At 45.4% G+C, this 572,250-nt stretch overlaps 1 protein-coding gene, 6 long non-coding RNA genes and 1 other non-coding gene across 17 annotated transcripts; 5 read left to right on the forward strand and 3 right to left on the reverse strand.

Moving 5' to 3' along the window:
• Positions 1 to 88,421: 88,421 nt before the first annotated feature.
• On the reverse strand, positions 88,422 to 481,823 carry FOXN3 (forkhead box N3). 8 transcript variants are annotated; one of them, XM_038545525.1, is made up of 8 exons: positions 481,731 to 481,823; positions 368,782 to 368,900; positions 308,638 to 309,194; positions 260,069 to 260,205; positions 204,469 to 204,533; positions 118,740 to 118,802; positions 109,410 to 109,515; positions 88,422 to 95,337 (listed from the first exon to the last, which is right to left on the reverse strand). In XM_038545525.1, the coding sequence occupies exons 3-8, from the start codon at positions 309,178 to 309,180 to the stop codon at positions 94,788 to 94,790; spliced, it is 1,464 nt and encodes a 487-aa protein (XP_038401453.1). In that variant the 5' UTR covers positions 309,181 to 309,194; positions 368,782 to 368,900; positions 481,731 to 481,823; the 3' UTR covers positions 88,422 to 94,787. The 8 variants fall into 8 exon arrangements, with proteins under 8 accessions (XP_038401453.1, XP_038401447.1, XP_038401454.1 ...); XM_038545519.1 differs by having other exon boundaries at positions 118,737 to 118,802; positions 481,731 to 481,822; XM_038545526.1 differs by lacking the exon at positions 118,740 to 118,802 and having other exon boundaries at positions 481,731 to 481,822.
• Positions 259,554 to 263,130, forward strand: LOC119876507. The gene is made up of 3 exons (XR_005363665.1): positions 259,554 to 259,877; positions 262,622 to 262,776; positions 262,866 to 263,130. It is a non-coding gene; the product is annotated as an uncharacterized LOC119876507 (long non-coding RNA).
• LOC111097135 lies at positions 273,920 to 279,531 on the forward strand. 2 transcript variants are annotated; one of them, XR_005363666.1, is made up of 3 exons: positions 273,920 to 273,975; positions 276,582 to 276,730; positions 277,386 to 279,531. It is a non-coding gene; the product is annotated as an uncharacterized LOC111097135 (long non-coding RNA). The 2 variants fall into 2 exon arrangements; XR_005363667.1 differs by lacking the exon at positions 273,920 to 273,975 and adding an exon at positions 275,350 to 275,672.
• LOC102156073 lies at positions 298,495 to 305,693 on the forward strand. 2 transcript variants are annotated; one of them, XR_005363664.1, is made up of 5 exons: positions 298,495 to 298,710; positions 299,110 to 299,270; positions 300,263 to 300,361; positions 301,644 to 301,761; positions 304,943 to 305,693. It is a non-coding gene; the product is annotated as an uncharacterized LOC102156073 (long non-coding RNA). The 2 variants fall into 2 exon arrangements; XR_005363663.1 differs by having other exon boundaries at positions 299,110 to 299,193; positions 304,943 to 305,692.
• LOC119873049 lies at positions 332,388 to 332,493 on the forward strand. Its single transcript, XR_005363854.1, has one exon. It is a non-coding gene; the product is annotated as a U6 spliceosomal RNA (small nuclear RNA).
• Positions 481,824 to 512,009: 30,186 nt separating the features above from the next.
• Positions 512,010 to 533,117, forward strand: LOC111097138. The gene is made up of 4 exons (XR_005362939.1): positions 512,010 to 513,367; positions 520,959 to 521,108; positions 523,344 to 523,449; positions 532,569 to 533,117. It is a non-coding gene; the product is annotated as an uncharacterized LOC111097138 (long non-coding RNA).
• On the reverse strand, positions 532,373 to 537,475 carry LOC111097137. The gene is made up of 3 exons (XR_005362938.1): positions 537,437 to 537,475; positions 532,783 to 532,940; positions 532,373 to 532,632 (listed from the first exon to the last, which is right to left on the reverse strand). It is a non-coding gene; the product is annotated as an uncharacterized LOC111097137 (long non-coding RNA).
• An 8,681-nt stretch (positions 537,476 to 546,156) lies between these two features.
• Positions 546,157 to 549,747, reverse strand: LOC111097139. Its single transcript, XR_005363668.1, has 3 exons — positions 549,599 to 549,747; positions 547,748 to 547,835; positions 546,157 to 547,132 (listed from the first exon to the last, which is right to left on the reverse strand). It is a non-coding gene; the product is annotated as an uncharacterized LOC111097139 (long non-coding RNA).
• Between the last annotated feature and the right edge of the window lie 22,503 nt (positions 549,748 to 572,250).

Consider the following 572,250-nt stretch of genomic DNA (forward strand, 5'->3'; position numbering starts at 1 on the left):
GGGTCTGAGCTGGGCAGAGCCATCCCCCCTCCCCCAATCCGACAGGGGGACCAGGTGCCCCCGGAACCTGGGGGGCCCTTGTTGCCCAGCGGCTCGCGCCACCAGCTAGAGAGTGGACGGGGCAGGGGCCCGGCTGCCCTCCACCTGTAACCCTGTCCAGGTGGGCACCCTCCCCGGGGGGCCTGCCCGGATACCTCCTTCCCCTGCAGGATCCCAAAGTAAACCCAGAACCTGACCCGCGACCGGCGATCCGCTCGCCAGGGAGGACGCCCGGAAAACGTGAGGCTGGGCCGAGGGACCCTCGAACCCGGGACCCGGTTGACAAGGCCGGTGAGGTCTGGAGCCGCCGGCCGCAGGCTCCCCCCGGCCCCCGGCCCCGCGAGAGCAGGGAGGGGACGCCGCCCCTGCGACGGCCACTGTGCCCTGGGGGATGGGAGGATGTGCAGGGGGCGGGGACGGGGTGGCTCTGGACGAGACGGCCCAGGCAGGTAGCGGGATGCTCGGCGGCGCTCTCACGTGCGGCCACACGGTGGCGCCGCCGCACCGCCCGCTCCGGAGGCAGAGGCGGGGCGGGGGGGGGCGGAGGGAGGGGAGGTGCCCGCCCCGCCGCGGAGGCTGCTCCCGCTCCTCCCTCCCGCTCCTCCCTGCGGGCTGCTCCGGAGCCCGCGCGTGCAAGGGGTAGGAGGCAATTGCGCGCCTCCTGGGCACGCTCAGGGACCCTGACCCCCGGCCTGAGCTCCTGGAAGGTCTCCTAGGTGAAAGTGCCTTCCTTTGCAAACAGAGAAAGTGGAGCCCAAAGCAGTGGGACTCCCGGCTTTGGTCTGAGCTGAGAAGTCCGGGCGCAGGGCTCTCCGGTCCTGAAAAGAAAGGGGGTGCGCATGGCTTGAGGGCCAAGGAAGGGCGCCCGGGAGATGGGTTCCCGGGGCCTGGCCTGGCGACGGCGCCTCCACCCCGGAGGTCCAGGTGCACCTGTTGTAGCTCAGTGTTGGCCCAAGCCCCGCTGCTGTTCAGAAGTGGGATTCGGCCCCAGGAATGTGACTGTGACTGTGGTGCGTGAACTTCCTGCCACCGAGCCCAGCCGCCTGCATCCGTGGCTTTCAAACACCGTCTTGGTTTTTGAGAATGACCCACACCCTACACACGGCTCCCTAACTACACACGACGCTCATCCTCAGGGTGATACGCTCGGTCTTCTTTTTCTTTTTTATTCTATACTGTATCTTTTCTACTTTTCTTTCAACGCTGGGTATGACCTGCTAAAATAATATCACTACCCACTCGTGGGTCCTTAGTTACAGTTTGAAAATCACTGTCATAGGCGCTGGCTGGGCTCTCCCAGCTGTGAAAACCTATAGAAAGCTGTCTAGGTGGGAGGCCAAAGTCAAGACCAAGTTCCTGGAGGAGGATGCTTGGCCAAGAATCCCCTACAGGTGTTGTTAAAGGCTGAATCCTGACTCAGCATTTCTAACAAGCTCCCAGGAGGTGCTGAGTGCGCGGCAGCCGAGTGGCCAGGTCTCCTCCACTGTGGCCAGGTCTCCTCCACTACCTCACCATCAGTATGTTGCCTGAGAGGAAATCTGACACCGCATTGTGTCCTACCTACAAACACTGATTAATAAGTAGGCACAAAAACTAGATTAGGCCTGCTGTAGGGAAGTGCCAATTCTCTGTCCTTTTAACAAGAACCTTAAGGAAGGGTTCTGTGGCAGAGTGGTAAAACTCCACTGTCCCCTTCTTTCACGGTGCTTGGATTGAAGATAGGCAGAGACCAGATACCTCACTTCCTAGTCTTTCATCCTGGGTGGATCTGTGAGCAAGTCTGAGCCAATTGGAAGGGAGCAGAGGGGACATAGGCAACGCTCAAGTGAATCTCCTGGGATGACCCAACTTACCCAACTTAAAAGGCAACTAATGAAAAAAAAAAAAAAAAAGGCAACTAATGCTCATACTCCAGGGTATCCCTGGGTGACAGTTTAGCATCTGCCTTTGGCCCAGGGCATGATCCTGGAGTCCTGGGATTGAATCCCACATCAGGCTCCCTACATGAGACCTGCTTCTCCCTCTGCCTGTGTCTCTGCCTCTCTCTCTCTCTCTCTCTCTCATGACTAAATAAATAAAATCTTAAAAAAAAAAAGACTCATACTCCAAGTTGAGAGTCAAGCTGTGTGTACCTGGGCTACCTTTGTTTCCCTTCCCACAAGTAGGAAGATGGAGATCCCATAACTCAGCTCTGACCCTGGAAGGCAATGCCCTATGGGCTGTTAGAGCACCAAGATGTTAGAGCCTAGATCTCTGAATCACTACCTGGAGCAGAGCTGTCTCATCAGCCTGGATCTCTCACCTAGAGATGGTTATTAGAGAGATTAATCAACTGCTTTAAGCCACTCTATTTGGGGGGAGGAGGTGGAGAACTCTTTGTAACAACAGCATACCCTAACTGACGTGGGTTCATCTGAGGCACATGCGGTAAAATCCTTCTGGCAGAACCAACGGACTTTTCCAACAAATTAGGCGACAGAGTCCTCTGTATATGTGTGTGGATGGGAAGGTGGAACAGAAGAGGAAGGACAGAACCAAAGTTCCAGACCCAAAGCTTTAGATTCGTGTGCTTTCTTGTACACGTGGAGAGATACCTATATATCTTTCTCGCTATCCACATGCCATTAACGCGGCTCATTTAGCCAACAAAAAACATCCAATTGTTCTTTTTTCTTTTTAAAAAAAGATTTTTATTTATTTATTCTTGCGAGACACAGAGAGAGAGAGGCAGAGACACAGGCAGAGGGAGAAGCAGGCTCCATGCAGGGAGCCCGATGTGGGACCTGATCCCCGGACCCCAGATCATGACCTGAGCCAAAGACAGATGCTCCACTGAGCCAGGTCCCCCTCTAATCATTCTTAATTAAACTCTCTGGGGGAAGTATTAGAAAGCAATATTTGAAACTTGGGATCCTTCACATATTTACTAATTAGCCCTCTTCCACCTTGGTCACCACTTAAAGTTAACTTACATACACATATTCCTCCTCTGTCCAGCCTGAGGGATTTTCAAGGAAACATAGACAGAATTTAACCTTGTAAATTCTCCTTCGGAGTATGGTTACAGCCCACGTGGCTATTCACCCCTCTCTCATCATTGCGTTTCTTACAGTAAAGAAATCTGGCTCAAGCCCTGTTTCAACATCTCCCTGCACCCAATACCCACAGTAGTCCCCTGGGGAGGAACAACCTTCATCCTTATCACCCCACTCTATTTCTTGCTTGTCCCAACCCTCTTGGGTCCTCTCTGAGCCTCATGAGTTGTTCCTTCTCTCTGACCCACATCAACACAGAGATCACTTTTGCTGAGGATTGGTGGGGGACGGGGTTGGGGTGGGGTTACCCTGAAGTGTGGTGCTCCTGTGCACTTAAAATTTGATGTTGGACACCCTCTTTGCTTTAGAATATTCCTCACTTCTGGGCCTCCCCCAGCCTCCCTCTTTGGCCTCCTCACTACCTTCTCTCTGCCTCAGCCTCCTTATATCTTATGGTTTTTCTCTGTCCACCATTCTCCCACTGTTTCTGGGCCACTTATTCAGAAAAAAAGCAAATGCTCTCAATTTGTTGAACTACTGGTTTATCTTTTCATATCCCCTGTCTCAGAGGGAGTTTTGTTTAATACAAATAAACACACAAACACACATATAAATCCACAAAACAGATCTCTTCTGGCCTGGCCAGCTCACAAAAACAAAACCAAACCAAAAAAACCACTTCTTCCCTCTCCCAAAGACATGTAAACCTGATCAAGCTATGCCTTTGCTTAAATCTCTTTTGTAGCTCTTGGTGAGCCTGTGCTCATCGTCATGGGTATGGCTATGGAGCCCTTTGTGGCTGGGTCCTGCCCCCTCCAATTCAGCCTTGAACTGCTTGGCACAGTCCCCCCTGAGCCACTGCTGCCCAGCCACTTAGTGTTCTCTGTATAGACACAGCCCAGCGATCTTGCCTTTGCTCACTTGCTCTTTTGTACCCCTTACTACCTATGCCCGGACTCCCTCTCCCTGACCCCTGGCTGGTGGCTCCTGCCTCACCTCTGCTGGGAAGTCCTCCTTGACTTCTCAGGCTGGGGAAAGGGATTCTTTCCGCTGGCAACTGTGTCTGGACTGCCAGTCCTAGCACTACTAAATGCACCTCAGGAATGGTAGCCCTAGTTGTCACTCTCCCCCTATTTGAACTCCTTAAGGGCAAGAGTACATGCGGCACAGTATCCTCAAGATGAGTACATAGGTGCCCTTCAATGACCACTTGTTGAATAACTGAGTGAACGTGTGAGGCCTGCTGCTTACCTGGCAAGGTAAAATCTGACTAAAGGACTGTCTGGAAGGGGTAGGAAAAGGAAAAGGAGGCCTTGGGAAGCAGCATGCAGTGGGAAGGCTATAGAGGAAGAGGGGCATTCTGGGCAGCAGGTCCAGGGTCACCCGAGATACTCATTGGCTCTCAGCCTTTAGTTTTCTTCAACACTAGTGGGTGGGACCTTTGTTCTCTTCTTTCTCCTTCTCTGGGACAGAGCCAGGTGTTCCCCACCACACACCCCTCCGACTCTCAGCACTGAGTGCTGACTATGCCTCTCTTCCATGGAATGGGCGCTGCAGGTGGGTTTCCCAGAAGGGGGCCCCTGATGACCTAAGTGACCATGGATGGGGGTGTCCTAAGCAGAGGATGCAGGGGATTCCAGGGGCGTTGAACATCTATGTAGAGATATTAGTCTCCTGGCCCCTCTTCCAACCCACCCACCTCAAGGAAATTGTGTCCTTTCTTAAGGAACCCTTCAGCAGAAGGGTTCAAAGCACTGTAGTGATGGAGAGCCAAGCCATCCCATCTCTCATCTCAAGCCATCTCTTTAAAGAGAGTCCTTCAAAGGGGGTCCCACACTGGTACCTAAATGTTCTGGCCTGGGAGTGACTCACTTCACTTCTGATCATAACTCACCAGCTAGAGTTGGTCATGTGGCCTTGCCCAACCACATAGGGGCCAGGAAATACAACCCTCCCTGAAGATGGGAACTAGAAATCCTTTAGTGGTGCACTAAAGACCACCAGAGGGGATGAGGAAAGGAGAGTCAAAATCGAGAGCAAAAAGGGGAAATGGAGGTTTTCAGAGAAGCTGGCAAATCTGATTGCCTCAGAGGGCCTGCCATTCCCTAGAAATTATCCCTGGTAAATCCAGCCAGCTTTGACTTCTTGTTCCCATCCACCTTTCACTGTGGCATTTAATCACATTTAACTCGATCCCATACTTTCGGGATCATTCTGTTTTGATACAGCTTCTTCTCCCTGATGGCAAACTCCCCAAGTTCAGAATCCATCTCAATTCTTGTTCTGTATCCTATCCACCCCCCCCCAACCCCACGCATCAGGTAGGGCTAGGCTTTCATTCACTTTTGTGTGTCCTAGGTCCTCATCACCTGTCCCACCTTGGGAAAAGGAAAACCAACACAAAAATAAATTCAAAGAGGGGCTTACAATGAGAAAGACATGATCTTCCATCTCCCAATCGATCAAGGTGACTAGGAACTGCCCAAACTGAATCAGATCATCCTTTGACACACAAAACACCATTGCCTTTTTCTTTTATGACAAGGTTATCATTTCTGTTTAAGTGATGGTTTCGTAGAGGTGGATCTGTCCAGCATTCCACGCTTCTGTGCTGCCGAGATAGAGGTCTCTAGGAACGTGTGGCTATTGGGTATTTGAAATGTGGCCAGTGAGACTGAGGAACTGCACTTTTAAGTGAATTGAGATATCTTGTAATTGTAAAAACTACCTCAGATTTCAGGGACATCTGGGTGGCTCTGTTAGTTAAGTGTCAAACTCTTAATTTTGGCTCAGGTCATGATGACCTCAGGGTCGTGAGATGGAGCCCTGGAATCAGGCTCTGCCCTCAGCTTGGAGTCTGCTTGAGAATCTCTTCTTCTACCCCTCCCCCTGCTCTCTCTCTCTCTCTCTAATAAATAAATTAAATTAAATATTTTATTTAAAAAAGACATCAGGTTTCAAAGTCTTTGTATGAAAAAGAGAATGGAAGCTATCCTGTTAATATTTTCTCTATTTTTATTTTTTTTAATTTTTATTTATTTATTCATGAGAGAGAGAGAGAGAGAGACTGAGAGAAGCATAGACACAGGCAGAGGGAGAAGCAGGCTCCATGCAGGGAGCCCAACACGGGACTCGATCCCGGGACTCCAGGATCATGCCCTGGGCCAAAGGCAGGCGCTGAACCGATGAGCCACCCAGGCGTCCCTATTTTCTCTATTTTTAAAAAAATTTTTAAAATATTTTATTTATTCAACACAGAGAGAGCACAAGCAGGGGGAGGGACAGAGGGAGAGGGAGAAGCAGACTCCCCACTGAGCAGAGAGCTGGATGCAGGGCTTGATCTCATGACCTGAGCTGAAGGCAGACACTCAACCAGCTGAGCCAACCAGTCGCCCCAATATTTTCTCTATTGATTACATTTTCCAATGACAGAATTTCAGACCTATCACACGAAGTGAAATTGATTATTAAAAATAATTTCGCTAACTCGTTTTGCTTTTTAAAAATGTGGCTACGGGGATCCCTGGGTGGCTCAGCGGTTTGGCACCTGCCTTTGGCCCAGGGTGCGATCCTGGAGTCCCGGAATTGAGTCCCACGTCAGGCTCCCGGCATGGAGCCTGCTTCTCCCTCTGCCTGTGTCTCTGCCTCTCTCTCTCTCTCTCTCTCTCTCATAAATAAATAAATAAATAAATAAATAAATAAATAAACCTTTAAAAAATAAAAAAATAAAAATGTGGCTACTAGAAAATTTAACCTTGCATATTGTGGCTTTCTGCTTATATACCTACTGAGCAACACGGCTTTGGAAAGCCTAAGACAGGATTTGGGTAAGATGATCCTCTTCCAAAGTGCCATTTCCAAAGCTAAAAATTGTAACAGTTGATCAGACTTTACTTTGGAGAAGTTCTCACAAGGATGGCATTTGAAGTTTGGGGTATTTGTTTTTATTTACCTTTTGGCTTTTCTCCCAAACCTGTAACTAAAAACCAAACTAAGAGCATCTTATTGCTATCACAGACTGATCTCCAAATCTTAACTACATAGCAATTGCCGCTCTGTATTTTATACGACACGTGCACACACGCACACAACACACACACAGATATCCCTATGGGGACCAACATTTTCCCATGTGGAAAGCAACATGCCTGATTGCTGGATTAAGCAACGGAAATTAATTATTACAGTAATTACTCGGCCACTAAATATTTGAATGCCAGACCTGACATGGTGTCCTGGGAACCCCCTTCAGCTTCCTGAATGCATTAGTATCGACAGGGCAGCTCAAGCAGTGTGTCTCAAGAAGACTTTCTTCTGCAGCACTCCGGGGTTTAACCCAAGTACCTTTGCTTGGGGCAGTAGGGGGGCAGTACACTGTGCCACAGAACAGGACAGCGGGCCTTGGGTACCCATCTCTGCAGGCCAGGAGAACATCAAACGCCTGAAAATGAGAACCTTAAGTCTTTAAGGTGGCCATTCGGTAGCTGGTTGGGCAATGGTAGAAACCACAGTGTAGCCAGGGGGCCAGGTCATAGCCACACCAACGTCCCTGAAAGAGGGGATCTGCTGCGGGAATTCTAATGCTGCAGAAAGCCAGGCCAAGGTGCCTAGGGGTGGTCCCATTGAATTCCTTCTAAACCATCTTATTTGTTTTCTCTCTCCCTTGTATCCTTGGCACTACCTCTTCCCCCTCCCCCATCCCCCATCACCTGCCTTCCTTCCTGAAGCCAAGTCTGTTCAGGGAGGAGAAGAGATTTCCTTTAGAGAGCATACCCAGGCCAAAACCAAAGATTTCAAAAAGCAGTTCTCCAGCAAAAAAGCTGTACCGCCTGCTGGTCACTCTCCCTCCATTTCTCCCATGGGGTTCCGTCTTCCTTCAGGAGGCGTGTGACGGTTGACAGAGCTAATCCTGGTCCAGAACGTGCAAGAGTGTGGATGTATGTGATGAAAACCGTTTTGGCCACTCGTTCCTTTTGCACCATGGGGTAGGGTTTGAGCTCAACCGCCACGGGCATGTCTGCACAGCTTTTTGCACTTTTTTTTCTTTCATAAGTCCTTCAGTCAAATGACCATTTTAGGACATCTGGGGTCTCCAGGTAATTCTCCCTGACACGATCCTATTGTTCCTACTTTCAAGCTGTCAGTTCACCTCAGAAAACTCTCAGACTACATGTCAGAGGGTGTTAAAGGCAGAGGCTTCACTAAAATCCAAATGAGAAAGTCCAATGTGCCCAAATGTCTGAAAGGCTGTCCTAATTCATCTACAGTTTTCGTTCTGTAGGTCAAGGCCAAAACTATTTCTATCTCCAAAACAATGGCTCCTCTAAGCAACTACACAGGCCCAAATGCTACAGTTACCCCAAATGATTCCTGTTCCTCTTGAAAAGTAGCATTGCTTCTTAATAAAAATAAATTAATAACAATTAATGGCTGTGTGTAGCACTTTATTTTCAGGTACTGTGTTACATTTTAGAGTTTTACTTTATCTTGTGTGTGTAATTTATATTAAAGTATAGCTATCTATCTGTCATCTATCTCTCTATCATCTATCTATCTGTTTATTCTAAGGGAACTCTACGCCCAATATGGAGTTCGAACTCACATCCTTAAGATTGAGAGTCTCGTGCTCTACCAACTGAGCCAGCCAAGCACCCCTGAAGTATACTTATTAAATGAATGTGGTCTTGACAATTGTCCCCCCTTTATGAAGCTCCTATTCCATTCTATCACCATGGAGAGCTTTGAGGTGGACCCAGAACAGTGCCCTGTGCCACATCCCCTCCGCCTACCTCTAACTTCAGCTGCAGCTGGGATGGACAGCTCCTTATCTCCAGTGGCCTGTCATTTGAGGGATGAGAGAAGGCTGGGGGGGTTGCCTCAAAGGATGGAGATGGGAGGTGGTGGAGAGATGTCAGACCTTTCACCCTTAAAAGAAACACTTGACATCTAATTCCTTTAAGACTGCCAATAGGAGTGAGTGCCACTGGTTTGGCAGGGCTTAATAAGGCCCCATTGATAGGTATTTTTCCTCTTTCTCTGGCCTCCACTCACTGCTGCTTCCCTCCTGCTTCCTGGATGACCTCCCAAATAAACTACCTCTACTCACATCCTTGTCTCAGGCTCTTCTTTAGGGAAACTCAAACTGGATTATTATTCTCATTTTACAGATACAGATGGTGAGGCAAACTGCCTGATAGTCTCACGGCCATAAGTAGCAGTGCCAGGGCTCACACCAGACTTGTCTGACCCTAGAGTGCATGGATTCCAGATGTGTCTCCCACCACCAGATGCCTTAGTGCTACCCCATTGCAACTAGAATTTATACTGGTGGTCTTTTTCAAAGCAGACATTCCATCATTGGGCAGTTCTAATGGTTAGAAAGCTTGAAGTGATGTTCAGCCCATTTCTCCATTTCTCCATCCATCCATCCATCCATCCATCCATCCATCCACACATCCATGTGTTTATCTCTCATCAGCAAGCATATATTCACCAGGGTCACAGCTCTAAAGAGGGAGACCTGGTCCCTTTGCTCACACTGCTTCCTGTCTGTGACTGATGAACACTTTACCAGGAGTGGTGCTTGCTGCGTGCTATGGGAGCATGGTGTGAACACCTCACCCAGCACAACTGCCCTCTATAGCATCTTCAAAAAATGCTTCCTGATCTACACAACAGCCTGCAGGTCAGGATTGCAGACATCACATCCTTTGAGATTTTTGTTGCTCATGGTCATCAGCCCAAGTTTGGATGGGCCTGGATAGCAGAAAGGAGTCCACATAAACAAAAACCCAATGCAATGTGAACTCCCACAACGAGAGAAGAGACCTCAGCAGGGAGTATGGAAACTAGGGCTGAATCTCTGAACCTGTCCCCAAATTTAGCATTCAGAAGACCCCGTTGGACTTCTCTTGCTGCTAAGTCATTCATGTCCCACTCCTCAGCTCTCCTTCCACCAAAAAAGTTGGCGGCACAGGCCTAAGATGCCTGAATAGATCCTATGGAGCCAAAATCCATATCATAGTCCATTTTCCCTCGTGTTACATATATGGGGTTTAATTTATATGGCCAATTAGTAGTAGACATCTTTGGAGTCTGCCTTATAATAATAGTAAAAAAAAAAAAAAAAAAAAGGTCATGAAACTGCTAGACTTGTCTGCTTTCTTAGCTTTCAGAAGGTCCCAAGGCAAAGCAGCACACTTTGTGAGAGTTAAGCTACTGCTGGGGCTGGAATGGTTCAAAGGCAGCCACCGAAGTGACTTATTTTCATCGAACCTTCCTTGCAGCATGAATGAATGCTCCAAGTTTGGTTTCTTTTGGATTTCTCCTTTTCTTAAATAACATTTTGAGGAACAGGATTCGGGACATTCAACTCTGGAAGTCTTGGAAAGGCAAAGCTCAGATGTGTGGGACATGAAGCTACAATCCAGAACTACCCCTCCTTCCCTCCCTCCTTTAGTGATGATGCCAAAAGTACTAGACCTATCTCTTTCACTGTGATAGGCAAAGGGTAGAAATATACTGGAATTTGGGACACCTGGGTGGCTCAGTGGTTGAGTATCTGCCTTTGGCTCTGGTTGTGATCCTGGAGTCCTGGGATCGAGTATTGCATTGGGCTCCCTGCAGGGAGCCTGCTTCTCCCTCTGCCTGTGTCTCTGCCTCTCTCTGTGTGTCCCTCATGAATAAATAAATAAAATCTTAAAAAAAAAAAAGAAATCTACTGGAATCTTAGAAAGTCACCACCTATCCATCAATCCATCTGCACATCTTTCTCTCCTTATTCTATTTATTAATTAATTCAATAAATATTAAGCACCTACTACCTGTCAGGAGCTTTGTGAAGGGCTATGCTAAGACCTTGAGACACTGTAGCAAATAAGAGAATCAGACCTCATTTCATGGGGCTTATGGTCTAGCTGGGAATGGATATTATGCAGATAGTTTTGCAAATAACTAGTTAAAATTGTGATCGATGTCCCTAGGGAAGATTTGAGGTACTCTGTGAGCCTATAACAAGAAGGCCTGACCTAGCCCCAAGGAGGAGACATTCAAGCTGGGAGACAGAGCAGGAGGTAGATGTTAACAAAGAGGAGAAGGAGAAAGAAGGCAAGGGATTCAGGTGGGAGAATTTGCATAAGGGCCCCCCAGACAGAGGTATTACTGCAAGGAGCCATCTGAAGGCCCATGTGGCTACCTGGTCAGAGCACAGGGGAGGAGGCGTCAGACATAATGGGCTAGAGAAAGAAGCTTTGGCTTCCCAGTGCAGGATATGGGAGAAGATGAGGAGCCACAAGGGAGTATGAAGCACATGATGACAGAGTCAGATTTTGTGTTTGACAAGGTCATGCCACTAACTGTTGTTTGGAGAGTAGACCCCAGGGCACTGGGCAGGCAGAGGGATTGAGGGGCTGGGGACAGATCCAGGGGCGGCTGCTTGAAGGCCAGTGTGTTGTCTACGGAGAGGTGGCCATGGCCGGGACTGGAAGGGGAGCAGTAAAGATGAAGAGAAGAGGAAGGTCAAGCTGCACTTTGGAAGAAGAACAGTAGGACTCCCCAGGGTTCTACAGCGACCTGGACAGGGCATAGCTTCAGAGTCGAGCCAGACCCTCAGCAGCTCTCCTCCTTCCAACCCATGGCTGCATGAGCGTCTACAGGGTCAGAAGGAGGGGACCGTGGATGCTTTACCTTTGTTTGTCTCCTCTTCCTGTGAGTCTCCTGAGACTGTGGTCTGCCAGGCAGGACCCTGTTCTCTGATGGCCTCTAATAGGTTGAGGAACTAAGGAAAGCGTCAACGGAGGTTTTTTCCCTCTCCTCTCTTTCTCTTTCTCTGCACACCCATAGTACTTACCAGCCTACTGAATATATAGTCAACATCTCACTGGTACATGGGGATTGAGCCATCCCTGTATAGTCTCAAAATAGGCAAGAATCACGTGCATTCCCACCTCAACCCTGTTGTTACTCCACATCAGCCTTCAAGTCAGCAGAGGAATTATACGAACTCAGGAAGAAGGTGGGAGTGGTAAGTTCCTCACACCCTAGGAGAGGAAGTTGGAAAACCACATCAGCACAATCCATGATTGCAAGAATGATGAAAAGACAGCATCAAAAGATGAGGTGGCTTAGCTTTCTTAATAATTTCTTATAATTAGAATTCCTGTAACACCCTCTCTTTTTTTCCGGCCTTGTTGGCAGGTATACCACACATACTTTTGTCCTGTGCTCATGGCAGACATCACTTATCATTTGTGATACTTTTACTTGAAATGAACCTTCAAGAATACTCCCAGTGTGTCAAGCTCTTCAGGTGACCAAAGCTGGTATCTAATATGAAACCTATTTGCCATCCCTGTTCTTGACTTTTTGATCAAAATAGTTGGCCTGGAAGGCTTCTAGGTAGGGAAGCCTCCTACTTTATCCTAAGTGTGTGGTTGTCAATTCTTCTTCTAAAGATCTCCATGGTGCCTGACACCCAGATCATACTCCAGGGCCCATCCTTGGCTTATCCTGAAAACAGATTCTTTTTCACATTTACCTAAACTCTCTTCTGCATATATTTTCCAAGAATGATTTACAGAATTATGAGGATACAAGGAACTTGCTACTGTTCAGATCTTCTCAACCTTCCACTGATGGCCTATTGTTTGGGAATCACTGTCCTATGATACCTCTGACTCCAAAGAAGTATGTACACATTCTAACTATGGCAGCAAATCAAATGACCCTGAACTTGCAGAGTTTCTCGGTTGACAACAGTGAGACTTCTGCACATATCAACCACAAGACAGGGCTACTCTGTAGCTTCTCAATGAGATTCAAGTATTTTGACTAATTGGTTTTCAGTAATGAAGACACAAAGAGAGTCTCTTGCTTTAGAGCAAGCAGAAGAAGAGAGACAAGAGTAAGAAGAAAGTGACCCAATTTCCTAGGTCATGAACTGAATCGGAAGTGTAAAGTTGGCTTCTTCTTATTTAACTCCAGCCTTGAGGAATTACAACCTCCCACCCCAAGCCCCAATCACGGGGATAAACTTCTACAACCCTACTTGCCTGGTCTCACCTCACCCCGACACAACTTTGAATGGTGTTGGGCTCCTGTGTACACTAGGGGGTGCAAGCAGGCTTGTTATCCATCTTGGCCCTAAGAAATTCTCCCCCGTGTAGGGGAGACAAGATGATGACTACCAGGAGTCACTCTTTTGCTTTGGAGAGTGCTGAGAGTGGAGGGTGTCTTGGACTAGAGTCTAGGAAGGAGAACAATATCCTCATTAATTGCTTTAAGCTGTTTTCTGGTTTTATTTTCAGAGCAGACCTAGCTCCCGAGAACTGGGGATAAAGGGAAGGTTACATAAGGTGGCAGACCTGCTCCTCCGCCAGGATGGCAGACTCCCAGCCGCCTGGGGTGAGTCAACACCTGGGAAATGGCATCCAAGGGCGGCTCTTTCAAGCTGGCTGGAACCTTCTACCATTACGCTGAGGCCACCGTTTGACCCATTCCCGGGGCCAGGGAGGCAGGAGCCGATCACGTCCCTGGGTGGTGCCTATTCCTGGCACTAGACCATGGAAAGAAGCTCAAGAGGGCTCTTTCCAAACTTTAGTGCTGGCGTTGGGGAAATGGGGCAGTACTCTCCACCCCGGCTTGGTTCACATAGTAGATGCCTGCTCCACTGGCCTACTTTTAGCTTGGAGTGGAAGAAAGCCATCCTCCCTGCCCTGCTCACCACCCACTCTTCCAGAGCCTTCACCAGAGGCCTTGTTCTCCGCAGCTAGAGAACTGTGGACGGTGACCATAGTTTCTCAGCCTATCAAGGGGAAATGAGTTGAGGAAATCAGCACAGGGTTTTTATTGCCAAATATTTCTCCCTGGGAGGACAACACATTCAAAGCGCCGAATGGAGATTGGAGTTGGTCCAGCCATAAACCAACTTAATGAACACTAATAGAGAACTGCAATTATTGTTGACTTCAAAATGCAAACAAGAACTTTAGACACTGATCCCTATCAGCCGGTCAGGCCCAGCACAGATGCCGGGCTCTGTTTTTGCTGTTGCTTAGCAATGGAAAATGAAGTGTTCCTGTCTCTTATCACTGGAGGTAGAGGTAGGACAATGAGCTTTATTGGACTGAATAGGTATGAAATTAGTTTATTCTTTCCCGCTTGGAGAAGGCAATTGGCAGAAAGAGAGTCACTTGGACAATGGACAGTTTAGAGGTTGGGAGATGGCCCTCCTTTCCTGTTATCTCAGTAAATCCTAACCATCGTGGGTTTTCTCTATAGATAAAGTTGAACTTTTGGCAGGAGTGTCCATCCAAAACTATCATTAGAGAAAACAGCTATAAATGTAGATCCACAGACCAGAGTGGGAATGAACGCAAGGACAGTGAAATCTAGGGTGCAAATTTAAGGGGGGGGGGGTACCAAAAAATCAGTAATCAAGATAAATAATACTTGGAAGCAATATTTTTTTAATATTTTGTTTTAAATCCAAATTAATGCAAAAAAGGTCCCTGGTGAATAAAATATCATTTTAAATTCCGATAGGATCAGTATCACTGATTGTTTTTCCCTTTTGTCCTCAGGTCCCAATATGGCACGTCTTGGCACTGGCCTCACACACATTTCCAACATGGAAGTCTCAAAGTTGCTTTTTCCTCAACAATATTTGGGCTGTTGGGTTGAGGGTGTTGTAGCTGGCCGAGGAACTCTCCTGCCCTGTAGGCAGAGGACCTTTCCGCAGTCCTTCCGCCAGCCTCTTCCAAGACAGTGGGGAGGCAAGTGGCCTTGGGGTGGGGACATACCCAGGCTTCTGGGGCAGTGACAAAGAAAATACCAAAGATCCAGGACCCTCCTTCAAGTTGCCAGAGACAACAGAGACAGGCCTGGAACTGGCAGTTTATGGTAAAATAATCTCCTCTTGTGTGTTTTGTGTTAATAGCAACTCCTATATAGCGAGGACCCTCAGGTTGAAACACGTAGAATTGTCAGTATTCAACTTTTATTTTTAACCTCAAACATACGTGGTTTAATCAAATGCATCCAAGAATGGTAAGCTGAATAATGGACCTCAAATATGTCCCCATCCTAATCCCTTGAGCTTGTGACCTTATATGGCATGTTACCACATATGACAAAAGAGCCTTTGCAGAAGTCATTAAGGGTTTTAAGATAGGAAGACAATCCTGGATTATCAAGGTGGGCCCAATCACTGATAAAGATCCTTATATAGAAGGAGGCGATGTGGCAATGAAAGCAGAGAGCAACTTAAAGATGCTATTCTACTGGCTTCAAAGATAAAGGGAGAGGGCACCAGCCAAGGATTGTTGGCTGCTTCTAAAAGGTAGAAGACGTAAGGGATGCCTGGGTGGCTCAGTGGTGGTTAAGTGTCTGCCTTCGGCTCAGGGCATGATCCTAGAGTCCCAGGATCGAATCTAACATTGGGCTCCCTGTGTGGACCCTGTTTCTCCCTCTGCCTGCGACTCTGCTTCTCTTCTCTCTCTCTGTCTCTTATGAATAAATAAAATCTTTAAAAAAATTTTTTTTAATTAAAAATAAATAATAGGTAGAGGACTTAAGAAATAGATTCTCTCATGGAACCTCCAGAAGGAATGCAGCCCTGCTGCCACCTTGACTTTAACCAAGTGATTCTAAATTTCTTTTTTTTTTTAAGATTTTATTTATTTATTCATGAGAGACACAGAGAAAGAGAGAGAGAGAGAGAGAGTGAGAGAGAGGCAGAGACATAGGCAGAGGGAGAAGCAGGCTCCACGTAGGGAGCCCGATGTGGGACTCGATCCCGGGGCCTCCAGGATCAGGCCCTGAGCTGAAGGCAGACACTTAACCACTGAGCCACCCAGGCATCCCTTTTTTTATTTTTAAAGATTTAATTTATTTAATCATCACACACACACACACACACACACACACACACACACACACAGAGAAATAGACAGAGAGAGACAGAGAGAGAATGACGATTCCAGATTTCTCATCTCCACAGCTATAAGAGATTGAACGTGTGTTGTTTTAAGCCACCAAGTTTGTGGTTGTTACAGCAGCGATAGGAAGTTAACAGGCCACGCATAAGCATTATGTTAAGTACTTTACATACATAAAGAAATGCATAAAAATCCACCCTCAAGCCTTCTCAAGGACTCGAGTGTTTAGATTGTCTCCTCCCTGTTTTCCATCCTCAATTTCTTTTTCCTCAGTGAACCTTTTCCATTGACATGCATACACTTTCTGGTATCTATCCTTAAGAAATAAAAACAAACACAGAGAAGGACAATCATCATATGGTTTCTCTCATACGCAGAATATGAGAAATAGTGAAAGGGAAAGGAGGTGAACTGAGTGGGGAGAAATTAGAGAGGGAGACAAACCATGAGAGACTCCTAACTCTGGGAAACAAACAAAGGGTTGTGGAAGGGAAGGTGGGTGGCGGGATGGGGTGACTGGGTGACAGGCACTAAGGAGGGCACTTGATGGAATGAGCAGTGGGTGTTATACTATATGTTGGCAAATAAAAACAAACAATATCTACTTATGATTTTAAAACAAAATGGAGAGGCACCTTGGTGGCTCAGTCGATTAAGCATCTGACTCTTGATTTTGGCTCAGGTAATGATCTCAGGGTCATGAAACAGAGTCCCAAGTCAGGTTCCATGCTCACTGCAGCATCTGCTTGAGATTTTCCATCTCTCCTACTTCTCCCTGACCCTGCTCATGCTCTCTCTCTCCAAATAAATATATAAAGTCTTTAAAAAAAAAAAAAGGCTTTAAAAAACATAAAACAAAATTGATGAACTATAAATAAAAAGCAATTTCTGTAACCTAATAGAACAGCTACCAAAAGCCCACAGCAAACATCATATTTAAAGGTTAAAAGTGGGGGCCCCTGGGTGGCTCAGTGGTTGAGCATCTGCCTTTGGCTCAGGGTGTGATCATGGGGCTCTGGGATTGAGTCCCACATTGGGCTCCCTGCAGGGAGCCTGCTTCTCCCTCTGCCTGTGTCTCTGCCCCTCGCTCTGTGTCTCTCATGAATACATAAATAAAACCTTAAAAAAGGAGATTAAAAGTGTAAAAAAATTGTGGCTTTTATTCAATATTGTACTGAAGGTATTAGTGATGCAATAAAACAGAAAAAAAAATAGAAGATATGAGGTTTAGAATCAAAGGAACAAAACAGACATTAATTGAAGGCGATATAATTATTTTCATAGAAAATTCCCTAAAATTCTACAAACAATCAAACTTAGTAAGCAGGTTTAGAAAGGTTGAGGGATAAAAGAGCAATATTCAAAAGCAATTGATTTTCTATATTTCAGCCACAAAAAAAACCTACAATTTAAGAACATAATTTCCAAGTGCAATATAAAATAGATAGGTAAATAGGGGGAGACTGAGAGAGAGAGCCTTAGAAGCAGCTCTAACAAAAGATATACACGTCTTTAATCGAAAAAATATAAAATTTTATTGAAAGGTATAAATAAATGGTCTATAGACTCGCTGAGGTTCCAATCAACAACCCAGTGGGCTTTCTCATAAAATTTGTGAAGCTGCTTCTAAAATTTACATAGAAAAGCAAAGGACCAAGAGAAACCAACACACAGGTAGGGAGATTTGCCTTACTAGACATCAGACTTTAAAATTATAGTAACTAAGACAATGTGGGTTTACACAGATCATTAACTACATAAGTAGAGTAGAATAAGGATCCCTGAAACAGATGGACCATTAAAAAGAACCATGATTTAAGCCAGCACAGACATTGTAGATCAAAGGGGAAAGGAATAGATTAATCAATAAAAGGGGAAAAAGGAAATGTTATATACCATGTAAAGAAACAAATTCTGATTGATAAGACAAAAACAGAAAGATAAAATGCTGCAATTTTTAGAAAATACTATATAGAGATTCATTACCTAGGTCCCACAGACCTTAGATTCTCTCTCTCTCCCACCCTCTCCCTCTGCCCCATTTCCCTCTCCTTCTCTCTCTCTCTCTCTCTAAAAAAAAAATAAATAAATAAATAAGCAAATTTCAGGAGAAGGCAGACAGTATGATTCCATTGATAGAATGCTCAAAAAATAAGTAAAATGGACAATGTATTATTCAGATATACACAGAAATGTATAAAGTTAAAAATGAAGACAAGAAATCATACATAGTTTTGGGGAGTGTGTGCCCCTTACCTAGAGGCAGGAAGCAGGGTCTCTGATATGTAGGAGGAGCCTGCAGGAGGTGCCCATGGATGCTGGGGGTGCTTGATTGTTTATCTTACTTATTCTCGATGAGCCAGTTCATCACTAACAACAAAAATTAAAACACTGAAAACACAACCCAGAAAATACCACTTCCCTTTAGCGTGAAAGAAGTCTGAATTAATGGAAAAGTTTGTCCTATTCTTGGACAGGAAAAGTCAACATTATAAAAATGTCACTTGTCCCTCACTTAGTTTATATATGTAATGGGTTCTCATTAAAAATATCAAAAGCTGGCTCTGCACCTTTCAGTTCCCAGAGGCTTTTTTCTGCATTCAACCCAACACAGACCCTGCAGGCCTTCCCTCTATATTCTTGGCCACACTTACCCTGGGTTGTAATTTACTTGTATGATTCTCCTCCTCCTCCCGCTAAACTGTATCATCCCGGAGGTCAGGAGCTATGTGTATTTTGTTCCACTTGTGTATCGGCTTGTATAATTAATCCCTGGTGTATTAAGGCTGTTATAAATATTTGTTAAGTAAATGATTTATTTCATCCAATCCCCAAAAAATCTCAAAAAAGGTGAGTTTTACCATCTCTGTTTACAGATGAATAAAGTGAGTGAGGCCCAGGGAAGTTTGGTAAGCACCCCAGGATCAGCCAACTGGTGACTCTCTCCAGGAGTGACAGGCTGAGCAGAAAGGAGGTACCCACAGATTCTTTCTGGGAGGCCACTTCCTGGTGCTGCCATTTGCAAACCAAAGTGTAGGGCCCTTCTGTTGGCCTATGGTCAGAGGATGGGTAGATGGACCCAACAGATGCATAGTGGCAAATTCCCCACCTCGCCTACAGGAAGCCTCCACTGAGCATTCCTTGAGCACCTACTGTGTGCCCCCGGGGGCAGTGGGAGGTGGGAGGTGGAGTTCATCTCATCCACCCTTCAGTAGCCTCATGGGGGAACAGGATGACCTACTGTTCCTCATGAGCCTGGGGCTTTCCCAGTTCAGCATCCTGAGAAAGCTCCCAGGCAACATGGTTAAAGCTAGTTACTAGTTTCATTTAGCTGGTAAACAGACTAGCCACAAGCAGAGGGAAACCATTCAAATAATCTCAATTTATAGACAAAGATGCTGGATTTGTTTCCCAGGGCTGCAGCAACAAGTTACCCCACATACATGATATCAGACAAAGGAAGTTTATTCTCTCACAGTTTGGGGGGCTAGAAGTTGAAATCAAAATGCTGGCAGGGCTCTGCTCCCTCTGAAGTTTCTAGGGGAGAATCCTTCCCTCGCTTTTAGGTTCCGGTGGTTGCCAGCAATCCTTCTTGGCCTCGAGCAGTTTCCTCCAATCTGCCTCCACAGTCAGGCAGCCTCCTTCTCCTGGATTTTCCTCTCCTTTATCTTGTAAAGACACTGGTCCTTGGATTTAGGGCCCACCACAGTCCAGGACAACTCACCTGTACTGACCTTTATCTTTGGGTGGTCAGGAATTGGGGAGAACACTATCCACTACCCCACTATAGACACTAAGGTGGGAGATGTAACTTTTCAAGGTCATGGAGTGAGGAGAGGGTCTGGGTTTCCAGCCCCAGCTGGCTCTGTGTCCAATCCCATCCGCTCTGTCACTACCCTCTACTGCCTCTCAGTTGTCTCCATCTGTGGAATTGAATCAGAGTTTTATTGCCTTCAAATTGCTGGGCACAAGCATCCTAACTGCATTTCAGGGCCCAGGGCCCTGGAAATCTCATTTCTGCTGGCCCAGGCCCTCAAGGGAGCAATGTGTTTTCACATTCCCCTCCGGATCCTTGGGACTGTCTTGCAAAGGCCAACTCGCTGGGTTGGAGCCGAGGCCTGCCGTCTGACGCCCCTGAACGTGAACAACTGCTTACCATTGATGTTTAGTAGGGAAGTTAGAAACATCATCCCTAAAAGGCTCAGTTACAAAATACTGAAAACCAACACACACAAAAACCCAACAAAACACCCAACCAAGTCCCTCCTGCTTCTTCTCTCAGGCCAGTCCATTACTCCTTCACATTTACCTAAAAACCCAAGTCCCATTTGTCTTCTGGATTGTTTTGGCCACTTTGCCTGTCAGCGTGTGTATATTTTTTCCTCTGAAATGAATTCTCAGCAACCCAACAGAGCTTCCCTCTTTTCCTCTGGGTGACAATTCACCAGGTAAGGAGTGACCCTGAGATCTGATCTCACCAGGGGAAAAAATTCTCTTTTATTTGAATGGTTTCCTTCTGTTTACTGCTAGGTTGTTTACCAGCTAAAGGAAACTAGCGACTAGTTTTAATCAGTTTGCTTACCATTGTCTAAGTGAAGCATGCCTCAGTGGCCACCACCAGCCTCTATCCCTCGGCCTCGTGCTTAACGTCACCAGACTCATTCATTACATAGTGATCTGGTTTGTTTTGTTTGCTCCTCTCCACTAGAATGTTAGCTTTATGAGAGCAGGGCCTTTTGGGTCTGTCTTGTTCCCTCTGTACCCCTTGGTGGCTTAGAGCAGCAGCTGGCACACAGCAAGTGCTTGGTAAATATTTGCATAAACAAATGATCTCTAAATTTTCATATAAACAATGCAATTTAATATTTAAATTTCTGGGGCGCCTTGGTGGCTTAGTTGGTTAAGTGTTTGACTCTTGATTTTGGCTCAGATCATGATCTCAGGATCCTGGGATTGAGCCCCACGTCATGCTCCATGCTCTGCACAAAGTCTGCTTGGAATTCTCTTTCTCCTTCTCCCTCTGCCCCTCCCCCTGCTTGCATGTGCTCTAAATAAATACATAAATAAATAAAATCTTTTTAAAAAATACTTAAATTTCATTTCTTTATCTGTTCTTTCAAGGGAGGCAAAGAATGCCCTTTTTCTTTTTCTTTCTTTCTTTTTTTTTTTTTTTTGTCCTCGATGTCAGCCAAGGAAGAACTTTGGCCATCCATATTTACATTAAAGGTTCTTAACTTCTAAGATGCTGAACCTTTCACAGCCTGATGCAAATGATAAAATTTCTCTTCAGAAAAATGTGCCCATTTGGAGCAATTGTTATATCACTGAGTAGGTGGGACGGCATCATGAGTGACCCTCAGCCCTCTCCTCCCTGCCTCCCTGGCTCAAGTGTGCCTGTACCATAGTGAATATTTGTTGAAAGTGTGAATAATGTATGTTATCTGTTCTCAGCTATATGCCAAATGTATTTGTTTCCTAAGGCTGGAACAAATTGCCACAAATCTGGTGGCTTAAAACACAGGAGTTTCTTCTCTGGCGACTCTGTAGGGTGGAAGTCCGAAATCAGTATCCCTGGGTTGATATCAAGGTGCCATCAGGAGGTACTCCCTCTGGAGGTCCTGGGGAGAATCCATTCCTTGCCTCTTCCAGGTTCTAGGGGCTTCTGGCATCCTTTGGTTTGTGGCTGCATCACCCCAATTAGGCCTCCTTGGCCACATAGCCTTCTCTACTCGGTGGTAGTCAAATCTCCTCCTGCCCCCACCCTGTCTGACAAGAATACATGTCATAGTACTTAGGGTTCACCCTAAAAATGTAGGGTGACACTCACCTTGTCTCAAAATCCTCCGTGATCACTTCTGCAAAGTCCTCCCCCACCTTTTTTTTAAACCATGTAATGTAAGATGTACAGGTTCCATGAGTTAGTACCTAATATTCATTCTTATTACCCATGAAGGAGACCATTATTCAGCTTATTTCACCAAACAGAGAAGAACGAGGGCATAAATGAGAACACACACACACACAGAGAAGTTATCTGGGAATTTTCACTGTGTTTTGAATCCGGGTGTGACTCAGTTTCCAGTATTCATGGTATTTCAAATAAGGAAGCCAGAGTGTGAAAGACTATCTCCAACTCCAGCTGCCTGGCCCACGTTTCCTCCCCACCCTTGCCATACACACACAGTGCTTTGTTCAAAAGTCACAGGAGGAATTTCAGGTTGCCTGGGGACCAAACAAAAATAGGAGGGAACACAGAGCTGTTTGAGCTGCTCTATAAGCAAGGGTGCCCACTCCTGTCAATACGGAGGTGAAAGCCAGTTTGTCTGTTTGTCCTAATGCGCTAATGCCCAGATCCATTGAAAATTATTAGTATTCCAAGTGTTCCCCACCTTTCTAGGGCCCCTAAAGCAGCACCGAAGATAATCTACCCGCAGTAAACTTTGCAGCTGTTTAAGAGAAGAAATGCGATTTAGAGCCATAGCTCTGAGGCAGTACCAGGAGCCCGTGTAGACGGACCTGGACAGTGCAGCAAACTGTTTGTGCAAAGGGTGGCTAGAACTCCACTGGATAGTCTCCCGTAGTGGCCAAGAGATCATCATCATCAATCCAGAGAGTCACAAATCTTTTTCCCTTCTTGGCAAGTTAATATGGCCTGATATTTGTCTAAAGTCCACCTACTTTTAAAAAATATATGTATTATGTAATTTTATCCAGCAGCTACAGTAACTGCCATATATCCTGAATTCCTCTGGGCGATAAAGCCGACAACCTTTGGTTCTTCTTTTCTGTCCATACACACAACAGAGTTTTCCAGAAGGCTCGCTGGCTCTAGGCATTGTGCCTGGCACCAATATTTGACAAATAAGAAACAGATCCTGCCCTCAAGGCTCTCATAGCCTGGAGGGAGAGAAGACTGGTGTACGGCGTGTGACTCTTCCAGATGCGTAGAATTCCAGTTGCAGCCTTCTTCAGGCTGAGGGCAATAGGCAATATGTGCCCTATATTCTAGAGAGAGCCGCCCCTGCAGGAGGTATTGAAATGTGGCATAGCCTGTCCTAGAGCTGGCAATCCCACTGCCCTCCTCCAGCCTATATAAAAACAAGGTCAGACATTTGAGGGAAGGGTCATAGAAACAATAGGATGTGGCACAGTCTTACTCCCCCAAAGAGGCCATGTCCTAATCCCCAGGACCTGTGTATATGTTACCTTATCTGGCCACTTCCTCTCCCCCCAAAAAAACGCACTTGGCAGAAATGATTAAGTTTAAAGACCATAGCAAGAGGAGATCATCCTGGATATTTTGGGCAGGGGGGCTGTGCAGGGGAAGAGGGTGTAGGGGGTTGGCAAATCTAATTCCCTTGCCGGACTGTTGTCAGAAAGGAAAATGTGACTCTGGAAGAGCGGTCAGGGAGGTGCAATGTCGCCGGCCTCCATGATAGATGAGTGGCTGGGTCCATAGCCAAGAAAAGTGGAGGCCTCTAGAAGCTGGAAGAGCCAAGGATGTGGACTCTCCCTTCAAGATCCAGAAAGGGAAGGGGCCCTGCTGACACCTGATGTTAGCACAGTGAGACCCGTGTCAGGCTCCTACCCCACAGAAACTGTGAGAGAACAAATGCATGTTGTTCTAAGCTACTAAGTCATTGTAATTTATTATAACAGCAATAGAAACAAATATGGGTCATTTGTAGGAGAAAAAAACACTCAATTTGGAGAGAACCCCCCAAATGGGGTCCCTAAGAGAACAGATCCTGGAGACTAGGGGGGCTTTGAGAAAGGAGCTGAGCCCTTACCCCTCAGCTGGAGGCACTTGCCAAACTGCAGAGACTCGAAGGCCTGTCCCACAGAGGCCACTGGCATGAGGTACAGGAAGACGGTTCCACAGAGAATGTGATGTATTCCCGGGAGTCCAGGTGACATGAACGTGGAGTCAGATGTCTCCTAACTGGGTACAGGGCACAGAAGGCAGGAGGCTTGCCCAAGTTTCCTGCATGGAGAGAGAGAAGACGGAAGGCCACAGTGGAAGCAGGGCCCAGAGAGCCTCATGGAAGGACCTTCCTAAAGGCTCCTGCCAGCTGAAGGGTCCTCATTCTCAATATCCTGTGAGTGCACGGGAGGTGAGTGTAAGAACTACAAGGGCTTGCTGGAGATCAGAGAGAGGGTGTATGAGTCAGATAGTTGGGAAACTCTCTAAGGCATTCACAAATGAGCCTTTTGAGGGAGGGCGCCGGCCATGCACATCTCAAGAGCACCAACTCTGTCCCTCAAGTGACCTCTCCCCTTCCCAATTCGGGAAGAACCAGTAAGAGGCAAGGAAGGAGTACAAAGCAACCTGGAAGGGTGACCTCTGTCTTATTCCTGTCCCCACCCTATCCTCCAACCACTGGCCTGAGCTGGGAGAGAGTTCCATGGAACTAGATGTGATTGAAATCTTGATCTATGCTAGACCAGCTTTTCAGGACCCACATAGAACTGTTCCCATAGCTACAAGTGACTGAAAAGCTGTGGGGCAGGGAGAGACCACAAAGCAAGGGGATGGCAGTACAGGAAGAGAGTAGAGCTGTCTTCTTTTATACCCACTGAACTCGGCCTGTTGGATAACCTGGTTTTGCTGCAACCTAACATAACAGGAGTCATAACGGATGTATCTTGACTTCTGCAGGAGACCAAGCAGAAAGTTACCCAGACTTCACTGCTCTCAGTGTATTTAGAAAAAAAGAAGAAGAAGAAAAAGAAGAAGAAGAAGAAGAAGAAGAAGAAGAAGAAGAAGAAGAAGAAGAAGAAGAAGAAGAAGAAGAAGAAGAAAATGCCAAAATGAGTAACAAAACCTGTGGGATGTTTCAAATATTGCATTTTACAAATTAATAACTTTCACAAAAAGTACAGGGCAGTATGATTGTGTCTGTCATTATATAATCAGTTTGTTATTTGAAAATAACCATGAATTTATAGCACACATTGGCAAATGTGGTTGGGTAATGAGACATATTTAGAGGCACACGATAAATCTTGCTTTTCAATGCGGTCAGTATATTATCCTGTGGGTGTATGTGTGTATACATGCATCTTTTTGAAGACAGCATCAAAAGTCTGAATTTGAGATTATTTCTGAATGTGTGGCCCAGGTCGAATGACCCTCCTACCCCTCACCCCTCTAGGAATAGCTCTAGGAGGGATAGGGGAGTTAAGGAAAATGCCCTCAAACTGAAGGCATCTAAACTGGGTCTTGAGAGATCAGGACGCCTTCTCCAGCTGAGGAAGGATGTTCAAGGACAAAGGTCAGCCCTGCAAAGACACAGAAGCTTGGGTATTTGAAGAGTGGCTGGCATGTTGGTGGTGGCATGGAGGGCAGCTGGGGTCAGAATGAAGGCGTAAAGGGCTCTTAATGGTAAAGGGCCTTGACCATTGAGCTAGGGACTTGGACTTGGTCCCGGGGACCAAAGGAAGTCCAGAGTGGCTTGAAAGCAGGGAAGGGGCAGGATCAGATATGTAGTAGAAGGTAACTCTGAGAATAGGCTAGAGGATGACAGATGAGAAGTGAGGCCTGACCCTACAACCTTTCCAAAGAAAGGTGGAATCAGTCAGGGCACAATGGCCAGATTCTGCTTAGGGATGAGGCATGGTCAAGTGTGACCTTGAGCTCCCATTTAGAAGCCTGAGAAACACCACTCACCGTGACCTGGACTAAGAAGTCAGGATGGGGTAATGAGTTCAACTGCAGATGATTTAGATGTCTGTGCCCCATGTAAATTACCTGCAGAGAGAATCCATTGAGGAGGTCCCCAGTGCCCTAGACTCCTCTTATTTCTTAAGATTCTGCAGCTTCAGGGGCCAGTGAAAAGTCAATCGTATCCTTCACTTAGTCAGGTGGGGGTGAGTGTGGATTGGACATGGTGAGGGGGAGAAGAAAGAAATGGGTTGGGGCTGTTTCTCTCCTAAAGCATCTAAAATAAACCCAAAATTTATTTTCAGAGACCACTCAGTTGAATCTAGAAGAAGAAAAAAGATGTGCGTGTGCATTGAAAAAAATACACACACACACACACACACATATATATACATTTCTTCTGAATTGTATTTCAGAAGATTGAAATGATTCTTCTGAAATGATTATATTTTCAGTTCTTTAAAATAATAATAATCCTGGTGCCAGGCTCAAACCACCTGTCCTGACCACAGAGCATCAGGGGGAGGTGGTGGGCAGGAAGGAAGAGAGGCTGCTGTTTGTCTCACCACCTGCACATTACTTACATCTGTACATCCCTGAGATGGTGAGACAAGAATGTGTTAAGAACGGCTACCTGGTTGATAGAACCTCAGGTGGTTTTAATGTTCTCCTTAATATTTTATATACAATTAGGACTTTTCTAATGAACACATTCTTCCTAAAAAAAAAAAAAAAAAAAAGTAAGGGAGACGGGGAGGCAGTGAGACTGGGTATCAGCAAGCTTGCTTTTCTATCCATGGTAATCCTGGCAGGCAATTGAGCAATACGAGAAGCTGGAAGAGAAAACACTCATTTGAACCAACAATTTTACTTTGAAGAATGCATCGGAGGAAACACTCTTCATCATACTGTAACACAATAACCACATTCCCGAGCTTACAAAAATTGGTTTATTAAAGAAATTGTTTCTGTGATTTCAAAGAAAAAGGAGATGAGTAGGTACTAAACTCACATTCATGGTAAAAAGGTTTTGGCCTGCAGGAGTTTTGGTAATAAAGTACATTTTAACTCTATGTGCATTTTTTACTATTGCAAAAGGAGTGCTTGATCTAAACTGACAAAAATATCTGAAATCGGGATGCCTGGGTGGTTCAACGGTTGAGTGTCTGCCTTTGGTTCATGGCATGATCCCAGGGTTCTGGGATTGAGTCTCACATCGGGCTCCCCAGGGAGCCTGCTTCTCCCTCTGTTTGTGTCTCTGCCTCTCTCTCTTTGTGTCTCTCATGAATAAATAAATAAAATCTTTACCAAAAAAATCTGAAATCACTGAGCAAATCTGAACAGACCACAGGTGATCAAAATAATTTTGTTTCTAGACCACTTTTGCTCAAGCCAGGTTGCACACTAGAATCACTGGGGAGCTTTGTAAAAGTACTGATGTCAGAGCCCCACCCTCAAGAGGTTCTGACTGAGCTGATCTGGAGCTGGGCTGGACAGCAGTATTTTTAAAACACATCCTCAGGCAATTTTAACGTACAGCCAGAGTTGAGAACCACCAGACCATTAAAATAAATTGCCACACAGCATATAATTCATTACTGTCTTTAAAAAATGCAATGCCAACGAAGCAAGCAGTACTTAGAGTTACTGTGTTCCTAGCCTGCCCACTCACCAGATTCTCTCTCTTTTAATTTTTATCAGAATATACTATCTGTACAGGAATATGCATGTATCACATGATCATAAGAAGATAGCTCAATGCATTTTTCTTCTAGAGAGAGAGAGAGAGAGAATGCGTGGGGTAGGGAGGTGCAAAGGGAGAGGGAGAGAGAGAGAATCCCAAGCAGGCTTCGTGCCTATTGCGGAGCCCAACTCAGAGTCTGATCTCAGGACCCCAAGATCATGACCTGAGCCGAAATCAAGAGTCAGATGCCCAACATACTGAACCACCCAGGTGTCCCTCAATGCATTTTTACCAGCTGGATAATATCCATATCACCGGCACCAAAATCAAGAAACAGAACATTAGCAGCACTCTAGAAGTTCCCTTGTTCATTCCAGAGTGTTCCACAGCTTTTTCCCTTACATGTTTGATATTAGTTCCCACTAGGCATTAGAGTTGTAATCATTACAGATCCCTATGATGCAAATAAATTTCCTTAATTCATCTATCACATTCTAACTAATTCAAATTATGAAAACTATATAGGAGGAAATACCTATGAACAAGTATTTAGCCATAAGAAGTTTACTGCCCAGATTGTTTATACTAGAAAGGGCCATAGAGAAAAATACAAGTAAATATCTAATCACAGGATTCACTTGAACAAATTAGCTAACCTTCATATGAAACAGTCCAGTTTGTATACTATAGCATACATAAGATAGAATAAAGAGAGGCCTTCCACGAAAGAATTTGTTTTTCCCAGCAGAACCCTAGAATAGTACTGTTACGGGCTGAGTTGTGTTCCTTCCTCCCCAAATTCCTATGTCCAAGTCCTAACCCCAGTATCTCAGAATGTGACACTATTTAGAGGTAGTGCATTTAAAGAGGTGATTAAATTAAGATGAAGCTGTTAGGGTGGCCCTAGCCCAATATGATTGGTGTCCTTATAAGAAAAGACTAGGACACAAACAGGCAGAGCGGGAAGACCAAGTGAAGACACAGGAGAAGGAGGTTATCTGCAAGTCACAGAAAGAGGCCACAGAAGAAACAACCTTGCCGACGCCATCATCTTGGATATATCTCTAGCCTGTAGAACTGTGAGAAAATGAATTTCTGTTGTGAGAGAACACATCCAGTGTGTGGTATTTGCTCCACACTCTAGCAAGCCAGTACAAACACCAAGACTAGAAGCAGCAGATGGAAGACTTGGGCCACAGGAGGGTGACCAGACTAGTCTGGTGCTGAGAGGAAGAAGACTCTGAGAAAACTTTGGCCAGGGTAGCTGAGCAGTGCCTCAGCCATCTATGGCCATGATGGTGCACAGGAGACCTCATGCTCTCAAACAAACCCTTGCACATGCTTCTCCCTTGCCCCACACACAGAGTAGCCAGGTTTCTCTCCTAAGTACCTGCAGACATGGCCAGGTAAACAGGAATTCAGGGATTCTTGTGTGGGCTGAGAAATCCACTCTAGCCAGAGCAATATGGATGAGCAGATGTTAAAAACTGCTAATACTTCTAGAAAAACTAACAGAATGAAAGTGAAGCACCAACTCACCTCCAGAATTTACACCCAAAGAAACAGTATTCATACAATGAAGAACCTAAAAAGAAAGAAGTGCCTTTTAATAAATATAATTAATGTTCTCAGAGACAGTTGAGACAGCTGCAAATCCAGATAGATAGCTGTATAGATAGATAAACAGACAGGTAGACAGACAAAACTTCTATGAAAAGTAGTCCTTAGAAACTAAAAGGATTCTTGGAGACTAAACTCTTTATTAATAAAAATGAAGGTCCAGGGATCCCTGGGTGGCGCAGCGGTTTGGTGCCTGCCTTTGGCCCAGGGCGCGATCCTGGAGACCCGGGATCGAATCCCACATTGGGCTCCCGGTGCATGGAGCCTGCTTCTCCCTCTGCCTGTGTCTCTGTGCCTCTCTCTCTCTCTGTGACTATCATAAATAAAAAAAAAATAAAATAAAATAAAATAAAATAAAAATAAAAAGATGTTCTTTAAAAAAAAAAAAAAAATGAAGGTCCAATAGAAGATACAATTTCCACTTGTTGAGTTCCTTTCTTTCTTTCTTTCTTTCTTTCTTTCTTTCTTTCTTTCTTTCTTTCTTTCTTTCTTTCCTTCCTTCCTTCCTTCCTTCCTTCCTTCCTTTCTTTCTTTCTTTCTTTCTTTCTTTCTTTCTTTCTTTCTTTCTTTCCTTCTTTCTTTCTTTCTTTCTTTCTTTTTTTTATTCACCCATCAGTTGTCCTAAATGGAAAAGTTTGACAATATCTAGGGTTGGTGAAGACATACAGAGCCACAAATTCTCAAAGGCTATTGCCAGGAATATATAACAATCTTACCATCTTGTAGATCATCTTTGGAGAATAATTTAACAGTTTTCCTAATAAATAAAAAATGTGCATATCATTTGACTCAGCAGTTCCTTGTCTGAATATAAACCTTAGAGGAACTCTCACACATGCACCAGCAGACGAGCACATGGGTTTTCTGAAGTGTTGTTTCTCATAGCAAAAATACTTAGAAACCACTCAAATATCTATCACTAGAGGAATGAATAAAAGCATTGCACATATTCCTACAAGGATCTATTACACGGTGGTTAAAATGAATGAACTAGATACCCAACAACTTAAATAAATTTTCCAAAACTTATTGTTGAGCTAAAAAAAAAAAACTAGTTACAGAGAAGTAAGTCCAGTGTGATACTATTTAAGATGCCAAAACAAACAAACAAACAAAATAAAACAAGCCAAAACCAAAAGCTAGGAAAGACAGGGGTGATGATGGAATACACATGTAAACACATAATGCTGATGATAGTAATTGTTCTGAGGAAGATTAAGAAAAGGAGTAGAGAGAAGAGTAAATTTAGTAGGGAGAGGAATAAATTGCAATTTTATCAGTAATATTTTATTAGAAAGGAACCAGAGCACATATGACAAAAATGTTAGTGTTTATTGTTTCTGAGTGATGGGTGCATGTTATGTTATCTTCTGCAATTTTCTATGGCTTACAACTTTTCAAATGAAAAAATCCCCACAAATGATGGACTGATAAATAAAATGCATACAACTGAAGAGTGCATTAACAAACTGAAATATTGAAGTAAGTAGTCTACCCAGAACATAGTGCAAGATTCCAACCACTGAAATGTGGGAGATGTAAAAGTGAATATTAAAAAACAAAAAACAAAAAACAGAACCAGAGGGCACCTGGCTTGCTCAGTCAGTGGAGCATGTAAGTCTTGATCTCAGGGTTGTGAGTTCAGGCCCCACGTTTTGTGTCGAGATTACTTGAAAATAAAAAATCTTGAAGAGAAAAAAAAAAAAAACGGAACCAAGAGTGCCTACCTCCGTCTCAAAGAATATTTAGAAAGAAAATGGATAGAGAAAATTATCAAATAGATTACACACAAAAAATTCAAACCTAAAGAGATTCTCAAGACTTCATACTAAAAGAACCCACAAAGTACTGAAAAGAAGCACAAGAGAGGAGTACAGAGGATTTGGCCCTGGGCATATTGGTAAAATTTCCACCAATTCCAGAGAAGAAAAAAATTCCAAAAGTTTAACTTCAAAGGAAGAACAGAGGGACATCAGACTTTTCAAGTGCAATAAGTATAAAATTCCATAAGATGTAGTACCACAAAGTTCTGTAGAAAAAGATGGTTTTGAATCTAGACTTCTATACCCAGGCAAAAAATTAACATATAAGTGCAAAATGAAAACAATTTTAGAAGAATGAGGACTCAGTTTCTTTCCAGGAGTGCTTTCTGAAAGATTCTCTAGGGAATGGACTCCAACAATAGGAAAAATGAATCCAAGAAAGAGGAAGTTAGGTTATGAGGCAAAAGAAGTATGCAAAGAAATTAGTAAAACCAGTAAAGTCCCAAATGACCATCAAAGACATGGCCATGAAGCTTAATAAATTGTTAAGAACATAATTCCACCTGTTAAATTCCAAAATATTTCAACAAAACTTGAGAATGGGCGAAAGGAGAGTAAATGGAGGTGGGGATGGGGAGTTGAGAAGGCAATGAAATATCAAGATCTAACCGTTTTTATCTTCTTCCTTCCTTCCTTCCTTCCTTCCTCCTTCCGTCCTTCCTGGATGGGCGGTAGTGGGAGGTATCGTTGTTCTGGCGTTCGTGTCTGTTCTGGAGTTAGGGGTTCGTTTCTGGGGCGGAGGGCTTTCTGGCTTTCTTAGGGGTTTAGTTCTGTTTGTCTGTTATTTCTTTCTTTCTTCTTTCTTGTGACTTCTGTCATTCATTCATTCCTTCCTTCCTTCCTTCCTTCCTTCCTTCCTTCCTTCTTTCTTTCTTTCTTTCTTTCTTTCTTTCTTTCTTTCTTTCTTTCTTTCTTTCTTTCTTCTTGTGAGAGACAGAGAAAGAGCATGCAGGAAGGAGCAGAGGAGGAGAGAGAGAATCCCAAGTAGACTCCCCACTAAGTGTAGAACCCAGCACAAGGATCCATTTCACAACCCTGAGTTCATGGCCTGAGCCAAAATCACAAGTCAGGCACTTAACCAACTGAGCCACCTGGCACCCCACAAGGTCTAACCTTCTACATGAGGGTAGGTCATAGATACTGATTGGCCCTCAACACCGATGGAAATATATAGCAAATATGCTGAGTCAAGTGTAGAAAAATAAACGCTTGAAGAAAGAATAAAAACCGAATGTATATTTAGCAACTACTAATGAATAAAAAGGACAAAAAAGAGAGAGAGAGAGAGAGAGAAAATAGCCAATTGATTATAGTTTGACCCCCTCCTATCCTCCAAGTGCGAAGCAAATGCTCCAATCCAGAGTGATTCTACAACAGTTACTCAGGTTTGATTTTAATCACCCGGCAGCTGTGTCTATAGTAACTGAAAGAGGAAATTCCTAAGCCAGTGGTTCTCAGCGTTATAAAAATAGAGATTGCTGGGCCCCAACCTCAGAGTTTCTGACTCAGTAAATCGAGAATGGGGCCTAAGAATTTGCATTTCTAAGAAGTTCCTGGACGATGCTGATGCCGTGGTCCAGGGACCACACTTTGAGAAACAGTGCTGGTAGTGAATGAATCACACGCATTGATTGTCACTGTTTGCTGATTTTCCTCTTAGGAGGAAGTTCTCAAACAGCACACTTCTGGGATACAGTGGAGGGAAGGCCTGTTCCACCTGTTCCTCATAAACAAAAAGAGATCATTTTTTTAATTCAGAAGACTGTCTTTCAAGGAAGCCTGTTGCTGATGAAGGAACCCTTAAAAGTAATATTTTTCTAAGTAAGAGAAAGGGAAGAGGGGGGGTAGTTGCAGAAGCCAGTTCCCCTAAGTGGAAATACTAGTTGAACATGACTGGGAACATCTATCTCTTATTCTAGGTAGGCATAAAACAAACATTCTCTGACATTCATATGTGCATTTCATAAGGCTTTAAAATTTTTTTTAGAAGTCTGAAGTTGTCAATTGTATTAGTGTTTTGTTTTGATTTTTCTTAAAAGAAAATTCGATTTAAACGGATTTAACAACAGCAACAACAAGTTATTGGTTCTTATAATTCCAATCCCGAGGGTTAACTAGCTTCAGGCATAAGTAAATCCAGGTGTTCAACTGATGCTATCGGAGTTTCAGGTCTCTCTGCCTCTTTGCTTTGTTTTCCTCTGTGATGGTTTCACTCTTTGGTGGGTATTTACCATCCGCAGCCCCCTGGGAGGAAGAGAGCTCCTCCTTTCCACAATGGTCAGCAAAAATTCCAGGTTCGGCTCCCATTGGCCTCTCTGCAATCAGGTGCCTATAATCATTGAACCAATCATGGCCCAGGGGGACTACTCAGCTGGGCCCTGGTCACTTCAAGGACCCTACCTGAATCAGAATCACTGACAGCTGGGGAGGGGGTGCTCAACAAAGGAATGTCGTTCCATACAGAAGCCAGCCAGGAGAAGCAGGCAAAAGCAGTCTGGGAACCCAGGGCTGTTTTTATCTTGTCAGATTAACAGTACATTAAAAAAAAAAAAAAAAAAAGATAAATAAAATGAAATTGCTATGCACTTTTGTGATCATTTCCTAAGGGAAAGCCTGAGTGTAGCCATGAAAGAAAACAAAACAGAAAACAAAGTGTGCAATAAAAAGCTCTTTTTTTTTTTAAAGAAAGGTAGTTTTATGGAAAACTCAATCCATTCCCGTTTTTATAAAAATTGCATTTTAGCGCCCAACCCTAGGGCGTTAGGTTTTAACGCCCAACCCTAACCTTAATTTTATAAAAACTAGATAGAAGATGCGTTTACTTTCCACCACCACTCCTGCCCACCAACAGAGGCACTGGGCCTAGAGGCCACAAGAATATTTTCATTTCTTTTAAAATCAGAATAAAATGATTATACGAATATATAATAATGAAGACAAGCTACATCACACTGATCTTTTATTTATGTCAATGCAGCCATACAATATGAGTTTTTATTTTTATTTATTCATTATTTTTTTTCAGTGCAGGAAAAAGGCCCGTGAATTCAAATGTGCCATGAGCCTGGGAAAGTTATAATGTGGTGCTACCCTCACCTTTTTCCCTCAAAGCCCTTTCCCAAGTTTCTGAGGGTAATTGTCATGTTCAGTCATCTCCCAAAAGGCAAACCTGCACCTGCATTGACCAGCCAATGTGTTCCCTTCTTGGAGGAAGAACAGTCTTAAGCCACTTAGAATGACTGCTCCCTTACAAGGCGCAGTGTAGGCCTTGGGGGCAGCTCCTGGGAGGTGACGCAGGAGGGAGGGATGTGTGGCGTGTGCGGGGAGGGAATTACCCAACACAGCTTTGTGCACCGCTTTCATTTCCCATCTGAGTATCGATCCTGGGTTCCCCCACTCTCCAAAAGTGGAGTATTTCTAGGAAAGCTTTTCTGATACCTTAGGACACATCTTGCTAATAGATGCACAAAATAGATAAAGCCCGGATGCTCACAGACACGATGCCAAGCTCTGGCGGCTTGATGCTGGGATGCTAAGGGTAGCTCCAGGGGAAGGAGTTTGGCAGCACCGTTCTCACCGCCGGGGGCGTGCGATGCCCCTGTAACAGCCCCAGAGGGCAAAACAAACGTTGAACTACTTTTGCTCTGTCTTTTTTTTCACCAAAGCAATTTTTCTCTTTTTATTCCCTTTAGTCGGTGAGAACAGGTAAAATGACATAAGGTGAACTTTCAAAAAGTGGGGTATACCTGTATTTCATTCACAGGTACTCACCCCTGTGCCACCTGCAGTGCCAAGAGCTTGTCCATGCCTCTCGACCTGTATCACCCCAACACTTGATGACCAGAAGTACATATGCTGGGCTAACTCCCAGGGTCACATAGAAGAGAAGAGAAACTTGAACCCAGACTTGAACCCAGGTCTACCTAAGCCCACGGCCATGATCTTAAATGATATAATACATCCCTCTGGACTTTTCTAAAGTCCTGGTTTCCATGTTCTTCCTGAAATGGAAAAGGAGCCAACAATAGATGGGGTGCAGTGGAGAGACCCCTCTTCCCCTGCCCAGTGTCCTCTGCCTTCAACCAGATTGATGCATTTCTCAAGGAAGAACCATCTTCTTCGTAAAACAGTTAGTCATAAAGTCGAAGTTTCCTGCGCTCATAGCTTAATTATTTCCATGCATCTTTTTTATCCTTTTACCTATGATTTAATTTTTCTGTCTAGCAACTCTACAGCAGACTCCCATTAGCACCGAAAGCCGTCGACCCACTCAGATGAGCTTGACTCATGCACCATATGTGCCCCACTTTATCCACGTGGCTCCAGGCGCTCACATTTTCCTCAAGGTCTCAGCGCCAGGCCTGTGGGACGCCGGCAGTGGTATCCTGAATTCCCCTTCTATCAGCACCACCGCCACCACCACCCCCTTCCCTGCTCACAGCACTCAGCCTGCTATAATTAAACAAACAGGGTTATTTGTGACATCCCGGTTTACACATCAACAAGTTATTTTCTCTGATTTTGCTATGGATGGATTTGCTCTGCTTACATTAAACAAAAACAGCTCACCCAAAAATGCAGAGTAAGCAAGGCGGAGGAAATGTGGCCTAGCAGCTGCCTCTCTTTCCCCACGACAACGACGCAAGACCAACCCTCCTCGTTCCCAGACTCCTTACCTCGGAGTCACCAAGCCAAGCGGTACTCCAGGGGGTGAGGGTGGAGGTGGGGGGACAGCCATCCGGGATCAGAACTCTGGATGGGAAGAGAGGGCTCCAGAAACACAGGAAGGTCAGGTGGGTGTTTAATTTGGAGGCTTCCAGACTGAACAGCATGGGGGACTAGAGGAAGCATGTGGGACTCCCCAGGTACATGTGTCCTGTGAAGGACACTGTTCCTGGCCTCTGGCAAATCAGTTGCCTGGGAGGCTGCACTGTGAGGTCCGTGTCAGGGGACAGGATTGAGGGAAAGAGGCTCAAATCCACCACTGCTTCTCTGGCCAAGCATGTCCTGCCTGGCTATCTGCCTCTAGGCATGCCTTCTTCCACCCACCCTGCACCGCGACCAAGAGGGGCTTCCAAAAGGCAGTTCAGGCTGCTCATCCATCTAGATGGAGGCCCTCTGTCCTCATGATAAGCCCTGGCTCCCTAAAATGCCTCTTTCAGCCCTTGGGGACCCAGCACCTGCCGACCAAGGCAGCCTGACCTCACCCCACACCCCACCCCATTTTCTAGACCTCAGGCATAGGCAGGTCTGGGTTTTACAAATGTGTCCTTTGCAGACTGATCCTCTTCCTTGACCACACTCCCTCCACCCCCACCCTGCTTGATTCCCTCCAAGCCCCCCGTCTGCTGGCTCCTCTCCACCCTTGACTAAGCTCCAAGTCTCCGGTTCTAGGTATCTGCGTCCTCACCCACCTCCCTTATAGATGGACAGCTCTGTGAGGGCCAGGTCATATCAGCCTTGGTCTCTGCTGGGCTCCAGGGTCCACGAGCCCAGTACCTCCGAGGGTGCTCCGCTGATGTCTGCAGAGTGAATGAATGACTCTCTCTGGTGTCCAGCGTCTCCTTCCAGGTGTCTGGCCTTTTGCAAAGATCTGATTCAAAAGCAGAGGCCACACGGTCACTCCAAGTTAGAAACAATCACAATGGAATATATAAATATATCACGACAGAGTCACGCAGTGGCAACTGAAAGGGACGTGAGCCGTATACGACTGCATCCAAAAATGGGGATGCATCTCACAAATAAGGTGCCAGACATGAAAGGAGGATAAACTTTACTATTCTATTTATATAAAGTACTAAACCAGGTAAAACAAATCTGCACTCTTCATATTCAGAAGAGTGTGTCACGGGCCCCCTGGGTGGCTCAGCAGTGAAGCATATGCTTTGGCTCAGGGCGTGATCCCGGGGTCCTGGGATCGAGTCCTACATCAGGCTCCCCACATGGAGCCTGCTTCTCCCTCTGCCTGTGTCTCTGCCTCTCTCTCTTTGGGTCTCATGGATAAATACATACATAAAAAAAAAAAAAAAAAAAAAACCAGAGGAATGCTTCACATGGGGGACTGGCATGTTTTACTTCAGGGCCTGGGTGCCAGGTGATGTTCAGGGGTACAGGCTGCATGTGAATGTAAATACAAATATACATTTACTTCTCTCAGTGAATAGATTTTATACATGGCATACTCACACAGAGATGAGTATTAAATCACATATATTACTAATATATAACATATAAATATATTATAAAATATAAATATTATATATAAAAAATGTCTGTGTGTATATACATATTTACTAGTTGAATAAAAAGCAAACAAACAAGCTAGGGGCCAGTGCGGTGCTGGGGCAGAACCAGGCTGTGCTTCCCCCTGGTCCCTCCTGTGGGACAACCTGGGGCCGGTTCTTCCCTCAACAGGCACCTAACTGGTGGTCTGAGGATATGGTCCCTGCTCCTGTGACCTCAGGTTCAGATCCTCCTGCCAGGTTTCCTCCCATGGAAACCTCATGGGAGGTTTCCAGGCCTCAGTCCTGCCTCCCAAGGCCCTAAGTATAGGGACCAAATACACATGGTGAAGACCCTTGGGTCTGCCCTGCCAGAAGAGCTTGGATCTGCAGGGGGGACACTGGAAGTGGGCCTGGGAGACCTGTGGGAGACGGGTGTGGGGGACAGACAGGTGTGGGAGAGAGATGGGTGTGGGACACAGATGGGTGTAGAGACAGACGGGCAAGGGACATAGATGGGTGTGGAAGACAGACATGTGTGGAAGACAGATGGGTTTGGAGACAGATGGGTTTGGTGACAGAGGGGTAGGGAGACAGACGGGTGTGGGAGACAGACAGGTGAGGGAGACAGACGGGTGAGGGAGACAGACGGGTGAGGGAGACAGATGGTTGTGGGAGACAGGTGTGGAGACAGACAGGTGTGAAGACAGACAGGTGAGGGAGACAGACAGGTGAGGGAGACAGACGGGTGTGGAGACAGGTGTGGAAGACAGACGTGTGTGGAAGACAGATGGGTTTGGAGACAGATGGGTTTGGTGACAGAGGGATAGGGAGACAGACGGGTGTGGAGACAGACGGGTGAGGGAGACACGGGTGTGGGAGACAGATGGGTGTGGGAGATGGGATTTGCTCTGCAAAGAGGAGGGTGGATGCTCTGCACACAGGTGAGAATCCCGGGGAAGCACAGGAGACGCAGGAAGGGCTCCAGCGTGAGTGAGTCGGCACGTGGCCAGGGACCATGGGGTGATGTCCTCAGCATCGGGGGCCCAGGAGACTCTTTGATTCAAAGGTCAACTCTAAGTCGTGCAACTTTGCCATGGAAACACCTTTGTGCCCCCTTCCTCCCAAACCTCCTGTATGGTCTAACACACACACACACACACACACACACACACACACACACACACGGCGCTCTCAGAGTTAGGATCTGGGGGGCATCCAGCATCCCCCGAGTCTGGCTCACTGAGGCAGTTAAGGGGCCACGGTCTCCGGCCGGCAGGGCTGGAGCAGGAGCCCACCTGCTGCTGAGGGGCTGCGATCCTCCCAGGACCCCTCGCCAACCCCGCAGATGGTTCTGGACCTGTGTGGACTCCTGGAGCTTTGGGTAAAGCTTCCTGAGGCCCGAAGGGCTAGGAGGTTGCAGCGAGCATCCGGCTCATACAGCAGCCCCTTAAGGAGCTATCAACGATCTCAGTTCAGTGTAAGTCCCTCGAAGGCAGAAATGTGTCTCTCGGTGTCCCCCACCAACCCCAGAGCCAGTCGGGTGTAAGTCCATCTCTTGCTGTCGCTAAGGGGGACGGTTGACAACACCCAGCCCTTCACACGCTGCACCCTTCGAACATACCCGAGCCCAGGTGCAGCCTTGTCACAGTCCTGGCCCCCTCGTGTGCCTGGACTGCCTCATGAGTACCTCCATGCATTTGACTATGCCTGGTCATAAATCAGGGAGGGACAAGGGCATGCGATGACGCCCGTGTCCCCCCGAGGAAATGAAATTTCAGGGATGGGATGGAATTTCTTCCATGAGTTCGTGGGAGCAAACCAACTATTGTCTCCTCCCTATTGGCTACATCACACTTCTAAATGACTTCCCAATCCCTGAAACGCTCATGAAACGACTGCCCCCCAGTCTGTGGCAGGGCTGGTGGGGGATGGCCCTCTGCCCTCCTCCCTGTCTGTTGTGGCTCACGCATCACATGGCGGGGGGTCAACTGGGCTGAGAAGGACCACTAGCCTGCAGTTCGCTTAGGGTGTGATGGCCCCAAATAAGCCTGTTCAGGAGCATCTTGAGGTTCTCATTCATTCATTCATTCATTCACTGAGTAGATGTTGTAGAAGGAGAGAGGTCTTGTGGGAGGAAAGTGTGAACTAGACTCTGCTCTTCACCTAAGGAGTTCCTGGACATCTGGAATCCCAGTGAGCCCCAGAGGGAAAGCTGACCTGGCAATTTGGGGTCGCAGGGCAAGTGCCATCTAAGCTCTGGAGTGAAGGGCTGATTCACGTTGGCTGCGAGTCAGGGCGAGGCAAGGTGTTGTAGGAGGGAGCCCAGTGTACTTGGTGAACTCAAACTCGTTCCATTCACCTGAATGCAGAATGGACATAAGTGACAGTAGAGAGCAGGACTTGCCTCACCTGGCCCACCCGTGGTCCATGGCACACAGGCACCTTGACCAGGTGAGAACACAGTTGCTTCCTAGAGCATGGCTCTCTTGGGTATGCATCATATGTCCCCATGGTCCTCGGTCAGGGGCACATCCCAAGGCCTCCAAGTGGACATAGGTGTCTCTTTCACTGGATTAGAGACAAGAGTAGAACCCTCGGCCTCCATCACCTCCCTGGGGTTAGTGCTCTCCAGAATCCTTTCCCCAAACCCAGCCCTCCTTTGGAGGTGACGGTCAGCAAAGGGCCCCAAATTGACCTTCTGTTCACCTTGTACAAGCTTCTCCATGGCTGTGCTGGAACATGGCTTCTACTGTCTATGATACAATTCACGCACAGGGAACCACAGAAAGACGGAGAAGTAGCAAGAGGGCTGGGAAGCCAAAGCCTGAGCCTCAGGGAGGGGAGGCCCGGTCAGAGAGCACATCCAGGGGGCCTGAGTGGGGCAGCGTGGTCTGTGTGCGCAGATGGGCCTGTGGAGTCTGCAAGGCTGGGGTTTGGGTGGCCGACACCAGCAACTGCACGGTGCCCGCATCTCTTTTCTCACGTGTAATTCAGGAATAGTAAGACCTAACTCATAGGACAAATGACAAAATAGACTGTGAGTCTGGCTGACTGATAAAGGGGACATAGTGCAATCCCAGCAGCCAGCCCTCCGTGTGCGTGGAGGCTACCAGCCCCTGGGCCTTCGGCCTCGACCCTACACAGTCTCCGTATGCCGTGACACGACAGCCTGCTAGGATCCCGGCTCCTTCCTCCATGAACAGGTTTCAGGCACATCTAGCTCAGGGACATTCTTTTTCTTTTTTTTTTTTTTTTTTGCTTTCTCCTCCTGATTTACTATGAATCCAAGGAGCAGGCTCGAACATTCTGAAATCTGAGCAACACAGAAAAGAATTATGATACAATATAGAAAAAAAACAAAAAAAACAGAAAAATCTGCCCCTGTCCTAAATGGTCTGGCTGTGAAGCCTTGGACAGGACAGCCTAGCCTCTGGGCCTCCATTCTTCCTTATAAAAGGAAGAGGAACTTCCAGGAGGGCCAAGGCAGGTACTGACCCTGCCCTCGCAGACCCTGTTTTGGCTCAGGTGGACCCAGGGCCGCCAGCTTCGTGACTGTGTTGTATTAATTTGCTGGGGCTGCCAGCACAGCGGACCACAGATGGAGGGCTCAACAGCAGCATTTACTGTTTCTCAGTCCTGGGGGCCAGAAACCTGAGACTGAGGTGTTGGGTGGGTAGCTTCCTCCTCAGGAGGCTGTGGGGGACAATCTGCTCCGTGTTTCTCCCCTGGCTTCTACGGGCTTTACTGGCAATCTTTGGCCTCCTTGGCTTCTAGACGCATCCCTCCTGTCCCTGCCTTCTTTCCAATGGCATCTTCCTTGTGTGTCTATGTGTGTGTCTATGCATCTCCAAATTTCCCCTTGTTACCAGGACACCACTCCTGCTGTAGCTGGGGCCCACCCTACTCATGTCAGCTCATGACTTCTGCAATGACCCTATGCCCAAGTCCTGAGGAGCCAGGATTTCAATGTATGAAGTTTGAGGGGATGCAGTGCCAGCCAGGGCAAGGCAATCGGCCTGACCTCGCCCAGTGTCTTTGCCTCTAAAATCAGTGACAATTCCGAAGGATAAATGGGACAACGTGTGTGAAGGTCCCTGACGCCTAATAGGTGGGGCTCAGCAAAAATCGAATCCTTCCATCGGCAGAAATGCCCAGAGCCCCCCTGGGTGTGGGCTTTACTCCGGCTCTCCGCCCTCCTCACCTCCCTCTCGCCCCCCCCCCCCCCAGCCCCTGGAGCTGATGGAGTGATTTCAATTCACCTTAAGCTCGAATTTGTTCTCGAAAACAGAGGTTTGCCGTGGAGGTCTGTCTGGGGGCACTCCTTTCGTACTCCTGAAACTGTGCCACGCTCGTGATCCAAAGCGCCCCGCCCTGCCGTGAAGATAAAGGCTGTGACAGCTGCATGAAGGGTGACACTTTTCAGGTCCCTCTCAGGACCAGCGGCTGACGACAGCATGAACAGTTCACCCTCCTGTCTCCCCCTCGCTCCCCCTCTTGTCGGCTTTGATTCACAGGCTGTATAATTCAAGTCATTAATTTTTTCCATTCAGTGCTCTGCCAATTTCTTCTCATTTTGTTCCTGGAAATCTCTTGTGTGCATCTTCTAAATTTAAAATAAATACACTGTACATAATTGGATGCTAACCAGACAACACTGAGCAATCATACGTTCACATTGATTCCGCAGATGTAGTTGCCTCAAACATGAGTGGGAAAGGTCCCTGCATGTTCCGGATGAGATGTTAAATGGGCCAAGTTGCCTTCACGTTCTTCAGGATCAGCCTGTGGACCATTTCCTGTTGTAAACAACGAAGAAGAGTTCTTACACCAAAAATAGACCTCCAAATTGTTTTAGTTGCTACAATTTTGTGCTCACCGGGCTGAGCGGAAAGAGCTTAAGTATAGACCTGAAGAGATCAGAGCTCTGGCTGCAAATCCACCACGAAGAGAGTATATGACACCAAATAAGCACCTACGGTGTGAATTTCCGCTACGCAATTAAGAGATCATCCCAGATCTTCTTTTTTTTTTTTTTTTTCCAAATCATGGATGCACCCTTGAGTTGATTTTAAGGACAGGAATATGATATTAAGTAGCATCTTGTAGAAGAGACAGAAACATCCCCCGAAGAATCCATTGGTTTCTGATAAGTCCTGGCTAGTGAACTGTGAGCAGCGAGGTTGGGCATCACTTCGGGTGGCAGAGGGTGGGAAGCCCATGCACAATTCTCCAGACTTTCCTCCTCACACGTGGTGACAGAAGGTGCTGCGTACTCCAGGTGGTGGAGCCTTCATCAGCACAGGGCTCTGCGTGACCTGGTGGGGGAGGCCCTCCCGCCAACCTATGCAGGACACACAGCAGGTGAGTTACTCGTGCACACAGGTGTGAGACATAAACTTTTAATGTGTTAAGACACTGAGGTTATTTCTAACACAGCATATTCCAGCCTGACCAATTCAAATCTTGGGGGAAAAATCATTTTCTTTTCAATTCTATGTAATTCTTTGTCAAGGAGAAAGTCTCAGGTGGTGATAGTAGGTCTTTTACACTTCTCTTTCTTTTATAATCTTTTCCAACCAAATGAGATCAGACTTTGGGCTGGGTGTCCCTCATTGGTGGTAATATGCAGCGCGTTGGTCTGCTCCAGCTGCCATAACAAGGTACCACAAATGGGGATGGAGGGGGGCCCTTAAACTACAGGCATTTCCTCTTGGTTTTGGAGGCTGGAAGTCCAAGATCAAGGTTGGTGGGCTTGGATTCTTCTGAGGCCTTACTCCTTGGCTTGTCTTTTTGTTTTAGTTCATTGCTCATCTCTCTATGGTACCCAGGTCTGCTCTCTCTGTGTCCTAATCTCCTTTTATAAGGACATCAGTCGTATTGGATTAGGGCCGCCCAAATAACCTGACTTTAACTTAAATACCTCTAAGGTCTTATCCCCAAATCACAGACTTCAACATAGGAATTGGAGTGTGTGTGTGTGTGTGGGGGGGGGTATAATTCAGCCAATAAGACCAAGCTAAGGCTTTTATCTAGCTTTCACTGGTTTTTGGAGGGGTGGGGATTACTTTCTACTTATGGCAAGCCACAGCAGTTTTCTACTGATTATGATGCGTAGTTTTCTTAAGATATAAATGTATTTAAGTAGAAAGACTGATTTAGAGAAACCCGTAAGCATTAATAGTATGCCCAAGATTGTGATGGGAGATGCAAATAATTAAGTTTTGGGAAAACAGGGGCTAGGTGATTTCTAAAGCTTTTATCCATGCAGCTTTTTCTTATATAGTTTTATTCATTTATACATCCATATAACTGAGTACATATTAAATGCCACATTGGCATTAGATACCCAGGTGGTTATAGAGTCAAATAAATAGTGCTGTAAGAGCAGAGAAGGAAAAAGTTCAATTCTGCCCAGGAGGATCAGGAAAGACTTCCTGGAGGTGGCGATAAATAGTATATTTTGGACTTCTCAGCCATACCCAAGCCCACAGATCATGAGCACTGTGTCTTCATCCTCGATTTGGTATTTTTTGACTTTTGAATGTGTGCACAGCCCTGTGATTGGTGCTACCAAGAAGGTACTGTAGCTTTAAGAATAGGAAAGAGGCTAATTAGCAACAGAAACCATGCATAAAATTCATGACTTGCATTTAAGGTTGTACTTCTCCCAGAGATGATTTTTTAAATGTTTGGGGTTTTTTTTTCTCCCCTTGATTAGGAACCTTATGTTTTCCTAGAGTCTAGTTGTCTGATATAAAATACAGATTGGAAAAATTCAGTCATAATTACGAAAATATATTTCTTAATCAAATATAACCACAGGGGGAAAAGTCTTTCATTGAATAAGCTTTTCTGAGAAGAGAATATTTATCCCAGGGTTAATTCATCAAGCACTTTCATCGTTAGTCCCTGAAGTGGCTGTTCAATGACGTACACATATTTATTGAACTCCTACTGTATGTGGGGACTGTTCTAGAAGCTGCAGATACCATGGGGAATCAGGCTGGCTAGGTGCTCTCTCAGGGGACTTACATTCTAACAGGAGGAATTGACAACAAGCAAACAAGCAGATACATGGAAGTATGTCAAAAATGAAATAAATGCTCAGAATTAAAACAAGGAGACACCGTAGGGGATGATGTGGGAGGGGGAGGTGGCTGCATTAGATTGAGATTTCGGAAAAGCTCCCCAAGGGGCTACTGAAGGTGAAATGTAAGGGACAAGAAGAAGCCAATGCAAGGTTATTCCAGGCCGAGCGGAGAGCTGGCTCAAGGCCCTGAGGTATGGATGCGTGTGTGCATTTGAGGACCAGAAAGCAGACCTGTCTCTGCAGCCCTGTGTGCAGAGGAGAGTTGGGGAAGGTGAAGTCGGGGAGGAAGGCAGAGCCAGATTCAACCCTGGCAGCGTGACTTTGACTCCAGCTGAGCACACATAGGAGTGACTTGCCAATGCTTTCAAAAAAACCAAAAACCATTTTCGGGCATTTGCTTTGCTCTCGTGCTGGTCTCCTAGCCTTTAGCTGACTTTCTCATTCCCGCATAAAGACGTGTGCAAGTAATTCTTCCCCTGCAACTAAGACGTACAATCTTTTCTTCTTCTCTAGAGATTAGTCAACTACGAGTAGGAAATAGTTCATTTGTCTCATTCCTAATTAGTGGAGCAATTAGTCCTTCTTCTCTTATGAGCATTCTTTAAAAAACAAGAGCGTAACTTTAATAATCCTGTCCGTAGTGTGATTGTCACAGGGAAGCTAGGGCTGAGGGAACCATAGGAGTGAACTGGTCCGTGGAACCCCTGGGGTTTGGTAGAGCCGGCCATGAGCTGGGAACAGTGGGCACGCATTGCTCTCTCCCTCCTGCAACCTCACCTCATCACCTGTTTCCATTCCCACTGGCGTCGTCATCCCAGACGAGACCTCTTTATTTCACAACTGGGTTGTTGCAACAGTTGGTCCCTAGGCCTCTGAGCTATTTTCTTTCTCGTTTCTTTGGTGTGTTGCTATCAGATTCATCTTCCTAAAACACCTCTTCAGTCATATCATTCCCCTGCTAGAGAACTTACAATGGCTCCCCATTGCCTCCCAAATCAAGCTCCTCGGTCTGGCTTCCACCCTCACAAATGTGGCCTTTTAGATTTATGTGAGTAAATATGGTATTTCTTTCAAGGTAATGTGTTTCAGGTTCCAGCAGAGCACCTCTGATTTGTGCAAAACATTCCTCATGCTGGAAATGTCAGCATCGCCCGTAAGAATTCATGGAAGTGGGGGAAGCACACGCAAAATTAATAGTATATAAAAGCAAGCAGTTCTCAGCCAGGTGTGACACACAGGACCCACACCATAAAGGTCCTACCAGGTGGGGGAAGAAAGAAAATCGGGCCTGTAGTTCAGCTCACACAAAGGAAACATTCCGCCCGGTTAAAAGGTTGGCTGTGTACACGTGTGAATCAAGAAAACACCAAGTCAATTTTTAAAATCGGTGCCCTATTAACCTGTGTAACACCGATGTGACAACAAATACGCCTCCAGATTCCAGTAGTCTGATGGAGTAGTTTGTTTCTTGCTCGTGAAGGACCGAGGCAGGTGTTTCTGGTCAATGGGCAGCTTCTTTCCACGTGGTCACTCAGAATCCCACTGTGGTCAGTGTCCCCTCCTGGAAGAGAGGGCAACGCTCTGGTGTGGAGAAGGCACACCTGCTTCCTAGCAGGCCCGGCCCAGGAGGAGTACTCCTCCCTGGGGCTCAGTCCTGACGGTCAGAACAACAGCACTGAGCACAAGGGGCTCTGGGACGTGAGTTGGTTCACGGTTGGGCAGCCGCTTTCCGATCACAGCCCCATAGGGTGGGAGAGGAGTGAGGGTTTTGATGGACGGCCAGGTGCTCCTGCTGTCTAGCCTCTAGCGTGCTCATGTTAAGATCAATGGTAATCTAGTCCTCGGGCTAAATGTTACCTGTGATGCTGTGGCATGCAGGCGGTACCCGATAAATAAAAGCAAACTTAATTTTCCTCAAAGCCAGGTTGTGTTATACTACTTCACCTGGTTAGTGCCCAGTCAGTCCCCATATGTCAGCTCAACACAGGACTCCCGACGGAGCCCATTAACTGACACTTGTTCGTTGTAGAAAGTTTGGAAATGCAGGTAGAGAAAAAAGAAGATGGATTTTAAAACTCATCTGAAATGTCCTCTATCGGACAACGATGGCTGAGTTGATGCTGTGTAACAACTCCAAAAATCTCAGTGCCTCGCCACCACAAATGCTTATTTCTGAGTTTCGTGACTTGGCTGTCACGGCTTGGCTTCAGGCTTTGGGGAAATCCAAGTCTACTCCTCATATGTCTTTTCTCAAAACCTGAGCCTAGGGGGTGCCTGGGTGGCTCAGTCGGTGCAGCGTCTGCCTTCGGCGCAGGTCATGATCTCGGGGTCCTGGGATCGAGCCCCGCATGGGCTCCCTGTTTAGTGGTGGGTCTGCTTCTCCCTCTCTCTTTGCCTGCCGCTCTGCCCGCTTGTGTGTTCTCTCTCTCTCCCTGTCAAATAAATAAATAAAATATTAAAAGAAAGACAGACAAACCTGAGCTTAAAGATTAGCCACTACCTGGGGTGGATTCTTCTCACAGTGCCAGACAGCTGGGCAAATGGTCAAACCAACCCACATAAGCACATTTAAAACCTCTACTCAGGGGTGGTTTGTTTTGACTGTTCGCATTCTTTTAGGCAAAGCAATATGGTCATGTGAGTCAAGGAAAGAGTCTGCTCAGTGAATTTAGTAAGAATAGGGGGAAATGGGAGACTTGCAAAAAAAAAAAATATATATATATATATATGGCAATTCACCCCACCTGCAATAACCTTTCAATCTGAACAGTGCTGAGACCATGCCCTGGCTTTATTTATAGCTACTTTTAAACATAAATGAATTGTGACTCACTAATGAGGGTAGCAAGAATAACAAAGCCGCAACTTCCTGCCTTCAAATGCCACCATTCCCAAACCATTCTAGAAAATAACAACAAAAAGAAAAACCTCACACGAACATTTCGTCACCACTCAAGCTGCTCCTGGTGCTTAACAGTTCTTGGTGATGAGAAGTCCTTTCATCCCTTGGCAGTAGACACAGAAAACAACAGGTCATCCCTACCATGAACCCTTCCCTTACATCCCCGTTATATGCCTTGCAAGTGACAGGAACTGATTTCTTCTATGAAGCAACAATAACCAAGTACTTAAAAGTCTCTCTCTCTCTCTCTCTCTCTCTCTCTGTAAGCTTTTGGTGTATTCAAATACAACCAAGGCCTCAACTCCTGCTTATTAAACAAGAAGGAAATGCTTTACTGTGATCTTATGTTGAAACTGCTCAGATGTCAGGGTGAAATGTGAAATCAGAAAATCAAGGAGAAAGGACATTTTAAATGCCTCTTGGCACATTTCTATTTGCAGGGGCGGAAGCATGCGTGTTCAAACACGGATGTTGCTACATTTCCGCTTCTACCAAAAGTAACAAATCCCACACTGTTTCCTTTGGATTATTTTTTGCCACCTTCTTTCTATCTTGAATTGAAGTGGGGGCTAAAGCAAAATAAATAAAACACATGATTCAAGGTTCAAGTTAACTATAATTGGAAGTTTTAGATTTCGGGGTGCCTGGGTGGCTAAGTCGGTGAGGCATCTGCCTTTGGCCCGGGTCCTGGTCTTGGGGTCCTGGGATGGAGCTCCTCAGCGTCTGGCTCCCTGCTTAGTGAGGAGGCTGCTTCTCCCTCTCCCTCTGCTCCTCCCCCTGCTCCCATGTGTGCTCTTTTTCAAGTTAGTAAATAAATAATCTTCTAAAAAATTTTTTTGGATTTCAAGCAGCCAAAAGCCAGCCAGCGTGACCAGGTCTCTGCACAGAAATGTAGGAGATACTGTGCAGAGAGCACCTGGCCCGATGCCCAACACTAAGTCCCAGCTCTGTAACTGTGAGTTCAAACCATTCTCCTTTTCCTCCAAGGAGGAACTGGATTGGGTCAGAGTTCTATTTTAAGACACTGGACAGAAAAATGGTGTCATAAGGACAGGAAAACAGTAACCTATCTTCCCAAGACACTTTGGGCCTTTTTGGTTAGAATCTGGCACCTTTCTTTGTCCTGCTTGATGAGGACCCCCTCTTGCTTTCGTTACTAGGACTCATGCATCCTGCCTGCCTGCCCACCCCTGCATTGGCTGGCTGCCCTCGCCTGTGGCCTGCAGTCCTCCCTGAGATGTGGCACCCAGTTAATCTGAAAAGAAGTCAATTTTGCAAGAAAGGCCTCTCCTCCTGGGCCTTGACTCCTGCCTCACTGTGACTAATTCCACCATCTGAGAAAAGGCAACACCTAGAAAACCAAGGAAGGGCATAGACAGTATCAGGGAGTGGTGGGCTAGACAGCGGCGGGAAATTGTCTCCTAGGAAATGTGCCCTCTGCCTCTGCTTGGGGAGTGTTTTGATGAGCTCTTTCTACGTGATGAACCACTCCCCAGATTAGCAGCTTAAAACAGTAGCAATTGGGGCATCTGGGTGGCTCAGTGGTTGAGTGTCTGTCTGCCTTTGGCTCAGGTCATGATCCGAGAGTCCTGGGATTAAGTCCCACATCTGGCTCCCTGCATGGAGCCTGCTTCTCCCTCTGCCTGTGTCTCTGCCTCTCTCTGTCTCTCATGAATAAATAAATAAAATCTTAAAAAACAAAACAAAACAGTAACAATCATTTTTTTCTCTCTCTCAGTTCTGTGGGTTGACCAGGTGGCTCTTCCACGACTTGGATGTATGAGAGATCATGTAACCGCAGCCAGATGGCAGCTGAAGCTACAGTCTTCTGGATGCTGGGCATTGGGACACTGGGCCTCCCTCACTCTCCGTGGAGTCTTAGAGCCTCTTCTTCCCACCATGCTCTCCAGCAAAAGGACTCAGACTTGTCCCACCATGTTTCCCAGCAAAGGTACTCACACTCGTCACCTGGCCGTTCTGGGCTTCCAAACTGAAGACCAACAGAAGACTCAGACACTGACCTGGCACAGTGATTTCACTTGGCCAAAGTGATCCCAGGGCCAGTCAGTGGAAGGGAGATAAATTCTCTCTCCCGACCAAGGTATAGGGCGAGGGAGATTGACAAATAATTTGTGGCCATCTTCATCTACAGCAGGTGGGCTTTGGAAGGACTTATTTCTCGACACACTTCTGTAGCAGGTTTTACCCAGTGCTGGTCCTTTTTGCTTGGGCACAATTTTCTTGGGTTGCGTTCTCATGCTTGGCTTGATAGTCTTTAGTCTTTACTGTCATCACTGGGCACTTGGCCTTGCTAACTGTCTTCACCACTCCATGCTTTCAGTTCATTAGCTAACATTTCTTTCCCTTGGAAAATGGCAAAAACGTGTGCAGGTGTGAGTGTGCACACGTGTGTGTGTGTGTGTGTGTGTGTGTGTGTGTGTGTGTGCCTGTGTGTTGAGTACTGCACATTCTCACTAGGAAACAAAACAAATGACAATAAGGAAAGGAAAACAATGAAATAACATACAGCCCTATTTGAGGCTGCAAATTCTGGGAACTTGAAGCTGTTTTCAGAGGTAATGCGTGTTAGGTCTATAAGAAAAAAACAACTGAGAGCTATAGGGGCATTTTAGTCAATAATTAACATGGCCTACTGGTTTCAGGGACTGTTTTGCGTGGAGAACATATTGCAAGAGGAAATTCCCATCTTGCCATCCTTTTCATCAAGCCTATTAAGCTAATGATTTTATTTTAACAATGGCTTTCCCCACAGCCAGCCTGTCTTGGGTATAGACTGCCAGACATGGTTACTAAACATCCAGAGACTCAAGCAATTATAGAAGATGCTATTTTTAAGTTCTCTCGTATAGTCTCCTGGGCAATAAGCTGGCTAATATCCGTCTCAAGGGTTCTGGAAGTTTCTGTTCTCACCAGTGCAAACCTTGACTTCCTTCAGGTACCTCTGGTCACCTCTGCCCAGGACTTCTGGGAGAGCTGGATGCCAAGGGATAAGGGGCCCTCTTAACCCCACGTGGGGCTCTCAGGAAATCCATGAGCACGTGGATGAAGTCCCTAGGCTGACGAGAGATGCAATTTCACTTTCCCCAGTAGCTGTTGGACAGTTTCCCAACATCCCTTCCCTTGCCTGTGACCAAAGATGCATGTGTGTGACACTTTTGAGCTTCAGGGTTCCACCTGGTGGCTACCAGTGCCCTTGGGCAAAATTTCAAAGTAGATGACATTAGTTGGTGGCCTCACCTCCCCTTTGGAAATCTTTTCTCCCCTGGCTCTTGTGTCCCCAGCACCCTACCTACCTACTGCCCTCAAACCACCCCTGTCCCACCTCCACTTCAATATGAAGAACTGCGTGTCCCTCACATACTCTCTGAGCTACTCCATCACAGTCCCTGCCACCCCTGATCCTCTTGCACCCTAACACTTTGCTCACATTTCTCTGCTTCTCTGGCCCTGTGGGCATTCAACTTGCAACCGGCGCTCAAGGCAATAGCCAGCCTTCCTGCCACTCTGCTCCAGTCCTACTTATACACAATCAGCTTGTTGAGGGGAACAAGGGCTGACTTGCAGGGGGACGTTCAAAAGAGGGCAATCTGAGTGAGAGGAGACAATGATGGCGCCCCCTCCTCCCCTACCCTGGAACCAGCCCTACCTGGCTCCCCCCCACAACAGTGACCAGTGGAGATACTTACCCCAATCAGCCCCACCTTAGCAAGTTATGATGCGGAGATTTCCCTCAAGAGGGAGTCAGAGCTCTTGTCCCCTGGACCTCCACATAAGCCTTATGTAGCCAACTTTCCCTCAGGCAATGAGGAGGAAAATATACTGACACATTCCTGGAACTTATTTCTTAAAAATTTTGAATTCTCCACACCTCTTTGCTCCCACCCACAAATAGGGTGTCTGGGCAGCTACTAGTCCCAAGGGCATCTTCTATTTTATTTTTTAAAAGATTTTATCTATTTATTCATGAGAGACACACAGAGAGAGGCAGAGACACAGGCAGAGGGAGAAGCAGGCTCCCTGTGGGAGCCCAATGCAGAACTCGATCCCAGGACCCCGAGGTCATGACCTGAGCCAAAGGCAGCCGCTCAACCCCTGAGCCACCCGGGTGCCCCCCAAGGGCATCTTTCTTGGAATTAGAGATGCGGGCTTTTTCCTAAGAGCAGACTCACCCCACACCCAGGGGCATGATGGAATTTTAGTGCCCCCATCCCCTCTCTAGTAGGTGCCCTCACACGGAAAATAGTCTCACTGAAATCACACGGCTCTCGCCTGGTGATCATATGGCCTGAAAACAAGTTTATCAGTTTTGTCTATGTGATATCTTGTTCAGTAGCGGACTTGAGGCAATTTACAAGAATACACAAAATCAAATTGAAAAATTACCCATTAATAAAAATCCAACCCAAGGAAAATGTAAATAAAGGTGAGCAGGATTCCTTTCTTTTTGACCAGAGCCTACCAACAGCCACACAATGGAATCACTCCGGGATTTTAAAAGTAAAATTCTGAGTCCCATCCCTCTGGGACCCTGACTTCATCGTCCTGGGGTGTGGCCTGGGCCCTGGGCTTTATTAAAGCTGCCCATGTGATTCTAACTTGAGGCCGAGATTGAGAACCGTTGTTCTCAAGTGGAACCTACCATGACTAGAACAAGAATACAGATTTAAATCTAAGCTTCCCAGCAGCTGAAGCAAAGACGGAAACTGGTGAGTTTCATCACTCACGTGGTCTCACAGATAAGATTTTCTGAAGCCTGAAGGAATTCACTAAACTGTGTACTCTTCCAACAGTTTCCATACAGCCGGAGATATACAGATTCCTTGTACGTACCTTCCTTTTTTGTGCAAATGCTTTTTGTCCTCCTAGGTTTGTTCTGTAACTTGGTTTTGACTAGCACATCAACACTGATTTTAAGGAAACCTTCTGCAGACTTGATCTCAGAGCAAGCCGGAAGAGCAGAGGTGGCATCTGGTCTCCCCTTTGGTAATTTTTAAGAGAAATACTACCACAGCTTCTATCCTCGCGAACCATGAACTGCATCCTCTCCTCCGTCCTGTTGATTCTCGGCCCTTCTGCCTTCTGGGTAGCATTCGTAACCCTCAGAACACAGGGTGCCCAGAAACCCAGGGTCGATTCATGAACAATGGTTTTGCCAAGTGCTTGCAAAACCCCTTCCTTTCACAGACGAGCGATGTCAGCAGTAACCACGTTACGGTTCTTACTTTCCAGGGACGAAACTAAACTCATCATCAGGGAGCCTCATTCCAAAGTGAGGAACCATAGGCCACTCCGTAGGCAGCTGTGAGAATGACTTTCCTGTCCATAGATGAGAGCTTTCTGCCTGGAAAAAGATCCAATAGAGAAGGCCTGCCCTCCGGTGTGGCAAACGGTGTCAGGAAGCTGTGGTTGGATGTCACAATAGCCCATCATGGGGCCCAAGAGAGGCAACAGAAAGGGATCAAACATGTGTTTCTTTGGAAGCAACGGTCTTGTGAACCCAGGTAAGTAGGCCACCTCCTCTTCTCTTACCTCCGTGCTGGTGCTGGTGCTGGCTGTCTAGACGCGTCTCCAGTCCAAAGGGCGCAGACCTGCTGGAATGTTGCTCAGTCTTGCTATAAATGAAGACTGAGGCATTCTGCTGCACAAGCCCTGTGCCTTGGTGGCCTGGAACTTGTCTCCTGATGTTTCACGGAGCCTGCCTCGCTCGGCCTAGCACAGAAAATGGAGCTGCCACCGGTTTTGCAACCAAACCCAAGTTCCTCTGTGTGATGCTCAGCAAAGCCAGTCACTGAAAGGTCAGCAGGAGAGGGGCTCCATTCTAGGGGCAGCAGAGCCAGCCTCAAGCCCACCTCCCCCTAGGAGTCTCAGGTGGGGGGAATTTAACAGCAAACCAAAAATATTTGGGCAAAAGTTTGCAGCTCCTGGGATTAGCCCCTTAACCCTTTGGTGGCTGGTTTCACTTGGGGCAAGATTTTAAAACAATATCCCTACTAGAAGGGTAGAAAAGGCAAGCCGACTGCTTCTTGGGACCTGCAGGGAGGCAGACTCCACATGGGAGACGTTGGTGGTTGTTTGCTTGTTTGTGTTTTGCAGCTGCCAAATATCAGTAGGACTCTGACAACTGGCAAGATGTTGAAGCCCTTCCAGACCAGTTAACACTCTGCATCCTGCGTGACCCCCCCCCACCCCACTGCCCTGGCCGCCCCTCATCTCCCCCGGCTTGCCCTGGCCTCCAGAACCCAGCAGCTAGAGGGTGAGAGTCAGGCCCGGCCCCGTGTCCAGGACCTGTGCTGGCTGGGCATCGTTGTGGCCGGCACTGTGCCAGCTGTTACCCATTCTGCAAACGCTCCCACTATCACCTCCCCTTCCAGGGAGCCCGGCACCTGCTAGACATCCCTGTAGATACCTGGCATGGTGCGGATGAATGAAGCCGCAGCCCTATTTTGCTTACCTTTTGGTGGATGGACCACAGGGCTGAGCCCAGGCCCTGGCCAAGAGCTGGCAGCTGGGGCCAGTGAGGGAGCAGGAGTGGGATTGGCTCATTGGGGACTTGAGACAACATCCCTTCGGATGGGATGGAGTGGACGGGCAGCCCAGGCACCCGCCACCCCCAGGCCAGCTGGGCTCTACCTGCACTTTACCTTGAGGTCTCAGGGCGGGCCTGATGCATATCCTGCACCCACACCTCCAGGCTGAGCTCGGGGTGACAGGGGGGCCCTGAGCAAACACCCCACTGTTAACATCCCATCTAATTCAAGTTCACCCTGCGAACATTGATATTTGCCAGGAAATAGGAAGGACTCCTGCCACCCCCTGACCCCCCAACCCCGTCCGCCCTCTTTTCCTCTTCTTTTTCTTTTTGAAAACACATTCAGGAGTGTTTTAATGGCTGTTGAAGGAAATTATTGCTACAGCAATCACGGCTCTCTGTGTGAAACGCCTTCAATAGGCGGCAGCCCTCCCCGCAAGGTGAGGGGGGGACATTCGGATATTAAAGCGCCACTGAGCTACATCTGCTGACACGAAGCCACCAGTCATCTTTCGAGGCAGCGGGGGATGGACGGCGGGGCCGCGACTCACCCATCCCTTCCTAAGGCAGGTTGTGGCCAGATGGCGGCTTCTTAGGCAAGGACGACAGAGAATAAGGAATAAAGAGGTGGAAAAGGATCTGGCAAGAAGCCAGCCCAGAAAGAACCATTTGCTCCAACTCTGCTCGGGGTGAGAACAGGCCTGTGGGCCTGGCATCCAGGAGGCCGGGTCTGCAGCTAAGTGGGGCCTTGGAAGAGGCGTGTGGCCTGCTCATTAGCAGTCACGGCCACCACGGACTATCACCCCGCCTTTATTTATTTATTTATTTATTTATTTATTTATTTATTTATTTATGAGAGAGAGGCAGAGACACAGGAGGAGGGAGAAGCAGGCTCCATGCAGGGAGCCTGACGTGGGACTCGATCCCAGGACTCCAGGATCACGCCCTGGGCCAAAGGCATTCGCTAAACGGCTGAGCCACCCAGGGATCCCCATCACCCTGCCTTTTAAAGTGGCATTGTAAGATGGGCCGTGTCATATGGGGGGCTGGTTGTAGGCACTGGACCCGTGGGTCCTCCCTCCTGCTTCTCCACCCTCCTCTGCACCCAGGAGGCTGTCAGCATCAAGGACTCCCTTCCCCCAGCCCCTTCCCTCAGAGTCTGGCCAGTGGGAGGCTGCAGCAGGACTTCAGGGGATGAGAAGGGGGCAAGGTCAGGGTGTGTGTTCCCCAACTCACTCCCTCCGGGGCCTCCGCCCGGCTGATGGCATCTGTCTGAGCACAGGCCACCATTCCTTGTGGATGGCTGTCTCTGCCCCATCACCCAGGTGGAACTAGTTCTAGATGCTCATCACGGCCCTGTCCCCTCCCCTGCAGGCCCGGGGCAGATCACGACCCCTTCCCTGTCCTGTATGCACAGAGCCGGCCAGGCCCTCGCCCTCGCGGTCCCTTGGCGGTCGTCCCCCATCGCTGCCACGCCTCTGCCAGTTGCTCTTTATACACAATCTCAAATCACTCCGCTCCGATGTGCCATCTGTTTCCTGCTGGGCCCCGGCTGGCACACAGGTGCACTCAGGTCTTTACGGCGCCTTCTCACAGACCTTCACACCAATCCTGCGATGTTGTCGTAGCAATCTTCCTTCACAGAGAGGATGCGACACGACCCGCCAGAGGCTGCTCCGCTGGAAGCAGTGTGACTCCAGGCGTCGAAAGCATTTTGGCTGACCGCCCAGGTTTAGATCCTGCTCGGTGCCCCTGAGGGTCTCTCAGAGCTCATGGAGATCTGCCTGTGGGTCCCTAAATCCTGACTTCAATCCTTTCTGGGTCTCCAGCTGCTTTATGAGCTAAACTTTCCTTATCGTGCTTTTTTTCAAAGCACTTCAACAACCTATGATTTCACTTGAGCCCCAGAACATGGATTTACTTGGATCCAAATCCTTTCAGGGAATGCGAAGAACCTACAAATTGTAAGACATCTGGCAAGGGGGCTGGTGGCAGGGAACCAGGGGCTCTTGTGTCATCCTTTGGTAGAGGGACACAGGTTTGCTCAGGAATGTTGTGTAGAGGTGTGGTACTGTCCCCACAACTGGAGCCAGCGTAGCCACATGTGGGCATCAGGGGGTCACTTTGTGAAAGTGCACTCTTCTTTTTATTTTTTATTTATTTTTAAAAATATTTTATTTATTTATGCATGAGAGACACAGAGAGAGAGGCAGAGACACAGGCAGAGGGAAAAGCAGGCACCCTGTGGGGAGCCCAATGTGGGACTCAATCCCAGGACTGAAGGCAAACACTCAACTACTGAGCTCCCCCAGTGCCCTCCACTCTTCCTTTTAATACATTGCATGCCCCATCTGTATTAGGGTAAAATGCACCTCTCTAAGAAAGCAATCCTAAGGTACCATGGCTTGAGAATATGGATTTGTAAATTCCTTCTTTTATACAAGCATCCAAGTCGTCCAAGGCCAACAGGCCACTCTTTTCTGCACGCTGTCATCAGGAACCCTGATTCCTTCCACCTTGTTTCTGCATCCCCCAAGAACAGTGCTACTTAAAGTAGGGTCTGCAGAAAGTTCAAGTACACAGACTTCTTGGTAGCAATACCACGAGTTGAGTCACGTTGTTGAGAATTAGCTTTCAGAAATTGCAATTTGACATTTCCAGGACATCTGAGTGTATAACTAGTAAACCCCTCACTGGATAGGTTGTAGAACAAAATTTTGGTTGTCAATGAACTGAAGGTGGTCTAGAAATCCAGCTCTTCCACGCAGGTAGTGTGAGAAGCAGTGCCTTAGGGCCCACTACTCTTGTCTGGCCAGTTCTGTAGCTGGCACAAGAGGGGCAAAGAACACGGAAGGGGTACACCCCAGGTCTTAAGGTGCCAGCCTGGGAGGGGATCCCTTTGTCCTACTCATGTTATCCTGGAGAGAACTTTTCAACATGGTCACCACCCCTAGCCTCAAGGCAAGATGGGAAATGTAGTCCTAAGCTGGCAGCATGTGTCCATGACAACACCGGCACCATGGAAAATGAGGAGAGCAGATTTTGGTGAACAACTAGTGTTTGTTGCATGAACCTTCCTTTTTTTTTTTTTTAAGATTTATTTATTTATTCATGAGAGACACACAGAGAGAGGCAGAGACACAGGCAGAGGGAGAAGCAGGCTCCCTGCGGGGAACCTGATGTAGGACTCGATCCGGGGACTCTGGGATCACGCCCTGAGCTGAAAGGAGACGCTCCACCGCTGAGCCACCCAGGAGCCCTGAGAGGTACTGTTATGATCTTCATGTTGCATATGAAAAAAAAAGCCTGTGAAGTACAGAGGAGGTAAGTAACTGGCTATGGGTTCATAACCAAGGTCATAAGCACGGCTATCCTGTGTCTTTAACAGACAGGTAAAGAGTTTTTGGAGTAGTTTATTTTGTTTTTCTTGAACTTTCTGAATCTTCACTTTCATTCATGGGCCATCTGGCCTGTCTCCCTGTGAGATGAAGAATTCATTTTGGGAAGGGACCATTCATCGTGCATCCTCCGATCCCCCTCCACAACCTTCCCAGCCTGGGGCTCTCACAGAGGATGCACTCAGTGGATGTGTCTGGCTGGGTCTAGGTGGAGGCCACGATGCAAATTTTTACTGAATTCACAATAATGCTGTCATAAAAAATGGCATAAATTTGCCGTCATCACGCCTGGATTCAAATCCACTCTCTCCTGGGTACTAGCTGTGCTAGATTGGACAGGTTATTTATCCATCTAACCTCACAGAGCATTCAATTCACTGCTGGTAAAATGGTGTGGGTTTAATAAAGCAAAGTTTACTTCTTGAAACCAAGGCTGGCTGTGGTAGCTGCTTCTGCCTCTTGCAGGTGATGGAATCGTTCAGACATAACAACAGGGAACACATCACGAATCCATGCCTTCCCCCAGCAGAGACTGGGTAACTGGGAGAAAGGGGAGACAGAGCACACATCCAAGCTGTTTCCTCTGTGCTGCTCGCAAGAGGGACCTGCAGGGCTAGTCCCCTTGATAAGCGGACACATTAAGGCCAGAGCTCAGCAGAAGTACAGAACAAGTTCCTTTTCTTTGCAAAAGTCACCAGGAATTGGGTTGGACAGGGGAGAGAAAGAAAGGGAAGAAAGGGCAGGAAGGGGAATGAACCCAAAAGGTGAGGCGTGAGTGGTTTAGAAGGAGAGGGAGGGCTCAGCAACCTGGCCGGGATGAGAACAGGCAAAAGGCTGGGCCTGCTTGTTGGAAATGGCCAAAGAAACAGAGGGAGGCGTGATACTTGAATTCTTTTATCACCTGCCACTGTGATGTAACCCGCCTCCATGGCTCTCCACTTTCAGCAAAGTCTTCATACCAATGCCTTGTGTTAACGCCGGGGCGCAGGGTGAGGAGGGGGGGTAGGGGGGCCAGCACCTGGGCATTGTGGTCCAATCCAACTCAGAGGTGCTCGGAGCCAGGGGAGGATGGGAAAATGTAAGCCATCTCTTGGACTCTCCACAACGCCCCAGGGAGATTGGAGGGAGCCTGGCTGGCTGTGACCACACACCCACGCATGCACACACACACACACACACACACACAGAACAGCATTTGCAGCCACGCAATGTGGCTATGTGAGGACCGGGCCTGCGGGACACTGGAGACACGAGGAGCCCATAATGCCCAGGAGTCCTAGCTGTGAGCTTTAGTGGCCCATGGCCCTTGGGCACTGAGCGTGAGAATTGGAGGCCAGTCTGCCCACCACTGGGGTCATCCTGGGGGATACCGGGGGGAGCTCCTAGAGGTGCAAAAACAGCAGAAATGCAATGACCCATATAGAGAGTGGACAGAGAGAAAATCTGGCACATGTTAGGTCCTTCCTTGGTGCTAATACAGGTAGAAGAGAGCCAACAGGACAGTCCAACCAAGGGAGGTGGAGTGGGGGGGGGCCAGAATTGGGAGAGGGGTTCTGGGTTCTGGCATCCTCATCCCTGCCAGCCCAGGGCACCCTCGTAGCAGAGAGAGTAAAAGGAAGGGAGCAGGGCAAGGCCTGGTGGGGAGGATGCACGCTCTCATAGTCTCCTGGCAGGGAGCCACTGAAGTCCATCCTACTTCTAAGGAGAAAGGTGAGCCGGGCCCCCTCCCCAGCCTGGTGTGGAGAGAAAACGGGTGCTTGGGATGCTGACACTAGTGCCAGGGAGTAGGGATCTTGCGGCTTCAGGAACCAATTCAAAAACGGTTTAGGCAGAAAGGAAAATATGTTGGCTCCCATAAACTGAAAACCCCAAATGTTGTGACTTTGTTGGGCTCAGGAGGATGGGAGACTGAGACCATGTCACCCATCTCTGGGCTCCAGTCTCCTCCATTGCGGCTCTGTCCTCAGGCTCTGGGTGGCGACCAGATGCTGCTGACCACCTCGGACATACTCCTCATGGTTCCTGTCTCTGGTCCATCCCTGAGCCAGTCGCTGTGGCCCAGGGGACTAAATACATCGGCTGCCCTTGGCCTCCTTCTGGCCCTTGAATCTATTGTCTGTGACTTCCTGTCATCACACTCTTGCTTCTGCCCATGCTGTCCCAGCCACGTTGGCCTCCTCGCTGCCCCGCAAACACAGCAGACACACTCTACCTTAGGGCCTTTGTACATGCTTCTGCCTTGAGCACGTTTCCCACAAAAGTCTACTGCAGCTCCTCACCTGTCCTTCAGGTCTTTGCTGAAATGTCACCTTCCCAGTGAGGACCACTGGACTTAAATTCACACAGATACCACCTACCTGCACGTCCTGATGCCCTCCCTATCCCTGCCTCCCTTCCTCTGGAGTACATCTCACCACCAGGCTGTCACAAGGACAGAAGACAGGATGTTGTTAGTGGAATTCGAACCCCTAGTGTCAAACGAATTCCATGCGGCCAGGGATTCTTGTCTATCCCGGTCACTACTGCATCCCCAGGACCTACAGGAGTGTCTGGCACGTAGCAAGCTCTCAAACACCTGTTGAATGGAGGAGTAACAAAGTCATGGTCTCCAGACCTGGGTTGAGGGTCTCACTCAAAAGCCCAAATTGAGGTCAAGGAGAACTGGTTCCCGACTGTGTTGGGAGGGGAGGGAGAGGTAACTACCAGCAGGGTGGGGACCAGCAGCTTGGTCTCCAGGACGGCAGATGTCTAGTTTCCTTCAGCCCCTACAACACACACACACACACACACACACACACACCCTCGCACGAGCCATCCCTCTGGCTGCCACTTGGAGTCACAGCTGGAGCATTGCCCAGCAAGCCTTCCTGCTGACCCTGCTTCCACTCCATCCCACCCCAAAACCAGCCCTGGGAGCAAGGTGTGGGGGGGTGCCCAGAGCCTTCAGGACCCGGGGCAGCTGTGGGCTTGGGATGCTTCAGTCTTAATCAAGTCCAATCCCTCTGTTCCCTCCTCCCCTGCACCCCACTCCTCTGTGTCATTTTCCATGACAATCAATAGCGGCCGGGCTTTGGGGATACTCTCGGAGCCCTGATTGCGACCTCTAACATTATAATCCGCAGGGTTGTGGGGAGCATTAGTACATCCCGGATAAATTAATTCAGTGTAAGTAAGCGCTTTGAAGCCGGGCACATGGCTCGGCTTTTGAGGCTTAAGCCGTGTTTAGATGACTTGATTAAAGTAGCTCCAAAGCCTCAGCGATCGATATATTTTGCTTAAGAGCAGGGCTGCACAGAAGCAGGTCTGATTCATCCGCGGGGCCCTGCCGTGTGGGTCCCTAGCTCTTTAGAACACAAGGAGATAACCCGGAGCCGAAAGTCAGGGCTGGGCAGGAGACAGGAGGGACGAGGGGTGCCAGGCACCGCCCTGGGAGTGTGGGGGACACAGAGCTGCGAGGCCTGTGCATCAATAATCCTCCAAGACGACAAGTTGGAAAAAAACCCGGAACGACAAAATCACCGCTCACGAAATCTTGGCTCGTGCCCCCCGAGAGGGACATGTCCATTACCTGGGCCTCTGGACGATGGTTTCCGAGATCGCCACGGGGAATTCTAGTAGGTCCTCCTGGTGTGACCCCTTGAGGATCACAGGCTGGCGCTGGATCAAAGTCGCTGTGCCTCATGAGGGGCCCGGCCTGCAGCGGGAGCACTAGCCTCGGAGTCCCCGTGGGGCGGGCAGAGAGGACCTAGCGTGGATCACATCCCTACCCCGTGCCCACTGCCGCCCTCGTGTCTTCAGGTTTTCATTCCCTTTCACTGTGTGAGCGGCGCCCCGAAACGGAGCTCAGGGCGCCCGTTCCCAGGGGCGGCTGGTTGGGAAGGAGGCAGAGGTAGACATTGAACCTGGTTTCGTTTGATGCTCAGAGTCACGCTCTGTGCCACCTCGGGTGCCCGTTCGGGGACTGACTACCTGTGCGAACATTGCCAAGGCATTTGGCCCCCGTCTGGGCCCCAGTTTCCTTGCTTAAAAAAATGAGGGGAATTTAGACTCAAAAATCTCAGGTCTAGAGTACCTCTGAGCTGGGAGTCCAGCAACGTGGGTTCCCATCTTTGCACCGTCAGGAACCAGCCTCCTGTCGGGGTGGAGGGTGGGGGTGGGGGGTCATTTGTCTCCCTCTCTGAGGTCACCCATCTATAATATGGGGCCAGCGCCTTGTGATGGCAGCAAATGGGGTGTCAGAGGAGGGCGGCCTCTGACATGCCATAAATAGCCCTGCAAACAAATCGATTTAAAACATTGAAATCAAATAAGCCAAGAACTCAGCTCTTTTAAAGGAGGAGGAAAAAAAAAAAAAAATAAAGGAGGAGGAAGCTCTCTGCTGTCACAGGGTATCCATCAGGGTCTGTCCCAGACTGAGTCAGAAGACTGGCTGGTGGGGTGGGAAGGGCCCTCGACCAACCAACAGCTGGGGTTTTCTCCATCCTGGGTGACCGCTCTCCTCTGAGATTCCTAGAAAAGTCACCCCTCACACCCCAGGGTTTCCTTTCCAAGCCATGCCTGGTTGCCTTTCGGTGGGGGGGGTGGTCAGGGCTGGGGGAGGAGGAGGGGCTGAGGAGGGAGACCCAAATGGGCAGCCACCCCATGTTGTACCATTTGTGGTACAACATGACCCAGAGTGGGTCGTGCCCATGAGTGGGACCCTGCACAGAGCCCGCAGATGGCCTCTGGGAGAAGCAGGGAGCTGCTCACCGGCTGACGCCAGAGGTGGAGGGGTGCCCTGCAGGCCGCTTCTGCAGCACAGTGGGGGTGCTGCTCCCAGGGCACCACCCCGGCCTGCTTCCCCAGCTTCTCCAGCAACTCTAGGACTGTCTTCTAGTGGGTTCCTTCGGTTTGCATTTCTGGAGCCTTCCTCTTAGAGTCTCTGGTATATGCAGAACGGAGGACAGAAAGCTGGACCTAAGCCCTGGCTCTGCTGGGCCAGAAAGAGGGGAGTGGAGGCCCCCCACTCCCTGAGTCCCTTCCGGCCCCAACATGCTGTGATGGGCAAGGACACCCGGAGGGCAGAGCTAGCACATCCCCAGGCGCGGTGCACGCGGGAGCCTCAGTCAGACCCGAGGATCAGTGTCCTGCCTCTGCTACCAACACTCTGTGGTCCTTGGAGGGGTTACTTGTGTGCACCCCCATCTTTAGGGTGGAACTAACAGCGGTGCCTCCTCACACGGAGCGAGGTAAGGATTGAATGAGATAATCCACGTAAAGCACTGACTGGTAGGTCTAAGTGAGCACAGGCATGGGCTTATGTAAAGAGGGGTTCTGAACATGCTTCCCTAAAGTGAATTCTTGCAAAAGACGTTAGGTTTTCATGCTTACGTAAGCCCGTCATAACGTACACGCCACCTACCTTGCATTTAAATTCCATTTTTAAAAAATTTTTTAAAAATTCCATTTTAAGGCTAGGAGAAAATTTTACATTCTTACTTTTTTTTTTTTTTTGGAGTTTTTAACCATCTTCTGAAAAGCATGTTATTCTTATATCCATCTCAGAGAGTTGAAGGCCAGGACTTGGAGAAAAGTGACTCACCCAAGGTCAGTGAACATGGAAGGGGCAGGGCAGGATGAGAAGTCTGGACAGCTTTCGACACTTTCCACTCCTACGGAGGTATGGGCCCAAACAAGCAAAATGAGTTCTCACTCTGACGTCTATGCTCTCCTGGCTTCCTAGAGTCCTTGGACCTCAGTCAGGCCTGAAGCCAATGCTACCCCTGGACTTCCCAGGTGTGAGAGATGGAAACTTCCTGTGTCTGCTTCAGCTAGTAGAAGTTGGTTTTCTGTCATTTGCCACCAAGAGTTCCAACCGATACAGAAGTGTCACCGCGACATAATGTTCCCTTTTACCTGTACCACTTGACATTGCAGTGGTGCCAGGGACCATGTCGGGCCCTGGGGATGCAGTGATGAATAAATAGGGCACACAGTTCTTGCCCTCAAAAATACCACCACCCCATGAACTTAGGGGTGGTCAGATGCTCCTACTTTTGTTTTTAAGGATAGTAAACCTAGACTCCAAGAGATTGAAGGACTTTGCTCAGGGTCATAGGTTTTTAGAGGCAGATCCGAGGAAAGAACCCCAGCAGGGAATGTTCTGCGGAGAGCATTACTTCACAATCAGAGTCCACAGCTGATTGATGAGGGCCCGTCTCAGCTGCCAATCTCAGGGGTTGCCTCTATCATTTGGAATCCAATAAAGGCTGCAAGGATAAGTAAGTTCCAGACAGACTTAGAGGAGCTCACATGAATCCAGGAGCCAGAAAGAGCTATGAAGGGGCAAGTCAAAGAGGCTCATATCCTGAAACTTTAGGAACAGACTTCATTGAAGGCAGCTGCTGTGTCTTTCCCATAAAGTGTCTCTTGCTAGGATCGCCAGAGGCAGGACAAAGGGACCGACCAAAACTTTATTCTCTTCTCACCTAGTGGGTTTTATATTTCAGATATTGTTCTCTGTGGCCTTCAGGAAAATAGGACCCAAGAGCCTCAGCACTTCTAATCGGGAAACTTAATTCCCAGAGGATAGAAGCAAGGGCAGGAGAGAAAAGAGATTTGCTCCTGGTGAGTCAAACACGCTCAGAAATCCCCTACTTGGGCTTTTTCTTACAGCCCCAGAGGTAGTACCTGTAGTTGGGATGAGAACAAAGAAGGAGGTGGTCTCAGCACAAAGCCACACATCACACCACCTCGCCATCGCCATGGTAACGGCAAGTCCCCATGAAACTGGGAAGAAGCTGGTACCACTGCCATTTGCTGCCTCGTAATCTGAACAGCAGCATCCAGGTCAGCAGAAAAACCCAGCAACTCAGGCTCAGGCCTGTCCGGAGACCCTCTCGTTTCCTTATGTGTCATCCAGCTCTTCCTTTTGCTGTTCTTAAAACCCTCCTGAACATAATTCCCTCGGGGGAGGTCTATCTTCTTCTCCCTCTCAGAGCCACTTTAAACGTACTTTTTAAAAACTCACCAGCCCCAGAACATCTGAGCTAGAGGGGGCTTTGGGTACCAACTATGTCAGACCCTTTCCCCATTTTTCCAGAGGAGGACGTGAAAGCCAGGCTCATTATGTGATGTCCCAAGGTTCTCCTACATCTTGTCCCTGGACAAGCCACAACCAGAACACACTTCCTGGCCCTTGTCACACTGTGGTCAGGACCTGTGACCTCCGTGCCTCCCATTTCCCACTAAATTATTGTCAGCTGAGGTTATCTTTCCCTCCTACTCCCCCCAGCAGGTCTTCTTGATGATCAAAGCAGAGAAGCATGGCCCACAAACCATGGCCTCCTGCACATACTTCCTGTCCCCTGCACTTGACTCCTATTTCCTTTCCAGACTTCTCAGTGATTTTAGAAGGGAAGCTCTCTGAGGAGAGCCAGCCAGGTTGCGACACAGAATTACATTTTCTGAGTCTCTAAAAAATAACTTTCTGAGAACAGCAACTGGATTTTTAAATGTCGATGAGCACGAGTCAGCTTTCAAGCATTTCCACATTTCTAAACCCTCCCTATATTCTCAGCTGTTTAGGAGAATAACCATTTCCATTTCTTCCATCTCTTTTGCATTGCTCATAGCAGATCCCATAAGCAGGGGATGTGGCCACTGTGTACCTAACAGATTGAGACCTTGGGACCAGGCCTCTGTGCTAAGAACCCATGCAACACAGATGGGCATCTGCTGGCCCCTTTTCAAGGAGGCCCCCGACCCCCCGTCACTTACCATCAGGGATGACAAACACCTGCCCTGAACCAGCGTTTCTCAGCCTCGACAGCACCTTCAGGTCCCCAGACATGAGTCTTTTTAAAAACTCCCCAGGTGACCCCATGCGCAGCTGAGGTTGAGTCCCATTGCTTGAGGGGTTAGGAACGGTTCCATCAATTCCTGATTCAGAGGTGATGGGGAGGACCTTAGGGCCAACCCTCACCTGTCAGACACCCCCTTTTATTCTGCCTCTCTCTCAAAGGCTCCACCTACAGTGAGAATGATGTTAATGAATGGAAAGTGTTATGTAGGAAGATTACAATGTGGCAGCTCTTGTTATGATATTGTATTTCAGAGAATATAATAAATAAATGTATGTCCTGTTGGGTGTAATCAATTCTATAAATAAATACATTAACGATTTTACGTTTTCATTGGGTTTTTGTAATTGTATTTGTTACAGGCACGCCTATAAATAAGTTTACATTAAAAAATATTTTATTTATGTATTCATGAGAGACACAGAGAGAGGCAGAGACACAGGCAGAGGGATGTGGGGAGCCCCTTGCAGGACTCAATTCCAGGATCACAGCCTGAGCCGAAGGCAGGTGTTCAACCACTGAGCCACCTAGGCACCCCATGAGTTCACTTTTTTTTTTTTTTAAGATTTATTTATTTATTCATGAGAGACACACAGAGAGAGGCAGAGACACAGACAGAGGGAGAAGCAGATTCCCCGCGGGGAGCCCGATGCGGGACTCGATCCTGGATTCTGAGATCATGCCCTGAGCCGAAGGCAGATGCCCAACCACTGAACCACCCAGGCGTTCCTGAGTTCACATTTTTAAACTGCACCCCTCTAAGCCCTGCTACCGAAACTGTTGGCACAAGACCCCGTCCTGAAGTTCGTGTTGCTGGTTGAGGCTCCTGCCTGCCCTGCAAACTGTGATCATCTGCACAGAACTACTTGTTGCCTGAGAAGACACAGGAGATTGGCTGGAGTTCTACTGACTCTGGTGTTCCACTGGAAGTTTCTTTTTATTTCCACATCTCAAACATCTGCCTATTCTTTACTCTTGTCTTTCTCTTGAAAGAGGATGCCGGAGGGAAGTGTTTGTAGTTGAATGTTCTGGTGCCGTCACGTCGGGCTGCTAAAGACACAAAGATGAGTCACGGTCTATGTACTCAGGTTACAGGGAAGAACAGACATACTCAACACTCAACACATGAGCACGCGTTAGCTCATCTTATCCTCACAACAGCCCTAGGTCACAAGCTGTAGTGTTATCCCCATCTCATAGGTGATGAAACTGAGGTAGAGAGATTGATTGCTTTGCCCGAGGTCACAGAGATGGTAAGTGGAGATGCTGGGGTCGCAGGCCAGGCAGCCTTAGTGACATATCACATAAACGGAGCCTTTTCATCTAACAGAGTGAGTGATACACTGACTACCAAGGTGGCATTTTGAAGGAAGGGGATGTATAGTCTCAGGGCTGGAAGGGACATTTGAGAACATCTGGACCAATTTTCCACTGGGGCTCAAAGTCCCCATTCAGGTGCCTTTATGAGTCAGAAGTTTGGCTTCCTATTAGCTGAAAGTGGATCTCCCAGAGAGGGGTATATACTTGGGATCTAAAGTTCTGCCTAGGGGCACCTGGGTTGCTCAGAGATTGAATTTCTGCCTTTGGCTTGAGTAGTGATCCCAGGGTCTGGGATTGAGTCCCAGATCAGGCTCCCCGCAGGGAGCCTGCTTCTCCCTCTGCCTGTGTCTCTGCCTCTCTATCTCTGTTTCTCATGAATAAATAAAATCTTAAAAAAAGTTCTGCCCAAGCAGGAAAGCATGCAAAGTAGCAGGCCTGAGGCCTACCTCCCAATGAAAGCTCTGCATTCACTATTCCCTTCTCACCACAGCTGACAGGGCAGATGTCCCTGAGCCAAGGCCCCATGTTCCCTAGGATGGGCAGGTCTAACCTGTTACTTGTCACTGCGCACTGAAAGGATGCTGCTGAACACCAACAGCTCCCCCTAGTCTTCCATCCCCTAACCATCTGCCCTCCACGCTGCCATCTAAGACCAGCGGAGACTCAGCAGAGACTCACCAGTGCTCCCCCTGAAGCATGGCCAGCAATCCCCTGCCAGCCCCTAGGGGTCAGACACAGGGGATGGAGGCAGGTGAAGTAGAACTGGGCCACATGTGCGCAGGATGGGCTGGAAGCAGGTCAGGGACAACTGGTATACCTCCTTCCTCTGCCTGGTGACTTTTCTTTCACCAGCATCTGGGTCCCTGCATCCCTGGTCTTTCCCTTTCAGGTGAACTCCTTGGCCACCACTATGCTCAGCTTCCTTCATAATTCAAGAAAAACTTTGATGAAATGTGGTCCTGGACTCCCTTCTCCAGCGTCCCGTGGAGGTTCTTCCAGTGCAGGGAGGGATCCTTCTACCTTTTTACCTTTACATTTCCTAGAGTAAGTATTTATTGAACCACATTAAATTTCTGATTTTCATTAAAAAGGGAGGCACTTAGAAAGGGGAGAGAGAATATGGAAAGACATAGTGAATGAAGAAGCACAAGAAAGTAGAGTCTGAGACTGGGAAGGGATGTTCCAGATGTGGGGTCCAGGCAAGACAACTATGTTGCAGGAGACTTGAGGGTTCCCGCTCTCGTTTCCACGGCAGACATCTGTAGTCAACCGCTGCAGTTCTTCTTGAGGCCTACATCACTAGTCAATCGCAGAAGTCTTTCTGACTTTCCAGATTCCATTTTGGAGTCAGCCTCCAAAACGTTCTCATCACAGTACCCCACTCCAGCTGATGTTCGAGTTGAAACCTTTCCCTGATTTCTTATTCTAAGGATGAAGAAACTGGGCCCAGCAATTTGCTTCAGATGGTTAGGGGCCGGCTGGTCCCGGTATACCTGGGTGGTCTGATGACTGAATCATCCGCTCACCCACACTGGTTTCCAAACCTCAGGACAACTGGAGCGGGAGGAAGAGATTAGCAGCGGAAGGGGCTAATCGATTGCCTAGAATGCCAGGAGGAGTTTTGTTTGCTCAGAAAAAAATAACCACATTGATTATTTGGGTGTATGTGTTTTCAAAAGTGGTAGATGGTCATCATAGGACATTTGAAAACATTGGTAAATAAAAGGAAGGAAACAAAAACTGTTTGTAACCCACCTCTCTAAGATAACTGCGGCGGACATTGTGATTTAGGATTTTTATTATGTCTTTTGGGAGGGCGTATGTGTATGAGTGTCTGTATACAAACGTATTCAGATTTTTACAAAATTGGGATATACTGATACATGTACATATATGTGTGTGTGCATTTACACATTTATTTCCTTGTTATATATATATTTTTTCTGTCTGTCCAGCATTCCTGTTGCTCATACAACACTGCAGTAAGACATAGGATGGGGATCCAGCTTTAAGCATCGGAAAGCAAGACAGGTGCATACTACTGTCTGGTATTTGACAGTGTTTCTAATTCTTTTATCTAGGGCTGTCGTAACAGAACCACATCTTAATATTTCAGCTCCACTAGCCAAAGATATTAGAATATCTTTAAAATGCTGGCATACTCAGTATGGGAGAAAACAGTGTGCTCACCTTTGGCTTGAAGAAATGCACATTAGTACAACCTGTCCAGAGTTGTATCAATATGTAGCAAAAACCTTGAAAACGCACATTGCCTTTGCTTTAGCAATTCTGTTTTAAAGAAATTATTTATAGGGATTCCTGGGTGGCTCTGTGGTTGAACTTCTGCCTTTGGCTCAGGTTGTGATCCCGGGGTCCTGGGATTGAGTCCGGCATCGGGCTCCCTAGAGGGAGCCTGCTTCTCCCTCTGCCTGTGTCTCTGCCTCTCTCTCTCTGTGTCTCTCATGAATGAATAAATAAAGTCTTTAAAAAAAAAAAAGAAATTACTTATAGGGAATATACAACAAAAATGTACACTGAAGTAGTCACTATGATCTCAAGGAAGTGGAAATAATTTAAATACCCAACGCTATGATAGAGCACAATGCAGCCATTACAAAGATGTTAACTGACAATATCTAAAGCTATGTTTACAACTTCTGCTAAGTTACAACCAGTAGATTATGAAGTAGTGTGCCCAGGACACTTCGGTTATCGTATCGTGTATACCTGAATGTGTGTGTTTACATGTAGCTATGTCTGTATGTATCTATGGTGTGTGTGTGTTTGTGTGTGTGTATTAGGCTGGAAGTAAAAGCCTCAAATGAGCAGCTTTTTCATGAACAGCATGGTGGGATTATGGATGATTGTTTTTCTTTGAGCTCTTCTGTATTTATCATATTTTCATCAATGAATATGTATTACGTTGGTAATTTGAAATAAAAAACTGTTTTAAAAAGCACCAGCCCATTTGCCACCTGACAGATGGGAAACTGCTCAAGCACAGAGAAAAACAATTGCTTGAAAGTTTTAAAATTAAAATGAATACTTTTTAAAAATCAGATTTGAGTCCCAAAAAGTGAGCTACAGACAAGATAATCAAGGTGCCCCTGCGGTTTCAAAACTCATTGTGTGGCTTTAAATAAATATCACTAATTTCAGCTCACTATTTGCTGAGATGGATGTTTTTTAAAACAAACTCTTCCGATTCCAAATCGCATTGATTTACATGAACACCTTCACTGTTCAGTCTGCTCTTTTCACTGGGCTCTTCTCCATGATGAGACAGGTCCCATCTGCCCTTTCTCATCAGACCAGCTTACAGGCAATTGTCTAGAAAACTTGTAAAATATCTAATAAAATTTGATTAACTGAAAACCTTAATTAATCAGACATGCGGGGCTTTGGTTTTTAGAAGAAAGATCAAGGGAAGATAAAATATTAAGCAACAAAACGCCCACCTTTGTGCTTGTTCCACTTTTTTTTTTTAATTTTTAAGTGTTTTATTTATTTATTCATGAAAGACAGAGAGATGAGAGACACGAGCAGAGGGAGAAGCAGGCCCCATGCAGAGAGCCTGATATGGGACTCGATCCCGGGTCTCCAGGATCAGGCCCTGGGCCAAAGGTGGCGCTAAGCCGCTGAGCCACCGGGGCTGCCCCACTTGTTCCACTTTTTGAGCTAATCTTAAAATTCAAGCAAAAGAAACCCAAAAGGCAATTAAAAGGAAATTAACATTGCCCATAATCGCCTCACTTTAATTTGGCCATGATTTGTGATTTTGTACACGTTACCAATTTTTAATGCATACACAAAACACATGCTCACACAGGCACGCACACGCCTGCACACTCCTGCACACACACACACACACACACACCTGGGAATAGGGTGAGTGCTAGGAATGCGCCCTGCCTTGTGGAAGCCTGTAACAGGAGTAACAACATTTGAAACGTGTTAACAATTTTTCATTTCTGGAAGCAGAGACATCATTTCTCCTTTAGAGCAGATTTCTAATGTTTTTCAAAAAAGCCCCAGCCAGGGCTCTTTAGTTACACAAATGTGAAGGACTTATCTAGCATACTGAGAGAAAAGTGGCCTGACCATAATAAGTATGACAGCGACCGTCTAGTATGGCCTAGTCACTAACGGAAACAGGGAGATGATTCTAAAGGCCTGACTGTGCCTTGGAGGAGTTGGGGAAACGATTTTTATCTAAATGACGATTTGGGTGGGACTGTTGGTTTTCCTTACGTTGTGTTATCTAATTATATAACTAACCAGCTTTGGGAATTATGCTGATGCCTACTTTTTGCTTTTTCTAGATCAGAGAGGTCAGATGGAAGCCTGTGCGCCTGAATGCACATGGGGTGTGTGTCTGTGGGTAGGGGTGGGGGTGCCTCCCTTGGAGGAAATAGATCCTTTCTCTTTCTGGGCATCTGGGGTGGCCGTGAGGGTCTGCTCTTGCACAGGAAGGAGTCACATCCTCATCAGGACTCCGGGGGTCAGGGGTTAGGCTGGTGTCTGCTCTGTTCGGACCCTGAGGGTGGCAGGGTGGCTTTGGGTCTGTGAGCCCAAAGGGATAGTGAGCCCTTGGCTACCAAGGCTTTTGCTGCACTTGACTCTGCGTTATTCCCCCAAGCACTCAGCAAAGGTTTGCTAAACACCTGAGCTTGGGGTGTAGGCAGTTGGGACAGCTAAAGAGGGGAACCTGCTTGGAGCCAGCAGCCAGAGAAAGAGAGCTGCTTCTCCAAGAAAGACAGCCCCTGGAGGTGACCTCCGGGCCTTCTGGGCAAAGCAAGGCTGCTGAGGGAAGCAGCAGCAGGTCGGATTGGTGAAACTGCCAAGCACTCCCCTGCTACTTTCCAGAATGACCTTAGTTGGGAGCTGGAAAAATGGATCTCTGGTGATCTTTGGGGGAGCGGGAGTCTGGAATCAGAATTTGGATATAAAAGAAAATGTACACGTATTTCGTGCTCCAGCTGGGAAGTGGGTGGCATGTACGAATAATATGCATATTCTGATTTCTTTTAAAAAGGGAAATATAATACATTGTGGTTTATACTCCTGATTGTTTCACTGAAGAATATGTTATGAAAAGTTTCCCATACCATTAAATAGTTTTACACATTTTAAACATGGCTGTTACATACTCGAAATGCATAGATGGACTGAATGTATTCAACTGATTTACTTCCCATGTCTTTATTATAAGCAATACGGTGTTGAGTGTCTCTACTCCTAAATCTCTAGGCACACCCACGACCATCTATTTAGACTAAAATCTTTGAAGCAAAATATCTAGGTCAGCGGATATGTACTTTTGACATTTGGCCATGTTGTCCTGCCCAAAGGTTTTATTGCTGCTAGCAGCCCCAAATCCTTAGCAATACTGGCTATTATTGCCCTTCAAACTGAAAAAGTTTGTGACTTTAATGGCAAAATAAAAAGGGCATCTCTTGGCAGCGGTGTACACCTGCCCAGATGTAGGCAATCAGGTGGCACGTCGTCGGTGGAGAATTTTAAAACAATAACGAGATGTCCTAAAGTTGGTCTGCTTTTTACCAGCATCATGTGTCAGCAATACTAAACGTTACTGGTGATAAAGATCCCTCAAAGACAGTTCTTTGGGTCTAATTTGTAAATAACTACTGCAGTTCTGGTTAAGTTTTAATAAGATAGATGGTATCTTAAAATTAGTTTTTTGGTCACATATCCTTTAACATAATTCATTTTTTGCATAGGAGTTAATTTAGAGAACCCCCAGTTATGGGGTCACCTCCAGTTTGGAACATAGTTGGAGCAGCCTGTCAGGTTCCTTCCAAGGTTCACTCCACGATGGCTTGAAGTCACCCGAGTTTACTTGGGGCACAGCTTCATTCCCAACCATGTACCATACATGAAGCTCGCCTTCAAACAGAAATGTGACAAAATGACTGCACAGAACTTGAGTGACTCCATTCCCTGCGAGCACTTACAATTTTAATGTTGTGTCTAAGTGTAAGAGAAAACCAAGTACACATTCATGAGGTATAGCGGTTTTGCTTGGAAAGTACAAATTTTGTTCATGCCTAAAATTGTTCACTGGATTTAAATCCTATCTTTAAAATCGAAATTTGTTCTTCTTGTCAGATTGTGGATTGTTTAGAAGCTAAAGAACAAGTCAAGAGAATAAAACATTACTGAAAAATTGTTAGTTACTAGACAATTACTTTCTTTTTTAAAAAATTATTTTCATAAAATATTATATCATGCTGCAACCAAAGGGATCAAATATATATACTATATATATTTGATCCCTTTGTATATATACTATGATATATATATATCATACATACAACAAAAGAAAATTTTCAATGTCTACATTTTCCTCTGGTCATTGTTATTATCTGTTCCATTTCATGATTATTACTCAAAATAATTTTTAAAACATATTTTATTTATTTATTTGTGAGAGACACACAGAGAGAGGCAGAGACAACAGGCAGAGGGTGAAGCAGGCTCCCTGCAGGGAGCCTGATGCAAGAGTCAATCCCAGGACCCCAGGATCACACCATGAGCCAAGGGCAGACACTCAACTGCTGAGCCACCCAGGTGCCCCATTACTGAAAATAATTCTGTCCTATGGAGGAAGAGGAGGGTTTAGGAATGACTCTCCCCAGGGAGGTCTGGCTATCTACTATCAAGAACCAAGCACAGGAGCCCTTGTTCAAAAAGTGATAGAGAATTTCAAGATGGTGACGGTAGAGCTTGGAGGTCTTCTGAACATGGCACCCATGTGGCTGCCCTAGTCACACAACCATGAAGCTGGCCCTGGTTCTGAGTGTCCAGTATGCCGGGAACGCCCTCATCCCCAGAGTAGTTCTCTTCCTTGATTACAGGTGAGGCTGTCAGATGTCCTGCCCCGTCCCTGGACCTTCAAAGAAGAGCTGCTCCAATGCCCTTCAGATTCTCTATCACCCCCCACAGACGACCTCAGCCCCACCCTCCCATGCCCAGTCACCACTCAAGTGCTGGGACAATCAAAAATCTCAGTTCACCAGAAAAGCGGACTTCCTGGGATTGCACACTCTCAGATCTTTTTTAAACAAATCATTATTTTACCCAATGCGTAATTCTTGTTCTGCTGGGGCTCTGGGGAATCTGTCTGTTAGGTAGTTGTTTCCCTGTCTACAGTCTCTTTAGGGCTGAGATTTATGGCGAACTCTGCTGGGTAAAGGGAGGTAAAATTCGGCTTCCTCGTTTCCCTGCATGTCACTACTGGGAAGACCAGTGATGGTTGGGAGCCACAAAACTGCGACTGCTTGGAGATAAAGCAAGAGCGAAGGTTGGACATCTTAATCCAAGAGCACATTGGGTTCCATGTCCCATGGAGGGAAACAGAGGAAAAAGTGCAGTCGGGCCTCCCAGGGCTGAGAGAGCCACTCACACAGTAAGAGGGGCCACCCGCCTCCAGGCAAATGGAGCCTCACGGGGCAGTGGCTGGACAGAGGTGCTGGAGGTGTGTGGCCTCTGCGCGGGCCCCACTGGACGGAGAGCCTGTGAGGGTGACTGTCCCTCGGCCTTCACTCCTCCGCCGGTAAGAGGAGTGTCTATCAAATGCTCCAAGTTCCTGTGTCGCTAGTGGGAAATAACTAAGACCCCACTTGTGATTCTTAAAGTGCATTTGACACAAACGGAAACCATACAAAGGAATGTGCTTCTAGGGTTTTCTTGTGAAAGGCTGGGAGTGAATGACCCACCGCCTTTGCAAAGAGGCCGCTAGAGTATTTCTGAGACAAGAAGTCTTGTTTTCATTCATGTACATAAAGGGATCGACTCCTTGAAGCCAAGAATCCCTGATGGGTTGGATCAATGGCTGCTAACGTGCCCATTTGGAGCTGGTAAGGAGTTAAACAGGGATTTCAGAAGATTTGTAATTGCAATTTAAGATAAGCCAGGGATGCAAATGAAGCTGACATTTAACTCCAAATGGCTGACTGTGTATTGTGGTGTTGGGGTCCTACCAGCACCCCACGCGTGCAGAGTCCTGGTGCAGCCCTGCCTGGCACAGGGCTTTGGGGATGGAGCCCCTCTCAGATCTGTGTGCCAAGCCTGGCCCTGTCCTGGGTCACAGGTGACAGACGCTCTACCATTCAGACATCAGTCTGGCCCCAAGCCCAGGGCACTTCTGTTATTTGGGTGAATAGGCTCCTATAACCATGGACTGGGAGCTAATTTCCAGAATGCCTGCTCCGAGCCAAGAAATAGCTTTCCAGTGGAAGTCCTTACACACAGGTGAAGGCCATCAGAGCTAGAGACCCTTTCTCAGTGAAGCTCGTCTCTCGGCCTTGTGGCACTAAATCTGAACCATACCACCAACTACTCTGACACCTCTGCAAGTTACATCCTAAGCTCTACATTCCTTGTCTTTGAAATAGGTGTAACCCTAACAGTGACTTCAATCCCTAGCACTTGGTAAGTGTTTAATAATTATTAGAAGAAAAATAAGCGTTTTTCACTGAAAACTGAGACAGAGGGACTTAATGCTATTGAACCACATGCTTAAAAATGGCTTCAGTGGTAAATTTTATGTTAGGTGTATGTTATCTCAATAAAAATTTTTTTTAATTTAAGATTTTATTTATTCATGAGAGACACAGAGAGAGAGAGAGAGAGAGATTGAGAGAGAGGCAGAGACACAGGCAGAGGGAGAAGTAGGCTCCTTGCTGAGCAGGGAGCCCAACGCAGGACTTGATCCCTAAATTTTTTTAGGGACACCTGGGTGGCTCAGCAGTTGGGTGTCTGCCTTCGGCCCAGGATCCTAGGGTCCTGGAATCGAGTCCCACATAGGGCTTCCTGCATGAAACCTGCTTCTCCCTCTGCCTGTGTCTCTCAGGAATAAGTAAATAAAATCTTAAAAAAAAAAAAAAAAAGATCTGACCTTGATTAACCCCTGGTCAGTGCATACATGTAAAGAAATTACCTGGAAAAAATGAGCAACAAAAAAGAGCAGGCTGGGCCATCCAGGGGGCTCCCCTCGGGCTAGGAGGAGTGGTTCGCATTCCCACTGGCCAAGATGGGTGATGTACAGGGCACAGAGAGTCCTCAGAGTGCTGTTTCGGCAATGGGAAAACATGAGCCTCAGATTAAAGTATGCTCTGGTCCCACCTAACCCAGCTTAAAAACAAGCCTCAGAAGGATTACAGTAATTTAACTGCATCCGAGAACAAGGTTCAAGAATATGTAAAAGGAAACAAAAATAGCAAGCACCCATCTGGAGCACCCATCGCAGCATCTGGCATCCAACTTAAGATTACCAGGTGTGCAAAGAAGCAGGAAACTATAACTCAAAATGAGGTGAAAAACTAGTCAATAGAAACAGACCCAGACATGACACGGTGATATAACTAGTAGACAAGGACATTAAGAGGGTTGTTTTAACTGGATTCTGTGTGCAAAACAGGGGAAAACACAGGCGAGTGTGCGCCGCTGATGCTAAAGCTGAGGGCCGTATCTGGGACAGCAGGCTGCGTCTCCTCGCTCCTTCAGTGGAGAGTCCGCCTCCATCCTGCAGGCTGGGAGCGATGGCTTGTCTCGCAATACGCTCCCTCATTCCGGTCCAGGGCCTGCCCATCTGCTCAGAGGAACAGCGGGGCCTCAGTGGCTCTTGCGGGCTTTGCCTGGGGAAGGGGTTAGGTTCAAGCAACAGTACTGAATCCTGTCTGCACATGAAGCAAGGACGTGAGCCTCATTCGGAGGAGCAAGAGGCCCAACCTTTCTGCCTATTGACGCTTCCTGTTTGCTCAGGCGAAGGTGGTGCTGGGGTGACCCACGCAGGGAGGCTGCAACAGTGGGCAGAAGGCCAGGCCCAAGTTTGAGGCCTAAGAATGATGAGTCATTCTGGGGTCATGCCCTGTGCTGGGAGAGGTGCCACAAACCCAGCAGATTGTTCAGAGCACCGTCCCTTCTACTTTTGCTTCCACAAACATTTGCTGAGCACCCACCACATACCAGATTTACTGCCAGATGGTTTCTACACACTGTTTAATTTCTTCTTCCCAACAGCCTTGTGAGGTTGGTTGTTTACATTCCCATTTCACAGATAAGGAAACTGAGGCTCAGTTAGTTGGCTGCACAGCAGAGTCCAAGCCCTTTTCTCCCACTCCAGGTCCAGAGCCCTTTCTACAGCTCTATGTCCCTGTTCCTGCATGACCTGGATGTCTGGACACTCACTGGGTGCAGGAGTCTGGGAGGGTTTCAGAAGCAGCAGCAGAAGGGTAGTCATAACCAACATTTATGGAAGGGCTACTCTGTGAGAGCCACGGTGCAAACTCTTCACAGGAGCCATCTCATTTAATCCCCAGACGAATTCTAAGAACCAAATATTACTTTCATCCCATTACACTTGCCCAGCATGGCACAACTTGGGAGGGCTGGGCTGGGCTTTGCAGCAGATCCATTATTTCATCCCAAAGAGGCCATGGGTCTTAGGTTGGTTCCTCGGGAGCAGATCTGGAGACAGCATAGTGTATTTGGCAGGGGATCCCAGAAAGCGGGGGGGGGGGGGAGGGCAGGGTAAGTGAGACACAAAGGTACAGGAAATCTGTAAAAGTATGGCATGGAGCAGACTACTATGGGGCAACCGGGACTTCATCCCTTTGGAGATCTTTGGGAAGCAGCATAGGACAGTGCTTCTCAAACTAACTCACACACAAAACCCCTGGGACCCTGTTGAAATGCAGATTCTGATGCATCAGGTCAGGGTAGAGCCCAAGATTCTGCACTGCTAACAAGCTACCAGTGATGTCGATGCTGCTGGCCTGTGGGCCACACTCTGAGTAGCAAGAGTATAGCACACACCTTACAACTACCCTAGCAGAAGGTTAAGAAAGCTGGAACATTAAACTCCAGCTGCCATCTGTCATTGGCTGAGGGCTGCTGGGGTGAGGTGTCCACCACCTGCTCACTGGCCCACCCTGGCCGGAAGAAGACCCACAGGCAGGGCTCTATGCATGTATACTAAAGGAGCCTGGATGGGCACCAACAGCTTCACCACACCGTAGGATTGACGTGATTCCACTGCCCTCCCTGTCCAGGACTCTGCCCACCCACCTGTGGGGGGTAAGCCTGCCTGTGCCTATGTGCAGGTGCTAAGAACAACTGAGGGAGCCAGAGAGACCCACCCCTCAGCAGGGACCTCAGGCAAGGTCCAGAGAACACCATTGGGCTTCTCTAAATCCAGGCTAGACCTCCAGATCTCTGAATGGGGGTTCCTCCCCACTCCCTCAGTTACTCTTTTTTTTTTTATTTATTTTTTTTATTTTTTTATTTTTTTCCCTCAGTTACTCTTAAACTCCAAAATTAGAGAGCAGCTTCAAAAGACTCTTCCCGATAAAAAGGGCTTTGGCAGGGTCATGGCCAAGGTCTCACTGGGTCCTACCTCTGTCCTTAGTATGGCCTGGTATGACGCTGGGGACTGGACACCATGGCTCCTCCCACAGCTCGGGGCTCCTGAAAAGTGTGGCAGGACATCTAGGCATGAGACCTGCCCACTGGTCAGGGTGCAGCCCCAGCCTCTCGGCAGCCCCTAGATCAGGAGGGCTACCACACAGTTTCCCAAAGTGAGAGGGCCGGGGCAGCAGAACTGGAGTCAGGTCCCTCAGTGACCCCTGCGGAATCCCACAGAAAGGAGAGGGAGACATTTGTACCCTGGTGACTGTGCTCCACTCTGGGTCCCATGACTAGTCCCAGATAGGAGCAGCAGTGGTGTTAATCAGGAAGCTGGAAGCAGAGCCTGGCCTTTCATAGAGCTTCTGGAACAGACTTGCTGTTTACTCTAGATGCAGAAAAGAATATGTAAGTTGATTAAACTGGGTCCCCGAAGAACAGCCTGGTTCCACATTTAGCGGAGACATGGAAACACTTGTAGAGAAGACGCATGGCCACATGCTCCTGTGTCAGCTTACAGCTCTTGCCCCATGGATGTGAACATTCCCGCCTCCCCCCTTCCTCAGTTCATCTCCGTCCTCTCCCACATGCCTGCGGTACATGTCAGCTGGAAAAGGACTGTGCTGGGTTTTGCTTTGTTTGTTTTTGTTTTTAAGACAAGGCTTCTGGTAAAAAATCATCCTCCCTACCCCCTATCTCCCGAAACTTCATTGCTTTGCATTTTTTAAAAATCTTCTTTTCAATTTGTTGATTCATATCCTGCTTTCCTCCAAAAGAGAGTTGAGGTGGCTATTGTCATAGTAAAGGAACAATAAAACCAACATTCATGAAGCTAAACAGATGAACGAAATGCAGGACTGCGAAAGGAGAAAACACCCAGAACTCTTGGCTGAGGGAAGTGGTGGGAATGAAATCCCAACTTCCTTGCAGTCTGAAAAAAACAGCGACACATACACACTGTGTATACCTTGCATCGTATATAAGTCTGTCATGGGGGGAAAAATAAATAAACAGAAATGCAGTAGATTCTTGGCTCTGAATTTTGAGAGGATTTTGTCATGGGTCACTAGGGCTCTGGCTCTGAGTCCTTGAGTAACTTAATGACCAACATCCTCCAATGACCGTCACCCACACAGACGACTCCCTTGTAGTGACAGTTCCTCGTGTCGACTCTCTAAACAAGATGAGTGCATACTAAAGCAAGTTTCCTTCAAGGGGTTTACAAGGCTACCTGATAATAAACAAAGCCAAGAATTTAAATGTTTTACTTCAAAAGATGTCTTTCGTAATATTACTGGGTGATTAGTACTCACGAGCGACAGAAGATTCTCAAAACCTGAAGAGCAGTAAGCTTCCTTCCCAGGTGAAACCAGGAGGAGCTGACCCATAAAGGCAGAAAGATGAGCCACCCATAAAGGTGGCTGCAGGTGTTGGTTTCCCAGGGCTACCATAACCAACGACTCCCCGTTCATATTAGATTCAAGGCTCCCCCTAGTCCAGTATGCCCTCACCTTACCCAATCCGATTTGCAAACAACCCTATTTCTAAATAAGGTCAAGTTCTGAAGTCCTGGTTGGGGAGGGGGTGGGGGGCGGCATGTGTGTGTCAAGACTTCCTTATGTGAATGTAGGAAAGGAGAGGTAGACACAGTTGAACCCAGAACAGTGGCCAAGGACATGGGTGAACCCTGAGGTCAAGTCCTGGGGGCCTGTGTACCTGGAGGGATACCTGACCTATCATGGAGCAGACACCCCATCAAAGCCTCCTGTCCCGGCTGGAGGAGAGCCTCATCAGAACAGCACGATTCTTCCTGGAGCCTCTGCAGAGAGATGGCCAAAGAGTAAGAATTTGTCTGTGTTTATCCCGCCCTGGCCAAGAAGAAGAGTCAGCAGATCTGGAGGTTGGGGCAGTCTGGCCTCCGTGTCATCTCACTTGGCTGCCAGGCTGGAAGCGTCCACCAGGGTCTCCCATGGCTTTGATAAACATCTCTTCAGATTTTCTTGGTTCTAATACTGACCTCACTGAGGCGACCAAAGCATCTTCTTGGGAACCCTGATCCTGGGAACTGCCCCGTACATTTGGCATCACTGTACACCCTATGTAAAAGTCCCCTGGCCTTGTTCAGTGTGCACCCCACCCATCGGGTAGTGTAAACCTAGGGTCAGTGTTCCTCCACTGCAGCGGGAGCATCCAGTCCCTGAAAAAGACTCTCTGCCTAGAACATCCTTTTTTATTATTGGTCAAATAGCATCAATTCTATATTTCATAATCTTTCCAATCCTGGCACCAATCACTAGCATTATTGAAAATAACTACATAAAGTGAAGACTCTTTGTAGTATAATAATTATTTTTGGTCTTGTAAACCCAAGATGGAGAATAACCACACTCTGCAAGACTCAAGGAAGAGTCAGTTGACCCACTGGCACTCTTGTTTAGTCATTAGTCTTTTGAGGCCTTGGTTAATGGGAGTCTGCTCTGCTCCAGCCAAGTCCCTTGGGTGGGGGTGGGGGGGTGGCTGTCAAAGCCAGAGAGCAGTTCCTCGGAGATGCTAATTCAGGAAATAGATAAGAAAAGGCCAGGCAGGAGAAGCAGGAGGAGGAGAGGAAGGATCCTACAGGAAGAGGGTGTAGTCGTGAAACTGGTGGAAGAGTGGAGAGCAAACAAATGTCCTGTGGGCTGATGTGGAGAGATGGTGTCGGGAGTACTTGGCAGTGGGGGCGGGGAGGTGGCGAAGCTGAAGCTTCAAAATAGCACTGGGTACAAGGAAATTGGGACAGGACGGAAGAAGGAACGGTGAGAAGCAGGGATGATGCTTCTGTGTTGCTTTTCAGAGACATAAACTAAAGATCGAGATTCCTCAGTGTTTCGCTTGTTGTTTGCTCTTTGTTGTTGCCACTGTGGGTTACTTTCGGCTATTTGATGGGACTCCATTGAGGGCAACTCCATGTAGAAAGAACAGCACTGTCCCAGAGAAATAGAATCCCAGCTGCCTGTGAGCCTTTCAAGTTTTCTAACAGTAGGTACTTAAGAAAAATAAAAAGAAACAGATGCACTTAATTTTAATAATATATTTTTTTGTTTAACCCCATATATCCAAATACCATCACAGGAGGTGATCAATATTTTCAAAGGTATTAATGAAATGTTTTAAATTGTCTTTCCCATATTGAGTCTCTACAATCCAGTATATTGAGAGCACATCTCAATCTGGATTCTAGGTAGAGGCTGGGCTAGATCATTCTGGGATTCTTAAGGATAAAATGATAATAAGAGTTGTTATTAATAATCGTAGTCATTTATTGAGCCTCTTAAATGTGACACACGTTATATTAACCCTCTTTTTCATGCACCACTACACTCGATCATCTTAACCACCTTACGTGGTAGTACGATTATTATCCCCTTCCACAGATGCTGCAATGGAGCCTCAGAGAGGGTGAGTGGTGTGCCCAAGGCCACACAGCTGGTCCAGGGCAGAGCTGGGACAGGGGACCTAGTGTGCCTGGCTCCAGCATCTGGCCTCCTTGTCTGAGGGTCAGCAGAGAGAGCCCCCCCGACACTGGGCATTCCCCAGCCTCGTCCTCAGAGATCAGGCACAAGGATGGACTCTCTTTCCTGATGATGTGGAGCTGTCATGTTCACTTAAAAAACGGACCAGAAGGAACATGAGTTGCACAGTGAGCACAGGGGGTGACCGACGGAGGACACGCCGGCAGCAAGACACCCTGACTCCCAGCAGCAGGGGGAAGCTGCAGATTCCAGGCCGGTGAGCAGGTTCACGACCTGCAACTGTTCTCAGTGACACTTACTTAACAAAGAGCCCCAGAGAGGACTGATTGTCATTAAAGGCCGGACGAGAGCATCGATTGTCCCCCCCCAAGTGATGATTTGAGGATTCCGCCTCAGCCAGGCTCAGAGTGTGGGTGCGGACATGTGGTGATGTGATCTCCCCCGAGCGAACAGGCCAGCCCACGTCAGAGGAACTGGAAACCAAGGCCCGGCTGAAGGCTGGGGTCGCCTTGGGGGTCCCCCTGCTGCCCCCCTGCCCCCACACCCCTAACACCCACAGGCAGTGGGAGGTGAGGCTGGGCTGGCCTGACAGGTGGGAGATCTGGTGGGGCCTGGGGAGGGCTGGTCCAGAGGCCCCAGGTGCCCTTCTAGCTGCGACATTGCTGGTGGTCCCCTCGCCCTGCTGACCACAGCTGCGGCATCATCTGCAGGCAGAAAGTCCGGGCGTGGATGCGGCCTGGCCAAGCCAGGCCAAAGCATCTCCAGTCCACTCCCGAACCCCCACGCAGGGTGGTGAGCGAGGCCTCACCTCCAGAAACTCCACGTTAGGAGGTGAGACTGTGTTCCCACGTGTCCCCACACGCATGTCCAGCTCCCCTCCATCCTACTCTGGCCACAGCTGGAGAAGGGTGCACAAGACTCTCCGGGGGAGCATCCAGGCGAGGGTCCAAGCAACAGCTTGTGCGCCCTAAAGCTGCCAAGTGACCACTGAGCCCCAGGCGCTGTGGCAGCCCCGGGGGGCGGGGGGATGTACGGGATAGGACGCCTGTTCCTTGGGACAACATGGCACAGATTGGGAGGCAAACAGCTAGAGGGAAGCATGGTAAGTGCTAGAATGCAGGGACTTAAACTACAGGGATCTTGGGAGCAGAGAGCACAGAAGTTGAACCCAGAGGGAAGATGTGGGGCCTGAGAGAACATTCCAGAAACGCAGAAAGCACAGTCCATGCCAGGGGACATCCCAGCAAGTGGAGCTTACTGAGCAGCGGGAGCTCGGGGTGGGCCCTGCAGTGGGGAAGGGGATGGGGGACCCTGCATGGAGGGCTCCCGGGCCCTGCGGAGCAACCGGGGTGGCAGGCAGAGCTTAGGGTGCATGGGAGGATGTCAGACAGAGGGCAGGGTGGGGTGGCTGTGAGGGATGGACACCCTGAGTGCGGGGACAGGTGCACGAGGGGGGCTGTGGCGCCACTTCATTCCTTGACGCTCCTTAGCTGAGCTCAGCCAGCCTGGGGCCCTGCTTCCTGCCTTCACAGCCACTGGCAGAGGTGGGGAGCCGAGGGGGGCGAGGGAGGCCAGGCCCTACTGTTCTTTGCAGCCGGCGTTTTCATGTCTAAACAACACCGCCCACTACTGAGCAGCTGCTAGTGAGACACTGGCACAGCTAGATTTTCGGAGGGGACGACGCCCCAAGGTAGGAGCCAGAGCTCTCCTCTGCACCCCCAGCACCGAAGCCGCGTCGGCACATAGCAGTCGCTGAACGCCAAGTGTGGGTTGACTGTGAGCGAGAAGGAGAGAGTCTATTTTAAAACTTTCTGAATCTGTTTCTTCTTACATCCTTCTCTGTCCTTTCACGTTTTGGGGGGTGGGCTTAAATATATGCGCCCTGCTGGACAAGGCGTCCTGTACTTAAAGAATAAATAGGTGCCAGAAGTAACCAAACTCAACTTCTGGGTTGTCACCATCATTGTTTTTAAAGGAAGCCCAATTATTTTAGATGCATTTGACTATATTCAGAGGCTAAGTACAGGCTAGCTAGGGCAGCCCTCTAAATAGACTTGCACACCCACCGAAGAAATACCACGGAGCACGGCGCTGGATTTTCCTGATTGTGAACAGGAGACCGTCTGTAAACCCTAGATCTCTAGCCTCCATTCTCCCCTGGACAATATTCTTGGATGGATCATTATAAGAATGGTTGGTTAAAAAAAAAAAAAAAAAAAAAAAAAAGAATGGTTGGTAAGCTCCTGCCAAGGAGGCCAGGTTGGGCTCACCAAAATATAAGCAGAGAAGGAGGGGAGGAAGGAAGGAATGGATGAGTAACGTGCTTGTGTGAGGGATGTGTTCCCTCGGGCCTCATATCATTCAACGCATGGCTACTTCAAGAGTAATTCTCCCACAGGAATAAAGCGGGATTTACATCACTTCAAGTTTTGCACATTAAGTGAGACTGTATTCTTTCCCACTTGCCTTTGTTCAGATTTGCATAATTCATATTAGCACAGAGTATGAGTTTCTTCCCTCTTTTCTAAAGGAAGACTATGGATTTATACCTGGAGATCCAGGATGTACTTGGCAGTTTCGATCGGACAGAGAAGCGTAGGGTACATTTTCATAAAGCCAAGTGCGTCTGCCCTCCCGATGGGCTGATGGGAAAGGAACTGACCTACCGTGGGTTCTCCAGACCCGCAGGGCTCCAGCTCTGTCCTAATCAGTATACAAAAGACATTCTCAGATCTGTGAGGGAAAAGCAAATGCTTCAGCTGGCACAAAATCAGGACCCTTACACACCCACTTTAGTGTGAATCTCAGCCAGCCTTGAACCTGGACCAAATCTAAGGAGGTGGTATTTGAGAGAGATAAATAGAAAGTCCTGCACTTTGATCCCAAATGAGTATCTGGAAAAATATACCAACGACTGGGATTTGTCTTAGTTCATTGCAAGTTCAATCTGAATCAGTGGGGTGATGAGTCTTCTGACAATAAAATTCAGTCTTTGGTTACGTGAATAGAAATAGAAGATCTAGAATGGAGGAGGTGATAGCTCATCCTCCTCACACTCACCTGGAGTTCTGTTTTCAGCTCTCAACCTTGGTCACAAACTGGAACATGTCCAGAGAAGAAAAAAAGGGTAGCCAGACCTTGAAGTGCTTACTCTGGAAAAGACTAAGGGAGGAAGTTATTGTTTCCACATGTAGAGGTGGTTGCCATGTGCAGGAAGGCTTAGGTTTGCATTTTTGTGGGCTTCCAGGCTAGTCCAAGGACTTTCAGGTAAAAAGTTTCAGGCAGTGAGATTTTTGTTTCAATAGAAGGGCAGTTAGAGGGTCTGACGACAAAGGGGCCACCCGAGTTCAGGTGATGGGTCTGGTCATCTTGGCACCACTTAATGGCTAATCAGCAACGTTAGGCAAAAGAATCTATGTATCTGATTTCCTTTTTCCTCTTTTTTTTTTTTTTAACCCTTGGAGAGTTGGCCACAGATGATTTAGAAAAGAGAAAATAAATGAGCCTAAACTTATGAAAATTTTTTAAAAATTACTTTGCTAATAATTGGATGAAAATTCAAATGGTGATAATGTAGATTTTATCTGTTAGCAAAACTTAGGGAGAAAAAATAAATTCCAATACTGGGGAGGGTGCAGTGCAATTGGTGTTTTCATTCGCTGCTATTAGCTCTGACGCCTTTTGGAAAGCCTGTACATTGCAAATAGCTCTGTCCCAAGAGTCCAACAGGCCGGCGAACAAAAGAGTTGAAAATATGCAAGTGGCCACATGCCTGAAGATATTCATTGTGGTATTACTCTAAGCAATTTAAACAACGACTAGGGGAGCACCTGGGTGCCTCAGCAGTTGAACGTCTGCCTTTGGCTCAGGTAGTGATCCTGGGGTCCTGGGATCGAGTCCCGCATTGGGCTCCCCGCTGGGAGCCTGCTTCTCCCTCTGCGTATGTCCCTGCCTCTCTCTGTGGGTCTCTCATGAATAAATAAATAATCTTTTGTTAAAAAAAAAAGCAATGAAAAGGTAACCAATGAAGATGACAGGTATTGGCTCAGTAGAATGTTACGTATCATTTAAGAAGTCATTTTCACTGTGGCCCTAGGGAAAACACAGAGGACATGACATGTGTGCACCTGTGGGGAATCGCCACCTACAAAATTCCACAGAGATGATGACTGTAATTGCATACTAGGCAGATGGAGATGACAAAAGATAAGAAGGGTAATTTCTTCTTTTGAAGGCCAGATTTGCCACTAGCTCGTGGTGTCATCTTGGGCAAATCCCTCCCTTTTTTCTGTGCCTCAACAGCTCAGTCCATAAACCAGAGAGTTTGGACTCAATGGTGTCTAACGCCCTTTCCAGCTTTACGATGGGAAGAGAGTGGCTCTATTTCATGAAGAAACTGTATTCCCGAGGGATTAAGGAATCAGCCACCGTCTTGCTTTCTGACTTCCCCCATCGGACTCCACTGCTTCTTCATTATATATTTTTAGGGATCAGTTTTGAGATGAATAGCAGATGAGAAAAAATAGAATTCCTTGATCTTTCTCAAATAAACTGCGGCATTTTGAAGGAAATTTAGCCGTGTGCTCCCTGAGTGCTTCAGTGTGAAGTAGCGTAACACAGCTCTCAAGTCGTTAGGACACTTTATTCAAAAATGCCCAAGAATGATTTCAAATTGAGATGTTGCTGCTGTGACATTACTGAAATGAACCGTCCTGGGAAGGTTTATTCACATGGAACAAAGGGAAGGGGTGGACATTTAATATTCACTTATATTTGAGTCATATATAAGTGAATATATAGTTGTCTTGCCCCAGTTCCTTGGTTTTGTAACCCAATCAATGGAAAAATGGTCAAAACCTACTATGTCTGTACATAATGCAGGGCCTTTTAATTTGTAGGGGTCTGAGGCGCTGGGTGACAGACATGGACCTCCCACACCTAAAAGCCTCCTCAGCATGCCCAGGCTCCCTCCGAAATTGCCCTCATCTGTTCAAAACTTTCTGGAAGGGTGATGACTGCTTAGTTGGGACACTTCCTTTTCATCCGCAGAGCAGACAAGAGGAGAAACACCACTAACACAGCATCGACACACAAAAGGGTCTTCTGGGGTCCCTGCAGTCCCTGGGGAGAATGTCCCTGCTCTCAGGGGTCATGCAACTTTGCCAAACACTGTTTGCCTGACGTTTTTGGAAAAGAACCCATTTTCAATCATCCGGGAAGAATTTATAACATGCAGGGACAGCCCACAGCTCGATTACCTAAAAATCAGAGGAGTATTACTTAGATATGCAAATAAGGCATCTCTCCAACAACTAACTAAACTTTCAAGGAAGAGTCCAGAATCTCTTAGTTTGGCTCAAAGAACCCTTAGACATACAGCTCCCCAGCCAAGTGCACAGTGCAGCATGGCAAACGTGGCTATTAGAACCAGGGCAGAAAGGAAAGAAAGTCACGGAACCTTGATTTCCTCCCTCTCTTCATTTATACCAAGCTGCTTTATAAGAAGATAAAGACGCTGATCATCCTTTGTTGACCTCTTTCTGGGGAAGGAACCAGGAGTGTGAATTGAAGAGGGAGGACCGGGTGGCTGGGCACCGACTTGAGGGCAGAGAACCCAGGTGGGGAGGCGAGGCACACGAGTCCACGGGAAGGAAGCGAGCACACACAGAAGCAGCGGAGAGAGGCATCTCAGTGCTGTCCTTTCAAATCAGTCACTTGGCAATACCCTGAGCTGGGTCCAGTAAGATTGCTCCTGCTTAACAACCTCAGGAAGCTCTATTCCAGAAGGACTGGCCCCAAGCTCTTTGGGGCACCGTTTAAGCCTGCATATCTGCCTTCCATGCACACTCAGGATTCCTCTGCCACTAGCCTGCAAGTCCCTTCGAGGCTAGCTCCACCTGTCACGGTCACCCAGCAATCACCAGGACAGCAAATAAATGTTCCTTGAATTAAAAACAAGAGGGGCCTCATGAGGGTAGCATACGAGACATTGACAAAAATAATATGCAATACCTAATACCCCGAACTTGACTTTGGTGGCAGTTTTTTTCCTCCTGTCATATTATTTCCATTCTTCGCTACTGGTCTCCTTTCTCACTTAAACCATATTGTAGCCCAGAGACCTTGCATTTTGGTCTTCCCTGCAGGTCACCACTGATGACCAGGGTTTCCTCCTCTTCTGTGGGATGGTCGAAATCCCCTGGAGGGCAGAGCAGAATTTTGGAGGTGTTATCATCTGGGCAGAGATCCCTCAGTCTGGGTGACTCTTTCCTAGCCACTTTGAGGCTGACTTAATGAAAAATGTTTAATAAGAGCTTCTTACCAGGGCCACCAGGCCATTAGACTTGACCTCATGTATACTCAGCTTGGTCAACTACCTGATTCATAGATTCCACCCAAGTGACTCTTCTACTTTTCCTCCCAACCAGTTCTCCTCAAATACTGAAGGTCTATCTTCCAGGAGGAGACACCACAGCTTCATGGGTGGTTTTCAGCAGTGGGAATGGAAATGGCAGCAAGGTTGGCCCACATGGGGGGTCCTGGGTGACCACTTTGGGAAGTCTTGTCGGGAGGGGCCTCTCTGGGACGGATGCGCCCCCTGACCTTGCAGTAACACCTTGAGCACAGGAATTATGGCCTGAGAACCTGTAAGACACCAATGAATGTGGGGGCCCAGCAGGACAGTGCACAGGCCAGCTCCCCCGAGGTTACCTGCTGCCGCTGGAACCCACAGATGTACACAGTGCACTGAAACAAAACCATCACCAGATAGAACACCCTTTCTGTTCCTCCAGCATGGTGACAGGCCTGTGATCTACGAACCGCCTGAGCGCTTCCTTCTGCCATCCAGCTCCTTGTTGGCTCTTGGGGTGTGTTTCAGGTGTCATGGATTGGTGACATTAAATCCTAGAAGGAAGTCTAAGGATTCCAAGTTACCACAAGAAACCCTCAGCACCTAGCGTAGGCTGGCAGGCCCCAGCCCCAAAGTAGAATTTTAGTTTATTGTTTGACAGCTTCCGAGTGAAAGGCGGAGTCTGTCTTAACCACAAGCTCTAGGTTCTGTGGTGGGAGGCTTGCTGTCATTCCCAACCACTGGAGTCCTGAGACCCACAAGCGAGCCCAGCCTTCAGCTGGGAGTTTGTGTATTAACAAAAGGTGTGTGATTTTTTTGTTTTGTTTTTAACCCGGGAAGCATGCATGATGGGTAGGTACAGTCAAAGTGTGGCTGGGACCCTAAAATCAAACTGTAAAAAACAGGACACACACCCTAGTGCAGGTAAGAAATATAAGTGATTTTACTCCTTGGCACTTGCACATGGAGACGCGGCGCACACAATACTACGTGGCATTGTTCTTCGATTGATGCAACTCAGTAATTTTTATTGCAACTGGAAGACAATACATCACAGAAACTTTATGGTAGGTCTGGGGGAAAAGTGTTATTTACAATAAATGATGAAATAGTTTGTCTTTGGCAATATGATTACATATGAAGAATGCGAAATGCAGGTATGGATGCCTCCAAAGCAACACCATCAGGTCCCTAAAGTTCGGCTGATCGTGCCTGCCTCCACACTGCTCCTCTAGGTAACGCAAACGCAACTGAACGTCACTTTCTTTCTCCTTTACGGTTCTCCCTTTCTATTCATGATATTGGCAGTTTCATACAGAAAATACAGAGGAAAAAAAAATTGGCTCTCGAAAAATTATTACTCTAGTAAATTATAATTTGGCCATGTGGGTCTATTGGCCAGCAAAGGTCAGACGACCATAAGCATCGATAGTAAACCTCTTAGTCTTCTGATTGCTTTATCACTGTTTTTTTTTTTCTTCTGTAAAACAAAAATGAAACTCAGAAATGGTACAGAATCAGAGTATAAAAAAATGTACAAGTGTATAATGCTTCCCAGACACACCCGGATAACTCCCCCCCACCCACATTTTTCACCACGGCAGTATAAGTAGTGAGTGTGAATAACACGGCATGGAACTGGTTACTGAATCAGCTCTGAGCTTCAATGGCCTCAACATACATACTCAGGAAATGCTTCATGTTTAAATAACTGAAATTGTGCTAAGGTTCACCTAAAAAAAGGGGGGGGGGAGGGGGTGGGGGCTGGGGAACTCAGGCCACAGTCATGGAAGGATGAAATACAATTTGTAGGTTTGATAGGCTCACCATATCGAAGTCTGTGCGATTCCAATATGGAGTATCAGTTATTTGCAAAAGGTGGGGAAGGCTGTTCTCAACTTTTGCAAATGAAATACAGTGGAAAAAACACTGCTGAATAGATTCCAAATAAATAGTCTCGATTTCAATGCTAACGAAACGGACAAGGAAGGGTACTTGTGAGCATATCACAGTAAAGTCAGAAGTGGTCTTTCACCTAGGTCTGATTTCAAAAGAAGGACAGACAGCAAAATGCAGCACCATAGACACATCGGTTTCGGCCGTTACGAGATGGATCGTTTTGAAAAAAAAAAAAAAAATCGTTATTTTCCTTCCTTAATTTTTGGTCAGTGAAGCTAGCACTTGTTTGCTGAACTGTGGAAGAATTTCAAGGTCACACGCATTATTCATGATAAAGCAACCGAGCTGACGAGTCTGTGCTTAATTCAAGAATAACCAGTAGGAGAGAGAGGAAAACAAGGAGTTAACCACCTCTGGCGCTCTCTCCAAGGAAGAGGGGTTAACAGATGAATTCACAAAGGTAGGCGGGTCTATACAGAACACTGGATGCCATGTGTAAATCCTCATGAAACTCCAGAAACAGGAACACCACACAATGTATATACTTTGATTTACACATTCCGTTACAAAGAGGAAAAAAAAAAGGAAAAGAAGACACCATTACAACTTGGTAACTGTGTTAACTGCAATATAAACCAAAGTCCCGAGTTTGGCAGGTAACTAAAAGAGGGTTATCACTTAGGTTATATAGCAAAAGTGTTGATGTATATTATATATAGTAGTATAAATAATAAAAAAGTATTATTTAAATTAGATCACAGTGCTGCATTATGTGCATAACAGTGTTTGATATAGTATTGGAGGGCTGGGACCTACGACACCAAGGATTTAACTGTCAACACTGGTTAAGTCACAATCAAGAGGGGACACAGAGTTCAAATGTGTTCTTTTGGTGGCAAGAATCCTGAAGATGAAAGGAAAAAAAAAAAACCAAAAAAACAAAAACAAAAAACAAAAACAAAAAACAAACTTCTCTACAGAAACATAAAAAATCAATTGCAACATCTGGGCAGCTGTGATCCACCAGAAAGAAACGAGTCCCAACCTGAATCAAGTTTAGAGGGAAAAGAGAAGTCACATTGAATTGAACCCCATCCCATATGCAAACCCCTCCCATGTAGGTCACTTGTACAGAACTCTGATTCCTTCTCCAAAAGCCCTTCGGTGAGAGGCTAAGAGCCCACACGCGTGGCGTGGGGATAACCGGAGGGCGAGTCGCTAGCCCTCGGTGCCGGGCCGTCCCGGGGCTGAGCTGGGCCACGGGAGCCATCTGGCCGGTGTCCACTCTGCAGAGCCCGCAGCCTGCAGTTGTCCCTGGGGCAGCTTCTAGAAGGCCCTGTGGGATAGCTCCTGTCGCACCTGGCAGGGGCTGGATGCGCCGACTTGCCTCCACGGGAAAGGTCGGCTCTTGGGGGAAAAGCCTGGGACGCATCCCTTCTTTTAAAGACTCAGCCCCGGGACCGAAACCGCCACAGTCGTCTGGGCCATCTCAAACCACCACCCAAACGTGGGTTCCAAATAGACAGCTTTGTTTACCAAAGAACTCTTTAAAGTGTACTGATCAGAGAGGGAAGGGAAGTAGGAGCTTATGGTATATAATAAGGCTGGGAAAAATCTATGATGCAGACCCTTTCCACGTAGCACTAGATAAAGGACGATTAGAGTAGCATAAAAATAACTGTCTATGTGTAGAGCATTTAAGAAAAAAGAGCTACAGTCTCTTCCTCTTAAATGGGTCCGAGGGCCAACAGCAAGTAACTGTAGATGTCGTGGTGCTGATGTGTTCATGCTTGTTTTCCAAAGCATCTTTAAATATTGCTATAGTTCCCCGTCTCCCCCCGCCCCCCCGCCCCGTGTGAGTAGGTGAGATACTGGAATGACACATGAAAACGCCACTTCTCCCAGCAGGAGAAATGAAAGCAAAAACACCACACCCCTTGAACGGTGCTCAGGCGACCTGTCAGACTCATGAGTACATAGGCTAAGTTTGGAAGCTAGAAGAACACCTGACGTTTGGGAAGTAATTCCAAGACTAAAGTGAATTACATTTGAGCAAAATATTCTTTCACAAATAGGCTTGTGCTTAAATCCTCTACTGCTCTTGGAGGAGGGGAGTGAGAGAGGGTGCCTCCTGCCCCTTGGCTTGGCAAGGACGCGGGCAACCTCCTTCTGTGATGAATTTAACTACAAACGGCCACATACACATTGATACTTGGTTTTTTTTGTTGTTGTTGTTGGTTTTTTTTGTTTTTTCTCAACGATCAAAATACAAAGTTAAACACAATTGAGCCATTGTTTTGGTTATGCATAATGTGTATGCCTCCAAAAACAGAAGAAAAATAGAAAAAAGTACCCTCACTAAAGTTTCCCCTAGATGTCCCCCTGGTGGCGCCCACGCGGGTGCCGAGGGAGACTCAGGAAATAACACTTAGAAAGCTGCCCGATGAGGTATTTATGCAAAAAGAGTGGTTCTGGAGTTAAGAACACACTTTTATATTTATCTATTTCTCAAAGAGATCAGAAAAGTAAATCACACACATTGCATTTTATTGTTTTCTAAAAGAGGCTTTTGCTCCTTTAGAAAAATGAAATGAGGGGAGACAGCCCACTGTGGGGGGGTTTGGATTGGAAGAAGTCCCCGCCAGAAAGTCCTGGATGTCGCCTCTGCCTTTTCAGGAGGGAAGTCTGACCTTCACCCTGGGGGTGGGGGTGGGGGGGCCGAAAGGGGTGTCTTCCGAGCTTGGTCAGGTGACAACCCATCGGAGTCCTGCTCAAGCTCCGCAGCAGACACAGCTCTTGGGGTGTCGGACACTTGGGGGAGATGGAGGGAGCACTTGAATAGTACATCCTCTTCGCATCTACACCCGGAACTAATATGCTGGAAGCGTTCAGGTTCAGGTACTGAACTTGACCCTGTCCTGCGGTGTAGACTTTTTTTTCCCCAGGTTCTCTCATCAGCAACCCAGAGGAAGCAAAGCACAGGGTATGCGCCAGCTCCCTCCCTCCGTCCTGGCCACTGGACTCGTGATGGCCCCGTGGCCACGGGGCGGGCCACTGGCCCGTCTTTCAAGATCACTGTGTTACCCCCCCGCCCGCCCTGGTCCCCCACTCTCCCTCACCCACCACATCCTGAGTCCTGGGAGTGGGTGTTCCTGTTGGGGTTTTAAAATTCCCCTCCACGTGGGTGGGAGATCTTATTCTTTCAGACACTTCTCTCTGGATCTCCCAAGACAATTCCTTTCAGGCAAAGATAACGGGAGTTTCTGGTCTGCGTGACATCGTCCGGTCTAAATTCAGCTCTCCTAATCTAGGTGGGCTTAGTTCCAGGTCGGGTCGTGTGCTCAGGTGGCAGAGGTGGCCGGACCCTCCGTCCCACTGGGAGGTGGCTTCGGAGGAAACCCATCTGGGGCTGGTCCTTCCAACCCCCGAGTCGCTCCCTCCTTTGCGGGTACCCTAACTCACACCCTCATGCAATAAGGCCCATTAGCGTGCTTCCCCTTCTCCTGGCGAATTTGCATAATGATTCACTGCCTTTTTTCCTAGAACCAAATCACGATCATGGTCTCCACAAGTCAGCATCCCAGAATTCTCTTGATTCTATCATACACACTCACTACTAAGTTTGCCCTCGAATTATTGCGTCATGGTAAACATGTACAAAGAGAAAGGACACACTTTTCAACAGAGAATCGGGGGGTCGGGGGCTGAAGTTCAGACAAGGCAGTACAGAGCTCCACCATCCAGGCCCTACCAGAACATGAAGATATTTTATATTGCAGAGTAAGATTCCCCAACAGTCAGAATTTGTCCCTGAAGAAGGTTAAACCTTAAACACCTGCTTCAAAAAACCAAAACAAAATCATTGGGAAGAAGAAGAAAGAAAGAAAGAAAGAAAGAAAGAAAGGAAGAAAGAAAGAAAGAAGGAAAGAAAACAAAAACAAAAACAAAAAACAACAGAAAAAAAATCAAAGAAAAAAAAAAAAGAGAAAACCAAAAGAAACTCTAAGCCTAAGGGCTTAAAAATTAGAGGCATAGCCTTTTCTCTATTTTCTATATTTATATGAAAATAATTCATGCTTCATGCTAAATACATTATTTACCTTACAAGAACTTTGTTATTTTTTGAATAAAAAAAAGTTTTGTGTTTTGTGATTTTTTTCTTTTTTTTTTCTTTTTTTTCTTTTTTTTCAAAGGAATCCATGCATTGTGGATCAGAAATTTCTGCTGGCTACACTGGCTGAATGTGGAAATCACTGATTTTGCAAAGAAGAATCCTGACTGACATTAATTGCAAACTCCATTTTGAGGGCAGTATAGGAGTTTTTTTGTTTTTTGTTTGTTTTGCCATGTTTTTTACTTTTGTTTGTCCATCAATGTGCCTTTCATCTTTTAAAAATACACCACAATACTAATGGCAGGTTCTGTAGCTTTTTTTGTTTTCACTCGGATCAAATAGTTTTGACAGGCAGAAAAAAGAATCTGTACCATTATTTTCTTCCTTAACAGCTATTGTAATTTCCTGAACTTGATTTTCACTTGGGCAGTTAAGAAGACAGAGCTTGTTTTCTGCATCAGTTCTCTCTCTCTCTCTCTCTATCTCTCTTGCTCTCTGTTTGCGCGTGCACAGGGCCAACCTTCAGGCTTATGGCTTGTGAAACATTCTCTTAATTTAATACAGAACAAAATTCAGTGATTAGCAATGTCACTAAAAACTGACCCAGTTTCTTCTCATTAGTCGCGGACACCTGGTGTAAAATGAGTGGCCCAGAGTCCACCTCCTAAGATGATACCAGGCCGCACAGCTCAGAAGCACAAAGGACTGGAGACCGCTTCCCACTCCGTCCACCCACCCCTGCACGATTCATGGCAATGAAACCCACGGCAATGCCAAGGGTTTTCCTGGCACAGCTGGACACCCAGGGTTAAGAGCCTGGGTCAGCTCCCCGGGGACCAGGGCTCATCCTTCTCCCCAGTCGCCTCGCACGCACTCACTCAGCGACCCCAATGGGCGGGACGACCTGACCATGTTTAGACCTAAGGGTTGGGCCTGATTGATGATTACTCTGCACGCGTGCCTTCTAGGTGCCGAGTGGGTGTTCCCGTGGCATCATCGTTGGCATCCCTGCGGATTCAGCCACGTGTTTCTGACAAAGCTGGAGGAAGCAATGGTAATTTTGGCTTTTTTCGGTTTTGTCTTCAGATAATGAAAAGCTTTTGTAAAACAGCTGAGTGTCAATATGAGTTCTATGGCTTCAATCTCCTTTAAAAATAAAATTCTTAAGGGTCCAAAACAAAGGAGGGGCAAATTAAAAAAAAAAAAAAAAGAAAGAAAGAAAAGAAAAGAAAACCAAACCAAAAGGAAAAAAAAAGAAAGAAAAAAAATTGCTGATATTGCCACAAATCATTAGAAATCTCCTGACATGCTAAAACCAAATGGCCGAAAGTTCAAAACAAATCAGTGACTTGTTTTTAATTTTTTGTGGTTTCCTTTTGCTCTTTCTGCCCCTTTGCCGTCCGATTGGTGATGTTATTCAAACAGGACCGAATCCCTGCCAAGTGCAGGAGCGAGCCCGCCGCCTCCTTCATCTCCTCGTCGTCGCTCTCGGGGGGCTTCTCCGTGCGTCTCTTTTTGAGGGGCAGCGTGTCGCTGGGGACCTTGCGGGCCTTGGCGAGATGCTGGCGCTTCTTGTGCTGGGCCGCATAGCCGCTGTCCCCCAGGGCATCCTTGGCCTCCTTCGGGCTGTGTTTGCGCTCGTCGTCCTCCGGCTCGCTGTGGCTCTCGTGGCTCTGGAAGCTGCCCTCGCTGCCCTCGCTGCCCTCCTGGCTCCCCTTGGCGGCGAACTCGTAGTGGTCGTCGGCCGACGAGGAGGACACCGAGTCGCTGGCCGGCGACGTGCTCCTGGCGTTGGAGGACTTGGCGCTGCTGTAGTTGTGATCCTCCTTGGGGTCTCCGCTGACCACCGGGGAGCCGCACGACGGCTCGTTCTCAGTCCGCACCCGGCAGCCGCCCAGGCCGTTCCTGCGGATGGGGCAGCGGGAAGGGACACGGAGGGGACACAGGTTAGCGCCCGCGCTCACGCCTAGGGCCCTGCTCCCCGCAGTCTGCTGCTCTGCCGGCCGGGGTGGGGGGTGGGGGCTGCACCCACAGGCAGGCCCGGCTCTGCGGACAGCATCCTGAGGCCTGACCCCCACCCCATCCCCGTCCCCCCTACCCCCCAGGCAGGCCTGGCTGTGCAGACAGCATCACAGCATCCCAAAGCCTGACCCCCACCCCATCCCTCCACCCCCCAGGCAGGCCTGGCTGTGCAGACAGCATCACAGCATCTCAAAGCCTGACCCCCACCCCATCCCTCCACCCCCGAGGCAGGCCTGGCTGTGCAGACAGCATCACAGCATCCCAAAGCCTGACCCCCACCCCATCCCTCCAACCCCCAGGCAGGCCTGGCTGTGCAGACAGCATCACAGCATCCCAAAGCCTGACCCCCACCCCATCCCTCCACCCCCCAGGCAGGCCTGGCTGTGCAGACAGCATCACAGCATCCCAAAGCCTGACCCCCACCCCATCCCTCCACCCCCCAGGCAGGCCTGGCTGTGCAGACAGCATCACAGCATCCCAAAGCCTGACCCCCACCCCATCCCTCCAACCCCCAGGCAGGCCTGGCTGTGCAGACAGCATCACAGCATCCCAAAGCCTGACCCCCACCCCATCCCTCCACCCCCCAGGCAGGCCTGGCTGTGCAGACAGCATCACAGCATCCCAAAGCCTGACCCCCGACCCTGTCCTCACCCCCCACCCCCAGCAGGCCCAACTCTGTGGACAGTGACCTGAAACCTGACCCCCGACCCCGTCCTCACCCACTACCTCCGGCAGGCTCAGCTCTGTGGACAGTGACCTATAACCTGACCCCTGACCCCGTCCTCACCCACACCTCCCCAGCAGGTCTGGCTCTGCAGACAGGGTCCCGAAGCCTGATCCCCTCCCTGTCCCCCCACCCCCATCCCAAAGCCTGACCCCCGACCCCATCTTCCCCACCACCCCGGCAGACCTGGCTCTACAGACATCACAGCATCCTGAAGCCTGACCTCCCACCCGAACCCGGCTCCTCCTCCAGCACCCACATTTTCTCTCCTCTTGTGCATAGATGGCAAAACCACACTCTTCTGAGGTGGCAGCGGTGGGAGCGCCATCTCTTACATTAAACTGGAAAGATTCAGCTGTGCTTGGTTTTGCACACCTGCCGACACCCGGCTGGGCCCGTTCTCTTCCAGAGGCTCCCCCACCCCAGTTCGTTCTGCCAAGATTCACCAAACCCCTCACATCAACGCACGGCTTGAGGGAGGGTCCTGAGGAGGTGGCCTAGGTGGGACCAGATACAGACGCGGTCACAAAGATGCTGACAGTGGAACAGAGGAGCAGGTCGTGGTTATGTCACAGGTGGGAGAGCAGTAAGCTATGGCACTTCCACCCCCTGCTGGGCACCCTCTGCATAGGTGGGTGCACGCAGCTCTGGAAAGCCAACCTGAACATCCTTATTTTACAGATGCTGGAAGAAGGGTCTAGAAAGCCACACAGCTGGTGTGCAGCCAAGTTGGGATTGAGACCAATGTTTGGTTCTCGAGATGGCCTCTTAGGACAATCTGACCGACTCTCGCTGTTTTTCTGATTTCCCTAGAACTAGCTCCCTTCCATACGCTCCCATCAGGACCCACGGTCTCACGTCATTACGTCTGAGTTATGAACTGAACTCCCTTGTGGTTCCATATTGGCAAAGGGGAGGGTGACTGCACCCACTTGGCTGTGGGGCCGAGGGCAGGAGGGAAGGCCCGTCTGTGTGGACCAGTGCCTGGCCTGAGGGAGAGGATTGTGATGTCCTTTCCTCCTTAGGCCACTCAGTCCCAGGGGCGGGCCCTGATTCTGCCTGGATGGCAGCTGTATTTCTGATAGAGCACAGGACACAGTGAGTGTTCAGAAGAGGCGGTGGTCAGGGATGAATCTCAGGATCACTTCGAGCTGGAGGGAACAGATGGAGGGTGAGGAAAGGTCTGTGGAAGACCTGGCGTCTGACCTTGGACAGGAGGGCTGACGGTTGTGGGCAGGGAGGAGAGGTGTGCTCCTGCCTCATGCCCGCCCTGTGTCCTGTAAGCCCATCCACCCAATGACGTGCTTCTAGGAGATCTGGGGAAAATGAGCACACATTTCCTTCCTTCCTACACACCCCCAACTGTACACACTCCTACTACGTTCCCTCCACAGAGAGCACTTCCCACCGTCTGTGCGAGCTGCGTGATGCCTTGTTCGATGTCTGTGTGCTTCCTGTGAAGAGTGTTAGCTCCACAAGACGGGGCCCGGTCATGATACGTCCCCCAGTGGCTAGCATGTGCCGGGCCCAGAGTGGACACACAACATACACTGAGCAAGTGCTGGAGCAGATGCAATTGTGCAGCAGAGAGCACGAAGTCTGGGGAGATACTGTGGGTCTCCCCTAACACGCCTTACTGGATACCCCCGAAACGTATGGCACCTGGCAGGCCTTTGGGGTTGTGCCCAACGAGAAGATTCAGTCACAAGCTGTTACCCTCTTTTTCTTGCCATCCCTGTGGGCTGTGAGGCTCCACAAGACCCTGGCTGCAGCCCAGAGAGAAAGTAGAAGGGGAGGAGAGTCCTTGGTGTAAATGGAGTAGCAGGGAGTGAAGCCAAGGAGTCTCCCCTCTTCTGGTTCCAGGGCCCACAGTGCTCTGCTAAAGAGAAGCTGGTGGTGAGAAGCCCCACTGTCATATGCACCAGCAAAATGCTTGAGGGCCATCAGGGTCAACCTCAGCAAAGACAAGGCCACAGTGACGATTCATGCGCACCATGAAGTCCTAGCAGTCTCCAGAAGGGCCTCCCAGATTGTGTCCTGTCCTCTGTGACCCCAGATTCATACCACCTCTGCCCAGTCCTTCTAGGAACAGCCTGGCTTTCAAGGCAGACAGGCTTCTGTTCACATCCCAGCACTGCTAACTAGCGACCTGCAGCAGGCTCGTCTCCCTCACAGGGTGGGGTGATGGTGAAATGACGAGTTCTGAGTGGAGAGGATGGTTCTTAGTGGTACTTGAGACTTCTGCCTTGGTTTCCCCTGTTACCGTCAGACGGCTCACTGCTGTTTCCTGCTGCTGGGACATGCTTACCTGAGCACTCTTGTTTTCTTTCTATTCTGGGCCAGGAGGCTTATGGGGACAGGGTATAAAGTTGGAGGAAAGAGGACCCGAGAGAGGAATTCCTGATGGGCCTGCTTGCAAACACAGCCTCTGAGCTTTGGGGAATGGTCCCTGCGATATCTATTTTCTGCAGGCTTCCTGTTTCTTGGCTCTGTCTTGGGTGCATAAAAGTGGCTAGGAAGATTGCTTTGAGGTGTTTCCAAATATGAAACTCGATAAATGTAACTAATTGCCCAGGTAGCTATTAATAGTTATTAAACAAATGAAATTGAAAGTCTCGGATAATGGTTCTCTTGATCTTTGTTGTTTCAGGTAACAGCTGTAAAATCCAAAATAATTGGTCTACTGAACTGGCATAAAACAGTCTCAGAGTGAAGCCAGCGACACTTGGATGAGCAAACTGGGCTATGGCGGGCTTTGAGAAAATCAATTTAGTTCTGAAACCTTATTTTTTAACAACATGGAGCTAATAATTCACTTCACTACCACAGTTAAGCAGCACAGGATATACAGAGAAAGAGCGAGGGGGAGAGAATCATGGGAGCAAGAGTATGAAAGAAGGCAAGTACTGCCAAAGACTAATTCTTAGTGAATCTAGGTGAAAGGCAGCTGCTGTTCATTTTGCTTTTCTTCTTTTCCACAAGAAACTTTTTAAAAAATAAAAAATCTGGAGTGGGAGGTGGGAGATAGATCTCAGAATGACAGCGATGACCAAACATTCGAGCTCCAGACTATTACAGGAGGAAAGGTTCTGGACCTGAGACTTTCTCTTTCTTAAAGGAGATAAACAAGCATGAGAGAAGTCCTAAAGACACGCTACAATCACATGGAGAATAGAACAGGATGTCACTTCTGTAGCCCATGAGTTTACTGTTCTGTATGGCAAGGTCTCTGGTACCGCCCAGAACCATGCTGCACGCCAAAAGTGATTCCATAATCCACACGCTGGAACACTGGCCAAATTCAACCAATCATTTTACAGATTAAACGAACAGAAACTACCTAAGTCCTGTTGACTTGTCCAAGGTGCCCCAGCTAGTTCTCAAAGACAGCTCAAGCAGGAATTTGAAGTATCTTTCTGTCTCTCTCGGGTAGGGAAGTTGTGATGAACACAAGAAACCGAATATACCTGTTGATCACATTTCTGGATAAAAACAGGTATGCAGACGTTAAGTTCCAGGAGTAGGAATTAAAATATAAACGTATCTCTCTCAGTTGATAAAATTAACTTTCCCTGAGATGGTAGCAATGGGCCTGTAATCCATAAATTATACACAAACCCAGCAGGGAGTGACAAGCTCCTTCAATTATGAATAACTTGATGTGATGTTGTCCGTGGCGGAACAAGCCAGCTGCACGGACTTGGTGTCGAACACCTCCTGCTGCCAGGGGTTGTCATTACGGGACGCCACATACTGAAAAGAAGGAACCAGTCATCCTGAACATGTTGGACGGTAAATATCCAACTGCTTCTTCAAAATCATTCATTGAAATGAGCATGAGATACATTAGAGACGTCTGCCATTTTACAGATATAACTGAACTTCTATGTAACACCACTCATGATGATCATGTTAGCATAAATTACAGTCATCTGATTTTACTAGGCCTCGACAAAAGCACGTGTTACTAATCTCAAAAACCTGATATTCGTTCTCTTGTCAAATTGATGGGAAATATCAAACATAAAAGGTGAGAAATCATATTAGCTCAGACCGGGAATGAGCAATGCTTGCAACTAACAAGTCAAAGTACAGATTCTAATGAGATATGGCCATTTTGTGGTCTCCTCTCTTGGTTCATTATCACCTCCACCTTGCCCCTGGGCACAAGAGTTTTCTCTGGAACCGAGTTTTAAATCTAGAGACTATCATTTAGGGTGAAGTTGTCCTCTCAGGGGATTGACTTGAGAACTCTGGATTTTGGTCAAGCGTGCAATTAATGGGATTGTGAACCAGTTGTGGAGCTGGAGCTAGTGTAGCGGTTTGTCTAAAACCAAACACAGGTAGAAAGACACGAAGAGAAGAGATGGCTTGGGGCTTCCATTTCCAGCCAGGAGGCAGAGAAGACATCTGGAAGACACTCTTCTGACTACTACACAAAAGATCCTGGACAAGGTACAACAACACAGTTTTAAGTCATTGCTAGTTTCACTGGAAAATAAGGGGAATCTCAGAAACCCACGCAAACACACATGTACCAAAAGAATGTCACATAATACAAAGTTAAAAAAATAAAGGGACAAACTCTGAAATGGTAGTAGGCAACCTAGAAAGCCAGGGCTTCCCTAGAGCAAACGTCTATTCTAGCCCTGGGACAGAGCCCAAACTCATGATGATGGGGACAGTGGCAGAAGATTGATTCTAGCCAGCTCCACGGTTACCGAGGCTCCTCGAAGGGGATTAAGATGGCCTCAGGTGTACTGGTCCCTAGGCTCCCAGCGTAAGTTTCGAAAGCAAATCCTCTCTTGAAGAATGCAACCTGAATTTAAGCCATCAAAGATCCCCACATACTAAGGTTAATCAAATATTCAAGTAGAAAGCTCATAACCTAAAACCACCAAGCAGGCCACTAGGAATGTATAAATGTAAAAATGTTATGTAAATGTAAAAAGCTAGGACCTCTGAATGATGATACACTCAGTTCAGTGAGGTTCTAGGGAAGAGTAACTGCCCCCACAGGCAGATAGTGGGGATAAGAGCCAGCCTCAACCTCTGCTCCGGAGGTGACGCAAAATAAGAAAAGCCTCCTGAGTTTCTTTTAATCCCAAGCCTTGAGTCTTGTGGGTAGGATGCCAGAAGTCCACTGTGTGGACCCAAAGGCCTCAAACTAAATTTAATTTCCAGTGCCCAGGGGTGCCTACTGAAAGAAAATACAAAATCTTTTTGGAAGGACAATCCATAATATCAGGTCATGAGGAATTCACGCAGATAAGACTTCAAGGAACACAGGTTCATAGAAAAAAAAAAAAAAAACCCACAAAAGAAATAAGCTACCATAAGCCAGAGACAACAGAAAAACCAACTATAGAATCTAAACTGCAAAGCTGGCAAATACTGAAATAAGTAGGTACATGATGTCAAGCATGTTCACAGAAATGAAAGTGGGAGTTGAAAAATATTAGAAAAAAAGAAAAGATTATGAAATCTAAGTAGACAGATTTTGGAAAGCATCAGAGTTCCCCAAGATGAAAAAAGTATCACCCCTGAAATTAACCTAAATGAAGCTGAAAGTGAAAAATTAGAGGAAAAAAAAAAAAAAAGCAGTGAATTGGAAGATGGATCTGAAGAGACTATATATCCTGCAGCAGAGACAAAGAGACAGAAATGTGGAAAAAGATTGGGCAATCCAGACTATAGTAAGAAGAACCAATGTAAATCCAACTGGAGTTCCAGAATGAAACAGAACATGGGGGAGACCCAACATTGAAGAGAAAACGATCAGAGAATTTTCCCGTTTTGATGAAAGGTACTGAAAAAAAAAAAAAAAAAAAAAAGAGAGAAAATTTAAAAGTAGCAAAAAAAGAACATATCCCCTAAAGAGGAGTATCAGTAGGGAGCCTGGGTGGCTCAGTCAGTTGACTCTTGACTTCGGCTCAGGTTGTAATCTCAGGGTCCTGGGATCAAGCCCTGTGGTGGGCTCTGTGCTCAGTAGGAAGTCTGCTTGGGATTCTCTCTCTCCCTCTGCCTTCTCGTCATGCATGAGCTCTTTCTTTCTAAAATAATAAATCTTAAAAAAAAATAAAGAGGAATACCAGTTAAGATAAAATAAGCAAGAGATGAAACTGGAAAAATATTCTCAAAGTGAGAGAGGAAAGAAAGAACGATTAAACTAGAACTATATATACAGTAACACTATCTTCTAAGAAGGAAGGCAAGATAAATATGTTTTCAGACAAGAAGCTGTTAGGCTTTTAACTAAAAGCAGATACTCACTATAAGGAACTTAAGAATATATTTCAGGAAAAAAGGAAAAGGATCCAAAAAAAAAAAAAAAAAAAAAGGTCTGAGATGCAAGAAGAAATGATAAGCAAAAAAATGCAATCAAGTATTGACTGAACAACACAATGATAATCATGACTAAGTGACTTAAAAAAAAAACCTGAAATAGAAACAAAGTAATGGACAACTGTAGCACATCATCTGAGATGACGCAGAGAGAAGAGCAGTTAAAGCATTCCAAGGGCCTTGTATTGATCAGGAGGTTAAAAGTATTGATTAACTTTAAACATTTTAAAATATTCATGTTACAAGTTCTGGGATCAACACTAAAAGAAGAGAAACAGAATATGTAACTTCTAAACCATTAGAAGGAAAAAAAGGAATGGGAGACTCTTGATCAATTTAAAATAATGCAAGAAAGGAAAAAGAATCTGGAAATAGGGCAAACAAATGCAAAATGAAAACAGCAGAAATAAATCCAAATATGTTATTAAAGAGGGCTAAAAATCTTTACTAAAAGGTAAAGATCATTAACACAGATTTTTTTTTTAAATGCTGTTTTTTTTTTCCTAAGAGAAAAACCTAAAATACAAAGACAAAAAAATAGAAGTGAAGGATGGAAAATGTCATTATCATCCCGTGCTGGTGTAGCTATAGCTATATTAAAACCAGAGAAGACAGATTTTCAAGGCAAAATCATTACTACAGATAAAGAGAGTCATTAAACATTCATAAAGATTCAATTCACCGGGAAGATATAACAGTTCTAAACATGGATATCTTTGCTGAGATAGCTTCAAAATACATACAACCCAAATTGAAAGAGCTACAAGGAGAAATGGTCAAATCCACATTGTAATGGGAGATTTTAATAAATCATTCTCAGTATTCAATTGATCAAGCATGCCCGCCTTCCCTCCTGTGTGCATGCCTTCCTGCTCTTCCCACCCCCCCATCACACACACACACACACACACACACACACACACACACACACACAGGGTTAGCATGCAGACTTGATCTAATAGACATATACAGGACATGTGTTAGTAATGAAGAAGGCATATTGAAGCACACATAGAATATTTATAAAAACTGACATATACTAGACCATATAGCAAGTCTCCTCCAATTTCAAAGCAGCAGTGTCTACAGAGCAACCCTCTGACCGTGATGCCTGGTACTTAGTAATCAGTGTTGAGGAGGTAACTAAAAATACAAAATGGCCACCTTCTCCTCAGTTTGAAAATTTAAAAACATGGTTCTAAAAATATCTGTGGATCAAAGAAATCAAAATGGAAATTAGAAAATACTTGCACCATTAATGAAAATAAAAGGCATCAAAACTTATGGGATGCAGCTAGGCAGTAGTTTCAAGGACATTAATGTTAAACTTGTATACAAAAAAGGAGAAAAGTTTAAAATGCAAGAAACCAATCCAGGCAAAGAGAAAAAAGAATAAACCTGCAAAAAGACAGGAAATTATAAATGAAAAAAAACCAAAAAAAAACCCAAAGCTTGATTCTTTGAGAGGAAAACCAAAAAACTATGTCAAGATTAAGCAAGAAGAGTGATGTTGAATTAAAATATGGGATGAAAAAGGAACCTAACTACCAAGGTGTTTTAAAAGATGACACATTGTGAGTAACTTTATGCCAATATATCTGAAAACTTTGGTGAAGTGCACAGATTCCTACAGTTATCATAATAAATTCAGAAAAAAATAAAAAATAAGCCATATTATGCCGGTAGTATTTCCTCCTCTCCCTCCTACCATAAAGCATAACCTAATCCTGAGATTCCGAACTGCCTTCAAAGACCGTGATTTCAGAAGACGAAGCTGACAGGTGCTTGGTCTTTAAAAACAAAGCAAAATACAATATAAAAAGACCACTGGCAGGTACAGCTTTGGGAATATAGTCAGTGATACTGTGATAGCATTGTACAGTGGCCAACGGTAGCTACGCCTGTCATGAGCACAGCATAAAGTACAGACTTGTCCAAGTATGTTGTACACCTGCAATTAATGGAAGATTGCACGTCAACTATACTTCAATTGAAAAAAGAGAGCCCAGGGATGTCTGGCTGGCTCAGTCAGTAGAGCAGGTGACTCCTGATCCCGGGGTTAAGTTCAAGCCCCACGACAGGTGTAAGGATTACCTAAAAATCAAATCTTAAAAAAAGAAAAAGACCACTGGCAAATCGTCCCTCAGGTCCTGTAATTAGACTAACACCCTATATTAACACTGAAGGTTGTCAGCTCCCTGAACTCCTACAAACATCTTCTCAAGGGGAAAGACAAAGTTAGGTGAGCAGGAGCAGATCTTAGGCTGAGAATTTTCCTGGGGACTATTCTGACAGGACCTTAGGTATTAATGCTCCACATTATAGTAAGACCATTCATTCCTGACTCACTATATGTTTCATGGGAACTGCAGTTTTCATTTGAGGTCCAAATAAAATTAAGCAGGTTTATTTATTTATTTTTAAACAAACTTTTAAAAAGATTTTATTTATTTGTGAGAGATACACGGAGAGAGGCAGAGACACAGGCAGGGGGAGAAGCAGGCTCCCTGTGGGGAGCCCGATGCAGGACTCGATCCCAGGACCCCAGGATCACAACCTGAGCCAAAGGTAGACACAACCACTGAACCACTCAGGTGTCCCAAATTAAGCAGGTTTAGATGGTGACTGGATGGAACTTTCTTTTAATTTTATAAATTGCTGCAGTTCAGATGACCCCCACCACCTCTTAAAACCAATGGGTACAGATGTACACTGTCCTGAAGGTGGCATAAGAAGCTCAATCTTTGCCTTTTCCTGGGGTTTGCGGCTCAGCTTCAGGTGGTCAGAAAGGGGAGCTGGGAAGGTGAGTAGAGGGCAGGCTAGTTGAATCCAAGAGGCTCCCCACATCATTAATTTTATTTTCCAACTGGTTTTATTGTGGCAAAATACTTAAACGTGAAAAACTTACCATCTTAGCCATTTTTAATTGTCCAGGTCAGTGGTATTGAATACATTCATAATAGTGTGCAGCCACCACCATCCATCTCCAGAATTCTTCCTTTTATGAAACTGCAATGCTGCACCCAATAAACACGAACTCTCCAGTCCTTCCTCCCCTCAACTGCTGGCAACCACCATTCTACTTCCTGTCTCTATGATTCTGACTACCCTAAATACCTTGCATTAAGTGGAACAGAAGAGTCTGTCTTTTTTGACTGGATTATTTCACTTAATGTAATGTCCGCAAGGATTATCCATACCATAGCATGTGTCAGAATGTCTCTCCTCTTCAAGGCTGACTGATGTTTCATTGTGTGTTATGTACCACGTGCTGCTTATTTATTCATCTGTCGAGGGACACTTGGGTTGCCTAAACGTTTTAGCTCTTGTGAATAGTGTTGCTATGAACAAGCATCCTTTCAAGACCCTACTTTTGGTTCTTTTGGGTATATACCCAGAAGGAGAACTGCTGGATCATATGGTAATTCTATTTTTAATTTTTTGAGAACTGCCTTATTGTTTTCTACAATGGCTCCACCATGTTATATCCCTACCAATAGCACACAAGGGGTCCAAGTCCTCCACATCCTGTCAACACTTGTTAGTTTCTGCTGTTGCTACGAGTCATCCTAATGGGTGTGAAGTGGAATCTCATAGCTTCGATTTGCAGTTCCCTACTGACCAGTGAGGCAGGGCATCTTTTCACGTGCTTTGGCCATTTGTATATCTTCTTGGGAGAAATGTCTATTCAAGTCCTTTGCCCATTTCTGAATTGGGTTGTTTGTGTTTACTTATTTTATCAGACATCTACTTCGTGCACGCCATGTGCCAGGCACACCTGCCCAACATCCCACAGCCACAGAATAAGGACTGGGGAAACTTGGTTCCTGAGTTCTTAGATGTAGTTTTTGGGCTCCGAGGCTTTTGAAGGACCCCAACCTCAGCAATTTTCTCCCAGTCCTTTTTGGCAAGCCCTGGACATTTAATTCTTCTCTACCACCTGAATGATCACTTGGGATCAAAAAGAGCCTTTAGAGTTTTGGAAGCAAGGTGACCCAGATCCCAGAGAGTTGCTATGGTCCCTACTTGGGAGGCAGCCCATAATGCTATAAATGTTAAGAAATTTGGGGCTCCTGTTTCCTGAAAGGGCCAGAAACAGTTCTTCTAGGGCTATCATCATTTGTTCCATTCAGTGTATTCTCTGCAAGGAATTTCTCTGGGAAAACAGAAGACACAGGCAGGCATAAAACTTTAAGATGTGTGAGAGTCATTTTGAGGATAATGTGCCTTGAGGACTCCATGCCCAGGCAAATTTAAAAATAAGCAGGTTTCCAACGCCTAAGGATGGGCCAATCTCTGAGGTTATTGAGTAAAAAGTCAACACTGTAAAGTCAATTACACTATTGACAGATACTCTTACAAGGAGATTTCACATCATAATTATATGCAAAGGAACCCAGCAAATACAAGCTGTGTAATGATCAGCTAATAAAAGTAACACTTCATCTATGTCAATAACAGTTTCAGAGTTAAGACAAACAAACATGGCCTTTGCCACTCAGTGGTGGAAAAAAAAAATCCCTGAAAGACAAATATTTTCACTTAAGGAGAAGTCGCTTAGACTCACACAGAAAACCTATCACGCAAAGCAGAGTAGGAAACTGGTCTTTAGTGGGTGCTAATGACTCTCTGGCCCTCCCTCCATCCCTGGCTAAGCTGCAGGGGGGTTAGTGGCGGAAGCGCTAAACACGCCCAGGAACCCCTGGTCACTGCCACAGGGTCTGGAAGACATGTGCCCTTGTTCTGTGGACTGTTTTCCTTTTGACCTCAGATACATAGTCTAATTTAAAAAAAAAAAAAAAATTTTTTTAAATTACAATGAATGTGAAAGAGCAAAACAAGATTCCTCAGCACCCTAAAGACTTATTAATGGGTTTTATATAGACACTGGGTTCTGCAAACACCCCCACGGCTATTATTTATGTTTATTCTTTCCAAAAGCATCTCATGCCCATTATTTGCCAGGCATTTGGGGCATGAAGGAAGCAGAGTCCTCTGACCAAGGTTCTTGACCTTACAGAGTTTGCAACACTCCTCTCCCTAATTTCTCTTGAAACGGAGGTGGAGGGTGCAGAGCTGGCATTTGGATAATGCACCAATGCACCACAGTTCCCTTGACTGTCAGGTTCTCTCTTATTTATGCACATGGTAACCTGTTTAGTCTTGCAAACTAACAGTTGTGCATTTCACCGAAAACTTCTCTGAGGCTCAGAGAGGTCATTCTGAGACTACGAGTGCCTTCACAGTGGACAGCCATCAGGCAAGTGGTGCCATTGTGAAGCTAGTGTTCCTCAGCCCTAAATCTACTCTTCCATGGTGCTCTGTGGGCTGGGACGGGCTATGCCAGCCCCAGGTCTGCTGCACCATCTGGCTCCATGTTAGGCTCAGACAACAGGAGCTGCCTCAGAAACCCTGGGAAGAGGGTAGAGGAAGAAAGGACATGCCCCTTCTTCCTGTGTGTATCCTGTTCACCTGAGGCAATGGTTCATTCCTGTAATAGTTGCTGAATCCAGCTTATAGACCCTCAAATGCTTACAGAACCAACTTCTCCACATTCCCTTAGGGTGCTTGCACAAGCAGGAGATCCTGAGATCTCCTGAGGTCCCTCCTCTGAGCTCAGAGACTCCAGCCCCAATGGAGAGGGGGCCATCAGAGGTCAGGAATTCCACCACCAGCTCCTCCTAAGTCTGAGTCCCACCTCTGCAGGGCAACCGTCAGGACCTCTTCCTTTTCTTCTCTTAGCCGGACATGAGACTTCACTAAGATAAAATGGCCTTCAGATGCAAACTTGATCCAAAAGTGCAGAGTGAGCAAGGAGAGGATGCTGTGAAGGTGCACAGCTCAGTGCAATGGGCCTTCCAAGTGACAGCTTGGGCCTGACACCATGCAAACATGAGGAGCCATCAGCCAAGCAAGTGAGAACCTGGCCCCTGCTTATGGCAAGCGAACTACTGAGCAGAGGGGGACACACAGAGGAACTTTACCACACAGGTTCACTCATCAAATGGCCACAACCAAAGCATGGGGCTTTCAAAGCAAAGAGAAATCCATCCACAGTTGCTTTGTAAAGCAAGTGTTCCTGTGATGGACCTTGAAGGGGGTGCTGCTTTGCACATGGAGGCTGAGGGATGTCTACATAGAGGCAACTGAGTGGGTAAGATGGGCCACCACTGGACATATTTGGGGAACAGATTTGGCTCGAGGAGATGGGAGGACTGGGGTGATGATGTCAGGCTGATGTGTGGGAGTCAAAGAAGGTGCTTCTTTGGACAGCCAGAGAGACACATTTTAGGCAATCAGTCTAGCAGTGGCTGATGGGTGGGTGGCGGGGGGCGGCAAAGAAGCAGCAGGAAGATGAGAGGCGGCACTCACACTGGCACCCGTGAGGGGTCGTAGCTAGAGAAGAGACACTAATCCAGGACCGGCAATGGAGTCACAGAAGGATGGAGGGAAGCAATTTTCCAAGAAGAGTTCATGTGGTTTGGCAACTGATCTGATTTTGAGCAAGGGAAGGACACCGGCTGTGATTTATATCCCACTCACTGCAAGTTTGCGTTTCACTCTAGAGGTAGACCAGTTAGCCTAGAGTCGAATGACTAACTTGCTCACTACTTCCTTCTACCCAACTTGCCCCCCCCTTCTTAGAACAACAAAAAAAGCTTAATTTGTCTTTATCTTCGTATATGCAAAGAGACCAAGATAATTTGAGCCCAGAAGGAAAAGCCTGGGGTCTCTGGGAGTTACTTTGACTTTTCTGAACACCCAAATCAGCTGTACTGTCTTCCCAAGTGAGAGGCTGGGCCTCTCCATCCCAAGTGGGCCCGTGGGACACATGGCGCCCTTTGCGTTCCTTAGGCCAGCTCTGCCCAGGGGGCGTCTCCCTTACCTCACAGCTGCCGTCATCCCGATGGGAGTGATTGGCAAAGGCCGGACTCCGGGAAACAGCCCTCGGCTCAGAGCCCGCGCTCCATTCTGTATCACTCCAGGGGGCACTGCAAAAGCAAGTGGGAGAGAGACACCACAGGTGAGTTCAGGTGTGATGATTTCTGCTTCGAGTCAGAAGTTTTGGATACACCAGAGAGGGAGAGAGAGAAAGTGGTATTGGCATAGGAAGCAGAGACAGAGAGAAACGGACACGCACACGCGCACGCACACACACACACACACATGCATGCACACTGAGGAGAAAGGAAGATACCATGCCTCAAGAGAAAGAGATTCGGTCAGCCATGTCAGACCAGTACTTTACAATCAAATTACTGATGCATTACTTTAAAAAAGGGTATTAAAAAATGGGCTTCAGACATGATTTCCTTGCATGTATTAAGATAAGCTTTTATTTCTAGCCAGGCCCTAACAAGACCCCAAGAACACAGACACAAGTCTGGCAGCGATGACCAAACAAAAGCATTCATTCCCTCATGCTTCTCTGGTCGTAGTCAGAAGCTGAGAACACCTTTCTACGCGTCCTTAATCTAACAAGGGAAAGAGAGAGCCAAGACAACAGCAAAGCTGATCTTACAAGCTACGTGGCACCTCAGCGCTCACAACACAGTTCATGCTCACGATGATCTCTGCTGCCTGAGGAAAGACCCTTCCTCAGTGTCGGCTGGAAGTGGAGGGTTGGCTGGGAAGCTCTGGTTCCCGCCTCAGAACCCTGCAGAGCCCACTCTGGAGGGCCCACTTCCTACTCTCTCGAAGCTTCCCCCAACCAAATCTCCCGAGAGTTGTCTCATCATCCTGCCTTCTCCGAAATACCCTCATCCCCTGAGCAACAGTAGGGCAACCTTTTTGCCAGCAACCATGAGATCCTGTCCTTTTCCAGACAATCTCCCAGTGGCCTCACACCTGAGTCACACAGCAGGGGAACCCCAAGAAACCCCCAACAGTCCATCTTTTTCATTTGTTTCAGGCCAATACTCGTCCCGTACTACCAACACTGCTCCACGTGTCCTCAGGGCTCACAGCCTTAGCTTTCATCTTAGTTCCTCCTGTGACTTCGTGCAAGTTACCCACATCTCTGCTTCCTCCTCTGAATGGCATCCGGACTCCCCAGAGCTCTGGCTGTGCTCATCTAGCAGCCCTGGCACAGTCTCATCCAGATGCAAGGTGGATAAATCACGCTTTCTCAAACAAAGGCCACACCAAAGAGGCTCTAGAAAATTATGCATTCAAAAATGAAAACCCTTCTGGATATTAAGTTTTTAAAGTCCATATTGAGAGGCATGCTCTTGACAAAACACAAACATTACTTTTTACTCCTGTAATTTTTAGGCTTCTAAAGACATGTTTACATAAATATTCCAAGGTTAATTAGATGTCCCTCATGTAGGGTCAATGTCCACTCCTGAATATGAGATAATGCTATACAGACCGAGTCCTTGAGAATTCTGTGGCTCTTGCTAATATTTTTGCCACTTTTTTCCTAGGTTAGTGTAAAGCCCCAGCCGCTGGTGGATGGGAGACAGAACTGAAATCAGTGCCCAAAGCCAGTACTACCAGTGCAGTCCAGTGGGCCGGAATCTTGCCCTTCTCTTACCATATTGAACTGTGACAGCAGGCTGCACTAGATCAGGAACTCTTACCCATATCCCTTACCAGCAGCCTGATTTCAGATAGCAGATCATTTGAGACAGGAGACTTAACCAAGTGTCTTAAAAGCATGAAACCTGCATAATGTGATACTGAAGGTAAGTATCCTATTTTGCTTAGCTGATGAGTTCTAAGCAAGAGTGTCTAAAATTTATATTAACTGACTTGTGTTGCTGATTTCAAGACTTCTTACAGAGCTACAAGACAGGGTGGTATTGGTGTAAGTGGAGAGAGAGAGATCAAGGAAGAAAACAGATTTCGGAAATAAACCCCCAAATACATGGCCAACTGATTTTTGGCAGAGGTATCCAGACAACACAATGGAGAAAAGCAGGGTTGGAACAACTGGAGATTTGGGAAAAAAATGAACCTTGGTCCTCACCTCATGCCATAAATGAGTTAATTAGAAACGGATCATAGACGTAAACGGAGGAACTAAATTTAGAAAACTTTTACAATAAAACATGGCAGGAAAAATACCCATAATTCTCAAGGACAGACATGCAAAAATCCATAGAACTCTGGAGTTTGTAGACAGATGCATCAGGTTGTTTGAAAAGAGAGACTTTCTGTTTGTCTCTTTTGGGGACTGTGACAAAGGGTTTTTCAGCTATTTTGCTGCTTGGGAGTCTCTTCGAAATGGCCAGACAGCCATAGACTCTGTTTAATTCTTATAATATTATTGAAGATATCAGTTACTAGGGATCTTTTCCAGGAGAGCGAGTGAATTTGATAGATAGGACTACTTGTTAAAATAAGTTAAAAAATTTAAAATCAGTATCACTAATTCTTGCCAGCAAAATTATAACAGTCCCATACATAGATTGTATCCATTAATGGGTTAACATAGCAAGTACCCACTTATGTATTCGATGAAGGGGACAAGGGGTCGACACAGTTATACAGGAGACAGAATTGAAGAGGCGAGGGAAATATATTGTGGTAAGTGCTGGGGCAGGGGGGGTCTGTAGGCACGGAAGGATGGAGACCCCTGACCCAAAGTAAAGACTCCCTGTAGAAAGCACCATCCAAGTCAGCATTCAGAGGCGGAGAGGAAGTAGTAAAAATCACAATGTGCACAAGAACAAAGAGTAATTTTGGTAGGGCATATGATGCTCTGTGGGAATGAGAGGCTTTTGGGCTCCACCCCATGGGTACTGGGGAAACCATTAAAGGGTTCCGAGCAGGGAACTTGTCTGGCATGTAGTGGCTGAGAGCCAGATGCTGGTGTTGGGAGGACCTGAGTCTGCGTCCCATCTCTGTCATTTCCTGCCTGTGTCCCCTGAGCGAGCCACTCCAGTAAGAGGATGGGGACAGAAATGGGGTTTATCTCACATGGTGGAGATTTCACTGAATTAATAAAGAAAATACATCTTAGTCATGTAAGCAGCAGCAACATCACCACCACCACCATCATCCTCAGAGCATCCTGAGGCAGCCCAGGCTTTCTCCATTCCAGGTGAGCTGAGAGCCCATTAGAAGGAGACGAGTCCTTGAGAATTAGAACCAGGCTGGAAGACCTTGGCCATCTTCTGGCCACAGTGCGTGCTGGAGGAGCAGGGACTACTCTCGATGGCGATTCTGTCCCCATCGTGTGAAACATGTCAGAGTCGCCCCTGTGAGAAAAATGCCTGAAACCCCTAAAATCCTGGGACAGAGACTGGGGTGCCTTGGAAAGTGAAGACGGCAGATAGGGAGTCACAGAGCACAGGTTCTCCGGACTCTGGCACGGCCAGTGAGTCATCTGCCAGCCAGAGGACAAAGCAACCCCAAGGACACTGCCCCAGCTCGGAGTCCTCTGCCCAAGTGCCCAGAAACGGTAAGCCCCAGGGGCATGTCCAACAGGATGGAGAGCAAAGGAGGGAAGCCAGTCCCCAGTGAGCACGGACTAGAGACCAGGGTCCTTTGGTGGGCCTCACCTCATTGAAGCCTCCAGGGAGCAAGTGTTCCGCAGTGGTTAAGGGTACAAGCCTAGGGCAGCACGGCTTCTGTCCCTGTCTTGGTCTTGTCCCACCACTAGCCCTGCAGCTCTGGGCAAGTGCCTTCACCTGCCTGTGCCTCAGTTTCCTCACCTGTAAACTCAGTATAAACATAGCTCATAGGATTGTTTTGAGTATTAAATAAGACTGATATAAACTGTTTAGCTCAGTGGCTGGTCCCTTAAAGAAGCTCATTATCATCATCTTGTTCATCCCTCCACCATCCCATCCCATCTCTCTAGCGTCTTCCTGCTAATTATCTCTAAGGAACAGGACCTATGGGTGAGGGGTCAAGACACGGGGGAAATTCTTCCAGCCTTTTAATGCTTTTTGTAGTTCTCTGCATTCACTCACAAAAACATCTTCCTGATGAATGAAGTGTAGTCACTTCAAAGAGAATCTCATGGACAGAGCTATCCCGAAGCATTAAAAGGCTTTCCCTGTGCTATTTCCTGAACCTTCCAAGACTTCTGGCATTGTAAACTCGGCTCTTCTCCTGACTCCTGGAGTTTGCTCTCAAATGAGCTGCAACTGAGTGCTCCTCCTGCCAACCCTGCCACTTCTCAGTCCTTATCACTGGCAACGCTCTTCATGTTGGGATGGCGACGCGTTCGTATTTGCTCACGGGCTGCCAGGAGCCAGCTGTGACACTTAACTATTCTCCCATCTTTTCTCCTTCCTGTCTCCATCCCCAAGCGTCAGGAACGAGGCTTCTGGAAAATGAATCACAGCCAGTCTAAAATGTCTGTGAAAGGCATTGAGGTCCATATTTAACAGTCTTGGATTCAGGGGACTGTGAAGGAGCATGTATGCATTCCTCAGCCCTCTGCCCGTCAGCACGTCTGTCTTTCCCTTCCTTTTACTCTGTATTACCCTTGGGGTAAAACACCTAAAGCCCAAGCACTTTCCAACCAGCCCAGCCCACCCAATGCACTGAAATGGGTACCTCGGCTCCAGCTGTGAAGGGATATAGTGAGAAACTAGACATGTTTGTGGCTCTCACTGCAAAGGCACAGGCCCCCAGCACCATTCCGTTCTGTTACATGAGTTCAATATTCAGCTTTTACATGCAGGAAGACACACGTCTGAGATTCTCTAGTTGCTGGGATGAGGTGCCAAGGACAGGAGCCCCAGAGCTCCCAGTTCTTGCTGCTCAACTGCTTTCTCTTACGTTAGAGAGTGACACTAAACGTCCTTATTTTTAACCAGGAAGAAAGTAATACACACATGAACCAAGCAGCATTGCTCACTGGGATCTCAATGTCATCACCTTGAGAATCTAAAAAAAAAAATGTCTATGGCACAAGACAAACTTCCCTCTAGGCTTTGCCACCCTCAGCACTTCCCCATCCCAGCTTCCCTAGCTTCCCTCCTGATGCTCAGCTTCCTTGATTTTCACAGCTTCTAAAATTAACCTCTGAGCTCCTACTGCTGCCTTTGGAGGGCAGCCCTGGCTAACGCTACCAGAGGCCATAAGCTGAGCAGCAAGTGATTCCGATAATCCTTCCCTTTCCCGAAGTCGGCCTTTCCACCTGCTTACTTTGGAAGGATGCTGGGGAGGGGGCTGGAATGGGGGAGCCTGTGTCCCGGTTGGCATCCTTCTCCGGTGCCTGGTGTGTTGGATACATCTCCCTCTTCCAGGCAGGGTGCGGAACGTCGCCTCGGTCCCTCCCCTCGGCTTGTCCCATTTTGTTGTTTTGTTTATTATCCAGTGTTCCTCTCTGGGAACATTCCAACTAGGGATTATATAAGCCTTTGAAGATGAGTAATGGTGATCTGACTTCATAACAATCCCTCCATTGGGGTTAAAGATGACTCACAGGGCTTGTCAAAGGGGAACTGCAAAGCAGGTACTTAAGTAGACTCTAGAAGCTGGAATTAGTCTCTGTAGCCACTTTTATGGGGAGAGGGAGGGAAGAGGTGGATGGATCTGACTAGGAGCAGAATCCAAAGTTCAAGAGATAACGAGGCAGCAATGTCCCGTGCGGATTTTTCTGGAAGTAGTGTCCTAGAGCGCATGTAAGATGTAATGGCGCACCTTGTAGGATGATCCCCGTGCTGCAAGATGGCAAAGTCTGGAAAAGATAACCTCATCACTGGTGCTGCTGGGAATGGGGACAAAACACTGAAGCCTTTGGTTTGGAGGAGATGCACACAGCTGCTTCATCGAAAAGGAAGCATCAGGTCATCAGGAGAGGCAGAGGGAGCCCACAGGGGACCCAAGCAAAACATGGGGTGGGGGGGTGCTGAGCTCCCTCGGGGCAATGTGGGGCCCCTCCTCAAAGATAAAGGGGCTCGGCCGACTGGGATTCTCACCAGCTTCTTGAGAAGTTTCCTTTGTATGATCTACTCAGCTTGGCCTGGCCGGTGGCCGGTCTGCCAGCCCCGAGCTGGCTTTGCAGATGCTGGGCCCAGGGAGGATGACAGGAAACAATCGAAGTGGCTGCCGTCTGGTGACCTTAAGTGGAGTGGCCACGAAGGTCGATGGCAAAGGAAAAGGCTTTCAAGCCACCCAGGGCCAGCTTCTTAGTGCTGGAAGTGACCGCGGCGGACAGACAAGGCTGGTGGCCTCTGTTCAAACAGGGCACCGCACAGCCCAGGAGGGGAAAACAAGAGGCTATAAATAGCAGCACGCCCGGGGAGGCTCTGTAAACAGCACTCAGCCACCACCCGGCCTGGGGAGCAGAGCACAGCAGCCTCGGTGCAGACACGGGGCCGCCTGAACCCGCTGCGCTCACACGTCCACCCGGGGACACACGCACACCAACACCACGGGCCAGGCCGCCCGTCCTCCAGCGCCATGGCTGGGTGCTGGTGCCTCTGAATCTTGTCAGGGAGGAATCACCTCCTGCTTTTTCCAGGCCTTGGGCAAAGCTGGTGAGGCAGGGGGATGGCAGCTGCAAAAGGCACTCATTGAATCTCAGGGAAAAAAAAAAAAAAAAAAAAAAAAAACATGACCCAAGTAAAATGAAAACAGGAGGGAGGGGAAGAGAAGCCAAGAAATGCTGAGAGAAGACCAAGGCCATGGGTGGAGACACACACCTCCCACGGGCTTACAGGAGGCTGACTGGCTTCCCAAGTGCACGCAGAGGACACTCATGGCAGGTTCACGTCCTTCCTACAGTCCTGTTCCCCCACCCTCGGGAGCTTTACTCTGGGCTGTTGACCAAGCTCTCACTTGACCAGTAGGGGCTTTTACTCAACACTGGGGTGAGGTCGATGGGAAGGTGAATACAAAGATGCTGCTCCTACCCCTCTCCCGAGTCTTTACACACGGATTTCTTGGCTGCACCTGTCAGTGGGCCTCTCCTTCCATGACTTTTGTGGGCCTCCTGGTTCTTTCCTTCGTGGAAGGACCTTGGAGCCCCCCTTCAGGAAGGCTGAAGCTGGATTTCTCACAGTGGTTAAGAGCGAGGGAGGAAGAAAAGCCTAAAAATGATCCTATGGCTTCAACACATGAACATCGAGCTTTTGAAACTCAAATTCAGTATTTCCACGCAAGACTCTGGATACCTTGAAAAAAGTAATTATTTTTTTTAAAGATTTATTTATTTATTTATTTATTTATTTATTTATTTATTTATATTTATTTATGATAGACATAGACAGAGAGAGAGAGAGAGAGGCAGAGACACAGGAGGACGGAGAAGCAGGCTCCATGCTGGGAGCCCGACGTGGGACTTGATCCCGGGACTCCAGGATTGTGCCCTGGGCCCAAGGCAGGCGCTAAACTGCTGAGCCACCCGGGGATCCCCGAAAAAAGTCATTATTTATAGTTGGGTTGTTGTGGTGAGAGAGTGGGGAGAAGCTCACTTAACCACGAGAACATTAAAAGCCATTCACTTGTCAGCGAATCACGATCAATCCTGTTTCTTTTCTACCTGTGCTCAAGAACCTTGGGATAATGGACTTGCATGGAAGCTGCTGGGAATTCCTTAATGACCAATCCCCCTGCCCGTGTCCCTCTTAATTCCATTATTTTGGTTCATCAAAATCATGTCTTTAGGCCAACGATCACCATGTACAGTGGCTGGGGGCTAAGGAAGATGCTAGAGAATCTTGCACAGCTCCGATGAAACAAGTATGTTTCCCCAGGATAAGTTATGCAATCTGATTCTGGAAACCATTTCAGACTGTAACTTGGTTACAACCCGGTCTGTACTCTTCCTGCAATGTTATCTGAGAATGGCGTTTTTTTGTTTTGTTTTGTTTCAATTTCTCTGTAACTTCAAATATCTTTGAAAAACCACATTACTAGTTACTGGACTGTACTAGATACACAAGTGGCAAAAAGCAGTGGCATTTGCTTTTCGGAGGTGTGGGCAGCCTAACACTTCAACTGCTGGCAATCCGAGTGGAGCAAAGAAAGAATGGGAACTCTGCACCTTTCAGAACAGGTAATGGCAGCCCCAGAGGGATGAGTCTCCCCTGAGAATGTGTGGCCACATCTCCTGAATCTTCTAAAGGAAGGAAAAAGATAGGATAGAGTCAAATTTCCTAAAGCTCTGGGGAAGGCTGTGACCCAAGGAGGGCTATGAAGGATGGTCTGGAACTGCGTATCAGTCTGCTACTGACAAAAGCACCCAAGAATGGATGTTCTCCAATTTGGGGCATTTCTCTAAGGAGGCCTGCAGCCCTCAGGCAGCCAGAGCCCCAAACAAGCTGAAGGCCCAGCCCTAAGGATGAGCCAGCAGGCACCAGTCCCTGAGTGTCGTGGGCTCTGCTGTGTTATGCTATCATCTCCAACCGGTATGTTCCATCCACGGGAGGCTACCATGCAGCCATGTCCTGAGCAGACCCTGGCAAGTGAGTTGGCCATCTGCTCAACAGGGTTCTGGCTGGGGGTGAAGTGTGAGCAGAGGAACTAGATTCAAGTCAGGAGGAGGAGGGGACAGATCCCTCCATTTAAGATCATCACTCGGGATGGAGACCTTTCTAAAACCATGGTAGTCTAGCTCCAGAGGCGGGAAAAAACACGGGGCAGTGGATAGAAGAGAAGTTCAAGGAAGGAAAAGCGCTGTCTCAAGCTTGATGTTGCTCAGAAGGTGAAGACAGGAGCCCTGCTAGCTAAATTCGGCCTCCTCTTCTTTATGACAGCTTGGAAGGCTGGTGGGAATGATACTCATCCAAGTGATGGTCCATTTCAAGGCCACCCCAAGCTCCTTACACCTACCTTGCTACCTCTCCTCTCTAGCTATAAAATGGTAGCCTGCTGTTGATGAGGTCCCAAAAGGGAAAGAAATTTCTAGAAATGGGCACTGCTCAGTTCCATAACTGTGAAACTGGCCCGACATAGCCTCTTCTAGCAGAAACCACAAACTCCCAGGAACTACTCCTGTGGGAGAAAGGAAGTTCTCTCCATGGGGACTCATTATGGGTCTGCTTCCCTTCCCCCAAGTCTTGAGCTCTGAGATCATATGAAAACTCTGTCATCTCAGAAACACACCTATGCATTCATTCATACATATGCATGGCTGCACGTTTGTTCGCATATGCATGTAATCATGCACTGAGGTAGTTCTGGAAGTGATTCTACGAGGGAAGTTCTAGTTGAGCATTAGTTGTTCCTATGGCCTGGTATATAAATGAGAAGGTTAAGTTCACAAACTATGGTGCTGTAGGCTATAGAAATATCTACTCACAACCTGCTTGTATCTCAGGGGGAGTATTCAAAAGCATCATGGCACTGGCAGCATCAATGTCAGGATCTGGAAAAATCAACCAATAAATAACATTATTTACAACGGGGCTGGTGCGTGTGTGTGTTCTTCCCCCTGCAAGTTAGTTTATGAAAGCAACAGAGAAAAAAAAAAAAAAAACATCCAGGAACTAGATGAGCTATCCCAAAGGTGACTTTCTTCCAGTTTGGATTTGAGAGGAAGGCATTCTAGAATGAGATTTAAGGGGCAGGTTGTAAGTTTTTCAGACAAAGCACGGTCCCTCCTCGTTTTGCGATTTTCACAGATCGCACTGTATGTTCCTGTTAAGTTGGTGATCTGTGGCCCCCCCCCCCCCGCAGCTTGCTACCCTGGCACGGCGGAGTAAGGCAGTGGGGTGACGATGCGAAGTTCAGCTATAGGAATCTTTGATGGACGGGGGAAGCTCAGAGCTCCAAGAAGAGACAGCCCTAAATATACCCGCATCTAGTGTGATACAAACAAGACTTCGGGTCACTTCCATCTGTCAGCAGAATGTGAATTGTGTTTTACGAGACTGTGTGTGCCCGCACACGGTGGCGGTAGAGGTGGTGAAGGCATTAAAGAAAACGTACTTGAAAATCTAAAGAAAAAAATTAAAGTCCCGATGTTGGGGGCACAATGTCTGCTTCCGCATCTATTACCGCTTTTAATATGCCCCCCCCCCCAAAAAAAATTCCCATCACTTCGTTGCTGTAATTCTTAATAGGTTTCTGAATCCTTACTGATCCACCAGTTGACAGATGGCAGGTTATACAGAGACAGAGAAAAATATTATCCTTTTATAACTAAATTCATTTTCCTGTGAGAAACAGCAGCGCTGCTGCTATGGAAATGAAAGTTGCCATGGCAACAGTAAACAACCCCCAAGAATGGTCACTGAATAGGCTGAAAAGAACATCTGCCCCAGCGCAGCGTCCCAGCTGCCCTGGGGCGAAATGCGCTAATAGTGCGGTGAGGCCTCGTGACAGAAGCTGCTGCCTGTGCCCTGTCCAAATAAATGAAGTGTGCAATTGAAGTCGACATCAAAATGCTTGCCCTTGCAGATTACCACCTCTGTGTCCGCTAAACCCAATGACGAATGATGGTGGGGGGGGGACATGGGGGACAGGAGCGCTCGCACTTGTCAGTTTTTGTACAAATTACACACCAAAAAATTCAATTTACTACTAATGGCTCCACGGCACTTTATTTTGGGTATTATGCTAGGAAATGACTTTTTTACTGTTTAAAAAAGTACATTTTTCATACTTTATATGTGCAGTTTAATTCCAAGGGAGTAATGTGATGCAGTATAAAGCCCCACAAGCGATTAATAATACGGATGACGCTGGTTCCAGAAGACAATGTCTCAAAAAAAGGGAGGAGGAGGTGGTGGTGGTGGTGGTGGTGGTGGTGGAGGAAAGAAGCTTTATTCTGTAGGCCTTTTTCGATTTTGCCTGCAGGAGGCCTGTTACTTATGCTCTGTAATGGAGTGAAGGTTTATTTTGTATGAGAAATATTGTATGAGAAACAGGTAAATTAACTTATTTGGCAACTCCTGGGGTGAAATTCCTAAAACAGTCATTGCTCCCCACTGGTAGTAAAATATATATATATATATATTAGTTGAACTGAAAGACTTCAAGGTCCCACTCACAGCTCTGAGAGTTCCTGCTGCCCTGTGCCCTCCCCACACGGCCTGTTGCCAAGAGGCAGGGCTCAGAGCTTCTAGAAGATGCAGTGGAGGGACTGAGGCAGTCGCCTGCTCCTTTTTTTTTTTTTTTTTTCTTGGAAAAGACCCCCTCCTCTCTTAGGGCTGAGTGAGAAAACACACCTGTCTCTTGGCTGAGTGAAGGTTCCTTACCATCTTCGAGAACACAAGTGTTGCTGGCCACCCAGGGCTGGCCTGGCTGGGTGGCCCCTGCCTCCCCAGGGGACTCTGACCCAGATTTTTCCTCAATGACCAGGAGGTTCGATGGGGACAGAACAAGGCGAAATCCAGAGGAAAGAAATCAGGAATCTTTTCCCATTTATTTTCCCAGAAAATTAAAGTGGTTCTTTATTCTTCAAAAACACATGGGACCATGGGAGGAAGGTGCAAAGGGCCACGGATAGACATAAGGAATGAAATGAGAAAAGAAAAGAAAGACAGCTTTTGAAGGAAAAAAGTACCATCAACACCCACATGGATTTCACAGAACCTAAGGGGTAACTTGGAAAGTGCTTCGGACCCACAAAACGTCACCCCGACTGCCACCCCCATCCCAGCTGGGCCAAATCAACACATCAACGTGAACACAGGACAAGTTTAGGAGAAGTCTCCCAATCCATCCTTCTGCCCAATCAGACGTGCCACGTGGAGGCCTTTGCAGACAAAGACTCCCATGCCACCTTGGCCCTCCTGCTGGTCTCTGGGCATTTAGGGAAGGAGCCACACCCAGTCCTGTCATGATCTTATTCGTGATCATTTCTACAGTGCCCTACCTTGCATCCCGAATGGACCAGTTCCTGTGTGGTAAGAGCACAAACACATAGCCCTATAAGGCAGAAGGCAAGAGAGTGCAAGGCATGGGGGATGTCCTCCTCCTGACATCTCAGCAGTTGGAATTAGCAAACAGGCAAAGTGCAATGGTTTGAGAAAATGCATTCTACGTTCATCGTGTGCACACTGGCATCACGGTCATGCGACCCTTTCCCCAGGGGACACAGTGCGTGCCCTCCTCGGTGTCCAGTCTGATGAATTGTATACCAGGGGCACCACCACCAGGATGAAGACAGAGAGCACAAGATACAGATTTCCATCACCCCAAGGTTTCCTTGTGCCCATTCGCAGCCAGACCCCCACCCTTGTCCTGGGCAAGTCCTGGTTTGCATTCTCTCTCTCTCTCTCCCTGATGTAGTACCACAGTGGATTTCTTATTCCTTCCATTATTGAGCAGTATCCTGCTGTGTGGACAGAACTACACTTTATCTGTGCACCTGTAGATGGAAGATCCCAGAGTGGGATCATCTAGAAGCAGCCCCTATGAGCTTCTGCATCTGTCTTTTGTGAACGTGTTTTCCCTTCCCTTGGGTAGCTGCTGGGAAGAGCATGTCTAACTCTACAGGGGACTGATGAACTCTCCTCCCAAGAGGCCGGACTATGTCTGAGAATTCCAGTTGTTTCACACTTTTGTCAATACTTGAAACTGTCAAGCTTGTAAAATTTTACCCATTCTCCTGGCTGTGTGGTGGTCTTTCACTGTGGTTTTAATGTTTATCTCCCTAATGACAGATGATGTTGAGCATCTCTTCATGAGCTAAGTGGCCCGTAGTGTATCTTCTTTGGTGAAAATTCTGTTCACGTCTATGCCCACTGCTCAGCTGGGTTGTTTAACCCAACTGTCAAGTTGTAAAGTTCCTTAAACATTCTGGATAGAAGTCCTTCGTGAGAGATATTCTTTTCCTCAATCCGTGGCTTATCTATTCAGTTTCTTAACAGCAGCTTTTAATAAGCAGAGCGTTACATTTTTATGAAGTCCAATTTATGAATTTCTTTTAAGACTCAGTTTTGTTTGTCCCTAACTAAGAAATCTTTGCCTACCCCCAAGGTGCAAAGATTTCCCTCTTGAGCAGCTTCTTTTTCAGTCTCATGCATTGGTGTCACATTATCTGGGTTCCATACTCAGATTTACAGGTAAATGAGAATGGGAGTCATCAACCAGAACTTTCTTCATCCAGTAGGTTGGTTCAGCACAGACCTCCTAGAACTGTACAGATCAACACTGGAAGGCCCCACTTTGACTCCAGGTGGGTTGGGGCACACTAGGCAGCCTGAGGGAAGGTTTGATCAGCCACGTTTCTATGGAAAAAAGGTCTCTCGGACCTGCTCCTAAATATCTGCCATGACTTCCTATTCATCACACCTCGACATCCTGTGTGTGCTTCAGAGCCAACAATCTGCGATCTCTCCAAAGAGATGCTCCCATGCTTCTGCATCTACCTATTACTAAGTTTTCTTCCCTCTTTAAACAAAATATTATGAAGACAGTGTGTGCTCACTGTAAGAAAAAATATATATCTGGTAGATATAATTTGAGAATTAAATGTCTTCCCCAAAGACCCATTCTCAGATTCACATTTCCTTCCTCCCTTCCTTCCTTCCTTCCTCCCTTCCTTCCTTCCTTCCTTCCTTCCTTCCTTCCTTCCTTCCTCCCTCCCTCCCTCCCTCCCTCCCTCCCTCCCTTCCTCTTTCTTTAATTCATGAGACACACAAAGGGGGGCAGAGACACAGGCAGAGGGAGAAACAGGCTCCCTGTGGGGAGCCCAATACGGGACTCGATCCCAGGACCCTGGGATCACACCCCGAGCCAAAGGCAGACGCTCAACCGCTGAGCCACCCAGGTGCCCCCCAGATTCACATGTTCTTGTACAGACACCCAGAAATTGTCTAAAGTTGTCTATACAGATACAGACATTTAGGTATGCTCACCAATGGTAGGTATTTATACTTACGCACCTGTACCCATTCTTTAAAAAGGGGTTTATATGAAAAATACTTTTCTTCAATTTTTCACTAGATAACACACCTTGGCAACCTTTCATATTCACATACATTATCTGAAGTTTTCCTGTGGTGGCTTTTTTATGCATAAAAACATGCCACAATGTTAGTACTGACAGTCTCTGTCCTTTAGGCTGTAGACTACGGGGAGAGCAAAAATAAAACATCTGTAACCTGTGCCCAGTACACTGCTGCTCCCTATAAATCCTGAGTCCCTGAGGACTCAGTCTTGGCATGGCAATCCCCTCCTCCTTCCCTGTGTCCCCCTCCCTAAGAGGATGAAGCATGGCCCATCCACTCCCTCCTCAGGCTGCTCACAGCTCTTACTTCCTCAACCTCTCTCTCTGGGCCCACCCCCATTTGCTACCTTAGGTAACGTGTTATTTTTTGTGGGTTTCCCTGAAAGATTACATTCTCTGTGGTCAGGAGAGACCAGTGGTGGCATACATCTCTAGGTATGAGAGAGGCTTTCTGATGCAAATTTTTGAACAGTACGCTTTTGATCAAGGACACGGGCCTTGAGGTCATGGGGTCTTAGGAGTTTTTTGGCTAGAGAGGTTTTAGGCAACTAGGCAACTGTTTAGGAGCTAGGGGATGTTTCTGCTCTGGAAGCACGGCTGATGCTGAAGGATAAAAGGTCCAGAACTAGATGCAGGGGAAAGTGAGCAGTGGGTTGACGGCACAGGATTTTCCCTGGGCTTAAAAAAGAGGTTTTCTTCCCCAAAATGGTTCAATCCACTTTATCAGCACAAGAAGAAGATATTTTGGGCAAGAACTCTTTTTAGGAATGAAGATCCACTTGGCAGGAGTATCCTTCATGTTGCCTCTCTGGGGAACTGAGCTGAGGGGTACAGGAGAATAAAGGAACATCCCCTCTATTTCTGAAAAGGAGAGTCTTCCAAAAATACCTGATTCAGCATCCTCATACAGAAACCCCAAATCATTTACCTTGGCTTAATTCAGTATAACATCAAGGCTGCCATCATGGATGCTTAGTAAAGTGATGACCATCCTTAAAACGGAGCCAGTCTCAAACCTGGATTAAAAAAAATTCCTCCTCTGCTCATGCTTCAGTAACAAATGTTACTTCTCCTCTGGACCAGTTCCCAGCATCCCATTTCAATTTTCATCTTTAATGCGGTTGTCTTATCACATTGCCTCTTTTCTGTGGTACAGCACTGAAAAAATGGTCACACATCTCAAAGATGCTTTCAAATCCTTTTCTCGTGAAGGTACATACACAATTACATTATGCTACAGTGAGAGAAATAGGTAGCAAAGTTTCTAGAACCAATGGTTCAGCTTCTTGGATTAAAAACTATATAGGGGATCCCTGGGTAGCTCAGCGGTTTGGCGCCTGCTTTTGGCCCAGGGTATGATCCTGGAGACCGGGGATCGAGTCCCACATCAGGCTCCCTGCATAGAGCCTGCTTCTCCCTCTGCCTGTGTCTCTGCCTCTCTCTCTCTCTCTGTGTGTCTCATGAATAAACAAAATAACAAAACAAAAAACAAAACTATATATACTGCACTTCATTTTCCCAAAATGCAGAGACGGGTTTCTTTGGGGCACCGAGATGGGGGTATGGTGGGGTGGGAAGAGATCTTTTCTCTGTGAGTGTGATGGGAAAAGAACTGGTCAAGGAATGAGAATTCTTGGGGTCAAGTCGTGGGTAAGCTGCCAATTAACATGTAACTTTAATTTTGCTGGGATGGAGCACATTTCTTTTAAAATGGTGGGCGGTGGCTGCAGACTTGGGAGGGGACTTCACCTCATTCCATATAGTTCTGGCTCTGCCTCTAAAGCCCTCTGCCTTCCTTTTCCCTTTCTGGTTCATGGCTGCCAGAACTATGGACTCCGAGGGGCACCTACCAAATGCTGTATTTGTTCCAATGCCCCTGGAGGAAGCTGACACTCTTCATAAGGCTAGGAGAATACCCTACTGTCTCTGGAAAGCCATGACCGGTCATTCTGGGCATGTGCAGGGTTCACTTTGAGCAATGCATCCAGCCTGGCTTAGGGATCTTGTGGATCCCTAGGGTAGCTTCCTGTCTGCATTTACTCTCCTTCCTCTGGGACCTGGGGTCATAGGGAAGTGACGCCAGAGACCATCTATTTTAACAAACTAAGAATACAAAGGTGAGTTGGAAGCTCCTGGTTCAGTCCTCATGGCCATAGAGGGCTACAACATGTGAGTACCACCCCTAGCATGGCTGAACTGACCGATTTAACCAAATGATACCGAAATCCCATACGGGAAGCCTGAGAATTATAATCAATGATTCTCCTAGAAATCATTTAATTGTCCATAGGTCTAATGGGTTTATTTCTACACTTCCATACCTGAAATGTTTTACAGGATGTTGACAGGTCTTTATATAACTGAATAAAAAAGATTCAAGAAGCATAAAGAAACCACCAAACAGTAGATGACACACATGTGGACATAAATCATGGGATATAAGGACATGACGCTCATTCAAACAAGTGCACACACCCAAGTGCTCATATTCTCTCGTATTCTCCACTAGAAAGTGAGCCCTGCTACAGGAACCCCCTCTGCTCCCTGTATTCCCAGCACCTGGAACAGTGCCTGGAACAGGGGTGCTAAATAAATCGCTGTTAAACAAACAAATGCATGGCTTATCCAACAGCTAAGGCTGCTGCTGCTGCTGATTCCAGGGCATAGGCCTTTTTTTTAAAAAGAAAGTTAGCACTTTTATAAAAAATTATTTATTTTTAAGTAAGCACTAGGTCCAATGTGGGGCTTGAACTCGTGACCCTGAGATCAAGAGTTGCATGCTTTACCAAGTGAGCCGGCCAGGCACCGCAGTGCATAAACCTCTTGATGTACAGTGGAATCCCCCTGGAACTTCAAAAAAACAAATGTCAGGCCCCACCCCAGACGACACTGAGTTTTACAAAAATTCACCAGAGGAATCTGTTGTGTAGGAAAGGTGAAGAACCACCTTTGGTAGTAACAAATCAAGGGCATATGGATGCCATCCAAAGCAGTCCACTGAGGAGGACAAGTGCTCCCCAGAAATCTGTTATCATCTATAACATCACTAGGTCTCTTTGCTTTGAAATATCTTTACCCACTTTCTGCAACTCTGCACGAGTGACACATCTGAAAGTATTTGGTTAATCCATGAAAACGGAGAAAAAAACTACGCGGGATAACTTTTAGGGCCAAGAAGACAAGAAACAGATGAAAACAAATAAGCAAGCAAAAAAATAAAAATCCCAGCAAGGTATACATTTCCAGGGGGAATTCTGGATATGCCTAATTTCATTTATGCACACTCCATATGCTCTAAGTTAAGTGGTTCTCAATCAGGGATGGTTTTGTACTCCTTCCCTCCAAGGGCATATGGCTGTGTCTGGAGACATTTCTGATTATCATGACTGTGTAAGAGGGGAGGGTACCACCGGCATCTCGTGGGTAGAGCCCAGGGATGCTGCTCAACATTGTACAGTGTACAGGACAGCCTCCTACAATGAAGAATCACCCAGTCCAAAATGTGAACAGTGCTGAGATCGACAAACCCTATTCTAAGCTTAAGGGTCCATGCGCTGTGGTCAAGAAGAGCAGGTCTTTGAGTCAAAGGATCTCAAACAGTACACATCAAAGATAAATACATATGAAATTTACTTTGTTGTGGTGTGCCCCCCCCCCCCCCCCCCGCTTTTTTTACAAAGTCCCCTAGGCCTAGGTTAAAAGAACTGTGTCCGTGGCTTTGAAACCACTGAAGTAGGGAGTGGCACTTTTTGGCCACTGTCGCAATCAATCAAGATAGCTCTAAGGTAGCAGCACAGGGTAGTGCTGTCAGAAGCAGTGAGGTCATTTACCACGAATATTTCACTTCCCTGTTGGCTGAAGATTCTTAAGAGGATATTCACCGTGGGTAGAAATGCAATGATCTGAGGGGTTCCTACAGCCAGATAGGTGTGTGTGTGGGGGGAGTGGTACCACAAAGCCCAATGGATAGTCTTCATGATAGATGGGATTTTAGGGAGTAAAAATCTCAAGCAAAGATTGACTCCAAGTGGTGACTTTAAAAATCATCTTTAAGATGGAAGTTAGAGCTAGAGAACACCAAGAGTGGCTCTTCTCCAAAAAACGGAGTCCAAGAAAACTCCAAAGCTTTGACACTCTGAAGAAATGAGGCAAGCTGAAAGTCACAATTAAGCCAGTTGAACCTAATCATTGTTTTTGCAAGAAAAGAGAATCTAAATCAAGCTGAGGGAGTAGGAGATGAATAATCGATAAGTGCATTTTAGATATTATTAGGCTCCCATTCACACATCTTCCGATTCTTTCTCAGCTTAGAAGCAGTGAACTCTGAAGGAGGGTTGTACTGGCTCTGATGAGCAGCGTCACCATCAACTCTGCAAATTAGGAACCCATTTATCCAAGTCAGTTCCCTTTAAACTTGCGTAAATTGCCCATTTATTGCCCCTAATTCCATTTCACATGGAAGGGGATTCTAGGAAAAGGTTCTGGATGATAAGCCCAGAGCTCAGGGTGTACCCTGGGCTGGGAGTCAGACGACAAGGTCTCTCCTCTCAGATGCGTCGGCTCTCGAGGACTCAGATGCCCTATCTCTAATGTGGCATTAGGGTGGCTGAGCCAGGGACCACCCCCCCCCCCCAAGGGCCATGGACTCTCTGAGTCCATCACTGTCACTGCTGCTTCTCTGCTTGAGAAGTAAAAGCTCACTGACACTCCCCATGGCAGATGCTTCCAGCTTGTTTTCTCCACGCAATGAGAAACACTTTAACTTGGACGTCTGCTAGGTTTCTCCATTCAAATGTCCCCTTTGCTTCTGCATTTCTGAAAGGTCTGTTGGTTCACTGCCTGTCTTTCCAAATCTATGCTGCTTCCAAGTCCTTTCCTGGGGCACAGGAGGGTCCATCCCATCTCTCTGGCACTGCCACTCCAACACCTCTTTTTAGCCAACACTCCAAATTACCCTAACAATGCACATTTACCTCTTTAATGTCTTTGACCAGTTGGGGGAAGTTTTTCTAGCAGATACCTGGAAGCAAATGGAAAGGACTCACATGGATTCAGGGTGACAGTACAAACAGTCTAAAAAATTCTAGAAGTTGAAGACCAGGGTAAAGGTGACAGGACACCCAGAACAGGGTATGACTTCTGACCCAAGAGTCATAACCATTTTTGAAGAGGCAAGGAAGGCATTCTGGTTTGGTTCTGTTTGGCTCATTAAACTATGCTACAGAGGCCTGTCTGTGATGGGGTAAAAAAAAAAAAAAAAAGAATTTTTTTTAACTTTTTGTAGGTGAATGAGAAACTGTAGGCTTCTTGGCAGGTGCCTTTTGCTTTGCACCTCGTTCAGTCGTAAATCCACTTACTGTGTTCCCTGACTTTTGCGTCCCTGGGGATGCTCTAAGTGACAGGTAGCGGCAGAGGAGACATCTGAGACATCCAGGGATTGGGTAAAGGGGATTCCGACGCGGGGAGGGAGGAGTACAGGGAATGAATGCTGAAGCCCTCTAGATTCTGGAACTGCTTTTCCTTTGAAAACCTCCTGCTTGGTCCTGGCTTCTTCAACCAGTGACAGAGCCAAAGCTCTCACGAGAGCCCTGAGAACTGAAAGGCCTGGCCACGCTGATGTCTCAGAAGAAGGAGGTCAGAAGAGAAGCCAGTGACAGTACCAGGCCCCGGAGATCCCCAACACAGGAGCCAAAAGCCAGCAGGACAATCAGAGCACCAGAGCACAGACAGGGCATACGACTGGCCAGGAGTGTTGGGGACCACCCAGGCATCTATCTTTAGTCCTTTTTCCCTCTCCACACTGTTGGCTCATCTTTCTCAACCGCCAATTCCCTCCAGCCTACGGGAAGATCAGTTCCTGCCCAGTCCCCACCCTGGAAGCCACTTCCTCCTCTAGTCAAGGTCATAGGGCTGCAGGCAACCCCAGCACACACTCTCCCACAGCTCCAGCTGTTCTCATGGCAGCCCAGCCCCCACCAGGCATCGCAGTATTGCTGATGCTGACAATTGAATATTTCCATTTGCATGGCATCTTCAATGAGGTCTGTCTTCAACTGGGTAGACGTGCAAAGCCTCTTTTTCCAGAAGCAAAGAGCCAGTCTCTGAGTGACACTGGCAGGTGCATTAGTGAGAGTAAATATCACTCACAACCCTGACATCAGAATTCCAAGGTACAAATCAGCGGCTTGCCCGGCCTGCGGTTGGCTTCCTCCCTAATATCCAAGCCACAAAGAACTGGAGGGGCTAACTCTGAACACAAGGCCCACTTTGTCTGGGAATGTGTGTATTATGCTGACTCACAAGAATTTCAAAAGGGACCAGGGAAGCATTGATTCTCCCAGTTCTGACAGTAGAGTGTCATCAGACAGACGTGTTAGAGCCAAACCTTACCCGTGCCTTCTGCACAAATGTCTACCATATAGAACCACACACCGCCCCGTGTAATGTGCTGGCACCTGTATGGGCCTACGCCACCAACAATTACTCATCTGAGATGATCTTGTCACTGAAGGTGTTTCCTGTGCTGAAATCAACTCCCTTACTTGAGAGCTCCTTCTCAAACACCTGGAAGGGGAGACCACCGCAACTCCACAGTTAACCCCACAGCAGTGACACTATGGTGTGGGTAAGTGGTGAGGCTCTCCATCTGGGAGTGACACCCAGAATTTTCTGTTACTACTCCCAAGACCAGTCAGAGGCTCTTCTCAGAACCCATCTGCAGTCAGAGGACATGGATGGGTGTATAGGGAACAACAACAAATCATCTGTTTACAGCCCATCGAGTCATCAGTTACAGCATCCCAGGAGAGGGTGCCCCGAGAAACTGGAACCAGAGAATGCAGGATGGACAGAGGAATGTGCAGTTCCCCACCTGGATCCTTTGCACCTGCATGGTGGGGATGGGAGTTCAAGTTCACATGGCATAATAGCCCCCCTTTGCTACAACTGATTTTCAAATGAAAGTTTAGTATGTTGTCTGGGGAGACAGAGGCCCAGGACAGCTCTCTCCACTGCTGTGCCCTGTGTCCATGGCAACAAGGGAGGCCAGTCTGCCAGGTGTGTGTGTGTCAGGAGACGGAGGGCAGCAGAACCAGAGCCCGACCCACAGTGCTGTGGGAGAAAAGAGACAATGAGGCCCACCCACAGGAAGTGATACTCTGGGGAGGCTGAGTGTGATAGGGAGCCGGAGGGCAGGGCAGGATGGCCTTCAGGTTTTTCTCTAGCTAGTCAGGAGGTCCCTGTCCGTTCAGAGGACCCCAGAGCAGGAAGCTGATCAACAGGGTGCCAGGGAGGCAGGGACTTCTGCATCTACCTTTAGATCTCAGAAAACCAACAGCTTTCTGGCCACCCCACTCCCAAACGAAAGTCAGAAGAAAACTAGTCACTACTAAAACTTAGTGACTTAAATCCTGCTTGGGCCTCTTATCAAGAAATCAGAAGGAAATACAGATACAAGCAGGCCCCCTTCCCTACATACACAAACATTCTCTCTCTACAATCATCTGTTGACACCTGCTGGCAAGGGGGTCCTTGAAAGCCATCTCTTTCTCCCTTAGAGACCTGAGCTTCAGGGACAAAGAGGAACCAAAGGAGGAGGAAGCACATTTCCCATGACAGGCTTGGAGATCCTTATTCCTGCTTCAGTCCATAAGTGACACACCAAGGACCCTGGCACTGGTTTTGGGCAGCTGGAGGGTGGTCTTGATAGGGAACCATGTTGAATCCTGCCAGCCCATCCCCTTGGCTATTCTTCCAAAGTTAACTGCAGCTGCTGATTCTTAGGATTACTGGTCACTGAGCTTTGTCTGGGCCTCAGTTTTAATGCTTAGCCTTTTATGCTTTCTGGTCTAATCCTTTCCATCCCGCCCCCCAAATACATTAGAAAAAAAAAGATTAAAGCAAATCTGGTGCTTGGTGTTTTTTTTTTTTTAAACCTTTGTGTAGTTCTCTGAAACATTTATTCAGAAACAACCTACATTATAAAATAAATCGGTTGAAAAATAAAAAATAAAGTACCAACAAAGTACTTGTTTCCTTTAGTCTACATGGCAACTTTTCCTGGTGTCTGTCTTAAACCTGGTTCCTGGGATGTCCTGAACCTTTTAGGGGTTGCAGAGTAAGTGGGTACACTGAAGAGGCTGTAATAATATAACGGTTATTAATTCTGTTTTCACTGAATAGTGCACACTCAGTTGCATACAAGGACACATGGGCACCATCCATCCATTGTTGAGAACAAAAAATATCATTGAACTGATAATCAGCAATTCCTTTCAGATCCAGTTCAATGTGGACATATAGGTTCAAGATTAAGGCTGTAAGTAAAGGCATCCTGACCATAAAAGGATTACGCTTTCCACACAACAAAACTTAAGCATAACATGGTGCTACTGGAAGAGTAATGAGGAGGAGCCCAGCCTATCCCAATCCTGAAGGAGATCCCAATCTTCTATACAGGTAGAAGAGCCCTGAACTCAAACAGTTCATAGGTAAGGAGGCTGGGAATGATTAGCTTGGGCTTAAAATTTAGTCTAACCATAAAGCAATGAGCCGATTTTCTGGTGGGTGAATGGGAAATCTGTTCTGAAGACAATTCCCAGAAAAGTCTCTAGAACAGTTTTTGGGAATGGCTGCAACTCTGAAACAAGTATTGGGGTTGTAAGGAGTCTACTCTGAAGGATCTCCCTTTCTGTGGGGTGGAGTGGGGGATGTGTTTGATTAAAAAAAAAAAAAAAAAAAAGACCTCCTTACTTTCAGCCCATAGTAAGTGGTTAAAACACCTAGTACATAAAAATACTAACTGAGGGCACCTGGGTGGCTCAGTGGTTGAGCGTCTGCCTTTGGCTTGGGTCGTGATCCCAGGGTCCTGGGATTGAGTCCCACATCGGGCTCCCTGCAGGGAGCCTGTTTCTCCCTCTGCCTTTCTCATGAATAATAGATTAAAAAATCTTTAAAAAAATAATGAATGTAATGTGGGATAAAGTAGGCCCAAGTGCTGAGGGCAAGAGCTTGCTCAGGGAAGCGTCTTTTAAAAGAGGTGAGTTCAGGCCAAACCTGATGTCCTCTTGCAGATGCTATGTATTCATTCCAGAGCTATAAACGCTAAGCCAAATAAAGGTTTTCAGTTTGTGTCTGGGGCATATCTATTTCTGAAAAAAAAAAAAAAATCCGAGAGAGATGACAATCACCAGACAATATGATTAACAGACCTGGGTAGACTCTAGAGGTAAAAGTGACAAAAGGTGACAGTGTGGTCGGGGAAGGTCTGTTCCCACTGGGGCTGCAGCGAGGACAAAACCATCTGGAGACAGCTCTGCAGGCCAGCCCAGCAAGCTGGTGGATCAGGTTACTTCGCGATAGCAACGGAGTTCATTCTCTTAGCATGAAAGGCATATTTCATCTTTCAAGAGGAAAAAAGTTACAGCAAGGATTATGCAAAGCAAAACTGCACAAAGGCAACGGCAAGACAGAAAAGGGAAAGTCGATCAGCTGCCACCAAGCCGGCACCTGGGGCTCTCTCACCCTTTCAAGATTCTTCTAGGAAGGGATTCAGCATATTTTCACGAAGCCTGCGTCCTGTCTGGGAGTCTGCCTCAGAGTGGCCACTGCTCTTTCAAAGTAAGGGCTTTGGGGAGGGTTGAGGAGTGGGGAAATCAAACCGATGATCTGGTTTTTAAGCATATCCAGTTTTTCTCAGTTCATATTCTGGAGAAGCCCGAAAAGCCTATTTGTGCAAGCTCTGACCACCGAGACTCTTGGTGATGGGCATTCGGTCTACCCTGATAGGCCAAGCGGGCAGAAGCAGAGCCAGCGCCACCAGCCTGCTGTCCCCCCAAAGTGACCACTGCTCCCGAGAACGTGTGTGTGCAGTGAGGCAAGACGGTGCAGGACACAGAGAGACAGAAGAGACACTGCAGAAATCTGGGCTTTGGTTTTCATTATGATGGAGAGAAACTGCTGAGAGAGGCCTGTGTCCCTCCCCTTCCCTGGTATTTATTTCTCACTCTGCTTCTCCTAGGTAAGGAAAAGAACTTGTTTTTAAAAGGTGCTTGCTTTTTTACACAGAAATGCTCTTCACAGAGCCAATCTCACCTAAGATTGAACTCACATATTCAACACAGTATTCTTTGAAAGTTATTTTTTCATGCAGCCTGCTGTATTCTACACATCGATGGTAGAATTGATGGCAAAATGGAATGAATGAACTAAAAATAAAATGTAGTGTATCCCCCTTCTGAGCAATGCTCTTCTGAGAGCACCTACCTGTTGCCTCCTGGCAAAGAAGGCTCCAAATCACTTCTAAGACTTATCTGGTACACTAATAACCAGGGGGGGGGGCCTGGGGTGCTGGCAGAAGCATGGCTGGCTGTGCCTGCGTGTGTGTGGGCACGCGGTACATGGCACCACCAAATGTTAACTCCGCCACGAAGCATCCTCCACAAACCTCCACAATGGTCTCTCCCTTCCCAGACACCCAGAGCTCTTCTCACTGTGACCGGCAACCTGCCTTGGGTTATCTTCTAATCATTTCTTGTCCATACATAGCATCTTCTCAAAGAGATGACCTCCCTTGTCAGTGGGGACACTCTTAACACTCTCTGTAGTCCCTGTGGGAGATTAGAGATCGTTCACCTTCTGGAACAGCATCTCTCTTCTAACAAGCCTGTCTTATTTCCATTCTGGTAAAAGGGAGGAATTCTCCTTGTCACTGAATTCTTAGTTTAAGAAGGATGCTCGCTCGCTTCAAGAGCAGAAGGTGTGCTGGGGGCCAGAGCCGGCCAGCCCACACATTCTACATAGCAAGGCACAACTCCAGGTATCTGAATAGGATGAAGAGCTGGGAAGAACCTTTTTGCTTGTTGGACTGCCACAGAGGGTCAGCAAAGTATAAAGATGGTGACTCTATGAGGTTGTCAAGACCTGATCAAGAGCTTGCCTCAATCAAGGGTCTTCTGGTCCTTAAGAAATGGACTTTTAAGGATGTCTCATTCATTCCTAGAACTGATTAGTTTCTAGGCTCTGCTACTTCTAGAACCTATCATATGATCAGCCACAAAGGCCTCCTTTGTGGTTAGCTCAGGCGTAATATTTCCATATACTGTGGTCTAGCCTGTAACACGGACTTGAAAAGCCAAAGAAAGAGACATTAGTCTTCATCTCCAGAGGGGCTTAGGGTTATAGGCAAACAGGATGTGCTTCTGAGTAGTCTGTAAACTCATCTAAGAAGGTATACAATCAAGGTGCTATGAACGTATTTGGGTAGAGCCTGAGATCCACAGCAAACAGAACTACATGGTTAAAATTACTAGTGGCAACAGACTGTAGTCTCTACCATTTCCCACTAATAGACACTGGTCTGGAGCAGGAAATACACATAATAAGCCCAGAGCACCTTGTAGCTCTAGAAAATGAGCACACTACTAAGTCTATAGACTTCATGCCTAAAGGACTTAGGAACCTACTGAGGGGCCCTCCCACTGGCCAAAGATGGGACAATTTAAACTCCCATGAGGATGGTAACCGCATTAAAATGAAATACATCAAAAATACTTACACCCAATAGCTTGCAATGGTATTCTAAAAAATCCTGAAACTCACTGATTGCCTATGGCAAGTGCTAGGGAACAGACTCATTCTTTGAAAAGTGATGAGAGCAAGAAGCAAGCAATTGCTCTGCCGTTCCTATATGGAATATGCCTGAACTAGCTAAGTGTAAGAGATGATGTTTCTCTGTATGGAAGTATTCAAGAGGTACCTAGGTGGCTCAGGTGGTTAAGCCTCTGACTTTTGGTTCTGCTCAGGTCCTGATCTCAGGGTTGTGAGATCAAGCCCTGCACTGGGCTCCATGATGAGCATGGAGTCTGTCTGAGATTCTCTCTTTCCTTCTCCCTTGGCCCCTCCTCCACGTGCACTCTCTCAAATCAATCTTACAAAAAAAGAAGTATTCTAGATAATACATGAAAATGGAATAAGATTTTGCATTTGCAAAATTTTGCAGGCCCCTAAATAAATGAATTTATGCAAGCAGTGATAACCAATTGCTGATATCATCAGAAAAAAGAAACAAACAGATACAACGGATCACCCGATAGAGGTATAAACCTTACTTAGAAGTAATCTTACCTCCCAAAAAGTGTTCCATCTGGAGACACGTGGCAATGTCTGGAGATATTTTGATTGTTGTGACTGGTGTGTGTGTCCATGCACTCCTGGCATCTAGTGTGTAGAACCCAGAAATGCTGCTAAACATCCTACAATGTGTAGGACAGCCCCTCACAGTAAAGAGTTATCTGGCCCCTAAACATCTATTGCCAAGGCTGAAAAACCCTGCTCTGGATTTAATACTCAATTTATAGGAAATCCAGGGGACAAAGGAATAAGTGACAACACACGTTGAATCAGCAGAACTCAGGCTGTAGAAACTCTACAGAATAACCCAAATTCTTTAACAGCAGCAGCAGCAGGAAGAAAAAATGACAGACCGCACAGATAATTATGGAAGGGGGCCAACAGACTGAAAGAGACATAGGGAACAGATCAAATGTTTACAATGTATGGACCTTATTTGGTTCCTGATTTGAAAAACAAGTGGTTAAAAAAACTGTAATCAAGGGGCACATGGGTGATATGGTTGGTTAAGTGTCTGACTCTCGCTTTTGGCTCAGATCATGATCTCACGGTTGTGGGACTGAGCTCTGTGGTGGGCTCTGAACTCAGCCTGGAGTCAGCTTGAGACTCTCCCTCTCCCTCTGCCCCTCCCACTTGTGCACATATGTACATGTGCACACTCCACTCTCTCAAATAAATACATCTTTAAATTTTAAGGTGTGTTATTGATACTGTGATGGTGTTTTTTTAAATGTCTTTTCTTTTTGAGCTACATACTGAAATACATACAGAAGAAATTATATATGGTATGTAGGGATGCCCAGAATCCCCATTCCTTGGGGGCGGAAGGTGGTGGGAAATGGAGAGGTACAGAGGCAACACGCCTGGCCTGGATTTACAGATCACTAGGTGAAAGGTGACAGAGGTTTATTGTTTTATTCTTTGCAATAGATATTGAAATGTTCCAAGTAAAAAGTTTTCATAGTTCGAAAAAAAGATGGCAAGATATACCAGACCAACTGGAGCAGATGTGGAAGGCGCTCTTTGTGAACAAAAATATGGCCCATGGCTCGGAGCTCCAGGTGATGCTGGGCTCCAAGGCCGCTGGGGAATCTAGGCTGGGTCTAGACTCACTGAAGTTTTATTTCCCTCTTGAAAGCGAGTTCAACTTGACCTTCCGCTGGAGTAAGAGTTAAACAGTGCTTAAACCCGATGCTTAAACAGCATGATAAAGCACAGCAGGCCCAATTTACTTTGTCTTATGGTGCACGCCTGGTTGAGGTTGGGGGAGTGTGTGCAGGGTGGGGAAAGGGGTCAATGCCCTCCTGACCCCTGAAGGCAATTAACTTATACTTCCAAGCAGGAGGTGCCATTATCTTTAACTCAGCAGGCATAACTGTACATAATTAGAGGTCATAATTACGGTTCTCTTTTTAAAACGTGACCATAGTATCCAAATTGACCTCTTGTGGCAGCGCTGCCTACACGCTGAGAAGTACATAAAAGGCGGGTACAGGCTGTCCCTGTCCCTGTTGCAGTGATGGGCAGCCAGAGTCCCCAGGCAGTGTGTGAGGCCAAGCATCCGTGCTTATTCCCTGTGGAACTTCGATCTGTTTGGGGTTTACTAATTATCATTTTTCACTGCGAAATATTTTCTTTCTTTCAAGAGACAGAGACTAGCCAAGAGCTTTACGCTGCCTTTTTGACCATGGCAAAAAGGCAGAAGCAACCACTCAAATTAATATGCTGGTAATGACATGCATCTACTGTCTAATTAGCCATGTAATAACAAAGTTGAAAAGATCAATTCCTGACCATTTTTTTCCACGTTAGTGTTTTGTAAAGTTGCTGCAGAGCCTCTACTTCACTTTAAAAATTTGGATTTATTATTGTTTTATGACACCTCCTAACTGGCCTCACTTAGCAGTATTTCTAGCATATACAGCCTGAATCATTATATGTAACATAGTGTTTTGCGGGGGAAATAAAACCTACCTGGATTGCTCTCAGTTCTCAGCATAGAAAAATAGAATTTTTGAGCTAAAAGAGACCCTCAGAAATCATCTTACAGATGCAATGCCTGAGGCAGGTCCAGAGAGAGGGGAAACAAAAGCAATGGTACAAAATCATGGGGTGAAGAACGCACAGAAACATTTTATGGCCAACTTGTGGTTGGAGCCTTATTTGGTGGCCACGTTAATTCCAGTTCCTGCTTCCAACACAAAGCCCAAGCAGCTAATCTGTGTCTCTCATACTTCTTAGGAGCACGGCTTCTTCACTTTTCACCAGGAGTCATTAAATAACCCTGACAAACAGCCAAGTTCTTTCCAACAGTATTTTAAATCCTCAGCCAATGCTTGAAAAATTGGAAAGAGGGATGGTACAGCACCAGCTAATCTTTTCCTGGCAGTAAAAAGGGATCGAAAATCCCAAAGTTTGATACAAGTAGTTTCAAATGGATAAGACAGTGTCAAGTCACAACATTTATACAGCCGAGTGACAATTCTTGCTCGGAGGCATGAGCTTCACGTAAATGGCCCTGAGAAATGTACTTTTTTTTTTTTTTTTTAAACCAATGTAGTTTTCTTGAATTGAACAGCCTAGGAGTGAATTATGGTTCTCTATATTTGTAAAAGCTCCTCTATTCAGAAAAGAAAAACTTAACTACTATTCAGAGGTGTCCAAAACTAGAGTTTAAATAAAAGAATAATTGCCTTACTGCTTTTATAGGCATGTCACTACAAAGAAATACTACTTTACTACTTTATTTTCTTTTGGTTCAGTAAGAAAAGTCAAAGGAACAAGTCTAAATACATCACAACAAAGGTATTTAATTGAGACCACTTCATTTGCATCTCAATGTAAAGTCACTGCATGATATACCAATGCAAATGCATTGATAAAAGTTCATTCTACCACTGTAATGAGGAAGCGGGAATGTTTCCATGGGGGAATTCTTCAAGTTTACATTATTTCTTGAAGCATTTCATGCAGCTACTTTGGCCCAGAAACTCCAATTCCGTGCTTCACAGGGATTTTGCAAAAATACTTGCCCTTATGTCACGGTTCCAGAACAGTGGCTTGCTCCAGCACCTAGCAGAGTGTTGTCACTCAAACATCCTATTAACATAAAAAGGTTTGGTTCCCTAGAGCTTTGCTTTACCGCTCAGTAAATCAGCATCCACCATATTTATCCCCAAGAGATATTTGCTACAGTAATTTATGTAACAAGCCACAAATTAAATACCATCATTTCCTAAATTTTGGTTCTGGACTACATACTTCATTTAGCTATTAGTTGGCCATGGCCCCAGCACTGGGTGATGGAAAGGGTTAAAAAGAAGGGTGCTGTGAGGTCAGCCCCTTCCTGGGGTGGTTCATCAGACTGAGTATATTTAAAAGCAAAACATTCCTTCCACATCGCAAAACCCTGGCATCTGCTGAGTAGCAAATTCAGCTGACTCTGTTTTGTTTCATTATTTTCTCAAAAGAAACCATACAGTTTGGACCATAGGACACAATTACGTTTTACATATCTTCACACACTCTAGTTGCCTATTTTCTCCATGGAAGCACTTTGCAAAAAGCCAAAACCCTAAATGGAATAGCTAATGAACCCAAAGTCGACTTAATTTTATTGATTCCATTTCGGATACAATTGTTAATTTATCTGATTCTTTTATTTCATTACCTTTCATCTGGAATGTACCATGTGCCACCAAGTCAGCTGGTATCATTCTACATGTTTCTCTCCCTGCAGTTTTCAGTGCTGGAAGGATGAGAACCCAAACCTGAAGCAATTTTGGAGATTAAGCTTCCCCAGTAAATTCATTTTTATCACAATCTTCAATGTTGCAAAGTGGCCAAGTCATCTCGGTCATGTTTATTAACTAAAGGTAATGGGAAAGATCCTAATCGGAGGCTCAGTAGTATGCAACCACACAAACCAATTCTCTCTTGGCCAATCTGGACAGACGGATCTAAGCTCCAGCCATGGAATTTCATTTAGGGCCCTGGGACCTGATTGGCAACACCCTGGCTGCTTGATGACCACCCTAACACAAGCAGTTTGTGAGGAAGGAAAGTGGCTCACACTGAACCTTGAATGAAGGGCGGGGGTTCGTGGGCAGCCCATAGGAAAATTGAAGGTAGAAAGTGCGTGCAAACACTGGTATTTTGTGACATTTCTAGAAAGGTCCATAGCTTTTATCCTGCTTCCTCCGGGGTGGATTATATAGAACAGGGTAAGAATCACTGGCTTTATACTCCCCCATCAGCGATGACGTCTTGCCCCAGAGTCCATCCTTAGGACAGGACTAAAAACTCTCCCTTTGCTCAAAGGAAGAACTGTGATTCTTTGGTTTGAAATAATTTTGAGGTTTTTGCAACATTAAGGAAAAGGCATTTTGTTAAGGACTGAACGTATGTATCCTCCCCAAGATTTCAAAGTTGAGGCCCTAACGTCCAATGCAATAGTATTTGGAGATGGGGCCTTTGTGAAAGAATTAGGGTTAGATTAGGGCACGAGGGTAGAGCTTCTGTGATGGGATTAGTGGTCCTAGAAGAGGAGGAAGAGAGAGAAGAAAACTGTCCGTCCCCCCCTACCCATGAGCACAGGGGAAAGGCCGTGGGAGGATGCAGTGAGAGGTGGCCTTCTGCAGACCAAGAAGCAAAACTAGAAACCAAACCCCACTGGACCTTGATTTTTTTACTTTCCAGCTTCCAGACTGAGAAATATATTTCCATTTAAGTTACTCGGTCTATAGTATTTTGTTAACGGCAGCCAGAGCAAACCCAGACCTATTCCTGAGTGGGCATGGTGATGGTGTATTATCAGATGGTGGTGTATTATCAGAATTCAGTAATTCACAGATTGTGTGCAGCAGAAATGGGGGATTATATAGCCTCTAAACCCCCACCCCCAAGAAAAACCTTCATTTTCCAGACTCTCTTGCAGCTACCACCCTGGGTGTGAATTCTCTCTGCTAACTGGTGATTGGAGGCGCAGGGAAGGCGGGGCTCCCTCTGGCTGTCTGAGCAGGCACACAGGGATGCAGACATTCCAGCTCTCCCTGCAGCAGTGGTCCAGTGGCTGTCCTCCAGCACCCTCCTGGGGCTGGTATGGAAATGGCAATGGTCTCTGGGACACAGACATGAAGTGCGTCTCTGACTTCGTAGTTGCAGTGACATCGGTCTCTCTGGGGGTTAGTTTTATAGGATTCTGGAAATCATTTCTGAAAAGCCAGCCTGGCTTCTCTTCTGGCTCTTCCAACAATTTTGTTAAGTCCCTAAATTCCCTGTATGGCCTCCCTTTCTGCTTTAACCACTTAGAACACTTGTCATCTCCTGATCTGTAGCCCAGACCACAGCACCAGGACATCACTGAAGAGGACACAGTGAGCTGTTTGCCTCCAGCAGGGGCAATGAGGGCACAGTTGGTTAAATGAGAACCAGTTTGAAGCAGTTATATTCCATAGCTCTCTGTTTTTAAAGAGATAAACTGGGAAGCTCAGATCTATTTACTGTAGATACAATTCCTGGGTACCTGCCTAGCTCAGTTAGTAGAGTGCGTGACTATTGATCTCAGGGTTGAAAGCTCAAGCCCCATGTTGGGTGTGGATATTACTTAGAAAATAAAATCTTTAACTGATACAATTTCAAAATGGATAGGCTTCTATGTTTTATGAGGCTGGTGGCAGAAGGGGGAGTCTTCTCATTCCCTTTTTCCTGAGCATGCAAGTGTCTCCTGGGTGTGCTCCTCGATACCCGGCTAAGCCCCTCAGTGGCTTCCACATAGGGGCATGTCTTCTTTTATGGTGCTTCGCAGACTTTGCCTTTTTTTTTTTTCCTTAACAAACTGAAGGTCTGTCTGAGTTAAGCAACGTATCAGTGCCATTTTTCCAATAGCATTTGGTCACTTTGTGCTTTTGTGTCATAGTTTGGTCATTCTCTCAATATCTCAAACTTTTTCATCATTATTCTATTTGCTCTGATGATCTCTGATTAGTGATTATGACTTGCTAAAAGCTCAGAGGATGGTTACCATTTTTAGCTATTAAGTATTTAAAAATTAAGGTGCATTTGTTGTTTTTAAGACATACTCCTTTTTGCATACGTAGCAGACCATAGTGTAAACACAAGTTTCCTATGCATTGGGAAACCCCAAAATTCATCTGATTCACTTTATTGAAATACTCACTTTATTGCCACTTTATTGAAATACTCACTTTATTGCAGTGGTCTGGAAGTGAACCTGCAATATCTCTGAGGTCTGCTTGTATACAGTTTCTTCTAAGGCATAGGAAAGGGTCAGAGTAGACCCATGGACGCTGACAATACACTTGTGATTCCATGCTCTCCTTCTTCCATACAGCATGGCCTAGAGATCACCTTTTTTCTTTTTTTCTGGTTATTTCCTCTATATGTGCCTCCTCCCCTCTGCCCCCAACAATTTCAGTCTCTTCCATCTATCCCCCCCCAAAAAAAAAGAAGGTAATGAAAGGAAGGGAATGTTGGGGTTCTGAGCCCCTTGGGCAATCAGAAAGGGAATAGTAATCCAAACCACCACTGGATGTGACAGAGACTGATGAAGGAGAAGTCTAAAGCAGAGGGGCGCCTGGGTGGCTTTCTCGGTTAAGCACCTGACTCTTGATTTCAGCTCAGGTCCTGATCTCAGGGTCGTGAGATTGAGCCAGGTGTTGGGCTCCGTGCTGTGTGCTGGGCATGGAGCCTGGCTGGAATTCTCTCTCTCCCTCTGCTCCTCCCCCAAAGGAAGTCTCAAACAGAGTGGGAAAGGTGGTAAGAGAAAGGGAGAAAGGAGAGGTACCACAGGCCACCTCCTCCGAGAGCTCTCCCGCTGAGAGGGGCTGGAGGACGGCCTCAGACATTAGGACATGTAGCTCCTGAAGAGGGACGCGGTGGCTGAGCCTGGGGGAGGAGTAGGTCGGGGTGGGGGCACCTCTCAATGGGACACCCTCCTGCTGTCCCCCAATCTCAGGGGCAGCAGCTTCACTGCCTGAAGACACCTTCATCCCTGCAGATGATGTCTGGAAAGAAGTTTGTCTCTGTGATGTTCCTGGAAGCGCTGACCCACTGTGGCACTAGTGGGTGGAATGATGTTGTTAAGAAGGAAGACTTCACTTTCAATCATGAAGGAAAACTGACTAATTGTGAGATTATCTAGAAGGCACTAGATATTTGTTTGTCCAGGTCTCCTCTCTGAGCTTTGGGAGCGCTCTTTCCACACAGCAACCTTAGTCAGCACTGAATCCTTCCTTTGTCAGGAAAGGGTACGTGTGACGCTTCTGCATTTGTCCTTAATTTCTGTTTAAAGGCACTAGTTATTCTCTCGGACAAAGCCCTGAGATTGTTCTTGTTCCCGGAGCCAGGCAATTCAGAGGTATGTATGCTTGTACTAGAAATGAGAGTGGTGTGCACCACCACATTTCTCTCTTTGCCTTTGCTGCTAGGAAACTCGGAGCTTTGAATCAATGGCTGTCATTCTCTCAGCCTGGACCCCTGAAAGACAGCCCTGGAGGAGCGCAACTTCTCTCCCTTTCCTTCCCACAGAGCTACTTAAAAAACAAAAAACAAAAAAACACTCCTATATTAAGCACTGCTGACACTGTCATTTTTTGCACTTTTATCACTTTGAGTCACTTCTTTTTTTTGGAGATAGGTAAGGTCTGTACAGATAAAAAAAAAAAAAAAACCCTATATTTTGGGCAAGCCACTGGTCTGACGGTGGAACCCTTCCAGCTCACCTAAATGGAGGAAGTAAGGCCCTTTCCTTTTGTTGTAGATGAGACAGGAAGACTACCACCCAGAGGAAATCTGACAACTGTGTTTCTAGAAAAAAAAAAGAAAGCACGCAATACCAAAACCTGTGTATGGTATAGCTGCTCAGGGGCATATAATAATTTAATAAGCGATTGCTTCTTCTAAATTTTATACTTGTTTTGACAGTATCAAAGATGATGAGACCATCATTGCGCTTTGTTAATTATGGGTCTTTCCTCTATGAGCTTTCACACAGATCCTTGAAGATTGGAAAAACTGTGTGTGTGGGGGGGGGGGCAACATGCAAGCCAAGAAAGTATCAAAACATTCTCAAAGAAGTGAGAACACCCCCACCCCCACCAGAGATTAATAAATAAATCAGTGTATGCTCTCAAACTTTGAGGAGGTATCTTCTTTTTACTATCTACCGACTGGTCTCAGGCAGGTTACTTAGCACAAATGGCTTCTGTGTCCTTATCTATTAAATGAGGGAGTTTCCTTATCTGTAAAGTAAGGAGGTTGGACTGAAACTCTAAAACTGATTCTATCACCCGGCGAGCACGCTCAGCCCTGCTTCACCCAGTGTGGGGAGAGGAAGGGGTCTGTCTCTGGAAGGCTCCACCGGGGCCCAGGCCTGGGCCTCATCCGCCAGGCAAGCTGCACTTCCCAGGCAGGACAGAAAGGGCCACCCGTCCCACGCTGGGCCTGCTTGTTTGGTTAATCTCTTCACATCTATTTGCTCTGCTGCCCCGGACAACTCAACAGCAAACAAAGGCCTGGGCCTCACGCTGCCCCTGCCAGCGACTCCAAATTGGGAACCTGCCTATTTTGTTTGCTCTGGGGCAGACGGAGGGAGCAAACAGCAGCTTTTGTAAGTCAAGTTGGTTATATTCTTCACTCAATTACGGTCCTGAAAAGATGGAGGGGTGCAAAGGATCCTTTCCAGGGCAGACACTTGATGTTGACCTACCTCTTAGAAGTTCCCTTTCACTGGATTAGCACCCCTCTCCCCCTGCCCCGAGGTGATTCAATTTTGATGGGAACTAACCATATTTTCTGTATTTTGTCAGATTTTTTTTTCCTCCCAGCCTAGTGGACCAAGTAATGTGAACACCTTCTATCTAAGGAGAGTATTTTCTTAAAAGAAAAAACAGGCTCCTTGGGAGTAACACAATTCCATTTTCTGATCTGTATCAGAGGGCCAGACGCTGCTTCTGACTGTAAATTGTTTATCAGGTAAGGTGAGGCAAAGCCAAGCCCTTTAAAAAAAGCAAGGGAATTAAAAGAATGTACCTTCAGATGGTTAACAAGGCAAAGTACATGAGAATGGCAGGGTAATTCTATGGAAAATTATTTTGCAAGGCGTCTAAAACAGATAAAAACAGGACTGGTCGGTTAATTATGTAATTAAACTGCAGTCAGCAACGGGAAGGGTCTTCTGTCTTTCAAAATCCAAACTAGTTATTCAAGCTTTCACTGGGTACAGTTTAGAGATTCTATTTGGGGAAGGCGTCCAATTTTTCTTGTCTGGATTAGAGTTAAAGAAAAACAAAAGTGCTGCTTTGCAAATCTGGCTTCTAGTCTTGAGGATTAAACAATCACAACCCCTCCCCTCCTTCCTCAAATACCTTTTTGCTTCATTTCTTCAGAATTAGGAGAATAAATAGAGGGGTTGGTGTGTTTTTTTTTTTTTTTTTTTTTTGGCAGAAAGCCAAAGTAATATCCCAGCAAGATATCTGACTTCTTTACAGAGACACATACTGTTTCATGTTTGATTTTGATTTTCAAAAGCAGAACAATTTTCACATCATTATATAAAAGGCTTCCGCTATTTAAGATGTCGTTTCTAAATTAATTTTAGACCCCCAAGGCAGAATGCATCTGACCAGACCAAATTCTAGCCACTCAATAAGGTGAGAAAAGTTCGAGCACGGGAACTTAGTGTAAAAGACAGTCAAAACATTCGGTCCAGAGCAAGAAGTGAAGTCAGTTGTCTCTGAAAGCCTCGTTTTGTTTTTCATGGGGCATGGGGCCGGTCGTTTATCCCTGCCTGCCCAAACACAGAAGGGAAAGTGGCTTCTTTGTACGGCTGCTGTTGCACAGGAGTCCAGAGAATTTGCTGGACCGGGAGACCTATAGTGACATTCGATACATGTGTCTGGTGGTTGGTGGCGAGACAGCTGCAAAATCTGATGACTGGCTGTGTTAAAATTTTAACAGCTGGACAGAGGCTGAGAGAATAATAAAATGGGCCCTTGTATCTCAAACTCTATTTTACCTTGAACATGGGCCAGGTCCTTCTTAATGAAGTAGCCTTAGTCTCTCAGGAAAAGGTTTCTGAACTTGCTGAGAGTTGCCAGAGCAGGTGTGCTTACCTGTTCTGATCAAAAGTCAGAAATAGGACATTTTTGCCAAGGAGCGCAGAGGTCAGGCGAGCAGCCCCTGTGCCTTATGGGGCTGGACCACTGGCGGCAGGTGTGGCTCAGTTCACCAGGGGCGCCTCCAATGATAGGAAAGGTAGTTAACAGGCTTGCGCAGAAGAGTTCATGTGGATACACAAGCAGAGTTTGCAAGCAGGGTGTGGTTGTGTGTGTGTGATAGGACCGGGAACAAAACACTGGAGTAATAAAAGACATTATGCCCTGATTAGGTATAAAGTTCCCATCATCCCTGAGGTTTAAAAACTGAAAATAAAATTTTGTGTATGTAAAAAAACAAAAAAAAATTTTAAATCCCAGTTTCACCCCAAACAGAATAACCTGCAGAAGACAGGTCAAGGTGGGAAACCCCTTGGCAGGTAAGGAGTTTCCATCACAATCATGTTGCAAATCCATTTAGAGTGCACCCAGCCCACTAACTCACGTCCTCAAGCCTCGAGGGCACCAGAAGCTCTGTCCTGACCTGTCTCGCTGCTAAACCCCTGTCCACAGGGCACCAGCCTGTTCCTTCTAAGCCTTTACCAGCTCTTTTCCATCCTATATCACCTGATCCAACCTTCCCATTAGGCATTCAAATCTAAATGGTTGGCCACTCCCCTTGAGCAGCCTGGCTCCTCTAGCCACCCTCCAGCACCTTCAGCCCCTGTGGGCATTTTTTTTTTTTTAAGATTTTATTTATTTATTCATGAGAGACACCGAGAGAGGGGCAGAGACACAGGCAGAGGGAGAAGCAGGCTCCATGCAGGGAGCCCCATGTGGGACTCCATCTCAGGACCCCGGGGTCACGCCCTGAGCCAAAGGCAGCCGCTCAACCACTGAGCCACCCAGGGGTCCCATCCCCTGTGAGCATTTTAATTCATGTCATTACTAACCTGGGGTCCCTGCCCCATCCTTTCTTCCTAAAGAAACCATACTCACCGTTTAATGAAAACCCAACTTCCACGCACTGTTTCCTGTTGTGTGGAACTGTCACTATACTCCACTGTGATGATCTGCTTTTCAATCTTTACCCTAAGACCAGGCCAGACGCTTCTTGCAGGCAAGGAATGCTGAATTCGCATCTTGCTATTCTCCGGATCTAACCTTCCCCAGCGTGCACCTGCTCTGCCCTGCTTTTAAAAAGAATACCTCAATTTAGCTTTCAAAGGCTCCTGAGAAATGGGATGCATTTCCGGGAAACTGCTCAAAAGAGGAGTGGGTTCTTAAGAAAAGGGCAAGTGTGAGATCTCAAAAAATGTTTTTGTGCAGTCCACTTCCCGTACCCTCGTACCCTCAATGGTTAGTGAGAGAGGGCACCCAAAGAGTCAGAGTTCTAGAGCCAGAGGCAGCTGGGTTCTAATTCACCATTCAGTTGCTCTGTGGCTTTGGGTAAGGTCGCTTCACCTCTCTGAGCCTCAGTTTCTTCCTGAAGCCAGGCACCCCAGTTCCTAAGATGGTTATTAAGAAACAAATGAAACCAAAAAAGTAAAATAAGGACTATATTAAAAAAGAATTGGGGGGTTAGCTGCTCCTCACTCTGATCAATCAGTCCCAACCAACTACACAGCCCAATCAACTTCGAAGTGGCCCGGTTTTGGAACCCTCCCGCGTGCGGAGCCTGCAGCACTGCTGCTGGGCCTGGCTCACGATGCCAGTGGCTCCCCAAGGTGCCGAGGCACTCAGGCAAAATGAACCTAACATCTGTATTCTATTTGCTAATGAGCAATCATCATTTGTACCTTTCTCCAGCCTGGGATTCAGCTGCTTGGAATACTAATGCCATTAGAAACGGGAGTCTTTTTTTGAAAAACACACATTCATTTAGCAAAACCCTGTTTAACTCATTGGCATTTGTATGGTTCCCGGGGTTCCTTGGCGATGCACGGCTGGTTACGAAGCTCTGGAGTCCCCTCTTCCCCACCCCTCCATGCTTGAATATTTAGGTGCCTGCGTGGGGACTGTGAGCCAGGCTTGCCTTGCCTTTTCCACCAACTCAATGTGTATCATCAGACAAGTTAATGGTCCTTTAAAAAACAAACAAACGGAATTTTAAATCACATGACCAATACAAGACTGTAGTCGCTCCTTTTGAATATGAGGCCATTTCCAAATAAGGGCTGCTCGATCCTATTGCCCTGCCCTTCTCAGAAGGTTAGTAACCTTCCCTGTAAGATTGGTATCTGTCCAGAGCTTTTTCTCTTCAGACAAGAACCTGCATCTTTCCAAAACTATTTATAGAGGTGTTGTTTTACATAAATGGAGACAAATGTATACATTGCTTTGCAACTTGCTTTGTTCATTCGGCATTAAGTCTTCTCCTTTATTCATCTGGGGTGCAGATGGATGGAGCTCATCCTTGGACATTTATTTACGTTCTTTTCAATCTGGGGCTTTTACAAAGAAGCTGCAGCAAGCACGCATGTGGCTGCTCTCCCAGGAATGCATCTCAGGAGAAACTTTCTGGGCCTTGCTTTCCTCCTCTGCAAAATGAAGGTGTCTAAGCAGCCCACTGCGACTCTACTTCTTCCTGGTTGGTGTTTTGTGTCACGAGAGGCCATCCTGAGCAGGCCCTGTCTCCACACACAGACTCTGTTCCCAATCCACCCCCAGCTAAGACTTCCTTTGCTTCCAAGGTCTTCCAGAATCTGAGCTCATTTATCCTTACTTTCTGCCTCTAAGACATCTAGTTACCCCAGATCTTGTATCTTTGTGAACTCCTTTCTCCTCCTAAGACACTCCTGCCCCCCACTTAATATGTGACAGACCTCATCAGAGATGCTCAGAGCTTGTAACTTGTGAGTGTGTGTGCGTTCGTGGGAATGGCAGCCCCACAAGGGAAAGGCCTTGTCTGTTTGCTCATCACCATGCCCCAGGAGCTGAGGACAGTCAGTGTGCTGTCCTCAAATACCTGGTGAGTGGGTGACTGACAGCCTGGCCGCAGACTAGGAGTGCAGCCTGGGTAAGCTGACTTAACTGCTCTGTGCCTCAGTTTCCTCAACTGGAAAATGTGATAATGGCACCTCCCTCCCTATGGGGCTGCTGTGCAGATCAATCACACCGATACATGCAAAGCCCTCAGAGTAATGCCTGGTACATTGAAATGGTCAATTCACGTTAGCTGCTATTACAGCGATCTTCATAAATTGTGCATGTCTGATACCCCCCTGACTCATGGGGTGGTGCCTTCAGGGGAGCACTGACATGGCCGGGGTGTAGCACTGAGATGGCTAAGGCAGACAGTGTAAGCAGTCTGAGGCAGGCCCTCTCCTTTCATGGTACTAGTAAGCTAGTAGCTAGCTTACTTATAATCCACCTTATTGTACTAATGTCTAATTCTGTATGGAAAACCACCTCCGAGCCAACTTTCCTTTGTTCTGGCCTGTCACCTCAGTTCGTGCAAGTCCCACTTCCTCCTGGAGTTTCAAAGTCCTTTCTTCCTTCTTCCCCATCACCCCGTCTTTCTTCTTTCTGTGCACCACTGAACCCAGAGGTTCTCCCTACAGGAGCCAAGTTCCCTGCATGCACCTGCGGAGTGGCGTGCGACAGGCTCCGGGGCCAGCTCCTGCACACCCCATCAGCGTGCTATCCAACTAGATTCTTTGCCTCTCTGTGCATCAGCTTCCTGATGCAGAAAGGGTTGCAGTCAGGATTAAATGAGCTGATGTGTGTAAAGCGAAGAGGAGAGACCTTGGCGATCACGAAGTGCTGTATCATCATTACAGACCAAAACGAAGCACCCAAAGTGCATTACCTTAAGGACCTGCACAATCCAAGCTATGCTTTCAGGCAGTACAATGGATTCCTCTGGGCTGTGTGCACACACAATCCTGGCCACACGACCTACCCCACCCCTCGCTGGATCACGAATGTGTATTCAAGGGCTGGACAGTCAGGAGGGATGCAGCCATGGCTGTGGCAAAGATGACTGATCTGGACCCAAAAGGTACTCTGGACCTTGGCTGGCCCTCTGAGAACCCTCTGGAGCTCATCCGCCCGGGCAAAAGAGGAATTTCCATCGACTGCATCTAAGCATACACTCTGAAACACAGGCTCTAACTCACTGGAGGCTCCATCACAAGAGGACAGCCCAAGAACCACCAGAGAGCAAAGCTTAGTGTCAGGGTAGATGGTTCTCCTGGAAGAGTCTTTCACTCACGATCTAGCCAGATCAAACATGCCTGGAAAGAAAACCACCCAGGGGTGGCAACCCCAAGGGCAGAGAGAGACACAGAAATTAAGTATGGGCTCTATGGAGGTGCTCAAACCCCGAAGCTTACAGAGTTGGGCCAGTGGCTGAAAGTGAGTCCAGGCAGGAATTAAAAATATATATGTATATATATTTTTACACCAACAAGGAGCACATGCAAAAGGCACAAAATTCTCAAATGAAGGGAGAAGACTGTGTGTATAATCCAAGCCCAGGGACGGCCATCAGGGCGACTCAGAATTACCACTAAAGGGGGAAAAAAAAAGGAGCATGTATTTTACTATTTGACAATAAATACAGTGCTAACAACGATCGTTTTGATGTAACCGTAGTTCTATTCTAGCGAAGTGTCTTACGCCAGCCTTTCTTCCTTTCTCCGGGATGGTGTTCTATTGCTATGACAACCAGTAACATTTTGCACACCACAGAGCACTGTATCATGTATCACCATGGCAGAAAAGGAAATGCCACACTGTACTTAAAAGCCACCTTCTTTTCTCTCTCCCGCTCTTTTAAAGTCTGTTATCACTACCCATGCATTATTCACCACACCATATTATATATAACCTTTGGTTACAGTCAGGCTCGTGATATATGTAGCAAAAGCCAGGAAGCCTTGCAAATCCCTTAACATCTTATAACAAATAAATGATAACGGACCTGCATTATTCTGGCTTTTCTTCAATGCAGTTATAAAGGACTTGCTTTTACCAACTTCCTCATTGGATCAAGAGCCTTTGTCAGACTTTTAACAAATGTTTGTCTCACACGGCAAGAACTCTCTTAGCCACACCGTTGGGAAATATAGCATTCCCTTGAAGACAATTTTCAAGGACACGAAGCAGTGCCTCTTGGAATATTTATTTTCCCTTTAAGTATTTTAACAACATTTTAAAACCGTATCCTATACTACCCCATCTATAATAATCTTTGCTTTAGGGACTTAGTCGTCACCATGGAAACACATCACTGGGCATTGCTGTAACACATGATGGTTTTCAGGGCCAATGTCACTCATGGAATGGCTGGGGGGGGCTCTAGTTGGTCAAAGGTGAGGATCCACAGGCATTTCAATATTTGGCACTCTATGAAGATCATGCACAGACCCACTGGCTTGCAAGGTCTTTGGACTCTCATGGAAAGACATCTCCAATACATAAGATTTTTTAGAAAATATAAAATCCATTCTGGGGACACCAGAGGTTAGTGGATACAGACCTCTATGAGTGTTTGCCTTGAATCTAGGACATGTGGGCCAAGTGACATCCTTTTGTTTAGGTTGTGGCCACATTTAGAAAGTAACCCAAGAAAGTTCGGCTTGGCTCAGCAGTCAGGGGCACAGATACTCAACTGAGTGTAGGCCAATACCCACCCATTGGTCATTATGAAATCCCAGCATGCTGAGAAGGCCCCCCCCCCATGCTACCACCCCCCCCTCCAAACCTCACTTAGGAAAGCAAAGATCCAAATTATGTGAGATGACCTCAAAGAACAATTAATTGTTGTTCAGTCAAAATAAGCATCTCTTCCTTCTTTTTTTCTTTTTAAGAAAATGTGGGCAACTTTATTTTTATAACTTGTTATTTGGGGGCAAAAGTTCTGATGAAAATATTTGAACAATGGAATGTGCCCTTAGTGTTTCTGCAGGATAAGAAAATATTTGGGCTCAAATTTTTAAAAATATGAACCAGAGGGCCAGATTTGGTCTGATATTTCTAGTAATTTGAGTGATTGTAATGGTTCTGACCCAGGCCCGCATTCTGAATTCAACCTTTGGCCACTGTGTGCTAGATTTCTCTGAGAGGGAGAAAGATGAGGGACTGTGGACAAAAGGAAGCTGGTGAGGCTGTGATGGGTGGTTCTGATGTCAGGCCTCCAGAGGGAAGAGCACTGGGTGGGAGTGGGCTACAGACCATTGACGGTAGTGCCATGGCCAGACCCCCACGGCCTTCCATCTAGTGTTTGCCATGAAGGTAGTCATAAAGATGAAGGCTGGGATGTCTTGGGAGGTGTCGAGGCATAAGCAGCTGATGGCTCTCCAGCAGTTTGTGTAGGGCTTACCTGTCCACCTTTGTGAATTTCTTCAGGGTAAGGAAGATTTAGAGAGTCTCAGAACTGAACTGTGCTCCTGGGCAAAGCCTCAAATTGCTCAGACTTTCTCTCTCAAAGCTGTCCAAAGCACCTGCTAGGTCCCTTCAAGAGCACCTGATGGGGATATGTGCCAATTCTTCCAGTGGACAGTCAAGGGCAGAAGGGGGAGCACTTGTGGGTGCTGGTGAATAGAAGTGTCCCAAGATCCCTGATGTTTCAAAGGTTCTGGAAGACAGAGGGGAGAGGTGTCTTTCCCCCTGGACAACTTGAGTGAAGCACTTTTAACCCAAGGAAGATCGAGAATAAAGCACAGAAATGTTTAAGAAATTATATCTGCAGAATTATTTTTTTAATAAGAAATCAATGTCAGTCTAGTATTTTAAATATTTGCTATAATTAAGCAAATTGGCCTATAAGAATAGTGGGCAAACCTTGAAAAATCAACTAAAATGTGGAATTAAATAACCAATTTACATTTTAATTTTAAGTCCAAATCTCACGAAGGTCATATACAGTATAAGAAAAGTTAAAAGACCATAAGATGTAACATACTTTCAGCTTAATCAGATTTATAAGAATTGCTTAAGTGCTCTGGGAGGCTTGTTTGTTGAATCAGGCAATTGAGTCCTTATATGTTCGATTTCCTTTACAAATGCAGTTTAAAATGTTTAAAGGAGCTTAATTAACTAAGTGTGCAAATCAGACCAAACATTAATAAAAGGCCCCCTTAAAAGTGATTGTTAAAAATTGCTAGGCTTATAAATAAAATAACGGTATCTCTGAACAGCTCTTCAAAGTCTAAGGAAAGGTAAGGTTTTAGATTTTGAATAAAGAATTTAAAAAGTAAATAACCTTTTCTGCTCAAAATGCTTTGAATCTTCATCCTGCCTATATGACATCATCTTTTTGAGTTATTCAGTCTTCAGTAAGAATTTATTGATGCTCTTACTATGTGTCAGGTATTATGCTAGGCACATCCTGGCTCTTACAATCATCTGGTCGATGAGACAAAAATATGTTTACAAATAAGAAAACAGGTGCCAACTGACTAATGAAGGCATAAAGTGATATTGGAATTCACAGGAAGATACCAATAAAGGCATCATAACACAAGTACTCTTTGAACTAGATCTAGTTTGGAATTTGCTCTGTGAGATTCCCCTCCTGCCACCACCTATTGCTCTGGGTTTGCCCTGTATATATATTCATGCTTCTATTATCCTATGAACTGGAAACTGGAAACTCAGACTTTAAAAAAAATGTCAGAATCATGTATAAAATAGAAGCTAATAAGATATTAGTAAACTTCCACAGGGCTCACGCTCACTCTCTCTTTTTAAATTCTTAAAAATATTTTATTTATTCATTCATGAAAGACCCAGAAAGAGAGGCAGAGACACAGGCAGAGGGAGAAACAGGCTCCCTGTGGGGAGCCTGATGTGGGACTCGGGACCCTGGGATCATGACCTCAACCAAAAGCAGACCCTCAACCACTGAGTCACCAATGTGCCCCCCTCTCTCTCTTTTAAAAAGTAAGCTCTAAAAAAAAAAAAAAAAGTAAGCTCTAGGACCAACGTGGGGCTCGAACTCACAACCTGGAGATCAAGAGTTGCATGTTCTAATGACAGCCATCCAGGAGCCCCCACAGGGTCCTCTGAAAGAGTTTATTCTGTGAATGTTATGGTACCTCTGCTCAAAATTCTTTCGTTTGTGAGCTGGGTTCTCCATTCCCTACCCCACTTACAGGTGAAGTTACCAGATAACTGACCTCTGGACCAGTACCCTACTACCAGAAATAGGTTTATGACTGACCAGGGTAGATGCAGAATGAACAGAGCTTTACTTCTAAAATTAAGTCCAAAGAGCAAGGTTGCCATTCTAGTGAGAAAATAATGAATTTCCAAATGAGGGGTCGGGGGCGGGGGAGGGGAAGCTCTCTCTGACCATTCATCCACCGGGGAGACTTTCATTTTTACTTGCTAGAGTAGAATGGGTGCCAGGGAAATAGGAAATTATTCTTAAGTGTTATGGGTTGAATCATGTCCATTCCCTGCCTCCCAAATTCTTAACACTGAAGCCCTACCCAGTATACCTCATGATTTTATTTGGAAAGAGGGCTGTTGCAGATATAATTTAGTTAAGACGAAATCACACTAGAGCAGGGTGGGCACCTCATCCAACACGACTGGGGTCTTTATTAAAAAAGGAAAATGTGGGCACACAGAAGTACAGAGGCAAAAATGCCACATGGCGATGGGAATGCTGTTCCCCCAAGCCAAGGAAACACCAAAAGTGAGAAGAGAGGCCTGAGAAGATCCTTCCCTACAGGCTTCGCGGGGAGCATGGGCCTGCCAACACCTTCACCTCAGGCTTCTAGCCTCCAGAACTGTGAACGAACACATTTCTGTTGTGAAAGCTATGCAGTGTCCGTACTTTGTTACGGTGGCCCTAGGAAACTAGTACACCTGGTACACAGAGCAGGAGAAAAAGCAACTTTGGGAATATCCCATTAAATTCTACCACAAACCAACTCAACACTTATTTTCTAACTTTTTTTATTAACCTTGAATTAGACTCTGAGTAAAACAAGAATGAGCTGAGTCAGCAGGCTGCTATGCCTTAGCACCCACGAATCAGGAGTTTTAAGCTGTTTTGGGGTCTGGCTGCACCCCATTTGTCCAAACCATGTTTTTTTTTTTGTCTCTAAAAATTAGAGTGGATAGGGCCACGATAATGACATAAACTGTAATACCGTGTTTGCTGTGGATCTTCTCCCACATGGCCTAGAATAAGCTCTTTTCTCTCATTTAATACTTCACCAACTGGACGCCCTTCGTGATGCCCACTCTATCTCGATGAAATAAGGCTGATCAGTTTTTTCCCCATTTAGCTATGCTGCTTTTCTTCCTGTGGATGTAATGTAACTCCTTAGTGGACGAATGAAATGTTCGTGGGATGTCAGCCGTGTAGTTTTTTGAAGATTCCAGAGCAGTGATTATTCTGAGCTTTTAGGAGGTGACTGTCAGACAAATACTGAGATGACCCCTACCCCCAGTGGGTCATGGCCTTATGGAACCTCCCTGCCCCTTTCAGGGAAGATGGAATCTGTTACTTGCTTCTAATAATGACATATGCCAAAGGCAGTGAGTAGTCACTCTTGGGGTTATGTGTTTCCCCAGCATCTGAAAGTAGAGCATCCCTATGAAATTTTGTATAAGTGCAGAAGCAATCACCTGTAAATTACATGAAAAAATTTCTGATCATTCCCAGGCCAAAAAAAAAAAAAAAAAGATAACCTTTTTAGGTTTTTCTGACACCTTAGGACACATCTTACTAAGGGATTCACAAAATAAATGGAGAGAAAACACAGGCACTCTCATGGGTCAGTGCTCGGGCAGCTTGATGCCAAGATGCCACGTGGAGTTCAGGGGGCAGGAGACGGGCGCCACTCTGCTGCTTGGGACAAGACAAACTCTGAACGCTATTTTCCCTTTTATGTGTGTGTGTGTGTGTGTGTCTGAAAATGGAAATCCTCTTGGGATCTTTCATTTAGAGAACACAGAAATGAATGCTGCTTTTTTTTTTTTTTGTCAAAGCAAAACTATGTAACGTGAACTTTCGAAAAGTGGGGTATCTGTACCTTACGTCACGTAAGACGGTGTCACAGCAAACTGGAAGGAGGGTCTCTTGCCGGCCTTGAAGCAATCAGCTGCCATGACGGAGGGGACCATGTGGCTGGGGCCACCAGTCGGTCAGCTGCGAGTGGATCCCATCTGAGAGCTGGGAAGAAGATGGGAACCCCCATCCTTCTACCGCCAAGGATTGAACCCTGTGACCCTGAAAGAGGACCGAAGCTCCAGAAAGAATTGCCACCTGCCCGACACTTGTTTGCTGCCTGGTGAGACCCCAGGCAGGGGACCCAGTCAAGCAGTGCCTGGATTCCTGACCCAAGGCAGGAGTAAGACATGAAAGCATGCTGCCTTAAGCCACTGTTCGTGGTCATTTGTTACCCAACAGCAAACACGGATACAGTGAAGATGTTCTTTGAGGGTCTGACGCAAAAAGAAGGAATCTCTAATTAGAAAAGCTCAGTAAGGCACATGTTTGGAATATAATTTCTGGGATTTGCCAGGGCCCTTAAAACTCATCAGCGAACCCTCAAGATGTTCCTGGATGCCACGTTATGAACCTTTCTTTCTGTCTACTCGGTAAAATCTACTGCAAAACCTGCTAATGTGTGGCAAACTAACAAGGTCACAGTACATAAGCATCACCTGCTTGCCCATTTCTACAGCTTAAAATGTGCCTTTAAATAATTGCCGTTTCATTCTTAACCTGTGAGGTGGAGTCATCAACCTAATAGCATGTCATCTTCAACTTGTTTAGAGATAGAAAAGCACAGATTTGAAGAAAATGTGATTTCTTATTTTATTAGGGGAAAGTCTTCAATCTTGCCTCTTCTAGCTTATGAGATAATAAGTAAATAATAAGGTTAAAAAGATAAAAAAAAAAAAAAGCGCATGGTTTGTAGGAGCCTGAAAGCGTTTTATGAAGACACTTCAGGAAGACAGGCTTAGTTCATTTCCCCACATGACAGAATTTATTCAGAACTAATATAACAACCTCTGAAAGGTTCTAATCCTGACACCCTTTCGGATGGTATACTTCAAAATATATCAAATTGATATTCAAAAAAATCAAAATATTGGTATTTCAAAATGTGGACTGAGGTCCTGTTCTAGTGCTTGCTAGCTGTGTGCCTGGGAAGAGACTACTGTATCTCTCTGAGCCTGGGTTTTCCCAACCATAAAACGAGTTGTGTTGAGAACTGAGAAAACCGTCCTGCAAGAACCCAGCCTAGTGTCAGGCTGCTGCTGTTTTGTTTTTTTCTTAAAGATTTTATTTATTTATTCATGAGAGACACAGAGAGACAGAGGGAGAAATAAGCTCCCTGCAGGGAGCCTGATGTGGGATTCGATCCTGGGACCTTGGGGTCATGCCCTGAGCTGAAGGCAGATGCTCAACCCCTGAGCCCCTCAGGTGTCCCTAATGCCAGGCTTCTAATGAGCCACAAAAACCACCACCATAGGCCTACTGAAGGGAACTGGTTCCACTGCCCCAAAGAAAGGCAGGGAGTCTTGAGCTGTGAGAGCAGTTCATGAGGACACTCTCCTGCACTCAGGCCTCTGGGCAAAGAGGTAAGAGTGCTTGTCCCAGGGACCAAAACAGGTCAGGGGGCACTTCCCCCGGGACAGTGCTCACCCCAAGAAACCCTGAGCAACAGCAAAGACAGTTCAGACTTGGTCATGGACTTTGTCAGACAAAAGAAAGAGGGAAGCAAACAGAATCCCTAACAGACAAAACCCCCTATAGCACAAGAGTATTTATTAATTGGGGATCCCTGGGTGGCTCAACGGTTTAGCACCTGCCTTTGGCCCAGGGTGCGATCCTGGAGTCCCAGGATCGAGTCCTCCTTCGGGCTCCCGGCATGGAGCCTGCTTCTCCCTCCTCCTGTGTCTCTGCCTCTCTCTCTCTCTCTCTATGTCTATCATAAATAAATTAATAAATCTTTTTTAAAAAAAGTATTTATTAATTCCTTGTGACTTTCGGCTCTGACCATGCGATTACAGTAGCTCGGCACAGAACATCCTTCTATCCTGGTGACTGTGGGATCACGTAAGTGGGAGAAGAAAAGGACCCAGTGTCAGGGCACCTGGGAAGAGACTACTGTAGTTACAGAAGGAAGATGTGCTGTGGAACAAACTTGCAAGGGCTCTTCTTGAGGGGCTCGTGTTCTCCCTGGCTCCCCTCTGCCAGTCTTGGGACAGAGGACAGTGTGCAGGGCTGGGTAGAGGGAGAAGGCCACAAAGAGTGGTCTCTCTGACGTTGAGGACAGACGACAGGTAGTAGGAATGACATTCAAAAGAGCAAATGACGACGGCAGCAGGGCACCGGCTGAACAGAAGGGCATCAAGGGGAACCGAACCGGCCCTACTGATATAGAAGGGAGAAGAGGAGCTCAGGATGGCCAAGGCCCTTGGCTTTGTGGCCTGATGTTAACCAAAGTACCTGCTGTGGGATCCCTGGGTGGTGCAGCGGTTTAGCGCCTGCCTTTGGCCCAGGGCGCGATTCTGGAGACCTGGGATCGAATCCCACATCGGGCTCCCGGTGCATGGGGCCTGCTTCTCCCTATGTCTCTGTCTCTCTCTCTCTCTCTATGTGACTATCATAAATAAATAAAAATTAAAAAAAATAAAATAAAACAAAGTAGCTGCTGGCTTCATTTGACTCTGTAGCAAGATAGCATATAACAGCACCGGCCAGCGGCTTTCGGAGAAAGGTAAGGCAGTCCATGCCAGGAATTCATGAGCCCACCAAAAAGGGATCATGGAAACCAATGCTTTTCCAATACGGCGTCTCTGGTGTCCTCGGAAACCAGGTGATCGCATGGTTCACTGTTTGTCTGTGTACCCCTCCATCTTGCCCAGGAGACCACGAACTCCTCCGTGCAGGGATACGGTCCCTTGCATTCTGCACCACAGGCATCCAACATGATGCCAGGCACAGAGCACCCGGGATGTCTGCTGAATGCGTGATCCCCCACCCACTCTGTTTCTTCTTCCACGGTCTCCTATCTGCCAACACACCTTCTATGACAAAGGCCAGACTGTCGCAGATGGAATTCTGGCTGCAGCATTTCTAGCTGTGGGACCTTGGGCAAGTCACTTCACCTCTGAGTGGATCATTTTCCCCCAGTGCGGTTAACAAGAGTATCTACCTTACTGCATGCCTGGAACTATATGTAAAGGACACAGAACCAGGCCTGGCACAATGTAAGCACCATTTGAGTGTCAGTCACAGTTATTATTATTTTGATGACCACTTTTTAATTTATTACATGTATTGTTTCTCATCTGTCTCCCTCACAAGGCTCCACAAGGGAAAGGATTTGTATCTGTGTTTCCATTGATAAATCCCAAGCACCATAACCTGTTCTGGGCACATGGCTGGCCCCAGTAAATATTTATTTAATGAACCGAAATGAACTGAAGTTCTTAGATCGTAGAGGCTATGGCTTTCTTCTACGTTAAACTTTAGACATATCCTTACAATGTTCTGCACCTTGTCTCCCAACGTAGATGAAAGTTTTCTACTTTTTGTTGGAAATAATAGCTTCCATTTATAAAGTACTTTCACATCTATTTTCTCATTTGAGCCTCACAACAGCTTTGTAATAAATCCCCATGGTGTCTACTGGAGTAGCACATACCCATCAGCTCTGCAAAAATATCAGGACTTGAGGTTGATGATAATGACGATAATGTCCCACACCATCTCACCTGTGCAAGACCATTTATTACTTGATGAGGAGAAGCAAGCCTGCCTAATATTTTTGCACTGATTTACCTTGGGTAGTTATGCTGTTGCTGTTTTGTGATTCCATTGAAAAAAGCAAAGTTACTTGTTTTTATTTTTGGTCTCCCAAACTGCTATTTTAAAATATATTTTTTTTCTTTCCAGGGAGAAAAGTAGTACATGTTTATTGTAGAAAACTTAATTAAAAAAAAAAAAAAAAAAAAACAAGAGTATAAAGAAAAAAATAAAAATTATCCACAACCCTACTTGGCATTAGTGCTTGCTTTTCAGGAAGCATTGACAACAGAATATTACTGTTTTGCAGAAAGATATGTTAAGCATCACTTCTTGGCTGTGCTGGCCACACGGAATTCTGGGAGTCAAGAGCAGCCCATGCCAGGAAGACCTGGGTGGCTCAGTGGGTTGCGTATCTGCCTTCAGCTGAGGTCATGATCTCAGGGTTCTGGGATCAAGTCCTGAGTCAGGCTCTGTGCTCAGAGGGAAATCTGCTTCTCCCCCTCCTTCTGTGCACACACGTTCAATCTCTCTCTTTCCCAAGTAAATAAAATCTTAAAAAACAAAACAAAACAGCCCAGGCCTGAGGGGAGGAGGGCACTGGTGGGGACTAAGGAGCCAGGGGCTTGTGAGTGAGGACAGCTGAGGATGAAGAGGAAGACAGTGGGTCCAGGTTCAAGTGGTGAGGAAGGGGCAAAGCAAGGATCTGATCTGCTTGGCAGAGTGGAAAGAGTGCCCTCTGAAGTTCTGCTGACAAGAGTTTTGTTAGAGCAGGATGTGGGCACCGGTCCCTGAGGACGAAAAGCTACTGAGAAGGTCCCCAGCCACACAGCTGGGATGCCAGGGCCCTGGAATGCTCCTACCCGGAGCCAGAGAAGATCAAGGGATAGCAGGGCAGCCCTCTGTGGTCCTGTTTTCTTGCCTACCTCCCTGGGCCCACGGTGCAGGGCGTGGGGCGGACGTGCCTATTCCGCAATCCTTCTAAGACTAGGTAGATGGTAGGAGGGGGACGGCGGAGACCAATTCTGGGTCTGCTCAAATTGCCTGGCTGGAGGGGCGGCAATTTATGGCTCTTGAGTTTACATTCAAAGAGCTGGGCACGGGCCCAGATGGGAGCAGGTGTTAGCAGCTGCTCAAGTGTGAAGTGTGGACCTAACTCCCAAGAAGCCTACCTGCCCTTAGGTCGTAATGTTTCCTAATTGTGTCTGGGCCAGGTCTGGCAAAAGCCAAAGGAGCCGCCCCACGGCAGCTGGAACACTACGTGACTGTACTTTTCCATACCTCTGCCTGTTTTAGGTTTCTGACCGGCTAGAGACACGGGCCGAAACCAGAAGGTTCCCCGAAGCCAGAATCCGAAGGTCAGTTCTTTCAAAGTGCTCATCTGTAGGATGATCCATGCGTCTGAGACTCCGCTTCTATTCTTCAAACACAACTGGCCACATGCGCGCACTTGATCTTGCACACAGCATTACCGACAACCAATAGACCCCATGTGCTTTCATCAATAAAATTACTGCCTCGGCTATTATGGGAGACTATGAACTGTTGTGATCTTCTATCCTCGTCCCGATCAATATAAACCAGGACAAGAAAAAACAGGACCCTTAATTATATAACCGGGAAGCATTATATAACAGAGGTCCTGATGCAACTTTAACTGTATCTGTGCCAACGAAGGCTGAAAGAGCACATCCTTTCAGAAGTAACACGAGCCGCCGAGAGTTGTGCAAACCATTTTTCAATATTGGTTTAACTAATCCCACTTACTCACCATCGACAAAAGTCTCTGCCCTTCCAACCTTGCTTTCCCACAGCCCCGATGAAGCAACCCCATCTCAGGGTGATAGCTTGTTAAAGTGACAGCGCCCTGGCAGTTGCAAGAGGGCCAGGAGGAAAGAGACCAGCGTCGATTTCTCTGGGAAGCTGCTCTCTGACGCCTGGTATGGCAACGGTCATCTCGCAAGGGCTGCTAAAGCCACTTGCACCATTTCAGAATGGCAGGACACCGATCACTTGTGACAGGATGCATTTTGCACGGAAAGACTCCTGAAAGCCACCCAGCATTTCTTTGTTGGAGGGGGCCAAGAAACAGAAATAGTAATGACAAAAAGATACACCCCCCCCCCATTCCTTTCATCGTGTGCTGCCAAGCAAAATGATCTCTCTTCACGTCTCCTTTATGTCTTACTGATAGAAATTACATTCCAGGGTACCCAACACAAAGGATGCACGCGTAAGCAATGTGCCTTGCATAGGACATTCCTCGGAACCTTCAGGAGAGATATTGATTTAAAGCTACCAAGATGCCGTGTATGCATTGCTGCTGCCGTAATGAATCTACCCGGCATTCCGGACTTGTGATTTAAAGCAACTCTGGAAAGCTGAAATCTATTGAAACAACATTAGCGGCTCCACTTCACCCGGCAGGAGGACAGGAAAGTCACAACAAGGCTGAAAAGTGCTACTTGGTAGCGTCTGAGGTCGTATAATAGCTGCTGATTTAATAAATTCAACACTCTGCAGCACTCGGGGTGGCCGGGGAGGGTGGGGGGCCAACTACTGAAGCTGGGAGCCAGAGAGAAGTGCCCATCCACCCGAGGCTGGGGGGTGGAGTTCTTTTTCCATAACACATGGTAAAGCTAAGCATCCATGGGACTTTTTAAAAAGTCACATAAACTTATTCTTTTCAATCCCCTTCCTGAAGGTCAATATGTTTCCCTTTTTTCTTTTTCTTTTTTTTAAATCCCTATGCTTTTTCTCTCCCAGTAAATACAGAATGGTCTAAAGATGTAAGTTAAAATTCTGTGCTCCTAAGAAAACTTTTGGAAGCCGGCTCCACAGCCTTTAGAGCCCCTCTAAATCCTAAAGGTCTGGCTGTGAAGTGTTAAGATGTGAACTCAAGTCCTGACTTGGCTATCAGCAGTGTGACCTTGGACGGATCACAGGATGCTTCCCAGGGCAGTTTATCATTTGTCACGAGGAGGTGGAATAAATGAACTCTGAAGTCCCTTGCCCTAAAACCCTGTGATTCCAGTCTAGCTCCAAATTTCTAAAAGGATCCACGTCACAATTGGGGGTGCCTGGAGAGTCCCTGGGGGTGAAGGAATCGCAAAGAGGATGTGCCTGTTCATCCCACCCTCCCTTGTTGTCCCTCGCTGTACATCCCAGAGAACTCAGACAATAGGCCGGGAAACCGAGGGGCCCCTCTGATGACCAGATTCCCCTCCACCTGCTGGCCACTGGTGTGACTTCAACAGCAGAACTGAACTTTCCCTGATGCACCAAGGTCATCTAAGTAGAAACCAAGCCAAATTAGCCTGGAACAGGGCTGAGTGCAAAGTGTTAGTTCCTAGGGGCTGCCTTACCAAAGAACCACAAACAGAGAGGCTTAGAACAGTGGGACTTTGCGGTCTTACAGTTCTGGAGGCTAGAGGTCTAACATCAAGGTGCTGGTGGGGCCATGTTCCTCCCTCTGAAGCCTGTAGGTGGGATTCCTTCCTCGCCTCATCTGGTGGCGGTCATCATTCCCAGGCCTCCCTTGGCATGCAGCTGCACTGCTCCCATCTCTGCCTCTATCACCTCATGGCACTCTTCCTGTGTGTGTCTGTGTCCAACTTTCCTACTTCTAATAAGGACACCAGTCACATTGGATCAGGGCTTGCTAACGGCTGCATCTCGGTTACAAGATGCAAACTGAGTATGGCTGCAAAGACCCTATTTCCACTAAGGTCACATTCCCAAGTACTGGCGGGTGGGTGAGGACTTCAGCCTATCTTTTTTTAGAGGGAGCACAATTCAACCCATAGCACTAGGTAATCACATACTGAAAACTAAACTGAAGCGCACAAATGCAGGAGGGGAGGACCGCAGTCCACTGGAGGATAAAGTGGAAGGAAAAATATTTTTTTTTTTTTTTTTTTTGGAAGGAAAAATATTAAGTAGAAAGGCATTAGGGTTCTAGTGGTCGTATGGGGGAAAGATATTTATTTTCAATGGCTGGAAGGTGAGACGAGATGGGGAAAGCAGAGTTCTCTGCCCAGTGGAGCCCTATGCACTTCTGGTCCATGCTCCAGGAACATGCTCATGTTTCCCCTCTTGGCCGGCACAGTCCCCACTGCCAGCAGTGCCACCCGTACCCTCAGCTGTAGAAGTCCTTCTCTCTTAAAGCTCCAGCTCAAATTTCACCAGTGAAAAGCCAAGTCATCTGCACCCAGCCTGTGATGTTGTTTTGTCTGTTCCTTGGTGACACCTGAACTATGGTCATTTGTACCCTCTTTGCCTACCACTCCTTGAGAGCAGGGGTTACTTCTTACTCAATCGCTGTACCCACAGTAGGTCCTTGCAAATATTTGCTAAAGTAAACTGGTAAGAAGATAAGAGGAGATTGGAAATAAATATCTCCTGTTTTGAAAACTTCACCATGGAGAGAGACCTTTGGAACCAGGAGCTGTTAGAACCTGTGGCCTATTGATTCCCTTACTGAAGCTCTGTAACCTCTACTCTTGAGCCATATTTCTTGGAAATCACAAGGAAGGCCAAAGGATAACTAACCATTTAAAGTAAAGAACGGGAGAAGGGCTATGTGAGCGGCTTATGCTGACACCATTCAGTGCCAGCAACTCGTGGGCCCCAGCAGCCACCATGACCTTGGAGGTTTCCATCAAGGGCTGACCCTTGAGCCCCAGCACTTAGTGTTTGGAACTGCAGCATGTTCGGTTGGAAGGGGTCTTAGAGATCATGGAAGGCAGAAAAATATCCCCTCCCCAAAGATGTTTATGTCCCAGTTTCTTTTTTTTTTATTTTAAGATTTTATTTATTTATTCATGAGAGAGAGAGAGAGAAAGAGAGAGAGAGAGAGGCAGGGACACAGGCAGAGGGAGAAGCAGGCTCCATGCAGGCTCCATGCAGGGAGCCCGACATGGGACTTGATCCCATGTCTCCAGGATCACACCCTGGGCTGAAAGTGGCGCTAAACCACTGAGCCACCCGGGCTGCCCTATGTCCCAGTTTCTAGAATGTGTGAATATGTCAGGTTACAGAGCCTGGGGGAATCCAGGTACTAGAGGTAGTAGATTCTTCTGGATTATCCGGTGGGCCCAATGGAATCACAAAGGTCCTTATGAGTAAGTGATTTCGTGGGAGAAAAACCCGATCTACCATTTTGGCTTTGAAGCTGGAAAAAGGGGTTCTAAGACAAGGAATGTAGGTAGCTTCTAGAAGCTGGAAAAGGTAAGAAAATGGATTCTCCCCTAGAGCCTCCACAAGGCACACGCTAAAATACCTTGATTTTAGCTCCAATAGGTACATTTTGGACTTATGACACTCAAAACTGTTAGTTATGACACTCAAAACTGTTAGTGTTGTTTTAAGACACCAAGTTTGCAACGCTTCTTTATACTGGCCATGGGAAACCCCTACAGGGATCAGTTACTCCTTCAGATGGGGGAAATCAAAACCCAGGTAGGTTGAGAAGTCTTTTGTCTCAGGGGACACAGCTAAAGAGCGACAGAGTTAACCCAAGGCTGGTACATGGCTCTGGGTGAAGCAGGCTTTGCCCTACAATGCATTCCTTTCTTGGGTATAGACATGAGGCCTCTGACTCTCAGATAAGGGGGAAAGCACATCCCTGGGTGGCCCATCTGCAAGCTGTCCTTACTCAAGGTCTGATCTCAGTCACAAGAGGGGGCTGGAAGGAGCCTTTGACAGTAGTAGCCAGTGACTCCATTACCAGTGAGGATTCTGGTGCCTTGGGGAGTTCCAGCATCCTGCCATGGGGTCCCATGACGTAACAGTAATCTAGAAGCAGGGAGTCTCTTTGTCCCCAATTTGTCCTCAGTTTGCACCTGCTATTTAGAAGCTGAGCCTTTAGTTATCCTGCTGAGTTTTCCCACTGCCCCCATGCCCTAAGACTTAAAGTACTCTAGCCATGGGGACACGCAGCTGCTGGTCTTTTGGCCTGGTAGACTCAGTGGGCAGGCCTGAGTTTCAAGCCTTTGCAAAGTTCTATTTTCTGAAAAATTACACCTTTGACTTCCATACACTGCACCCTGACTCCTGGAGCTGGCCTAGGCCAGTATTTATCAGCTCTTCTAGTGCAGAAAGAAATTCTCCCCGACACTGAGAATCTACCTCCTCTACCTGTTGTCATCATCTGTCTACAAAGAAGTTAAATACCATGCTGACCTAAGTTTCAGACCCCTTCTGGCACACAACCATTTTGCAAATAATCCCGAGAGAAGTACCATAGAGCCTGCAGCAGTGCCTAGGACACCTTTCTCTAAACACCTGGTTTTACCACCAGTTTTCAGGTGACACAATTTAAATGAATGCTGTGGGCACAGCAGCAGATTGGAGTTCCACGAAAAGGTCTCTATCTGGGTGTGCTGCTCAAATGTCTAATGTCCCTGATGCTCTGGTGACCTTAATGGAGTCTTTCTTCTACTGGGTAGTCTAGGTGAGGTGATGGGGAGGTGCTGACATGGTTATGTCTTTCTGCTGAGCCCAAATCTCTTTATTCAGTTTCTTTTAATAATTGAGCAACTTAAACCATGGTCACCTGGTAGTATTTTTTATTCATCAGGATGTGAATTCAGGATTTTCTTTTCTGCTGGTAGCAAATTATACATCAGTTTAACAGTATATCTAAAAACTGACCATCTGAAGGCACTTCCTAATTCCTGGAAAATGGAATAGATGCACTTTCCCCTATTCTTCCCACTGATGCAACTAAAAACACTTGAACATTAATTATAAGTCAAACACAAGAGGATTCTGAAAGGTGGAGGGAAGAAAGCAGACTCACTAAGGGCAGTATAGAAAGGGCAAACTACACAACAATATCCCTTATGAAAACAGGTATAAAAATCCTTAACAAAATATCAGCAAATATAATTCAGGAATATATAAATGTAATTATATACCATGACTAAGTGGGGTTTATTCCAGGGATGCAAGGCTGGTTCAATATTTAAAAATTAACATAATCCATCATATCAACAGGCTACAGAACAGAAACTGCAACAGTCATATCAACTGATGTAGATAAAGCATACAAAAAAACCCCAACGTTTAATCATGATAAAAATGCTCACCAAGCTAGGAAGAGAAGAGGACTTATTCAACTTAGCAAAGAGCATCTGCAAAAAATCCTATAGCTAACATTAAGCTTAATGGAGTAAAGAGTGAATGCTTTCTCCCTAGGACTGGGAACAATTAAGGATGTCTGCTCTCACCACTCTTATTTAACATAGGGCTGGAAGTTCTAGCTAGTGCAATAAGGCAAGAAAATGAAAATAAAAGGCATATAAATCAAGAGTGAAGAAATAAAACTCACCCTATTTGCAGACTGTCTACATAGAAAATCCTAAGGAAGCCACAAAAAAAAAAAGCCCCTAAACTCTCCTGGAATTAATAGGTACATTCAGTAAGGTCTCGGGATACAAGGAAAATACACCAAATCCATTGTATTCCTATATGCTAGCAATGAACAAATAGATACAAAAAGTTTTTAAAATGTCATTTACAACTGCTCAAGAAAAATGAAATACACATATAGGACTTGTATGCTGAAAACTACAGAATCCTAATGAAAGAAATCAAAGGAGATCTAAACAAGTGGAGAGGCATATCATATTCATGGATTAGAAGACTGAATACAGTAAAGATATCATTTGTCCCCAGATTAATACACAAGTTGAATGCAACTCCTATCAAAATCCCAGCAAGACTTTTTTGTAGACACAGATGAGATTATACATACAGGGCACTATAGTTTTGCAAGATGTTACCACTGGGAGAAACTGAGTAAAGGTACAACAGGATCTCGTTGTATTATTTCTTACAGCTGCATGTTAATCCACAATTATCTCAAAAGGTTAATTAAGAAACAACAACTGCTCTTTGTGGCATCATTCTCAGCAATCAGACTGTTGACATTCGAGAAAATGTTGACATCACTCTGAAGCGACACACAATTATTTTGAAGGCCCCCAGAGGAACCCTGCAGAGACTTCAATCAAATCAGTGTAGAACTCAGTCTCCTTGTAAAGAAAGAGGCTCCTGGTTGACAAATGGTGGAGAAACGGAAAGGACCTGGCTGCTATGTGCATTATCTGTGTCCTGTACAGAACATGATCAAGGGCATTACACTGTGCTTCTGTTACAAGATGACCTCTCAGTATGCTCCCTTCCACATCAATGTTGGAGAGGTTCAGGAGAATGGGTCTCTTGTTGAAATCCGAAATTGCCTGGGCAAAAATTATATGCCTAGGGTTTGGATGAGGTCAGGTGTTGCTTGTTCAGTATCAAGCCCAGAAAGAGGAGTTAATTCTTGAAGGAAATGACACTGAACTGCATGAAATTCAGCGGCTTGGATTCAGCACCAGTAAAAACATGGTTTTCAGAAAATTTGGGGATGGTATGTAAGTCTCTGAGAAAAAGAACAGTTCAGTGGGCTAAGGAGTAAGATCTAAGTTGTATGGCTAAAGAGAAAACAGGATGCCATATGATTTTGCAGACCTCTTTGTGATATTTTAAAGATGCAATAAAGGGTGCATGGGTGGCTTAGTCGGTTAAGTGTCTGACTCTTGATTTCGACTCAGGTCATGACCTCAGGATGGTGAGATGGAGCCTCATGTCGAGCTCTGCACCGAGCATGGAGCCTGCTTAAGATTCTCTTTCTCCCTTTCCCTCTGCCCCTTCTCTCCTTGCTCTCTTGCTCTTAAAACAAAACAAAAAAAAAAATGCAATGAAGTTGGGAACACTCCACCAAAAACAGAAAACAAAAACGGATCCCTCCTCCAAGCAGTGTTTTCTTCTCATATTGAGAACTGCTAAAACACTAGAAAGGATTAGTAAAGTGGGATCTTGAGTATTCCTTTATCCTGCTTGTAATTCTTTGTAGCACTCGTAACTGTATGGCATTACTTGCCATCACATCACATCCGGCTATCTGTCCATCTGTGTGTCTTGTTGGTCTGCCTTGCTTCCCCCACTGAAAGGTAAGTTCCATATGAGCAGGGCGTAGGGCCTGTGTCTTGGGTCTCTCTCTAGCACATTACAAACTCTAGGAAAAATGCATGGGGAACTCAATCATGTGCCTTCTTAGAGTATTTCCTACCAGGATTCCTCCAAATCCTTTCCCCTCTGAGGAGTTGCCCTTCAACATTCTCCAACAGTAGGACTCTCTGACTCCAATTCTGATGAACCGTTAGTCTTCAAGCTCTGTTCCCTTTCCAACCAATTCCCCAACCTTCCACCTTTCTAGCACCAGAACAGAACTCAACCCTGGCAACCATTCCCAGGGGTCAATTTCAAGGTAGGGTCCTGGAACCCCCCTTTGAGGAATGTGGCTTCAGGCAGTATCAACAGTCACTCTGTTTACCTGGTCCCTTTAGCAAGAATATGTCCCTTAATCGCAGCCCTGTTTCTTGATTGGATCAATTCGATGTATCTCTAATTTAATTTGCACACAGACCCTGGGGATGTCTGGAACTAATCTGATAATCTTTAAATTATTATGTTTTCCAAGTATGTCTCAGCTTGCCAATATCATATAGGGGGACTGTAATGTGAAATAATAACTTTGATTGCCAGTGGCTTCTAACTTCTTACCATATTCCTCATTATTACAGTGCTGGGAAAGGTCAAGTGTTCAGCAGCCTAGAGGACACATACTCATTGCCACCAGCCAGACAGTGGCTTTAGTGGTCAGCTGGGCAGTTCCCTCAGCTACACACAGAACCGCAGGATATTTTGTTTTTGTTTGTTTTATTCGGAGATATATCCCAAGCACCTAGTGCACAGTGGATGTTCCGTAAGTGGTTGTGGATTGAGTAAATAAACCAAAATATTGGGTCATTTAAGTTGGAATACAGTGGCACGTCTGAGCTTAAAAGCTGGTTAAGAAAGATCAGTAACACAGCATTTACTCAACTGTATCCAGACTGTGCTTGAAATGTGTCAGTTTCTAAATGGTTTGGGGAGGGGGCCTTATAAATGAAAATTCTTGCTATTGGAAGAATTCTAGCTCACTATCCTTGCCACCACAGGAACGACAAAGAGACAACATAATTACAGACTGTCAGTAATTAATATACCCTCAGCTATAGCAAACACAAAAATTTAAAATGAACAATTATATACTAAAAAAGAGACTGTGAATGATCAACTGGGGAAAGAGGCAGAAATCTGTGAATGAGATGGTGTTAAACAGTCGGACGTAACTCACTCCGATTTCCTCCTCCCTGAGAGCTTTTCCAGCCAGCCACAGTGAATGTTTCCTGTCAAGCCAGCGGAACCAGAAAGCTGAATTGGTATCTCCAAGCAGGCAATTTTCCTGGTTGTAAATAACCAGCAGCTTTGTGAGGATCAATTAGGAGGCTCCCATCTCTTCTCTGGGAGTCTTATTTCAGTCCATCCATCTTCCTTTGTTAATTTTATAAATTGGGTTTAAGGGATGCAGAGAGAAAGATCAATTTTTTTTTTTTTTTTTTTTTTTTTTTTTTGTCCCTCAGACTTCTTGGGGGTGGAGGGAGGATGGGATGGAGAGTTTTTACATCTTAATCACTTAGAATTCAAGAAGAATACTTTCACATCATGCTCCTTTTTCAAGGCCAGAAAACTGGATGACCATTTCGTCCCCTGACTAGCAAACAGACACACAAGACCTGTGGGAAAATGCTAGAGTCACAAATGAAATCCACGTGGGTACGAGTTAGTGCCTACTGCAAAGATGCAGATGGTTTGGAGACCACACTGCTTCCTCTGGACCAGGTTCATGAAGTCCAGGTCTGATATAACACAGCTGCCTCATGAGCCAATTGTTCAGCCTTCCCCCACGCCCCCAATTCCAATTCATTTGATTTACAGTGATGATAACAACGGTGATGGTCATAACAATGATACTAATACTAGAAGCTATCGATTATTGAAAACTCATCACATCCTAAGTACTTTAAATATGTTATTTCTTTGTTTCTATTGCTCAACAGCCTTCAACATCAGTATTGTTATTTCCACTTTACAGATGAGGAAACTGAGGTCTGGAGAGCTTTCATGTGGCTCATAAATCCTAGAGTCAACACAATTTGAACACAGGCCAATGTCTACAACAGGACTAGCTGACTTCCAAAAAGAATCCTGTCCCATGATGCTATTTTCTCTCTTTCGTTCAGTTGGCAAAGCCCTGGTCAAGCACTACTCTGTGTGGTGCGGACATGCCCCTTTACTCAGTCTGAGGCTTGCTGAGGAACTTGGCATGACCCCATCTCAGCAATACTGGGGAGGAAAGAGGGACCAGGTAAACCACGCTGGCCTCCAGAGCCAGTGCCGGGCCTTTTCCTGGGTCCCCTGATTTCTTGGCACACGTCCCTCTCTCTCCAAGCTAAGGAAGTCCTATTCCCAGAAACTGACTGGCCCCTGGCTCATTCTCTCTTTGGAAAAACAAGGTGAAGCAGGAAAAAAATTCAAAAGGAAAACCAATGAGATGAGGACACGAGCAGGAGATACACGGAAAAAGAAATGTAAGTGGCCTCAACCTCACTCACTTAAGGAAACAAATAACACGGAGTCACTTTGCAACACTGCACAATGTGTGCTTTCACTTGGGGGTGCAGTGAAACGCTCTGGGGCCCAGGAAAAGGTCAGCTCTATACACGTGGGGACAGAACAGTCTTCACGAGCAGAGTAACGCAGATGGCATGGGCCCATCTGAGCAGATGTCCATACAGACTCAGTGTGTGAAGGCATCAGTCAGCAAATGACACAGGACACTGGTCACGTGGGTTACCTGTGAGGAGGGGGCCTGGGGACAGCTGTATTTCTTCGACAGGATGATGACTTACTTTTTCTTAGATAAGCTGCCCCTTCTGATTTATCTGTGGTTTCCCAGATACCCACGAGTCAACGGTCCTCCCAAAGCAGATGACCCTCTTCCTGACGGACAGTCAGAAGGTCGGCAATAGCCTAACGCCACGTCACTCACCTCACTTGTCCCTTCACGTGGGCATTTTATCATCTCACCTCACTTCAAGGATGAGTGCAGTAAGGTATTTCAAGAAAGGGAGACAACAGTAACATAACTTTTATGATAGAATGTTGTTCTAATTCTTCTATTTTATTATTAGTTGTTAAGCTTACTGTGCATAATTTATAAATTAAACTTTATTTTTAAAAAGATTTTATTTATTTATTCATGAAAGACAGAGAGAGAGAGGCAGAGACACAGGCAGAGGGAGAAGCAGGCTCCATGCAGGGAGCCTGACGTGGGACTCGATCCCAGGTCTCTAGGATCACGCCCTGGGCCTCAGACACGTAACCACTGAGCCACCCAGGCGTCCCTAAGTTAAACTTTATCATGGGGATGTATGTATAGGAAAAGACACTATTATACAGGGTGTGGTGCTATCTATAGTTTCAGGCGTCCGCTGGAGGTCTTGGAATATACCCTCCACAGACAAGGGGGGGCTACTGTATACTTTTATGTACTTTATTATTATTTTTTTAAACAACATACTGAAAAGAAAAGGGAAAAGGAGCCTGACTGGCACAATGGGCAGGCACTTGCCTGAGCTCCTGCAGGTGGTCAGTGGCAGGGCTGGGCCTGGCTCCCCGGATCCTGACCCTCAGCCCTGACCTCTTTCTACTGAGCAGCATCTTACAGACAGCCTGATTTTCTGTGCCCCACTCAGTGCTTGCCACAGATGATCACTCTTGGAGAAACTGCACCCATTTCCCTAGCTCCGTGATTTTGTTAGCACTGATTCTGATTGAGCCTCCATGTTCCAGTTCGTGTCATTCCCTGTATCATGGACCCTGGCATCTTTTGAGTGACAAGAAGGGGATGAGATGTGGCTAGGCCAAACAGAACCTTGCCTGGGACGGTCTGCCTATGGTGAAACAACTGCATAACGCCTTGATGCTCTGCGGCTCGAGGGCCAACCAAAAGGTTTGGATGTGTTCCAGGTTTCTGTATAGAAAGTTCATGCCAAGGTTAAGTCCTCAACATGTGCACAAATATCACTCAATATGTGGGTTATTCCCAGAGAATTTTCTACTTCAGGCCAACATCTACCTAGCCTTCCTCCTGCTAACTACTTATTGCTCTCCCATTAAGCGGCCACTGTGAGCTCATGGAAATGCAACCCCGGCCTACCACAGTGGCTGGAGCAGACCAGACCTGGGCTCTGCATTTTGGAATTGGCTGGAACAAGTGACCTGGCTTCCTGCTTTCTGCTGGTATGACATCAGGTGATATGTTCTGCGTCCCAACCTCAGCTTCCTTACCTTTAAAGCGGAGACGGAAAGAACCACAAAGTCTGCTGGTTCTGTGAATATAGCAACTGGATGTATTCATATTATGGACTCCTTTCATTCAGCTAAGCAACAGGTAGTTGGCTGTAAATCACTTTCCTCAGAATGCCATGCTCTTGCCCCCAGAGCGGACACTTGGGAATAGGATGGAGAGAGAGGCAGAGAAAAGGCCCAGGTGCTGCCCACACTCTTGGCAGTCTTCTGCTTCCCACTCCTGCTGAGCAACGTGCCTGGCCTCTCTCTCCGTCCTCAGAGACCCTCGGTTCTGGCTCTAGTAGGTTTCTCCACATCTCCATTTCTTCTGAAATGCCTTGTTTTCTGTTGCTTGCAACCAAAAGAAGCCTAAACTATTCCTAATCCCAACTTCATAAATCCCAGTCAGCATTTGAGAATGGCCTGCAGATGGCACTTTCCATTTTTGAGACAAAGACTTCTTTTAAAAATGCCGAATGTGTGGCATCACCTTTATTTTGCCTGATTGCATTACTCAAACAGAAAGAGCTATGAATAATAATAATAATAAAGATACCATTACAGTAAAATATTTGACACTCACAAGATTAAAAGCTGAATACAACAATCTTCTCCTAATCATCCCGGGATGTGCAGCACTTAATCAACAATTACACTGGGAAAATGCTCGAGAAACGGATGCTTAAGTACCAGGAAAAAGCAAAGGAGAAAGTCGGGAAATCAGTGCCAAGGGGAGAGGCGAATGCATCCAATCTAAATACTGCAAGTGTTATTTTAAGAGTTCTGCATTTTCCTATCAATGCTACGCATTAAAAAAAGAATAAAAACAATCCAAGAATACATACCCTGCACCAAAACACTCTAGACAAAGGAGGCATTTTTAAAAAACCACTTCAAGAAGTCACACAATGATGGCACAGTCCATTAATCAGGGTGCTTGTTTTGTTTTTTTTTTCTTCAACGTTTTTGAGGTGTAATTTACAGTTTTTTTACCTAAGAGTTTCTTCAACTGGTCTTGTCTCCTAGTGGGAGACGGAAGTGAAGTGGCCCAAGCCAGAGCTTAGTGGGGCCCCAGGGCTGGAGGAAGTCAACTCAAGGGAGGAGATAACCGCCCCCTCCCACCTTAGGATGTTGGGGGCTCACATCCCCAAAGAGCCTGCAGGGTGACTGTTAGGTGGTATGGATGCATTTCTTATCTAGAATATTTAAAAAAAAAAAAAAAAAAGAAAGAAAGAAAGAAAAAGAAAAAAAAAAAGAATAGAAAAGAAAAGAAAAGCCTAGATGCCAGGTCAAAATATCTCATGACCCAGAGGAAGCATCTGAGCAGCCTTAGGAAATGAGTGGCCATTTACAAGCCCGCAATCTCTTGACCGCCTAAGTCAGATTTCTACAACGTGGGTTTTATTTTTAATGTTCTTTTTAAAGCGCTGATTCCTCATTCAGGATGCATACAATGCAAGCAGCACAAATACCCGCACTGTATTATAAATAGCCTCTTTGAAGGAGGGCTAGGAGGATAGCAACATTTTTTAACCTAGATATACTTTTGACAACCCGTGTACGTTCTTTCATAACCTCTCTGCATCAGCCTTGTCGTGTTAGGAGAAGACCTCCTAGGTGGCTGCAACTGGAGACGATGAGGCTGTATTATGACTTCATGAACACATAATAATGCTGCCCTTTTCTGAGAGAAGGTTTATTTTCCTCCTTCTACAGGTAAATACAGTACATCTGACATCACAAGATACAATTGAAGAAGCAAATGATCAATGTCAACCACAATAACAGTGCTTCAAAAAATTACCTCAACAGCCCTATTTCTGCCATTTCCCATGACCCGTGGAGGTGAGGGAGGGCCCCGAATGGGCACCTGGCAACTGTGAGGGAGAGATCTAAACATAGCCCAGCCTGCCTTGCCTCTGCCAATAGAACCACGTGAGCACTCTCTCCGGGATGCAGCGGGTCACATAAGGGCTCCCCTAAGCTCCATCTCGCAGGAGAATGAAAACAATAAAAAGCTATATTCAGCCCCGGCTACACAAGAAAATCTCTTTTGTACGGATGCTAAGAGAGATGCCCAGAAGAGAGTTACAACCACCCATCCTACAAAACCCAACTCGTAGTCAACTAGTAGAGACACGCAGTTAATCTTAACATCAGCTATCCTGACATGCTTTTTATATAGAATCATCCCGAGAAACCAAGCAAAGTGAAATCAAGTCTCTGCAAATGACAAAAATGTTTTCTTGGACATAAATATATTACACCTTGAGTGTCCTTTCCTGACCTTAAACTTCACATTATAATATAAATGCAACCCAAGGCGAGATCCCCACATAATCCGGGAGTCCTCAAATATTTTCCCTTTCTAACCCATACCTGCAGATGTCATCTACAAATCCTTCTATTGTGTCTCTCGTGAGCCAAGGGACACAGGAATCTGCCTATGGCCAAATATGTTCAGAGTTCACCTACCAACTGTCATGAAAACCTTACAAAGTGTGAAGGGTATGAAAAGGCAAAGCTATTCGATTTTTTTAAGGCCTGCTGTCTGATTTCCCATAGGCTCTGGGCATGTGCTAATATGTAAGCTGACATATACATCCAAAAAGAAATTTGCCCTTCAGGATGAGACGTGTATAAGAATTTTACTTCAAAGGAGACTGTAAAGAAAAACCACTTACCTTGTCTTCTTATAGCTACAAGAATGAAGATTCCCCAGACTTAGCTTTCTTCTTAAGATTAGAGAGACGGGAAGCACACAAGAAACTGAGATCGGGGTATGTGAAATCTCTCTTATCCTTCATACATAGATAAAAATGTACCCCAACAGTTTCTGGGGAAGGCTTTCAGCGTGGACGGTCAAATGCTTAAGCCAGAGAGGCCCTGCCGAATCATCATGTCCAACTTCCTGCCTTCATTTAGCACCTTGGGTGTTCATCTCCTTCAACTCATATTAACCAAGCACCTACCACACGCCAAAGATTATTCTAAATGCTGGGCATACGGCAATGAATGGAAAAAGAAAATGCCCTGCCTTTAGCTGTTGACATTCTTGGGGTGTGATAAGAAGACAGGAAATTAAGACGTACAGTGTCAGGTGGTTGAAGTGCTATGGAATACACAGTGGGCGCTGCAAAAATGATTTTTATAGAAGAGCAAACTGAAGCTTCATGTTGCAAAGCTAGTTTCAAGGCAGCAGCCAAGATGGATCATCTAAGTTTTGGGCTTTCTGTGTTTTCATGCAGTAAAGGAATACTAAAACACTAATAAAGGTGAAGGAAAAAAAAATCAAGTATCATGAACACATCTTATTTTTAGAAGCATATGTACAAGATGCACAGGTGGGCACCGAGCAAAGTTCTTTCTACTTTCCATCCTTATGAAGCCACATGGATCTACTGACCAAAAGCTGACAACTCTCTTCTACTCTGAAACTTGAAATAGATTAAGAAAGCGTTTCTGGGCACAAAATCTCCAAGGGCAAGAAGTGTTTTCTTTGTTTGAAAGTGAAAAACAAAATTTACTGCAGATTTCTCGTTTCAAAATTTCTTGGTCTTTCAGTCCTTCAAAAAGGCCTCACAAGGAATAAAAGATGGAAAGAAACAGGTGCTTGGTTCCTCCTGTCTCCTTCTCTTTAACTGGATGATTCTCACTGTACACATCCCCTGACCCCCACCCAGTCTGGAAACCTTCAGCCTCAAGGTTATAAAACACTTGTGAGATTAAGTAAAGGAGAAGGCTGCTCCATCCGCCAGAGCTCTGATTTGGAAGAAGGGATCAGTGCAAAAGACATTTCCAGGTAAAAGACACAACAGAATGCTTCAAAAGTCCCATTTCTCGTTACTTCTCAAAACCGCAGAGCTCTTCCCTGTGTGGGCTCTGTCAAATAGACAAAGTCCTGAGGACCGTAGAGGGGAAAGGTGGCCCCATGAGACAGACAGCAAGCAGGAGGGGCCCAGAACTCCACCTCCCCTACCCCACACACCCCACTTGCTGCAAGCCCACAGGATGCTCTCTGAGGGCTACGTAGAAAACTGCCTGCTGTCACCTGTTGGGGAACAGATTGAGGTATGACATCTACTAAACCCATAGGAATAAAATTAAAACTTCCTTCACTATAGAAATCATTCTGATTTGAAGTCAAATGAAATGGCAAAAACTTCAATTAAGTAAACCTCCAGAGCAAATGATCCAGGAAACGGGTGAATTTTTTAAAAAGCCATTCTAATGGTTTAACAGCTTATTCAAGTGGTCTACTTTAAAATGCCAGGAATTCAACCTCTTGATTTAAGAGCTCTGGAATTCAAGTGCTTCAAATTGAGAAAATAATACACAAGTAAATGGTCATAATTTTTTCTTTGTGCATCCTGGTATTAGAGCCTCCTGCCCTCCCACTCTCCGCACGGTTACCTGCCCGGAGTGCCCCGGAACGCTCTCCTGGGAAAGCGGGGCCAGTACAAACACCATCGTTCTTGAATCTCGAACATCATTCCTCAGTGCAAATTATAAAGCTCTTGCCTTAAAATTACAAACAAGGGATAAAATAAATATTTCAGGGCCTCATTCCAATGAGCCTCTCGAGAGTCTGGACTCCACAGATAGGCTATACTCTCAAAAGGCTGCCAACAGCTAGAGGAGTGTTCTAAAGATTCCTATGGACCCACACCGTATATTTATGGAACACCTGTAGCAGCCGAGGTCCTGCTGCTGTCCTCTCTAGCTCTGTCCACCCTCCTTTGCCAGGCCCTTTCCTCTTCTACCCGACAGCTCATTCACTTACGAGCACAGCCACAGAGCTGCTCAGCTGAGTAGCTCCTGAAACAGTGGCTGCCAGGTAAGGAGAATTTATTTACAAGCATCACAGCCTTGGAAATGCCAGGAGGACAACTCAACAAAGCAGACACTGCCATACTACAAACTACCTTCCACTATGGATCCATCCAAACAGATGTTGTATTCTAGCAACGAAACAATAATCTCCCAGTGTCTCATGTAGACACAGTCATCTGCAAGTGTGATAATTGCTACACCATTCATTTGAAAGCGTTCAGCAAGTACCTACTATCCACCAGGGACTGTGGCTGTAGAGGAAAATCTTGGTTCCTGCTCGTAAGATGTCTGGGAGAAACAGATACAAATGTGGTGATGGTACAAGGCCACACGAGACACTGTGGCATACAGGACTGCCATGGGAACTTGGATAAAATCCCCTGGCCTCAGAAAGGGGACAGACTAACTCAGGAGGCAGCAAACTACAGCCCGTGGACCCAAATTGTTTTTGCATGGTTGGCCTATAAGCCAACAACGGTTTGTATATTTTTTAACTATTGAAAAAGAATTTTAGTATATTACATGAAATTCAAGTTTTAGTGTCCATAAACAAAAAAAGCTCTAACTCCAGTTTACCGAGTGACAGCAATGGAACAATTTTGAGAGAATCCACAAAAACATTTGTCAGTTGTCACAGAAAGCAGCCCTTGGCACCTCCTAGACCAACTCCCACATTTTACAGATGAGGAACTGCACTCTGAGAAACCACGTGACTCTGGCTCTGCCAGGGTCATGGGGGAACATCATGGTCAAGAAAATGCCTCTGCTGTCCCCAGATTAATATAGGCTCCATCCCACTGACTGGAACCCCCACCCCCAAGTCTTTACTGAAAACTATCTAAGGAGAACAAAAGATTAGGATTTGAAAGTGCTAGATTTATGTTTCTTCCAACAGAACACCCTCACTGAAGAACCACTGGTTCCCAAGAACTCACTGCTTCCTCCTTAGTCTGATCTCAGGTTCTCATTCAAGTGCTTCTGGTCTCTGAGCCTATGAGAACATGAGACCTGAAAAACGAAATTTGCGCCAAAAGCACCCTGAAATTTTGAAATAAGTGCTCACTTAGATGTTAACCAGTCAAGTGCAATTCAACTCAAGTCTTATGTAGAAAATGATATTCAATACGGGAGATGGGTATACTTTGGTTAATTTATTATAATTTAGAGTGGGGCTTCCAAATACTGAGTGCTCAGAGCTAACAGGAGCCAACCTAAGGTATCCTACTGTCCTTCTATATATCAAGATCTCACTCAACTGCCAAGTCTTAAAAAAATTTTTTTTCAAGATTTTATTTATTCATTCAGAGAGAGCAAGTTAAGAGTGAGCACAGGAGGAGGGACAGAGGGAGAGGGAGAAGCAGACTCCCCATCAAGTGGGGAGTCAGACACGGGGCTTGATCCCAGTACCCCAAATTCATGATCTGAGCCAAAGTCATTTGCTTAACCGATTGAGCCACCCAGATGCCCTAGTATTTCTTCATATTTAAGTTATTTGTACTCTAATAGAACATACTACTTTCGATCAATAAAATCATTTCTATACACAAATAATACAATGTGCTTACAGAATACCAATGCTACGTGATGAAAAATGCAAAGTAGTTCGAATACATGTCCTTGACCTCGAAGCATTAAGACACAATGAGACAAAAGTCGTAACAACTCCCGAGTTAAATGATTCAAAGATACAAAGTAGCTTCGCAATAGACCCACTAAAAATTTAGACAGTAAGTCTTGGTTGAAACAGTTAGGGAGGGATCCCTGGGTGGCGCAGCGGTTTGGCGCCTGCCTTTGGCCCAGGGCGCGATCCTGGAGACCTGGGATTGAATCCCACACGGGCTCCCGGTGCATGGAGCCTGCTTCTCCCTCTGCCTGAGTCTCTGCCTCTCTCTCTCTCTCTCTCTCTGTGACTATCATGAATAAATAAATAAAATCTTTAAAAAAAAATAAAATAAATAAAATGATGAACACATTATATAAAATTAAAAAAAAAAAAAGAAACAGGGAAAGTTCTTTGGAAGAACTGCATCTTGAAAAACAACCATTTATTGAGTGTCTACTAGGTGCCATTTAACACAGTCATTTAAATGACCACCTTTAATCCCTGTAACAACCCTACAATACAGTGATTCTTGTAACGGTCTAACCGATGAGAAAACAGGTTAAGTAACTTGACACAGGATACTTAGCTAATAACTCGATAAACTACAAGCCAAAGCCAGGCTACAGAACTTAGGATTACATTTATTATGTGAGCTCCTCAAAGTGGGCCATATGCTGCCCCCATGCGAGGTGTGTGATGTTCAGGAAGCCAAGTTGAACAGGGTATATTTTATCTGAGTCACAGTTTTACATGAAAATTAGAGGCTAGTTAAAGGGGAAACCAGATTAATAGATACACAGATACAGTATGAAATAGAATATAAAACTTACAGAGGTTTTCCACTAAGAGTATGGAAATCACAGCAAAACGAAGGTGCTACCACAAAGTATGGGTAGGTTTAGGACCGTGGGAACCACTTGATTCACCTGGAGAGGGCAGTCACTTTACAGAGACGGGCGACAAGGTCAGACAGAGCTTAGGAGGGTTGTCAAGGGCACGGCGCGGCCGCTGTTGTGTCTTCGTGTTGATCTCGGCGGACTGTGCCAGGGAGGAGAGCGCTGCCTTTCGTGGCTCAGCCTGTGGCTACCACAGTTCAGCTACAAAAGGCTCCCCTGCCGCCCCAGGGTGTCGGTGCTCATCAAGGCATAATGTGAGGTTGCCTGGGCCTGGGGGGGACGAAATGTGGAGTGAGCGTGCGGTTGGAGGCGTCCTCTTGCCTTCTTCACGGAAGGGTTCACGGGCATTGTGGATAAGGGCCTCCAGCAGGAACCTGGCGTTCGATTAGGGCATGAAGGTTCTGGAAGAGTGAATCCCAGGGGCTCCCCAAGGAGAGCTGCTCAGGGCTGGTACGTCTCTACGCTGCTTCAAGGCAGAGACTCGGTTCAAGTTTTCATCACTCGATTAGGCCTGGTCCCTCCTGTTTGCCCTGAAATGCTGCCCAAGTGGGAGATCAAATGGCTCTTTCCCTTGAAACAGACCGGGTTGCAGAAATCTCAGTCGAGGGCACAGAACAGATCAGATCTTATTTCATTCCCGGAGTCACTTCCTAAGGTAAAAGACGGGCTAGTGGGAGCGAATTAAGAGAACCACAACCTAACACTGTGTCAAAAAGAAAGGAATGTACAGACACATTCGTCTGGATTCTTTCAATCAATCTTTTGCCTCTTCCTTCTTTCAGGCTTTTGGCCCCTCACCCACCAGCATTAAGTCTGTTTTTTGAGCTCCCGAGTTTCCTTCTCAAAATCTCCCGGGGTTTCCTGATTCTGCTGCCCTCCTCCAGGGCAGGACCCCAGCTGTGTCCCTGAGGAAATTCTTCGACCTCTCCCAGACCTCATCTGTGCGTAGTCCGTGTCCCGGTGGCTGTGCGGGATCCACGGCAATGAACCCCACGAAGCACTGGGCACCAGGGCTGGCCTGCGCCGGCACTCGGTGATGGTTAACACTCCTTACTGGTCAAGAGCACGGACCCCGGAGCCAGCCTGCTTGGGCGAAAATCCTAGCTATGTCATGTAGGAACTGCATGTTGCTGGGCAGGTATTTCCAGTAAAGAAACCTGCACTCCAGTTTCCCCGTCTGGAAAACAGAGGTCTTGCCAGCGCCTACCTTCCCAGGTGTTTGTGGAGTTGAACCAGTGAAAGCACCCAGGGTGCTTAGATCAGGATCCTTGCAGAGGGAGCGGCTGGGCATGTTTCAGCTGCCATCCCCCACCACCTATTTTACCTTCCGCAGGGCCGCATCAATTGCCCAAACTTGGAAGGTTCCCCCTCCGCAGAACCAGGAAGCTTGCTCTCTAACTGGGGACTCAGAGTGGAATGTGCTAGTAAGGCGGAAGGGGGTAGTGCTAAGAGGAGGCAGGTGGAGGGTGCAGTGGGAAGCGGCACCTGGAGAGCACAGAGTGTGGCCATGCAGGCCCAGCCAGCTGCTGCCCCCACAACACGGCAGTCCCAATATTGCCACATCTCCCAGTTATTAAGAGAAGCCAGAAATCTAGATATTATGTGAAATGTCCTGATTTTTAAGCATTACCACTGAATTAAAATGTTCAAAATCACTCTGTCTGATGACAAAAACCCATCTGTGTGCCAGATTTGCCCCCGAGCCCGGGGCCACCAGTCTGTGCTCTATGCTCAGTGGGGTGGCGTCATTTACAAATGGTGCTTCTGAATACTCCTTTCTCCCAGGAGGCCCTCCCTGGCGGCCCCCTGAAGAGCTCTGTGTCCTTCTCCATTCCTCAGGCCCAGAGCCCTCAAGGCCACCTTTTCTGACCACCCCCTCCCTGTTCAGCCCAACATGGACCTTCTGTTGATGCACTACCCCCCCCCCCCCAACAATGCATTAGAGGCACTTAGCAGGGATCTGAAGGAGAGCTAAGTGCTTTAATGACACTCATGTATTGATTTAGAGCTTTTTTTATTCCTCCACTTGGATTTCCCGAACATGGAGCATCTGTGGCAGTGCAAATGTCTTAGAGGCTAAGTTCCCAGAGGCCAGGGTCTGCTCCATGAAGTTCTCCCTGGCACGCTGGGAGTGCGTGACTCGACAGCAGCAAAGCCCTCTTCTGATGAAGGCACAGACTGCTAAGGACACAGTACACTGTTAAATGTCTTTTTGGAGAAACTCACAGCCATGCCAGCACTTCTGTCTCCACCAGCCACGAGCCTGTCTGCCTCTTTGTGGGCTCGTTCCTACAGATGTGGCGTTTCAGGTAGTGTCCAAATCTCCACCTGTGTAGACTCAAGTCAAACCCAAGAGAAACTAGGCTTTCCATATTTAAATCATATATACGATGCATAAGATGAGTCCCTGGTTTGTGTTCCTTCATTCATTCAACCACTCACACACACTCAGTCATTCATTCACAACGCACTGGTTCAGCTGGAGTCAGACACAGTACTAGGGTTGGGGAATGGCGAGAAAAGTGCAAAAAGCCCTAAGACAAAAGTCTATTCCAACAAACAAAGAATGCCAGGGGCTGGGTGGAACCTTGACAACGGATCCCATCCCACACCCCATCCTGCTGAATGAAGATCTGAAGCCCAGAGACTTGAACACAAACTGCACGTGTGGGTTTGGCTACTAGGGGAGCGGTGCAAAGATCAAACCAGGAGGCCTTGCTCCTCGTCCAATGTTCCTTCTGTGTCTAAAACATTCTTAACAGGATTCTAACTCAACCAGCAGTGAGGCCCAGCATCCGGACTCAGATGTCAGCAAATTGTGACCTCCCCCACACTCTTGCCCAAGGAGACACCACTTGGCATGCCACTCATCCATGGTAATCCATTAGTGCTTTCTGCAGACTAACCCCTCCTACCACCCTTCTAGAACCATTCTCCAGTGCTTCTCATGCTTTTTGTTGGTTTTAATGTCCCAATGCATTATATGTTCTCATTCATTTGGGGAATATAAATAATAGTGAAAGGGAATATAAGGGAAGGGAGAAGAAATGCATGGGCAATATCAGAAAGGGAGACAGAACATAAAGACTGCTAACTCTGGGAAACGAACTAGGGGTGGTAGAAGGGGAGGAGGGCGGGGGGTGGGAGTGAATGGGTGACGGGCACTGGGGGTTATTCTGTATGTTAGTAAATTGAACACCAATAAAAATAAATTAAAAAAAATGTCCCAATGCATTTAAGGGACAAGACTCCTGTTCGTGAATGACAGAGATTCACAAAGAGTCCGGAGAGTGGGGTGGAAGGGGGTCTGAACATTTGCCCAAGGCATGCACCTGATGTGCCCCTAACCAAAGGACTGAGTCCAGTTGCCTGCTGGCCAGCCATGTACAATCAGCATGCTGGCACAGCCCTGCCCCTTCTGCTACCCACTCCAACACTGGCCTGCCTCCTAAGGATGCCTGCTGTCGTTTTCAAAGGGGGAGAGGAGTAGTCGATCATGGAACAACCACTCCCTCGGACAAAAATCAATCCATCAGTAAGACTGCATCTCCGGTGATCAAAGCCAGTTTGTGCGGGCCCCCACCTGAACGGCTAGGGGGTAGGGAGTCAGAAACGGGCAGATGCATGATGCACAGCTCAGTGCTGAGCAAGGGCAGGGGTCACGGTTACTTCTTGGGCCTCGTGGCCTTACCACGTTCCACGAGGCTGAGACAAACAGGCTGTGTAGGGATCTATTTTGGTCACACAGCTGCAAACATAGGATTTATGAAGATGTTTGGTGCTGGGTTCCCAGGAGATTTCTGCACGAAGCTGCTGCTCTACCAACTGTCTGTATATTGCTCCCCATTTCTGCTGAGCCTGATATGTCCTCAAGGTCTGATCCCTTAGGACTCTTCCCAAGTTTCAAGTTTGCTTTTCTTCTTTCCCTAACTGGAGAGAGTTTAAGGATATGTGTTATTGTGTTTGGCATCCGCCGGCCTCGATGCTCTATCATTCTACAGCAGGGCTGCCTCTTCTTGGTGGTTAGCTTTATCGATTTCTATTTCTGACTTGCTCAGCACTGGCTCATTCATTATTCAGGGAAAATCTGGCTATGAGACCACAGTTTGACATCCTGCCAACAGGAGCCTGAGCAGGTGGGACCTCTGTGAGCCTTCTTTTCAAAGAATCACAGCCCCATTGAAGGAGTTTAGACTTCTCAAGTTATTCATTTAAGACCTGGCCATCCTGCAAAGCATTACTTTGTGTGTGAGTCGCAGGTGAGCTCAGTAGGAAAAAACATTCTTGAGTTAATGATTCTGAGGCCTAAGATTTAACTAGCGTGTAAACCAGTTATCTCTGAGAAGAGAAGTCTCTTGTCAGGTGCCAAAAGGACCCATCCTTTGCCATCTACCCTGGAGGTATGCGGTGGGGGTCCCCAGGGGCAGGGGTGGGAGGAGGAGGTGGACCCCACTAATCACTATCACCAACTCCTCTGCTGACTCACAGGGACACATAAGGATACACAGCCATTCTACTGCTAGAGGCTGAGTCCCACCTTCCCACACGGCCCATGTGTGTTTGACGGGGAGCTTGACATTTTCAAGGTGTTATAATAGGATGCGGGGGACAAAACCATTTTGTTGTTTTATTGTTTGTTTTCTTCTTCACAGAGCACAGAAGTAAAGGAAATTGTATTTAAAACGTAAGAGAGGTTCAAATTAAAGAGTGGGAAGAAGTTCCTTCCAGAAATTCAGGCTAAAACATACTATTGGAGAAAGTAGTAAAATTATCCTCTAGAGAAATCTCTTAAGAACAGAACTAATTACTACCTGTAAGTACCAATTTGTGCATAATCCGATCCTGGGGGAGGAGGCTAGATGAGAAAATCTCTCAAAATCCCCTCTGGGCTTCCCCACCAGGTTGAATTTTCACCATAAAAAGTTCGAAACACTTTGGCTGGTCTCTGGTTGAGATCCTGGTGGGAGACAACAGCTGATCAGATCTGCAGCCCATTTTAACCTCTGTATCATGCAAAGTGCGTAGTTTGGGTGCGGGTCAGTGCTAAGGGGCAAAAGCATTTCCTCAGAACACACAGATGAAGACAATGGTGTGTACACTTTTACCAAACCTTGTACGTGATCTCCTCAATACCACAGCAGAGGCTTCGTATTTGTTTTCCTAATTTGCAAAAGTAAATGAGACATCATAAAGAATCAAATAGGAAATAACCATCTGTCTCTTGATTGGAAACTGGAGTGTCTTTGAACACACACCCGAGCCATGACAAATGGGGCTTTGAGTCACATCACACAAGCGCTTTGGGGCACTGCTGGGGGAGGCAGGGTGATCCTGGCACAGTAGTGTTTCCATGGCCTTTCTGTGAGGGTGACACTGGTGTCGAGGGGGAGCCTGAGCCAGAGAACTCTTGGCCCCTAAAGCTCGTAGTTCAACTGGAAAGGTTCCGATTTCATGTTTTGCCTTACTTTGGCTCCATGGAAGGTTTCCACTGGGGGGAAAAAAAACAAACCAGGAAAGGGCGAGAGGGAGGCGAAAGGAAATCTTAACAAGCACAAATGGAGCTCCAAGTTTATGGGTGCTCCTGCAATGGGCAAATGTGGAGTAAATCCCAGTTCCTCCATTCCCCTCCCCAGTTGCTGCCAGTGTCTGGGACAATGCCCACCTCGACCCCCCAGGGTGATGGTGAGGCTCAAGTGAGGGTGTGCAGGTGTGTGGCAAGCTCAGTGCCTGGCACACAAGAGGCAGGGGTAATAAGCACTCGCCCCTGGGGTAGAAAGCCAGCATCACTGGAGCCCTGTTCACTGGTAAATGTTTTTCTAAACTTTATTATATTTATAATTTAAAGAATTTGCAATGATGATAAGTATAACCAATATTAAATATTTATAACTTAGAAGTATGTTCATTGTCCTTTCCTTTCAAGGGTCTCTATCCAGGTGTCTGTTCAGGATCAGCCATCCCCACCCTAGTTTCTCTCTCAGCCTACTCCCTCCGTGAGCTTCGTACTCTTACAGGCTTTTTAGCTCCTGTTCAGCAACAACTCACTGACTGGGTTAGTTACATATTTCTCACTACCTGGGTTAGTTACATATTTCTCACTACCTGAAAACAGAGGTTATCAAGCCTGTCTGTACATCAGAATCACCTGGGAGCTTTTTATAGGACAGCTTCCATGGCCCTACCGCAGACCTTCATTCAGGCTAGAAGCCAACATCCTCGAGCTGTCACTGAAGAACTGCCTCCTAGAGGTCTTGTTGCAGTGGCCCTGCCTGAAGAGATGTGATAGACGACATCCTCTGTATCCTGCTAACTCAGGATCTCTCTCTCTCACTCTCTCTCTGGGATCTAAAGGACAAATAAATTCATACCAGGGACCTCTGTACTCCTCCTTAGTTAAGAATCAGTTTTAATCTTCTGAACATTTAAGCCAAACAAGTGATCAAAAAATAAAATAAACAGGTGACGTTTCTCTCTTTGCCTTTGCTACTAGGAAGCTCAAAGCCAAATTCATGAGGGACCACTCTATCCCTAAAACCAATAGAGAAGTTATGACATTAATTTTATAGATTAGTGTTGGGTTTCCTACCTTTATTTTCCCTTTGTCTTGATTTCTGTATATGCTTTTATTTTATTTTTTTTTTCTGTATATGCTTTTAAAAAAATTATAGTTATGTTGCATTTTTGCAATCTATTGCAAATGCTTTCTGAACCAAGATGGGGTATGTTAGACTAATTAATTAATTAATATACTCATTGACATGCAGCCCTTTGCAGCACAGTATCTCTAGAGCAAACGGTAATGAACACCCAAGTAAAGACTACAGCTTGGAGGAAAGTTTTTGGCTTTGGGGTCAACTCCTGGAATAGAAGCCTTCCTACCAGCTCTGGTTGCCAGAGAACATCTGGAAGCATATCTGAAGTGCATATTAAGTACGTTTAAAATTATAAGAAATTTTAAGTAAAATAAAAACAGCTACATACAAATTCAAAATCTGGAATCCTGACATTCAATTCCAAATCTGTGGTCTCTCAACTTCATGCAGCAGTTCCACACGCTGAACTAAAATTCTGTTCCTTATGGAAAAGCAGCAGGTTGGTCTACGTAATAGTAGACAGTGGAAGTCTGTGGCCCCGTGTACCAGACAAAATGAATGTGATCAAAAAGATTGCTATCTGCCAACTGAAATGCTTTTCTGGGTCTGTGAGATCTGTTCTCTTCGGCACAGAGCCCGGACCACTCCTGAGGTGGCCAGGAGTCCAGGGGTGAGGAGTGGGGTTTGACAGCCTGGACCAGAGCTCTGGGCTGCAGGAAGACCCCCTCTGCTTGTGGTGATCGTCCCATCCTGTTAAAATACAGAGCAGTTCCCTCACCTTCTCTGAATCAGGAGGGTGGAGACCTGCCAGAGGGTGTGGGGCCCACATGGTCTGGGTCCATGTGGCTCTGCCCCTGGCCTCATGTGTGTGGCCAATGGGGCCTGAAGGCTGAGTGCTTCCATCGTTGCCGTTTTCTCTTCCACAAAATAATCCAAAGTTATGGAGATTTATTTAAAAGGATTCTCAGGTGCACACACTAGGCACAAGGAAGGTGAGATCTAAAGCTTCCCTGTTATCTAATACTTAAGTAGTGCAGAATGCCTTAAACATTTTGCCATTTTACAGTTTTGCCAACATTGCTTGATCTCTGAAGATCGAAGCTAACCATGAACAGTAACCTAATGAACATAAGCTAGCAGCTGCAAACTTTCTCTTATTCTTTTAATTTGTGTGACCAATACCACCTTATAGCAGCCAGTATACTGTGAATAAAAAAATGACCCCTAATCCATGGCTCAAAATAACTACGATTATCCTTCTGGCGTATGCCTTCCTGTTCTTTAGCTTCTGTATGTGGGTTGGGGTCAGCCTCAGTCAGATTCCAGATCATACCTATAAGCAGTGTGCCAGGTTCAAACCCAGGGCTGGCTGGGGCGTGCAATTTCTCAGAAGGAGCCTAAGAAGAGCCAGAGCTACCAAATGGTTGCATGGTAGTTTCATTTTTTTTTTTTTTTTTTTAAGATTTATTTATTCACGAGAGACACACAGAGAGAGAGGCAGAGACACAGGCAGAGGGAGAAGCAGACTCCATGCAGGGAGCCTGATGTGGGACTTGATCCCGGGTCTCCAGGATCAGGCCCTGGGCCAAAGGCAGTGCTAAACCAGGGAGCCACCCGGACTGCCCTGCATGGTAGTTTCTAATGATGGAATGCTTACTGTATGCCAGGCACTGAAGCGATCCCATGTAAGTTTTCCCTGCTACCCAGCACAGGGTAGGGGTCCTATCTGCCCATTTCATAGATGGAAAAACTGAGATCTGAGACAGGATGCTGCCAGTGAGGAGGAAGCTGGGATTCCAGGCCAGGATGGGTGCCAGTATGATGAGAAAGAAGTCTTCAGTCTTACTTCACTGATTGTCAGTTTGGGGTTTCTTTTCTCCCTTTCTGTATCTTTAGCAGACCAAGAGGAAAAAGGGAGTTTCCCCAATTTGAAAGGATGGCACAAAAGGGAGAGTTGGACTGGCCTGCCGAGGGGCTGCTCGCCACAAATCTGCCCTGTGACCCAGGGCCAGCCCCGGCACTCTGGGCCACGTTCACCTGTCCATTCATCAAGAGTGCGCCCAGCGAGGTGTCTATGAGAGCTCCCGGCTCTGACACCCCGTGACCCGAGCTGCTCCCTGCATATACGCATGCACCATATCCAAACCAGAGGCCAGGATGTGATCTGTGGCGCTCTGCTGCTCTCACCAAAATGATGAGCCCAAATACACAGGAAAGACTATTTAAACTACCCTGTCCTAAAAATCAAGCAAGTACCTTTTCTTACGAGATGTGAAGGAAGAATGTGGACAAATCAGAAATCACACGAAGACGTGTAAGAGACACATGCCGGAGGCACTCTCACAACTCGATTTTAGTACCATGACGTGACTCCCAAGCCAGGGTGTGTACTTTCTTGTCTCATCTGGGAGATGAAAATACCGGAAGGGCTGATGAAGGGTGTGAATACAGGCCACGCTACTGACACCTCTCAGCCTGGTCGGGACGGGCCGCAAAAGTCAACAAAGGCCTTCAGAATCATTTAGTGTGTAGGCCTTAATGTGTATTCCTCGGTGTGACTAGTCAAAATCAGAACGGGCAGGTACCTCACCTTAACTATAGAAAGAAAACATATTGCAATATTGTCTTACTTCTTTTGGGAAAGCAAACACAGACCTGCCTGGGATTCTCTCTATCCCTGAACGATGGCAGGGTCACACACAGCCTTAGGCTTGGGGACACTCTGAAGGCAAAATCCAATATGAGTATTAACGTAAAAATGATGCTAAGTGGGCAGCCCGGGTGGCTCAGCGGTTTAGCACCTGCCTTTGGCCCAGGGTATGATCCTGGAGACCTGGGATCGAGTCCTGCATCGGGCTTCCTGCATGGAGCTTGCTTCTCCCTCTACCTGTCTCTCTCTCTCTCTCTCTCTCTCTCTGTGTCTCTCATGGATAAATAAATAAAATCTTAAAAAAAATTATGCTAAGTTTGTTTATTTGTATTAAATTACAACCCAATCTTAAGAGATCTGAAAATTTAAGAGGCAGCATTAGCCACGCAGACATTATTTACAAAGGACTGGTATGTGGGGCCCTATGGTTTAATTGAAGATAACAAATGATTCAGAGATCTGACAGTCTTTCCTGAACAACACTTCAATCATTTCGACAAATGCTGCAGAGGAAGGACACTCTTCTGGTCAGCCTTCAAGGTACAAGCACAACTATACATGCTTCCAGTGGAAAAAGATCCTGGTTATTCCATATTTCCCTGGAAACTATAAATCTCAGTGTAACTGGTCCGCTTATTGTCATCTTACTTTTTATTTTACTTTTACTGAGATATATTTGATATACAGTCTATTATTTTTAGGTGTACAACATAATGATTTGATACTTTTATACTCTGTGAAACGACCACCGTTAATAGGTCTAGCTAACATCCATCACAACACATACTTACAGACTGTTTTTTCTTTTGGGGTGAGAACTTTTAAGATCCACTCTCCTACCAACTTTCAAATATGCAATACTGTAGTGTTAACTCTAGTCATGATGCTGTATATTACATCCTGGGATTTAATTTCATACCTGGAAATGTGTACTTTTTGACAACTTTTACCCATTTTGCCCATTCCTCACCCTGGCCGGCTTGTTTTAAAATCTCAAGTTTTCCAATATATTGTTTTCTTCATTCATGAAATGTTTGCTACAAAAGTTTCAAGGCTTTAACACTGGTTTCTAAATCAATTACTTCACCAACATATTTATTCACTAAGATGATGGAACAAACTTTTATTTAAAAATTATGTACAATTTATGTAAAAATTTCAAGTTTGTGGGAGTCTCCTATGTATGTGTTCTGGCAAAGAACTTCCCTCGAAGTTTTCCAGAGTTCTCATTTTCTCCCCCAATTTCACTTATAGTCCCATAAATTCATCTTAACCTACATTTAAGAACTTAACTCTTCTGGTTCTGAATTTTTTTTTTTTTAAACTCACTCTCAGGAAAGATTGACATTTCAGTAATCTCTGCCAGCTGGCATGTTCAAAATGGAATCTAAATATTGTATTAACAATATCAATAACAAGCAGGTTCAGCGGGCCTTAATAAAACACGCTTGAATTGTGAGAGAAATTCTTGTTATTTTGTGTTTCAGCAGCTTTAATTTACTACATTGATTTAATAAAAATCTATGACAATCTCATCTTTAATCATGTAAGAATTCTGAGGTTCACTACATGTGCCGTAATGAAAATCTGAAATCAAGGAGGTATAATTAAATTTTTGTTGCCCAATCGTTTTTGAAACTTTCGACCAAAGTAACATACCCAGCAAAGTCCACATACCTATCCAGCACAATGAATTTTCCCGAGTGATTTACCCATGTAACCAGCGCTCAGAAGAGCAAACTGGCACCTCAGGAGCTCCCCCTTCCACCCTCTCCAGTCACTATCTTACACCCCAAAGAAGCCACAACCTTGACTTTTCCTTGCATGTCCCAGCAAACTCTGGCAGGAGGCAAACCCTGAACCAAAGTGATCACCCTGCTAGAGTCACTTGGTCCCGGCTTGCACATCTTTTCCTTTCCTTCGATTTTACAGATGAAGAAACAGAAGTTCAGAGTCGACTATCTGACCAAGCCAAGAGGCATAGATGTACAGGTGTAAGTGAACATGGAGCTGTGTGTGGGCAGGAGAGGGGTGGTAGGAGGGAGCCTCACAGTCCCATCCAAAGCCGGGTCCCTCCAATGCCAAACTGAGTTCTGCGTGTTGCACAACTGCTATTTTAGGAAACCTCATTTTCCTCTGAATCCACTGATGCACGTGTCCAAGAAATGTCATTTACAGTTAAATGGCCTTATGTAGATGTGAACTCTGTCACCCCGTGACCCCAGCCCCCACACACACTCACACGGTACTTGTTTTTGCATTTAGCATCTTATCATCCCCCTCCCCGCCCTGCTACATTTTGGATTACGAACAATTTTGAGTCTCCCCATTAACACTCTCTTAATTTTAAGAAATTAAGGTGGGAACTAGCGATTGAGCCTGAAGAGGCTCCATCTCTGGTCCTGAACTGGATTTTCATTACTAACTACTCTTCAAATTACGCTGATTTACAACGTGATTATTACTGTTTTTCCTAAGAAGCCTGAGTAATGAGAAACCCAAAGACGACCCGGATGGCGGCAATCCAGGGGCTCTCACCCGCCTCGGTCTGCCCAGCCCCTGGTCCCCCACCCCCCCCCACTTCACCCCCCCACCCCCCCCTCCCCTCAGCCCTGCGTGCGGCCTTCCCCCAGAGTCTGACAGGGCGCGCACCACCACGACTCCAGGCGGTTCCACCCTGGAGCTAGACGGCAAGCTCCTGGAGGCAGGAGACCTCCTGATCTCTATTCCCCTGGTCGCAGGCGGGTACCTGGCGCCCTGTAGGAGATGGAGGCCTGTTTGGGAGATGAATGCACGGAATCACTGCCCTGAATTGGACGGAAAGGCCCTCCGCCTCTCCCCTACCCCCAGTTCATATGTTGAGACCTTAACCCTCAATGCGGCTGAATTTGGATAAGGTTAAACAAGGACATAAGGGTGGGGCTCTAATGCAACAGGACCCTAACAGGGCCTTGATCTAATAGGGCTGGTGTCCTTCTAAGAAAAGAAAGAGACCAGGGGAAGCATGTGCACGCAGAAAAGGCCATGCGAGGACACAGGGACAGGCAGCCATCTGCAAGCCTGAGAAGGGACGACCAGGAGAGGCCAACCTGCTGCCCCCCTGGACCTCCTTGATCTTGGACTTCTGGTCTCCCAAACTGTGAGGAAATGAATTTCTGTTGCTTAAGTCACCCCAGCCAGTGTGTATTTTGTTACGGCAGCTCTAGCTGATTAATACATTCACCAACTGTCCAAGCATCTTGTACTCTTAACGATGGGGCTCCGGGGACCAACTCTGGCTGGGAAGGGAAGTTCATGAGGATACAGAGGTTTGTTACTCAAGGTTAATCCTCAGTCAAGGGCAGCCGTTTCCCATCTTTCCCTTATCAACAATGCGGGGAGTCTAGTTAAGGCAACACATTTTAGCAATCCCTACCCTGCCAGGAAAGTGGATGTCATCATTAGCGAAGATGCTGGGCCCCTGGGAAATTACTTTAACTTGACTGACACCACCTTCTGCCCTGAGATCTTGATAATCCTGTACACCCTTGGATAATGGCCATTATCATGAAAAGAAAGCCAGACAAGTCCCAAGTGGGAAGATCTGCATTCTGGCCTTATATCTTCCACTTAGTGGCTACGTATACTTGCATACATAACCTAACACTTTTTGTATCTAGTGCTTTTTAAAACAATGTTTTAAAAGTTATTTTTTAAATAATCTCTACACCTGATATGACCCTCCAATTTACAACGCTGAGATCAAGAATCACATGCTCTACCAACTGAGCCAGCCAGGCGTCCCCCAAGTGCTTTGCTTTTTAAATAAAATGGTTGTGCTGTTGTAACGGACAGTTCCTCTTCCCCTTCTTCGGGAACTGATCCAGACGTGCATCTGGAGAACCTTTCATCTCCCAATCCACGCATGTGCTTCGAGGTGATGTGTCCATCCTCAGCATAAAACAATCTGAGCTCCTCCCCACCAATTCCTCTGGTCACACTGATAGTTCCCAGTGGTCATGCGATCCAGGCTGGTCTAATTACAATGCTGCTCAGAACTTTTCCTGAGGACACTGAGGAAATGCTAGACTCTGAGCTGATGTCTGCAGCCCAAGAGGCTGAGGCAGCCACCTTGTAAACCCAACGTGAGCTTCTCCAAGCTTACTTCTACCAGGTGCTAAGCTGAGTTGGGGAACAGAGAGAACAGGTATTATTACTACCATGATCCTACTTAAGTCACCAACTCAGAAAAGCTCTCTAAGCTCATCTTGGGAGTCTTTCACTGGACAGCCAAACTACTAAGTGGGCCTTCTAGACCAATGGAGAGGTTGGAATTTTACTGACACACAGAAATCAGTGACATACTTTTAGTTTAACTGAGGCTATTCGCTTAGAGATTCTTTCTTTCTTTCTTTTTTTTTTATAAAGATTTTATTTATTTATTCAAGGAGAGAGCCACAGAGAGAGGCAGATACCCAGGCAGAGGGAAAAGGTGGCTCCCTGAGGGGAGCCTGATGTGAGACTCGATCCCGAGACCCTGGGATCACGCCCTGAGCTGAAGGCAGACACCAAACCACTGAGCCACCCAGGCGCCCCACTTAGAGATTCTTTATTAGTTAGGACTCTTGGGTATACACACACACACACATACACACTCCAAATCAAGCTAAGTAAAATGGGGAATTTAGAGCTCATCTACTCCAACCATGGGAAGGAGAGTGGGAGAGTGGCCCCTCATCTCTGCTTCTTTGCCTGGGTGCCATTCCTTGGACACTGGCTGACTCCACATGGTACCCTTTGTTGAATCTAGCACATCTTTCAGAGCCCCCAGATCCAAGGTAAGAAATACCTGGCTTGGATTGGGTTACACGCCCATCTCTCAACCAGCTGTTGAGGCCAGGGAGCTCCTATAAAAAGTTGGAACTCCCCCATTTGCAATATATATTGGAAGCTGGGGTAGGGGAAGAACAGCAGGTCCCACAAAAGGACACCATTTTAGGCTTATGATAGCTGTGAACGTTTGAAAGTTGCTTGAGGTCGCACAGCTGGTGGACCACAGAGGTGGACCTCATTCGTAATTGTTTCATTTCCCAACCATGGCAAAACTCAAAGAATGAAGTGTCTTAGAGTCTGAGAAATAGAGTACACACAAATGATAAACAGAAGTAGCCTTTCTATAGGTCATGGGTTTCTCATCTCTCCTCATGATGTCTTCACAGTCTTGCTCACAGTGTGGGAAATGAACCCGTAGCCAAGACACTAGGTTAGAGCAATTCTATGCACAGACATGTGGTTCTAACACCTTAATGCAATTTGTGTCAAATTAGCAGCATGAGATCATCCTAACTATGCTCCATAAAAAAAAAAAAAAAAAACAAAGAACACGGCCCAAAAAGGGGCAAACCTATGTGTGCTAGGCTAGGGTGACCATGAAGTGGAGGACAAGTTCGATATAATCCTTTAAATGATTTTCTAAAGTTCTTTATGTGTACCTTCTCCTTTCTTGCTCCTCCTCCCCCCTCTGAGATGCATCTTTGCAAAAAGTTTGTATTCTGGCACAGAGACACTGTGAGGAAGAAACAGGAGCAGAGATCACAAGCCATTCTAAGCCATCCCCAAGGAACCTTCTTTCTCTGTGTCACATTTATGCAAGATCTTAGTCACTCCAAAGTGTCCGTGAGAACAGCTGGTAAGAACTCCAGTTCTACTCCTCCTGCGGGTATCAGGTATCTCCTGGGTATTTGCCTTAATGTAGCAGGAGCTTCAGAGAGAGACTGGAAACAGACTTAAATGCTCCTGAAGGTACAACATCAGTTTAACTGGGGAAGGGTTTTTTTATGTTATTGTTATTTGGGGATGGGAGATATTGAAACCCTTAGGAAACTGCAGAAATGCTATCAAAAGCATAACGAATTCTATTCATTAAACACTCAAGAATTGCCAACCACCATGCCAGCCCCTTATATACTCTATCTTTTAACTCTCACAAAAATCCCATGAAATACTGCTGTTTGGCTGGGAAGGAAAGGCTCAGATGCATCAGAGGAGTTGCTTGAGGTCACACAGCTGGTGGACCACAGAGGTTGGCCTCTGCACCAAGACTGGGCACTCCAAGGTCTCTACTCTTCGGTCTCAGGCACGCTGCCTCCCCTGGAGCAAAAGCCTGAGTGTGGAGCTCCTGCAGAAGTGCCAGGGACGCTGCACAGACTGTCATCGCCAATCCCCACAGTGATACCAATCTTGCAGGACCGGTGTTTTCACATTTTGCCACAGCCCGAAGGAGTTCACGTAACTTTTCCGAGGTCAGATGGCAGTTGGGCAGCCAGGCAGGGAAGGGATCCAGGTACACCTGATTTGAAAACTGAAGTCTTTTACCCTCATGCTATCATTTACAAAGGCCAACAGGAGAATGGGGTAGGGTGGGCTCACCAGAGAAATGAAGGGCAGGGGGCCAGGGCAGGAGAAATTTACAAGGTGGGGTAGTGAAAGCCTGGGTGCCTGGGCCACATTCACTCACATATGCACACACATGCACACACACGCACACGTACACTCCTAACCTATCACGTGCTCTGCAGTGAGCGCGATACCCAGGAGTTCTCACAGCCACACCTTTTGGTCGTCAAGGGAACCAAACAAAAACACAGACTTGACCTCTTGCAGTTTACAGGTAGATAGATGCTTTCAAGTGCACTTCTGAAACTGTAATGTGAACAGCTAGGTGAGTATATTTTTAAAAACTCTTCCTGACTTGCAAACCTCTTGGCAATTGCATAAAAATATTTCTATGCTTCTATCTGAGCACGGTTAAGCAGAACTTCAAGGGGAATGACTTTTCCAATTGTATTTTAAGATTGAACACTTTGATAAAAGCAGGCTCTGCAGTATAGTGTGATCCAAAATTGCATAATCTTTATGTGTTTTATAATCTGATCCAATTTAATAGATCAGAGAAACATTTTTAACATTCAAAAATTAAACCGCCAGGATATATTCCTATTGATGAATTATAATTGGTGTAAAAATAGCTATCTCCTACTATAAAATTCAGATACATCAGGATATTCATTCTGTAAAGGTGTGGATTCTTCTCATTGTATTAATCTCTGAATGACTAATTTGAGGATTTCCCTTTTTCTCTATCCACAGTCTTTAAAATGTCTTAATGTTTAGCTGTTTACAATAGTCCTGTGTGGGGCGCAAAAGAGAAACGAAGCACCTTGATTACATGAATGAAAGAAGATAACCTAAGTACTCATTTCCATCTTTCTGCCTTGTCATTGCAAATTGCTTTTGACCATTACAAGAGGATGCTCCCTAGCCTCAGTCTGCAGAACAACACAGTTCTCAAGTGGAACACTTCAAAAAATACTTATGCCATTCTCAACCAAAGATCCGTTAGTGTGAGTCCAGGTTTATGATCCCAGCTCTGTGACCTTGAGCAGGACATTTGTTCAGGCCTGATTTTTTTCCCCATGTACAAAACAGGAATCGTAATACCTAATGTATAATGCTAATATAAGAATCGTGTAAAGAATTGGAGTGCCCGGGTGGCTAAGTAGAGCATCCGACTCCTTGTTTCAGCTCAAGTTGTGATCTCGGCGTTGTGGGATCAAGCCCTGCATCAGGCTCTTTGCTCAGTGGGGAGTCTGCTGGGGATTCCCTCCCTCTGCCCCTCCCTGCTTCAAATTATACATAATCAATTAATAAATCTTTTAAAAAAAGAAAGGAAAAATATACATGGCCAGACACAGAAAATCACATATTCTATGATTCCACTTATTAAAAATCTCCTGAACAGGCAGGTTCATAAAGATAGAAAGTAGCCTAGTGGCTCTGCCCTGAAGCCTCTTGTGCCACTGAAACCATCAGAGTCGACAGGAGGGTTTTCTTCAATCCCATCTGCCCTGGCTTGTCTGCACCAGTGGGTGCCTGTCCCTCCCCTCTTTCTGAAACTCTTTGTCCTTCATTTCAGTGATTTTCTCCAGTTTCTTTTTCTTTTTCTTAGATTTTATTTATTTGTTCGTGAGAGACACACAGAGAGAGGCAGAGACACAGGCAGAGGGAGAAGCAGGCTCCCTGTGGGGAGCCCGATGCAGGACTTGATCCCAGGACCCCAGGATCATGCCCTGAGCCACAGGAAGATGCTCAACCGCTGAACCACCCAGGTGCCCGTGATTTTCCCCAGTTTCTAACTAAGCTTTTCTCTGCTGTTAACTGTGGTGTTGTCAGCTACCACCACTTTCTATCAGAAACCTATGTTTTTCAACATTGACCTTCTCCCTCTTTGGCATTCTATGTCCCCTTGAGAATCTCATCTGTACCCGTTAACTGCAGTGGCCATTTCTAGATTAACTCCCAGTACCCCTTGCCAGCCCCCACCTCCCTTCTCCTAAACTCCGGGCTGTCTCCCCTCCTATGGACATTTATGCAGAAACAGGAGGGTTAGCCTGACCTGCCCAGCAGGTGCCTGACCCAGAGGAAGTTCTTAATGCCACATCCTCCATCAGACTGGCAAATCCTTCTGACTTCCCTAGTTCTGTCCACAGGGTCCCATTTTCTCAGAGTGCAACACTGGACTTCCGTGAAAATGGTTCCTAGAGACAGTGGGAGAGAGGCCAGGGGGGCGTGCGAGCCAGAGGGGAAAATCCAGGCTACGGGACTGATGTTTTCTCATATTCCATGACAGGCTGCAAACACTGGGGAAGTCAGGGTCACTGCAGATGGGGTACATTTGGATTTGCAAGACACAGTAAGGTCAGAATTCAGCAAAGCCTTCCTTTAAAATTGCATTTCCATATATTTTTTGCATTTCCTTATGCTTAATCTTAAAAGCATGTTGTCAGTGACCACATAGAACATGAGTGATTTGAGAAGTGACCAGCATGCCTTTAAATTCACCTGACTGGGAACAAAAACAGCCTCCTGGCTTTGTAGCTGTGGTTACGTAAATATCTTCACAGATAACTTGGTACAGAACAATAAGACACACGATGCCAAGAGAAAGGGGCCCCTCCTAAGAACCAAAGGGCTCCACAGACCAAAAGAGGACAGAAGGCAATTAGGACTTGGGGGGGAAATGTAGGGAGGCTTTCCTCCCCCGCCCCCCTTTCTGTTATTACTATATTTTTTTGAAACGGGTGTGCCTGGGGACAAGAATCAGGAGGTTTATGCATTAGGTGGATGCCCTCGTTTGCAAAACGGACAAAAGAGTCAGCTTGTGGAACAGATTAGATGAGAGGAGCCAAAGAGCCCAGGGGCTACAACCAAATATGAAAGAAATGAGTGGGGGAGGGTCAAGGCAAAGCCCAAGTCCAGAGATCCGACCCATGGTCTTTCTGGAGAGAAGTACAGAAGTGCCAGGGCCTGGAGGCCTACGGCTGTGGGAGAGATGGGGTCCTGCAAGGGCCATCCTGGCTCTGTGGGAAAGGAAACAACAGTGTGCGCTGGCAGCAACAATGGAAATCATGCAAAGGAGGGGGAAATTGGGAGTCTGCTCCTTTGAGGTGTTTTGGAACTTTTCACCTTGACTATATCTGCCAGGATTAATGATCAGAAATCCTGGGAATGAAAGAGTTCAAGTTAAAATATCTTTGCTCTGATAGAGCAATTTGTGAGGCACCAGGCACTGGACTAGACTTATGTCTGCACATTCACATTCTCCCTTAACCAACACAAAGATTCTGGGGAACACATCTGGTAGCCCCATTGTAGAGACAATCAAAACTGAGGCCCTAGGTCCAACAGCTGGTGCTCAGGGAGGGACAGACTCAAACCCATGGTGAGGTGGTGCTAAATCCATACTCTCTCACGTGTCTGTCTACGTACCTGCTGTGTACATACAATTTTAGAGCAAGGCGGGTAGCTCCGTATTTGTGAACTGGGTGACCTCTCAAGGAAGCAGGTCTGTTTGAAAGGAATCTGAGATAAAGGGATGAACAAATCTTTCGGATCTATGTATAAATCCAACAGGATCTGGGGCATCCCCAGTCTTTGGCCCTGTTCTGAGAATTACTAACTCCAGCAAATGGATGAGGGAGATTTTAGCAGGGAAGGTAAATGACAGAGGGAAATCAATCCTATTCAGAGAATTTCAAGTCTATTTTCCCAGCCAGAGTTTTGTTAAGATGTTCTAATAACTAACTGTGATTAGGAATTTAGCATGTTCTCAATGCCCAGTATGAATTTCTTGAATCCTCACAAAGGCCCCATAGACAAGCATTGTTGTTGTTGTTGTTATTATTATTACCTCTGCAGAGAAGCTTAAGCCAGTGGCCCAAGAAGCCAAGAGAGGGTTCACTGGTTCACTTCCAGGCTATCCAAATTGATAATGTACCGCCTCCCTAAGATCCATGGGACCTTCTAGTTGTCTTGTTCAAGGACTGGAGTCTTTAGCCAGGCCGCCACCACCCTGTTTCCTCTCTGTGGGCCTATCTGCAGACACAGCTGGCTCAAGGTAGGACTATTCCCAGTGAGCTAGAGCTGAGCCTCAAATCCATTGGGACCTACTTCTAGGAAACAAGTTGCTAGAGTGGAACGGAGCTGCTACTCCATAGGAACCCTGCTGCCATAGCTAAGGTCCACTCCTTAATTCACACATAAGAATAAGAAAAATGTAGGGATGCTCTGTGGCTTGCCCAAGTTCACGAAGGTTACCAAGTGGTAGTGTGGGGACCATGATGAGGCCCCCTTGCTCATAATCTGGTGATTCTCCTACTAGAGCTTGTTTGTAATACACTAAATACCTGCTCATGAGCCTTTCGTGGCAGGAAGTACAGCCAAAGCGAGATACTACATACATTTGAGTAGTAAAAGTGCCTAGCAGAGCTGTGGCAGAGGGTCAGGGCTGTGGACAGTGGGCAGAAGACAGGAAAGGCAGCACCTAATGTCAACCTGGAACCTGGAAACCTGGCGTTCCCCAAAGCAAGTCATCCCATGGTCACGGTCAGCCTCATCTGTGCCTGGCTGATGGCAGGTGCACATCTGTGTACTCCTAGATGGCGTGCAGCCGACAGCAAAGGAGCCGGTGTCCTTTTCCCTCTCTGCTCTTGGGCCTGTGACAGCATGATCCTGCTCTGTGCACTGAGAATGCCTTGGAGGTCTTCCTTCCATTTCATTAGCTCATCCAGTGGGTTGTCAGAAGTGAATGGAAACAAAAATCTGTTATGCGTGTTAGGGAATTTATTTTAATTCCACCACTGCATCCAGAGGAAACAGATTTAATAATAATTAGTGGCTCGATCCTGGAATGAAAGAGAGAGAGAGAAGGAAGGTGGAGGGAAGGCCGGCGATGGGGGGGTGAGGGGGGTGGTTAGCAACCGGGCATGGCATCGGTGCTTGAGTAGCTCTGCTGCAAGGGCTGGGATGTGCAGTCTGACCCCAGAACAGGCTGTAAATGGTTGAGGGGGCAGGCCCTGGGCCTCCCTGGGTAGCTCCTCAGCCTAATCCAGTGGCCAACACACACGGGTGGATGACAAAGCTGTGCTTGGAGGTGGGGCAGTGGTGGTGTGTCAGCTGGCACAGAACGGGAGAGGCAGAGGCTGCTCTCTGAGTGGAACTGCATGGGGATCTCCGAGGCCCACGGCCCTACGAAGCCCAAAAGGCCAGAAGTGGAAGCCAAGATGATGGTAGCTTGTAGGAACTTTCAGTAGAAGGCAGGGAGCGGAAAAAACAGCAACAACATATGTAGTGCTGGGATGAGATCTTCAGGGACCAGATGAAGGGTCAGACCAGGGGTGAGGAGTGTCTTTAATTAGTAACCAGTGACTCATGAAAATAACTCATCCAAGGGTGATGTTTAAATACAGTAACCTAATTTTAAGTTTGGTGGGTGAATGGAATTAGTGTGTATATGTGTGTGTGTGGGGGGGGGGGGAGGCACAAGGGTGTTTAGAAAAGAAAAAAAAATAAAACTCCTTACTCTTTTCATTAAAAACATAAGATATTATTAATTGATAACATTTTAAAAATGTATTTCAAACACACAGAGACTGTAACAGAGACACACAGCCATGAGGAGGGGACAGTTGGAGACACCTGTCAGCTGGCCACTCCTTCAGGGCCCCGAATAAGCCACGCTCATCTATTTGGACCTGTCCTGGGTCCCCTTTAAACAAAGGGTTTGTCCCTTTTTGGCGCGCAGCTAGGTTTCCATTGTACAAGAACCAAAGTACTCTCTGGTCCCCGAAACTGCTAACATCCTAAAATTGTCTCGAGCAGCTTAAATGGCATTTAAAATAAATACTGTGAATTGATGAAATGACCAATTATGTTAAGTACCCAGGCCTGTGTAATCTAAACCAAATCTTACCCTATTATCCTCAAAACTGCTAGATGATTCAGCACGCCCTCTCGCCAGTGACTCTGCAAGAACCAAATACAGAGGCCACACTCAAGGAGAACCTCAAGTGCTTCCTTCCAGTTAATTCTTGCAATTGGTTTTATGCTGGGGGAAAAAGAAAAAAATCGCTACCATGTTTCCACTCCATAGCTAATAAACACAACAACCACTAGACAACACCCATGGGTTCCCATGTGTAACCATCATGTCCTATTGTTTCATGGATTTCAGAGTCTGACTTCCTCCATCCCCTCTCTGGACATCACAGTGCTCTGAGGCATATCTTGCAGAGAACGTGGGATGTCGTCGCCACAAAGTGAGCTCGAATCATTCCCTGTCCACACCTACCAGGTGGCGTCCCCATTGCCATGCCCTCCCCTGCCTACAGACTCCCGTTACCCATTTGTGCCATGCCTTTGGTTGTTTCCACATGCCCACAAGCTACCTTCCAAGGTCTTGTTCAAGTGCCAGCGCTCCCAGGAACAGACAGGTCCCTTCTCTCCCACCCTCCTGACAAACATCGGCCTCCCTCCTCCAAACAACGGGACACATGTGCTCCTCTGCCAAGCCTCCGTGCTTGTGGGCTCAACTGCCAGGGCCACTGCACAAAGCAGGTTTTCCCCGAGGACCCCCTTGTAGACCAACTCGGCTGGTTCTGCTTGTAAGGGGGGCCCACGATTGCTGGGCTTTGCCAGCAGGTCTCTGAGCCTCTAGGTCACCTTTTATCCTGGTTCTAGGAACTGGGCTCTTTAGGGCACCTGCTTGCCTTCAGTTCCGATCTCTGTGGTTGGGACCTACCCACAGAGTTCTTTCCTAGCCTAACTACCTGGGAGAGATGCCCTCCTGCTGGCCACAGGGGAAAAGGAGGACCATTTGCACATTTTGAAAATGTAAAGTATAAAAAGATGACAAAGTGAGTATAAATCAGGCATGTTTTCTTCTACTCGAGTCTGACCTAAACTGTCTACTGGTATGACTGGGCGGCTCCCTTCTTTATATATCCATATTTTTATTATAAAACTTTTGCTCATGGGCATTAGCAATTTCTTGGTGGAACCAGTACCACCACCGAAGGAACACACAAATATTAATTAGGGGTAACAGGCACATGGGTTTGAAAAATCTTAGTACCATAAAAGTGTCTTGAGAACTCTAACTGCAGATACAGCACATGTACAGCAAGGAAATACTGCAGGGAAAAAAATGAACAAAGCTTTGCCCACGCTCTCACATTCTGACCAAGAGTCTTCGGATTTTCACATGTACAAAAAAATTAATTTAATTAAAATAAAAAAAATAGGAGGGCTGCACTGAAGTGAATGTGGATTGAATAAGCATCTGAAATCTGTAATAATGTGATTCGCAACGCCCAGAATAATTAGAATTTTAAACCCTATCAGGAAAGGAAAAAAGGTCCACACCCATGAGATAGAATCTCAGAGTGAAATCACTCAATTTCAGAACCTTATTGATGTTTTCTTCATGCTTTTGCCCGGAGAAACAACCAGAAACTAATATCCTAAGAGCAAACCTTACTTAATGTGAAACTTAATGAATAAAAATCCTGTAAGAAAATGTGCTCGCTAAATAAAATCTCTCCTCTGAAAATAATCCAAACATGAATGATATCATTGTTACAGATCTAGAGGAAAAATAAATATGCACATAACTTTGAAATTCACTTGAAAAAACTCCCAAAGGCTCATCATAATTGGTCTCCATTTACGCTATCTGAAGGGAGAACAGATTTTTTTAAATTATGTATTAATCTTTGAGAGTAGAGGGAGTTTCCTTTCTCCCTTAAATATTTAGGATATCTATAATGGTCATTAAAATGAGAATTGGTCAGACCTGCCTGCCTAAATTGCACCTGGACCAAGCAAAAAGGCAAGGAAATCCTTCGGTTCCCGATTTCACGGGCTATTAAAAAGACAGTATGTAATCGCATGGCCTATAAAACAACAAAAATGTGATGCCACCTCTTTGAGCCGCTCAGGAAACCTGAAGATAAATATCCCTTTGCTCAGCCACATTTATATTCATTCTTTCACATACCTGGCCGGCCCTCGGCATGTGCTTCTCAGGAAAAGAGGCTTACCAGCTCTAAGCCAACCTAAATGCACGGACCACTCCACACTATACGCCCAGTCCAGTTCTAAAGCTCTTGGTGCACCCAGACCCACCTGCTGCAGGCCAGTTGTGCCACTCTGACACCTAGCCGACAGATGGATGGGGACAGGGAGCTGAAGCCCACCAATTCCAGCTTATCTGCATAGCAGATCTTCTAATCCAGAAGTTATCTAGAAGGCACCTCATGACTACTTTTAACCATTTACTCCTCTTTCACATTATTCAGTCATTTCAAAAGAAACTTAATAGCTAAAATAGAGATGAAAGGCTGTTGGAAATCCTTGAGCATGTTGGATAGGACAGCAAAGCAGCAAAGGGTGGGCTGGACAATAGGAAGGCTGTCCCCCTTGCAAAGGCCACTCATGGGGAACAGTAGAGGGGTGACTGAAGTCCCAGTCTGGGGAACAAACCACAGCCAATCCTCCAGGCACATGCAGACAGCTAGGGGACAGCAAGGAATAAGTGGACCACCACAATAACCAAAGTGCCAGAGCACCCCAAACAGATCACGGTGTTTGTTTTCACCAGCTTTCCAGCTCGGCTGATGCTACTGTCATATCCTAACTGCTACATCATTCTAGTTCCACCAAAGCCAGCCTAACACGTCTGAGATACGATCAGTGGTGGCAAATCGAAGAACCAGTCCCAGTTTCAGATTCACGGTTCATGGCAACCAGGAGGCGTGAGTAGGAAGAAATAAAGAGAACTGGACAAACGGCCCCAACCCACAACAGCCACACTTCTCCAGACAGTGCCCACTGCTAAAGAGGACAGAGCTGTCCTGCGTGCTATCCAGCACAAGGGCACAGGGCCAGGGGGTGGGGTGGGGGTGGGGGGCTCCTAGAGACCTACCTTGCAGAAGGGCTCCATTTCTCTTGAAGAAGGTACTGCCCGGCCAGATGGGTGGACCTGATGTGCTGAAACAGAAGAGACATCAGTGTCAGCACAGCTCGTCTACGCTCACTCCCTGCACTTAGCACAGCCAGCTCTCCAAACATGCCACTCAGAAGGCCTCCACACGCCTTCCCAATCACACATTATCTATGCCCTCCGAAAACACGTCTTTAAAAACCACAAGGCTCGTTTTAAGGGGAATGGGCTTCGTGTTTTACAGCACAGACCCTACCTGTGTGGGTATCCTGCTTCCTGTCCTGACCCTTTACCTTCTTGGGCACTGAAGTCATTTGCAGGTAAACGAAATGGCCAAGTCACATAGTTCACCATCACAACCTAGAACTCACGAGTGGCTGCTAACTTATTCCCAGTTTTATGAATTTACTACGTGGCACACCTGCCTGTGATAAACACAAACTTGCCTTTTCTGGGCCTTTTTCCCTCAGCATATGCAGAAAAGGCTTTGATTGACTCCTTCCCTCCCCCATCCTCTTGTTTTGTATCCTGTTTTTAAGGTTTTTGCTTAAAACGTTGCACTCCATATTCTATAAAAAACATTTAGTAGATGTGCTACTGCCCATTGTCTGGTAGTAGGAGAGGCATGAAAGTACGATCAGTACACACAAAGACACTTTACTACACATAGAGAGGAGCATTTTCACTGTTTCAAGATGCCAGGTGAGAAACTTCATAACCAAGCCAGTCTCAGAAAAATGTCCTTGGAGTGGGAAGTGGGTTCTAGTAAATCAAGGATTGGTTTAGGTTAATGTTAGAAAGCACTTAGTCAAAAATGTTACTATATCCAACCCAAGAGGCAGTATAGATTACCTTTACGAAGACAGCCCATGGCAAGTGATACTGGCTAAGGTGCTGTCAATCACAATAGAAAAATTTAAAGTTGGTCTGATAACAGAGTTGTAAATTTGGTGGGCAGGCGCACACAGAACAGGCTATCTGAACCCTTTGCCAGTCAACCAGGGCCTCTGCTAGGACAGGACAGCAATTGATAGTGTTAACAAGGAGACACGCCAGTGACAGGTTCTGCTGACCAAAGTTCCATTACTAGACAGGTACAGATGGCACAACAGGTATGGGGACGTGGTACATGATTGGTGAGGTGCAGACGGGGAGAGAGAAAAGAGTGATCGCATGTAAAAATACTGTTAAATGTCAAAATAATGCCAAATGTGCTAGAAAACACACTATGAGCCCTGACATAAGTGAACCTTTTTGTTTTATTTTGCTTGGGATTGCCTATACTCAAAGTAAGCAAGAAGAACGCATCAAGGCTATAGCTTTTCCTGCAGTCCTCTCAGCTCTGTAGTTGTGGCCTCCAAGTGGCCAGGTTGCACAGGGCACCAGATCTGGCTGGGGTTTCAGGGCCACGGGATGTCGGCAAGCGGATTTTCTCTTCCATCTGATTCCTGTCCTATTCCATGGAGGCTTTTAAGGCTCAAAGATGCATGAAAAATAATGTGCATTAAAATGCTCCAGATGATCTTTTAACAACTTCCTGCCAACTCCCTGGGATTTTACCATCTTATTTTTATAGAAAGCAGGAAACAGCAAGCTGGCTGTTGCCAATCCTGCATCACCTGATTTCTAAAGATATTTAAAAACTGAGGACTTCATTATAGAGGAGTTGGTGCTTTGAGAGAATTCAATAATTGAGTCTTACTGCAGGAGCCTGAATATCCAGCTTACTTCCATCCAAATCTCCTCTTTATCCCGACCTTGATTTGGCTGAACGCTGAGCAGACGCCAGGCATGGAGTAAATGTAGGGAACTGAGGTCAGGTAAATCCAGTGGTTTAAGATAAGGAAAATTCTCTGCATGATAGAAATCTACTCGGCAATTTCTACAACATCCTTTTAATGTACCTAAGTCACTGATCACTATTCTGGTCCTTCTGTCGCAGTGCCCACATAATGGATACTTCCAGTCGTGGAGAGAGGTTTGGGCTGGCCCACCCACTTGCTCTTACCCGGGCCCACTGTCAGTGATGAATTCACCTACGGTCTCTTATGAGCTCAAGTTAAGCTGTTCCCTATCAGGCTAATTGCAAAGCTTTGGAGGTCATTGGCCAGATAGTCTGCAGGCTTCTCTTGGATGGTCCCTCGAAATGGCTATTTCTAATTGTTAGGGGACTCAAGGATTCATTAAGTACCTATTGAGAACCATCCCTGGGGTTGAGAGGGACACAGGGGAAATACTAAAAGCCATATTTTATGGCCTCTAGGAATTCACCTAGCACCAACCTCCTGTGACTGTGTTTAAAGAGACATAAATGAATACAGAAAGGCCAGTGGATACAGCTCAAGTGGTTGCAAGTTGGGGAGGCAGCAACATGATTTCCCTGCCCTCCATCTGGTCATATTCCCAGCTTGTTGGCCTTTAAGGCTCAAAGTTGGGTTTTTAAAAACTATATGAAATTACCAAAATAGTGTTTATAAACCATAGGAATTTAGAGAAGAAGCTAATTGAAGTCTTCATAGGAGTTGCTGGAGCCACCTTGGAAACCATTCGTTCATGTGGCAAATGAAGAGGGCAGTGTGGGTGTAGGCGGCTCTCTACACTCCATCACTTAAGTGTTGGTTGACTTGTAGGTGGTCACCGCCATGAGAACTGGCCAACAGGGCCCCCTTAAACCCAGCAGAGTGGGTTTTAATCACCTCACCCATGTGCTCACACACAGGGTAGGATGCCGAGATAGCAAATTACCATTTACAAAGTACAACAATCAACATTTTTCCAATGGGATCCTCCATGCAGTGAGTGGGCAGGGCAGAAGGAGGATCTGAAGAGATGGAGGCCCCAAGAGGTGAAGGGACTTGTCCAAGCATCACAAGCCTGGTAAATGATCAGTCCAAGACCAGGCAGGGGCTTCCAGCGCCAGCCCACTGTGCCAAAATGTACACATCAGTGGGCCCAACCGCATCTCATCTTCCAGTCTGTTGGCACTGAACTCTTGTCTATCCTTCTCCATGGAAGGAAGCTGCGGATGGTATTTCACAAAGAATCTCAAGGTAAATGGCTAAAATCATCAACACAGGAAACAACAGGTGTTGGCAAGGATGCAGGAAAAGGGCAACCCTCTTACACTGTTGGTGTGAATGCAAACTGGTACAGCCATTCTGGAGAACAGCATAGAGGTTCCTCAAAAAGTTAAAAATAAAACTATGATCCAGCAATTGCACTACTAGGTATTTATCCAAAGGATACAAAAATATGGATTAGAAGGGATACATGCACCCTGATGTTTATAGCAGCATCATCAACAATAGCCCAGTTATGGAAAGAGCTCAAATGTCCATCAACTGATGAATGGATAAAGAAGATGTGGGGTGTATACACACACACACACACACACACACACACACACACACACCGGAATATATCTCAGCTATAAAAAAGAATGAAATCTTGCCATTTGCAATGATGCAGACGGGGCTAGAGTGTATTATGCTAAGAGAAATAAATCAGTCAGAAAAAGATAAGGATCATAGGAGTTCATTCATATGTGGAATTTAAGAAATAAAACAGATGAGTATGGGTGGGAAGAGGGGGGGCAAACTGTAAAACAGACTCTTAACTAGAGAGAACATACTGAGGGTCACTGGAGGAGAGATGGGTGGGGGGATGGGGTCAATGGGTGACAGGCATCAAGTAGGGCACCTGGGATAAGCACTGGGTGTTCAATGCAACTGATGAATCACTAAATTCTACACCTGAAATTAATATTATACTCCATAACAACTAGAATTTAAATAAAAATGTGAAGCAAGCAAACAAGAAGAATCTCAAGGCAAAAATCCCAGGCTAGAAAAAGCAATCAGGCTTATCACATGTGAAAGACAGACACATGGGCTCATAATTAGCAGAAACAGCACAATTCAGGCGTCACAAATGTTTCATCTCAACGCTTTAACAAAATTCCGTGACCTTCAGCACTAGATGGCAGACCCACTCAGGACAAAGGAAGCTGACCAACAGGGTAAGAGGGCTCTGTCTGCCAGAAAACCAGTTTGCAAACTGGCATTTGAGCCCACAGCTCTGGGCTGATCATTGGAACTAGAGCTAAGCCAGCAAAAATCTCAAGGGAGGAATGATACCATCTCGAACAGCATACCCAGCGTTTGCAGATCTCAGCCCCCAGTCGCTTCCTGGGCTGGACCCTCGAAGCTGCATTACTTGGAACTCCCAAGGGGACACCCATTGAGCCAACAGGTCATACAGCCCGAAGGTGGCTCTTGGCATAAAGATGCATCCTGTCATGGTTTTTCCCCTTCACTCATGAGCTTTCATCATTGTGAGAACCAGACAGACTGTGACCAAGACCCTGGGAGCTTCTGCCAAGATCCATACACAGGCCTGGACCTTCTGTGAGTCTAATGAAAAGCAGAATAAGAAATGTACTTTTTTTTCTAAGTACTTAAAAAAAAAAAAAAAGGTACTTTTCTCTAAGAACTCAGGTCTGGAATGTGAACCGGGGTATCTAAAAGAGAGTACAGGATGCTACAACATGAGTGCACCTTGAGGACATTATACTAAGTGAAATAAGCCGGAGACAAAGGGACAAATACTGTGCTAGACTCTAGTGGTCAAAATTCACAAAAACAGAAAGGAGAATGGAGGTTGCCAGGGGCGGAGGGGAGGGGTAAGAGTTGTTTAATGGGTACTCAGGTTTTCTAAGATAGAGTTCCAGAGACTGGTTACACATCAATGCAAGTGTACATACACCCCCCCAAAAAAATACTTAAGATGGTTAATATTTAATGCTAAATATATTTTTACCACAATTACATTTTTTAAAATGTAAAACGAGAGACAGAGGGGAAGAGAGTGCATGAGTGAAGGAACATGTGCAAGAAAGACTCTAAGAAATAAATCAAAGTCTAAAGAGTTTTGGTCAGTGAAGGACCAACCTATGTGCTGTGTCTCTGAAGGGACAATTAGCATCTCTTCTAGAATGGTCCACAACACACTTAAGAAAGCAGAAAGCCTGAACAAGGAAAAGGAAAAGAAAAAGGATATAGTGAGAACCAGTCTATCCAAATCTAGTATTTACAGAGGCCAGGGCTTGACGGATACTTTGTAGGCAACTGAACAGCCTCCTGTCATAGTCTTAGCCCCGGAAACAGAGGGTGAAGGCAATGCTTGGACATCTACCACCAGACTGTGTTCACCCCAAAATAAAACACTCAAAGCACTTGTGATAGCAGGGGAATCCCTCCCCCCAAATATCTGAAATTCTATTGTTTTAAGTCTGTGTATTCATCACCAGGAAATAACAGAAAAACAAATGTGACCGACACCACACACTGACACAACCCCCCTGGGGGAAGGAGGCCAGTCACTGAGGTTTGGCATGAAGGCATCAGAGCAGGCTGGACTGAGAGAGGCAAGTAAGAAGGTATAAAGTTTTGCAAAATATCACTCCTAATTTGAGAAGCACCCTGAAAGAGCTCAAAGTTCAGCATCCTTGGTTGGGGCCATTCTTGATACTTTTATGACCTTCCAAATAAAACAGGGCATGACGACATTTCAAGGGCATCTCCAGTGGCCCCCTGGTCCCAACTGAGATGTGGCGGGGACAGCACAAGATGTGGACACTGGAGTTTGTGCAAAACACCGCCTGAGTGGCTTTTCACTTGGCCACGTGTCAACGGCATGCCCACTAAGTGGGGACAATGACAGCAGCCGGAGCTCGGGGGATGAGACATGAAAACGCACATCAAAGGGACACGGGCAAACTGTGAGAACCCCCTGGTGATCCTGATGACTAGGACCCTGTGCCTGGTGCCAGCACTTCCTCTACACCCTGTGCCATCCCCCAGTTTGGCTCTCTATTCCTGTGATGGGCACGGCAGCCCCGCCTTCATCTTCCTCTTTTCTTCCCAGATGCTTGGAAGTCATCTCATTGTGAATGTTCCAGTCCCGGGCAGCCACGAACAGTTTATAAAAATCAACAGGCTGCAAGAAGCAGCTTCACAGAGGCCACCTCCTTTAAAGAAAGCTAAGAACAAAAAAGAGAGAACCCTGGGCGCCTGGGTGGCTGTCAGTTAAGTGTCTGACTCTCAGTTTCGGCTCAGTCATGATCTCAGGGTCATGAGATCGAGCCCCGAGTTGGGCTCCCCGCTCAGCAAGGAGCCTGCCTGGGATTCGTTTCTTCTCCCTCTCCCTCTGCCCCTCCCCTTGCTCATAGGCCTGTGTGCATGCTCTCTCTTTCTCAAATAAATAAAATCTTTAAAAAATAATAAAATAAAATAAAGAGATAACTCTGACTAGAATCCTGCAGAGATCCAAACTGGCGAGCACAGCTGCCCATAGTGACCTTCCAAGGTCTGGTGGAAACAGACCAGGACAGGTGGATTCTCGAGAAGGCATTACTAAAACGTATAGACGAAAATGATCCGGGACCACAAGAGCCAGAACTGAGAGCCTGGCAAGATCACCCTGAGGGCAAAACACAGACCGTGGTAAGAAATGCAGTTACTTTGTTACCTCAGCCAAGTAAGAAAAACTATAGAGACTGCAAATGGATCGCCCTATAAAGAGCTCTTGGGGGCCCATCACGGCCAAGACCCCGGATGTGTTGGGGGCTGAAAGGCCTGTGAGAACCAGACAGAGGCGGGTGGCTGTTGTGGGGCACGAGCTCCTGTGTTATTTTAAATGAATCAGTGTTTCAAAAACGGTCCCCCAAGCACAGCCTGGAGTTTAGGCTTCCCTCCTTGGGCATGTCCGTGAACTTCTGTTGACCCGTGTGGCAGGGTTTCTTAATAACCTCGGCACTACTGACCGTTGGGGCCAGAGAATTCTTTGTCACGGGGGCTTGCCCTGGGCCTCGGAGGGTGTCCGGCAGCCTCCCCAGCCTCTACCCGCGGGGTCCCGCAGCAACCCCTCCCCTGCGTCACAACTACAGATGTCTCCAGACACCGCCCGCACCCACTGGCCCGGCTGCCCGACTAGGCCGGCCCCAACCATCAACCACTTGCCAAATCCCAAACCTTTCCCTCCACATCTCCATCCGGCAACATCACCTCCTCTTTTCCCAAACCAAGGCCGTTCGCCCTCCGTTACCTCCACCTGCGCCTGTACCTGCTTCCTCTCAGAGTGGCCTCTGGGGCCTATGCTCCCTCCACTGCCCCCCGCACTCCTCCGAGTCTCCCCCGGCCCCTCCCTCCAGAGGGCTCAGCACTTCTCTCATCTCGTCCATTTCCAAACCCCGACGAGCAGCTCCCAGAGCCCCACCACGCACGAGCAGGGCCCCCGAGCCGGCCTGGCCTCCACCCCGTCGCCTGGCTGCCTCCGGGGACTGGCCGCAGGCCCCTCGCGTGGACGTCAGCAGGGGCCTCCCGGTCCCCCGGCCGTTCAGGGCAGAGGGCCCTTGCGCCTGCGGCCTCCTGCCCTCCTCCAGGAACTCGCCAGAGGCTTGCCTTTACGCTCCGGCTGACATAAATTCCCTGACTTCCGACGTGACCCCTTAGAATCCTTTCCAATTTTAATCTCAGAACACCCACCCTCCTAGCCCGGTTCTCGTCGTCCTCCCCTCCTTTCCACGCACCCTGCCAGCTCTCCGCCCAGCCTCGGCCCCGCAACGATGCGCGTTCCGAGAATGTCAGCCCTCGCTCTTCCCACCTCCTACTCCTTTCCTGGAAGAGTTTATGGAACCACGGGAAACCCGGCTTTTCCAATTCTGTATCTCCAGCTGACCTTGGCGGTCGCCTCTGGAATGTACCTCTGGCTGCGTCCTGATATGATCCTCAGCTCCCGCCCCACCGATCCTGTCAACGAAGGGTCAGGCTTCCCGCCTCTGCCTCCCCTGGCGATGGTCCCCACGGGCATTTCCTCACTGCCCCGGGTCTCTCATGGTCTCTGAGTCCCCTAGGGCTGCCACAACAAACTACCATAGTTGAGTGGCAGTTGAGTTGAGAAATTTCTTGTCTCACAGTCCTGGAGGCTGTAAGTCCAAGGTCAACGTTGGATCCATCTAAGGGCTATACGTGAGAATCAGTTCCATGGCTCTTCCGGAGTTTCTGGATTTGATGGCAATCTTTGGTTTTCCTTGGCGTTTGCATGCAACACCCTGTCTCTACCTTCATGTTTACACGGCCTGGTGTGTACTTGTCTGTGTCCAAATCTCCCCTTTTATACTGGCTTAGGAGCCCACCCTAGGGCAGTGTGATCTAACTGTAACTAGTTACACCTACAATGACCTTATTTCCACATCAGGTCATAGTCTAAGGTACTAGGTGTTAGGACATCGACATAGGTATCTGAGGGGGGGTAGGGGACACTCAAACCCTAACAGTGTCCACGGCGGTCTCTCTTCTCACATGGTGCACTCACTCTCCACAACACCTAGACACCTTTGTCTTTTCCTTCCTTAAATCTCTGCCACCTACTGCAGTGCTTGGAACTTGGCTACCACCTATCAAGTATTTGTTGAGGGAATAGAAGTTTACAATGTAACTCAGCATTCCTCACAAAAACAAAGCAGGGGAAAAAAAATCACTCATCCTTCAGTGATCACCTATAAAATTCTCAAGTTCAAAATTTGGGAGTGTCCAACACCTGCCTCTCCCACACTCCTGTCTGCGGTCACCCAGTGCTGCCCAGACTTTCTTTCTAAGGATCAACAGCGTCAACCTATATGCGGGTATTCTTACCGGTGCCTTAACAAATCTCCCCTGACCTCAGGGCTCCCTGCCTAAGACCCTTAGTAGCCTTCTTCAAGCACAGCCCAGCATGGGCATCTCCATTTGCTGTGCCCTTGCTTTGCAAACTGCTCCTCAGGAAACCCCCAGGAGCTGCCCCTGGTGCTGCCTCTGGTGGGGCTGGGGGTGGGTGTCTTGGTGTGGTCCTGAGCCAGTGTCAACAAAGCAGTGATTCTTTCTTGTGCCTTATGTATTGAGTTCCTACATAATTTCTCATTTGAAGAGTTTGGTGATTACAAAAATGTGGGGAAAACCAATAGTTTGTAGGGCAGAGTCAAAGCCAACAGGTTCCCTGCCCTCGGAAGTCTTGATAGTCTTCCCCAGAGTGTTCTCCTTGTTACCCAGGATGCAACCCTGACAGGGTCTCTGGAGCACATGTGGACCCCATAGTGCTGTTCCCCTCTGCCTGAAATGCCCCGGTTCCTGTGTTCTCTCTGCCTGTTGAGGTGCCATCTGTCCAGCATTTCACAACTCAAATCCCAGGTCCCAAGGAGAACGGATGCTCCCGGCCACTCCTAACCCTGGGACCTCTCCCCTCCGCTGAACTGGTTTAGTAATTACGACCTTGGGAACTGATCCTACTCTGCAATGTTGTCTGATCTGATGACTTCTTACACCTTTAATTCACTTTCCATAGGTCTGTGTCTTGACTTCCAAAGAGCAGAAATGCCATGTGGGCAGAGACCAAAGGTGACTTCCCTCCTAGAACGTGGCCAAGGTTGCTGCACACACAAGATGGGCGTCCTTACTCTACTAAGTGATTTTATAAAACAGCAGAAACGCTACCTCAGAATTACTTCAAACACTAAGGATTAAAAAAAAAAAATCTCTGAAACAGAATTAAGTCTCTTAGCAAGGAACTAGCCTGTATAGTAACATTCCTTCTCTGTCATCATTTCAGATAAAAAACTTAAAAATCTTTAAAAATGGAAACGAAATGATAAATCTCATCACTGATGGTTAAGTAATAGGTTAGGCAATTTAGATTACTCTTTTCTGTGATTTCTTGATTACTTAGGAATATATAAATAACTAGATAAGTACATGTATATTTCTGATAATATGGAATGCACGTTTGGGTCCACTGAAGAAATGCTGCTTGAAACCCCAGCTATGATTTTAGATGCATCCAGCTCATGATACATTTTATGAACAGATGCAAAGGTGTTTATCATTATCTCCGTGCCACACAGTTTCTAATTTTACATATGAAAACCAAGGCATCATTCAGCATAAAGTACATTATTTGCATGATATATTTGCATTTGTAAAACACCCACATTTACTTTTACTGCTTAATGGGCCTGGTTAAAATGGGCCACTCTATATAAATGGAGCACACTGGTTCCCAACTCAATGGTGCTGATAAGAAAACGACTCCTTTTAGATGCAAATGAACTTACTAATCACAATTAAAATGGTGGAGTTGAGGGAAGCTGAGCAGCTGTTCTAAGAGCTACAAGTCTAGGGCCAGTTTGGTTCTAGCTTAATCTTCAGAGCTGCCTGGGACTCCCCAGAGGACATCTGCCTGGAATGGGGTAGGGGGAGGGATTCACCAATGGGATAAACTTTCTAAAGGTGGATGGGAGAGAGCCACAGCCTGACTGCAGGTGTGGCCCATCCAGCCAGGTTAACCCAAACCTATCTGTAGGGCCAGATTTCACTCAGTTCGGTTCAAAGGACAAAGCTGAGCAGAAAGGAGGAGGCCAGCATTTGTAAAACTCACAGAGGAAAAGCAAGCCACATCCAGGAAGAGTCAAATAACTGGAAACATGCCCTTAAAATGGTGCAGTCACTATGGAAAACAGTAGGGTGGTTCCTCAAAAAAAATTACACATAGAATTAACCATATGATCCAGTAGTTCCTCTTCTCGATACACACAAAAAGAACCGAAAGAACTCAAAGACATACTTGTACACCCTTGTTTATAGTGGCACTATTCACAACAGGCAAAAAGTGGAAGCAACCCAAGTGTCCATCAATGGATGAATAGACAAAGACTACGGTATACACACGCAATGGTCCTGAGCCTCAGAAGAAGGAAATTCTGGCACAGGCTATCACATGGCCGAGCCGTGAGGCCTTAACCTGTGAGATACACCAATCACAAAAAGACCAACAGAGTCTGCTGCCGCTTACGTGAGGTGCCCAGGGCAGTCAAAATCATGAGACAGGAAGCAGAATGGTGGTTGCCAGGGGTTGTGGAGAGGATCGCGCGAGTGCTGCTTCATAGGTACAGAGTTCCAGTTTCGGAGAAGATGAAAAAGTTCTGGAGATGGATGATGCCAATGGCTGCAGCACAACAAGTGAATGTACTTAATGGTATCAAACTGTACACTTAAAAATGATTAAGATAATGAGTTTCTATTACATGTATTTTACTACAACTTCAAAATAAATAATAGATTAGATAATCAAATAGGCAGACATTCCCTAGTGACTGGCCAGACACCGGTGGGGCAGGTGGTGCTGCTCTGTTTCCTCTGTCCTGAGGGTCTGGAAAGGGGAGCAGGTATGCCCATCTTTTCTTGCTTATCTGCTCATTGAATAAACGCGCTTGGGCAGCCCGGGTGGCTCAGCGGTTTAGCGCCGCCTTCAGCCCAGGGTGTGATCCTGGAGACCCGGGATCGAGTCCCACGTCGGGCTCTCTGCATGGAGCCTGCTTCTCCTTCTGCCTGTGTCTCTGCCTCTCTCTCTTTCTGTGTCTCTCATGAATAAATAAATAAAAATATTTTTTTAAAAAAATCTTTAAACACACTTTTACATGTGCTATGGGGACATGGCAGTAAAGAAACCATACTGCTCTCTGAGAGGCAGGGACATGAATGGGTAAACAGACAAAGGATTTGGGGTGGCACAGAGAATGACACACAGGTCTGGACACATAGCAGTGAGACCACTGCCCTTGGGTCCCTTCACTATTATGCCAGGAATCCATGAATAAAACTAGACACAACCCCTTCTTGTTGGACAGAAACCACCAACGATCTTCTCTCTTCCATGAAGACCAATCTGACATGAGTTTTACTTGCTTCTTTGCAATCTGATTAGCATTGGCCTCGACACATGGACTTCAGCACCAACTGTCTTGCTAGTTCCCTAGCTGCCTTCCCTGGGACACTGCAGATTCCCCCAAAGGTGTCATCCACTGAGCTGGATGCTCAGCATGTGGCCTGTACTAAGTGCTCCCTAAACACTGACCACCATCAGAGCCCTAGGAGCAGTCGCTTCAGAGACTCTTGGGTGCATTCCTGGAGAGTTGAAACCTGGAGGAGTTCCCATGGAATTTCCCTGTCTCAGCATCGCTGCCCCAGGAATAGGGACATGAAGCCCCCTCAGGGAATAGTTTGTCTGCTGATGGCAGTTCTCTGCGATGGAGCAGCTGCTGATGGCACAGGGACAGCTCCTGGCTTTCCTCTCTGGCTGTGCAGGCTCCGCAACTGACTGACCACATCCAGATCTTTCCTCCCTGGGCAGCAGTTCTGCGGACACCTTGACAGAGTACCAGGAACTCCGCTGAATATGTGGAACCAGTTGGGGACTGTAGACAGAACTGGTATAGCTGGAGACAGGTGACAGTAGGGAAACCTTTATCTAAAAATCTAAGAATGGACTCCCTTCAGAAGAAATGCCTCTTAAGTGAAAATATTATTTTGTCGTGAACTCAATGACAAGCATCACTTACATCCTTGGGTCCTGTCCCCTAACCCAGAAGCAGGAAGGGCGGCACATGGGTACCTTCTGTCCCAGGATGGCAGGCTCATTCTGAGGCCATGACACACAACCACACGCTGCCCAACACAGGTAATGTGAAGAACAACCTTACCTCTCATTATTCCACTGAACTATTACAACCTTCAGAGAAAAACCTCACGAATAAATATTAAAGTCACTATGATCTCTTCATCCTTTAGGCCTGTGGAGATCAAGAGATGTAGGCCCAAGGCTGCGCCCAAATTTTTGATGCAGTCTGATTCCCGCTCCTTCCTACAATGCTGAACACCAGTCACAGACAGGAAAATGACCTATTTTTGGGAAAATTGTGATTTACCTTGATTACTCATTTCCTCCCCATGAGAGCCAGTCCCATCCCACGCCCCACCACAAAGATGAGAGATACGAATGCTGATTGCGGAAGGCCAAGGGCTGGGCACCTCTGCCTGAATGTTACAGCAAGGGTCCCACATCCAGGCACCCAATTAAACACTGAAGTTGCATGCAACAGCGCAGAAGTTTATGAAACATTTTCCGTACAGTCCATTGGATCTATTTGCGGTGGACTTTGAAGCAACAAAAAAAAGCAAATCTCCATTCCCAAAAAAGTCATCTCTTCTGTCTGCCAAGGCAGCAATATTATGATGGGCATTAGTACCTGAACTGTGCCTTTGTCCCGATACTTCCAACTGAGCATAGAGAGCTGGCTGCCTCATCAAAGATGTTCCCTCCATTCCTTCCTCACATGGGCTCCGAGGCCACCTCCCCACCCACCTGTACCAAGTCACTGCTTACTTGTAACTTTCTCCTATTCTCAAACATGGAGTTCTCACGTGTGCCCCAAGCCTTGCTCAGGGAAGCCAACTACATGGTTGGAAACCCAACTGCACCAGTGCTCTTTCCACATCATGGGGCGAGGGCCTACGCGATGGACTCGTATAACTCCTGGAAAATGGAATGCCCATTTGATTCTTCTAGAAGACTTACAGAAACACTCATTCTTTCCCTCAAAGGAAAATGAAGCAAAGAATGTTGCTAAGCTTCCTTCACCGTATATTAAATTCAAAGAGAAAAAGAGAAGACAGTTTCAAAAAAATAATGGTACATCTTGGCCATGGTTACAGATAAGGGAGACTGTGCTTTACAAAACTTGGTGGTATGTGGTGACTTCCGAACATTCCTTCCCGCACAAACATTATGTGTAGCTTTCTGTGAGGTTTTTCTTTTTTTTTCTTTTTCTTTTTCTTTTGTTTTTTTTGCTGTTGTTTTGCTTTGTTTTGTTCTGCACTTCCCTCTTCTTTGAATTGCCATGGCATATAAAAGTTACCACGTAATTGAAGCCTTAAGCATATTCAGGAAAACCTTAACTTCCTGAAACCTTTGGGGGAACTCAACTCCTACATACAGATGCCTGGTGCTTGGTCATTACAGTCACCTTTGAGTGTCCACTGACCACACAAAGCACACACTTCATGCCTCGGGGCGCACACCCTCTCCCCTCAACTCCCCTGTAGAGAGCCCAGCTCTCAATCAGGCCCTAAAAGGCCTTCCCAGCACACTTATTCTGTGCCTTTTACTTGCTCCTCCTCTTCAAAAGCAACGCCCAACAGAGTTACTTGGCATCTGGTTTTGGACTGCGGCCCCCACCCTCGCCTCTCCCAGGTGACAATTTCTGTTGAGGGCACACTTATGACGTGAACTGCTACCACTTCGTATCTGCAGGTGCACAAGCTTTCCCTGGTAGTGGTGGCAATTTAACTTTTGTATAATCCAGCCCATCATGTTTTCAAAACCCTCCCAGGCTCCCTGTAGCCTGGTGTCACTTCCAAGTACCTTAGCTGTATGTGACTGGCTCAACTTGCTCATCTGCTGCCATCCTTTGTCTTTTTTTTTTTTCTTCTGTCTGTTGTTGCTCTGGCAACACCCAGTTGTGCAAGGGCACCCCCGGCACCCCAGAAAGCTCACTTCTGTCTCTGCTCCACTCAGCTGCCCCTGCTTGAAATATCCCTCCCTCTGTGATCCTCTCTGCAAACTCTTTGGCTCTTTTTTTTTTTTTTTTTTAATTCTGCTCCTTGTCTTATTTCCGCCTCTCCCTTTGCCCAATAAGAAACCAGCCACTCCCATGCTGTTCCCTTTATGTGTATCACACTGTCATCTATTTGTTTATACGGCTCGACTATGAAGTCTCTGGAGAACAGCGACTGTTCTATTGGTCTGAGGTTCTCTGAGGCTGACGGCGTGGAGTAGGTATTCAATAAACATCTGCTGCAAAGGCTAGCCTTAAAAAGTATACAGAGCTGGGATCATGATCCTCATCTTGCAGCTAAGAAAATTTCATGCTGAAAGGTGCAGTCAGAAGGGTCCTGCCACTAGTCAGTGACTCATGCTCTTTCCACTAGAGTAGGATGTTTATATAACCCACCTCGCATTTCCTGTTGTCTCTTGAGTTTTGTGATCTACAGGAAATAAAAGTTTCCTGGATGTCTCAGAGCATCTATACATTGCCTTTCCGAATGGACACCTAGGAATGACACTCCAGTAATTCACTATTCATTGGTGCATCTAGTTGGGACTTGGGAGCCCGGGCAGCCGAGCGCTAAATTAACATTACTCTTCTGGGCAGAGGGGACGGGGCTCTAAACAGGCGCAGGATGCCAGCGTAACTTTGAAGAAGAGATTTACACACCCCTTTGTCTCCTATATAAATGGACTTGAGAGCTGCAGCGGCGCAGAAGCGATCCTTTCCACTGTTTATAGTTGAAAGCAGACGTTTTCAGCTTCTTCCCGGTGATCACTCCACTAAAAATAGCTTTGATGCTGTCACATGCAAACTTGAGCAGAACCTGAAAGCAGTTCCCCTTTTAGTTCTGAGCCAGTTCAACTTTGAAAGAGAAGCAGCTGTTAACAGACTCCAACATGTTTACATGATGCCGAAGTAGTTCAGCTGATAGTAAAAAAAAGAAAAAAAAAACACACACACACATTGAAAAGGGACAGAAATGGGTTTGCAGCTCTGGTGACGACACTTCTTTCCGCTGAGCTCTAGCCTGGGAGGAACAGTGAGGCTGGCAGGGAAAATCCAAAATGGCCAGGTTTCAGGGAAAAGCTGTAAGCGGCAACTTGGGTGAAAACACAGGGCAGGGATATTTTCTGCCTCTGCTTGGGGTAGGGGGGCAGGGGAGGTAGCAAAGAATACGGTCATATAGAGAAGAGGATTTGTAAACATGGGTCCTTTTAAAAATCTTGTTACAAGCACCTAAGCTGTTTTTTTTGGTTTTGTTTTTGTTTTTAAGAAATTGAGAAAATAAAGAAGGAAGTACTTTCAACATCTTGGCCATTTCTTTGATGCCTTATTCTGGTTTACTGGGCAACTGGATCTTTCTGGATACGGGACCCAAAGTGAGGGGACATCAGAGCGCTAGCTTGGAAACCAGAGGAAACATGAACTTTCATTCCAGCTCCTCTCCTGGTGGCCCATCAGGACCTGCGGTGTCTCCCCCACCTGCCACCATGGGTATGAGTGGAACAGGCAGACATGTACCTGATGGAACATGTGACCCCTGAGAGATGATCAACTATGTCTTTTTTTTTTAAGATTTTATTTATTTATTCATGAGAGACACAGAGAGAGGCAGAGACATAGGCAGGCTCCATGCAGGAGCCCGATGTGGGACTCGATCCCAGAACTCCAGGACCATGCCTGAGCCAAAGGCAGATGCTCAACTGCTTGAGCCACCCAGATGTCCCGATCAACTATGTCTTTTAGAAACTTGTAAGCAGAAGAGAGAGTGCCAACAATGGTCTGGGGTCTTTTCTGGGGGTATAGTGCAGTTTTCTTTTCTTTTTTCTTTTATTTTCTCTTTCCTTTCCTTTCTTTTTTTTTTTTTTTTCCACAGAAGCACCAATGAAATAGTAGTGGTTTTTTTTTTCTCTCTCCTTTCTTCATCCCGTGTGTCCAAAGGATGATTCACACTATGTTTGCTTATGAAGTGAGAATTATTTTTATGAGGTTTTGTCCTAGTAAACTTGCCCCAGGTCTGGCTGAACTGAGTTGCAGGGGGACAAGGGCCCTGGCTGCCACCAGATTTGCCACATGTGCTTGGTGCTCACCGGGGGGAAGGGATACAGAAGTCGGTGACAGAGAACTGGAGATACCTGCTCATGAACCAGAGTCCTCACTTGGGACGTTGATGCTAGAAGTTCGTGTGTACTTCTGAATCCACATTTTAACAAAAAACCTCGGGTTCTTTTTAGGAGACCTTAAGAAAACAATACCTCTATCACACCCCTGTCCCCCTTCTATGAGTTTTAGAGTGATGAGAGGATACACTTGACTCAAGCACAAGAATGAATGGGTACTCTCAATCCACTATAAATTTTAGCAGCACACTGAGGTTACATTAGCTCAGGAATTTATCGCCTAAGTTATATATATTTGAACAACAGAACAGACTTTATATACTGCTGTATCTTTAACACTCATTTTTTTTGTTAACAAGACAAAAGAATTTACTGTTACTGCCAACAGCTTGCTGGCAGCTAATACCGCGATTAGCTGTTGCCTGGCAACAGTCAAGCATGCTTCCTCCCAAATCAGGAAGAGCCGCAGCTAAATCTAGACTAATTACAAAATGGGACAAATATTTAAAAGCTTTATATTTATTAAGGATTTGGGGAGAGCATCCTAATAAGAATGATTCCTTATTAAACAGATTTAGCTAAATACAATGCATATCTGCCTTTGTTTCACTGTCCCACGTCCTGCAGATCGTTTCAGGGAAACTGGATGTTTTTGCGACTTTCCTAATTTCCTTAAATATTGTACTAAAGCAAAACCATATGCTTACATTTTGTAGAAGCATGTCTTTTGCCTACTTCTCTAAGAATAAGGATGAGAAGAAACACCACAGACACCTAAATCTTTTAAAATAGATACGCTTGCAAACAAATTAGGAGGATACCACCACCATTTTTACTATTTTTACAAAGCTATCGGGACGGAAGACTCAACAGCCTGTGACTCTCAGAGTTACTAGAGTTACTACCTTTGTCTGTGTTCTCACTCAATTCCTTCTGTTCCAAGAGTCACTCAGAATTCTCGGGGGTTGGGGTGGGGGGAGAACGAGTCTAGAGTTATTTCAGAGTCCACAGAGCTGGCCTTCCTGCCATCAGGGCTATACTGCTGGTGGCATAGTCTTGAGCAATCAAAATTCTCAAGTCTAGAGACCTTACTTCATCCCCTAGAGGGGAGGCTGGAGGAGTAAAGGACACGCACACGCACATACAGTGTGGGTCCCTATCATATGCAGAGTATGGGAATATTCTCCCAAAAAGACAAGATACCAGTTACAAAGATAGAGCAGAAACCAGAGATTTTGTACTGTTCTACAGCTAAGAATGGTGTTTACATTTTTAAGTGGTTGAAATAAAAAAAAATATATATATATATATATCAAAAGACTATTTTATGACACGTGAAAATTACATGAAATCCCAATTCCAGTGTCCATAAATAATATTTTATTAAGACACAACACACGCCTTCATTTATATACATGCTGATTTTGTGCTAAATATTCAGTATTTGGCCCTTTACAACAAAAGTTTGCAGACCTCTGAAGAGGAATAACAGTGACGTTTTAGTTCTTGAAAAAGAAACGGATTTCAGATTAACTTTAAACACGATCAAAACCATGCAAATAAGCCAATTCCCACTGAAAGGAATTGGGTCTGGGCTGCTTAGTGAATCCACAACATCAAAATTTCCAGAAAATAGTCCCCATGGAATGCTAATTAAATTAGTATTAAGTTTAAGAATCATTACTTGGAATCTTCAAAAATTTTTTCTTAGATTATTTCTCCTCTTGAGTAACTCATCAGATGATCTATGTAAATCTACACCGTTTCCTAAACTTGAGTAATTTTGTTATTAAAAACAAACATGCATACTGTTTTTAGGTCTGAGAGAAATATGGAATCAATTATATTTTGTGTGTAAATAAGCCCACCCACTGGATAATGCTGTATGTCCATAAACTCTCCTAGGGAAGCACTGATCCAGATTAAAATTTGGATGTGCTCTTGCTGAAGTCTGACACAGCCAAAGGTCTCTGCTTCTGCTACCCTCTCCCTGGGGCTCTCCATTTACCCAGACTCAGTATCTCCTTGAAGCTCACTGGCAGGCTGCACTGCTGCTTATCCTTTCAGACACATGTTTCGCATCATATTACAGTCTATGGTTTGTGCATAACCATGGCCCTCATCATCTGACCATCCTTCCCAATTCCACTGCCAGTGAAAGCTGAGAAAAAGTGCAATTTTTCAAGCCTTGCAGAATCACTGACAATAAATCCTAAAGGAATCTCATTAATCAAAACCCCAGGATGTGCCAGAGATAAGTAACTTTGGGACACTCTGCACCTGACAGGAGAAAGAGAAAAGGGCCTAAAGATCTTCACGTTTTGTCAGTATTTAAGATTGTGACAATTCTGGACGAAGAGCAGGAGAGTAATTAACATCAAAACTTAAAAAATCCCATTTACCCCTGCTGGGTAGCGATGAGCTCTCCTAGAAATGACTTTGAATCTTCTGGAATCCCCCCAGGAGGTCCTACTCCATTCTCTGCAGATGAACACAAGGTGCCCGGGCCACCATAGCCCCACTCTTCTCTAAATGAAATCCTAGTATTTTCAGGCTGAAGTGGGAAAACAGTATTTGACAATCAACGACATACCCAGTGAGCTTGATACCTGCTGAACTCACTGTTTCTGATGCTGCTGTCCATGCCTGCTTCAGAAAAATACCTCTCTACCACAAGCTGAGGCACACCATCATGTTCTGCATGCAGCCCATGAGCCCATAGCAGTGACCGCAGTTGACGGGGCCAGGGCATAGCCTTGAACCACGATGGACACCAGCTTCAGGTCACCTTCAACCTCCTTGGCCTACGTTGAGAGCAGGAGTTGAGCCATTCCGTGTCCTCAAATAGACTCAAGGAAGACCTATAGAAGCAGAAGCTACCAGAAGACCAGGAGGCAGGTAGACCACATGGGACTTCATGGGCTCAATTCAGTATGAAGGGGCTGGAGGGAGAGCAGAGCAGCCTGGTTTGTAGAGAAGTGGGGGGGGGGGGGAGCCGCTATGGGCCTAGAGGCCTGAGGAGCGGGAACCTGAAACCCAGGAGAGCGTGCAGGAGCTTGGGGTATTCCCTGGAGGACTGTGCATTGTGGGCATGTCAGGTGTATGGGATTACCTTGATGGCTACAAAAATTCTTTTCCACCCCCTCGTGGAGTAGTGTAAATTATATTTATAAGTCTGTCAATGACACTGATTTCTAAATGTTGAGCCTGGGGTGCCTGGGTAGCTCAGATGGTTAAGCATTGGACTGCTGACTCTTGATTTTTGGCTCATGTCATGATCTCAGGTCCTGAAGTGCAGTTCTGCATCAGGCTCCACACTCAGTGTAGAGTCTGCTTGTCTCGCTCCCTCTGTTCCTCCTGCTGTTCACACAGAGAGAGCACATGCTCTCTCTCTCTCGAATAAATAAATAAAATCTTAAAAAAAAAAAAAAAGTAGAACTAGCCTAGCAAACCTGGGATAAACTCCACTTGGTCATAGTGTATTAGTCTATGCTGAACCTAACGTTGTAAGATTTAATTTGCTTATATTTTGTCCAGGACTTTTGCAACTATGTTCATGAGTGATACAGCTCTGTAGTTTCTTGTGATGTCTTCATCTGGTTTTGGTATTAGGGTGATGCTGGCCCCCAAATAAATTAGGAAATGTCCCCTCTGCTTCTGAAAGAGATGGTAGAGGATTGGTATAATTTCTTCCTTAAATGTTTGGTGAAATTCACCAGTGAGCCCATCTGGGCCTGGTGCTTGCTGTTTTGGAAGGTTAATTATTGACTTGATTTCTTTACAAGAAACAAGAACATTCAGATCGTCTATTTCTTCTTGTGTGAGTTTTGGTAAACTGTATCTTTCAAGGAATGGATCCATTTCATGTAAGTTATCAAACTTGTGGGCACAGAATTATTCATAGTATTCCTTTATTATTATTAAAATGTCCATGGGATGGATGTGCAGTGATGTCCTCTCTTCCATTTCTAGTATTAGTAATTTGGGTCTTCTTTCCTTTTATCTTAATTAGACTGGCTTTTATTGACCTTTTCAAAGAACCAGCTTTTGGTTTCACTGACTTTCTCTATTGATTTTCTGTTTTCAATGTCATTGATTTTTGCTGTAATATTATTTCTTTTCTTCTGCTTAACTCTGGATTTAATTTGTCCGTCTTTTTTCTAGCTTCCTAAGGCAGGAACATAGGTTATGGATTTTAGATCTTTCTAACTTTTCTAACATATGCATTCAATGCTATAAATTTCCCTCTAAGCTTTGCTTTTGCTGCATCCTACACATTTTGATAAGGTGTTTTTATTTTCACTTAGTTCACAATACTTTAAATTTTAATTTAAGTACACAATACTTTAAATTTTAATTTAAGTAATTTAAAATTTTAAATACTTTACATTTCTCCTGAGGTTCTTCTTTGATCCATGTGTTATTTATAAGTATGTTTTTAATCTCCATGTATGTTGGCATTTCTATTTACCTGTCTGTTCAATGATTTCCAAATTGAATTCCACTGTTTTCTGGGAGCAGACATTGTAGAATTTTTGTTCTTTTAAATTTGTTAAGGTGTTTTATGACTTGGAATGTGGTCTATCTTGGTGAATGCTCCATGTAACCTTGAGAGGAACGTGTAATCTGCTGTTGTTGAAGTAGTCTATAGAAGTCCACTATATCCAGTAGGTTGATGGTATTATTGTTTCCACGATATCCTTACTGATTTTCTGCCTCCTGGATCTGTTCATCCCCAATACAGGCATGATGAACTCTCCAACTGCAATAATAGATGGATTCATCTATTTCTCTCTGCAATTCTATTAGTTTTTGCCTCATGTAGTTTGACATTCTATTGTTAGAAACATACATGTTAAGAATTGTCATAACTTTTTGAAGAACTGGCTCCTTGATCATTATGCAATTTCCCTCTTTATCCTTGATAACTTTCCTTGCTCTGAACTCTGTCTGAAAATAATACAAGCTACTGATGCTTCCTTTTGGTTAGTTTTAGCATGCTGTATTTTCCTCCATTTGTCCACTTTTAATCTATATGAGTCTTTATATTTATAGTGGGTAGACAACATGTAGTTGGGTCTTGTTTCTTGATCCACTCTGACAACCTCTTTTAATTGGTTCGTTTAGGCCACTGCCATTCAGAGTGGTTACTGATACAGTTGTATTAATATCTACTACATGCATTGTTGTTTTCTATTCCTTGTCTTATTTTTTTTAAGATTTTATTTATGATTTTATTTATTTATTCATGAGAGATACAGAGAGAGAGACATAAAGCAGACAGACAAGCGGGCTCCCTGCAGGGATCCCGATGTGGGACTCAATCCCAGAACTCCAGGATCACACTCTGAGACGAAGGCAGAGACTCAACCGCTGAGCCACCCAGGTGTCCCTCTGTTCATTGTTCTTAGTTTTGTCTTCCATTCTTTTTCTGCATTTTGGGGCTTTAACTAAGCATTTCATGTGACTCCATTTTCTCTCCTAATATATCAATTTGATTTCTTTTTTACTGGTTGTCCTTGCTTTTTATTAATCCGACAGCCCAAACTAAAACACAAGGGCTGAGGCTCTCTCTCTCTAGCATCATCCCTTATGTGCCCTTGAACCTCCCTAGGCTACCAACCACTGCTATTTTCACTATGCAGGTTGCTTCTGGTATTAGACTCTCGAGTTTATTTTAAAAAGGGGTGGAAGGATGGATTTCAAGAAGAAGCTGTGTTTTAAGCAAAGAAAAAGAAATTTAAGTAAAACTTTCATTATCTGGGCATATCTAATCATTTAAGTAACAACAAAACCCAAATAAGAGGCTGAGGAGGAAATGTACTATGGCCAACGAGAAGTCTCTCTCTAGCGTCTACATGCTCGGTTTAACCCCATTGCAGCCAGCTGAGGTCTACTGTCTAAAAGCAAGTCCTGTGGTACTACTGAGAAGCCATTTCCTGGTTAAATAATGAAATGGCAGGCTTGAGCCTTGCTCTCCTCATTAAAAAGATGAGAACCTCATTAAGCTCTGCGAATAATCACTTTAGGCCTCAGCATCCCTAGGCTCCCAAGATGGTCCAGGCTCAGAATCACTTGAAAGGGGGATTCCTTTGTCTATAAGACACCAGACGCAGGGCAAACCCCCATTCTCTTTCTGAGTCTGACATTACAAACTTTTCCCATCATGAAAATAAAACACCATTAAGGCGCATTCTACCAATGTGAACATAGAGGGCATTTACTGATGTCCTGGCCAGCTAGCAGCCATTCTCTATTCTTCTAGTAACAGCTCTCCAAGTTCACTTGGGCACCAGGCATAGGTCAAAAAGCATACACAGTCCTCTGTAATGGCTACTGGTGTTCAGGCCCAGATCTGGGGGTAGGAGATCCAGTCTTTTACCAGTGGACTTGACCTTCAAAGACTCAGTTGGACTGGGCAGCCATCCTGCCTCTAGGAGGCAAAAGCTTGCCTGAGAATGGAGCCAACACAGAAGGAATGCCAAAGGACAGACAGGGAGACGCTAATGACTGAGCCATGGATTAAGATCTGCCTGAAGTTAGACCCACTTTTGGACTTTCTAGTTAAAGCTACCAGACATTCACTTACACCTAAGCCACTCTGAGTTGAATTTTCTCTCAATTGCAAATTCAGTCCTAGCTGCTACATTGATAATTCAAAGAACGACTAAGTTCAAGGTTACCTCTACCACTCTCCTTTAGGGAAAGGGACTGCCATGCAAATGGAAGTATTACAGACAAAGCTGGAAAGAAAAATGTGCCTTCACTAAAGAAAAGTAGCTACCGGGATCCCTAGGTGGCGCAGCGGTTTGGCGCCTGCCTTCGGCCTAGGGCGCGATCCTGGAGACCCGGGATCGAATCCCACATCGGGCTCCCAGTGCATGGAGCCTGCTTCTCCCTCTGCCTGTGTCTCTGCCTCTCTCTCTCTCTCTCTCTCTCTCTCTGTGACTATCATAAATAAAAAAAAAAAAAAAAAAAAAAAAAATTAAAAAAAAAAGAAAAGTAGCTACCAGCATATACTGTTATTAACTGCTTAAAAAAAAAGAGGTTTGTCTCTCATTTGGGGCCGGAGGGCCCATAAATGACCCAGACTTGGCAACCCTTCAGTTCACATGGAGCTGACAACAAAAATCCTACAAGTTTTTATCTTTTAAAATAAGCTGTACAATAATTAAAAGAGTATGATCCTAGCAAAAGTCAGACCAAGAACTCGGTGAAAGTCTAAAAATAGAATGAAGCACTGGCTCGAAACAAGTGCACTATAAATGTAGCATTTCAAATCCCTGCGGGGTATCTGGAAGATTCCAACGCTCATGTAAAGGACCATCAAAAATGAGCAAAAGGCCTTAACCAAAAACTGGGCCTTGAGAAAAAAGATCCAGCTAGTTCATAAACATGGGGAAGGGTGTCAATCTCAGCAGTAATAAAAGAAAGGAAAATCATGGCAAAACTTTCTATCAATTGGATTAGCAGATATTTAAAAGACTGACAAGACCCAGGGATGGCACGAGAACAGTGTTAGAACGAATATAAATCGATACAACTTGGGAAGCGGGTAGAGAGAGAAAGTTGGATATGGATGTATATCTGAAATGTCTATCTTTTTGGTCTAGTAATTCCACTTCTGGAAGTTAATTACTAGGTTCTGCAGCCTATGGATAAAGAACTTGGGGTCTGGTGAAGGACAGAAGTGCACCTTCTAACGCCACCCACCCCTTTAGTAGCTGTGGGACACTTGGTTACTTATCTTCTCTCAGTATCAGCTCTTCATCTGTCAACTAGAGATAATATAAGCACCCAGACCACAAGACTATGAAATATGCATTGCTGTACTTAGCACCATCAAGGGCATACAGAAATGTTATTAGCACGGGTGGTGATGTCCCACCCACCCACACCAGATGGGCTGCACCACGCCCCCAGCTGTGAGAGCTGCACTAACTGCTCAGGCTCAGTACCTCCTCAGAAAACTGCTCTTGGTGAAGGGCCCCAAGAGGCCTGTGAGTCACAAGATAAGTGGCTAACAGTCCCTGTTGACTCAAAGGGGACAACCCTGCCAGTGTGATTAGGCTCCAATCAGACCCAGACTTTTGGACTTCTCTACTCGGTCCCTTTCCCCATCCTGCCTCCCTTGTGCCTCTTCTTCAGAGAACACGCTCTCAGGAAATCATTCACACCCAAATCCTCAGCCTCTGCTTCTGCATGATCCAGCCTGAGATGCAACCACTACAATTTTTATTACTAGGCAAAGAAGCAAAGGTATACATTTTGCGTGGCTACCAAGGCACAGTTATAATATCCAGAAATAAAAAACAATCTCAACATGCAACCACAATTAGATAAATCCATACAAGGGCACACATGTTACACACCATTGTAAGAGTACCTCATATTGTTATTAGCTGACAAGGGAAGGAGCACACAGTGCAGTGCAAAGTAAAAATACACATTACAAAGCTACACATATGGTCATATGACATGATCTCATGTAGAGTTTGTGGGCGTAAAGGAACATGTGAAAACATGTTCAACGCCCATGTTCACAGCAGCATTTTCAACTCAAGTGTCCACTGACAGAGGAATGGATAAACAAAATGTATGTACCCCCACAATGGAATATCACCCCAAAGGAAATCTGACCCATGCTACAACCCAAATGAAACTCGAAGACATTATATGCTGAGGGAAATAAGGCAGAGACCAAAAAAAAAAAAAAAAAAAAAGATAAATTTTAGAATACTCAAAATTCATAGAAACAAAAAGTAGAATGGGGTTGCCAGGGGCTGAGGAGAGGGTGAAACACAAAGCTGCTGGTCACAGAGTGTCAGTCTTACAAGACGAAAAAGTCCTGAAGACTGGTTTCACAACAACGTGAATGCATTTACAGACATTGAACTCAACACTTGAAAAGTGGTTAGGACAGTAAATTTTATGTATATTTCATCACAATTTAAAAAATTTTTTTCTTTCTTGTTAATGACATGAAAATAAGGGTATTTTATTGAATTCTTTACACTGCTACTGTTGTCCATTCTACATATATATTAATTTATTCATCAGAAAATACAATAAAGCTGTTTTAATTCTGGAAAAATATAAATATACTATAAAATGAGAGTATACTTCAACACTGGGCTGGTAATCTGTATCACTTAGCTTTTTGGGTTTTTACCAGTTAGTGCATGTTTGTTTTTAATAGTCTATAAATTTAACTCTAGCCACTTGTTTTGTCAGCTTCTTTTTATTTCTTATCTCACTGCCACCAAAAGAGCTTAAGAGATATCAACAGTCATTGTTCTGCCACTGATTAAAATGTCTAAGTTCATTCTTTAAAAACTGCCACCTTAACGCTTTTTAAAAAAAATCCCTTCCAGCCTTTCTTGATTCGTTTATTCAATAAATATTAAGTGTTTAATAGGTGCCTGGCAACACTCAAAACCTTGGGGACACAATGGTGGCCAGGATGAGCTCAGTTCCTGACTCTCAGACCACGACAGGAAGATTGACATGACATGGACAGGTTGGTATGGAGCCCCACATGTGCTCCCATCCCAGGCTACACGTACTCATGTGCACACATCCTTACACACACACACACACATGCATGCACACACACAGGTAGTCACTCTGGCCACCTTTCATTTGCAACAATGTTGATGTCAGAACCAGCCTAGAACCTTCACGGTTCCCACCTGTGATGGCTCCTGACTTCCAGTGACCATGGCAGTTGAATTTGATCAACCTGAGATGCAGTCGTAATCTTGAACGGAAAATTCATTCTTGCTCAAATTTAATTCTTCCTGGCTTGCAGCAACGGGGTCTTCTCGCCCATCACCATGCCTCAGAAGCCTCGTCCCATCCTTGGTTTACTACCCAAACCCACTTGGTAGAAGTTCTCTGGCCCTGAATGGTCCTATGCCTCTCCCCCAGCTCAGCTCACCAGGAGCAGGGGATTAGGTGCCTCTGATGCATGGGGTCCAAAGGACTTGAAGCCCACCCACCCTTTTCTCCCTTCCCTCACTCGTGCCAGACTCTGCCTCAAAACATGTCTCTGATCTCAAAACCATTCCGTCAATTCTTGTCTCTTGGCCCATCATCAAGAGGCAACACTTCAATAATATTTCGTAACTGTAATCTTCACCAGTATAATCCTCTAAAGATAAACAAGTTAAAATCAGATTATTTGAACGGGAATGAATCAATCATCAAGTGCACCAGCCCTCCTTCCCTGCACGCCAGGGGTCAGTCACCTGGTGGCAACCCTGCTGAGGATCTGGGTGTTCCAGGCCTGTCTCCCTCCTTCTCATGCCCCAGACTCTCCTCCGTTGTTCTGCTGTCCCCAGAGTGTCATCTGGCCACTGGCTGAGGCAGAGGATGGCCACAAGCATTGCCTCAGAGGTGGGAACCAGGCTCAGAACAGGCTGAAGGCACGGCAGGGGATTTTCGATGTCATTTTGCCACAACTGTCTGCGTGGGCTGGGTCAACTTGGAGTTCCTTTCCTAGCATTAACGTCAGATTTGTGTTGATCTGGCCACGTTCTCCTGGTGGGCCCTCTGGGACTAGGAGTGCCCGTCAATCTGTGAGCCAGATGGCTGAAAGTCTCCGTGCTGTCGCTGGTCCTAGAGAGAAGGAGGGCTAAGGGGGCCCAGGTGGACCAGTGAGTGGAGCGTCTAATCCACTGATTGTGCCCACTGTGGACGACCGTCTGGGGGAGAACAGCCAAGACAGCTGGCAACGACACCACTGTTTCCGTTTCTGGCAGGACCCTACACTAAGTGACGTCAAGTGCTGCAGAAATAGCCCTACACCCTTAGGTGGGCCCTGCCAACAATGATTCTGGCTTGGCCCCGTGGCTTGCTGTGGCCAACAGGGCATTAGGAAATAGGGCATAGGCAGAAACTGGACGAGTGCTTGAGTACTGGTGATTGTTTTCTCTCATTGCCGGGAATCCTTCTGCCACCATGTGAAAGAGCTTGGAACAACTTCCGAAAGAACTTGAGACCCCACAGAGACAGATGCCAGCTCTCCCCATCATCCCAGCTGAGGCCCAAATATGCAAGTGAGCCCAACCATTGCTTCCAGGAACAGAGACAGGCCATCCCGGCAGGGTCCAGCCCACGCCACCAACATACAGAATTTTGAGAAAAGAGATGCTTATTCTTAGAGTCACTTTGTTATGTAGCAGAAGCTGAACGATACAAAGCTCTGTATACGAGAACCTGCCCAACGAGCCATGATCCCAGAACTGCAATGCAGCTTCAGGATGGTGAACGAGCCATGGTCCCAGAACTGCAATGCAGCTTCAGGATGGTGAACGAGCCATGGTCCCAGAACTGCAATGCAGCTTCAGGATGGTGACTCCCGGGGGTGCCTAATGCAGAAAAGTAAAACAGCATCAGCAATTTCTAAAAGATTTTATTTATTTATTAAGATTTTATTTATTTATCTGAGAAAGAGAGAGTACAAGCAGAAGGAGGGGCAGAGGGAGAGGGAGAGGGAGAAGCAGACTCCCCACTGGGCAGGGAGCCAGGCGCGGGGCTCCATCCCAGGACCCTGGGATCATGACCTGAGCCAAAGGCAGACGCTTCACCAACCGAGTCACTCAGGGGCCCCTTTAAAGATTTTATTTTTCAGTAATCTCTCCGTCCAACACGGGGCTCAAATGTACAACCCTGAGATCCAGAGTCACATGCTCCACTGACTTGAGCCAGCCAGGCACCCCAGCAATCTTGGTAACACCTTCTGTAACCTGCCTCTAGCCGTTGCCGAGGAAGCGGACAGGACAAAACTGTCTTCACCTGATGTGGGTCTATTACCAACAGCAACTGACTGGTGCCGACCCTTCCTACCAATCCAGTGATGCAACACTCGGTGACGGCCAGCACTTCCCCCAACATGCTTTCGGAGGCAAGCATCCTTCCTGGGCGTTTGTTCTGGAGCTGATATATTAGTTTCCTCTCTCCAAGAGTGCCTTTTACCCGCTAGAGAGCCAGGAGGAGATGTAGATACTCTGGAGACAATCCTTCAGAAATCATCCTACGGTGACTTCTCGGAAGTACGCACACCCCGTTAAGTAGCTCACAATGTCACCCCAGAGAAAGACAAGTTTCAGCAGGGGTAGAGTCAAAGGGTCCCTCAGGAAGATTTCACTTTTATGATTGTTTCTTAGAAGCACACCAAGTCCTGACACTTCTCTGCCTCTCTCTGTGGGATCTGAAACGATGGCAAAGCACCAGTTCCGTAACTTTGCTTAAACTTTTCGGTTTGCTTCTTTCCAACCCTACACAGACCCCTCCGTTCTATGAATCCTTTTACAGCATGTCACGGGTTGACCCATATTCCTTTCATACTGTTAGTTTAATCTCTTAGGGCATCTTACATCCCCAACTAGCAGGTTTCCAGAGAGCAAAAGCCATGTTTTAACTGACCCTCCTTTCCTCATTCTCCCTCCCTTTCTCTTTCTCATTCATTCATTCATTTTTAAGAAGCAAGAGCCAGAGACAGCAGCATACAGCCGAGAGAGGAGAATACTGAGTGATAACCATAAAAATAGGCACAGCTAATAGTTACTGAGCATCTTTTAGGTGCCAGGTACTGTTCTGAGGATTTTAGACATGTGCTCATTTCATTCTTGCACCAAGACTAGGAGGATGGTACTGCCTGAAATCTCATAAACAGGAAAGGATGCTGATGTACTGAGGAGTTATAACTGGCCTGTGGTAGCAGCTACTGGGTGGTGGAGTGGACAACCCAAAGCAGAGCCCAAACCACTGGGCCACACCGCCACCAGATGAAGCTGTACAAGAACCCTGGGAGGCCAAGTTGAGGCATCTGTGTTTCATTTCATTGGTAATGGCAGCTCCACCCGGGTTTTGGAGTAAGGTAACGTGATGGGGTGAGCAGAGAATCGAGGCAGAAAAACCAGGTAGGGACGTGGTTGTGGAAAGTCCAGGGAGAGATAGGTGGGGTAGAGGGTGGTGGTGTCCAGACCATGACAGCAGCAAGGGCTACGGGAAGGATGGACTCAAGAGACATTTCTAAGGCAAAATCAATAGGATTGGGCACCTGAATCAGAGAAAAATCAAAGATGATTCTGAGGTTTTGGACTTTGGATACTGGGTTGAAGGGAAAAAAACTGCCAGACAGAAAAACTCAAGAGGTAGAGCAGGTTTAGAAGGTTGTGTCAGGAGCCACCCGCCCCCTCCCTCCCCCCGACCACCCCCAGGTCGGGGGAGCCCCTAGGAGAATTCACAGGGCTCAGCACAGAGCATATTATGTTCATGGTTATGACTGATTTCAGCAAAAGGACACAAAGTGCAATCAGCAAAGGGAAAAGGCACAAGGGACAAAGCCTAGAGGATACCAGGTAAAAGCTTCCAAGAGCGCCCCCGGAGGAGAGTCATATGGGATGTGCTAATCCCTCTGGCGATGGGTCATGATATGGCACACGAAGTGTTGCCTACAAAGGAAGCTCATTAGAGACCCGGGCCCAAGGTCTCCACTGGGGACTGCCCACATAGGCACCCTCTGCCTAGCGCATTCCAAAATTCCAGATTTCTTCCATCCCTTGCGTTGCTTACATTATTCAGGCACAGGGAACGATCAGTTCTAGGAATGGTGAGGAACCTCTCAAAAACCATATCTCCAGAAACCAGCCAACGGTCAAACTTGCAAGGCAAGACTTTCTAAGGGGAGCAGGCTCAGGCTCTGTTAGCTCTTTGCTGCACACAAGGACAGCGAGTATTTGAGTTTTGTACAGGGGTGATGTTTTACGTCCAACATACAAGGGCACAAATTGGAGCCATGAGGGCAATTCTTGCGTGATGTTCACATTATAAAGCTTAGGTCGGCACTCTTCTCAGATCTGAATATAACACCAAAACAAACAGCTAATACAAGTTACCAGGGAGGGTTGGCAGGACTCCAGGTTGCTTCTATTCCCCTTGCCATCCAGTAAGAGAGTGAGCTTCAAGACGACACCTTGCATTTCATTACTAAGGTAGGTAAACATTAGGTTTGCTGCAGAATCAAACACAATTAAAACTTTAATTAACTGAAACCTGGCTAGCCCCCATCTTCAAATAAAGAACATCTGCAGGGGGTAGAGGCTCTGATGATGGAGATTCTTTCCCTTTGAAGAGAAAGGGGCAAGTCAGAAGCTTCCTCAGTCACCTATTCAAAATAGGCGCTTCCTGCGACCTCTGGAGAGTGGGCACGTACGTGACATCCACATAACTACGAACTGAACACCGCCAGGAGCAGAATGCAATATCCCCCCAACGCTCAAGCGTTCATTCAGCACATTCTTACTCTTGGCAGCAAACAGATCCATGGGTTCAGAACTGTGAGAAGTTTTGTAGTCGGCGTGCTCTGGTTTTCTAAACTGGCTGGCGCGAGGGTTCCACACTATGAAGCATCTCTCAGGCGTTTCCTGCAGGATCCCCCATGCACCGCTCCCCGTGCTGAAGATGGACTCAATCTACAATCCTGTAAGTTGGGTCTCAGATGACCCAGCATCCTCTTGCATACCTCACTGAGTGGGCTAATCGCCCATGGTCATGACAGAATCAAACCCATGTATCAGTGGTGGGAGACAAATCCCTTGTGGGTCCATCTCCCTCAAACCTGGAAGGGAGAAAAGTATACTTCTCATCGGCAAAAAGCCACTCCGTGTCAGCAGAAGAGAAGGCAGGGAGGCCAACAGTGTGGGGAAGAGGAAGGACGCCAATGAGGATTTAGGGTGAAGAGGCACCTGAGCCAAAGGCCCAATGAAATATGCCTCCAGGAAGCATCTGAAGTGAAAAAGACTTTGGGTAGAACATTAAGACAACTGTTAGGACGGCTGCAAAACTCAGGGCACGCTGGCTCGATTCTCGCTCAGCCCCTGCCAAACCTGCAGGGTTTCTATGAAGGATCTTACAGGTAGGGAGCTGGGGTCGAGGGAAATGACCTTCCTTCTCAGAGTTCAAAATAAACAGCCCTCTGATCACACTACCCATTGGCTTGACTTTGGCTGGCAGGCACACCGACCAAGTAAGATGTTCTTTAAAGGGAGGCTGTCTTTGTTCGCTCTTAAAAGATCCTGTGTTCAATTTTTTTTGTTCTGAGGACTTTTAGGAGCTTTCCTCTTTCCATTCCTGTTGTGTTTTTTTTTCTTCCTTCCTTGATTTTTAACAAGAAGCCCAATAAGCGCCACTCTAGATATCAACTTATTTTTAAGTATCTCAAGAGCCCCCACGACATTGATCTATCACTCCCATCCCTAAACTGGATTGTCTCGCTGCCTTGAAGAAAATGGGTAAATTATTTCCTGAATAAAAAAGCAAGGAGCTTTTAGGGCCCATAATCTCATTTCAAATCCTTTTACCCACTCTCTACTCCTTTGGCCCCAAGACTACAATCCTCTTTGGGTAATCTGAGGGCTTACGGGTGCCAGGGGGGTAGGGGCCTTTACTGTTCCTCCCTGCTCCACAACGTTGTTCGCTGCTGGAAGGGGGGCAGCATGCCAGGGTTCAGGGCCCCATAATGGCTCTGTTCTTACAGGGCAACTGTTAATAATTAGCAGGAAGCATTTTGTCTCTAAATCTCACAGCTTGAACAGTAAGACCTCGTAGTGCCAAAGAAACACTTAATTCTAGAGAAGTGAGACTTGGTTCCAACAAATCCTGTGTGGATCAACCCGTAGGATGAAATGGCCCCATCCACCCTCCGCTACTATTATGGGGTGCTTTAGTGAGAGCAGGGGGCTCAGCCTGGAGGTGGGTGAGTGCAGGGGAACAAGACACAGAGGACTCCTACCCTCTGAACACTTCGAGTCTACTGAGCCATATGTGGCCCTGAAGCTGTAAATGCCAGACAGACAAGCTCCAGCCAGTAGGAGGACCCAGGGCCCGGGGCGGCAGGGGTCGAGGAGGGACAGGAGGTGTAAGAGCACGATCCAAAAACAAGGGCATGGCGGTACAGCAGAGGACAAGGGGCCGCAGAGGCAGTCAGGAGTCAGAAAACCAGGAACTGTCTGGAAGGAATTGTCAGGGGCAAGTAGAAGTTCCAGAAGGATCTCTCAGGTCAGCAAGGGGAACACCCCAAGGAAGAAGCAAGAAAGAGACCATGTGCAGGATGACAGCAGCTTCTCAGGTTAGAGACCCATTCCTTCCTTCCTTCATGCATTCATTCATGCATCAGTTTATTCAAAAATATTTATCTGGTGCTATTAAGGGCTGGACACTGTTCTAGACTTGGAGGATCCAGCAATGAGCAAAACTAAGTCCCTGCTCTCAAGGGACATATATATAAGAAAAGGGTGATCGTGAGGACTAAGGAGAGAAAGAAGGGCAGTGGGAATAAGGAATGATGGTGGGTGTGCGGGCTGTTTTTGGGGGGTGGCTAGGGAAGGTGTCCTTGACAAGGTGACATGTGAGGGAGATCTGAAAGAGGAGGGGAAGCGGTGACAGTGATAGCTCAGACAGGGAGGGGCAGGTACCAGGGAAATCAGAGGGAGCCCATCCCTGGGGCTCGGGGCGGGTGGGGGAAACGGGCACACTTGGGAACCAAACTTCGAGGGGCTCGATTTTGGCGCTGTCATTTACTGGCGCTGTGACCCTGTTTTAGAGACACGTTCTAGGGACATGGGATGCCGGGGTGGGGCTCTTTTTTTAGTACGCTGCCCTTCAGCCTCAGTTTCCTTGTGGTACCCCTGACCACTCTCCAGATGTCAACTCTCAACGCCTTCCAACCTGCTGTCAACATGATACAGGCACACGGTAGTACAGAGTCATCGGCTCCTGGTATCTGTAAGCCGAGACATGAAAAGGGCAACGTGAAAAGTTTCCACTACAACGAACACAGAGCTCTTCAACTTTGGCTGGCATCAGTACCCATGCAATACCCATGGTAGCCAAAGCGATTCAACTGGTGGATGGCAAAGAAATTCTAGAAATTTCATTACTTCGATTGGTGAAATCGGCCCCATTACAGAAATTACCAGTATTTCCAGAGACATGGGGGACATACCTCTGAATTTGCTTGAAGAGTAAATGCTATTTATCCTTTTGAAATATTTATCACCAGCCGGGGTGAGCTGGAAGCATTAAGGTAACCACAGCCTGAATGTACTGATTTGGTTTGAAACATCTAAAAGGTGTGTGTGTGTGTGTGTGTGTGTGTGTGTGTGTGCACGCGCGTGAGCACATTCCCAAACCTTTACTTCATTAAGGCAAAGTAGTAGGAAAAAGAAAGCTATAAAGTAGTGAATGGGAAGGTAAAAGGGGAGCTATCTCTTGGGGAGAAAACACGAGAATACGGAAATTAACAAGGTTCCGGAGGACGAATTAAGCAAAACAGCGTTTAGTACTGAGCTAATAGCCTACATAACCTTCTTGTTTGATGTCTGAACCACAGGGACGCACACAGCCACATGCACGGGTCCCCTGAAAACCACAGTAGGGCGTGTGAGCGGCCGACAAGGCAGAGGGATGACAGAAAGAACCCGGAGGCCCCGGGCCTGCATCCTGCATGCGCACTGCAACAGCACTTGGGTTTATAGTTCAAACACCCCGTTTCCTAAACTCAACCGTGCACAAGAACCACCTGGGGACCTTGTTAAAAAAGCAGGTTCTTTTTGCAGCGTCTGGGTGGTGGAGTCGGTTAAGCATCCGGCTCTCGGTTTCAGCTCTGCTCCCAATCTCAGGGGTGGAGAGGTGGAGTCCACACCTGGCTCTCTGCTCAGTGGGAAGTCGGCTTCGAATTCTCTCTCTTCCTCTCCCGTCCCCGCCCCCCTCCTCATGCACCCTCTCTAAAAAAAGATTTTATTTTCATATAATCTCTACACCCAACATGGGGCTCTCGACCCCACAACTCCAAGACGAAGAACCATGTGCTCTTACTGACTGAGCCGGCCAGGTGCACCCACAAGTGGGTTCTGATCCAGGTGATCTGAGGTGATGTCTGAGATTCTGCGTTTCTCACAAGACCCTGGGAAAAGCAGACCACTGGGCCCTAGAGCCCTGCTCTCCAAGGCACTAGTTGTTTGTCGAATGTGATTAGTTCACTCGGATGAAAATGAAATGAAATTAAAAATTCAGCTCCCCGGTCAAACTGGCCACATGTCAAGTGCTCAGTGGCCACGTGTGGCCGGTGGCTGTGCAGGTGACAGTGCAGAGGGAGAACATCTTCCACCATCACAAGGAGTTCTACTGGTCAGTCCTGCTCCCGGAGCTCTTGTTCCCTAATTTACCCCAACACACACCCACACACGAGCACCACACCACAGAGGAGGAGTTCTTTCTGCACTCACGCTTTGGCTTCTGACTCTGCACCGTATCAAAGATTCCTTGAGTTACCAAGGAACTCAGGCTCCCGGGCCCTTTCTCTCATACTCCTCATTTCATACAAGAGCAAGAGGTAAACCATTCAGTACAGAGCACAGTTGGAAACCACTACGTCCATAAGAGGCCCATAAGAGGCCCGTGCTGCTGGAACGTAAAGGAATCACAAATGGACACAGTTACTGAGTATCTTTCTATAAGGGATGTTACCTGCTATCTCACTTCAGACCCACCACCCATTCAGGACAGGAGGTCTTACTGGCTCGGCCTTATAGACGGGTGAACACGCAACAGAAGAGGTTTTGCTACTTGCCCCAATGTCGCAGAGCCAGCAATGGTGGCAGACTGCTTTGTGCGAGGTATGTGTGGCGGCCAAGGCCACACTCTGCCCTCGGGGGCTGTGTAGACCAGGCTGGGCATTATTTACGACTCTTGAGGACCAGGCCCAGCGCCCTGCCCTGCCCTGCCAAGTTAGACACTGTAGCCATAGCTCCCAAAGACAGGCGTGGTAGTATTTCCCAAGGCTGAAAAACATCCAAGACATGATTCACGGAGATTTAGAGACATGGTCACAGAGAACCTTTAATCCAGAAAGCACTGTAATCGATGATCAAAAGCAAAACAAGCTATTTATCTCATGGAGTCTCATTCAGCAAGTATTTACTGAACAGCTGTGCCAGGCATTGTGTGGGCCCTGGAGATACAGAAAGAACAAAACTATAGACCCCTCTGCCTTCCTGAACACACACCTTCATTTACAGATACTACCAAAGAAAATAGCTTTCCTAATCCAGAACCCTGAACCCAATTTCAACTCTCTAGATACTTAAATATAAAACAATAAGGCGCATGTCTACTTTCAGTCTCATGAGCCGTCCAGAATTTTCATTTTGCTTCCTGTGCTGCCCTGAGAAGGCCAATGGCCAAATCAAAACTCCTCTTGGCTCAAAAAGATCCTTTCTCTTAAAAGTCACTTGAGTACTTGCCTGTTTCACAATCTACAAGCCTCCAACTGCCTGAGACGTCACCAGGAGTGGGGCATACCCTCACAGGCACGCTGGACTTGAGTCAAAAGTAATGAATTTTGTGATAGCAAATTGATCTCTCCTGTTCCCATAACGCAGGCTCTTGTAGAGAGAGCAAACAAACAGGGCCGTAACAATTAATTGAAAAGAAAGGGTCTAATTAAATTTTTATATGAGTGTGCATAATAGCCAGAAATAGTAAATATTGTTTAAAAAAAAAGAAAAGAAAGAATCAGAACTGTACAACAGCTAAAAGCTCTACAAGCTCTTCAGACAACCAGTGACCACTTTTACTCTTTAGGTGCCTCCACAGCTTCATCTTATTTTCTAACCCGCAGTAAGTGGCATAAAGTAGGAAGACTAGAGAACTGTGAAATATTTAACCGCTTACAATTCAGTCCAATTCTACAACTATTTATTGAGTGCTTCCCAGCGCCTGACACTGTGATCCATCAATTCATTCCCCCAACATTAACCAGGTATCCAATACACACGCGTGCACGCACAGCCTGACCCGGGTCGTGGGGTCTTTCCAGGTGGTTAAATACAATCACAGCTCTAGGAGATGATTACAGTCTTGTAAGAGAAATGGCACACGTACACGCAGGACCACGGTATAAGGCAATATCTGCCAAGTATCATCCAGGTGATTGAGGAAATTTTTTTCTGATGGGCTGTGAGAGATCACATGATGGTTTCTTGATGGTTGAGATTTATCTGCAAGACCATCCCTGAAATATTAATAAGTATGCTAAGTGTCTTGAAATAAGAGAGGAGTGCTCCAAATATTTCTCTCCTGTTGTTACACAACAGACCTATGACTACGGACCTTATCCCCGATGGAGCATCCCTTACCATGAGCCTGCCTATAGCCATCCCAGAGATCACCAGCCCTGGTAACCTGGGGATGGCGCTTACAGGATCCAGAAGTTACAGAGGGGAAGACAAGGTTTAAAATTCAAGTGCAGAGGGCACCTGGGTGGCTCAGTGGTTGAGCGTCTGCCTTTGGCTCAGAGAGTGACCCCGGGGTCCTGGGATCGAGTCTCGCATCGGGCTCCCCACAGGGAGCCTGCTTCTCCCTCTGCCTCTCTCTGTGTCTCTCATGAATAAATAAATAAAAATTTAAAAAACAATCAAATGCAGAAGGAACGAATAACCTCTAATGAGTTTATGTGATTCTGGAGGTAAACAGAAGGATACAGGTAAAAGGCATCTACCCCCAAAAAGGCTCTCTACCTTACCTCTCCAAAAGCTTTGTGCAAAGAAGCCCTCTGAGGTTGATGAGTATATTCAGATTTCATATGGAACTTCAGGGAAGCACATGGGTTTCAATCTTTCAGACTACTGATTTACCCCTTAAATGGGGCCTCAAACCTTACCAGAGATGTCCAAGTCTCCCCACCAGGCACAAGTGAGCAGGAACCCATTTAAAAACTTACAATAGGGATCCCTGGGTGGTGCAGTGGTTTGGCGCCTGCCTTTGGCCCAGGGCGCGATCCTGGGGACCCGGGATTGAATCCCATGTCGGGCTCCCGGTGCATGGAGCCTGCTTCTCCCTCTGCCTATGTCTCTGCCTCTCTCTCTCACTGTGTGCCTATCATAAAAAAAAACAAAAAACAAAACAAAACAAAAAAAACAACCTTACAATAAATCCTCCTTACAAAGACCGGCTAATTGTGAGATTCCTAGCTCTGAAATATATCATAATGGTATTTAATAATTATAATGTGATGATGATGATGATTATATTTTAGACTGCTGGAGTCAGAAGGGACCTCTGAGATGATGATTTTACAAACCAGGAAGATAAAGTGACATGGATAAGGGCCCACAGCTCATCAGGGCCAGTGTCAACATAAAAAATCCTATGTTTTCAGGCTCCCAGAGTAGTGCTTTCCCAGGCTACATACCAACACCTTCCAAAATCGTCATTAATCAAGACACCTGGATAGTTCAGCAATTGAGCATCTGCCTTTGGCTCAGGTCATGATCCCGGAGTCCTGGGATCAGGTCCCACATCAGGATTCCTGCATGGAGCCTGCTTATCCCTCTGCCTGTGTCTCTGTCTCTCTCTGTGTGTCTATTTTATTTACTTATTCTTGAGAGACACAGAGAGAGAGAGAGGCAGAGACACAGGAGAGGAAGAAGCAGGCTCCATGCAGGGAGCCTGATGTTGGACTCGATCCCTGGTCTCCAGGATCACACCCTGGGCTGAAGGCGGTGCTAACCCACTGAGCCACCGAGGCTGCCCATGAATAAATAAATAAAATCTTTAAAAAATAATAGTCATTAACCATGGTTGTTTCTGCAGACTTAGAAAGAGCTTCAAAATATACATGAAGTGAAGATTAAACCATAGCAGTTTGTATAGGTGACAGGAAACAATCCTCATGTTATATTAGATTTATTTGTAAGTCCGTCTTTCTAACTAGAGTGTGACAGGCGTCCTGGCTTAGTCACCTAAGTGTCCTAAGTGACTTACATGAAGCACGGCACACGGGAACTCCAGCAACACTAGATAAGTGAATAAAGAAATACCCAGCTAATCCGGCTTAGGGGAAGAAAATGGATATTTTGAGGTTTGGAAGATGGAACTTGGGAATCCGTTTGGGGCTCTGTAACAAGCAAGGAAAGCATAAAGAATCCCATGGTCTCAAACAAATCTGACTACTAGAGGAGGGGAGCTCAACAGATGAAGTGACCATGTCAGGGTCATGTAATAGGATGAAGAGCAGGTGTCATCCTCCACTTAGAGGCAGGAGACAGAGATACAGGAATTAAATTGCTTACATTGTCCAGCCATGCTCGTGGCAGAGGCAGCAAAAACAGAAGCAGCATTCCCAGGTGCTACCAATGCAGGCCTCATCAGGTTCTCCTTGCTGGTTCCTGTTTACTCCATAACCATGCAGGAGGCCCAGACCCTCCCCATAATGCAGATCTCCAGCAGACACTACACTTGAAATCCTAACAGCCATCACGGAACTACCCTGTTCCACGGCTAACAGATTAATTCTGATACCAGCACCAGGTGTTGCTTTCTTCCAGCTGACGATTTTTTGCACACACTTCAAAGATCTGAGTTGTGCACTAACAAAGCAAGACTCAAACAGACAAACAAAAACTCCAAGCACTTTTCCATTATCTCCAGAATAACAACTGACAATGTCCTCGACAGCTAAAACTTAGAAACACAGCAGAAGGTATTTGGAGCTTGCTACTGGCTCCCAGCCAGGGGTGGTTTTGCCCTCCAGGGGATGTTTCTGATTATTACAAGTTGGGGGAGGGGGGGCAGTATTGGCATCTGATGGGTAGAGGTCAGAGACATTGCTACACATCCCACAAGGCACAGGAGAGCCCCCACAATAAAGAATTACCTTGCCCCAAATGTCAGCAGTGACAACACAGGAACACCCTGAGTTATGCGTCCAACTCACAAGATTATGCTGAGTGTTGTATTTTTTTAAGATTTTATTTATTTATTCATGAGATACACAGAAAGAGAGGCAGAAGCAGGCTCCCTGAGGGGAGCGTGATGTGGAACTCGATCCCAGGACCCCAGGATCATGTCCTGAGCCCAAGGCAGACACTCTCCACTAAGCCACCCAGGCGTCCCTGTGGCTCGGTTCTTTTAAACATTATTATTGGGATAAAATACTCCTAACATAAAAGTGGCCATTTTAACCATTTTTTGAGTGTACAATTCAGTGGCCATGGGTATAATCAGTGTGTGCAGCCATGGGCACCATGGGTCTCCAGAACCTTCTCATCATTCCAAATCGGAACTCTGTCCCCACAAAATGCTGACTCCTGGTTCTCCTCTCCTCAGGCCCTGACAACCTCCAATCTACTTTCCGTCTATGAGTTTATCTATTCAGAGGACCTCACCCAAGTGGAGTCCCACAACACTTCCCCTTTTGTGTCTGACTTAGGCCACTGAGCATGATGTCAAGGCCCATCCACGTTGCAGCGGGTTTCAGAATTCCATTTCTGGTTAAGGCTGAATAGTATTCCACAGTACATACAAACTAGATTTTATTTATCCAGCCATCTGCTGATGAATAATTGCATTATTTCCATCAATGCTGCTTTTTAAAAGGGATGATGGGTGGATTTGGCAGCACCCTGGCGTAGGTGGGAGAGGATAAAGAGTAGACCTAGACTCTATCCCTGACTCCCACATGACCCTGACACCCATTTCAGCATCTTCACTTATAAAAATGAGGAACTGTTACATCGGTGTTTTCCAAAAATATCTGTGGTCATCAGCTTTAGAAAAATCTAAGAAATAGATTTTTCATTATGACTAAGTACATATAAACTCACGTGTATAACTGAAGCAAAGTTTCACAAAATGACAGTAGCCCTCCTAAATGCAAAGCATTCTGGTATTTTCTATGCTATTCTATTATTTTTTGTTTAAAAAAAAAAAAAAAACAACAAAAAAAGGATGGCTGCAACCCCTGAACTGATTTCCTAACCCATTATCGAGTGGCTACTTTTATAACAACCTTATTTTAAGTTATTTGTTCCCAAATTGGCATTCTTGGACTGTGCTGATAAGTGTGTTCCCCCTTCAAAAACGTCTGTTTAATACAGTGTGGGAAACATCTGAATCAGCTCACCGCAAAAAAGTTATACTTTCCCAAAGTTACATTTCCCAAACTTACTGGTCATGGAAAACTTCATGTATTACCCCAAAAAAGTGAAGTCCTAACATCTCTGGAAACTGTTCACTGTTGTACCCAACTGGGGAACACTAAACTGGGTGATTTTTGGTTCTTTTCTGTTCCAGCATCCTACGATGTAGGACAGTAATTCTCAACATGATTTTCCCATTCATGCTACTGCGGGAGGCAAATATCCCCACGGTAACTACAGCTCGCTAAGGCAGTGATGTTTAAATATTACATCCGACTCTCCAGGGTCAGATATATATATCAGATACATAAATATATAAATTTAAAAGAAAACCATCAACTTCATTTTTCAGAGAACTTAGGTGCACAGCAAGTTGAATGGAAGGTTCCCCCAACACACACAGCCCCTCCCACCATCAACATCCTGCATAATTTTTTAAGAGCTCCTCTCGTGATTCTGATACACTACCCCTTGGGCCCTTAATGTTGATCTGGAGACTTTATTAGAACCAAATTTTCCAAGATTAATGGCAAAACAGCTCAGTAGCATAGCACGTTGATTTCAGTTGATTCTCTCAAATTTAGCATCATTCCTACACCTTTTTAGATTATCAAAAACATCGTCCCATGTGCCATTTTGCCACCATGCAGTCTACCCGGCCTGGCACAAATAAACCAAAATAACCAGCAGGGCTTATCATCTCCTACCACCTAAGTCTTGCCTTAGCAAATACGCAGTTTCAGAGCACTATCCTAATAGTTGTTTACAGCTTAATTTTATATGCTTGGGTCAACCAGAAAGGGTCAGTATTTTGGGGAAGAATCTTCATTGCTTACTCCTTGACAAAATAAAATGAATCCTGTGTCTTTAGCCCATTTTATAACTTCAATGTCAAATACAAGATGATAATTAAAATGACAAAATAAAATGAATCCTGTGTCTTTAGCCCATTTTATAACTTCAATATCAAATACAAGATGATAATTACGTGCATTCATTTTATTTCACAAATATTTACTGAGTCCATACATATTAAAGGTTCAGGCCAGTGGTTGGGTTTTTTTTAAAGAACCTTAACAAAATATATTGCTTGAACAACAATGACCAAACTAACAACAAAACAAAATACTCAAACCTGAAAGGTGGTTAGCCCCTGTCAGATCTCCTCACAGACATAGTTTTTAAAAATTACACATAAAAAATGATTAGAAAGATAGTTCTATGACTAACAAATAGATTCTTTTTTTAAAGATTTTATTTATTTATTCATGAGAGAGAGAGAGAGAGAGAGAGAGAAAGAGAAGCAGGCAGAGACACAGGCAGAGGAGCCCAGTGCAGGACTCGATCCCAAGTTTCTTGGGAAGTGATCCCCGGGATCATGCCCCAAGCCAAAGGCAGACACTCAACCACTGAGCCACCCAGGTGCCCCAAAAACTTAATAAAATTGTTTAAAAAGGTAGTTGTATGGTCATTTACTCCCAAGGATGACTGAGTAAGCAGGCCTCGAGGAAAAAGGAAAACAAAATCCTAATTATCTTTAAGAGGGGACCACACGGACACGGCAAGCACTGATCTCGTGAACTCTGGATTTCTTTTCTCTTAGTTAATAGTCAGCATAAATAATCTCCAAAACCATGAGGCGCTCTCCAAATCCTAGGTTGGAGAAATGCTGTATGATACTCCCCCACCCCGCATTTCCTTGTCTATTTTTGTTTAAAACAGAAGCGATCGTCATGCACGTGTGTGCGCACGGGCGTGTCCCGTGGTCCTCTTGGGCACTTCTCTCCCCCTCTCCCCCAACAGTGCCGTCCTCCAGCCACGCAGGTCAGAACCTCTCAGCTGGCTCCGTCCCTCCCCATCCAGCCCCCGGAGCTCCTGCCAGGTGCTTTACTCCCTCCTGTCCACCCCACTGCGGAGGCCTCCTACCCCTCGCCCCCATCTGTCCTACCCTCTTTATAAAAACCTACAATGCTGTTGAGAAGGTGATATGCCATTTCTTCTTTCCCAGGCTCACCTCTTCAAAAATTAGATACTGAAGAATATTTCCTTAGAAGACAGTGACCACAAGATGCTGCATTACAATGGGAAGAGCTGGGATGCCTGGGTGGCTCAGGGCCTGAGCATCTGCCCTGGGCTCAGGGCGTGATCCTGGGGTCCTGGGATCGAATCCTGCATCGAGCTCCCCGCAGGGAGCCTGCTTCTCCCTCTGCCTGTGTCTCTGCCTCTCTCTCTGTATCTCTCATGAATACATAAAATCTTAAAAACAATAATAATAAGGTGGGAAGAGCTGAGTCTTTGCAGTCAGAGTAAGAAGACTCTGCAGGCTCAGGTCCTCCCTCAACCAACAAGAGGCACAGGAGACCTTGCTCAGACCTGGTTCTCTCCAATGTCGAACAGTAGAAAAATCCACCTCAATGGACCATTTAAGGGTTTAGACAAACTGCATACGTGATGCCTGTTACACCAAGCCTGGCGCATCGTAGGTGTTTAACCAACGCTTGGTTTTCTGCCTCTCATCCATAGTCCAGAATCAAACCCGTTTAGGGTTCAAAACTGGAGGGACTAACTGAATTTAAAATTCTTTCTAATCCTGTACTGCAAAAAAGCTGACGTTCAGAGTTTGTGTCTTGTAAGTCTAGACTATTCGATGGAAATAGGTTTTTGCTTTACTCTGCATCAAAGAGCTGTTTTACAGAAATTCAGGCTGCTTTTCCTAGAACTTTGACTTCCACAACCCTGATGAACAGAACAGCCACATCTAAGGGGGGAGGGCATGAGGGGCTGGTGTCAGAAAGAGGGAACTTCAAAGGGATTTAATAAGAATAAAATGCCACTGGAGTTATCGGAGGTCCAAGCCTTCCTTTCTCTAGAAACAGTCCATTAAAGAGCCGGAAGCAGGAACTGCTCAAGCAAGGGGTCCCGAGCTGGTCAGGACACGAGGTACATCGCCAGCGCAACCTCCGTGGAAGCCACAGCATATTTGTGAGTTCTGAACACAGACTTCAAAGTGCAGAGAAACAAGATCTTCATCTTTTTAGCAGGTAGAGAAGGGTAACATTTTGGGTGACTTTCTTCCTAAGGGATGTAAGTAAAGCAGTGAGGTTTCCAGGGATAGAGAGAGAGAGAGAGAGAGAGAGAGAAAGAAGGGCAAGATCTGGCACAGGGGAGACAGGCTTTGTTCTCATCAAAGAGGAAAAGAATGTGGGGGGTAGGGGGAGCCTAATGAGTTACTGCCAAGAGATTTAAACACGGATTATGTATCTGGTAAAGAATGAGCACAATTGACTGTTTTGGCCGGCCTGTGGTGAAAACTTCTCCCATTATGATCAGGGGAGGCAGAGCCGGAGCCCCTCACCTTTCAAGGGCTGGGTTTTGCAGGAAGTATACAGAGGAGGCTTCTTTTCACTAAGGGATAATGAATGAGACAAAGCTGGACCAACTCCTGGCCAGCACCATCTTAGGCACATTTGCATTTTCTACACCAGCTGCAAAATGTTTAGTCCTCTGACAAGTATCTGGTGCCTTGGAGTCAACAGCTTGGAAGTGATAACCGGGGGTAGCCTGAGGCTCTCTCTTAGGCTTCTGGAATGACCTGGCTTGAATCCTCAGGCTTCGTGATACCCAGAGGTAGGCCAGGGCCTTGGCAGACAGATGGAGAAGATAAGGGGAAAAGCCAGAAGCACCAACACTGCAAAAATCGCTGAATTATCTTTTCGAGGGAAGGGGTTTGGAGCAGAGCATCTCCTTCCCTCTCCACCCATCTCTTACTTTGTGACAGCAAAGGCGAGGAGGGTGGCCAATTTACTTGGGCATCCCTGACCAGCTGGAAGAAATGTCCTGCACTATTCTATAATTTGCGCTCTGCTCTCTAAGAGAAATCACCAATAAATATCTTTTGAGCAACATCTGTAGGCCAGTGCTGTTTAGAGAACCAGGAGAGAGTACTCCGAGAGAGTCCTGTTGTTCATAGGTCCTAAATCCTGTAGAAACTACAGAGCACAACGTACAGAAAGATACTTTACAATGCAAACCCCATCTCTCCAAGGGCTAAACCGGTGTGCAGCTGGGACACAAGCAAGACGACACAATCATCAAAAGGAAAAGTCTGGCAATGGTGAGGAAGGAGAAGTTAAAACACGTGGATTTTCTGTGGGCCAGGCTCAAGTGCTAAGCATCTGACATGTCCTTTTACTTCATTTAATGCTTCCGGCACTCCTTAGAGGTCAGAATCATGGCCCAGATCCTCAGGGAAGCTGGGTAACTTGTCCAAGGTGGCACAGCCAGTGGATCGCCCAGGCGAGGTTCAAACGTGCAAGGCTTCCTGAGACTTGGTGGGATTTGCTCGGAGCCTGGTTCCACGGTGTATGGTCTGCAGGAGCCGGGGGGCAGCAGGGGGGCTCCAGTCCTGGTCTGTGCCAAATGTGTGGGGCTCTCAAGTCTGGCTTCGTCAGTGTCCTCTTGCACGTGGTAGAAGGCCCTGCCCCAGGCACCAAGCTCATCAGGCACAGGCCCCGAGCAGAGCCCATTGTCTGACCTCTAGTCTACCAAAGGGGCACAACTCGGACAGATGGGGAGGTGGGGGAGAGCTGGGGAGCCAGCACTACTCTTAAGAGTTTGGGATCTCTAGATCTTTGTCACTTTTCTGCAGCTCCACTGCTTCCCAGACTTCTCTCTTCCTCCTGAGGATGTCATAGCGGCTGCACCCAATAGTCTGCCTGTGGGACCAGCGGAGGGCGGGGGGGGCACCCCACAGCAGGTGCAGGAAGGCACAAGGCTGGGCAGGGGGCTGGGGGCCTGAGGAACTCTCCAAACTGGCCGGAATACCCACCTCCAGTGGGTGACTTTGCTGGAAAGTTTAGAAGGGGGAAAGTCTCTCTATGTGCCTCGGTTTCCCTAGAAGCTGAAAAAGGGGTGTGTGTGTCAATTTCTAGCCCCAAAGAATCCTAATATAGGAAACTCTGCTCTCCTTATAATTAAAAAAAAAAGCCCAGCACTCCCGAGCTCCACCAATGACAGAAGGAAGGGAGTCAGGGAGAGAAGGAGAGGGAAGGAGATAGAGAAAACTGGTAAAAATCTTCTCGTTGTTTGCTTCTGAATGGGTCCCCCACCCCCCACTTTGACTCCTGCCAAACTCGAGGGGGGAATGTGTGCCAGGGGGTGAGGAGTACTCAGTTTGTCACAGGGATACAGGCGGAATAAGCAGCTGGTTAGCAGACTTTGACCAAAACTTTCCATTCAAAAGTAGATAAATACACAGGGAACATGTCTCAACTTGGACTCTTGTGATTAAGCAAGTCCATCGAGAAAGATAAGGATTAAGAAATGTGTCTAAATGGTTTATGGATGTTTTTTTTCTACGTGGCTTAAAAAAGCAGCCAGAGTTAGCAATTAACTAAATTTCTGACACTTCGCACCCTCTTTCTGCACCTTTCGCATGTAGGCATGGTCTCAAAGATGGTTTGACAAATAATATGACGTGGACCTTACATAAGAAAAACAAAAGGTTCAGAATGTGATCAGAGGCTCTGGCCAAAAACATGTGGTTCTACAGAACAAGGACAGCGGTTTGGCTCTTGCGTGGAGATTCACACAAAGAGTGGGTGTCGCTCTCATTAATTCAGTGGGTAAACAATAGGGGGAAGGTCCGGATGATTTGATGGACAGCTTTTGGAAATGATCTTCTGCTTGGCAAAACACTGCAGTGATAATTTTATTCACACGGAAGGAAATGCAAGGAAGTGTCACTAAAACAAGGGAGGTAATTATAGGGCATGAATCCAAAGGCTGGGTGACACAGAATAAAGAGTAACTAAATTAGTCCCATCACGGTCTTGAAATCTGGACTTAACAATTTCATGAGAAGAATCTGACCTCTCATTTCTGAGTAAGAAAGCCAGGCACGTTTTTCCTCATGGTTTGTTTCCAGCATAGCCCTGTAGGCTTGGAGAACTGCAGACACTCTGCCGTAGAGGGGGTGCCCTCTCGGTACCTGCCAGAGCAGCTCAACAGACTCAGAGACACAACATCTCAAGAGTTGGAAGGGAGAACCCTGCAATTCTCCCAGTGGTAATTAAATCTTTCCAAAGGACCCTCCCTGGCAACTAACTGGTTGTCTAGTCTTGACAAGGATCCCCAGGGGTAGCTCGTTCACCAATCAACCCAAACATTTACCCATCAACCCCAACACTGGTCCAGCTCCTGTTCTGTGTCTGGCAGAGGGTTAGATGCTATTCCAGGGGAGATACCTTCTTTAATTGAGCCCCAACCTTTCTCCCTGTAACTTTGACCCAGTGGCTCCAGTTCCTCCTGGGGGAAGCTCAAGATGGCAGGCGCGATGACCTCCTGAAGGTGTTCTCCTCCAGGTGACACATTCCCAACTCTTTCTGGACCTGCAGAGCCAGGCTGGCTGCTTTCCGCATCATCTCCAAGCGCCCTCCCAGCTGGACAGAAACTTCCCAGTGAGGTCTGATCCACACTGAAAGCGGGAATTACTGGCCATCCCATCAGTTGTTCAAACACTCGTCATTTATTAATATTATTGAAGACTACTTACGGCGCCCTTCTGACCAACATTCACTGTTGACACACTTAGAGTGAACGAATCCTTGCCCCATTCTATCTCCCTCACATCTTTTATGAATGATGGGTCCCACTATTGCTAAATCTAATTATATTACACCTCTCTGTTTAATCCCCCTCCCTTTCTAATCTGTAAAATCTATAAGTTTTTAGCTCTGATTGGGAAGATGAGGAAAGAGCAGGCTTACACATGGCACTGGTGGGTTTTTAGTTTCTATTGTGATGAAAAATTTGCCAATTTTACACTGCTGCAAGACAAAAAGCACATGTTGCTTTGCATGGTACAGCATTGATTGTAGACATTTTTGACAGTTCTTTCATATTTCGAACACAGAGCTCAATTTCTCCCCCTCTGGGAAGATGAGGAGTTTGACAAATATGCAGAACGCAGGTCATCCCCCGCTTTGCGGACACTGCCTAATGATGCCTAAGGTGCTCTGATCAGGAATCCACTGGGTTCCCCAGTCCTGGTCCTCTGCTGCTCATGGAAGAGCAAATAACAGGAAGAGAATACAGACCCCAACTCCTGGTGGGTCCGCCGACACCGTTACCTTCTAACCAGAGGGATTAGGGATACAGAACTTCCTCATTACCTGTCATCTCGGGATATTTATCGGTGGATTTTAAGAGCTCCTAACACGTTTGCTGTTAGACTACAAACCAGGGACTGAGGGCACCCAAAGAGATCGGGGACCAAATGGTAAGTCTGTGTGGCTCTCCTGGCATCTGAGTAAAATGGATGTGATCAGCCCTGCTGCTTGAACATTCAACTTTCAAAGTGCGTGTGAAAAGAGAGTGAAATTGGACAAGTGGGCACAATATTCACATGCTACGCCTCGTACCTAAGTGCTCAAAGATAACGGGCTGTTTGCCATTTAAATAAGATAATGTAGGACTGAAGGAGAAGGAAATGTACAATGAACAGCGTAATGAAGGCAAAAGACGAGATTAAAAATACTCTGTGACTAACTCAGAAAATATAATGGAAGCCAACAGATAGTATGATTTGAGATGCAAATAAAATTATAGCCAACCAGTGGATTTTTAAAGCTCACGCTGTAAATGAGCACTGTTTTATTTTTTAGTATGCAAGAGTGAAACCCTACAATCTTCAGCCTTTTGTACTGTCTTGCCAATTTTTTTAACAAAATAAACTTTACATTTGGAAGTACTACCATTAGAAAACCTTGTCATTCACTCCCAGAGCTGTTTCACCACATGAATTTAGCATATCCTTCTACATATTAAGCACAGCGAGGCTTCATCTTGATTTTTTGTAATTCAGTATTTTTTTTAAAAATTACTATAAGCAAAAAGTTGTGGTTTTAGCATACTCTTTCAAAATACATCATACCTCGCTCACCCTTTTAAATTGAATGTACACAGATAAGTGTACTGAATATGAGAATTTAAAAAAACTATTCAGTTTCCAACAAATAGATTGTTTACAAGTAAATATTAGAAATGTAATTATGATGCAACTAATCTAAATCCTCACATTCTTTTTTCATGCTTTGCCGAATTAAAACTTGCAATGACACGACAGTCCAACAACAGAACTCCTTCAGTGCAAGTTAAAACCAATCTTATTGCGGTTTTACAGTTCTTCTGCCAACGATTAAATGCACACCACTCTGAATAACTGGAAAGAAAGATGTCTTATAAGTTAAAAAATTACTGGATGCTATCCAAGCAATGAATAAGCTCTTCCTCGCTGTGTGCAAATTCAGCATTTTAGTGGGGGAATTAACACAGTTATGTTAACAAGCTTAAGATTCTAAGGATTTTCTAATCTTCTAATTGTCTAAAAGGATGAGCTCCCCAAACACCTTCCTCCTTCTCACCTCCTCCCAATGCAATCCCCCATTGGCCATTACTAACTCACTCCTTCAGCCAAAGCTCACTTAACCTGGTAAGGACTCACTGATAATTTCATTAATTTGAATAAATACTGACCACTCTCTACAAGTTCTATATTCTTAGTGGCATTACTCTGCCAAATAGGCACTTTAAAAAAAATTACAAAGAACAAGCTCAAAGCACATGAATAGGGTAGCAGGCAGCACTCTGAGTCAGCACTAAAACCAGCCATTTTAGTGCAATTAAGACCCTCAATATCAAAAGGCCAAAATCTTTGGAAAGGCCATTAATGTATTTTTCGTGGCTCATTAAATGGTTCTGAAGAGGCAACAAGAAACATAAAGAGCTAAATGACAAGTGTGAATGTCCAGGGTTTTCTTCATTTTTTATTTACTTATTATTTGCTTAACTTATTTATTTTTTAAGTAGGCTCCAGGCCCAGTGTGGAGCCTAACGTGGGGCTTGAACTCAACAAACCCTGAGATCAAGACTTGAGCTGAAATCAAGAGTCTGATGCTTAAATGAACCAAGCCACGCAGGTGCCCCCAGGATTTCATTTAAAAAAAAAAAAAAAAAAAAAAAGTGAGAATAACAGACACTTTAATGTCTTGACCCTGGAAACTTTAGATAAAATCATCCAAATAATAATTCTCTAGGCTTAGATCATCAAAGTCTTACGGATTTTTCTAACTTCACACATAGTAGGACTCAATATACAAAATATAAAATAGGCTATCATCATTTTTAGAGTGAAGATATTTACATGACAAATAGAAGAGGGGTTGTGAAACAGAAGTCCCCTCACTCGGGGCCATGTTCAGCTAGAGCCCCACTGTGGCCAACCTATCACATACACCAGAGGCATACAAGATGCTGAGATGGCCTTGCCCATATCAAGGAAGCATGAAACCATGCTGGGTCTAGCTCCTAAATTCATTTCACTTCATTAAATTTCCCTTCTCAGGATGTCTGGGTGCCACAGTCGGTTAAGCATCTGACTCTTGGTTTCATCTCAGGGTCATGGGACTGAACCGGCATCATGCTCCACGTTCAGTGTGGAGACACTCTCTCCCTCTGCCTCTGCCCCTAACTCATCATGTGCACTCTCTCTAAAATAAATAAATAGATCTCAAAAACAAATTCCCTTCTCTGAGAATGGATCAGCCAGGAAAAGCTCTACAAACCATACTTTTTGACTGATTCTAAAACTTGTTCCCACCTATGGTAAGAGATGACTAAAATGCTTCTTCTATAAACCAGTTTTGGATTGGCTGCTATACCAGAGAAGATGTTATGTAAGTTCCACCCACATACACACTTTTTAAAAACGGTCTGTTGTCATAAACACTGTACTGGGACATCCACTATTTACAGGGCACTAATCTATATTGTAAACTTTAAATGTTCCAGCTATAAAGTATCAAAATCGCAAAAGTGGAGGAACAGCTCCCCACTGGGGAGCTGTTTATTTAACCATCAGACATGGAGAAAGGTTAGAAAATGGGAAATTCCTAAAGAGCTGGTGGGAGTGTAGATGGGAACACAGTATAAAATTGGAAGGCAATCTGGCAATATCTATATGAAAAAACAATAAAATATGCATATCCTTCAACAAGAAACCCCATGTGTAGGATGGAGGGGGCATATGCAACATAACCATTAAAACAGACAACAGAATTTTTCTGAAAGACTGTGGGCAAGAAACCCAAATATACCATCCCTCCCACCTCTTCCCAGGCTGAGAATCTGAAAGCCACAGTGGCAATGGTTCAGAGTCCTATAGGAAGCCAGTTTAGCATGCTCAGTTGGAGTTCCCCGAGCCTGGCCTTGAGGACCTTACAAAGCAAAGTTGGGTGCCGTTTCATAAAAATAAAGCTCCATGAACTTTAACAGTCAAATAACAGGCATATCCCCTCATACGGCTCAGTAGATCCTATGAGATCTACTAGATCTAGAGAACCTAGAGACCTAGAGAACAAGGCAAAAGCAAGAGCTCCCAATAATCAACCCTTCAAATGTATTTCAATGACAAAAGAGGCCTAAAGGAGATCAGTCAAAAAGGCTCACTGCTGTGACGATCTGACTTTTCATTGCACCAAAAATGATGTGGATATTTAAAATCGATAAACTCAACTGGTCTGTGTGTCGAAATCTTCTTTTTCTGCTTTGTAAAGTTACAAAGACAGCACAAGGTTCCCTTATACCCTTCACTCAGTTTCCCCAATGTTAAAAGCTTACATTATGAGGGACATTTGTCACAACCAAGGAACCAATGCTGGTACATGACCATCAACTAAACTATACCGCTTATTCACATTTCACTAGCTCTTCCCTAATGTCTTTTGGGTTCCAGGAACTCATCCAGGATATCACGTTTCCATTCAGTCCCTTGTGTGCCCCTAGCCTTCTCGGGTCTGTAACAGTTTTCCAGACTTTCCTTGCTCTTGATGACCTTGATAGCTTTGAAGAGCGCTGGTCAGGTATCTTGTAGAAGGCCCACCCCACCCCTGCCTTGGGGACAAAACTCCTGTCTGGTGTTTTTCCTGTAATTAGGCAGGGTTATGGATTTGGGGGCCCGGCGGAGACTGCAGAAGTGAACTGTCAGTTCCATGACATCATCTCAAAGGTGCCTACTGTCCCAATCTCACCATGGGCGTTAGCTCTGATCACCTGGCCAAGGTGGTGTGTACCAGGTTTTCCCGCTATAAACTTCCTCTTCTGCTCCGTCCATACTCACTTTGTGCAAGTAAGTCATTAAAAGTGTGGTCACCCAGGATGGGGAATTAAGCTCCAACTCGTGGAGTGGAGGAGGATCTCCCTAAATCGTTTGGAAGTCTTCTGTATGGGAGATTTGTCTCCCTACCCATTTACTTACTCCGTCATTTATTTACCTCAGTGTGGACTCCCAGGTATTTACTTCACATTCGGGGTCATAACCCAACACTGTTATTTATTTTGCTCCTCAAATTGTCCCAGTTTTGGCCACGGGGAACAATTTCCGGTTGGCTCCAGTATCCCTCTGAGGTGCCCCATTGTTCTGTGTTTTGAATCACTCCTTATTTTCTGGTTCTCTGTATCTTTACCATCAAAAATGCCTTAGTAATAGGGCGCCTGGGTGGCTCAGTGGTTGAGCATCTGCCTTCGGCTCAGGCCGTGATCCTGGGATCGAATCCCACATCAGGGGTCATGGGATCAAGTCCCACATCAAGCTCCCCATGGGGAGCCTGCTTCTCCCTCTGCCTGTGTCTCTGCCTCCCTTTCTGTCTCTCATGAATAAATAAATAAAATCTTAAAAAAAAAAAAGCCTTGCTAAGGAAAGGGCTGTTATGAGTGAAATTGCTTGTGTCCCCTCCCACCAAAATTCATGGGAAAGTCCTGGCCACCAGTACCTCGGATGTGAACAGTAATTGGAGGTCTACTTAGTGAAAATGAGATCATACCAAAGGAGAGTAGGCCCTTCCACCAATATGACTCCCGTCCTTATACAAAGGGGGGATTGGGATATGGACAGCACACCAGGAGAGCACCACGTGGAGATGAAAGCAGAGCCGAGGTGATGCCTCTCCAACTCAAGGAACGCCACAGAACGCCAGCAGCCACCAGACACACCAGGACAGGGGCCTGGGAAGGATACTCTCTCACAGCCTCAGAAGGAATCAACCCTGCTGACAACTTGATCTCTGACTTCCAGCCTCCCAACAGTGAGAAAGTAAATTTCTGTTATTTCACTTGGTTCCTGCCCTGTTACCGCAGCTCCACGAAGCCAAGGGCTGAGGTCGCTGAGCTCTGCATTTCCATCGAAAACCATTCATGGTTGTGGCATCAAATGAAGCAGGTACAGGGCCTAACAAGCCTCCCAAAGGGCGTGCTGGAACCCAGGGGCCTGATCTACGGGCTGCCACAGTTAGCATCATAACTGGCCATGTTTTCAGAGGCCTCGTTTTCCCTGCAGTTTTCAGCCACCTGCAGCCCGGTGCAGAGCGCTACTTGCCAAGCACACCTGCAAGTCCTAGTGAAACCAGCCATCGAGTCTAATCACCGTCTTCAGCAGGCTAAGCACCAGCTCCTGATTGCTGAGCACTTCCCAGGTGCCCCGCATGCCAATGCTGCAAGGGGCTGACAAGTGATTCCCTGCAGCCCAGCAGACCTGCCACACCAGGTCAAGCTGGCATTTTTGGGTCCCTGTTCAATGACTTGTTTTGTTCCATGTCCATCTTCCCTCAGTCACACCAACAAGTGGCCCGATGGCTTAGCATTGACCGGGATGTCACTTCACTGTAAGCTACACAAATACCATAGTCATCCGGTATTTAGGATCTGTAGTACAAAGACACACACCAGAGGATCCTGGAACAAAATCTAGGCATGAGACGAAGGGACTGTCGTCTCCAGGAGAGAGAAAAGTGACTTGCCCTCAGACTGAAGACACGGAAGAGGCCAGCTAGAGAGAATCTGATATGCCATCTCACTCCACACATCCAGTGACCTTTACGGAGGTGAAATCTGAGTGCCTGCGTGGGTAGATACAGAAACTTTTTTTTCTTCAGTCACCTGGGAGAAGAGGAACTGGAGGTGACAGAGCGGGATCTGAAGTATTCGATCAGAAATTATTCTCATTACAAAAGCTCTGGTTTGTCTGCATTTTTATGCCTATATTAAAAAAAAATCAAATGAAGTCATTAAGCTTAGGCCAGCTCAGTAAGCCTCTGCCTGCGTCTGCAACCCCCAGAGCTCTGCCATAATCCTTCAAATTATTAAATAATTACTGTGTCTCCCTTGGGGTCGCATTTGGCAACAAAATACCATCTAAATGAACCAATGATATGACCCAGTGAGTAACACTTATGTTCTTAACTTCCTAGGAACAAAAGGATATGAAATACTTCCAAGACACAAACTGGGGAGGAGAGTGAGGGTTTTCTGTGGGGTCTGGAGGGATGGGTAGAGAGTAGAATGACAAAGGACCTGGAGAATCGGGGGGAGACTTCCAGTAAGTGTCACTGCCTCCCCCACCAACCTCAGCTATCAGTGAATCTCGCATCCCAGTTCCCTTCCATCTCAGGAGTAGCTACAGCCACAAGGAGAAAACCAAGCATATGGCTCTGTCCTTCTGGACATTTCTACAATGTAGGTTGGGTTGCTTTGGAAAATCCCATTTTATCTCCTACAGCTATATGACCTCAAGCTGTCATTTCCAATAAAGTATGCCTGCGCTGATTTTTATGAACATAGACAAAAGCCACTACAACCTTTTTTTTTTCCTCCCCCAAATCTTTCAAACCAACTGTAGTTGCTATGTAGGGTTATTTGTTTCTAAGGCAACAGCGTATATCTAAGTACTAATGGCCTGTCCTTTTGCCAGGCAACAAACAGCCTTGTGATGCAACTGCACCTGTCTCGGCTACGCGTTACTATGGAGATGCTCCAGTTGCTATGGCTACCATCACGCTAATCGCCTAGCAAAGGCAGACATACAGCAGTCTTCTCGGAGAGCCCAGCTGTTCCTCCGCGTCTCTTGCTGAAGACTGATTGTCTAGGGCCTGTGATGGAATGCTTCTCAACTAAGATACACAAGAACTTCATTAATGCGGTTTCAGAGGATCTCACTCCGTACTCCCCTCTGCAGAGCAAACACCAGACAAGGGAAAGAATGCAAAGAAGTGGACCATAAAACCACGGAAATCTACGAATCCATGCCATCCCTCACTGACATAAACTTGTAGCCCAAGGATGATTTCTCTCAACTGGGTGGTTACAATCGAAACACTTCTTTATATTAAAAAAAAAAAATTTTTTTTTTACCCCTTCAGGAGTAAAAGGATCCATTTCCAACTCTAGCGCTATGTGAGATAAAATCAATTTTAAAATTCGTATCTGTGTTATGGGGCTATTTTTTTGGAATCTAACAATAACACCTTCTTTTATCTTTTTTTTTTTTTAAGTGACAGGCTTCCTACTCTCCCCTCCAATTACATCTTTGTAAAAATGGCACCCATGACCTCACTGTCTCAAAACAAATGGGCATGTGAGGAGGAATAAAAGTCTCCATTGTTCTCTGCTGTTCTCCTTGAAGAGCCAAACACCAAGTAACCACAACAAAATGATCGCTCTGGAGCACCATCTACATGGAGACCAGGAATGACAACAATCAAGTGAGTCCTTCAGCGAACACCTGTAGACATTCTGAGTCAGATGCTGGGAAGATGGAAGCGCTTACCTGACTCATGCCTGTACTTCTATCCCAACAAACCGTGACACATGGAGATGTTAAAGCTGTCAACTTTTCTTTGTAAATGTTTCTACCCAGGAAGACAGTATTTCGCCCACTGTGAAGCCTTCTGAGCACGTTCCTCCGAAGCAGCAGAAGCGGTAAGGTTGGCAGGAAACACAACAGTGGGTATGCCTCCAATAATACTGCATTTCTTTCTCATTTATCTACAGTTATTTTTAATATCATACAGCCTATTAAATTAGTTTCAGTGCCTGTCTCTGCCAAAATAATGCAACTTCAGTAGCCCAAAAAAAAAAAAGAAGAAGAAGACGACTTCTGAATTGCTTACCTTTGATATGCCTGAGGAGAGGCAGGAGGTGTATTGAACACGTGTGAGTATGGGTGGTAAGGTGTCTTTTTCAAAGCCTGAATTAGATTTTGTCTATACTCTGGGTCTATGCACCACAATGACCCTTTCCCGATGCTCTGCAAAGAGAATTAAAACATAAAAATGATTAATAAAGAAACATTCAATATTCTGCAGTAAGTAGACAAAGAGCAATTACCACAGTTACTTATTTTTAAAAGCCTCTCACTTATTTGTCATTGTTCGCCAGCCAGAAATATGTAATACTGGACACTGATGGTACGGCACCGTAAAATGTGGGGCAGTCTTACCTGGATTAGGGCTGGCAGACGAAATGAGCGCGCTATTACCAGGTGATGCTGGGACAGTAATATTGTGATGTTCATATCCTGATGGCCCCCAAACCCAGATTCCTTTATTATTTTTCAGTGTCAACTCTGAAAGGATCCCCTTTCTAAAAAAGTGAGTCCTAACTTGGTCAGATTTCACATGTTGAAAGAAAAAGAGGGTGGGCTGTCTCCAAACTCCCATCTCCACTGTAAAAAAAAAAAAAAAAAAAAAAATCTGAGAGTTGGGTTTGGAAAACCGGCTCATTTCGGGACCACTTCGCAAGAAAACGGAAAAGTAATCCGCTTGTTTTTTCCTACTTATTCACCAAAGAACACATTTAAGCTTCACATGGAATTCTGTAATTACTTTCCCCGAGAAACAAAAGAACTCAGGCAGCAGTGAGAAATCTAAGCCAGAGGCCGGTATTTATTTTCTGGACTCCCAGGTTCCCAGTACTCCACCCCCATGGGGCCTAAGGGCAGAGGAGTCCTTAGAAGTCAAACTTAAAAATGCAAATTTCCTAAAACTGGTTCCATGGAAAGATTTGCTTGGAGGCCCACTTTGGGTCTGTGGACAGCATTTTTATAATAATAATAATAATAATAATAATAATAATAATAATGTCAATCCTTCCTGTGAGGCCCACGGAACTGGCAGCAGGCCGGGCAGTCGCTACTCTCGCTGCACGCTTTCAAGTCACCGAATGTACCCAAGCTGTTTGATAAAAGGTCGTTTGTAAATATTTACTGATTTGGAGAGAAAAGAAGTCAAATTACATAAACCCCCACCCACCCCATGCTTGCAGCCAAGGGACTGGCTCTCTTCTTTTCAGAACTATTGTACTAGGGAAACATTGAGAAAGCAAACAATGAGACTGTTTAACTCTGGGAGGGAGGGGAGAGACTCCAAGAAAACCCCTTAGAAGGAAAACAAAAAAAATGAGTTATTCCTAAAATCTTTAAAGAGCCTTTTAAAACTCTGTATTTCAGTCAGGAGTTCAGCAAGTAGTTTACTTACAGACTTATTCACGGAACCCATTAAAATTCTTTACTATCACAACACCAAGGAAGCAGCAAAAACTGGAGTTAACTCTTTCTGGTGCAGTGAGAACAGAGAATGGCTCAGAAAGCCAAGATCAGCGTCCGGTCGGATCCACCCCAGCCTACCCGCCCCCCCAGTGTGGGGGGGCACAGGCCTGAGCCCAAACACACGTCTCAGGCAGGCCAACCGGCCTCAGCTGGACACCAACGTCCCAGTGTAACCGTCTGGATGTTTAAAGACGTGAAAAATGTCAACTTGGAGAAATTCAATGTCCTTATGTAGCCTTTCCTTTCACGCATGCATTTTCAAGCCCAGAACAGTTCAGGGGCACGGATGAGGCTCTCCCAGCAAAGCAGGCAGGTCACCAAAGAGCTGCCGGGACCCACCTGTTCTTTCCTTTGGAAAAGAGATGCAAAGCGCATTTTCCAGAGAAGGGGTGGGGGAGGACCAGCCAGACCAGCAACTACAAATTTGGGTAATGTAAAGAACAAACCACAAAAGCTAGCAACTCCTTGGCAGGAGTGGGTCCTGGCCTGACTCCACCCAAAAGGCTCCCCATGGGATGGGACCTTTCTGCTTTGCTGGAACACAGGGCCCCTATTCTGCTACCTTGAGGGCCAGGGTCCACAGGCAACCCAGGCATTTCTGGCAACCCAGGCATTTCTGCAATGACATTTTTTCAGTTCTGGGAACCTAAGGGCTCTGTTGTCAAGGTGGCTTTCAGGGCGGGGCTGTTTAATCTTACAGGGAATAAAAATATGACAAAGAAATGAAGGACAATTGACCCTCTTAGGCAAATAACAGTAAGACAAGAATGTGGTTTCTTCTAATCCTGGCCTACGTCTCCTTTTTTGTTATACTACATTACTATTTATGAACTAAATGGGAAAAAACCCACACTTGGGGGGGATGGGTTGCAAATTAATGATCCAGGTGCAAGAAGCTGGGGGGTGGGGGTGGGGAGTGACAGTAGCAATCGGGAATTCTGGAGCCACAGAGAGGGTTCCTGTGTGGTCCTGGACAAATCAGGTTCCTCAAAAAGTCTTGGCTTCCTCGTTGGCCAAATAAAAAACCCCTTAGGAATGGGTGTGAGGCCCAGCCATAGCCTGATGTCAAACACCTGTAACCGTGATGGTGATGTCATGAACATCTCTTCTCTGGCAGAAAAACAGGAGCAGAGCTGGCTATCCAATGCCTTTCATTCAGTCAGATCTGATTTTCCCAGAGCCGTCCATCATAAAGAAGCACCAAGTACCAACAGAGGCAGTGGGAGGAGCCTCCAGCAACTCCCAGGTACTGCTGGGCCTGCGCTTGCTACGGTCAGTCACTTGTCCCTCACGCAGAAAACCAATTCTGACTCATGGCAGCCTGGAAGCTCAATCAATGCTCAAAGTTTTCTTTCACCCAGGTCTTCACACGGTGGTCATCAAGCCCATCAAGCTGAGGTCTGACCTCAAACTGGTCAGCATGCCATCTACAACAGTCATTCACCACAGACATTTGCCCAAGCTTCATTCAGGTCATGGCGACTCCTACCTGGATCAGTTCTGCATTTCACCAGGACCCCTGGAATTGCTGCTAGGTTTTCGCAGACCAGACACAAACTTCAAAATCTCATACTTGCCATTCCCAAAGAGAGAAAATTGAATAAAAACAACATCTTCAGGACACACCCACGGGGACACAATCATCTGTCTACTCCCTCCAATGGCCATACAGAGCTTGAAAGGGACAGAAAGAGCCTGGCACTGCATCTCATCTGCAAGTGTCCTTCTTGGTCTCATGTAACGGCTCCGAGGAATAAAAAGGTCAGCTCGAAAAAATTTGTAATGGGAATACGCACAGAGAGAATATTCAAGTTTCTTAGGACAGGAAAAATTGGATTTAATGCCCCTAACAGGGGAAAGGCAGCTGTAATTTGATTATAGTTGTGTAATAAGTTTAGAGTCAGGGCTTTTACAGAAATTTCTGCATCTCATCTGAAGAACAGGGATTTTATTTTTTTAAACCGGGACAACTGGGGATCCCTGGGTGGCTCAGCGGTTGAGCATCTGCCTTCAGCCCAGGGTGTGATCCTAGAGTCCAGAGATCAAGTCCCACATGGGGATCAAGTCCCACATCGGGCTCCCAGCATGGAGCCTGCTTCTCCCTCTGCCTGTGTTTCTGTGTGTGTGTGTGTGTGTGTGTGTGTGTCTCATGAATAAATAAGATCTTTAAAAAAGTAAAAAATAAAAATATAACCCGGGACAACTGTGGGGGGCCATACATCAGGAAATATGACGGAATTCAAAATAATAAAGAGGAAAGATCTTCACTGAGAGATATTTTTCTGTATACCTATTCTTTCAGATGACATCTATCTATATACATGTTTACAAAGACGAAAATGTGTCTCTGAGTGAAGATCTTTCATACACGCCCATACAGCTTGAAAAATACTAATGCGAAAAGTAGAGGGGGAAAATAAATCGAGTAAGAAGACACGGATGTGGCCCACTTTTGTTTTTTAATTAAAAAGCACCTGGGGAATAATAGACAGCTCCTTGTGAGCAATAAAAAACATGAGTAAGCAAGAGGAAGCCTATATTGGAGTAAGAACTGATTAGTTAGAAAGGTTAAAAAACAAAGGAGATAAAACAACAAAATTAAGTCTTAAATCTAACTTCTAACGGTAACATTTTTTCTGAGATGTCTCTAAGCAAGTCGTGAACCTCTCCCATCCCTTCACACAGCTCCACGGACCCGCACGCAGCACATCTTCCATCAGCCTGCCTTAGTACGTACGGGCCTTCATGTGGGGGCTCCAAGTTAGGCTGTCAATTCCTGAGATTAAGTACTAAATTTTAAACATGACTTTCAAACTGTGGGCTATCACACAAGTGGGTCATGAAATCCACATTACGGGTCACAACCAGCATGGTTTTTATGCAACAGAAGATAACCAAAGGGATGAGAACAGCATTAAGTGTGGGATGTAAGTAAGACAATCTGTGAAATGCAAAATGTACACAGGTGCGCCCTGGATGGCGAGGGAACAGGCACGTCGTGCTCGGATTCTGGGTCAAAGAAGTGCGGCGGGGGGACATGCTGGTCTAGGACAATGGTATCCCCCTCACGCCCCTACCTTGTCATCACTTCTCAGGGAGAAAGCCTCCTTCCAGTAGTAATGGAAGATGATCTCAACATGACACCTAACACAGGGGAGGAGCCCCGCTGGGGGAAGAGGGAAGATGACACAGGGCCCAGGTCAAAATGGAGTGGGGAGCTGGGTATGTGTTCTCAGTGCATTTGAAAGGATTCTTCTTGATGTTTCCGATGCGCCATTTCTGAGGGTGCTTCCAACACCACCTACCCTGGTTCAATCCCTCGCCCATATGGTCCCCTCCGCATCCAGGCACCATGGGGGCCATGAGGGTGAATACAATACAAAAAGGCACTGCTCTCTTGGAAGCTCAGATTCTGGAGGGGGAAGAAGACAGGCAAGTAAGCAAAGAAATAAATAAGCAAGGTCACACCAGCTGGAATGCCTGCCATGAAGGAAATAATGAGTAAGGAGTTAGAAGACAGGAGCTTGCCACTGTAGGGATAAATGGGTTGGAAGGGGCAAGAGAACCCGTGGAGGCCTGTTAGGAGCTGATGCCACAGTCCAGGCTTGAGGGGACCAGGTGGCAGCAGGGAGGTGGAGGAAGGGCAGCTTCAGGATGTACTACTGGACCTGGCAACAGACTGGAAGCGGCAGGTAAAGGGGAATGATGAAGAATGGTCTGGTCTGAGCAACTAACCGCGTCAAAGATTGAGAGGGAGGGACGTCCGGCGCCCATCTGAACATAGAACCGTTGAGGTGTCTGATGCATTAAGAACTGCTGATCAAGGTACTTGAATGACCTGGCTGGACACAGGACATAGGCCACCTCTTCCTTCTGCTGTAGGCTCGCTGACCCCAACCCTCATGACAGGAGCTCAGGGATGAGCAAAGATGGATCCGAGGTGGGCTGGCTTTGGAGGTTTAACACTAATGGATTCTATAGGCGAGGCTGGGAAACCTCTGTCTAAAGGGTCAGAGTGGATATTTTAGTCGTCAAAAGGCCACCGGGTCTCTGTGGCGACTACTCAACGCTGCCACTAAGGAACCAGAGCAGCCACAGGCCTGAAGGACAGGCCAGGTTGTGGTTCCTTCCATAATCACTGATCAGAAACACAGCCCGTCGTCCGCTGCCCCCTGCCTCCCAGCTCCTATACTCAGACTCAAAGCTCCTGTAGTTCTGGGAACCTAAAGCCAGGTAAAGGGTCTTCGAAGGCTAAGAGAGTTGGGCTGGGTCCTGTGGGATTGGGGTGTGTGTGCCAATAATGGCCGAAATGGAGTGCTTCGAGGCAGAAAAGGGAGGAGTGGGGAACGGGGTGGGGGGGGGCAGATGGGCTAAGTAAGCCTGTCGATATTCAGAACACAGACTCTGAACACAGACTCTGGACCTCTAGACTATGTAGGTCCAGTCCCTCTCCCTCTCTGGGTCTGTTTCCTCCTCTGTAAATCAGGTGGTCAGACTCCATCATCCCATGAACTTGTAACCATTTGCTCTGATGACGTGTTGCTAGGGATTCATTAATGTACATGGGCTTTCGTTTCCCCACTTCCTTCCTTCCTAGTGTCCCACTCCTTCTGCATCAAGACACTTGTAGTATTTATAGATGGGGGCCCCCAGACATGACATTTTTCATTAAGTTGCCATTCTAATCCAACAAATAGAAAGTTCTCTTGGGCTCTAGAGAGTGGGCTGAAAATCCACTGGAAAGAGCTCCTGCTACAGCCACCAGCCCCAACACACACACACAGGCTGGTCCCAGGAGGGGAGAATGCTTCCCAGGCCCCCAGCCCCACAGGTTCCTCCTCCACTCTGGAGCTGGCTCCTGCTCAGGCTCCTGGGGTCAAGCTGGCCTAAGGGAAGAAGAGAGGGAAGGGAGGCGGGGAGGGCTGGGGGGCTGTGGGGGCGGGGGGGGGGGAGGTGCAAATACTCCCATAAATGGCTGCAGGCTCCCTCCTTCCCCAGAAAACCCACCCTTGGCCCCCAGACAAGGCTGAATCTGGACTTCAACAAGTCACAAACTTATTCTGACTTCCCTGGGCCTCACAAAAGAATGCCCCTTGGGTCTTGTTCTGAAGCAGGTCACTGAACACTTGTTACTAGGACACACCATGACACAGAGACAGGGTCCACTGTTTAGGGCACAGGACCTCCAGAGGAAGGCAAACAATAAACAACTCTGAAGGGCTGCAGAAGGGGACCAAAGGGCTACAGCCTAACAGAGGAGGACAAAGACGAACCCTGTGGGGGAGGAAGGTGTTAACACTGCGTGCATGCATGCGTGCACACACACACGCACACATACACAGGGCCCTTGGCCAGCCCCTCCTGCAGACCCACGGGATGCCCACACCCCCTGTGCAGGGCAGCCCCCCGGATGGAACACGCAGCGTCTCAGACTTCTCACCGCCCCCTCTCCCCTTCCCACCGGGCCCCCCACATAGTCTCGCTCCCTCGTGTTCGCGCTTCCCGGCCCGTCAGGATGGTGAAAGGCAAATACGCCCATGTGCCCGTGACAGGGGCCAGAAGCAATGCCAGGGCTTTCCCGGGGAGCATTCCAGAATGCATCCCACACACGGCTCCCAGGCAACAAAGGGATCGACCTACGTGGTTCTTGTCTACACTGCTTCCCTGCTGTGTTACTGGAAATAAACCACTTGTCCGCCCAGACCGGCGCCGTATTAGACGTAATACTATCTTTTCTGAGTCACGTCGGGCTCTCAGGCTCAAACGGGGTCACGCACAGGATGCACCCTAACACTGAACCCGGCACGTAAAAGACGCTTAATCAATTCAATTTCTCCTTTCTGTCAAAAGAAGTCACAGAAGCTGGGTGACGCTAGGAAAAATAAAAAAGAGAGAGAGAGAGAAAGAGAAACAGAGAACAGAGAAAAGTTACACTAACCGAAGACCACGACCTCAAACCTCACCAAAATGCTTGGCAAGTGAGGGATTCCTAAAGGCCCTTTTTGTTCTTAGACTCTGTCATTTATCATCTAAAGACATCAAGGGGGATTTCTGAATTTTAAATATTAAGAAAATGATCTGAGGAGCTAGCCAAGTCCATGAAAGACAGAGAGAAGGAGAAAGAACAAAAGTGATCACAAAGAGTTTTTATCTAAATAGATCGTCGTTCACTTCCCCAAAACAGACAATTACTCCAGAAGAAAGATTTTTTACAAAGAAGTTCCATGATCTGATGTGGAGTTCCCTAACACTTTACAGTGTGGCCCGGTTTGAAATGCCGCACTGTGCTCTCCCCACTCCTCTCGCATTGTTTTTTCCCCCAAGAGGAGGAGGGATGAGAAAAGAGAAACTATACCCAGACAGAAGTACGGAAGCTTCCCTCAAGGCCCCAGCCCCGTGTGCCTCAGTCTCCCTCCATCCCGGGGAGGCAGGACCCTCCCGGCCGCTGGCATCGGGAGCTGGAAACAGAGCCCGATAACCACAGCCACTGAGCAAGGTGTCCTCTGAACATCACATACACAAATCACCCCCAATTCTGCAACCATCCTGCTGTTATTTTCACAGACGTGTTCCCAAAGCTACAAAGACGGAAATCACGATCAAGACGTCACCGGCACGATACTCGGATACACGAGCTGCAAGGCGGTGCTTGTGCACACCTGGGCTACCTCGGAGCCCCCGCTCCCTTCACAAGCATCCGTGGACACGGGGGCAAAGGAACGAAGCGGGGACAGGTAGGCGAGAGCCGGCTGCAGGCACGCGGGACATGGTTCTCCTGCCGGGGAGACGCCGGGCGGGCTCTGTGCGTGCTAGTCACACTGCAGGATGATCGGTCACTTCCTCGCATCCACACCTAAACAAAACCAAAATCAACCCTAGAGATGCCTTAAAACTGTATTGATCTCTAGGAAAAGCCAGGCGTGGCTGAAAGGGCTGGGAGGTGTGAAAGGAGACCCGTTTGTCAGAGTTTACCAGGGCTTTGCTTGGCAGGAATCTGTCCTCAGTTCGTTCTCGATCTGGGCAGTCGGGTTTCTTCTCGGTCCTCCACTGCCCATTAGTACGGTTTCCCTGGAGCAGGGCCGGGGGCAGACCCGAGGCGTGTCAACTCACGAAGGCTGGCAGAGCTAGCGAGTGTCTGGGTTGAAATGAGTTATTTCTCGGACTCTCTAGGTGACTGTTTCCCAACTGCCAAGGCCAGGCAAGGGCCTGACGACAATCCATAATAACAATCAATGATAAAGTGATCACCAAGCATCCAAAATATGTATTTACTGACAAATACTGTCAAACTCTACACTGGTGATTTCTAATAGAGGAGGGAACACCAACACCCACACATACACCCGCACCTGCACACACACACACACACACACACACACATCCCCTTCATACTCTAAAATCAGAAGGCCAAAGAACTGGCATCCGTAAATTCACTGCTTTTATCCAACTGAATCTTGGGATTCTTCCAAATGAGTTTCACCAATCTGTCCTTTGGGGACCATTAGCAAATAAGGGTTAACGATCTGAAACCTCACAGTGTTACCTGGGCAGGCTGAGGAGGAGGAGGTGTGGACACAGACAGGTTTAAAAAGAACTCTCAGGCACTTGCAAAAACACACAGGAAATGTCCGAGGCTGCTTGTTTTATCCACTTCTAAAGATAGCCAGGCTACAGCACTTCAGAGAGTTGAATTCAAATGAATTCCAGATATTGTGTGGCCCCCCTCATAGCCCCGCCACATACACACAATATACGGACAGATAAGTAAGTTCTTCGTGACCATTTAACTGCTGACAACTTTATTGCAGATACAAAGATATTCAGATGTAGGAGGTTTCGTCATCTGATATGAAACCGGAATGCACAGTGATGTGATAAAGTTGTCCAAGATGTGGATATATTCTTTCTTGTAATTTTTTAATAACAGCTGTTTGTATCACACCCACAATCTTAAAATAAAAACTGCAAAAGCAAATTACCAGGAGACACATGGTAGGATAAAAGACATAGATTGCTTTTTCATGTTTTTTTTTTTTTTTTTTGTAAGTTTAAAAGGCAAACTCACCTAAAGCTAACAGATACAAAGGGAGGTAAATTTACCATTCGTTGCATTGACAGAAATAAAATCTTGGTTATTTTAAAAGTTCAAGACCCAGGAGGCGCCTGGGTGGCCCAGTCGGTCAAGAGTCCAAATCTTGATTTTGGCTTAGGGTGTGATCTCAAGGTTGTGGGATGGAGCCTCTCTCTCTCTGTGTGTCTCTCTCTGTCTCTGAAACAAATAAATAAAATCTTAAAAAAAAAAAAAGTTCAAAACCCAGCTGAAGTGAGGAGGGGAAAAGATGCCAGGCAGCTCCAGTTCTGGACTGAACTTGCACTCTTTCCAGTACCTCTACTTTCTTTAAAGTGATTCAGGTGCTGCAAATGATAATTAACACAATGTTTTATGGAGGGTGATAAAGGCACCTGTGGGTCTGACAAACAGAGATACCCTCGGCTGGATTACATCTGGCCCACGTAGTGCCACTTTATCTGCTGGTTGTCAGTAGTTACTCATCTATTTTTAAATGTTCCAATATGATCTTATCAAACTGGCACATATAATTTGATCACCTTATTTCCATAACTAAAGGTTGTTGAACGTATCTAGCCAGGTAAAAGTTACAGTTATGGGGTGTGTGCATGTAACTGGGTTGGAACATAACAGTTATTCCTTTTGTTTAAAAAAATAATAATAAAAACCCTCTCTCTCAGGAAAACACGCAATACTGGGTTGTTGGTTTGTTTGTATGTTTGCTTTATAAGGGGTGGCCACTGGCTAGGGGACCAATCTGTTACCAGTCTCCCTAGGGGTCCACGAGGGGCCTCTGCTGGGGTTCCGGGGCCAGGAATTCAGCTTTAGGCTGCGGCATCTTGCTACAACCAAGTCAGCCCGCAATGAAGGGAGAAACTTCCTTTCCAGCAGCAAAGTGGATCCTTTCAACAAACAGGGTTTGAGAACCAGCTGATGTTGTGACATCCGTCGCAAAGACAAATCTGAAACCAGCCCCAACCCAAGTGGGAGAAGCGACAAGGAGCAAATGACACGGTAAGTGTTGTGGATTCCTTTTCAAATCTTGTGGGTGCTGGTCAAGATATGGATAGATCCTGCGGGAGCAGAGGGTGAGGCCAAATCTGCTGAGGGAGGCGGAGGGGCTGTCCGGGAACCTGCAGGTCAGAAGAGGCAAATCCAGAACCCCAAAAGTAACTGAGGCCTCCCTGAGCACTGGGCAAAGGGAAGGGCGGTGTGGGAGATGGAGAAGGGATGCAGAGGGAGAATGAACCAATCCTGTGGCTAGCACTGAGGGAAACATTTACGTGACCAGCATCTACCCAAAAAGCCCAGCTGACCTGGACCCAGGGAACCACATGAAACCACATGAAACCTGTGGCGAGGCTGAGCGACCTGACCCAGCAGCCGCCTAGAGTCAAGGCAGGGTGGGGTCTAAACCCTGTCCCCTCCTTGGCCTCACACAGAGTCCCCCTGAGGCCAGTTTCAAAGTCCTCACCCTCATCATCGCATCTTCCTGCGTCCCTGTGAGGTGCCACAGGAGGTGGGGGCGGCCAGCCTCCGAAGATGCATCGCTATGCAGGGTGCTAGGTTACAGTGAGGCTGGGATGTGTGTCGCCTGGAAGAGCTGGTGTCCACACGGAGCCACTCACGGCGGGGATTCACCTGGGCTACCAACACAGCGACCCACCAGATGGGTCCAGGGCCCTAAGGGGCACCTGCATCTGCGGGCTTCCCAGCTCACCTGAGGACCCACTATAACCCGAGGCACAGAACACACGCAGAAGGCCCTCCCGAGACGGAACCAGGAGCTCATGAGGTTAGTAACTGGCAATTACGTGAGGTGACATGAGAGCAAACAAGAGAGGAAGTCGGCCGAGGGTTAGGAGTTACCTGATTATTATGCATAAGGGGAAAGTCTCCGGTTTAACACTCTACACGGCACATTTCACCTGATGGTGTAAAGTACTCTCTGCCCAGCATTTCAGGAGCCCTGAAAGGGACCTCAGGAAGGCCAACTGCAGCCGGTGTTCTGGACATCCCCACGGGGCGGGGGGCACCCCGAGAGCTGAGCACCTTGACACCAGTCTCAGACCATGCCATGAAGATTTGTTGGGGTTCCCCAAAACAGCCACCCCCTTGAGGACCCGTGGAAATTACACACACCCAAAATTTTGTTTTGCTTGGTATATTGCTGAGTCATTTGGCCTAGATGCCGGTTGCCCCTGGAATTCGACGTGCACCCAAACATTTGAGTTAGCAGTGGTGGTGGCAGCAGTCGCAGCAGCGACAAGAATAACCAGTACCATGAACAGACCACCGACCACATGCCAAGCGCTATCCCGGGCACTTCTCAAGCATCTTTAATTTTCCCCACAAACCTAGGACAACAGAGGGAGTGGTGGGACCCCGCAGAGGATAACGTTAAAGCCCAGACAGGTGGTTAGCTGACCTGCCCCGGGTCCAATGCAAGCAAGGTGACTCAAGAACCCCGACGCGCGGGGATCTCTGGGCGGCTCAGCGGTTGGGCGCCTGCCTTCAGCCCAGGGCGTGATCCTGCAGTCCCGGGATCGAGTCCCACATCAGGCTCCCTGCATGGAGCCTGCTTCTCCCTCTGCCTGTGTCTCTGCCTCTCTCTTTCTCTCTGTGTCTCTCATGAATAAATGAATAAAATCTTTAAAAAAAAAAAAAAAGAACCTGATGCCCTCCCCTCTAAAACGTGAGTCTGCTACAAACATTGCAGCCAGTAGGCCGCAGTAAGACCTTCTAGCACGTTCCGGAGTGAAACCAAATGATCCGGGGGCCACGTACCGCAGTAAATATAACAGACATCCTTTCCCAGAAGGGCACATACGCTTCCATCGTTTGCATCAGAGGAGAAACAGGGTCAAAAGTCCCCGCCACTATGAGGACGACGCAGGCACATGGCCACCAGCAGCCCACACATCACCTTTCCGTTTGTACCATGAACTGCAAAAGCAATCAATTGCTCCGGTGGCCCTCAGCCACTGCACGAAAGAATCCTGACATGAAGCCGGTTGACAGCCAAGGCAACAGGCTCCCAAAAGACAGGGGCTTGCCCCAGATCATAACCCGCAACGGGCAGAGCCAGGACCCACGTCTCAGGCCCCAGGGCCACCTCCGTGTTTCTAGCAAACCACGCTTCCCTGAGCAGAATCCAGCCTGCAGGCCGTGTTCTCACGTCTGTGTGTGCGCTCCAGGGAGCGCCGGCGTCTTCACCAAGACAAACAGGCCCCCGCAAGGTGTGGGATGACTCGTGAGTGTGTCCGTGTGAATGCTTACATCCCCTCCCCCGGGTGGGACCCCCAGTCTCGGGATCCACCCGGCAAGGAGGAGGTTCTCAGAACTGCGGCCTACAGTAGAGAAACTTGAAGGGAGTAAGGAGACAAGGGACTTTGCTTTGGCAGACACAGTCTAAAACGGGGGAGGGAGAGCCAAGCTCCCCAGCATCAGCCCACTGTTGAGCTATCAACACTGGATCTGTTTGGCAGAATGAACATAGCCCCGGTTACACTCAGCTTCGGGGGTCCAGGGTTACATGGCCTGTGGGATCTGCACACCCCACGGAGGACACGCCTCACGTCGCTGGTGACTTATATCCTCATGTGTACATCATACGACACGACACTGTCAGCGACCTTCTGTTCACTGATTGATTTTGTCAAGTTGTGTTTATTTAAGGACTCTCTCTACCCCCACATGGGGCTCGAACCACAGCCCCGACATCAAGAGTCACATGCTCTCCTCTGACCCAGCCAGCCAGGCACCCAGGTCATCAATCTTTTAAGACAACGAAAAGAAGTTTTGCTTTTGGGGTGTTTCAACTGTGCAGCTCTTCCCCAAGACAAGGACGGCGATGGCAAAACAGTGCATGTGCTTCCGCAGCACTTCTGTGCCCCCCGGGTGGCAGCTCGAGGGGGGGCAGTCCTGGGCCGCAAGCTTGCTCTGACCGCCAGCCAGCGCGGCCACCCTGCTCGAGAAGCTTCCTGCAGGCCTGGGGCGCTCAGAAAGGCCGGCACCACCATCTGCACTCAGAGGGGGCGGGCGAGGAAGGCAGACTCTGCTTGGGCACAGAGGTGCTCGGATCCTGGGCCACCACCTGGTGACGGGAAAGCAGTTACCCGATGCTGGAAAGCGAAGGCGATCAGAACCTAGCTGAGACCAGTCTGGGGCTCTATATAGGGATTTTTTGTTTGTTTGGGGATTTTTTTTTTAAAGATTATATTTATTTCTTTGACAGAGAGAGCACACAAGCAGGGGAGCATCAGAGGGAGAGGGAGAAGGAGAAGGAGGCCCCCCCCATGAGCAACAAGCCCAACATGGGGCTCGATCCCAGGACACTGAGATCCTCACCTGAGCCGAAGGCAGATGCTTCCCCGACGGAGCCACCCTGGTGCCCTCGTGTAGGTATTTTAAATTAAAGAAAGATCCTTAGATGCTAAAATATCTTTCACAGTGCCCTGCTGCTCGGGCACTGGCCAGGACAGAGCACGCACATGCACGAGGCATTCGGGGCGATGGCAGCTGGTCCTCCCCATCCTACATTCCTTCCCCAAGTGTGCTGGATGAACCTCAATGACCCCAGAGCCACTCATGCTGCTCCCAGCCGGAGGAGACCAACGTGTAGACTCACAGGGACAGGCTCCCCTGCCCACTGACTTCCGGTCTGCTGCCACCAAGAGGCGGCACGGGTAAGAGAAGTGAAGGGTGGAAGGAGGATGACAGCGGGATTTACTCCCCTGGCTCTAGGGAGTTACTTGGCTGCATCACGCCAGCGAAGGCCGTGCCCCTACCGAGGGCCTGTCACCCCAGCTCCTCTCTTGTCGGAGTCCAGACACCGGCCCCTTTCCTTCCTGCCTTCCGAACCAGGGGTGAGGGCAGCTCCCTAGAGGAGCCAGCCATCGGCCCTGCCTTGGGGGTGGCTGGGGTGGGCATGCACTACCCTCACCGGTTCCCAGTACCCCTGGGTCCAGCGCTGCAAATACCGGGTCCAGTATTTGCCTTTAGCAAATACTCCTCTGTTGCTTCGGCCAGAGTGTGCCAAGTGTCTCCTGCCGGGACAACGACTTGGCAAAATGAAAACCAAATCGATCACCCTAGAATTTCACTCTTGGAATCTACGTGCCACAACAGGCGCAGAGTAATAACCCCCTGTAATTTCTCCAAATCACAGAGGATAGCCGGGGAGGAGGGTGGAGAAAATACCACCACCACTTCCCTGGGAACGTACTGCGTGCTGTACACCCTGAGAGACCAGAATTCGTCTTCCTAAAAAGTAGAATAAGCATCCAAATGGGAAAACGCGATCCTGGCGTCCAAAAAGTGTGCAGTTTCTAAAACTATTCTCTGCAGACTTCCTTTAAAAGTGCATCATCAGTGACGACTATTGTGTTTCCGTCACATCAACCGTGCATCCCAATTACAAACAGGACAACAGCGTGGATAAAGTTTCCAGTTTTAGAACAGCCGGGCGAAACTACATCTTACCTAAGACACTTCAGGGTGCGCGACAACCACGGGGGATGAATTCAATTATTATGACAATAACACTGAATCAAAATTTCTAAGAATTTAAGACCTAGCATCCCGAAGACTCTCAGTGTTTCATACCAGGTCAGGGTGACCTGCAGGAAATTAGAAACATAAACTGAAGTTTCAAATCTAAAAACTATGAGATGTCTCATGGGGAGGGGGGGTGGTGAGGGGATGGCCAGCAAACCTAAAAGATGTAATGAGGGGGGAAAAAAAACCCACTGATAACAAGCACTGACATTCTTTCACCGCTGAGGGATCATCAATATCTACAACGTTGAAAATGAAACAGAAAAGGGATTTTAACAAATTAAATGTGAACCATGTGTGACCAATATAGGTTTTTTAAAAAACAGCGAAGTGTGTTTCACCCAGGGATCTGAGAGGAACACGTCTACAGGACTTCATCTCAAGCCAAATAATCATGTGGAAGCTCCTGGTGGCGTTACCACGGACCTGGGTTCCAGCAGCAGGGTGCTCTTTACTTTCCCAGGCCTCAGCCTGTTGCTACAGGTCCCAGAGTTGCAGCACTTTCGAAATTTTGCAACACGTATGAGGCAGGGAGCAGGTAAACAGTGTCTTTTTCTTGGGAAACCGGGAGGGGATCCAGGTACAACAGCCTCAGGCTTCACCTGGTAGCTCTTCCTGCACATAGTGTGCAGCCAAGGGACGAGTTTACATTTATTGGTGAGGTTATCTGATTAATATCTAGTCATTTGCAACCACGACAAAGGTAGGGGCTATTCCCATCTTTGCTCATGACCTGGTGCTGACACCAACACGGGTACCCAAGAAACACATCCTCTCCTCATGCATGCCACACCTGCGATGGTACGATGGAGAGCGAAGAAGCATGAGGCTTCGCTGTGTATGTTTTTTCATAGAACACTGACTTGGGAACTAAAACATGTTTTACTATTCAAAGGAAAAAGTCAAGCAAAGGGAGAACAATACCAGTGAAAATCATGAGCTGTGACAATTTGTCCTTGGAACAGCTAAAAATTAAAAACACCGATGATACCAAGCGCGGGTCCAGATGTGAAGCTGCCGCAGTGTGGCAGATTGTGGGGACAGGTGCAAATGAGCCAAACACTTCAGAAAATAGTTGGGCCATTTTCATATAGAATTACATATACCCTTATCATGGGATCCTACCATGCCAGGCCTAGATGCTTACCCAAAAGAAATGAATTCCTATATCCACACAGAGACTTGTCCAAGAACGTTCAAAGAGGCTTTATTCATAATACCTTAAAAAATGCAAATTATCCAAAACCCACCGGTCACTGACTGGATAAACAAACTCTCTCTCTCCATAAAATGGAATACTACTTGGCAATCAAAAAGGAATGATACTACTTGGCAATCAAAAAGGAATGAATTACTGATACACACAACATTGATGATTCTCAAAAACATTACACTGAGTGAAAGAAGTCAGAAACAAAACTATACTCTTCTATGATTTTGTTACTAGGGAATTCTAGAAAAGGTGAACCTGAGAAAATACCTCAGTGGTTGCCTGAGGATTCGAGTGAAGAGAGAGAAGATGGATTCAAAGGGGCACAGGGAAACCGTGGTGATGAAGATGCCCTGGGGGCCGCTGCAGTAGCTGGTTACAGAGAGGTACACATATTAGTGCACACTTTGGATGGGTGCGGCTTATTATAAATTAAATTGTGCCTCAATCAAGTTGATTTCTTAGGAAAAAGCAAACTATAAATTTTAAAAATGCAAACAGAAGGGGTGCCTGGGTGGTAGCTCAGTGGGTTAAGTGTCTGGCTTTGGCTCAGGTCATGATCCCCGAGGGATCAAGCTCAAGGTGGGCTCCTTACTTGTGCTCCCTCTCTCTCTCTCTCTCTCAAATAAATAAAATCTTTAAAATAAAAAGAATTTCAAAAATTTAAAAAGCAAACAAAACAACCTAACTGGAAGAATAAATTGGCAACATAGCTTTACAGGGAAAAGGATTCTGTCACATGGCTTCTGAACTCAATACCAGCTGTCCATTCTAGTGGAATGTACACTAAAGACTAAAGGAAAGAGGGGGAAATACTATATTTCGATCTGACTTATTATATTAATAGTAACAGTATAATTTTGAAGTTATCTTATGTATCTTGCAGAATAGAGCAAAAGGTGAACAGTGTTACTAGAATTCACAGCATTGGAAGCCAAGCAAAGACCTACAAAAACAAAATCACAGACTTTAAGAAACCCCAAGTTCTAAGTTGATGTGACTTGGAAACATCAATGACCTTGTTATTCTGTTTTCTCTTAGTTCTGTCCACTGAAAGCCCTGAAGATAATTAACACCCCAGCCACAATGAACACACACCAGCATCCAGATTCGGCTTCTCAATACCATTCACCTCTAAAAGGAATCAGAGCTTTTTGGAGAAATGGATGAATCCGTGGCTAGAAATGAAAAATAGAAGCTAAACCTAGGACGCCTCTGTGCAAGAGAAAGCAAGAAGTCCTCAGAGACTAAAGGGGACATAGACAAAGGACAGGAAAGGCAGCCTAAAGGGGCCTTACTGGCCAAGTCTGGGATAATTTGAGCATCAAAACAATGACCGCCATTGATTATAAAACACTGAATAAAAACCTGAGTCCACAAGGATATTCACAGAGATTTACTTGCCACCATTAGAGGCGATTATACACCAATCCTTTTCTCTGCGAATCGGCCCTACAGTTCCTTTTTAAGAACTGTAATGCCAACTAATGACAGAATTAGAAAAATCACCATTTTGCAACCCCCCAGAGAAATGATTCAGGCAAGAATCATCAATGGATATGCACACGGTGCCAAATTATCTCCCCCTAGCTTACAGGTTAATCACAAAGGGAAAACCATACCCTGCGGTGGAGAGATGAGGCATCACCACCTTAGGCCAGGGTTCGAACTTAGCATCACCCACAACAGGACAACCTGGTAGTTCGGGCGGCCTAGGAAGCACCCAGCACCACCTGGCAACTGTTTCAACGAGCTTGAACCTAAACAAGCAGTTGGATTTGACTTCCAGGGATACAGGGCCAAGCTGAACAACATCACAAGGAAAGACTCAGCCAAGTTCAAGATGTGAGCCTCCCCTAAAACAACAGGCCTTGATCTTTTCAAAAAAAAGGGGCTTTGGAGGCTGGTAGGATCATTCCAGACTGTAAAGACAACAGAGATATTAAAAATCCAGTTGCAATGCCTGTACCTTCGCTACATCTTGGTTTTAAAAAGCCACAAAGTTATAAAAAAGAAAAAACACTTTGGGGTACAATTGGAGAATCTGAATACAGACTAACTAGATGCTGTGGGGAATTATTTTAGATTTTCTTAGGCGTGGTAACGTGCTGCGCTTATACAGGAGAGAATGTCTTTGTTCCCAAGAGATTCACGCTGATGGTTTAAAGGGTAAAGCGCCGTGATGCCTACAACTTTCTCTTAATGGGGTCTCATGATTTTTACATAAAGACGAACTTAACATGGTAATGACGACTGATTCTAGGTAGTGGGGTAGATAGGTAGTCTCTGTACTATTCTTGCATCTTTTCTGTATATTTGAGTTTTTCCATCAGAAAAATATGAGAAGAGGGGGAAGCAGCAGTGGTGACAGTCCTGCCGTTTGTAAAGTCGGTTATCCTGGGCAGAGCCAGTACCTCACCCATCTGCACCAGGTGTATTGAGCTGAACGGTGCCCTCATCTCAGTACCCTCAGAATGTGATGATATTTGGGAAACAGGGTCTCTAAAGAGGCAATTAAGCTAAAACGAGGCCATGAGGCTGGGCTCTGATATCCTAGAGAGGAGATTGGGACCCAGGTACCCACAGAGGGAAGACCATGTGAAGACACAAGGTGGCCACCTACCAGCCAAGGAGAGAAGCCTCTGAAGAAACCAGCCCAGCAGACACCTTTATCTCACATTTCTAGCCTCTAGAACTGTGCAAAAATACATTTGTTTCGTAAGGCCCCCCCTGCCACCGCCCCAGTCTATGATGCTTGTAATGCCAGCCCTAGCAAACTCATCTAATAGGGAGGATTTCCAGGAGAAGGACAAAGACTGTTCCTCTAATGTGCACAGAGGAACAGCCCGGCTTCTTTGTGCGTATTACCCATTTACTGACGGAGAAGACCATGAGCTCCCAGGATACCGCATCTGTGTGTGTGAGTGTGTGTGTGCGCGCACGCACGTGCGTGGGGGGGGGGGGTTGGAGTGAAGACAGCTATTTGGGATGACTTAACGTCTGCTACATCAGCTGGGGAATACCCAGACATCCTGCCTCTCAGGTTCTCTTACACTCACAGGACGTCTCCCAGAGCCAGCGCTGTCTGGGGACCTCCTGGTAGCCTGGGTTTACCTCCGCAGAGACACTGAAAAGGCACACGTCTGTCTGCTGCCAAGGAATCAGACATCGAGCAGAAATGTGTCGAGGACATTAAAATCATCTCTCCTTGAAACAGAAGAAACCTTCTCATGTTTTGTCATCAGGGTTCTTACTGATTAAAAAGCGGGAGGGCGTTTAAGCATGAAATTAATGGTATGCAATTTTTAGCCTTTTTGGAAACCCCCACCCCCACCCCACCCCCAAAAAAAGCAAAGGCAAAACTGGTAGGAAAGGCAAGAGAATGAGGTCTCCTCAAATCTCTTTTGCCTCCATTACCTGAATCGTGCCTGGGGTTATGAGGACAAAAGGTCAGTTCTGGAATCTTGGGGTGTGGGAGCTGGAAAGGGCCTTAAATCTCCTGGTGGGCTTTCCTCACTCACCTAAACTCCAAAGGGCAGAGCCCACTGAGAGCACACAGCTGGTGGCCTGACCCCGGGCTCCTTGCCACAGCTACGCAGGCCTCTCCCCACCCTGCCCGTCACTTGGGGGCCTTCCCTAGCTGTGCTGGAACCCCATCCCACGGCCAGAACTCCGACTCTTCCCTGGGAGACAGCAGTGAGGACGGGAAAAGATTTTGCTGGCCACTACCCACAGTTTCTCAACCTTGGTTGGCCCTATCAGCACCTGGGGCATCCAGGGCAGGGTGCTCCTCTGTTGTGGGAGCCATTCTGTGTGTTGCAGAAGTTTAGCAGCATCTCTAGGCTCCAACCACTAGATAACCAGTAGGACCCCTCACCCAAGTGGTGACAACCATATCTGCAGACATTGCCACGTGTCTCCCGGTGGGGAGAACGAGGGGGGTGGAGGGAGATGACAAAAATCACCTCCAGTTAAGAACTACTGCCCTGAAGCAGGATAAACTACTAAGTTCTGACAGGTGGATCTCTAACTCCAAGCCCAATTTGAATGCAGGACAGCCCCGCACACATCACTGTCTTTACCCCCACACTTAGTCTGCACCCCGTAAAAACCCTGCCCACAAGCCAGGTGATCCCGGCTCCCCAGGCAGTGCTGAGGCCACGCGCTGGGTGCCTTGGTCCCCCTTCCTACCAAAAGCTGCAATAGTGACCCGCTGGCCCCATGAGGTCGGACAGTCCTGGGAGCCACCTCAGAACTGCCTGCAAAGACGCTCATCCACGGCGACTAAACACAAACCAGGCCCAAAACTCTCGATGCAACCCCCAAATCAAGCTCAGGGACCACAGGAGGAAAGCCCTCTTCTGGAAGGATCCTTGCAAAGACCGCAACAAGGTAACTCAACTGCATCTGCAAACATTACCGATAAACAGCCCAACAATTCTCTACCCTGGACTAGTTACTCCCCCTGTTCCTGAAGCGACTCACAGGGGGATTAGGGCTCAGAGGAGGCCTCGCCTGCAAAACCCCACGGATTACAGGTTTGTTCTTAATTTTCATAAAGCCTTCCCACATCTGGTGGTGAGAACAGCCCCTCCCCACCTGCTAATGGGAGCTACACCCCTGACTCCCCGGTTACGCCGAGCTTGCCCCCAAGGCCAGGCGGCCCAGTGCCCACAGTCCAGGGAGGGCTTTGCCACGTCTGCTTAAATGACAGTGAAGCTGCAAAGTGCGTGGTGCCTCCTGCTTGCAGGCAGGCTTACACCCGACCCCTGCTCCCCCCTGCTGCCATCAGAGCCCATGGAGTCCACCCCTAGGAGGGCGGCCCACCCCAACCAAGCCCCCAGCCTCTCCTGGGTGCTGACCCCCCACTCCGCTCCCTGCCGCCAGGCACTCCCTGCCCCAAACCCCCCGTCACAGTCTCCAGTCTCCCCACTCCCATTTTCCACAGCCCCCAAAGGATATGCATGGCACCCTACCTTCCAGGCCTGAGACACGCGCTGCACGGTCTTTACCGGCCCAGCATCCCAGCCTCCCCGCAGGGCCTGCCCCTTCCCTGTGCCTCAGGTTCCCCTAACTCACCTCTGTGCACCCCTGAGGTTGCTTAGGTTATGGTCCCCCCCTCACACACACACACACACACCCTATGAAGTAGGCTGGGAGGATGTGGGAGTCTAGATCTTTGTTTCCCTGTCTGTGCAATGGGACAACAAACACCCACTTTGTTTTTTGGGTGTTTTTTTTTAAAGATCATATTTATTTATTCATGAGACCTAGGGAGAGGCAGTGACACAGGCAGAGAGAGAAACAGACTCCCTGCAGGGAGCCCGACGTGGGACTTGATCCCTGGACCCCAGGATCACGACCTGAGCCGAAGGGAGACGCTCAACTGCTGAGCCACGCACCCAGGTACCCCCAATCACTCACTCTGCAGAGTGCTGAGGTCACGCAGCAACACAAGAAAACCCTTGACAAAGAGGAGCTAGTGTCTGAAGCAGGAAGAAGACAGATGTCAGCTCGGAGGCTGCACTGAGCCGGACGTGCAAGAGGGACAGTGCCAGTCAGTCCCCCTGCCCAGAGGGACGGACTCCCGCGGGGGGCAGCCCCAGGCCAACATTGTTCCCTAGTGCTCAGAACACTTGAGTAGTTTTGTGTTTTCAACCCCCGTTCTTTTTCTTTTTTTTTTTTTTCCCTGTCTTTTTCTTTTTTGGCTAGAGTCAGTACCATCTGTGAATTATACAGCAGAGGCCAGGTTTTCGATAATTTGAATAAGACCTCAGGGAGTCTGAACTAAACATATGTCCCACAAAAATATAAAGTAATTCATAGGCTTTCATCTATTAATTGGGAAAAGGGGCTTTTTATCAATGTCTAAATTTTTATGAACAGTCAAAGAAACGTCTGGTTCTTTCCACCACAGGCAACAGGGCAAAAAGACGTCTTCCAAAGTTGTTGGCCTCCTCCCCTAGATAGAGGCGAGGAGGGGCATATTAGCAATCAGAGAGAGTAAAGGCAACAGACGGTTTTTAAATAAAAATAAGAGGTGGGGCACTTGGGTGGCTCAGTTGGTTAAGCAGTTAAGCATCTGACTCCTGATTTGGGCTTAGGTCATGATCTCAGGATCCTGGGACTGAGCCCAGCCTTGGGCTCTGCACTCAGCAGGGAGTCTGCTTCTCCATCTCCCTCTGTTCCTCCCTTACCTCCACCCCCACACGTGCTCCAAATTTAAAATAAATAAAATCTTAAAAAAAAAAAAAAAAAAAGGAAAAAGGAAAAAAAGGAGGTGAGTGTATTGGTTTTTCAGAGCTGTCGTAACAAATACCACAAACTTGGTAGAAACAGGCCAGAATGCTGAAATCAAGGGGCCACCAGGACTGTGCTCCCTCTGAACGCTCCAGGGAACAGCCCTCCTTGTCTCCTTCCAGGTCTGGGTGATCCTGGGAGCTCCTGGCCTGCAGCTGCTCCGGTCCCATCCCTGCCTCATCGTCACACAGTGCTCCTCCTCCCTGGATGTCTGTGTCCTCTCCACTTACACAAGTTATTGAATTTAGAGCCCACCCGAACCCAGTACAATGTCATTTTAACTACTCACATCTGCAAATAACTTATTTCCAAAGGAGGTCACCTTCTGAGATTCCAGGAGCAAATGAACTCTGGGAGAATATACCATATATCCCGTTACCATGATGACAGAGGAAGATTGGAGAATTTTCTAGAATCATCAGAGCTAAAAAGAACATCAAAGATCCCACAGATGGTAAATGGGCTTCTTCTCTGATACCAACCCCAAAGAACTGGTGGTCTGGTGATGGCCTCCAGAAGTGACGCTCAGAGATGGAGCCCCGACCCTGCATCTGCTTGCCCCTGCGGCCCCTGAGGGATGCCCACCATGCCCACCGTGGGGGTGGAATATGGGACTGATGATGAACTCCACGTCTCTGTTCTCCCTGAACTGATTCAACACCCTCAACTTTGCAGAGGCAGAAACTGAGCCCATGGAATGTGTGAGTCACATCTTAGTGGAAGAAGCAGGACGAGAGGCAGTCACAACAGTGAGAGATACAAGCTCCCTGCATTACAGACGAGCTAGGTGCTCTGGGCAAACACTGGAAATCAGCGGATGGTCTTCACTGGCAGAAACTGGTTTCACCTACTTAATAAAGTGTTTTACTAATGTAGGTCAGTAAACTTCCTTCCTTCAACAAACATCAGTGTGTGATTCTCACAACACCAGAAATGAGTCCTAAGAATACCTAGTTTAGTTGTAAGAGACCATATAAAGGAATATGGAGGTACCCTTCCCCCCCCCCCCCCAAAAAAAAAAAACCAGCGCCCATAGTATTATGGTTCCACCGAGGGAAGAGAGACTCAGCCCAGGCTGGGCAGAGAACATCACAGAAGACTTATTGGAGGAGGAGATCCCAAAGTTGAAAGGATGAACAGGAGTCATCCAGGGATTAGAGAAGAATAAGGCCCTAACTAAGAGCATGAGCGAAAGCCAGGATCAAACTTCATTAACCTTCTTAAACCAGTGCTCTGTTGTAAACTATGTGGTTTTATGTCCTTTGGAGAAAGGGCCCCACAACATGGTCTTTCTTGAAACGTGGCACCTGAGGTCTGCATGACTCTCCTAAATTGGCATTTTACCAGAAGCAGAATGATAAAACCAGCTGAGTTTCCATTTTTGCCTTGGCTGTCAGGGTACTCGACTGCAGCACATATAATCAGCTTAAGAATCTGGAATAATTGCTTTGCCCTCTCTCCACAGAGTAGGTCTATTTTGTACTTTTACACATTCAGCCTTACTGTAACACGTCTTACGTACCTTATGTTAACCTTATTAAAGGGAAGTGGGATATGAATTATAAGGATGCTGGTAATGAATATGTGCCCCTGTCTATGTAGACATGGACCTGGAAATCTAAAAGCTATCACCCATCATCCCCTAACCTTACATCAGACTCCACACGGCTAATCTTCTTCAAAAACCCAAACATACCACCCTCGCAGACTCACTTTACTCACTGAGAGAATAAAATGGAAGGGTCTGAGTTACAAAGGTTGAACGTCCAACCACCGAAGACCTCATTCTCCTTTACCTTCCGCAGCCCAGCAACCTCCTGGGCAGGCTTCTCCACCTCAACTGGCCCCATTGCCAGCAGACACTCAGGGGACCCACTCTGGGGACCCACTCTGGGGACCTGGGGTCGGGGCTGGTAATTTCACTCTTTGCCCAGATGTAGGCAATACAACTGTCTGGGGACAGTGAGCCAGCCAGAAATTATTTTTTAATTGCTTGCTGCACACGGAGCACTTGCTAAGTGCCACTGGAGATAAAGCACAAGGCACCGCCTTGGACATCAAGGGATTCATCATCTGGGGCCTAGAGACACAGGGCCTGCCCCCAGGGTCCTCATACTGCACAACTCCAGAAGGTGCCATTTCAGAGGCTCCAGCTTTAGGCCGCCGTCCCAATGCTGGCTCTGCGAGACCATGGAGCCTGACCACCAAGCTACTGAACCAACCTCCTCAGTGGTTATGAGAATCGAGACATAAGACATGTGAGGTCAGGGACACCTGGGGGGCTCAGTGGTTGAGCGTCTGCCTTTGGCTCAGGTAGTGATCCTGGGGTCCTGGGATCAAGTCCCACACTGGGCTCCCCGCAAGAAGCCTGCTTCTCCCTGCCTGTGTCTCTGCTTCTCTCTGTGTGTCTCTCATGAATAAATAAAATCTTAAAAAAAAAAAAAAAAAAGACATGTGAGGTTAAACTAAAAAGTACCTAACACATAGTATGTGCTCAATTAACATCAGTTCAACAAATCGTTATCCAATCAGAGCAAAACCCAACCATATTAGGTAGCTCCAACTGCTTTCACGAAACACCACAGTAGGGATGGCTTAAACAACAGAAATTTCTTTCTTATAGTCTGGAGGCTACAAGATCAAGAGCGAAGGGCTACCTGATTGAGTCCTGGGGACACCTTTCTTCCCAGCTTACAGACAGCCACCTTCTTGCTGTGTCCTTGAGTGTCCTTTCTTGGTGTTTCTGTGTCCAGAGGGCTCTCTCTCTCTTCCTCTCCTTATGAAGCCATCAATCCTACAGGATCACACCCTGATGGCCTCATTTAACCTTCATGACTTTCTAAAAACTCTATCCCCAAATACAGTCACATCAGGGTTAGGGCTGCAACATATGAATTTTAGGAGAGGGGGGCCCACAAATCAGTCTCCAGCACCGACACGGGGAAATGATCACCAGGATAATGTTCACTGAATGTCTACTATATTCCGGGAGCTGTGCCATCATTGTAGCATTTCATCTTTCAACCACCACGTGAGCAAGGCATTATTCTTCTCCCATCACCGATGAGGACACGAAGCTCATTAACAGTAATTAACTCGCTGAAGGACACACAGCCAGCAAATGGTCAAAGACTCATCCCCAGGTTTCTGATTCCAACCTCCACGCTCCTAAAAATCATCCGCACTGCTCCTGATTTCATCAGATGACAGACTCTGCTATAAAGTTTATTATAAACTGCATAGACAGACTATAAATGCCAAGGGCCAAAGGGAGATTAATAAAATGAGGAGGAGATGCCAGGAAGGAGATGGGATTTAAACAGAGTCCTCAGCAAAGAGCCAGGTCAGGGGATTCAGATGGCGGGGGGGGGGGGGGGGGGGGGGGGGTGTGCAGGTAAAGATAGCATGAGCAGTAGACCATGCCTGGTGGGTCTCGTAGAGCAAGGCAGGGATCCGCCTGTCTCCAGCGGTGGGCATGCACAGGGAACAACGTGACATAAGGATACTAGAGGATGAACACAGACTCTAAAACGTCTAGAACATCAGGGAGGAGATGGGAACTTACTTCCATGGGGGCAGCGCCCCATAAGGAACCCCCTTGAGCAGGAGATACAGTGGTGACAGTGCTTGGGGTACAGAAGACAGAGCCTGGAGGCAAGAAATGGGGCGCTTACAGTTCAGGGGTGGAACGGGTGGGGCCACAAGCAGGTGTACATGGAGGGGTGTGTGGTGTAGACAGCCAGCTGCTGGGCTCTGCTCTTCATGAGTGCTCCATAAACCGGGGGCCGAGGAGATGAGAAATCAAAGATAACCACCCAGTTCAGATCTCAGAGAGCGGGAGATCTTCAGGAGCCCCCTGTGCAAGGCACTGCCTGACATTTTGAGGGGGAGACAGGTGGTAAACAAGCAACAAATGAATGTATAAACACACTTTGGGCTAAGTGCTCCTGGGGGAGAAGTGCAGAAGGAGCCCAGCAGGAGGGCTTAAGGAGGACCCCTCTCGGAAGAGGTGTCCCTAAAGCAAGATGCAGATGATGAGAAGGAGCCAGTGGGCAAGAAGCAGGAAAATCAGAAACTCGGTGCCTGAAGCCGACAGCAAAGGCTTTGGGGGGTGAGGGGTGCAGCCACAAGATGTGATAAAGCTGGATGCATTCCAGGCAGGACGGAACAGGGCTCTAAGGGCCACTCACCAGTGCTCACCAGTCCAAGCAGAGCAGTGGCCCAGGACCGCTCGGCCACTCCAAGCAGCATTCACAGAGGGAGCCTGGGGAAACCGGGTGGGGGGCGGGGGGAGTCCAACGTCAGGTGATCCAAAAACAGAAAATCCTGGGAACCTAGACATCCGAGGCAGTGGGGAGGGGACCCAGCAAACACCAGGAGACTGCTGACCTCCTGGTCAGCCTGCTGTCATGAAACATGCATCTGGAAAGGCCCCAGTGGGTAGAAGTGCAGCCCGAGGGGACGCCTGGGCAGATCTCTCTGGGCTTTCACAGCCATACTTTCTCCCCCACTGGGCGATGCTTTCCTGAAAATGGACTTTGCAAGTAAAACGTACAAAAGTCAAAAACGTAGCTTACAACCTCCACCTCACTCGTATGAAGCTGGTCCTTCTTGGCAGTGCTCAGCACAAACGCAAGCAAAGCAGCTCCTGAATACCTCACCTTCTGGACTCAAGCATCCACGATTCATTTGTTCGTGAGCAGTGTTGCACACGAGCCCTTACTTTTGCTTCTTTCCCTTGACGGCAGACCCCCCCCCCGCCAAGCCCCCCCAACCATTAACCCAAAGGGTTCATAGCCAAAGGGTTCAGCTTCTGTAGAAACTGATGTATTAGCTGGCAGGCCAGTGGGATGGCTAAAAGCATCTGCTTGTTGATGACGTGTAGAAAGCCAGCTTCAGCAGACAGAGGGTGGTCTGCGGGCGTCCAGACAGGTCAGCAGGCTCCCTCCACCCCCCACCGTGGAAGCATCACAGAAATGACCCAGGCCGTTGCTTATGGCTGCAGAAGAGGCTCGTGCCCTTTGTCCCAAGGCAGAGGGTTGACCTAAGGAATAATAAGCTTCTTTTCAACTACACAATTTTATGAAACAAAGACTTTTCTTTTTTTTCCAGTTTTGTCAACCATCAAAAATCCTGCACTGGGAATGTTTTCAGCCATATGCCTCAACAGCAATATATATGTTTTAAAAGTAAGGAAAACTGTTACTTTAAGAAAATGATAAAGCCATGAAATCCACTAATATATTTTTCAATCAGAAGACTATGTTCAGGGATTTTCTCTAAGCTGCTTTTTTTTTTTTTTTTAAAGAGGAAATCCCAACCCACAGAGCAGACAATTTGCTTTTTCTTCAAACTGACAAGTGGTATCACTTTTGTATTGGATGCTAGAGAATTCTTATTATGGAATGTGCCTTTATTCCGGGGGGGGGGGGGGGTAGAGGGAAGCCAGAAAATAAAATAAAAGGTATTAAAGAAAATAAAAATGGTGCAAGGAAGCTCCAAAGTAATTGAATTCACTCTATGACCCAATCTCCAGAAAGCCTTTTGAAGTCCCTGCCAACCCCTGGCAATGCTGTGGGGGACGCCACTGCTGAAGCCTTCACGGATGTGAGGGGACCTTTTTCTCTCTGAGGCCGAGTCCATACTTAACACTCAGTCCCACTCCTCAAGAGTCCCTGCCCTCGTCAGTCACCCAGGAAAGAAGGTCACTGACAAAAGAAAAGAAGCTCAAAGCTTCTAGATGGATGAGCTGATGAAGCTGTGGGTAGAAGGTGGCTTTCCAGAAAGTTCTCTTTCCAGCTGCTGGACTGCAGAGTGGAGCCAGCCCACCCCAAGTCAGAGATGAAGTGGACTGGCGTGAGAGGACGGCACATACTTACTTGTATTTGGTCTCCTGGGACCAATTATGAAGGGTGAGACATTTGGAAGAGAGACTCACCTTGACCTCCAAGAATTAGTCTGACCTGCTCATCACCAGCACTGGACTGACTGACCTCAGCTCTCGAGGGCGGCAGGCAGGACGCCCTCCTTAAAAAGCAGCCAGGTTCAAGGGCACGACTGTTGCTCAGAAATAAAATGTTGGTACACTGGGCAGATTGAAGACGCTCGACAAAAGTGCCTTCAGATGCCTGGTAAAACTGAGGTCACGCAAACACTGAATCGTTGGGAACAAAGTAGCCAATACATTAAATAATTCTAAAGGGATTCTGACTCAGAGTTAGTCAGTCCCTCCGCTTCTGCACCAAGAACTCAACTGACGCGAGCATCCACAGTTGTGCAAACAGAGTCCCGTGATTTCGAGTTTCAAGCAAAAGGATTTGGGGTTGAAGAATATATTAACACAAACAGGAGTCCCCATGAACGTCCAAGGCCCTGAGTAAGAAACATTGAGCAGGTGTAGCAGCACCTAGTTGTACCAGTTCACATGGAGCACCCACCCCACCACCCTACAGGTTCAATGCATCGAACACCCTGCGTGGACATGGGGGTAAAGCGAGTGGGTCCCTGAGACAGGTGCCTGGGTGCAGAAGGCAGCCCGGGGTGGGGGCTTTAGTGTCTGAGGACCAGGAGGGGGGGCCCCAAGCCAGGCTCATAAATACCTCAACCCAAAGTAGGGAGCAGTGAGCCATGAGCGCCAGTGCTATAGGAAGAGTGCCTTCTGAATGATACATTGGGTTTTGAGAGGGTGGAATGAAGTATCATGAGTTTAAGACAGGAGGACATAGGGCACTTGGCTGCTGCAGCTAGAGGAGCAGGAGACTCTTGACCTCCGGGGTCATGGGTTCCAGCCCCATGCTGGGTGTAGAGATGGCTTAAATAAGAAAATAAAGACTTTAAAAATAGTAATAAGATAAAATAGGAGGATCTGCTTTAAGACTTTCAAATAAAGCTAGAAAAGAAAGCTAAGCCTTCCTCTGCTCCATCATCCCATACCACCTCCACCTGACAGAAACGGTGCAAAGGGATTTTTTTTTTTTTAATAGAAGGCATTCACTTACAAGGAAAGGGGTCCACTGTCACTTAGCTATAAATCACTTCTGATAAAGAGAAGCAAGTTCAAGGGCATGACCAATATGTTACCACCCCAGAATAATGGGTCCCATTTGGGACCTGTGGCCTGTGCCCCTGTGCTCTTTGCCTGCAGTGTGCACAGCAAATACAACCAACACCCTATAAATCCTCCCCACTCTGTCGAAAAGATCTGTGCTCCCCTCACTTACCATCTAAATTGGAAAACACTTGCCCCCGAAGGTGGCTGCTTCTTGAATGTGAGCAAGGCTTCAAATGTACTTGAAAAGGCAATTGTCAGTGGGAGAAGTTCAAAGCTCTGGAGACATGGTTTCTGGAGCCAAGCTGATCACCAGCCCCCACTGTGTGGCCACACACCTCCCTGGCCTAAGCTCCCTCCTCTGTAAAGGACACAGTCCCACTGCATAATTCCTAGGCACCTATGCCTTTAGCATAGGCAGAAACTCATCACCGGGGGCCCCTGGGTGGCTCAGTCAGTTAGGCATCTGCTTTTAGCTCAGGTCATGATCTCAGGGTCCTGGGATTGAGCCCTGAATCCAACTCCCTGGTTCTGTGGGGAGTCTGCTTCTCCCTCTCCCCACGCCTGCCACTCCCCCTCCTTGTGCTCTCCCTCTCTGTCAAATAAATACAATCTTTAAAAAAAAAAAAAAAAGAAGAAAGAAACTCATCACTATTTCTTTTCATTGCTATGTTCACGTCCCAGGGCCACTAGAAAGAAGTGACACTAACTGGGTAGTTTAGAACCAGAGAAATGTATTCTCTCACAGTTCTGGCTTGAAATCCAAAATCCAGGTGTCAGCAGAGCTGGTTCCTTCTGGAAGTTCTGAAAGAGGATGTGTTCCACACCTCTCTCAAGCGTCTGCGGGATGTCAGCAAGCCTTAAGTTTCTTGGCTTGTAGATGGGTCACATCGACCTCCGCTTCCAGCCTCCCTAAATGCAGGCCTGCCTCTCTTCTCTTCTTATAAGGACATCAGTTGTACTAAAATGAAGGCCCAACCTAATCCAGTAATGCCTTCATCTTGACTTGATTGGGTCTGTAAAGACCCTACATCCAAGTAAAGCCACATTCATAGGTACCAAGGATTGGAGCTTTAACATACCTTTTCAGAGAGACAACTCAACCCACAATGCTTGCTTGGACAGGCAAATGCTGGGGGCCATGAGAAATCCAACAAGGACCCCATGTGAGTAAGCTGCCATTTCTGAACGGCTGATCTGAAAACCGTTGTGTGGTCCCCAAAGTACTGAGGGTAAAGCATTGCCCCCCGTCAGCCCCAGCCGGGTGACCACCATGAACACAGCTCCCCACCAAGCCTGGGGGTAAACCTCAACACTGGGCTAAACAAATGGCTCCAAGTGCGTAAGCCAAACATTTTACACGGGGGGGCTACTAACTGGGATTACATTTCATAAAACTCAATCACTGTAAAGAAAATAACCATCTGGCAATAAATCACGCCTGCACAGACAGCAGGCTTGTCCAGGGAGACACAGAAGTGACTCAGTAACAGCAATGGAGAGGGGAGCGCACAGCCCAGAGGTAGCACTTGTCTGGGGCAGGGACCTGGGCACGTAAGACGAGCCCCATCACAAGTGCCCTTAACAGCTTCTGATTTCACTGGGAGTTTATTAAGTGCTTTTTGATAAAGGAGACATCATCATTAAGAGAAATGTACACAGGAAAAATAAAACAGAGAGAGAGAGAGAGAGTGAGTGAGTGAGAGAGAGAGAGAAATGTACAGAGAAAGAGAAAAACCAAAAACCCACCGTGGGCAGGGTAGCCTGACAGATCCGGACAGGTACACGTGTGTCAATGGTGCCAACAAGGCCATGCACACTCTAGAATTCCATTTCCGCAGGAATAGGATGCGTGGAGCAGATGTGCCCTAATCCTGGGGTGCCAGGATCCCTGGAAGGGTGCTCGGAAGAGCAGGGTCCCAACTGCTGGCTGCGACCTGCAGGGACCGACACAGCAGGGCCCAGGGAGACACAAGATCCAACGTAAGCAGCCAGCCAGTGAGTCCCCACTCACGCAGTTGCATACATTTTAATTACGGCGCAAGAACAGGCCTGCAGATCACACACATCCTGGTGCCACTTTCCCAAATGGAAAAGGTCTTCTGCAGAATCAGCAGCATGAGGACGAGGCTCCATCCCGATGCTCCCCCAAAACCGTTCAGAAATCATCAATGTCGCTCTGCAAGCAGCCGCCCAGAGGCCCTGTGCTGCTGGTAGAAATGTTCTTCCCCGTGGCACACCGTGCTGACCCCGGCGATCTACGGCAGATCTGACCCTGTGACTGCTGGTCATCCTAAATGTCAAACAAAAGCATAGACCAGGGAGGATAATCAGAGTCCTCTGGGGCAACTAGTTTGGGAACCATGGATCAAAGCCAGCTCCACTCACACATGAGTTGCTGAATAAACACGCTGAGTAAGCACAGCAGGCTCACGAGAGAAGGCTTACTGAACTGAATGGAGAAATCCGAGATTCAGAGAGATGCAGGCACTTACCCCAGTCACAGGTCAGCGACCAAGTTAGCTCCAGAATCCTGACACCCTCTGCATCTACTTCAGCACCCTGTGCACCTCCCAAGCCTTCTCCCTATTGACCCTCCCTGTATAACGGAAACCTTGCTCATTGATTGATACAAAAACTGGGAGGTGGTCACCCCCTCACCCGCCCTCCCATAGCACCTTGTACAGATGTCATATGCCATGTTGCACGTGCACTTCTTAGACACTCATCTCTCCTACTGGACTGAAATCATCCTCATTTTCCCGATGCCTAGCACAAAGCCTCTTTCTAAGCATGAAATCAACATCTGTTGAATGAACGAGTTATGAGAATGTTTTAGGCACCATACAGGAGTGGTACCATGACCTTATTACTTGTTAATAGTATTTCAGAGAAACAACCCCCCTAGATATAAACTAAGCTATAAGGATGGGGGAAAGCCTTTAACATAAGTCAAGGGGTACCTGGGGTGGTTCAGGGGATTAAGCGTCCGATTCTTGGTGTTGACTCAGGTCATGATCTCAGGGTCGTGGGACAGAGCCCCGTGTCAGGTTCCGTGCTCAGTGGTAAGTCTGCTTTAAGATTCCCTCCTCCTGGGACGGCTGGGTGGCTCAGTGGTTGAGTGTCTGCCTTTGGCTCAGTGTGATCCTGGATTCCTGGGATCAAGTCCTGCATCCGGCTCCTTGCATGAAGCCTGCTTCTCCTCCCTCTGCCTGTGTCTCTGCCTCTCTCTGTGTCTCTCATGAATAAATAAATAAAATCTTTATAAAAAAAAATAATAAGATTCCCTCCTCCTGCCCCTCTCCCCATTCATGCATTCACAAGCTCTCTCTCTCTAAAATAAATAAATCTTTAAAAAAAAAAAAAAAAGGTCAAAAAAACCCCCAGAGATAATAGAGAGTTAATTAGGATAGACACTCAAGTCAAAAAATGTTCCAACAGTCCTTTGATTACACACTTGCCAGTGCTTCGGGGCAATCTGCATTCCCTACACATAGTATCTGTATCAACAAACAGGATCAGGTCCTTTGCTCACCGGGAAGGATCTGTGTGGAGAGGATGGATGGCTATAATATGAATTAGCAGGTAACTCAAAAGAGTGTCCAGAGATTCATTCAAAACCTAAAATTCAATGATATTCCTAGTAGTTAACCAAAAAAAAAAAAAAGTTTGATAGCTTTGAGCATATTTTCAAGGGTCACCAACAGAAATGACACATCATCGATTTAAAAAATTTAGTACACTCAGTGACTCAAAGGATGACACTTGAAGGAAAATACACCTCACATAAATGGCACGGGCTCATGTCCGTTTCCAATCGATCAGAATCTCAAGGAAGGAGGGAAGCTGTGAAACAATGCAGACAAGAACATCACACAAGAAGCAGGAGACCTGGGCTCTTCACCCAGATATACGGGTTTTTAGCTAAGTCACTGGCACCGGGTGGACCTCAGATTCTTCTATGAACCAACATGGCCTTCTGGGATCTCAGTGAAGAGATCTCTAAGATCTCTACCACCAGCAGGCTGTGCTCAGGTTCATTCTCACAAAAGTGACAGGCTGTTGGGTGTTATGTACAGTTAAGTGAATTTCCCAAGACAAGGGTCAATTCTCTTGCATGCCTTGAACCACCTCTTTCTCTCCCAACTGTAAAACACACTCCTCAGTCAGCACAGTGAAGCCAAGACGCTCTTCCTTTTATTAATTCTTGACAAGAGGATGGCAGTAATGGCCACAACGGTTGGTTCCTGAAGGGAGACAGAGGCAGTTATCTGGGCAAACCTAATCTTACAGTGGATTGAAAAAAAAAAAAATTAGAAAGCAGTTTTCTTCCTAATTAAGAGAAAGCTACTCCTGCAGGTACCACAAACCATATGATGAGAGTCAACAGTCAAGTAACTTCCCAAAAGCTGAACCTAGGTTTATTATAAACACTTGAATTTGGTGTCTGATGGCTCATCCAATCTCTCAGAAGGTATTTCAAGTGTACCTACCACATGTCGGGCAACGTGCTGGCCCTCAGGGGTGCAAAAGTGAACCACGTAGTGTCCCTGCCCTGCACCTCAGGGTGGTGGGAGAGCTGAAAGGGGAACACTGGCAGGCGCAGAGTCTGAGGAGATCATCACACTGCGAAATACCAGGCAAAGTGGAGAACAAGAACCACAATGGGAAAGGTGGCTTCACAGAGGCCCGGCTCAGCTGGATCGTCCAAGTGGAGAATGCAGCACCCGGAGGGGAAGAAGGGAGGAAGAATATTTTGGGCAGAGAGAACAGCGTACGTGAGCAAAAGTCAGCATTGGAGCACACAGCCTTTGTGGGAACACGGCGCCTGGCAATATGATAAAAAAAAAAAGACTGAACATCACAACAATGATGGAGAAGAGGATGAAAGGGAAAACGGCGTCCTTTAAATGGTGAGAAGGAAAGAAGAGGAAGGAGCACAGGTCAAAAAGAGATTTCAGAGCCACATCAATGAAATGCCATATATGCGCACCTGCTTTGGATTCTAATTTGAATAAACCACTGCTGATTTTTTTTTTTTTTAAACAATCAGGTAAATCCTAAAATGGACCGGATTTTAGGTGACAGTATAGAATCGCAGTTAATTTGGTTTTAGGAGTGATGATGGTTTTGTAGGGCTGCGTGTGTGTCTGAGTTCTCACGTATAGAGAGACATTCCAAAATATGTGTAGACGTCATGATACGATTTGGTGCTTGGGATTTGCTTTAAAGTAATCCAGCGAGGGAGCACTCTTGATTTCGGCTCAGGTCATGATCTTGGGGTCTTGGGATGGAGACCTGAGTCAGGTTCCATGCTCAAGCAGGGAGTCTGCTTTAGGATTCTCCCCTCTGCCCCCTTACCCCAGTCACGCATGCAGGTATGTGCACTCTCACATACATAAATCTTCAATCAATCAGTCAGTAAAGAGGGTGGGAAGGGGCAAGGGGAGGAAGGATGAAACAAGATGGGTCCCACACGGATGATATGTGTGATGTGTTGTCTCCCGTGAGAGCTACAATGGACTCTGAAGTCCGTTGTCATACAGTCTTGAAATCTGCCACCATGAAAAGTACTAGGAAGGCAGAGCTTCCAAGTTGTGCTGAAGGGTTTGAACCAAGTCCTCTCAACTCTGCTTCTCAAATACCCATGTAAAAAGGAATCACTTGAGAGCTGGTGAAAATGCAGATTCCCAGGCGGCCACACCACGAATTCTCAGTAAAGCTGAGCTTGGGCCCAGAAAGCTGCATTTCTAATAAATATTCTAGATTATTCTAAAGCTGGTGGTCAGAGCCACACTCTGTGACAAACCACTTGAGGTAACAGGAACCACCAAAAGGTGGTGGCCGAGTTCGCATTTGGGCATCGAAGCCTCCAGCAGCACTGCTATCACCTGGACTTGAGCAGAGACAGTAAGCAGGAGGAGGGGGCCCCTGTGTCGCTCTTCCAGCCAATAGTTGAGATTGGAGAGAATGGGACAGCCAGATGGAGGGACATTTAGGAGACAGAATCAAGAGATCTTTGTAACTGATTGGGTATGAGGTTGAAGAAGACGGAAGCATCAGGGATGACCCCAAGGTGTCCACCAAGGACCCAGCCATACATCTCCCTGTGCCTCAGGTTCCACAGTACCTAATGCAATGTCCTCCAAGTTCTGAGAGTTCAGAGGGCAAATGAACAAAAGCATGAGTAAAATCACCCACTCGGCCCCTTTTCCCTACAGAGCTAAAAGATTAATACCACCACGCTTCCTTATAATGCTGAAGGGGCAAAGACGTTGCCATCTCAAACGGCAAGAGAGGAAAATCTACCCCAATGTCAAAAAAAAAAAAAACCCCAATCCCCAGAGAGGGGCTCACTCGTTTCATTCCCCTATGAACTGTATGAATTCCAGAAGGGTCAAGACATTAATAGAAGTGGTGGGGCCAACAAATAAAAGCAATAGTCAATGAAAACAGGATTCATTAAATAAAAATAAGAGTGAAACATTTAAAATGAAAAGTAAGTTGCAGATTGGGGTGGGGTTTCTTTTGTTGTTGTTGTTTGTGGAAAAATCTGGTCTCTGTTAGTTAAGTCTGTAGAAAATCACTCCACGACCGCTGTGGCCTTCTGCGCTGAGAAGAGGGCTGCTGTGCAAACCTCTAAGGCATAAGCAGGAAGCACTTGCCTCCTTTCGTACCTTTGTATATGGGGCACCCATGCTCAGAAATACCTAAGGGTTGCCCACCACCTTCAGAGCAAAGTCCAGATTCCTGGGCGTGGCTCTCAAGAACTCCACAGTCAGCTCAACCTACCTTCCTAAATCTAGGTCCCTCTCTGTCCTATAGAAGCCCTCTGCTTCAGCCAGCTGGGGGAACGGCAAAGCAAAAAAGAATCTTGGTTCAACATCTGGTCATGCCATTTCAGCAAGCCACTGAATCTGAGTCTCAGTTTCCCTACCTGTAAAAAGAACATAACATCGACTCTGCAGTTGCTGGAAAGCTATCAGGTCATGGATACAAATGCTTCACGCAATTCCAAACAGCCCCCCATAGGCTCTGTGAAAATATCAGTTCCCATGTTGCACACTCAGCCTCCCACATGAGCCTTCCCACTCCATTCCCTGCCCACCCTCCACCTGTGTGCAAGCTACTAACCCTGGTAATTGGTGACCTCCTCTCTCCCTGCCATCGGCCCCTGTTGCCCCGGCCATCCTGAAGGGTTCAGCTAATGAAATTCCGTGTCATCTCCAGGCGTCCCACCATGGTTCTGCTAACCATTAGGGATCATCTTCTCCTGTGGATTTCCAAATCGTTTCATCTTGGCCATTGGTCAATCCCCTGGCAAATGGCAAATGCCACTTTTAACCTTCCCGGTCTCTTTTTATCTTTGGCCAGTCCACTACACCAAAGTTTGGTGATCTCTCTATGTCTACACCAGTGCTCGGTTCAGAATAATTACATTTTTTCCCCATGTTGAAAATCACAACGTGATGACATGGGCTGCTTAGCAAGAACCATTACCCAACCTCTTGATCTTGAAAATCAGGACAACTTGTGTTGGATAGCTGACATTTATTCCTGTCTAGAACAGGGGGCTAGAGTTCATAATTTTGGGTAATCACTCAACCCCGTGATTATAGGCAATTTGAGGGCAGCTGGCAGGAAGAAGTAGCCACCAAAGAAAAACTTTGCTAGTTTGGGAAATTTCAGCCCCAAATCTCTGGAAACAAAAGGCAAGAAAGATGAAGTCATCCCAGCAATGATAAAGAAGTGGCAGGGAGCCTTGGGGCAGTCCCAGAGTTCTCTGGTGTATCAGTCTCCAACACCTGTGACAGGTGTCCTGAGGAGCCACGAAGCGAAGCAGAAAGTACAAAATAGTCAAAAGCTCCTCTTATTTTTATTTTCATTATTGAGATGTTTTCGAAAGGCCAAAGGCCTCCCGGAGAATTTTTCACCACGGGAACGTTTCAAGCCCCAGCTCCAGCCCTCATGCAGAGGTGTCCCTGGATCCCGGACACTCTGGCCCTTTGTGACCAGGGCTGGACATCTAACCCCCAGGGAGACCAAGGCCATGTGTCTGGCACTGTGACAGAGACACTGGACAGAAACGATGGGGCCAATATCACTGGGCACAGGGACCATCACACTGAAGGGGCTGGTGCCAAACTTCCACTGGGGCAAGCCAACGGGGTTCAGAAGCAGAAATCAACAGCCACGCAGAGGAAGCGAGACTGCGAGGAACTCCGGGAACCCAACCCCAGAGAAAGGCAGGGATGAGCATCCCATGTGGCCACCGAGGGACGCAGGGAACGGTTCCAACGGCCCACGGACCCAAGATGCGCTCGGTTGTGCATCACCCACCAGCCCTTTGGGAGCGATTATTGTGTCTCTGAGACACACACTCTTTTACTTATGCCAACCCGGGTGGTTTTCTTTTCTTTGCAACCAAATGTACCCTGACTACAACATTCCCCTTTAAGAGACGCTAAATAAATTCCACCGGGAAATCCCTCTTATAATCTATTTCAACTGACAGCAGCTACTTTTGTCTGATTTATTACCTCCGTGAGCCTTCCCGGGGGAAGAGGGAGGGGCTGCGTCGCTCCTAAGGCAGAGCTGATGCTACACTGGCAGGGCCCGCGTGCAGCCCTACATCACCCTGCCCTCTGCGATGCATCTAAACTAGTTTGGTCAGCTTATCCTGTTCCTGAAAGCCGAGGAGCCACCACATCAGCAACTCCGTTGCCAGGGCAACTGCTTACTTTCCATATCAACTGCAAACTCGTTGCTATGGAAACACATATACAAGAAAAATTCCTCTCTCTAGCCAGGGACCAGATGGCAGGGAACTCAGGGAGAAGTCATGGGTTAGGGGGGCTTTGCTAAATGGGATGTTTACTAGAGTGCATTCCTCTCATCATATCGCCATATCGAGGCGCCACCGGCCCCGAGCACATTTGGAAATTACAATCTCATTACAAAAAGCAACGGTTTGTTTTCTGCCTGCAAAACTACTGGCAGGAACTACAATAACTACAGGTTAAGTTATTTTTTGAAATAATTCTGAATTTCTCCCCCTAAATAGGAACCTCTTTTGTTTTTATGCACCATGCCAAAGCTACCCTAAAGTGAATTCTCTATTCAAAATAGCAATGGAAATATAATTTTTTATAAGAACTGAAATGGAGGTTTGATTTCTCCTCCTTTCCGATGGAGAGGTAATCCAGAAATCCGCTTTCATTTCCACCAACTAACCACTAATGCGCCCCAGATTTCTACCTCCGCTCTGACTTCTCTACTGAGCTTGGAATTCACATATCAAACCCCCAACCTGATAGCTCCGCTCAGATGTTCAAAAGCCACCCCAAATTTAACATCGCCAAAACAGAATGTTTGCTCTATCCCCCATCTGACTTCCCAACCCCCGTTTGCCCACAGGCCTTCATCTGCAAACCCCAGTCCTGATCTAAGCCCAGCATCATTTCTGACCTCTCTAACCTGCACCATCAGAGCCAGTCCCAGGTACATGGTTCTCCAGAACGGCTCTTTAAAACATTGCATCCTCTCTGGGAAACGAACAAGGGGTAGTGGAAAGGGAGGTAGGCGGGGGATGGGGTGACTGGGTGACGGGCACTGAGGGGGGCATTTAATGGGATGAGCACTGGGTGTTATGCTATATGTTGGCAAATTGAACTCCAATAAAAAAATATACAGAAAAAGGAAAAAATCAAAAAAAAATAAAACCTCACATTTTCTCTATATAATGTCCTTTCTACTGGCCTCCTTTCTGTCCCTTGGACATTTCCAGCTGCTGCCACCTCTGGGCCTTTGCACCTGCTGCTCTCTCTGTTCCAGGCCTTGCAGCATCCCTCTTGCCACTTAAGGCATGGCCCCATCAACACCTCCAGGAAGCCTCCCACCCTCCTCCTCACCCCTCTCCAGGGTTTTACCCTGTTTTGTCTTCTTCACCATGTGTATCACTATCTGCTCTATCACCTATGTGTTCACGTATGGCTCTAGTGTTCAACATGTGCCCCCGTCCCCTTCTCCCCGCCCTACCGATCGTCTGGAATAGCCAGGTAACTAACTACCACACATCACCGCTATATCCTCAGCACCCAAAACTGTGCTTGGCATTCCACATAGATGTGTGGCAGGAATGATCACTGCTAAAAATGCTTCTAAAATGACTGAACTTTTTTTTTTTTTTTTTTTGTAAATGCCGAGTCTGATTTTTAGTTTGCAAACTAAGGCTTCTGCGGTCTGGAAATCATGGCTATGAACACAGGGTCTCACTTTACATGACCGCATTGTGGAAGACACTGGAAGGACCTGGGCATTTTATGCAGTATCCTGAGAGTACTTGGTGAGACCCTGCATCCAGGCTCCGGGCCACACTGTGGTGCTCTGATTCTGGGAGACCCTGGATTTTTTTTCCCCCTCCACTATCATAGCCACAATTAGAGCAGCGCTCGTGTGACTTGGCCTCTTTTTTTTCCCTAAAAACAAAGTGTACAAATGTCCTGCAAGCTGATGATTTTCTGTCTAATGACATCAGTTAAATCACTTATCGGTCCTGTATCCTGCACAGAGCTCTGGTAAATGGAAGGCAGCCCGGAACTCAACCCCGCTGGGAGCAGGGCAGATCCCCACTTCTCCCATGGGGACCAGGGGAGGAGACCCAGGGCAGGTAAGCACAGAGCCTCCTCCAGCCGCCAGCCGCCAGCCGCCGAGCAGCAACATGCTCGCCCCGCCTGGATTTTTCTGGTCCCCCGCCGAGTTCCCCGGTGCATGCGCAGGCGCACACAGCAAAGCCTGCATTCCGTTCTTGGAACGCTCTGCAACCTCACACAGCAGACTGGCAACTTATTATTCAGAAAACAACTTTACACCACTCTCTATCTCCCACCATACATTGCCTTGCTTCTCTTCTTATCATACTGGGCACAGGCTACATTAAGCTATTTGCTTTTCAAAATGTTAAATGCAATTTAACCAGAGTATCTTGAAGCAAAATCCTGGTTAACTGCCATGTTTAAAAAAAAAAAAAAATAGGTCAGCGTCTCTGCTTTAGTTAAGTTACCAGAGCAATTTATAGTCCCCTCCCCCTCCCTTGGCGTCCTAGCTCCCCCACCAACTCCTTACTTGTATTTACATAACCTTCCTAACCACCCATCTCTCTCCTTCCTCTTCTCTGACACTGTTCCAACATATCCCTCGGGTCCAGCAACATTTATCTCCTCTAGACCTCTTTGACAGAAAATCCCACACTTGCATAGTAACAAAACCAACGTTTTATTTGGGACTGCAATGGTCTCAGCTGAAAGACTCCATTTCTTAGCCTTCTTTGCAGCCATGTGACCAGAGTATAGCCAATGAGATGAAAGCAGAGTGTGGGATTTCTGAAAAAGCTCCTTAAAACTGCTAACTCAGTGGGACCCCGTTTGATCCTTCCCTGCACACCCCCTACCCACTTCCTAAATGGAGAGCATGCTAGCTGATGCCATCTTCAACCGTGAGAAGGCTCTGAGAATGGAAACCAGCAGTGCACTAGGAACAGCAGAGCAGAAGGAGAGGTGGAATGTGGGTCTCTGTCCAACTCCTCAAGACTTATTTTATGTCCGAGCAATCCACTTGTAACGTGTTTAACTCACTGTTGTTTGGATTTTCTCGAATAGTCAAATTTCATCCTAACTCATCCATTCTTGGAGGTCGCATGCTCATTCTCACACCAGAAGAATGCTTTGTGAATTTATTTGAGTGCTTTCCCCATGAAGAATATCCATATGCCCCATTTTAGGGAAGAGAAGCTTCTCTGACCTCAAATGACACCTATCACTTATTGATGTGGCACACTTCCCATACTTGTGGTGGTTTATTCTTTTTTCTATTTTTTATTTTGTCTCGTTTCCCTGCAATATAAGCTCCTAAAAGGCAAGAACCAAATCTCACTTTTTAACTTAACCTTTCAGATTACCAGATCTCTCTACTGAATAAACTAGTAAGCAGAGGGCCCCGGTGTCCCTGAAATCACAGGTAAAGAGATATTGATGGCCTACCAATACGGAAGCACTCCACAAGAACAACTTGGTAAGTTCTGACAGGAACATCAGGCCCCTGTTGAACCAAATGCAGCCAAAAGATAAACTCTCACCGGGCTAGTTAGATACATTCATCGAGACAAGCGACAAGTGAAAAGTGGCAAGGGTAGGGAATGGGAATAAGGTACTTTAATGGGACCATGGAACCAAAATACATAAACAAAGGTCTGCCTAATAAACTACAGTCTCATCAAATCAAACATTACATTAGCCTTTTTAAAATATATAATCATTTGTTTCAAGTGCAAAAATGTCCACCGGGCAGATGGTGGAATTTTCTACAAAATCTAAGACCTGCCATCACCTCGCCAAAACTTAAGGGCATTAAGATGACCAAGGGCTCTGTGAGAGAAGTATGGATTAATCCAAACAACTCATCACTATTTGTGAAAGAAGCAAAACCCATGACTTTCAAATAGGAGGTCAGTGTGCCAACTTCCCATATTATTTACTGCAGAGAATTATCCTGCAGCTAAAGTGATTTCAAAGGGAAATCCCAAAGCCTCTTCAGCTCAACAGGGGAGGTTCTGAGAGCAATTTCTTGCTGTTCGGAGATCCAGGCAGTACATCAATGAAGAAGCAACCCATAGACCTACCAGGTATCACAAAGCCCTGCCAAAGGAAATGCAACATTTTTGAACCGTTCATGGGGAGAGCTACTGGACAGATACACCAATGGGGCTCCCGAGTCCACAAGAACCAAGCTTTCTAGAAGACTCGTAGGGACCCTTCTCAAGGTCAACAATAGGAGTCACTGTAGGGACTTGAAAAAGCAGTGTTAACTTTGAAACAGAAGGGCCAGAAAAGAATGATGGGAGAAACAGGAAACAGATAAGCAAAAGGAGGAAAGTAGGCTGAAGGAAGGGCTTCTGCTGGTTAAGTTCTCAGAGCTGAGGCAAGTCTGTGGGCAGGGCTCACTGGACCACGGGCTAGGGCCCAGGCCACCACACATTCAACTTTGTATCCTTTCAGCATTTGGTGTAGTTGAGTAGAGTTGGTACTGACCATAACTACTTTACCAAGTCTTTGAATGAATGAATGAGCAGACAATCAACAGCTGGCAAGACCAGAACAGGAATGCACGACCCCCTCCCCCACCGCCAAGGCATCTAATACCTGAAGAATCAGCAAGAAGCAGAGTTGATAGGATCAGAGGGAGAGCATGGCCAAGGGTGGTGCAGACTCCTTGGGATGAAGGAGGATGCTGGTATGAAGTGCTTCCTATTCCAGGGCCTGCGACACAGGGTTATGTTTACTTCAGGCCCTTTGGAGACCCCAACCTCCTCAGGCAACAAAGTTTGCATTTAGCACCAACAACAGAAAGCGGTGCACTGGGTGGGGCGCCCTGGTGAGAAAAAGGCAGCCCATACTCAGGGATGAATGGGATCGTCACCTGCCCCAGAGGCCTCAGAAGAAATTGATAAACCCCAACACATTTTTTGCATGCCTCACCACCCAACACTACCCTGACTTTTTAGGACCCTCCCCATCAAAACCAGGATGCGCAGTTCTTCAAAGAGCATTACTTATTCAAAATAAGTCACCTCTTCTTCTAAAATGACCATCAGTTAAATGGGTACATTGACTAGCATCATGGGAAAGGGGAATGCTCTTGACACTGTGTTGAACCACCAAGAGGAGGGAATTAGAGCCAACTGTGCATAATAGGGAGGTCCTGCCACGTAGGAGATGCCACCGCATTTTCCAAAGTGCCTTTGAAAAAGAATCTCATAAAAAAAAAAAAAAAAGAAAAAGAAAAAGAATCTCATCCACCAGGGTGGAAAAGCAAAACATCCAGGGGGCTGGGAATTGGGAGGGAGAGCTTGTATAAACGGTGTCTATGCAGAGGGAAGGGACTCTGAACTTGGGCCAAATCAGTGGAGGAGGCTCAGGATAGAGCCTGGCAGCCGGAAGCTGAGAGGGCATGGGTAAGCTTCATGCACATGCCCCATCTTTCCATTTGCTGATAAAGACAGAATTTGGCCCCATCCCAACAGCACAAAAAGACTCTCTATATTTACCTTTCTCTACCCTGCACCCCCACAGTAAATTCTGAGTTTACTGGTGTCATGTTAGTTCCCTATAACTCATGTTCATAGAATATTTTGAGGAAGAATGTAGAGATGATCTACAATAGCCTGTCTACTGAGGTATAACTAAACACCCGGGTTTATTTAAGGACAGGCCCTTCAAAACTGGAGGGAATTAGAGTGATTTACTGCTCTCCTACTTTACCAGCCATGTGATCTCCAGAAAGTTTCTTAACCACTCTGAGCTCAACTCAGCACCTATGTTAAGAAGGAAAATGGGACCTTCCTCACAGGATTGTAGTGAGGAAGTAGGATACTGCATATGGCAAGTTCGAAGAAGGTGTTTGCATATTTATGTCTGCTACTGTTATTATAAAACACAGGTGGTTCTTCACTTTTCCTGAGTCAGAGGTTCCATTAAAGAATCTAAAAACCGAACAAACAGAACTCTGGGATCCTCCAGAAAAATGCAACATGCATAGTCACGGGGTATGAAGTCAATAATTTCAGGCTGTCTGCAAAGCCTGTGATATCCAAAGACCCCCAATTAAGAAGCCCAGCAATTACGAATTGCTGCTTCTATACATGAGAAGACTGAGGGCCAACATAGCTACCAGCACCAGCATCAAAACTAGAACCAGGTATCTTGGCTTCTAATCCACTCCTCTTTCAACTTAGACAAGTTGCCCATATTAATAAGCTGAAACTGTGTTTAAAGCACTCAGCCTGGGGGTACCCAGCTGCCTCAGTCGGAAGAGTGTGTGACTCTCCATCTTGGGGTCGTGGGTTCAAGCCCTATGTTGCACATAAAGAGTATAATAAATAAATAAATAAATAAATAAATAAATAAATAAATAAATAAAGCGCTCAGCCCCAGATATAATAAACATACTTTTGTACAGTGTTTCCTTTATAAACCTTTTGTGACAACAATGGTTTTTGTTAAATTGGTAAGAAAAAGCACAGAAATAAACACACACGCATGAACCATTACCATCCAGCCTATAAAAAGGAATTGCACTTTACTCCTCCTTTACAAGTACTCAGGTTAGCATGTGCTCCTCTTATAGTCTTAACTAAGATCTGTATTTAGGGGATATAAAACTTCTTCTCAGACTCTGAAACTCTACTTTGATTCAGGCAGAGGTCCGTCCACAGATGAAACTCTTAAGATGAAAAGCCGATGGAAAACCTTGCAGAGGTGGCTAGCAGCTGATCCCACATGAACCCATGGCTCAAGCTCAGCATCATCCCCCAGGAGGGGCCAACCAGCCTTCCTGATGTGAGAACACAGAAGAACTGTCTAAAAAACATTCTAGAGGGGGGTGAGGGGGAACTCAGAAGGTGATCCAGCCTTACTTCTATTTCATGCAAAATACAAGGGGACCGAAGAACACGCTAGATGAAATTCAAATGAAGCAGACAGAACGTGGGGGCACTCTAGAGCCCAACAGATGAGTGTCTTTGACAAGGAAGGGCATCAGAAAGTGGGGAGGCATAGGGCTGGCTGTCGATGAAAACAGACATCAGGGGCCTAACGGACAACTACACACCAAAACCATGCTGGGATCCTATTCCAACCGAACATTCTGTAAACCCTCAGGGATCTCTGAGTACGGACTTGGTATTAGGTGATACCAAGGAAGTGTTCACTTTGTTCAGGGGGACGCTGGCATTGAGGTGATGTAGGAACTGGAGCTTATTCTTCTGCACACGGAAGGCAAATCGACGTGAGATCTAGGATCTGCTTCCAAAGACTTATGCCAAAAGCCCTTGCTGACTACAGAATCTGGTGATGGGCAAAAGGGGGTGATAGGGATTCATCACGCTACTCTCGCTACACACGTATGTTTGAAATTCCCCAGGATTACAAAATAAAAATAAAACTCTATCTTTTACAGTCCGTTTTTTTTAAGTCCTTATGTTTCTAAGTCTTATGAGTGATAAAATGTTTAAAAAAAGAGAGACAGAGATAAAACGGAAGCAGAACTGTCTATTCTTTCCGACTTACTCATTCATGAGATGTTCCCGATGAAATCTCAGCTTTGGAAAGAACCCAAGAGGGCATCTAGTTCAGGGATTCTCAAATCTGGCTGCAAGTCAGAAACATCCATGGAGCTTATCAGAACCACCAATTGTCCCCAACCCACCTCAAACCAACTGAATCAGAATCTCCAGGAAGGAGCCAAGAAATGCTCATTGCTTTGAAGTGCCCGGGGTATTGCTAGTGCAATCCTGTAAGGTCCCTCTCCCACATCCCAGGCAGGCAGGTGTCCAACGGGGGACATGTTCCAAGCCCTTGGGGAACAAGGACCACATAAGATTCTGCATTCTCAGTCCCGTCAAGCTTAAAACCCTCTTCCAAGTTTTTAGAAGGGAAAAAATGTGAATGGGATGTGCAAGCCTTCCATTCTCTCCTTCAACTAACGTATCTGTCACCAACATTCGGGTGCACTTGACCAACTATGTTGGGGCCCAATCTCAGTGTGGGAGCTACCATAAAGTAAAATCCCCTGGGGGAAAAACAAGTTTACCCATACAGCCAAAGGGGCTTTCACTGGGCCAAGTAGCAGGGAGGATGCCTTCCCCTTTACTCAGGTGGCCAGAGAAGAAACCCCAAATGGATGGGCTACAGCATCAGTGTCTTGGAAGTACCTGGGAGTGCCAGGGAATCCATGCCTCTGAATGCAGCCACCAGTTGGCCCAAGCAAGGAAGAGAAATGAAGAAAACTGACACTCTAGGCTTTGTTCTCACAAAATCACAAACGATGGGAAACCAATCCCCAACCACAACACTGACTAGCATTTGATCAGAAACATGTCAATACAGGTGAGCATGGCTCGGAAGCCAGAACTGAACATTTCCTAAGATTAACAATCTCCAATCCCAAACGCCATTCCCTTACAACAGGCAGTAGTCAGGGAAACATGACTCCCAGAGTGGGGACTGGGGGCGCAAAAGGGGGGAGACGGCACACCTGCCAGTGTGCCTTAACACACACACCCCATCCAACACACCTGTCACTTGGAGGGCTGATGAATAATCCTCCCAAGTCTCTCCGCACACTTTACAGAGTTGTTCTTGTCAAACATTTCAGGGCAAGCACTTGCTAAATTACTTTTATATGTCCTGGCCTTGTGGCAAACACGGAGCCAGGCAGGCAGTAACATGCTGAACAGGTTCACACCAAACGAAGAGCGCTGTTCGTTGCTTTATCGGTGGTGACACATTGCTCGGGGGGACCTGAACAGCATTTTCTTCACTATATTCTAATCTTGGGATTGCTTTTCTAAGCTGTTCCCCTCCTAACCAACCACCAGGACCCACTGATACAGCAGCTTTTAATATCACAGACTTGGTCTTTACAGCAGAGCAGCAAATCCTCTTCAAGTTCAAAGAATGATGGTCAAGCGGGCGACAAGAGCGGAGTCCAGAGGTTGGTCTGGAGATGTGGAGGGGAAGAAGGAGAGCAGTGGGCACCCAGGACAACAGCAGCACCCTACAACTGTCAGTTATGCAAAAACCGGGACATGGGGACTACTGGCACTTGCACACTGGACGCAGCCCCTGCACACACCAGTGGCCAAAGGCAAAGCTCCTGAGTGTCCTCATTTTTCCTGGGGTTCCCAGGCAACCCCCTCAAGCCCTGCATGCCCACTGCCCATCTTGAGCATAAACTCCAGGTGAACAGCACTTGCAGACAAACGTGCCCAGCCGCAGCCAGGGGAAGCATGGCTTCGCCACATCCTTATGCAATAGGCCTCCGTGCCCGAGCCGAGCAGGGTTTTCTCAGGCTCGAGATTCTACTGGAAATGGGACCGTGTTTCTGGAGAGGAAGAGAGGCCCCAACAGCGACCCTACCCCTGAACTTTAGAAAGGGTAAAGAGCAGACTGCCAGCTCCCCACCGCAATGCTACCACCACGAAAAACGAAGCTGGAAAATGCAAGGACGGTGAGAAAAGGCTGTAGACACTGCTTCCCAGCTTCTGTTTGAGCTGCAGCGACGTCATGTTTGGGATCTCCAAAGTCCGAGCATGCTGCTCTGTGTTCCAGCCCTGCCCGTCCATCCTACTCCATCCTATTTCTACCACACCGACGATGACGTTCCTTCCCAGAAAGGGAAAGCAAATCACAGAAACCATCTCACTCCGGCAGGCCAGGAAACCTGGGCCTTAAGGCTTTACAGTCCAAATTCAACCTTTTTTGGAACCCTACCCTGAGTTTTCATACTCTGGGTGTCTTTCAAAGTGGCCGCTTACATAGACACCTGCTGTGATGAGAGTTACCTGGGCAATTCACGTCTTTGTCTGGTCCTCGAGTATACTGTTTGGTCACCTCCCAATGTCCATGACTGTCCATTTATTCCAGAATCCTAGAGACGTGGTCTCTCTCCAAGTCCACACTCAGGAAGAAAAGAAATGCCATCTTTCTCCCGCCCTGGGCGGTTAATTCTCCTCAAATGTATAGACACACACCTCATGGTTACCGGCTGCCCTGTGTTTGCACTGTAAACCCATAGTGTCCCACCCATGTCGAGGAACGATGCCGAGAACCAATCAAGTGTGCAAACTCCCGTTTTGTGATTATGTTCGGATACCACGGTGGGAAACCCTCAGTCCAGCACAACCACCAAAAACATTCTTTAACTGGGACGTTTAAGGGCAAGGGAAGTTCTTTGCAACCAAATGAATGAAATAAAATTACTCATTTATGACCACTCCTTCAGTGTGGTGAATTTACATGCCATAACATTCCCCCCCCCCCAAAAAAAAAAACAGGGAGAAATGACACATTTAAAAGAGAAAAATGTGAGCTCCAGACACAGAGGGCTTACCTGACTCCTCTCTTTGTCCACTTTCTTAAAACATTTATTCAAAGACAAATTATGTCTCACTGAGTTTTTCCACCCGGTAGGTGCATTTGCAAAATACGGAAAATGTTCCAAGATCCAGTTGTAGATATCCTTTACTGGCAGGCGCTTGGTTGGAGAGTCCTCGATGGCCATAAATATGAGGCAGCTGAAGGAGTAGGGGGGTTTGCAGTTGGGGTTCTGCCTGGCATCGTAGGGCATGTCCGAGTGGGCAGGGGATGGCGGGGTGTCATCGTCCAGGTCCTGCACGGGGCTGACACTCCTGAGGACCGACTCCCCAAAGCTCTTCAGCAAGTTCTTGCTCTCGTGTAGCCAGTTCAGATTGGTCAGCTCTTCATCTTCCATGGCCCCCTCTTCTAGTCGGATGTCAGGCAGAGAAAAGTCGAGGTCATCGTCCTCCTGCAGGGCCTTGGAGAAGCCACTGCCCCGGTAACACTGACTCAGCCCACTGGAGACACTAATTCCTGAGCTTTCTGGCTTCTTGCTGGGAGGCATGACTGGACCCATTTATGTGAAGGCTCCTGGTAAACACATCACAAAGAAGAGATGAGTTGGGGGGAACCCCTAAACGGAAAGGCAGCTGCGCCCTCCTACTTCTCCCGAGCCCGCTCCCCACCCCTGCCACTTGGATAGACACCCCTCCCCCTGGCCCGCCCCACAGAAGCACCGTCTCATGGCTCCCACAACTGGGTAGCAACACAAACCCACCCCTCCACCACAAAGAAATGCTCTAAGAAGTAAAAATCGGTGCATTCAGCATGTAGCACAGTGACTGTCACTTCTTAAAGACGGTGAAAGTGGAAATATTTACAGTATCTCAATATGCAAATACAGTATGAAAAGAATGGGAAAATCCACAAAACCTTCTTCCCAGATGTATGAAGACTCTCACTGTGCCCCTGCTGATAATGATCATTTATGTCCTGGTGCCTCAGTTTCTCTACAAACAATGAGTATCTGCCCCGGTAAAATTCTTTCAAGCCTTCACGATAGACACTACAAAGTAAATGCACACGCACCACTCCTGTCACCTTGAGGTTTATCCTTGCCCCACAAAAAAGGAAATACCTGTAAGTTTAAGGCCCCGGGTTTCAGATTAAGTTCAGCTGTCTCCACACGAAAACCATGACAACTGCCCCAGAATTCAAACTGCGACCACGGCCCACACTGGTTGGCCGTGTTTTCTTTGACAGTATCTTTTCTGCATAAGCAGTGGCCCCAAACTCTGCAACTTCAATCACAGTTGGCAAGTGGCAAGAGTGGTCACAAGGAATTCTGCAGACTGGAACCGGAGGCAAAAGTGCATGCAACCGTCAGGACACTACACCCCACGTGAAAAAGTGGGTAACTCAGGGCACCGCACAAATAAATGCGAATGTGAAGACAAGCCATTAATTTGTCTAACTAATTCTAGTTTCAACTAGAAGTGGTGAAGAGCGTCAGCAGAGCAACTGGCCGCTTCAAGACTGCAAGGCAAATTCGACAGAAATGGCTACAGAGTTCTATTCTGCACCCCCAGGCCACCCCCCGTTTTTATCAATGACCTAGAACAGGGAGTACAACTTCTGACGAGAAAAGAAAATGAGGACGTGGCAAGTCCACAAACAGAATGACCCCGATAGATACAAAGCATATTCAACCCTCGAGTACTCAATGTGATAGAAAGAACAGTAAAGATAATGAAAGAGGTCTCCCACCGTCCGCTTGTAGCGCTCGCACAATGTGCTTGGCCTAAGAAGCAGGTCCGCTTTATTTTGTCCCCCTGAGTAAGAAGATCAAGCAAACTATCTAGAAAAAAAAAGAATGGACACAAAAGCAGACATGATCATTCTCAGGCTCTGAATGCCCATTGACACTGTGTTGAAAGTAACTGCCACTTCAGCTACGGAAGCTCTAGAATGGGATTCTAGAAAGCATAATGCGAAGCACCCAACGGCCAGCCGAGGGTGCCTGAGAACTGCAGCACCCTCCCTCCCTCTGTAGAAAGGCAGACAGAACGTGCTGGCGGAAGGCATGAGAAAGCTTTCTGGGGTGGCTGAGCGATCCCCAGCTCCAAAGATAGAAAACTTCCATGGGCACCAAAGTCCGAGACAAGTGGGCCAGCTGACACATCTCAGGTTCAGCCACAGGGACTATTTCTCTGTCCAACAAGGAACCTCACCTGAGGACTACAGGACACTATTTATTTATTTATTTATTTATTTATTTATTTATTTATTTAAGATTTTATTTATTCATTCATGAGAGACACAGAGAGAGAGAGAGGCAGAGAGAGAAGCAGGCTCCATGCAGGGAGCCCGATGAGGGACCCGATCCCGGGACCCCAGGATCACGCCCTGGGCCAAAGGCAGGTGTCAAACCACTGAGCCATCCAGGGATTCCCTACAGGACACAGTTTAAAGAATAATCTTGTATCTTCAGGTTTGGGGCGGGGGGGAGGAGGGGGGAGGCCAGAGACCAACCTGATAATGTCTTTTACCTTCTTTATGAACAAATCAAAGCTCCGCTTGTCTCTCTCAAAGTTTTCCCACATCCCCATCGAAAAACCCTAAGTTTCCACGAACCAGGAATGTCCACGCAGAACACAAAGCAGAACGAATCCTCAGCCGCTGAAGTCAACTTCAGCTCCAGATGAAAGTTTTATGTCTCCTGAGCTTCCAAACAGGAAAATTATATCATGGCTGACAGTAAAGTAATTTAATTGCACTGTTGCTATGACAACATGCTGCTCTTTCTTTTCAATTTGCTTATTTGTCAGTAGCTTCCCAAAGGAACTAACACACTACACTCCATGTTTCCTTTTGTTTTAAACAAACATTGCCAGCAGTATGGTTTTATTAGAAAAATGGCACTGTCAAGAAAAGAGGGTGACGGGGCCCCCGCTACCCTTGCATCATCTGTCTGCTTTGTGTTTCTATCCCCCCATGCTCTCCGACTGCTAACTGCAACCCTATAAATCCAGCATTTCATAGCAACCGTATCAAGAGCTGCTGATCACTACAGTTCCATTTAAAAAAAAAAAAAAAAAACAGTTCCCAGAAACCACAGCTGAGGAGTTTTCCATTATTATACTCTAACTACATAATTTGCCAAATCTTTTTTTCCTCCTGTTTTAGAGGAGGAAAAAAAAAAGAGAGAGAGAGAGAGAGAGGACAGAGAGAGAGAGAGAGAGCGAGAATCCGGATCATGTGAGTCTGCAGTTAAGCAAACATTTTTAATCTGCTGCCAATAAGGCTGCTCCACCAGATACGCAAATAGTTATTCACTAGTGACCTCCTTACAACTTTTCGGTTTGCTGTTGGTCGCGTTCCATGCACATGCGCGCGCACACACCCACACACACACACACACACACATACACACACGCCCTCTTTTTGTTTTTACACGCCTTGCTGTGTTTTGTTATCTTGTTTACTTTTCAAAGGAGAAAATGCAGCAGGAGAGCGGGTCTCTTGCCCGCTATCAGAAGGTCTCCAAAGAACTGACAACCGCATTACTGGCCCGGCTTTGAACAGATGTTGGAAGTGAACTTCACGGAGTCAAGGCACCGTCCCCGGGCCGGGCCGGGCCGGGCCGGGCCGGGCCACCCCCTTCCCCTCCCCCGCGCACACACGCACGCGCTCCACTCCCGTCTACTGTACTTGTCAAAAACATTTCAAGGGGACCTGCGGGAGCAGCGATTGGCTGCGGCCCGCGTCCATCAGCCGCGTTGCCCGGCAACGAGGAAACTGCTCCGCTCCCCGTCTACTGGGCAATTGGGAGCTCGCATACCTTCACTGCCGGTCAGATGTCATAAACCTTTTATTGGCCGCGCCGCGGCGAGCCTTAAGAACACATCAATAAAAGCCCGCTGTCCCCCCAACTTGTCCCGGGCGCTGGGAGGGTTTCCTAGAGCGCCGGGGCGCGGAGGGCTCGGGCTCGGGCTCGGGCTCGGGGGGTCTCGGGAGGCTCTCGGTGCCGGTGCCAAGCCTGCACGGCTTGGGGGGAGGGGACGGGGCATCTTTGTTAGGGGCCCGTTCCCCACCCTGGGGTCTCCCCCAGATCGGCACCCCCGCCCCGCCCCCGGGGCCCGGGACGGCGGGGATCCCGTCCTCGGCGGACAATGCCAACTCCGCTCCCTTCGGGCGTCTCTCGGAAATCGAGGCGCCGCGAAGCAGCCCGCACGTCGGGGCAGGAAACTCTTCGGACCGGGCAACTTCCCGGCTCCGGGGGCTCTGCCGTCTCCCCGCCGGGCCGCCCCCGCCGACCCCACCCCAGCCCGGGCCCTTCCCCCAGGAACTGCGGCGTCCCGGTCGGCCGAGGGCGGCGAGGTCGCCTGCACGATGGCCTCGGACGCGCGCCGCCGCCCGGGGCCGCCGAGTCCCCCCCGCGCGCCGGCGGCAGGGGGAGCGCACTCACCTGGCCGGCGCGGGGCGCGGGGCGCGGGGCGCGGGGCGCGGGGGCGCCGCAGCCCTTCAGCGGGAGCCGACAAAGTTTCGCGGGCGCCCAGCGGGCATCGCTCGGGGGCCCGGCTGAGGACGCGCGGGCGCGGCGCGGCGAGCCCGGGGCGGCGGGCGGCGGGCGGCGGGGGGCGGCCGCGGGCGCGGGCGCGGGCGCGGGCGCGGGCGGCAGGGGCGCGGGGGTCGCGGCGCGGCATGGGACCTGCGGCGTCCGCCGGGCGCGCCGCGCGTCCTCCCGCCGGCCCCGCCGCTCTCCCCGCCCCGTCCCGCCTCCCGCTCGCCTCCGCCGCGGCGCGTCGGGCCGGGGCGCGCCGAGCGGCGAGAAATTGTTTCCACTGCAAACAAAAAAAGGCGACACATGACCAAGGCAGGAGGAGGGGAAGCGCGGGGAGGGAGGGGCGCGGAGGGGAGGGACGGAGCGGAGGGGGCGGAGGGAGCCGGAGAGAGCGAAAACGTGGGCCGGGCCGCCGGCGGCGCAGGGTGCGGACCCGCCGGGGCGCCCCTGCCCGCGCCCCCGCCCGCGCCCCCGCCCGCGCCCCCGCCCGCGCCGCGCCCGAGCGCTCCCCGGGGGCGCAGCCGGGGCCCAGGCCGGCGGGGAGGGGGGGGGGCGGGCTCCCCAGGCGCCGCGGGGATGGGGACGGGGACCGGGACCGGGACCGGGACGGGGGGCGCAGCCGGCCCCTTCCCCAGGCTCGGGCCCCGCGGGCGGGCCGGCAGCGGTCGCCGGAACGCTCCTGCCCCATCCGCACGCCTTACAAGGCTCGAAAGTAAAAATAAAAAGAATTATGATGCGGGCGAGGCTCTGCGAGGGGGAGCGGAGGTTCCGGCGTCCTGGCGGGGCTCCCGGGGCGGCCCCCGGCCTCCTCCAGCGCCCACCTCGAGCCCCGGGAGCCAAGGCACAAAGGCGCCGCCGCCTCCCGGCCCGCTGGCCGCTCCTGCTGTCGTCCGCCGGCGCGTGTCTGCCGGGGGGGGGGGGGGGGGGGGGGGGGGGAGGCCATTACAGGCGGCCGAGCCGGAGGCCCGTGCTGGAGGCCACGCCGGGAGGGCCTCTCCAGCGGGGCCGGACCCGGCCTCCGCGCCCTCGCATTGTGACTTCTCCAGCACCCGACAGACAGTTCGCAGGGCCCCCCAGCGACCGCTCCAGGAGCTCGGGCTCCTCCAGAGAAGGGCCACCCACTGCCGAGGCCACCCCAGCCAGCTGCCTTTGGAGAGTCCGACAGGACACCCTGGTGGTGACACAGATAAAAATAGGACTGCACACCTCTCCCACGCAGCCACATCAGTAGGTTCCTCCACACAAGAGAAGCCCAGGTGAAAAGGCCCGTCCGTTCCCCCCCCCCCCCCACCACCACCTGAACCCACCTGAGCCAGGGGACTGGCCATTTTGAGCTCCCTGAAAACTGCAGGCAACCCAGGGAGAAGGCCCAGGGCGACCTCCCTCAGAAAGGCCTCTAGTTTGCCGCACCTTTGAACCTGGCCAGGTTCGAGAGACAAATCCACAAGGGCTTCTGGATATGATTTTGTTGTTGTTCCCCAAAAACAAAGAAACTCCAATGGATCTGGGAAGTCATTGCTTTCAACAGAGCTTCAGAGGGGTGGATGATGGTAAGTCTTCTCCAAGGACACTCGCCACAAGGCCTGACTGCTTAGCAGTTGTAAGGCAAATCCCACCCCAGGAGATGACTCCAAGGTGGAGGCCATCCAGCCCCACCCCTTTTAATTACTGAGCGCTGGATGTGACCTACCCAAACTTGCTAAGCAAAAGGGGTAAGGTGAGGGAGACGGATACCTCTGAAGCCTTAAGCCAGAGATTCTAAGCATCAGAACTGGTGACAAGGGGACAACCGGATACCAGTCAAGCATGTGGCACTCTCCTTCAGCATATCAGTCGTGTGGGCTGAATCTCCCATCAAAGGAACCAAGGCCAAGAGACCTTGGTCCAAGCGCCTTGCCCCGCACCCCCACCCCCTGACCCAAAAGAGGAAGAGCAATACTCCCCCCTTCCATGACCAGCGCCCAACCCTCCGCATGGCCAACCACACTCACGCCATAGCTAGAAATCTCTTCGCAGTAAGAGAAGTGGCATGTTAATCTTCGCTCCAGTCCTCTGTCCTCAGAGTGTGTCGCTCTTAAAATTGTCCGTGCAAGCTGTGTTTAGCCTCCAGTGTGTGAACCAGCCATGTAGGCCGAACACCTTTAAGGCACACAAGCCTTGGGCCAGGGGAAGCCCTAAGTAGAGGGTGGAGTACGGTGAGGTAAGCTGTCTTTTATTAGCCTCTCTTTCCTTCTGCGTGTTTTTGGTTTCTTCCATCCTCAAACATATGGACCTTCCTCTATTTACGATGGGGTCATGTCCCAAGAAGCCCAGCATCAGAAGTCAAAAATATCTTGAGTCAAAATTGCATTTAATACACCTAACCCAGCATACACGACAGCTCAGCCTCGCTCACTTTGAACATGCTCAGAGCGCTCACATTGGCCTACAACCAGGCAAACATCATCTATCACAGGTGGTGAGTATCTCCTGTACCTAACTGACGACTGTACTCAAAGTGAAAAACGGAGTGGTTGTATCGAGTCGAGAATGGCTGGAGGCCTGGTGGCTGTCTCCCCCGACTGGTTGCAGCTGCCCGGCCTCCCCACAGGGGTTCAGACAGTCTATCACTAGCCCAGGAAAAGATCCAGATTCTCTACCTGAAGTATGGTGTCTACTGGATGTGTATCGCTTGTCATACCATCACCAAGTCAAAAAATCGTATGTCGAACTATTGTTAAGTCAGGGACCGTCTGTATTCCTTAATTTCTTTCTCCCATGGGTATGGGGATGTGGCAAGAGACATCATCCTGAAGAGGAAGTGGTGGACCAGCACTGCCTGATGGGGAGGGGGGAGCACAAACATCTGCCTATCCGTCCCTCTGACGTGGGGCACTCAGACATTTGTTGAAAGCCAAAGGCAGCCTTTGGGGTGGCCTTTCCACCTTCTAATTCCACAGAACCCCAGCTCCGAAAGATGCTCCCTGATAAAAAGGAGGCAGGGCCCAAATTCTTTGGAAAAATTCCATTTTCAATTCCCCTCCTAAACATTTACAAATTACCCTTGTGCCTTCGCCCCTGAGAAGTCTTCAAAAAACAAGTGGAACTGTTTAGGGGCCCTTGGGTGGCTCGGTGGTGGAGCAGCCTTCGGCTGAGGGTATAGGGTGTAATCCAGGGGTTGTTGGATCGGGTCCCACATAGGGCTTCCTGCAGGGAGCCTGCTTCTCCCTCTGCCTGTGTCTCTGCCTCTGTGTGTGTGTCTCTTGTGAATAAATAGATAAAATCTTTAAAAAAAAAAAAAAAGCAAGTGGAACTATTTCAACAATTGTTCTATAAGCAGGTTTGACAACAAAATCCTATGCGTGCCCTGGAAGTCACTTTGGGCAACACTTATTCCCTGGCTGGGGAGCTGCTAAGACCCTTCCCCAGCTGCTCTGGGCAGGCACCCCCAGGGTATACAGGAGTCTGCGGGGAAGGGAAGGGGAGACCTGGACTCTTCACCCAATAGGTCTCCTCAGGTTCCTCCTCCTCTGTACAGAAGAGTGCCTCTCCCCTTAATGGTTTCTTCCTTCTTCTCCAACGTGTTTCCCTGCCCTGCAACGTGCTTCCCTGCCCTTCCCATTTCTGGTTCTTTGGCCAACGTGATTATTTATGGACTAGTTCAGGGTAAAGCCTCCCAGTCCCCCTGACGCAGTAACACCTGAAGAGATGAGCAGTGAGAGGACCCCCGCAGGTGGGTGGACTGGGGACTTGCACAGCCGGGAAGGAATCTGAGGCAGGCCTGCAGAGATGGTCTTCTGGTCAGGGATCCTGCAAGCTGGCTCCAGTGACTAAAGGGGTCACATGAGCGGGAACCCAGGTGCCCCGCCGTGCTTCTCAGAACTGGGACGTCATCAAGCAGTTTCTTGCTCTCTACCTCCCCTTCCCTCTGAGACCAGTCTTTCCTACTTCCCTCTACATATTTATTCCACTCGCCTCCCAAGAGGTTGGCTCTCTCTGCTCACTTATGACCGTGTGTGGCTGCCAGCACCACGTCCAAACCTCCTGACTTGCAGCACCCGCCACCCTCGGACTGCCTCTGCCTTCCATGACATGGTTTATATTCTCAGGGAAATCACCTGATTGGCTTAGCCTGACTTAGGTGACTGTTCCTTTCTGCCCACACCCTCCTATCAGCTGAGGCCAGGGCCATGGTGGAACCATCAGGCATGACAGGCCTGGGAATGACTTTAGAAGGAGGATATCCAATAAAGATGGGTTAGTGTTTGACCTGCAGAAATGAGGAAGGCATGTTATAGACCTGAGCTTATGTATTTTAGGAAGCCTCACGTAATGGATCAGAATCTTCTACAATGGGCCCCAGGCCTGTACATTTTGAGAAGGCAGTGCAGCAGGAGCTACTGTTCTGGGTTGGAGAAATGAATAGCACATGCAGATTTATCAACTATGATCTGACCGTATTAGAAGATGCATTCGTTCCTCGAACAAATATTTACTGAGTGCCCACCAAGTACGTAACATTCTATTAGGTGCCAGAGACAAAAGGGGGTTTGTTCCTTATGGAGTATGTGTATTGGTGGATAAGAGGGGAAACATTCTATGACAAAACTCTTTAAATGCTAAAATGAACAGTTTATACGCACTCATTCAAATGGCAAGAGGAACCCACTGAATATTTTTGAGCACGGAAGTGACACTATCAGAAATATGCTTGAAAAGAATGGCTTGGAACTAGTAGAAAAGTAAGTCCCAGAGACCATTTAATACACAGCACAGGGATCCCTGAGTGGCGCAGCGGTTTGGCGCCTGCCTTTGGCCCAGGGCGCGATCCTGGAGACCCGGGATCGAATCCCACGTCAGGCTCCCGGTGCATGGAGCCTGCTTCTCCCTCTGCCTCTCTCTCTCTCTCTCTCTCTGTATGGCTATCATAAATAAATAAAAATAAATTAATTAATTAAAAAAATACACAGCACAGTGATTATCAACAAGAAAACTGTATTGGAAACATTTAAACTAAGGGATTAGATTTTAATTGATAATAATTTTAATGCTAATAATGTGACACAGAGGTGTCAGCTAATGAGACACCAGTAATCACGTTGTAATTTAAATGTATCAAATCTCTATGTTATATACCTTAAACTCACACACAACGTTGTTATGTCAAGTATATCTCAATTAAAAAAAAAAAAAAAGGATTGTGAAGACACCTGTGTTATATACCTTAAACTATGTTATATACCTTAAACTCACACACAACGTTGTTATGTCAAGTATATCTCAATTAAAAAAAAAAAAAAAAAGGATTGTGAAGACACCTGGGGGGCGCTCAGTAGGTTAAGCATCTGACTCTTGGTTTCAGAAGCTTAGGTTATGGCCTCAGGGTTGTGAGAAAGAGCCCTGCACTGGGAAAGTTGGCTTGCTATTCTCTCCCCCTGTTCCTCCCCACACCCAGCTCATGCACTCTCTCTCTCTCTGTAAAATAAATAAACAAAATCCTAAAGATTGATTTAAAAAAAAAAAAAAGACTGGAATTGTGGATTCAAGACAGTTTGGGGAGAAGAAAGGGGGAAAAAATGAAAAACCCAAAGCAGGCAGAACTCCTGAGAAAGCAAGACCATAATCCACATAAAAGGGAATAAAGATTTTTTTATGTTTTCAAAAATTATAAAATATGCTAAAATATTAAAATAGTGATCCTCTCTGAGTGGCAGAGTTGGGGGATGATTTTTTTGGCCTGCTTCTTTCATTCATGTCTATTATGTTCTAAATTTTCTACCATGAGAGCTCATTTACGTTTACGATGTTCTATGATAAGTGCGGAGGATCCCATGGAGAACAGTGGTTGTCAGCCTTGAGTGTGCACCAAAATTACCTATAAGGTTTATTAATGTGCAGCTTGCTGGCCCTCACCCCCAGAGTTTGTGATTCAGTAGGTTGGGGCCGTGGCATGAATTCATGTTTCTAGCAAGCTCTCAGGGACACTGCTGCTGGTGGTTGAGGGATCAAACTTTGAAATCCACTGACTTACTGAAGAATAGTCTATGAGACTGGAAGGAAGGAATGTGTAAAAGCCTTCAAAGACAAAACCAAGAGGGATTGTCTAAAGTGAGAAAGGGGGAAGATTATGGTCAAAGAAAACTACTCAATCATGGGTTGACTGTCTCTCTTCAACTTTGATGAGAATGTTCTTGGTATTGGTAGAAAAGCTGCTCCATTTTTCCCTTAGCCTTGGACGTGGAAGTAAGAGAGACCCAGCGGCACGGCTGGAAGGCCCTCCAGTCTTAGAGCATTTCAAGACTTGGTCCAGCATCTTGGCACTTGTCATCCTCTCTTGCATTTCCCTCTCGTGCATTCTTGGTGTTTACACGACAGGTTTGGAAGGGTGTAGCCTGGGAAAAGGCTTCTTCAAGTTTCTCCAGCAGGGAACAGAGCCAGGAAGCTTATTTGAGGAGGGAAGGAGGGATGTGTGGTAAGGGAAAAGTACAGCCAAACCGGGGGAGTGAAGTTCATTAGCTCAGGTGCCCAAGCCAAACCCCAGCTTATCAAGTCTCCTGCTGGAGGCAACATGAAAACACAGGACCTGTCAACTCCTCTCTGAGCATAAGCACAAGTGTGAGCAAATGATCCAGAATCCAGATTTAGTTAATGCATTCAGTCAACAAGTATTTATGGAGCATCTAGCTACTCTATGCCTAGGACTGCGTGGAGGGGACCAGGAAGGAACCTGGAGAAATAATAAAAGGTGTAGCACTTGCCCTCAAGGATCTAGGAGACTAGGGGAGCATTTATGAAGTAACTACAGATAAACACACATACGGAGCAAAATACCACAGCCAGAGGTGGTATGGCCTGATGGCTAGCCTAAGAACCTGGGGCCAGGTTCATATTCTCACGTTACCACATACAAGAGGTGGGTAACCTTAGTCAAGGTACTTAACTTCTTTCTCCCCACCTAGTTTCCTCATCTTAAAAAAAAAAAAGGCGGGGGGTAGGGAGGGAGACTACCAGTAAGGCCCACTTCATAGGGTTCTGATGAAGATCAAATGAATTAATATTTGCAAAACACATACAACGGTGCCCTGGCACTTAGCACAGTTTTTGTTAAGTAAATAAATCCAAAGGAAAACATTAACAGATTTGACTGCCCACCAATTTAAAATTTGCGTGTCGTGCTGGGGTCATCAATCAAGCAAAAAGATAGATTAAAAAAATGAGGCAATATCTGCCACACATAGGAAAAAAGGGTTAATATTTAAACGTATAACCCTTACAACTCAATGAGGGGAGAAAAAAGGAAAAAAAAAAAGTCATCACCCTAATGAGAAAAGGGGCCAATTCATCAAAAGAGAAACAAAAATGATTAAAACCCCCATGGAGAAAGGATCCACCTCAGTAAAAAAAAAAAAAAACAAACATAGAAATGCAAATGAAAGCGATCCTGACATCTCATTTCATCTACCAGACTGGCACAGGCCGAAAAGAAATTACCCAACCCGTGCTGGTGTGGGTGTCTGGAAGAATGTGACTGGGGACAACTGTTCAATGACAACCTAAGTGAGCCCAGCCAGGGACCCTAAATTTGCAACTTCTAGGAATTTATCCTAGGGAGGCACTCTAACAAGATCACTAAGTCGCCCACCTGACTACCTACCCCAGTGACCCAGCGGTTCTGGAAGGTCCACACACTCACCCTAGAGCCTGACACACATAAGCCACGCGGGCAGCACTTACTGGAAACATGCACTAGAATATGCAACACTGTATTTAGGAGGGTTTGCTGGGACATTGTTTAAAATCATGAAAACTCGGAAATTGCTGAAATAAGAGGCTGCAGGCATATTATTATATTCTGTGCCACCCCCCCACCCCCAGCCCCATGCTCCCTTTGTTTCCTGCCATTTGGATTTTCCGGTCATTTTCGGTGAAGGTTTCCTTTTTCACGATCATTTTCACGTTCCCTTGTAGGATATGGGTGAAACAATTTGCAAACATTTCAAAAAGTGAGAGCGTGGAGAAGCAAGTTAGAGTTTAATTTTGTGATCTTCTCAATCAGAAGGAACAAAGTGAGTCCTTTCTTTTGAAAAGGCTGGTGCTCTGAGCAAACAGGAGAACCACTAAGTATAACAAACATGGTCCCCCGTGTTGTGGTGTCTATTGTCTGGTTGTAGGAAGGCTTTTGATTTATAGGTTTCGAGTATCCAACTTCCCCTACAACCTCTTAACATAGGTCCAAAGATAAGGGAAAATACTCTTGAATTAGGAATCTGGGGGGGAGGGGGAAGATTTACTCTTAGTTTCAGATTGATCTTCTCTAACAGTTTGTGCTTATAAAAGACCAGATTGATTATATCTTTTTTTTTTTCTTTTTTCAAATCTGATAGGAAAATCTGTGCCCAGCTGAGGAACTCCACGTGGCCAGAATTACTTCCGCTTCTCCTGCCTTCTGAGGGATACTCTGGCAGTCAGAAGCTCGCCCTAGAAAAAGCTGCCACTCTGAGCTCTTGGACTCCATTTATCTACAGCCGAGGCTCATTATTTGTGGAAGTTATGTCCTATAAAGTTTCTACAAACAATGAATTAGCAAACACTGAACTACTGCTCCCAGGGGGAAACACACGGCCAGGTTCCTGTGAGCTGCTGGTGACAGCATTTTCGTGACCTGATGACTATGTAACCATGTTTAGATGCTTTTCCATCTAAACATACCTTACATTGTTGATTCCTTAACACTGAACTCTCAGCCAACAGCTCTATAACTCATGTCTGAATGAAGACCTCTCCAACAAGGCTTCTGTAAATTGTCCACGAGGCACTCAGCCTTCACACACCCAGGAACACTAAACCTCCAGCACTACGACTGGCTGCCATGTTAAACAGAAAAATCACCACCACCACCACCAAAAAAAGCACAAAAAGCAGAGCACAAAATAGACCACAGAACGAATGCTTGTTTACAGTATGAGAACTGAAAGAAGAAGCCAGAGCGTTGCTTTGTTAGACGTAGGCTGGCAATGTGTGCATTGGGGCAATTCAAAATTTTTGGCTACTCTGTGCATGTCCACAAATGACCATCAAAGCACCCCGAGTTATTCATTACTTAGGGGGTTACAGGTAATTTTTTGCAAGTGCATGAATCTGCAAATAGGAATAAATACATGAATAATGACCAACTGTATTTAACAAACACTTAGGTAGCACTTATTCGGTGCCAGGCAGGATTTCAAGGTTTGGCAAATATTGGCTCAATCCAGCCTCACATTAACCATGTGAGGAGGGTACTATATTATTGTGCCCATTTTATAAACAAGGAACGTGAGGCACAGAGAGGTTTAGTCACCTGCCCAAGGTCACACCTGCCTGGTAAGTGACAGGGCTGGGATTTGAACCCACAGACTCTAGCTCCAGAGTTTGGAGCCGGGTCCCAGGTAGGAACCAAGGGAAGCTTCAGATCCATGCAGAGCATCTGAATTCCTCTTGGAGAACCCCTGGGAGGGGCAGGGCAGGGGGAGGGGTGTGTGTGGCAAGGACACGAAGGATAGGAGTGGCGGGGTTCAAGAGAGAAAACACTGTGAGCAGGCTATAAAGGAGAAAGAAGGAAAAAGGGACTTTTAAACGGAATGAAAAGACACTACTTGCGAAAAGCTGAAGTTCCATGTTCCTGGGTCCTAATCAATATGGTATGGTGTATCTTTGTAATAAAAAAATATATATAACTAGATAGTGAGCATCAAACAAATTGTAAGTGCCTTGAGAGGCAAGGACCCCGCCTTGTACTTCTCTTCTGCTCATAGCACAGGTGGCACAGCAGTAATCAAAAATATCGATCACTTAACAGGAAAAAAAGAAAAAAAGCTTCTTTTTATTGCTCTCAAGCTGGTATCTAATAACTACACAGATGAGTCAAAGAAAAGTAGCACCATCAACCTTCTCCTCCTGCAAAGTTGTGAAGAGCTCTCATTGTTTCCCTCTATTCAAGTACACCAAGTACCATGGTCTCGGGGGCTGCAGTTGCTAAGTCTGCCAAGGCCTTAACCATGCCAAGGAATAAGGTCTCTTGTTTTACTTTCTCAGAAGGATGGGAAAGCAGACAGTCGGTTCCCCTCTTCAAGATGGCCTTTTTGAAACACAAGTAAAAACTACGCATTTGACAAGGTCTCTGGGACGCACGGCCTAGGTTAGGATATCACCAATATATTTATTTCCCTGCTGCGTAAAACTCTGGTTGGGGGATGAGCAACTTTCAGCTTATGATGACTGCAAACCCGGAGGCTGCTCTTCTCTATTAGGTCGTGCAGTTCACCAACGCTTTCTGCTTCGAATCCTCCCTCCTTCCCGAAACAGCCTCCTGCATGCCTTTACTGTTTTGGTTCAGGTGCAAGCAAAACATGCCCATCCACTGTGAGGCCCAAGTGCACGCTGAGCACTCAGTCTCATAAGGGGTGGGCGCTGGGAAGCAAGTGGCCAAGTGGACCGCCGTCTCTCTGTGGGTGCACCATGCACCTAATACCCCCCACACCCTGCAGTCCCCCCGTGCTCAAAGACATGTGACTATCGCTGGCTTCAAAGATTTGGCCCCCTTTGAACAACCAGGCATCCTTTTTAAGTTGGCATTTCTTCCAGAGAGGAATACTGAGCATCTTTCCTACATGCCTCACACGGTGCTAGGCCAGCTGTCTAACAATATGGATCCCGGAAGGGGGTGCGCTGCCCACGTTGGCGATGGCAGCCATTAGTGCCTGTTGCTCACAGCAAACGTCAACGAGACCTCAGAACAGAGGCCCAGGCCATTGGCTGAGACACCCCGGGCAAGTCTCCACACGGCCTGAGTGCCAGCAGAGGCTACCCGAGGCCCGAGGTGGGCATGCCACGGGGTCTTGGACTTCCGGATGGAGTCCAGTCCCAGAGAGTGGACGTCAGAGCGCTCCGGAGGTGGCCCAGGCCAGGTTCAAAGGGAGGGATGAACCTCACGACATCCGTTCCAAAGAAATCCCACCTGCTACTGGCATGCCCAGGCTCGTCTTCCTCACATACCAGCTTCCCAGGCAAGCCTCCAAAGGCACGGTGGGCAGGCAGCTGCAACAGTTTGCTTTCTCTCAATGATTTGCACGGGGAAGACGGAGAATTGAGGAAGACGTCATGGCCAGGCCCCACGATCTGGACCCCCAGCTGGCCGGGATCCTGAAGGGTCATCTTCTCTAGCCCTTTGCAGGAATAACATGGTTTTTGTTGGCCCTAGAAATCTGGCCTGGCAGTTTGTCTGGAGTTCCGTTTCTTCATCCCCACACACTCACCTCATATTGATTTTTCAGGACTGTCAAAATGCAAACCCGCTCTGAAACCTCCTTCCCAGCCTCTATACTCCAGGGACACCCCCTGGCCCGAAAGGCCTGCCACCCTGTGAGTGCCCGGCTCAGGCGCTGAGCAACGACTCCCCAGCTTGCTGCTTCTGAATAACTTGAATATCAAACCAAGCACAAAGAGAATAATACACAGCAGTTGCTGGAAAAAGCTCACTCCATCCACTTCATTCTCTGTGGCAGACGCAACTGAAAGATTTTTTTTTTTTAATCCATGAAAAACTTCTCCTTTAAGCTTGGGGTGCAAAAGGCATCTGAAATGTGAGAGTCCGTGGACCAGCCCCGGGATAGAAAGGAAAGGTTTCAATGAAATACAAAAGCAACACAGACCTGAAGGGGAGCAGGCTGCCCGACAACAAGGCAGCCAACTGCCAAACTGTCATTTTGCTCGGCGGCTGAACAGAAGGCTCGAGTAATGACAACCACAAAACTCATTTAAAGTCTGAAAAGGTGACTAATGAGCTCATTCATGCTGGCTATAAATTATTCACTACAACACTGATCCCACTCAAGACAAACAGTAAAGTAAACTTTAAACACAGACATCGCCAGCCTCCGAAGGAGAACGAGTTATGTCTGCAAAACTTTTCCCAATGAGAGGGATACTCGTCTCCCCCTTGTCTATTGTCACATTCATTCTTCTGTTTACTTTTTTTTACTGCCTTTAATCAAGTTTAAGCAGACACAGCTGTTACACATTTATTTCTCTGTTGAGGTTTTTTTTTTTTTTTCCATTAGTTATTACGAGCAATCATGAGGCCCTAAAAATAGCAGCAAATTATATTCTCTAGAAATTGAAGGCTGACCTTAAAATGAAGCCCAGGTCTTCAGAAAGAATATTCATATGCACATGTTGGGTGAGTGACAGCCCTGCACAAAGGCAGAACACAAGTGCAGAGCATTTTCCACTCTTGGAGAGGTTTTCAATTTGCTTCCAAATTTCCTTTGGCTCTGGTGGAAACGGGTTGCTTCAAAACTCTATAATACAGAACCTGCTTCCAGTGGCCACGTTCTGGGGAAGATTTTCATGGAAACTCACCATCAAAGTTCTCCTTGAGGCTTTTTGTTACGGACAAACCCGGCCACAGATTTGCTGAAAACCCACCATGTTGCTGCACACTCCCCTGGTCAGTTTCCTGTTTAATATTAAGTAATTTCGGCTCTTCTGTTTCCCTAGACTGTGCTCTTTGCTCCTAACTGTCGCTACGGAAAGCATTGTGACTGCAGAGGACTAGTCTCCTGTTTTTCAGACCCTTTTTTTAATCGGCGTGGCTACTTCCAAGACAGAGTCAGAGTTAAGAGTTTCAAACCTGCCCTAAGAGATCTTTTTAAAAATAGCCCCCAAATAAGTACTTACATTAGCTCTTGGTCAGATCGCTGAACATTCTGTATTTTTAAACTGCTTTGAATACTTTGAAAAGGAGCCACAGAAAAGCCACAGAAAACACTCATATTCAAATCCCGCCAGATAGGGGTTCCAACTAACCAAAAGTGAAAGCAGAAAGGTTTGAAGCTCCGTCGGACCCTGCGCACACCTCGAGATTACAGGAAAAATGAATGGTTTGGGGCCTGGGGGAGTCTTGCGTAACATATGAGAAATAATGCATGGAAGGCAAATCGAGACCGGGGCTTTGACTTAAACCCCATTTTAGGAAAATCTTTCATGTTGTTTTCACAGTTTCTTGCACACGAACCAAAGGCTTGTCCGGCCATTTCTGTCGTCTGAAATGCAAAGCAATTTTTCTTTTAAGTAGAGAAAGAGGAGTCCTGCAATATTTATAGCCAAGTACTTTGCCACCTACCGACGCAATCTGGTTGGTCTTCACGTGCTTGGCATGGTTGTTTTTTTTTTTTCCTCCACCCTTCTGTATCTGCTAAGAAGCCATTCCTTTGGTCCTCTGTGCAAGAGTTCTTGCAGTGTCGTCGTTGTTTTTTAATCACACCATGTGTGAAAACCCAGTTCCAACCAAAGAAATGGAAAAGCCTCAAATGGCATCCTATTGAAGACTTGGCTGCTCTAAGCCCTCCGCGAACTCGATTCCTGCCACCTCTCTGGGGAAAGGTGTGGACCAAACATGGCTTTGAAGTCAAGCCGCACGTTGATCACATGTCTGCCAGCAAGCTACCCTCTCCTTCCACGGGTGGGAAACCTGGCTGGTCCGCAGACACTCCTGACACGGCCCTACTCTTTATTTTCCTGAGGGAGGACCACCTGCCCAGCAATAGCCGGAACAATGAACACCAAGGGCCCAATTCCTGCAATCCAAAGATTCATAAAACATACACAACGCCAAAAGTTCTCCCCTGCTTCCTACTCGCCTGGAGCTCTGCCTGCATTATTTATTTCTTCCTTCCACTTACCTTGATGAGGGAGGTGCGGTCATCCTCTTACAGACGAGGATCCTGAGCTTCCAGAAATTAAGGCGTGTGCCAGTGGTGCTTGCTTGAAAAGGCAAGACCCCGTGTGTTTGGGGCCTGCAGAGCCCACACTCTTCACCGCTGCGTTCTCTAATCTCTGCATGCTCTCCATCCCTAGTTTTCAAGATCACAGAAATGTACCTTGCTGCTTGCAGTCTACATCCTGAGCTTCTTCGTTAGAGATTTTGGGGTGGGGGACTGTTTCATCTGTTTTTTTGCATCGCATATTGCAAAATGGGCCGCTAACCATGACATCCCTTCTGTCCTGCCAGGGGTAGCCCCTGAGGCTCGTACCAAATGCAGACACCATTCACTGAACAGACAAGCATAGGGACAAAAATACCCAAATACCCAGGGCAGTGGTGGTACACCAGCGCCGTGCTCCTACTGATCATAAAAGCATGACGATCATGAAAACAACAACAACAACAAAAAATAACTCATGATAGTGACAGCTCTAGAGGCCAGGCCCGAAACTCCAAGTCTATCCGCATCTCCCATTCGGATGGACCCTCAGAAACAAACAAGGTGCCATGGAGGTGCCCGTTACGCAACTCACAGAACGATGTGCTCTCTCTTCAATCCATACTCTAACCTCCCCCACGCCAACAAATGAACCTTTTCTCCATCTGCTATGACCACTGAGATCAAGATCTGATAGCTTCCCTTCAAGCTAATGCTTCCATTTCACTAGAAACCATTTTCGAGCTCTGCACTTTTGTACTTTGCACACAAAGTCAGAGAGTATTGCCTGCCAGTTTAGAAACAGTGCTGACCACCACCCCAGAACTATCTTCCAGAAGCTAAATTACAGAGAATTCGATCAAAGCACAGACCAACCTTTGGCAACTCTATCAATTCATTCAAAAATCAGCAAGTCGCAGTGGAAATAGACTGACTGCTCTACCAATCCGATTAACTTTTCCCCATAGGTCCTGGACAGATGGGCAAAACTACTGAGGCAGCCCTGGGCCCCACAGGTGTTCTGGAATCTTCTCCCAGCCCCGGGCACTGAAGACGTGGAGGAGAGCTGTTCCCAAAGCTCACTGCCATCTCTGGCACCTAGATTTGGGTACCGAGGCCGAGGAGTTCGTTTTGTCATGAACCACCTCCCTGTGCTTCCTTGAAAGCTCTCCTGCTGCCATGACTGGAATCTCATCTCAGGGCTAGCCAAAGGCTCTGTAAAAAGTGGATGGAGTAGAAAGCTGAGGTCTGTGGTTTCAGTCCCGAGAAACCCTCAGCTATCCACAGGGATCTGATTGCACTGCCATTTAGAGTCCTTCTGGCTTCTGCCAACACCAGCTCCCTCCGGATCCAAATGCAACCTTTCCTGGCTTCCTTGCAATACCAGCATCAGAGCAAAGCTCCAATGGTTATGGTAAGAAACAGGAGGCCTGCCCAGACCTTCCCTGATCTCCTGTGAAGGAACAACCAAGTCGCGTCTGCTGTGCAAAAGATACCCTTACAAAGTCAGGCGCTTACTAAGTCAGGGCAGTTTTTAGCAGCCATGCTCCAAGGCTCTTCCCTCACAGCCTCTATGGCCCATTTTTCTAGATCAAAATCTACAACTCATGAGTAGGAACAAAGTCACTAAGGCTGACTGCCCTGACTTATCATTTAATCTACACAGAGCTATTTATTTACTAATTACATTCTTGGCTTGACAGCAGTGGCCAGAAAAGATTTGTTTATTCATTACAAAAACCAATTAATGCAAACAGAAAATAAAATCTTAAAGGTTACTCTTGGGAAGGGCTTTACTAATGGTGTCGGACGAGCCCCTAATTGAATGAGGCAAATAAAGTCCAAAGGAGTGAAGTGATTTAGGGCCCACATGTCACAGAATGCACATGGGTAGTGTCCTTGCCAGTGTTCAACAGCACCCCAAACATCCAGTCCCATGGAATAAGTGGGACTGACCCCGCTGGTCGGCCCCTGGATGGGCATGAAAGAAAGAACGGGCAGGCCCAGCTGGGACCCAGTGCACACGCTGGGTATTGAGACTCCCTCTGTCTTTTGGACGCTTAACGTGGCTTTGCTGTCATTTGCAACCAAAAGCACCCCAGCAGGTACCCATGCAGAGTTTGTGGCAACTCCAGCTTCTTGACTCCCTGTACACAGATATTTCTGCCACAGGAGAGTCTTTAACATTGCAAAATAGAAAACCATATTTTGACAACCTCTGTGGCTGAACCTGGTAAGAATCAAAAGATTTGGGGGAGACACAGCAAACTAAACATTATCATCAAGCTCTTTAAAAGTATGGCTTAATATGTAACTGTGGCTATGTTTATAGAGTATTATTGATGACTGAAGAATTCATGGATAGAGATTAACTGTAGAGAATTCATGGCTAATGAGGGAAGGCCATTGTATTTTTTAAATATTTTATTCTCTTTATTTGTTGGTTTATTTATTTTTGAGAGAGAGAGAGAGAGAGAGCAAGCGAGGAAGCAGGACACAGAGGAAGAGAGAATCTCAAGCAGGTTCCACATCCAGTACAGAGCCTGACATGGAGCTTGATGCCAGGACCCTGAGATCATGACCTGAGCCAAAATCAGGAGTTGGACATTTAACTGACCAAGCTACCCAGGTGCCCCGAGGACCATTCTATTTATAACTTGAGACAAACCCTGACTCCCACTTTGGTCTCGGAGCTGGACCCAAAATTAGGCCCATCTCTAACTCCTGGAGGGATAATATCCCACTTTCACATCTCCAAGCACCCAGTTCCAAATCAGGTGCCGATGAAGGGGTGATGCGAGCCTTAATGGCTGTTTATTGAACAGCTACTAGATGAAGACACTGAGCTGTGTCTTATCTGCTTTATGTCATCGAATGCTTCCCAGTGATCAACATGAGGTAGGCTGATCAGAGTAGGCAATTAACAAATGATACAGAAGGAGTGACCACTGCACATACCAAACTCATGTAAGATTATATTTATTGTCAATGAGAACACTTTCTCTAGTAATCCTAAAACTATGAAATTAAAAAGATGAGTGTCAATACATAAAATGATCACATAGGTTCTATGTAACATTTATATCGAGGAGGGTGATTTGCCACCAGATACTGGAGCTTAAGGCATCAGCACCCCTTGTTCACACGGCCCTGAAGGACCCCAGATGTGTGGAATGAGCACAGGCTTTGTCACCGCACAGAAGCACTTAAATGAAAAAACTAAAAATAAAAATTAAAAATTAAATTAAAAATAAAAATTTTTAAAAAAAGCACTTATATGTCCTGAAGTCTTATGGCTCATATAGGAAAAAAAAAAAACCAGAGAGAGATGCCCCCACATTTGACAATCATCCTAAAAATTTACATGGCATTACCAATAACCACTTGTGAAGCAAACAAGCTTTTTTCCCTAATCCATCAATAATAGAAAACAAGTCCCAATCACCCAAGCTAGAGAAAAGAGTGAATTACCCTTCTATTATCTGGAGGGAAATGGTATTCTGAAATCACTGTTGTAGGAAGAAGTGATCAAAGAGCATACAGCCCAAAAAATGTAGGTAAAAAAAAAAAAAAAAAAAAAAGGAAATGCAGACATATGTCAAACAGCCAATTAATAATCATGTGTTATTTTTCTGGATTTTGTGATGTTTGGGATGCCAGCTTTTTAAACATAGACTTGTTTACATTTTCTTTCAGCATCATCATTTCTTTCATCATTTGTAATTTTACATTTTTTTCTTAAACGAGGCTCCCGAATTGAATAGGGCTGGGGAGGAAGGGGCTATCTCCAGCCCACAGGGCAGACAAGAGCCCTATTTCAGTTCCCTGCGGGGTAGAGGGTTTAATCCTTGTCACTGGGAACAGTGGGACTCTGCAGTGGGTCACCCTGTGGCCCCGACCTCTTGGTCAGTGACCAGTCGTCTGCTCTGATGTTATTCATGGTTCAGGTAATGCTGATGAGGCCATGGTGCGACAGGTGTGGTGACAGTGGGCCCACGCGCCCAGGTCTTGCTGAGAGCTGAAGGCTGACGGCTGGAGGGACACAAGGAGAAAAGAGGGAGTGTTGGGCTGACTGCAGAAAAGGAAGCCTTGAACAGCTGCGGCCTCAGCTGTCCTTCCTCCCCAGCCCTGGTGGCTCTTCCTCACGGGTCCCATCAGGTGGCTCTACCTCAGGGGTCCCATCCCAGCCTCCGGCTGCCTGTCTTCCCTTCAGAACAACTGTGGCATCTGCACAGTGCTTCCTGTCTGACGAACTCCCTGCTGACTCAGTCTTGTGTCTGAAGAACCTGGGCCCTCCTGCGAGGCTCTGCTCCCCAGCGACCTGAACCCTCTGCATCAGCCCTCCCCACTCACAACAGGCCCCGCTATGTTTTGGTGCCACTCATTTAATGTCAAAAAATGATGACCGGAGCCCGCATGGCTCAGGTGGTTAAGCGTCCGGCTCTTGGTTTTAGCTCAGGTCTTGATTTCAGGGTTGGGAAAAGGCTCCACACTCAGTATAGAGTCTGCTTCAGATTCTCCTGCCCTCTCTCTCCCTCTCTCTCTCTCTCTCTCTCAAAAAATAAATAAATAAATAAAAATTTTTTAAAAATTTTAAAATGATGAAAGTGGGGGCAACTGGATGGCTCAGTTAGTGGCACACGTGATTCTTGATCTTGGGGTCATGCATTCAAGCCCCACGTTGAGTGTAGAGATTACTTAAAAAAAAAAAAAAAAGATTAAATTGCAAGGCAGAGTGTGATTTACCTTCTTGGAGCAGTGAGAAGCCCAGGGAATCAGTGGGACGCAAGACCTTGGACTTTACCATTAAAATAGTGTCAGTGGTCACTATTGTTGCTCACCTCAGGGTCTCTGCTTGGCCCTACTAGCCCCACCAGCTAGAATAGAAAGGGCCATCCTTCTGCAAGATTGGCGTATACAGATGCAAAGTCCCAGAGAAGGAGCGACACCTACTTCCCAGCCTCAGGATGTACTGTGCTAACAAATCTAAAGAACTTAAGTGTCCTCCTGCAGGGGAGGGAGAGGTCGCTGTGGCCCACTGACTTTCCCAATGGCCCTGAGCATTTAAATCACCCAACCTTCCCTTCCCAATTCCCAAGTTCACCAAACCCCTTCAGTAGTCTCTCTCACTGCCGGTTAGCACACAGGCCTTCTGATTTACCACACCTGTCCTGTGAGCTTGGTTAACAGGTGCACCCTTGGGAAACAGGTGTGCCCCTCTGGGCTGAAGACGGTTCACAGAGGTGACATAACAGAGGGGATCTCCATCACCTCACCCAAGACTGCTGGCAGCCACAATGACCCACTGGGACAGACACCATAACCTTCTGAGCAAAGCCATACAGGCAGAGTCCAGCCTGGCAGACAAGGGAAGGAATCTTTGCTGAGTAAGGAATAGAACGATGGGCTGGTCAGTCCACTCTGGAAGGAATGGATCCCTTAGAAGGAATACACTTGTGCTCTTGCCGGCCGCAACATCCATTTAAAAGATGAGAGGCAGGGCCCCTTTGGCAGCACAAACAAGAAAACTGGAACAATCCAGGCCAGATTAGCATGGCCCCTGAGCAAGGATGACAGGTGGATTCATGAAGCATGCCATGTTTTTTCTGTTAACTAACTGGAATGAAAATAAAAACTAACTAACCAGTAAATAAATAAATAAAAGTCAAGAGGCAGGCAGCAGGATGAGTAAGCGCACAGGCTGCTCCTGTCCTCGCCTGTAAAATGGGGATGTAATACCACTGACCTAGGGCTGCCAGGAGGATTAGATAGACCTATGTAAAGCATCTACAGGCATGCAGGGCACAGGCTAAATGCCCTGCAAGTGTTTACTATTATTATGTTATTATGTGGAAAATAAAGAGAATTATAATAGAACAACAGGTAAGAGCCAACTTAAAGAATTACCTGCTCAGGATTTATGTGAACTGCCTAAAACCAGGGCGTTTTTCTCCTAAGCGTAAAGATCAAACATCTCTTCCTTTTCTTTCTTTGTAGTTGAAGCTACTAAGAAGCCACAGAAATTCTTCTACACTTGGGGTGAGCACAGCAAAACGTGGAATCACTATGCTGTACACCCGAAGCTTTGTTACACTGTGTGTCGACAATACTTCAATTCAGAAAAAAATAAAAAATAAAAAAAACATCAAAGTCCTTTTCCAGGATTAATCAAGATTTCCTGATAACTTTCTACAACTCCTTGAAGATGGTGGGAAAACGTCTGTGTTCTCGGTCTTGGGCCTCGCATAGTCTCTGTTGAAATAAAAGGGCAAATAGCTCTCCCCGCTCAGAACCAGGATAAACTTGCCAACCCTAATGATAAAGCACTATGGGGGGGGGGGGCTGCCCTTGGAGTGTGCATGTGTTCTCAGGAGGGAGTCATGGGGCTACGCTAAGTCTTAGTTTTTAAGACTTTCTTCCCCCAAACCCACCTGTTCCTTTCAGGACAGGGGTATCAGCCATTCCTAGTAACAATTCCCTATGATACACCTTTATGTCCATGCAGATGGATCGCTCCACTCTGCCACCAATAAAAACAGTGGGTGATAATACGACCAGGGAGCTCACTGTAAGACATCTGTCATGACTGTGACTTTTCTTGGGGTCCACATTCAGATGGGAGCAATGGGACAGCCTGTGGGCTACAGGTGAAAGCTTTGGGCATGACGGAACAAACAGTCTGGTTGTGTGGGGAGATGGTGCACCTCTATAGTGGAGAGCACCCCCATGCTGGTTAGCACAGCCCCGAATGCTGAGAGTTGTTCCCCCTTGAGACCAACACCCATGTTCCTGGAACGACCTACTGTCTACTGCTAGTTAGGTACACAGTCTTTCCCTTGAACATCTGCAACTTCCCAGTTTATCCCTAACCAGCCAGCCTTCCCAGTCACAGACATAATTTACGTATTGGCCTATACTTTATGGCCGAGCCTGCTCAGAATTCAAACTGAAATTTCCTTAATGCCTGAACTTGACTTTTCAGCCCAATATGAGGAACAGAGAGAAGAAAACCATCTCTCTAGCAGGGGGTCAGCAACCTATAACCCACAGGCCAAATCCAATCCACTGCCTGTTTTCGTAAATAAAATTTTATTGGAACACAGCCCCACCCGCTGGGTTACGCAGTGCCCATGGCTGCTTTCCCACCAGAGGGCCAGAGTTGAGGACTTGCAATAGAAACCACATAGCCTGCAGAGCCTAAAATGTTTACTATCTGGCTCTTTAGCGAGAAAAAGAGAGGATGACAAAAGCCATCAGAATATTTACAGAAGTTCCTGACGGCCTATGACTCATGGTTTAAAAGGAACAGTGGCCTCCTAAGTGAGCAGAAGGAAATGTGGGTTCAAGGGCTGGTTCTACTGACAGGCTCAGCTTTGTGAGGTCACACAAGTATTTTCACCTCTGGGCTTCCATCTCATTCATATAATAGGATTAGTCATGGGTGGCAAATGCATGACAAATAATTAGCTAATACCCCCCCAACATATGCATTTTGAACACACACACACACACATACACACACACGACAAGAAGAATTACTATTTGTTTTCAGAAGGGTAAGAGGTCCTGTCTTGGTGCAGCAGTATTTTGTGGCCGGGACAGGAAGCTTGTTAGCCAGCAGTTCAGTACATACTGTTTTCACTGGGTGCCCATGGGGCCCCTGTGACGGGCAGGGCGCTGAGCTGGTCTAGCCCCACAGGCCATGTGCCTCCAACTGCAGAGAATGAGTGATCTCGTACCTCGGGCCACCCCAGGCTGGGATGTTCAAGGAATGTTTACTCGTTTTTTTTTTGTTGTTGTTGTTTTTGTTTTAAAAAAAGGAAAATGTGACTAGTGCCTGAAAGAAAGGGGAAGACTTCAGAAAAAGGAAAAAGGAAAGGAGAACTTTCTACTTGGTTCTCTCTTGCACTGAGCAATAAAACAAATGCTCAAAGTGAGAAAGGCCAAGGGTATCTTCAGAGAGCCGTGCCGGAGACACCGGTTCGTGTGAGCAAGATCCCTCCTGGGAATAACTGGGAAGATGGCCCCGGAAACGCAAGGTTGCAGACTGATGAAGAAGGAACATGAGTTCAAAACCTACTAGTTGGAGGGATCCCTGGGTGGCTCAGCGGTTTAGCACCGCCTTCAGCCCAGGGCGTGATCCTGGAGACCCGGGATCGAGTCCCACCTCGGGCTCCCTGCATGGAGCCTGCTTCTCCCTCTGCCTGTGTCTCTGCCCCGACCCCCTCTCTCTGTGTCTCTCATGAATAAATAAAATCTTTAAAAAAGAAAAAAAAACCCTACAAGTTTGTATTTTATCTGAGACAATGGGGAGACACTGAATGTTCTAGGTGAAGGAGGAGATGATAACATGAAAGCCGTATTTTAGAGACACTGGTATATAGGATGAATCAGAAGAATCTGAGCTACAGAAGAACTGAAATTGAAACACAGGAAATAGTATCTATCATATCGATGGAAACATTGTTTCAATGGGGGAAAAGAAACAATTCTTTCTCTTCATTTTAACTTAAAGTTTCCAACCTGTGTGTCCCCCATACCTCCCGGATGTCTCATTTAAAAAAGAAAAAAAAAAAAAAAACTACTAAATAAGCAAAGCTGGAACCTGCAAGGAAACTATTTCAAGAATAACAGTCAAACAACAAAGGTCAGGACTTGATATAAGGTTTCACTCTTTGATGAGACACAGGTATATGATGAGGTTTTATTTTATTCTATTCTATTCTATTCTATTCTATTCTATTCTATTCTATTCTATTCTATTCTATTCTATTTTTTATGATGAGGTTTTAATAGTTGGCTTCTGACTTCCAATCACAAAGCAGGAGGAAAGGTTACTACAGCTATCACAGGGAGGTTAGACTTTCTGAGTGTGTGTATGTGCGTGCATGGAACCCCAATTTCCTCGTTTATAACCCTCCCAGAAAAGGCAGCTAAGAATAGCCGGCTCTGCATCCGGTTGCAACAAAAATAGGACTGTGCCCAATCTGAGAGTCGGCCCCCCTGAGGCCACCAGCACCCTGCCCCTCACGCACCGCCTGGCTGTCGACACCTGCGGGTCCGCGACGATACAGCCCGCCTCTCGGAGCGGGAGGCACAACCCAGGGGAGGTTAGAGACGCCGCTTCAGAGCACAGAGAGCGGCACTGGATTCCCAGCCCCTTCTCCCAGAGTGGCCTGCTCAGGTTACCTGCTTTCTGAGTGGAAGGTCCCCACCTATAAAACAGGGGTGATGAGCCCACTTCAGGGGTGTCGCCAGGAGCCTCAACTAGGAAAATGTCCGCAAAATGCTTCGCACACCATAACTGGCCCCAGACACAGCTGGCTCAGTGGAGCTGCTGTCACCTGTTTTCTCGGGGTGCGGTGACATTTGGCTGAGATAATCCAAGTCGATGTTCATTTGCAGGGTTAGAGGCACTTCCTTAATTTAATTACATACGCCTAATACACAAACTCCTTTTCCTCCTCTGAACACACCCCAGATTCCTAGAGGACCAGAACCCAGGACATCCAAAAGGGTGCCCGGGGACTGGGGCATCAGCAGCCTGGCCGCAGTCCTGCCTCCTGGGAAAGCTCCCAGGCTGCCAACCGTGCGGCACAATCCCCCAGTGTCCTCAGAGGAGACGAGAGCTTGGGATCTGGGAACCGCAGGCTGCAAGCCTCAGAGGCCTCTCTCCCCAGACTGCGCCCCAGGCTTCTCTGGCTCCCTCAAGAGCTCACTGCATGTTTAAGGAAGAGCTGAATCTAGAATCCAGGTCTGCTCACTTCTTTTTCTCTATCGTCCAAGGCACATTAAAAGAAAAAATGTATAAAAATCATAATGGTCACTGTGGAAAACTTGCAAACTAGAGAAGAATTTGAAGGGGAAAAAATATGCATGGATATATGGCCATTGCCCAAAGCTTCTAGGCCTCTGTTCATTCAGACTGTCTTCCAGGTTTTTCTATTCATACAAGGGACGTGAGAGCACACTGTCAAAACACTTTGTGCCCGTTTTCTTTTTCTTTTTTTTTTTCTTTTTCCTTTTTCTGCTTCACGCTATATGAAATCTGTTGCTGCAACAAAATTTTGAGCTTCAGGTGGGCTGAAGCCGTGTCAGTCTTGACATCACCCCTTCTGTGGGCCTGGCACACAGGAGGTGCTTAATAAACAATGCAGAATGAGTGGATGCCTGGAGAGCCTTATGTGGGGTGACCAGGAACTCAGCCCCCGCTCATTCTGCTGGACACTCACAACATCTCCAGTGTTCTGCTACTGTGAACCGTGTCGGATGCACGGCCTCACTCCTGCATGGTGTAAAGTCCCAAAAGTGTAATCGCCGGGTCGGAGTACTCACATTGTAAGGCCTTGGATCCCTACTGCCCAACGGCTCTCCAGAAAGGAGATCCTAACTTATATCTTCAACCGATGACCAAGGAGATGGAAAAGCATGAGCTTTCTCCATGGCGTGAGCACGTGAGTCAGGGGGAAAAGGCAGAATCCCTCAAGTAGGTGTTTTAATGAGGAATTAAGGGGACTTGAAGCTCACGTGCTATCCAGCAACCCCACACAGTTCAGAGTATCTTTCTGAACTTTAAGCAGTCTCCCTCTGACATCCTCTCTGTTGAAAACGACAGCATGGTACCGAATACCGGCGAACTATCAACCCTCCCATTTCTACCTCCCAAACCAGGAAACATCCCCCATCACCCAGGACACAGCAAAAACCCAAACCAACTCTGTGTCCCTGGCACCACGTCTGTTTTGGTTGACTTGTCTATAAATATCCACAGTTTATTAAAAGTCCATAGTGCTTTCTAAAAAAAACATTTTTTTTCCAAAAAAATAAGTAAAAAATAAAATAAATGTTTTTTTCAGCTGCATATGCATTAAAGATTCACCTTTCACCTCCCAAACACACCTTTAACATACGTTTCTTAGGAAGAGGTTTGTTCTCTTCCTAATACACATCAGCACAACAAATTCCAAATGTGTACGTCCATCAGAGTGTTTCAGTCCATCATTCCCTCCACCCCAGAGGTCAAGGAGGTCACTTGTGAAAATGAAGACAGCTGTGTGTAGATCCTGATCCAGAAAGCCCCAGGCTCCTGCCTCCCGGGGCCAGTGGTCACCTGGAGTCTCGCAGAAGCCAGAATCTCGGCGATGAAGGGTGCTCAACACCTACACACACCCTTGCTCCATGAGGCCTTCCATGCTGCAGCCAGAGACGCAAGAAGCTCTGGATTCAAATTTCACCTCTGTCCCAGAATTCCTGCAGCAACATTACCTTCTGTGTCTTTATTTCTCCATCTTCAAGATGGGTTTTTTTCCTGCATCTCTCCTGTGTTGCATGAGAATACTACAAAGAACTGAAGCGTAAAAATCGTTCATATCTCCTAAGAGGCAAAGCACCTCTCCAAAGCATCACGCCTTCTGTTTTCTTAGCAATCGGACACAGCACTTCTATCCAAATCTTCCCCGCGCCTTGGTTTCTAACGACAATATTATCAACCTTCTAAATCATCTGTGAATTTTTTTTTTCAAATCCATATGGCTCTTTACCATCCAATAATATTAAGCTACTCTTTGCCTTATATCCTATTTTTATAAACACACACAAACATACACACGCAAAATACCGAAGTCCAAATACTTTTCTTTGACTCCAAATAAACCACAGGCCTCCAGTCCTCAACAGATAAAAATCTCAAAGCTCATGTTCACATTTATCCACGAAAGAAATGTAATAGTTCAACATGTCACCCAGCAAGTCAATCAGAGGACTGAGAAATAAACACAGAAGTTCTCAAGTCCATGTTTCCAGTTTCCTTGTGATACGAACAAGACAGAATTTATTTGAGAAGAAAATGCCAAGGTGACATTTGGAACCATGTTTTGGGGGGCAGGAGGCCAACTTATAGGACCTTTTGCGTTCTTTTTTGGAACTGTGGCTTTGCCAGACCTACAACCCCATATGCGTACGAGGCTCAGCCAATTCACCACGGGGATCGGATCGCTTTGCCCATGGACTTCTGCCTCCTTCAGCAACTCTAAGGGAGTTTGCCATCAGGAGGCCTCTTGGGGGAGACGGGATCATGGGGGGAGCCAGAAAGCCAGCCCTCTAAGAAAATCCAGTTGGCCTAAAAGTCAGATTTCTTGAGTTAAGGGGAATGGACTATGGGGGAAGGGGATCAAGGTGGGGGGTCCAGCAAGAGGACAGAGCAAAGGACTAATATGAGGGCATCCTGGCCACTAGAGGCACACTGGCCATGTCCCTTGTTCTTAAGCCAGTGATGGTGCCACTTTGACAGCAGGATCTGCTTGTTCCAAGGGCACAGAGCCATAGGCTGGGTCTACTCCACTTTCTGCCCTGTGTGGGAGACTGCTTGGGCCCCCAGCTGGCTAGAGGAGCCCTCCTGCAGCTCTGGACTCTCCCCACTGTTGCATCACTGAGCCAAGGGACAGCAGGAGAGGAGCAACCACTCCCGCATATGAGAGCCCCCGGATAGACTCAGCTCTGGCCCATTTCATGGCATTCTCACATTCTCCCAACCTCCACAGAGATGTTTCTAGACTTAATGAAATGCATTCTGCAAGATCTTACTGAGCTCCTGCTATCACAGCTTCATGGACGAGCAGGTCAGGCCAAGAGCATTATGAGTAAGGATGCCTCTAGCATCTGCCCACCGAGGGACAGATCTATAAAGGTCCCCTTGGCCTGTGGCTGCCATCTACGCCTTCTCTCCCGGGTGCCTTAGGGGCAGGACTCCCTTCTCTCATCCTTTTTCTTCTCTCTCCTCCTCCCTGGTTAACACCCCAGGCTGAAACTTCATCAATTCCCTGAAGCCCAACCCAACCCCACTCTAAGTCTGCCTCAAAACCCCATCCCCTTGGATGAACCCTGGAACCACTCTGGACTTCAGTATCTTTTTCTGACAGTGGAGGCAGGAGCAGCTCTTCTCCAATGTTCTTTTCAGCTAAGAAGATGAATATTGTATATTTTATCTTTTTAAAACTTTGTACCCCGTGCCTTTGACAGAAATAACTTTCCGGGCTTGCCTGTTAAAGGAATCTGAACATGCAGCATGCCAGAAAAGTCCCTCAGGGCTAGCTTCTCCTTCCTTGGTATCTACGGGACATTGCATATGGCCCAGAGGCAACAACGGCTTAAGGAGGGATATCTCAGTTTTCCAATTTTGCAATTGGGGCAACTGGATGAATCCTAAGGTCTCTTTCATAATGAGAAGCCCAGGATTTTGCAAATAGAAAGCTCACGCTGACCAGCCAAGACAGAAGGAGGGAGAAAGCCACCGGTGATTGAATAATCCCCAAATAGATACCAACTTTACACAGGGTAGCTCTCACGTTGCCGTCAATGCCAGGATGCTGACGTCATCCACAGAAGTGCAGGGTGAGGCAGCCAGCTCTTGCCATCAACCCGACCCCTGGGAGCCATTCTATGGTGAAGCCCATCCTCTGTCGGGGAAGGTGAAGCCCATCACGTAACATGACGTTCTGAATATCCTGCCTCGTTGTCAGGAAATGTAATTCCTCACGTCAGGGCCTTCACCCTAAAAATGACCACTGGGCCACCTGTGTCCTCTCCCTCAGCCGACAGTTCTGGAAACAGAGCTTCCAGACCACGTTCTAGTTTAACAAGGCTTCCCTTGAGCTGGCCTTTGGATTGATATGTTTTCAATTCATCGTGTTACCTGTCAGTGCTGTGTCACCACACAGGCGTCAGCCTGAGAACAGGCCAGGATATATATGGAATGACGCCAAGTCCTTGTGTGTGTTCTGGGGAATTACTGTAGCTTGAGGGGGACAGTCCCACAAGTGAAATCTTCACCACCCCTGCCTGCCTTAACACTTCAGATTCAGTTTTTTTGCTCCATTTTCACTACCCATTGGAAAAATTGTGAAGGCCTGTGGGTGTGGATATACTATACGGTTTAAATTAAAAGACCATTTAAATACCTAAAAATATATTTTCGGAAGTCGCCCCTCGGGTATGGGCGGTTGGGGCCTGCAGAGTTTCCCAAATCATTTGGATTCCGGAGAATATGACTACTCCACCGTCTGCCTTGTCTGACCATCTCAGCACTCTGAAGGCGTTTGATACAAAAGAGAGGACTGTTTTGATGGAGTGATTTCAGAAAGCAAGAATGAACCACACCTTAAAAGCCTCAACCTGATGCTCAATCCTCACGTACTGCTGCCTCATATCTAAAATCAGGTGCCCTGCCTTCACACTAGTGTGTAAATGACTAATACCAAGGTCATTCCCTAGAACAGGCTGGAGAGAAGCAGGGATCCACATGCCCCTCAAGGAGGCATAAAGGGATGTTATCGGGGTGTGTCCCTAAGGGGCTGGGACACAGAAAGGCAGAAAGAACAGACTGAGAACACCCAGAACATGGTCACTGCACTATTTTTTCTAGAGATGATATTGCTTCTTCTTAATTTAGCTTTAAAAAGAGGGCATCCCAACAACACTGACCTTCCAAGGAAGGATCATTTATCCACCCTTGGCTTAACTGGTGCTTGAGCGGAGCCACCATGGAAAGGCTCCTTGGCCAAACCCATCTCCATCTCCCCAGCATTCCTGGGGGAAGGCGGAATGTGCACAGCTGAGACCATCAGCGCCATCACGGAAGCAGCACTAATACGGACACAGGGGGTGCCGGTTCATTCCCCCAGCCAGGTGTCCAGGCTGGCGAGGCCATCTGGGTTAGGAAATGTGTGCTCTAAAGCCTGCTGGGGGAAGCCCGCTTTAAGGGGGTGCTTAGCTTAAAAAAATCAGCCGGCTTCACCAAGTCTCTTCAGCCCTGGCCCTCATCAAGGTGTGGGGCCTTGGGGATGGGCTATGTCCCCCTATCAATAGCCCTGAGAAGACCAACGCCTCCACTTCAATAACAGCCTGTGGGCCAGGGGCCAGAGAACAAGGCCGCTCCAGCAGGGAACACAGGAAAAAAGATTGGGGAGAAACTAGATGTGGGCCTCAGGTTTCCAAAAATGAAACCCTTTAAAAGAAATGCCTGTCTTAAATGTAACCATACCTTTAAAGTCTTTGTGGGAGATAACAAAGAGAGATAACAAATGTGAAAAATGAACTTAAATTGTCCCGAATGATAACACTGTCTCTTTAAAAATATTTAGCTCCCAAATTTCAAAGCTTGGTGAAAACCCGGTGCAGATGAAGATGTAAAGAAAGAGGCACTCCCGTTCTATGTGGATGAGAGTGTCAGTAAGTCCTGTCATTCAAGAAGGAATGTTTAGCAATATTTATTTAAGTTCGAATAAATATTGCTAAATAAAATCCCTTCCCACGGGGATTTGTTGTCCAGAAACGCACAACTGTGCAAAAACATGCACGTGCGAGAACTATTGCAGCATCATCCGTGATAGAGGAAAACAGGAGAGAAGTCCATGTCCATCAAAAAGGGATCACTTAGTACATCCGGCTCGTTCATAGAACAGACACTTGCAGCTTTCAAAAGAAACAAGTAAACTGAGGTGTTTGTGAGAACAGATGCTTGGAGAGAATCGCACATTGCAGACTGAAGAACAAGCCTATTTTTTTTTAACGATAGTATCAGATGTGTTAATAGGCGCACAAAGAACATGTGTGATGGGTGGATCATGCAGGATTTTAAACTTTCCGTGAAAAGCATTTCTATGTTCGTCAGGATTTTAATGTTTTTATTTTTTTTAACATTAAACAATAATATGTAATCAGAGGTTAACAAGTGAATTCCTCCATCTTCACATTGTTTGATCATCTACGACACTGTCTGCGTCCCTCATCTCATGCTGGAGTGAGACTAAGGACTGGTTCTTGTATGTTCTAGAAGATAGTGGCTGTGAGCTATGTATTTTATCTTTGCAATTCCAGCATAGAGAGTTCAAAATTCCAGCGCCTCCAAAATCTTCCCACTACAGCTACTTTGAGCTTGAGAAGTAGCCAGGGTGACAGAGTGCGGGCAATGAGTCGGGAGTGTCCACTTGCACCAATTTTTTCCCCCGTGTTCCAGCTTTGTCATCCATGAGATGAAGGGCTTGCAGCGAACCATGTCTGATATTCTCTCTCACATAAAGATCTTGACCCCTCCCTGACCAGAGCCTTCATGCAAGGGGTACTTGATGGGCATTTGTGGAAATACCAGACAGACCCAGGGCCCGAAAACAGGACACCGTGGGAAAAGGAACAATCGAGGAAAGTCTGACTGGAGTCATCTGGAGGTCGTGTAGAGCCAGCCAAGGGAAGAGAGCAAAAGGGTACTAGTGTTGTGGGAAAAACCAGCACATTTTTAAGGTTCTCAACGGGAGAACTGAATGCTTGCAAATAGGTGAGGACGGTTTGTCACAACAATGGGGAGAAGGGAGATGCCATCAGCGTTGAACAGGTGGGCCAGAGATGCTGACCTTGAGCAGCACAAGAACCAGGATGGCTCCGCACCAGTACCATCCATGCAGCCTGTGGAGTAACAGGGAGGGGTGCCAGCTGCATGAGTAGCCATCAGCCTCCTCACCTGTCCGGAGGACTGGGGCCAGGACTAGGTGCTGGGGGGTGGGGGTGGGAGGGCCCAGGAAAGCAAGACTACCAAGATGGCAGCTAGATGGCCCGCCCTCTGCAGGCTGTTCTCAAGTCAGCCCGGGGCTTACAACTGCAAGCTTGCCAACCCCAAAATGCCCATTCTGAATCTTCTAATTGTACTTTCCTTTAACCTACACTGATAAGTAATTAAACCTCCTTGGAGGACTCATATCTCTACAGTTACTTGCCTGATTAAACCCTAACTACAAAAAATAAAAAATAAAAATGAAAAAATAAACCCTAACTACAGAAGAGGCTTTGGGCCTTGTCGGTTCAAGGCCTTCGTATTATGTCTTGGATCCCATTCTCCCCACTTGCCTGTTTTACATAGGGGTCCCAGGCTCTGGAAGGCCACCACTGTCTCGTATAAGCCCCAAGAAACAAAGACCACATCTACCATATTCCCCATAGCATCCCCAGCACCAAGAAGAGCAGCTGGCACCTTAGTAGGTGGTCAGTAAAAAAAATAAATAAATAAAAATAAATAAATGTTAACGAACAAATAGGGGACTGGAAAGGCACGGTGTTAGGAGCAGCCGAGGCTGGGTTAGCGACTGATAAGCTGTATGGTCCTGGGCAAGTCACTTAACCTTCGTGAGCCCTTGGTTCTTCTGTAAAGCAGAAGAGCAACAACCACTTTCCAGGGCTTTGGGGAAGATGGGAATAATATATGGCAGATATCCAGCACGTCTGGTTCGCGGTCGGTCTCAGAAAATGGGAACTAATTGTATCACCAATATTAACACAGCCCCAACTCACTACGGCCCATGCATCTGTTACAACCATAATTATCAGAGAAGTTACACACAATTTAGTTCAACTCACCCCTTTGGAATTACTAGTTAATAACTGACACCAGCAATGGCCTCTTCTTTAACCACAGGGTTTCTCCTTCAAAGCAACTAACTCTATGCAGGTTTTCAGCTAGGCCGCTGTCTTCCAGACACCGACAAGGTGCCGGTAAAGATGTGTGCGCTAGGAAAACGTGAAGACCAGTCGCAGAGAACCAGCAGTGTCTGTGGGCAATTCTGGTTCAGCCCCAGCCCTACGAGTCAACATGTGACTCTGAGCTCGCCTCCAGACACCTGACAGCCTACTTGTGAGAGCCAATCCAACAAGGCACAGGGGTTGCAAGCATGGAATCTGGAGTGAGAGGCTGAGGTTCAAGCCCTGGTTCTACACTCTTCACTGTATGACCTTGGGCAAGTTACTTAACCCCTTGAAACCTCAGTGTTCTCATCTGGAAGATGGGGACAAGTAACAGTACTTACTTGAGAAAAGGGAGGAAGAGCTGAAGACTGTACTTCCTACTGGCGTGGTGGAAAAATCATGGAGATCAACCAGCCCATCGGCAGAAACCCTACTAACAGGAGTCCCTGCCACAGAGACTACCTTTCCCACGTTCGTTCATTTTTATTACTCATACGGCCCTCTCTAATCCTCGCTGAGAAATGGGGGAAAGGATTTGCGGTGATGCAGAACAAAAGCAGAGCGCTTTGACACACAGTAGGTCTTCAGGAAATCTCTGTTGAACTGAATGGCTGATTCGTAAGTCAAAAGACTGACAGTCCATCACACCTGTCTGACCCAACAAACTAAGTACGTACTAAGGTAGTGAAGATCTCAGTATCTCTGGAACCTGGGCCTGGAATCTGTATTAATAAAAATCTCTGTTGTGGTTGTTTTTTTTTTTTTTTTTTTTTAGTGGGGACATGTCCCAGTTGAAGAATCTGGGCATTTAACTGTGGACAGGTGATCCGGAGACAGTCCCAGATGTTCACCCAGCCAGCACACACACACCATGGTGGTACCTGGCGTAGCCCTCCTTTGCCACGTCCACCGCCAGATCCTGAGCACCCACAGCACGCAGCAGACAGTACGTGATCACTAAACACACACCGAGTCAAAGGATCACCTGAACAAACCAATGAAGGAAGACACAGAAGGAACAAGCAAAAGTGAGGCGGGGGCAGTTACTGCAGAGTCTCCACGGGCACCGAAGCCCCATCCCGCAGCCTTGCTGCCTCTGCGCACGGCGTGGCGTGTAGAGGAGGCCGGAGATGCGGATGCACAGAAGCACGGGCGACAGAGATCCGGGCAAAACCGAGGAGCAGGTGTGGGTGAGTTTACAGGGGGGTGGGAAGGGCAATCAGGGTGTCTGTCCTGCCTGCACGGGCACTCTGCTCAAAGCCAGAGCGACCAGGACATCTGGAGGAAGGCACGGTGCAGCGCGACATCGGATCAGACCACGGGAGCCCGCTGCTTCCACAACGCCGGCTCTCGGGGCTTTCTCCTTCCAGAGGCATCCGTTGTTCTCTATCTCTTGCCATCTGCATCTCTTCTCGTTGCCTTCACCCGGGCTGGCTCCCTGGGCCTTGGATGCTTCGCTCTGCTTGTCCCTGTGTTAGAAACGCACAAGGGACATTTGTGGAGACAGCCACCTGGGCTCTCTCTCTACTGAGGGACTTCCTCTCCTTCCGGGACAAGCCCATCGTTCTTTCCCCAAACTCAGCATGTAGGTCTGCCGTGGACACCGACTGCCTCTTTGATGCACTTTTAACAAGTGTTTTACAATGTGCGTCTCAGAAAATTGCCCCATTCCTTCTGCACTCAGCAGGAAGATACACCGTGAACTGAGAACTTGGCTATTATGCTTGTGAATAATTTGAGTTTCAAGTGCAGCCTTGGCACGCCTGAAAACAAATAATTACCAAAAAGTTATCCAGCTGCCCTCCCAATCTGCCAGCTACTTTGTCCTGGGTGTGGAGCTCTCTGGGTTCGCCGTGAGCCCCAGCCTTGAGCCCCACGAACAGAACCATTGAGACCCCTCCAGGCCCCAGTCAACGACAGCAGCACAAGATTTTGGCTGATCTGGCCCTGGAGAAGATAAAGCCCTTAAATAGAGATTAGCCACGCTCATTCCAGCCCCACTCACAGCCAAGAGTCAAACACGGTATTTGCTGAGTCGAAAAGGACAAAAGGAAACAAATTTCATTTGCAAGCTCTCCAAACGGGCCAGGAAAAGTAATTCTCTGCTGCTCACCCCGTCCGCCTCCTGTTGCAAGAAGGCCAAGCTAACGTGGCCCAACTTTGCGGAAGTCTCGACGTTGGGGTCTCTGCATCGTGAACTATCAGTGGGCCCTTTGAATGAGGGGGGGGTTCAGAAAAGAGTTGTGCGGGATGTGTCCTTCAAAAAAAGCAACAGGCCCATTTTATTTTTTTTTTAACTTTATTTACTTATTCATGACAGACTCAGAGAAAGAGGCAGAGACACAGGCAGAGGGAGAGGCAGGCTCCCAGCAAGGAGCCCGATGTGGGACCCGATCTCTTGCCCAGATCATGCCCTGAGCCAAAGGCGGATGCTCAACCACTGAGTCACCAGGTGTCCCATTGCAGGGCCATTTTAAATGACTTTACGGTGACAATGACACTGTAGCTACTGTAGAGCAGTAAAAGCTTGGGAAACCTGAGAAGAGGGACTCCCAAAAGGTCACGCTATTCCTTGAAAACCCCCTGATGAGCTGGATCGCCCCAAAACACCCTTTTCATCAGGGTGAATTTATTTATTTATTTTTTAAGATTTTATTCATTCATTCATGAGAAACACACACACACACACACACACACACACACACAGAGGCAGAGACACAGGCAGAGGGAGAAGCAGGCTCCATGCAGGGAGCCAGATGAGGGACTCGATCCCTGGACTCCAGGATCACACCCTGGGCCAAAGGCAGGTGCTCAACCGCTGAGCCACCCAGGGATCCCCCGCATCAGGGTGAATTTAAATCTGCACCCATACCATTAGCCTTTAGTGCACAATGACAGTATATTCATTTTGGGAGAAACCTTAGGATTGTCTAGTTGGCAATTGTGACTTTACAGGCAGGACAATGAAGTCCAGCCAGATTAAGAGACTTGCTCCAGGGGGCTCCTGGGTGGCTCAGTGGTTGAGCGTCTGCCTTGGGCTCAGGGCATGACCCCGGGGTCCTGGGATCAAGTTCCACAACGGGCTCCCCACAGGGATCCTGCTTCTCCCTCTGCCTATGTCTCTGCCTCTCTCTCTGTCTGTCTCTCATGAATGAATAAATAAAGTCTTTAAAGAGGGGGTGCTTACTCCAGGACACATGAGGCTGGGGCAGCAGTGAGATGGGGCTCGGGCCGCCTGGTCTAGCTCTCCCCCCTTAGGCCTCTGGCACCTGCTACACACTCAGGAGGCCGCGCAGTGCTGTCCAGGGGGCTGCGCAGAGTAAGCGCTTTTGGTCCCGGGGTCACTTCCCACTTGTGGCCCCAGCACCCTCGCAGGGCACAGGGGAGCCCCTATACTACACAAGAGGGCACAAGCAGCCAGGTGCCCACCCAGCCTCCCCCATCAGCCACAGCTTTGGCTGCTTCTCCCGTCTGCACGAGGGCCCCTGGACTTAGAAGGTGGGCTCATCACGCGTATCACGAAACCCAGAACCTCTGGGAGGAAGGTAAGAGCCGGTGCGGCATCAGCGTCCCCACGCAGGGCCACATTCCGCAACCCGCGCCCACGGCCAGACAGCCAGCTCAAAGGGGACGGCGTGCTGAGCAAGCAAGGTGCCCATCCGCGTGGGATGACCTCAGGCCCAGGCCCGTCAGCCCCGCAGCAGGAGGGGGGGCGCCAAGCACCCTCGCAGGTGGCTGCTGAGGAGCACGGAGGGGACCCAGGCGGCCCAGTCGGTGCCAGAAGTCCCGAGAGCACTCAGCACACTGACCTGGAGTCCACCTTTGCTTCTCTCCTTCCTCTAGAAAGCCAAGCCACTGCTTGTTGGGGACATGGTGGCGTCGCTTCTTCCTCTTGCATTTTGTTCTAAAAGACTAGGACATCCTAGTTACACGTTTCCAGAGTGTTCCAGCGGAGCTGTGCAGGCAGGCTGAGTGTAACCGGGCTGCTGCCCCGAACGACACGCTCGAAAGGTCAGAGCCACATACTAAGTGCCCTGATTAGATTCGAACATTCCTTCTTCAGCGAATGGGCGCTGTTTAACCCGTGGGGATCCAGCAACCAACAGGCATCTCTCTCTCCCTCTTCAGAAACTTATAGGGAACGTCCAACTAGCGTCCCTACCTAGTTCCTTCATGTACAACAAAGGTCAATGATATGCAAACCCGTGCGCTTCTCAGCCGAATGCTGCTCCGTGAGAGTGGCTAGTGCGCTCTGCCTGGGAGAGGCCTCGTTGGGTGGCATCTGGGAGTCGCTCCCCGGTCAGCTCTGCACACAGTAAACCCTGCCTTTATTGCTCAAAAGGATGGAGCGGAGAGAAAACAAACTACTTAGGGTTGGCCGATGATCCCAATCATTCTCTGAGTCCCTACCTGGTGGGCCACTGGGGAATCCTCAGAGTAGCCGAGCCCCAAACCCCCAGCTTGGCACGCTGGAGCCTTGTACTCTAAACCTGCTGACTGTTCTGGACTGACCTCACTCCCTTCTTGCGTCTGGCGTGCCCAGGATGGGTCGTCCTTTCTCACATCCAGACCTTCTCACTGGGCCAACATCAGCACCTTTTCTGGAAAGCTTCCCTCAACCTTCACCGAGCTGCTGCCTCTACGGCCCCTGCTCGCCAAGGCATCAATCACCCTCACATCTCCAATACTCGACACAGGACTGACGCGTAGTAGGTGTCCAATTAATGTTTGCTGAATGAATAAGTCAGGCATTCCCAAAACCCACAGAGCAAACTGGGCTCAAAAGAGATGACAAGGGGGCACCCGGTGGCTCAGTCAAGTTGAGCGTCTGACTCTTGGTTTTGGCTTGGGTCATGATCTCGGGGTTGTGAGATCAAGTCCTGAGTTGGGCTCCGTGCTCAGCGCAGAGTCTACTTGTCCCTCCTCCCCTCCCCGGCCCTCTATGCCGCTTCCACACCCTCTCTCTCATTCTCTCTCAAATAAATCTTTTTTAAAAAGAGAGGTGAAGAAATGTAGACTTTAAAACATACACACACACACACACACACACACACACACACACACACAGGCAAGTCCTTTATATGCAATGAATACGTACAAAAACTGGTGAAGTCTCCTAAATAAGGTCTGTGGCCTACCTAAGAGTCATGTGCCATGTCAATCTCCTATTGCAATGAGATAGTCTAGTTTCGGAAGATGTTATCACGGGGGAAGCCAGAGGCAGGATATATGTCCCCTCTATAGTTTTTTTTTTTTTTTAATGCAACTTCTAAGTCTATGAGTATTTTAAAATAACAATGCAAAAAATATACCAAAGAAGGCAAGATGCTCCAGGCACCAAAAGAGGCTTTCAGTGTTCACACACCCGACGACTCCTGGGGTATGGATGATCCCCCAACCCTTGCTTTCCTTCTCTCTTCTCCTTGGGAATCAGCTGAGAAGCCCTCCCTTCTGAGATGTCTTCCTAAACCAGAGGCACCATGGCACTTCCCTACAGTTCGTTTTACTTTCTTCAGTGAGCGCACGGACTGTAATCAGCAATCTCTCATCTGTTTGTTGTCGGTCTTCCGCCTCCTGGTGTAGGTGCCACAAGAACAGGAGCCTCACCAGCATGTTTCTCTCCCTGTTTCCCCTGCACCAGGGCAGATCCTGGCCCACAACACTTAAGGACTATTTTTTTTTTTTTTTGGAATGAATAATGAATATGGTAACTCACTCAGGAAGAAAAGTATGTATCAGAAACCGAAGCAGAGAGGGATGCTATTAGCCTTCAGGGATTTCGAATTTGACAAGATAAAAATTAAAAGCAAATCCCTGACAAATATAGCAGCACTTTAACCGGGATTCGCAGGAAATTACTCGAAACATATAATGTGACATCCGGAGCAGGTGCCAGAGGATGCAGACCCCTCTAGGACTGGTGTGGTCAGAAAAGGTGTTCAGTGGGCGACTCCCTGGACAGACATGGGAAGATGGACAGGATTCAAAGAGAGGTCAAACTAGGGAAGGGGAGGAAAGGGTGTTCAGAATCTGGAAGCCAGTACAAAAAAAGAAAGTCTTCGTGGCATCCAGGCCCATACCTGTCCTCTCAGGAAGTTAGTGACCTGTCATGAGCAGGGTTGGGGTCATGGCAGTGAACAAGAGAGACAGGCCCTGCCTGCATGAGCATCCCGTCCAGGTAATCAGCTTTTCATCTAGTAAAATGAGATTGGAAACATGGGATTTTTTCATTAAAGAATGTTTCCTGGGGATCCCTGGGTGGCGCAGCGGTTTGGCGCCTGCCTTTGGCCCAGGGCACGATCCTGGAGACCCGGGATAGAATCCCACGTTGGGCTCCCGGTGCATGGAGCCTGCTTCTCCCTCTGCCTGTGTCTCTGCCTCTCTCTCTCTCTCTCTGTGACTATCTTAAATAAATAAAGAAAAAAAATATTAAAAAAAAAATAAAGAATGTTTCCTGATAGCACAGCAGGGAGCTCTCCTCTGGTATTTCGGAGTCCTCGCTGGCTAGAAGAAAGGTGGGAAGGCTATCTGAAATTGGACAGGGAGAAGCGGGAATCCTCGCCCATTAGGGGCAAACCCCTTCACTGTGGGAAGGGCAACTTTGGTGAACTCTCCCAACCATGAGACAGAAATCAAGGAAAAACTCTTCTTACTACTTAGGAAACTCCTGATATTGAAAAAGCCATTCAAGGTCAAAGGCCTACACGTTCCTACATCATTTCTTTTTTCTGTCATGCCCACTAACCAGCTGGACCAGGACTGGTGGAAGAGAAGACAGTTGGAAAATTATTAGGAAATTCCAGGGGGAGAGGTTTAAAACTAAAAGTGCGCACTCTGCCCCTTACACTACAAGATGACGGGTTGGGCGGTTTTGAAGGGACCAGTTCTTACCCATCCTGAGCCCTCCTCAGCCAAGAGTTTTGCATTTTAGTTATTCCCATAGTGTCTGGTCCTTCTAGAACAGAGAGCGGATTTTGAAGAAGCCTTTAATTCACAGAGGCTCTCAGGTCTCTTCATTCTGGCCTCAGCCACTGGGGCCCAAACATGGTAGCACTGCTCCAGGGCCATAAGAAGCTGGGATCCCCTGATAATCCGGCTGTGGACCAACGTCTGGGGCATCGGAGACATGGGGGGTAGAAGTCTATTAGTCCACCGTCCCCGGCCTTGTGTAACGCAGATGGAACAGATGCCTGTCTTTGCCAGATGCCAGCAGCGGAATGGATATGGGGCACCAAAGAATAAGATAGTGTCCTGTATGGGGGAAGCTGTGAAATGTCTCTCTATCTTATTCCTGTTTCCCAGACCTGCCCCATTTCCCAGACTGGGGGGGGGGGGGGGGGGCGGCCTATACTAACTTGGACGTTTAGAGGCAGCTCTTCTCACACACCGCCCTCCCCAGAATCACACCCAAGAGCTCTCATCCCTACAGCTCATGAAAAAGCAATCCTGGTGTCATCAACACAAGGCCATAGAGTCTACTACCCTTCCGGCAACACCTGTAAAACTTTTAAGTGACTTCCCCTCCCCAGAATCCTTGGCTGAGAAACCTTCCTTAACTTAGTCTATGAAGCGGGATCCACCTTCTTGCTTATTAACTCTTCGGTACTACACACCCCGGGAAGTTTTCAAGATGGCCTCACAAGATGGTGTGTTTTACGCCATTGACCACATGCAGAAGGGTCTCCCCGAAACTCACAGATTTAAACACTGCAAAGAATGGGAAGAGTGATCTGACACTTCCAACCTGAGCTGTTAATCACTTCAGATACGGAGAGGTCCTATTCCAGTCTCTCCAGAAGAGGAAGATTTGTTGGTGCCACTGACTGAGGTAGAAGGCGCTCTTGAAATGCCCCACTTGAATCTCAGCTCTGGAGCTGTCTACACGTGGTAGGCTTAGGACATCATTTCGGATGATATCATAGAATTAATTTTATTTTTTTGTTTAAGATTTTATTTCTTTGAGACAGAGAGAGAGCACAAGCAGAGGGAGGGGCAGAGGGAGAAGCAAGCTCCCCGCTGAGCAGAGAGCCTGAGGCAGGGCTCGATCCCAGGACCCTGGGATCATGATCTGAGCTGAAAAAGATGCCCAACCGACTGAGCCACCCAGGCGCCCCACAAAATTAATTTTAAATGCTTATTCCCATATTTAGTTTTTGATGAACAGTGTTTGGTATTTTTTTGTTTTTGGATTTTTTTTTTTCCAGAATGATTACTGAGAGAGAATACTGAGGTGGCCCCCATCTCACTAGCTTCATTCATTTCTAGAAATAATGCATAAATATACAAAAAAAAAGACTTTCTCCCAGCTGCCCCCACATGAGGACAGCGTGAACACCACTGAGTGTGTGGGCAGGGAGAAGACAGCAAGCAAATGCAGGGCCCGTCCCCCTGGGAGCCTCCCTGGTTCTCCTGCCCCACCAGCTCCCAGGACCATTGGTCCATCGCTGCCACTTATTTTTTTCCTCCATTTCATCCGTCTTCCTTCCGTGTCTGCTCCTCCTAAATCATGACTCTGTTCACTGAAGCAGACAAGTGTCTCTGCTGAAAGCAAAGTGCCATGAGAGCAACCAATACATCCAGGGTCCCCAGGGGCAGCCATTCTGCTACCAAATAGAACTTTGCCAAACTAAGAGGACTCTCCACTTATTTGTCATCTCTCTTCTGATCGGAGGCCAGGGTAGCGGATATGTTTTTGTGCCACCTGGTTCCTTGTGCCTCTTGACTGCTCACCCAACCATTTTGCCCACAAACACTAACTCTACCCATGCTGGACAGGGTCCTGGAGACCTAAGTAAGACATGTGAATCAGCGAAATGAATCAGGACCCGGTCCACCAGGAACCCACAGCCTAGTGGGGGGCACAACCCACAACAGCAGTTGCTTTACAGCGTGGTAAATGCTGTAACAGAGGTGGGAACAGACTGTTACGAGGGATTACGAGACACAACTGCACCCCCCTCCCTATTAAACCAGACTCTTTACCATGAGATGGAAAATTATGGGGCACTCGGGACAACTGAACAAGCATCTTGGCCACTCTCTTTGAGTCCCTCCCTTCTCTTAAGGGTTTTCTCAGTCCAATTATTGTTCCGGCCCCCATGCTGATCACCCAGGGCATACAGCACGGGAGTAGGGGGAGAGGCACACCGCTTTCACCACTGAGAAACTGAGGCAGAGGCAAGGGGGCACAGGTGCATCGTCATTTATAAAAAGAGGAGAATAACAGTAACCAGAGCACTTGCTCGTAAAGAGATTATCACGGTGCCTGGCACAAATTTAAGTGCTAGCGTCCATTGTCCATGGTGGTTATAATCATGAACTCAGAAGGATCCAGGTCGGGCTGGAGCCTGCCCGGAGTCCCTGAACAGAGACAGCTACGTATCACTGGTTCCTTCTCTAAATGGCTTTCCCCACCCTCGATTCAGACACAGCTCTCTGCTAAGGAAGAAAACGAGTGCCCGCCCAGCAATACAAGCCAGTCTCCAGCAGGGAATGGTGGGATCCTGGAGGTTGACGCATCTCAGGCAGATATGTCCATCACTGTCCACCATGACCTGTGGGCAGGGAGCACGGTTCCATCACATGTGACATGAGGACAAGAGCCGGGTTCCTGCTCAACAAATGCATTTGGGATATTTCTAACCTGGAAGGGACTGTCAGAGAAGGTTATGTCCAAACTTTTCACTTAAAAGTACGATTATTTGCTAGATAATTTTTAAATATAAAAATTTTCAATTTGGATTTTTTATTTTTCTTTTATTTGGGGGGGGCATTAAATGTTTATTAAATCAAGCCTTTAAATTATGTCCACCTACAGGCTGTAAACAGATACAGTACACATGTAAGTAAAAGGCTCTTAGATTAGAAGTGGTGGAAAATGAAAGATCCCTCTGTACATGGGCACCTCACCTCATCACTCCACTGCTTGCCTCAGAATTTAGATTTTTTAATATAATTTTAAAATTTTTTAAAAATTTAAAAAAAATTTTTTTTTTAAATTTAATTTTTAAATATAGAAAAAAATTAAAAACGTAAATACCCCTCGTTTAAATAACAATTTAAATTATCCTTCCTCCCACTGGATGGATTAGCCCTACGCAAACAGATTAGCCCTGTGCAAACATTAAAAAAATAAAAATCACAAACATACCCTTTTTTTTTTTTTTTTTATTTATGATAGTCACAGAGAGAGAGAGAGAGAGAGGCAGAGACACAGACAGAGGGAGAAGCAGGCTCCATGCACTGGGAGCCTGATGTGGGATTCGATCCCGGGTCTCCAGGATCACGCCCTGGGCCAAAGGCAGGCGCCAAACCGCTGCGCCACCCAGGGATCCCAACATACCCTTTTTTTAAAGACAAAATAGTACAGGAATGTATACAAAGTTTCCTTCTCTCCTACCTGAACCCTCAGTTCCCCCTACTTTCTTCCTGTATATCCTGCTCTAAAAATAATTGTGAAAGTATGAGCATATATACACACGCACATATATACACACACACATATATATATATGACTTGATTTTTTTACAGAAATAGGACCCCACTTTCCTGCAACTTGCTTTTTCTTTTACTTAGGAAGGTGCTATGGTCTGAATTTTGTGACCCCCAGCCCCACCACCACCCCCACCTAATTCATATGTTGAAATCCTAATCCCCAGTGTGATGGTGTTAGAAGATGGGGCCTTTTGGAAGCACTCCCCTCTCATGAACAGGATTAATACCTTAAAAAAAAAAAGAGATGTCGCAGAGCTCCCTACCTGCTTCTATCACGTGAGGGCATGGAGAGGGGGTCTGAGACCCAGAGGAGTGTCTTCACTGGACCAGGCTGGCACCTGATCTCAAACTTCTAGCCTCCAGGACTGAGGGAAAAAAATTTCTGTTGTTTATGGGCCATCCAGGCTCCGGTATTTTGCTTAAATAAAGGAGCATGACAGGAAAACATGTTGAACTGTGCTCTTTCTGCCCAGATCGACGAAGGGAAGAAGGCAATGAACCCAGAATGGTAGCTTTGTACTCCTGTCACCACACTACTTTCTAGAGAGATTATAATCTCAAGTTGATTTAATCTCACTGTGCCTTCGCTTTTTCATCCGTAAAATGGGGAATAGTTGAGTTAATATGTGTGAACTTCTTAGAAAATGGATGACACTCAGAAATCGATATTATTATTACTTATTCCCATGATATCTTTGTGCCCTTTCCAACTCATCCTGTTCTTTATGTAAGTATAATCGGTACACGATATCCTATTAATTCCAGGTATACATCGCAGTGATCCAAAATTTTGATACATGATTAAATGATTCCAGCAATTAAGTTCAGTTACCATCTGTCACCCTACAAAGTTATTAAATATTATTGACTATATTCCCCGTGTCGTACATTACAACCTCATGACTCATTTATTTCTTAAGTGCAATGCTGACAACTGGGCCAAGGATTTACGCTCTTCCAATCCTCCAGTGATGGGTACTGAGGCTGTGTCCAACTTGGGGCTATTGCTATTATAAACAATATTAAGATACCCTCATTGACTAGTTTTTGACATTTCAGTGAGCAAATCCACAGGATCCATTTGTAAGGGCGAACCCGTGGGGTGTCTGCGTGTAACTTTTGCAGACGTTGCCCAATGCACCCCCTAGGTTCTCTGCCTTTAAAACTGAGGGACAGTGCCTGTTTGCTGACCCCTCTCCAGAACTGGATATTCTGAAATTCTTAAATACTTGCCAGTCAGACAAATGGTATCTCCTTGTTGTTTCGATTTGAACCTCTTTAAATAATGAGTAAGGTTAGGAACTCTTTAATTTACAGATGAGAAAACTAGAGACCTGGTGGTCCTCTAATTGGTTGAAAGTCAAACCTGAGCTGGTTCTAGAGACTAGCCTGCACCAGATCTCAGGATGGTCCACCTGAGGGATGCCCTGAACCCTAGGACCAGCAAGAACATCTGATGACCTATGGGCACCCCCCTTCCTCTTCTCCGGCCAGGGCACAGCAGGGTTGGGCAGGTAGGTGGGGCTCTCTGCTGCCAGGGTTAAGGTCAGCACCCCCCTTGGGACCAGCAGTCCCAAGGCATGCGTTTCCCTGGCCAGACTGGGATGTCCCAGGGTCGTCCTCGGCCCAGGAAGCAGGGCTTGGGCCTCTTCGGGCTGCAGGGTCACTGGCCGAGGCTGGCAAATGGAGATAGCTTTGTCCACACACTGCCTGAGGTTCCAAGGTGTTTTTCCTCCTCCTTAAGTCATCTTAAGTCATCTCTTCCATCTGAGAGCAAAGAGGTTCATGCTGTGACTGGACTTTTGCATTCCCTTTTCTCCTTCTCCATGAAACTGGCCTTTTTCAACTGGGAAGAAAGATTCTTGGAAGAAGGAAAGGATCTCCTTCTATTACCCTCTGGTGCCCTACCAGGCCAGGCAGGAAGAGCACAGGCGTTCAGAGCAGCTTCTCCCCAGCATTGAGGCCACGGGTACCTCCTTCCAAGCCTGCCTGTCCTCCCCTGGTTGACCGAAATGACACCAATGCCTGCTTGGCCTAACACACAGGACAGCTGTGAGCCAAGGAGATCGTATGCATGGCACTATTTGGAAAACCAAGGAGCTCAACACAAATGAAGGCTGCTGGTGGAATGTCAACAAGCTCGTGGCCATTCGCTTCCATGCAGGGACTTCCGTGTATGAAGCAATCATCCTCAGTCATGTGGGAGAAGCCCATCTCCACGCTGAGATGTTCCAGAAGTGGTCCATCTCCTACCCAGGCTGATCATCATGACACTGAGTCCAGGCTTCATTCATCTTGACGATACAAAAAATATTTCACAAGCATCTATTTATACACCAGCTAAACTAGCTGTTCAGCAAAGGGAAGTCTAGTAACTTCACATTCATTTGGCAGAATCAGGAAGGACAGTTCCACCTGCTGGGATTTCTCAACCAGCTGATACTCCTCACACACTAGAATTAAAAAACAAAAGTGGCCATTTTGAAGGGAATCATCCTGCAATTACTATACATTTTTTCTGCTACGGTCTACACAAAAGAGCTAAACACAGTTCAACCCCTTTCCTTATCTTGCTGCCACCATCCGGGACATTCTCCTAAGTCTAGAATCATAAGAACTTGTTCTACCACTCATAGCTTGGAGAGTTTAGACAAATTACTTAGCCTTTTTGTGGTTCGGTTTTCTCATCTATAAAAGTAAAGGGAATCAGAAAGCCAAGTTAATTGGGAGTGTGGTCACACTAAGAAGACAAAACCAGCAAAGATCTACTTAAAGTTTAATGCTTGGATTTGGAGAAAGCTGTTTTGTCCTCTAAGATATTTTTTGTTTCTCCCTAACTCCTAGTTAAATTCCAGATAGCTGAATTTTGCTGGCTAAGGGAGTCCCTCCTGGGTGCATATAAATTCCTTTTGGGGCCTTAAACAACATCACCAAGGCCATGTTGGAAATGCTGACACCCCAAGCCCAGACCCCGGGGCTTGTTCCAGGCCAGGAGACTTCCAGCAAATGCCCTGGAGCAGCCTGGTGGAGACCAGCAGAAGCCACAGATAGGATGGAGGCAAGGACAACAGGAATTCCCCTGAGCCTGATGAGTGAAGAACACGTCCCTCCTGACTGCTGTACGCACAGATCTATGCCCCCACCCACCAGGCTCTGTCTTTGTTAAAAGAAACCTTTAGATGCGCACTTAGGAAAATGAAATCTGAAGGGTGATGTCAAACACTGGGACAGCCCACAATGAAGAGCCGAGAAGAGAAAACCAAGGAATCGTGGCCCTTCTGGAATGTCCAGGTAGGAAGAGCTTAGAGGGAGCATTGGTAGGTCGGGAAGGGGACAGGAGAGAACTTCACGTGATACTGTATCTGCATATGAACACAGTGAGCGTTTATCTACTTAGATGTGTGTGAGACAGAGAGTATGGGGGCACTAGAGCCCTGGCTACCCCTTGGTTCAGTCCCTGGAAAAGGATAATACTAAAGAAATAAGCCAATCCTACTTCAGGTAACTAGTCCATTTCTCTAAAGGATGTAAAGAATGTTGTTCAAAGCCAGTGGAGAAGACAATTGTTTTATTGATTTATTTTTTAAGATTTATTTATTTACTTGAGAAAGACAGAGTAAGTACAGGGAGTAGAGGGCTAGGGACAGAGGGAGAGAGACAGACAGACAGACAGAGTCTAAAGCAGACTCCATGCTGAGTGCAGAGCCCAATGTGGGGCTTGATCTCGAAACCCTGAGATCATGACCTGAGCCCAAACCAACAGTAGGGCTTACCTGACTGAGCCACCCGGGCGCCTTGACACTCTTTTTTATTTTTTTAAAAGATTTTATTTTATTTATTTATTTGACACAGAGAGAGAGAGAGAGAGAGAGAGAGAGAGAGAGAGAGAGAGAGAGAAAGCGTACAAGCAGGCAGAGCAGCAGAGGGAGAAACAGGCTCTCCTCTCCACTCAGCAGAGAACCCAATGTGGGACTTGATTCCAGGATCCCGAGATCATGACTGGAGCTGAAGGCAGACACCCAACCGACTGAGCCACCCAGGTGTCCTGAACAATCATTTTAATAAACTCCAATTACTGACGAGAAAAATTTCCTCCATGGTACTCTTGACCAACACATACATTCATCTTCCCAGACGTCAGGTGGGGGGCTGGTCACATGGGCATTCCTTTGTTGACTTTATTTTCCCTGTTGAATCCAGAGTTTTAAAATACAGTTCCTTGAACATCACTATGGGTTGACACCCACCAAAGTCAGGTTCTCATGCCTCCAAAGGCATATTTCAAGTCATCATTTTATTTAATATATAAAGCGTGAGAAGATTTGGAGTACTCTCCTACACTAAAAAATCCACAAACTCAGTTTTTCTATAGCAAGATGTATCAAAACATATGTCCTACACAGTTGCAGTGCAATCTAGGAACGTCAGCTAAGCTGTGATCATAAAATCTTCCCATTTCTAAAGAATAGGCCCCACAGACACAGATTCTAAGTGAAGCCACCAAGTCAATCACTTTGGGTCAATATATTGTACTAGCCATCAATACCTTTCCACTTATAAATCAGTACCAATTCAGTCATTTTAGTGAGCAAGATAACTATGCCATGATCTTATTTCTGGGGTTGTTAAAATAACCAGATGAGAGTCACTGCTGGTCAATCAATAAAATGCTTGGAAATAAGGATGAGAGAAACTTATGGCCAATCAATTGGATGTCAGGGCCAAAGGACCTGCCTACTACCTATATCCCCAGCCCAAGCCTTATAATACTTACATTCTGATTTCCCAAGGTGCCCAGGGCTGGTCTCTAAGTACATTGATGTATGTGTCACAGAACCACTTGGATCTAATAGTCAATTAAATTATTAATGAAAGACCTATACAAATAAAAGCATCATGCTCTTTTATGTAGTAATAATTACTATTGTAAGCAATGCAAATTGAATAATAAGAATCATCAGGACAGTTCAGTGATAAGCTAACAATTTTCGGCAATCAAGCCAAACATCTCTGCTCGGGCTGTTTAAGAAAATAAATAGCAGCTTGTTGACATTTTTGTTCAGTTAAGTGCATATATATCCAGAGGCTACTTATGTGTCCCAGATAGAAGAGCTAAAAAAGGAGAGACTGAATGATAGAGAAGTGGGACCAGTTATGATGGTAGTAACTTAGATATTTCAACATCTTCAGAAAACAGTGAATCCTAGAATGTGTCCCATGACGTAATTTATTTACACACACACACATATTACATATACGTCTGCATTACATGAATATACAGATACGCACAACAATAGATTCTTGTAACTGCAACCTTTCAGTTACATCCACAGGAGGAATAAAGTTAAAAGCCATGATAAAAATAGCTCCATCACTGTTTCAAAGCATTTATCAAGCCCATAACTACCTAACACACAGCCACATGTCTGGAAAAGAGCAGGTCATTTCTTTAGCGGCGCCCGAGCGAACCCTCTAGAAATCACATAGTCCTTGAACAGAGCTTAGCATTGCCCAAATCTCTGCCAGTTCACCCCAGGCTGATTCAGGAGAGAGGGGATCCATTCACCAGATCAAACTAATCACAGGTAAAGGCTATTAGACTCTATTTGGGGAATAATTTGGACCTTCTGGTAGCTACTACAACCAATCTCCTGCTTCTTTTTGCTCACCTGGAGACTATGTATTATATGTGAGGGAATGCTATCCTCTGGTATTTAGGGAAGAGCAGTCAACGGCAATGAGGTCATCACAGCTTCTGGCAGGAATAAAGTCCTACTGGAGAGCGCACTTCCCCACCGGCTGTCAGGTAGGTTCAACTCACCAACACACCTTCTACGAGGCTTGGAGTGTCAGCGGTTAAAAGTTCACCTGCTCAGAGGCCATGTGCTTGGGCCTGGGGATGGCATTATGGCCTTTACAAAAGTGGGTTCCCCTCCTTTATTATGAGCTGTTATATTAATAAGGCCAATCTGGGTGCCACTGTCTTTCAAGGGGTACCAGCTTCAGAACAGCTCTTCTTCGGACTCCACGGGAGATGCCCCTGGTCTGAGTTTCAATTGTTCCTTTGGGGCTAATTCTATCTTATTAAACTCTAAAAGCTCTGTCTTCTGCTACATTGCTACCGCCACTGATGGAGCTCCAAGCTTTAAGAATAGATAAGAGTTTGGGCCCAAACGACTCGATCCCTTGTCAACACCCAAGTATTCATTTTGGGAGTGCACATGCACATGCCAGAGTAAGAATAAAATAACTGTGGACACATGCATACATCCAAGTGTGAGGAAACAGCTAGCACACTATAGCATGTTCCTTGGAAAGTAACGGCTCACCCTCTGCCCTCTGCTGAGATGGGGTCGACCAGACTTCACCAGGAGATAGACGTGTGACTGGGGATTCTTAATTCAGAGTGCTATGGGCAGATGCCTACTCATCTTTTCAAATGCTTTTTTTCTCCTCCTTAAATCAGAAAGAAAGTCTTAATTGCTGGCATGTCTCTAACACTTGCTAATCTCTCTAATAAGAAGGATAAGCCACAGGCTGGGGCCTCCTGTAAACAGTAGTGGGAGCCAGCAAGGAAAGTAGGGAGAGAGGTGAGAATAGCACCAAAGAGAAGCAAGAGAGCTCAAGTCAGGGAGGTTCCCAGATCGTGATTTTGCACCACAATAAGATTTCAAAAATAGTTTTGGGGACGAGCGTAGGTTGCCAACTTTTTATTTTGCCAAGTAAGGATACTGAACTCACTCTGTTGAGCTTATTTATCTCTTTGCCTCGGACGGGGGGAAAAGTTCATTTTTGAAGGCTTATTTATGCATATTTGTCTGCCCCCTGCCCCATCCCCACCATTAGACCATGGGCTCCAGGGGGGCACCTTAAGCATTCCCTCTGCCTTCCGCCTGGTGTCTAGGAACCACTGAAATAGACCAGAGCGGATCCGGAATCTGAGAATTATTACTTACTTTCTCATTTCGTCTGAGAAGGTTTCACATTTCCTTATCTTCCTTCAGAGAATTTCTGTGAAACACCTTCTCTAAGGTGATATAACTACGTAGCCGTCTCAAAAAAAAAAGTCAACACATTTTACATTGGATTCATTTCAACCCTTTGATAAGAAGGTAGTATATGTGCTTCTAATGGAAATGAATTCTAACAAAAGGGTGTATTCACACTTTCAGCCTTAGGGCCTGCCCTACAATGGCCAAGAACACATGTGCAAATAATGTGAATGGCTTCTTCTGCAGGCAGAAAGAGCAGAAGGAGCAAATGACCGAAGACTTTCCATCCATTTATCTTGACATAAACCTACTCTACAGCCAGCCAAGATGACTGTTCTAAAGGGAACCAACTTGCAGAGTCTGGACCAGAACCAGGGCTTTCAGCAACAGCTAAGGATTTAGATCAGCTTAATTCCTGAATTCTTGGAAGACAAACACCATCTATACTAATGTGGCCTGCACAGTGTCTACATCGAAAAACAAAAAAAACAAAAAAACAAAACAAAACCAAAAACCCTCCCTTATCCTTTGAGACCAGAATGCTGTATCTGGCCTCGCCAAGCCTCGAAAACAGTTTACAAAGGGCCTTCGACATTAAGAGCCATTTATTGAATGCACAAATGAATGGACTCCCATATTTACCTTGTTATCTTCTCATACACGGAAACAACTGACTTAGAAATCTTTTAGATGAATTTTCATTTAAATGAAAGATGGATTTTAATCTTATCTCCAATTGTCGGCCAGTACTGTACATTCTCAAGCAATAACAATTAGAATCATTTTAAGAGCTACCGTAAAATGAGTGTTTCCTATCTGCCAAACACTGTGCCCAGTATTTTATAAAAATTATTTTATTTAATTCTCATGCCATCTCTACCAGGTAGATACCATTATTCCCATTGCACAGTGGAGGAAATGGAGACTCAGGAAACTTACATTATTTTCAAGGAATCCACAGCTCAGAAATCACATCCAAAGCCATTCAGCCAGGAAGAGCGAAGACTGGAATCCAGAACCGTGGCCCTCATATCCATTGCTTGGCCCTGGGAATCTTGGGCCACTTCACCAAAACAAATCCTACCACCAGCCATCGCCTTTGAGGTAATGTACTTTAACGTTATGGTGCTGCTGAAACCCCAGGCCATCCCCTCTTTCCTTGAAATCAAGGTTATTTTCACTCTGTTTGGAAGTCCTGTTCAGGCTTTGTGCCTCTCTCCCCCAGAAGCTCTAACTTCAGCCCTCAGGCCTTGGCCACACTAACAGCTAATGGCCTGATTACAAAATCATTCTGTCCAATTAGACAAACCTATTTCTCTCAGGGTAGTTGGTGCAATTCAAAAATGGCTTATGAGAGAACCAAACTTGTTTTCATTAAATCAAGCTCTCCAGAATTCATAAATCTCTTTCATCTGCTTTCATCTGTGGTAACAACAGGACCAGCATTAGTGTGGAGGCTACCCGGCCACCCCCACCCTGTGATGTCTTGCTTTGTGACCTTGCTTTGCGACTTCTGTGGCTCTAAGTTTCCCTACAGAGAGAATACAAACTCTAGTTACCTCTCTCACAAAAATGATTGCAATAACCAAGGGGAGATGATAGTAAAAACACTTTGGGGGGAAAAAAGAAATAAATGCCTTCTAAAAGTAAGGAGCTAATATCATACCTTTTCCAAATGATACAGGTTATGGCAAATTACACTGGGCGCTTAGGAGGCCAGAACATAGCGCCAGAAACTCTCACTCTGTTACATATATGGGGATTTCTATTTAATTAAAAATTTCTGGGGATCCCTGGGTGGTGCAGCGGTTTGGCGCCTCCCTTTGGCCCAGGGCGCGATCCTGGAGACCCGGGATCGAATCCTGCGTCGGGCTCCCGGTGCATGGAGCCTGCTTCTCCCTCTGCCTGTGTCTCTGCCTCTCTCTCTCTCTCTCTCTCTCTCTCTCTCTCTCTGTGTGACTATCATAAAAAAAAAAAAAAAAAAAAAATTCTGGAAAACACCTAGGGCCATTATCAAAGATACTAACTGGGCAGCCAATACGAAAATTCCCTGTAGGTCTGTGAATCAGTCCTTGGGAGGGTTTTTGTTTTGTTTATTAACATTTGGGCCCCATTTATGACTCAAGCATAACTCTCCTTGGTATTAAAGTAACTGGGAGTGGAGATTAATTGCCCAATTTTTAATTACATTTGGCCTCTTTATACCCCATGTTGTAAGCACCCTGCCTATGAGGACACCATGGGAACAAGTGATCTGTCATCGGCTATTCTGAAAGAGCTATGGTATCTGCAGAGTTTATGATCACTAAAATAAAGGGTTGTAGCCTTCTAAGAATCTAATGCATACACACTCTTTGTGTGACTTTAAAAATGGCTTAAATAATGGGAGCGTCATTGGAAAATATGTTGAACTGTTTGTTGACTATTTACACAGCCTCTAACCTGTCCAGTTATCTCTGCTTGCCAAGGCGTCAGACTCCATTTTGAACACGAATTTCTTTTTCCCTTTCTAGAGTCTCTCATTTTCTCCATTGTATTCATTCAGAGGAAAAAAAAGACCTCATAAATGTCATTTCATATTCCAAGCAATTTGCTATAGGCAACTACACCATTACTTTGTACAAATAAATTTACATAAATCATTATTAGAATGTTTTATCTTAGCAACATTATTTGGTTCCCAGAGCACAAATTAAATGCATGCTTAAAGCAGAATATTTTAAAGTTATTCCTATATTGTTTATGAGACAGGATTAGAAATTTCCATCTAATTTTTCTTTCATAATGGAATTCCTTTAGTTTTCTTTGTATGTTTTGAAACCACATGTATCATTTTCTGGGGGGTTTCTTGAAGCAAGCAATGCAATAGATGACTCTGCCACATTTGGTTCATTTTTCAGAAACTCTTCCCTTTGATTCCATGGGTTCAGTTCTGAACACTGATTAGGAAGGCCAGAAACTGGGGAAATTAATACCATCTCATGAATAAATGGGTTGTTGTTTGATATCATTCTGTAAGCAAACTGGTCGTTGGTGTGGTTCAGCTTTTTTTTTTTTTTTTTCCAACAAACAAATTTGTAAATAAACTCCCTGAAAACAGAGCTCAGGTCCTCCTAGCTATTGGTATTGGGAAGGAGCCTGTTTGAATCAACTGCATTGCATATGGCAAGTCTTCACTGGTTAGAGTTCTCCTCCACCCTAGATTTCAAAATAAAACCTTTCTCCCTGTGTCAGATGTAGTGCCCAGTATTAACAAAAGCTGTGCTTGTTGATGCCAGGGTAGTGGGGGCGGGGGGAAGGGACTCACGGGTCCTGCTACTTCCTGGCTGGCTCTGGAGAAATCACCTAGTGAGTCCATGTCTCATCTTCTCATCAAGGCCTGAAAGGGCTAGTCTCACCACTCAGGCCTTTAGCCCTCTACCAGTGTGTGGCCTGGGCACAGTTCCTAAGCCAGTGTCAGGGAAGTGGGGTCCCATGCTGTCCAGGGGGCAGTCCCCGAGAAGGGTAAATGAAGCAGTCCCATGGAAGACTTAAGAGCAGGATAGACCTGGATTCAAGGCAAACCTTTCTTCTTCGGCTACCTCAGCTTAAGTGAGATTATGTGTACCTACTTGGCAAGTTGGTTTTGGAGATTAAATGAAACAAGGCAGGCAGGCAAAAGCTTAGAACAGTATGACTCAGAAAAGGCTCCTAAGCAGTAGCTAACATTAATCTTGAAGGACGACCAGTGGAGTCAAGCTGGGGTGATCATTTAATTTGTTGTCTATGCTAGGATATTTCTGGGTGTGAAGGGGAGGACTATATGATAATTACATTAGGTCAACTGGCAAATGCTAGGACGGTCTGAGGCATACTGGGGCGTAGGCAACTATCCTGACCCCAGTCTATCAGCATTCAACACCTTCCATAGAAATCAGGTAATGATTATATCTTACAAAATTCACAACTCATTCTACCACTTAAGGCTCTTTCATACATTGCATCTGACCCTTTCATAAACTATAGGAAAAAACGTAGAGCTGGGTTAATTACCTTTTAATGATGAGCAAAGAAAAAGCATAGGGTTTCCCACAATGACCCAGTGTTGCAAGGCCAGAAGGTACCCCAAGCACCCTCATACTCCTCCCTATTTTCCAGCCTCCTGGCAACACGATGGGATCATGTGACTAATGCTGGCCAATGGACTATGGATGTGAAATTGCTCTGAGTCGCTTCTGGTCTAAAGCACTTGAGAGAGGGTGTGTGTTTTCAATTCTTCTTTTCACATGCTAGAGCAATCAGGAAGTCACATGTTGAGATGTCGGTGTCACAAGAGGGAGGAGGCCTGGAGCCTCAAAACTGGATGCGGGACAGCCACTCTGGTGCAATCCAATTCTGGCTGAGTGAGAGATAAACGTCTGTTGTACTAAGCCTGAGATGTGGGGAGTACATTTTACCCTGATATACCACAGCCTGCCCTGGCTCAGCTAGTTGGTAGGAGTAAGATCCCGCATCTCCAACTTTGACCACAGTTTGCACTCAACAATATCACAAAACCCCACCAGACTGGGAAAGTATTGCCAAGGTTAAATGGCATGACTTACTCCTAATAAGTCTTCACTGCTTGCTTGGTTTAAAACAAAATATGTATTTGGTTAGAGTAAGATAGCTCAAGGGTGCCTGGGTGGCTCAGGTGGGTAAGCACCCAACTCTTGGTTTTAGTCCAGGTCATGATCTTATAGGTTGTGAGATGGAGCCCTGTGGGGCTCCTCTGATCAGCGGGGAGTCTGCTTGGGGATTCTTGAGGATTCTCTCCTCTCCTATGCAAATTTTACTAATCTTTCATTCCATCTTATTTTCCTCATGGGGCAAAATATTCTGCATCTCAAATTTTCAAACACTTGTGTCACACAATTGCCTGGGCAACTTGCTAGGATGACAACTCCCCCCCCCCCCCGCAAAAGGTCTGAAAGTAAATATAATTTTTGACACATCTTTTCAACTCTGCTCTTGTGCAAAAACTGTCATGGACAATCTGCAAATCAACAGGACTATGTTCCAGTATAACTTTTTTCAGGGACACCGCAATCTGAATTCCATTTGATTTTCATGCAACACAAAATATCCTTCTTTGAATTTTTCCCAACCATTTAAAAGTGTAGAAACCACTCTCAGCCTGTCCAAGGCACACAAAACAAGCAGCAGGCCACACCTGACTGATGGGCGCTGATTGATCCCTGGACTAGCCTCAGAAGACAAAGGCCCACAATTAGGCAAAGGCTTTAGTGGGAGGAGAACACAAAGACTTATTCTAGTACTTCTGCTTCCTGGTGGCTGGCGATCCAGGGCTCCCATTCCAGGAAGGCCTTAGCTCCTAGGTCAGCAAAGCAGGAGCACCGGAGCCTGCCAGTGGATCACAGCCAGGACAGGCCTGACAGGATGGGCAGGAGTCTGGGCAGGCAACTCTCAGTAGCATCTTTAAGACCCAAGGCAGCGAAAGCCACCACTGCTTTATCCAAAAGCAGCAGTGGAAAAGAGGTCGGCGTGGGCATGATTTGCTGGGCTATCCCAGAATTAATCAGCGCATTTGGCTCCCCATCCCTGACTGTGGGCTCAGCTCCAGCCCCAGGACCCTCACTGAATTCTGGCTTCCAGAACTCTCGGCATCGACTTACAAACTCACGTTCTTGGCTTCTGCCTACTACCCTTCAACTTCCCGACTCTGAATCGCGCCTTGTGAATCACCGAGCTACTGACCTCACACGGCCTCTGGTTTATCCCTGAGGCCTTGTCAAGCCACACCTGCCAAGCAGAGCTTGGGGGGGGGGGGGTGCGGTACAGGTGTGTAAGAGAAGAGTAAATAATCAGGTAGACAGGCAAAGGCCAGATGTGGATAAACCCGAAGAAGTAGAAAGGCCAGCTTGGTAGCAACCAAGCCAGGGGCGGGATGACAGTGACCACGGTCCCTTCATGAAGAAAGCTGCCAACCAAGCAAGGCGCCTCTGTAGCAGGGCAGCTGGGACTTCCCCAGGGAAACCTTCAGGCACCCAGGCTCTGAGGGGGAAGCTGGCTCTGGCTGGGACAGGGCATCAGGGTCCTCTCAACCCCATCTGCTCCACACACTTAGGGCTCTCACTGCCCAGGCTCCCAGTGGGCTCATTTCCACCATCTTATCCAGGCACCATGTTGCTCTTCTTTCCTCCACCCGGCCAAAACATCCACAGCAAAAAAAAAAAAAATGGGGGGGCCTCCCCCACCCCCAGAGGCCCTCTCTCTTCCACAGATTCTTCCCTAACTATTTCAATACCAATCCTCAAAGTCTCTCAATTCCCTAAACCAGAGAGCTACCATTAATTAGTACACAGCCCTGGCCCTAAACTGACCACTACCATCTGCCATTTCCTTGAGTCATGGATTTTTGGCTAAGCCGTGACTCTATAAGGACAGATCTGCGTCTTATATATATTTTTTTGATTCCCATCTGTCTCAAGAACATATAACAGACACTCAAAAATACTTACTGAATTCAATCAAAAGGTACAAGATTAGAAAGATTAATATAATTCAAGAAACACATGGTATTATGGGAAAGAAACTGATTTAGAGGAACTACGATAGAAGGTAGTTTCTAGATGACAATTCCCAGCAGTGTTTCTCTTGCTTTGTGTGTCTAGGACACACACCAAAATTTTAAATAAAGATGTGATTGAATGTTTTCATTATCTTAATGCCTAAATTGGATTGACCACATTGTCAGTCTGATCAGCTGCATAAATTAATCATTAAGAAGATTGGGGAGGATACCAATTGATGAAGAAAACAATCAATTTGGCATTTGCATTTAAATTCAGCTTTGGTATTTCACTTATTTGGTGCAATCTCCCCGAGGTGCAGGTGAGCAGGGGAAGACAGAGCCTGGGTACCTGAGTCGGAATGGGTCCAGGAAGCCGAGGTCAGCATTGCTCCAGTCACAGACAGGACAGACAGACCTCCATCATCACAAGAATGCTGGTCTTCTAAGAGATGATGCTTCTAGTGACTGCTGGAGAGGAAGAGAAGAGAGTCGGATTAGAGCAGAGGAGAGAGGACCCTCTCAAACACAATGGATGTCATCTCTGGCCTGACTCTAAAAGATGTTAAGACTTTAGGGGGAAAAAAAAATCAATTGCAACAGTTACCTCTTATTTCTTGGAAAGTGATCGAATCACTGGGTCTTTCAGGATGGAGTGTTCTTGAAACTGCCTCGTGGGGCATAAAAGGACCCAGAAATTTGAAAATACATGCCACTGATATGAGACTATCTTATTTTACTACAATGGTCATTGTGACATTTACGAGATTATTTTACTTCTCTACACCTGGCACAGAAACACTTGTCTATATAAAGGAACAACATCAGAGCACCAGCAAGCATTCAAGGCCAGCACTCCAACACGTGGACCAGCCTTGATCCGCTGGGCGGACCAGGTAAACGGGCTGCAAGGCAATGATGCTCTCTTCTGTTATCAAATAAAATTACTCTGGCTCTACTCCTTTTTTTTCTTTTAAGATTTTACTTATTTATTCATGAGAGATAGGCAAAGACACAGGCAGAGAGAGAAGCAGGCTCCCCATGGGGAGCCCGATGCGGGTCATACCCTGAGCCGAAGGCAGAAGCTCAACCGCTGAGCCACCCAGGAGTCCCTCTGGCTCTACTCCTGAGGGAAAAGATCCCATCAATCCCACTAAATGTTTAGGCTACCAATTACTGGGCCACCATTAGCCAATAATCTTACAAAATAGGAAAGCTGGTACAGGAGATAGGTTGCATAATAATTTCTGATGGAAGATATTTTCTTAGCCTACGCCTTGGAGAAGACAAATTAATAGACTCTCTCATGAAAAGAATGATGTTATCTTATGAACTTCGGCATTGAGAACACTAGGAAATAAATTCAGTAGATCGCCGATTCTCAACTATGGTCCCTGAAACAGCAGCAGAACATCCCCTGAGAGTTGTTCGAAAGACAAATTGTTGGGCCCCACTCAAGATCTACTGAATCTGAGTATTTGGAGGTGGGGCCCAGCAATCTGTTTTAATAAGACTTCCAAGTCATTCTTAGAAGCCTTTGATTATTAATTTATCCACCCATTCAAAGACACTTGTTCTGTCGTTGTCAAATAAAACTATGCTACTCTACTGTGTGTTAACCTTTTTTTTTTTTTTTAAGATTGTATTTATTCATTCATGATAGACCTAGAGAGAGAGAGAGAGAGGCAGAGACGCAGGCTCCATGCCAGGAGCCCGACACATGGATCAAGGATCAAGCCCTGGGCCAAAGGCAGGCGCTAAACTGCTGAGCCACCCAGGGATCCCCTGTGTTAACCTTTAATAACAGGCAAAGCATTAAACTAAGGATTGTAGAGGGACAAAGAGTCAGAGAGAGTGAGGATGACCAAATCCCTGCCTTAAGTATATCGTCCTTGGTGCACATGAGCGGTTTGGTAGGTTAAGCACCCGACTTTTGATTCTGGCTCAGGTCCTAATCTCAGGAGGTCATGAAATCGAGTCCCACCTAGGGCTCCATGCTCAGCATGGGGTCTGCTTGAGATTCTCTCTCTTCCTCGGCCACTCCCCTTGCTTGTGCACGCTCCTCTCATTCTCTCTAATAAATAAATTGATCTTTAAAAAAAAAGAAAAGAAAAGGAAATGTATCATCCACTATGGGAGATAAGACACATATGCAGACAACTACAGGCAGTGTGACTTCCTCTAATAAACAGCTGGTTTCTGAGGAGATGTTTCTTTCTGGTTGGGGTGGAGAAAGCAGGTAAGGAAATGTATCAAGACAGTCACAATAATAATGGGCCTTGAGATCTGGACAGAATTTTGACAGGTGGGAACAGGGAAAAGCTGAAGCAAAGGCCCAGAAGTGAAGAAGTGTGAGGGGCCAGGCAGGTGCATGGCACAACCAGGTCTGGCTGATACGTGAGAAACCTGAAGGCATTCTGGGTGAGACAAGGTGGCTTCCAAGTACAGACAGGTAAATGCTAGGGGCCTGCGGCTTCTCTTTCTTGTGTGAAGACCATCCGTGGCACCTACTGCTTCTGTTTAGAAATTTATGTCTGATAAACTCGATGACTCAAAGATTTCTAAAGCCAGTTTGCTTTTCTGTACTTTTTTTTTTTTCTCCCCACTACACTTTCTAGAAGGGTGCACTTCCACTGCTTCAAGAATTAACTGCTGCAGTTCTGCCTGGGAGGAAGACACAAAAGAAAATTTTAAAGTAGGCCCAAGAATCTAGATGTCACGGTAGCCTCGGGCCATTCTGCAAAGGGGCAAAATGTTACCATACCTAAAAAGCCCCTGAAGACATCTGTGGTTTTAGTTTTATAAAAAATAATTCATGTGGATGGCGGTGTGCCCTAATCACAGGAAAAAAAGTGAAGCCCCGCAGTAGGAAGAGGAAAGAAAGGGGCAAAGGGATCAAGAGCTACAGACTTCCAGTTACAACGTAAATAAGTCATGGGGATGAAGTGCGCAACATGGTGACTACAGTTCACCAGTAGACAATACTGCAGAATTGAAAGTCGCTAAGGGAATAGGTCTTAAAAGGGCTCATCAGAAGAAACAAAATTTTGTGTAACTGTGGAAGGTGAGGGATACTAACTAGACTTACATTGTGGTGATCATTTCACAATGTACACAAATATTGGATCACTCTGTTGTACATCTGAAGCTAATAGACTGTTATATGTCAATTATACCTCAATTTAAACAAATTAAGACACGTCGGGAGGAAAAACGTTAAACCAGCACTCGACATCTCCGATGAGAGAAGGAAAAAAAAAAACCTCTGCACAATCAAGAAGGTATGGCTTTTGCCTCCAGAAACCTGGCATAAATAGAATGTGTTAGTTCCTGACCTGCTGGGCGAATGACCGGATACAGAAACGTCCTGACATCACACAAGATTGTGGCAGAATTGGAACAGGACTGGGAAGGGACTTGGAGTCGGCGATATCTGGTTGCTCATCCCAGTTCTGCCATTTAAGCCATGTGAGTCATTGGGAGTAAGGGACTTAACCCTCCAAACCTGTTTCCCACTGATTGAGAATTAGAGGCCGACTTGCCCCACCTTCACTGAGACTAAAGAAGAAAAGACACCCGAAGTTGCTATGACAATTCAAAGTGCAATGCTACTGTACGGTACAGAATTATCCGGCCCATCGAGACGTTTGGTACGAATTAATACTTACTGTATTGGCCTTTGAAAGTATAAAAGCAAAATGTTCCCTATGCCCTTGAGACTCACCTTTTAAATAGCTGCAGAAGCAGCAAGCCTAAGGAGCAAATTGGCATCCACCAAACCCTCCTCCCAAGAAACATTTCAAGGCAAATTTTTTTTTTTACTCGTTTTTTTTTTTTTTTTTTTTTAATTTTATTCCTTCGACCACGATAGAGCATCCAGTTATCTTTCAGCAAGCTCCTGGTGAGCACAACTCAGTCTCCGGCAACACTGACATATATGATGGCGATAATTTATCATCTCTGTAGGAGTTTAGTCCCAGATGGACCATTTACTAATTTATTTCCATATGTAACTGGCAGAGAGATTAATCAGGCTTCCAACTTGGAAACCCGAATTGCGCTTTATTCCCTTCCCAGGCCAGCTCTGGACAAGAGGAAGTAGACGTTTACACAGAAAGCCAGGAGTTCCTCTGAAAAAGCTTGTGGGCTTCAGACGCAGGGCTTTAAACACGCACACACACACGCACACACGCACACATGCACACACACAGCTTGCTCCTTATGTCAACTTGGCGGGCTGGCTCTTTCCTTAGGTACTCGTGGGCACCCCAGAGGGGCAGGGCCTGACAGGGCTACGGCAGAAGGCGGCTTAGAGACCCAATGCCAATCAGCTCCAGCTGCAGCCACGTTCCCCGCCCCGCCCTGTGTGCAAGCTCCGGGGTCTCGTGTTTCCGAAACTGAAGAGATCTTCTTGCCACGGGGCTGCGCCCAGCTGGCCCGGCTCTGCGGTGCCCAGGCCCTGGAAAGTATGTGCTTTCTTTTTTCCACTCTTTTTAAGGCTCTGAACCTGACCGAGTTCAGCAGCTGCCGTGTCCTCGGGGAGGCGATGGCTAATGAATTGTCAGCGCTGCTCCTGGGGCCCCGGAGTTAAAAACCTCAAGTCCACTTTTGTTTTTCATTCTATCCCAGCGGTATCAGCCCTGGGCAAGGAGTGGGTAACAGGACTGCCGTCCCAGGATGGTGCTTAAAGAGGGAAAGCCAGCCGATCTTAACACAGGGCAGAAAGCTCGAGCTGACTGGTGATGTCTTAAGTGAAACCCAAGGCCACGGCCAGGAAGGGTCCGTAGATGGGATCGTGTAGAGAGATTAGCGGCCAGATCCACATGCCCGGGTCGCTAACCAACCATGTGGCTCTGGAAAAGGCCCTCACAGGTCAGACTCACAGTTCTCTCCTCTGTAATATGAGTTCAGTTCCTTAAGGTTCCTTCTGGTTGTAAAATCTTGTGATTCTCGAAATATGAAAACAGAAATCAGCCATTCACTTGGTTTCTGTGTTTAGATGATGCCCAACCGCCAGAAGTTTGGAAGCATCTGAAAGAGGCTGAACTGGTCTGGATGCCTGGTGCTGTGACAGACGCAGCCTTAGGAGCCTCAGGATCCCACAGACCCTCTTCGAGCAGAGAACACGAGCACTGGAGATGACTCAACGACATATATCTTTAGGAGGTGTTAAGGATTCAATGAAATAGGACAGCTTGAAGTACTGTTCAGGTGTGGCAAAAGCTACAAGAGTCCGTGAGTCATGGTCCTTTGTCTTTAATACACTTACATCTCACTTAAGGACAGACACAACTAGTCTTCATATTGTGCAATAAGGGCTATGATTGCAGACAAAGAAACTGTTATGGGAACATGAAGGATGGAGGAGTCATCCCACTGAGAGTGCAAGGGAGAGTTCTTTAAGGTTAAAGCTGGAAAGATGGGAGGAAAGGCATCTGGGCAAAGGTAGTGGCCAGAGCAAAAGCCCAGAAACTTCCCAGCATGGTCAAGACATGGTATTTAATGCCTTTGGGCAGCATCGTAAGATGGTCAAAGGAGAGAGGATTGAGAGAGCGAGAGAGAGAGAGAGAGAGTGAGCTCTGAAGAGGGACCAATGGGAAAGCCCTGGACGCCAGCCTTCCCCGTGATCACCAAGAACCTTCAGAAGTTTTGGGCAGTGGACACTCCAAATGAGCAACACTGCAGGAAGTTTATTCTGGAGATTTTATTACCATTTAAGATTGGCAATAAGATCAGCGTGTACCTTCATTTTTTCTCTTATTTATTCCATGCTGCCACTATCTGGGAATCCCTCAAATTTATTTTTTTCCAAATCAATTTCCTGGACCTTCAAATGGAAGCAACTGAGTTTCCTACAAGCACTGCCAGGATTTTACATTCGGATGACTGGTTCAGCCTAGGGCTCTACGTCTAGGTTCATGTGCTTTTCTATTCCTAAAAAAGAGTTAAAACAACATGGTATATAGACTGGTGGATGTGTTGTTGCTGTTGTTTTCCGTGTGGGGGTTTACACTGGAAAATATTTCTGGAGGACGATAAACAAAAACCAACCAACCAACAAACCAACCAACCAACCCAAACATCTCGATGGTTGGAAGGGCTTGCTCTAGTACTTCCAAGCAGATGGAAGTTGAGTCAGTCATCCCAAGTAGTTCATTGACGCTTTTTTTGATTTCTGGTTTCAGAACCCAAGGTTAATAAACCCAAAGTTTCCAGGGCCCCTCAAGTGTCATAGCAGATAATCATGTAAACCCTTATACAAATGAATCCATTAACCTTATACCAATGGTATCTGGTTCCTCTGCATAGGGGTGCGGAGGGGGACGGGCACAAGCACAGGTGGCTTTCTGCAGCTGTCATGGAGAGAAGCTGGGCATGGGGGTGGAGGTCTGTAAACCTGCCCTCCTGCCCGCCCCCTGCCAGTGTCCCACAACTGAAACAGAAATGAGCACGGTCTTAGGAAAGGGGGGGCTCATCCTCTGAGAAAGGAGCCGCCCTGGGCATGAGCCACCAAAACACAAACTCCCCATAGAAAACACATCCTTCCGTTCCCATGTCTGGGAGGCTCAGGCTACAGATGGGCATAGATAGAAGGCTTCAACCTTAATTTCATTTTGGACCACCTTATTTAGAAAGGCAAATCATACCTATCCACTGGGGTGTTTAATATTCTAGGGTTCAGGTCCCTGATTTAGAATTCAAAGTCGGTCCCAGCCCCCCACATACCCAGGTGTTGGGGAAGCTCCAGAGAGCACAGCCCCTTCTCCCCCTGCAATAGGTGCTCTCCTAACATCTAATCAAATAACTGCTGTGAAGAACAACATGCAGTGGGCACCGTAGATAGTTTCCTATGCACATAAAACAGTCTCGTACATACCGAAAGAGTTGCACGTCTCATGCCACTTTTTGTAAAAGTCCACCTATGGTCAGAAGATGAATCTTCCTCAAATGAATAGATTAGCTTAAATTACCATGCCATTTTACATTCTCTTCACTGATACATGAATAATAAAACTGTAAGGTAAATGTAGCTTAAACTGAATAATGGGCCTAAATAAAAATATTTTGACATTAAAGACTCAGTATAAATTGAACTACAACATACTTGAAAGCTCCTGCAATCATAACGTGCACATTGAAATCCATTAACCTAATACCTAGGCTGCTATTCAAAAGCAGAGGTCGAACGCGTAAATAAATACACATCTGAACACTTCTCCCAAATTACCGTACAATCTGAGTGCAAAGTCACACACTTACAAAGTCTATCATCCTTTACTTGGCTGCTCTCTAAGCAACACAGAGTCTTATCAGGCTACAATGTGGCAGCAAAACATAAACACACGAGAGCCCAGCAAATGGTACCAAAAAGTAGCGGCAAAATGTCAAAGACAAACCAGGGTCATCCCCACGAGAAGAGAGGTATTTACATAAGCATTCAGAAAAGACAATGGAGCCCCAAATTCCCTCTAACTGCACACCTAACCAACCTCTCTGCTCCTCACCTGATCGTTTTTATATGGAAGCGATGTCCACACTGATACATTCAAAGACCTTAGTTGCCATAAACTCAGCAGCAGTTAAGGATTGCTGCCCATTAGCTTTGCTTTCAGACTCAGCTATTTTCAACCAGAGCTTTCATTCCTTGCCCATCACTAACCCCCCTCCCCGAAAATTAGCTTCCCTGACCATCTCCTTCTTAAACCTGTCATCCGCCAAGGCCATTTCCTTACCTTTGCAACTCACTCACATTTGTTTCATTTGCTATTTACCCGAGCAAGGGCAATCGTTGCACTCGAATCTTGCAACTTTCAACTTTGCCCAGATTTTGCCGCCGTGAGGAAGGGGAATGTCGACACCCCCGACGCATGGCTCCGCTGAGCTCACAGACCTCGGAATCAGAGCTATATTTTAAATTCTTTTACACTTACTTAATATAGTGCGTGCTGCCTGTCCACTGATGCGATATCAGAAACCTGCAAGCTACTATTTCTGCAACTGTGTCACTGTAGATAGTCTGAAACATGTACGTAGCTGTTGCCATGGAAACAAACACAGCTAGGGTAGAGTGCCACGCTGTGTTAATTCCTTCACCCATGAACCCCAGGGGAATGCTAACATTCATCTTCTTTCTCCTTTAGTCTCACACTGCTTTAATATTTTTTAGCATTATCAAATGATGTACTAAATACGTACGGTACACCTGAAAATACGGATGGCTGAAATGAGCTGTGTGCCAACCCAGCCTGCTGGGTAGCCGCTTAAGGTAGTAGAGCAGGGCAACGGAGCCCCTCACTAACTTCTCCTGGGAGGAATCGACAACTTTGTTTCCTTCTTTTAATACGGGGTGGGTAGGACCCCCTCCAATAAATAAATAAATAAATAAATAAATAAATAAATAAATAAATAAATTTGTTTTTAAATTTATTTTAAAAAAGCGAACATCTTGTCTCACACCAAAGAAGAAGTCACCATGGAGTGGCACCAAAAGAAAGATGCTTTGGGACATGTGCCTTATCAGTTCTGGGGGAGGCAGGGGGAGGTCTTGCAAAGTTTCTGAAGTGGATCCAAGCTAAGAGTTGTTCTTCCGGGATCCCTGGGTGGCGCAGCGGTTTGGCACCTGCCTTTGGCCCAGGGCGCGATCCTGGAGACCCGGGATCGAATCCCACGTCGGGCTCCCGGTGCATGGAGCCTGTTTCTCCCTCTGCCTATGCCTCTGCCTCTCTCTCTCTCTTATTCTGTGTGTGACTATCATAAATAAATAAAAATTACAAAAAAAAAAAAAAGAGTTGTTCTTCCTTCGAACCAGAGCCTGCATGAGCAGGCTGTAAATCCAATAGCTTTAATTAGGCAAAAAGCATAAACCCTCAACAAGGGCTTCATCTGGCCCCGCTCGGTCTTTGTTCCTAAGCCCATGGAAAAAGGTATTAGAATGAGTGAATGGCTAACAAGATGGAAATCCGCCATCATTCAGAAAGAAATGTGATTTTCCTGGAATCGGAATATTCTCTTATTTGCCTCAAGTTCAAATCGCTGCCCTCATCAGATGTTTGGAACAGTGGCGAAAAGTCAAATATTCTTTTATTACACCTACGAGGCAAAATGTATACATATTGGGCACATCGGGCCATCTTCCTATTATTCCAACCAGTATGCCACTTTACATGTTGAGGTTACTCATGGCAGTAGACAAAAGTAAGCTGTTCAAAATCTTAATTACATCCTATCCCTTGGGCTAGTTAATAATATTCAATCTAGATGAAAATGGCCACACTTTAGATTTGCATGCTGATGTGCTTCACTTGAATACAATTTTCGCACTAAACAATCAATTGTAGGCTTGAAAAGTGCAGATCCGTGACTCCGAACTGGCACGTTTTAAAGAAACCACTACTGTATTCGTGGGGATTATGGCAAACACATCCTACCAACAATACGCAAAAATTTCCTGTCACTTCCCCAAATTGAATCATTCTTTTGGCTACATACTATGATAATAATCAACTCATCCCGAAGATAAAGCAAAACAGAAAAAAGATAAATACACCTTAGTAGTGAAAGGGATGTCACTTTTTAAAAGCATCTCAAGGGGCCCCTGAGTGGCTCAGTGGTTGAGCGTCTGCCTTCGGCTCAGGGCATGATCCCAGGGTCCTGGGATCAAGTCCCACATTGGGCTCCCCATGGGGAGCTTGCTTCTCCCTCTGCCTGTGTCTCTGCCTCTTTCTCTGTGTCTCTCATGAATAAATAAATAAAATCTTTAAAATAAAATAAAATAAAAGCATCTCAAGATGATGTTAGGGGGAGTATAAAGCCTAGCCTTTGGGTATTAGCAGGGCGGGTAAAGATGACCTATTTTAACTGATCATGAGCAGTACTTTACCAACGTAAGGAGCAGAGCCACAGCAATACAGCAGGGGCTCCTTACGTTTACTTTGCACTTCTCTATCTACATTTGTTGGGTATTACCAAGCATTTTCACACAGGTCATCCCATTTGACTATGACAAGACTATACTATGATAATATTAGCTGGGCAAGTGTCCTCAACCTCATCTCTCACTAGAGAGCACCGAAGTTCTCAAAGTCAGTGATGGGCCCACGGTCAGACATCAAGCAGCAGAATCTTATCTTCTATTACCCGACGTAGTGGTCTCTCCATATGCCCCCGGGTATGCTCACAAATGAAGTTGGTTGTAAAGGACTTAAAATAACTGCAGTAACAACACTTATAAATAGAAAGACAGAAACAAACAAGCAAACAAGTGGTTCTCTTTCTCTAGACTAACACACCACCCTAAGGAAGTAAGCCACTCTGGACTCACAGCCACCATCATTTCATCATGATTTGGGCTATTCACAAGCCTCCTGAACACATTACCCTGAATGTCAAGAGTTAACCGGATTCAGTCATGCTACATATTTGGGGGAAAGAGGACTTCCTAGAAGTGAAATTTTTCCAGACCACTGAATTGTTGTAGTTTGGCCCGGGGTTGGGGGCGGGGGTGGAGTTTCAGAAAGCCCTGGAAGACATCCTATGGGCAGGTGTCCTGGGCAGTCTTCTCACGGAGGGCAGGGGGAAACTGGGCACCTTCAAATGGATGCCCCATCCAAGAGTACGATTTGGTTCCTTTGGATGAAAACACTTCTAAATTGGACTGTATAACCAAACAATGAATTGGGCAAAGCACAGAGCATGTGATTTAGCCTGTTATAAATATTTGTCATGACGTGACTGGCATCATGCACATTATGATACACAGGTGCTCTCAGAAGCCACAGAGGCATGGGCGGGCAGGGGAGGAGGTCACCCACATAGGAACAGGCCCCACACTACTGTGATTTGCTAATCCCTATATTTACATTTTAATTCTCTCTGGCCTCTGCTTCCCGCTCCTGGCTGTCAGGGTATCAGCTGGCCTTCTCACCAGGCAAAGTGGCCTGGCTCTCGCCACTCCCTCCCTGCTTGATTCACATCTAATATGCCAGAGGCTGGGAAACCAAATAAGAGAGCTGATTAGAATTTTGTCTGAAATAAGATGAATACAGGCCTGAGAGAGTGTCCCTGGGCACAAAAGTGTCAACTTTTGGATGCCATTGACTCCAGGTCAATTAGCCTAAAGCCAGTCACCTAATGAGCAATTTGCCTACCATTTAAAACCTTTTTGAGTGCTTTTACGCAGCAATGTCCTTTACTTCTTTGGCCATTTCTTTGGCATGATGAGGTTTATAAATCGAGCCCTCTCGGGGCACACCCAGCTTGTTTTTAAATTCTAGCTTACGTTTAATTTTCATTTTTAAATTAAATAACTTCTGGAGATACTAGCAATGAATGCCAAAACACTCAAAATAGAATGGAATTTCTGGGGAACCGATTACTCGGCAAATCGATGTGAGAACCGGGTTTAGGGGAATTTTTATTTCTAATTTTTTTTTTTTTTTTTTTTTAGAATCCGAAAAACTGTCCAAGGAAATGTGCAGTTCAATTAGGCAGAATGCAGAATTCTGACTTTCGCATGCTACCCTGGCCTTTTTTCCTTATTGTGCTGGACTCGGCGCTGCAGAATTTCCAGCCTCTGTGGAAGGAAGGAATTTTGTATCATTTGGCTGAGCTTTTTCCACCGTAAACTTAACTCATGGGCTGAATCTCTTAGAGCAGGGCTCACCTTCCTGTTCACTCTGGGGGACCCTGACATGTGTTTGGAAGCGGTCGGCACAACAGCATAGGGGACACCCATGATCTTTGCATCAGATCCATGTATGGCCTGCAGGAGTCTGAGAACTACTCACCTGACAATCTTTTATTTTATTTATTTATTTATTTATTTATTTATTTATTTATTTATTGTTATAAAATTCTTTTTTTTTTTAAAGATTTTATATATTTACTTATTCATGAGAGACAGAGAGAGAGAGAGACAGAGGCAGAGACACAGGCAGAGGGAGAAGCAGGCTCCATGCAGGGAGCCTGATGTGGGACTCGATTCCAGGTCTCCAGCATCACACCCTGGGCTGAAGGTGGCGCTAAACCGCTAGGTTTAAGAATCCAATTCATAAGGTAAAAGGGGGCAAAAGGCCCAACGTCAAGGTGTACCCCATATGACTGGCAGTGATAGCACCACCACCACTCAAAAGGAGAGGCCAGCTGCCTTGCAGCACTCAAAGCGCCCTTTGAGAGGGAAACCAATAAGCAGACTTGCCTCAAAGGCCAGAGTTCACACTGGCCAGAGAGAGTAGTGGCAGCCTGGTGGGTGTGCTCCCCTCAGGCACAATCAGGGCCACAAAGTGGCACAGGAAGGAACTGGTCCCTGTGCCCCCCTAGTATCCACCTATGGCTCTGAAACAGACACTGCGCCTCTGCGTGGAACCCCTAAGCCACCTCAGCACTCTGTAGGAAGCAAGCATTCCAATGAGCAAGGTGCCTGGGCACAGAGCTGCAAGGATGCCAGCCAGCTAATGAGGGCCCTGCTTTTCCTGGATTGTTCTACTCCGTCGTGCAGATGGCGGGGAGCTTTGGGGGCCAGGCTCCTGGAGAAAATGACCAGGAAGGCCCCAGTTTTACGATGCTCACATGGACACTCAGTCGTGTTGGGAAGAAAATCCTCCTGGGAATGGAAACTTTTCCCTTTCCATTGTGACAATGGCTTTAGATGTCTCCAGTTGGGGACAGAGCAGCCAGCCAGCCCCAGTGTGTATGAACTTGCTCTAGCTCCATATGGAAGATAATCACTGCACTTAACTAATGTGCTCTCAACAGGGTTATGTCCACTCCAGGACTGGACACTAACAGAGATGGCCACTGGGGAAGCTAAAAAATGTATTGTTTTCCTTTTTAAATCTAAGGATGCAATGAATTAGATCAATTCGCTTTATCCTAATCCTACTAAGCAAAAGGAAGTTTTTAATACAATAGGTCACTAGTAATGTACATCATCAGAATGTAAACCACTTCTACTGGAACATTTTTGGATCTAATGGAGATCAAATCACACCAATGACTTAAATAAAAAGAAGTTTGTTTATCTCCCAGCCTAAGATGATAGACAATCTGGTGGTGGGACCAGGGAGGGTGGGATATGGTTAGGGAGCGGGCCTCGTTGAGGCAGGATTTTTCGACCTTGTAGCTCTATTACCTCCTGGTGTGTTTCCCACATTTGGATAGGCAGCTCACTACCACTACGAAGGGTTTTTTCCTTTCTTTTAAAGGCAAAACCCTAAAGTTGTATAGCTCTTGTCATGTTCATCTATTAGCCAGAACTTAGTCACTTAGCCGTGGCTGGCAGGCAGCGTTCAGCTAAAGCTCTGGGGTTTGGGACGCCTGGGGGGGCTCAGCGGTTGAGCGTCCGCCTTTGACTCAGGTCATGACCCTGGGGTCCTGGAATTGAGTCCCACATCAAGTTCCCCACAGGGAGCCTGCTTCTCCCTCTGCCTGTGTCTCTGCCTCTCTCTCTGTCTCTCATGAATAAATAAATAAAATCTTTAAAAAATAATAAAATAAAGCTCCGAGGTTCTATGATTAAAAGGAAATGGATACTAGTAGACAACAAGCTGTGTTTTAAAAATGCTAAATGTATTTGTGGACACAAACCTGTTTACAAACACGCATGGGAATGATAAGCACCAAATCAGGATAGGGATTATATGGGTCATGAGGGAGAGAGGAGTCTTGAGATTAGAGCGTGAGGCACATAGGGGCTTGCAACTGTATCATCAATGTTTTATTTTTTATTTTTATTTTTTTTAAGATTTAATTTTTTTGAGATTTTATTTATTTATTTGAGAGAGAGAGAGGGAACACAAGCAGGGGAAGAGGCAGAGGGAGAGGGAGAAGCACACTCCCCATTGAGCAGGGAGCTTGACACAAGGCTCAATCCCAGGGCCCCCAGGATCATGACCAGAGGTGAAGGCAGATGCCCAACCAAATGAGCCAGCCTGGCGCATCAAGATCTTTATATTTATTTGCAAGAGAGCATGTACTCCTGTGAGGGGGGGCGGGCAGAGAGGGAGGGAGACTCTCAAGCAGACTCCACACGGAGTGTGAAGCCCAACACAGGGCTCAATCTCACAACCCCGAGATCATGATCTGAGCCAAAACCAAGAGTCGGAGGCTTAACCAAACCAGGCGCTCCAATGTTTCCTTTTTTAAAATATCTGAGTAAATGTGGCAAAATGTTCAGATCTGCCAAAGTTGGGTAATGGATACATGGGTGTTTTAGGTTTTTATATGTTAGAAATAAATCTCCATCAACATGTACAAAATTATAAAATTTAGCATTATCTCAACAACCCAACTGCAGCTCCACTCATAATTAAGTTACATTTCACCAATTCTAAAATGCACATTTTTCTGCATTTCAGCTCCCTGAAATGAGTGCATCTAATTATATTAGGCAGCATTTTTTTCTTAGCAGTACATAAAATAAGGTTTTCTTTGACAGTAAATGCTGACTTAGGTTTGAAGATGTACAATGCATAAATTGCACTTTGTGGTAATACGTTCGACGGTAGAGCTGGGGGAGGTTTCTACAAATGAGCACCTCAAAGCTCAGGAAGCTATTAGAACCCCGTCCCCGGATTCTATCAGACAGTTTTCTGACTTCACGCTAATGTTCTTTCCAGCAATAGTGTCTCTGACTGAGGTCATGCAAAATCCGCACATTCAGACTAATTTTCTCGCAACTGAGGAAAACATAGCAGATAAAAGCCCTCCTTTATTAGTTCTAAAGTGCTTGAGAATCTCTTCTCTGGTAAGTGACATGAACGGCACCTGCAAATGAAACTCAATTCCAAACGGGAAGAAAACAGAGTCGGATAATTACAGGACCAAAATTTTGGACAGATCGAGAAGACACAGCAGACACAGCTGTCTGAGGACAACCAAGGCTTCTCCATCCACCCAAAGCCTAGTCCATGTTCCTGGCCAGCAGAGATGACGGGAAAGAATGCCAGGGTCCGTGTTCCTTGGATGTTTGCTACGTGGTATTGTGGAACTCTCTTGTTAGAAAATTAACTAAGAATACATCAGCAATATTGTTCCCTCAATATTATCAAGATGCAAATGAAACAAAATGGGAAAAAAAATCCATACAGCTGCTTTATCCAAATGCTGAAAAATAAATCACCATTTATTTAAAAAAAAAACATTTATGAAAGTTTTCTTCATTTCTCACATTCAGTTAGTATACAGTTGGCATTTTCAAAATTCAAACCTGATGTGGATTTGGAATTCAATGCAGCACATTGGAAGACATCTGAGTGAAAAAATAAAAGTTCTAGCCATATGCTACTGGTGCATGAATTTGAATATTTGAAAGGTAATCTAGAAATGCGAATGTTTCCAATTCTCCTTACCAACAACAGTAATTCATAGCAACCACACGTTTTATAGATTGAGCCACTTCACCATCTGAGAGACAATAGTAGGGCAGACGGAGTCAGGGGCTGGGCTGCTGTCCCAGCCTGGCTAGTGTGGGATTTTCACTAGGTCACGACCACGCTGGAGGTCTGCTTGGTCACTACTGAGGGTGCAGTAATGATTCTTGCCTCACTGGGCATCTTAACACATTCAGGAGTCTGGAAGTGTTTCGGGTTTGGTTAGCAATTGGATGCAAAACCTGAAGACCTCTTACAATGGCTGCTTCCCAAAGACATAGGTGACACGGTGACACAAGCTCTAATGTCGGGCCCGTTGGATTGTCTTCTTACTCCAGTCTATTTATCTACATGGCTAGGAGGGAAATGAGCCAGGGATTAAACCAATAGCAGGGACTGTCCCCCTGGCTCTGCTGCTTGTTTGCACTCTTGACTAGAATAGCACAAGCCCCTGGCCCCAGCTGGGAAGGTTCCCGGACAGTGCCCAACCAGCCCGGGCCAAGCCTCTAACTGGGTCACTCCGTCACGGAGCATACCAGCCAAGTGGTCACACACATTGCTAATCCACTCACGTGCATTTGGGAGACACGAACCCTGGCAGGAGACTAAAATCTATGGCAATAATTATGCTCCCTTGCTTTCCAAGCCACGTGTCAAGAATCCATCCCATGTGTTTGCAGGATGGCGACGCCATGGAGAGGTCCAAACACTCAACGCTATGATTCCTATGCACTTGGAGATGAGAAGTAGGTGGCAGGACTCGTGACAGAAGTGTGCCATCTTTTACCAACTCGGTAAGAAGTCGGGAGAACAGAAATGATAGCATTCTTTTGGATCTATCCTGGCAATAATTCACAATGGACTGGTCTTGGGACACCTGGATGGCTCAGTGGTTGAGGTTGAGTGTCTGCCTTCGGCTCAGGGCATGACCCCGGGGTCCTGGGATCGAGTCCCACATCGGGCTCCCCAGAGGGAGCCCGCTTCTCCCTCTGCCTGTGTCTCTGCCTCTCTCTCTGTGTCTCTCATGAATAAATAAATAAAATCTTAAAAACAAAACAAAACAAAACAATGGACTGGTCTTTCAGTCGGCCCCAGTTTATGAAGACTGGTGCTCTTCTCAGGGACATCAGAGAGCACAGCAAAGGGCAGGGAGCAGGGCAAAGAGCCATAGTTCAGTGCGAGGACGGTGTTGGTGTCCACGATAACATGGTCCAGCTGTTCAGGTCTCCAGCCTACTCCCCGCTCCTCACCCCAATTCAAAGCCCCAGGGCTGGGGAAAATCCCTGAGGAGCGGCTTCATATTGCTTGGTAGAGATGCCCTTCTTGGTACGAACTTTTTATAAGATGACTTATTGCAATGTTACCAGACCAAACTCCCTGCAGAAGCAGTCACGGCCCATAGGACCAACAGCGATCACTTCTTCAATCCCAATTTGCCCTTCTAGAGACCTGAGACCCTGAGCTCTTGCATCCAATCCCCACTCGCCCCGCCGCCCCAGGAGCTTCCAAACCAGACATGAACTTGCCAGGAAGCACGTCCTTCTTCAACAGGCCTTCAAGTACCCTAGAAGGCAAATATGATCTCCATCCTGGGCAGTGAAACAGAATCCAAGGCAGAAGTGGGAAGGTCTGGATAACACGGGCGATCTGGGACTTGGCTCCCTCTGTGGGGTCTGCCAAGCTCAGCTGCAATGGTCTGACTTTATCTCTGCAGCCTAAACTTGATCAGAGACCCAGGGTGACCAAGGGAGTTCGGTGGTTGGGTGGTTGCTGTGGATGCTGTGTGGTTCGCTTGCTTGCCTTAACCTGGAGGGTGCCTAAGATTACACAGCTAATGAAATAGCGTCCCTGAGCCCAGCTGCTTTATGCAGCACGGACAGCAGCTGATTAAGTCGTCAGTCAGGCAAGCCCAGAAGGCCATGGATCGGCACAACAGCGAAGATCTGAAAACACCCAAGCCCAGCAAGCATGGGGCCGATCTGGAATTCCAAGGCGGTAAGGTAAGACGCGGGGCCACTGGAGCGATCGGGTTGCTCTACCAATGGAAAAATGTGGCCTGCTTTCTACTCCAGCCCTTAGCAGGCCAGGAAACACTTGAGAAACCTGAGAATTTGACCATGTCCAGAAACCAACGTTCAATAATAACTCCCTAGTTGAGCAAGTGCTATGCTGAAAAGGTCTTTCTATTTGATCGCGAGCCATACATCAGCTTGCCTTTAACTCTATTGTCAGGAGAAGCCCAGAACATTTTCCAAGAGAGATCAACCCTAACGTTATTTGGGTCATACTGCTGACATACACAAATAATGGGAAGTGTGTGACTAATTCAGAAACAGCCAGGGAAGGTCGACGTGTGGTTTGTTTCTTAACCCACGCTGATCCGCAAGTAACATTAATAGGCATTTGCCACTATCTGCTCGTCAATGCTGCAGTCGTTAAATGGACAGAAGGAGAGACAGGATTTCACACTCATTAAAATAAAAAAAAAGTAGGTTAGGATACCTAGTGACTTAGGCCCGGAAATCACACACTTAAGAAGCATTTATATAATGAAGCCTCAATAAACCTGCCTGTGAAGCAGAAATGATTGCAACCCCATTTTATCAATACGCAGCCTGATAGCCAGGCACGCGAAGTGATTCGCCCGAAGTTCCTCAGAAGTTAATAATAGCCGAGCCACAGTTAGGATGCCGAGACCCCGGGGTTCGTACCCAGGCCACAGGGCCGTGCGCTGTCCCTCTCCAGGAGGGCAGGCTGAGGACGCGATGCCCAGTCCTCGTGGGGACCAGCCGGCACGATGCAGAAGCACTGCTCCTCCCGGGACGCGCCATCTCCACGCACCCACAAAGGCAACCAGCCTTCCTGCACCTGCAACCCCGGGGCCCATTAAGAGACCCGGCGAAAGATGATGGGAAGGTGGTCTCTAGATGAGCCCCCGAGCCTTGCCCAAGTGGGCAGGGAGCCCGTGATGCGGGGAGGCCGCACGCAGACCTGGGCCATCGGTGACACTCTGCTAGGAGGAAAGGCCATCTCTGAGCCCACTGAAACACATCCTAGACATGCCACAAAAGCCAGCGGACCAGCATCCTGGAGCACCCCCGCACCCCACATGACCCCGGAGAGGGTGGTCCCGTGAATAAGGGGCAGGGTGCTAAGAGTGATGTGTGCCTGGAAAAGCAGAGGAGCAGGGCTGGGGCAGGGGCGTGTCCGTGTCACTGTCATCTCTTCCTTCCACAGAGGAAGAGGCTCAGGCGGACAGTACTGGCGGGCCTGCCCTAGATCGCCTGGGTCTTCAGGGGCCGCGCTTCAGACTCCCAGGCTTCTGATGCCCAAAGCCACAGATGGCTCTAGATGGTGCTTCTTAGTTGAATACATCCATAGATCACCTGCAGGCCCCACCAGAGGCAGGGTCTGCCTCAGTAGGTCCGGGATAGGGCCTGAGACTCTGTGTTTCTAACTAGCACACGGGGGATGGTGGAGCTCAACATGGACCACACGTTGAGTAGTGGGATCTAGAACATATTCTGTGACTGATGATTTTAGGCCTTTCTCCTGCTCCCAAAGAAAGGCTCTGCACATAGCCAAAAATCAAATCACTATCAAGTAGCTCTTATTTTTTTAAAGATTTTGTTTATTTATTATTTGAGAGAGAGAGAAAGAGAGAGTGAAAGGGAGCAAGAGGAAGAGCAGAGGAAGAGGGACAAGCAGACTCTATGCCAGGCACAGCACCCAACACAGTTCCTTGTCCATCTCTCCACTAGCCAATTGGCCCCAAGAAGGCAAGGATTTTTTTCTGTTTTGTTCATTGCCATATCTATTCCAGGGTGTGGTGCATAATGGCATGATAGGCTCTTCAGTATTTGTAGAATGAAGGAAAAAAAATTAGTTTTTAATAAAACTGTTAAGGTACCAACCAGATTCATCCTCTCAGACTTCAGAGATCACCTGCTTATATCTAATATGCTATTTTCCAATCTGGGAAAACTACCTCTTCAATATTTCAAAAAGGTCCGTTGTTAGACTGGAGGAGATATTTTTATCTTGTCCTGCAAGTATGGGCTTCGTGGAGAAAGGCATCCCCCTGGTTTTCCAGCTCTCATTCACCATTCAGCCCAGATTCCTCCTCCTTCCTCCTCCTGGGGCCCCCACAGACAAGAGGCAGATCGCAACTGGCAAGCAGGCCTCCCCATGCGAGGGGCCTCCCACTCCTGCTTGCACATGGGGAGGATTCAAGAGAAGCCAGAAGGCAGGATGGTGATTCCTCCTCACACATGAGATAAGGTGGTGGCTCAGGGAGGCAAATGACTTGTGCAGGGTCTCACTGCTATCTGGTGGTGGGCCTGGGATGAGAACCCCAGCCGCCTAAGCCCCCAGTAACTCTCTGCCATCTGCTCCTCTTTATAACCAGAACGTGGGATCTGGTCTGACAGTGGCTTCAGTTCTAAGACCCAGGACAGGGATCCCAGAGGAGTCTCGTGACATCCGCAGAACCAGTAAAAGTCAGACCTTCCCTGGGACCAGTCCAGCATATCCCCCCCAAAGGCCCTAACCAAGCAGAGAGGGCTGTGTGTCCCGCGGAAGCCAGGATCCACGCTGCTGAGCACCTCACCAGCACACATCTCCAATCAGTGCGGAGCTGTGGGCAGCTCCCCCGAAGGGCCCAGAGGACCCGTGGTCATGGTCACCTTCAGAATGACAAGACATGTTTGGAGCTTGGAAGTTAGGACTTTGAAGTCATAGATTGAAATGACCAAGCTCACCCCTGCCTGCCTTTACCCCAAAGGCCACTTTCGACTCCTTTTCCATTCTAGATGTGCATACCTAGCCGGGGCTGGCCTAGGGGCATTCATGAGGGTCCGGACTCACTTGACTTGATCCAGATTCAGATCCCCAGGGGTTAGGGTTCTCAGAGGACCCACTTGAGTTATAACTCACATTACAATTCACATTCACTCACAGCTCAGTTTGCCCTGAGGCCTAGGGTCACCGCCTAAATATGCTGGACCTACACTAACCTAGGCTTAACGAGGTTTTGCAGTCCTAACAGCGCAGACTCTCTAGACACATGCTCCTGTTTGCCTGTAGCCATCTGCCTATGGCATCAAACTAACAATTACGTCTGCTTCCCTCCAGGGCAGGGCAGGAAGCCACGCACCGGGTGAGCTGTAGGACAGCTGCTCAGAACTCTAGGAGAGGAAAGACTTTCCTTCTACCCTCTTAGGTTCGGTACCTGGGGCCTGTAGGTTAAACCGACAAGAGAGAGATTAAAAGGGGGAGAAGCAAGCAAGCAAATTTTATGTGGTATTAACATTTTTATGTGTCACAGGGGGTCTCACAGAAAGAAGTACAAGCCCCAGGTGGTTAGACCCAGGGGTTTATATGCCATTTTAACAAAGAGGGATACATTGTGGAGATGTGACAAAGCAAAGGAACAAGGGATTTGTGGGAAGTGACAAGGAAATGTGTCAGGGAGATAAGTGCTACTGCAGTAAGTTTGCCTTGTACAGCCTCATCTGAGCTTCAGCTACCCATCACCAGTGAGAACAATGCTCTCCTCTTCCTGGTCCTGGGAGGCCACCTTCCTCACAGGAAATGCATGTCCTTCTTAGGTACAGATGGGGTCAGCGGAGAGCCCCTCCGGTAACAGCTGTCTTTCAAGGGCCTTCGGCTCAAAATAATCAAGATGCCAAAGTGGCAGGTGTGGGGATCCCCTTTAGGACCGTGAAGCAAGGGCTGCTGGGTGGCACAGGGACCAACCTTCACACATCAAAAGCAGTAGGAGTGAAATACAAGAAAGAAAGTACGCAGGGATCCCTGAGTGGCTCAGCGCTTTAGTGCCTGCCTTTGGCCCAGGGTGTGTTCCTGGAGACCGGGGATCGAGTCCCATATCAGCCTTCCTGCATGGAGCCTGCTCCTCCTCTGTCTTTGTCTCTGCCTCTCTCTGTCTCTCGTGAATAAATAAATAAAATCTTAAAAAAAAAAAAAAGAAACTACGCATTTACAGCTTCCCCAAACCCTCCTTCCATGCTGTCTAACGCTGGCTCCCATACCACCGTTTTGAGTTTGTTTTTTATCTCAAAGCCCGATTCACTATTGCCCCAACTGTAACAATCTCCTACTCTTTCATTCCCTCCTCTCCTTCCCTCCCTCCCTCTCTACCTCTCTCTCTGTCTCACACACACACGCGCGCGCACACACACACACACCCTCCACTTAGAGAAAAGTTGGTAGCATTTCCAGATGAGCCAGAAGGGAGGGGACATGGCTTTATCTTTGTTTCCTCTAGCTACTGTGAAAGGGTGACCGGAGAACCAGGTGAGGGCTGCTGACCACGGAAGACAAGGTAACAACCAGCCAAGCCAGAACAGAGGAGAAGATGCCAGAAAAAGAGAAAAGCAGTGAGTGAGGGAAGAAGAGGAATGGAGAGAAGCCGTCCTAAGGGCCGGGTAAGCAAGCGCTCCACTCCCATCCCACAGGGCTGGAGCTTCGGGAAGAACGGGAAGAACGGAGCAACATTCTGCATCCCGCTGCGCTTTTCTGCTGCAGGTCCCAAAGGGAGCGGGCTATTGTAAACGGATTTGCCCTTGGCCTCCGCATCAATCGGACTGGAGACCTCAACATCTGCCAGTGCAAGCTCGGGCCGTCCTCACCTCCTCCCTGGGGTGAACCTCTGTGTGGATCACGGGCCAGGACAACAGCAACGTTACCCCAATTAAATGCAATTACACACCCAAAGAAAGGTTCCTTACTACACAGTCTTAGAGCCAGATGCCTACGCGCTGGACGTGCTGCGACCAGATCTCACGGCTACAAAACCAGAGGCCCAAAGAGGTTGGTCAAGGTCACGCACGTTGCTAGGAACAGAGCCTGCGCTGCCTGTCAGGACGGCCCTCTTTCCACTACTCACACTGCCGAAAACAACTACATTTAATTTTAGTTCATCACACATTCAGCTTGCGCTTTCGAAGAATTTTATAGTCCCCACTCCATCTGTGCATCTTGCCATTCTAGTAGCTTCCCTGTACTCAGCGCTTCCCGTGTGTCTATCTGTTGGGCTCTCCGCAAAAGAAGAGAGGTCCACGAGTTCAATCAATCGACATCTGTTTGTTGTTTCCACAGCACAGAGATGCCAAAACATTCGTGGTTGAGCGTTATTCCGCGTTATTCTGGAAAGGCCAGTTCCAGATCACCAATCCACTCTGGAGAAGGGCAGAGAAAGATTGCGCCCAGGGCTTACGGCCACCAAGAAGGTCACCGTTGTCAACACATGGCACACACTGTCATTTAGGGAGGTATCAGGTTTTACTTTTCAGAAGTGCTTCAAATACCCTGAAGACCATGAGGTTGAAACCAACCAGGCCGAATGTGTGTGAACACGCGCGTAACTGTTCAAATGGCACACGGAGCGCAAAGTTAAAAGTTCGGTTTTGATACCGCCTGGGCATGAATGCCAAGGGTGCTGACGTGCAACAGAAGCCAATCTTGAGGCCCGTGGTACCTGAGGCGCATTTAGAGGCCGTAACTGTGATAGCCTGGTTGCCTCTGGGACCTAGGAGCAGGTGTGCTCATCTCCGCCAGAGCATCGGTCCAAAGCCACACCGCTGGAAACAGTCGCAGGGTTTCCAAAACACCACTGGGTGTGAACAAAAAAACAACATCCAAACAGTCCAAATTAAGCACCCGCTTGCTCCAGATTAATAGTTGATTTCATCCGCAAGTTGTGCATCTTGGGGAAGCAGAGTCCACAGCATTGTTTGTGAAGCACCTACACACAGAAGGGAATTTTATTTGTGTGCAGATACTATGCGTGCAGAGATGGCTATCTGTGCAGATAAATGCTTCAGGGACTTTGAGCTTTAGGAAAATGGAATCTGGCTACAGTTTCTTCTCTCTCTGCTCTCTCTGTTGCTTTAATCTTTTATATCCTTACAGCGGCCGGATGGAAATCCATGCTTCCACTCTTCTAAGGTGTAGAGGTAAATGAGCAAATGAAATTTCAAGGATGAGCACACACTTTGTATTCTACATGCAGTAGCTTGTCTTTCTGCTGTGATACACATTCTGACTTTGGTGACTAAAATCCTACTGAGGGTTCAGGAACATGCAACAATATTTAGTGGCTGTGCATGCAAAGCTCTGTGCTAAGCACCAAGTGTCAGGCTTCCAGTAGCTTTGCAAAGCAGACCTCCTGTAGAAAAGACACTGTGACCTAGCATCTCCTGCTCCCAGTCTCAGCTCCGAACTGCTCACTGGTCCACAGGCCCTGGCCAGCTCTCCTCCACACTCTCCCCGGCACTGACTTTATCACGTGACCTTCTATTCGTGCTGGTTCTCCAAGATGAGTCATGTTTGGCCAACGCCAAGGTTCTCCTGAAACATGACTCAAGTTCCAGACTCTGCTCTTCCCATTCACGTGAGGGCTTGGTCGTCTGCTTGCAAGCACCCCAACCAGATGGGTTAGCGTTTCCCACTCCCTGGGCAAGGCACAACTCTAACAAGGTGAAAGATTAAAGAGATGCATGTCAGTGTCACGCCTTTGAGAAGTTTATGATCTCAGTAGGAGTGCAAACACAACCACAGAAGATGGCATGTATCAAAGGAGTAATACAGAGAAGCCCAGAAGAGGGGGGAAGAAATGAAGACCAGTAAGGGATATGCCTTTCTACAAGTAGACTGCATTTCAGAGAGAAAAAAAAGCATTCATTCATTCATTCATTCATTCAACAAATGGGATTTACCACATGTAAAAAAGTATAAGCTACTTTAACTGAAATCCAGGTGATACACCAATGAGCTTACAGGAGATGGTGAACACACCAACATCTATAACACAGAGACAACTGGGACAAGAGCTGGAAACACAATGGTAGGAGCCTCTGCTTTCTTCAGAAACTGTCTCCTCCTCCTTTCAACCCTCCGCCCAAATACCATCATCAACAGAGATTAAGTTACACAAACTCTGGGTGTTACACAAATGAGCCAAAGATGACCCATGTGTTCTGGCCCTTTGATTGTTAATAATTTCTTTACTACACTCTGAGACCTGTTAGCTCGAAAGTCTGCTGGTGCCAAATTCAAATTTTCATACATCCCATTATTTTTTTAAATAGCCCAAACAAGCATATGTTTTGCTATTTAAAGCCTGTCTGTTTCATACACCTTACAAAACCACCTCCAGTATCTGCTGGTCATTGATGCGAAAGAACCTTGTGGGGTATAAGTCCCTATGCTACTACTGCCCTCTGGAGCTTCCTGACCTAGACCGTCCCCCACGACCTGCAACATCATGGATACACAGGTGTGAGACCCTCTCCAAGGATCCTCTCCCTGGAGTGACCCTGCCCTCCTCAACCCTCCAGCAGCAGTCTCTGAACTCCTGCTCTCAGGAGCAAGGGCCCCCCTCCTTGTAGCCCCAGGCAAACCGCCTCAGTGTTGCCCAACAAAGCTTGTGTACACTACTGCCACCTAGTGGGCACCTCTCTTTCCTTGCTTACCCCCCCACCCACCCGCCCCCAATGCTCTACACCAGGCTGCCATGTTTAAAACCATGTCACCTGGCTCCCTGGCCCCAGACGGATTAGAGAAAGGGTACAAAGCTGAGCCAAGACTGACCAATTAGATAATCTTTCTCAGGATGAGAGAATCAGGATTCAGACAATGAAAAAAGGCAAGTCAGACACCCAGGTCTCCTTTGTTTGAAGGGGGGGGGGGGCCTCTGTTACTTGTAATGAAACCCTGTTAAAGAATTCAAAAATATCAAGAGAAAGGCCCAGCATAACTTTCAATCATTGGAAATCGGGGAAGAGCTTGTGTAAGAAAAGAAACAGGAATTGGGATGAGTTCTTCACAAGCAGTCATCCACAGAGATGTGAACGAGCACGGTCGGCCTGCTCAAAGGGAAGGTGGGCCAAGCTAGAGGAACAGGTGAAGCTGGAGGAGTTCATTGAGGCCAGTCAGGTAGGCTGGGCCCAAATGGGGATGCCTGTGTATGAGCAGGTTGCAAGCCACAGGATGCCGATACCTGAAGGAAAACCACATTTTCCTTTTTCCCTGAATTTCTGAGGTGTTTATGCTAATGCTAAGAGTGCAGTCCTAATTGTGCAGCTGAGATGACATGCTGCCACTCATTCTGCCTCCCTGCCCCTCAGGAAAGCTAGAAACTATGCAGAAAGGGGTGGGGAAAAATGCAAGGGCAGCCAGCTTCCAGAAGTACTGACATATCACCATCTATGGCTAAGGAGACCACCATCATGGGCAGCAGAGATCTGCTGAAGTGGTCTGAGCAAGGCAGAAACTGTGCAGTTGGTATTTAGGAAGTTCTAGCTGAAGATGTTGAGGATGGTTTGGAGGGGGAGAGCCTGGAGCCAGAAAATCAGGTGTAAAGATATAAAACCTCTCCTGAAATGATGGAGACACTAGAGTACACAATTCCTCAAGGAAGAGCAGGAATCAAGACTGGAACTGCCCAGGGTAGGAGGGAAGAGGCAATGTCTTCACTGTAGGGGGTGAAACCAAGGGAGATTTAAGAACCTAGAGCCAGGGATAGAGCTTTAAAAATTCAAGAAAGAGAAAAGTTTTGCTTTTCATAATAATGAAGTAGTTTCTAACAGACCAATTTCTTGAAAATAACAACTACCAACCTCAGTTTTAAATAACAAATCAATGAACAAAGAAACAAAAATAATACCTCAATGTAGTGGAAAGCAAAAACTATAGGGGAATCTACACTTGATAAAAAGGAAAGGTAATGGATGGACTTTGTTTTTTAAGAAAAAAGCAAGTCAGTGCCATATGGGCTCTTAAAACATAGCTGGAAACTCAAGGTGTTACCAGCTTGAAGCACCAGAAGGCAGAGTCCACGGCAAACACAGAAGCTATAAAGCAAGGGGCAAAATCCCAGGAAGGAGAGTCTGAGAGATGGAAGCCCTACGTTTTGTGGAAAAACTCTGCCTCAATCTGTAACTATCCATGTGGGGAAGATAACAAGCAGATAAGCTAAGGCTAAACGAAATATAAAGAGATTTAGCTGCTGCTCACCACAAAAAAAGACAAGGGTTGGAATTACAGTGAACTCTAGATAACTGCCTAATGACACAAAACAAGACAAATCAATATTTTTCAAGAAAAACAGAATCCAGGGGTGCCTGGGTGTCTAAGTCGGTTAAGTGTTTCACTCTTGGTTTCGGCTCAGGTTGTGATCTCAGGGTTGTGAGGTTGAGCCCTGTACCAGGCAGTCAGCACAGAGTCTGCTTGAAATTCTCCCTCTCTCTTTCCCTCTCCTTCTTCTTGTTTTTTTTTGTTTGTTTGTTTGTTTTGTTTTTATTTATAATAGTCACAGAGAGAGAGAGAGAGAGAGAGAGGCAGAGACATAGGCAGAGGGAGAAGCAGGCTCCATGCACCGGGAGCCCAACGTGGGATTCGATCCCAGGTCTCCAGGATCGCGCCCTGGGCCAAAGGCAGGCACTAAACCGCTGCGCCACCCAGGGATCCCCTTTCCCTCTCCTTCTAACCCCCCCCCTCCACTCATGCAATCTTGCTCTCTCTTTTTCTAATAAATAAATAAATCTTTAAAAAAGAATAACGGAGTCCAGAGTCTCTACAATATGTCATTCACAACATCTGTGTTATAATCTAAAATGTCTAGACATATGAAGAAACAAGAAAATATAACCTATACTCCAGAGAAAAGTCAAAAGCAATCAAAAAGACTGACCCCAAAATGACCCACATTAGAATTAACCGACAAGGATTTTAAAAGCCTATTAAAACTATGCACATACTATCTTAGCACAAAAATCAATATGCATGACAAACAAAACACACTTCATAGTAACAAGAACCAAATGAAAAATTAAAATCTGAAATGTAAAACAATCTCCTGAATGGGCTTAAGAGCAGAATAGAAAGAACATAAGAGAGTCTATAAACTCAAAGACAAAACAGACTTATTCAGTCTATAAACCAGAGAGAAATAAAGATGGAAAGCAATAAGAACCTCAGGGACCTATGAGACTATCTATCCATCTATCCAAGTTTAGCAATTGAAGTCTAAGAAGGAGAAGAGAGAACAGGAAAGATAAAGAACAAGGCATAAATATTATTTGAAGATACAATTTCCCAAATTTGTTTGAAGACCTAAGTTTTGAGGTGGGTGGAGGATGGTGAAATAGGGGAAGAGGATTAAAGAGCATGCTTATCATGATGAGCACTGAGTAATATACACAATTGCTAAATCACTATATTATGCACTGGAAACTAATATAACATTGTATGTTAACTATACTGCAATTAAAATTAAAAACTTGATTTAAAAAAAAGACATACATTTCATGTTTAAGAAGATCCATAAACACCAAGCAAGGGACATATAAAGAGAGCCACACCTCTTTGTGTCAAAAAGGGAAAAATAGAAAAAAGGGATTAAACAACAACAACAACAACAACAACCAAAACTCAGCAACAAAACATGGTGGAGGCACTCAGAAAGGGTGGAAAACCCATTAGGGACAGAAGATCAAAGATAAAGATGACAGTAGATTTCTCATCAGAAACAATGCAAGTCACAAAACAGTGGAGACACATCTTCAAAGTGCGAAAAGAAAAAAAAACCTGTCAAATTAGGATTTTATATCCAGCGAAAATAACTTTTAAAAACAAAGTGAACTAAATACTTTTTCAGACATGCAAAAACTAAAAGAATTCAATTCCAGCAGATCAGCACTGTAAGAAATGATAAAGGAAATCATTCAGGCCCAGGGAGAGTGATACAAGATAGAACTCTGGACATAAACAAAAGAATAAAAAGTACCAGAAACAATAACCATGGAGACTAATATAAAATACCTTTTTCTTATTATTTAAAAGGCAACTTTAAATGGCATCCAATTGTTTAAAACAAAAATACTAACAATGAACGGTGGGGTTTGTAACAAATATGGAAGTAATAAAAGATATGATAACCAGACTATAAAGGTCAGGAGTAAAGAAATAGCAATATACTCTTTGAAAGATTCTTATACAATAACTAGTGTAATAAAACTTGAAGGTTGACTGTGATGATGATATATACTACAAATGCTAAAGAAACTACTAAAATAATACAAAGAGGGCCTCCTGGGTAGCTCAGTGGTTGAGGTCTGCCTTTGGCTCAGGGGTGATACCAGTCTGGGGATCGAGTCCCACATTGGGTTCCCTGCAAGGATCCTGCTTCTCCCTCTGCCTATATCTCTGCCTCTCTCTGTGTCTCTTATGACTAAATAAATAAATTCTTTATTTATTTTATTTTTTTTAAATATTTTATTTATTTATTCGAGAGAGAGAGAGAGAGAGAGGCAGAGACACAGGCAGAGGGAGAAGCAGGCTCCATGCACCGGGAGCCCGACGTGGGATTTGATCCCGGGTCTCCAGGATCGCGCCCTGGGCCAAAGGCAGGCGCCAAACCGCTGCGCCACCCAGGGATCCCTAAATAAATTCTTTAAAAATAAATAAATAAAATAAAATAAAATAAAATAAAATAAAATAAAATAATACAAAGAGATACAGCTATTAAGTAAATACAAACAATAAAATAGAATCAAAAAAGGATGATCCCTCCAAAGGGAGGCAGAAAAGCAGAAAAGAGTACTAAAGAACAGATTGGACAAACATAAAACAAATAACTAAGTGGTTGGTTTAAACTCTACTAAATCAATAACTATATTATATGTAAATAATCTAAATATCCCAATTAAAACACAGAGATTGTCAAATGAGAAAAAAACATAATATTAAACCACATGCTGCTTACAAGGAATCCACTTTAACTACAAAGTCACAAATATAAAGAAATCTACTATACTAGTATTAATCTAAAGACAGAATGGCTGTATTAATAGCAGACAAAGTAGATTTTAAACTACAGAATATTACCAAAGTAAAAGGAATAATTCATAAATATAGTGGTGTCAATTAACAAGAGAACAACACAACCCTATATATGTAGACACCTAACAACAGAATTTTAAAATACATGAAGAAAAGTGATAGAACTATAAGGAAAAATAAATCCATAATTATAGATCTCAGCAACCTTCTCTCAATAACTGAGAGAATAAGAAAACAGAAAATCAGCAAAGAAAGGACACTTGAATGCTATCAACAAAACTGATATAATTTTAAGAATACCAAACCCAACAACAGAACACTACCCGTTCAAGTGCACAGGAAACGTTTACCAAGATAGACCATATTCAGGGCTATAAAACATATCAATAGATGTAAAGGGATTAAAGTTATACAAATGTGTTCTCTGACCATAATGGAATTAAACTAGAAATCAATAACAGAGGAACGCCTGGGTGGTTCAGCAGTTGAGCATCTGCCTTTGGCTCAGGGCACAATCCTGGTCCTGGGATTGAGTCCCACATTGGGCTCCCTGTGAGGAGCCTGCTTCTCCCTCTGCCTGTGTCTGTGCTTCTCTCTGTGTATCTCTCATGAATAAATAAATAAAATCTAAAAAAAAAAAAAAAAAAGAAATCAATAACAGAACAATATTTGAGAAATTCCCAAACAATTGAAAAATAAATAACATGTCTCTAAATAACCACAAGTCAAAGAATAAATCAAAAGGGAAATGACAAAGTATTTTAAACTGAATGAAAATGAAAACAACATATTACAATTTGTAGGGCACTGCTAAAGCAGAATAAGAGGAAAATTTATAAACCTAAGAGTCTATATAAACAAGGAGACAGATCCCAAATCAGTAACCTCAGTGTCTTCCACCTCACAAACTAGAAAAAGAACAGCACATGAAACCCAAAGCAAAGAGAAGAAAGGAAAGAATAGAGGGAAAAAATCAATTAAATAGAAAAAAATTAAAAAACAAGAAATAGGGGATTTTAATTAGACCAAAAGCTAGTTCTTTCAGAAGGTCAATAGAACTGATAAATCTCTAATCAGTATTATCAGGAAAAAAACATATTACCAATATCAGGAATAAGAAAGGTGATGCTACTATCATCTGTAGATATTAAAAGTATAATAGGTGGACAGTGGTAACAATTTTATGCCAATAAATTCAATAATTTAGTTGACAAATTCCCTAAAAGATACAAATTAACAGCAATCAACGGGAAAGAGATATATAGGGCAGCCTGGGTGGCTCAGTGGTTTAGCACCACCTTCAGCCCAGGATGTGATCCTGGAGACCCAGGATTGAGTCCCACCTCATGCTCCTTGCAGGCAGTCTGTTTCTCCCTCTGCCTGTGTCTCTGCCTCTCTATGTGTGTCTTCCATGAATAAATAAATAAAATCTTTAAAAAAAAGAGAGATTATATAATCTGAATAATCTTACATCTATTTGTAAACTTGAACTTATAGCTAAAAATCTCCCTTCAAAGACTTCAAGCCCAGATTAGTTTCAGTGGTGAATTCTACCAAACATTTCAAATAAAACTAATACTATAAACAAAACATCTGAGAAATTTAAGAGGGGAGAATTTTCTCCACTGATTATTATATGAGACCAACATCACTCCAGTAGAAAGACTAGACAAAGGTATACAAGGAAAGAAAACTAAAGACCAATATCTTTCAAGAATATACATGCAAAAATTATTAACAACAACAAAAAAAGGATGAACAAATCAAATCTAAGAATAAATGTAAAAGATAATACAGACCAAGTGGAGTTTATTCTAGGAGTGTGGGGTTGATTTAACATCAGAAAAAATCAATATAATTCACCATAGTAACAACTAAAAATGAAAAGTCATATGATCATCTCAGTAAACACAGTAACAACTAAAAAGGAAATCATATGATCATCTCAGTAAACAGAGAAAAAGCATTTGACAGAATCTGATATTTCTTCTTGGTAAAATCTATCTTCAGCTAACTAGGAATAGAAAGGAACTTCCCCAGCTTATTAAAGAGCATCTATTAGAAAAAAAAAAAAAAAAAAAAGAGGAAAAAACAAAGCCAAATTCTATAGCGAATGTATCTATCATACTATCATACTTAAAAGAATGAATGCTTTTCTCCTAAGATCAGGAACAAGGCAAGATTTTCTCTCACCACTTCTACTTTTTTTAGAGTGAGGAGCAGGGGCAGAGGAGAGAGAGAATCTCAAGCAGGCTCTACACCCAGCGCGGAGCCCACCATGGGGCTTGATCTCACGACCCTGAGATCATGAACGGAGCAGAAATCAGGAGTTGGATGCTTAACTGACTGAGCCACCCAAGCACCCCATCCCATCACTTCTATTTAGTCTTGTACTAGAGGTCTAGCCAGAATTATCAGGCTAGCAAAAGAAGTAAAATGTAATCACTGGAAAGGAAGAAGTAAAATTGTATTTGCATAATATGATCATCTTGGTAGAAAATACCAAACAATTTACAAAAAAAAAAAAAGCCTTCAGAATAAGTGAATTCAGCAAGACAGCACACTACAACATGAATAAACAAAAAGCGGTTGTATTTCTTTATCTTAACAAACAATCAGAAATTAAAATTTAAAAAGCAGAATTCACGGTAACATAAAAACATGGACATACCAAGGGATAAATCTGACAAAAGATGTGCAAGACTCATATGGTAAGAAGTACAAAACATTGTTGAGAGAAATTAAAGACCTAAATAAATGGACATATAGACCATGTTCATGGATTAGAAGACTCAATTCTATTAAGATATTCTCTTTAAATTAATCTAAAAATTGAGCATCAGGGTTTTTTTGTAGCAGTTGCCAAGCTGATTACCAAATCACGTGTAAACACAAAGAACTGAGAACAGGTAAAACAACAGGCAGAAAACGAATTTGGAGGAATTTCACTACATGACCCTAAGACCCATTATAAAGCTACAATAATCAATATTGTGGGATTAGCATCAAGACAGGGCACCTGGCCAGCTCAGTGGGAAGAGTGTGCAACTCTTGATCACAGGGTCATGAGTTCAATCTCCATGTTGGGTGTAGAGATTACTTAAATAAATAAATAAGTACTTTATTTTTTTTTAAGATTTTATTTATTTATTCATGAGAGACACACACAGAAAGACAGAGACACAGGCAGAGGGAGAAGCAGGCTCCATGCAGGGAGCCTGATGTGGGATTCGATCTCAGGACTCGGGGATCACGCCCTGGGCCAAAGGCAGATGCTCAACTGCTGAGCCACCCAGGTGCCCCATAAATAAGTACTTTTTAAAAAAGGATAGACAAATAGATCAATGCAACAAAATAAAGAGTCTGGAAATAGACTCACACATACTTGGTCAATCAATTTTAAACAGGTATAAAAGTAATTTAGTAGAGAAATAAGTTTGTTTCAATGAATGGTTCTGGAACAATTTGAAATCCATATATTTAAAAAATGAAGCTCAATGCATATCTTGCATCACATATAAAAATTAATTCAAAATGGGCCACAGATCTAAATGTAAAACTATATAGCTTTTAGAGAAAAACGAAAGAGAAAATCATGTTAAGCCCATACCTCTTAGATGTAACACCAAAAGTGCAACCCATAAAAGCAATAATTGATAAACTGGATTTTAAAATGAAAAATATCTGTTCTGCCAAAGACATGGTCAAAAAATGAAAACACAAGTCAGAGTCTATGATAAAATATTTGCAGATCACATATCTGACAAAGAATTTATATCATAAATATATTTTTTAAAAGCTCAAAACTCAGTAGTAAGTAGATAACCAACCCAACAACAGAATGGGCAAAGACTTCAATGGACATTTCACTAAAGAAAATAAATTAATGGCAAAGAAGGACATGGGAAGATGCTCAACAATATGAGTCAGCAGGGAAATGCAAATGAAATCTATAACGAGATACTACCACCAAACACCTAGTAGAATGACTAAAACTTATAAAGATCATACCAAGTCTTAGCAAAGATATAAAGTCACTGGAGCTTTCACGTTTATATGAGAATATAAAATGGTACGAATAATCTGGGAAACATTTTGGCAGTTTCTTAAAAATTAAACAGTCCAAAAAAAATTAAACGTTCCGATCTTAGGCATTTACCCAAAAGAAACAAAGCATAGGACCATACGTGTGTTTGTACGCAAGTGTTCACGGCGGCTTTGTTTCTGATAGCCATAGACTGGCAACAACTCCAAAGTCCATCAAAAGGTGAACGGGAAAACAAAGGGCCATATATCCATTCAATGGGATACTACCCTCCGGATACTACCGGAGGGTTAAGTCATACTCTACATATGTATACATCTTGCATACGTGGATGGATCCTAAAACCATTATGCTGAATGAAAGAAGCCAGACACACTCCCTCCAAAAGTACATACTATATGATTGCCCTTATATAAAATTCTAGACAGTGCAAAGTAACCTGTAAGTGACAGATGGCAGATTAGAGGTCTCTTGCCTACTTGATGGAGGGTAGGGAGGGATGAAAGGGGAGATTACAAAGGAGACTGAAGAAGCTTTTGCAGGTGACAAGTATCTTCATTATCATGATTGTTAGGATGGATTCACAGGTGGATACACATATCAAAACTTATCAGACTGCACACTCTAAATGTGCAGCGGGTTACGTATCAAGTATGCCTCAATAAAGGTATTTTTAAAAAATGATTGCCTGAGGGCACCTGGGTGGCTCAGTCAGTTAAGCGTCTGCCTTTGGCTCAGGTCAGGATCTCAGGGTCCTGGGATCAAGCTCTGTATTGGGGATGGCGGAGGGTTCCCCAATCAGCAAGAAGTGTGCTTCTCCCTCTCACTCTACCCCTCCCCTCTCTCTGCTTCTCTCTCTCAAATAAACAAATAAAATCTTAAAAAAAAAAAAAAAAAGATTACCTGATATCTTAAGACATGCTTCTTAAAGTTTCCCACCAAAGAATCTGTATAGAAGAAAACAAATAAAACTCCAGGGATCTGGAGATGTAACCCCAACAGCAACCAGCCACAAAAACCAAATTTCTTTAAGTCTCACCCTGTATTGGGATGCCTGGATGGCTCAGCGATTGAGCGTCTGCCTTTGGCTCAGGTCCTGATCCCATGATCCAGGTTCAAGTCCCACATCAGGCTCCCTGCATGGAGCCTGCTTCTCCCTCTACCTCTATCTCTGCCTCTGTCTCTGTGTTTCTCATGAATAAATAAATAAAATATTTTTTTAAAAAGTCTCACCTGTATCTTTTTTTTTTTTTTAAGGAAGAAAAGGATGGGCAGAGGGAGAGAGAGGTGAGACAGAATGTGAAGCAGGCTCCACACCCAGGGCAGAGCCTGATGACGGGCAAGATCTCACAACCCCGAGATCATGACCTGAGCAGAAACCAAGAGTCAGAGGCTTACCGGACCAAGCCACCCAGGCAACCTCCTCACACTGTATCTTAAAAATCTGTACATGTTACTTCCTAGTACATAAATGGTCTGTTTGAACATAAATATGATGTTTAATATTAATTACTAGCCAGATTGCATAACATTTCCTGCCACAATCCTTCATGTTAAATAGATACCACAGGAAGATGTACCCTGTTTTCTTGGTGTATTCTTTGCTTACAACTAAAGAATACAAAAATATTTTACAAAATTGCAAAGTCTAGATACTTTTATTATCTTTCCATACTGCTACTCTCTTCCTCAACTCCTCTTTTTTTCACTTATAATTACTGGAAAACTGGGACAAGAAAATATATATACATTTGCCAATGTCAGATACTACTTTCCTCTTAGAAGGAAGTAACACCTGAGAATTCCAAAGGTTTGTCATTTAATCAGATTGAAAGAAAAAAAACACAGACTCTTTACTTATTCAGGAAGGGAGCATTTTTGGTTCTGAATAACTGACTATTCCAGAAAACCTTTTGTTGTTGCTGTTTACTTTCCACCGGATTAGCCAATATCTCGGGATTATAATTATGAACTTCAGGTTTTACTATATAGTCCTGTGGCTGTTGAGAAAGGTGGAGAAGAGGAGAATCTGGCTGACTCAGTCAGTACAAAGCATGCAACCTTTGATTTCAGGGTTATAAATTCAAGCCCCACGTTGGGTGTGGAAATTACTTAAAATTTTAAAAAATTTAAAAAGAAAGAAAGAAAGGTGGTGAAAAATCTGCCCCTAACAAATCTCCCAGATCTATGGGCCCATCTGTCTGCTACAATCTCTTGAGTATTTCCAAAATTTGTTGGCGGAACATGCAATGAATGAATCTGATTATTTGCACTTGCTTTTTTTTACAATAAGCAATTTGTAAATATGATGATTTTAAGTAAGTGGTTTCAAATAAATGCACACATAATTTTTCCTAGAATTAAAGGAATAATCAAACATTTCCTTCTGGAATGGTATAGAATCGAACTCCCCTAAGCAAACTCAACTATGGCCAGGTTGACCTCAGCCTGCCAGAGAAGATGCTGTGACTTCTTTTTTTCTCCCCATGCGTCGGTGGCTATATAATCTCAATGCTATAGGCAGAGCATTTCTGGTGTTCCAAGTTACTTTATGCAGGGCTTCTCAAACTTCAGTGTGCACACAAACTACATAGGACCTTGGGAAAAATGCAGACTCTGATTCAGCAAGTAAGTGCAGGCTGGAACCTAAGACTTTGTATTTCTGACAAGATCCCAGGTATGATAAGATACGCTGCTGGTTCCAGACAGCACTCCGCCAAGGCTTAACCTGCGGTGGTCCTCCAGGTGTGATGCGGGGGGGGGGGGGGGCGGGGGGGGGGGCAGCAGCGTCAGCATCACCTGGCCACATGGGAGAAATGCAAGTTCTCAGGTCCCACCTCACAGCTCCTGAATCAGAAACTCTGGAGATGGAGCCCAGCAGTCATGTGTTAATTAGGCTCTGCTGTGCAAGAATCATGGGCTTCGAGAATGGGGAACGACAGGTCAGAATCAGCCAAATTTCAAAAGGTCTGTGGTTCTGAGAGAAAGCCATGGAAACTTCAAGAAGAAGCCTAGTTATAGAGGACTCTTTTTTGTTTTTTAGATTGTATTTATTTATTTAAGAGAGATCACACAAGCACAAGCAGGGGGGAGGCAGAGGGAGAGAGAAAGGGAGAAGCAGACTCCCCACTGAGTAGGAAGCCCAATGTGGGACTCAATCCCAGGCCCCTGGGATCATGACCTGAGCTGAAGGCAGACCTTTAACTAACTGAGCTACTCCGGCACCCCCATAGAGGACTATTTCAAACCAGAATGCATCTAAAATCTTCCCAGAAATGTCATCACTTCTAATTTTTTTTTAAAGAAAGAAAATACCACGTTAAATACACAAACATAAAAGCTCTCTGTTGACAAGGTACAATATGTACATACCACCAGCATAATCACTGGTTCCATTGTCACATGTTTATAATAAACATGTCACAACCATATTTTTTTAAAACCCTCCTCCCTTCCCAAACTCCATGTTCAAATTAGAACACATGAAATTACATCTATTCTTAAACTTTACAAACCTAAAAACAGTGTGTAAGAACATCATGAAGCGATCAGGGAAACACAACACAGCCCCCGACTTATAGCGGCAAAACAAAAGTCTATCAGTTGGGCAAAAAATATATAATTAGAGGATCTTATTTAGAACAGTGCTGGCAGGCTGATTTTACGCCACCATTTCCACTGATAGCCAATGAGGATGAGGTCAACCGGATGATTATTTTGAACAATTCTGGCATTTATCTATAGAATTTTAAAGAAATCGTTGTAGGTACCAGATAAAAGAAACTTTGCTCTGCATGTAGGGAACAAAGACTCAAGAGATAGGGTAGATTGAATCATAGAGAAAGATGGGAGGCCAAGACATGCCGGAATTCAATAAAAATGGAGGGAAAAATTAACGGGAAAAAAACTAAATTTTTATACTCAGGCTCTCCTGAGGGTCATATAGAAAATGGAACGTAGATAAAAATTAGCATCTATAAAAAGGGCCATCTCGAAGATAAATAGGCATTGATCACACCAAGGTGCCTGAACTCAAAGACACAAAATTATGCCCATATTTGTGCTTCACTGATCTGCTGCTTGGACAGCAACTACACAACACCAGCCTTCACAGGCCACAACTGATCTCTTCCAGCTGCCCTAAGGAAAGCATCCACCCCAGCACAGAGCTGTTCTGAACTGCCAGGCCACCAAAGTGTGACCCACAGATGGGCGTCATTGGCATCCCCTGGAAATGCTGTCTGTGGGAAACGCACTCTTCGGCCCCTCCCTGGACCTGTTGAATCAGAATCTGTGTTTTAACAGCATCTCAAGATTCGTGAGCACGTTCCACCTGAGGAGCACCACTCAAGCCTTCTCTGTCTCTTGGCTCCACCTGGACACCACTCCCCACCCCGAGACTTCCCAACGTTATTTCTGGCTGGTGATGAAGCAAAGGCTCTGGTTCTCAATCACTCCATGCTAAGGTACTGGCTCCGGAGGGAACTGCTTATAGGGAATTAAAAACCCTTTATCAAAGTGTGTCTGATTTTGGAGTAGAAGACAGAAGGGAAAGTATTACTCCCACTTTAGAAAATCCGTCTCAGGGATGCCAGCGATTGAGCATCTGCCTTCCGTTCAGGTCGTGATCCCGGGGTCCTGGGATCAAGACCCGCATCAGGCTCCCCACAGGGAGCCTGCTTCTCCCTCTTGCCTGGGTCTCTGCCTCTGTGTGTGTGTGTCTCTCAGGAATAAATAAAATCTTTTAAAAAAAGAAAAAAAGAAAACCTGTCTCATAAAAGTTAAATGAATTATTGAAGGTTAAAGCTTATCATTAGCAAAGTACTAAGTAAAAGCCACATTTCTTCTTATTTAGGTTTTACCATACTGTCTGGCATTCCCTAGAAATCCCAAAAAGAAAAGCTCTCACTTGAGTTGGGATCCGTGGTTCTGATCTGCTGACCTGTAATCAAGAATGAAGTTCTATTTCTTTTCTTCTTCTTCCTTCCTTTCTTCTTTTTTTTTTAAACGGCAGCAAATTAGGATCAAGACTCAATCCACCCCCCCCCATACCCTGGTCAACAACAATAGCTCCCCCATCTCTCCATTACTGTACTCGGAACTTTGCCTGCATCTGGATGTGCTCATTTTCTCTTTTTTCCTACGATGAAGTTCAGAGAGAACACACTTATACTTTCTCTGTGATGGAAAAAAAAATCTCAGGGCTCATTTTTCAAAAGAACATTGTAATGTTACTTTTTAGCCCCTTTACAGAGAGGAATCCATCAAACTGAAGACTTAGTGAAGTACTCTCTGAGTCCAGCTTTGAAGGTTTCAGCTCCCCACTCAGGACCAAGGCTTTCAAACCTATGTCCCTGGAGTACAGGGCCCTCGCTGCAAAGAACACAAGGGGACAAAGAAATTAGTCATCCTCTGGGCCAGTGGTCCTTAAACATTGCTGTGCATGAGTCTTTGGGGGAGCTTTTAAAAATCCCACACCTCAGAGCAATTAGACCAGAATCTCTGAGTATGGAATCGGGCATTATGTGTTCCCCCCCAAATTACCCAGGTGATTCCAAAGTACATCCAAGTTTGAGAACCAGTGAGCTGGGCAGTGACACCCCCTAAACCTCACACCGACGCCGTGAAGTCTGTTCTATCGACAGCTCTGTGCATCTTATATTTACTCCACTCTTCCCACATACCAGGCGGCAGGATCTTGGGAGATAGACTTTCACTCACATTCCAGAACCTGCTCTTCTAAAACAGCTGCTTCAGTTGGGGAGATATATATATTTATATATATACACACACACACACACACATATATATGTATATATATATATATTTTGCAATGAGCTTCCATTTAATAAAGAAATTCTTTCTCATTCCCTTAATATTCCTTCCCATTAAAGCATAACCTACAAACAGCAGGTGAATTATACTTAAGTGGTGAGTATAAAAGACAGCTGTTTTATCTCAATGGAGCATTTTCTCTTTCTGATTCCATTATTTTACTCTGGCATGACATGCCTAATGTTTTAAGTAAGGCACAGCTTTGCTTTTCTTTCTTTCTTTTTCTTCTTCTTCTTTTTTTTTAGTTGAGGTGAAATTTCAGCTGAAAATCTACTCTAAAAGATCTTCAAGACACAGTCCAAATAAGAACACGGCAGTATTTATTTTTTATGAGCAGCTGAAGGCTGATCACAACGTTCCTCTCAGACCACAAAATGTGTAACCCTGGCATTTTTCAGGGCTATTTTTTTGGCACACTGAACACAGGTCAGGACATGGAACAGCATTTTATTTTAATTATTCTTCTTGAACCTCCTGAATCTTCGAGCACCAATACCTGAAGGCACTCATTCACAGTTAGCAGAAAATGCAGCCTTTTTTCACCCTGCAGTGACCTAGTATGGAGAAAATATAGTGAATAAACTTTTTACCAAAGAGGTGCTGTTAACTCGCCCTTGATTGCAACTGCCTGTGTGTGTGAATTCGGAGAACATTTTCCAGACTGTCTTTTCAACAAGCAGAGCTTGCTGACTTTGCCAAATCTACTTCCTTACCTTTGTCTGTTCTGTTCTTTGGCAACAACTCTTGACAAACTTACCCCATCCAAGGTCTTTCCCTTGCTCTAATCTGTCTCATTATGTCTCTTCAAATCTACTTTTACCTACTCATAATACGGATCTTCCAAAGAACTCCCCAAAAGGATGGAGTCAGAGTCATGATTGATTTTCTGTTAACACTGGAAGGAAGATTTATGACTTTGCCCTCAGAAACATACATTGTTTGTAACACCCAGTTAGTACAAAAGAATTAAAGTCACATAATTCTACTCCATAAATGTGGACCTATTTAATGATAAAAGACCATATTATCAGAGACAAAGATTAAATAGTAGAAAACAATGGCACATTTGTTTGGTGCTGATTTGAGTCTTTCCACTACATCAACTCTTTGCTAAAGTCACTGGAGGCAAAAACACAGCCACCAGGTAAGATATTTCAGGTGAGCGATGAGGATGAAAGACTTGCCAGCACTTTAACAGCATTGGTAGCTCAGGGAACCGGGATTCCAGAATCTGGTAGACTTCAGTTCCAATCCTGACTGTGCCACTAGCACTAGGCTGTGTGTCCCTGGGTCCGTATTCCACCTCTGTGACCATCCCTAACTCTAGAACACATATAAGAGCAATACTGACCTTCACAGGGTTGTTCTGAGGAGCAAGTGCTCAGAAAGCAGTGAGTGCATATCAGCGGTTCTTACTGCCTTTCAAAGACAGAAACGCAACTCAACCCAACCCAACCAATGAGGCAAGAGAAGTGAGCCCATCTTACAGATAAAAAAATGAGGCTCCCAGAGATGAAGTCAACTCATCTTCCACCCCTATATTTCTAAAGTGCAAAAATGACTGTATTGTTTCCTATTTAAAACTCTTCATTGGCTTCCATGATCAGAAAATTAATTGAGGCATCAAGTCCAAATTCTTTATCATGACGCAATCCCTTGATAATCCCTTGATAATATTATTCTTTCCCCCAAAACTCAACCCCAAATCAGTACTGCCATCAAGCCTTTCTGTAGTGTCACAATGTTGTTCCTCCCTCCTCTGGGCTCCCACTCTACCTGCCCACACTTCTCACAAAACTGTGGCATTTTTCTGAACATGTTCCTTTATGGGTCTGAGTCTGCAGACTAAACAAGTTTGTTTGGAACAAGGCACTGCCCTACTCATCTGTGTAGTCCTTGCATCTAGCCAAGCACCGAACACCTGATGGGTATTCCATAAAATGCCTGATGAATAAATGAGTGAACGGTTCAAAGCCACCCAATAAGTAATGGCAGGGCCAAAGCAGACCCCACATCTTCCAACTTCCTGTAGGGCCATCATCCCCAGGTCCACACAGCCTTTGCCAATGTACAGGTGACCTCTCTCGGAGAACACTTGAAACTCAGACTCTGTATCCAGAATGGACTTGCCATGAAACCTCAGGCCATGTGTTAAAACAAACAAACAAACAAACAAACAAACAAACAAACAATAATAACAAAATTGTGTGCATCGATTTATATGTCTGTAAAAGAGGGCTCATACTTAATACTGGACATTACGATACACCAGAGGTGGAGAAAAACTAATTAGATAACACTGACAAGTACCTTCTTGAAAAGTGTCTTAATCTAAAACCATCACAATAGTAAATATAATTAGATAACAATAATAATACAAAATACCACAGTTTATTACCATCCTTTCTTCTGGGGCTTTCAATTGGAACTGAAAACACAATTACTAATTAAATTAGACTACAGGAGGTATCATTTTCCAAATGGAACCCTAGTGATATAAATGAGTTACTGCAGCTTCTCAAATTTCTCACTGTCACTCAAAGAGAAGAGGGTTGTTTACTTGGCTAGAGTCAACTCAGAAAAACAGATCCATAGACTGCATTTGTTCTTTTATTCCTAAATGCAGCTAATTTCTCTATTTTCTACATAGTTACTAAGTCACCATCAAACCATAAAGATGCCATAGCCCAGTTCCTCCCCTCAAGGAGCTTACCATACACTGGTGGGTGCCGAGGGGCAGTGATTGCAAAACAAAAACAAAAACAAAAAAAACTAGTCATATATTAGGCAAAATGTATATATATATATATATATATATATATATATATATATATATATATATAAGTCTCAGGGTAGGTGATTAAGAGCAGGAGACTTGCATTTCTTGCCTTGGAGGAATCTGGGTAAAAATAAAACAGTTTTAAAGTGAACCGAGTGAAGCAGGAGGCTGTGATCTTCAGGGGGCCTTAGAGCATTCTGTTTTCTTCCACTTCTTTTACAAAACCTTCAATTGCATAGTCGGATGCACCAAGTTCATTATTTGTCTTTTCACTGAAGACTTTTCCAAATTGTGCTTTTAAAGGTGTTAGGAGGGAAAAAAAAGAATAAGAAGAAAAAGAAGAAGAGGTGTGCAGTCAAATGGAAATTTAGAAAAATTAAATAAAAATAAAAATTTTCAATTTTAAAAATAAAAAGACTTTTTTGCTGAAGGACCTCTCAGACCTCTTAATATGCAAAGTTGAATTCAGAATCTCCTAGAAGGGGATGTAATGTGCAGTTCTGACCAAATTAATTTAACGCAAGAGTCTTTTGTTTGTTTTTTTAGAAACATCTTATAGGCTAGTGTTCTGAAAAAAGCACACAGAAAATACTGGTCTAATGAAAATGATACACAAATCACCTCCCCCTTTTTATTTTAAGGATTCCATCACAGATTAAAAGAAAAAGGGGGGTACCTAGAATGGAGAAAAGGGGGTGGGTATTAGCTAGCATCAACAGCAAGAGAAAGATTTTTAAATTATATAAGTAATTAATTTTGGTTAAATTATATAAACAATAAGCTTTGGTCTGCCTCTCCACTTACACTGTGTGACTCTGGCTTAAAAATTGATTAAACTGGGCAGCCCGGGTAGCTCAGTGGTTTAGCGCCGCCTTCAGCCCAGGGTGTGATCCTGGAGACCCGGAATAGAGTCACAAGTCAGGCTCCCTACAGGGAGCCTGCTTCTCCCTCTGCCTGTGTCTCTTGTTTCTCTCTGTGTGTCTCTCATGAATAAATAAATAAATAAAATCTTAAGAAAAAATTGATTAAAGTTGGGATGGCTGGATGGCTCAGTGGGTGAGCGTCTGCCCACTGCGTCATGTTCAGGGCATGATCCCAGGGTCCTGGGATAGTCCCTCACTGGGCTCCCCACAGGAAGCCTGCTTCTCTCTCTGCCGGTGTCTCTGCCTCTCTGTCTCCCTCTCTGTGTCTCTCATGAATAAATAGATGAAATCTTTAAAAATAATGATTAAACTTTTGGGGCACCTGGGTGGCTCAGTCAGTTAAGCAAGTTAACCAAGTCGACTCTTGGTTTCAGCCCAGGTCATGATCTCAGGGTCGTGTGATTGAGCCCCGTGTTGGGCTCTGCAGCTAGCAGGAATCTGCTTGAGATTCTCTGCCTCTCCCTCCCTCTCTGTGACTCCACACCCTGCTCACAAGTGCAATTGCTCTCTCTCTCTTTCTTGAATAAATAAATAAAATCTTTTAAAAAAATTAATTAAGCTTTCTCAGCCTGTTTCCACATCAGCCAAATGGGAATAATGGCATTACCTGCCCCTAAGAGTGAGTGGAGGTATTTACTGAGTTAAATCATTCACAGAGCGCTTAGCACAAAGCAAACCTTCCATGTTTAGAAAATATCATAGTGGACTCAGAGAGAGGTGCATTAGGGGTCGCCCACCATGGCTGTGTCTTCTCAGGCTAAAATGAAACCCTATGGGGAAAGAAAAAAGCACACCAATATGGGAGAAAAGTCCGAAGAAAACTCTTCTCAAGACAGATTTTTAAGACAAATTTTTAAGGAAATGAAGTTAAAATGAAATTACAAAAACAAGTGCCCCCAGGTGTTTCTACTTGTCTATGAAATCTGATCTCCAGATATCATGATGCATCTGGAGAACAAAGAAAATGCAAAGAACAACGGGATAAACACTTTTAGTTGTGTTCTCACTTCATTTCTTCCAAGTGGTGTGTGCAGTACGAGAGTGGAGGGAAATGCAAAATCCATCCATCTATGGTAAATTTATAGCAGATTTTGGGATCCAGGATATTTCTGAGGAAGTATAGAGAGAGCGGTAATGTGGCACATGGTAAGATCAAGACTCTAAAAACAGATGCCTCCCTTGGCCAAGTAAATTAGTTTTTCCCAACTGCCCTTTAAAAAAACACGCTTAATACAGACCCAAACCCAAAGCAAAGCTTCACAATGGAGTTGCACAGTATTGCACCCTAAGAAAAAAAAATCTTGCATATAAAAGTGCCTGGGGCACTAAAGCAACCAATTTGAAAGAAAAAGAATGAGCTTTGTGACTTTAAAAATCAAACTTTTGGGATCCCTGTGTGGCGCAGTGGTTTGGCGTCTGCCTTTGGCCCAGGGCGCGATCCTGGAGACCCGGGATCGAGTCCCACGTCGGGCTCCCGGTGCATGGAGCCTGCTTCTCCCTCTGCCTGTGTCTCTGCCTCTCTCTCTCTCTCTCTCTCTCTCTCTCTGTGACTATCATAAATAAATAAAAATTTTAAAAAATCAAATTTTTTAGGATAAAATGTCCCAACACTGCTGCTAACAGAAGTTTGTATGGAATCGTCCTCGATAGAAGTGTGTCCACCTGGGTCTTGAAGATACTTTTGTTGCACAAAAAATTTCAAAGGTTCAGTTGAAAATGTCTAATATGTATTTATTGCTGAAGGAAGTGAATGAATGGATGGAGGGATGGATGGAGGGATGGATGGATGAATGGATGGACAAATGGCATGGTGGGGTCACAGTATCTATGACTGGAGGAAGAGCCCTAAGATAGTTACCAGCAGAGATCTTCTGCATACACCATGTCATGAGAGCTCACTATCTGGCCAGACAGCTCTCTCTGTTGTGATACGTTCATGTGTGACAATGAACACTTCCAGAGGTTCAAGTTTTATCCAATTCACTTTTCGGATGGTGGTAAGAATGGAAGTGTTCCCCGAGAGCAAAGTACTTTAAAAGATAAAATTTAAAGTACTTTAGGGATCCCTGGGTGGCGCAGTGGTTTGGCGCCTGCCTTTGGCCTGGGGCGCGATCCTGGAGACCCGGGATCGAATCCCACATCGGGTTCCCGGTGCATGGAGCCTGCTTCTCCCTCTGCCTGTGTCTCTGCCTCTCTCTCTCTCTCTGTGACTATCATAAAAATAAATAAATAAATAAATAAAGTACTTTAGACTTTGTTATCTGTCGCCTGTGTTCACCTTGTATGTTGGCTAAGTAGTTATCCCAGTATTTCTCTTACCTGCTTCATTGTCCACCATGGGATTTCCCTACCTCTAAATGTGACTGTGTGAAGGTAAAGATCTTGTCTTTCCCCAGCACCCAGCCTCAGACATGCACACACACACCACGTGCATTAATATCTGCAGGACGTATTAATGAAATGAGAACTATGTATACAGGCGCTTCTCCTCACTCATTTCATCTCAAATACATCATCTGGGCAGTATCATCATTAGGAGTCAATTGGCCAGGATTTAGTCCCTGCTCTTCATTCTCGACATAGCTATGCATCCCTGAGGGAACTTTTACACCTCACTACTTTCCTTTGTTTTGTTTTGGGTGGGGTTTGGGGTTTTGTTTTTTTTGTTTTTTGGGTTTTTTTTTTTTTGTAGTTTTATGGTTTTATTAACACAAATACAACATGCACATAAGTTGTGTATTCACTTTCTTCACTGGGCAACGTGGCATTGGCAACTCCGAGGGCCAACGGGGCTGCTCTTTCCCCAGTGGTTTTGTGGTTTTTGGAGGAGACGCCATGAGCAATCTCTGCACAGTGAGACTTGTTGCACTTCAGCAGCACTTCAAGCTCCATGATGTTGTGGACTAGGAACTTCCAGAAGCCACTGAGCAGCATGGGCTTTGCTTCCTTGTTGCTCCCATAACTAATGCTGGGCATCAAGATCGAGCCCTTAAAATCTGAGCACCCTATTGCCAATGCATCTGGGTTTCTGCCAGTCGCACTTAATTTTGACATATGGGTCTGACTGGCCCCAGATGAACCCCTCGGTCCTCTCTTTAACGATCTTGGGCTCCGCTAGAGGTCTGAGGGTGGCCGTGATGCCAAGTAGGACATGGCTGCCACCTCCACAGGCAGTGCTGAGAAAGAGGCTCGCTGGTTGGTTTCCTTTTGTAAAACTGGGCACTTGAACTGTGCATTTGAAGTTCCCTTACTTACATCAGTCAGATTCTAAGATTACTTGGGAAACTATAAACCCAAATACCTGAGTTACTCATAACTAACATAAGTCTAGAATGATTGGAACAAATAAAGAAATGCGCTCCAAGACTATTTTACTGAGTTAGTCACAGTTTTATCAAGTTCACTCATTTCTCTGCCAAATCACAAACTGTACTTTCCTGCATCTGGCCCTTAAAAAGAGTGGGATTGATGAGGTGGCTAATGCCCACTCACGGAAAAAAAGGAACAACCCCCTCCTCTCCTATCCAGAGAATTTCTGCAGCCTGTTTGCAGGCATTCTCATTTGGGATGCAAGTGTCATTTCATTAAGGGCTTCCTGGTGACTTTGATTTCTCCTGCCTCCAATGGGTTAACGCTCTGAGAGCTTCCTTTGTTTTACAAAGGGGCAAGAAGACACATTGAGCTGATACAGGCCATTATTAAAATTGCATTTCGGCAGAGGCACATAACTCCAGCCACCAGACGCTGGGCTTCACCAACATCTTCCCTTGCTACAATCCAAAGCTATTACATTAAGAGCGTGAGCAAAACAATAGAGCTGACAGTAAAGCAAACTCCCCTGGTACATGGAAACCATCAATCCTGCTGGTGAAGTATTTAGCTACAAAAGGAGAAAAGACACTCTTTGATTGAAGGATAAAAGGAAGGAATACACAGCCGCTCTTCAATCAGAGCGAGATCGCGAATACTTGAAGAAATAACAGCTTCCAGAGCCAGAAGGTAAGTTTCTGAGAGTGGGAGCCGGCCAGGACACCTGGGGAGAACCTAGAAAAGTCTGGGGGCAAAGGAGGTCCTTCTCATCTGTTCCACATGCAGTGGGGAGGCTCCTGGTCCCACCCGTTCCCCGTGTGACACTTTCTGTAGAAGTCAAACGCTGCGCTTCCCGACGGGCCCAACAGGCACAGGACTGGCCTGCTCAGCTTCAGTAACGTTCAGCAATATTAATAAACTCTAAGCCTTTCTTTAGAAGTCAGTGGAATTAGCAATGGAGTTTAGAAGCTAGAAACATGATGTTTGGTTATCAAAAAAAAAAAAAAAGAAGAAAAGAAAAAAAAGAAAGAAAACAAAAAACTCTGACCATTCCTTTCAGTTAAATTCCAGCTCCGGTTCTCTGGACCAGAATAGTAGTGTTAATAGATTCCACCTCGACTAAAAAGGGAGCCAGTGGCAGAAAATCTATTCCTCCGGCAAGGTTGCCGGGCAACGAGCAAGCTTTTGGCATGTGGCTGATGTCTCCAGGCAGCCTGGACTACACAAAGTGAGCTCTTCCATCACTTATAACTAACTTGATTTTGATGGATTAAAACTGAATCAAAATGTACTGTAACTCACTCGCTTCCAAACTCAGGAATCAGGGAAAGACAAAAAAAATATCCCAACACCCAACTAAAGCCTAATTTATCAGACAGTAGGACTGACTAAAGTTCATTCTACCGGGTGGTCAGGTCTGGGATACACAAGATTTTATTTTAAGACCAACAATATAATATAATATAAAAAAAAACTAAAAAAAAAAAAAAAAAAAAAAAAGACCAACAATATCCGGGGCCCCTGGGTGGCTCAGGGCGTGATCCCAGTGTCCTGGGATCGAGTCCTGTATCGGGCTCCCCGCAGGGAGCCTGCTTCTCCCTCTGCCTGTGTCTCTGCCTCTCTCTGTGTATCTCTCATGAATAAATAAATAAAATCTTAAAAAAAAAAAAGTTAGTCTGGCATCTATGGTGTTCACTTATGAAAGCCACCTCCAAGATACACTTGACTAGACTAACGAGACCAAAAATGGTCAGGGCTGATGGCTCAAAGGCCACGCGTGTCCTTTCCCAGGGTCTGGTGCAAAGCAGGCCCTCCCGCCTGGCCTCTGAATGCCCAAAACTTAGGCTCACACTTAGTAGCAAACTTTTCTTTCTCTTTTAGAAAAACACCCTTGGCAGCATTCCTAACGGATCACTTCTGACGCAGACCAGCAACTCTGCCCACACGTTGCAGACTCTGCTCATCGGCTCCTTCTAGCGCACAGGCCACCGTGACTGCAAGTGAAGCACTTTCACGGTCCAGCCACGGAAGGTCCCATTTGTGGCCTCGCCAGCTCCTCACCCATTATGGATCCATTACGCCTTTAGTCAGGTTCCATGTTTCTTGCAACACATTAAAATGCACTACAGGAGCTAAAAGCAGCCTCCTCCGTGACCATTAGGATGATAAAACACAACTTGATGGAAACTGATATATTATTATTGCTCCCTAACAAGACATATGCCCTCAGGAAACAAAGAGTTGTTAGTTTTAATGTGAAGAAGAGGCTTAGTAGGTGTTCCCAAGAGCTTGGGGAGGTGGCTGAGCAGGTGCATGGCACTGCCACTTTCTAGAAGTCTGATGCTTGGCCGTGCTTTAAGGTGCAGTTGGAAGGCCAACCCAGAGACTGTTTGCTGGACTCCCGCTCCCCAACCAGGCTCTCCCTCTGTTACCTGTAGCTTTGCTCCTGCACCAAACCCTTTCTACTCTATATTCAACCTTCATGTATCATTATCCTCTCTCCTGTCCTCCGAGTGCAAGCTTAGGGACTTATTCAGAAGAGATGTTCATCGTGTGTTAGATGATTTTGTTTTTTACTGGGAGAGAACAAAATAACATGTAAATATAACCTCAAAAGATTACAAAATCTTTCTTTGTTTTTTCTTTATTTTATTTTATTTATTTTATTTTATTTTATTATTTTATTTTATTTTTTAGTTTATGGATACTCTGGGATATCTGGTCAAACCACTAGTGCTATATGTCATGCAAAGAGTCCACAGTGCTCATGTTAAGTTGACCAACTGGCTCTACCCTTCCAACCGGAGTGACTTTTGCTCCCTGTAAGTCATCTACTAAATTGCGGCTTTGCATAAGAATTACTCAATAAGCAGATGCCATGAGAAAATTCAATTAGTGTTTTCTTTTCCTAATGGTTTCCTTTCTTAAAATAATGCTTTATGTTATAAATATATCATATACAAACATAGCATATAATCTTTGTCTTTTTCATATAAATATACATACACACACAATATTATCAGTGTCGAATTTTCTCTTTATCTGATTTATTTTGCAAGCCTGCTTTTTTCAAGTCTATCAATGATAGCACCCCATTTGTTTCCTATTCAGAATTAATCACTATGTCTATTAATTATTTGTTGTATCCTAGTTGGTCTGTCTTCCCAATAGACTATGAGCTCTCCAAAGGTAGATGCTATTTTATCTTGAGCTCTGTTAGTCTCTCCCCTGCCTAACACCAAGGCTGACATGGATGAGGCACCCAGTAAATATCTGTGTCTGAAGACTTTAGTTGACTAATTAATGCCTAATTCAAGTTCTTCCTTGGTAGAGGGTCTTCAAAAGGAAGACTGCAGACTTAACAACTAGGCTACAGGTCTTGAAATAGGTTTTACTTCAGAGAAACACCTGCAAACCAGAACGCTAATGCTAGCATCGTCCTTTAGGGAACCTGAGGGAGACTGTAATCCTAGGAGACCAAAGAAAAAGAAGCTGGCAAAGGGAAAATGCTGTATTATCTTGTTCAAAGAGAACATTCTAAATCAGAAACACCTATATCTTCAAATGTTCAAGACAGAGACACTTAAGAGGAAGTCAAAATATCTATTTGTTTTTAAATACAAGTTTGAGGGGCGCCTGGGTGGCTCAGTGTAAGCGTTCACCTCTTGGTTTCGGCTCAGATCATGACTCAGGGTCCTGAGATCGAGCCCTGCTTGGGGGCTCCATGCTTAGTGGGGAGACTGCTTGAGATTCTCTTTCTCCCTCTCTCTCTGCACCCCCCTCTGGCTCCTGCACATGCTCTCTCTCTTCAATCTTTAAAAAAATAAATAAGTAACACAAACTTAAGACTAGAAACACCCCTACTCTGAGTAAAACTTCCCTCTTTTACTTGCCTGCCTTTTCTTCCTCCCTCCTCCTCTCACTTCCCCCTTAATCCCTACCTCATGCACCCCTCAGATTTTCTCATACTGTATTTTAGATAATTTTATTATTCCCCACAAGTATATTTGTTTCTCAGAATATATGCCCTGATTTTCTATTTAGAAAGAACATCATACATGCATGTATCCAAGCAGGCTACACATATGGTTATGAAGATGTGTGCATATGCACATCACAGAATTATGTTTATTTATTCTTGCTAATACAGCAGGGTAACACAGATGCAGAAAAATCAAAGCAGTAGATAATTTTTAAAATTATTCATATTTGACTCTAGGACACTAACAATTTAAACACTAGATTTCCCTTCTAATTCTTAATTCTATTTAGCTCAGGCTATTAAGACTAATTTATGTTTAAGGGCATATGCTAACTGATCATATGGGATAATATATGTGAAAGTAATCCATAATTAAAAGTGTAATATAAATGTGTTATTAACATAATAATTATAATTTTTCTTTCAGGGTATGTATATGTGTATGTATGGATAGATGGGTGTCTTATATGGTACATAATCTACGTAACCTGATACAATTTTCAAATACCTAACACAGTTTCCAAATATCTCTTCACAGACCAATAGTGCTTAGTGACAAAGTTTTTACAGGCCAGAGGCAAAATGAGGAAAATTATAACAATACGTATTAAGGGTTTGTTTGTTATCATGCTAAATGCATAATATTTAAAAGACTGCTTTTGTTCTGAAACCAAATTCTTACCGAATTTTTATTTGTTTGTTTGTTCAAAGGTCTGTGTGGTTTTATGAAATTATGGTGATAACGAATGGTAATTTTTAAAGCCCTTATTTCCAAAAAAAAAAAAAAAAAGAAGAAGAAGATGATGATGAATAGAAATTTTCTCTTGAAATGTTACTAGTCTGTGGAATCTAAGCATCTAAAAAAGGCTGGCAACAGTTCCATATTCTGTGTGAGGAGCGATTTCTACCTTCAGTTCCTCCGTTCACCCCAGTCACAAAAGCATCTGGAACACCCCTAAAGATCCAGTGTCTGAGCGGAGCCCTCCCTGGCTCCCAGCACTCTAGCACCTACCCGGGCTTGTGTGTGTTCCCTTCGTTTTTCCCAAGAGCCCCAATGGGAGGAGAAACCCCCAATCTTAAACTAGTCCAAGGTGGGGGGCAGGGTGAGGAAGGCACTGAATCCAATTTATTAGAGGCAAAGAGACTTCAAAGTCTCCATCCAATGGCTCAAATATCCATAACAGAATTGGTATTTCTTCCTGGATTCAAGGCATGGCCAAGTCACACAGACTCTGTTCCAGAGTCCAGTTTTCATCTTGGAGGCCGCAAGCCAGGCAGGCTCTCTGCCCTTTGATCTGGTTGGAACCGGAGTGTTACAAATATGCTTGTATTAAGCTATCTCCAGTCTGCCTGAGGGCATCAGTCTGGAATGTGAAAATGGGCGCTTCAAACTGTGAGGTTCCCAAGTCCTCATTTACGTCACATTTTTTTCTGGCAGGCTGGCTAAGGCTCCTTCTATGGAAGGCAACAACGTGATGCCCCTGGACCAAGCAATGCACAGTGGCATCACTGGGCAGGACTAGAGAATTCTTTCTCTATCCTCAGGGCCAGGAAGTCAGGTGCAGGACAAGGGAAATACAAGCAATCATCAGAAACCTAAATCACACTTGCATTAAGCAACCCCTAGGCATGGGGTGGGGGAGCTCAGGGCTCCAAGCGCTGGGCCAGAGAGACGCAAAAGAAATGCCACCATCTTGGGCCATCAAAGCATCCATGTCCTACCCTCCACCTCGGGGGGGAATGAATCATTTCCAGGACTCCATCCCTTCTACTCCGAGGCCTCATCCTCTGAGACTTGACAGTGCAGACCTCCGTTTGCAAAGTCAAAACGTAGAAAAAAAATTATTATAACTGGGAGATGTTCTGCATGAAAGAATGTGCAGTGAACATCAAACATTTCCAGCAGCACAGCCAGTATGTCCTTATTTCCTGGACAATTGACTGAAAATCCTCCACCCCTGCTTTCACAGGTTGCGGGCATCTGCTGTGCCCAACTGTCTGCTGGTGAGAGAGAGAAACCAGCATATTCGGCGTGGCCCAGGGATAAAACTGAAAAAAAAGAGAGCGAAGTGTCCTGGATGAACAGCAGACTCTGAACTAAACCTGTACAACCTGTCAGCAACAGGCTTTCAATGGTGGATGACCAGAGACAGCGAGAAAGCAGCTTATTTTTCACCAGTTTATAGATCACACCGGTCATAATCCCCCAAAACATCAAGAACCCCCAGGTCCTTGGGTGACTGCTTCATACCAACATGGAAACGGGACAACACAGATCACTGCTCCTTTGATTCCTCCAGATGGAAAAGGTGCTGTTTTTAATATCATGCTTACTGGACATCCATCATCTAAAGCACAGTACGACCGTTGTAGGGAGCAAAGAAAGAAAATATATTCTGTGGGGTAGAGGAATGCACACAGGAGTCTCAACAGACATGTGGTGAAGAAACGGTCTTCTACTTCTCGTCAGAATCGTGGTGGGACGTGGTGCACACGGATGTTTCTGGCTGACCTTAAAAGAAAGGAACTCTTTCAGAGGGTAGTGACTTTAAACAGCTTATCAACCTTTGAAGTTATGCACAATGACATCCTTTGGTTCCTTGCCCAGGGCAGAGGTTTAAGCTTTAAGATTCCATTTACTTACCAAAAATTAAAGAAATATTTTTACCACGGCACAAGGCAAAAGAGCCAATTTTTTTTTTTTTTAAATTACAAATGATAGGATGGTGAGGTAGGGGAAAACATCCTTTCTGTGAGGCACTCCACTGTGCTGAGGGATTCAAGAGCTGTAGGTCTAGCTTTCTGGGGTTCATCTCCTTTATTTTTAATCTTCTGTACTATTCAGATCACTTGTGTGGGACTCAAGTCAAAGCTATTGAGACAGAAATAGGTCCTGATACTTACCTTCTCCCTTGAACCCATCCCTTGTCCCACCTGCCCTAACGACACCTGTCCTTCCTACCGACACCACTATGTCTCTGCAATCATTCTCATCCCCTACAAAAAGGGGTACCCCCAGCTCTCTCCTATCCTCAAGCTGGAGTCCAAAGGGCAATATCGCCTTCTATAGAGGCATGAGGAGACCCTTGTTAGCATTGCTGTCCCTACACAGCTTTCTAGAGCATCTAGTCTTGCGTTTATTCCTTAAGGTGGGTCATGTCTATCTGGTTGACTACGGGCCCAGCCAGTACAGTGTTGAGCATAGCGTAAATTCTCAGGACGTGCTCGTAGAACAACAGTCTGGATACCGCCACCCCCAGCATTCTTCCTTTCCTTTCTGCAAGATAGCTGCCTGTCTTGAGGTGTATGCTATTTTTAGGGCCTCACCCGTGACTCAGTCTTGGACATCAGAACCTTCTCTTGCTGGAGCTGTTTGGTTTATTTGTTTTTGTTTTAATCTCATGCCATGGCAAAAGTTCTTATGCAAGACCCCCAGAAGCCAGGAGCCCAGAGATTCTGAGAACCTCATAATTGTCACTTAAGAAAAGGTAATAATCCCGAATGCCATCATTTTCATGATTTGATGATCTCTGTATAACTAATTACTGAATTAGAGCCAAACACTTGAAGGAAAACAGAAGGAAATCTGTTGCCCCGAGATTTATCCTTCTTCTTCAAAGAACTGAGAGTTGCTTCTATAGTACACGATGTTAGGATAGGCCTTGGGCCAATCATTGTAAAGAGCATCTGAAAAAGCACTCAGAACTGCGTGCCTGGTTGTTCCGTGACGGATATCACTATTTGTTTGCTTAAGTGAGGCTGTAAGGATTGCTGGAAACGTCCTGGGAAAACATTAGCCAAACTCAAGTCCCTACCAGCAAATATAAGCACGCAGTTCACACATATATGTCACGACCATGCATGTCATCTCCGACTCACAGGTATGAATAATGGATAGCCGAGCTGAGCCCCGTCCAAACAAACAAGTGACTCTGGTTCACAATAGAAAAGTAAACACGGGCCTCCGTTGACGTTAGCCTTTAACTCCAAATTGCCTGTGTACACAATAAAACAAGCTCTTTACTGGAGCCTGGAGGGGGTCTCCACGTGGGCTGTGGTGAATTCTCCTAACGAAGGCGACAGACAGTAAGTCAACATGAAGGGGCTCTCTCAAACACCCCACTTGGCACTCATTCACACTGGGCCTCTTCATCTGAAAATTTTCAAAAGCCTGCGCGCCTGGTCTGGGGGGCTCCACTTGGCCTTCGCGGCAAAGAGGCCACCCAGCTCCCCATGTTACACAAAGGGGACGGGAAGGAAGAACTATAAAGTAGTGCTTATGGCTTAATTGAGTTAAAAGACCAGCCCCATGAAAGGAGTCCTTTGCCTAAACATGTGGCAAGTGAAGAAAGAATCAAGAAACCAGAACTCTGGAAGTATAACCCCCAAATACACAACTTGTAATTTCTAATAAAGCAAGGAGGTAGAACTTGAGGCATTTAAAAAAATGTTCGATACCCAATTAGGAGCCCCAGCCCCAGACAGCTAGCTCTCTGCCCATGGGATTAATCCTCTGGGCAGCAGGCCCCAAGGCTCCCTTCTCGCCAGCTCCACCACTCATGGGTAGGTCAGGGAAAATGAGTATCTAGGTTAGGTCTGCTGCTCACAATTTTTCAAGGGTTACTCAGATCTCAGAAATAATGACTGGCAGATCAAGGGAAAAGCACAGACAGGACCGTTTGGTTCATTAGAATCGTGGAAATAATGTCACTTTTTGCCGCTGTAAGGAGTCCATGCAAGCGAGTTTGCCCGCACCCAAAGAGTGAAAGGAAAATACTCTTCACTTTAACCAACAAAAAGGCATATGAAAGTCAAGCATGATAAAGGCAAACAAACAAACAAACAAACAAACCAAGAAGCCAGTAATTCCCTTTCCTTGACTTTCTTCCTCTCATTATTTTATTTTAAATGTTAATTTAGCCAGATGAAAATAAAAAAAAAAAATTGGGGGCTTTGGCCATATTTTTTGGTTGTTCACTTTGATCTTTTTTTACTTTTGATTTTTTTTTAATTTGGTAATATCTGCATATGGTATAAAATTCGAAAGGTTCAAAATACATCGAAAAGTAGAATAGTGATGTCTGGGTGGCTCAGTGGTTGAGTGTGTCTGCCTTCGGCTCAGGGTGTGATCCTGGAGACCCGGGATTGAGTCCCACATCGGGCTCCCTGCATGGAGCCTGCTCCTCCCTCTGCCTGTGTCTCTGTGTGTCTCACAAATAAATAAAATCTTTAAAAAAAAAAAAAAAAGTAGAGTAAATTTTACCACCCCTGTCACCAGCCACCCAATTCCACCCCTTAGCAGAAAAACAAAAAACAAAAACAGAACCAATGCAAAACAGGAAATACTACCAAAGGGGGGGGGGGGGGAGAAAAATCAAATGTTTTTTTGTAAACTCCCATACTTAGCATTTTTCACTTAGCATACTTTGAGATCATTCATTCCCTATGGGTGGTACATATACAGCTGCCTTATTTTGTACAAGTGCAAGTACATCTAAAGGATAAATTTCAAGAAATGGATTTGCTTACCCACCAATATATTCATTTTCTGCTTCAATTAATATGACCAATGTGCTTTTCCTAGAGGCTGTATCAATTTATACTCCCATCGACAATTTAGCTCTGCTTCTCCTCACCCTGGCTAACAGAGCACCATCAACCACAGCTGACACCGGACCAAGGAGGAGGTTAGGGGTGCTGACAGGACACCCCTCACCCCACACAGTTCAAAATCCATATAGAACTTTTGACTCTCTAAAACTTAATTAACTAATAGCCTACTGGTGACCAGAAGCCTTACTGACAAGTCAGTTAACACATATTTTGTTTGTTCTAGGTACTATATACTGGACTCTTACAATAATCTAAAGAAAAGCTTATTAACAAAACCTTAAGGAAGAGAAAACACATTTTCAGCGCTGTAAGGGGACCCACACAGCTGAACTCCTGTTGTTCAAGGGCCAGCTGTATTTTGAACCTCAGTAATCTAACAGGTAAAAACTTGATCTTTAAAAGTTTTAGTTCATATTTCTCTTAGTAGCAGTGAGAAGATAAGCATCTTTCAACACGTTTAAGAGCCATTTATTTCCTTTTCTATCCACTGCACATTCTTTTTTTTTTTTTTTTTTTTTTAAGATTTATTTGAGAGAGAGAGAGAGCACAAGCAGGGGGAAGAGTAGAGGGAGAGAGAGAAGCAGGCTCTCCACTGAGCAGGGAGCCTGATGAGGGGCTCGATCACAGGACCCCAGGATCATGACCTGAGCCAAAGGTAGACGCTTAACTGACTGAGCCACCCAGGTGCCCCATCTGCACATTCCTGTCTTAGATGACTTTCTACTACTTTCTTTATCTTTATTAAAGGCAATCTCTCTACTAAATAATATCCAGACTGGTCTTTGAGTGTTTTATAGTGCCTTCAGCCCCTTCATAGAATTTTGTCTAATTTAATAACTGCAATAAGCTGGTAAGGAGGCATAAAAATTTTATTCCTATTTTAGAGCTCAGGAAGCTGAGCTTTAGATTGTTAGCAGATCTGGCCAAAGGACTCACAGTTAAGTCCCAGCCAGGCCTAGAATTCACATCCTTTACCTTCTAGTCTAATGATTTCTGCATGCCTATGTTTACTGCATCAAAATGCCTCTTAGATTGTAGAAAAAACAAGAAGTGTTCTCTCTCTCTCTTTTTTTTTCTTTTCTAGGGATGAATTTGCATTTTCTATTTACCTGGCCAGTTTTCATTGTATAACAGGCAAAAAAAGAATGGTAAAACTATATGATTCTCCTCCTGTTGTTTGGGCCAAAGCCTAGAGAAGCTTTGGCTCTCCATGTACATCACCAGCGTATGAGCCTGTCATCCCTGGGTGAGCAGGATGTTCAGGTGGAGGGGAGGTTAGAGGAGGATGGACATGCTCCCTTCTCCAGGAAGCACAGGCCTCCCCTACTGAAGTATTCAGAGGGAGAATGAATGCACCAACTCCCAGGATGGGGCAAAGGAGGAGCCCCCCTGGGGGTTGGGGTGGGGGTAGAGAGAAGACAGTCACATCCCACAGGGGCCTGTCAATTTTTGCCTATTGACAAGGAATGCCTCTGGATCCAACCTAGGATTTTGATTCCTAAGTGGTCTCTGGTCCATTCTGGGGATGCGGTCTCTAGCTTGCCAGAAAGGGGTATGGGATGGAAAGTATTGGTTGATTTGGGAAAAGGGCTAGAAAGAAGCTAGAAAATTGAAGACATGCATCCTGCCCCACGTTAGGGGGGAAGGAGGGGGCAAGAGGGCAAGGGATCTGGAGTTGCCAGCAATGGGGCAAAAGGAGAAAGACGCTAACACGATCAGAGCTGCCTCTGAGGGCCTGCATGCGACCCAGAACCTGATAGGCAGGAAAGGACTCGGTGGACGGGGGTTCAGGGATCTAAGCTGTGGTTTGGCAATCATCTGCCCAGCTGCATCGGGTGGGGCCTAGATCCAAAACCTTGCGACTATCACCAAAGGTCTTGAGTGTCGGCAAGGCCTGCTTGGCTGGACCACCGGATGAGTGATGGTCTACAAGTCTGACCTTACACCTGCAGCAAAGGCACCGATCACATCCTTTTAGTTACATCCATCTGTTGGTTTCCTTGGAGAGTAGTCCTTTCCATAAAAAGATGAAAAAAACTCTCCTCTCCATTCCTGCTCTTACTGGAGGGTCGGTCTTCACCTCACTGAAAAATCCTGAGCATGTACACATGGTAGGGTGGTCTGGAAACACCACTGCAGGCTGATGGAGCTCTACCCTGACACAAGGGAGCCACTGTAATTCAGCAATACAGCCAAAAGGTGGGCCGTTCTGTGGGAATCTAACCTAGTTCTGGGTGGTCCTGCTACTGGCTCCAACCAGCCAGCTCCATGCCCAGCCTGTGGCCTGTGCAATAACCTGACTTGTCTGGTGAGCTGCACAGAGGGGCTCCGGGCAGGGCTATGGCAGGGCTCCAGTCACTGGGCTGGGGCAGGTGCAGAGGGCAGAGATCCTATCACAGGCGCTAGGAGGATATCTTCAATGTCACACAAAACATGGCCTCATGTTGCATAGAAGTTAGGTCCCAGCACCAAAACATATGTAAGTGTAGACAAAATTGCTTTTAAAAATTAAGAATTAGGGGCGCCTGGGTGGCTCAGCAGTTGAGTATCTGCCTTTGGCTCAGGGCATGACCCCGGGGTCCTGGAATCAGGTCCCACATTGGGCTCCCCATAGGGAGCTTCTCCCTCTGCCTGTGTCTCTGCCTCTCTCTCTCTCTCTCTCATGAATAAATAAATAAAATCTTTTTAAAAAATTAAGAATTAGCTTAAGATAAAGAAACCTTATAGATGTAAAAATTCACAGCATATAGTTACTGACGGGACAATGAAAATGGGCACTGAAGGCTTGCTTCTACTTCTCCGGATAATATCTATCTATCTACGACCCACCTGGGCCAGGAGCATATGGTCAAAACCTGCATGAAGTATCCCCACTGTGTACCGAGGACAAACAAGTGGTAGGGCAGGAGAAAGGCAGTGTAAAGGCAGAAAACAGAACGCCCGACGTGGCGAGCGAAGCAGGTTAGGAGCAGCGCACACGCAAAGCTGACAGGCAGACAGTCTGGGGGCGGCGGGCAGGGCCCATCTGTCTGGCTGGTGGTGAGAGGCGGGCTCTACTCTGTGGACAGGTCAAGGCGGAGCACAAGCCCCCAGTCCCTGGGTCCCCAGCCAGGTACATAGACTGGAAGGTTGGGCTCAGAAACAGGGTGGGGATCTGAGGACCAATTTAGAGAACTGATAAAAAAAGAAAACAAACAAACAAAAAAAAAAAACAGGGCTCAAGGTCAAAGTTGGACAAGGCAAGAAGGATTCTGGGATCGGGGCACCTGAGTGGCTCCGTGGTGGAGCATCTGCCTTGGGCCCAGGGCATGATCCCAGAGTCTTGGGATCGAGTCCCACGTCGGGTTCCCTGCATGGAGCCTGCTTCTCCCTCTGCCTGTGTCTCTGCCTCGGTCTCTCATGAATAAACAAAGTCTTTTTAAAACGTGAGGGGATTCTAGGATCAAGCTCCTTAAACACTGCTTCAGGTCAAGCCTCACACCAGGTAGGGGTGAGCCCCATCCCTCAGGGAAGGCTGAGCCGGCCTGGGAGTGCAGTGAGGAGAGACAGGTGCCTCCAGAGCTCAGGGCTTCGGCAGACCCAGTCCGGGGTAAGGGAAGAAGCAGGCGAGGTGGCACCATCACGGTGGCTCCAGGAGGCCTTGGGGCACCGGCTAGAAAGCCGGGGGGACAAGGGGGCAAGATGGGCCGCAGCTTGGTTTCATTACCTGCCTGAGATGCTTAACACATCTCGTGCCACCTGCTGGCACTGGAGCAGCCTGAGGCCTGTCTGAACGCGGAGCTCACTCAGCCCTTCATACCCTCGCCTACCTCCCCTGGAAGGCGCGGTGCTACCAAAAGGGGTAAGAAAAGCGCAACCAGTGCTCGCTTCGGCAGCACATATACTAGAAAAGCGCAACCACAAGCTCACAGGACGCGGAGTTTTGTGATGCCACATATCAGAACTTCTGCATACGTGCATGGCATCAGGGTGCCAAGGTCCTCCTAAGGCCCAGGGGAGGGTGCCAGTCCTGGGGACAGTTTCTCTCGGTAGCTCTGGGATGGGATGGGGTAGCAGCAGCCGTGCGGACAGAGACAACTGTATAGGCTCAAACTTGCACTTTGGGGGAAGGAGGGAGTCTTCCCAAAACGGTGAGGGTCTGCCGGCCTGCTCTCCTTGCACAAACCGGGAATGAGCCCAGGCCCAGCTGGCCTGGCTGTGGTCCCACACAGCCCCCGGACCTCTGGGGGAGGAACGTGGGACCCCTTACATAGCCTATCTTGGCTAGGAGCAAGGAGGCAGGGCTCTCCCCTGCCCCAAGGTGCCCACACCACTCAGTCCTGGCACAGACTTTGCGGACAGCAAAAATCTAGCCCTGGACTCCGCCGGCTTGATGAACGGTGGCAGATGTGGCCAGCAGTTTTAGAAGTGGCTCCAGAGCCAGTTTGCAAGTCTGAGTCCCATTGCTCTATAATGACCTATCCTTACGGACCCCAAATTACATCACCCAGTAGTGCCTGCTTTCAAGGGATTTACGTTTTTGCTATCTCGGAGGATTTGGATAACGTAAAACTGGCTATGCCACCCCCTGAATGGGTGCTGTGTGACCGTTTCGGAGACAGACGCTTTCCAAAGCCCTGTGTGGCTCTCGGGGGACAAAAGCAACTTTCTTGAGCCCACACAGCAGCCAAAGCCCGGAAAACAGGTCTGGCCCTCCTGACTCTGCCCTGCAGGCTCCGGACAGAGCTTCAGTTCTGGAATTTCCAAGGGAGGTGCTCCAGATCCCTTACAGCCCGTGACCCCTGCCATGCCCTGAGCCCAGGCCAACCGAGGGGCGCAGGCAGCGGGTGACAGATGAGAGTCTAGGCGCCTGGTGGCCGCACATGGGCACCTGGTGGAAGAGCCGGAGGGCAGCAGGTGTGGCCCTGCTGGGGTGGCTGGGAGGCAGAGCAACTGGAGCAAAAGGTGGGGGGTCTGCGTGGGCCGGGGACAGGGGGACAGGGGGGCAGGGGGACAGGGGGACAGGGAGGAAGGCACCAGGTCCTGGCCGGTAGGCCTCACCAGGAACTGGCTTCCACAGTGAGGGCCTGCCGCGTCCCCAGGAGGCCCTGTGAGATCAGAGTGAGGTCCCAACAAGGGGGCCTTCCCCGGGAGCATGTCACCTGTCAGGCAGCGTCCAGGAGGGAGGGGTGCAGATGCGAGCCCCCACAGGGAGGCCGCGCCCAGGGGCAGCAGGGGAGGGGACACCATGCCACAGGGCCAGAGGGGCACAGCATAGGATGGAGGGGCTGGGGTGGTATGGGGCACACCCGGAGGTGGGGAAGCGGAGCCTTCTGTTGGCAGGGAGGCCCAGCAAGGCAAGTACAAGGGGGGAGCAAGGGCAGGAAATGGGGTGCCCTTAGAGTCTGTGCAGAGCACCATAGGATCGGCCAAATTAAACTGGTTGGGCTTTCCAGAATGTGAATTTAGAAGAAAACTGAAGAGGGGATCTTCCCAAACTACCTACAGAAGAGTTGTCCGTGAATGATGCACAGTGGCATTTGCAAGAAAGGCTGTTTATTATCATTACTGCTGCTCTGGTTGGGTGGGTGCGATCCTGTAACAAGGCTCAGAAGGGAACATGTGTGTGTGAGTGTGAGTATGTGTGTATGTAGAGGTTCCAGCGTGATTATGATACTCATTCATAATCACATCAAAAGGACAAGATTTCTTTGGTCTCCTGGATCCCCCTGTAGCGGCTCCACTTGTCTTCCTGGACCTGTATCTACGCAGTCAGACTTGAACATTTTCCCAATCAGCTCCATGCAGGAAAACTCTTCCTAAATGAACATCACTACTTTTGCTACCACACCATGAATTCTTGACAAAATCACCCAAGTCCTATGTGCTAGAAAGAGTCTGTCTTATCAACAGACTTGGAGCATCAGCGCCCTTCAGGGCATCTGACGGATACATGGAGAAGACACACAGATCTGCTCATATTTTTGCCCAAAGGAATTTCTATTCCTATGGCCATGTAAAAAAGTAGGTATGGGTAGAATGGGATGCGTTGAGGAAAGTGTCTCCGTAAGATTCACACACAAGGAGGAGGGTCAAGAGGAATTCAAAAATCACACTAATATCAAAGAGCATGTAATTGGCAAATTTTGTATGTAAGGGAGCAAATTGTACCAGGAGTTTTTAGGCAACATATTAAAGTTTACCTCCAAGTAGTCACCTGCAAGGTTTTTCTCTCTACTCATCGACCCACACCCAGCTACCCTACACCACACAACGGACCAGAAATTTTCTGCCTCACCACTTTTTTAAAGATTTTATTTATTTATTCACGAGAGACACAGAGAGAGGCAGAGACACAGGCAGAGGGAGAAGCAGGCTCCCTCTGCCCCACTGTTCTGCAGCACGATTCCGTCCTCACAGGTGCGTTCAAAGGGTTACCACAGGGATATTACACCAACCTTGATGCTGTCAAAACCACATCCAATTAAACGAATCGAGGATATTCCATTTCAACACATGCCCGTGTTACATCCTGACGAGGAGGTATCAAAAGAAAATGAATTTGGACCACTTTTGAATGATGACATCCGCGTTACCACAGAGATTCACCTATCAAACTAATTTAGGCTTAGAGCCAAAATCAACACTGCTGTCAGAGAGTTGATTTCTATTCATTTAAAAACCTCCAGGCTAAAGAGTGATGAGGGGGGAGAGTGGGGAATTTGAATGTCCCAGGAAAAAGGAGACAGAGGAGGAGGGTGCAGGGACTGTACACAGCAAGATCGGGACCTTCTGTTTAGCCAGCAAATGTTTACTGATCATCCAGGGCAAGGCTCCATGCTCTGCATGGCGGGGATTCCAAAACACAACCTCAGTCCTAAAGAGGCACACAATCCTACCTGCAAAGATAGTGACAATGACGGGGAGGATGACAGCTAGGGCTGATGAATCACTGCAGGCCAGGTACTACCCTCTGTGCCTTACCAAATTAATCCCCCCGGGTATTCAGATTCACTGGTCCATTTTACAGGTAAGGATGCAGAGGCACATTATGTGAAAAATATTTGAATAGCACTTCTTGGAGAGGACTTTCAAGTGATTTTAATACTCTATGTCATCAGATTCTCAGAACCACAGAGAGGCAGGCAGGCCGTCTCGGAAGCATCCCACAGCCACACAAAGCGGGAAGGGCAGCATGAGTAGAAGTGGGCTCTTGTGGCTTGCCAGCCACTATTTTACAAAGAGATGGCACCACCGAGCAGTCCTGGGAGGCCCAAATGAGGTAGTGACAAGGAGGTGGGCCAGCCCTCACTCAGGAAGAGATCACTTCCTGTCTGAGTAGCATCCAGGAAGCTGAGGATGAGGGATGCAAGCCCTGGAGAGGGGTTGGGGATGGTGGCATGTTGCGGGGGGCAGCAGGGAAAGGGGACACCACAGCAGATGGCAAAGAGGAGCCAGAGCAGAGCACGGAGGTAGGGAGGTAGGAAGAACCCCAAGGAGGTCAGGGAGCAGATCCGTTTGGTGTGAGGGCCACGGCAGGCTGATAATGACAGTAGGAAATGGGGTGCCACCAGGGATGCTGTATGACAGGACTGAAGAAATTAAAAGTGGTCACTCTTTGCAGAAGGTGAAGTTAGACTGAGGGATGGTGGGAAAAATAAATAAATAACAGTTAAGAAAGACGGGATAATTGGGATTGCTTAAATTATAGGACAAATTGTTGTATATTCTAAATTATAAATACATACAAAACAAACATAGAAAATAAATAGGATGGACCCTCCAAACTGAAAGCCTTTTTGGAGACCGAAAAAAGAACCCAGAGAATCCCTACGAAAATATCTACAATGCAAATCTTGTCTCTGAATTGTTTTTAATGTCATCCTTTTTTTTTTTTTTTTTTTTTATGGCTAATCCTTGGGTTGACTCACATGCCTCCAGCTCCTTGCTAAAAAGTGAAAGCTACACATCATCATCATTAATAATAAATGGAAAGGACTCAGGTTCCTGCACTTGACAGGAAAAGCATAAAGACAGAACAAGCTCTGAAAGTACAGTTGAAGGTGATCGCGATTCATCACAGTTAAACGTCTCCAAAAACCCTCCCTGGAAAACCCAACCCCACGCCTCCTGCTGGGCACTGAATTGTGTCTCCCCCACCTCCGCCCCCCAAGTCCTAACTCCTAGAACCTCCCGACGTGACCTCATTCAGAAAAGGATCTTGCAGATGCAATGAGTGAAGACGGGGTTAGACTGGAATACGGTGCACCCCAAATCCAACTTGACTGGTGTCCTTCTAAGAGGAGAGACACAGAGACACACACAGCAAGAGAGCCATGCTTTGCTGGAGGTGGACACCGGAGCTCTGCGGGCATAGCCAAGGACTGCCAAGGATGGCCAGCAACACCAGAAGGGGGAGAAAGCCATCGAGCCTTCAGTCTGCAGGGCCCTGCCAACACCTTGACTTGAGATTTCTAACTTCCTCAACATGCAAGAAAATAAATTTCTGTGACTTTGAGCCACCCAGCATGTGGTACTTTGCTACAGCAGCCGTAGGACACGAAATCCACTGGCTCTCCTTCAGCCCCTGGAAAGGGAAACCCCGTTTTGCCCAGGGCTTGGGAGACTGGACTTGTAGGCTCCATTCTGCAACAGCCTCCCAGGCTGACCTCCCCTTCAAAGATCTTCATCTTCCAAACCAAGCGCTGGGGCCAGATGAGCAGTTTAGTCTGCTTGTAGGTTGGAAATTCCAATTCTATCACATTATGGCCTAGAAAGTCAGCTGTTCCCGTGAATCCGCTGAGGGTGAGAGTATATAATGGGGCTGCCACAAGGTAAACACTCCCCAATTCAAGAAGCCCTCCCATCACCCGTGGAAGCCAAGGAGAAAGTGAAAAGAAAGAGTAATTAGTGGTGGTTGTTGCATTTACCATATGCCACATAATCATTCCATCTCCCGTCAAATCTGGCCTCCAGCCCTCATGCCAGGGCGAGTTAATACAATGAGACGCTGGGAGCTGCCAGACGCAGAAAATTAATACACGGGATGCACGGAGGATCTCTGCAACCTACACTCCATTTCCCAAACCTGCCCGTGTCAAGGTCATTTAACCCCAGAAATACAAAACCCACTGCGCCGAGAAGAAAAGAGAGAAAGGCTGGCATCGAAATTGTCCCCCCCGCCAAGCCTCAACCCCCCGGAAGACTTTTCATCTCACATAATTCCTGCTTGGTGGGCTCCTCAGACCTGCAAGAAACTGGTGATTAGTAAAACAAACCCACTAGTAAAGACCAACAAGAAATTCCCGTAAAAACCTCACACGCACCCACTATTCTGTTACCTTTCTTTCAAGGGGAAATTACGGCTGTCAAATTGCACCCTTTCATTACTGTCACAGACTCTTTTAAGAACGGCTAATCAGAGAAGCCTACAGAGGTATTTAATCAGATTTTTTTTTCTTCTTCAAATGACCTAATGTTTTGGTACGAAACCGCTGCCAGCTCATGCTGGGTAGAAATTTAGCACTGTCAGCATTTAATTATTATTTTATCGCGGATTTCTTTACTTTCCTACAGGGAAAGGAATAACTTAAATTTTTTTTTTTTTCGATGCAACAAATGCTCAGCTGCTAAAAATCGCAAGACACTGCCCTCATTATTTTGCATTGTCAAAAATTACTAGCTCGGGACATGGGACCTATCACAGAAATGCACTTTTAGGTGAATAAGTGGTACCACTATCACTAGCTTCAATCTTCCAGAATAGTGAAAACCGTGGAGCGAAAATAATGTTCATCGCGCTGGTTTTGAGAGATGAAATTACTCACGACTCATTCGTGTGTGTGTGTGTGTGTGTGTGTGTGTGTGTGTGTGTGTGAGACAGCAGCTCCGTATTCCAAATGACATCCCTTGCCCTACACCTGAATGAAGCCCACGGCTTGGCCCTCCCTCTTCCTCCTCTTCATCACTTTACCTTTTTTTCCCTCTTCTAAGGGGCCAATAAGAGAGCAAAGAGGAGGAAAAGAGGAAGAAATGAAAAGGAGAGAGAAGACAGGTGTGCAGTGCGAGCCTGCTCCTGGTACAGCTGATCCGAGGTTCCAGGTACACAAGTGAAGACAGGTGCTGTGAAGGCTGGGCCTCTGGATGTGTTCCCGTTTCTTCATCATGTGTCCCAAGTCCTTTCTTAGAAAAATAGCCATTTTGTCACTGGACACCACAAAAGTCCCTCTTCCCTGGCATCACTTCCCCCTCAACCAGTTTCTTTTTCTTGCTTTGGAACCGGGTTCTCTGAATGAGCTGGGGACGCTTGGTGCCTGAGCACCTACCACGCGCGGGCGATGGTGCTAACTACAAAGGTGCGACACGGCATATATCTGGGTTTGGAGGGGTGCCCAGGGGAGGTTCGTATGCAGGGGGAGGGCTAGTCATTCATCCGAGCACAGAGTGACTCACGAATGGCAGGGATAAGAACAGTTGCCCTGGTTCAAGTTTTCCCGGCCCCACAAGGTGCCCTGTGCCACCAACACACTTGACTTCAAAGCAGAACTTTAGACTTTCCCCCCCCACATCTGTCCTTCCACTCCCCTCAACTTCTCTCATCTCAAGAAATGCCACCTGCTAGATGTCAGCATCCCAGCACCTCCCCGCCCCTCCTTGACTTCTACATCAACCCACAAGAAAGTTCTCCTCACCTTCTCTACTCCAGAGCTTTAACTTAGTCTGGTCTGGGGCTATCACGTGCCTGGTCTCAGTGAGGACACTCCACACGGCAGCACAAGTGACACGCTCAGTACAGACCTGAATGCGTGAAACTGGTAAGGGGCTCTCACCATGGCAACAACGATAACCACCACCACCACCCCCTCCCCGGCCCCGGGAGCAGCCTGCCCCTGCCCACCTCCTGGGCCTTCCACCCAGGCCACACATTCACCCTGTTGAGCTGGGCTCCATCAGCCTCAGGATCTTTGCACATGCTGTGCCCACCATCTGGAAGCTCTTTCTTCCCTCATCTGCATAATGAAGCTCCTTCTGGATTTTTAAGGCTCTTTGTAAACATCCCCTCTTGAGGGCTGGCTCCTAACATTTGTATCCTTCACTGTGTCTTATCACAATTTGCAACTGTTTCACTTGTTTACTTGTTAATCACATATGAATTCCTCCCTGGCAAGGCCTCTTCTGTCCTTGTTACTGCTCTAACTCCAACAACTAGCAGAAGCCTGGCACATATCTGAGTCAATATTTTTTTTAATCTTTTTCTTTTAAAATTTTATTTAAAAAAATAAAAAATAAAAATAAATAAAATTTTATTTATTTATCCATGAGAGACACAGAAAGAGAGAAGCAGAGACACAGACAGAGGGAGAAGCAGGCTCCCTGCGGGAAGCCCGATGCAGGACTCGATCCCGGGACCCCAGGATCATGCCCTGAGCCAAAGGCAGGCGCTCAACCACTGAGCCACCCAGGTGGACCAGGAACAGGGGCTTCACGGGGATCAAAGTCTCAGTTTCTCATGACCTGAGCCTACGACGCACTGCTCTGGTGAGGCTGACTCACCTGGCCACACGCAGGGGAGGATGCAGGGGGGAGACTGGAAGGCGCAGTGTCTTGCCCACGATGGCTTGGGGCTCATCTCATTTTCTATAACTTGGAGGATCAGTATCACAACCGGTCCACCCAAACGGCGGGAAGGGCGGCTGAAGGGTGATGCTGAAACACATGACATCCCTTGGGTCTCAGGTTGAGTTCATTGCCTTCCCAGGGAGCTTCCCCATGATGGTAAAGCCACACGCATGAGGTGGTATATGTACCCGTACAGGCAGCAGACTTTATGGCAAACCCAGAACCATCGGCAAAATTAAAGCAACGATTTCTAGAAATTTCCAGGGGTGGTAAGACTTCATCTCCACAGGATAACTATCAAGAATGATCCAGAAACATAAATAAGAAAAGCCAGGCTCTCTAAGCAGCTAAAGAGCCCAAGCACTCGGCACCTGCCCTGACCGTCCCCTTGAAGTTTTGTTAGAACCTATTGACTCTTTCTTTGAACTTAATTCTGGTTAGTTGTGTCGACTGGCATCTTAGCCTCTAGCCAGGTGGATTAGTAAATTAAAACTAAAATCCTGGAGGGAGATAGTGATTGCAATGAAAAGTAATAGACTGAAAGGGGGAAAATTTTTTTGTGTGTGATTATTATTTTTTTTTTTTTAAAGAAGAAAGCAGAGATTGGCAAGCTTTTCCCATAAAGATCAGATAGCAAATGTTTTAGGCAGTGTGGCTGGCTCATACCTTCACGGCTGTGATTACTCGGTTCTCCAAAGAAGCTAGAGATGTAAGTGAATGAGTGTGGCTCTGTTCCAATAAAATTTTATTTACAAAAACAGGTGGTGGGTCGAATTTGGCCTGGAGGCTGTAGTTTACAACCCAGGGATTGGTGAAAAGCATCAAAGCCAACACAATATCTAGAAAATCTTAGCAATGTGGGACCATATCATAAAGAAACAAATAATCCTAAACTCAAAAGCCTTTAGGACAATTGACATTACAGCATACCCTGGCCCTTCATCATAAAATTATAAAATTTTAGAAATCTAAACAACCTTGGGAATGCAATGGTCCAAATTCCTCCATTTTTAGAGATGAAGAAATAAATTTTCAGAGAGAGGTTAAGGTAGTTGCTAAAGGTCAAACAGCTAATTAACGATTAAACATAGAACCAGAGTTTTGGCTCTAAGTTTAGGACTCTTTCCATTATTTCATGTCTACTATTTTAGCCTTTTTGGTAACAATGGGACAGAGGAAATGCTCATTTAATTAAAACACTACACCCCTGAGACTGTTATCACTAAAGTCCACAGTTGTAGGTATTTAGAAAGATGATTTTGAATCATCAAGACAAAGGGTAAATTAGGGTTAGTGTACTCAGAGAATATAATTTCAGAAGTAGTGTTAAAAACAATACATTTCAAATAATCTGAAGATTAATATATGCAAAAACTTTTGTTCTCCCTCGTGCATGGGAAAATGAAGTATCATCGTCTGTTAGTATCGGAAGAAAATCTTCTCACTGTATTTGATGGGTTTAGACCTGTTCATTAATTTTTTTTAAGATTTTATTGATTTGATTTATTCATGAGAGACCCAGAGAGAGAGAGGCAGAGACACAGGCAGAGGGAGAAGCAGGCTCCCTGCAGAGAGCCTGATGTGGGACTCGATCCCGGGACTGCAGGATCATGCCCTGAGCCAAAGGCAGGTGCTCTACCGCTGAGCCACCCAGGTGCCCCTGGACCTGTTCATAAGTCTGACCAGTTCCAGGACACCCCAAGAATGACCAAAGTACTGGCAAGCAAGCCCAAGAAATTGCTCGAATTGCTGGATGCCCATATTCACTCAATTGTCTTATCAAACTCAAAAACCAAAGCCCCCTCAGTTCTACGTGTCCTTTCTCTTTTCTATCATTAGCAACATCTTCTGCTCCTTTTCTGAATTAATTGGGAAATAAAAATAGAAACCCTGACATGTTTATAAAGATTCAAAGCGCTGGTTAAACATGAAAGAACAGAGGTTGGGAACACCGGGGTGACAAATTTTATTTCTGTGATGACAAGGTAGAGAGTCCTCCCGCCAGCTGGACCCTGCAGCAGCCAGAAGCATGCACCTGTCTGCAGAGAAGTCACACAGGAAGAGGGAGCTGAGAAAGATCTGAGGGCCCGGTGGCCTTCTCTGCCTTGCAAATGAGTTCTAATTGCTGGAGGGTCACTGAGCACCGTTCAGCGCAGAGAGGTTCCTGACAGCTCCCGACAGAAGGGAAAGCAGGGGGACCACTTCTGCTTCCCTGGCCGTGAAGGTGGTCCTGTCTCTGTTCACAGGCCCCGGAGCAGGGCCCTGGTTGGGGGAGTTCCCTCCTTCCAACCTTCCGCTGCAGAGGGAAAGGGCGAAGGGGGTGGGCCGCCCAGTACTTCTGAGTGTCCCTGAGATGCACTTCCCAGTTTGACAGACCTGCCAAAGGAAATGAGAAGCGATAAATGATTGGCCCCCGATTAGATCAGCCACCTTGGGAAAGGTGCTGAGACAGAGATATTTCACTGAAATAAGGAGAAACCTGGGAATAGATTTCTGGCAAGCAATCCCAAAGTAGATATGGTCTGAATTGGAAATGGATTCTGTGGGCAGATAAAGTCTAATAAATGGCAGGTCACTCAAAAATCATATATCATCAAGTCTCATACAGTGTCTGTGAAGTTTGTTATCAATAATTTAACACCAGAAGAACCTAGCCCTTAGCAAATATTTAATTTCAAAACATACCTGCTGATTTACTCAGATACAGCATACATAGTATATTAAAAATATATTACAAGAAGCCAGATGCCAATAAAGCTGCACTTGGAGAAGACCAGCTGTACTTGTTGCTTTCTGGGTATTTTTGCTGAAGATGCGACTGGGCCCTCCACCTGCTGAGCCGGTTCACTAGCCAATTCTCAGCAGTGCAAGAGAGGAAAGCTTGCACACGAGCTCCCCTTCACACAGTGTGGACCTCACCTGAGCTCCCCTAACCAGGCCAGGCAATGAGCCAGGCACTGTAATAAGTGCCGGGGTGAGGGGCGGGGGGCAAGAACTCAAGCACAGTTCTCCATCCCAGGCCTGAAGGTTAAAGGCAGAGGGCACATCCGTATAAAGCAAGGTCTCCTAGTGGCAAAGAGGAGTCATTTTTAAGGGGATTGGAGGCCGAGGGAATTATGTCCGAGGTCACGGTCTACACTTGTCGTTGATCTGAGCCGCTCCCTGCAGCCACTCACTCAGTCCCCCATGGAACAGACCCTCGACCACTTCCTGGCTGAAAAGTGTCACCCCTCGCTGTGATCTGAATGGTCATGTCCCCCCAAATTCACATGTGGGAATCCTAATACCCAATGTGAGGGTGTTAGGAGAGGGAGGGCCTTTTGGGGGGTTTGGTTTTTGTTTTTTTCCATTTTAAAAATTTATCAAGGGAATAATTGGAGTCTTTAGAGGTTTGGTTTAACACAATAGGAGACTAAAAATTATGAAAAAACACTTTACATTATTTTTTAACCTATCAAGCAGGATCTAAATTAAGTAAATCCTCTATGACTTTAGGAAAGAGACCACTTTCCTAAATCAGAAAAGTTGATTTCGAAATCAGACTCTCTTACCCCTACTGCCTTGCAACCCGGAGCCAAACCTGGAGCCACCTACCTCCCCAGGGGTGGCTCCTCTGGAGGTCAAGGTGGCAAGGACAGGCGGTCTGCCCCCACAGACGAGGTGGAGACTCTGAGCCAAAAGCTGAGTCTGTGATGTGCAGCATGATCATCTAACCTGGGTCCTTCTGAGAACGAAATGGGGTGCTGTTGATTACTTGAGAACCAAAAGCATAGGGAATGGGACATGTGGCCACCCGGCCACAGTGCAGTTTTGCCCTGCCCCCTTAAAGGTAAATAAAAGAGACCCCAGAGAGCTCCCCAGCCCCTTCTACCAGGGAAGGATTCAGCAAGAAGTCTGCGACCTTCTGGAAGGGAGCCCTCCCCCAAGCATGCTGGCACCCTGATCCCAGACCTCCACTCCCGGGCTGTGAGAAACAAATGCCTGTCGTTTGTAAACCACCTGTCTGCGGTACTTTGTTATAGACTAAGACACCCGTGGGCAGCTGGTGCCGGCAGCAAGAGATCCAGAGAAATGGATATTTTCCGAGGGAATGGTAGTTCATTTAACTGAGTTAGAAACGCAGCCATGGCCTCAATACGGACAGATTAGTTCTGTGGTAAATACTTCCCTAATAAGATTTTAGGTCTTCTTTGGGGGTGATAAAGGCCTGGCAGGGATGCATTCGGTAGCTGGCAGGAAGAGAGCAGAGAGAGAACGTGCCAGGGGGTGCCTCTAGTCATCTTCCACTCAGAACACGTGGAAGACAATAACTGAACTGAGGTCTCAAGGGAGCTGGGTGTCAGCCCAAGTCCCCCTACCCCCACCCCGCCCCCCGACTCTGAGCCTCCCACCTCGGGATTCAACTCCACATCCTCAAAGGGTGCTGGAACGTAGTTGGTTAGGGATGGCTACCACTTTGCATCCCACTGCACGGGCGACACAGGGAGAAGTTTCTCTGGTCATCCTGCAGGATGTGGCTGGAAGGAGGAAGGATGATTGGGCAGGTGTCCGGAGGCCCAGCTCCTTACCTCTCTGGGCTTATCTACACATGCAAAGGTGGCCCAGACCTCCAGGCCCCTTCCACCTCTCCAAATCTCTTCCCTAGGAAATCCAGAATTGCCCTGACAGCCAGAAAACTCTGACTCTCTTAGTCCTACATGTCATGCCTTTAAGAGGGTTGGAAGGATATACCAGAACTCTGGAACAAAACACGGTATCACGGCCACCAGAACGTACCCCCAAACGCAAACATACCTACCAGGGCTAGTCACAGGCTAAAGCCGATGAGATCAGTTAAGAAAAATTACAAAATCCTCAAAGCTACAGTAAAATGCTGAGAATGTGGTGGCCATTGAGCTGATGATGACGAAAGCCAGTACGGACGCCAAGTTTCTCCTTCATTAACTGCAACTGCTCTCCTCCTCCTCTTCCCTGATGAATTCCTACCTCTCAGGGATGACGTGAACTGGCCAGCCCACCCGAGACACTGCCAAGGAGACAAGGACTCCAGAAGATCATAGTTGAAATCACTCTAGTAACGCCCTAGAGGGACCTTGCCACGGCTGGTCACCAATCACTTGGCACTTCAAGAATCATGCTGAAGACAGCCTGGAGGGGCCCCGAGTGCATGTTTGGGGTCAGTGAACCCTGGCAGGGCTGGGGGTTGGGGGCCATGGGGAGTAGGGGTGAATACTAGAATGAAGATGCGTGGGGAAGGGAGGCTTGACAACGGCCCGCTCCCCACTTATGCCAAAGGCCAGGCCTTCTCCAGCACCGCTGAATTCTCTGTGGAACAAAAGCCCCGTCTGCAATCCATCCTTAGAGCCGCGCACAAACCCCAGCTCTAGAGCACACAAACCACAAAGTATGTAAAAGTCAGCATTTTGGAACCAAAAGAAAAAGAAACTGCCACGTTTGGTCCCTTGGATGCTGCTTACGGGTAAGTGCCCTTCGTCTCTGGGGGCAGCCTCGACCCCAAGCCACAGGTATTGATGGTATCCCAACAATCGTTGCTTGTATAGGGCCAATAACCCCAAATCATGCCTTTGTTGACTGTTTTGTCAGCCTTAGCCACGCCGTGGCTGTGTGATCACTGGGTCAGAGAAATAATGGGGCGCCTGCCCTCGGATGGGGCACCTCCTGCCTCGGCAGCAGGGCTGTGAACCCCTCATCCAGCTGAACTGCAAACTGCACGCAGACTGGTCCAACTGGTGACTCTCTGGCTCCGAAGTCACCGTAGGTGGGACAAGGATCAGGGGGTCTTGGGCCTTTACGCCGGGTCTCATGGAGGCAAATTCTCCCCCTCCTGACACCATCGTGTCTTACTTTTCCAGTTCTTTCTTTTCAGCCCTGACGGCTCCCAACTTAATTTTCCAGAGACACCAGTTTAGCCTGGAAGCCCCGGAGGAAAACACCTTAGAAATATCCAAACAGACACGTGCACCGGCCTTTGGGGCTTTGTTAGAACAATTTAAATTTGGTGCGTTTTAGACCATTGCATATTAACTAATTTAGAAAACTCCGCTTTAGCAGACTTAGCTGGCTGCTTTGCACTGCCAAACTACATACTCCGCTTGAAAACACGCCCCTGCGTACGCAAGTGATTTCTCCTTTTAGGCTAGGAATGTAATGTTGACATAAATGTCAAATAAAATTAATGAGAGAATGGGCACTCAGCTGGTACTCCCGTGAAGGGAGTTTGTTAGACTGGGACCTTTGAGCTCAAATGTATATATAATTATATAACACTCATATGGGGAAGGAATCTGAACGTTAAGCTTTAGCAAATTTATCACCTTTGTCAGAAATGCTGTTACCTACAGAAAGCAGGTTGCAAGTCCATTAAGATGAAAATACCATCGGATGAGAAGGGCGCGGTGTGTCACAGCAAAGTTACCGTGGAACGAGCAGGGTGGCCCGTCTACACAGAACAGGATCCTCCCCTTATCTGCACAGAACTCAGGTCACATCTGAGGCCCCACCTGATGACTTCCGCCCGGTGGCTTTGCAAATGGGACTTCCTCCTGCCCAACCCGGCTGCTTCTCCCCTACCCACCCCCCCAACTCCCCATCCCAACCGGCCACTTAGGAAGAGTAAAAATGGCAGTTAGAGCAATAACAGGTATTTTCACTTAATAGTCAAGGCACTGGATCCTAGCAGAGTGGCTGCCTCCATCAGTACAGTGATAGGACTACTCTGTCTTTTATTTGTAGGCTCAAAAATCTTTTCCAAGTATGGGAGAATCGTGGAAAATCACCCTCATCACTGAAAAGAGCCCTGCTCCCAGTAAAGCCACTAGTCTTCTCTTGTCAGAGTAAAAGGCAGGGAGTAAAATTTCCTATAAACACGGGGGAGATCAACATTTCCCCCATGCCAAGGAAAGCAGCGAGCAGGACTCACAAGGAGCCACACCAACATTTATTATGCACGATGCCTGCAGATGTCTGGGGTGGATGCCTCAGGGGGAGGAGCTTCCACGAAAATAGTTACTGGGTCTGGTCTCCTACACTTTAGAATTGAATTCTAACCACTTGACACCAACCATCACACGGTCCTTTTTCATATACGCTGATCTCAAAATACAATCACATAATGTTGAAAATCCATGACTTTTTCCCTAAATAAAATTAGAAGGAATAAGGGGGATGGGTTTCTGTTTCCTCTCAGTTACCTGGAGAGCTCTGTCTCCCAAAAGAACAGCACATGGAACTGTGAAGGTCCTAGGAGTGATTCCTCCAAACTTGGGAATCAGAGACAAATCACACAAAACCCACAAACTCCTTCGGATGTTGTCACCCATCTTTAAACAGGTCACAAAATCCATACATTCAGGGCAGTCGCAAAGAATCCCCAAATAATTTGCAGTGGGGGGGGGGGGAACGTTTAACTACCAACTTCAAACAACTCACCCTCTCTCTGTTTACTATAAAGTGATCCTTACTCTGGATATTTGAAATGTCTGCAATGGACCCAGGGAACATTCTCCATTTTTATTCTTCCTCTCCAGGCTATCAGTTCATAATGAACAAATATGGAAATTTTTCTGAAGGGGAAATCCAACTACCAAAATAACTCCTTCATAATTCATATGTGCAATCACAACAGTGATTAATAAAAACCTGAAACAGTTCCTAAAAGCCTAAAGCATTAATTACTCCGTTAGATACCAGGACTCCATGAAAACCTATGACAGCAGGTTACTCGGGCAAATTAAATCATGTGAACTTAAGGCAGAAAAAGAGAAATCTTCACTTGGTGGATCTGCAGGCAGGTAAATGTATGCTTTTGAAGAGGGGTGACCAACCCATGACTCTTGGGGCTCTATATTTCAACTTTGAGAGACATATGAAAGAGGGAAAAAAAATGCCACCGCAAATTGAATTTATGCTGGGATGAAAGGTAATATTCTATCTTTTGAGAGACCTAAAATAAATGAATGATAGTATTAACATGAAAGGGGACACTAACTCTCCTTGAGTGTCTACTGTGTGTCCCAGGCTGGCTGGCCAAAGCGATTCTTCTCTTGGCTTTTGTGGCACCACACGTCCAACTCCACATGCCCGTAGACTCCAGCTGCCTTTCCTAAAGTCCCCAACATGCTCTCAGGGGTAGGCTGTCCAAAACAGAAACCCCGGTCACCACCTCCCCGCCCTAAGTCTTTCCCCTCTCAGGAAAGGACATCACCATAAGAAATCCTAAAATAATCCTCTGTGGATCCTTTATCCTCCCCCCCCCCCCATTCTCCACTTCCAATCCATGGACTGTACTTCCAAAATGCATCCTGACTCTTTCTACTTCAGTGGAAGCTCCTCTCCCCTTCCAGATACTATCATACCTCTTGACTGGTCTCTCCACTTCCATCCTGCACACCGTAGCCAGAACGTTCTCTTAAAAAAATGCAGCAGACTCCGTGACTCCCTTCAAATTCTCTAGCGGGTTCCCATTACACCTACTAGAAAATCCAAGCTCCTCCTGCTATAAGACCTGACACGATGGAATCCTGCCATTTCATTCCCTCCTCACTCAACTCACCAATCTCCAGGCACACTGGGGAGATACCTGGTAACCTTTGCTCAGTAAGTACATAAACGAATAAGTAAATACATTTGCCTCTATTTTCCTATGTTTGTGAGATAGATTATTCCTACTTCAAAGAGGAGACAGTTGAGATTTCCAGGATACGTCCAAGGTCATCCAAGTAATTGGAGGCAAAGCCAGAATTAGAACCCAAATCGAAGGCTCTGTGGCCCATCTTTCCCCACACCAGATTACTACTGACCATCCACTCCTAAGATTTTCCAGAAACATATCACCTGGGAACTTGTTGTAGGAAGATCAGAATTTGTTCCTCTATCACGCTGTCATCTATAAAATGGGTGAAGAAAATGAGTTTCTCTTGGAGAAATCTTTTCCTTCCAGACTATAAAGAGTTTTGTAAACTCTCAGAGGACAATTGGGACTACCATGCTGTGTCATTTTAACTAGAATATGTTCTGTGCAGATACCACTGTGTGGGGTTTTCAAAGTGGGTAATCACATAGACACAAAAGGACCCCAGAATACTGCCAAACGTGGACCAACTTCCCCCAGACCCTTTATTTATTTTTTAAGATTCTATTTATTTATTCATGAGAGATGCGGAGACAGGCAGACCCAGGCAGAGGGAGAAGCAGGCTCCCTGTGGGGAGCCCAATGTGGGACTTGATCCCAGGACCCCAGGATCACGCCCTGGGCTGAAGGCAGACGCTCGACCTCTGAACCACCCTATACCCTTTAAGGACGATGTGATATCATCCCACTGAAAGATTTAGGCAAGGGAAGGGAAGAGGTGATCTCTAGAGGGTCCCACCCCTGCCCAGTCCTCATCTGTACGATTCCTTGTACCAACACCTAATGGCCTAATCAACTCTCCAGAAGAGGCTGATCTCCCCCGTAGCATGTGTTCCCCGTAGCATGTGTTCCCCGTAGCATGTGAAACCTGACCTGGTTTCACCTGCAATAGGCAACCGCATGCTCCATAATTGGTGCACACTGAGTACAAGGGATAGGATGGGACTCTCTTTCTTCCAAATCCAATTAAATCTGGATCTCAAGACATCCTTCGATGGAAATTATTTCTAAAGTGTTTTTAGGGACCTTCCCCCTTCCCCAGGGTTAGAGAAACATCTTGGAGGATTACCCAGGGCCCAAAGAAGGGGTGAAATGCTCTGTGGGGGTCAGTTCCTAGACCTGCCTCCAAGACGCCAATCAGCCACCCCCTTTCCCAGTACCTGTTCTTTACCCTTAAACCAATCGGGACCACAGGAGTCCTTGGTTGTGGCTCCAGGGGCCATGGTGCTTGATGTTAAGTCCTTCCAGCATCCACATTCCACCCCATCATAGAACTCAGCACATTCTTGCATGCTCAAGGAAAGCAAGCATGGGCCTCTCCTTCCAGGCATTCCCCCTAACCCCCAGGCCCTCTCCTAAAGTTCCAGAAATCCACCAGCCCCCCCCCCCCCCGCCCAGAACTCCCATCTTCAAAACCGAACTGTTCTTGTACCCTCACTTTCCATCACCTGCCTTCCCCACATCCGTGACTTCCATCTACTTTCCTCAAGAAAGTCTGGGTAGAGGTCAACTTCCAAATATCTGGAAACCCAACATTCAGCCCCAGGACACAAAGACGTTGCCACAACCCTCTGAGGCAAGGGAGTCTAGACTCAGAATACAAACATTTCACTGCTTTCTTGGGAAGGGTGCAAGACAAAGAACTCTTTCAGGTCTTCTGCCTCAGGGAGAATAAAACTAATATGCCCATCGGATTTCATGGCATATGTTCTACATGCTGTACTTTTAATACACCTTATATCTCTTTATACCTCTGGGCTGCAGTAGTCCTCTCTCTGTGGGACGGATCTGAATCATTAGCTCTACCCCTCTCTCTTCCCAGGCAGGTCTCAATGTCTCCAACTGCCTGCCACACAGCTCGACTAGACTATTCCTCAGACACCCTGAGCTTGGCGTTTCCAGAATGAAACTCATCATTTACTTCCTACTTCCTTCTCCCATGTTCTTTATGAATGGCCACAAAGAGTGTCTGGCATACCATTGGCATGTAATGATATTTTTTTTTAATCCAGATGAATAAATGAAGAGCCCCAGGGAGGATACAAACACCTTGGCTTACCCATGATGACCTACGGTATACTAACTCCAGCCTCACCTCTGTAAACAGCTTTACTGGGATACAAGATATATTTAGAGAATACAGTTTGATGCGTTTTAACATTTGTCTACACCTGTGATACCATCATGACAGTCAAGCTAGTAATCATACTCATTACCTCCAAAAGTTTCCTCATGTCCCTCTGAAACCCCTCCTCCCTGCCATCACCAGGCAAGCCCTCAACTGCTTTCTGTCATTATAGATTGGTTTGCACCTTCTAGAAATATATATGTGCATATACAGAATCAGACAATACGTACTCTTTTTCTTTCACTAACAAAATTAAGACTCATTCACATTGTTGCATGTAGCAAGAATTCATTTATTTTTCTTGCTCAATAGTGTTCCATTGGATGAATGTACCATAATTTTTCCATTCACCTGTTGATAAACATTTAGGTTGGGGTAATTCCTTTCTCTTTTTTAAAAGATTTATTTATTTGAGAGAGAAAGAGAGAAAATGTGGGGGAGGGGGACCAAGGGAGAGGGGGACAAAGGGAGTCTAAGCAGACTCCATGCTCCATGGAGAGCCCAGCACGGGACTCAATCTCATGACCCTGAGATCACAACCTGAGCCCAAACCAAGAGTTGGATGCTTCATTGACTATGCCACCCAAGCACCCCTGGGTTGGGGTAATTCTAAACCCATTTTGGGGTTATTCTAAATAAAGCTGCTATGAAGATCTGTATACCCTGGGATCACACCCTGGGGTGTATGGCTGTATGCTTTCATTTCTCTTAGGTAAATACTTAGGACTGGAATGGCCAGATCCTATGGTCGGCTCATTTTTAACTTTTTAAGAAACTGCCAAACTGTCTTCAAACCAGTTATACAATTTTCTATTCCCACCAGCAACGTATGAGAGTTACAATTTCTTTGCTTCCTTGTCAGACTAAGTATGGTCAGTTTTTAAAATGTTATCCATTCAAATTGACGGTGCAGAACTGGGGATTTATTTTGCATTTCCCTAATAACCAATGACGGTGATCATATTTTCACGTACTTACTTGCAATCCACATAGTTCTTTGGTGAAGTATCTGTTCAAATCTTTTGTCCATTTTTTTAAATTGGCCAATCTCACTTTTTCTTCTGATTTTTCTAGTATTCTTCTTTATGCACCATTTGCTCCAGTCAAACTCAATTCATAAGGCCCTACACTCACATCTCATACTTCCGTCTAAATGTTTGCTTTTTTTTTTTTTTAAAGTAATCCCTATACCCAATGTGGGGTTTGAACGCATGAGCCTGAGATCAAGTCACACACTCTCCCAACTGAGCCAACAAGGCACCTCTTAATTTTTGCTTATGTTGTCCTATTTGCTTTAAGTGATTTAAAGGTTTTTTTTACCTACATTTCTGCCCATCAACTTCCATTTACCCTTCAGGTCCCAGTTGAGGTGTTACAACTTTCCTCAAGCCTACCTTGAGCCCAGTTTGAGTAATGGTTTCTTCATCTAAACTTCCCCAAAATTCTCTTTCTTCTGCCATTTCTAACTTTCTACTTTGAATTCTACTTATGTTGTTGTTATAGTTAAGTAAGAACATATGTCATTTAAAATAATGGTTCCCTCATTATATGCATATTAGAGAAATTCAGTCCTTTAAATCTTTGAGGTTTACCTTATTGAAATTCATTCAATAAACAAATACTTACTGAACATCTACTGTGGGTCAGGCACTACTGGAGACCCTTGGTATATACATCAGTGAGCAAAACCCATGAAAAAAAAAAAAGCCTGCCTTTGTAGGGCTGACATTCTAGCAGAGGGAGACACATAATATCAATAAATAAACAATATAAGCAACAAATAAGTAAACTATATATTATGCTGAAAGATGAAGAGTGCTTGGCATAAACAACAAGTAGAGCAGGGCAAGGGGGATTTGGGAATGCCAGGGATGGCAGGGATGGGGCAGGTTGCAATTTTGAATAGAGTGGTCCAGGTGGCTTTAAGTGAGAAGGACCATGTGCGGGAAAGCTTGAGTGAAATAAGAGGAGCCACAAGGCTGTTTCTCATGCCTGTAATATTTCCATAATCTTTTATTATTCTGCTTTGTATTTCTACTCTCAAATCACCCAGTCCCAGTGCCTAGCATGGAGAAGTGAGTCAAGAGTACTGTATGGTGCACAGACAAAAAAAATGAATGGTCAGGCTTCAAATCAGCTGGGAATATATCCAAATGTGAAAACCGAGACAAAAGCAGGGAAGTGAGAGAAGAGATGAGGTCAGTAGGAGAAAGTGCACTCCAAGAGCTGAGCTCAATGCCAAAAATAAAGAAAATACTACCAAAGCACCCTGCACAGTGGGACTCTTACTATGGACTCACAAAACCCAGGTCCGAAGATGACCTGGTCTACCTTGCTTGTGGTGCATTTGCGTAAGGCAGCTGAAGACTTTATATGGCCTCCGGAACAAAGCTAGTAAACTGCTCAGTTGAAACTGCTCTCTCTGATCATGACTCAAAAGTGTAAGGCTGTCTTGAAATAGATGGATGAAAAAAAGGTAGACTATCTTTTTGGTCGCATATGCCTCTGTCTTGTTCTAAAAATATTTAAAATGGCTTATTGTGACAGAGGGAATGTTTGTGCCCCCCTCCAAATTCATCAGTCGGCATGCTAGCTTCCCAATGTGAGAGTATTAGGAGGTAGGGCCTTTGGAGGGGGATTCAGTTCTGAAGGTGGAGCCCTTATGAAAAAGACCCCTTATAATCAGCACCCTTACAAATGAGACCCCAAAGCAATCCCTAGCCCCTTCTGCCATGTGATGTTGCGGCACAGCGTCAGTCATCTGAGAACCAAGAAGTGGGTCTTCATCAGACACCAAATCCACCAGTGCCAGGATCATGGACTTCCCAGCCAACCAGAACTGTGGCCAATACATTTGATGTTTCCTAAACCACCCAGCCTTTGTGTATTTTGTTACAGCACTTTGAAAGGACTGAGACACTTACCAAATGGAGGATGATGAAGAGGTGGGTTCAAATCAAATGCGCTAACCAAATAGCCTCCCAATACAACCTTAATATAGTATCCCCATCACCATTCTCTTGGTGAGTCTCCCTGCTTGTGGCGTGTGTAGTCCATATCTATCAGTAGCTATTTGCTAAAGCAGCTACAGTTAAGACACAGATTTGGGGGACACCTGGGTGGCTCAGTGGTTGACTGTCTGCCTTCAACTCAGGTCGTGATCCCGGGATTGTGGGATCAAGTCCCACATCAGGTTCCCCACTAGGAGCCTGCTTCTCCCTCTGCCTGTGTCTCTGCCTCTCTCTGTGTGTCTCTCATGAATAAATAAAATCTTAAAAAAAAAAAAAACACAGATTTGGTTGTAAGCTTTTAAAGTTAATGCAAAGAAGGAAATATTTTCAAAAAAAAAAAAAGAGAAGGAAATATTTTCAATTACATGACTCAGTATTCACAAGATATAAGGAAACCAACTGTTTTCTCCTGCAGGTCCCTATAAAGAGTTCATTGTCTGCATTAAATATCTCCAGAGAAACAAAACTAACAGATCTGTAGATGCATAGAGTGAAAGATTTAGTCTAAGGAACTGGCTCATAGGATTATGGGAACTGGAGAGCCCAATGTCTACAGCATAGTCCAGAAGGCTGGAGCTGATGCTGCAGCTCAAGTCTTAAGTCAGTCTGGAAGCAGAATTCCCTCTTCCTCAAGGGATCTCAGTCTTTTTCTCTTAAAGTCTTCAACTGATTGGATAAGGCCCACCCACATTATGAAGGGGAATCTGCTTTACTCAAAGCCTATTGACTTAAATGTTAATCTCATCTAAAAATACTTCCACAGAGACATCTGGACTGGTGTTTGACCAACTATCTGGGTACCACGGCCTCATTGAGATGGCACATAAAATTAACCACCACACTGTGTAAAGCAAGATTTGCAAACTCAAATGGCCACAGGAATCATGTTTTGTGAGACATAATCAAACACACATCTTTTACAGGGTGTAACATATCTGCCATCCAACCGTGCAACTTTTTGGTGCGCCCTCAAAGATTTACTAGTTGCAAAACATATGTCACCAATTAAGGGACCTGCTGTATGGTATCATTAGCCATCAACCAATTTAAGGTAGGGAAATACTTACCCCTAAAAAATATATATACATATATTATTAATTCTTTAAGAAGGACACCTGGGTGGTTCAGTGGTTAAGTGCCTGCCTTCGGCTCAGGGTGTGATCCTGGAGTACCAGGTACGTGCCTCATCTGTAGGCGATCAAATTCAAAACTTTTGAAGCCACTTGTCTGGGTCAAGCAACAATTATCTACAAATTAAATAAAGCCCAGGAACCATGGTTTGGATACAGTAACAAACACACCAAAGGGTGCCGGAAGCTTTTTTGTTGTAGCAATGACATCCACACTGCACAATGGCATCAGAACAAAGCACAATTCGGTGAATGCTCAAGGCTAATATGGCAGGTATGGAGCTTTCTAGTGGTCAAGCTGAATTTGGGACTAGGCCAGACAATGTGCAATGGTTCATAAGCATTACCTTGCTACACCAAAAGTCCAATCAGTGCTGGTAGCAGTATTTTTGAGGTAAAACTTCCAGCCAGCATCTGGAATGTAGTACTCCTGTGTTGTCAATTAAGTATGGGGGGGGATCCCTGGGTGGCGCAGCAGTTTGGCACCTGCCTTTGGCCCAGGGTGCGATCCTGGAGACCCGGGATCGAATCCCACATCAGGATCCCGGTGCATGGAGCCTGCTTCTCCCTCTGCCTGTGTCTCAGCCTCTCTCTCTCTCTCTCTCTCTCTGTGACTATCATAAATAAATAAAAATTAAAAAAAAAATTAAGTATGGGGATGTGTGGGCAGCCCGGGTGGCTCAGTGGTTTAGCACCATCTTCAGCCCAGGGCGTGATCCTGGAGACCTGGGATCGAGTCCCACATCGGGCTCCCCGCATGGAACCTGCTTCTCCCTCTGCCTGTGTCTCTGCCTCTCTCTGTGTGTGTCTATCATGAATAAATAAATAAAATCTTTAAAAAAAAACAACAACAAAAAGAAGGGCTTGGCAAAGATACAAATCTAAATAAAAGCACTCGGCACCTGTGGGCAGAGCCAACAATCCCCTTGCAAAAGTGATTTCAAGCCACTTTGATATAAAGACAAATGGGCAATCAAGCTTCCATGCCCAAAATACATCTAGCCTGGAATTTTGTGAGACATAATCAAACACACATCTTTTACAGGGTGTAACATATCTGTCACTCAACTGTGCAACTTTTTGGTGTGCCCTCAAAGATTTACTAGTTGCAAAACATATGCCACCAATTAAGGGACCTGCTGTATGGTATCATTAACCATCAACCAATTTAAGGTAAGGAAATACCTACCCCCCAAAAATATATATATATATATATTATTAATTCTTTAAGAAGGACACCTGGGTGGCTCAGTTGGTGAGCTCCTGCCTTCGGCTCAGGGTGTGATCCTGGAGACCTGGGATCGAGTTCCACATCGGGCTCCCCGCAGCGAGCCTGCTTCCCTCTCTGCCTATGTCTCTGCCTCTCTCTCTTTCTCTCTCTCTCTCTCTGTCTCTCGTGAATAAAAAAATAAAATCTTAAAAAAAAAACAATGAATATTTGAACTGTAGCCATCTTTCTTCCTGGCAATAACTACACAGCATAGCTCAGTGTTTACCACGTGCCCTTCCAGATTATGTGACTAAAATCATATTGCCTTTGTGTAAAACAATGTGTTCTTATAATCTCTAGATAAGGAGCATTCTTCCCTCCAGATTACCGTGAAACCAGACTTACGGAAGCATTTCAAGTGTACCTCTAGGTGTGGGCCACTTCAAACACAATACACTCTTTTCTTTTTTATTTTCCAGGTCCTAGTCTTTGGAAAGCAAATGAAGGCTACCTTGATGGCATGAGATGTTATGGGAATAGCAAAACACAATAGCTCTGGTCAGAACCTTTAGTAATTTCCACCAAATCAAATTACTGGTGAAAAATCAAGTGAGTCTCATTTAAATTAAAAAAAAAAAACAAAAAAAAAAAACCTCGAGAAAGCCAAAGAAACTGGCCATGCTTAAACAATTTCCCAGTTACTAAGAAGGAAAAGAGAGGGAGAAGGGCCCTACTGATCACTGAGCATGGTCTCAGAGCTCCTCATGATTCTAGGATCCCACAGTGCACACAGCCTTGGAAATATTTCATACTGCCAACTTCAAAGGTATGAGGAGAAGAGGGAGAAAAAGCCCACCCGGCTGAGGTCTACAGATGCAGCAGCGCCATGCAGCCTAAATTAGAGATGCTGTGAACGCCAGCCCAGGCCTGGAAGTTGGCTGCTCTCTATCCTGAAACCACTCAGCAAACAGCAATCTAGATGTAGCTTCTCAAAATCTGTCATGAGCATGAAGTGTGGCATATATGTTCCCAGATATTTTTATTTTCAACAATAAGCCAATCCTAAGAAGGGCTGTGTGGCTATATTCACATCAAAAATCTCTGAAAAGCTATTTTAAGAGCACCCTGTTTGTGTTTAGAAGAGGAAGGGAAACTCAGCCCCTTCAGGCATCTGAGGGTTGTCCCCCTTCCCCACTCTACTCCTCCTTTCCAGTTTGGAATCAAGATGGCTTGGCCAAAGGAGGTGGAAGTGTTTGGCACAGGTGATGGGTGATGCCTGGCAGGATCCAGGGCACCCAGGTAACAGAAAGGAGCAAGAAGCCACCAAGAGCTGGATGTATCACCCATGGAGATGCTATCATCTGCATCTACCCACCCACAAATAAGAAACAAGAGACAACATGGAGGGAAGGTTCAAGAAGGCCAGAAAGGCAGAGTACTTCATTGATGAGTGAGGCAGGTATCAGTCAACCAATCAACTGATCAATCAATCAAGTGCTTCCTAAGCCTTTGTGCTTGGCTCCGCAAGAAAACAAAAGATGTGCAAGTCATGGTTTCTGCCCTCAGAAAGTCAACATATGCCCATGAGGACAAACAGAATGAGAGAGGGGACAACAGCAGATGAGAGTTGTCAACCAATGTCCTGAAGACGGTGGGTAAATGGGAGAGAGATAGCTGAATTTCAGTATAATGAAGAAAGCTGACACCGGAATTCCAGTGGAGGGGAAAACCCACCAACATGAGTGGACTGGCCTTACAGAATCCCAGAAAGGCTCAGGATTTGGAGGCCTCTGATGACACAGGGGAAGGTGGTAATGAGATATGGAGGTTACTTGGACTCAACGGTGAGAAGTTAGACCCCCAAGTTCTCAGCCCGCCTGGGCATTAACCACACAATTCCTCTCCCCTTTTCCCACTATGAGCCAGGCTTCATGCTGGAGATGTTGAAGAGAAGCAGGGGTGGCCATCAGGCAGAGAGCAGAGGGCAAATGGAACAGGGAGAGTCTGTCCCCTCCCTATCTGACTTTCAGAACATCACACGGGACTAGAAGATCCTTCTCTGAAAAAAATGCAATGGCCCCAGAGGACAACTCCTGACACATACTGAAATTTGAAGAAACTAGCTCACTACCTGGGCACTCCGAACGGCAGCTGCTCAGTCCATGAGTGAGCCCTATTCAAGCACAAAGCTCCCAATAAGCTCTTCTGATCCTTACACTTAGAAGTGAAAGTAAAACCTACACTGAAAGGCAGACATCTCAATGGTCAGGAAAATGAGAAGGTGTGAGGGGCACCTGGGTGACTTCACTGGTTGAGTATCACACCTTCGGCTCAGGGTGTGATCCTGGGGTCCTGGGATCAAGTCCTACATTGGGCTCCCTGCATGGAGCCTGCTTCTCCCTTTGCCTATGTCTTGCCTCTCTGTGTGTCTCTCATGAATAAATAAATAAAATATTTTAAAAAGTAAGAAGGTGCAAAAGAAGAGAGATCATGCAGGAAACAGAAGAAAATATCAAAAATTATAATTGATATATTTTGTAAGAGAAAGCACTGCTTCTGTTAAAAAGAAAAGAAAAACATGCTGTGAAAAGAAACATGCAGGAAAAAATTTTAAGCTCTTGGATATTACAAATACAATGGGCTAAGTTAAAAATTAAAAATTAAGCCAATGATTTGGAAATAAAAAGGAAACCATCCAGAAGGTAAGGCAATATGACAAAGAGAATATCAAGAAAAAAGGAAAACAATAAGAAAAGGATCAGTCCAAAGTTCGACTACTAGAATTTCTTAGTGTTCAGAGAAAATGGTAAGAAAAAAAATGATTTAAAATAAGCAAACACAGGGACACCTGGGTGGCTCAGCGGTTGAGCATCTACCTTTGGCCCAGGGCATGATCCTGGATTTCTGGGTTCAAGTCCCACATTGGGGTCCTTTCAGGGAGCCTGCTTCTCCCTCTGTCTGTGTCTCTACCTCTCTCTGTGTGTCTCTCATGAATAAATAAATCTTTAAAAAATAAAATAAAATAAATAAAATAAAATAAAAAATAAAATAAATAAAATAAAATAAAATAAAATAAAATAAAATAAAATAAAATAAAATAAGCAAACACAAGGGCACCTGGGTGGCTTGGTTGGTTGAGCGTCCGATTCTTGGTTTCCGCTCAGGTCATGATCTCCGGGTCATGGGATCAAGCCCCTGGTCAAGCACCACACTCAGCAAGCATCTGCTTGAGGATTCTCTCTCCTTCTCCCTCTGCCCTTCCCCTCACTCGTGCTCTCCCCCAAACCTCTCTCTCTCTCAAATAAAATAAATAAATCTTTTAAAAAATAAAAGAAGCAAATATATAAACACAAAATCCTTAAGAACCATTTCACAGAACAGGAGCCTGAATCTTCCAACTGAGAGGCCTGATTAAATCCACAGCAAAGTGATCTATAAAGACACAACAAAAGTATAGTATCGTGAAATTTCACTGCAGGGATAAAATTAAAATTCCAGAAGCCTCCATGAAGAAAAAAATCTATTCACATATAAAAGATGTATGTCAAAATGGCCCATGACTTCTCAAAAGCAACAGTAAAAGCTAAAAGTCAATCGAGTATTGCTTCAAAATGCGGAGGAAAGATGATTTTCAATCTAGAATTATATGCCTAGCCAAACTACTGATGAAGGAGGGGAGGGTACATTAAAGATATATTCAGAGATTTAAGTTCTTGGAAAATTTATCTCCTAGGCTTGCTTAGTAAATTGTTAGTGACGTGCCCCACCTAAAGTAGCAAACCAAAAAAGAAGAAAATGTGGGATCCAAGGAACAAAAACAATATAGAAATCTTCGCACAATTTCCCTGTTCCCAGACAGGCTCATTGAGCAACAAGGACAAATCAGAGCAGGAGAAACAAAATGGAACTGGTACGTTATCTGATACGTTTGGCCAAGAGCAAAATCGGATTGAAAGATGCTGTTCAAAGGCATGCAAAGAATTAGAAGGAAAAAAAAAGAAGAAAAGAAGGACTGAAGGAGGGAAGCATATGTTTGTAAATATACAAATATATACATGAATCAAAAAGAGGTATGGTTTTCAACAGGAAAAAAAAAAACCTAAAAGCTGCACAAGAAAGGATTTGTCATCATAGTATATCACCGGTCTCGCTGATGAACTGTGTTTACATAATATAGTGTCAACTCAAAAGAAGGCAAGGAGGACGGGTCTCAATTATAATAGCAAGTCAATAGGTGATATTTTACATTGACTCACAATCAAGAAAATAGTGGCAAGGGTACATTATTTATTGATTTTTAAGATGTTGATATTGTGAAATATACTGAGAAAAGTGCACAAACAAAATCTACAGCTCAGTGATTTATCCCAAAACAGATACCCATGTAATCACCACCCAAGTCAAAAAAATAGAACTTTGCCAGCATCCCTGAAACTCCCTCATCATTCTCTCTCCTAATTATCACCGCAGCCCTCCCTTACAGCTACCTTAACCTGTATAGCACTTTATCATTCTGCATCTCAGCAGGTATCCCTAACGTCTATAGTTCCGTTACACCTGTTTGTTGAGCTCTATACCAATGAAATACAGATGTGTGTGTAGGTACGTGTGTGTGGCTTCCTTCACAAACACATGTGGATGAAACTCATCTACATTGAACAGCTCGACTTTGTTTACTCGCATATTGTTTCTCGTTTGCATAAATAGATAATAAAATGTGTGTATGTCCATGTATGTGCGTGGACACTGTTGAGTAGTTTCCCCTTTGGGGCCACTATGAACACCACCATATGAACATTCCCATCTATGATTTCTGGATTACACGTATCCACTTTTCATTGAATCTGTGCATCAGAGAAGAACTTTAGGCTCAAGGAATATGCTTATGTTCCATTTCAATTAGCGTTTCATGAAGCCTCCAACCTCTTCCAAGTGGCTGTACCAATTTACACCCTCACCACCAGCGCAGGAGAATTCTCACTTTTCCCAATCCTCCCCACCTCTTGGTACCCGAAGTCATTTCTAATTTTAGGCATTGTGGTGGAAATGTAGTCACACTTGATGTAGTTTCTAATTTATACTTCCCTAAAGACTTAGGAGGTTGAGCACTTTTTCCCATGTGTGCGGGATACTTGACTATCACCTTTTGGGAAGTCCCCATTTAAGCCTACTGCCCATTTTTCAATTTTGTCTTTCTTTTATTGACTTGTAAGCATTCTTTGTATTTCCTCCTCATGACGTTACAAATCTGTCTCTAACTTGCCTCTCTCGTTAACTGTGTCTTTTGAGGTCTTCTGATGAACTTAAGTTCTTCATTTTAATATGATCCAATTTTATCTTTTTCTTATGATTGGTTCTCTTAAGGTCTTGTGCAAGAATTCTTTCCCTAGCCAAAATTATGAATACACTATCCTACATCATCTTCTGGATATTTTATTATTTCATCTTCCACTTTTAGCTCTTGAATTCGCTTAGAAGGGGTTTTGGTGTAGAGTGTAAGTTTAAGTTTTATTATATTTTAATATTAACACCTAATTTTCCCACAGCTGTTTATTTTAAAAAGATAATTCTGGGCCACCTGGCTGGCTCCATCAGTAGAGCATGCAACTCTTGATATCAAGGTCATGAGTTCAAGCCCCACAAAAAACTTGGTTAAAAAAACTTTGTTAATAAAGTTTTAAAAATAGGTTCCATCCTTAATGTTCTACAGTGTCATTTTTGTCACCAATAGCATGTCTATATATCCATAACTCTATTTTTTGGACTCTATTCTTTTCCACTGGTCTATTGCACCAGTGCCATACTGCTTCAACTCCTCTACTTTAATAATAAACCTTAATATCTGACAGAGCAAGTCCTCTTCTCTTACCTTTTTCAGGAGTGTCTTAGCTATTTCAGTCCTCCATGTTTCTGTACAAATTTTAGGACGAGCTTATCAAATTTCACAAAAATCCTCCTGGGATTTTGACTGAGATTGCACTGACTCTGAATATCAGCTTGAGATTGACATCTTTAGAAAATTTCATATTTTGGGGGCACCTCGGTGTTTCAGCGGTTGAGCGTCGTCTGCCTTCGGCTCAGGTCATGATCCTAGGGTCCTGGGATCGAGTCCCACACTGGGCTCCCCACAGGGAGTCTGCTTCTCCCTCTGCCTGTATCTCTGACTCTCTGTGTCTGTCATGAATAAATAAATAAAATCTTTAAAAAGCAAAACAAAGAAAAAAAGAAAACTTCATATTCATATATATATATGAAATATTCCTCCGTTGATTTAGATCTCCTTTCATTTCTCTCAGTAAGGTTAAATGCTTTTCAATATGGAGGCCTTCATAACTTTTGTTAAATTTATTGCTAAGTATTTGATCATTTTTATTCTAATTAAATTCAATTTGTTTCTTAGTGATAAATAGAAACACATTTTTAAATATTTACCTGTATCTGCAAACTTGCTAACTTCACTTTCTAGTTGCAGCAATTTACCTGAAATTTCTTTTGAATTTCCTACATATATAGTACTTGAAACTCCCCATAATTACAGCTTTACCTCCTTTTTAATCCTAATATTTTTATTTCCACTTCTGTGCCTCACTGCATTAGCAGGGATCCACTAGACAATGATGAACAGAGGTGATGATAACTGGTCTGTCCTTTCCTACCAGCATGGGGAAAGTTTTAACATACCCTCCGTTACGCATGCAGTTTCCTATTTTTTAATAAGAGTATTTTCTGTAGATACCTTCTTAGAATAAGAAAATTTCTTGTTTATTTGAGTGAGTCTTTAAAAATAAATATTGGATTACAACACATACATTTCCTGCATTTACTGAGATGATCATATGATTTTTGTCTTTATTCTGCATTATTCTATATTTTATTCTTTGTTCTTTATATACTGAGTTACACTGACTGATTTTTAAATATATTACCCTAACCTTGCATATCTGGAACATAATCAACTTGATCATGATGTAGTAATTTATTGCAAGATTCAACATTGCTAGTATTTTGTTTAGGGAGTTTTGAATCTACATTCATGAATAAAATTGGCCTAGAATTTTTCTTTCTTATCACGTCAGATTTTAGCATCAGAATTCTGCTGACTTCTTAGAACAAGCTGAGAATGTGCTTTCTTTTTCTATTATCTGGAAGAGTTTGTAGAAAATATGTGTTATTTCTTCCTTAAATATTTAATGTATTCAACAGAAAAATCATCTGAGTCTGAAGTTGTCCTTGTGGTAAGGTTTTTAATTACATATTCATACAAGTAGATACAGGGCTAGTCAGACTCTTATTTTTCTTATGTCAGTTTGGGTAAGTGACATTTTTAGAAAATCTGTTCTTTTCTTCTAAAATTTTACTCTGTAAGATTGCCACTGGGTTATTCATCACATTCCTTTATTATCTTTTAAATGTAATGACGTCTCTTGTGTCATTCCTGATATAGGTTATTTATCCTTTTTCTTCTTAATTACTTTCACCAGGATTTATTGATTTTATTAGTTTGGGGCACTAATGATGATTCTATGGGATATGTGTTTTCTATGTCATTACTTTCTTCTCTTATTTTTGCTATTTTCTTCCTACCTTTTTAAAAAATTTAATCATCCTTTTTAAACTTTTTTTTAAAGATTTTATTTATTTATTCATGAGAGACAGAGAGAGAGATGCAGAGACATAGGCAGAGGGAGAAGCAGGCTCCATGCAGGAAACCTGATGTGGGACTCGATCCTAGGACTCTGGGATCATGTCCTGAGCCAAAGGCTCAGCTCAACTGTTGAGCCACCCAGGCGTCCCTTTTTTAACTTCTTGAGATTAATATTTAAGCTTTTTTTTTTTTTTAAAGATTTTATTTATTTGTTCATGAGGGGGGGTGGGGGCGCAGAGACACAGGCAGAAGGAGAAGCAGGCTCCATGCAGGGAACCTGACATAGAACTCGATCCTGGGTCTCCAGGATCACGCTCTGGGCCAAAGGCAGTGCTAAAACTCTGAACCACCCAGGCTGCCCTTAAGCTATTTATTTTTAAGCCTCTTTTTTTTTTTTTCTAATACATACATTTGAGGCTACAAATGTCCCTTCAAGCTTGGTGTTTGCAGCATTCCCCTTTTGGCTTGTCATATTTTCATGGCCATTAATTTCTAAATATTAGCTAATTTGAGGGGTGCTTGGGTGGCTCAGTCAACTAAGCATCTGACTCTTTGGCTCAGGTCATAATCTCAAGGTCCTGGGATTGCACCTTGTAATGGGCTCTGCATTCAGCAGGGAGTCTGCTTGAGGATTCTCTCTCCCTCTTCTTCTGTGCTGCCCTCTGCTCATGTACATTCTAACTAAAATAAATAAATAAATCTTTATAGATAAATTAGTAAATATCAGCTAATTTTCATTGCTATTTCTTTTTTGGCCCATGATTTCTTGATTTTAAAATATATGGGGATTTTTCAGTTACCCTTTTTTGTCACTGAATTCTAGTTTAACGTCACTGTGATCTAAAAATACACCCTGAGTAATTTCAATCCTTTAAAATTTGCTGAGTTGCTTCATGACTGAACATGGGCAATGTTGGCAAATATTCTATATGCACTTGAAAGGAGTGTATATTCTCTGTCTATGAAGTGCACGGTTTCATAATTAGATCAGGTTTGTTAATTAACTTTGTTCAAATTGTCTATATCCTAATGGATTTTTTTTAAGATTTTATCTTTAAGCAACCTCTGTAGCCAATGTGGGGCTTGAAATTATAACCCTGAGATCAAGAGTTGCATGCTCTACTGACTAAGCCAGTCAAGCACCCCATCTTAACTGATTTTTATTGTCTACTGGGTGTATCAGTTACTAGGAAAGATGTGTTAAAATTTCTAATTATATTGATTGCTCTAGTTCTCCTTGCAGGTCTTAAAATTGTGTGTATGTATGTTTAGTAAGTGCATACACATTTAGAAATATATTTTTCCAGTGAATTAAATTTTTCTTTATTATGAAATATCTCTCTTCATCTCCAATGGTTCTTCTTGCCTTATAAAGGGTGTACTTTATCTGATGTTAATATAGCTATGTGGGGCACCTGGGTGGCTCAGTGGGTTGAATGCCTGACTCTGGATTTCAGCTCTGGTTATGATTTTCAGGTTGTGAGACTGGGCTCTGCATCTGCTTGAGATTCTCACTCACACTCTCTGCTCCACCCTCCACTCATGAATGCATGTGTTCTCTCTCTAAAATAAATAAATAAATCTTTTTAAAAGTGTGTATACACACACACACACACACACACACACACATGCATGCATGTATATATATATGCAATCTTTCTTTTGGCTAGTGTTTGTATGTTATATCTTTTTACATCCTTTTACATTTGGCCCTTCTGCATCTTTTTAAATAGTGTATGTCTCTTTAAAGCAGTGTATAAGTTTTTCAAATGCAAACTGATTATCTTTGATTTTTAAATAGAGTAGTTACCCTGTTTATATTTCATATAATTGCTGGTAGGTTTGGGCTTAAATCTATTATTTGTTTTATCTACTATAGGATCCTTTTTCTCCATTTTCTACCCTCTTTTTAATTATCTGAGTATGTTATATTATTCTAGTTCCCTTCTTTTAGCTTATTATTTCTATATTCCTTTACCATTCTCTTAAAGATTATCCAGTTTATTTTTTAAAAGACTTTATTTATGTATTAGAGAAAGAAAGTGAGAAAGAGAGTGCACACACAAGCAGGGGAGAAGGAGAAGCAGGAGAGAGGGAGAAGAAGGCATCCTGCAGAGTGGGGAGCCCAATGCAGGGCCCAATCCCAGGACCCTGGAATTGTGACCTGAGCCAAAGGCAGAACTTAATAGACTGAGCCACCCATGTACCCCGAAGATTATCCAGAGTTTAAAACATGCACCCCTGATATATTAATAGCTAATACAAATTAGTTTTTTTAAAATCATTTCCTACACAATACATGGATCATAGAACTTTAACTTCCTTAATCTCTTCAGACTTAAGTTCTTCTTTTATATTTTATTCACCATATATTTACAACAGGAATAATTTTTATTATTTTGTAGAATAAATATTTATTTAGTTACTTGATTATTATTTCTATTACTCTTCATTCCTTCCTACATCTCTGAGCTTTGATCTGAAATAATTTTACCTCTATCCAAAGGATGCCTTTTAGGGGCACCTGGGTGGCTCAGTCAGTTGGGCATCTGACTCTTGATCTCCGTTCAAGTCTTGATCTCAGGATCCTAAGGTCAAGACCCACGTTGGGCTCCATGGAGCGCACGTAGCCTACTTTAAAAAAAAAAAATGAGGGATGCCTTTTGGCAGCTCCCTTAGTGTAGATGAGCTCATGATAATTCTTTTAAAAAGTACTTTTAGTTTTTTTGTCATTTTTGAGGAATCCCTTAGGATTCACAGTTAACAATTATTGTCTTTCAGCAGTTTGAAGATCTCATGCCATTTCTTTCTGATCTCTATTGTTTCATTGAAGAGCTAGTTGTCAATATTATCATTGTTCCTTTGAAAATAAGAGTTAACCACTCTTCCAGCCATGATTACTTTTCAACTTGTCTTTTCTTTGTACTGAACCTGCTTGCTATCTTAGGGCTTCTTATTCTGCAGCTTTATGTCATTTGTTAGTCTTGGAGAATTTTTAGCCATTTCTTTCCAATTATTTCTTCTCCATTCTCTCTCTACTGAAACTCCAATTACATGTATATTAGGCCTTTCTATAATATTTCACATGTCTTTCAAAAAATTGCATTTACTTTCCATCATCTTGTCTCTCCATACTTTATTTTGGGTATTTTCTTCTCCTATGTATTTCAGTTCACTAACTCTCTCTTCAACTGCATCTACTCCATTGACCTCATCTATTCTTTAGCAAGAGCTGTTTTAACACTTACTAAAGTACAATTTACAAACCATAAAATGTACCCATTGTAAGTGTATACTCAATGGTTTCAGCATATTAATTCAATTGTGCAATCATCACTATCACTATAATCCAGTCTTAGAGGACTTCCATCACCCCAAGAAGTTCATCGATTTATCAATTATCTATTAAACTTCAGTAAATATATTTTTCAGTACCAGATTCTTATTTATAATTTTCAGTTGTCTGGAATATTTTTACATCTTACCTTTTAAACCTTTAATATTTAATCACAGTTGTTTTAGAGATCACCTCTGATTAATCCACTCTCTGGATCTCTTTTGGGTGTACCTTTTTTTTCTTCTTTATCTTTATTTCTCACTTTAAAGAATTTCAGTTATCTAGAATACATCTTTAAACCTTTCCTATATCCTTTATGTTTTCTTTTTAAATACTTAACATATGGTGTTATATTAGTTTCAGGTATAAAACATACCGATTCAACAATTCTGTACATATCTCAGTACTCATCAGTAGAAGTGTGCTCTTGATCCACTTTATCTATTTCACCCATCTCCCCACCCACCTCCCCTCTGGCAACCACAAGTAATTGTTCTCTGTTTTCAAGTCAGATTTTTTATCTCTTTGTTCATTTGTTTGTTCATTTGTTTCATTTCTTAAATTCCACATGTGAATGATAAGGAAGATGTGATATATAGATATAAACATACAATGGAATATTACTCGGCCATAAAAAAGAATGAGATCTTGCCATTTGTTACAACATGGATGAGCCTAGAGGATATAATGGTAGGTGAAATAAGTCACTCAGAGAAAGACAAACACTTTCAGGTATGTCTTATTTGTTGATTTTCTAAATCATGTCTTGTCTTCTCATAGGTCTAGTTATTTTTCACCAGGTGATAGATACAGTACATGAAAAACTCTAGTAACAACATGAGGCTCTGTAAGATGTATCTTCCTCCAGAGAGGATTTTAACTTTTGTTTCTGGCAAGCAACTAAGCTAGGGACACTAATCTGAAAATATTTGATTTTTGGCTTCAGTTCCTGTGTGAGTTTTTCTATTTCTGGTTTGTCTTGACTCAGGGTTCCAAATGAAACCCCAGGTTGTTTACTAGGGCTTCTGCTCCTTGGCAGGACTTGAATACAGTTAAAATGCCCCCAATCACATGAGTCTGTTGAAAGCTCTGCTAAGTTTTTTAGTCTCTTGGCTACTAATTTTGGAAGTGACAACTGTCTCAAGAAAAAGATCCAAAAGCTGTGCTCATCTCTTAGGGCTTTCCTTTCCTGAATCTTGGCTTTACCATTCCTCATTGCCTTGATGACTCTCCAATGCTTCCAAACTTTTTTTCTTTTTAATTTTAAGCAGCTTTTCTCAGCAGATGAGCTGGTCTGAACAAATCAGATCTACTATTGCTAGATACACTGACTACCACTATATGTAAGGTGACAATAATTTATCATATAAACCACAATGACTTTGAAAATAAAAGGAGTCATTACACTGAGGCAGTAGGCATACACCAAAACTATTACAAACAAGTCAGGATATATGTCACCCCAATAATACTGCACAGAGTACTCTGCTTTTAAAAATATAAATTAATTTAACGGGGCACCTGGGTGGCTCAGTCAGTTAAGCATTCCACTCTTGATTTTGGCTCAGGTCATGATCTTGGGGTCACAGGACCATATCGTGCATCGGGCTCCATGCTCACGGGGATTCTGCTTGAGGATTCTCTCTCTCTCTCTCTCTCTCTCTGTCTCTGTCTCTCTCTCCCCTCCATCTGTCCTTCCCATGCTTATGCTTTCTCTCTCCCTAAAGATAAATAAATAAATCCATATATATGTATATAAATTAATTCTACCCTGTATGCTAGGTCCTGGGCTGTATATATCATTAATGTCTTTGGCTAAGACTCAGAACCTCCAAAGGAGTAGTTTTGGTAACTTTCTCAAACACAAGAAAAAATTCTAAAGAGAGAAGCTTTAGAATTAAGAATATAATAGACACAATTTCCAAGAAGAGCACTGTGCACCCACCCCTCTGCACTTCATCAATTTTATTAAAAATGCTGTACTCCTCTTACCTGCCAGAAATTCTATGTCCTGTTCCACGAATGAAACAATGGCTTGCTCTGTCTTGGCTACTGAGGGAGCCACATCTACCTGCTGGGTCATCATCTAAAGTGAACTCCTCTGGACTCAAGAGCTATTCTCTGCCCAGTGCCAGAGCTAAGTCCGAGGAGGTGCTCAGGCAAATAAAACTTGGTCTACACCTAATTATAGACTCATCACATCTTGTATTTTGCAGCCTGACCCTTCCTGGAATTTTGAGGATGCTATCCAGGACACCACTTCCTATTCCTAATCTGCATATTTTAGATGGCTTGATTCAAAACAATGTTTTGAATATAAACAGCCCAACATTTTTCCAAAACACAGGCTTTATTGGCATATAAAGTAATTTGCCACATGCATTGTGCTTGCATCCGAGCAGGTGGATAATAGATTAGAGTACTAAGATGTCAGTGTATTTTCCCATCCACAGTGCAGTACAGTACAGAAAGAAAACTATGCAATGAAAAGAAAACAAACGATGATTCCAACAGTTTAACTCAAGTCCATATGTCATTCTCATTTACTAAGACCAATAGCAACAGAAAATAAAAATAGAGAATTGAAAACATAGAGCCTAGCAACAAAGAAATGAGTTCAACTCAAGCAGAGAGTGATACTGAGGCCAATAAGTCAGGGTCCAGTTCGGCTGGATTATCTGTGGCCCTAGAGAATGTATAAGAGCTACACTCAACTTGCTGGTTTGCTACTTGCCTGGAAAAGGGCTAGTCTCAAGTAAGGCCTAAAAGTAAAGGAAAAAGAAGTGAAAAGTCCCTCCTAAAGGACTTAAGATTGCACCAAGCCTTGATCCTCCCCATCCTATAAAACAAACAAACAAACAAACAAACAAACAAACAAAAAAACCAACTAGAACCTCACCACTGCTGTATCAAATACAGAAGCAACTGCAAAGGTCTTTCTCCACTCAAAGCAGTTTGTTTGTACCCCCTCACCTGATTGGCTCTGGGACAGGATCTTATCTCACACCCCTAGAACCATCTGCTCCACAGTATCTAGCACCTCATAGACCTCAACGAATATTTCCAGAAGAATGGGATAAATTTCCATAACAACCTGGAGGATACCAAGAGGGCTGACAGCAAGACATTTCAGAAGAATCAAGTGAGATAGATTAAAATGACCCTCTCGTGGAAATGCCACTATTGTGTGTAGTGCCCACTTCAAACTTCAGGGAATTCAAAGTTTTTTTCTCCAAATGTTTATTTTGATAAATTTCAAGTCTAAGGAAAAAATGTAAAGGAATAACATTAATAAATAAGTTGCAGATCACAATGCTGCATCCCTAAATACATTAGCATTCATCTCCTTAAAACAAAAGAATGCTCTCCTTTCATTTGGGGGTTTAATTTCTGTAGCGCATACTGTGTGTTCAAAACTGTGTGACAAGGCACATTTTCAAATGTTCAGCACAAAACTCACACCCTCCAGGAAGTTATTATATAGTTGGGGATTTAAACTGGATGAACATGAAATAATTCAGGACGGTTAAATCCTAAACTTGGTGTCACTGATTTTAAGTGAAAAAGGCCCTCAGAGAAGTGAGAAACAGGTTAGGCCAAAGTTTCAGAAAAGAAATACATGGCACAGACAGACCGGCTGTTTATTACACCTGTTCTTCTTCCTCCTAGGCACACATCCAGACTACCTTTCCCAGCAAGCCTCCTCGCAGGCAGATGTGACAATCCTACCAAGTATCAGCTGGTTATGGGGAAAGGAAGTGGAGGGTGCCCATCTAGGATGGCCAGTAAAAATCTGTCACTCCTAAATTTCTATGTTCTTTCCCTTTTCTGCTACTGTGATCCAAAGTAGCCCAATGACCTTGAGAGCTATTGGTTGAACATGGCAGAGCCACAGAATGAAAACTGCCTGGTTCCCTAAATCACCACCTGAATGAGAGCCATTCTCCAGTTAGGACACTCACTTTGGATATGTAAGGAATAAAGTTGAATTGTTTTGATTCATTGCACTGTTGGTTTTATTGAAGCAGATAGTATTACCTCAACTAATACAAATTAGAGCTTAAATTATGTGTAGAAGGAAGTAATACTTTGAAAATAATGATTGTGCTTTTTCTCTATTGCTTTATGCACACAGCGATCCCTACTCTAGTTACCCAGAGGCATTCATATGTTCGGGCACTATTAAAGAAGGAAGACAAAGAGAAATAAGGATGGGAGTTCCTTTTCTGGCACTATGGCAAAAAAGATACCTGTCCAATCCTTCAAACAACTAAAGATGCTGAACAAAATACTTCTTCAAAATAGTTTGAAATGATGTTAGTATGAGCCAACAAGAAAATGAGGCATACCAGAGCATAGCAATTACATCAGCTTTCACCTTGAAGGCATGTAACAAACAGGAGAACTTGAGCTTCTGTTTTTATAACAAAGCACAGCATAGGGGACAGCAAATAATCTTGGTAGCACAAAGCCAGGACTCACCAAGGTACGAAGAAAGTATACTAGGAGGTACTCTGCTATAATAGGACTCCAAAAGGCCACCAGGATTGCCTGTCTCCAAAATTAGTATTGAGTAGAGGAGAGAAAAGTCTTTACTGAAAATCTGTAATCACAAGAGAGCCCTCACAGGATTTCTGAATATGAATTGATTATGTGATTATTCCCCAAACCTCAAGTTGAAAGTTTTAAGCCCTCGCTTTGCAGATCGTTTATGATGCCATGCACCTGGCAGAAACAAATGCAAAATCTAGAGAATTCACCTCAGTGCAAACCTCAAAGAATTCCCATTGACAAAGTCAAAGAAAGAAAGAAAGAAAGAAGAAAGAAAGAAAGAAAGAAAGAAAGAAAGAAAGAAAGAAAGAAAGAGAAAGAAAGAAAGAAAGAAAGAAAGAAAGAAAAGAAAGAAAGAAAGAAAGAAAGAAAGAAAGAAAGAAAGAAAGAAAGAAAGAAAAAAGAAAAAGAAAGAAAGAAAGAAAAGAAAAGAAAGAAATTAAGTCACACACAAAAAAAGAAATTAAGTCACAGTAAAATAAGACAAAACCCCCATACACACATGCATAAGGAAACAAAGCAACATTAACAACTAGCAGAAACAAGAGATAGTAGAAATGAACACACAAAGACTTCAAACTTTCAAATCATCAGACACACAATATAAAATAAATGTTTAAATAATAGAAGGAAATAAGTAATATAAGCTGCCGGCAAGATCAGACAGATTGGATAGTGGAAAATGACAAACACTGAAAATATCTAGACCCTAACACATAGAGATACTAAAGACAGAGACAGAAAACATGAAAAAGAGGTTAAAACATAGAGAAGACAAGGAACAAAAGTCTAACATATACTTATTCTGAAATCTAGAAGTAGAAAAGAGGAGTAGAGAGCAGGGACAATAACCTGAGAATCTTCAAGAACTGATGAAAAAATTCAATCTACAAATACACAAAACCCAGAAAAATCCCATGCAAAATAAATACATAGAAGAGAAATTCACATCTAGATATTTTACAATAAAACCACAGAACACCAAAGACAATAAAATATCTTAAGAACAGCCATAAAGTACTACTGAAAAAAGAATACCCTTCAATGACAAGCAACAATTAGATTTAGTATTGACTTCTCAGAAGAGGAAATCAGAAAACAACAGAAAATTGTTAACATGTTGACAGAAAAATAACTAAATTGTATATCTAGCAAAAAGATTTTATACCTAGCAAAACTATATTTTTAGAAAACAGGAAAAAAATAGAACTTCCCAACAAACAGTAACTGAAATAGTTTTCCCTCAACCTATCCTCTCTAAGTGAAATCTAAGAAGAGAAGTGACCCTCAGGAGTAAGTCACTGGGGGCAGAGGAAGGAATTATAAGCAAAAAAAGTAGTAAATATGTAGGTAAAGCTGAATAAAATAGTAATGTCTAATGTGTGAAGTTTAAAAAAAAATAAGATACAACTAAAACACTGATCAAAAATGGGACCTAAGTTGGGAAGTGGGGGGCAGAGACTAGAGTTAAGTAGCCTAACATTCTTTCATTGTTTGGGAGGAAAGGAAAGATATGAATTAGGTTTAGACTTTGATAAGTATACCTGCCCAAACTTCCAGAGAACCACTAAAAGAATAGTAAAAGTGTAAAACTTCAAAACCACAATAGAAAAAAATAAAATAAGAAAGGAAACCTCATCAATTCAAAAGAAGGCAAGAAATGAAAGAAAAAGAAACGTGGAAGAGGCAAAACAAATGGAAAGGATAAAATAACATGAAGGAGTAAATTGAAACATGCATAATTACAAAATATAAACATTACATATTTCAGTATTTACAGGCTGCCTAAAAACATTATATACCTTTATGTCATGTATAAAAGATATATCCAAAATACTAGGATACAAAGAGTTTAAAAAAACAAAGGATGGAAAAACAAGCAGCAAGAATTAATAAAGAGGAAGCTGATTATTTCCCACGATTGTCTTGTATTATTGCATGAACATCAGACAAAATACACTTGAAGACAAAAAGCAGTATGAACATTAAAGTGCATTCCTTCATAATAATAAAAGATTCAATTCTCCAAGATGACAGAAGAATTCTAAATATATACACCAAATAATGCAACTTCAAAATATATGAAGAAAAGTGATAATCTACTCTCAATGAGAAATTTTAGTTCACTTCTCTCTCTCTCAATTAAAAATACATCAGCAAAGTATTGATAAAAATAGTAAAGATTTAAAAATTAGGTTAACAAGCTTGACTTAATGTTCCATAATTGACATCATAAGACTGTTTTCTATGACAAAAATACAATGGTTAGAAATCAATAATGAAAAAAATAACTTGAAAGATACAAAACACTTTTAAATAATTCATAGACAAAAAGTCATAATAAATTTAGGAGTTAATTAGAACTGAACAACAGTGAAAATTTTACATATAACAATTCCTGAGACAGCACTAATATAGGTCATTTACAGCTTGTATTTTTGCATTAGAAAAGAAAACTTCTGGGGCACCTGACTGGCTCAGTCAGAAGAGGCTGCATCTCTTGATCTCAGGGTCCTGAGTTCAAGCCCCATGTTGGGTATAGAGATTACTTTAAAATAAAATATTTAAAAGAAAAAATAGAAAAGAAAACTTCAAAAGCTGTCACTTTAGGAAATTCAAAAATATAATAAACACAAAAAAGTAAAAAGAATAAAGATACAAGTGGAAAATAAACAGAAAGAGATACTACAGAGAAGATCTAAGAAACTAAAAGTTTCTGACTACAAGATGAAAGGCAAATAGGAACTTTACAAACGGAGAAACATACATAACCAATAAACTTATGAAAAGATATTCAAAACTTATTAATAACCAAAACCATTTAAATAACAATGAGATTATTTCACACTTATACTAGCAGAACTTCTACAGTCTGACAATATTAAATGTCTTGAGAACATGAAACAACAACAAAAAAAACCTATTCACTACTGTGAGGATTATAAATTGTCACAGGCACTTTTTGAAGTTTCCATAATACAGAGGTTTTTCATTTTGTTTCTAATAAGAAACATTTTAAACCATGAGACAGTACAAACACACACACACACACACACACACACACACACACACATACACGTATCTATAATGTTTTCATTTGTACCAAAGCATGCAAAACTGAACAATATTGTAGTTTTGGGCTAAAAAAAAAAAAGTATGTGATAAAGCTATAAAGAAAAACAAGGACACAAACCACACGGACACCCCACACACCTACTCGAATCCCAGAAGCTAGAATTTTGCCATTCTTAGCTGCAACGGAGTCTTAGAATTGTGATCGTTAGCTGATCCCCGCTAAAATTTGCACAGAATAGACAGATAGGAAACTAGGAGACGCTATCACAGGCAGAAATTCCACAGCCTTGAAAGTCAGGCTTTGTCCCAGGACAGGATTTTCCACCATTTACCAGGAATCTAGAGGACCCAACACAAAAGAATCTACCAGAAGATGGCAGAAGACACTAATCTCACCCATCAGGGACAGAGCAGTCCCTGATCTGCCTTCAGGGTGCAAGGAGGAGGGGAGCTAAGGGGACGTCCACCCCTTTCTGGGTCCAGATAATTATGGGAAAGAAATAGGAGAGAAGAAAAAGAGGACAGTGGATAGAGTGGCTCCTGCTTGGCCTGACCCCTCCTGGGTGACTGCCTCCTGACTGCAGAAAGTACCATTAAGAGACGTCCTTGTGCCCATCTCCCTATACCCCTTGGAGCCCTGAGAAGAGATGACCCACACCAGTGTGGGGCACAGCTTCATCAGCCCAGTGCGAGAGCAGGCCCAAGCAGAGAGAGTGGTGAGGTCAGGGGCTGGGTGGGAGGAGGAGGAGGCTGAGCTGAGTCTTATTTCCATGTCATTGGATCTTAGGTCAAGGTCACGCACAGTTTTTTAAAAAATAATAAATTAAATAAATAAATAAATAAATAAATAAATAGTTTTGTTTTTTTTAAGATTTTATTTATTTATTCATGAGAGACACAGGTAGAGAGAGAAGCAGGCTCCATGCAGGGAACTCGATATGGGACTCAATCCCGGGATTCCAGGATCATGCCCTGGGCTGAAGGCAGGTGCTAAACCGCTGAGCCACCCAGGGATCCCCAGATTTATTTATTTTAGAGAGCATGGGTCTATATCTTATTGTGGGTCATTGAAAATCACTGGATTAGACTACATGTAATAAGAGTCACAGGCTTCAGCTGCTCGTATAAAACAAGAAGCACCAGTGGGCGAGAGACTTAGCCCCCAGGAACAGTGGTCACCCCACCTAAGGAGCCTGAATCTGCTCACCTCAATCAGAAATACAAGGAAGGAATGTGCTCAACACTACTTCCCACACACACACCATCAGACAAAGGAGTGGGGGCAACATGAGCAAATGGGCATTATTCTCCTAGGAAGACTAGAAATACTATAAGAGACCAAGTGGATTATCTGACCACACTGAGTTTTAAAAGAGGATCAGAAGTTATTATTCTTGGGGTGCTTGGGTGACTCAGTCAGTTAAGTGTCTGCTTTGGGCTCAGGTCATGATCCCGGGGTCCTGAGATTGAGCCCCCACAATCAGGGTCCTTGCTCAGCAGGGAGTCTGCTTTTCCCTCTCTCACTGCCTTCTGCTCCCCCTGCTTGTGCTCTCCTCACCCCCCATCAAATAAATTAAGAAAATCTAAAAAAAAAAAAAGTTATTCTTTTTCCTGATATAATAAATGGGTATGTGCCGGGGAAGAAGGTTTACTGTAGAAAAAAACGAATAAATTGCATTTTCTCTATATACTGGAGTTGCAGGATGGGTAAAACTGGTGTCTTTCCAACATGTGAATGGAGGAAGAAGGTTGTGGTCAGAGGATCATAGGAACCAGGGACAATATAAACAAGGTCAGGGGAGCTGGAAGGAGAGAGCAAATTCAGGGATCAGTTCCAGAAGCATTCCCTGAGCCCTAACAGGGAGGGCCAGACCACAGAAGGTCTTGAAAGACAAAGGAAGACTTGGTAAGGTGGGCAACAGAGAGCCAGCACCCGCCATGGCTCTCAGGAGCCGAGGGCCCTAACAACGGTAACAACACAACAATACAAATCGCTACAATAATTTGTGACTACGTGCCAGGCTCCATGCCAAGTGCTTCTCCGGGACTCTAGGATTTCACAATGACCCGTTCAGGATTTCCACGTTACTCAGTCTTATTTCCATATCACTGGGTCTTAGGTCAAGGTCACGCACAGCTCTAAGGGGTAAAGGCACTTCCAGAGGGTTCTGGGGGCGACTGGTCTGCAAGAGTCCCTAGGAAGGCAAGGGACCAGGAGGGACAGAGCCCCTTCAAGGTGACCTGCAGTGTCCCCGGCATGAGGCACCAGAACTCAAGAGGAGGAGATGAATAGAAGGTGGATTTCCAAGAAAGCAGCAAGCAGCCCCGGTGGTAAGTTAGATACATGGATCTAGAACAAGTAGGTGGACAAGTTTTCCAACCTGGGAAACGGGATAAACGGTGGCAACAGAGAAAAACCACAACCAAATGAATGCCCTCATTCACAATTTCTGCCTGGATGCTTGGAACTTGCGCTACATCTCTTGCTCTCATTTGTTTGGACTGAAAAAAAACATTTTCCCAGGGCCTTCGTTCATTTTGAAGTTCAGAGGATTATTTAAAAAAGATCAGGGGATCCCTGGGTGGCTCCAGGACTGATCCTGGAGTCCCGGGATCGAGTCCCACGTCGGGCTCCCTGCATGGAGCCTGCTTCTCCCTCTGCCTGTGTCTCTGCCTCTCTCTCTCTCCCTGTGTTTCTCATGAATAAATAAATAAAATCTTTAAATAGATAGATAGATAGATAGATAGATAGATAGATAGATAGATCGATCGATCATTCTGGGATGCCCGGGTGGCTCCGTAGTTGCACATCTGCCTTCGGCTCAGGGCGTGATCCTGGGGTCCCGGGAGGGAGTCCCACATCAGGCTCCCCGCAGGGAGCCTGCTTCTCCCTCTGGCTCTGGCTCTGCCTCTGCCTCTGTGTCTCTCATGAATAAATAAATAAAATCTTTAAAAATAAATAAATAAATAAATAAATAAATAAATAAATAAATAAATAAAATTATCATTCTTCTAAAATGTCAACCTTTCTGGTGGAAAGAGTGAAAGAATAAGAGCAGTCATAGGAGGTGGTGATGCCCTGGCCACCTCCCGTTCAGGGCTGACATCCCAGCGTGCGCCAGCCCAACCTCTGACTGCGGCCAATGGCATAAACAAGTCCCCCAGGAACTTTCTCTGGCTGAAGTCTGCTCTGCCAGCTTGCAAGAAGCAGAGCTCTGGGCTTAGATGAGGAAGTCAAAGTGACCCCGCTCCACTTGGGTCTGTACAAAGCCATATGGGGTTTCTAGGAGTTAGGGGTAGGGGGGCCCCCAAGAAGGAGATACCAGACAACCCGCTAATCTGACAAGTTAGGCCCACTGGTTTTTATTCAGAAAACAAAGGAGATGTCACTGCATTTGCACCTCTGAGTGTGTTGGGCAGCTCACAGGAATTACAAAAGTGAATGTCCCAGGAAATCTCTTTCTGTGGAGGCCACAACAGAAAGGCCAGGTGTAATACTTGGGTAATTCAGGAAAGTCACATCCCTGTGGTAAGAGCCTTTGGTTTACCAAGGAGGTGAATGCGCTCAGAGGTAGATGAAAGAAAATTCAGAAGATGAAGAGGAATTACGGAAGTCTCTGTCAAGGGAACTACAAAGCCCCTTGCATCCCTAACAGCCAGACGTGGGAACACAGAATGTCACGAAGCTAAACCCTAGTTCTTGCCAAAATCACATCAAATATTCCCTACCCCGCCCTCTGATTTTTCCCAGGAGGAGGTTCCATTTCAAGCATGGAAGGGGAAGTCATCAACCCTGGAACAGAAACGGTTGAACAGTTGTGAGGTAGCCCCAGTGAGGTAGGGAAAAAAAAAATGCCTGGAATTTGGGAGTTACGAGAACTGCTTGGCTACCAATGAGTATGTGGCCCTAGGAACACAGGGCCTCAGTCTCTTCATTTGTAAAACGGGACATTAATGCATATTTATCATTACTGAGTAGTAACAACAGTAGTGGTATATGAAAACTAGATTATTCTAAGAATCAATTAAAGTCATATAGGGGTGGTACCTTTTTTTAAAAAAGATGTTATTTATTTATTTATTTATTTATTTATTTATTTATTTATTTATGAGAGAGCGCACATGAGCAGGAGGAGGGGCAGAGGGAGACTTCCCGCTGACCGCAGTACCCAAGGCAGGACTCAACCCCAGGATACTGAGATCAAGACCTGGGCCACCCAGGCACCCCAGGGAGGCGCTTGTAAAGAAAAGCCTCTTACCAGTGTCACACAATTTTTTCTGTTACCCAATATTGCCAAACTTACCCAGGGCAACTTCTTTCTTTTTCAAGAGACCATCATAAATGCTCAATCTAGTCCCACGAAACAACGTGACTACTTTAACTCAGAGATTTGTATTAGTCATTAAACGGTAATTGTTTTAAAGGCTGCAAAAATGTCCAGTTTGCGGAATCAGAAACTGCCAGGTGTGAAGAGATACCTGAGATCATCTAAAATCTATCTGGTATAACATACTAAAATCCTCTATTGGGCATCCCTGGGTGGCTCAGCGGTTCAGCACCTGCCTTTGACCCAGGGTGTGATCCTGGAGTCCCGGGATCGAGTCCCACATCAGTCTCCTGGCATGGAGCCTGCTTCTCCCTCTGCCTGGGTCTCTGCCTCCTCTCTCTCTCTATGTCTATCATGAATGAATAAATAAATAAAATCTTTAAAAAAAAATAAAAATTAAAAAAATCCTCTTTTTTTTCTTTTTCTTTCTTTTTTTTTTTTAAACTAAAATCCTCTCTTTAAGGAGGACTTGCTGTTATCTGAATTTTAAGGAAGTGACATCCACAAAGGTACCCAGCGCACACTCTGCATAATGTCTGGAGTCCTGTATCAGCAGTTCCTGCCAGGTCCCAGTTACTGGATCATATCCTTGAGTTGGGAAACACAAGTCCCCAAGAACCTCGGAGTTTAAATGCTCACTCAAGAGGAATCACTGGTCTATTTTCATGAATACGCCTTGGGACAGTTCCATTGGTTGCCTTGGGACAGTTCCATTGGTTTCTGCGGGTACACACTCACTCTTCTTTGAAATGCAGTGGGAGGAGGAATAAGATAGCTTTAAACAGCCTACACATGAAAAGCTTTCTTCCACACAACTCAACAAATAAAAGTCAACCACAATCATTTTCTCTCCATCCACTACCACCTCCAACTATTTTGTGCTCTTCCTAGTTTCATCTTTGTAGAGGAAATATTTTCTTAAAAAAAAAAAAAAAAGAAAGAAAAAGTTCCCCTGGGGGCGCCTGGCTGGCTCAGTGGGTAGAGCCCAGGACACTTGATCTCAGGGGTGTGAGTCCAAGCCCCACGGTGAATGTGGAGCCTACTTTACAAAGAAAAGGAAGAAAGAAAACGGAAAAGTTCCAGCAGTGAATGTGGAGCCTACTTTACAAAGAAAAGAAAGAAAAAGGAAAAGTTCCAGCACAAACTGTTGGAAGACCTGCGACTTCCCAGAACACCGATTATTCTAATTGCCATTTCCAACCCCAGGCAGGTAACAGGAACTTATAAGCAGAGCGGGGGGAAAAGGAGAATGCAGAGAGGGGTCTGTCCTCCCTACTTCTTTTTAAAAAGATTTTATTTATTTATTCGCGAGAGACACACAGAGGGAGGCAGAGACAGAGGCAGAGGGAGAAGCAGGCTCCCTGCGGGGAGCCCAGTACGGGACTCGATCCCAGAACCCTGGGATCAGGGCCTGAGCCCAAGGCAGATGCTCAACCACGGAGCCACCCAGGCGCTCCTGTCCTTCCTACTTCTACAAACTCCCTCCCTGAGCATCCTTCAGGGAACGAGTGATGCACGGAGGATGGCAGTGGTCACAAGAAGCAGGAGGCACCACAGTTTGCCAGAAGTGTCCACTGATTCCTCCTCGCTTCTCTAACAGCGCTAACGTGAACCGAGGGGTCCTGAAAATCCAGAGTGGAGCAGAAGAGGACCTCTCCATCCACCACACCTAGAAATCTTAGTACTCGTAGCTCCGGGATGTTTAAGAGAGCCCAACCCTGACACTGCCGTTTCAGTAACTCGCACACGAGAGGAGATAATGCGACTATATTTGATGATATTCAAACATCATCTGTGTGTTATCATTTTACTCAACACTCAAAACACTACTGAGTCTGCCAAGCAGATTATATAGCTTGGCAAACTTTCATTTCATCAACGACACTTAATATGAAATAATTTTCGCTGACAACTAGAGTAACAGTGATATAACAGATCCCGAGGTGGCAACAGAGTAAATCCACGTATTCTGGAAGAATCGCAACCAAGTACTTTCAAATGGCTCTGTGAGACGTTCCCATGACTCATAAAGGAAGGGGGGCCCTGGTTTGGAAGTAACCCCCAAAACACCCTCTCCCTTCCCTTCCTACATACTGGTCCGGGGCTCTTTCATACCGACAGCCAGTCCAATCACTCGCTATAGACGTGCTGGCTTATTAGAGGACACGGTATACAGGCCTTTTTCCTACTCACTCTGAGCACAAGCGCCTCTTAAACTGTCAGGGTAGAAGTTCTCTCTTCAGCGAAAGAGGTTCCAGGGCTCTGCAAGCCGTTCCCTTGGGCGTTCTTTTAGAGAATATTTTGGACACTTTAAAAGCAGTGATTTTCAAACTGTTTCACCGGAGGTACTAGGGTTCTAGGGCGAGGCCCCGGGCACAGCCCAGGGGAAGACGTCAGGCTCTGGGCTCCTGGTTCCTGGTTTCCCCCAAAGCAGCTCTGTTCCTATTCCGCTCATGTACTAGGGTCTTGCATAAGATTCCGCTTTTGGTGCTAAATATAAAACAAAAATGATGTCTTCAAAAATGTGTGAAAACCATTGCAACAAATCATTCTCTCCAGACGCTCTTCACCCATTGCCTCCCCCTCCCCCCGGGGCTGTTTCCTTGGAATGCAGGTTTATGTATTTATTTTCCTTTGAGGAAGCTCACCCTTGTTTTCTCTTCCAGAATTTGAAACATACATAAAGTAAAACAATCAAATCCATTTATTTACAATATCCTAAAAGTAAACCAGAGTTTTTGCACCAGAAATCTCTTCAAGGTTAAGATTTGTTTTTCTCATCTGGATTGTACGACTGACAGACACTCCCACACTCACCCCCCACTTCGGGCTCCCCCCCACCCCATCAGCAAAGGAGGCATATATATATACCTGACATTCAGTCTTTACGAATTTTCTTCTTGGATGCAAAGAAAAGAGTGAAGATGCTCCTCTCTCTTTATCTCTCCATGAAACTGGCATTTGGTTGGTATTCTGGATTAATCATTAGAAATTTGGCATAGCTATCAAAAAATGCCAGCTTCAGGTGAGTTATGTGTACATCTGACCACTGAAAATGAATTTGAACACGACTGAACGTCTTATTCATTTGTATTGGTAAAATTTAAGTTGTACATAGCAGTCTAAAGCCCAATTTTTCTAACCCCAAAGTCAAAAACAAATAAACAGAAATGCCAAAGATGTGGAGTCTCTTTAGAAATTCTGAGCAAACTATTTGACAGACAATGGAGAAGGAAGGCAGATTCTAGAAACCAACAAATCCCATTCATTTCCTTCAGTTTGTAAAAACAAGCAACCGACTTGCTTCCTGCCAATGACCATACTTATAGATAAGAAAGCTCCCTGCAGGAAATCCTTTGCTAAAAGAGAAGCCTTGTGCCATGAAATGCAACCTTTTTCACCAAATCCCAGTCAGTTAAATATCTGACAACATGGGATCATGAAATATATACGCTGCATCAACCCAACAGGTGATTGTTCTATCACTGTATTTCCTCTGGCATAGGGGCAGGATGTTATATAAACATTAAAATACGGTCAGGATTCTTTCCACTTTCTCTCTCCCCGCCCCATGCAATTAGCTGATAAAAACAAGGAAAATGTGCTGCTTTTTAAAAAGATCCAAGTGTTAAGAAAGATTTAAAACTGACCATTTTCAATTAAGATAAAGCAGGACAATGCAATCAATCATGATTGGCAGGAAGCCATCACTAAAGGAATATCAAGAATTTAGAATTTAAAGGCCACCACTGACAAGATTAGAGAAACGTCAGAAATGCGTTGACATTATATTATATTATTATTCCACGCTGACCGCCCAAGTCAACCTCGAGGAGAGGGCCTCCTTGGTTATTTCCTCACTCAGCAAAGTGAAAAGGGGGAAGGTCTCCAAACTTTTCTCCCTTCCTCACCCACCTCACTGAAACCACTCACTCCCTGAGATGCTGAAAACTATTAGCAACTTTGATTCCGGATTAGCCTTCTCATCTGCAAGAGAAGAGGGAACTGTTCTAAATTCATCAAATACTAACTGCAGTTCTGAGCACAGTGTAGCCCTAGTTAGGAGTTCTCTCCTTCCTGCTCAGCCACTGAGAACACCCTCCCCGGTACTTCCCAAAGCACCAGACACAGCCTTTCTTTATGCCTGCTCCTGAAACCTTGGTGCAGGATTCCAAAATGCCAGTTCTTTGACTTCATTTGCCACAGTTCAACTTTGGACCCCTCTTGCAAACAGAAACTCGTCATTTATACCTTCCCCAAGTGACTTCTCAGCCACAGGTAACGCTCTAGTCTTTAGGGCTCTAAAAAGAGCTTCCTTCTCACCGCAGACCTACAGATCAGTTTGATTCCACAATTAAGCGCTCCAATACCTGCTTCTTTGCCTTTCCTTGCACAGCTCAGTGGTAGCAAACTGCTAAGTAAGCACGTGGGCTCATCCTCGCCTTAAGAGGTTCTCTTCCTCGCTTATTTTTAAGAAAATAGTTACGAAATCCAGGAGGCTGCATTTTTGGTTGTTGTTGTAAAATGACCTTGATCTGACAGGCATGGTCTCGGGTTTCAGCAGATGCTGTGGGAAAGCTTACAGAAGCCAACATGTTCTCCAGGCATCTGTGATGACATGCAGGGTTTTGTTGTTGTTGTTGTTGTTGTTGTTGTTGCTGTTTTTCTTAAGGGGGTGGTTATGGTAGTGTATGGGGGTGTGGGGGTTACTATTCCCGGTTTCCATGACAACCAAGTCTCCACTCATCGGTTATTAGATACCATCCACTTCCTGTGTCTAAATTTTTAAGCCAATCAGAAAAGTGTTTATACATTTAACAACTTCTGAGACAGTGCTTCTGTAATTGAGCTGCTTTAAGGCTCAGATGAAGATGTCCACGGGTCTTAGGCATTTTTTTTTTTGGTTTTATAGATACACAATGCCACAATATTTACTAATTCCTATTCTTATAAGGCAAAGAATGCCCCTTTTCTTGGACGTGGAACGCATCCTCCTCAAGCCAGATGCCACAATTTCCTATAACAGTGTGCAAGCTCATTTTGTTTGCTCTTCCTTGCCTTTTTCTTCAACCGTGGCAGACTTAAATTTAGTGCGTGATCCGTGTCCATGCATAGGACACTTAAACGACCCAAGTAAAGATCCAGCTAAACATCCATCTGCCAATGGCGACGCTTAAATATCCAGGTCAAAAAAAAAAAAAAAAAAATAGAGAAGAAAAAAAAAACACACACACACACGCCAAGGAGAAATTATTCTAAGTTGAACAACTTTGCATCGTACGGCTCCGGAGGAGAAAGAAGCATGCAGCATGTATCGTAAAGTGATAGGTCTATAAATGCAAGCTAGTAGCTGACGTCTGCAAAGAAATTTGTCACCAAAATGGCCTACTTTATCCGGATAGAGACAACAACGGGGGGGGGGGTGGGGGGAGAGACTTAAAGGCTGTCTCGAGCAAACGGCACCCGAAATTTTAAAAAGCCATCTTGCAGGAATCCGCGCGCTTGGGAAAAGCTAACCTGAAATTACAGCGAGACTTAAAAAAAAAAAAAAAAAAAAAAAAAAAAGGAGGTCCGGGGTGGCTGTTTTCCTAAGTCTCCATCTCGCTGACCAATCAGGGTGAGAGTTGAAGTGGTTTGTAGTCATCTGGGCCGCCTTCCGCTCTGCACTCTGGGCTGCTCTCCCCTCTCAAGGCAGAGCTGGCGATCAATGAAAAACAGCGAACAAAAGGAACAGAACAGGATGCCTCCCCGGGAGCCAGGGAACAGGGTCCCCTCTTCCCTCCGCGAGCCCGGGGCGCGCAGCCAGCGGCCCCCCGACAGCTCCGCGCGGGAGCCCCAGCAGCCGGGGCCGCAGCAGGCACAGCTCGCATCTGCAAGCCTGTGTCCCGACCGCCTGCAGACGGGTCCCCTCCTTAAGCCCGCCCTGTGACACGGGGGCTCCCCGAGCCCAGCCAGTGGAAACTAATCAATGGAGTGAATTAATGACCCCACAATTAAGAGCTGAGCTGCCGGGGAGGACCGCCTTTCCCTTCCCCAAATGTCAGCCCCGGAGTATAAACAAAGCATGAGAAATAGTCTGTCTTTAGCCTCCCAGCCAGTCATCAGGGATCAGGGTTTGCTCCTCAAAACAACGCGGCTCCAAAAAAGGACAGAGATCCTCGCTTCTGCCCTCAAAGGAAACTCTCCTCTGTACATGTCACACCAGGATAACCAGCGACAGGGTTTGCAAAGGGGTCTCCACCCCCCCCCCCCCCAACACACACACCCCGGATCGGACACGGTTGGTAACTGATAGAAAAAAAAAAAAAAAAAACAGTGGCGACAGCAAAATGCTGTAAACTCTCCCCGAGCCCAACTCCCCATGCAACACGCTAGTGCCTTGAAAATAAAAGTAACGCCCGGGGACCCCCCACAAAAGTCAAGCCCTGGGAAGTCATTACCAGAATCGCATCAATTACTTGGGGGAGGAAAAAAAAAAAAAAAACACACATACACACACACACACACACACAAAAAACACATTTTTTTAAATTAACCATCCGTCGGGTCTTCCGAAAGAATTTTTGAAAGACGATTCACCAATTCCTGCGAAACTTTTTCTTTTCTTTTTTTTTTTTTTTAATGAACTTACTTTTGAGCCAAAACTAATGAAAAATAGTCAACTTGCGATGTCCCCGCATCTTCCCCCCCATCTGGGCTGCATGCTCTATAAATCACTCCCGAACCCAGGTGGAAACGGGAGAGTGCAGGGGTGGAGGGGGTGGGGGGGGTGGAGGGGGCGACACCTTTAAAAACAACAAACAAACAGAAATGGAACGATGCCCCCCAAAATGCAGCCGCCAGAACGGCGAGGGCTTCTCGTGACAATGCTGGAGCCGAGCACAAGCTCGGGAGGCAGGAAATGAGCCCCATTTTCGTTACCTTCGATCGCCGGGGCCCCCCCCCGCTGCTCCTCGCGGCCGCATCGGGGGGCTGCGGCGGCGCTGCACTGGCCGGGGGCCCCGCCGCCGGGTCGCGCCGTCTCCCGGCCGAGCTGCAGCCGATCGCGGCCGGAACCCCGGCTCCAGCCCCGGCGCCCGCCCGGGGTCGGCGGCGCGGCTCCCACCCGGGCCCGGAGCCCCGCTGGGTCCTAGTGCGCGCCGCGCGCCCGCCCCGCCGCCCGCTCTGCAGCCCGGACCTCCGGGCGGGGGCTCGCGCGCCCCGGGACCTCCCCGCACCCCCGGCCCCCGCCGCCCGGGCCAGACCCGTCGGCCCCTCTCAAAACCGGGCCCCGCGCGCGCGGACGGGCGGGGGGGCGGGCGCCCGGGGTCAAGCCCTGGCCGCAGACGCGGCTACAAGTGAACTCGCCCGAGGCCGGTGTGCGGATCTGCAGCCCCTCCGCGTCTCTACGGCACCGGGCACCGGGGCAGGAACTGGTTTCTCTAGCGGTCTGCCTGCCCGCTGTGGCACTTGTAATTCGGCACCTTAGCAGACGGGAAGACACACGGCGGGGCGGGGGAGGGGGGATCCATAAAGACAGATCTCAAAAATATAAGGCAAAAAAAAGAAAAAAAAAAAGAAAAAGAAAAGAAAGATTCAAAATTGGTGTGTTGGGCACTGAGGTGGGCACTTGACCGGATGAGCACTGGGTGTTACTCTAGATGTTGGCAAATTGAACACCAATAAAAAATAAATTCATTAATTTCTTTTTTTAAATTGGTGTGTTCATAACATTTTTTTTTTTTTTTTTTTTTTACACACAGGCTTCCAGTGTTTTGTTTTCTAACAGGTCCTCTTTGCGTTTTGCTTCCTCTTACTTTGTCCTATGCTATTTTAAATAACAAAGGCCCATATGGCCAAACGCAGAGGCATTTGATTTCCAGAAGACCTCAAAAATTGCATCAAAATATGCACCCGGGTATCTCCTAAGCAATCAAGGAGGAAGAATTAATGGTGGCATGTGGCGCGCCTCATAGAGAAAACTTAATTACGAATTGAAACAAATGTGAAAAATTCACAAATTCGGTAAACTGAAAGTAAATGATGGTCCTCGATGTATACACAGATCAGCTTATGAACAATTAGGAAAATGGAAGTTCTAGATTTCTCTTCTAACTGCAGGAAAGGGTGTCACATGGACCCCTATAGCAGATTCCCCTCATGGTCCCCAATAGGGCTTTCAGCAACCTCCTAGCACATTCATGGACTGCAGCCCACCTGGAAGGCAACATTTAAACTTGCAAGTGCTCATTTAAGAGGGCAATTCTATTAGCCCTTAATTCAAAATTAAAGTGCTTTAGTTTGAAGGGCCTGTTTGAAAGGCTTCAGGACTGGGAGCTGCCTTCAGTCTTGATATCACCAAGTCTGAAGGTCACAATTCTGTAAAACTGCTCATAACAATGGTGCTGTGGTTTGACACCAAAACGAAAATCAAATAATGTGTTTTCAGGGTTCTATTTCTGGAGCAGAAAGGGTCCCTTTGAAAATTACTCAAGCTCACCTCCTTCCCGATCATGGCCAATAAATGTAATGGAGGATTTTTAGTATTAATTAAACATCAAAGATACCTTTTCTGCTGCCTTATGTCCATGCAAAAAAAACCTAGTTGTAACATGTCACACTTGTAGATCTTCAAAGTCCTCGCCCGTACATCTCATATCTTTACCACACCTCTGTGATAAGACAGACATTCTAATTCCCAATTTTCCATTGAGAAAGTGGAAGTCCCGTAGGATAAATCAGCTCAGCTAGTATACCCAGGGGCTGGGGGCTCAACCCCAGTCCCCAACATTTCTGACAACCTCAGCCTTCTCAAGTGCGCCACCTGCCCTCCCAACGATTTCCCCCATTAAGCTCTGGAACATAAGGCATCCGAAACAAAAATGCAAGTAGCCTTCTGTAGCCACCTTTTCTTACCTGTATTAGAAGAGCAACTAACCAGAATGGAAACAAGAGGATAGTTGAAAATATTTTAGTCTCCACTAAACAAGAACGCTGGCTGGTCAGATTTCTGTCCCGCGGCTGTCTGGGGCAGACGGAAAACTAGAAAACTCTGGGGCTGAGGAAGGCTCCTGTTCCCTAGACACCTTTGCGTCCTATCAGAGACTGAGATCCGCTTGGCACCTGGAGGAGTGAGGTCCTCTCAAGTGGAACTCGGTTATCTACATGCAGTCTCAGCCCCAAAAGTCCTCGAAAAAGCCTGGAACCTCAGGTGTTTCAGATACCAGGTGTCCTGTTACTGAGATATCTAGGGTGTCCTTGCCCAGACCTAGTGACTACCGGGTGTGGCTTCTCAACCCTCCTGCACCCATGGGAAAGCCACAGTCAGTTCCGTTGGTGTCAGTCCACTGCCTCCTCCCCTCTGCTGCAAGGAAATGTAGCTTCTCTGATGATGTGTCCCACCCACTTAAATACCAGCAGGTGAGGGCTGGGTGACATTTAGCTGAAAAGACACAGACATTTAATTCTTAAAAATTATTCATTCCTTTTCTTGGGCAGCTCATAAGAAAGAGGCTGGGCATGGCAGCATCGTTGGGAGATGCAGATGACCTTCCTGAAAAACAACTCAGGAGGATTAATGTAAAACTTCCTTGATGAATTAATTTGATCCCTTTGTTGAAAACTGCTCTAATTAGTTGGTAGTCACACCATGCACGTGGCCTTCAAATGTCGCAAATGCAAGGCTCAGAATCATCTTGGCAGCCGTTGGAGGTCATGAGAAGCTGAAAAGATGTGCTGGTGGTGAGCGGTTCCTCAAAGCTGGAGCACATCAGAAGAGGTGGGTGGTCCAAAGGAACTCATTCATTCATTCATTCATTCAACTGCGTATACCTCAAATGTTGAAAACCTAACGTGATCAAGGTACTCTTTTAGGCTCTGGGTATAAAAAAACAAACAATGCCCTCAAAGCCCTCTTCATCATTCAGAGCCCATGGACAAGCAAAGAACTGCACAACAGTGGCGCTAGTGCTATAGTAAAACCACGTCACAGGCGCTCTGTGTTCAAATGCCAACTGTCCCAGTCATGGGCCATTGGCAATGGCACCCTCTACTCTGTACTACTTGGAGCAGATTTGCAGGCTGTGTTCACAGCCCCCCGGGTGGGCTGGTTAAAGGCGAGGTATGGTTAACAGGACGTGCTGAAAGAAGAGTGGAGAATGGGAGGAAAGAGGATTTCTTCACCTCCTTCTTGACTGTGATGGGATCTGCCCCAGTGGCGGCAACTGGCTGAGGCTTTGCCAGCTGACCCCAACTCCTGGCCTAGGTGACACTGCCTCATTCTGCTAACATCCCAGTGTCAAATGTTAATGGCTTTCTGCTGAAATGACCATGACTTCATGGTCTCTGCTTTCCATCTCAAATCCTCTACCATCTGTGTGAGCAATCCCCTGCGTTAAATTCCTCCTGTGCCAATCAGCAAATTCCAGTGGAAAGGCATCTCACCGAATACCTGAGCAGCATGTCCTCCAAAAGGTCAACGTCGTCCAAATCAGGACACACTAACAACTACAAAGAGGAGCTTTAGGAGATAATGAAATATACAGTGGTGTGGGGCACCTGGCTGGCTCCGTCTGCATAGCATGTCACCCTTGATTTTGGGGTCACGAGTTTGAGCCCCACATTGGGTACAGAGATGACTTAAAAATGTATCTTTTTAAAAAGATTTTATTTATGTATTCATGAGAGACACAGAGAGAGAGAGAGAGAGAGAGAGGCAGAGACACAGGCAGAGGGAGAAGCAGGCTCCACGCAGGGAGTCAGATGTAGGACTCGATCCCCGGTCTCCAGGATCAGGCCCTGGGCTGAAGGCAGTGCTAAATCACTGAGCCACCCAAACTGCCCTTAAAAATGTATCTTAAATGTATGGTGATACGCCAGATGGATCCTGGAATGGAAAAACTAAGGAAATTTGCATAAAATATGGACTTTAGGTAGCAATAATTTATCAATATTGGTGCATCAATGGTAATAAATGTACCATACATTAACATATAAGGGGCCACCCAGGTGGTTCAGTCAGTTAAGCGTCTGCCTCTTGATTTTGGCTCAGGTCATGATCTCAGGGTCATGAGATCAAGCCCCATGTTGGGCTCCACTCTGAGTATGGATCCTGCTTGGGATTGTCTCTCTCGTTCTTCTTCACCACACACCCACAACTTGCATACATGCTCTCTCTCTCTCCCTCTAAAAATAATAATAAGTAAAGTAAAAAATTTAAAAACACATTAACATGTAAGCTGTTACTAACAAGGGAAACTGGGTATGAGGTATGTGGGAACTCTCTGTACTATCGTCTCAATTTGTCTGTACATTGCAAACAGTCATTAAAAACATAATGTCTTTAAAAAAATCCTTCTGTGGTAAACAGTGAGGTGGCTTTGTTTCCCCTCTACTATAGAAACCCCATTGCCTCCCTTCCCAAGCAGGGGCCATAGGCCTGATCCAGCAGGTCTGGGGCTTGCTTATAGGGAGCTAAAGCACAGAGTTTAATAGTTAAAACATCAAGAAATATCCCACCCAGCAAGGGATAAGAGGCCCAGGGAAGCCAAGAAAACACTGAAGCCAGAACGTGGTCTGGGGAGAGGTTGATGAGAGGAAGGTGGGAGCTATGAGTGAGGAAACAGGACATCCAGCCAGGGTGTGGAGCAGGGAAGGTGGGCTGGTTGGAAATGGTTCTGGAATGTGACCAGCCGCGGAGGGGCAGACTCTGGAGTCTCTGGGATAACAGAACAGGGGAGGAGGGACATAGGAGCAATAATTGTAGCAGCTAAGAGTCACTGAGTCATTTTATGTGCTTTTTTTCTCATTCTAGTCCTCTTAACCAGGGGACTATTTTATTCCCATTTCAGAGATGAACAAACTTACCCAAGGTTGCACGATGAATAGGGGACAATTGTTCTCCAGTTCAAGATGGTCAAGAAATCACCATGGTAGTCATCCTTGGTAGAAGCCGTGAGACGGAACCTTCCAGGGCAAGGAGGGGTTAAGATATAAACACAAGTGGGGAGAAGATGATCTTCTTCGATCTTCACGGGACAGGATGTTGTAGGCCTGGGCAAAGGTCAAGGCAGGTCAGAGTGCTGCTTGGGAGCAGCGTGGCTAAAACAAAGGTTTCTAATGAGGAAGTGCCTACAGATCCCACTGGAGATGTTGTGGGGGCCAGTGTCCACTGGTGTGAACTTTATCATAACGTCCATGTGGCAGGCCACTTTATTTCCCCTAAGCCTTTGTTCAAATGTCCCCTTCTCGATCCCGCCTGATCCTCCATGTCATGCTCCACTTTTTCCTTCTAACATATTACTAATCCTCTTATTCCCATTATTCATTGTCTGGCTCCCTCCATCACCAACTCCCCCCCACCCCCCACACACACACGAATAAAAGTTCCATGGGCCAGGATTCTTTGTTTTGTTCCTTGATAATTGCCAAGAACGTGAAACAGTGATCAGCCAATAATAGGTGCTCAATAAATTTTCTTAAATGAATGAATGAACGAAGTTAGTAAATCAGAAGGTATTTGTATCAGTCAGGGTTCTCCAGAGAAACAGACCTAGTAGGATGAAAATATAGAGAGAAGATTTATGATAAGGTATTGGCTCACACAACTAGGGAGGCTGACAAGTCCCAAGATCTACAGCCAGTAAGTTGGAGACCCAGGAGAGCCAATGGTGTGGTTCCAGTCTGAATGTTGGCAGGCTCGAGATCTAGGAAGAGCCAACGTATCAGTTCCAGTCCAAAGGCAGAGAAGAACAGATGTCCCAGCTCAAGGCAGTTGGGCAGGAGGAGTTTCTTCTTACTCAGCTGATTTGTCCTATTCAGGGGCCATCAACCGATTAGATGAGGCTCACCCACATTAGGGAGAGCAATCCCCTTTTTTCAGTCTGCTGATCGAATGTTAATCTCACTCAAAACACCATGTCAGACATATCTAGTATCTGAGCAAATATCTGGGCACCCCCTAGCCCAGTCAAGTTGACATAAAAAGCACCATCAAAGTATTGAAAGGGACTCTCTGTCTTACAAGGATCATTCTAGGGCCTGTAGGGAGAATGATTTAGAAGGAAACAAGACACAGACAGGGAGACTTAGGAGGTTATTATTATACTAGATCAGGCAAGAATCGATGCGCAGCTGAAGGACACCATCACTGGTGTCTTCAAACGACCTCTCAGTGGCCCATGGGCGACACATGCTATTACATGTGCTAAAGTATTACACAGACACAACTCCAGGGGGAGTCAGTCACAAACGCAATGCTCAGAAAAGAACAAAGGTGATGACTGCCGTGGGTCCTGGCCACGGAGAAGTCCTCTGGGGCAGGCTGGGGACAATAACGTCTTCTGGCCTCTTACTGCTCAGTTGGAACAAACGGCAGTGGGGATGGCTATTGCCTCTCCTTTGGGGGTTTTCCATGTCACACGGTGGACTGGTGTTGAACAGGAGAAGGCAACTTAAAGGGTGACCCTCCCTCCCCTTCCATAGGATTGGCCCTGGAGCAGACCCTCGGCCCCCTGCCAGACCCACTAGAGTCCTCTGGAATTCTCCAACTGAAGTCAGGGGAAGTGGGCCTCCTTCTGCTCCAGTTGCCAAGCTGCAGGGTGCTGCCAGCAGCCACATCCTCAGTTTGTGGGCTCAAGAGATGGAGAACAACCCAACCATTAGCCTAAGCAGGACATAAAAACACGATGAAAGCCTAATATAAACTTCGGGTTATCCAAACAAATCTTTTTCTCCTCCATCATCATAAACAGTTTAGAATAGGCTGTATAGATAGCCACTGTTCATGCACACACAGAGGTGCCCAGAAATCTTCGCCCTGCTGGAGCGAACTGTGTAACCCTCCCTGACTTTCTAGATACAGGTGGTATCAAGTGGTAGTGAAAGCAAGATGTTTCACTTGCTTCTTCGCGTGTTTCCATTGCAATAAAAGGCCACCTGCCTTCACCGTGTGATGTCATGAGACTTAACGTTCTCCGCGAAACCAGTAGCCTCATCCTTTCACTCACACACACTTGGGAGACGTGACTCGGACTTCATTATTTCCACCCATCACTTTATAAGGGATTTATTGCCTCCCACAGGTGACAGTACTAAATCACTACCACGAACCCATGCTTGTCAAAAGGAACGAACAAAGCTCACTTTGCATCATTCATATCTTTGCTATTGGTCACATCCCCTCCTTCATTGACCGAATCTAGGAATTTGCAAACGATTCTGTGTTGGCAAACGGTGGAGGATGGGTGGCATCCCGTCCCCTCTCCATGGGACCAGTTACAGTCCTGCTTGGGCTTAGTCCTGGAGGAATTCTGAGCAGAACTGTAATAGAGGCCTTGACACAGAGCTTGGGGCAGAGCGCTGCCAGAAACAGCCCAATCTGGCTCTGTGCCAACCAGCTGGCTGCTGAGCTGAACGCCTCGCCTCTCCCCAGACCCCCTTTGTCTCCCTAGGCCCCTCTCTTTCAGCTGTCTCACCTCAGGTAATGACCGACACTCTGCAGCTCCCCAGCTCTTTTTATTCCTGCATTTCAGATCACTTTACACGCGTTAATTGAGCCTTGAAACACAGGGGGGAAAAAAAAGCAAAAGGCACATGGGGATGTTTGCACCATGCTCCTCCCAGCTGCTCTGGCTGGAGGGCAGTCCAGCAGCAGGGTGGCCCCACGCTGCCGTGCCGGGGGGAGCTTCCTGTTGGAGGGGGCTGGGTTGGGGTGGGAGTTGAGGGCTGAAATGATTCCACACATCACAGAAAAAAACCCTCCTTCACTTAGAGTCACATGTCATCATTACAGGACGACCTCCCATATCGGGCTCACCTGCCCCAGCTCATCCCAATGAACTTTGGAGGTGGGTCCTGGGCAAAGACTGCAGATGGACAGGCCAAGGTACCACACCTGTGATAAATATCCTTCAGTCCATACTGCAGTAGTGATGGCCAAGGCCATGGGCTTTGGACCCTGGGAGGCCTTCGTCCACACCCTGGCCATGCCATTTCCCAGCTAAACTATCTTGCAAACAATGCTGGAAATCCCAAATCCTGCTGTTTTAGCTGTAAAGTGGGGTATGAGAGTATCCACATTCTTGGTTTCCAGGGAGCATGACATCAGGGCATGCACACAAATTATTTGAAGTCAAAATTTAAAATATATTGACGGTTGGCATATAAAATGGTAGATTTTGGCTGAGTAATATTCCATTGTATACATAGACCACATCTTTATCCATTCATCTTTCGATGGACACCGAAGCTCCTTCCACAGTTTGACTATTGTGGACATTGCTGCTAGAAACATCGTGGAGGGTATTATGCTGAGTGAAATAAGTCAATCGGAGAAGGACAAACATTATATGTTCTCATTCATTTGGGGAATATAAAAAATAGTGAAAGGGAATAAAGGAGAAAGGAGAAAAAATGAGTGGGAAATATCAGAAAGGGAGACAGAACATGAGAGACTCCTAACTCTGGGAAACGAACTAGGGGTGGTGGAAGGGGAGGAGGGCGGGGGGTGGGGGTAACTGGGTGGCGGGCACTGAGGTGGGCACTTGACAGGATGAGCACTGGGTGTTATTCTGAATGTTGGCAAATTGAACACCAATAAAAAATAAATTTATTATTAAAAAAAATAAAGTACAATGAAAGTAATCAAAAAAATTCTTCAGCAAAAAATAAAATAAAATAAAATGGTAGATTTTATAGTCTTTCTAGACCACCTCTGTATCTAATCCCAGTCCATCTGAATTAATGTGGTTCTGCGGCTGGGTGGGACCCTCAAGTTCAAATAAGTACTCAAGTTTCACAATGACAAGCAATGGTAGGGAAATTCGAAGAAGTGTGCGGTTTAGTTGACGGTTCATATCGATGTCAATTTTTTAGTTCTGATAACACCTGTCATGGCTATTTGTGATATTAATGTTACCGGAAGTTGGATGAGTAGTGTACAGGAACTCTTCTTTCTTGGCAACAAAGGCTCCAACAGCAACAATAATCTTTTGAAAATGTATCAAAATCAGTAATGCCTGCACAGTAGGTCTAACGCTTTACCTATACTTTCTGGTCTAGGACGTGAAAATTCCGCCTTAGGGTCCAAAAAATAAAAAATAAAACCCACCAAGTTTTTTGTTACCAAAATAATAAGAGGCAATTTATGTTATCTCTAGCAGTTATCACCAGCAAGAAATTCATTGAGTTTCTAGTGTCTGCAAGGCACCATATTGTACGCTAAAATGGCAAACATTACTGTCAGGAAGAAAACGTTGCCTGTGTGGAAGTCATTTTAAGGTAGCTGTTTGGATGTAAGATATTTGATAACTTTACCATTTCAGCCCCCAGTGCTTTCCTTATTTCACAGAAAATGGATGGCTTGCCAGTCAATCAGCTCCATGCTTTGCTTTTCGGTGGACAGTGATGAGGAGAACAATCTTGTCAAATAACACTACAGATTATATCGTTTGCCACCCCGAGTATGGTTTTGAGATGTTCATCTTAAAATGCTGAGGATATCTTTTCTCTCTCTCACTTAACAGAGACCAGAGGGTTTACACACTTTTATTCCCTTATTTTTTTTATGCCATGCAAATTGTAATGTATTCATGGGGGTCAGAAGGAGATTTTCATTGAGTGGATAGTGAATTTCATTAATGGCCTTAACAAAGATCCCATCAAAAAATGTGATTGTATGGGCGCCTGGGTGGTTCAGCTGGTTAAGTATCTGACTCTTGATTTCACCTCAGGCCATGATCTCAGGGTCAAGCTCTATGTCGCACTGGGCCTGGAACCTGCTTAAGATTCTCTATCTCCCTCTCTCCCTGCCCCTTCCCCTTCCTCACAAAAAGGCGACTATAATATGGCCACATAATATGGTGACTATTATGGCCACATTACAATGGGCTCAGCAAAGGAGCCACACCTTTAAAAAGCAAAGACTACGTGTATTGTCAAGTTGCTTAACTCTCTAGGCTAATAGCAATCTGGGAGGTGTAACTCTTTTTTTTTTTTAACTTTAAAGATTTTATTTTTTTTATTCATGAGAGACACAGAGAGAGAGAGAGGCAGAGACACAGGCAGAGGGAGATGCAGTCTCCCTCAGGGGAGCCTACTGTGGGACTTGATCCCAGGAGCCCGGGATCATGCCCTGAGCTGAAGGCAGGCACTCAACCAAGGAGCCACCCAGGTGCCCCATGTAACTCATTCCTGAATGGATGCTGGCAGAGCATCCATAACCAAAATTTTGCTGGCATGTGCTCTGTTCGGGGCATGGGTCTAGGCCCATAATGAAGGTGAAGACCTAGTCCCAGGTTCAAGGGCAAGAATGACATCTGTTTTTGAGTTGCCCAAGACCTCCTTCTTGTGTCTGGGGAATCCCCAACCTCAGGAGGCAGAGCTGCCTCCCCACTGAAAACTGGAGATGCCAAACGCCATTTCCTCAGCCTTTCTTACAGTGGAGGGGAGGCTTATACTCTAGATCCTCCCTGCAGCTGATGATAGGAAGAAGTGGGATGGTTCTGAATCCAGTAGCCATAGAGGGGACAGCAGCTTTAGGGCAGAGGACAGCATCCTTGGGGGCAATGACAGGGCCATCAGCAGACCAGTCTACAACATGACTTTGGGCCTTGATCCAAGCTGTATTATCTTAGAGCTAGTCCTCCGGCCCTCCGGAGGATTCCTGTTGCCACCCACCATGCTGTACATGAATGAATTTTCTGCTTAGATCATCCAGAGTCAGCTTCTGTCAACTGACACAAGGGCCATGTCCCATAGTCTCTTTCTTGGATACCAGTTGTAACAACCCAGCGACTGTTTTTCAAGCAGTAGTGCTGGGTTTGCACTGATCGCCCACTCTTCTTATGACCAGATTCCTCTTGCCATAACACTTAGGTGTGGGGCTATCCGTGGCAGTGGAATAAGCCAGGTGCTCCTATGGTGAATTTAACTACCTTGGCTGCTGGTGATACATGAGTCAACCAGAGACGTTGATATCTTTCTGCATGGGTAAAATGTAGGTTGTAGACTCGTGTTTCTGGTACCACAGGCAGGGTAGAGTCTTTTCTATGACTTCAAACAATGTAAAACATTAGAGTTTGAGCCAGAATGAAAATAAAATAAAACAAAGCAAAACAAAACCTCCATAGTGACAGGGAAAACATCATTTTTGCTGTTTTTTTAAAAAAAATATTTTATTAATGTATTCATGAGAGACACACAGAGAGAGAGGCAGAAATAGAAGCAGTCTCCATGCATAGTCTGATGTGGGACTCAATCCTGGGACTCCAGGATCATGCCCTGGGCTGAAGGCAGGTGCTAAACCACTGAGCCACCCAGGCTCCCCTCTTCTTGCTGTTTTTTTAAATAGAGAAGAAAATGTTTCAATTCAGACTTCATCCTCTTTATTCAGCCTTTTCTCTTTGTCTCGTAGCAATCACATCATGGTAAATACTTGTAATTCGTCCATTGACTCTTCATGATGACATTGAACTCGACAATAAGAAGCTTTCAATGTGAGATGGATCATTTTGTCTCAATGAGCTACGAGCTGATTCCTTAAAAGACTGAGAAAATATGAACTCCCATTGATAAAAACCAGGAAGGCAAGTTTTTCAGAAGATTCTCCAAACAAGTTAAATGGGGAAGTGGAATACTTTCTTACAAAACAAGAAGGCAAAGATATCATTAAGGCTTTCACTGACACTACCATTAGCAGCCCTGAATAAACGGGTCTTAAATGAAAGCAGGGTGGATTGAAGAGAATCGAAGCAGAGGCCTCAAGGAAAACCACCGCCCTCCATCTGTCATGTGGAATTCCTTTGCGTTTGGTTGTCCAGAGGCTGTTACTCAGTGAGGAAGGTGACTATCCCTGGATACTGGGCAAAGAGTGGGGGGCCGTGGTTTCCATCCACCTCCCCTCCTCCCATGCCTTCCTCCACCTGGCTCCCACAATGCACTAACGAGTGCCCTGTGGCTTACTCTACCTGTTCGCCCTGGGCAAGCCTGCTACTGCAATTTCTGGAAACCCTTGCCTTTCTCGAACTCCGCTTTCTCCTGGTTTTCCTTCTGCCTTTCCAGCGAGTCCTTCTTGGTTTCTCTCACTGGCTCTTCCTTCTCTGCCCATCTCGTAATGCTGGTGTTTTTACCATCGGCTCTTTTCTTCTTTCCACCTGCTCTTTCTGGTGATCACATCCACTTTCGCACCTTCGAATGATAACGCAAATCATCAATAATCAGCACTCAACTTCCTCCTGAACTTCAAAGGTCTGTCTCAAGTAAGCTCCAAGAACCCTCCACCTGGAAATTTTGCTGTTATGTCAAATTCAAATTCAATATGCCCCAATCTGAATTATTTGTCCTTCTGCTCTAAGCACCCTCTGTCTGTATTTCTAGAATTAGCATCCAGAAACCTCAAAATTAGCCTTAACATGCCTTTCATTGTGCCTGGACGTTCATGCACTAAATTCTGTAGATTTTGCTTCGGAAATTGTTCTTATCCCTGGTCCCTCCACACCATCCCCACAGCCTCTGCCTTGGTTCAACCCCCTTCATCTCTTGACCACTACTTCTATCCCCGACATCCTCTGCAATGCTTCCCAGTTATCTTTGTGCCAGGTGAGATGTGCTCCTTGGGCAGTCGAGGGGAGAAAAGCCCATCAGACCTGGGAGTCTGAGAAGATGGATGCTAGAAAAAGAACAAAAATGTCTTGGGGGGTAAGGACTCTGGATGATTCTGATGCTTGAATGGAAGATCTCAGCAAGTCTTTCATCCCTAGTGACTCCCAGGGCTCATCCACGGCTACTTGCCCCCACTCACTTCCTCCTCCCAGGGAAGCTGCCCATGGCCATGTAATGAGTTGTCCTAAAATGCATTCTGGTTCCATCATTTTCTGGCCCCCAGTCTTCCGTGACTCCCGTCACCCACAGAATATACAGCACATGGTTTATACCCCTCTGTGAGCACCCGAGGACTCTCATACCCTCTCTCATATTCTTGCTCTCTAGCCTATAACACTTATTCACCTAAATTATCCTTTCTCTCTCACACACTTGATTATTGACCTTGATTTTCCCATCACTAAAATTTTGCTGTGTCTCTTCTCCCAGAACCCTGTCCTGGACTCAAACCTCTTTTTTTTTTTTTTAATAAATTTATTTTTTATTGGTGTTCAATTTGCCAACATATAGAATAACACCCAGTGCTCATCCTATCAAGTGCCCACCTCAGTGCCCGTCACCCAGTTACCCCCACCCCCCGCCCACCTCCCCTTCCACCACCCCTAGATCATTTCCCAGAGTTAAGAGTCTCTCATGTTCTGTCTCCCTTTCTGATATTTCCCACTCATTTTTTCTCCTTTCCCCTTTATTCCCTTTCACCATTTTTTATATTCCCCAAATGACTGAGACCCTATAATGTTTGTCCTTCTCCGATTGACTTATTTCACTCAGCATAATACCCTCCAGTTCCATCCACGCTGAAGCAAATGGTGGATATTTGTCATTTCTAATGGCTGAGTAATATTCCATTGTATACATAAACCACATCTTCTTTATCCATTCATCTTTCGATGGACACCGAGGCTCCTTCCACAGTTTGGCTATTGTGGACATTGCTGCTAGAAACATCGGGGTGCAGGTGTCCCGGCATTTCATTGCATCTGTATCTTTGGGGTAAATCCCCAACAATGCAATTGCTGGGTCGTAGGGCAGGTCTATTTTTAACTGTTTGAGGAACCTCCACACAGTTTTCCAGAGTGGCTGCACCAGTTCACATTCCCACCAACAGTGCAGGAGGGTTCCCCTTTCTCCACATCCTCTCCAACACTTGTGGTTTCCTGCTTTGTTAATTTTCCCCATTCTCACTGGTGTGAGGTGGTATCTCATTGTGGTTTTGATTTGTATTTCCCTGATGGCAAGTGATGCAGAGCATTTTCTCATGTGCATGTTGGCCATGTCTATGTCTTCCTCTGTGAGATTTCTGTTCATGTCTTTTGCCCATTTCATGATTGGATTGTTTGTTGCTTTGCTGATGAGTTTAAGAAGTTCTTTATAGATCTTGGAAAGTAGCCCTTTATCTGATACATCATTTGCAAATATCTTCTCCCATTCTGTAGGTTGTTCAAACCTCTTTAAGGCTGAATCTGATCTCGCCCAGCACAAATGACAAACCTGTTTAGATCATACACAATTATTTATTTGTTCAACCAACATTTATTGAGGGCCAGCTATGGCCCAACTCAATTCCAGCAAAGAAGACAAATCTCTCCCCTCGAGGGGCTCCTAATCCACTGGAAAGATGGACAAGGAAAAGGAAGTTACATCACAATGTGATGAATTCTGCAGTGGTATTACCCATGAGCCTGCTTCAGAGAATCTCCTATGTCACCAGCACATTGGCATTGGGTCACCTGATGGAGGAAACATTTTCTATCTTCCAGGCTCCAAGGCACTGGTTCTTAATTTTGTGGTGCAAGGATTCATATGATATGGTTTTCAGTCACACAATTTCCAAAGTTCCCCTTCCAGAGCTTCTGTTTCAGTAGGTCTGGGGTTAGGTCCAGAAATGAACGTGTTTAATAAACCCCTCAGTGATTCTAATATGGATGACATCATAGATCACACATGGGAAAACATTGTAAAGGTGTTTATTGTTTTTGCAACTTGCAGAGACTACCAGATACTGTCTTGTAATTTATATGCTTGCACGTATGGTTTATACGGTTTGCTAAGTGATTGCTCTTTAAAAGCAGGGTCCTGGGGCACTCAGGTGGCTCAGCGGTTGAGCATCTGCCTTCAGCTCAGGGCATGATCCCGGGGTCCTGGAATCAAGTCCTGCATCGGGCTCCCTGCATGCAGCCTACTCCTCCCTTTGACTGTGCCCCTGCCTCTCTCTCTGTGTTTCTCATGACTAAATAAATAAAATCTTTTTTTTTTTTTAAAGCAGGGTCCTTTCCTTACATCATTACATTCCTCTCTAGCACAAGAGCAGAGCATGAGTAACTGCCTATCTTTTGTACCTTCGTAAGTCCTTAACAATTTTAGTAAAGTCTTTTTTTTTGTGTTTGAATTTTTATAATAACTATATATTGCTTTTATAAACTAAGGAAAAAATTAAAAAGATTGACCTGAGAATGTGTTGACTGCAGAGTCATTAGTGATGAGGGGGTGGTGGGCATGGGGCTTGCCCTCCATGTGGGGGCAAGGAAGGTTGGGCACCTGCTGTGTACACCACTCAAGGCCAGCTAACACTGCATGAGCTTGTATGAAGTGAAGGTTTCCAAGAGATGCCATTGGGTCTTGGAGGATGGCTGCTGCTCTTCAAAGCTGAATCTGATCTCCTCTAGCACAAATGACAAACTAGTCTTTTAAACAGGTTTTTCGGTGGCCTTTCATGGAAACGTGGAGGGAGACCCGTGAAACCTGATATTCCCTGGCCCAGACGGAGAAAGTCTGTCTTCCTTTGCTTTCAGCCCCACCGGGGCACTGTGCCTGGTCCTTCCAGTCTGGAACAGCTGCAGGATCGCAGGACATCCTGGGGCTGCTGTACTGAAATCTGTCCTAACCAGGATTTTGTCCTGTCTGGGGTCCGAATGGGTCCTTTTCTAGATGTGAACATGACTTCCCCTGTGATGCCACATACGCTGGGCCACAGGTAGTGGTAACCTCCGTAGCTGTGTTTCTTGGGATGAGGTCCCTGGACCACCCACATCAGTCATCTCACGTAGTGAGTCTGAGCCCCAGCTGGGCCTAGGAATCACCAGAAGAGAGATAAAAGAAGAAGATAAAGCTGGGATTAATATTCTCTTTATTGTTTTTTCCTTGCATTCTCTTCCTGTTCTCAGGAGAGGCTTATTTACGACTCCCTTGACAGCCCCCATGTCCCCAGCTTCTAGTTCTCCTCTCCTTGCAGCTGAAACCATTAACCCCACCTGTGTGGCAATAGCCCTAAGCCAATCTTTAGGTTCTAGAAATTTCTAGAGTCTAGAACAATTCCAGAGCTTGGGCAGGGGAGTTTTAAGGATCTGCTCTTGAGCAAGGCATATTTTTGTACCTCAGAACCCAGGTAGATGCAGTCCAGTGGCTGTAACAGGACAGGTAGATTGGGAAGCATCAGGACCCAGAGAAAGATTTAAAATTGGACCCAGAAGTGGACTGGGATGGCATCAACCCATTTACAGGTGCTGGGATGCATCCACCACAGCAGGTGGCCTAGTACAGTGGCTGCATCACAGAGTGCACTCACATGCTGAGGTATGGAGCCAGCAAAGCAACAGGGACCCAGAAACCAGATCAACAGTCTGAATTCAGATATTCCGTTGGTGATTAAAGAGTCCCTAGCCCCCGGGCTGAGTTTGAGGAGCTTTCCTTAGAGAGCCTATGCTCCTAGATAACTTAGCAGGACAGGGAAGCAACACAAAAACCCACTTATCAATTTGGGGGGTCAAGGCATGTACCATGGCTTTGGAGTAAAGCTAGTTTTGATATTTGAACAAAGTTCAATGAAGAGGGACATATGCAAAGGTTTGAGGTTTGGAGATAGGCTTCCGAAATCATCCCTGTCTATGATCCTCCTTACAGGATTCAGAGATTCGAAGGAATGCCCCATCACAGCGCTAAGGTGGAACAGAGAGAGGGCAAGCCAGGAAGCTTTGGACACTCTGCTGTGCCCAAAGGCCAACCACGGTCTTAGACACATAGCTTTCCTTTACTGTGAAAATGCCATCCCTCCTTATCCTCGTGCGCCCTGGTTCGTGCTATCTGAAAAGTGGGATTGATCACCATGTGTGCCTCTTCAGTATATCTGCCAAGCAAAATGGGAACTTGGATTAGAGACAAAGTTAGTAACACAAACAAGAGCCCTAAATTCATTCCCTTGGGCAATGTTTCCTTTTCATAGGAATTTGGCAGAAGTAAGAACCTTTAGAAGCACCAATTTAGTCCATCCCACGATGTAAGATAGGGCTCTATACAGTCTGTCATCTTAATTTCTAGAACAGAATTCCAAGGGCAGATCCACAGGTGTGGCCAGGAGAATTTTTAAATGAGAAGTTCACCACTTCTTGATAGTGGTGAGGGTGAAACACTGTGATGTGCTTTATTTTTTATATTATTTTTTTAAGGTTTTATTTATTTATTCATGAGAGACACAGAGATGGGCAGAGACACAGGCAGAGGAAGAAGCAGGCTCCTTGCCAGGAGCCCACTGTGGGACTCGATCCCAGGACCCCGGGATCATGACCTGAGTAAAGGCAGACTCTCAACCACTGAGCCACACAGGTGCCCCCGTGATGTACTTTAAATTTGTTATTGGCAGGAGACTATATAGCCAGATCATGTGGTAGGATTTGCTTTTGTTAATGTCAAGATAGGAAGGCTAATCTATTTGGGAGGATGTGTTCTAGCATTGCTCTAAAAATTATTCCTGGGTTGTTGTACTAGGGTGTACGTCACCAGAAAATCTCAGCCTCAACTCTCCTCAGTGGCTTATCCCTACGGCTCAGGGATTTAGGCAATTGTGCCTCCTTACCTTCCCACCTCCCAATGCAGCTCACCCTACTTTATATAATCTACTTATTCCATCATCCCTCTCTTTCTCAGGGGTGATAGAGGGTCCCTGGTCATTCCTACTCCCTACTGAATCTTTGAAATTACATCAATGTGATTTTTACTTCATATTTCCTTTAAGATGTTTGTTGTGCTAAAGAACTCATACAGAGATTTTTTTTTCCTCTCCCAGGGGAGTAGCATTTTAGTAAGAGCTGAATAATAAAACTGGATTGTAAAAGCCTGTCAGAAATGTAGTGGTGCGTGTCTTACTTCTCATAATTGCCTCAAAATGATTAGGATTGAACTTTGTTGTTGTTGTTGTTCCAGAGTGAAAACAGGCACTTCTTCTCTTCCAGGCCACAAGGATGAGTGTCAAGGGGGAAATGACCTGTGATGCCTCAGAACATGTAAATTCTAATTTTCTAGATAAAAAAGGTAGATGTGGAGAAAAGTGAGATGGGGCATTAATAAGTAGGCCATCAGGATGACATTGAATGTTTCTTAACCTTCTGTGGATCTCACACTCCCTTGAGAATTTGAGGCAATCACATACATATATAAAGACATAAAATGTGGTGGGGCCCCTGGGTGGCTCAGTGGTTGAGCATCTGCCTTCAGCTTAGGGCATGATCCTGGGGTCCTGGGATCAAGTCTCACATCAGGCTCCCCACAGGGAGTCTGCTTCTCCCTCTGCCTATGTCTGCCTCTCTCTCAGTGTCTCTCATGAATGAATAAATAAATAAATAAAATAAAATAAAATATGGCAGGGTGCCTGGATGGCTCAGATCATGATCCTGGGGTCCTTAGATTGAGCCCCATGTCGGGCTCCCTGCTCAGTGGAGAATCTGCTTCTCCCTCTCCATCTGCCCCTTGCCCATGCTCTCATTCTCTGTCTCTAATAAATAAATAAAATCCTTTAATATATATATATATATATATGGCAATGATTTCAGGGTAATTTGTGGACTCCATATCCCTCAGGTTAAAAAGATCATTATGGGCTTATCAAAATGTTGTCCTTTGCCTTCTGGTTCAATCTTAATCCAGTAGTTAGGATAAATGGATGACACTTAGATTTTTTTTTAAAGATAGATTTATTTATTTATTTATTTATTTATTTATTTATTTATTTATTTATGAGAGACCCAGAGAGAGGAAGACAGAGGCACAGGCAGAGGGAGAAGCAGGATTCATGCAGGGAGCCTGATGTGGGACTTGATCCGGGGTCTCCAGGATCAGGCCCTGGGCTGATGGCAGTGCTAAACCGCTGAGCCACCAGGGCTGCCCTACACTTTGATTTTAATTAAGCTACAAATCTATAATGACACTCAGTGTTGTGCTAGGTACAAAAGAACCCAGAAGAATGCTAAGACCTCATCCTCCAGGGCTTTGAGGAAGACTACACAAATCACTCAAAATATCTTTCAATAAGACAGCATAAAATGTGGTGATAACCTGTGTGGTGCAGGTGAAGAAGGCTATAGGCCATCAGGGGAAGAGAGTCAATGGTTTAGTCAAAGAAGATCTCAGAGAGAATAAAGGATTTCAGTTGCACTTGGAAGGATCTGTAGGGATGGGATAAACAAAGGGAAATGTGATGACTTTCCATAGAGACAAGGTGGTTCAGGAGAGAGAATCTAACCTTTGACATCTGACACACCTTGTTTTGAATCACCACTCTTGCTTTCCGGCTCTGGGACCATGCTAAATTTACTTAATATCTCTGCATTTAAGTTTCTTCATCTGTAAAATGTGCATTTTTGTAGAATGGATGGGAGTAGTAAGCAAGATATATATATTTTTAAGTATGTGGGGTAGTGCCAAAAAGACAAAAACTGTATCTCTCCTATTTGCTACCATATCCCAAGAGGGTAACCCAGGGACTGACACACAAAAGGCACTTGGATAAATATCTGCAAGAATGGTTGAATGGATGAGTAAGTGAATGAATGAGTGAAAATTATGTTGAGTAGCAAGCAGAAATGACGAATTCAATGTGTGACAATATAAAATTTATTTTTTCAAATCTATTGTTACAAATAAAAGTATAGCTATGACTAAAATGAATTCACCTTGTGTTCTAGATTATTCAAGGACAAACCCGCCCAGTTTCTGGATTGTCTATGTCCTTCCCAGCTTCATCTAGCTTCACAACTCTGATTGGTTTTAGTGTTTTTGTTTTTGTTTTTCAGTTTTCAGCAGTGTAATATGATGTTCCTAGGTGTGATTTCTTTGTATTCATCCTACTTGGGATTCATTAAACTTCTCGAATCTGTAGATTGATATTTTTCATCAGTTTTGGAAAATGCTCAGCCAGTCTACTGCAAATATAGCTTCTGTCCATTTTTCCTCTCCTCTCCAAGTCTCTGATTATGTATATGTTAGAACTTTTCACTGTATCTCATATATCTTTTATCTTCTCTTGTTTTCCCCCCTACTCTTTTTATCTATGCTTTAGTTAAATGTTGTTAATTAACTTGTTTTTCTTGTGTTTTTCTGTGTCTAATATACTATGAAACCCATTCAATAGGTTCCTAATATTAGAGAGCAGGTTTTCCAATTCTAGAATTCTCACATTATTCTTTTTTTAATGGATTGATTCTAAGTCATCTTTTCTATTTTCTTGAACATGGTAATCATAGTTATTTTAAAGGTCTTGTCTGCTATTTCCAATGTCTGGATTATCTATGGGCCTGTTTCTATTGACTATTTTTCCTCTTGATTTTCAATCATATGGTACTTCACACAGAATTTTTTTTTTTTCACACAGAACTTAGAACAACTGTATCACCTTATGCTTAGAGTACTTCTACTCTACTAGATAAATCCTTAAGAGATCTCAAGAGATTTATAATGTGTCCATAATGCATAAATTTCCTTCCAAAATCACCATTCACTTGTAAGCAAATATTTAAGGGGACAAACAATATTATCTGGTTAACACTATCTAGGGTTCTTAAGGTTCTGAGAGATGTCCTTTATTCAACATTAATTCAGCAAGTATTTGAGATCCTATCATATGCCGCACTATTCTGGTACTAGGGGTATTTTGGTGGTCACTGTAAGGTATCTGTCCCTATAGAACTTACATTCTTTGGAGAAATACAGCAATAAATAAATAAATAGCAAGAAAGCTATCAAATAGTCATAAGTGTTGTGCTGATGATTATAATGACATGATAAATAGTAATGTGAGTGATTACATTGGATGGTTAGGGAAGGATTCTTTTGGAGAAGGTGACTCTCAAGGTGATAATTGAATAACATGAAGGAACCAGCTGGGCGATTATTGGAAAAATACTTGAGGCAGATGAGAGAATTATCACAAGGACCCTAAGAGATGAGTAAGGTTGACATGTGTGATAGTTAATTTTCTGGGTCAACTTGAGTGGGTCACAGTACATTTGGTTGCCCAGATACTTGGTTAAACATTATTTTTAGGTGTGTCTGTGACAGTGTTTCCAGATAAGGTTAGCATTTGCACTGTTAAACTATGCAAAGCAAATTACCCTCCCCAATGGATGGGCATTTTATTTCATCTACTGAAGGCCTGAACAGAAAAAAAGGGCAGAGAAAAGGAGAATTTGCTCTCTCTGCTTAAATACTTGAACTGAACCATTGGTTTTCTCTTGCCCTCAGACTGATATTTATTCCATCAGCATTCCTGCTTCTTAGGCTTTTGGATTCAGAATAGAACCCACATCATTGGCTTACCTGGGTTTCCACCTCGCAGATGGCAGATCATGGAACTTCTCAGCCTCTGTAATCCCATGAGCCAATTCCTTATAATTTACCCTTTATAAATATAAATGCAATGTATATATAAATATAAATATAAATGCACTATTGGTCCTCTCTGGAGAGCCCTGAATTGGACGGGGATGGTAAAAAAAAAAAGGAAATAAGGTCATGGAATTACTGAATGGAACTGAGGAAAGTTGAAAGGGGAAGATGCAGCAGTGGACAGAGACAAAAGCCATATCATGTAGAGCTTTATAAGTCAGAGTAAGGAGTTCCAATTTATCCTAGTTGTGGTAGGAAGCCACAGAACAGCGTTAAGCGGAGAGGAACAGTGTCTGATTTATATTATTAAAAGCTCACTTTACCTTTTGTGCAGGAAGTAGTTTGCAGAGAGGAATACCAGAAGCTGGGCTACAGAGAGCTTGGCTGAAGGTAAGAGAAAGGAGAGGAACATGAATGGAAAGACTCAGGATAGCTTTTGAAGGCAGAGTCAATGGGATTTGTCAATAGCTGGATGTTGGTGGAGAAGGAGAGGGAGCTAAAGATAACTCCTAGATTTCTAGCCTAAGCAACTTGTGGACAGTAAAGCCATCCCCCAGATTTGGGGAAACTAAGGGAAAGCTCATTTGGAGGTCAATGGGGTGGACTGGGAATTCTGCTGGGGCTATATTACATTAGAGATGCCTACTGATCATCCAAATGGAGATAGCAAATAACTACTTTGGTACATGATCCAGCATTCCAGAGACAGATTAGGCTACAGATAAAAGATTGGGAAATCATTCACATCTAGATGCCATTTGAAGCCTTGGGACTAGATAAGACTCTTATACTTCTTGGCCAAGTCAAGCATACAGAGACATGACATCTTAGACTAGAAGATACATTAAAGATCCTCTAGCCCAGGGATCCCTGGGTGGCTCAGCAGTTTGGTGCCTGCCTTCTGCCCAGGGCGTGGTCCTGGGATCCCGGAATCGAGTCCCATGTTGGGCTCTGTGCGTGGAGCCTGCTTCTCGCTCTGCCTATGTCTCTGCCTCTCTCTCTCTTTCTGTGTCTCTCATGAATAAATAAATAAAATATTTATTTAAAAAAAAGATCCTCTAGCCCATTTCTATTGCTTTATAAATATAGACAATGAGACCCAGTGAGGTTAAGAGCTTTCTTCATGGTCATATAGTCATTTGGAATCTAGGATTTCCATACCTAGAATTAATAAATAATTTTTTATTTACCTTGTGCTCCTAAAATAATACAACTTAATTCCAAAGTCATAGCAAATATTTGTTGAAAAGATCATTACACTCTGCAGTATTGGATTTTAAATAATCAAAAAAGTCATAAAAGAAAAGAAACCACAAATCTATTGCTTTAAAATATTTCACTATCAATGTGAATTCAAGTAAAGAAGCAGCTTGGTTGGCAGACTGGTTGGCTCAGTGAAAAATTAATTAGCAGAAACATTTTTATCCAGCATTTATTGTAGTTGATGCAACCTTCTTTTTAAGAGAAGACTTTAAATTAAAAGACCAATCGTTTCTTCACCACATAGAAGGAAAAAAAGCTAGTAATGTAAAATCCCATTTACTGTGTTGTTAAACTGGGTTGTTAAATTCCCTAGACCACTAGGTTGTACACACACACATGCATGCATACACACATTTACAATTTTATTAGATAAACAGCAAGTGTGTGTCTTGCTGCTAAAGCAAAGTGGTACAGAAGGAAGCTGTGAAATTCAAAGGAACAACCCTGGACATTTTGTGTTGGCACACTTAGAGGAAAATAAAAGAGGCAAAAGTTGAAACTGATGTTAACTGCTATCAAATTTAGCAGAAAAGAGCTAACATAGGCACTGCAGATAAAGCAATGTGGCAACAACTGATTAATAATTCCTTTTATGAAAGTACCTCTGACTTGTTTATGAAACTCTTGATAGCCATATAAGATATTCCAAATATCATGTTCCAGATGTTGTGCTGCCTGAGAGGCTTTTCTGAGAAAAAAACAACAGCTGTGTCTTTCCTCCGTGTCTGTGTCCAGTAAATTCTCTGTTGCCAATACAAGAGACAACCATAAGCATCACTTAACCTTTTTGAACCTCAATTTTCTGATCAGTAAAATGAAACAGGTGATCACTTGAGAATCCCCAGGGTCTTTGAGACCATAATTCTAAGACTTGCCAGGGCCAAAATCAATAAAGAGAAGAAAATAAATTCTAAGATACTGTGAGATTTTTTTTCCCTCTATTCTTGGGCAGAGCTGTGATAGGCCATTTGGAATGCCATATAACTTTGACCCCTTTCTTTATGCCCCAAATTAAAGTAACTTTTCTTTGGTATTTTGTTGAATCTTTAAAGTAATAAACACCACTTTATGAATAAAGTCATCTTTTCTAGTTCTAGTAACTACAACACATAAATCCATCTTTATTTTTTTTAAGATTGTATTTATTTATTCATGAGAAACACAAAGAGAGAGGCAGAAACATAGGCAGAGGGAGAAGCAGGCTCCCTGCAGGGAGCCTGATGTGGGACTCCATCCCAGGACCCCAGGATCACGCCCTGAGCCGAAGGCAGATGCTCAACCACTGAGCTACCCGGACATCCCTAAATCCATCTTTCAAACCTGATCTCAGATAAACTTTTTGATGTAAATATAAGTAATAAATATTTTTCAATAGATTATTAAGATATGATAGAAGACTAGCCTAATATGAAGACCTGCTCTCATTGCTAAACAAAATACCACTTGTCAAAACTAGGGGTTGTACCCGTTTACCTTTCTCCTGTTGACCAAAATCCAATTGATACAGTCTTTGCAGGGGCTGATATCATGCCAATGCCTACCAGCAGAGCAGAAGAGAAGTCTTCTCCTTGCTGATTGCCAATTCAAGACCAACCCCTCTCTTCCTATATCTTCCTTAGTTCAGCTAATTCTCTATATTTGGGAGGAAATTAAACACAACATTAATCTTGAGAGGCACCTGGGTGGCTCAGTTGGTTGAGTGTCTGACTTTTGATTTAGGCTCAAATCATGGTCTTAGGGTGGTAAGATCAAGCCCTGCATTGGGCTCCATGCTCAGTGGGGAGTCTGTTTCTTTCCCTCCCTCTCCCTCTGTTCCTCCCCTCCACTCACTTGGGCGTAAACACACCACACACACACACACACACACACTCATGTGCGCTGTCTCTCTAAAATAAATAAATCTTTAAAAAACAAAACCAAAACAAAACAAAACATGAATCCTGCTCCCTCTGTCATCACTGAATGTTGACCTAATTTAATGTCAACTCGAAGTTGACACATGTCAAGTGTTATAGTGGGGAGCTTCCATATTTTCTAGGATTTTGATCGTGGTTGAACAGGAAGCATTCTTGATACTATTTTTTTTTAACAACCACAATTATTTCACTATTTTATCCCTAGAAACTAGCACAGTATGGTATGTGCTGGTTGGTATGTAGTAGGCACGCTATATTTTTGAAAGCTGAGTGAGTGAATGAATGAATGAGTGAGTGAATGAATCAACGAAAAGAAATCCTTACAGTCTGGTGAAGAACTTTATGTGATTTGTAGTGGAGAGAAGGACTGCATTTACAGTTCACTTAAAAATCTCCCAAACTGGCTCCACATCATATGTTATCTGGGACGTGCAAATGAAAACAACAACAAGATACCACTACATGCCTAATAGAATGGACAAAATCTGGAACACTGACAACACCAAATGCTGGTAAGGATGTGCCGCAACAGGAATTCTCTCTCATTCAGTTGCTGGTGGGAATGCAAAATGATACAGCCACTTTGGAAGACAGTTTGGCAGTTTCTAAGAAAACTTAATATGTTCTTACCATATGATCCAACAATTGTGCTCCTTGATATTTATCCAAAGGGGTAGAGAACTTAACATCTACACAATACACAACAACCTGCACATGGATGTTTATAGCCTCTTTGTTTATGATTGCCAAAACTTGGAAGTAGCCAAGCTATATTCCAGTAGGTGAATGACTACATAAACTGTGGTGCATTCAGACAATGGATAATCCTCAGGGCTAAAAAGAAATGCACTATCAAGCTATGAAAAGACATGGAGGGAGCTTAGATGCATATGACTAAGTGAAAGAAGCCAGTCTGAAAAGGCTACGTACTATGTGACATTCTGGAAAAGGCAAAACGATGGAGGCAGTCAAAAGATCAGTGGTTTCCAGGGGTGGGAGGTCAGAGGAGGGATGAATAGGCTGAGCACAGAGGAATTTTAAGGCAGTGAAACTTCTCTGTATGATACCATAGTGATGGGCATATGTCATTATACATTTGTCCAAATCCATAGAACAAACACTGATGGAAAGTATGGATCTTGGATGATAATGGTGTGTCAGTGTACATTTATCAGCTGTAACAAATGTCCCACTCTGGTGGAGGGTGTTGATCACAGGGGAGCCTTTGCATGTGTGGGGGCAGGGGTTACATAAGAGATGTCTGTACCTTCCCCTCAGTTTTGCTGTAGACCTCTAAAAAAGTCTATTTTAGAAAAAAAATTTTAATTTTTAAAATTTATTTTTATTTTTTAAAAAGATTTTACTGGGCAGCCTGGGTGGCTCAGCGGTTTAGCGCTGCCTTCAGCCCAGGGCCTGATCCTGGAGACCTGGGATTGAGTCCCATGTCAGGCTCCCTGTGTGGAGCCTGTTTCTTCCTCTGCCTGTGTCTCTGCCTCTCTCTCTCTCTCTCTCTGTCTCTTAGGAATAAATTAATAAAATCTTTAAAACAACAACAACAACAACAACAAAAAAGATTTTACTTATTGATTTGAGAGAGAGAAGGAGCCATGGGAAGGAGAGTGAGAGAGAAGCAGAGTCCCTGCTGAGCAGGAAGCTGGAGGATGCGGGGCTCCTCCCCAGGCCCCAGATATCATGACCTGAGCCACCTAGGTGCCCCATAAATTTTAAATACTATTCAGAAAAGATGAAAGAGGTGAAATGCTTCCTATACTCACTTTTTCCCCAATTTAAACACAGAGCCCAATGTGGGCACGCAGTGTCCCTACTTGAGGTCTATACCTGGGATCTATACTTCAGATCTAGACCTCAATTAAACTGCAGGAAGGAAAAAAAAAATCTATTTTACTCCGAAGCCCACCCTATTCTCATTTTACTGTATTACTTCCATTATCCAGGAGTCTCTTGAAGTATATTATATATCTACCTCTCCTAAAACGGAAAAAAAAATTTTTTTTAAAGATTTTATTTATTTATTCATGAGAGACTCAGAGACATAGGCAGAGGGAGAAGCAGGCTCCCTGCGGGGAGCCCCAAGTGGGACTCGATCCCAGGACCCCGGGATCACGGCCTGAGCCAAAGGCAGACGCTCAACCGCTGAGCCACCCAGGTGTCCCTCCTAAAATGGAAAATATTGAACATGAAATAAACTTGACGATTCAGAGACATAGTTAGGAACAGGATTTCCAGGGTAATGGAGATTACTGGTCGCTCTATGTAGGACTATGTGACCAAACATCAAACGGCCTCTAGTTGCCACGGAGCTTGCATCCTTGGGCCCAGTTCTTTTTCTGTCTTTGGTCACCAGCCATCGTGTCGATTTCTAGAGACCTCTCGATCTCCTTTGAATTAGTTGTTTCTAATCTTCTGCGGGCTAAGAAACTAGGTAACCAGGTTTATTAAGATCATGTCTAAAATGGGAAAAGGCAGTTGCTGCGTGACAGCAAAAGAAGTGGGAAATAAAATGCACGACGAGCTCAGTGAGCGAGATCTATGGTGCTCATTTTAACTTCTCAGAGGCCTTTTTCTTTGAGCTGTGTTCTCTATGACTGACATGATTGAAAAAATGACCTCTGGCCAGGGTAGTTATTGCTGCAAAAAAGGCATTGTTCCTTTAAAATGAATAAGAATAGCAGTTAATACCATAGTCTATTTTCTTTGAAGAATGGATTCTTTGTTTAAAAATAAGTGAACGAAAAGCCCACCCATAAACAAAGGTGGAGCAGTATTCTCTAGGAAGGAAGGCCCATAGCGAGTCACACTGTCTGAAGCTAAATTGATAGGAAAATACATGTTGTTTTGCTCATAACACTGAAAAGTCAATAAGCGGTAAATGAATTTCAGAGTAGTGGGGCCTCTATTCATTTCGATGTCCTTTGTAATTAAAAAACCAACACCCAAACAAGACAAAGCAAGAGCAGTAAGCACGACGCCTGGAGGGGGGACAGATGCAGGGGGAGCAAAGTGGTGTATAAACAGATTTGTGCAACTTATTCATGAGACATCAATAGCTCATTAATGGAGAGGATGAAGAGGAGGTTCCTTCATGCAGGGGAGGTTCCATTGTTTTAAAGTTCTGTAATTTAGAGCAAGGAATTCAGAAAAAAAGAAACTGTAACTTAGAACACTAAAATGGAAAGAAAATTACTAGCAGCTCAGATATTTATATTCTTGGTAATTGTTTACTGAAGATTGAATGGACTTTACCTCCTCATTCCTCACCTGCCTCATGACAAACACATCGCCTTTACCCCTGCCCTGGGGATTTCTTCCCACGATCTTCAGGTGACCATAAGGATATTTTACTTTAGACAGTAGGCAGCCTCTTATCTTTTAACCACCCTCTTGGATTCTAAACCCCACTTTGCATACCAGAAATGTTCAGTGGGTCTTATCTGACACGTCAACTCCTACCATTGGGATAGTCCTCAGAGGGTTACAAATCTGGAAAGCTTCTGAGCTCACATTTGTGCCCAGCAGGAAGGAATCCCATGGTTGATTAACGATGCCTGCCATGGGCACATGGAGGTGATGGAAATATGCGTGCCAAAAAATCACCACCCCCGCTCCTGATACTACCTACGGGGAACCAAGAGAGGCCTGGTTCACACTAACCTTCTCTCTTTGGCACTGGACTCTGTTTTGTTTTGTTTTTAAGATTGTATTTGTTTATTCATGAGAGACACAGAGAGAGAGGCAGAGACATAGGCAGAGGGAGAAGCAGGCTCCCTGCAGGGAGCCCGAAGAGGGACTTGACCCTGAGACTCCAGGATCATGATCTGAGCTGAAGGCAGATGCTCAACCACTGAGTCACCCAGGCATCCCTGGCACTAGACACCATTAAGTAGACAGATCAGCTACCTCTGTCTAATACTTGCTTCTGGAATATGCACTTTGTTTCTGCATTTGAAGAGGATGAAGTGTTGAAGTGTTTCTTGATCACTTGGTGGGATGGATTATATAAAATATGGAAATGCTTTTAAGTGGTTGAAGAATATTTAACATAAGTATGCTTTTTATATGACCAACATGCTTGTGCGCACACATACACACAGAAAACCAAGTCTATGTCTCCATTCCTTAATCTAGCTCCTGATGTAGTCAGAATCTCCCTCCTCTGAATATTTTTTATTAAATCATAGAGAGCAAATTTTCAACTAGATTATGAAGAAGGAGAAAGACCAAACAACAGTGACTAAAGGAAAGACAATGAGTCATGGCACAGTAACAAGTTACCCATATAATTCCATAAACCGGAAGGTACATTTGAATACGACCTACGTGATAGGGAGACAGCTTTTCAGGAGAAACTCAAGGAGGAAAGAAAGAGAAGGAAGAAGAAATGTTAACAATCAGACATTTGCCGTTTCAAGGAATGTTGGGTTCTTGCTCTGGAGGAGCTTATGGTCTAGTTTAGATGGGTGCAGGTGTGTATCCAGCCCGTGCATGGAGGCTTAAAAAAAAAGACAAACGTATACAGGTGTTTTAAGATTGAAATCTCCTCTTATCGTCTTCTCTGATAGTCCTGTTCACAATCTTGTCATGCTCTGGTAAGTTGGAAGTTTCCTCTTGAAAACTCTAGCAGAATTTCCCTAATGACCACCATCATTGCCTTTTTTTTTTTTTTTGATACCCAGAAAAGTGCAAAAGAACTACAGAACTATTAGTATTTAAGCAAAGTAAACTCTGATGTGCCACTTCAAAGAGTCTTGTAATCCATGGTTTCGATGGTGGTGGACTCTCTTTCTGATACTCATTTTGTGCTCTGGTTAGATGTTTTGAGCCATTAATGACTAGCAAAAGTGTACGTGTGCTAAGACTGTACCCAATTTCAAGGGCAGAGTATCACCAGGGATTTTAAATGTCAGTGTTACAAGACTTTGAGGCACGTCATGGCCACAGACCGAAGACCGGCAGACCATTAGGATTGGCAGGAGGAGCCTGATGCTGGGAATGCACCATGAGCATTGCTGCAGCCTGGACAGTGGTGAGAGATTTGTGCCCATTCTGGGCATTTGGAAAGAACAGACATTGCAGCATGGCAATGTGTGACGTTGGGCACGTGACTCCGTAGGGTCTGGGCTCAGTCTCCTCCTGTACTAGTTTGGGTAGCAGTCCCATGTCTAGAAAAGCAGTCCCCATGATAAAAAGTTTGTGAGTAATATGATCATTTAAAGTAGACTTACAAAATTTTTCTAGTTTGTTTTGACACATAGGACATCATTGGAGCTGCTTTAATAAACGTATTTTAAAATGTAGTGGAACTTACGTGTTTCATTAATTATATATTCCACCACCTAAATGGGGTGAAAGCAGTTTATTTTCTAAAGCGGGTTTAATATTTTCCTCTGAAATATCTTTAAATCATTCATTTCCACGACAAACCCTGTAATACAAAAGTAATCTCTGAGCTGATCTCTGACCAAATCACCACAAATTTTAAATCAGCAGCATCTAAATTAGTGCTCCTGCCAGCCTCGGTCATTAATCTCTTTGTACAACAGCTATTTTTCTGTTTAAAAGAAATAGTAAAATGGTGTTCTTGTAAGTTAGGGTTTAAATTTGGAAAGGGATATATGATCCCTTTAAAGAAGATCGTCTGCCTCAGAAGGCAGTCTGTATTCCATTCTGGGTTAGACATGGTTACCAAGGAGACAGCTCAGCATCATCAGTAGGCCTATAGGATTGGGAATCTAGTGGGCTCTCAGGAAATGCTTATAGGAAAAAAAAGGAGAAAAAGAGTGAAGGAAAAAAAGAAGGAGGAATGGTGGAGGTTAGGAGGATGAGCTTTTATCTGTTAGAAAAGAACAGTATGATGGTTAATTTCATGTCAACTTGGTTAGGCTTCGGTACCTAGATGTTTGGTCAAACATTACTCCAGATGTTCCTATGAAGGCATTTTTAGAGATGAGATTAGCATTTAAATCAGTAGACTGTGAGTAAAACAGATTACCTGCCACAATGTGGGTGGGCCTCATCAAATCAGTTGAAGGTCTTAATTAAAAAAGACCAACCACCACCTAGTGAGAGAGAATTCTGACAAGAGGCTGCCTTTGGAGTCGAACTGCAGTGTCAACTCTCCGGGGTCTCTCCTCCTGTTGTACTGCCTTTTCTCTCCCAGCCTGCACCCATGCCCTCATGGACAGTTCCGTGTGATCACCTGGAAGAAGAGAACACATGTGTCTTGTGTACAACAGTTCTGCGTGATACGTAGCCACTCCTCAAAAGTGGACAGCTGCAACACTGCAGCGCCTTTCTGGAACATCTGTGAAGGGCAGCGGTGACATGAAATACTCTCAGGGGGCAGAACTTGGAGCAATGTACCTGATTGGTCATTTGCTTGGAAGGAGAAATGTCCAGACATGCAATTAGATATGGATTCATGGTCTGTGGCCATGTGAGGTCTGTGGTTTGACTTGGAGGGGTTATGATTGGAAAATTGGTGAAAATTGTCTCTGGGGAAGAAGTATGTGGACAGACCACTCTGAATAGGTAAAAAATGTTAGAATGTCTATGTCCCCTATGAGTGCTCACCAAAAGGGGACCCTCGCAAGAATTTTAATTATAGAGTGGGTAGGACAGCCAGCTCTGTGGATACTATTCAGTCTCTTTCTTCAAGCCAGTCCTGTCATTGACCAATGGGTTCATGAACAAAATGGCTGGGATGGCAGGGATGGACATCATGCACGGGTTCAGCAACAAGGACTTTCAGTCACCAAGGTCAGGCTGGCTGTAGCCACTGCTAAGTGTCCAGTCTTCTGGCAGCAGAGACCAACACTGAGCCCCTGGTATAGCATCACACCCAAGGTCATTAACCAGATACCTGGTTGATTATGTTGGGCTGCTTCCATCATGGAAGGGGCAGTAGTCTTCTGTCTACAGCAATGACTCCACTGAACTGGAAGTTAGGACTGCCATCCAGACATTTTGGCCTCCTCCTGCTTCTGATCAACAGGCAAAGGAGTCCTATGCTGAATGGAGTGATTATTCCTGGTTACCAAGGGGAAATTGGCCTGCCGCCCCACAGTGTAGGTAAGGAAGTGTGTGTCTGGAATACATGAAATTCCACAGTGTCTCGTACCATCCCCATGCACTGTGATTAAGGTGGAGGGAAACTCCAGCAACCCAGCACTACCGGTGGCCCACATCCTTCAGGAATGAAGGTTTGGGTCACCAGCCAGGTAAAGAACCATGACCAGTGGAGGCGCTCGCTGAGGGCCAAAGGAATACGGGATGGGGACGGGGTAAAGGTATTTATAAATACCAGCTATGAGCACGCAATCAGCTACAGACATAAGAACAGTAATCATTACATTGTAAATGTTTATAGGTAGATATTTATAGGAAGATATATAGATATCAAATGTTTTTGTTTTCTTCTCCCTTATCAACTCATAATGTAACACAAATGATTTTTTATGTATAAAATGACTTTTTATTATACTATTTAAATATTGCTAATTTTACATCATAGTACTCATATTATAGGATACCAAGGAGAAGGGTAAATACCACCTAAGGACTTTTCATCCTCCTCTGGGGAAAGGGTGAACGTGTTTTCAGTTGTATGGAGGGTAGTTGTATCGTTAGATGGAGTTACGGCCTTGTCTTTGTCTTTATTTGGAGATAAAGCATGATTTAAGGGATGTGTATGGGTGCCAAGGACACAAGGGGCAGACAGGGGATGGTTAATCTTATGTGTCAACTTGACTAGGCCATAGCACCCAGATAATTGGCCAAACCCCAGTAGAGATGCTGCTGTGAAGATAACTTTTAGATAAGAGTAACAGTTAAAAATCAGTTGACTTGGTGTAAAGCAAATTTGATGGGCCTCGTCCAATCAGTTGAATGCCTTAATATAAAGAAGACTACAGTCCTGGTACCTCCAGACAATGACACATTATTCAATGCTAAAAAGAAATGGTAGCACCAAGCCATGAAAAGACACGGAGGAACTTTAAATGCATATTACTGAGTGAAAGAAGCCAGTCTGTAAAGGCTTACATACGGCATGATTCCATCCATATGACAGTCTGGAAAAAGACAGACTCTGACAGCTAAAAGATGCGTGGTTTCTAGGGGTGAGAGGTCGGAGGAGGAATGGATAGACTGAGTACAGAGGATTTTTAGGGCAGTGAACTACTCTGTGATATTGGGATGACAGACACATGTCATTATACATTTGTCCAAACTCAGAGACTACCCAGCACCAAGAGTAAAACTTAGTGTAAAGCATGGCCTTCTGGGGTGATGATGATATGTCAGTGGAGGTTCATCAAGTATAACAAACGTATCACTAGGGTTGGGGATGTTGATAAGTGGAGGAGACTATGTGTGTGGGGGGGGCAGGGGAAATTTCTGTACTTCCCCTCAATTTTGCTATAAAGTTTAATTTGCTCTACAAATAAGTCTATTTACAAAAAAAATTCCTTAAAATCTCTGTACACATATGAGTAGTATATGTATATACACACACACACACACACACACACACACACACAGAGTTGTTGTCACATGAGAGAAAAACAGTGCAACTCAAAGCTTGAGGAGAAACAAGGCTTTGGTGGGTGTAGCTGTGAGCAACCAGGAGTTAGAGTCATCCCGGCTCCCACTGAAGGAAGTTCAGAACAAGTCTTAGATTTTTAACAAAATGAAGGATGAACCCACTGGCCTCAACCTTGCAGTGCGTAGGTGAGAGCAGAGGAGCCACTTGCCCCGGAAAGTCCACCTCTTTCATTAATCCTACTAGATGTGCACACAGACTCATGCTGGGCACTTGGGTTGGGAATCTGGGGAAAGCTATGGGACTAGTCACAGCAGCCAGAAGCTTTGGAGGTATAAAGGCTCCAACCACTGAGAATGGAAATTGTCCACGAAGCTTTAAGACTAAAACAAAGATGAACGATGATTGATAAGATTCAAGGATGGGGGAGAAACAGAGCAAAGATACTTAGGTGTATATTTTCTTTAGTAATTTGCTCTGTGGGGCTATCTTCTTTGCTTTTTCATGTTTGCTATCTGTTTTAATAAAGAGATCTCTTCTTTGTAAAAAGAAGTTATAATTAGGTTGTAAAATAACTTAATCTTTCGGCTAATCAGACCTTCGGGAGATGTGGGGTTTTTAGACTGGAAAGCGCTAATGTAAGAATCATCACTTCCCTGCGGCCAGCACCCTAATCCTATGCAAAGTACTAATAGGAACTAAACAGTCTTTTGAGTGCTGAGCTTACAAACGCAACCTGTAAAGCAAAAGAAAGTATCAGGGCGCTGCAACAGCATTAAAACTTCCATGTCGGGACGCCTGGGTGGCTCAGTGCCTGCCTTTGGCCCATGTGATCCTGGAGTCCTGGGATCAAGTCCCACATCGGGCTCCCAGCATGGAGCCTGCTTCTCCCTCTGCCTGTGTCTCTGCCTCTCTCTGCGTGTGTCTCTCATGAATAAATAAATAAAATCTTTAAAAATAAAAAAATAAAACTTCCATGTCTGCGAGCTTCAAATGCTGCACTGGGTTTCTATTACCAACGATTTTAACACAGTGGCACTCCAGACACCATATCTAGAGGATCATGAGCTTTATCAAGTGTGAGGACTCCCTATAATGTTTCCAGAATTTCCAGGATCCCCTATGGAGTGGTAGCCATATTTTAGTATCCAATGCAAACACAGGATGACCAAAAGGTGCTAGGGATTCGGAAGTTATTTTAAATGAATATGTATATTGTTACTGTGAATCGACTGTGTGCAGCGGAAGCTGTAGCTCCCATACATGGAGTCTAGGTGAGTACATGGATTCATAAACCCTTTGTAGTAATTCTTCAACAGCCTCGGGGCTCCTCTGCCACTGATTTACATGATGGGGTGTGAAGCCTCCCAATGACCTAGACCTTTAAGCTCTGTGTGTCTGACTCAGAGCAAAGGCAAGATCCTCCCTGGGGATCCCAGTTACTCATCGTGGCTCCCACTGACACTCTCAGCCTCTCCCTTGCGGTGTCACTGCCTCTACTCTCTTCCACCCCCTATCCCAAGTCAAATCCACGCTCTACGTCATGGCCAGAGACACCTTCCTAAAAATCTAGATCTGGTCCAGCCACTTCCCCACCCAGATATATTAGTGTCTCCTCATGTACCAAGAGCAGTGGTTCTCAAATGTGGGTACTCAGCCAACTCATTTGGATGACTTGTGAAAACATTTCCAGAATTCCGACTCAGTCGGAGGTGGGGACCAACGATTTGCATTTCTGACAAGTTTCCAGAAACAACCCTTTGAGAAACAACTGAGGTAGAGGAGTAAGACCCAGACCTCTTAGTTGAACAAAGTAGGTCCTCCATGATATGACCCTGACATCTCTCAAGTTTCATTTCCTGCCTGGTCCGCCTTTCACTCTTACCCACTTGTCACATTCCTACTCATCCAAAGCTCAGGCATCACCTTCCTCTCAAAGCACCCTCTGAGCAAAATTAATCAGTTCATCTTTCCCCTTCTCCCTGACTTTGTTCGCATCTTTCTCTCACTCACGCAGCCCACCTCTTTGGAATCCATTGCTTCCGCATGTCTGCCTCGTGTACCCGATGGTGTGCCCCGTGAAGACAGGGAACTGGTCATCCACCTTCTGGAGCACCAGAAGATAGTAGGTGCTCAATAAGTATTTCTGCATGCTTTTACATCAGGGTCAACAGCAAATGCACAACTTTTAAAAGACACTGCTTCTAAGGCCCTTAGAATCTCTGCACCCTGCTGGTTCGCGGGGCTATGATTAGACTGCTGTCGGTGACTCAGAGTTCAAGATGCTGCTGGTAGGAAAGAAAGTAATATGTCATTAACACCCTGCAGCTCTTTGTGATCCTGATTCAAAAGGACATATACACATATGCATATCACGCCTGCAAACAAAATGAAGACACGCGCAAAATCTTTACCGGAATCTGAGATTAACTAGACTAACACCAAACCCAAAAACCTGTGTTTGGCCCTCAAATTCTGTGTGGCTCAGGGACAATCAAAGATGGCTCTACAGTCATCCCAGCAACACAGCAGCTAAGCCAGGGCAGCTACATTTCCGTGATCCTTTCCATATGCCTTTTATGAATTCCCAAATAACAAAGCTGAGAAACATTTCAGAGAATTCTCAAATAACAGAATAATTGGAGTATAGCCATAGGAGACGGAGGGACTTTTTAAATTTTTGAGATCCCGACTGGCCATGAAGTGATGAGAAAAAAAAAAAAAATCTCTAAAAACATCTGCTACCGCTACTAATCAAAAGTGGACTTCCCTCCTGCACTGTTGGTGGGAATGTGAACTGGTGCCACAACTCTGGAAAACTGTGTGGAGGTTCCTCAAAGAGCTAAAAATAGATCTGCCCTATGAACCAGCAATTGCACTGCTGGGGATTTACCCCAAAGATACAAATGCAATGAAATGCCGGGACACCTGCACCCCGATGTTTATAGCAGCAATGTCCACAATAGCCAAACTGTGGAAGGAGCCTCGGTGTCCATCGAAAGATGAACGGATAAAGAAGATGTGGTCTATGTATACAATGGGATATTCCTCAGCCATTAGAAACGACAAATACCCACCATTTGCTTCAACGAGGATGGAACTGGAGGGTATTATGCTGAGTGAAGTAAGTCAATCGGAGAAGGACAAACTTTATATGGTCTCATTTACTTGCGGAATATAAAAAATAGTGAAAGGGAATAAAGGGGAAAGGAGGAAAAATGTGTGGGAAATATCAGAAAGGGAGACAGAACATGAGAGACACCTAACTCTGGGAAATGATCTAGGGGTGGTGGAAGGGGAGGTGGGCGGGGGGTGGGGGTAACTGGGTGACGGGCACTGAGGGGGGCACTTGATGGGATGAGCACTGGGTGTTATCCTAGATGTTGGCAAATTGAACACCAATAAAAAATAAATTTATATTAAAAAAAGTGGACTTGACGTGTGCTTTGTCATAGGACTATCATATTGTTGGAGACACCTGCCCGACTGAAAAGGTGCATCTTCAAATGTAAACCATATTCTATACAAAGAGTCTCTCATTCTTCTATTATTGGCTCCTACGTGAAGTAGAGTCTGGTTGATTACTCATTGGTTATTAGAAGATTCTAGCATTATTCCTTGGAGAGAGGGACCTGGTCTGTGATTGTTAAAACTTGTCAATTCCTTGTTTCTGTCTTCCTTCCAACTCCCTGGCCTGTATATATTCATACATACACATACAAATTTTACACACACTCACACACACATTCTCACTTTTCAACTACTCTCGACTTTCATAAATTAATTTGTTAAACACCTCCTCGTGCTCTGATGACAGCTGCCAAATTTTGCATAACCTTTAACTAGGCGTTATCGGCTCCTGCTCATCAGAACACATTCAGCTTTTAAAATGGTCTTCAGACGTTTGATTTATTCATTTATTCAAGAAATAATCAAGGGTGTCATAGGTTCTGGTGGCCCAGCAGTGGATAAAATAAAAATGATTCCTGGCCTCACTGAGCTCCCAGTGTTGTGGGGGAGACCGTCAGTGAACAAATGATTTCATAAGTAAATGCACAATTGCCAAGTACTAGGGCCTTGAAAGAAAATCTCTTCTATGAGATATTAAGAATGGAGGATCTAATTTAAATGAAGGAAATATGAAAGATACCACTGGGGCTCCAATTCATCACACTTGCTTGGATCCAAGCCCTTGTCATATGATTGTTGCAGTCCTGCTCACAAAAGGGGCTACTCCACTTTTCACACTTCACCTCTGGCTTTGGCCTTGTGACTTGATTTAACCAATAGGAGGCAAACAATGGGTCGATCGTGAACCTAAACCTAAGGAGTCCACCTGTGTTTATCCTTGCCTGTTACACGTCTGCCATTTCCTGCAAAGAGCATGTCCAGGCCAGCCTGCTGGTCCCAGAAGGAAGAGTGATACCCTTGCACGACCTGCCCTTGCTAATGTGCCCCAGTCAATTCCAGTTTAAAGCAGAGCCTTCAGCCATCCCTCAGGCACACGTGTGAGCCCAGCTTATATCAGACGACTCAACTGACCCATAGGCACATGGACTATAATAAAAACATGATTATTTTTTTCAACCCCTGAGTTTTGGCATAGTTTGTTACCTAGCAATAGTTAACTAATGCAGGGCGCTGGGGAATCCTTCTCCAAGAAAAGTGACATTTGGCTGGAAGTATTAAGTAGGTCTTAGACAAATGCAGAATAAAGGGAAGAGGGTCCTGAAGACTTCAGGTGAGCACAAGCTGAAGACACTCACGTGAGTGGAAGAAGCCTTACAGTTTGCAGAAGGGAAGGGCTGAAAACAGAGAGTGTGTCTCACCAGGAGCTGGGTCATGCATAGCCAGTCACACATGACTTAGGAGAAACTGTATGAGATGGTCTTCCTGGAGGATTTAAGATCGAATTTTGAAAATTGAATTCGGAGGAGAGCTATTTGTAATCTAGAAGATTCAAATTAAAGGATTGTTGTCTTCATTATCATTCATCTAGAGCTGCACTGCCCTGTAGGGTAGCCACTAGTCACATAAGGCCACTCGAGTTTAAGTTAATTAAAATAAGATAAACTAAAAAATTAAGTTCCTCAGTTGCACTAGCCTCTTTTCAAATCCCCAATAGCCCCATGTGGCTAGCGGCTACCAGATTAACAGTGTAAATTAAGACTTTTCCATTATGGGAGAAAGTTCCGTCGGGTAATGTATTCATTTCTTATTATTCCCGTGTAACAAATTACCACAAACTTAGTGGCTTAAAACAGGGCAAATCTATTATGTCACAGTTTCCACGGGTCAGAAGGCTCTGCTGAGTCTCACCAGGCTGAAATCAAGGTGTGGGCTGGGATCTCCCCTGAGGTTTGAGGTCTTCCCCACTCACTGGTTGTCAGCAGAATTTTTTGTCATATCTGTATGACCAAGGGACTGCTTGCAGCTCCTAGAGGCTTCCTGTGGTCCTTACCGTGGGTTTCCCTCATCTCTCCATGTAATGGTTTATTTTTTCCCCTTGAGGCCAGCAGGATATTATCTCTTTGGCCCTTCACTTTCTTCAAAAGGGTTTCCTGATTAGGTCAGGCCTATCCAGGGTATTTTCCCTTTTGTGTTAACTCAAAAGGCAATTGAGATGAGTAACAATCAGAGGCATGATAGCTCTGTTACCCACTAGTCCACCCACACTCAGGAAGAGGAGATGATGATACAGGGTGTATACCCGGGCAAAGGGGAGAACCTTGGGGTGCATCTTAAATTTCTGTCCACCACAGATAGAAGCAATCTAGAAAGTAGAACAAGGTTCAATAAATTAATAGAGAAGACAAGTGGTGGAAGCATTTGGACCAATTAGCACAGGCTTAGAGCACAGGTATAATAGCTATTTAAATAATGTTGACCTCAGGGAGGTCTGTAACAGCCTCCTTGTAATTAGTGGCTGGCAGCAGCTGGGATCAGGGTTCGTCCCCCGCAGCTTCACTCAGAGTGTCTGCAACTGGGACACTGCACACAGCCGACCCCTCAAAGCAAGTATGTGTAGACTCATCTTAACTGCTGACATTCCTACATTTTGTGTTCCTGCTGTTACTAACCTCCCAGAATTTCTGACCTTCTGCTCGTCTTGGTCTGCAGAACCCAATGGCTCCTTCTCAGATGAACTCATTTACTGGCTTGACACAGCCCAGCTTGGCCTGAATTCCCTGGCTTCCGGACGCTTGGCCCAGCTGACTACCAACAACTGTGGAGCTTCCATCCTTGGCTTGCAGACCTGAAAACAGCCAGGTATTCTTGGGCACAGTCCCCACCTCTCACAACCCCCTGTCTGGCTGCTGCTTGTCCCCTAGGGTGACTTGTGGGGGGGGGGCGGGGAGAACTTTGAGTATTGATTTTCAGGGAGATGTGGGGTGGGGGGGAGAGCAGATGTATAAAACATGTACATCGTTTGACTTGTTTGCCCTGAATGTAAACTTCCATCACTGCTCATAAGGACTCTGTAAGGCTAATTCTTAATTCGTAAGTGCTAATTAAAAATCGTAAGGAATAGAGTTATCATTTTGACAGAGTCAGAGCCACATAATTTTAAATTTCACAAAATGCTGGTGTTTAAGAGTTGCATTTAGTTATTTTAAGAAATTCTATTTCAAAGCTTATACCTGATTCTGAAATGGCCTCTATAGTAGCACTTCCTTTAAAAAAAAATATTTTTTCTTTTTTCCTTACAAGTGAAGAATAAGTGTTTGCATTCTAACTACAATCAGTGTTTCAGCGGAGTAGAGATATTTTAGTGCCTTGGGTGGGCATTTATCTTCTTGCCATCAGCACAATAGAACAAAAATGTACCCATATTAGCATTAATAATAAAACCAAGTCCATTATGCAGACTTTCTTGTCAGTTAAATTTGTTGCAGGCTCAGTTTTGGATTCAATTTCATACATTTGGAAGTACTTTTGCTGTCAAGCAAATTTTTGTTTTATCATTTTAATTTTGGAGGGTTTTTTTTCCCTCTCCTGCGTCTGAATTACCTTTTTAGAGGTTGGAAAATGGTTCTTCCCACTGATATAGGAAGGGTTTGATTTGGCAAATGTAGATATTTTCCCTGTGATGTGAATAGAGTTAATTTTAACAGAGCCGTTTCATTTTAACAGACTCGCACAGGGCATGTCCTGCCAAACAGCTTTGTGGATGATCGTCAACTGATGTCAGCACAGTTCTAGAAATAGTATTTGATGGTTAACAGCTGCCACAGAGCCAGAAGGGGAACACGAGACATTGTGTTTCAGGAGGGTTTACAAAACTAGTGGCTATTGTTTTTATTTATTTATTTATTTTATTTCTTGACAATGGAAGAAGAGATTAAAATACCGAGCGTAGGCTTTTTTATTTAAAAGACTTCTAAGTAGGTCAAGAGGATCCTGGAACTTTGACACTATGTGTAATGTAAATGGTGTGCTCTGAAATAATATTTCATTAATTTAATATAGGCTTTACTCATTCTGCAGTTACATATATGGCCATCAATTATGGAACAAATGTTTTTCTTTAGGTCGAAAATTGCAAACTTTTTCTTTAAAGAGCCAGATATTAAATATTTTAGGCTTTCTGGGCCATACTGTCTCTGTTGCAGCTATTGAATTCTGCTGTTACAGGCTAAAGGTAGCCACAGACAATATGTGAATAAATGGGTGTGGGTGTGTTTCAATAAAACTTTATTTACAAAACAAACAGTGGGCCTAATGTGGCCTCAGGCTATAGTGTTCCCACCCTTGCTTTGAATAGGAAGTGGAGATATGCCACACATTCCATCCTGCTTTTCAGAAAGGTTAAAGGTACCCACACTCTCTTAAAGGCTTATGAATCAAGTTCCTTGCACACTCCCTGTGGAAACACAGCAGTCTTTTTATGGCCACAGAGGGGTACTTAATTATATATGTATATGGGCTCTACAACCACTCTAATAATGGTCTGAGAGTAACCAAGCAACACATACGCTTTTATGAACTGAGAGGATCATGATCTCTGGTGTACAATGAACCTGATTTTTCTTCCCTTTCTTATTTTATTTAAGTTAATATCACTCTTAAAGTTTGAATTATCTTGCAAGAAGGCAGGTTCATTAGCTCCAGTTCAGCTTGTGCATCATCTTAATGGGACATATTTTGTAATGATGTGAATCACAAAACAGTCCTGTGCTTCAAATGACCTAAATGTTTCATTGAAGTCATTACAAGCAGTGCAAACGAGTACGGATTTTATTATTTAAAGACAACTTATGCAGAAAAAAAAAATTCTGGGAAGAAAAGTTTAAGCGTGGTCTAAAAGGAAAAAAAAAATCAAAGAATATGCTGGTTGTTTTTGCAAAAACCTTAATAGGTCTTCCCTTCATCCACTCTCAACTATGAACTTATTACCATGAAAATGACCAATCTGACAGTATACAAAGATGGTGGGGGAGAAGGGAATCTAACAGTACCTTACACTATATATTTTTCTGCATTCACGTATCACATTTGTTCTAGAAATGCCATTTAAGCCCTTGGCATCTCAGAAGCAAAGGGATGGTCTCAAGCCTAAGAATGTCTGCTTAAATAGGATCCCATCTACTAACAACTTCCTGAGAAGCCAGTGAGTACTCATTTCAAACATGCCTCGGGTTCTAGGCTACATTTTCTTATAATAGTAGTTTTTCAAAAACTTTCCTCTATTAATGTCACCATTGTCTCTTTGTTGTCTTGTCTTTTCTTGTTTCTCCTATGTGTTTCTGGAGATGGAAATATTATCTATTTGTCTGATTGAAATCAGAGTGATTGTAATACTCTAGCCTTTCTTTTGAACTCGGTCTGTTACTTGCCTTCAGTAGATATGTCACATCACACCATAGCACTGCACCATGCCAGATGCTATCATGCCATCTTTTTCTTTAAGGGGTTTTTCTTAAAGCAATTTAAGTTGAATAAGTAAATCATTGTACTCTAAGTTATTCCTATCCATGTACATAATTTATAAAAACTATGCCTGTTATTGTGTTACTCATTTCCTAATTGGGTTAAAGCCATCTGTAGATCTCTTTGGCTTTAAGTTATCTGAGGGATGCTGTGTTGTCAGCAACCATTTTTCAATTTACTCTCACACTGTCATAAATAAACAGTAGTGGTCTCAATATTGATTGCTAGAATGTCTCAGCCCTAACTTCATCATCACACTCTTCAAATGGCATGGAAGTGTTTTTATGGACATTCTTCTCCCTCCCAAGCCCTCAGTTTCATCCTCTGGAATCCCTGTTAAGTGCTGAGCAGATTTCCTAACATATTCCATTACTTCACAGAATATTCCCTCTGCTTCCTAATTATAGCCCAAACCTGCTCTCTCTTAAGGATACAGATGCTCTTCATAGGATCCTCAAGAAAACTTGCTCACTCTCACAGGACTGACATGTGACAGGGCAGGGAGCTAGAGGTGGAGGGAGACAAAAAGGGCCTGGTGCAGGCATACCTTGGAGACATTGTGAGTTTGGTTCTGGACCTCTGCAATAAAGTGAATATTGCAATAAAGCTAGTCAGATGAATTTTTTGGCTTCCAGTGCATATAAAAGTTATGTTTACACTATACTGCAGTATGTTAAATATGCACTAGCATTATGTCTAAAAAAGCAGTGTGCATGCCTTAATTAAAAGCACTTTTTTGTTAAAAAATGCTAACCATCATCTGAGCTTTCAGTGAGTGATAATCACTGATCACAAACCACCATAGCGAATATAATAATGTAAAAGTGTGAAATATTACAAGAATTACCCAAATGTGACACAGAGAAATGAAGTAAGCAAATACTCTTAGAAAAACAGTGCTGGTAGACTTGATCAGTGCAGGGTTACCACAAACCTTCAGTTTGTAAAAAATGCAATATCTATGAAATGCAATAAAGTGAACTGTAATAAAATGAGGTATGCCTGTATTTCCTTAGCTTCTCATTGTTGCAGCCAAATAATCATTCCTATACCTTCATTCATACTCCTCTTTCTCTTTGAACCTCATGCCATCTAATTACATATTTTCTAACCACTCCTTGTATCTCTCATCTACTGATACCAAGGCCAGCATGTTCAGAAGCATTACATAGAGAAAGGATTCATGTAACAATCAATATAATTCTCCTTTGCTCCCCATATTCATCAAAGACAGCTTAGTCTCCCTCTCTGTCATAGGTCCCAGAGTCATTTCAAGGATCCCTGATTTCCAATGGGTAATCTGTCTGAATTCTTACCTCACTTTGTTCACACTTCAATTCCAATGACTTTGATTTTCACATTCATGAGTGTGTGATGTTTATTATCATCTAGAGCACTATATCAACTTAAATAATTAAAAAGTCTTAAAGTTAATTCCCAACCAGTCCCTGACTGTCCTTACTTTGCTCCCTATCAAATCATTTACCTTCATGTTTCTCTCAATTTTTATATCTGCAAACAACTTTATGGCCTTAAAGACACATAGTTATTCAATTGTAGGTAAGTTGTTTTTAAAAACATTAATTGAAACTTTCTAACAGTGGCTAAGGAAATGTCCTATACCAATGTTGCTTCTGAGAAAAGTTAGAAGAGCTGAATAGAATATTAAAACACACACACACACACACACCCTAGAAACTCTGAAAATATCATAGAAATATCAAAGCAGAGATAATTTTTAGGATTAAGATTTGAACAAGAGTAAACCTAAGAAAGGTAAGCCTGGTATTTGAAGTGATAAGATAAGCAGAGATAGTAGTAGTCTCAGAGATTCAAGAAGTGTTATGAACACTCAAGTGATACATACATATTACATATATATATTTATGTATTACTATATACATAGTGAAGATGCTAAAAAAACTAAAGACAAAGAGGAATTCTTAAAAGCATCCAGAAAAAAATAATATATTAGTTTTGAAGAAGCAATACTATAAGACTTACAGCTGACTTCTCAACAAAACAATGGAATCCAGAAGACGGTGGGATCACACATTCCCAGGGCTGAAATAAAATAATTGCCAATGTAGGATTCTATGCTCAGCAAAAATATTCTTCAACAATAAGAATGAAATAAATACATTTCAGACAAACAAAAATGGATACCACTTTTTTTAGCAGTGGATCTGCTCTAATGCAAATATGAAAGGGAGATTTTTAGGAAGAGGGAAGAAAATCCTAAATGGTATCTGCAAGAAAGAATGAAAGATAAACACATAGATAAATTTAAATATATGTTTACTATATAGAGAAATAATAACAATGTCTTTAGGACTTGAGATATATATATATATATATATATATATATATATATATATATAAAATTAATGTACATGACAAAAACAGCCCAAAATGTGAGGAGTAAATGGAGTTAATGTTTTAAGTTTTAAGCATTATCAGAGAAGAAGAGCAGTCATTTATATCATACTTTGAATAAATTAAAAATGCACATTGCAAAATATAAGACAACCACTAAAATGAATGTATAAATAACAAGCAAGAGAGCTGGAAAATGTAATAATGAAATGGAATTAATTAAAAAGAAGACAAAAGAGGAGAGAAAATGGAACAAAGAACATGTAGGATAAATAGAAAGCAGATGGTAAGATGGTAAACTTGAATCCACATTGGTCAGTAATTACATTAAAAGTAAATTTACAAATTTTCTAATTAAAAGACAAAAAATTTCATACTAAGTTAGAACAACACGTTGCTTACATGAGTCACATCTTAAGTATAAGGATACAGAAAGGTTGAAAGTAAAAAGATGAAAAAATATACACCCTGCAAACACAGTGAGAAGATGTTGTAGCTATTTTAACATCAGTCACAGTAGACTTTATTTATTTATTTTTACATTAAGAGTTTTTAAAATTTAAGTTCAATTTAGTTAACATATAGTATAAAACTAGTTCCAGGGGTAGAATTTTAGTGATTCATCAGTTGTATATAATACCCAGTGCTTGTTACATCAAATGCCCTCCTTAATGTCCATCACCCAATTATCCCATCTCCCTCACTTCCCCTCAGTGTGTTTTCTATAGTTAAAAGTCTCTTTTGGTTTGCCTCCCTCTCTGTAGATTTTAAAGCAAAAAACATTACGGGAGAGAAGGGATAGTTATTTATAGGTCTCTATATGATAGAATTAAAATGAGACAAATCCATAAAGATAATGGAAAATTTTAATATACTCCACTTAGTAACAGAGCAATAGACAAAAAAATTGGTAAAACTACAAAATAATTGAATAATATGGATTAAGAAACCTAATGAATGTATATAGAAAATTTTATTCAACAATTGCAGAATACACATTCTCTTCAAACACAGAATTTACAAAAATTGTTTATATGTTGGGCCACAAACTTAAAATAACTAAAATCATACACAGCATCCTTGGGCTGCCATTTTATTAAATAGAAATTAAAAATAAAAAAACTAGAAACCCCCAACATATTTAGAAATCAAACAGCATAGCTTCTAATTAGTACAGGTTAAAAAGAAGGCACAATGCAAAAGAGAAAATATTTTGAAATGGGTAATAATGAAAACATAATCTATCAAAACCAGTAAGATGCATCTAAAGCAGTGTTTAGAGGAAAATTTTATCCTTAAATGCATGGATTTGAAAAAATAAAAAGACTAAAAATCAATTAGCTAAGCAACCAGCTCAAAGAGTTAGGGAGGGGCACCTGGGTGGCTTATTAAGTTGAGTCTAACTGTTAATTTTGGTTTAGGTGATGACCTCAGGGTGATGAGATGGAGCCCCATCATTGTGAAATTGAACCCATTCCCACTCCTTGGGGCTCCATGCTGGGTTCTGCACTTGGCATGAAATATGTTAGTTCTTTGAAAAGTCCAAAAATTTTGATAAAGCCCTAGGCATAATGATCAAGAAAAAAAAAAAAGAAACAGAAATGGCACAAATGACAAATACTAGTTATGAAGAGATACATCTCTACAGGCCTTACAAATATTAAGGAGATAAAGAAAAGATATTATACCAATAGATTTAAAAACTTAGAATGAAATACACAAATCTGTCAAAAAACAAAACTTACCAAAACTAACACAAGAAAAAAAAGAAAATCTGAACAGTCCTATATATGCTATAGAAATTGAATTTTTTATATGTTTCCCACAAAAAAATTTCAGATGCCGCTGGTTTCCATGGTAACACCTACCAACTATTTAAAGATGTACTAAAGTTCATTCTTACTCAACAGCATCCAGAAAACAGAAAAAATACTTTCCAACAATACTTTAAGAAGCCAGCATAGCCTTAATACCACAACATAAAAAAGTATATTATGGAAAACACAAAATTTGAGGAAAATCTTACTCATAAACATTGAAACAAAAATACTAAGCAATATACTAAGAAACGGACTCCAGTGATTTGTAAAAAAGTGATACATGTAATGAACAACTTGAGTTATTTAGCAATCAAGAGTATTTTAGCATTGGAAAATCAGTTAATATAATTCTTCACATTAGCAGAATAAAAAATTAAAGTCATAGGATAGTTTCTTTTTTATTTTTCTTTTTGTTTTTTTAATTGAGAGAGAGAGAGAGCTCAAGCAGGGGGAAGGGGCAGAGGGAGAGAGAGATAATCCCAAGTAGGCTTCTTGCCAAGTACAAACCCTGCATGTTGCTCCATCTCACAACCCTGAGATCATGACCTGAGCTGAAATCAAGAGTTGGACACCTAACCAACTGAGCCACCCATGCATCCCCATAGGATAGTTTCAATTGATAAAGCAAATGCATTTCCTCAAATTCAATATTCATTTACACTTTTTTTTTTAATTTTTTTAATTTTTATTTATTTATGATAGTCACAGAGAGAGAGAGAGAGAGAGAGAGAGAGGCAGAGACACAGGCAGAGGGAGAAGCAGGCTCCATGCACCGGGAGCCTGACGTGGGATTCGATTCCAGGTCTCCAGGATCGCGCCCTGGGCCAAAGGCAGGCGCTAAACCACTGCGCCACCCAGGGATCCCTCATTTACACTTTTTGAAATACTTAGCGAACTAGGAATAGAAACTTTCTTCCTTCTAATGTAGTGTATTTATTGAAAATAAACAAACAACCCTAAGACAAGCATATTTAACAATGCCATGCTCAAATTTTTCATTTGAGATAGGGAACATGATGATTTTGCATACTGAAAGGCTTAGCTAGTTCAAAATGACTGGAAAAAGAAATAGAACATATAAAGATTGGAAAGGAATATAAAAATTTGTCATTGGGATCCCTGGGTGGCACAGCGGTTTGGCGCCTGCCTTTGGCCTGGGGCGCGATCCTGGAGACCTGGGATCGAATCCCACGTCGGGCTCCCTGCATGGAGCCTGCTTCTCCCTCTGCCTGTGTCTCTGCCTCTCTGTCTCTCTCTGTGTAACTATCATGAATAAATAAATAAAATCTTTAAAAAAAAATTTGTCATTATTCTGAGAAAACATCATTTTACCTGTATAAAATTAAAAGGATTCTTCATTGTTAATTATAATTAATTAGTGATTTTAACAAAATCTCTGGATATGAGTTTAATATTCAAAAATCAATTTCTATTTCTATAAAACATCAATAGCAATTAGAAATTGAAAGTAACAAAATGGCACCTGACTTCATATGAACACAACTTGGCCTCATATGATCCAAATAATGAGGTAGAATATAGACTTAAATATAAAAACTAAATAATAATAATAATAATAAAGCAGCTTCCTAAAAGACAACATAGAAAAATATCTTCATGACCTTAGATGAGGAGAGATGTATTTAAAAAGACTAATAAATTGCACTCCATAAAAATTGCAATCTTCTGTTCATTAAGAGATACCAGAAAGAGAAAGAGAGAGAGAGAGAGACCAGGTAAAGACTAAATGAGCAAATAATAAAATGAGCAAAAATATTTCCAATATATGTAACAGACATAGCACTTGTATCTATTCAAATCAATAGGCAAAAGTCAGGCAACACAATTAAAAATGAGTAAAGACTTGAAATAGAGCACAAGAAGACATTCAAGTTGTAAATAAGCATGTAAAATGAGCTCGACCACATAACCCATTAAGGAAATTAAAATTAAAACCACAGATAGAGGAGGATGAAGAGTACCCTTACCCTGATGAGCACTGAGAAATGTATAGAATTGTTGAATTGTTATATTGTATTCCTGAAGCTAATATAACTCTATATGTTAAAATGTTAATAATACTTCTCTAATAATAATAACAATAGTAAATTAAAACCACAAGGTACCACTATATCAGAATAAATGGATACTGAATTTTGTGAAATGCTTTTGCTCTCTTAATTGAAACTATTCTGTGACTTTAATCCTTGTTCTGTTAATGTGGAAATTACATGGATGGTTTTCGAATGCTGAACCAGTCTTGCATTCCTAAATGAATTCAACTTATTCATTACATGTATTACATTTTTACACATCCTTGGAGTCAGATTACTAGTATTTTTGTGTCTATGTTTATAAGTAGGATGATCCTCAAAACGCCTTAAATTAAACAACAACAACAACAACAACAAAACTGAGTGTACCAAGTGTTGATAATGATTTTTGACCAATGGATCCTCTGAGAAAAATACAGGGTGTAAATTGGTATTACTACTTAGGAAAACAGCTTGGCATCACTTGCTACATTTAAACATACACAAAATCTGAAACTCAAAAAGAGTCAAAGTCATGCTGGTGTCACTGGTGTTGTTCACACTCAATTTCCTTAATTACCATTATTATTTTCTTTCTACAAAGTTAGAAAAGCATTAAGTCACCATCATAGTGCATCTCTAAAGTTACCAAGTGTTTTATGGTTTTGTCAGGCAGTGTTGGGTATTTGAGTTAAACACAAAAGGGGAAGGTTGGGGGGCACCTGGCTGGCTCAGCTGGTAGAGCGTGCAACTCTTGATCTCAGAGTCCTGAGTTTGATCCCCATTTTGGGGATAGAGGTTACCTTAAAAAAAAAAGGAGGGGCACCTGGATGGCTCAGCCAGTTAAGCATCTGCTTTTGACTCAGATAATGATCTCAGGGTCCTGGGATGGAGCCCTCATCAGGCTCTGTTCAGCTAGGAGCGGGCTTTTCCTTTTCACTCTCCCTCTGTGCTCTTTTTCTCTCTCTCTTCCTTAAATAAATAAAATTTTAAAAAGAGAGAGAGAGAGAAGGTAGAAAGAAGTTCTCATTAAAGACTCTTCACAGTGGTAGAGGCTAGGTTAATCAGCATACAGGACCAAAAGCCAGAGGCTGGATTTTCCAACTTGGCAGAGAGATCCATAATCCATTCATTAGTTTTATTTGTTCATGTTCTGTTACAGCATTTGGATGTGACTTTTTAATACAGCCTTTTCTTCTGTTCTCAATAAAGTTTTAAAAAATCAAGTGCAAAACTGAAAAATCTTCAAACATTGTGACAAAATCCTTTAGAGTTGAGTTTGGGTTCCTACGAAGAGTTAGTCTTTGGTCCTCCTTTACCTTAAGAATCACGGTGTTGGAGTATCAAATTTCCTCAAAAAAGTAAAAATAGAAGTGCCACACCATCTAGTAATTCTGCTTCTGGATATTTCCCAGAAGAAAATGAACACTAATTTGAAAAGACATAGGTACCCATATGTTTATTGCAGCATCATTTTCAATAGCATCTTAAGTGTCTGCCAGTGGATGAATGGATAAAGAAGATGCGGTATATACATACAACAGACTGTTACTGAGCCATAACAAGAATGAGACCTTGCCATTTGCAACAATGTGGATGGGTGAGAGGGTATTGTGTTAAGTGAGATGAGTCAGACAGAGAAAGACAAATACCATATGACCTCATTTCTATGTGGAATCTAAAAGGCAAGACAGATGAACACACAAACAAAATAGGAACAGACTCCTAAATATAGAGAGAAATTGGTGGTGGCTAGAGAGGAGTGAGGTGGGGGGGATGAACCCTTTTTGCCTTCATTTAAACAGGTGAAGGGGGATGAAGAGGTACAGACTTCCAGTTATAAAATAAATAAGTCACAAGGATGAAAGTTACAGCATAAAGAACAGAGTCAATAATATATTAATAATTTTGTGTGATGACAGGTGGTAACTGCATGTAAGCATTTCGTAATGCATATAATTGTTGAATCACTATGCTGTATGCCTGAAAGTAATATAATATTGCATGTCAACTATACCTCAATTAAAAAACAAAAACAGGGGCACCTGGGTGGCTCAGTTGGTTAACTGTCTGCCTTTGGCTCAGCTCATGATCCTGGGGTTCTGGGATGGAGACTCAGTCAGGCTTCCTGCTCAGGGAGGAGTCTGCTTGTCCCTCTCATTCTGCTGCTCCCCCTGCTTGTGCACACACTTTCTCCCTCTCAAATAAATAAATAAATAAAATCTTAAAAAACAAACAAACAAAACATGAAAACAATTGTGGTATTGGGACCTGAAAAGATTAGTGAGAAAAACCAGTTAAGTGAGTCACTTGGTAACATACAAATTGTCTTCACTGGCACAATTAGAGTCATAAAGAAATAATTCACCTCCTGTCTTATTTTGAAATGTTATGGGCACTTCCCCCTCAACACCCCAACGTCCCAACGGCCAACATACTTCAGTGCAGAAAAGCAGAATCTTTACTCATTGTCCATCATTCTTGTAGCCTGACAATAAAGAAGTCAATACTCAGTGAGCTCAAGTGAATCATATTCCTCATTTTCACTGTGTTCTTCAACACTTTTACAGTTGGGCTTCCCTCTTCCTTTGAGGCAGAAGTTGGCATGCAGGAGGTTGGTCTTGAGATGAACACCTGAGGGAGAAAGAGAAGATAGAAGATTGGGAAGAAGAGAAGCTGAGCTACAGCACTCCAAGGCGTCAGTTAACCCTGCCGGGAGCTCTGGAGTGGCAATGGCCCTTCAGAGTTGTTCTGCATTGGGGCCTTGGGGTTGGGCTTCTGTACCATGGTGACGAACTGTTGGTTGTGGATGCCTTGGCAAAGGAGCATGACCTTGGGTGAGATTCTCTTCAGCCTCTGTTGTTCAATCAGGGCATCGTGGCAAGCAGCCAGCACAAACAGCAGATCAGTTTGGGAGGCGTGTCATTGACCATCGTTATGCTCTGTGGAGACACAAGTCTTGAGTTGGCCATTAGAGGCGGCCTCTTTTACCCAAGTGGTCCCATCTTTCTTTGCTGTGCTCATAGGTGCTAATCTTTCAATCTTGAGCCCAAAATACTTAGCCCCATTGAGTTCATGGCTTATGGAGTAATTTATATGCCCAAATACAAGGCGATGTGTGTGTGTGTGTATATATATATATATATATATATATATATATATATATATATATATATGGCAATACCCATGAGAAAATATAAAACAAAAGCCTTTTGACAATTTGAATATAACACAAACATTTAGGAAACATAGATGAAATGGCTGTCTACTCATAACATGTACTTTAATTAGGTATATTTAAAATCTCATAAACCATCATGCCATGATTCTATCTCAAGTCTTCATGTGCTTTACCATTTCTGTCATCACGGGAATCACTTTTTTACTTTTCTAGAGTTTCCCAGAGCCCATCACCTTTGTTTCTATCTAAATGGTTAAAGATATAGTAGTTTGGGAATCTCTGTGTAATAATGACTTTGGAAATTGTATCCTAAGCCACAAGTAGTCATTTACTATTTGTGAACTCCTCAAGGTAATCACTAAATTCATTGCTTCTTAAAGTTGTTTGTCTTTTCTATCTTTTTTCTTTTTTTGGAGATATAACTGACATATAACATTGTATATGTTTAAAATGTACAATGTGTTGACACATTCATACATTGCAGTATGATCACCACTGTAGCATTAGCTAACACCTCCATCATGTTACATCATTATCATTTTCTTGTTTATGGTGAGAACAATTACGATCTAGTCCCTTAGCGATGTTGAAGTTTATAATGTTGAAGACTATCATCCTTCTGCTGTGCATTAGCTCTCCTGGACATATTTATCTACTAGTTGCAAGTTTGTATCCTTCAGCAACATCTATCCAACTCTCCCACTGCTCTGCCCCTGGGAACAACCATTCTCCTCAGCTTTTATGACTTTGGCTTTTAAAAATTCCACATAGAAGTGATATCATATAGGATTTATCTTCATCTGACTTGCTGCACTTCTTAAATTGTTTTTTTTTTTCTTAAATTGGTTTTTAAAAGGCTTATTCTGAACAATTTCCAACCCATGTAGTTGGGAGGTCATCTTACTATTCGCAATTACTAGATCTGTGTTCACGTTTTCTTTTTCTTTTTAACTGACGCCACAACTTAACCACCATCATGATATAAAACCAGGAACATCTCCCAGTGGCATTTATGATTCAAAACAAAGCAATTCAGGGATGGCCTGGGTGGCTCAGTGGTTGAGCATCTGCCTTCAGCTCAGGGCATGATCCTGGGGTCCTGAGATTGAGTCCTGCATCGAACTCCCCTCAGGGAGCCTGCTTCTCCCTCTGTCTGTGTCTCTGCCTCTCTCTCTCTCTCTGCGTCTCTCATGAATAAATAAATAAAACCTTTAAAAAATAAAAAATCAAAATAAAGCAATTCAGAGGGCACCCTGTAATATGAGGGACTTAGTAAAGATTCTAACTTCAGGCAACAACTTCTTTTCTGAGGGAGTATACTGGGGAGGAGGGAGACCTTGCCTTATATTTGGGTCCGTGCAGCAACCAGGAACTGAACAAAAAACCTTTCCTCTGCATAACTGTTTCCAAAGAACAGACGGAGAGCTGCCCTAACTTCCCAATCTCCACTCTTACATTTATCTTTATCTTGTCTTCTCTCCAGTGTCAGATGGGACTTACTAAAGGTAAGAAAAAGAAAAGACAGACTCATCATTCAAAGCTGCACACTTGTAGCAAAGACAGATCCGAGTCACACGATTACAGAGAAGCTGAGAACCTGGTAAAACCAAATAAAGCAAATGACAAATTGCTGAGAGGAGAAAAAAGAAAGAAAGAAAAAGAATGTGCCAGTGGCAACACTAGTTTATCAGAGAGATCAATGATGTGACAATATCAGTGTCCCTCCTTTATCAGAGACATCAGTGATGTCCTGGGACAGTCCTGGTGACCCTGCCCTGGCTTGAAAGCTCAAGACTGAGCCCCAATCCCTTTCTAAATCTGCCTACCCACTGAGAGTCTGTGCAACCCAGCAGCAACCCCAGCAGCAACCCCAATACCACCTGGGTTGCTAACCGCAACACGTGTGTTGTTCCTCCTTCCCTCGGCCTCCCTAAAAAAGGTGAAAAACCTCCTCTGGAAACATGTGCCTCCCTCAGAGTTACTAACCCAGCTTCTACACAGCTTTCCTCCTCTCTCCAAACTCTGCTCTTCCATCCTTTCCAGGAGAAGCCCTCTTCTCATGATCTCCCAGGATATGTTCCTGTTCCCTAGAGTTCAGCTGTCTGCCTGTGGCCTAAGAAAACTTCCCAATCTCTGTAGCTTTGCTGCCTGTGAACATGGGCAGACGGTTGGCTTTAAACCCCCAAATCAGCCACATGCTAGCTATGGAATCTTGGAAATGCGTGTGATGAAAGGACCGATCTCACAGGACTACTATTTCATGATTAGTTGAGATCATACACATCACAGGCTTAGGACAAGGGTGGGCACATGGGCACATGGTGTGACACATGAACTGCCAGCCGCTCTTCCTAGCACCTCTTTTTCCAGCCTATTTCTCAATTCGGAGTGATCTTGTATATGATCATTTACATTTCCCATAAACGCCATCAACTGAACTGGCCCCATTAAAAACTCACCATCCCACTTGTCCACCGCATACACACATACGCCTAACTACGCTCTTCCCTGGGTAACGTACTCTAATGTCAGGCAGCATCCTTGAAACAGAGAAGTAGTTTTCAACACCTAATTTTACCAAGTTACTTTGTTCTTTTGTTTAGTGCCATCGCTATCCACACATGTGTGCAAGCCAGAGACCTCAGCACGATTTTTGACCTTTCTTTCTCCCTTTACCCCCAGCACCCTCCCTTGCCTCAAAATTAAGAAAATAGCAGGAGAAGAGCCGTTCCAGATAGAAAGGCCAGCTTGTTCAGGCGCTGAATGGGTGAATGGATGTCCTGTGTTTATCTGGCTTTAAAACTGCTGCTAATATGCTATTTCTAGAAGGTATGTGGGGCAGAATGACAAGCCCAACAAAAATAATACATAATACTTTGTGTATGTTGTCATTTTCAGGGTGATTAAATAGTGTCTTATTTAATTTGTACAACAACCATGTGAGTTGGGCAAGGAAGCTATCACTTTTCCAATTTTAAAGATGAAATTCAGAGGTACCCGGGTGACTCAGGGGTTGAGCGTCTGCCTTTGGCTCAGGGCGTGGGATCGAGTCCCGCATCAGGCTCCACGCAGGGAGCCTGCTTCTCCCTCTGCCTGTGTCTCTGCCTCTCTCTCTGTGTCTTTCATGAATAAATACATAAAATTTTTTTAAAAAATGAAATTGAGGCCCAAAGGGACCTCAAAGACCTGCTAGAGTTGCCTGATGTGGGACCCATGAATGGAGCAGCCGCTCTAGTGATTCCTGGATGTGTGCTCTTTCCTCTATGTCACCAGCTCATCCAACACCGATCAGGGCATCAAAGCTCACATGCAAAGCACCGCCTGTCAATTAAGGTCACTCATTGACTATATTGGTTAGGGTTCTGCAGAGACACAGAATATGTGTACTTATTGTGGATAGTGCTTGTATATATATAGAGAGAGTTAGAGAGAGAGAGAGATTTTAAGGATTTGGCTTATATGACTATGGAAGCTTGGTAAATCCAAATCTGTGGGATAAGGCCTGTGGGCTCAAGACCCAGGGAACAGTTTCAGTCGCAGCTCAAGTTTGAAGGCAGTCTACTGGTAGAATTTGTTCTTGCCCAGGGGAGGCCAGTCTTTGTTCTCTCAGGACCCTCCACTGATCCCACGAGATCCCCTGCATTACGGCAGGCAGCAGGCAACGTGTTCATTCAAGGTCCACTATTTAAACGTTAATGTCATCCAAAAAAACACCTTCACAGAAACACCCAGCATAGTGTTTGACCAAATAACTGGGTACTGTGGCACAGCCAAGTTGACACATAAAATTAACCATCACAATGTCATAGTGCGGGCCCCCAAAGTGCAAGTCGAGACAATGTTGCTGGGACCAGTGGTTTATATGGAAGAGCAGGTGTGTGCAGGGGTGTGGGGAGGAGGCACAGGGAAGGGAAGAAAGCCACTGAAAGGAGCATCACCAAGCTGGACAATTCAGGAGACCATCAGAGAACCCGAGTCAAGGACTTTTCCTCTAGATTGCCACCAGTCACTGAAAGAGAGGAGCCGCGGAGGAGAGGGGAGTGCATGAATTCTCCCTGCATTCCCTGCCTGCCTCCTGAGGAAGAGTGGGCTCTGTTGGCCAAAGAAAGCCCTTGGACAAGAGAATGTAGTGCCTGGAGAGGGGGGATGGGCCTGAGAGATGTGGCTGGACACCAACAGCGTCCAACCACTGCCCTCTGTGACCTCCTTGTGGGGAGGGACTTCCACATCTCCCTAAGTGTCAAGGCCTCTCCCCACCTCCTGTTCCCTGATGTTCAGCAGGCCCCTTGGGAGGTCAAGGCTCATTTTTAGTACGTAATTTTGTTAAATAAATCACGCGGGAATAAGGATGACAGCAACAGCGCAACCAACTCTTACAGGTGATGGGAACCTTCAAGAACATGGTTGAGGTTCTGGTCAATAATCAGATGCCATTGTGAGGTCAACAGTTTGCTGGGTGAGGCCTACAGAACCTCAACCTGACCCGAAGTAAGAAGCAAACAAAAAAGCCCAAAGACGGGGTCCTCGAAAAATTACATGAAGAATCACCATGTGACCCAGGAATTTCACTGCTAGGTATATTTCACTTCCCAGAAGAGTGAGAAAGTGGGACTCAGCCACTTATATGACAATGTTCAAATATGTGCTGCCGCCTTATTCAGGACAGTCAAAGTGGAAACAACCCACATTTCCATCAACAGATGAAGGGATAAACAAGATGTGGAACATCCACACCATGGAATAGTATATAGGGAATGTAATACTGATGCCTGCTATAATACGGGCAAACGGGGCAGCCCGGGTGGCGCAGCAGTTTAGAGCCTGCCTTCAGCGCAGGGTGTGATCCTGGAGACCCGGGATCGAGTCCCATGTCGGGCTCCCTGCATGGAGCCTGCTTCTCCCTCTGCCTGTGCCTCTGCCTCTCTCTGTGTCTGTCATGAATAAATAAATAAAATCTTTTAAAAAAAATACGGGTAAACATCAAAAACGCTAATCTACATGAAAGAAGCCAGACACAAAAGGTCACAAGTTGTATGATTTCACTTATACGAGAAAGATCCAGAATAGGTAAATGACTAGTGGGACTGAGAGGAGGTACGTGATAGGGAGTTGCTGCTTAAGGGGTCCAGGTTTTTTTTTTCTGGAGTGATGGAAATGATCTGGAACCTAAGATGAAGGTAGTGGTGCCCAACACTATGAATGTCCTAATGCCGCTGTGTTGTTCAGTTTTATTTTTATTTTTTTAGATTTTATTTATCATGAGAGACACAGAGAGAGAGGCAAAGACACAGGTAGAGGGAGAAGTTCTCCCCCTATCTGTGGAGGGAGCCTGATGGGACTGAATCCCAGGAACCCAGGATCACGAACTGAACCAAAGGCAGATGCTCAACCACTGAGCCACTGAGGCGTCCCTGAATTGTTCAGTTTTTATTTATTTTTATTTATTTTTATTTTTTATTTTTTTTGTTCAGTTTTTAAATAATTAATTTTATGTTATGTGAATTTCACTTCAGGTTTTTTTTTTTTTTTTTTTTTTTTTTTTTTTTTTTTTTTTTAGCAAAGAGAAACAGAGCTCCAAGGCAGAAGCAGCCCCAGATCAGGAAGTCAAGCCCAGTCCATCATGCAAACCCAAGGCAGGAATCAGGTCTAAAAGTGGACCCCACATCACCCCTCCCCCGGTCTGCCTCTTCTTGAGAGGACTCCCTAAAACTAACAAACAAACCAAACTCCTTTTCCACACATTTTATTATCATTTTTTCCCCTCTAAATGTTTGTATAAGGAAAGTGTGCTCAGTGAAGGATGTATCATCAATACGGAATTGATACAATGATATTAACAGTTTTATCAGCGGTTTCGCTCCTGCATTAAACTAATAGTGAAATGACTTTGATAATTATGATATATCATCTTAGCTTCCCTTTTGACTTCCATTTCTCAATTTTATTTCTTTTTTTTTTCAATTTTATTTCTTACGCATGTTACCTAGAAGTTTAACCTTTCTTTCTGTCCCACAGACTTATCTCCACACGTTCCCTCTAACTGCCCTCCCTGGGCTTCTACTTGATCCTTTCAGACATTCTCTCCCATTCCCAGGACATTTGCACACCCTGTTTCCTCTCCACTCACCCCACGCCCACCTTGTAGGACATATGGATCTTTTGGATCCAAGGGGAAGATTTCCCTGATGACGCCCCATCCCCTGACACAGATTCCCTATATACTGCGGTAGTCCTGGCTTTGTTTTTCTTCAAAGCACTGAAGCAGTTGGAACTTTACATTTATGTTGTTATAGAATTTATTTTCCTTTAGTGCCAGAGGTTCTTGGTCATGCTGTTTCGAAGAATGAAAAAGTAGACTGGATGAAGAGTGGTGGGCAGCAAAGCAAAGTTTACGGAGTGATAACACAAAGCTCCTGAGGAGGGAGAGTACCCACGAGGGTTGCCAGGAGAGTTTCTACATCTAGAGGTTTTTATTGGTTTCTTGATGGAGCTATTTTAATCTTATTAACTCTCCAAGCACCTGTCACCCAATCAGGTTTCTGTCATCTGCCTATCACATGGGAAAGGGTAGAGGGCTCCTTTGAAGTTAGTGTAAAATCCTCCTAAGGGTGGTTTCCTCTTAGGGCAGGGGGCCTTGTCCTTGCTTGCCCTTTTCCCAACTATCCTTCATCAAAAGCACATCTCAACTACAGTAAAAGTTCCAGAAAGGCAACAATCCTGTTTATTTTGTTTTAAACTTTATTTGCTATTTTGTTATTTATTTATTAAAGGGTTGTTTTTTTTTTTTAAAGATTTTATTTATTTATTCATGAGAGACAGAGAGAGAGAGAGACAGAGACACAGGCAGAGGGAGAAGCAGGCTCCATGCAGGGAGCCAGATGTGGGACTCAATTCCTGGTCTCCAGGATCAGGACCTGGACTGAAGGTGGCGCTAAACCGCTGAGCCACCCGGGCTGCCCCAAAGGGTTTTTTGTTTTTTGTTTTTTGTTTTTAATTAAAGGTTTTATTTAATTCTTTGGGAAAGAGAGAGTGAGCGAGCACATGAATACAGTGAGGGGCAGAGAGAGAGGGAGAAGCAAGCTCCTCACTGAGCAGGGAGCCTGATGCAGGGGCTTGATCCCAGGACCCTGGGATCATGACCTGAGCTGAAGACAGATGCTTAATCAACTGAGCTACCCAGGTGCCCCATGTCATTTTAGTTCACCATATTCCCAGCACCCACCACCACATCTTATCTAAACTTACTCCTTGTTAGCTAAAGCCTTAAGACAGATCCAGACCATTTCTCATGAGCTTGCTGGCCATTGCCCAGCATCTCCCTGGGGCCAGGACTATACCCTCCACATGGTCTTATGATCACAACAGCCTATTCTTCACTCAGCAGCCAGAGAAATCTTTGGAAAAGATATTTGTGATCTTGTTACTTTTCTGCGGAAGATCCTCCAATGCCCTGTTAGCCTTCTTCCCCACCCCCACCCCCCCCGCCAGACTTCTAAGAATAAAATTCAAAATCTTAACCTTACACCTACGAGGTTCTCCTTGATCTTGGCCATCGCTACTCTTGGGCTACATTCCAAGCTTTGTTCATCTGGATTATAAACCAGCTCGTGAGTCTATCCTCACCTACTCACCAATCAACACCACTCCTCCACATGAAATTGGGAAAATTCAAGGAAGCCTTAATAGAGAGACTGTGTACAAAGGGATGGGCAGGGGTATAGGGAAACTCTAGGATAGCGCAGTGCTTGAGGGCTGTCCTTGCCTCAAGGAGAGAGCAGTTAAAGGATGCTAGAAGAGAGAGCTAGGTGGATGAGTGTCCTAGGACACCACCAGTGAGCCACCCCACTAGGACCTAAACTCAGTCACCTCCCTGCATCTAAGTCTCCTTTTGGGACTCCCTATTGGCTGAACTCAACTAGCAGCCATAGAGCACATGGGTGCTCTCTGATGAGGTCTCTGCAAATGAGTCTCCTGTCAGAGAGTTGGGGGCAAAAGGTGGAAAGTAGGGGAGCAAATGGGAGGAATCTGGCACAGTGACCCAAAAGAGCTGCAGATATCACTCAAGAGGTCTTGGCATTGAACATCCTTCTATCCAGATCGCCTTTCTCTTTCCTGTCCTCCACCCAACACCCCCTCCAACCCTGACACCCCTTCACTGGGCTAGGTGTCCCTGCTATGTGCCAACAACACCCTCAAGCTCCCCTCATCACACTGTATGGATTAATGATGCTAAATGTCTCTTTTCTCCCACCTCCTGGTAACGGCCATGAGGCCCAGCGCCCTGCATGTCGAGTCCATCATTATTCACCCAGCCTTATGTCTGTAGTCAGTACAGAGGCACCCAATGTATATTTGTTGAACTCAACCAACCAGAATTGTTATTTCATTTTTTGTCTCCATTTGTGCCATAGTTATAATACTCCCTGACACCCGTATTCTTACCATATGTTTGAGTGAAGAATAGACCCAAGTACTAGCTTATACATAGTCAAGCTTCAAAGATACTGCAGCCTTTAGTGAATGACATTATCAGCATTTATGACCCAATTCATAATTTTTATCTCTACATTTGTATCTATACATCTTGTCTATCAAGTACACAGTAAGATACACTAAACCACTGTCTTCTTATGCAGAACAAAAGGGAGTTTGGCCAGATTTCCAGGGCGTCTTCAGGTTCCACATTTTCCCAGGTTCTAAGTAAAGGGCTGCATCAGCCACAGTTGACTGTGTTCCCAGCACCCAGCCCAGAGCTTGGGTTGGAGGAAGAAGTTGAGAACACAGCCCTACTGCTGTGTCTCTGTTCAAACCCAGCTCTGCCCTGTACTGGCTGGGCAGTCTCATCCCTTAACCCCTTGGCGCCTCAATCCCCCTCCTTTGAAAAGTAGGGGGAGCAACGGGATGATGCTTGCAAAGAGCCCAGCACAGACTCGGGCTATGGCAGCCATCACGGAATGTGGGTGAACGGCCGAGCCAATGCATCTGGGATTCTAGACAAATTGCCTAGATTAATAGCAAACTGCATGTTATTTCTTCAGTATCACGTTCTCTAAAACACTGAGTGATTAACATGACTTTCTGCTCTCCTATTCAAAAGCAGATACAAATTAGATCCTTGCATTTGTGGTGAAACATCAAATATTACTAAAATGTATGGTTTAGTAATTTTATAGATGTTGCAAACACTTCATCATACAGGCCATGCACTAAGTTTGTTCACCCTATTTTTTTTTAGTTGTAACCATAAACATAAACTTATTATTATACGTTTAAACAAACAGCAGGATGAACATTTCCTGAAAGTTTTTGTGTGGACGAGAATTTTCTGTTTCTAATAAAAACAGCTACCCGATTATCATATAGCTACCTAATCATTCCCAAACAAAACAGTCTGAACTTTTATTGGGTCAAATCAGAGCTCAGGAGTTACATTATCTTATAAACCGAGTTCCTGACTATCTCGTTACATAAGAGAAGGTATAACAACAAATGTAATTATCAAATGTGACTTTTTTCTGCCAATTTTTTCCCTTAACTGTTTATGCTTTTTGGCTTTACCCATCTGGTTTTCATTTGAGAAGAGAAATCACTAATCCCACAAACCATCCACTGATTCATAATCCTAGAAAAGACTGGTATTACTTTAGCAGCACAATTTTTTTTCCTCTTTCCTACTGTGGAAATATATGTGCAGCTTCATAGTGGATTAAAAAAGACAATTGAGAAATTTCCTATTATAAACATGTATGGTATCTCAATTTCCGAGTATAATAGCAGGCAGACTAACATAATTAATTATATTTTAAATGCAAATTGTTGACAACGGTTCATCTGGTTGAAATTATTGAAGCCACATCAATTCTAAAGAAAGTCCTGCTTTCTAATTCATAATTTTTTTTAATAAAAATCTATGTCTCTCCCATGCCCAGCAACCTCTTAAAGATTTCACATGATATTTAAAGCACCATAGCTGCAACCCCCATAGAGACAAGCAGGCAAATATAAGTGATTTATATGCAGATTTCAACCTATTTACTGAGCTTAATAGTGAGAGACAAAATATTATATGCAAAATGCGTTCATTTAAATTTTTGATCAGATCTTTCTGCGGCTTGATGGAACGAGAAAGTTATATTGGTATAGGAGCAAATACATTTCAGAATAGAAGTCTCAAACCACCTTTTATCTCTAATGAGAGGCCTGGACAACAGTATAGCTGGAGGATCCATTAGTTTCACTCATCTTGATGGACAAGTGTCACTGCAATATGAATCAATCCTGAAATTTCCACAGTGAGCACTGAAGTGGCTGAAATTATGACTTGGCTTGTAAACCGACAACGCCGTGGGACCCACAGACATCACATCACCCACAGAATGCTAACCACATGTGGCATGGAAGATGATTTTAGGAGGTACACACGCCACGGTTAAATTCACACTTGTGTTTGCATATCAATGTTTATTAGGGAAAAAATAGCTAGTGTATCAAGACTGATTTTATAGATGTTATTACTTGGGAAAAGACTCAGTACTTAACTAAAAAGAGATGAGTTGCTTTAGGAAAAATATAGAGAAAATAGTGCAGGTGGCATGTGGAAATGACAAAAATAGTGATGGTCGTGTATCATGAGAATCACTGAGCTAGTCCAGCCCCTGGTTTTATAGTTGAGGAGAAGGAGGCCCTGTGTAGTTTCAAAGTTTGTTCCGGATCCTACAGCTTGTTAGAGGTAGTTCACACTATAACTTAGGGTCCCACATTCTGTGTTCCCATTTAAGATGGACCATGTTGCCTTTGTGCCATTTATCTCAGCCTTGAAAAGCACATTCTTAAAAAAAAAAAAAAAAAAAGACAAGAAAGAAAAAAAAGAAGAAAAGAAAAGAAAAGAAAAGAAAAGAAAAGAAAAAAGAAAAGAAAAGAAAAGAAAAGAAAAGAAAAAGAAAGCACATTCTTTTTTTTTTTTTCCTAGAAGAATGGGTCAATGAGAAATTCAGATACATTCTCAAGCTCTTTATGTATGTGATATTGTTTCTTCCTATGGAACAATGGGTAATACAGCCATCACCTGACCAGAATGAAAAGGTGCTAATGAAAGCTGATCTCACCTCCAGCACTTTTTAAAAAATTATTATTATTGAATACATTTCACTTGTAACCTTGTGGCAGTTTAAGGTCTACAGCCTGTGATGGCCATATATCCATATATTGTCATATGATTGCCCAGGGAGTGATATTTATCCAAGTACGTACAGCACAATATTATTGTCTATATTTATTTTACTGTGCTTGGGAGCTCTAGAATTTATATCTTACCCATTACAAGTCCAACCTTAAACACCATCACCTTGACCCCTGCCTAGTCCCTGGTGATCACTATTTTGCTTTTTTTTTTTTTTAAAGATTTTATTTATTTATTCATGAGAGACACACAGAGAGAGGCAGAGACACAGGCAGAGGGAGAAGCAGGCTCCCTGTGGGGAGCCCGATGTGGGACCCGATCCCAGGACCCTGGGGTCATGCTCTGAGCCAAAGGCAGATGCTCAACCTCTGAGCCCCCCAGGTGCCCCTACTCTCTGTTTTACAGGCTTTTTTAGATGCTGCGTCTGAATGATGTCATACAGTCCTTGTCTTTCTCTGGCTGACATCTCACCTATCACTTTCAGCAACTTTTCGACAGCCCTCGTAGTGATTAGGTCCGTATTGTTAATTTTGAGTATAGATGGGGAATATAAGAATGGTGCACTTATAATCTTCTATATATTCTGTTGAGCTGTGAGCCTTCCTACCAAATTCAACTATATTTCAAATCTCACTTTTACCCAACACACTGAAGCCTTTGGACAGCTTTACTTTGTATGAGAAGGATATTCTAGGATACATTTTCTATAGGTTCCTGAAAATGGGGGGAATTCAGAAATAGCTCACTGCGCTCCAGCGATGTGTAGAGTCGTCTCCCACCAGCTAGTAGTGAGCATCTCTTCCCATCTCGATGTGTCACACTAGTGGCTTGAGATCACCGTCCAGAGTGGGAGTATTTACACTACACAAGCTGGCAAACGCTACCGTCGGGGCTTCTTCCTCCTGAGAGCCAGCTGTTAAACATTTATAGGCACGCCACTCGTTTGAGCAGTTTTGAAGGGGCGGGGGGTGGAGGCAGGCCCTTTTAAAATGAGAGTTGGGAACTTTAAGGAATGTTACACAAATTAGCTTTCATACCAGCTGAGAAGCTTCACGAGGCAGTGAGGGAGAGGCAGGCGGAACAGGTGCTTCCGAGGAGAGCATCTGACTGTGTTTCCTCTGCTTTCAGGGAACGAGAGAGTGTAGTTGAAGCCCAGAGGAAAAATAGGCTGAAATAGTCAGCAATGGGCTTTCTTGTTATTCTGAGGGCTAGGAAGGTGCTGCCTAAGGTTCTTTGGAAAATAAAGATGACACGTGATGCCTTCTACAGAGACACAAATTTCTAGACAAAAATCCTCACGAATGGGCTTAGATGTGTGCTGTCCAACAGAACTCTCTGGAGTGCTGTGCCCCTTCTATGTGGTCCAGTGAGGGTAGCCACTAGCACATGTAGCTATTTTACATTTGGAACGTGGCTCCTCGGAGTTGAGATGTGCTGTAAGGGTAAAAGACCCACTGGATTTCCAAGACATGGTGCAAAAAAGAGATGTAAACTATCAAATGAAAACGTCTATATTGATTCCATGTTGACATGATCATGGTTTTTTTGTTTGTTTGTTTTTTAAAGATTTTATTTATTTATTCATGAGAGACACAATGCGAGGCAGAGACATAGGCAGAGGGAGGAGAAACAGGCTCCATGCGGAGAGCCCGATGTGGGACTTGATCTGGGGACTCCAGGATCACACCCTGAGCCAAAGGCAGATGCTCAACCACTGATCCACTCAGGCGTCCCACATGATCGTTTTTTGAATGTAGTATTAAAACATCACACAGATTATTCAAATTAATTCCACTGCTTTCTTTCTGCTGTTTTTAATGTGGCTGCTATGAAATTTTTAACCACCTCTGCGGCACACAAATTTTTTCCAAAAACTTTTCGAATGTCGTTGACACACAGTGTTGGCATTAGTTTCCAGTCTACAACATAGTGATCTGACAAGTTTATACATTACACCCCGCTCACCCCAAGTGTAGCTGTCATCTGTCACCATAGGACACTACGATAATCCCATTCGACTGTGTTCCCTACCCTGTGCCTTTCATTCCGGTATGGCACACGGATCATGAAGCTCTGAATCCATCCCGGAGAAGGAGAAGAATACAGGGAATCAACAGGGAGGGGCAGTGAATTACCAACAGCTAGATTTTGCATACCTACCCCATGAGACAAATTTTGTAATGCAACCTCCTCTTCCAAACTGAATGTTGGAATGTTAGAAACATCGGGGGATCACCAAGCATATTGCGTAGATGGAAAGAGTGACACACTTGAATATTCAAAACCATGAGCAGCTAATCTGAATGTCAAGGATAATTTGTATTTCCCCTAAACCTGCTTTCTTCAGTGGATAGGATCACGACATTGCTTGAAAGGTTCTGTGGAATTCTTTGAGAAATTAGGGTCACATTTTCAGTCCTGCTTCCCATTTATATATCCTATTTTTGCCCCAACAGAGAAAGAACATTATTGCGCTTGAGAATTTATGTCAGATCATTACCTACCTTGAAATCCAGCACCTCTTTTTTCAGATGGGGAACCATAAGGCATAGACTAAGGTGTAAGCACCCCCAATAAATCAGGAGGATGGCTGAGGCCAGATAGGACTCATATTTCACTATTTTAATTTCAGGGTTTCCATTGCTCCAAAGGTTTAAGGAACACAACACATTAATTCAAATACACAGATGTGTGCTGAAGACTTGAAGACGTTATTTTTGTGTCCATTCTTCAGAAGTAGGCTTAGCTTCTGAATCTGGCATCAGAGCCTCTCCCTGGGGGGGCAAATGCTGCAGTCAGTGGAAAACAAGAGTTTAATTTTAACATTTTGTGTTTAAGAAAAGGAGGGATAGGGAGGAGAAATTTATTTATTTTTTTCTGCTGTATAGAAACCCAAACCTTCAAGGCTTCAGCCATCAAAAAGGCCTACTTTAATGAGCCAAAGATCATTTTTCCAATTAGGATACTTGGGTCAAGTAGAAGTTAAATCAGTTCCCACTCTCCAGGTCACCTGCAAACACATGAAGGAAACACACCCTGAAGCCCTGAGCAATAGCGTGGCTGGTGCATAAATCCTTACTTTCTCTGCACGCTCCTTCTGGGACTTTAACATTCACCACAGAGAGTGGGAACTGTAAAAATAGACGATATGTTTCTGAAGAAGTGAAAGACTTATTGCATAATGGCGGTAAACTGTGTCTAGTAGAACGGAACAACTGTGCATGCGAGCATAGAACTCAAAAAATAGCTACCATCCTAGACAAATGTATTTTCTAAAATATTCAGCCCCAAGAAAAATGTGTGGCTACATCAGGAGAGGAAAAGCCTTGTGACCTGACACTAGGGAAAGCAGAGTGACATGAGCTGGTCTAAAGATCTGGCCAACCTACCCGGGTAGTCTGCGTTGACCTCTCCCCAGCCCTACGTCTCAGATTCTTCCTCTCTCTTTTACTTCTTTTTCTCCTTCAAAGACCTATACTTAAATGGAAAGGAAATAATTTGTAAACAGCACGTATAGATTTTTCGCAGAAGCCCTGTAAGGCAGGGATGTACTGCTTCCTTCCTTCCCTTTCATCACCAGAAAACAAGAGGAGAACATTCAGACACAGGCTCGGCTGTCAGGTAGAAGAGGTGTCGCTGCTGCTTTCTGCCCCCCCCTCCCTTTTCCTATGTGCCTTCCTGGGGTTCCCTGAGGACTCTAGGCATCTCTGCCCAGCCTGCTCTCCCTTGATAACGGAATCTGTTGATTCCGTCATCCATGTAACAAATATTTATTAAGCAACTAGTATATGCAAAGCCTGGACTAGATGCTAGGCAGGAGCTTGTAGCAGGGGCGAGAAAGAAAGAGAGAGAGAGAGAGAGAGAGATGCAAAGACAAATAAGATACAATCACTTTCTTTAATTCAAAATCTAGGGGAGACAGATCTGAAATCTCAAGACTGGAATAAAACGGCAAGTATATCAAGTGCTGTGATTGTGCAGCAGGAAGCCAGATGATGTCTCAGAGTGCCCGCAAGTGCCATAGGGCACACCTACAGAAGGCTATTTGCCCAGTGAGCCAAGAGGCATTTGGGGAAGAAGTCACCCCAAGAGGAGATAGCAGGGCAACATATAACTTGGTTACAGATTTAGCGCTTCCCAGATCAGGGAAGAAGAGACAGGCTAAGTACAACATGGCCTTTAGTCACGTCCTGAGTCCTAAGGGGTGAGACCCAAGTGGATGCAATCTTTCCATCAATTGCATGTCCATGGGGTATCCAGTGCTCAAGATCACGCTGTTCCCTTGCTGATGCAGCAGTCTTACCTCCCGCTGGGGTTGTGTTTGGAAACCCCATGGACATGGCACAGACCCATGGTTTTGAGCAACTGGACAGTCCAGCCAGAGTTGGATCAAAGAGGACACATGAGAGGACCACGTGCATCTGCCATTGTGAACATCCTGGCAGCCTCAGAAGACAGAAGGTCCTTTGAAAGGCTTCTCTTTGACAGGTGTCAGCAATGGGGGGAACAGGAGGCGAGGCACACGAAAGCCTGGAGAGCAACACTATCTGTGGATGAACAAGCCCGAGGCACCCACGGAGCCTGTGCTCAGATATGACCCATCCTTCCCCGGGTGTCACCCATGCACCAGGCCCTTGACTAGGCCAACCAGTCAGCTACTGGCTTCTGCTTCAAATGGCTCCTGGTCTGCTTGGGGTAAACAGATTTAACTCATACCTCTATCAGTGATTATTTCATTGAGTAAGTGCGACAAAGGTAAAGTACAGAATTGGGAAAATATGAAGAACTAGGGACAAGGTCGTTTAGGGTCAAGGCTCAAATGCTTCCTTGAGGCAAGTAGTTGGGCAAGGACAGTTGGCTGGAGAAATTCCTGTAGCTGCTGGGACAGGGCTGGAGAAAAGCTGGTGGGGCCTGTTGTGGCTCTGTTATTATACTAGGGTCCACGTACCCTTGAAAACCCAGGTTACAAAATGTATACAGAGGGAGAGGTGGGAACCATGGCAAATCGATATGCAAGGTTTCAGAAAGTGTCTTAGAAAGGGTGGCATTTTAATTGCACTTTGAAATATGAGTAGGGTTTTGACAGGTAGAGGAGGATGGAGGCAAATAGCATTCCAGAATAAGGGAGAAACAATAAAAGCAAAGACACTAAACATGAAGGGAAGAGATGACCAATTTTATACATATACACACAAAAACAATTTTATAAAACACACACATATATTCATATATATACCAACCATGAGTAGCAGTTCTTCCCTTTCTTTAGATAAGGAAATGGAAGCTCTGAAAGGTGAAACTGAGGGACTCCTGGGTGGCTCTGTGGTTGAGCATGATCCCAAGGTCCTGGGATTGAGTCCCACATCGGGCTCCCCGCAGGGAGCCTGCTTCTCCCTCTGCCTGTGTCTCTGCTTCTCTCTGTGTGTCTCTCATGAATAAATAATATAAAACCTTAAAAAGAAAGAAAAAAGCTGAAACCAAAAGCTCTGCCCGAGACTTGCCCAAGGTCACCGAGGTATTAGGTGACAGAGCCCAAACTTAAACCCCAGTCTAAATCTACCCCCGTCACCTTCCTAAAAGCACACAACACAAGCCCTCAGGAAGTGGCTCTCATTATGGACATCAATGTGGAACAGCAGAAATGTCCATGCTCATGTGCCCAAGGGCAGTCGGATGCAGAGGGCAGTAAAGGCAGGTGGGAGGGACTAGCAGGAAGAATCAAGTATTGAGAGCCAACTCCGGTCAATCCCATTGTCCCAGGATCCTGTAAGGCCGGACCTGCTGTTTCAGGGCCTCATGGGATTTGTCCAGAATCAATAACAATAAAACATAGGCGTGTATGATAAAGACGTATTCATGATAGTAGATGAACCCTGTGGAGATGAGGCAGGAAGACTGAGTTTTCAGGTCTGAGGAATGACAGCTAGATAGTTTGGCACTACAGAAAGGTGACAGATCTCATGCGGACATAGTTAGGTTTCCAGAAGTGAGTCACACACAATGATGAGAGCCACATAAACGGAGGATGCCGGCTAAGGACAGGAGGGCAGTTGACACCCCAGTCGTGCCATAGAACACCAGAGATCATATCAGTTCTAGGCTTCGTTTCAGTGGGAGCTTGTTGACGTGCTGTTCAGTAATTATGTATATAAGGATCGGCCATAATATTTCTCGAGAAATTTTGTAAGAATCTCTTTTGATTGTCACTCTGATTTTAGGAACTCTTTTAGGTTTTTAAAGAAGGGCTATCTCTAATCAACCAATATGGTCTTTATGCTCTCGCCCTGGTAGAGATGCTTGAGAGAATTTGCTTCCTAAGAGGGGTGTGGGGAGCTCGGTGAGGTTGGGGTGGGGGGCACTAGGCATTCTGTCCAGATAAGCTAGATAGACATCCTTTACATTAAGGAATTCGGTACTTATTCTGTAGGAGACAGGGTCATGGGAAGCATTTGAGGGGGTAGCAGGGTGACATCATCAGCTCTGCGTTCGAGGAGGAATATTCCAAGAGCTGTATGAGTGACGGATTAGGCTTCTCATGCACCTTGTTTTGTCAACACTTAACCTGTTCCTTGAACCAGTACAAAGGTGATATGCACTCTAGTGGGTCTCTTAAGGACTTACTCTTTAGTAGTTAATAAAAGTTCATTGAATTGAACTTGAGCTGAATCGAACAGTTCCTAGAAACGTAATGACAACCCTTCAGAAGACTGGCTTTCATTCGAAGGGCATTTACAAGTTCTAGAAGGGAAGGTAGAGGAAATCTTTGGGGGAGAAGGAAAACATTTGGTGCTCAAACCACCACCAAGCAAGTCAGCCTCTGCTCTTGCCATGCAAGCGTTTTCCACTGCCACAGATCACTCAGATGCATTTGCTTCGGTGTGGGATAACGCGTGCATTTGAATATTTACACTTGAAAATAACAGAAATAGATTTTTCTTCGGACTTTTTTTTTCCCCTAGGGTAAATTCTGAAAAACGCAGCTATCGCTGTATTTAAAACAAGTTGCTATAACTGTATGCTTGAATGCAGCTCGCAGCTCTTCCTCATTTCACAGTTTTAACTGGGACTGTAGTTTACTCAGAATTGACATATACTTTGGGCAAAAATCTGTATAACAGATCTCTCAGCGGAGGCTGAAAAATGGATTTCACTCCAGGACTTCGTGTATAAATTGTTTGAATGAGTGTTGGCTCTCTTAATTCTCACTTTCTAAAACCTGCTTACCACCTGCTACTTTTTTTTTTTTTTACCTTTCCTTCTCTGAACAGCCATCCATCCATCCATCCATTCATTCCTTTGATTGTTCATTTAATAAATATTAGGTGAGCTATACTATGTGTCTGCGCTGCACTGGGCAGAGAGATAGGTAAAGTCTGGTACTTGCCATCCAGAACTGTGCAGTCTACAGGGGAAGATGATGTGGTGGGGGCTGGAGAGGCTTCCAGAAGCTCAGAGGAGCCAAGTCTAACAGAGATTGCAGAGACAGGGAGTAATTATCCCAGGAACTGGTGCTTGAGCTGGGTCTTTAAGATGAGTACATGCTAGTGACATCAAGAGGAAGAGGGAATTCCAGACAGAGTCAAAGCCTTACATTTCCATCTAGTCCCTTTCAAACTCTTATCCTGACATCAATTTTATTTAACATTTTATTTTATTTTTAAAAGATTCATTTTTTTTTTAATTTGTGAGAGACACGGGGAGAGAAACAGAGACATAGGCAGAGGGAGAAGCAGGCTCCCTGGGGGGAGGCCAATGTGGAACTCCTAGGACCTGGGGATCACAGCCTGAGCCGAAGGCAGACGCTCAACCGCTGAACCACCCAGGTGCCCCTCTTTAACATTTTAAAAAGTAAGCATCCTTTACCTCTTTGGTTAGGTTTATTCCTAGGTATCTTATGCTTTTGGGTGCAATTGTAAATGGGATTGACTCCTTAATTTCTCTTTCTTCAGTCTCATTGTTAGTGTATAGTAATGCCACTGATTTCTGGGCATTGATTTTGTATCCTGCCACGCTACCGAACTGCTGTATGAGTTCTAGCAATCTTGGGGTGGAGTCTTTTGGGTTTTCTATGTAGAGTATCATGTCATCTGTGAAGAGGGAGAGTTTGACTTCTTCTTTGCCAATTTGAATGCCTTTTATTTCTTTTTGTTTGCTGATGGCTGAGGCTAGGACTTCTAGTACTATGTTGAATAGCAGTGATGAGAGTGGACATCCCTGTCTTGTTCCTGATCTTAGGGGAAAGGCTCCCAGGGTTTCCCCCATTGAAAATGATATTTGCTGTGGGCTTTTCGTACATGGCTTTTAAGATGCTGAGGAATGTTCCCTCTATCCCTACGCTCTGAACAGAGTTTTGATCAGGAATGGATGCTGTATTTTGTCAAATGCTTTCTCTGCATCTATTGAGAGGATCATATGGTTCTTGTTTTTTCTCTTGTTGATAGGATCTATCACATTGATTGCTTTACGAGTGTTGAACCAGCCTTGCAATTGCACTGCTGGGGATTTACCCCAAAGACACAGATGCAGTGAAACGCCGGGACACCTGCACCCCCATGTTTATAGCAGCAATGTCCACAATAGCCAAACTGTGGAAGGAGCCTCGGTGTCCATCGAAAGATGAATGGATAAAGAAGCTGTGGTCTATGTATACAATGGGATATTACTCAGTCATCAGAAATGACAAATACCCACCATTTGCTTCAACGTGGATGGAACTGGAGGGTATTATGCTGAGTGAAATAAGTCAATCGGAGAAGGACAAACATTATATGGTCTCATTCATTTGAGGAATATAAAAAATAGTGAAAGGGAATGGAGGAGAAAGGAGAGAAAATGAGTGAAAATATTAGTGAGGGTGACAAAACATGAGAGACACCTAACTCTGGGAAATGAACAAAGGGTAGTAGAAAGGAAGGTGGGTGGGGGGTTGGGGTGACTGGGTGACAGGCACTGAGGGAGGCACTTGGTGGGATGAGCACTGGGTGTTATGCTGTATGTTGGCAAATTGAACTCCAATAAAAAAATGTATATAATTTAAAAAGTAAGCATCCAAAATGAATAAAGATGGAGGGGGAAACACAAGATACTTGGAAAGGAAAAATATTTTTGAAAATGCTTTTATCAAATGTCAAAAGAGTATGTCACTCCATGTGTGCTCATAAAGACCAGAAGCGTACAGAAGGCTGGGCTATGCCTTTCCATACTGTGGGTAATTCATACACTGGCCCTGAGGTTTCATTTCTCAAGTCAATGTAGTTGGAAATGTAGTTCTGTGTGTTCAGTAGCATTCTGTCTTTCACGTTGTGTGAATGCCTCAGGTCAGCACGCGAGGTACTGGGAACGGGCAGTCTCCAAGGGGCGTTTACAGGGAAGACCTAATAACAACTCCAAGGGACACGGGAAGGCAGCAGAGAAGTAAAGGACATTACATTTCCAGGGCATAACTCAACAAGCTACATATCACTTTCTAAAGGCATTAGAAAGGTTGGTTGGGGAAGCGCCTGGGTGGTGCAGTGGGCCTTCGGCTCAGGGCATGATCCCAAGGGCCTGGGACCGAGACCCATGTCAGGCTCCTTGCTTAGCAAGAAGCCTGTTTTGGCCTTCCCTCTGCTCATGCTCCCTCTCTCCCTCTCTCTGTCATAAATAAATAAATAAATAAATAAATAAATAAATAAATACATACATACATACATACATACATACATACTTTAAAAAGAAGGGGAAAAAAAGGAAAGATGGTTGGGCTTAGGGGATCGTGGAGAGGTGTGAGGGAAGGTAGATGTTGTTTTTGTAACACTAAGCATTTAGTGTGAATCCCAGAATTGATTAATGAGAACCCTGTGTGTGAGGCTCTCAGAACCTATGATAAACCTGTGGGGCACGTTAGGGAGGGACCAGGCATCCATTTGTGCATGGAAGGCAATTTTGCTGTCTTAAAATCTTTTTGAAATACAGCACTCATGAGGGTTTATTTTTTTCTTCCCCCTTTAAAGAAATACCAGCTAATGTGCATAGATAATTATTTTTAAATCCTTAAAAAAACCACACACACAAACTGCTGTCATGCTTTTTCACCATGAGTCTATACTAAAAGATTCATAGACTGTATTGATTTTTCTTCCCCCAAAGACATCTCAATTTTCAATAAGCCTGTAGACCTCTCTCTTTTCATATACACTTCTCATTGGTTTCTCTGCTATCTCTAGCCCCTGGCCACCTTCCCAGCCAGTGCATTTTCCAAGTGTGTTTGCTTTTCTTTAAATTTATTTTTTTTGTTTTAGTGACGATATCTGGTTTGAGATATTTTATTGCTCATTTGCTCTGTGAAGCTGTGTTGACACATTCAGGGATAAACAGGTAACAGGGTATCTCCAAGTATGGATGGACCTGAACCTGCCTGTGATGAGAGCTCATGTGGCCAAAGAAAATCTGCCAGAGTGAGGGAGAAAAGGAGGGGGGGTGGTTAGGGCATCTTTGTAGAGTAACCACAATGAAAGCACAAAGATGTAAAGTTTGTCTTCAACATATTTTTTTTTTTTTTAAGATCTTACTTATTTGACAGAGAGAGAGCGAGAGAGCACAAGCAGGGGGAGTGGCAGGCAGAGGGAGAGGGAGAAGCAGACGCTATGCTGAGCAGGGCGCTCGATCCCAGGCCCCTGAGATCATGACCTGAGCCAAAGGCAGATGCTTAATCAACTGAGGCACCCAGGTGCCCCTCTTCCACATATTCTTACCTCCCTATTTGGAGCTCTTCAGTCTCTCTGGGTTGGACATCCTTGTTCTTTAAAAAAAATTTTTTTTTTTTTATTTACTTATGATAGTCACAGAGAGAAAGAGAGAGAGAGAGGCAGAGACACAGGCAGAGGGAGAAGCAGGCTCCATGCACTGGGAGCCCGACGTGGGATTCGATCCCGGGTCTCCAGGATCGCGCCCTGGGCCAAAGGCAGGCGCCAAACTGCTGCGCCACCCAGGGATCCCTGGACATCCTTGTTCTTAACCTTCTAATCATTTCAGGGCATTAATTTTATTTCCTTACCTGTCAGGGTAGAAAGCAATTTTTGATAGGGTGTTAGTAAAACAAACAAATAAATAAACCAGCAAAACAATAGAAAACAAAACAATCACCCCCCAAAGAAAGCTTCCCAAAGGTATTTGCAATGTGATTCATTTATTCCCCCAACAAACAGCTGCTAAATGCCTACAGTGCGCTAGACACGGTGCTAACAAATGGAGATAAAGCAATGAATATTCAGAATGCAGTATGTTAGATGCTATGATAGACGTACCCATTCAGTGCCGTGAAAGCACAAAAAAAATCTAGCATCATGGGCCAAGCTTTGGGTGCACTCTCTCACATCCTTCTCACAGCAATCTTAAGTGGGAGCTACTGTCATTCCTCCCATTATACAGATGAGGAAATGAAAGTTAAGAAGGACACCTACGTTACCCAAGGTCCTGAGGTTAGTGCACGGTAGAACTTGGACACGACTGACTCCTAGCCCATGTATCAAGTTTTAGCCAGGCTGCTTTCCAGAAGACACACTTGGACTCTGTTTAGTAAAGAAAGGAAGAAAGAAAACTCCAGGGAGAGGGAATAACACGTTCAGAGGTTTGGACGCAAGAGATCATGGCCTGTCCTGGGAACCCCATCTGGATCATTAGGTCTCAGAAGGATCTAATAAAAAGAACAGTGAGCCAAGGGCAAAGCTGGGCAATCCCAACATATTACAGAAATACGGGCAGAGAGTTGAGACGGAATCTGAGCAGAGCAAGCCATCAGAGAAGGATGCCAGTGAAGCCAAAGAATGAAACACCTTGGAGCAGGAAGGAGACGCTCAACAGAATGAAGAACAAGAGCCTCAGGGAATGAAGGTTGGGATTTCAGGCACATGAATCCTAGGGGCTGGGAGAAACGGTTTGGAGTAGAGGCTTCCTTAAATATATAAATGAAGACATACAGTACAGGTGACCCCCTATTTCCTCCCACGCTGCCCAGTGACAAGGACAGGTAATGGGTGGACCAACAGATGGAATCACAAAACTTTAGAGATGGCCAACGAGATTATTTGATTGAAGCACCTATTTTTCCACAAGAAGAAATAGAGACTCAGAACTCGGCAGTGATTTTTCCTGACATCGCATGGCTAATTAGGGATAGAGCTGTGATTAGAATTCAGATCATCTGACTCTCAAAAGGAAAGATTTCAGACATGTATTCTATGCAAAGGACGTGAACAGACAACCCACAAATGGCCAACAAACATGAAAAAATGTGTTCAGCTTCCCTTGTAATCAAAGACTCCTCAGTAGCACAGGGAAATAGGCACACTCATGTGTTGTGGGTAGAGATCTAAATTGTAATAATCTTTTTGGAAGATATTTTGCAAATATGGAAGTGGCAATATAGTGCAGGAATTAAGAATATCAGCTTTGAAGTTGGACAGACAGCATTTGGGCTCAAATGCTGGGTCTGCTACCTGCTGTCATGTATTAACCATTTTCTGGGCATAAGCCTCAGTCTCCTCCGAAAAAATGTGGATATTAATAGTGCTTATCTCATAAATTTATTGTGAAGATTAAATGAGATTGTGCTCATTATAGCACAGTGCCCAGCATATAGAGAGAATAAATGGTATTATTGCGATCATTATGTACAAAGAGTTTTACAAATATTCACTTTTCCTTGGACCAGCAATTTCACATCGAAGAAGTTATCTTACAAAAGTGATCAGAAACAGGGCACAAAGATTTATATACATGGATATTCGTCACCGCATTATTTCTAACAGTGAAAAATTGGAAACAAAAATGTCCAACAATAGAGTGGGTAAATTAATGATGGCTCATCTGGTTGATGGAATACCATGTGGCCATTAAATATCATGCCTCAAAAAAACACTTAATCAGAGAAAACATCCATATTAAGTGACAAAAACAGGTTACACAATAAATAAGTATAATGCCAATTTTACCACAACCCCCCGGGTTTGTGGTCTATTTCTGTATGTATATTCTATACATATGGAAAATACTGGATAGCAGCTTGGTGAGAAGGCGTGAACTCCCAACATGAATCCATGCTGATCATACTGGCCCGTGTCTGCACGAGAACTCTGTCTCCTGCTTTGAGAAAAACCCAGTTTAGTAGATAGCATTGTAAACTCCATAACAAGATTATGATAAAAGAATGAAAATCAGTTCCTTTCCCTGAGACTATCAAAACTACATAAATATTTGAGTTTAATGAACCATCCTCAACCTTCCAGATTTGAGAAGACTTGGAAGGAAATTATATCTTACAGTTGTAAACTTATCTCAGCATGCTGGGATTTCTACATTTAACTTCTATTAATGCTTTTCAATGCCAGCATGAAAACATCTCTACCTTAGACAATCTTCCTCAGTGGTATTTCTTATAGGGAGCTGATTAGACTAAATAAAATAAAGTAGCAAACTAAATAGGCAAACCCTCTGTGGACAAACACTGAAAAAGAATGTTAGAATTGATTTGTTTACTATTTTCTCCTATCAGTATATCCTATGAAACCTACCGAGGAATTACAGTGTAAATGAGAAAAATAAAGAACCCAGAGGAACGAGTGATAATTTTTTCCTGCGTAGATGATTCCAAATAGTTCACTTTAATAGATGTTGAAAGGACTGTTACTATGCACGTTTAGCTGTAAATCACTTAGGCATCCCTTGTAGTCATCCACTATTTGTGTAAGGTGTGGAACATACGCACCACACAAGTCTTACAAATACAAAGGGTCCATCATGACTGGTTTTGAGCTTTCATTTACAACATGATTAAGTTATAAATGTTCTCCTAATAGTGTGCTTTCCGGCAAGCTCATCAAATCTTCAGTATCCTCATCTATGAACACTTATAAGATTGAATGGAATGATTCTGAAGATTCCTGCTAGCTCTAAAATTATACAGCAAACCATGGTACAAAAAGCATGAACTAAATTTAAAAATTGGGCTTTTCCTGGGAAAGAAGTTGGCCTTAGAAAGAAACCATGATGAATCTGTTGAAATCATAAAATGCCAAGGTTAATATTTTTCATGTTAAAGAGACAAATTTCTGAGTATTATATGAATTCAAATTCTGATGAGAAGAGTGTAGAGTAGTTACAACCAAGATGAGAGTTTTTCAAGTGATAAGTATGGTAAGACATTATTCAAAATTCTTGATACACTTTGTGGACATACAACATGTGCAAATGCATTTATACTTTGGTTGTGATAATCCTCTATTTTTGAAAGATGCTTTCCAGTTTCAATGCACACTTTTATGTAAGGCCTCATTTGACTATCACAACAACCTAATGAGAATAGGTCCAATGAAGATTATGGTCTCTTTACACAGATCAGATGCTAAATGATTTTTTCCAAATAGTTTACTTAACTGGCGTACCAGAGGTAGGACTGAAAACTAGGTATCAAACTCCAAAATTCATCCTCGTTCTGCCACCTGACATTGTTTCCCAATGTCACCTCGTTCATTTCAATGTGACTTTTTAAGATAAATTTGAAGGTGGCTTTTATGCACAGTGAAGGTTATTCAGTGGTTATGTTGTTTTTATAATTAATATTTGACTTTCTGAAGTCATACATTTGAAAACTTACACATTTCAAAATCTTTAATCTTTTAAATCAGAGGTTGGCCCACGGTTGCCTGTGAGCCAAGTCTGGCTGGCTGCCTGTTTTTGTAAGTAAAGTTTTACTGGAACATGGCCATACCTGTTCATTTACATATTGCCTATTGTGGCTTCTGTGCTACGATGGATGGCAGAGTTACAGACTTGCAGTAGAGACCACAGGGTGCACAAAGCCTGAGCTATTTACCACTGGGCCCTTTACAGAAAGTTTGCCAATCCTCTCTTGGATTTGACTTACAAATCTTATTATTCTATATTTAACACTCTTCAGGAGGCTTTAATAAATTCTGTTAAAATGCCTTTAAGCATTTTTAACTGCATGTATATACTTGTATTAGATTTCCTTGTAATGTGAGTCAAGTGTCTATCTTAACAAACAAAAAACTTCCCAAGTGTTTGTATAATTTTTGTAAATCTAATAAACTACGTAGAATCTTATAACTATAGTTATATTTATGTCACTTATAACTGTTACTATAACTTTGTCGTCATGTTGAGTCTCAATTTCTCTTAAATGTTCTAAACCTTTGTATAAATGTAGAAAGATTTAGAAATCAGAAACCTAAAACGATTATAATTTTTACTTACGATGACAAGACTGGCCTGTTTAACCGCAAGGCTAAGTTCTTTTAAACAAGAATGACCAAATACAAACAGATTCTTTCTTGACGTAAAACATAAATGTTACAGGCTGGATGTCTTAAAGGTGTGCTAAATCATCTCAGAGTGAAAATACGGCTACTCATTAAAGAAGCAATTACATCATCCCAAATATTTTGGGAGGGGGTTGCTTTCCAGTGATGGATGTTGCAGATTGGTCAGTAAAAGTAAAATCACTGGAGACACTGATTGAACTTTTCTTGCAAACAGTGATGAGACTTGATGAGCCCCATTTAGAAGCCATGAGAAGGACACCATAAATTACAGGTAGGAGTGGCTACACAGTCTATCTTGGCTTGCCAGGGCTGCCATAACAGAATTCCACAAACTGGATAACTTAAATAATAGAAATAAATAGCCTCACATTTCCGGGGTCTGCAAGAAGTCCAACATCATGTTGTTGGTAGGCAGGGTTGGTTCCTTCTGAGGGCCCCGGGGGTTGGGGCTGTTCCAGGCCTCTCCTCTAGCTCCTGCTGGTTGCTGGCAATCTCTGGCATTCTTTGGCTTGTAGAAGCATGACCCTGATCTCTGCCTTCGGCTTCACATGATATTGTCCCTGTGTGTCTCTCTGTGTCCAAATTTCCCCTTTTTTATAAGGATAACAGTCATTTTGGATTAGTGACTACTTTAATGACTTCATCTTGAGTTTACTAATTGCATTTCCAATTACCTTATTTCATTTTTTTTAAAGATTTTATTTCTTTATTAAGAGAGATACACAGAGAGAGGCAGAGACACAGACAGAAGGAGAAGCGGGCTCCCTGAAGGGAACTCGAGGCGAGACTCAATCTCTCGCCTGGATCACGCCCTGAGCTGAAGGCAGACGCTCAACCGCTGAGCCACCCAGGTGTCTCTCCAATGACCCTATTTCAGAATAAAGTCATACTCTGAGGTAGTAGAGGTTGGAACTTCAACATATGAATTGGGGGTGGAGGACACAATTTAACCTATAGTAGAGACTGGAAACCTTAAAACTATTTTTCTCGAACTCTCTTGAAGTTGGGATGATGGATACAAGGTAGGTTCACACTCAGGTAGAAGTTGGAAGGCAAAAATGAAGTAGAGGCCCTGTTGCTATTTTTCTGGCAAGCATGGTCATAGAGGCATTTCGTTTTTCTATGAGAATTTTCAGAGGACCACTGTGGTTTGGGGCTGCAGGTTCCAGGGGAGGATTCTTGACTGTGGTAGCTCGCTGATTGTGGTAGCTTTCCAGACTATGGTCATAGTAGATGGTTCTGAAGGAAGCAACCTACACTGTGTTTGGGTGTCTGATCCATTTACCAAGTAAGCTGTAGGGCTATTAGTTTTGAGTGGAAATGAGAGCAAGAGAAAGTTCTCAAGCTGATCTAATGCGAGCAGTTCTGCAGTCTGACTCTTATGATCCAGAATATCTAATGGTGTGCAAAGCATTTGTGACAGGTAAGGGTGCTTACAGAGCCTGTGGTGAGCCCCAGTAAGAGATTCACAGCAGATGATTTTAATATTTTGAAATAAAGCCACATCCTCTTTGGCAAGGAACTTTTTTTTTTTTTTTAAACAGCTCCTAGCTTGCTGAATGCTTGATAATGGAAAACCAAGTGATCATGTGACCAATCTTCCCATCAGGAACTGGGCACTGTATGGGTCCACTCACTCCCCATGTTGGCCTAAGTGGAAGTAGTACACCCTATAGCATACTGGGCCTGAGCAGGTTGTGATGGTCCAAGATGCAAGAGTAGGTGATTCACACTCCCAAAATGCCTACCCCACGTCACACGTCTCCTTCAACACACGTGTATACCCCTCAGAGGAGTTTCCTATAACAAGTTTTTTTTTTTTTAAAGGTAAAGAGATTTAAAAATAATTGAGCCTGGTTCATGGATGGTTCTGCATGATATGCAAGCTCCAGTGATAGTGGATTTCTCCAGCATTACAGGTTCACTAGGAGGTGGGGAAACAGCAATTCTCCTAATGGTTAGAATTTTAAATGATTCATCATCTGGTTGTTCAGTTTGTACAGAAAGAGAGATATCAAAAGTATGAGTCTATCTAACCGGACACTTAGGGACTTGTAAGAAAGAACAGGTGATTGGTTTCCTGGTGGTCTAGGGAATAGGTATGTGTACAGGCCTCCTGCAGTGGACCAGGGTATGATGCGTCCCATAAGTTTGCTTACAAAAGAGCGGCACTGCACTGGGGAATCTAAATAATAAGGCGGACTCGATGCCTTGTTCAATGGATGCAAGTCAGCTGTTCTCCTCGACCACCCTAGAATGTGCCTAAGGCAGCCATGGTGGCAGGAACGGGGCAGATCCAGACACTTCCCACCACCAAGGGCCATCTTACCAATAGCACCCTAACACTGAAACTGTGGTGACACATCATCCCATCTGGTAGCAGGTTTTGTATAATTGAGCTCTTTCATCACAGGAGGAGCAACATTTTGTCCTCACTGTAATACTTAGATTTGGGTTTACCTCCTCTCTGCCATGTGTCAAGCAGCCATACCACATGTGGATCCACCAAATGTGTTATTCACTCTTACAACATTCCATACAACATTATTTCTGACCAAGAAGCTAATTTTATAGCTAGATTTTAATTTTTATTATTTTTTAATTTTTAAAATTTATTCATTCATTTGTTCATTCATTCATTCATGAGAGACACAGAGAGAGAGAGAGAGGCAGAGACACAGGCAGAGGGAGAAGCAGGCTCCATGCAGGGAGCCCAACTTGGGACTGGATCAAGGGTCTCCAGGATCACGCCCTGGGCTGCAGGCGGCGCTAACCCGCTGAGCCACGCGGGTTAAATCTAGCCCTATAGCTAGATTTTTAAAAAGCAGGTGGCTGACCTCCATGGGACTCACTGAGCCTACTCGGTGACCATCCCTCAGAACGCTGCCGCACAGAAAGAGGAAGGGCCTGCGGGAGACAGCTGAGCCACATCTTGCACAGTACTTTCCTCCAGGATGTGGTATATGCTTCAAACCAGCTATTTTTATGCGGGGATTGTTTCTTCCATCAGCAAATCTCATAGATCTGGGAACCAGGGGATAGACACAGGAAAGGCACCTCATTATCAAGCTTGAGCATATGTTAAAAAAAATTATTTGCATCTCTCTGACTTTGACTTGTTGTTTAGAGATTCATGGACTCTTCCATTCAGGGAACACATGGTTCCACTGTACTACAGGCAAGACTTTCACCTGGTCACTGAGTTCCTCATGATCACTGGGTTTCTGACAATCAGAAAATTGAGGTTGCTATTGCATCGTGAGGGCCAGTAGAGCCTCTGGGGTACCTCCTTGTACCGCCACATCCAGTGGCAAAAGTTAGAGAAGCTTAAGCAAATCTAGACCTTCAGACCCCTCAGGCATGAAGGTGTAGGTCCTGCCACCAGGCAAAGAAGTCTGGCCACCTGAGCAAACTTGCTGGGAGCAAAGACTGCCTGAAATGGGTTGTAGAGGAAGAAGCTATAAATACCAACTATGGACTTGTGACAACAGCAAAAGTGAGGACTGCAGTAGCCTGTCATTTTTCCCCTCGCTGTTTACATATCACACATATCAACCACTTTTCTTTTTATTCCCTCCCCTTTGCCTTCAATGTTTAATGAAGGGTTTTGCAGGGCATGATTAATTTTCCAAGTCAACCCAGAGGTGGTGAGACATCAAGATGGGATTGTGACTGAGCTAAAGGGAAGATGAAGATGCAGAGAATCCAACCCAGATACATTTGGGAAGAAGAGACTGTATGGACATTTAACCACTGAGGGAGTGGCCCAGAGTGGACAAGGTGGATTAGTGTTCAGTAGCCATCCCACCCTCCTCTTCATATGCCTTCCTCTACTGCAGAGGTGGGAATGCCCCAGACTCCTTTTGCAGACTTCCTTGAAGCAAAATTCAGGCTATAACTCAACTTCTCACGATGCGCTCGCATGATTCCAGGTTGGCCTCTGGCTTCTGCTGCTTCTACTGGCAAGCATGGCCAAGGAGCCATTGAGAATTTCTTCTATGGGGTTCAACATGTGGTCGCTAGCAGGGGTCAAAGGAGGGCAGCTGTTTTGCTGGTGCAGGTTCCATGAGGGCACCATGGCTCTGGACTTCCTGTTGGGAGCTTCCCAAAAGAGGCAGACTCCTGATGGTGACCGAGGCCTGTGACTCCCAAGCCAGCAGGACTTAGGGGCAGCTTGGTTACCTGGGGAGGTGGTTTCCTGTTGCACAGGACACAGTGACTTCTGCTGTGGCCCAGTTCTGTGTGGGGAGGTGCTCTTGAAGCTCAGCCTTGAGTGTTTTCCTCAATCCTAAAACCAAGTCTGGGAGCCACTTATCACCGTATAATAAATTTCTCTCTGCCTAGATTCTCTACAGTGGATTCTGACATCTGCCAGGGAAACACGAGTGATTAATAAAAAAAAAAAGTTTTCCCATCTAGGTCTTAAGTCTTTAGCATGTGTCCCAATGCCCCACTTTTTCATATTTTTTTCAGTATGGGAGGTCTCACAATCTTACATATATTTAAAAATCATCTCTCTTGTGGGGTTGTCTATGTCATGACTAATATTATGAACACCATTCTACTCTATTTTTCATTCTACTTTATCACTTCAGGACCCCCATGAGCCCGTGCTGTGCTTCAGCATTCCAGGAAGCCCACGTGTGCCCCCCTCCAGCGCTAGCTCATGCTCTAGACTTTTCCCTTCTCCTTGTACCTTTCCTCTCCTTCATCAAAACATATGTTTTATGTCCTGTCAGAATACCGTCTGTCTGTGGATAGCTTAATAAACTAATTCAGGCTACGCTAATTGGTAACAGTGGAAACAATATTTTAATAGAGATAAGAATAATAATGGTGATGCCCACTGCTGACATGCATTGAGCAATGACTACATTGTCCAAGAACTTCACAAGAATTACACCTTTAATCCTTAAAAATCCCCAAACCTAATGAGCCAACTGCTTGTCATCTTCATTTTACACATGAGGAAACTGAGCCCCAAGAGGTTAAAAGAAAACTTGATTATAAGTCACACAGCTCATAAGCGTCAGAACCAGGACTTGAGTCCTGGCCTGGGTTCAGAGTCTTATCAACTACCCTTATGCTATATGGCCTCTTTAAATCCAAAGGAATGATTTGAGAATATTAGGTGTCCTTGCCGCTTGATGGAAAGAAATATTTTAGGATGTCAGGATGGGGGAATCTTCTAGCAACAGAAGCATTAATATTTTACTGAGATCAGGAGAGCCAACCCTAAGACATTAAGCACTAAACAGAAACATTTCACATTTTGTGGTAACACAGTCATTTCTGTAGTAACAAGATAAGCATTTTGGTTTATTTCGTTGCATAAGAAATGAAACTGGAAAACATGAATATTTAAAGAAGGATAAAAGAAATATAGGTAAATGAGCAAAAGTAGAGGAATCTGGAAAAATGGAGCAAGGTTAGTTTATTCATGTGATAAAATATTTCATTAAGGAGTCCATATTATGATAAGCCTCTAAAAGATTAAAGTAGTATAGATAAAACAGTAAATCGAGTTTAATGCAGGATTAGATAAGAGGCTGGTAGTCGGTAATAACGATGAGATGTGCAAAGCGTAGGGTCACTGATTATTTGGAAAAGAGGAGAAGGTGAACATGCAGAATGGATCTGGTGTTTGATAAGCACAAGTGCCCCGTTTTTCAAAAGTTCACATCACACCACTTCACTTTTGCAAAAGACCTATATTAGTACTCTTTTTTTTTTTTTTTTTTTTTTTTTTTGCCAACTGAAGATCAGAAGAGGATTTTCACTTTTACCAAAGGAAAAAAAAAAAAGTGAAAATATCGTTCAGTGTTTTGCTGCAAACGGTTATATAGGCAGCAGGCACTCCGAGCGGCGAGAAGGGCCCCTTCCAGCTCCTTCCCCAGCAGTTGCATTCAGTATCTGAGCATCAAGCCCTCATAGCTTTGACCTGTGTCTGAGCATTTGTGCTTTATCTCCATTTATTTTATTTTATTTTTTTTATCTCCATTTATTTTGTGCATCTGTTAGCAAGACGTGTCCTAAGGCATCAGAAAGGCCTATGGGAGGTTATTTTTGGGGTCTGGGAACGGTCAAAATTTTCTCCATATAAATTAGCAGTCATTGCTTCTTTGCTTTATGCCATTTTGACTTACCAAAGATTTCATACCAACACCCTACTTTCAGGGTAAACCTGTATTTGGTTCCTGAGGAAACAATAATCATAAAACAGAAGGGAGAAATCCCCTGGAACTGGAATGGTAGTATGGAGGTCATTTCCACATTAGTAAATAATGGGGAAAATTTAGTGAAGTTCTTAACATTCCAATGTTATTAATATGGCGGGATATGCAATAAGTCCTATGGGCTCCTCTGCTCTCAATTAACCCTTCAGAGCGGCTAATGAAGTCTAAAAACTGAAGGTTGAGCTAACTCGTGTGTAACCAGATCTCTATTTCCAGAGCACAACCAACCAGTTAAGTGGCTAATCTGGTCAGTTCTACTTGCCACACCAGGCATATGTGGACCTTTATCAGTATTTTACAATCCAGTTGTTTTGGGCTCAAACAGTCGAATAACCTTTATGTAAAAACCTTTAGGATAGTGAATGAATAATCAGATGCTATGAAAATTACCAAATAAAAATGTTTGCAAATGCCACTATTTCCTTATAAAATTCATTGTTGTTTGTGCTATTGTTGAAGCTACACTGAAATGACCAAATCTGAAGCAGATAAGTAATCTTAGTGATTTGCTTTATGCACAAAAAAGTAATTAGAAACACATAGCTTTATATTTACCTTTCTATTCCCCCAAGAGTGCGAACGAAACCACTCTTTTCAGGGGTGCCTCTGCCTTTGGTCATGGTTCCAGGGTCCTGGGATGGAGCCCCACATCAGGCTCCCTGCTCAGTGAGGAGCTGCTCTTTCTCTCTGCCCCTTCCCTGCCCGTGCTCTGTCAAATAAATAAAATATTTAAAAAAGAGAGAGAAAGAAAGCATTATTTTCAGATCTTTCACTTAGCTTTCAGAATTTATCCTCTACTCTCCAACATGCAAATAAAAGGTTCTGTTTTGATGCTGGGAAAAAAATGATCCATAAGTAAGAGAATAGAGAAGAGAGAGAGAGAGATAAATTACACGAGCACTTGCCCAACCACAATCACATTTTCAAACTACAAAGTATGTGAAAGTGATTTTCTAGGAGATTTAATACTCTGGCAAAGAAGTTCCAAGTGAATGATCCTTTGGAGTGGAAAAAGGTTAGCTGAGAAAATGCTTGTGAAATACACTGTGGAGGATTCTCCATTCTAAGATTACGTCGTCCTTGCCTTCAGGTTCAAGTGTTGCTCAATCAGCAAGGTGCTCAATTCGTAGTGATTGCTGCGCATTTCCTCGTTGATCAAGAAAATGCATAATCTCAACCTAGACACATTCGCCATAGAAATGAATATAAGAAATAGGATTTTGATTTAAATCTGCCAGTTGCAGCAGATCGAGAGAAATATATGCAAGTGAAGATTCCATTTGAAAAGCTCTGATTCAAGTAAGTCCAAAGAGAATGCGTCTGTTTCTAATGCTGTCTTACCGTTAGGGAGCAAGCGTTCTCGCTCAGAGCCCTTGTCAATTTGATTAAACTCACAGACACGTGACTGACTCCGCCTCTGTTAAAAATACTCTCCAGCCAGAGAATGACTGAGAACCCGGTGGCTTTGTCTTTGTGAGCGGGTCCTTTAGCAGAGCTATCCTAACACTAGCCAGAGGGGTAGATGTTATGTTTAAATTTAATACCCCACAACGGAATTCTCCCAACGCAGCTCACTGCAGAGAGGGATTTCGAAGAATGCAAATGCCAGCCCGGAATCCAGGATACCCTTCCAGGCATGGACGTTTAGAGTTTTAAAATTGGCCCTCGAGAAATAGGATACTTATTTCCAGGGCTGCTTTCCAAGGCTGAATCTGGAGGCCCCTCCTTTTTCTGCAAATTGTTTCCGAGATGAAAGATCCTTCAGGTGGAAGACGAGAGGGAAAAGGCTGGGACGTGAGGCTGCGTGTGTGTGTGTGTGTGTGTGTGTGTGTGTACTGCTCGTGCGCAGGTGAGAAAAAAGGTAAAAAGGTCCGAGGGTCTAAACCCGGAACACCCCGCTCGGCCCGGGCCCGACCCGGAGGACCACCTCCGTCCCCGGGACACAGGCCCGAAAGTCTCCGGGCCGCCGAACGGCCCAGTCGGCCGGGAGGCGAGACGGAGCCAACCGACCTCGCGGCCGGGCCACACCTGGAGGCGGCTCCCGGCGAGCCCTCGACCTGCCCCGGGAGAGGCCGCGACCTGCCCCCCCGAGGCGCCGCCAGCCAGTCGGGGACGCCTCCCCGCCGCCCACGTGGGGCCCGGAGCCCGCGCTGCCCGCAGGCGCCGCCGGCGTCGGGCGCGGCGGCCGCGCTGCCATGGCAACGGCGGCGCGCCTGCGCGCTGCGCCGGGCGGGCTGGGGCGGGGCGGGCGTTGCTAGGAGACGGGGCCGGGGGCGTCGGCCTCCGCGGCGCTCGCGCGGGCGGGCCCTCCCAGTGCTCCGGCGTCGCCGGCCGGGAGCCCGCGTGCGGCCCGGGGTTTCGGGGTCTCGGGGCCTCGGTCCTTCCGGCCACGGTGACGTCCCCCCGCCCCGCCGGGGGCTCGGAGCGCTGCGTCGGGCCCCGCCTCCCCGCAGGCGGCTGGGCGAGGACGGGAAGGGCCGCAGGCTGCTCCGCGGGCTCCCGACCCGCCCTTCTCCCCCCTGCAGAAGGAAGCGCCTCCCGAGCTGCCCGGGGTCGCGGGGCCGGTGCCCCGGAGCACCGCGCGGCGCTGGGCACGCATTAGCTCGCGTTCCATCCTGTGACGGGGTGGGGGGGGGGGAGGCTGCGAACTTCCCCGACGCGAATGCAATGCGGCCCCAAGGGCAGACCGCAGGTTGGGGGTGCAGCCGGGATCTGAAGCCCAGGCTCGCTCGACTTCACGGTTCCGGCTTTATTATAATGCTCCAGTGCCCCCCTCCTCCCCGCAGCGGCTCCCGGGCTGGCTCATCATCCCTTTGGCACCATCCCTTTGGCTGTCCCCACACATGCACCACACCGAGCGGGGCACATGCCTGGAAATGGTCTGACAAGAGGATGGAAAAAATAAAATCAAGATTGCCCCAACTCCCCAGATCTGGGACATACAGGATGCATCCATACATCGTCGATAATCGACAGGTGCCCTGGTTTGTAATGTACTGCAGAACCGCCACTTAGGAGCTTCTGACTCTTCCTAAAGGGAGAAAATCTAAGATTTGCCAAAATCGGTATTTGACTCCCGGCAGGTATCCCATGCTGGGCTAGGTATGTGGGAGATGAAAAGATTTTTTTTCTAACCCCTCTAGCCAGTGTCTGTCCACACAGAGTTTATATTCTGTTAAGGGACTGTCTTGGGCTGCCAAGGATTGTGTGCAAGCAATGAGGGAAGTGTTTCCAGGAGAAACCAGTAAGGGAGAAAGGGAAGCAGAACAGGGCAGAAGGAGGCAAGCAAGGGAGCGAGTAGTCAGCTTGACAAAGCTCCCCAGCAAGGGAGCTGGTTTTTTGTTTTGTTTTTTAAACTCCCACCCCAGTCAGTCACTGGCTACAGGCCTTCCTAGAGGGAATGGGGGGACATGACGCCCAGCGCTTCCTGTTCTGAATGATTCTGGGTGAAGTGGCTCCTGTCAATTAAGGGAAGGTGGTTCTCTGAAGGAGGTTGGAGGCCTGAGCCCTCAGGATAGACCTACCCAACGGCTCGGGGTAGGTACCATGAACCAGTAAAGGGGGGCTCTGGGCAGTTACCGAAAGCATTCACTGGAGTCCACCCTTTGCACCACTCAGATTCATGTGCTGCTCATACAAAGTCTAGTCTATTTTGTCACAGTTTATTCAAGATTCTAATTGATTATGGATCTCATAGGACAAATCACCGCCCCTGCCACTGGAGCTGGTGCCAAGAATGTAATGAATATCCATCATTCCTTTTCTCTACCATCCATTCTGGAATCTCCTCATCTGCGACTAGCTGTCTGCCAGACTAGGGGCCTTGCCTGGTAGGGTGACCCAAACCTCCATCCTTGAGGAGCCTGAGCTCCTTACTACCATGTCTTTATCAAGCAGTGGCTGCTGCAATAAAAAACTGCTGTTTTCAGTTAACACTGGGCATGGGAGCAGCAAGAGAGACTCCAGTGGATCAGCTGAAGTATTTTCCCTCCAGGAATGAGAACCTCTAGACGTAATGCCCTAGAGTTACGAGAATTGGAAGGATGTGTTGCCCAAAAAGGTCTCTGAGGAGTGATAGTGAACCAGACTACTTCTCTTCCCAGCCCTTGGTTTCCAGACCCACGTATTCACTCACTGAAGACACAATGGCAAATAATGACCATCAGTTTAAGGCACGTACTGCATTCTAAAGGATGATGTCCAACTTCACAGAGTATCATGTCCGAGGTAGTACCCACCTCTGCCTTCCGAATGTGGTTACGATATAGCATGCTAGAGGCTTCTGAATGCTATATTGTGGGATCAGTAGATTTCATAGTCATGTGCCCATTATCATGACTCCTTTGTCAAAAAAAAAAAAAAAAAAGGGCAGACAATGTCATATGGGATCCTGTGTCCGTAAATCAGACATTTTGAGTTGTCAGATAGTCGATCCTGCCAAGGCAATTCAGGCAGGAAAGGTGAGTTCATACACTAATTTGTATCAATCCCAGTCAGAACAAAATGCTGCCACTTCCAGGGTGAGCAGTGTCCCACATAATCAACTTGCCACCAAGTCTTTGGTGTCCTGAAGGACACTATACTGGGGACACAGAGTCGGTCTCTGTTGTCCACAGGTCAAACATTCGCGGTGGCAGCACTAGATCAGCTCTGGTGAGAAGGAGCCCATGCTTTTTGACTCATGCATAACCTCCATCTCTGCCACGACAACCAGGACATTCAGAGACCTATGCCTATTGCACAGGGACCACAGTAGCTACGGACCAAGGCTGGCTGACATTTACTGGACAAGACATCCTGCCCACCTGGTTGCTTAAAGCCTCTTCTGCAATGAATGCTCTCTGGTAGGCACGAATGTGCAATACCACATGTCTGTCTCCTTACCTGGAGCCACCTCTCCCTTCATACAAATTGGGTCACCAGGTGCAATGCCCAAAGCTCTACCTATTACAGTTTACCTTCATTGGTCTTTTCAAAGCCCACTCTGGTTGGGGCAATAGTTCAGCAACTGTCCATTTCCAGTTTGTACCAATGTATTGAGTCAGACTATCTTTGAGCCAAACTGGGGATCTTTCTTCTATCAGCTGGCCATGGGGGATACCCACAGGTGTGAGCCGATAGCGGTGCATTTGTTGGTCGCTAACACAGAGATCTAGGCCTGTATTTCATGAAGTTTATGCATATGTTCTAGACCTGCTCAAGCCCAATTCCACCCAATTCTGTCCTTATGATTAGGATTTATGATTATTTCCTCTGTATTTCTCAAAAGCTAGAGATTACATGCAAGCCAGGGCATCCCCTTCCATCTGTATTCCATTACAATTTACCAAGAGTGAAAGTCTTAATAACTGCAATGGTACGAAGATACGAGATGCCACATTAATATTAAGGATTAGTAAAGGTGTTTTTTTCTTTCTTGATGCTTTATGACTTGGTAGTAATTAAAGTTCTATTTGTGTTTATGTCCTCAAGTTTTAGCAAAATGAGATATTATTGTATGAAATGTAATATAATGGGCAACCCGGGTGGCTCAGCGGTTTTGTGCCACCTTCAGCCCAGGGCGTGATCCTGGAGACCAGGGATCGAGACCTGTGTCAGGCTCCCTGCATGGAGCCTGCTTCTCCCTCTGCTTGTGTCTCTGCCTCTCTCTCTCTCTGCCTCTCTCTCTCTCTGTGTGTGACTCGCATGAATAAATAAAATCTTAAAAAAAATAAAAAGAAATATAATATAAAACAGATTAAATTTCGAATGAATTGAAAAAAATACAGAATGCTTCCTCCCATGAGGGATGGGATCCCCATTTTCATCCTGCTGGCGAATGAGCTACATCCAGAATCTTATCCCTAAAGTTAGTTTCCTGGGACTACTTGTGGACTGCATCTGGGGGATCTTAGGCAGGTCCCCCAAATGCAGACTCCAAGGAGAGAAATTGTGTGCAACTAATTAAGCAATTTGCCCCCAGAGAAACTGTAAGGGAGTAGGAAAAACAGAAGAGGTAACAAAAATTAGCCAGGCAAGGTTGTGATTTCAAGTAAAGTTCCATATTCAATCTGTACCCTTGAGGAGCTTTCGAGAATAAATTACCCAGTGGAGTTTCTCTTACCTAAAAGTAAGGGATCCAGATTTGTATATGTCTATACCAGTCAGTCAGGCCACCGTGGGTGTTTATAACTTCCCAGGCTCTTTTGGTTCTGGAAGCATCTGAGTGAAGTGGTTCCAGGGTACCATAGATTAACTCTCTAAAGAAAGTTACAGGGGATCCCTGGCTGGCTAAGTGGTTTAGAGCCTGCCTTTGGCCCAGGGCGTGATCCTGGAGTCTCAGGATGGAGTCCCACA

The sequence above is a fragment of the Canis lupus genome, chromosome 8 (assembly GCF_011100685.1).
Source record: "Canis lupus familiaris isolate Mischka breed German Shepherd chromosome 8, alternate assembly UU_Cfam_GSD_1.0, whole genome shotgun sequence".
Lineage (NCBI taxonomy): Eukaryota > Metazoa > Chordata > Mammalia > Carnivora > Canidae > Canis > Canis lupus.

What these genes read in the sequence shown, in the direction of transcription:
- FOXN3 (XM_038545519.1), bottom strand. Translation starts at nt 309,180, where the DNA reads ATGGGTCCAGTCATGCCTCCCAGCAAGAAGCCAGAAAGCTCAGGAATT. An exon ending in TGGACAAAGAGAGGAGTCAG is followed by an intron (nt 260,206 to 308,637) that starts GTAAGCCCTCTG and finishes TTCTCTTTGCAG; the next exon opens with AGCATCGGGAAAGGGTCATT. An exon ending in CCCTGAGATACAAGCAGGTT is followed by an intron (nt 109,516 to 118,736) that starts GTGAGTAGATAT and finishes TTGCTTTTGCAG; the next exon opens with TGCCCCCTGGAGTGATACAG.